At 34.0% G+C, this 574,869-nt stretch overlaps 55 protein-coding genes and 1 pseudogene across 64 annotated transcripts; 31 read left to right on the top strand and 25 right to left on the bottom strand.

The window, feature by feature from the left end:
- The first annotated feature begins 188 nt into the window (after nt 1-188).
- Nucleotides 189-8,021, top strand: LOC130662863 (P2X receptor E-like). The gene is made up of 6 exons (XM_057461804.1): nt 189-349; nt 1,477-1,745; nt 2,488-2,631; nt 3,097-3,285; nt 3,721-3,878; nt 7,680-8,021. Exons 1-6 carry the CDS (start codon nt 212-214, stop codon nt 7,880-7,882), a joined length of 1,101 nt encoding a protein of 366 aa, XP_057317787.1. The 5' UTR covers nt 189-211; the 3' UTR covers nt 7,883-8,021.
- Nucleotides 3,900-6,283, top strand: LOC130662861 (uncharacterized). The gene is made up of 2 exons (XM_057461803.1): nt 3,900-4,662; nt 4,741-6,283. The coding sequence occupies exons 1-2, from the start codon at nt 4,507-4,509 to the stop codon at nt 5,809-5,811; spliced, it is 1,227 nt and encodes a 408-aa protein (XP_057317786.1). The 5' UTR covers nt 3,900-4,506; the 3' UTR covers nt 5,812-6,283.
- Nucleotides 5,814-7,292, bottom strand: LOC130662866 (uncharacterized). Its single transcript, XM_057461807.1, has 2 exons — nt 6,958-7,292; nt 5,814-6,750 (listed from the first exon to the last, which is right to left on the bottom strand). Exons 1-2 carry the CDS (start codon nt 7,023-7,025, stop codon nt 5,874-5,876), a joined length of 945 nt encoding a protein of 314 aa, XP_057317790.1. The 5' UTR covers nt 7,026-7,292; the 3' UTR covers nt 5,814-5,873.
- Nucleotides 8,022-8,162: 141 nt separating the features above from the next.
- Nucleotides 8,163-12,247, top strand: LOC130662859 (uncharacterized). Of its 2 annotated transcripts, none has more exons than XM_057461801.1 (3): nt 8,163-8,304; nt 8,983-9,171; nt 9,294-12,247. In XM_057461801.1, exons 2-3 carry the CDS (start codon nt 9,024-9,026, stop codon nt 11,354-11,356), a joined length of 2,211 nt encoding a protein of 736 aa, XP_057317784.1. In that variant the 5' UTR covers nt 8,163-8,304; nt 8,983-9,023; the 3' UTR covers nt 11,357-12,247. The 2 variants fall into 2 exon arrangements, with proteins under 2 accessions (XP_057317784.1, XP_057317783.1); XM_057461800.1 differs by having other exon boundaries at nt 8,963-9,171.
- Nucleotides 12,248-23,634: 11,387 nt separating this feature from the next.
- On the bottom strand, nt 23,635-31,883 carry LOC130662868 (P2X purinoceptor 7-like). The gene is made up of 3 exons (XM_057461809.1): nt 31,336-31,883; nt 30,830-30,950; nt 23,635-30,735 (listed from the first exon to the last, which is right to left on the bottom strand). The coding sequence occupies exons 1-3, from the start codon at nt 31,622-31,624 to the stop codon at nt 30,579-30,581; spliced, it is 567 nt and encodes a 188-aa protein (XP_057317792.1). The 5' UTR covers nt 31,625-31,883; the 3' UTR covers nt 23,635-30,578.
- LOC130612980 (tigger transposable element-derived protein 6-like) lies at nt 24,676-25,917 on the top strand. Its single transcript, XM_057434308.1, has one exon. It carries the CDS (start codon nt 24,676-24,678, stop codon nt 25,915-25,917), a length of 1,242 nt encoding a protein of 413 aa, XP_057290291.1.
- Nucleotides 28,984-30,609, top strand: LOC130662860 (uncharacterized). Its single transcript, XM_057461802.1, has one exon. It carries the CDS (start codon nt 28,984-28,986, stop codon nt 30,553-30,555), a length of 1,572 nt encoding a protein of 523 aa, XP_057317785.1. The 3' UTR covers nt 30,556-30,609.
- A 284-nt stretch (nt 31,884-32,167) lies between the features above and the next one.
- Nucleotides 32,168-41,346, bottom strand: LOC130662864 (F-box/LRR-repeat protein 12-like). The gene is made up of 2 exons (XM_057461805.1): nt 33,476-41,346; nt 32,168-32,322 (listed from the first exon to the last, which is right to left on the bottom strand). Exons 1-2 carry the CDS (start codon nt 34,525-34,527, stop codon nt 32,298-32,300), a joined length of 1,077 nt encoding a protein of 358 aa, XP_057317788.1. The 5' UTR covers nt 34,528-41,346; the 3' UTR covers nt 32,168-32,297.
- Nucleotides 41,347-41,420: 74 nt separating this feature from the next.
- LOC130662865 (dnaJ homolog subfamily C member 25 homolog) lies at nt 41,421-46,688 on the top strand. Its single transcript, XM_057461806.1, has 2 exons — nt 41,421-41,576; nt 44,964-46,688. Exon 2 carries the CDS (start codon nt 44,983-44,985, stop codon nt 45,988-45,990), a length of 1,008 nt encoding a protein of 335 aa, XP_057317789.1. The 5' UTR covers nt 41,421-41,576; nt 44,964-44,982; the 3' UTR covers nt 45,991-46,688.
- A 1,566-nt stretch (nt 46,689-48,254) lies between these two features.
- LOC130612486 (uncharacterized protein DDB_G0284459-like) lies at nt 48,255-56,984 on the top strand. 2 transcript variants are annotated; one of them, XM_057433807.1, is made up of 14 exons: nt 48,255-48,572; nt 49,326-49,364; nt 50,002-50,040; nt 50,552-50,599; nt 51,248-51,355; nt 52,201-52,269; nt 52,640-52,780; nt 53,008-53,727; nt 54,020-54,115; nt 54,253-54,636; nt 54,874-55,257; nt 55,420-55,755; nt 56,102-56,299; nt 56,390-56,984. In XM_057433807.1, the coding sequence occupies exons 1-14, from the start codon at nt 48,410-48,412 to the stop codon at nt 56,767-56,769; spliced, it is 3,105 nt and encodes a 1,034-aa protein (XP_057289790.1). In that variant the 5' UTR covers nt 48,255-48,409; the 3' UTR covers nt 56,770-56,984. The 2 variants fall into 2 exon arrangements, with proteins under 2 accessions (XP_057289790.1, XP_057289792.1); XM_057433809.1 differs by lacking the exon at nt 50,552-50,599.
- A 7,780-nt stretch (nt 56,985-64,764) lies between these two features.
- LOC130612487 (melatonin receptor type 1C-like) lies at nt 64,765-74,738 on the top strand. Of its 2 annotated transcripts, none has more exons than XM_057433811.1 (4): nt 64,765-65,046; nt 65,834-65,900; nt 66,015-69,596; nt 73,389-74,738. In XM_057433811.1, the coding sequence occupies exons 2-3, from the start codon at nt 65,849-65,851 to the stop codon at nt 66,926-66,928; spliced, it is 966 nt and encodes a 321-aa protein (XP_057289794.1). In that variant the 5' UTR covers nt 64,765-65,046; nt 65,834-65,848; the 3' UTR covers nt 66,929-69,596; nt 73,389-74,738. The 2 variants fall into 2 exon arrangements, with proteins under 2 accessions (XP_057289794.1, XP_057289793.1); XM_057433810.1 differs by lacking the exon at nt 64,765-65,046 and adding an exon at nt 65,086-65,423.
- Nucleotides 73,403-74,353, top strand: LOC130612979 (uncharacterized). Its single transcript, XM_057434307.1, has one exon. It carries the CDS (start codon nt 73,403-73,405, stop codon nt 74,351-74,353), a length of 951 nt encoding a protein of 316 aa, XP_057290290.1.
- A 6,412-nt stretch (nt 74,739-81,150) lies between the features above and the next one.
- On the top strand, nt 81,151-89,071 carry LOC130662684 (leucine-rich repeat-containing protein 42-like). The gene is made up of 8 exons (XM_057461592.1): nt 81,151-81,831; nt 81,988-82,106; nt 84,333-84,418; nt 85,227-85,277; nt 86,639-86,689; nt 87,177-87,246; nt 87,350-87,454; nt 87,591-89,071. The coding sequence occupies exons 1-8, from the start codon at nt 81,335-81,337 to the stop codon at nt 87,845-87,847; spliced, it is 1,236 nt and encodes a 411-aa protein (XP_057317575.1). The 5' UTR covers nt 81,151-81,334; the 3' UTR covers nt 87,848-89,071.
- Nucleotides 89,072-92,903: 3,832 nt separating this feature from the next.
- On the top strand, nt 92,904-98,538 carry LOC130662683 (uncharacterized). Its single transcript, XM_057461591.1, has 2 exons — nt 92,904-93,685; nt 94,414-98,538. The coding sequence occupies exons 1-2, from the start codon at nt 93,622-93,624 to the stop codon at nt 97,698-97,700; spliced, it is 3,351 nt and encodes a 1,116-aa protein (XP_057317574.1). The 5' UTR covers nt 92,904-93,621; the 3' UTR covers nt 97,701-98,538.
- A 10,773-nt stretch (nt 98,539-109,311) lies between these two features.
- LOC130612978 (uncharacterized) lies at nt 109,312-109,937 on the top strand. The gene is made up of 3 exons (XM_057434306.1): nt 109,312-109,558; nt 109,636-109,765; nt 109,841-109,937. Exons 1-3 carry the CDS (start codon nt 109,312-109,314, stop codon nt 109,935-109,937), a joined length of 474 nt encoding a protein of 157 aa, XP_057290289.1.
- Nucleotides 109,938-111,765: 1,828 nt separating this feature from the next.
- Nucleotides 111,766-119,710, bottom strand: LOC130612494 (NPC intracellular cholesterol transporter 1-like). Its single transcript, XM_057433818.1, has 9 exons — nt 119,591-119,710; nt 117,972-119,276; nt 116,873-117,123; nt 116,275-116,680; nt 115,080-115,377; nt 114,511-114,788; nt 113,316-114,425; nt 113,114-113,188; nt 111,766-111,949 (listed from the first exon to the last, which is right to left on the bottom strand). The coding sequence occupies exons 1-9, from the start codon at nt 119,630-119,632 to the stop codon at nt 111,827-111,829; spliced, it is 3,888 nt and encodes a 1,295-aa protein (XP_057289801.1). The 5' UTR covers nt 119,633-119,710; the 3' UTR covers nt 111,766-111,826.
- A 2,580-nt stretch (nt 119,711-122,290) lies between these two features.
- Nucleotides 122,291-124,101, top strand: LOC130662296 (uncharacterized). The gene is made up of 3 exons (XM_057461118.1): nt 122,291-122,368; nt 122,725-122,957; nt 123,873-124,101. Exons 1-3 carry the CDS (start codon nt 122,323-122,325, stop codon nt 124,005-124,007), a joined length of 414 nt encoding a protein of 137 aa, XP_057317101.1. The 5' UTR covers nt 122,291-122,322; the 3' UTR covers nt 124,008-124,101.
- Nucleotides 124,102-126,739: 2,638 nt separating this feature from the next.
- Nucleotides 126,740-128,801, bottom strand: LOC130612271 (uncharacterized). Its single transcript, XM_057433577.1, has 3 exons — nt 128,647-128,801; nt 128,029-128,267; nt 126,740-127,196 (listed from the first exon to the last, which is right to left on the bottom strand). Exons 1-3 carry the CDS (start codon nt 128,693-128,695, stop codon nt 127,062-127,064), a joined length of 423 nt encoding a protein of 140 aa, XP_057289560.1. The 5' UTR covers nt 128,696-128,801; the 3' UTR covers nt 126,740-127,061.
- Nucleotides 128,802-130,946: 2,145 nt separating this feature from the next.
- On the top strand, nt 130,947-131,863 carry LOC130612773 (uncharacterized; annotated as a pseudogene).
- Nucleotides 131,864-140,917: 9,054 nt separating this feature from the next.
- Nucleotides 140,918-143,688, top strand: LOC130612615 (uncharacterized). The gene is made up of 2 exons (XM_057433952.1): nt 140,918-141,557; nt 142,434-143,688. The coding sequence occupies exons 1-2, from the start codon at nt 141,494-141,496 to the stop codon at nt 142,838-142,840; spliced, it is 471 nt and encodes a 156-aa protein (XP_057289935.1). The 5' UTR covers nt 140,918-141,493; the 3' UTR covers nt 142,841-143,688.
- Nucleotides 143,689-177,022: 33,334 nt separating this feature from the next.
- On the bottom strand, nt 177,023-178,677 carry LOC130612240 (uncharacterized). Its single transcript, XM_057433545.1, has 3 exons — nt 178,517-178,677; nt 177,617-177,811; nt 177,023-177,233 (listed from the first exon to the last, which is right to left on the bottom strand). The coding sequence occupies exons 1-3, from the start codon at nt 178,584-178,586 to the stop codon at nt 177,085-177,087; spliced, it is 414 nt and encodes a 137-aa protein (XP_057289528.1). The 5' UTR covers nt 178,587-178,677; the 3' UTR covers nt 177,023-177,084.
- Nucleotides 178,678-183,298: 4,621 nt separating this feature from the next.
- On the bottom strand, nt 183,299-202,124 carry LOC130613251 (adenylate cyclase type 10-like). 2 transcript variants are annotated; one of them, XM_057434591.1, is made up of 32 exons: nt 201,959-202,124; nt 201,517-201,702; nt 200,582-200,692; nt 200,459-200,497; nt 199,981-200,336; nt 199,485-199,746; nt 199,193-199,275; nt 198,939-199,092; nt 198,618-198,649; nt 198,267-198,385; nt 197,951-198,027; nt 197,509-197,698; nt 197,188-197,228; nt 195,975-196,318; nt 195,438-195,524; nt 195,002-195,206; nt 194,258-194,651; nt 193,870-194,102; nt 193,483-193,710; nt 192,861-193,184; nt 191,546-191,737; nt 190,778-191,022; nt 189,614-189,853; nt 189,199-189,374; nt 188,948-189,098; nt 188,701-188,792; nt 188,497-188,609; nt 187,787-187,883; nt 187,468-187,583; nt 187,046-187,154; nt 184,074-184,129; nt 183,299-183,728 (listed from the first exon to the last, which is right to left on the bottom strand). In XM_057434591.1, the coding sequence occupies exons 1-32, from the start codon at nt 202,062-202,064 to the stop codon at nt 183,328-183,330; spliced, it is 5,559 nt and encodes a 1,852-aa protein (XP_057290574.1). In that variant the 5' UTR covers nt 202,065-202,124; the 3' UTR covers nt 183,299-183,327. The 2 variants fall into 2 exon arrangements, with proteins under 2 accessions (XP_057290574.1, XP_057290575.1); XM_057434592.1 differs by having other exon boundaries at nt 201,517-201,575.
- A 2,535-nt stretch (nt 202,125-204,659) lies between these two features.
- Nucleotides 204,660-209,486, bottom strand: LOC130613254 (uncharacterized). The gene is made up of 10 exons (XM_057434594.1): nt 208,901-209,486; nt 207,216-207,498; nt 206,723-206,842; nt 206,312-206,587; nt 205,889-205,990; nt 205,730-205,782; nt 205,586-205,655; nt 205,369-205,429; nt 205,121-205,281; nt 204,660-205,009 (listed from the first exon to the last, which is right to left on the bottom strand). Exons 1-10 carry the CDS (start codon nt 209,395-209,397, stop codon nt 204,959-204,961), a joined length of 1,674 nt encoding a protein of 557 aa, XP_057290577.1. The 5' UTR covers nt 209,398-209,486; the 3' UTR covers nt 204,660-204,958.
- Nucleotides 209,487-214,449: 4,963 nt separating this feature from the next.
- Nucleotides 214,450-224,842, bottom strand: LOC130613255 (uncharacterized). The gene is made up of 7 exons (XM_057434595.1): nt 224,056-224,842; nt 222,277-222,469; nt 218,929-219,054; nt 217,966-218,191; nt 217,196-217,324; nt 216,649-216,729; nt 214,450-216,165 (listed from the first exon to the last, which is right to left on the bottom strand). The coding sequence occupies exons 1-7, from the start codon at nt 224,056-224,058 to the stop codon at nt 215,799-215,801; spliced, it is 1,125 nt and encodes a 374-aa protein (XP_057290578.1). The 5' UTR covers nt 224,059-224,842; the 3' UTR covers nt 214,450-215,798.
- A 529-nt stretch (nt 224,843-225,371) lies between these two features.
- LOC130613253 (choline transporter-like protein 4) lies at nt 225,372-243,623 on the bottom strand. The gene is made up of 27 exons (XM_057434593.1): nt 243,579-243,623; nt 238,979-239,072; nt 235,864-235,912; nt 235,714-235,787; nt 235,580-235,630; nt 235,073-235,094; nt 234,886-234,994; nt 233,959-234,063; nt 233,811-233,874; nt 232,489-232,597; nt 231,705-231,747; nt 231,469-231,509; nt 231,336-231,386; nt 231,199-231,260; nt 230,705-230,830; nt 230,505-230,604; nt 230,287-230,379; nt 229,261-229,546; nt 229,144-229,190; nt 228,537-228,631; nt 228,390-228,426; nt 228,249-228,318; nt 228,102-228,175; nt 227,953-228,023; nt 226,615-226,694; nt 226,429-226,513; nt 225,372-226,115 (listed from the first exon to the last, which is right to left on the bottom strand). The coding sequence occupies exons 1-27, from the start codon at nt 243,606-243,608 to the stop codon at nt 225,979-225,981; spliced, it is 2,205 nt and encodes a 734-aa protein (XP_057290576.1). The 5' UTR covers nt 243,609-243,623; the 3' UTR covers nt 225,372-225,978.
- Nucleotides 243,624-249,792: 6,169 nt separating this feature from the next.
- Nucleotides 249,793-258,468, top strand: LOC130662708 (alpha-tubulin N-acetyltransferase-like). Its single transcript, XM_057461616.1, has 11 exons — nt 249,793-250,035; nt 251,448-251,511; nt 252,096-252,187; nt 252,278-252,335; nt 253,536-253,649; nt 254,558-254,659; nt 255,194-255,239; nt 255,323-255,394; nt 256,047-256,293; nt 257,206-257,394; nt 258,195-258,468. The coding sequence occupies exons 1-11, from the start codon at nt 249,923-249,925 to the stop codon at nt 258,358-258,360; spliced, it is 1,263 nt and encodes a 420-aa protein (XP_057317599.1). The 5' UTR covers nt 249,793-249,922; the 3' UTR covers nt 258,361-258,468.
- Nucleotides 258,469-259,970: 1,502 nt separating this feature from the next.
- Nucleotides 259,971-262,646, top strand: LOC130662709 (uncharacterized). The gene is made up of 7 exons (XM_057461617.1): nt 259,971-260,113; nt 260,207-260,233; nt 260,352-260,438; nt 261,057-261,157; nt 261,511-261,760; nt 261,915-262,075; nt 262,520-262,646. The coding sequence occupies exons 1-7, from the start codon at nt 260,047-260,049 to the stop codon at nt 262,622-262,624; spliced, it is 798 nt and encodes a 265-aa protein (XP_057317600.1). The 5' UTR covers nt 259,971-260,046; the 3' UTR covers nt 262,625-262,646.
- Nucleotides 262,647-272,058: 9,412 nt separating this feature from the next.
- On the top strand, nt 272,059-280,125 carry LOC130612977 (coagulation factor XIII A chain-like). The gene is made up of 12 exons (XM_057434305.1): nt 272,059-272,116; nt 272,204-272,300; nt 272,399-272,493; nt 272,953-273,369; nt 273,761-273,879; nt 274,078-274,441; nt 274,614-274,752; nt 275,088-275,191; nt 277,041-277,211; nt 277,325-278,478; nt 278,585-278,636; nt 278,753-280,125. The coding sequence occupies exons 1-10, from the start codon at nt 272,059-272,061 to the stop codon at nt 277,699-277,701; spliced, it is 1,941 nt and encodes a 646-aa protein (XP_057290288.1). The 3' UTR covers nt 277,702-278,478; nt 278,585-278,636; nt 278,753-280,125.
- Nucleotides 280,126-280,710: 585 nt separating this feature from the next.
- LOC130662647 (uncharacterized) lies at nt 280,711-324,932 on the bottom strand. Of its 3 annotated transcripts, XM_057461546.1 has the most exons (12): nt 324,575-324,932; nt 324,426-324,490; nt 290,240-290,623; nt 289,631-289,771; nt 289,088-289,282; nt 288,345-288,509; nt 286,662-286,939; nt 285,171-285,410; nt 284,203-284,671; nt 283,655-283,983; nt 282,631-282,789; nt 280,711-281,482 (listed from the first exon to the last, which is right to left on the bottom strand). In XM_057461546.1, exons 3-12 carry the CDS (start codon nt 290,529-290,531, stop codon nt 281,318-281,320), a joined length of 2,433 nt encoding a protein of 810 aa, XP_057317529.1. In that variant the 5' UTR covers nt 290,532-290,623; nt 324,426-324,490; nt 324,575-324,932; the 3' UTR covers nt 280,711-281,317. The 3 variants fall into 3 exon arrangements, with proteins under 3 accessions (XP_057317529.1, XP_057317530.1, XP_057317528.1); XM_057461547.1 differs by having other exon boundaries at nt 324,426-324,932; XM_057461545.1 differs by lacking the exons at nt 324,426-324,490; nt 324,575-324,932 and adding an exon at nt 293,469-293,619.
- On the bottom strand, nt 310,631-313,019 carry LOC130662648 (major facilitator superfamily domain-containing protein 6-like). The gene has a single exon (XM_057461548.1). The coding sequence runs from the start codon at nt 312,571-312,573 to the stop codon at nt 311,134-311,136; it is 1,440 nt and encodes a 479-aa protein (XP_057317531.1). The 5' UTR covers nt 312,574-313,019; the 3' UTR covers nt 310,631-311,133.
- A 6,891-nt stretch (nt 324,933-331,823) lies between the features above and the next one.
- Nucleotides 331,824-334,849, top strand: LOC130662326 (major facilitator superfamily domain-containing protein 6-like). The gene has a single exon (XM_057461163.1). The coding sequence runs from the start codon at nt 332,333-332,335 to the stop codon at nt 333,761-333,763; it is 1,431 nt and encodes a 476-aa protein (XP_057317146.1). The 5' UTR covers nt 331,824-332,332; the 3' UTR covers nt 333,764-334,849.
- Nucleotides 334,164-340,806, bottom strand: LOC130662328 (uncharacterized). 3 transcript variants are annotated; one of them, XM_057461164.1, is made up of 14 exons: nt 340,655-340,796; nt 338,519-338,590; nt 338,247-338,342; nt 337,964-338,133; nt 337,694-337,787; nt 337,559-337,618; nt 336,897-336,950; nt 336,730-336,801; nt 335,965-336,114; nt 335,618-335,782; nt 335,360-335,485; nt 334,592-334,657; nt 334,417-334,479; nt 334,164-334,339 (listed from the first exon to the last, which is right to left on the bottom strand). In XM_057461164.1, the coding sequence occupies exons 1-13, from the start codon at nt 340,698-340,700 to the stop codon at nt 334,427-334,429; spliced, it is 1,224 nt and encodes a 407-aa protein (XP_057317147.1). In that variant the 5' UTR covers nt 340,701-340,796; the 3' UTR covers nt 334,164-334,339; nt 334,417-334,426. The 3 variants fall into 3 exon arrangements, with proteins under 3 accessions (XP_057317147.1, XP_057317149.1, XP_057317148.1); XM_057461166.1 differs by lacking the exon at nt 338,519-338,590 and having other exon boundaries at nt 340,655-340,806; XM_057461165.1 differs by lacking the exon at nt 337,559-337,618 and having other exon boundaries at nt 340,655-340,798.
- Nucleotides 340,807-341,529: 723 nt separating this feature from the next.
- Nucleotides 341,530-343,206, bottom strand: LOC130662330 (dynein light chain Tctex-type 5-like). Its single transcript, XM_057461168.1, has 2 exons — nt 342,824-343,206; nt 341,530-341,953 (listed from the first exon to the last, which is right to left on the bottom strand). Exons 1-2 carry the CDS (start codon nt 342,939-342,941, stop codon nt 341,589-341,591), a joined length of 483 nt encoding a protein of 160 aa, XP_057317151.1. The 5' UTR covers nt 342,942-343,206; the 3' UTR covers nt 341,530-341,588.
- A 1,079-nt stretch (nt 343,207-344,285) lies between these two features.
- On the bottom strand, nt 344,286-347,582 carry LOC130662329 (glutathione S-transferase P 1-like). Its single transcript, XM_057461167.1, has 5 exons — nt 347,289-347,582; nt 347,017-347,181; nt 346,884-346,931; nt 345,188-345,274; nt 344,286-344,887 (listed from the first exon to the last, which is right to left on the bottom strand). The coding sequence occupies exons 1-5, from the start codon at nt 347,431-347,433 to the stop codon at nt 344,496-344,498; spliced, it is 837 nt and encodes a 278-aa protein (XP_057317150.1). The 5' UTR covers nt 347,434-347,582; the 3' UTR covers nt 344,286-344,495.
- A 2,803-nt stretch (nt 347,583-350,385) lies between these two features.
- Nucleotides 350,386-354,875, top strand: LOC130662324 (kelch-like protein 20). The gene is made up of 5 exons (XM_057461161.1): nt 350,386-351,515; nt 353,396-353,623; nt 353,724-353,839; nt 354,092-354,271; nt 354,378-354,875. Exons 1-5 carry the CDS (start codon nt 350,440-350,442, stop codon nt 354,671-354,673), a joined length of 1,896 nt encoding a protein of 631 aa, XP_057317144.1. The 5' UTR covers nt 350,386-350,439; the 3' UTR covers nt 354,674-354,875.
- A 243-nt stretch (nt 354,876-355,118) lies between these two features.
- LOC130662325 (meiosis 1 arrest protein-like) lies at nt 355,119-362,210 on the top strand. Its single transcript, XM_057461162.1, has 14 exons — nt 355,119-355,599; nt 355,714-355,752; nt 355,824-355,981; nt 356,067-356,178; nt 356,451-356,515; nt 356,691-356,792; nt 357,445-357,517; nt 357,828-357,896; nt 358,051-358,134; nt 358,252-358,322; nt 358,526-358,771; nt 359,107-359,295; nt 359,450-359,620; nt 360,080-362,210. Exons 1-14 carry the CDS (start codon nt 355,584-355,586, stop codon nt 360,260-360,262), a joined length of 1,578 nt encoding a protein of 525 aa, XP_057317145.1. The 5' UTR covers nt 355,119-355,583; the 3' UTR covers nt 360,263-362,210.
- A 4,676-nt stretch (nt 362,211-366,886) lies between these two features.
- LOC130612357 (dynamin-1-like) lies at nt 366,887-377,096 on the top strand. The gene is made up of 20 exons (XM_057433662.1): nt 366,887-367,118; nt 367,332-367,405; nt 368,802-368,951; nt 369,774-369,977; nt 370,837-370,935; nt 371,050-371,158; nt 371,240-371,291; nt 371,455-371,597; nt 371,823-372,168; nt 372,688-372,774; nt 373,415-373,485; nt 373,575-373,717; nt 374,401-374,432; nt 374,684-374,793; nt 374,866-374,998; nt 375,111-375,254; nt 375,339-375,395; nt 375,481-375,659; nt 375,765-375,881; nt 376,038-377,096. The coding sequence occupies exons 1-20, from the start codon at nt 366,955-366,957 to the stop codon at nt 376,105-376,107; spliced, it is 2,484 nt and encodes an 827-aa protein (XP_057289645.1). The 5' UTR covers nt 366,887-366,954; the 3' UTR covers nt 376,108-377,096.
- LOC130612371 (carbonic anhydrase 13-like) lies at nt 376,933-379,349 on the bottom strand. The gene is made up of 7 exons (XM_057433675.1): nt 379,237-379,349; nt 378,788-378,838; nt 378,169-378,491; nt 377,964-378,059; nt 377,637-377,703; nt 377,391-377,563; nt 376,933-377,122 (listed from the first exon to the last, which is right to left on the bottom strand). Exons 1-7 carry the CDS (start codon nt 379,292-379,294, stop codon nt 377,006-377,008), a joined length of 885 nt encoding a protein of 294 aa, XP_057289658.1. The 5' UTR covers nt 379,295-379,349; the 3' UTR covers nt 376,933-377,005.
- A 2,537-nt stretch (nt 379,350-381,886) lies between these two features.
- On the bottom strand, nt 381,887-384,733 carry LOC130612358 (endoplasmic reticulum chaperone BiP-like). The gene is made up of 4 exons (XM_057433663.1): nt 384,500-384,733; nt 384,077-384,416; nt 383,116-383,812; nt 381,887-383,004 (listed from the first exon to the last, which is right to left on the bottom strand). The coding sequence occupies exons 1-4, from the start codon at nt 384,637-384,639 to the stop codon at nt 382,166-382,168; spliced, it is 2,016 nt and encodes a 671-aa protein (XP_057289646.1). The 5' UTR covers nt 384,640-384,733; the 3' UTR covers nt 381,887-382,165.
- Nucleotides 384,734-388,054: 3,321 nt separating this feature from the next.
- Nucleotides 388,055-389,403, top strand: LOC130612369 (methylmalonic aciduria type A protein, mitochondrial-like). Its single transcript, XM_057433674.1, has one exon. It carries the CDS (start codon nt 388,260-388,262, stop codon nt 389,358-389,360), a length of 1,101 nt encoding a protein of 366 aa, XP_057289657.1. The 5' UTR covers nt 388,055-388,259; the 3' UTR covers nt 389,361-389,403.
- An 855-nt stretch (nt 389,404-390,258) lies between these two features.
- On the top strand, nt 390,259-393,040 carry LOC130612364 (uncharacterized). The gene is made up of 3 exons (XM_057433668.1): nt 390,259-390,601; nt 390,728-390,845; nt 391,766-393,040. The coding sequence occupies exons 1-3, from the start codon at nt 390,399-390,401 to the stop codon at nt 392,687-392,689; spliced, it is 1,245 nt and encodes a 414-aa protein (XP_057289651.1). The 5' UTR covers nt 390,259-390,398; the 3' UTR covers nt 392,690-393,040.
- A 398-nt stretch (nt 393,041-393,438) lies between these two features.
- LOC130612359 (uncharacterized) lies at nt 393,439-398,457 on the top strand. Its single transcript, XM_057433664.1, has 4 exons — nt 393,439-393,597; nt 394,964-395,158; nt 395,957-396,400; nt 396,815-398,457. The coding sequence occupies exons 2-4, from the start codon at nt 394,978-394,980 to the stop codon at nt 397,738-397,740; spliced, it is 1,551 nt and encodes a 516-aa protein (XP_057289647.1). The 5' UTR covers nt 393,439-393,597; nt 394,964-394,977; the 3' UTR covers nt 397,741-398,457.
- A 1,022-nt stretch (nt 398,458-399,479) lies between these two features.
- Nucleotides 399,480-441,725, bottom strand: LOC130612355 (SKI2 subunit of superkiller complex protein-like). Its single transcript, XM_057433661.1, has 25 exons — nt 441,440-441,725; nt 440,739-440,854; nt 440,544-440,650; nt 440,327-440,444; nt 439,191-439,305; nt 438,987-439,061; nt 438,512-438,583; nt 434,802-434,980; nt 434,333-434,449; nt 433,403-433,548; nt 433,181-433,327; nt 433,008-433,092; nt 432,830-432,936; nt 432,504-432,744; nt 431,957-432,169; nt 430,029-430,139; nt 403,354-403,584; nt 402,637-402,912; nt 402,083-402,489; nt 401,742-401,952; nt 401,556-401,666; nt 400,965-401,141; nt 400,802-400,843; nt 400,435-400,615; nt 399,480-399,907 (listed from the first exon to the last, which is right to left on the bottom strand). The coding sequence occupies exons 1-25, from the start codon at nt 441,477-441,479 to the stop codon at nt 399,747-399,749; spliced, it is 3,786 nt and encodes a 1,261-aa protein (XP_057289644.1). The 5' UTR covers nt 441,480-441,725; the 3' UTR covers nt 399,480-399,746.
- On the top strand, nt 406,215-520,787 carry LOC130612360 (nucleolar and coiled-body phosphoprotein 1-like). Its single transcript, XM_057433665.1, has 13 exons — nt 406,215-406,219; nt 497,683-497,809; nt 506,330-506,385; nt 508,649-509,350; nt 509,452-509,488; nt 509,627-509,777; nt 510,360-510,449; nt 510,524-510,592; nt 510,682-510,720; nt 510,849-510,889; nt 511,186-511,266; nt 519,760-519,817; nt 520,522-520,787. Exons 2-13 carry the CDS (start codon nt 497,705-497,707, stop codon nt 520,620-520,622), a joined length of 1,530 nt encoding a protein of 509 aa, XP_057289648.1. The 5' UTR covers nt 406,215-406,219; nt 497,683-497,704; the 3' UTR covers nt 520,623-520,787.
- LOC130612367 (uncharacterized) lies at nt 409,270-414,687 on the top strand. Of its 2 annotated transcripts, none has more exons than XM_057433672.1 (2): nt 409,270-409,534; nt 410,873-414,687. In XM_057433672.1, exon 2 carries the CDS (start codon nt 412,775-412,777, stop codon nt 413,933-413,935), a length of 1,161 nt encoding a protein of 386 aa, XP_057289655.1. In that variant the 5' UTR covers nt 409,270-409,534; nt 410,873-412,774; the 3' UTR covers nt 413,936-414,687. The 2 variants fall into 2 exon arrangements, with proteins under 2 accessions (XP_057289655.1, XP_057289654.1); XM_057433671.1 differs by having other exon boundaries at nt 412,769-414,685.
- Nucleotides 442,816-453,720, bottom strand: LOC130612373 (mediator of RNA polymerase II transcription subunit 22-like). Its single transcript, XM_057433677.1, has 3 exons — nt 453,574-453,720; nt 453,241-453,321; nt 442,816-443,313 (listed from the first exon to the last, which is right to left on the bottom strand). The coding sequence occupies exons 1-3, from the start codon at nt 453,691-453,693 to the stop codon at nt 443,095-443,097; spliced, it is 420 nt and encodes a 139-aa protein (XP_057289660.1). The 5' UTR covers nt 453,694-453,720; the 3' UTR covers nt 442,816-443,094.
- LOC130612372 (60S ribosomal protein L7a-like) lies at nt 457,626-461,188 on the top strand. The gene is made up of 5 exons (XM_057433676.1): nt 457,626-457,766; nt 457,960-458,083; nt 458,423-458,572; nt 459,005-459,296; nt 460,937-461,188. The coding sequence occupies exons 1-5, from the start codon at nt 457,764-457,766 to the stop codon at nt 461,160-461,162; spliced, it is 795 nt and encodes a 264-aa protein (XP_057289659.1). The 5' UTR covers nt 457,626-457,763; the 3' UTR covers nt 461,163-461,188.
- On the bottom strand, nt 465,320-469,296 carry LOC130612365 (uncharacterized). The gene is made up of 3 exons (XM_057433669.1): nt 469,073-469,296; nt 468,731-468,930; nt 465,320-468,583 (listed from the first exon to the last, which is right to left on the bottom strand). Exons 1-3 carry the CDS (start codon nt 469,278-469,280, stop codon nt 467,780-467,782), a joined length of 1,212 nt encoding a protein of 403 aa, XP_057289652.1. The 5' UTR covers nt 469,281-469,296; the 3' UTR covers nt 465,320-467,779.
- On the bottom strand, nt 470,302-471,910 carry LOC130612362 (uncharacterized). Its single transcript, XM_057433667.1, has 3 exons — nt 471,669-471,910; nt 471,327-471,526; nt 470,302-471,179 (listed from the first exon to the last, which is right to left on the bottom strand). Exons 1-3 carry the CDS (start codon nt 471,874-471,876, stop codon nt 470,313-470,315), a joined length of 1,275 nt encoding a protein of 424 aa, XP_057289650.1. The 5' UTR covers nt 471,877-471,910; the 3' UTR covers nt 470,302-470,312.
- Nucleotides 511,274-514,468, top strand: LOC130612361 (TWiK family of potassium channels protein 7-like). The gene is made up of 3 exons (XM_057433666.1): nt 511,274-512,818; nt 512,908-513,083; nt 513,810-514,468. The coding sequence occupies exons 1-3, from the start codon at nt 512,071-512,073 to the stop codon at nt 514,287-514,289; spliced, it is 1,404 nt and encodes a 467-aa protein (XP_057289649.1). The 5' UTR covers nt 511,274-512,070; the 3' UTR covers nt 514,290-514,468.
- Nucleotides 515,715-519,821, top strand: LOC130612366 (potassium channel subfamily K member 10-like). The gene is made up of 3 exons (XM_057433670.1): nt 515,715-517,421; nt 517,534-517,709; nt 517,969-519,821. The coding sequence occupies exons 1-3, from the start codon at nt 516,842-516,844 to the stop codon at nt 518,413-518,415; spliced, it is 1,203 nt and encodes a 400-aa protein (XP_057289653.1). The 5' UTR covers nt 515,715-516,841; the 3' UTR covers nt 518,416-519,821.
- A 150-nt stretch (nt 520,788-520,937) lies between the features above and the next one.
- On the top strand, nt 520,938-522,994 carry LOC130612368 (carbohydrate sulfotransferase 3-like). Its single transcript, XM_057433673.1, has one exon. The coding sequence runs from the start codon at nt 521,114-521,116 to the stop codon at nt 522,266-522,268; it is 1,155 nt and encodes a 384-aa protein (XP_057289656.1). The 5' UTR covers nt 520,938-521,113; the 3' UTR covers nt 522,269-522,994.
- A 1,456-nt stretch (nt 522,995-524,450) lies between these two features.
- Nucleotides 524,451-540,690, bottom strand: LOC130613148 (myotubularin-related protein 13-like). Its single transcript, XM_057434474.1, has 33 exons — nt 540,420-540,690; nt 536,575-536,663; nt 536,251-536,484; nt 535,939-536,161; nt 535,634-535,766; nt 535,419-535,527; nt 535,181-535,294; nt 534,891-534,965; nt 534,658-534,771; nt 534,390-534,440; nt 534,110-534,280; nt 533,725-534,015; nt 532,985-533,644; nt 532,347-532,566; nt 532,183-532,275; nt 531,642-531,830; nt 531,462-531,532; nt 531,126-531,378; nt 530,917-531,050; nt 530,052-530,545; nt 529,474-529,727; nt 528,929-529,134; nt 528,797-528,844; nt 528,599-528,721; nt 528,089-528,193; nt 527,748-527,927; nt 527,086-527,472; nt 526,661-527,014; nt 526,494-526,568; nt 526,203-526,335; nt 525,917-526,053; nt 525,595-525,834; nt 524,451-525,191 (listed from the first exon to the last, which is right to left on the bottom strand). The coding sequence occupies exons 1-33, from the start codon at nt 540,475-540,477 to the stop codon at nt 525,099-525,101; spliced, it is 6,111 nt and encodes a 2,036-aa protein (XP_057290457.1). The 5' UTR covers nt 540,478-540,690; the 3' UTR covers nt 524,451-525,098.
- Nucleotides 540,691-541,481: 791 nt separating this feature from the next.
- Nucleotides 541,482-546,781, bottom strand: LOC130613150 (uncharacterized). The gene is made up of 4 exons (XM_057434476.1): nt 546,079-546,781; nt 543,857-543,992; nt 543,608-543,737; nt 541,482-542,412 (listed from the first exon to the last, which is right to left on the bottom strand). Exons 1-4 carry the CDS (start codon nt 546,738-546,740, stop codon nt 542,327-542,329), a joined length of 1,014 nt encoding a protein of 337 aa, XP_057290459.1. The 5' UTR covers nt 546,741-546,781; the 3' UTR covers nt 541,482-542,326.
- Nucleotides 546,782-548,767: 1,986 nt separating this feature from the next.
- Nucleotides 548,768-560,946, bottom strand: LOC130613149 (general transcription factor IIH subunit 1-like). The gene is made up of 16 exons (XM_057434475.1): nt 560,429-560,946; nt 557,636-557,837; nt 557,271-557,367; nt 557,044-557,103; nt 555,907-556,000; nt 555,790-555,824; nt 555,380-555,500; nt 555,033-555,109; nt 553,536-553,636; nt 553,191-553,227; nt 552,984-553,115; nt 551,289-551,372; nt 551,125-551,215; nt 550,412-550,527; nt 550,032-550,118; nt 548,768-549,688 (listed from the first exon to the last, which is right to left on the bottom strand). Exons 1-16 carry the CDS (start codon nt 560,580-560,582, stop codon nt 549,593-549,595), a joined length of 1,584 nt encoding a protein of 527 aa, XP_057290458.1. The 5' UTR covers nt 560,583-560,946; the 3' UTR covers nt 548,768-549,592.
- Nucleotides 560,947-562,509: 1,563 nt separating this feature from the next.
- On the bottom strand, nt 562,510-566,045 carry LOC130613151 (WD repeat domain-containing protein 83-like). Its single transcript, XM_057434477.1, has 3 exons — nt 565,622-566,045; nt 563,688-563,866; nt 562,510-563,055 (listed from the first exon to the last, which is right to left on the bottom strand). Exons 1-3 carry the CDS (start codon nt 565,919-565,921, stop codon nt 562,617-562,619), a joined length of 918 nt encoding a protein of 305 aa, XP_057290460.1. The 5' UTR covers nt 565,922-566,045; the 3' UTR covers nt 562,510-562,616.
- Between the last annotated feature and the right edge of the window lie 8,824 nt (nt 566,046-574,869).

The raw sequence follows: 574,869 nt of genomic DNA, 5'->3' as shown, positions 1-574,869 counted from the left end.
CAAGGTGTTCCAAATGAAATCAACTTGTTTTCATATTAAATGTGAGGTAAGCTTTAAATAAAAACAACTTAAAAATGAAATAAAAAGATTAAAAAACAACTTTTAGAGGTCTACATAATAAGGTGAAACATTATTTGCATATTTAGATTCCTTTTTAAATAAATAATTATGTTTTATTTATATTCTAGCCACCATTCAAAAAACCAAAACCATGTCACTGTTTCATTATGTGACATACAAATACATAATAATTAAGGATAAAAGACTTGGTGTAGCATATTACTGTCTTGCTGGCCTCATTTTGTTGTATACAGTTGTGCAAATATTTGTCAACAAGGCCTATCTGCAGGTATGTTTTTTATTGTATATATAATAGCTGCAATTTGATTTTCAAGTCGATTCATACTTGTTTTTTTGGGTAGAGTTTCCTGGGCGGCATGACAACTTCCACAATGAGTTCAAAAAAAAATAATAATAATAAAAAGTTGCTAAATTTCTATATATATTTTGAATTATAAATCTAAATTTTGTAATCTCTACACAGATATTATTTAAGGATGTATAATATATGTTGATGCCCTTTGACAATTGAGGATGGATCTTTTTTCATTTTTACCCAATGGTCTTATATAAACAACACAACATTCTTTTTTACTGTGTTCGCAGATAAAGTGTCCTATTTTGTAGTAGAAAATAGTTATTTTCAGAGACTGTTTTTAAGGATGCATGTGCTTGCAAAATTGCATTAAAAGTTTGGCGATTCTAAGATTTTAAAATATTTTAGCGGTTACATTTTGCTAATCCACGATTTAGAAAGTTTGTACTGAGTAAACTTACCCGTGTGGTAAGTTCTTTAAGGTTTTGCAAGAAGAATGTCACGAAACAGGGCAAAAATCATGAAAAAGTTTTTTCAATAAACGTAGATCGTGTAGCATTGTGGCATACTAAGTGAAGCGTTGATTACAGAAATTTTAGTTATTTTGTGAATACACTGAAATAGAACAATGTCTATAACAAAGTTAGACGAAGCTTGTGCGTTCTGATAGGAATCACATTGTGTTGAATAGAAAACTCCAATTTTAACAATAAAGTTACAAATTTAGGTTGGTCTTTAATGTAAGTATTAAAATAAAAGCTTTTTAATCTTCGATGTTTTTCTATATGCAATCACTGTGTTTTCATAGGAGGAGGGGTTTAGAAATGAAATTGTCATTTGTTTAACATTAAAGGTACACAAAAACGTGTTTAAGGACGAAGAAGTTAATTCACATGCAAATTGCATTGGTATTCGGGCTAAACATAGAAAGTAGAGTTTAGTAGAGCTTTATATCATTGATGAAAGAATTGACAGAAAACTTTTAGAAAATATTTTTGGCTGATTATTAGATAACCAACTCTTTTTAGGCAAGTGTCAACATCAGCTATTGTAATAATGTGCAGGATAAAAAGAATGATTTCCTTTTTTTCTTTTTGTAGTTCGATTTTTCACCCAAAGGAAATATTAGAATACTAGTTACTACTCCTCCAAATAAAAACAGTTATAACCTTTCCTACTGCTGCACAGATAATAATACTGCCAATTGTGGAGCTTGTCGTGGACTGGATGGTTTATCGTTAAATTGGCCTGTCGAGTCGAAAGCTGTTACAGTTGCGTCTTATGTCAAGGAAAGGTGGGAAAAACAAGAATGCAGTGGAAACTTCATGTATGACCAGACCAAACTACACACACCATATTCTGTAGTCAGGTAATTAAGATGTCTTCCATAAAACAATTCCCCTCAAGATGATCTATGGTTTTTAAGTGGAATTTTAAGGATCGAAACTCTTATCTCTGCAAGGAATTTTTTTCTTTAATTCAACATTTTATGTCAAAGTCTCCAGTATACGCGGAAGTGTGAGGAGGCCTCCTTAAAATCTCTTCAACTTTTAATAAAAATTAACCATTTTCTGTCCTTTTACCTTTTTAAATTTAGTCCTTAATATGGAAATTTTTGTTTTTTTCCCAAATATCATACCAATTTTTAAAATTAAACAAGTCCTTCAGTTCAAATGTGAAGCGCTGCAGCATTTTCCAGTCAAAAGACATAACGTTATGTTTTTTCCCTAGGAACTCAGATTTAATCTAGTAAATCGAAAATCAAAATGAAAATTAAGATTTTATTTTTTTAAAAAAAACTGAAACTTATTTTTGCGATTAATCAACTTTTGCGGAATTTACTTTTGCGTTATTCTGGGAACAAAGTCGCCAAAGTAAGTTCTTAATAATTTCATGAAAAAATTTTACCCTAAATGTATCTGACTTTGCATCTGAAATTGATGATAAAATGAGCATTATATGTTCACATGTTTTTGGTTTTTCAAGAATTTTTTTTAAGCTTTAAGATTAAAAAAAAAATTAAATTAAAAAAAAAAAAAAAACGATCGGAATTTTTTTTTTTGAATTTTTGTCATTTTATTTTTTCAAAATTTTTTATTTTTTTATTTCAGGGAGAACGATTTTTACAGTGTTAATCCAGAGAATGCTCTTATAAAAATTGAACATTCCATCAGCGCTGTTGGTGACCAATTTTCAGCATCACATCGTATGATGAATGGAGTACTGTTGACGAAAGATGGAAAGATACTAAAAAGGTTTGTTTTTTTGTACTATTGACTATTTTTTCGGATTTTTGAAAACTGACCATGTGATCATTTCTGCGTAAAATCATTTCACGTACAAATTTAAAATAGAAATATAATTTAGGACGATAGAACTGAAAAAGGTTTAATAAAAAACAGGAATATTCAATGTTGGGAAATCATTTTGCTGTGATGGAAATAAACATTTACGCATGTTGTTGTTGTTGTTGTTGTTTTGACTTAATGTAATTCAAATCTTTTTAGACTCAGCGAACTTCCCTAAAGTAAACAGTAGGAAAAACTGTGCTCTTTAACTTGCCTTCATCTAATAAACAGAGGAAGGAAATTAAAAGAGAAAACACACTTTTTTGGTGGAAGGACATTTGATGTAATGCTGGGACGCAAAAGCATTTTACCATCAAACTTATAATTTCATTTTATTTCATTCCCTTCTAAATCTTTTTTTTTTTTTGTTAGACTAAACTCGAAGAAATTATCACGCGTTGACAAAATATGGTTGAGTGAATTTCTTCAAGCCGCAAATGTTTCACTGGATGCAACCTCAGATGCATTGAACGCAAATGGGCGAACGTACCGTCAAAATGGTATCGTTTTACATGTTATGATTGAATATAAAAACGCGGACTTTGTTTGGTTCGGCATTGGGTGAGTTCTCTACTTCTACAGTTTGCATACACGTATTTAAAAGAATAAAAATACACCAGTGGAAGGCTCTGTTGGCAGTTTCTTATTTTTTTTGACAATTATAGTACTGAAGGTTTCTTATTTTTGGTTTCCTAAAATTTTATTCAGATAACCCGTATTAACCCGTATTGTTCTAGTGGATAGAAACAAGAATTGGAACAAACATGCGATTACTAGTCTAAAAAAGTAACACGTGTATCGCTATATAACGAATCTAATTGACATTGATTTGTCTGTGTATCTTATTTAATCACATAGTGCATGTCCAAGCCTAAAAAATTCAGTGTTAAAGAACTTATAGTTCTGTGAACTTATTTTCTGTTATTTTTCACTTTCTACGTTTGGAAGTGTCAAGCTGCATAAGATAGCATTTATGTCCTGCTTTGTCTCGTTTAGAAAGCCAGAATACCGATATCACGTTAAACACGTGACATTTTCAGATTATCGAGTCAAACAGGAAATTCCGATCATTAACAGCGAGGGAACTGTTTGTGAACGACTCGTTAACAAACGATATGCAACTCGTTTGGAGTTCTCTCAAAGAGGGAAAATTGGTGTGTGTTTATTATTGTATTCATTTTTCTTCTTGTACTTGCGCAGTGCAATGTTTATCACCCTAATTACCGTAAGGTTAAAATATAGCTGCCGTAATTACCATAAAGTTAAAGTTTTGCAAGGTTGAAATATCGCCGCCGTAATTACCGTAAGGTTGAAGTATTGTCGCTGTAATTACCGTAAGGTTGAAGTTTCGCCGCTGTAATTACCGTAAGGTTGAAGTTTCGCCGGTTTTTAATTTCTCATCCTGAAAATTCGATATCTTCGCTAATTAATTTTGGGGAAATTTCCCGCTTTTTTTGACTAGCTCAATTTTTAAAAAAAAAAAACCAAGCACCTTGTAATTAACAGCGTGAAGTGAGTATTAAGGCTCGAATACACGGAACAATTTTACAGATCAATTTTCGAAAAATATTATTTTTCGGAATATTGTTTAAAAAAATACACACAAAAATTTTAGGTCAATATTTACTCAATTCTTAAATTGATTTAATATTTTTGTATACATACACGAGACAATATAAAGAACAATCTGAATTTAATTTACCACAACATCAGGCATGAGCGACAACGAAGAAGAAACAATTTTGTGCTCCTTGATCTTTTCAAGCAGTGTCATTCTTTCACATGGCAGAAAAGTTAGGAAAAAAAACTGTATGGGTGAAAGATTGGCTCCATCACAGAAATGAAAGAGGAGCTTATAATGCAATTCTGAACGAATTAAAATTAACGGATTTTGAAAGCTACCGAAGCTATTTAAGAATGAACACGGATACTTTTCAGGTAAGTTTGATTACTTCATTTTGCATATCAAGGATATATCACTCCACTGTGACAGCATTAAATCATTTATCATATTAGAAACTCATCGACATCGTTGGACCTAAGATTCAAAAACAACGAACAATGATGCGAGATCCAATTTCACCTGAAGAGAAGTTAGCTGTCACTTTGCGATTCCTTGCAACTGGTGAAAGTTACGAAAGTTTGATGTATCAATTTCGAATTCATAAAACAACTATCTCTCAGCTCATACCAACTGTTTGCCAAGAAATTTATTTGTCTTTCAAGGATCAATACTTACATCTACCTAACACCAAAGAGAAATGGATGGCGCAAGAGGAAAAGATTCGAACGCGTTGGCAATTTCCAAATTGCATTGGTGCTGCTGATGGGAAACACATATCTATTCTACATCCTAAGGATTCTGGGTCAGAATCCTATAATTATAAAGGATTCTTTTCAATTGTACTTCTTGCTATAGTCGATCATGATTATAAGTTTTGCTTCGTGGATGTTGGCTGCCAGGGAAGAATAAGCGACGGCGGTGTTTATAGAAACAGCTATTTTTACAAAGCTTTAGAAAATGGTGACTTAAATCTTCCCGATTGTAAGCCCCTGCCACAGTCTCCTGATCCAAACTGGGCTTATGATCAGAACAACGAGCCTATTCCTTACGTCTTTGTTGGAGATGATGCGTTTCCATTAACCAACAACTGCATGAAACCTTTCGCACAAAGGAAACTTACACCGAGAAATAGAATATTCAATTACCGTTTGTCACGATTTCGCCGCATTAGTGAAAACGCGTTTGGAATATGGGTGAACCGTTTCAGAGTATTCTCCACCAAGCTCATGCTAAGTCCTGAAAAAGCAACTATCATTACGCTTGCCTCACTCGTTTTGCACAATATGTTACGAGATTTGTCGAAAGAGAGTTATACACCTCAAGGGTTCATCGATTTTGAATGCGAAAACGGAGAAGTTGAACTTGGGCGCTGGAGAGAAGGAAGCTACACCGAATCCATTATTCAGAAATTGCCAGTGAACAGAAGTAATAGAGCGACCAACTCAGCTGAGTATATCAGAGAAGTGTTCGCAGACCACTTTTATGGACCAGGACAAATACCATGGCAATGGAATCAGCTATAAACTATTACTGGGTATTTTTTTTACCTTTGTACTAGAAAAAGAAACACGGATACAAAAATATTTTATTGGAATAATCCATTGTTATAACTGCTGTAACTGTTGTTCATAAACACAGGTGATCCGAGAGGTGAAGAAGAAACAGAGCTGCTTGACGAGGAAGAGTGACGTCGTTTAAACTTCAGTGACGTTGCGGAATGTTGCATGTTCAATTTAAGCATGTCTCTTTCTTCGCCATTCGGAATACTTGTTAATATTTTGCACAGCAATTCACAAAAAACTTCATCTTCCGTTTTTTCTTTCCTTTCAGCTCCTCCGTTTGACCTTTTCTCATTTAACTTTTCCAAAGCTGCAGCCGCAGAATGCATAACTTTTTGCGCTGTCTCCATGCTCGAATCGCGAATCTTCTTTGCGCTTTTTGCTGAGGGTGGATTCAAGACCTCGTACGTTGAATTTTCATCGGCATTGCTGAAAGTTTTTCTTAGAGTAAACGAATCATTTAAAAAGTGCAAAACTTGAAAGAACTTCCAATTACTCTCGTAAACACCATCAGCTCCAGCGCCACTGGCCTTTGAATATTCGACAGATCTTTTTTGACCACCATAGTATGTCTTTAGATTCGTGAGTTTATCTGCAATATCTTTCACTGAAGCAAAAATACCTTGGTCTGCTAATTCTTTCTGAATTTTTTCAAGAGATTTTTGTCGTGTATCACGATTAAAATATTGGCTGTTTCTTGTGTTGTAGAGATTATCGTGATTCGACCAAGTTTCAATAAGAACAAAGATTTCGTCATCATCCCAATCTCTTTTTTCGGATGACTTTTTTGAAGGTCTGCCACGTTTTTTTGCAACCACAGCTGTTTCAGGTTGTGCAATCTCCTCAGCTGGTTCACTCCGTTTTTGCGTGTCCTTCGAATTGTCATTGTCAGGAATTGAGGATCTAAACAAAGTTCCAAAAAGCTTTTTGTACATTGAAAACCTCTCAGGAGACACAGCATTGTGGTAGTAACAACCTCCCAGTGAACGAAGAATTCAAGTTTCGAATAGGAATCGCGACAACGTCATTTCGCGACGTTGCACGTTAGGTGGAAGAGAGCAACGTGTAATCACGAAGAAAGTAGAGACAAAAAATAGAAATACAAAGTACCTTAATTCAGTTTGCCTTGCGGCTTGATACGATCTAAACGTACTTGGTAAAACAAAATTATCTGACATGTTTAGTTGCGTTTCTCTTCATTTACTCTCTTTACGTGCATAAAAACATTTGAAATGAATGAAATACCGAGCGTGAGTTTCGAAAAAAAGTGAGCAGCTGGCGGTTTTCTTTGAAATAATATTTTTCCGACGAAAAATTGATCTAATAAAATCAAACCGGTTTGATTTTATTAGATCAATTTTTGAGTGTTTTTACGTCATTATGGCATTATCGTTCTGTTATTTTTCTACGATATATACGCAACAATATTAGATCAATTTTAGTTCAATATTTAATTTTGAAAATTGATCTGCAAAATTGTTCCGTGTATTCGAGCCTTTAAAAAATAAAAAATGACAAACGGAGATTACAAATACAGTAATAGTCTCCGAGTTTAAAAGAGCGCCTATTAACGGTTATACAATAGTGGGCGTAACAGCCCTTTCTCGTATTCTATCTATTTTAAGCAGGATTGTATAGCATATTTCAAGTATCGCGTCGAAACTTGGGTTAAACAACAAGCGTCATTTGTGAATGAAAAAAAATGTTTTAATTTTTTTGAAATAAAAAGTTTCAAATTGCAAAACTTGGAAAGAATAAGTAAAGATGAATCAGTATTAAGGTAAGGGTGTGTTTACATTATTTGTAACGGTGTTTTTATATTTTATTTTTAGGTCAATATTCACTATCAAATTTACTGTTCCAATTGGTTTCTTTTATGGGTCTACTTACACTGACTGCAACAGTTATAGATATTATTGCGCTATATTTAGTTCCGAATAAGGACCTATACAGACAGTACGTTTTTGATTCTTCACCAGAATTACGAAAGCCGAACGAAATAAATGAGACAGATGAAAAAGAAAAAGAAGAGTAGTCGTACGGTTTTTAAATTATACATATATTTTAAACGGATTTTATTGAATACATATAGCCGAAATACATTGTATATTTGCACTATAAATTAGCACTGAGAAGAGTTGAAAACATCGCTAATAATAGCGGTAACCCGGCTTCTCCAATTGGTTTCTGTTATAACCTACTTACACAGTTATGGATATTATTGCCCTTTTATTTACTTTCAAATAATATTAACTTCCTATATAGCCAGTACGTTGTTGATTTCTTTCCAAAATTACAAAATTGACAACCGCAACTTCGTGTAACATTATTTGCTCCTGGTAGCGGTTTTAAATCGAAAGTTGGAAAATGTAAACACTTTACAAACCTTAAGAAGTTTTGTTTTCAACATGTCCAGTCTTTTGAGTTTTTGGCTTGACGAGTATTAAACAATTTTGTGTAAGTTATAAACCTTTTTAAATGTTTTTCTCTGAACAGACTTTATATAAAGTATTTTAATATCAACAAAACAATGTCTTAAATAATCCTTAATCAACAGCAAATGCAACACAAAGTGGGCTATTATTACTTGTGAATCTTTCTGGAAATGCATTATACTTGTGAAATAAACTTGCAAATATGAATTAAGCTTCTGATATATTCATGAATTTTTTTTTAACTGCCATACTTTTATATGAAGTGTTTAGCGAAGTTTCACTTTTGGTGTTCCATATTTTCTGTGTACATTATAATGATTATTCTTGTTAATAGTTAACTTTTAACCCGGGGCTTGTTGTGAAAACCCAGGGCTTGCAGTGGAAGTTGACAAAAGATACTCGCACAACCTCATTCCTAGCGCATGTTGACTCGAACATGATATAAGCGTGATGTTGATGCTTGTATTAATTTATTATAAAGCTAAACAACCTCAACCTCGTCCCCAGGGTCTTGTGGCCCCTAAGCCTTTATTACGGAGTGGTCAACAATGATTTTTGCCGACAACTCCAATAACAAGGCAAAATTCCCTGGGAACGAGGTTGAAACAAAAGTTGAAAGTGACGTAATTTCTATTTACACTTCTTGCTCATCTTTTGTTTTTATTTCGTGTATCTTTTAGATTCTTATATAACACCATAGATATCCACGATAACACACGAGATTTCAATCTTTGACTAACAATGACGGAAGATTTAAACACTATTGCTCGCCGTATTGTGTGTGCACCTCTTCCTGAAGCGAAGGACTGGCAAAATTATTACGAGTCTCTGATCCAACTGGCTTCACGTTTATTAAAAGTAGAAAAACATCATGAATTTTTTTTCGCAGGTAAACGACAAATTATAAACTGGAATAAAATCAACCTTGACACCACTGCAACCTTGTCCCCAGGGTCTTGTGATTCCCCAGGGTCTATGATTTTTTTATGTTTATTGTGTTTGGTTTTTTAGGTAGCCTGACTGAAGATGGCAAATTCTTTCGTGCAGACGACCTTGGTGACGTGGACCTAATGATTTCCTCGCTTGATTACATTCCATCAGCGTGTGATCTGGTTAATGTTCATGATTTGCCAGGATTCGTAAAAGTTAAAGTAGCTGAAGTTGTCGCAGGAGATGTACAGTATTACCCAGCAGAAAATTTAACGCATACTTATTTGGGGGGTCTTCCTGTCGGTTACCAGCCTCTGCTAGCTTTGATTGCATCACGTTCGAACTTTAAGGATTTGCAATGCTCGCCGATGTTGGACAAGCTCCACAATGCAGCATACAGCATTGATTTCACATCGTCTTTTCCGTCGCCATCGTCGCAGTTAGAACGTTCTACGGGACAATTAAACCCATTGCAAAAGTCGATGATACACGATATTGCTAAATCTCTTGCGATTGGTTACGGTGACGAAAATGCACGAAAGACGTGTGACGAAAATGTTAAACTTACGATTGAAACATTAGAGAAGTTGCCACAACAAAATTTAACGAGCATTTTTGGTGTTTTGGGAAAAATCACAGACGTTTCTGAAGATGGACAGACAATTTCTAAAGATAAACAGGAAGTGACTGTTGATAAACAAAAGGAAGAGTTGGAATCAGCACCACCAACAACAATGCCATCGTGTTCACACGGCAATGAAGCTTCTGTTGAATCAACACCTGACCAAAATTCTGAAAATGAAAGCGATGCAAGCAAAACTGGAAATGATAAGAGTGCCGCAAAACCTGATGGTATCTATCCTAACCAAATCTTCAAACAATTGGTTGCTACTCGCCTTTTTGCGTCAAATGAACGTCATTCCCATGACAACGATTTAAACAATCATCCTGAAGGTGAAGCTTGCGGAACTTATATCTCTAACAAAAGCCCTAAATCTACTGCTGAATTACCTAGAAAAAGTGGTATTGATGTTGTTCCCACGTTAAAATGCACCGGCTGGCCAACTATAGCTGTTGGTTGGTTAACTAGAACGAGAAAATGGCCAACTGCGGAAACTATTGCTCAAATTAAAGATAGCGGATTTCATTTAGTTGGTAAGTATCCTGAGAAGCTAAGCGAAGAAGAAGCAAAATTCGTGTTTAGGTTGTCGTTCTCGAAAGCTGAAAATATTTTATGCATGGCCATGAATGAAGTACAAAAACAATGCTATAGACTGTTAAAGGCTTCTTTCCACGAAACATTCAAACCTTTGTCCGAATGTTTTACTTCGTATCATATCAAAACGTTGTTGTTTTGGCAGTGCGAGGAAAAAGAGTCAAAGGAGTGGATCGATCTTGGTGAATGTATTTTCCTATTGTTGCATCGTTTGCTCCAAGCATTAGAAGATCGTTCCTTGAGGCATTATTTCATTAGTCAGCTAGATCTATTTGATGGATTGACAAAAATGGAGCTGAGCGATTTGCATTCGCATGTTCTCACCATATTACAATCTCCTGAAAAATATTTTCAAGATTTGGAAATTTCAATAAAAAAATCTGCGGAACTCGTTTCCGCAAAAGCTGAATCGACTGAAACACAACCGGAAGAACTGGCGGTTCCTGAAGTTTTGAAAACAAAAACATTTCAACAACTACATTCTGAAGAGGTTGAAATGTTGGGCCAAGAAATTTTAATTGAGCTACGATCAGAACAGCCTCCTTCGGATGAATATTCTCCAGAATTTCACTATATCATAGCCGCGATGAAAGAAGCCATTGATACAGGAAAGTTTTCTCCTGAAGGTTTTGAAAAAGTACTGAGTGTTTCAAAAGATTTTCTTTATTTTCGTCACGTTGGGAATTTGAATGATATGCTGAATAGTGATAACATCCGCAGCATTGTCTTGTCTGATTTCTGCTTACTTGCAGACTGGGTGAGAGACCTTTCGGTGAAACCAATGGAAAGTTTGCAAGCCGCTGCTTCTTCAGACGATGAAGCCATGAGATTGTCGATGTCTTCAATGCAAGATGGCGGATTTGATTTTACTCAATTTTTTCCTGATGGCGGAAATATCATAGAAAGTTTTTCAAACGTTTTGCAATAAGTATTTTAATAATTTCTTTAACTCATTTACAACTCTAAAGATTGAGCTAGATTGGTGCTAAATATACATGATGTCGCCCGACTTTGTTAACGATATCTTTTTAAATATATACAGTCGAATCTCTAATTGGCGGACTCTTTTGGGGCAATCCGTCGTTAATTATAGGTGATCGCTATATTGACAGTTTCCTTTTTCTGTTTCAATTCGACAAGAACGGATTTCTAATTTCACACGAACTAGGTAACCCATAAGTTAATCCAGTTTAGTTTAAGGAGTAATGAAAACACTCAAATCGTAAAATATATTTTCACGGAAAAAGGGCGATGTTGATGCAACAAGTAACATGAAAAATAAATGTTTGAAGTGAAGCGTTGTATTTGCTAACCTGTCTAATACTTTTTGTTCTGTCCGCTAATTTAGCAACGTAGATACCGTGGAACAAAAAGCTATCCGCTGATTAGAGTTTCCGTTAAGCCTTTGACGACCACAGGACACCGTTGATCGGACGGGGGTTGTGTTTTAGCCTATTCTGCCGTAATAAAGTGTAGAATGGGCTAGAAATTTTGAAACTTTTTTTAAGAAAAGAAGGAATGTTCAAATCATTCTACTTTTGGAGATATTTTCAATTGAAGTAAAAAAAAAAAAATTCAGAAAAAATAAAACTTTTATAACCAAATCAAAGGGTTAAATGATGTTGGTTAATTAGAGAGTCTTGTAAAAGGTTTGCTGTGTTTTACTGGTGCAATCTCTTTTTGTCTGGTAATTTTAGAGGTAATGTCTTAATAATTTAGCTTGTCAGTAAAAAAATTCTGAAAAAAGAAACCAGATTTATGTTTATTTATAATATTTTTTGTCGAGCAACAATCTTTGACAAAAATTTGTTTTACCTGACTTAACATTTTTGGCTATCTTCTTGTCAAGTCCCTATTTCAGAGTCCCTCCCACAGCACCTTTACGACCTATCTTCGAACTTTTAAAATTTCTTCAAGTAAATGGTAGCTGCAACCCTGGACTTTATATTTACAAAATTGTTCGTTCTTTAGCTTTTTCTCGAAATGGGAAAACAGCATTCCCTACCCAGTGTTCTGCAGCTTGTAGGCTGCGAAAGTTTAACTAACTGATGCATGTGAAGTAACCAGTGTCGCACTTACCAATGTCTAAACAATTCGCCGCACAATTTGAAAAATTCTAAAACATCGCAGAATTGGAATGTTCATCAACTCGCAGCAGGGGAAGAAAAAAAACCAATTACTGTACCGTATCAAGAAAAAGTGACCAAATTTGAGCTCCATGATAGATATTTTAAACGCACTAAAATTTTTAACTTTAAATTTTTCTTCTTTTTACTGATCAAACATTTTTGCTAAGTTTTCTACTGATTTTTGCGCTAGTACGTTACCTCCGTAAGAAAAAGCCTTAAAATAATAGGGTACAAAACTCGAAATTTCGCTGCATACTTTTAAAGAGTATTATTCGCGGGCAATTTTGTAATCAAAAAACAAATTTTAAATCGGTAGTCTCGAGAGAACGGCTAGTTAAGAATTCAAGCATTAGAATGGGGCAGGTAGGTCATGATGGGAAGAAAACAAATATTAATATTAAATTATAGAATATTTAATTTCATTTACAAAAATTAATTGCCGCAAAAAAAATTGTCAACACTGATTCGCGAAAATTACTTCTCTGGAAATAACTTCATATTTTCAAACTCACAATTTTTTGAAAAACTGAAAAGATTTTTAAAAAGAAAAACTTAAACATTAAGGACATGATATTTTTTCTAGTTTAGGGCAAGTGTACAGGAAAAAATAAAATTCAAGTACTATATTACCTAGATGGACAGATATAATTTCTACAAAGAAAGATAACATGGTGAGAGAAGGTTTTCTTCCCTAATTGTTGTTTGGATAAAAAAATAATCAAAACCCTGGTTGGTCTTCATATTGATATCAAAAAGGCGACTTTCAAAAAAATGACAAATTTATAAATGCATACGAAACTACAATACATGGGACCACAGTCCTGACATTTACTTGCGCACGCATCTAAGTGATTACGTAATGACCGATGCGCGCGCAGAAATGAACGTTAAAATGTAAACAAACTAAGCTGAAAAGTAACCTCCACTTCTGCGCGCACAGGAAAAACAAGGCACTATGATTGAGTGTATACGCATATACAATAAAGATATATACAATAAAGATATATACAATATAAATATATACAATATAAATATTATACACTATTTTTTATAAGAACATTTGTAGTGGTAAACCCTTAAAAGTTTTTAATACGCACTTAATTCTTCTATTGCTGTATTTTGTTTTTTTTAGTGCTGCAAAACCATATGACGCATTATATGTTAAAGATGCACGAAATATTTTAAAGATGCACAAAATATTTTAAAGATGCACGAAATATGTTACAGACGCACGAAATATTTTAAAGATGCGCGAAATAAGTTAAAAATGCACGAAATATGTTAAAGATGCACGAAATATAGGCGCGACAAATACTTACGACGCTGTTTGAATTTCACGTACTCGCAAATAGAATAAACAACCTTAATGAAATTAATATTCGCGAGAACAGATTTTTATGAAGTTAGCCAATCCTAATATTTCGCGAAAATCAAACTTCGTGAATTTCACAAAAAAAGAATTTTATGGCAATTTTTTCTCTTTCAGTTCATACCGTGTTTAACGGTTTTATGTAGGAGACATAAAAAAACACGAAGTTGACATTTGATATTTGTCGAAGCTGACATTTTATATCTCAGAGACAGAAGTACATAAAGATAGGTACAAACTCCTTAAAGTTCTTGCTCCGTCGAACTACCAAAGAAATTTTTTAAATTTGACGGAGACCCCATTAAATGGAAACCATCTTTAAACTGTTTCAAGCTCAAATACGACACTTGAGGAAATTAAGATGTTCAGTTACTTACGATCAGTTTTTAAAAAAGTTACCTTCACTTGTATCCTGAGCAGAAAATGCAACAACGGCTAGTTGTTAAGCTACTTATTCAACAAAACTTAAAATAGCAGGTCGTGATGTGGCTCCACTTCAAAACAACATCACCACTATAACATTAGTAATTTTTTTTTGTCTGAGTTACATTTGTGAGATATATACAAGCTATTTTTAAGCAAATCTAAATGCCATTTTGTTAATTCAATGTGGGTGAAATAAGAAATAAAGTTGCTGAAAACACGGCAACGTCTGTGACCCCTGTAACTGGCCCTTTTGTACAAGTAGTTGTACACAAGGAAACGAGGTGGTGACGTCAGTCATTTTTCACTGCGTTAGTAACTAGGGACAACCTTTGACCAAATTGGGTAAGACACGTTGATGACGTCATCAAAATTCCTATACATTTTCTTGATCAGTGTTTCCAGATTTTTCCGATGAAGGCAACGGGTATACAATTTCTTTTGTACTTTGGAGAGGGATTTTGCTGACGTTAGCCAAGTTTTCAAACCTGTATTTTCTTTAACCGTTTGTCAAAAGCATATAATCCAAGATATTTTTTTCTTGATCAGAATTTCACGCCATTTACATATGCAATAAGTAAACAAATTTCTGGACAAATTTTGTGTACATTGGCAGGTTTTTGTTAATGTCAGCAAAAGTTTTAAACCCTTGTATCTCATTAACAATTTGTGGAAAGCACATGACCATATATATTTTCTTGATCAGCGCTTTAAACTCCTCTACACAATAGAGGCAACAAAAACAAGTTGCAAGAATATTTTCCTGTATGAACGGGTCATTCCAGGCTAACCTGAAGGCCAGAATATGTAGAACAGGTGCATTCGTATTTGCACTAGTATGTTATAAAACATTTTTGAGGGTATAACTTATTTGGGAGGAGGTAAGCTTAAAGTGCAAATTTCAATAAATTTAAGCGTCAGATACTATTTAAAATTGATTTTTTCCATGTGGTTTATATATTTTGCCTAGGTGATTCGTGTGCATGGCAATACTACGAATCACAACATTACGTCACCTCACAACTAATCTTAAGTCTGCCAGATTAGATAGATATCGTGAGGACTTGGTATCCTAAATCTGACAGATAAGTAAAATACCTCTATAGTGATTAATTATAGTGAATTTAAATTTGTGTGTGCAGCGATTTTTACGAATATAAAATAGCCGCATAAATATTTAGCCATGAAGAAATTATACACGCAATGAATCACTTTTTCTGATTTTTAGGTTCGACATTGACAACCAACACTCGACAGAGTATAAAAAAGAAGAAACTCGACATAGTATAAAAGCTAGATATTCAGACATTCAGATATTTAGACTTAAACTATAAATTGAACTTACTGAACTTTAATTAACTTTATTGAACCTAATCTTATTTGGTGAATCTATTGCTTACTTATTGTGAACTTACAGAATTTATTGAGCTCGCTGCGGAACTACGTGTTTTTTAAATAATATGACAGAAGTTTCTCTAGTTTTGAAAGATTGTTTTTCTTGGTCATACGTCATTGCTATTGTGAACCCTGCGTATAGAAACTGCCGCCGATGTTTCCTTCACTTATCGGTGATGTTAAAACAATCCTGGGCCTTACTCTGTTTTCGGTACAGGGATTTTTTTATCATTGTGTATCAATAAAAGTTCCAAGCCTGATCTGCTTGCGATCGTTTGGTCGGTTCTTAAAGTTTCTTTTTTGAGCCCAGGTGATCTTGATCATGTCCTCTGCGAAAGAACAAAAGTTGTACACTAGCCTAGGTTACACAAGCCAGTACTTCAGTGCAAGTGACTTCCTAAATAGCTTGACAAATAATTTAGACGAATAACAGAAGGGGTACATCAGGCCTTTTAAAATTTAATACACTGCAACATGTTGAAAACTACATACGCGAAATATTTGTGTCCCCTAGTCAAGGAAGGTGTCTCGAAATTCAATATTTTAAGATACTAACAACTGAACAGATAACCGATAACATTATGCTTCTCATTCGTAGAAAGAGCAAATTAGATCAGAACAGAAATTTCCGTAAATCCGAAAGAGGCCAAGTAAAGCAAAAAGAGTCAACAAACACTTAGAAAAACAGAATATGGGCAAGCAAAGCTAAAAGAGTCCATAGGCAAAAATTAAAAGACGGAACAGGGACAAATTGAGATAAAAGCCTTTTAAGACCTAGCAATAACTGGTGTTTGTGTATCATCCTTTTTCTTTAATAAGATTTGCACCAACTGCAAGGTAGAGGCACTTGTTGCAAGAGAATCCTGTAAAACTGTGATAAAAAGTTTTCCAAAAAGGGAAAAAGTATGCGTGACTTCATTCCGGCTGAAAAAACTAACCTCGCAGATCAACGAATAAATATACATGGACGAGTAAATAATTTTACAGCAAAGTATAAAGTATATGTACTCTATTTTGTTAAAAAAAACCATTCGACTCCACTGTTTTTTTTTTTTTTTTTTTATATCAGTCCAAAATAATCTACTTTGCCAGAGATGTAGGCTGCCTTTGAACATACACTTGGAATTCATAAGCAACATGGCTATCATGTCTTTGTTGTATACGCAAAGCACGTACCAAAAATGATAGCTACATATTTCACTCTTTTGCTACTCCTGGCTTCCACTCACAAATTTATTGAAACGAAGGATGAGCGAAGCTTGTACGGTAAAACAATATTTCAACTTGTGAGGAGGGTTAAAGAGAGGTATATTTACTTGTTTTTTTTTCACTATGAACTAATTAAATTGTCGTTTTTCCTTGTATATTATTTGGCTAATTATTTTTTTGTTTTGACTTGCTTTCATTATTGAATCGTTAATTGGTCACTTCACATTTTCCCTCAATGCCCAATACTATCCTTATTAATATGAAATTTTATGACAACAATTTTTCCTAGACGTTTTAGCAATGAAAGCTACAAGGGAAGAAAACGTGGAAGAGGGTGCTGGACAAGATGTTGGTGGGGATGTCGACTTCCAGAATGAGGTCTTAATTTGGAAACGTACAGAAGTATCTTATAATACCGACAAATACATTGTACCAGAGAAAAATGTGTTGGGACGGGAGAAAGTGTAGTGAAAGGAGAGCCAAAATTATTTCAGGCAGAAGCGACGGAATTCTCTCAACAAAATAATTTATCCTGCAAAGACGTTTTCAAGATATCGAAAGCGAATGTGAAGATGGGTCACATAGTAGGTGTCTATTGTGAAGATCCATCAAAATAATGACAAAAGTCCTCAACAAAAGTTCTAACGGGATTTAGTTGTGTGACGATAAACCTTTATCTTTTGTAATGGGTACTGTTTTTTTTTCCGGTATGGGTGATTACGCTCCTTTAAGAAAAACGGAGGGAAAATTATACAAAGCAGCCACAATTAGAATTAGGTAGCGGTTGGAGAAATACAACGCTGTTATTGAAGTACCGGAGTGAACAGTTACAGCCAACAAACGATGACCGAGTGCTGTTCCGTTTTGGGTGGTCACAAAAGCCACACAAAAATATTGAACTTTTAACTTACTCAGAAATATAACGGAATTGATGTCCCCTTAAGTCAACCACATACCGTAAATGCTCGATTTAGCGCCCTGGGCGCTTATTTAAAAATTCAACTTTTGGGGTGGGCGCTTATTCAAGAGGGGCGCTAAAACGAGAGGGGCGCTTAAAAAAAAACTCAAGTTGTGTCAAATCAAAAATTTTTTAGCAACTAAGACAGTATTAGTAAGTGATAAAATAATAGAATAAAACAGAAGACATGCTCTAAAAATAACGTTGTTAATGTTCTTAAAAACTAAATATTCTCTATGTCAATATCATCGTCTTCGATTTCGTCATCGTCCAATAAAAAAACTTCGTTTGCCGCCTCTTCTACATCGGAATCAGTTACGCTATGTGATGAAAAAGGGTTTGTTTCATCCTCGGCATCCCGTAATACCTGCATTTGTGTTTTAAGCATTGTTTTGCCTGCTGCACAAGGTTGTGATTCTTTGAAACAATGAATATCGTCATCTTCAGAACCATCAACTTTTATATTTAGTGCGCATGACTTAAATGATTGTTTAATGGTATCAGCTGATAAGGATGACCACGATTCTAGAATCCATTCAACAATACGTTCACGAGGTGGTGCCTTAAGATTGCCATCAACGGTTTCGTTGTGTATTCCCTCATCTGCAAGCCATTGATCGTATCTTTCTGTACACATCGCCGTAAATGGTTTATTCCATGACACATCTGGTGCTTGAATGTACTTCGTGCATCCTCCGGGAATAATAACCTGATCAATGTTTGAAGACTTTAATGCTGCTGCAACACTACTTTCCATATGACACTCGTAGGAGTCCCACGCTAAAAATCGCTTACCGAAAGAGAAACTTCCCAAAACCTTCTTAGTATAGTCAAGAGTCAATTCAGTATTCATCCAGCCATTATGAAGAAGCTATTATACAGCGTGTTTTGAATTCGTCGTTTAGTGTTTTTGACTCACGTTTTGCGCCTTTAAATACGATATACGGTTTCAATCTTGTTCCATCCGCTTTTGCTGTTAAGCAGACAGATACTCGTGATTTTTCATGGCCAGTAGTTTTCATTGTAACAGTCTTGTCACCTTTTTTATGTACTGTTGTATCAGATACCATATCTGACCAAACGGGTGTTTCATCCATTGCTATGATGTTTGAAGGTGAATAATGATACTTAGAAGCATAACGTCGAGTGTGGAGTATGTAAGACACAAGTTTATCGATCAACTTAGAAGGATCTTTTTGAGCGACAGAAGTTTTTCGTCTCAGAGATAGCCCATTTCGAAGCATAAACTTCTGCAACCACCCTGTACTTGCTACAAATGTGATGGTATTTTCTGAATCACTTTCTTTCGCTTTCTCATTATACACAAAAAGGGCTTTTTTCATGATCAGTTTTCTGGAAACTCGAAGTCCTTTATCTCGTCTATCGTAAATCCATTCAACAAGCACTTCTTCCATCTGCTGATCGAGAGGTTTGCGTCCAGCACCGTCTAATCGTTTCCTTATTGAACCGTGATCTTTCTTTTTTAAAGATTGTAATTCTTCTTTACACTTTGACCATTCTCTTATTCTCTTTCTATCAACGTTGAATTTTCTGCTTGCTGAACTTATGCTATTGAGTTCGGCGTAAGCTACTGCGTCAAGCTTAAACTTTAAGCTATAACTAGATACTTTTTTACCCTTATGAGAAATAGCGACTTCGTTAGTTTCGTTTCCATCCGCCATATTTTCGTACCACACTTGACCTTGAAATTTTTCTTTATTTCCAAAGCTATCTTTATTTCACTTCGCAGATTTTTTTTAAATGTCCTTCACCACAGAAGACAATTTCTGCAAGCTCCTCAACTATCTAACATTGTGTAAAGCCAATAAGATGGAGTGTTTTCATCGATGTTCACAAAGATCAAAAGACAAAGGTGACAACTTAATAGTTGTTCCAAATGGTGTTTTTTGTTTCTCTTGTTATCACAGCTGCAGTCACATCTAATTAAAGTGCCAATTTACTATATTTCACTACTAGTCATAAAGATAGCTAACATAAAAGTTATGGCAAGAACAAACTCTTCTTTCTGCAATATATTTTACACTTTGGATTTTGAAACTGCTATCCGTGGTCATCATGTTTACCAGTCAAAATGGACGCCTGAAATAAACTTAAAACTGAAATGTGCAGTTGATACAAGAAATGAAGCTACAGAATACGATGAAAATGCAATCGGCGTTTATTTATGGGGCAAAGAAGGAACAGTAGATGGGCTTGTTGGTCATCTTCCATTGGAGTTATCAAAACTCATAAAACAATTTCTAAACGTAGACCATTATAACGTCGTGACAGCAACCGTGATTGGAAAGAGAAAAAGAGAAGTTGGGCTTGTCATCCCGGCAAAGTACAGTGCTATGACAACACGTAAAGAACTGATAACTATTCTAAATGATGAACTATTGAAAAGAAAAAATAGATACGAACACTTTGCTATGAAATTTAACGCTGTAAATGATTTTAAAAAGAAAGCTATTTTTGAGTAAAACGTCTTTTTCCTATTTCCTAAATATTCAAATAAGCGCCCCCTTTGGCTCTAAAATTATATTCGAATAAGGTCGAAAAAGGTTGTTTTAAATAACTTAACCATGTCGCTCAATTCTTTAAATATTTAAGCAGGGAATATGAAACGTCTACGAAAGATGATGGAAGCGAGAAATAATTCAGATTAAGTTTTTTGTGAGTGCTAGAAAATTAGCTGCAGGGAAAGATGGAGAAGAGTCCTTGTTGTAAAGTGATAGTAAAGGTTCATCTCTAAACCTTTATCTACGTGACCTCACTGGTCAACAAAAAGGAAAATTAAGGAAGTTTTAAGAGGTACAAATGAAGACAATGTTAGCATGGCAGCATCTAATTATCTTGAAAACTGATGAATTCCTAAGTTAAATAGGCTAATAAACGAAAGTCTTCGACGGAGGACTCGCAAGAAGATGGTCAAAAACTATGGGGTGAGGTGATTGATGATTACAAGGAGAATGGAGAGTAGAGAGTAGAAATCAAAATCATGCGCCTAAAGAAACTTGACAATGAGAAGATACAGCGTAAGTTCCATCAAACTACAAGTTCCATGCTTGTGAAACCATCCAATAAATTTATTTGTGCACAGGCTAAATGTCGTAGCGAGGACATAAAAATGCAGGCAATCTAGCAGTCTCTGGTCAAGAATCAAGTGCGTATGCAACGCACAGCATACGCTTTATCGGATTCGTTTTGCAAGTTAAATAAAAATCGAGATTACAGGTTTCTTCTGTCTACCCTATGCGAGTCCATGGCATTAGATGGTCACCACATCAACCAGCAATTCCTCACAAAAAATCTGAGGCTGCCTTCCCCACCCCTAAATTTAAAGTTTGCGTCCATGAGGTCTATGTCCGCAATTGACTTTTTCATGTGACGACAAATCGTTTCTTTAGAAAATTTCTCATATTCTGGTCTACTGTGTATTTCGCACCACACAAGATTTAAATGTTGGTGAAGATGCCGACGTCAGCACAATAAGGGTAAACCACGCAAGCTGGTCGAAAAAGACGAACGAAACATCTTGCAAGTAGTCGAAATACTACATAAAAGCGTTGGGTATTTTACCATGAAACGAGTAGCTCTAAGTTCTGGCCTGGTTGGCAAAGTTTCTGTTTAAACAGTGCAACGTGTTTTGCGGAAAGCAAACATGAAATACACGCGCTCGAAGAAGAAGGTTCTCAAACGCAAGGACCTAAGTTTACGTCTCACATTTGCGCGGAAGGTGAGAAGAAAATTTCCATCAGGAGGGAATATCGTTTTATTTGGACGGTGTGGGCTTCACCCACAAATACAACCCGTGCGACCAAGTAAACCCTCCTCGTACAATTGCGTGGCGAAAACCCTCTGGCATCCTAAATTTCAACCATACAGCGAGAGGATGGCAAAAAAGCAGTGATGGAAGAGTGGAACACTTTATGGTTGCCAACGCGTATGTTAGAGGGGTAATTTTGGCGGAAGGTTTAGCATTCCTGCCAGGAGTCCTGACCTGAGCCCTACGTGTTCCAAAACTTATTATCAAGTAAGATCTTGGGTGAAACCTTTAAGCAATTGGCTGGCAGCGTTAAGCGTACCCTGGAAAACTATCTAGCCGACATTATTGACAGAACGATTGACTCCATGGACAAGCGTATCTTGATGAATATACTTACTAAAGGTCAAAGAATAAAGTATTAAAGTAGGGGAAGTGTGAGTGTTACTTTTTATTGCTTTAAACACCTAATATGTTGCTTAGGATAGAGTTTGCAACGCGTTACCTACATGTTACCCACGTTACACACGCGTTACTTCTAAAGCTCCATAGGCTTTCACCAGGATAGGTAATATGACAGCAGTCTATAATAGGCTTAGGAAATCTCGCCAATGAGACATAACTATGCAATATTAGGTAACATATTTAGATTATTATTTTCAGTTAAAAAGCAAATTTTATAACTTTAGCTATGGAAGGCATACACGTGTTGGCTGAAACAGCCACTACTCAACAGCAACAAGAACAACAACAAATGGATCTCATCTAATGTATAAAACAGGATGTTATGACCTCTCTTAAAACGGAGTTGTTGGGAAAGATAAACAGGATAATTGAGGCCCTTGTGGGATCACAAGGAACATCATCTTAACAAAACCCCAGGTAAAACTATCTGAAAATGCCATCTCTGTGACGATCTCACAAGCCTCGTATGAGGAAAGCTCGACACAGGATTACAGGGGATCAGAAATGACACCAGGACCAAGTATCAAATCAGAACATGTAGAAAGAAAGTTGGGGCGGGATGTTCATCTGGAAGAGAACCAGTTCCAGAAACTTGACCAGCCGTTTGCTGAGACTGAGACCCCGCCAATAAACAACGATTTGGCAGAAAGAGTGTCAAAATAATGGAAGGAGCATTCCCAGAACAGTAAAACTCGAAATTTGGTTTTCTTAAAGTACGAAATGCCGAAAAATTGCACTGCCTTTGCTACGCTGTGGCCAAACAAAGAGGTCTATAAAATGAATAGCTTTACACCCTTCCACAGAAGGATGGATTTAGAGCTAAAACGAACCACTCTGGCGAAACTAGCGGATGCAATACTGCAGTCTAACGAAGACAGCAGGGTCATGGAACCTGCAGAAATAATTTCACCAATCCTTGAAGGAGTGATGTTATTGGGTCATGCAGCACACGGCAATTTGTCACTCAAACGACGGGCAAATGTTAAGGCCACCTTACCAAGCTGAACCTGGGGAAATCTTTTCGCCCAAAACACAAAAATGTGCGAAAACAAATAACGATGGGTAGATGGAACGACTTAGAGAGAAACTCCGAAGAACCATATCGTCATAATGACCGAAAGCTTTTTTTATGGCGCAATCGGCAACAAATCCGACCATACAATCAAAACTTTAGGAGGAAATTCGAAAAGTGAAGACCTCATCAACCAGAAAAGAATTACAGTCGACGCTCATTATCTCGAACCTCCGTTATCTCGAACTTTCTCTATCTCGAACTTTTTCTTCGGTCCCTTGAGTTCTGTAAGCAATAGTAGGCAAAAAAACGTTCGGTATCTCGAACCTCCGTTATCTCGAACTTTCACTATCTCGAACTTTTTTCTCAGTCCCTTGGACTGATTTACGCTCGTTATCTCGAACTCTTGAAGAGGAATTTTGAAAAAAGAAGACCTTGCACTGCTTGTTTTAAAGCCACAAAATGTTGCAATAAAAAGAAGACATTCCATTGTAAAACAGGTAGATTTTGCAATGTTTTTTTTGTGATTTCCTTTGTCAGAATGCCACCGAAAAGAAAGCTCGTTGTAAAAACTTTGGCAGAAAAATGCCAAGCATTAAAAGAATTGGAAAAAGGTATTCCAAATAAAGATATCGCTAAAAAGTACGGGGTGCCTAAAAACACGATATCAACTTGGCTAGCCAATAAGGAAAAACTTTTTTCTGCTCTCGAAAAATCTTCGAGCAAGAAAAGAAAGATCTGAGATGGTAAATTCTCAGAAGTAGATATTGTCGTGTTCAAATGGTTTGTTTCACAACGAAGCAAAAACATACCAATCGATGGGACAATACTAAAGGAGAAAGCTAAAAGCTATGCACAGGAGCTTGGAGTAGAAGATTTCAAAGCTTCAGACGGTTGGCTTGGTAAATGGAAAAAAAGGTAAGAATATTAAATCTCTTTTTTTCGAATTGGTTTTATTTTGATATTAAAATCTTAAAAAGACTAACATAAACTAAATATGTTTCTTGAGTATCTCGATGCACTTTTCCGTTCCAATAAATGTCAAATTGCATGGCACTTGCATGCCTTCACCATCTCCCAAATTAACTGGTTTGCCAGTCACAGTTACTTTGCACGAGCTTAATTCATCAGCTCTGAGGAAATAAAATATTGTTTTAGCAAATTTTCCAGATTTTCCAAGTGGTAAATGTCCAACTATCTTGTTTTCTTTCTTGACACACACAGCATATTTGTCAACGGGATTATTAGGCTCTCCTTCGCATTGTAAAGTCTCCCCATTTTTTGGAGTCCACAATGCTTTATAAACGTGGAACCCCTTAACATGTGAAGCCAATTCAAATTCTTTTATCATTACAACATTGATTAAATTTTGATCAATTATCATTTTTGCAAGATCCATCTTCTCCTTTTTCTCCTGGTTTGCTTTTCCTTGTTGCCATGCACAAGTAATAATGATAGGGTGTTCACACAAGAATTTTTAAAAACATTCGAATTGAAATTCGAACATTCGTATTCGAAAAAATGCACGAACAGGTTAACAATAAATCTTTTATACAAGTCGGTATTTGTTTTATTTTCTATTTCAGGCACAATGTAACGTTCAAGACGGTCGTTGGTGAAAGCAATTCTGTTCAACCTGATATGATAGCATCTTGGTTTGAAACCACTTTACCAACATTATTAACTAACTACAAACTAGAAGATATTTACAATGCCGACGAATTCGGTCTCTTCTACCAATGCTTGCCAAATAAAACGTATCACTACAAATCCGAAAAATGCTCTGGGGGTAAAAATAGCGAAGTCCGAATTACCGGGCTTGCAGCTGCCAATGCTGTCGGAGATAAACTACCAATGTTTGTGATTGGTAAATCGAAAAAACCAAGGTGCTTCAAAAATGTAACATCCCTACCCTGCAGGTACAGAGCGCAGAAGAAGAGTTGGATGGACAGCTCTCTTTTTGAAGAGTGGGTGCGAGAAATCAATGCAATGTTTCTAAAAGAAGGTCGAAAGATAGTCTTGATCATCGATAATTGTCCCGCTCACCCTGGTGTCGGTGGACTGCCCAACATTAAATTGATTTTCTTACCTCCAAATACAACTTCTGTGTCACAACCGATGGACCAAGGTGTCATAAGATGTCTTAAGTCTCTTTATCGCCAAAAATTGGTCAACATGATGATTCAAAACCTAGAAAAAGGCAAAGATCTTCCAAAAGTTTCAATTCTGCGTGCTCTTCAAATACTTGTTTCGTCGTGGGACAAAGTGAAGAAAGAAACCATCGTAAATTGCTTCAAGAAATCAAAGATTTCCAAGAAAGCTCAACAGAATGCAACTGATAATATTGATGATCCATTTAAACAACTGGAGAAAGATCTCACACAACTGCGTGCCATTGACGATACCATTATTCCTGCTGATCTCTCGGCACGTGATGTTGTCGATATTGACCAAGATTTGACCACAATCGAAAATCCCGTGACTGATGAAGAAATCCTTGAGTCGGTACGGCCAAGTACAGATGAGAATGACGAGAAGCATGATGAAAATGCCGATGTCATCGAGGTGTTTGATGAGCCAGTGAGCAAGCCAACAAAATCAGAAATAAACACTGCAGTGGAGACTTTACAAAATGCTTGTCTATTCACTGATGATGGAAATGACATGCAACGCCTCCTGCTTCGCTTTGAAGATTTGTTTCTTAAAAGTGAAATGAAAAACAAGAAGCAAACTAGTATTTTGAGCTTTTTCGATCAAAAATAATGTATGTAATTGTAATCAACAATAAGTATACATGTACGCAAAATGCTGTTTTCTTTATTATCCATTTCCCTTTCTTGACCAAACAGTTCCTTCAAGTACCCTTAATTCAGGTGAATTTTAATTTTAAAAGCTTGCCCACAGATACTTATGACCGAACTACTGACCCTTGCCCTTTTCTGAAAATTTCAAAAAATTTCGAAAAACTCGTTATCTCGAACTTTTTATGAAATACGCTCGTTATGTCGAACCTCCGCTATCTCGAACGCTCGCTATCTCGAACTTTTCTTTCGGTCCCTTGGGAGTTCGAGATAACGAGCGTCGACTGTACAGGTAAACTTAAGCGGAAGAGAAGGATTTGATAAACCTTAAGAGAAATTTAGAGAAAATTTAGAGAAGAAGAAGTTTTTTGAAGTGGAAGAAAAATTTTTAAGTCAGGAGAAACAGAAAATCTAAGACAAAAAAGTTATCGATCTATACTAAACATAAACAGGGGAGTTTGTATCCCTTATCTTTCTCAGAAAAAAGGATGAAATATCGTTTAGAATAATCCTGAACTTAAAATCTCTCAATGAAAATCTGAATTCGGCGCATTTTAAAATGAAAACTATATCTAGTGTACTAAACCTGGTGACAACAGGATGTTTTATGAATAGCAACTAGATATTAAAGATGCTTAACAGCGTGCCCATTACATGTTTTTTTTCTTTTTATAACGTTTACAAGCATATTTAAGCTCAGGATTAGTGAAAAAAAGCATATTACAAGCATAACTGTGAGCCCTTGTTTTGCTGCATAGTTTAAGCATATTAGGATATTTTCAGCACATCTTTAGCCCAGATGAAGAAGAAGGAGAGAGAAACATTTTTGGTTTTATAGATGCAGTTTGATATAATTTGAGATAATCTTAGTACAATAATCTTACGAACGTTATCTGCAGAGAGTGTTTGATTGCTTTAGTCATTTTGTCTGGTTGTGTTTTAAGAAAAAAAAACAGTTAAAAATGTGAAACTTTGTTCTTTATTTTGGTTATTAGGTTTGGAACGGTAACGGGAATAAGCATATTCCTAGCATAATGTAAGCATCTTTTTTAATGCTAAGCATACCTGAGCCTGATTTCAAAAATTCAATGCTAATAAAAAAAAACATGTCATCTAAAGAGCTTATGGCGTCTGGACCGAGTCTGAGAAAGAAAGGTAGTGGAACATATTTGGGACTGAGCCGCCGTAGACAATAAAAAGTGGCTAACAGTTTCTTGCATTCCTGGCTGATATGGAATCAAGGAGAGGTGTAAACAATAAGGAATGAATGCTAAATGAAACCACATTTAAAAAAGTATGTGAAACAATTAATACAAGCCTAAAATTGATTTATTTGCAAGTCGCATAAATTACCAACTAAAACCTTTTGTTTCTTACGAATCAGATCCGGAGGCATTAAAAGTAAATGCTCTTACACTATTAGACTGGAGAAAATGGTCACCAATATATGCATTTCCACCTTTTGCAATTTTTAGCAAAGTGCTACAATGAATTCAACAGGATGGTGCAAAGGGTTTGGTAATTATACCAAACCTCTTGCCCCATCCTGTTATAAATTGGCCCAATCAGGTATGGCTCTCAGTAATGATTCGTATGCTTATAGGATGTACCTTTTATCTTAAAGGGGAACTCCAGTAAAAATCACTTTTTTCTTTTTTGTTTTATACGTACTCAGAAAAGCATAAGAAATCAAAAAAAACTTACTTCACTTGTTTTCCTTATTTAAAATCGTTGTACTAGCCTTCGCATATTCAATTTTTTTCTTATAAAAAAACAGACAGGCGCGATTTCATTTAGGACTGGACCCGATTATAAACAATGACATCACATCGTGCAGAAAGTTTAAGCGAGCGCAGAGAACGTTCATGTTAAGACCTCTGGCTTACATTTAAATCGCTTTTTGTATGTAAATTACGTTTAAATCTTTAAAAAATGGTTAGTTGCTCTGCGTTTGGATGTACCAATCGATCAGAAAAGTGTAAAGAAGTCAGTTTTCACAGAATCCCGTCTGTGAAAAAGAAAGAACTCAGACAAAAATGGCTAAACAAAATACGTCGTACAGGTGATCTACCAAGCGATCGAAGTTTTTATATTTGTTCGTCGCACTTCACAGATAGTTCTTTTAAAAGGGATCTCCAGGTAATAATCTTCCATATTAAAATATTGCCACTTCGTAAAAATGCCATTTTAGCTAGTCAACGCGATCAAAGTTTCTCATTTCTTCTTCATTTCATTATTTGTACTTATATCCACAACACAACCAAATAACGTTTTCTACATATTTATATTATAAAAGAACATTATACCAATTTCCAATACAAAGTTATCTAGTTAGACATGTATCTTTCGTAGCGCTCGTAAGTTTCTATTCTTTGTTTTTCAAAAAAGAAGCTTTTTGATGGAAGGACCTGCCGAATATTTTCAGGGGGTAAATGTGCCCATTTTATTAGCATCATTTCATCGGCGCTACTTCTAATCTTTGTTTATTTAGGCTGAACTTACTGGTATCAAAAGAAAGAGACAGCTGACCGAGGATGCTGTTCCAACAATTTTTTCTTTTAGTAAGCCTGAAAATTCAAGAGAATCGACATCAAAAAGATTGGAAACTTTCGCTAAAAAACAAGTGTGTTTTTAAAATTTATGCTATTGCCAAAATGTGAGTTGTGCCTGTCTTTTTTCTTGGAAGTTATTCTGATCATTTTTTTTCTAGTGTGTTGCAAAGGCTTTAAGTGTGGAGGATGATGTTGACCTTGAAGTATACGCTGAACAAGAAATAATTTCATTGGTTAAGGAACAAGGCGTTAGTGCAATTGTGGAAACGGTAGAGAAATCGGTTGGTGCCAATACTTTTACCAGGTCCGTTAGAACACAATGTGATGATCCCTTAGAGGCAATTCATCCTGAGATACAACCAACGAAGGATGTTTTAAAAGTGAAATTTACTCTTCCGCACGGACGATGTAAGTCTACTAACACCGACCTATCCTTTCCTCCGCAAGCTGACGTGACATTCTTGCTGAATGCAAATATGGAAAGTGATCATGATATCGTCTCTGGTGATGAGTGCCCTTCTGATGATTCTTTATACTCACCGCAATTACAAATTCACATCGACGACAGTTATGATGAAAATATCAGCGAAGAAGAGTCTTTTGACACTGCTGAATGTAACCCAGGGCTCAAAAGCGACGCACAATTTCTTGTTTTCTGGTCTTGTCTGTTGACATTATTTCAAGTTTGTTTCACGTGTTTACAAAAAACGTGCATTACTCGTGTGGTAAAACGTGGAACTCTTATCATTGTTACTAGTATTTGTCCAAATAAACATGTTTTCAGCTGGCAGTCTCAACCTATCGTAAATGGAAGAGCAGCAGGGAACTTATTACTTTCTGCAGCCATATTGTATTCCGGAAACACATACGCCCGCATTGCCGAAATGATGAGTATTTTGAGGCTTCAGTTTATCTCTAAGTCCACCTTCTATGATATTCAAAGGTCCGTTCTTTTTCCAAAATTAAACACTTTTTATAAAAAATATCGAAATAACATTTATTCTGAGTGCGCTGCGAAAGAAGGGAATTTGATTGGTGATGGGCGAAGTGACTCTCCAGGTTACAGTGCAAAGTATGGTACGTACACTCTAATGAGCGTAGACATCAATAAAATCATCGACTTTCAAGTTGTTCATGTTAGAACTGCAGGGAATTCTAGTCGAATGGAGAAGTGGGGATTAGTAACGCTACTAAATAAGCTGCGTGACCACAAAGTGACAGTTTCAGCATTAACAACAGATCGCCATGTTCAAATCCGCGCATTCATGAAGAAAGAACATCCTGAGATAAACCACCAGTTCGACGTTTGGCACTTTGGAAAAAGCTTGAAAAAAAGCTTGACTGCTGCTGCGAAGCGCAAAGAATGTCTTGAGCTGATACCTTGGATCAAATCCATTATAAATCATTTATGGTGGTGCTGCGCTTCATGCGACAAAAATGAAAACGTTTTACGTGAAAGGTGGCTTAGCATTCTTTATCATATTCGTGGAATCCACTCTTGGCAAGGCAATGAATATTTCCATGAATGTGCGCACCCCACATTAGACCAGCAACGCAAATGGTTAAAGTTGAATTCACCTGCATATGAAGCAGTGGAGACTATTGTGCAAAATAAAAAAACTCTTGCCGACATGAACTATTTGGCGCACTTTTGCCATACGGGAAGCCTAGAGGTATTCCATTCTTTGCTTACCAAATATTGCCCGAAACGTATTCATTTCAGCATGGAAGGTATGATCGCGCGCACGCAGCTGGCTGTCCTTGATTTTAACTCGGGGACTAATTGTGAACAGGCTGTTACCAAAAAAGGAGTACTCCGCTATAAACAAGTCTTTTCACGAGTAACACAATCCTGGGTCGTAAAAAAAATTACCGAGAAGAAAGAAAAGGCGTATTTAGCAGAATTAATGACGGCTACTTTGGAACCAATCGACAACGAAAAAGATAAGTTACCACAAACAGGAGAAATTGCTGAAAGAATAACAGAGGTTGAAAAACCCGACAAAAGCGATGCCATTAAAGCCATCAGGACAAGATTTAAAACGTGACTTTTTTATTTTTTTATTTTTATTCAACTTTCTTTGAATAAAACATATTTTTCATCTTCTGCCGGATATTTTCTTCGAATTGCCCATACTACACAAGAAGGAATCACTCTTCTCACCCCTTTTCCCAATCGACTGTGTATCCACCAAGTGAACTGTTTATAACCAGCGTAACGATAAGATCTATATAGAAAAATAAGGGAGGCATTATTGTCAGTTTTTTACCTTCTTTTTCTCGGACAAAAGAAGGGCTTGGAAACGAGGTTGAGCTACTTACTCATTTTTTAATTCTAAAGTGTCTCCTCTCAAATCATGCAATGCAGATAACGCAGTTTCTAAAACAGCTTTTGTCAAAACAACCACTTGAAAATCAGCAGCTTCTGTAACGCATTTATGACCTATGATAAGAGTGCTTTTCAATTATACAATATTTATACCCCCGTTTTACTAACTTATCATTTCCACACGAACCTTATTCGATCTTTCGATCACGCATTTCAATGTTCTCCATCACGGAGAAAATGTAACATTACATAAGATTTCTTTGCATTTGTGTGCAAAAAAAAGCGCATGCGGAGGAATTAGATTGTTGAACCGTGAAATAAAAATAAATTGGCTTGTGAAGTAAAAAAAAAGTGATGAAAGATTATTTTATTGAAGCAAAAGATAAAGTTTTTGACGAAAAGAATGTAAAAGAAAAGCGATGAAATATATTTTTTATTTGTTTAAAAAGGAAAATTTCGCTTAGAAAAAAATTATATTTGCAGTATATATCCTACCTACCTTGGAAAAACTCATCAGGAATTTCGTTTGACTCGACACAGCACACGCTTTCAGTATCGGTTTCCATTGCTCTACAATTTCCACATTCACACCAATTTGCATTACCCGTACGTGGCTCTGCATCAGTAAAAGAAACCTCGTCATTTTCTACACCGTTACTAACTTCTTCCTCGTCAGACACAAGAGGTTCAAATTCGTATGGCTGTAGCTTTGTAAAGTCTTTTTCATGAAGAGAATTATCCGATTCTGAGCTTTCTAAGTTATATTCTTCGTCATTATTACAAGACATCTTATCAACGAACAATGTAAACAGTAAGTAAACAAAACTTTTAGAAGGCGTGCTGCTGAGCTCACGGACTTTTTGCACGATGTGACGTATGCTAATTTATTCGGACCTAGTCCTCTCGACTTTACGCGACCTTGCAAATTTATTTGAAATTGAAGATGTTTACGGACGCGATTAAGGTATAAATAAAGATTTTTAACGATTGTAAAAGGTTTATTTTGACATATTTATGTATTGTCTTATAAAAATAACATTTTTTTCAAATATTTTTTTTTCACTGGAGTGCCCCTTTAAACAACAGGTCTCAGAAGCTGTTAAATTAACCGTCACAACCACAGGCAACGCATCCGTTGTTTCCAAAATGAAATTACAGGCATGCCAGCTGCCAGGAAATCCCTTGAAATGCGAAATATTTCAGAAGAGGCGGTTGATGTCATCATTAAAGGATTGAGTAATGGAATGCAAAAAACAATACGCACTGTGTATTGAACGATTTATTCAGTACTGTAATGAAAGGGACTTGGATCCCTTTTACGCAACTGTAAATACAGTGTCAGAGTATTTTGTATATTTGATGAAAAATACAACGAATGAATGTTCTGCCCTAAATACGTCAAGATCGGCATTGTCAAGTTTTTTACCGCTTTTGAAAGGTCGGGAATCGAATGCAGCGCTCTCATATTATCTCTATCTTTGAAACCCTACATCCAGAACAGAAAATAATATCAATCAAACATCACACTGTGCTCGTTTAATTTCACCTTTTTTCTGGCTCGCTAAAAATATTGTCAAATTTGTGTTACGTAGGATATTTCGCACATAGCTATTCCGGCATATTCTTTATTCTTTATCACAAAGAGAGTATGGCTATCGTTATAGAGACTAGTTGTTGACCTGTGGAAAAACCCACTGAAATATTTCCTTACGTGCATAAAGTAGTGATTTGCAGGGATCTCAGCCAAATCATAGAAAATACATCGCATTTGCTACTTTGTACATGTAAATATTTTGTGCGTCCTTCAGTATGAAACCGGGTGGGTCACAGACAGAATATAGGTATTATCTTTTACAGCATAACAGTTTGCAAAATTTAGCACAAAAAATACACGCAATATGTTTTGCACGAAAATTGATACGCCCAGTCCGGTAGTATACCCTCCACCGTAGATACTAATTTTAGTTTAGAACTGAAGGAGAGCTTGTTAATCCGTAGAGACAAAGCTATTTTATTAACATTGTATTTACGGACAAAAGTCTTACCATTTGCAAGCATATATAAATATAATTATGTATATATAATTGGTTCTGCAGTTTGCATAAAGAAATCGTGTCCACATTTTATTTTGGTTTTAATATTTTTTCCTTGTTACTTGTAGAGGAATTAGAATTTGCGCCAAAATTAATTCGTATTTTGTCTGTTTCTGCGCAAAATGGTTTTGCAAAAGCGAGAAACAAGAAATGCAGCATGTAAAAGACGAGCAAACCTGTGGATTTATCAACAGGCCACGGACTAGTATGGTTACATTGTTACTGCGCGAAAATTAATGCGAAATAGAATGGTTTTACTATTTGTCAGGATCTAATTATTACCACTTAGCAATGTTCTTATAAAAAAATGTTCACACACTGCGAAATTTACAAAGAGCATTCAATTCGCAAATGTGAATGTTCGCATAAAAGATATAGTCAATGGTTAGGATTGAACTAATCCTAGCTAAAATTTTGGTGATTTTTATAAGTCAATGTTGGCGAAATTTCTCAAGAGCATCAAATTTTGTGTTGCCATTAGTGAAAGTTTCTGTACATTAAAGTAATTGCAAATCAAAACTGATATCTATAAAGGGAAACACTTACATTCTGGCACATGCTTGAAAATTCGTTTCAGTACATTCTGATGTTTCAGTCACTAACTCAAAAAACACATGACACTTTGGAAGGTTCTGTTTTAAATCGCCTACTTTATCTACGGTTAACTTGTTGCATCTGCTAAGGTCCAATCTATGCAAACACGTTGCATTAGCGGCTATAATGTCCAATGCATCGTCTGTAACTTCGTGACAGCTATAAATATCTAACACTTTCAGTGTATCACCAACATGCAGCGAAAATAGCAGTTTAATTCCATGCGTAGTTATCAAGTGACAAAACCGCAATGCAAGGTGTTTCAAAGGTAACTTGCCCATATAGTGCAGCGCAACGTTGTTTATACCTGGACAGCCAGAAAAATCCACGTGGGTCAGCTTCTTCATATGAGCTTGTATGTTTGGAATACCTCTTGCAGAAATTCGGAAACAGTTGCAAAGAATCAGTGTTTCGACGTTCTGCAAATTTGAAACCGTTTGAAGATCGTTGTTGGAAATTTTACTACATGAATGCAAGTTTAAATGTTTCAAATTCGGCATAGAATATCCATTCTTTAAATCATCGAACCAACCCATGGACAGCATTGACTCCTTTAGAGAAAGACTTGTGAGATTTTGATTAAGTGCAGTTAACGGCACCTCCCTCAAATCGAAGCGCTCTAGACTAAGAGAGTTCAAGCACGGACATTTATCACTCAGGCGGTTTAAAAATGGAACAGTAAGTTTTTCCATCACAGAATGAACTTGTGTGATACCACGGACATTGAATGACAATGTTGCAGCAGCCAGTCTTCTGTTGAGAACTTTCCAAAGATTTCTTAAGCAGAGCGGGTGCGATCGAAGATCTATGAACTTGGTGAGACTTGCGTCTGCAGTGACATGATAACATCTTTTTGATACTAACGCCAACTTGACAAGCGACACAGTGTCAAGGTATTGAAATATATGCAGCAGAATGTGATCAGGAAAAGAAAGCAATTTACAATTGCTGTTGTGTTCTAAAATGGAGATTCCAATTTCTGATTTGCGTTTTTTGTTGGACATGACTGGCGTTCACTTCATGTTTTCTAAAATAAACAATATGCGATAATAAACCAATAAAGTAATTTCATTTGTTCATACATTCCCACCCTATTGAAAAGGAAAAATTTACACTATGTTATGGACACAACGCCATGCTCAACCTGTAAATTCATGCATTTGGCATACAGGTTTTGTTTCCCTAAAATGCTGTTTTCCACTTCATGAAAATTTTCCGCAGAACAGAAGGGAAAAGAACAAAATATAAAATATTCTGCTAGCAATGAATTTCCACTTCATATTATTGCACATACCCTAAGTGGATAAATTTTGGCGAGGATTAAATTTGGCGAATTTGATTTAAAAAAGAAAATACGTTTTTTTTAATTAAGAAAAGACAAATCTTTTACTCCCATAAAAACAAACTTTTTTTTTTATTGACGATGATAAAGAATAGAATTTTTAACTTTATAACAAATCTTGTGTTTATATATATACGTTTATTCTTATTTTTTATAAAACATTTCAAAAACATAAAAATTCATTACTTTGTGTCATTTGCCAAAATAAATCCCCGCCAAAATATATATATTTTTGTATTCTCCAAATTAAATCCTCGCCAAATTCTTTAAAATTTATCATTCACTAAATTAAATCCCCGCCAAATATTCCATTTTGGTCATTTGAAAATACTTGCCAAATTTTATCCACTTAATGTATTTCAATACAATAGAAAAATTGTAGAATTCTCACAAAATTAAATAATTTTAATGGTTCAATGAATTTTCTACCTGTCAATTATCTCAACATAGAACACTAAGAAAACTCGATTACTTTTACCCAAACGGAACGAAAAAGAAAATTTTCCACTCACATGGTATAAAGATTAAGTACACATGCTCAGAAGCTTTTCTGTTCCTGTTCGTTCAATTGTGCTGAAAATTTTCTTATAGTGGAAAATAGCCTTAGCTATTTTTTTTTAAAAACGGAAGTAAAAAGGACCATTTATATAAGAAATACATTGAATGGAACCAAATTTTTAAAGCTTACACAAAAACAACAATATATTCAAACAAACAAATGAAAAAAATGGTACATTTATCATGGAGAAATTAACGTAAAGTCAGGCCTGGTCAGGAGACTAGTGCGATCGCACGCGCACACGCCCACACACGCGCAATAAATTTACGCGAGCAATTTATCGCTCACGTAAGAGAATTTATCAGAATTTTCTAGAGATCCTACCATATATTTTTCTCACATTTTAAGAGAATCTACTAAATAAACACCACCAAAAACGCAAAGCTTGTGAATAACAATCGTGTTATTGTGAATAACATGAGCTAAAGAGAACATTAAGGTCGGCCCCTTTTATTCATGCTGACACTCTTATGGTTGGCTGGTGCATTACACTGAGACTCGAACGAAAGACGGAAGACCATTTGGAACCATGCCACAAGTCATCCCGGCCTTCATCGTCACAGAGAATACTGCGAGAAAAGTGTGCACCCATGCAAGTTAAATATAACCAGAACATGGGAGAGGTTAGGTGCCCTGTACTTTAATACAGCTTTCAGACGAATGTTCTCGTGATGTAATACCAAAGAAAAAACATGTGGAATAAAGTTTTAAAAATATAGCAAATCTGCCAACACATCTTCGCGTTCTATTCGATTCGTAATAATAATAAAAAAATTGTATAATGTATTAAAAAGAAGTCCAGAAGTTCTTTCTCCCACACGACACAGCAGGCAATAAGTCAGACCTACCCTCGGTTTTGTGAGGAAAGATGTTGTGCAAAGACTCTAACAATTGAGTCTCCTGTACAGTTTTTCTTCATGTTAAACTGTACTGCTGGCAAGCATTTTCGAAGCATGTCACCGGCGACTTCTGCGATATACAACCTAATGATGCCTAATGATGCCCTAGTGAACTATTAACCTAACGAAGTTCACCATCCAGAAGGTATGTCAATAAGACTTGCACTCCATTTTCATTTGTCATCGTCTTAGGAGATCAGTGCATCGAATAAGAGGTCTAGCCCTGATAAAAGGTGAATGACGAAAAATATTGCCAGCTGAACAATTTCACTACAAAAAAATATTGCCGACACAATGCCGACGCAAATCAGTTGTAAAAAAATTCTAATTTTAAGGGCTCGATCGAGCCTTTTTGTAGATATTTTTGATCAGCGACGACTGGATTATTTTTAGTTTTATTTTACAGATCAAGCATGTGCATGTCGTAACTTTTATGTTTCATTGACCACTCACGCAAACTAATTTGCACGAGCTTTTGTAATCGCACGTGGATCGCTCATGCAGATTAATATACGTGAGCGATGTAGCGCTCGCGGGGGTACATTTTCCCGACCGGGCCTGTAAAGTGCACTCTTTTTTAATGATTGAATAGACAATGCTGGGGAAATAGCAGAAATGCACTGTTTTGAGTAAAAAATCAACAAATACGCTAAAAAAGTTGCATGACTCTTTTGCCCCAAAAAGTCTGTCTCAATTCTAAACATAAGAAAAGAAACCTTAATGTTATGTTTGTAATAAAGCAATTCCATAGTGGCAGGAGTTTATAGTAACACCAGGACATTACAACTTCTCAAAAATTATGCATATAATATCAAACATAATATTGCAGATATAAAGTTATCAAAAGCAAACTTTGTTAAAATATTTTGGCATTAAGTTTATTTGATACAATTTGATTGTTGTTACATCACCTGTTTACTTTAAGGGTTGTTTTTTGTTGCCAAATCAACAAAATAGAAAACATTGATTTGCATTTCAGGAGTAATTCAGGGGAGTTCTGAAAAGTGGAGGAATTACTTGACGAAAAGCACAAATCTAATTTAAAATATTGCTTTAGCTCACCCTCACACCACATATCCGTGGAATAAAACCCTATATTTTTTCTTAAGTAGAAACTAGAAAAATCTGTGTATATAAATTATAATATAATAAAATTTTGCCCATATAATTCTGCTTTTTTAACCTTCAACAACCAGTGTCTGTATACAAACATTCACAGCCTTGTATAAAATATTATCCTTGCAAAATATGGTTGGATAGCATTATTTCTGGCTACAAAAGTAAGTTGGTCGGTCAGACAAGTTAAGTTATTTTCCAAAAAATCCTATATCACAGCCAAATCTCATTCTTCACTTTTTAATGTAAACTTGCAGCCCTTTCAGCCTTTATATATTTCAAGTTCATTTACAAGTTTGCTTCAAAAATCATCTGGATAATTTCCTGTCATTGATCTCTTACATCAAAAAGTATTGTGGACATGGTACAATGCTCAGACCTCCAAAAGTATGTTAGCCGTGCCCTTTACAGTCTTTTTCAGGAGAGGCGTGCGATCGCACGCACACGCCTTGGCACATGCCTAAACAGTCAGGCCTGTGATTAATCGCATGCCTGAAAAATAAATATTGAGTTTTCAAAATCAACCTATAAAATCCATTTTGTAGTGTGCGATGGCAGCCCTCGAAATAAATTTTGGGGACTCCTGAGACTGCAGTAGTCTGAATGTAATCTACCGCAGACGCAAAACTTGCATGAATAGTTACACAGAACAATAACATTGCGATAGCTTTTGTTTCTTTAAGAAAATAATTGCCTCACTGATAAACAATGACCCCACGCAATCGATTGTTTAATCACAATAGGTTGCAAGGTCAATTTTAGTAATCTATTTTGCACGAACTCTTTTGAAAATTATAATTGCAGTAATTAAGCGGTTTTTTTTTTAGATCGCATTTTAAAAGTTTAAAAAGGAAAAGCGACGATAGAAATGGTTTTTTTAAATCGCATTTTAAAAGTTTAAAAACGAAAAGCGGCGAAAGAAATGTTTTTTAAGATCGCATTTTAAAAGTTTAAACGAAAAGTCTCAGGAAAAAATGCAGCCAACCAACTGATTCATTTCTTGCAAGGACTTTAGGGCCTGAATGTGTTATATTTCTAATACACCATTCTCCGATTTCAGCTTGTTCTGTAAAATACATATTTACCGCGAGGGGCCTCGGCACTAATCTACATTTTCGTATGTAAACAAAGCGTGTTCAACAGTCGACGTACAGTCTTCGAATATAAAACATGGTTAGACGTTGTGCTTTTTCTGTATGTGGGAATGAAGATTATGCACTAGAAAGATGGAGGAGCTCACACACATGTTCCACAACTCGTGTTTTAGGAATGTGTTCGTGTGAACCACCGTTCTGGTGAGAAATATAACGCTAACTTGCTGCCTTTTTTAAAGAAGTTTGAACAGTTTGATGGCGGATAGCTGTACTGTTTTATTACGTTTTTTAAGATTATTCACCTTTCCAACAGTAAAAAAAACACTTTTAAGGCTTTTAGCTGGCATAAAATAGAGCAAGTATGTAAATATATAGGTAACGTAAAACTGGCATAAAACTAGCTATACAAAGCTAGCATAAAATTAACTACTTAGCTGTGATAAAACTACCAATTTTGCTGACATAAACTTGAGAACGAAGGAAGATTTTTAACATTTTTTATCCTCTATAACATACAAAATAACATTTTCAATTCAGGAATCCTTTTAAGCCCGGCTCTATTTAAGTACCAAGCTAGCCTAGTTTATTGCTATACTTTTGAGGTTTCTGTTCAGTTTGGAATAAGAGCTTTTTAATCCTACTGTCATGAAAACTTGTTGTACGAAATAAAATGAAATATATGAAAATATATATATGGATGTGCGACATTGTTTACCTGTACTAAGCGCTCACCGTGGATTACAATTCATATTTTAAGTTTTTCCGCAAACATTTTGAGAAAATTTGCTATGATGGACACGACATGTAAACTGTATTTTAAAAATATATTAACCTAAAACTCCCTAATGCTGTGTGTGTGCTTCACCCGATTTATGATATACTGCATGCTTCTACTAAAGCGCTCCACATGAATGATGGCACAGTTTCCTATTAATCGCTCCACCAGATGTTTAATATTGGGTAATACAGTTCCTTATCCAAACTTTTCAACACCAGGTCCCCCCATCTATTTAGTAGAAAAAATTGAATTTTATTATCCACAAGAAGAATTAAATGGCTATATGTGCTGTAAATCCATAAGCATATGCACCAGTAAAGTTTTTCATATATATGCCCTGTTGGTCTAATGGCTAAGACACTCATGAAAATGAGAGATCCAGGTTCAAATCCTGGACAGGGCAACAATAACCACTTTCATTTACATATCACAAAAATGTCATGTTTAGAAAAGGCAATTATACATGTTTGTCCTGCCAAGGAATCTTTTCAAAATAAGGAACACTAAATATTTTTGCTTGAATACCTAGGGGGGGGGGGCAGTCCCACACTCTGCAATCCTTTCTATATTGTTGTATTGTACATTATTATACGTAATTTTTGAGTTGTAGGGGGAGAGTTTCTGTTGAGGTTCCTGCCCCTGCCTACCCTTCCTATGCCTTTTATCGTGCCTGCCTACTACTATGCCCTTGCCTGTGCCTCCCATGCCTTGCCTACCCCTGCCTTGCTGATTCCTATTCCTGTCTCATTGCCGTGCTTAATGCCTTTGCCTTGGCAACCTCTCCGCAACCCTTTCTAAATTGATATTAAGAAGCGTAGTAAAACTATTTTTACAAAAATGACGCTGAGAAATTGATGGCATTTAGCACATCAACTTGACTCGTTAAACACATATTGCATCTTTTCATATAAATAAAGTTAATATGTTACTAAAAAACTATTTTAAAATAATTTAAAGGTCTATTTAATTAATTGTTTACCATAAGAAATAGTAACGCTTACTGTGTTCGATCACGTTAAGGGTTTGTTTACATACGAAATCCGCCATTATTAGATTACGTCATTTTAAAATTATGATCGCGCTGAAATCGGAGAATGGTGTATGGCGTCCAAAGTCATATAGCGTCACATAAGTTCGCCAGGCAGGTACAAGGCATCCCTTACAAAATTTAAATTTCCAGTGACATATACATCTTCGTGAAAAACAATAGCATTTAACTTTTCTCTGCATGATAAAACCCCATTGAAAACTAACTGGATTGTGCGGTGGGTGGGTTCATTTTTATTTTTCGCAGGAATGGAATTCTGAAGATGACCTAAATTACTTGTTTAGCGAGAATTAAGTTTAGCGAAAAGTTATTAAAATTGCGAATTCCTAAATTTAGTTTCCACGAAATTTCGTTTCATTTGAGAACAACAACAACTTTGCTACCAGGGCTATTTGCTTGTCACGAATAAAATAAGTCTCAAATAATATTAGACTGTTGTAAAGTCTGATCATCTTTATTTTTTAAGCAACAAATGATACTAGACTGTCGTACATAAACAGGCCTGTCCTGATTATGTGTTTTTAACCGGGGCAAGCTGCTGATCAGGACACGGTTTATTATCTGTGCAGAACAGTTCTGCTGATGCAAAATTATTTGGGGTGTTTTTAGATGTTTACTAGTGGGAAAATGCGAACAGTGGGAAAAATTGATATGCGATAAAAATGTGAGCCTATAGCTAGAAGAGAAAAAAAGAAAGTCCTGCTTAACTACTGTGCGCTACTTTCATTGGATTTCTTTGTCGTTCACTTTTGTTTTTCCAACAACAACACCCCAGGGACAGGGACAGTAAAAAAGGAAATTTCTGTCCAAACACAAAATCTCAAAGCAAAGTTTAATGAAACTATCTGTTGGTAGGCCCAAGCAAAGACTTTTATTTTAAAAGTGAAAAAAAATATTGTATCTAGTTGAGCTACAGCTTAGCTATACCACCAAATGTAAAAGTAAAACACGTAGCCTAGCAGTCATGCGCTGTATATACAACAGCTACGACGCCATTTTTTACTTCGAAACTGCGAAAAACAAAGCCGATATTCCGAAAAAGCCCCACGTGGAGCATGCTCTTCACCGTTGTTTATTTTTCAAAAGGACAACCATAAAAAAATAAATTCAAATTTAACCAGCGCCAAACGCAAAGGGGAAGACTTTTATTGTGAATCTGTTTCGTGTGGGTTTCTCAAAGCTAAAGGAGGCATCGCACATTTTGCTGGTTCTGATAGGTTGGTCTGCAATTATTTTATTTCAACTAGACTATGTTTATGTATGTTTATGTGCATTTTCCTTTAGAACAGAGAAAAATAGCAAGGTATAGGGTAGCTGGTTACCCTGTACCATCTGTAATTCTAGTAGTTGTGAGACATTAATTGTTACAAAATAAATTGTTACTTATATATAGCTACCTCATTACTTACTTACTGATCGCATAAAAGCATAATATATTCTTTATTTTCCGCTATTATAGATAACTATAAACAGTGGATAAGAAAGTACTTAGCTATAGACCACTGTTGAAAATATGTTTGGTTAGCGTTCTTTCTAATACAAAAGTGAGTCCGTCGTTGGGATAAAAAAATTTTCCCGATAAGTTAGCCAAATTTTGTTATTTGTTTTCAATGTATGCCGACTGTATTTTTATCCTCTGTTTAAAGTTCCATTTTTGACAATCAACGTGTCGAAGATTGTTCGTGGATTGTTTGGTTTATTTTTTACAAATTTACTGACTCCCTGACCCGACTTTTGCCTTTTAAAGTGAGTCGGTCATGTGAAACTAACCAATTATATTTTGGCCTTAGCATAAAAGTTGATGTCAAAATTTAAAATCTGGGGTTTTAAAATCTAGCTATAGCTAGCTAGATGACCTAAGAAGAAACTCTTCTTGTGTATATTTGTTTAATTATCTTCTATTCTGTTAGGATGAAATAATTTCAGCAGTTGAAGAAAACAAAACTATAATACTTCAAATTTCCCCTGTACTTTTGTAACTCCCTACCCTAACACTGCAAATCTTGAAGCCTTATCATTTTCGGAGTAGTTATAAAACTCTGGCATTTTAGGTCAAGCAGCTTTTACTTACATAACCCTATTCAACAATGCACATATCAGGCTTTATAATTTACGACGGCTTTTAGCAATTGCCGATGTAAATGCTTATGTGTAAACAAAAGTTCTCAATTCACAACAGCAAATTTTTTCCCAACATGGTTTTTAAGTTGCTTGTAAATTTTCTCTTTAAGTTTAACTTATTTTTGTATTCGAGCATACAGTGGCAAAACAAATAAAAATTGCCAACGTCAAACACAGGTTTGCTGACATACCCGAAAAAAATCATTTTATGGCAGCAATGTTCTGCCATAATGGAATAAACTAAATTAGAAAGGCTGCATTTATGTTCATATTTTTTAAACAAGAGAAATAGAGACCAGAATAATATTACTATGGGTGCACGCTGTAATAACAGATAAAGAACGTTCAAAATCCTAAAAATGTTTTTTTTTAGCCTGCCCCTTTCTGGTAATGTGGGCCAAAATACCCAAACTAATATTTTCTCTTGTTCTAAAGTGAGCTGATACAGTCATTTAAAAAATGTGTACTCTTGACATTTTGTAATTCTTGCTCGGGTTGTGATGATAGTTTTCTACCAATGTTATTTTTGTATCAGTTTAACATATATATTTGTACTAATCACAAATGTATGCTTTGTTTAGGTTGTCTTGTGTTGATAAAATAGGGGTGGCTGGCAGAATAAAAATTTTCCTTGAAAGCGAATTGCAACTTTCTCCCTCAACTTTTACTAACACAAGGGGGAGCACAATATTTTTATTATGTGAAAAAACTGTAACCCTTAATTTCCGCTCTACTGATTTAAATGACTTGAGTGGTATATATAATTTTTATTGAAAATCATCGACATTTAACCTAAGGAGTGTTTTCTTATATTTATTATCATTGACAGATGCACTGTCTGAAAATCATAAATATGTGCATAAAATGTTGTTGTGTGCCACAGAAGACCATCCAAGCCCTGTGTTTTTTTTTCAGTGACATCGCCACATTTAATTGGATAAAATACTCTCAGTGAAAATAATGATTTTCCCTAATTTTTAAATTTATAGAGCCTAATATCAAAACACTTAAATGAGAAGTGAAGAATTCAGGTTGCTTTAAAGGTAATTTTGCTGAGATAATTTTTCGCAACATGAATCCAGTGAAACTATAAACAAGCAAAAATAACTATCATGGGTGGCTGCATTCGATTTAGAAGACAGTAATGTGACTTTTCTTACTGAAAAAACAAAAGGGTGGATGTGAAATATGCAATGCCCTTAATTCTTAAGTATTATGCATTACCAGCCATTACAGTTGCACTGATGAAAGACGAATGTAGGCATCAAGTTATGTGTAATTAAATAAAATGTGGTATGAAATTATGGTAAGATTGCATAATTATCTTCAGATTGTAAAATTATCTTCAGATCTAAAATTATCTTAAGATCATAGTGTTAACTAGATATAAAGTATAACATGTCCCTAATGGGCTTTCCCTAGTATTATGCAATTTTATTCGAATATTTGTTCATTCAAATTTAATTATTTTTATTAAAAGGTCTATTTGCATGCAGATCTTTTTTATATTTTGTTCTCTATGTACTCCTGTGTTTATTTAGTTGTAAATAATTTTTACATAACTTAATAACAAAATAAATCAAACTCATGTAAATATGATACGTTTTTTGATCTTTTACAATTTTAAACAATATCGGCAAACTATTTCAAAGAAGCAGGTGATTAAAGAAAAAGGATACACTTAACTTCTTCTTATTTATTTTTTTTTTTTTTTTTTTTTTTTTTTACAAATTGGCATTAAAAATGTTATATACATGAAACTTTTCCCTGAACACAACTTAAATTTATCATTTCAAGCAAAAAACAAAAAAATTAGACTACTTTTAAAGAAATTTTCACACAGCACAGCAATTTGACCATCTTGTCAAGTTTATATTACCAATAACTAAACAGGTATCAACTGCTCTGACTACCAGTTTAATGATCACTGTATTGTACTGTATTACTTTATAAAATCCGTTTTTTCTTACATAAAGTGAAATATCATTTTTAAGTCAAATTAAAAAGTTCGCAGGAAAACATTTAGCATTTTTTTAAACAAACTCACTTATTTGTATTTTTTTCATATGAAATCGAGTTGTTAGGTATTATTAGTTTAGACTCTTAGTCTAAAACTCAATTTGTAAGAAAAATATGCAAAAGGTCTTTATAGGATATTAACTGATTTCATTGTTTTAGTGATAGATAATCTTATATGCGTGTGTGTACATATTTTAGAAAAAATATTTCTCCATCATCAAGTTTTTATTAACATTAATTACTTCCTCCTCATGGAGTAAATAAATGCTCAATGTGCTTAAGCAAATTACGACATGTGTCTTTTTATATACATAACCACTAATTTCTCTCACATTGGCATGCTAATGAGGACAGTAATTTGTTTTTGCATTGTTTTAAGTATCATTAATCAAGCAAATGATATCAATAATTTCTTTTTTTTTAACTTTAACCCTATCTGTTAGTGTCTTTTTCTTTTTATATAGGTTGTGAGGTGCGTTCAGGATGAAGGTGCTTGGTTGCTTTTTCGTTGTCTTATTGACTGTTTTGTCTTGTTCGACAACTGTTAATGCATTCGTTGAGGGACTATATTGTGGAACTGATAATTGTTATGACGTGTTGGGGATAACGCGAGAAGCTACCAAAAGCGAGTTGTCGCGAGCATACAGAAAGCTCGCTCGAAAAATCCATCCTGATGTTAATAAAGGAGACGAAGACGCTGCTGTAAAATTTCGAAAAATCGCTACTGCGTATGAAATACTGAAAGATGAGGAGCAACGGAAAGATTACGATTATATGTTGGATAATCCTGAGGAAGCCTACTACCATTACTACCGATACTACAAACGACGAATGACACCAAAGGTTGACGTTCGTATTGTTCTTGCCGTTACCGTAACAATAGTGTCGGTCCTTCAATATTTGCAAAAGATGCACCGTTACGATGAAGCTGTTCGCTATGCCATGCAAAACCCAAAATTTCGCAACCAAGCTTTAGAAATTATCCATCGACAAGGATTGTATCAAGAGAACAACAAGAAGGCGAAGAACAAGAAAAGTAAAGAAGAACGCAAACAAGAAGAAGAGCGCATTCTGAAGGAAGTTGTAGAAGATTCGATTGACATCCGTGGAGGGTACGGCAAGCCGTCATACATGGATGTTTTGTGGGTTCAACTTATATGTCTACCGTATTATGCTGTTATTTACATCAAATGGATGGCTCGATGGATATGGAAATTCTGGATCTTAAAACAAGAATTCGGACAGGAGGAAAAAGAGTATTTAACGTATAAAAATCTTAATCTTTCTGCCCATTATTGGGTAGCATTAGATTCGTATTCCAAAGAATCTTACATGGAAAAAGAGTTATGGAAAGCTGATAAGCTTAAAGAATATAAAGAGGCGCTGGAAGAGGAATACAGAGTAAAGCTGGCAGAAAGTGGTCGACACAAAATGTGGAGACGTTACATGAAGAAAGGAGGACCTGGACAAATGACATTTATGGAAGAATAAACTAGAATTATTTTCAATATATTTTTACCACATGGTTTGCAAAATAAGTACTCCGAAATTTTCTAACGTCTTATTCGCGAAATTAAGTTCTTCGAAATAAATAAGCTTGGAGCTAGATGTCCAACATTCGTAATTGTAACCAAAAGGTTTAAGAGGCTTGTTTGTTTTAAGGTCGAAATTTTCAACATTTTCCTAAATCACGGAAAAGGAGTAATCGCGACGATGTTAAATTTTCTTTAAAAAAGTATTTTTATGGTACTAATTTTCGCGGCTTTTGTGGGAAAATTTGCAAAATTATGTACCTGCGGAATATTCCACTACTATTTGCGAAATTAATACCCGCGAAATTTAAATTTTTTGGAACCACGAAAATAAAATTTATCTTGGTCAGCAGAATTTTTTTTTTTTTTTTTAATTTATTTTTGAGTATATGAAGTGTTTAATATAGTAGTAGCTACTTTTCTTGTTAGATTTGGAATTCATTCAATGAAATACATTTTAGTTAGTACTATAGGTTTGGTTTACCATAAGGCAAAGTTGTGCAAGGGAAATAATTTTCTATTACATGATGAAATATTTCCTTAAGGCCCAATCTTTTTTTTTTTTGCAAATTTTAAAAGGAAAATAAATTGTATTTATAAATATACATACATATATTTCTATGTAATTTTCTTTGACATAAAAATTTCTTACAATAACTATGGCTTGTTTAATGTGACCACCGAACAATGTACTACGAAAATATATAGTGTGTGACTATAAGCAGGTCTTTCAAAGCCTATTTTATAAGCCGGAATGAGGCGAAAAAATACCTTCACTAAGCTAGGAATTTTCAACTTTTTTTAAGACGGTTTTATCATGACTTCTATTTCGAGTGGTCAGTTTCACCCCAGGGCCTAAGATTTTTTTGATTTCCTCAAAAGTTGACTATTATTTTTGCCAGCAACTTTATTTTCATTCTAAGTTATATTTAACAATGGTGGCAAGTGACCAAAACGATGGCAGAAACTGGAAAGCTAGTTGAAAAGAAATACCACTCAAATAATGTCAGCCTGTTCAGCCTTTTATTTTTAATAATTATTGGTAAAAACGCTTGGGTCGAATCCAAAGTTGCCGCAACGTTTTGCCTTGCCGCATACTAAAAAGCATTTTTCATTGTTATTCTGGAATTACTTCTTTCTTTCTAATGTGTACAAATATAAAACTAAGTATTTTTAATTTTACTGTGAACAAACAATTGCAAAAGTCAGACCGCGATGTGCCGCGCCGCAAGGAGCTGCGTTTTCAGTGTAAATTTAGCTTTAGCTCTTATTGATGAAGAGGTGGTTGTTTCCTTAAATAAACTATTTTTTAAACCTAATTTGCCACCTAAATCTTCTGCAAGGCTTCATTTTCAAGGCTTCGTTTTCCACAGTTTTAGCATGTTTTCTAATTTCAGACATATTAAGAATAATATCACACCCTCTAAATGGTGCCATGTATTTTTACCCGGAAACTGCATCCTAACAAGCTAATGCATATTTGTGCCACGTTTTCCAAAAAAATCATGTCCGCTGCATTGCTTCTTGTATTTCCTTCATTTGGCGTATTTGCTGTTGTTGATTGTGGTGCTTGCAGCCAATGTTGTGAATTGAGACATTATTTTATTTTTATATATAACATTAAATTAAGGTTGCAAAGCACGTACGAAAGAAGAGTTTGAAATAATTGAAGGTTGTTTCTCAAATTTGGCGCCAAACCGCCTTGTGCGTGTAAAAATAATCTCCTGCGTAACTGACGTGGCTCAAACCTTGCAGGGAAGGTGTAACATTTTGTAGTGTTTTTTTATTTAAGTTTCGATAGGGTTTATTTTGTTCGCAAAATTTTTTACTGGTTGCACGAAGCAAGAAAATGTGTTTTGCATGAATTCTTTACGGGAAGTAATAGCCTGTGAATGAACATGGTGTGAAGAAGCGTGCCACGCTTCATTAACTGCTCAAAAAAATCAGAACGCTTTTCGTGAAATTGATTTGATTTTTTTTGTTTTGCCGCGAAACTTTGTTTTAAAAAAAAACATATAAGTAGGATTGAACAACCACTTTGGAGAATATCGCCTTGTATGAGCGATGCCTCAAATACGAATTTTTTAAATAACTGAGAATTCAAGAGATACCAATACCAAGCCATTGAAAAAGGAAGCATCACAGCGTGACTTAAGGTTTCAAACATAGCAAAAAAATGAACAAAAATTCACTCATGTGCATTGAAAGAGATACATTCCACAAGAGTTTGTCTTGTTCGGTTCAACTACCAAATATATCTTGTGCATAGATTTTTATACATCGAATGAGTTGAAGTGTGTAAAACAGATAAAGAAAGAAACTTGTTAAATATATAAAAAACAATTAAAATATATTATGCTTTAAAAGGACAAAGCAAAATGAAGTTAGTTTCTGTCTATTTGGTACTGTTTGCATTGGCGGTTTCTAATGTTAAGTTTATTTGTGGGGTTAATATTATGAAAGAATTTTCGGACGACGATGATGAATCTGGTAGCGGCAGTGAGGAGGATCCAATGACGCTTACAAAAAACCGACATGACGGTGAGTTAACGGTCAGCATCGGCAATATCCCTGTTTTAAACCGGCAAATATCGTAAATAGCAAAATTCAATCGAACTTAAATTTTATGGAGCATCAAGATTTTAATATTTGTGTATTAAATTTTTGCGTAGAAGGACAGAAGCGCTTAACATAACTGTTTTGTTCTTTCTTAATCTGAGTTTAATTGTTTCTTGTACAAGAACAATAAACCCTGCTCTAAAATCTGAACACGGGATTTAAATACTCTTGCAAAGTTGAACAAAATTGGTGAACTCAATCGGATATGACAGAACTACTACTTTGAAAAAAAACTTTTCTTTCGTATTTTATTCTCCATATCACAAGCAAGTTTTTCGCTCAGCGATGGTGACTGTGTTGTACTGTATAGTATGGTCCAAAGCAGTTTTTTGAAACACTAAGAATATGCTTGACTTTTCACCGACAATATTTCGTCATTAAGCGCCATTTCTGCCCCCCCCTAACTTCGCAACATTGGCAAAGTTGCACAACATCGCCTAATATAAACTCATTCATATAGGCTTCCATTTTGATATGTCAAGTTTAGCATCAGAGTTCGCGTAATGTTTATAGATAAAATATTGGTATTTCAGACTTTTTGCGACGTCAAAAGGTGTGGTTAGGTGTCTAAGGGTCTATAGAGCTGCCTTCGACAGCAATTTGTTGTAGTTTTTAAGAAAATGTTGTCCTATCCCCCCCTGGCTCTTTTGTGTAAGTCTAAAATTTGCATTTTAGTTTCCAAAGTGGTTGATGCAATGAAGAAAATGCATAACGGTTAGTAAATACGGAGCACTTGATTTTCGTGATTCCAAAATCCTACTTACACTATGTTTCTACTCTACTCTTAGGTAGACCTTGCATTTAAAGGACCATACAACTTTCATTTTAGTCATTACAGATCAAATTCCAACAGTAAAAAAAACAACACAACAATGAATCGTGTATTGAATAAACCAAAATAGTATTGTAAAAAACACGAAAAAAATTCCTAAATATACCAAACAAAAAGGTTAATCAACACTCATGCTAGCGAAAAATGGAGGAAGTTATTGTTAAAAGAAACAGTGAAAAAGCTAGATTTCATATTAATAAAATGCAAACATATGGCTAAAGGCTTTTCTCGGAAACGGAACGGAAACGGTTCTGTTCTTGACCGTCCCTTTCCGCGGAGAATTTTCTTGAAAAGGAAATTTAAGAAAAAAATTACAAGGTACCCTTTTACATATAAGGTATCTACAAAAGAGTGTCAGAATTTCAACACCAGGCTAGTCACTATTATTATACCTCTATTGTTCTTTACGCCTATTGTTTTTAACTTATAATCTCAGCGTGATCTTAGAAAGCTCATTCTCATAAAAGAAAAAATTATATGCGCAAAGAGTATCACTTAACTGCTTATTTTTCATTTCAGCAAAAACGAATGAAGACTTAAGTGAAAGCTTAAAAACAGGTAAAAGAAGAAATTTAACCATCTACCTCCATGATTCAACGTAGAACATTGTCTATCGGTATACACGACATTGACAAATGAACTAACATGACAAAAAAACTAGAGCTAACTTTTGGTTACAAGATAGATTATTCCGGTTGGCAGTACTCTCCTTGCCTTTATTAAAATTAGAAAATTTTTCGCAAGATCAAGCAAAAAGATTACCATATTTTACAATAACCTTTCTTCTATGTAACTAAGCAGACAGTTTAGTAGTGACGGAAAAATTTCCCAGCAATTCACTAAGTAAAATTTCCCATAATGCACTAGGTCGTCAAGAGAAAAAGTCTCACCACAAAACACATAAAAAGCAAAACGCAACATGGATACCAATGATTCACAAATTGTGGAAGTTCTGGCACAGAAGAGGTGCTTTTTTGTCGCAGCTTTTTTCTCAACGAAGGAGAGTACTGTCATCACCGTCGGAGCTGTAAGATAAGGCTACTAAGACAATACTCTTTTTTAACAATAGGTTCAGTGTTTGACTTGGGAGCAGTGAATCTTATGACAGAGGCGACGGGTTAGTTGATAAATGACTTGACACTTACATGCTGACGAATCGACAGTACACTCTTTCACACACTGTAGAAGGTTGACATAACATTCTCCCGGAAGTTTTTATAATAAAAACTTTTGGTAACGATGTACTCACAAGAAACAGTTGAATTTAAATTTTTCTCTGGTACACAAGTTAAAGCAACCTTGTACGGTGGTTTATTGTTTCTGTATTTTTACGTATTCGTTTAATAACTTCGACAACACTACTTTATTCGACGCAGACGACGCTTTTCGTAAATAACATAGTGTGCCACTCTCCCCTTATCCCTCCCATTAATTAGAAAATTAATTAGAGGTTACGTGATAAAATGTAAATAGTTTGAATTTTTCATATTAAGTAATTTTACTTGTCATTCTGTGTACTTTCTGTCATTTAATAAATCATTAACCTCAGTTCTGCATACTAGTTTGTTATTTTTTTGACCATTTTGACCACAGTTTTTTTAATCCTTCGAACTTAATGGAGAATACCTGAATTGGGGGGTGGTGGAAGGGGTTGCTTCACACTATGAATTATGATTTGCAACAACTTTCTTGCTGCTATATGAGGTTATCCTATATGTCGTAATGTCCAGGAGCGTTATATATTAAATTAAATTACATATTTCAGGAGCCCGTCAAGTTATGCACACTATTGCTTCCAAGTTGGTCAGTCATGCAAGTAATAAAATAACAAATCATGTTGGTCACATCATTAAAAGTAGTTTGGTCAATAAAAGTAAGTCGATAAATAGACATGACTTTGCGCGGTTGACTCTCCCTATTTCGAATTGTCACGGGGGAAAAACCTTTGTTCGGATTATACAGAGATTCGAAATATAGAAATAAGTCTCTGTAATTCGAACTTTTCGCTTCAAAGAAAATTCGAATTACAGAGAAAAATTACGGTAATTTAAAAAACAAGAAAACATAATTCAAATTTCATTCAATCTTTATTTTCATAGTTTACACAAAAAAAGAATTTTTATTTAAAAAACTGTTTAATATTTATTGCTTCACATTGGAGAGACGATCTCTTTCTACAATGCAAGGTGCATCACCAAGTGCTTTTCTCAGGTCGACAACAAACGACACTCTGAAATTCAAATTAGGGAGAGAATCGTGCTGAAGGGACTGAAAAACTGTTCAAATTATATAAAGTTCCAAATTAGAGAAATCCGAATTGTAGGAGGTTTTTTAGAAGACTTTTTTAAGGAAAATTGACGGTGACTGAGAACTCGTTATTCGACATATAGAGATTCGAATTAGAGGGAGTCAAGTGTACATGTTACTTACACCTTTTTTATATTTACGTCAATCGGAATCTTATACTAACGACCTTTTTCCCCCTTTTTTTTCATTAAGCGACAATTGAAAAAAAATGCCATATGGTAATTGATTTTAAGTTAAAAGCTGTTAGAAGATACACAGAAAGTAACGTTCACTTATTTCGCAATATTATGTGTTTAGGCCTTTTTCAATTTGCGCCTTGCTTTATTAAAGTTTTTTTGCCAGTTAGTTTATAAAGACTCTAAGCTAACAAGAGTTCTGAGTGACAAAGAGTTTTGGTTACGTTTCATTTAGAATCTGGCGTATCATCAGATATTGAAAAAGATAAAAGTTTATCTTCGTCCACAGAAGTTGTTCTTCCAGGTATACTTTTTAACATTTTTTAATAACAGTTATAACATACATAGGATGAGTCTTGAGTTTTTTTTGGGTACCTCTATCAACAGGGCTTGAAAAATTCGCGATGCATTTAAATCTCCTGTCTAGAGGAATAATCCTATTCTGTAACAGGCACTAAGCAAATTAACGATGTCGCTGTCAGTGGTTGAACAGCTTTAACAGAGACTCGGAAAAGGCGGTTACTTCTGAAGTCAAATCGGTCAATATAAAGCAAGGATTTATTAAGTTGCGCTACGATTGTGTAGAATTGCATACTTTAAGCGCCTACACTAAAACGTACATTTTGAACTCTTTTTACTGACCACGAAAATAACATCAATCTTCTTAATTTTAGCACTGTCTGTATCAAAGTTATCAGAATCTGGTGCTTCTAATGGTACAACAGATGAAACGAAAACTACAAATACTGGAAGCAATGTTACACTTGCAGGAAATTCATCATCACCTGTCAATAAAACAGCAAGCCAAAAACATGGTAATGACAGTATTTAAAAACCAATCTGCTTCCAAAAACAAACTGATATCCATCTACTTTGAGATTATGGTTAAATGAAGTTTTTTTTTCACGAAACGAATAATTGTTTTTTTATAACAGTTATAGTCTTGAGGATAATAATGATATTTTGACGAACTTCGTGAATCACATCAAGGCAGTTTATTTTATTCGTAAAACATTCCATTTGAGTAACGGTTCTATTTTAGCTATTCCTGGAGGAAGCTCCTCGACCACTGACACAGGTGGAGAGGGAAAGGTAGAAGCCATGGGAGAGATGGAAGGAATTGAAATAAAGATTAACGGTAAAGCAAATACAGTTAATAACTTCACCAAATTGCAGAAGGATCCAGAAGTTCGATACGAAAAAACAAAATCGCTAAAATTTACTAAGAAAGAAGTATTGCCGAAAGAAAAAAGCCAGAAAAAGAATCATGTAAAAAACAACTCAATTAAGAAGAGGAATAAACACAAGAAGAAGAGATCCAAAAAAAATAAACTTGCAAAACATTTTCCCAAAATCATACTTTATCAAGGACCAATTTCGAAAGCTTTAGAAAATATCCTTAAGGCTCGAAGCACATCATATAACCCCCGCTTTATCAATGCTCCTATGTCGTTTGAAGAAGCGACAGCTGACATAAAGCGAAGTAGTATTTCAAAGGAAAACAAAAAAGCGTCCAAAGTTTTTCGGGATGAAGAAGATGAGTCTGACGAAGAAGAAGAAGAGGAAGAAGAACGCGATGAGAAGAAAGATTCGTCAAAGAAGTCTAAGGTTGCAGCTAAAGCACAGAGAAAATATACTGTTAAAGGTTTTCAAGATGCAAGTAAACCTGTTCGAAAGAGCACTAAAGGAGAATCCAAGACAGAAATTGGAAGAAAAAAGTTTGCTGTTTCTTCGAGTGGAAAGACACCAAAGCAAGGACCAAGTACGATACGTTTTAGTACGGAATTTGTAGCAATAGCTACTCCCTTGTTAATCAAAAAATCGCAATTGTCAAACTTAACCTATGTCCATAAAGTAACGCTGCACTTGTACTAAGCGCAATTGAAAAATTTAGGGAAAAAATTGAAAAAATTGTATAACATTAACTGTTCTATTTCTTTATTTTTTTTCTATTATATTGTTAGGCCAGGTCTTGCATTTACGGATTAATAGAATAAGTTAGTGGTTATTTGCAAACAACCCTTAGTTGATCAAGTTTTTCTTATTTCTTCTAGTTCCAATCCTGACTATCAATCCCTCTTCTGCAGATGCAGATGATGACAGCAAGGATTCTGTTTTTCATGACATTTCTCCTAAGCTACAGGAACAAGGTAGGATATTTAGTATTTTTAAACATCAAACTGTGTATTTGAGATCACATTGTTCTATGGAAAAAAGGGGAAGGATCACAGAAATATCATACTACCAACAAACATTCTATATGATGCATAATATTTTACCTTTATAGGAAAGAATTTGAAACCGTATAAACCATTAATAGTACCAAACGACGATGAACCGCAAACTGGTCAATTTACTGATTTTGTCAACCAAATGAGTCTACCTGGGCCAGTTGCACAAGAATTCGTCCCACACAAAAAAATTGGTAACCGTCCCACACCGAAGAAAAGCAAAGGAAGTTTTATAATTGGAGAATCACCAAAGCCTTTAGAAAATCAACCTCCAGGTCCTCATAGTAAAGAAACACCATCAGGACCAAATGAATTTGAATACCCAAACCCAGCTGGCTACACAACCATGGGAGATGGGGGTGCATTAACAGATCAAGAGGAGGAAGAAGAGGAGAAAGACAACGGAGAATTTGATTATGGTAGACAAAATAACACAAATTGTACGTTGGCTATGTCTTCTTTAGTGCGATTGTCGAAGTGACGTTTAGTTTCAGTTCTCACATTTCAACTTCTAATAATTCCTCTTACCTTAATTTTACTTAATTATGAACTATCTTTCTGTGTCAAATTAGAGCACCTGTGTGTTATAATAACCTTCTGAGTTAACTTTAAGTCCATCAAATATTATGACCCTAAAAAAAGTTGACCCTAAAATGTGTTTTTCTTACTCGACTTAGCATCACAATCACCTGTTTTTTCTCCATCACAACACAAGCCACAACCATTGAAAGAAAACCCCGGTACACCACCAGCCGTCACCAACGCACAAGACTTTGATAACGAAGAACCGCCACCGGAGTCAGATAATTCATACCCAAAACCATTTGGCTTTCCAGTACCCGAACCACAACAAAACAACTTGCCAAACTTCAATAATAACAACAACTATAACAACAAAAATCCTGATTTCGAGAGAGAAACGATGGAAAGAATCCAAGCTAACAGTCAAAACATTGCCTCGTTAGCCAACGAACTAAGAGATGTCGAGTCCAGGTTAGAAGAAGTTGGAACAGCTGTTAATGAAATGGAAAAAGACATAGTAAGAGTTGAAAAGAAACTAGGTAGAATCTTGTTTTATCGTTTTATGTATTAAATTTTACCTTATTGTCTTTTTGACACATTAAGACAGGAGTTTATATAAAATTAAATAGTTACTTGGAACAGGTTTATTTAATCAAGTTGTGCAACAAATCTTATAAAAAGCTAGTTTATTTTATTTCTAGATGAGAAACGGCACAAAGAAGCCAAGGAAGATTTCACCAAGTTTGCTGGGCCATTGTCAAACTTACAAACCGACAATCCAGGTGTCAAATTACCTGTTGAAGTATTACCACCTGGACGTTTCCCAATTAACTTGATGCAGGGAAGGAGACCCAACAAAAGGCCAAAAGTATTGAAGCAATTCTTTATTCCATTACCACGACCAAATTCCCCTGCTGCAAATGCGATCGATCAAGGAGCACCAGTGAATGAACTCCCTTGGCCATTGAATAAAATCGTGCCTTATTTACTACGTAAAGTTGAGAAGTATCAAGGTCCTGTAGCTTCTGATGGACCATGTAAGCTGTTTAATTTTTTCTTAAAAACATAGATTCTTTTTATTGAGCAAAATTAAAAAAAAGCTCTCTTAAATATTTACAGAGAAAGAAGAGTTTACTTATTTTGTTTGCTGATAGATATTGTTTGTGGTCGGAATTCTTAACTTCTAGGCAGAATCTGCAATGATCGGCTAAGAATTTTATTTCCTTACAACTTGATTAGCACAATTCATTTTCGCAAAAACTTAATGATGGGACATCTTCCTAGCTAAAGCAATACAAAATGTTAGTCTTGATACGTCTCTCAGAGAAAAGTCAACATTGAATGAATTGATAAATAACTGCTTATTGTTGCTGTAAATTACAGTTCGTATCAAAGCCACGAAGCCAAGACCATGGCAACCTCCACATCCAGTAGCTGACGACTCCTTTCCTCCAAAAGAACACGACATTGAATCTTTGGAAACAGAACTTGGTATGAAGCCTGTTAGCAGAATTCCTGTCAAGAAACCAAAGATTATAATATTCTCAAAATCTCCTAATCTTTTCGATCTAACAGAAAAACGTATGTTAATTTTTTTGTAAAGATAAATTTATCGTTATACATATCGTTATTGTGCAGGTTAACCTACTGAACCCTTTTTAAATATTTTAGCTTGCAACGAGCCTTGCCAAAACGGAGGCGAATGCATTGGAGGTAACGTTTGCAAATGTCCACCAATGTTTTCCGGTCCCAAATGCGACCGTGCAGTACACAGATCAGTAATGCCTGGTGACATTATGGATTTGATGGGGCCATTACCGTTAGAGCAGGAGGCATCGCCAAAGAAATCGAATGCTATCTCTTTACCCTTTGTTCTGACAGAAACAAACAATATTAATGAAGATGAGGACAATACTCATCAAAAGACAGTTGGTCAAGTTGACCAAAGCAAGCTTGTTGATATTCTATCGCAATTTGGAAGGCCATTTCTTCCAGAGATATTAAAACGAAGCAAGATACCAAGAAGAGTTTGGACATACCAGAGGAAATAAGAAGCTTGTGTATAAGTGAAAGGTTTGAATCTGTGGATGCGATTAAGACGAGAATCTACAAAAAGCTTGCTTTTAAATAACTATGGTGCTGTGAAATACTTTGAATATGAGAAATTTGGATACGAGGATTATATAGCGTATATGTTTTATGTACATAGAAGTAGCAGTTAGTTGTAGGACGATCATTAGGCGAGCAATTAAACAAATTATATTGACATTTGTTGGGATTGAAGCCTGCCCTTGCATGTAATTTCAAATTTAAGCTTATTTATTGTATCTGCTTGTGAGCCATTCTCAAAAAAGTGCGACTTTTGACAGTAGTCAAGATGAAAAAATAAGGTCTCAGATTTCAATATTTTTTTCGAACTTTTACATAATTTAGAGTCTTAACGAAAAAAATTTCATGGTTAGCAGTACAAGATATTAGGATTTTCACATTTTCTATGCCGATAATCAAAGGGATCGAATCAGTGAGTGTAACCTACGTTACAAGAATATAAATCCCTTCTAATTTTTTAAATTGGTCATGAACGAACAATCTTATCTTAAACCCGAAGTGGAGAGTTTAGGTATTCACAATAAGACAATAAAAGAACACAAACTTATAAAATGAATGTGGAATACAAATTATCTTTGAAATGTCAAAGCTAAAAATTACAAGAAAAAATTTAAGTTATTTTCATAATATGTTAATCTACCTAACTAACTAAACGAGTACTTAAAACTTGTACTTAAAATAGGGCATGAAAGTTTAAAAGAATATAAGATACCAAAAATCAAAGTGGTTTTTAGACATAGGCAACAAAAATAATCCAAGAGAGAATAGAACAAAATAGTCACGTATGTTACAATTTTTTGAATCTAGATTAAAGTCTATATGATCCGTTCATTTTTATATTTGTGGTTGTTCACAATCATTGGAACGCTCTGAAGTTATTTCATAGCGAAAAATAACACAAACTTTCGAAATAAATCTTAAATGCATTGTTAGTTTGGAATCTATTGGCTAAAAATTACAATGAATTATTATAGTTATTTTCATAATTTCTCAAATGTACCTAACTTAACTAAGAAATACTAAAATCGGTTTAAATTGGACATGAAAGTTTAAATAAAAATGCATGTCAAAAATCAAAGTAATTTTCGGACGTAATTAACAAAAATGTTTCAAGAAGAAAGAAAAGAAAGAGTCACGTATGTTACGATGTTTTTGTATCTAGATTGAAGTTTGTTTGCGTCATAAAAGTAAATCTAATATTGTTTTCTATTATCAGAACAGTTAGAAGTTACTTCATAACGTAGCAAACGTAGTAAAAACGTTTTTGGAGAAAGAGCTATGTCCCAAAGATAAGCTGTAACGTATGTTACAAAAATGCAGTACTTAATACGCATTAGTAAAAATTTGAACAAAGAGAAACAAAGTCAACAAATAAAGTGACATAGTTAAGGTTTACTTTAACATAAGTTTATCCAACACGCTGTCCAGAACTTTAGGCAAGATCTCAAGTGACCTTTTCTTAGACGACGGTTCAGTAACTATACAAATTATATCTTTTAACAGAATCCATATTTTATCCTCCTTTTGAGGCCTCTTGAATTTGGTTTGCCGTTGCAAATTTCCTTTGTGTTCTAGGAAACTGATATGGGCCTCTTCGTCTTCCTCGTCAATTTCCTGGACCTGTCCTATGTATGGTTTACCAGAGTACAATGCGGCAAAATAGTCGTTTGGCTCAGGAACGACGCTTGTTAATTCTTCACTATCTCATGATACCTCCTGTGCACATACCTCCTCGTTCTGAGCTGAGAAACGGAGATGTGAAGAAAAAAGAAATTGCGGACCACAGCTGGAGCAGAAGTCATCAGTTTAATTGGGATGAGAAGAAAATCATTGACAGAGAATCCAGAACAACGGCCAGGAAGATTAAAGAAACCATCAACAGTGCAGAACGTAACAAACACATAAACAGCATCTCGTATTAACTTCCTGAGATTTGGTTACCAGCCCTACAGAAGAAATAGTTACCTACATCCAGGTCCGAAAATTTTAATCACCGAAATTAACTGTAATTATCAGCTTGTTTCTGATTGGTTAATTTTTATGAATTTCGATCCTCTGCAATTAAATAAATACATGCGGAACATCATTTTACTTTGCCCGATGATGGGAGAAGGATCTCCCGAAACGTCGCCTACTAAACTATCATGTTCAAGAAATGATAAACTTTCCACAGTAATATGAATACTGAACAGACAAGCCGAAATAATATCTTCAATGATTTTTTTTTGTTTTTTCGGTCGATGATGTTAGTGAACATTCTCGCCAGCCTTTACAGCACGAGTCTTTTTGGAATGTTCCATTAAAACACTTTCTGCAAAATCATTATGCATTACGTACCCAAATAGAATTGGCCTTCAAAGAAAAAACACCATGAACCTTCATGGTTCCTTTCACTGTTTCTAAGTTTTCGCAAGCAACTTTGAGAAAATTTGCGGAATTTTCATAATCTTCCGTGGAAAGATATGAATAGACTATGGCATTTGCATCCTGCTTTGCCCATTCATAGAAATTGGTCGCATCTTGTATGACATACTTTCCATTTTTGACAGCTTGATTTGCTTTTCTCTTTGCCACTACTTCGATTGGATCACATGGGCCTTTCATATGGCCAGCCTCCATGTAATTCCAAGATGCCATCACGCCAAAATACTCTTCGTGACAGCTAAGTATTTTGAAAATTGTCTTGTTTCCATACTGGCTTGTCGGAGAATAGGTCCAGTAGTGCACCATTTGCAAATTTGGAACAACTTGTTTTAGCAGTGGGACTAATTTATCAATTAGTGTATAGATAAAGTTGGCATCGTGGCGAGATTCATTAGAAATAAATACAAAGCTTTTGTGAGTGCTTTCTTGTTTCAAGTTCCTTAATTAAGCGATGTTCATATAAATTGAAAATTATTGTTACATCATATCTTTCTATTAATAATCCTTTTATCACTCACCACCCCACCTTACGTTTAAATAAAGGTAAATAAACAAATGAAAAATAAAGATACTTAGCACCTTTTCTCCTTGTCAAGCAATTGCAGACAAAAAGTGAATGGAGGTGATTAGCAATATTACTCAAATACAAAGATTTTTTCGGTACAGATCTTTGTAATTCTCCAAATATTCTGCGCAATGGAATTTTTTAATACTCCAATCCAAACTACGTCTATTTTAGACAGGACTGTTTCGAATTTTGACCTCGAGTGTTAACGAAAGTAGTGCTCGGGGTAATCAGTTATTATTATAACTGATTACCCCGAGACTGTACCGCACAATATCGCCCGAGGTCTAAGTGCCGACTGAGGGCGTTATTTTCGGTACAGCCCGGGGTAATCGGTTATTATTGTATTTGTTAACCGTCTAAGTTAGATAGAAATAAAGAAAAAAAACTTTCGTGTAATGTTCTTATAATTCTATAATCCACTAGCACTACTTTCGTTAACACTCGAGGTCAAAATTCGAAACAGTCCTGTCTAAAAATAAACATTAAATGCAGAATTCGAAAGTCCCTATAGAATAAATCTTTGTAAACAAAACATTACGAAGTTCGACACTTCGAAAAACAATTCACGCAATTCGAAAATCAATTCACGCAAATTCAAATCAAATTGTGTGAAGTAATTTTGGAATTGCGTGAAGCATTTTTGGAATAGCACAACGTGGGCCTTCTGGGCCATCGTACATGTACAAAGAGAAAGCAAAACATTCAAAAAACTATATATAAAACATTTTTAAACGTTTTTTAAACCGTTTAAAAATGTTTTTTTAAAGTTTGTTATCCGTCAGAAGAAGAGTCTATCACACCAATTCGACGTCTTTTTGCTTGTTGCTCATTGTGCTGATGAATGTTTATATTAAAAACGCAGTTATTTATGTGTGCACCATCGAAAATGGATTTAAAATTATCAACATTTCTTGATGATGAGATGGATGTAGTGTTTGTGATGTTTTGCAAAGGACGTTTTTTGTTCAAACTGATTAGATCTGACATGTGCTCTTGCTGTTCACTTGAAGCCGTGTGGTATGATTTTAAACTTTTTGATGTTTTTGTGATCACTTAATTGAGAAACGTGAATTGGATGGACGTCCTTGTTAAGAAGAGTTGAAATAGCTGTTTTTCTGGCGGAATGATTCGAGATTTTGGATTTACCACAACTTGATTTTTGATTCTGTAATAAATCAGAAGCATCAGAGAGAAATTTTCCCCATAAATTTTTATCCAATGGTTGATCAAAATAAATCACGAGTCTCATGAACTGCTAAATCTTGATATGTCGTTCTCTTAGATTTACTGGCAACCAAAAAATCGCTGATTTCATCGTCGATTGTAGAAACTGACGTCAATGATTAGGATGGCATAAATTCAATTCCAAAATCGAAATTACTTTCCAGTTCTACAATGATACTTGAATCGATCATGTTGTTGTTTTTTTGTAGCTTTAAAAAAAGCTGTTTTGTAATAATATAGTTATTTCAAGACTTGTATGTAGCTATATTTTCACGATTCTCCGGCAATGTTATTTGTTTACATTTATAGCTACCATTATGGTTTCTAAGAGGTTAAAAGTTATACCGTGCTGTATAAAGCCCGTCGTTAAGGCTTTTATCCAATCAGCGCTGCTATTTCCCGTATTACCGGTTGAAAATAGCTATCAGTTAATAACGCTCCATATCAGCCCGTCGTTAAGAGCGCTAAGCCAATCAGAATGCCTAAAAACACGAATTTCCCGCTTGCAAAATCCAGACGGTTAACAATATTATTTAAAAGCTAAACTATACAGTCAGAAACTTCAATAGATAAAGAAAAGGGAAATTTAAAAGAAAAAAAATTCACATTCTTGTAAAAGTTTTTACGTTCTATGTAAATTATTTTAAAACATCGTTGATCAATTAATAAACGCTCTCTCTTATATTGACTAGCACGAAAAATTCCACCAGTAGTTTGATAATGCACTAAGCGTGGCGTGCTATTGATCTTTCAGTCACAAATCTGACAAAGGAAGTCCCCAACCTCGTTCCCAGGGCAATTTTTCGCTTTTTTGATATCCGAAACGGCGCGAAGAAATGACCCTGGGCCAGGCTGGTTAAAATCAGCACGATTCGTGCTGATTTTTAATTTATTTAAAATTTGGTCATTTTGTTAAGAATTGGATGCAGACCTCCGAGAACACCGTATTGCTATAATTTATGCAAACCAATCTTGAATCAAAATCATGGATAGAGTTTTATTTTTAATCAGAAACAAGTTAGTTAAAGTGTTTTGAGTTTTTGGTTCGAGAGAACATGATTGCAGTGTTGCCTTCGCTTTTTTATGGCTACATACAAATTTTAAATATATATTTATTTTAAAGTTTTCAGCTATCTATAGCTAGCTAGCTAGCTAGCAAGGTCCAAGACATACTTTTGTAGCTACAAAGGTTGTGCAAACCAAGGTAGCTAACTATACACTTTTTTAATCATAATTTTTAGCCATCTTTATTTCATATTATAGTTAAAAGTGAAAGTACTTTTAGCTAGCTTCTAAGCCACAGAATTCTCAGAGGGTTTTGTGATTAGAATTACTGAAGATGCCTATTATTATTATTTTATTATTGAAATTATTTACCCAGGATAGCCTTTTCAGTTCCTGTTGGTACTGCTATCAACAAGGGTCCTGCGAAGGGGGTCCTAGTGCATTTAAAGCCATTTGAGCTACGAAAGTCTTGCAGGCACAGCAATTACTCAACTAGACAACCGCCTAAGATATCAATCCTATTTTCATGCTTAACGCTAAGCAAAAAGGATAGATTCACACTTTTGAAGTATCTGACATGACTCGGCTGGGGTTTGAACCCAAGACCTTCCGCACTGCAAGCGAACACTATACCACAAGGCTAGCTAGTTAAGTTTTTAGTATTATTTTTAGACACATGCAGTGTTTCTAATTCCATTTTTATCTTGCGGGCGAATTATTGCTGACGTGAACCTCCATAAACCTAAGTTAAGGCTTTATCACGCCCGCATTATAGTGGCGTGGTGTAGCTATATATTATACTAGTATTGAGTCATCAACGTAACCATGTGTCAGATACAGATCAGATATATACGTTTTGGCGTATATAATAACTGGCTCTTTTTGTCTGTTATCGTCGTAGCGTGCATATACACCTAAATAAAATTGTATTGTCTAAAGATTTTTACAATTGTTGTTTTTATAATTGTCTTTAAAAAAAATCTTATTGCCCTGCTTGCTATTACAGAATCATTTTTCATGCTAATCCCATCAGACCAGCCTAAAAGCATCTTCTAACAAGTTTCAACTCAATATCTTTCTTTTTCATCCTTCTTTTTTATCATATTACAGTTTCGGTTTTCACGAAACGAGTCCCTGGAAACTCATTTACAACTAAATGGCCACTATGGTCAAACCAATTGACTTTTGTTGCTTTTGTTGCTTTACTAAGGATTAAAAGTCATAAAACATAGGATGTTGCATTTCATGCAGTCAGAGAAAATTGTTATTTAATCTGTAAAATCGATTTAATTAAGCGTATAACTATTTAGTTAACTAAATGGTATGAACTTCTTAATCCAGTATTTTAATCTTTTTCAACCAAATCAACAGCATATGATTTTTTTATTATTGTTTATGTATTCTGCCTCGAAAGAATATTAGCTAGAGTGTAAAAGAAGGTCTGTTCAGGAGAAATAGGATTAGTTGTGTATACCTGTATATACCTTGTGTTGTATTTGAGCTAGCTAGATAGCTGCTAAAAATGTCTTCAAAGAAACCTTCATTGTGTTTTTTACTACACTCTGTGCACAAACGCTAGCATAGCTAGCTTTCTAGTCTAGTAGCTACCTCCTTAACTGCACTGCAAAAAAAAAAAAAACAGAAGCTTACTTTAACAGCCTCTGGGTACAACTAAAAGCTATTTAATTTTGTTTTCACGTTAAGCTATACTAACAAGGCCAAATATTTTATTTTTCACAAAAATAAATTCAGTCCAGCAGAACATAAACATTCCAGCGTCCCTTTCGCACATAAACATAGCCGCCATTATTGTTTTTCTGTTATTATTCAATTTTCTTCATAATTAACGGAAACTTGAGAAACCAATCAGATCTTGGAATTGACCAGTGTGGCCCAAGGTCGTTTGTTCTCGCCGTCCGAGATTGTCAGAAAGAGAAAAATGGGCCTTGGGACGAGGTTGAGGAAGTCCCCTCATCGCAAAAACGGCGTCACTCCAATAAAAAACTCCAATAAAATGCGTAAGGTTATCCATATGATTAAACACGAAAATATTTTAACATTGTTTTAAGGCAGATTTCCACGAAAAAAATTGGAAGCGAGCTTATTGCGAAAATTTTGTTAAACTTCCACGAGAAACAAAATGAAATTGACGAGTTTAAAGTACACGCCCCTTTCTATCACTAAAAGAAAACAGTTAGCTAGAACGGCCAAAATTTTCTCCCTTCTGAAGAAATTTTCTGATTATGAAGTACTGATATGTTCTTTATCGAAACAGTGTAATGTTAAAAGAGTAAAAAAAAAAAAAAAAAAAAAATGGCACATAAAAACACAACGTTTTACAAAATTTCTTGTTAAAGAATCCATTTAAAGTACATACGAGGTTTAAAAATAATTTCAACATTTCCTATCAACATGTCGGATGTCAGCCGGATTTAGATTTGTTTTGAATTAGCATGTTTTTATAGATTAATGATTTTGTTGTAGGTTGAAATAGAGTTATCAAGCCATTTAAGAACCATTATAAGCTTATATATCATATAACCCCCGGAACGAATATGGTTAAGTGGTGATGATTAGCACAACAAAGCGACTTTAATATTCATTTTAATTATTTTAATTATTTTTTTCACCAATTCTAAAGTCAATAAAAGCCTTTTTATTAGTTTCTTTTCATCGCCATCGCTCCATTTCGTTCCTCCGAGTAATATTGCTTCAATAATACAGTCAAGGCATTAAACCTGACACAAAACTATTTTATGCATGTATTTTTGAAAGTTGATTAAATTGTTCAGTCGTGATGCGGAAAGCGGAGAATATATTCTTGCTTTAATTTTTATTCTTTTTTTGGATGTTTTTTCTAACTATTCATATTTGTTTGTTTGATTTATAGTAGTTTTTTTATATATTTTTATTTGTTGTATATTCTTAGTTAGTCTTAGTATTTTTATAGCAATTCAAACTTTCTGCGCAAGAGTAGTGAGAAATATAAATTATTTTGGTAAGTAAAAGGTTAATCGTCTTAACAGCATAAAGAAAGGTGTTTGAACAGTTGTAAACACAACTGTTCAAACACCTCGTATGTACTTTAAATGGATTCTTTAACAAGAAATTTTGTAAAGAAAAGACAAACTGCTAAAATAAAAGTTATTGTGCTAGATCTCATTGTGGTCCTTTTATTTTTGGCAATAAAATATTATTGCATGGTTATGCTTGTGTTGTAGACGTAATTGTGGAAAAGTAAATTATATTTCAAAATTTGATTCGAATTTTTTATTGCAATAAATTATATAGAATTTACCCTTACACGGGTTTTATAACAATAGAAAGCTTTTCCAGTGAAGATAAAGTAAGAAGATAAGAAAAAAAGGAAGAAAGGTGCATAAATTTAAATTTTTATGTCTTCAGGATAGCTAGAAAAAAAGCATAAGGAAATATAGAAAAACCAAATTCTTTGTTTAAGTGGAATCTTTTATTTGGCTTGCAAATAATAATCGATTGTGAAGTGCGAGGCACGATTAATACGACTCCTGGGAATTTCAGATTGTTGCGTACGCAAAAGATATTATGCAATAAATTTAGACTGCAAAATGTCATATTTTTAAATGTTTATAATTTGCGATATTGGGTTTTGTAAAATGTTTATATTTTTAATCTTTTTCATCAATATTGAACTTCATGTTCTATATAAAAGCAATGTACAAACTTGAGAGCTCCGTTTTTTTCCTGTATAGAAAATTATTTCGTTTACAATGTACAGTGAATTATTTTTTATTTTTATTTTTTAGTTGAAATGTGGGTACATGTTCAGTATTTTACTGCTTAGGTTCAAATTTGCAGCAGAACTTCTTACAGGTGCGTATTTTAGAGTAGTCGTTTGCCCGTAGAAAATTCACGGAAATTCGCAGCAAAGTTGACAAAAATACATTGCATTTGTTATTTTCAGAAAAGCTTTAAACTCTTTTTTAGGAGAGAAACAAAAGATGACTGTACAGAATCATACCGAGTGTGAGACTACATACAGTGGAAAATCATACCTCAACAATGGACAAATCATTTCCTTAATCACCCTCAATGTCATTGTCATGATTTTAAATCTTATTTTCAACAGTGCTGTCATCTATGGTCTGGTTGCCACAAAGCAACTTAAAAACTACTCCTTAAAACTCATTTTATATTTGAGTATTAATGATTGTTGCCTGGCATTAATAACACAAACTCTCTTTACAGTAATGCTTGCAAAGTTTGAAGATTGTGATTTTGAAACTATTGTTCAGTTTTTTGCCATCTTTTTTACGCATATATCTGCTTACATCATTGCATTGATTGGTTTTGATCGATATATCCATATGCGATATCTTAATCGATATGCTCAAGTAATAACAAACAAAAGAGTAATAATGATTCTGACAGCAGTTGTACTGCTGTCACTAACGCAAGCAATGGTCTATGTACTTGGGACACAATTGAATTTTCTTTCAAAGGCAAAACAAATTACCGTTAGTATTGATGCAGTCATTGCAATCAGTGTCTTCACTGCTTACATTATGACAGTGAGGGTTGTAAAGGTACATTCTAAACGCACTGAGTCCAGAGATATGTTAAAAGCCGTTGACACTACTGTCACACGTACAGCGTCAAGAATATTGACAGCTATTGTCATATGCTATATACCTTACATCATCGTCTCATTCACACATGCGGTTGTTAGTCAAAAATGGGATGGAATTAGGAAACAATGGCTCGAGTATGCATTAATACTTGGTTTTGTATTAACGTATTTTAATTCCTTTGTGAACGCGATTATTTTTTTGAGCTTAAACAAGAAGGTTAAGAGATACGTTACAAGCGTAATGAAAAATCGTTGCAGTAACACAACTTGATATTTTCTGATGGCTAAAGGCTAAAATACACGGTAAGTTTAAACGGACCGTTTAGTTGTAAAATAAAAACTTATAAGTTCAGTTGCAGGTACTACACCTGTCTACACGTTAAGTTAAAATGTATAAGTTTTTCTAAAAAAAATTTTTTTACAATAAATACCAAATAAAAAACACGTTTATCTTTCATTGCGGTTATTGCTATAGCAGCAGAAGGGGTAATCGTAGAAGAAAAAAAGCGGACTACTGGTTAGAAACCGAAAATATATGCTCAAATCTTTAGTTTAACAATAGCTCATTAATTATTCTGTTAATTTCAATAGAAAAAACTTAGCAAAAGTTGAACATGTCCAACTTTTAAAAAAACTTATAAAACCGAGAAAAGTTGTACATCTTTGCTGTTTACACGGTAAGTTTTTTTTTCTTACATTTAAACGGTCCGTTTAAACTTACCGTGTATTTTAGCCTTTAAAGGCATGGGTTAAAAATATTAACGCTTAAAATTTCCTCTATGCTTCGATATATAGCTAGACAAAAAGTGTTTTTGTGCTTTATATTTTAATTTGACACTTTATTTTATTAATTTTTTGCGTTATATTTATCATAGGCCTACAAACAATTTGAATTAACTAGTCGTTAGCCCGTGGAAAATCCACGGGTTCGCATGTCGCAGCTAAGCTACCATTTTGCGTGACAGAAAGACAGACGTATACGGGCATTATAATATAGATAAAACTACGAGAAAAGTAATCTAATACTCGAGTATAACGTATTATTTACTGTCAGTCTTTTTGATTTACTGTATCAGGTTTAGTCTATTCTGTAAGCAAAATCAAAATTCAAAAAAACTGTGGAAGCACAACTCGAGAAGTTTATAATTCTCGCTCTCCCGAAATACTAAATTCCTAAAACTAAGTCAGGTACTAGAAATCACTTCACTGTAGCTTCCAAAAACATAGAATAAGCTGTTGTGTGCCCATAATTGGAACTAGATAAATTTTATAATATCTATACAGTGTTCTTGATGAAGACAAGCAGAGAGTCTGATGACACAGATAGTGAAGACATAAATTATCATAATAAAAAAAGGGGAAGGCGTCGCAGTGTATTATTCTCTTATGAGCACTTCGGATACTGTTTTTGGCGGCTTTAATCTTAAAAAACTTAACTAAACACATACAAATTAATTTAGAGGACATTTCCGTATTTAAGAAAAATGTTTTATATAGGAATGATTGGCTAGAATCAATAAAAATATTTAATCATGGTTATTATAGTGTTTAGAAAGATGGATTGTGAAAAACAATTTAAAAAGTCGTCGATTGGAATGTTTTATAAAGTTTGCGAAACACCACGTCTAAGATTTGACAATGTAAACCATTTACTGATTCAAAATTTTGTTTTCAAATACTAAACTCAACCAAAGCCTTCTTACTAGTCTGTTTTTATGACATCGCTTTAACTACTCGAAATACATGTTTTTTGTAGGTAATCAAAATTCTAATATTAGGTTTAAAGATGTTTACGAAAAGTACTTTTCAGGATCAAAATTCCCTTAGGTTATGCTTATTGGCAAAAAGATTTATTGGAACATGCTTATGAAAAGACATAAGCAAAGGATTTGAATTTTGAATATCAGTAATTACAAATTAAATCTCACTACATACTGATTAATTTAAAGATATAGAATACAAAGAAAAACTGCTTACGAAATAAAAAAAAATAAAAAATTTCACAAAATTTTCTTAGGTTACACATAATGCTTCAAATATGCTTTTAAATGACCAAATTTAAGCCTACGAATGCTTATAAATGTCATGCTTATATAAAAGAGACATATAACATTATTCGATTAGTACCTCCTTAAAATTATGAAATTATAATTTGTTATCACTCAACGAAGAAATGGGAAAATTTATTTTACAAAGCTGATTGCTTATGCAGTCATGAGGCATGAATTAAAAGTTTTTTGTTTTATCTTTATTGTTTTTGTTTTTGAATATTCCTATTCTCACTTTAGCCTTTTTTTCGAATCTAAATGTAAAGCAAAAGGAATTAAAAACGAATAGCACAATGATGGAGATGTTTGAGGAGTTCATTTTCGTCCACAGGATGACATGAAAACTTATCATATCATATCACCCACTGAAATCACGTTACATTCCAACTTCTAGATAGATCGTAGATTTTCTACAAACTATTGTGGTTCAGATTAAAAGATTTAAATCCAATAAAAAAATGACTGTTTGAACTGCCAACACATGGAGTAATGAATAGTTGACTGTTTTATCTGTTCAACCTCGTTTCCTTGGCTCTTATTCACCCCGTCCCATCAGACTATGGTAAAAGGGCCCTGGGACAAGGTTGCTGACTGATGACATGATCAAGCAATTCTTAATCAATTTATATTATTTGTGTGTCCGCCTATTTTACAGAAATGGTAAACACAATTCTAATATGTTTATTAAAATCTGCTTAGAAGTAATTATGAAAGAAAGAAAAAATAAAAAAACGTTGGCTGCGTCATGCTGCGTGGAAATACTTTTTAAAGAACTTATATTTGAAGTTTGAAAAAAAATACTTCCATTTTTATTTTCAATCTTTCGTGGTTGAGAGAGAGAATCAGTTGAATGTTGATAAAGAGATTGTACCAAGAAGTGGAAGGTGAAAGGTATGCCCCAAAAGTATATGAAGTGTGTAACTCTCTTTATTTTAAATTTTTTAATTAATTTTTAATTCTAACAGTAATCTCTTTAATAATAGCCGTATTTTGTCTGTCTGTCCGCGGGGCCGCGTCCCGTAACGGAAACACGAAATTTTTAAAATACGCACCAATATCAAATGCGGTATATTTTTGTCCACTTTGTTGCAACAAGTTAATTTAAAGGACGGGCGACTCCGTGGATTCTTCCACGAGCTAACGACTAGTCTCTTTAATAATAGCCGTATTCTGTCTGTTCAAAAGGGTTACCGCGTCCCGTAACGGAAACACGGAATGTGATATACAAAGAATGGGAGGGGGGGGGCGTGGATTTTTCCACGGGCTAGCGAGTTCTTCATTATAATACCTGTATACGTCTGTCTGTCTGTCTGTCACGCAAAATAGTAGCTTAGCTGCACAAGTAGCGAGACGCACGTGATGCGGTAAAAAAAAGGACGGGCGAACCCGTCGATTATTATTTATTTATTTTTTAATTATCCTTATTTATATTACTATGGGAAAGAAAAATTTTAATGTAAGCATTAAAGTATGCAAGTAACAAAAAAGATGGCAGTATTAGTGAATGTCCATTCGTTTATGATAAGAAAAATTATTTAGCAAAAATTATCCGTTCCAAACCTAAGCCATAAGATACTAACTTAGTTCAACGCGCACAAGTTGTAACATCATCAACCAAACCGACCCGTGTCACACAGGTGACGCATCATTGCCGCATGACTCGACTCTTATAAAACTTTGTATTGAACCGAGGCTTAATAAAAAATTTATGAGTTCGGTTTGGCACGGCACAGCCTGACAATCAAGCAGTGCTACATTTATTATCACCATGTTAACAAGTTGCCTAAAAATTTTTTGTATCTGATTGTGTCTTTCCACTCAAAATTGAACCTATCCAATATACAGAACGTAATAACATAACTTTGATGCACAAAGACTAGAATAATCTTGCTTTGACACTACGATGGCATCGTGTGAGCAAAAGAGTTAAAACAAAAAATGTGACATTGAAAAGTGAACAAGCCATTGCGTTTTCTCCTGATGTAATAGACGAACACTATACCATGTCATACCTGTTAGTTTGCCTGTACTCATTTTATTCCGTAATGAATAATTTTCGGAAGGATACATGGTATGTGTTAAGTTTGTCCATTGTATTATTCTATGAGTTCGCCATTCTCGTCTTTGCATTCCGGCAATATATAATGCCAGTCTTTCTTATTTCAGCCAGTTTTCACTTCACAGCATCACCACAAATATTTCGTATATTTCTGATATTTCAAAGAATAAAAGTTAGCAATTTTTTGTTAGACTTACCGCACCTCAATTACATGCATGCGTTCATTATTTTACAGAATGAAACTATGAATGTGTAGAAGTGTTATCAGTTTCATGTCAAAAAAACATATCATAAGATGAGATGTGGTCCTATATGGAGACGATGTCAGATAAGCTAGAGTTTGTATTCTTTTTTGTTTTTTTGAGACAGGGAGATTATTTTCATCCAATCATTGATAATGAATAATCCGAAAATTGTTTGCTTTAAATTCTAAGCATTTGTTTTTGTTTATTTCACCCAACATTTTAACTTGTGACACTATTACAGACACTGATACAAACTATTTCAACATTTTTGTCTCTGTATGTTAAACGTGAAAATAACTTGAGTTTGTATAATGTAAATATTGACATCTCTAAAGAATAGTTTTGCTACATAAGTATATATAGTCATATGCAGTCTCAAATTGTTCGGTAGAGACGTTTAATTTTGACTACACAGTATCACCACGAGTAATTCGTATATTTCTGAATATTTTGAATATTTCATAAACAATAAAATTTGACAATTTCTTCACTTGACTACAACATTCCTCAAATACATGCGTGCGCTCATTATTTCACAGAATAAAAATATGGCATATGTAAACAAAAAACTTAAGTGTTATTAATTTAATGTCAAAAAAAATTGTAATCACATATCGTAGGATGATGTGATCGATCATGAAGATGATGTAAGAAAGAAAAATATTATAAGTTTTACAGCACAGGGTTTGTGTTTTTCTTCTTTTTTTTAAAAGAGAGAGGGAATGACGATTTTTTATCTAAACCCTCCGGATCTCATGTCCTACTAACATGTTCTTTTGTAGCGTCCTATCAAAATTCTTATTTCAATCACGGAGGCTGGCTACAAGTTACATCGCCTCTTCCTTTCCCTTTATGTAAAATATTAAAATAGCTTGAGTTTATGTAGGGTCAATAAGCCTTAAAACATAAAGGTTTACTGTATAAACAACAATTTTATACAAGCCTCATATTGTTCAATAAGGAGGTTTAGTTTCGTCTATAAATACGAAACTAAACCTCTAAACCTCCACAAATATTTCGTATATATTTTTGGTATCATAAACGTGGTTATAGAAATTCACTTGAGTCCAACGTTTCCGGATAAGTTTTGATTTTTAATGGAATTTTAGGACTTAATATCTACATACTAAAAACAATACAAATGTGCTAAAGGACTGTTATAAAATGTAACTCTGCCGCAACCTCAGCTGAAGTAAAAAACACAGGGTACAAATATACGGTAAAAGTTCAAAATTAATTGTAAGAGACGCCGCATTGAGGTGTTAGTATATTTTAAACATGCCAAGCACGCGTGTGAAGTGCTTGCAGAACTGTATTCAGTATTGATGCTCCTTTTCAACCAATTTTTACTCGCATATTAGATTTAAATAAAAGCACAGGCAACAGCCTGCCATTACTCAATGCAGCTAATAGTGTTTTCGTGAAAGTTAAAAAATTAATCTTTAGTTTAAATAAAAACACAGCCTAAAGCATCTTGTAACAAAATTTATTTGTTAGCAAAATGTTGATTTTGAACAGGACGGGAAACTCGAATCCTGACAAACATAGTGTCGTCAAACGGAGAGAAGTTTTGGACGTTGTCTTAAAAAAAAATATAAATTTATTAGAAAAGGAATTTAAACCTCATATTTACTTTATCTTATAGACAATTTAATGTGCTTTAATAGCCAAGCTCTAATTTTCTAATAAAAGAGCAACAGAACTTTGGACAAAAGACGGATATACTGAATATGTGTTTGATCACTCACAATATTCCTAAATCTACAATGATATGCTAATTAATATCAATTATTATAGAGCCTGTTAACTCGACCCGGAGTAAATTGGTCTATAATATTAATAATAATAATAATTTAGTCCAATAGATTTTTTATCCCTATCTTGTGCATCTGCAATTACACCTTTCGATATTGGATGTGGAGTATTAGCTATTTCATCCTTTGCGCCAACTTTGAAAAATTTGAATATTTTAGTAAAATATTGTAGATTTGAATTGGTTTAATAGTCTCCACAGGGAGGAACTTGTAAACTCTTTATATTTTTTTATCTTCTTTATCAATATTGGCTTTAAAGCAATGCTTACGAACCTGAGCTCATTTTTTTTTTACTTGTGTTGAAAAATTATCGCGTTCACAAGGATTATATTGAATCGGTGCTAAAAGTAATCAATAATTAATATTGTTTCTTTCTCATTTGGTTAAAAGTGTGGAGAAAAGTTCAGTATTTTACTGGGTACTTTCAAACGAAAAAACCTTTTTCTCGCGTTTATGTTAGACTAGTTGTTAGCCTGTGGAAAATCCACGGAAATTCGCAGCAAAGTCGACAAAAATACATTACATTTGCTATTTTTAGCTTAAATGTTTTAAACTGTTTTTTTAGGATAGAAAGAGAAGATGACTGCACATAATCATACCGAATGCGAGACTACATACAGTGGAAAATCATATCTCAACAATGAACAAATCATTTCCTTAATCACACTGAATGTTACTGTCATGATTTTAAATCTTATTTTCAACAGTGCTGTCATCTATGGTCTGATTGCCACAAAACAAGTTAAAAACTACTCTTTAAAACTCATTTTATATTTGAGTATAAATGATTGTTGCCTGGCATTAATAACACAAACTCTCTTTACAGTAATGCTTGTAAAGTTTGAAGATAAATCACATTGTGATTTTGAAACTATTGTTCAATTTTTTGCCATCTTTTTTACGCATATATCTGCTTATATAATTGCATTGATTGGTTTTGATCGATATATCCATATGCGATATCTTAATCGATATGCTCAAGTGATAACAAACACACGAGTAATGATAATGCTCACAGCAGTTGTGTTGCTGTCACTAACGCAAGCAACGGTCTATGTACTTGGAACGCAGTTAAATTTTCTTTCAAAGGCAAAACGAATTATCGTTGGTATTGATGCAGTCATTGCAATCAGTGTCTTCACTGCTTATATTATGACAGTGAGGGTTGTAAAGGGACATTCTAAACGCACTGAATGTAGAGATATGTTAAAAGCCGTTGACACTACTGTTACACGTACAGCGTCAAGAATACTGACAGCTATTGTCATATTCTATATTCCTTACATCATCGTCTCGTTCACACATGCGGCTGTTAGTGAAAAGTGGGATGGAAATAAGAAACAATGGCTTGAGTATGCATTATTACTTAGTTTTGTATTAACCTATTGTAATTCTTTTGTAAACGCAATTATTTTTTTGAGCTTGAACAAGAAGGTGAGGAAATACGTTGCAAATCCAGTAATGAGAAGATCGCAGGAAATCACAGCAACAGCCAAAGAAAATACAAGCACTGAAATCACGCAAATGTAACCAATCCGGTACAGACACAAAAAACCTTTCTAGCCAGCACAAATAGTGTAGATTGCGGATTACTCAAGGAGATTGGCAACATTTTTTAGTGTATTCAGTCAGTCGCAAAAGTATTCTCTAAGAATAGCATATGAATAGTATTGCAACAAGGTAATATAAAAAAAAAATCAATTAAATATCTGATAAAGTACTGCTATACCGATTCTTTTTTCCAATAGTGCATAGATAAAATAATGACCTTTTTTCGTAGGTGTATAACGCTAACATTATCATTTGTGAGTCAATATATTTCCTTGACGGGGTCATAACTTGTAAATAAAGTTGTTGTTTTTTGTTTGTATTTTTACTGTTGTTTGCGAAATACTCTGGTAGTTATGCACTTTAATATGCTTATGGCTTGTCTTCATCCCCTGATATCGCTGTTCTAGTTAATGAGGCTTTACTGGTACCGGTCCATCATCAAGTTTTTAGACAGTAACAACGAGGTTACCAAATCAGTACTTTTTAACAGGTCAAATTAAGGTAAAAATTACTACATACGCAGCAAATGCATTTTTTCTTGACAAGTGATTGATCCTTATTTATGCGTTTTAACACGAATAGGTATTCAAGGATTAAGATGTTCGGTGAAAACATTTATTGTTTAGCCTGGGGGAAACTTTTGTCATCTTACCCTTAAAATTAGTCACTTTGCCCCGTTATTTCCCGATACTTTATTTCTGTTCTTTCAGTAACGCACTAGTTTCCAGTGGATCAAAAGTATTTCGGATGGGAATTTTTTTTTTTATGTTAGAAGTTCCTCACTTTACGCCAACTTATACACGCCCTTTAGAGCTCTGGGCCAGATTGACGCCAACCTTCTTCCCAGGGCGCGCGCGTAGCAGACATGCTCCGCAATATTCGCTTTGCATTTGCAAAGTTAAATATGGCGGTTGTAACTAAGCTTGCTTTAAGGATATCTTATTCAGTTCCCCTCAAACTTAATTTTTTCCACTTTAACTATTTTAATTTCCTAGTGGTAAGAAAAAGGTCTCCTGGCTAGGTTGAAGGCTGTACTCTGTTGCAGGTGTTTTGTTTTTATCAGTTGTGTACATAAGTTGTAAGTTGCTAGTTCATTGTTATTTTAGTTGTTCTTACTAAAATAAACGCAATTTTTACTGCATTTATGGCTTGTTATCTTTGCAGGAATTCTTCTGAGTCATCTGTTTCTGGGATCTTTTTGTCTGAGAGAGTATAAGTAAAAAAAGAAGCGGTAAAAGTAAACCTCATTAGCTTCGTACTGCAAAGATAATGGAACAAGTGGGAACCCACAATCTCTTGCTTTCCGAGCAATTAGATAGATAGATAGATGTGCATATTTTACAAGGCTAGCCTCACAAATATCGAGGGATATACCCTGTCTATTATTTCCAGGAGGGGCCATGGCGTAGATGGAGAGTCCTAGAGTATTTAATGCTCATTTTGAGCTACGCAGACCCAATTAGAGCCCGCGCTCTACTAGACAACTCCCGGCAACATCCAACGGCCCACACAGTGTGCCATCTTCCCAATTTCCCTCACATGGCTTGGGTTAACCCGGGGCTATGGTAACATTCACTCGCCCATGTTGAATCGCCGTCAAGAGGAATCGAACCTCGGTCTCCCGCACAGAGTACGAGAGCTATATAACCACTAATCTACGGCGCCATATTCCTCTACCACATTACAAAGCTATATAATGTATTTACAGGTTTGCTTCTATGATAGCTATTCTCATGGGAATGTTTCCATGTGATACTAAAGATTTGAGTTAAAGATAATCTTTGCAGGTTGGTTACATTTTAAATTGCTTCGCCTACAATAACTTTATTTGATGTCAGTCTATTGTGTTGAAATTAGCCAATAAGAGTTTGTTTTGGTGTCTGCACATTGATATCAGCTTGCTTCTTTGATTTGGAAGTATCTTTTGTTGATGGAGAGGTTGCAGTTTTTTTAATTGGGCTTATAGGGGAACATTTTTTCATTATCTTTCATCACATTTTCAGTGTTTCATTATCTCTCTTTATTCTCCAGACTTCTTTTGACAAAGCAGTATATATTATTTACGTATCGTTCTGTGTTAGATGGCTTCTTATGATTAGCATAACGTTTATTAAGTGCCATATCGTTGTTACTTATGAGGTTGCATCATACCGCAGATTTTCTTCTGAACTTCAGATGTTAGGCATTGGTGGTTGAGGGCACATCATAGTTTTAGAAAGGTTGAGTTACGATAATTTTTTTGCTATGTGCAGCTATATTGTTGCTTTATGTTGGGTGTAACTGTAGCTTACTTTAACATTTTTTCTGTTAAATATTTGCTGATAATTGGGTTTTTAAGTAAAATTTTTGTCGACTAGGGACAAAATTGCTTTGTCGTTCTTGTTTTAACATTTATGTTGTAGGGACGATTAAACCAAATTATATATTTTTTTTCTGTTTTTTTTTTTCATTGTTTTTTGTTTGTTTGTTTATGTACATAAGATTTTTGGAGTAACTTGTGTTTGTGCTTGCTTGTTCATAGTATGGTGTAGAATGGTAAAATATTTTTTCATTCGAAGACAGTTGTGAAAATCATTTTTCTAAGGGTATTGGGACTGATGAAACATAGTGAGGGAGCATATGCTATGAAAAAGAAACAAAATAGACAGATGGCCTATAAAGTAAAAGATTTTGGACACACTTGTTTGTGTGGAGGACTATATGATGTAAAACACTAAGAACAACGACTGTCAAGTCAAGATTTGTACTCGTTTTTCAATGTTATTATGGCAATTTTTGTCTTTGTAGTCAAGGAAACAGCCGCATTGTGACAATACATGCTTCCGTACTAATTCAACAGCAATGTATATATACTGCAGAGATCACTAATTTTAGTATTATAACCTTTCTATGTTTAGAAGCCTCAAACATCGTTTCTGACAAAAAGGGTGTCATCTCAGAAAATGTTTAGGTTGTGATTGAACTTTAAGGGAATATTATTTGTGGTAACTTCACCATTAAATACATTGTTTTCATACTTTTATTACCAGTACTATGAACATACAGCTTTAAGGAAATGTTCATATGAGCCTGATTACCCGGCTGAAATCTGTGCACTGGTGATCATAGCTCTCTTAACCAGACCTCATAAATATGAACAAACCTGTCATTTAGGAAGCGAGCCAGCCCAGCTAGCTGAGATATCACTTTTTTTAACCAAGATCCAAGCAAGGCAGGCTGAATTATTTCCTTATGACAGCTCCACCCTAGCAAGCAGGGCTGACTTTTCTATTTTTGTGCATGTTTGAGCATATGATTTCTTTATGTTATCAACAAAATTGTTAAATAAACTTTGTTTACCAATTTTTTTTATTTATTGAAAATAATAAAGTTTTTGTTGAAAAAAAAATTATATATATGCATTAGGAACAATTAATATATATATAAAAGACTTAATTCAAAAATATGTACTATTATGGAACTATTTTTCAGCCTAGGCTGAGAAAACGTCATTTGATAGTGATTTTATAGTCATTTGATTCCAACCCAGCAATCTGAGCCAGCCCAGGTAACCAGGCTCATGAAAACATTGTTAGTAAAAATAGGAGCCGACATTTAACAAGGATAGTGTTTCATATTTTTACTGTAAGCTATATTCCCAGTTGTAAAAATTGATAACTACTTTCAGCAAACAGATTGGTGTTTCTTCAGTTAAGTAATGAACGTGTGGTGGCATGTACGATCCAAATGATAAAGGACTGGTGTACTATTATGAGCCATCTAAACAGCATCATTTTCTTTCTGGGTATGGAAAAGAGAGGGAGAATGACTTTGGCTATTCAAGTATTACGCTAGCCGAAGGCAGTCTATTTAATATGTGTTTGAAATATATCATGGTAAACATGAACTTGCTGGATTCATTAATTGGGTTTCCAGAGGTTGTTGCAAAACAAATGCTTGATTTCATGATTGACCAAAAGTTTTTCCAAATTCAAGAAATTTTGTTTAAAGTACCATCGTCAACTGAACATTTTCATTGTCGAACTTTAAAGCTGTTTAATGATGCATATGGTTCTTTGTTTCTTGAAAGTTTGTCACTGGCTGTTTTAAAAGACCAGGTCAAGTTGAATTTAAATCCTCTTTTGAGTTGCTTTACAAATATTAAAGAGCTGGATTTAAGCAATGTTGGACTTACTGCTAAGGATATCTTATTCAGTTCCCCTCAAACTTAATTTTTTCCACTTTAACTATTTTAATTTCCTAGTGGTAAGAAAAAGGTCTCCTGGCTAGGTTGAAGGCTGTACTCTGTTGCAGGTGTTTTGTTTTTATCAGTTGTGTACATAAGTTGTAAGTTGCTAGTTCATTGTTATTTTAGTTGTTCTTACTAAAATAAACGCAATTTTTACTGCATTTATGGCTTGTTATCTTTGCAGGAATTCTTCTGAGTCATCTGTTTCTGGGATCTTTTTGTCTGAGAGAGTATAAGTAAAAAAAGAAGCGGTAAAAGTAAACCTCATTAGCTTCGTACTGCAAAGATAATGGAACAAGTGGGAACCCACAATCTCTTGCTTTCCGAGCAATTAGATAGATAGATAGATGTGCATATTTTACAAGGCTAGCCTCACAAATATCGAGGGATATACCCTGTCTATTATTTCCAGGAGGGGCCATGGCGTAGATGGAGAGTCCTAGAGTATTTAATGCTCATTTTGAGCTACGCAGACCCAATTAGAGCCCGCGCTCTACTAGACAACTCCCGGCAACATCCAACGGCCCACACAGTGTGCCATCTTCCCAATTTCCCTCACATGGCTTGGGTTAACCCGGGGCTATGGTAACATTCACTCGCCCATGTTGAATCGCCGTCAAGAGGAATCGAACCTCGGTCTCCCGCACAGAGTACGAGAGCTATATAACCACTAATCTACGGCGCCATATTCCTCTACCACATTACAAAGCTATATAATGTATTTACAGGTTTGCTTCTATGATAGCTATTCTCATGGGAATGTTTCCATGTGATACTAAAGATTTGAGTTAAAGATAATCTTTGCAGGTTGGTTACATTTTAAATTGCTTCGCCTACAATAACTTTATTTGATGTCAGTCTATTGTGTTGAAATTAGCCAATAAGAGTTTGTTTTGGTGTCTGCACATTGATATCAGCTTGCTTCTTTGATTTGGAAGTATCTTTTGTTGATGGAGAGGTTGCAGTTTTTTTAATTGGGCTTATAGGGGAACATTTTTTCATTATCTTTCATCACATTTTCAGTGTTTCATTATCTCTCTTTATTCTCCAGACTTCTTTTGACAAAGCAGTATATATTATTTACGTATCGTTCTGTGTTAGATGGCTTCTTATGATTAGCATAACGTTTATTAAGTGCCATATCGTTGTTACTTATGAGGTTGCATCATACCGCAGATTTTCTTCTGAACTTCAGATGTTAGGCATTGGTGGTTGAGGGCACATCATAGTTTTAGAAAGGTTGAGTTACGATAATTTTTTTGCTATGTGCAGCTATATTGTTGCTTTATGTTGGGTGTAACTGTAGCTTACTTTAACATTTTTTCTGTTAAATATTTGCTGATAATTGGGTTTTTAAGTAAAATTTTTGTCGACTAGGGACAAAATTGCTTTGTCGTTCTTGTTTTAACATTTTATGTTGTAGGGACGATTAAACCAAATTATATATTTTTTTTCTGTTTTTTTTTTCATTGTTTTTTGTTTGTTTGTTTATGTACATAAGATTTTTGGAGTAACTTGTGTTTGTGCTTGCTTGTTCATAGTATGGTGTAGAATGGTAAAATATTTTTTCATTCGAAGACAGTTGTGAAAATCATTTTTCTAAGGGTATTGGGACTGATGAAACATAGTGAGGGAGCAATGCTATGAAAAAGAAACAAAATAGACAGATGGCCTATAAAGTAAAAGATTTTGGACACACTTGTTTGTGTGGAGGACTATATGATGTAAAACACTAAGAACAACGACTGTCAAGTCAAGATTTGTACTCGTTTTTCAATGTTATTATGGCAATTTTTGTCTTTGTAGTCAAGGAAACAGCCGCATTGTGACAATACATGCTTCCGTACTAATTCAACAGCAATGTATATATACTGCAGAGATCACTAATTTTAGTATTATAACCTTTCTATGTTTAGAAGCCTCAAACATCGTTTCTGACAAAAAGGGTGTCATCTCAGAAAATGTTTAGGTTGTGATTGAACTTTAAGGGAATATTATTTGTGGTAACTTCACCATTAAATACATTGTTTTCATACTTTTATTACCAGTACTATGAACATACAGCTTTAAGGAAATGTTCATATGAGCCTGATTACCCGGCTGAAATCTGTGCACGGGTGATCATAGCTCTCTTAACCAGACCTCATAAATATGAACAAACCTGTCATTTAGGAAGCGAGCCAGCCCAGCTAGCTGAGATATCACTTTTTTTAACCAAGATCCAAGCAAGGCAGGCTGAATTATTTCCTTATGACAGCTCCACCCTAGCAAGCAGGGCTGACTTTTCTATTTTTGTGCATGTTTGAGCATATGATTTCTTTATGTTATCAACAAAATTGTTAAATAAACTTTGTTTACCAATTTTTTTTATTTATTGAAAATAATAAAGTTTTTGTTGAAAAAAAAATTATATATATGCATTAGGAACAATTAATATATATATAAAAGACTTAATTCAAAAATATGTACTATTATGGAACTATTTTTCAGCCTAGGCTGAGAAAACGTCATTTGATAGTGATTTTATAGTCATTTGATTCCAACCCAGCAATCTGAGCCAGCCCAGGTAACCAGGCTCATGAAAACATTGTTAGTAAAAATAGGAGCCGACATTTAACAAGGATAGTGTTTCATATTTTTACTGTAAGCTATATTCCCAGTTGTAAAAATTGATAACTACTTTCAGCAAACAGATTGGTGTTTCTTCAGTTAAGTAATGAACGTGTGGTGGCATGTACGATCCAAATGATAAAGGACTGGTGTACTATTATGAGCCATCTAAACAGCATCATTTTCTTTCTGGGTATGGAAAAGAGAGGGAGAATGACTTTGGCTATTCAAGTATTACGCTAGCCGAAGGCAGTCTATTTAATATGTGTTTGAAATATATCATGGTAAACATGAACTTGCTGGATTCATTAATTGGGTTTCCAGAGGTTGTTGCAAAACAAATGCTTGATTTCATGATTGACCAAAAGTTTTTCCAAATTCAAGAAATTTTGTTTAAAGTACCATCGTCAACTGAACATTTTCATTGTCGAACTTTAAAGCTGTTTAATGATGCATATGGTTCTTTGTTTCTTGAAAGTTTGTCACTGGCTGTTTTAAAAGACCAGGTCAAGTTGAATTTAAATCCTCTTTTGAGTTGCTTTACAAATATTAAAGAGCTGGATTTAAGCAATGTTGGACTTACTGCTGATGATGTTAGAATTTTTCCACAATTTCATAGGTAAGACAGTTGTTCTTGATTTTTTAGCGCCCTTTTATTGTTTTCGTGAATATATATACCTCATGTCATAAATTTAAATCTTATTTTGTAATTTAAATTGAAGCAAGGTATATATATATGTATATATTTAATTATTGCTAATTGACTGTTTTATAGTTTAGAAAAATTAATTCTCAAAAACACCAATTTAACAGATCAAACGATTAACAAACTGACCGTTCCATATCGAATGTATAAAGAAAAGTCTGAAAAACTCAAAATTCTTGACTTGCAAGGTAAGTAATAATTGTTAAAGCATCATTATAAAAACAAATATTTGCGTAGCTTGTTTTGACGATTTAGAACCCCATATGTTAAATAAATTTTTTAATTTCTAAAAAATTAAAGCATAAGGCATTAATGCTTCTGTTACAGCTCTTTCTGTTCCTTTTACTTTTTAATAATACCCAAATTCTATTTTAAAATTTGCATGGACTAGCGTTTCAGAAGCACTTTCTGTTTAAGGTGTTTGAATCAGCACAAGATGATTGCATTAAGACTCGTTCCATTGACTCAAAGAAAATTAGTAACACAAGGATTTCAGGGCTTTTTATAAACACTTAGTGAAACTTGAGTCATAGGTGTACCACAATGAATCTTGGAACCCCTTGGTTTAAGCTTAAAGTTGCATTATAAACAAATTAGTGTAAAAAATTGGTATTGTGTAATATGTTTTTTGTGGGTTTTCACTAGTTTTTGTGCATTCTGAATAAAGGAAGTTTAGCCTCTTAGCATTAACTTCAGATGTAAACAGCCACTATCATTTAATCCTAATTGTGCATTGTTAGGAAATTATGTTTCCCTAAACAAGCTTTGTTACTGTTTACCGTTATTCTATTATAGTTGCCTTTTAAATTGTAAAAGGGTCTCTATCTAGCCACATAATTCCTATGTAATTTTGTGGCTATAATTTTAAACTGAAAGTAGCTAGGAGATCTTTTGAGTGAATTTAAAATTTGATTCAAATTCTTGATACAGTATTTCTATGATAATAGCCTCCATCTGTCTGTTTGTCTGTTACGGAAACATGAAATCTATAAATACATAAATACATAAAGGACAGGTGTGGATTTTTCCATGGGTTAATGACTTGTCTACATTATAATACCCATACACGTCTGTCTGTTGCGCAAATTGGAGGGTAAAAACAGGACGGGCAAACCCGTGGATCTTTTGGCGAGCCACCAACTAGTTTTAGACAATTTCGCCTTATCAAAAAAGACAATTATTTTTTCATAAACTATTGGAAATGTTGCTGAGTGTGCTGTGAAAATTGAATTAAAGCAGAATTAGTACAATGCAGTCAATATTTTTGGTCTAACTGACACAATAAACCCTTTATTTGCAGAATAATTTGGTAAGATTTTGCAATACATTATTTTGTATTGAAAAAAATTAATAAATAAACCAGCGGCAGCAGACAATTTAAAATTCAAGCGGTGGGGTTTATATTGTTTTTTTCTTTTTTGTTTCTAATTGTAACAAACTATGTACTGATGGGTGTACGTCTGATTTACTTTGCCATGAGCTAAACTACAACTGCACTGAAAAAAAACTGTGGTCGTGTAGCTCCAAAATTTTGTGTATATATATGTATACAGAGGTCCATATTGTTATATTTAAAAATTTTACCTTATGCGCTAAATATATGTAGCCCAGTTCACCTGCCTTGCAACACCTCGTTTCGGAAATATAAATGCAGTTTTTGATAAAGGAGACGATAAAGGAAATGAAGTTTTAATCTCAGGAGAAAACAAAACCTTATTTATGTCAAATAAACTCCGTGTATACTAAATAAAGTGTTAATAAAAACATTTTGTAAGTCATTTATCAATTTGGCATGGCTTAACATGTATTTTGTAAATTTGAATTTTTTAGTATTCCTGTTTTTGCCAACGACAATTCTTACGGGTCAAAAGTATAGAGGAGCAAGGAGGTACACATCAGCAGAGAGTAATAATGTGGACACATTATGTTGCTCATATAATATATATTTTTTGTATATATGTGCATAATTTGTGAATATGCATAATTTGTGAATATGCATAATTTGTGAATATGCTGAATTTGTGAATATGCTGAATTCGTGAATATGCATAATTTATGAATATGCATAATTTGTGAAAAACAAGGAGGTTATCGTCCAAAATTTTCTTGATGTAACATGCAGGTATCTTTGGTATAGCTGCCAAAAATTAATGAGGTTGTTAGATGTCAATGGAATATGACTTAATTTATGCAATTTTTCTACAAGCTATTGTTTTCATTTGTGGTTGCTACTGAAGTTTTTACATGCCGTATTAAGCTTCAATTTTAACCAATGTGTTTTGTAGACTTTACATATTAAGCAAAAATGAAAAGAGGAATCTAGTAATCATGTTTATTAATAATGTTGTTGATCTTAAATTTGCTCTAAAAAATTATCCAACAATGCATGACAGTGTTGTGATTTTATTTTGTAGGAAATCCAATATCAAACAGATGTCTTGAACTGGTGGTAGTATTTCCAAAATTGCAAATTTTAAACTTATCAGATAGCAATGTACAGGTTAGTTGCTACTGTGGTTATTCTCTGTTGTAATGGTATACTACGACAGTACGTACAAAAAAACTTTATCTTACTTTATCGAATTTTTTTTATTTTGCAGGAATTCATTTTTAAAGATATATTAGCCTATATTTTTAAAGATATAGGCCTATAACGTCGATTTTTTGCACGGAATTAATTTTACGAATTTTTTTTACTTGAATGTACATAATTTCTCTGTGATAGTTAGTTAAAAAATTACCATGCTTTAAGAGTGCGGCTTTAACCAAATAACCTAAGATCAACTTTACACACGACTTTTAGCAATGCGCAACTATGAAAAAAAAATGCCCAATGTAATCACTTGTGGCGGCAAAATTGAAAATCAGCCGCTCTGATTTATTATATTTTGTCCATGATTGTAGAATGACATTAGAAATTTTGTTGGAGAACGGAAGTAAAAAAACGACTATTTTTTCCCGACAATTTTATGTTAGATTTTGCCCGTTTCATGCGCGCATGATCACACACATTTCGTTATACAAATTCATCACGTTATAAAATAAAATAAAAAGTAATAATTAAATTAATGACTCGTAAAAAAAAAATTGTGTCAAAATAGCTCAAGAGGAATGGACTTAACTGACTTATTAAGGAATGGCCGATCTCGCTCAATGAGCAGACTCTCCTTCAGCGTGAATTTAAAATTATTAGACTCACGCGTTAAAATTCTCAAAGAATGGTGGAGAGCACGAAGGAGAAATTTTGTTGTCTATTCTTTACTGTTTTATCGTCCTGTTACTAAGTCTTGCTTGTTTGGTTTTTTTAGATGAAATTTGAACTGGTGTATGAACTAAAGCAGTTTGGTTGGCAGTTATTGGTAAATATTTGATTTCCGCCGGCGAAGGCGGAATCTTTAATATCGCCTGGGAAGATAGAGAGAGAGATAGATAGATAGAGACAGCCCAGAGCCTGGACGCCTAAACCTTATCCAGGGTAAAGCTTAAATCCTCGTTTTGACAGATTTTTTTTCTAAGAACGAGGCTAAATTGAGTTTTAAGCCAATAAGAATCCTAAGAGTGCAACAAATTGTTTTATTATGCAATGAACATTACTTTATTTTAAAGTTTATAATCGAAAGTTAAAGCTCGTGCAGTGTAGCATAATGAAGATCGTCTTATAATGCGCTATCTTTGATGTTATATAATTACGTCATTTCCTTCTGTACTACAATTTTGTAAGCACGTAGACTAAAGCTATATCCAGCAGAACTAATTAATTATCAATGAATTTTAATTTAAAGAGGAATTGTTGAGGCTGGATATATTTGATGAAAGATAATGTATTATAGCTATAAAATCGTGACATGTATGTCACGATTTTATATTTTTTTTCAGATTATTGCTAATGGCGGAAATCTTTAAGCCGCAGGGCTTCTTGTTTTATTTATTTTCAGCCATTCCTTTATAACCTATATGATACCACGAAATGTAGTAGTATTGTTATAAACCTATAGCCCTTCGAAGCTAGAGATTTAGACTTGATATGACACTTTAGATGGCTTGGTTTTATGTATTAAGAATAATAAAAAAGACATAATAGAGGACTTGGTGGGCTTCTTTTTGCACTTTTTCCACTGCATGATAGAACAGTACTCTGAAAAAGGTTGGATTTAAACTGACAGAGTAAACATTCGAAAGTATTATAAAGAATCAAATTTTACTCTTTCTTGTTTAAGACATTTAAATGGCAGCTAACTCTTTCTTTCTCTCCATGCAGGGACTTTTCTCTTTAGGGCTCCACGACTCTATTAAGTCCCCATAAAGTGTGTGATTCGAGGTGCATGGTGGTAGCGTTTTGGTATACTGCAGATAAAATATTGTGTTGTGCTAGATTTTACCGACCCAAAATCTTCGATAACATAAAAGCTCACGACAAGCGACATCAACAATAAGTATTTTTAGTGTCCGTCAGAGGTGGAGTTATAAGATAACACTGATCAAAAATAATTTATCCTTTTGTTTTGAAAAAGACATATATGTTTGCATGTATAGTCGCTTGTAGGTGCCAAACGACAATACTAACACAAAACGATAGATGGCGTACGATTTTGTGGACGTCGGTCAACAAAAACGAAACAGTATCTTTTTAAATTCTCATTGGAAAAAAAGCTTATTGAGTGTAATAAATTTATTTTATTTGAGTGCGAAAGTGAAATTTTACAATTCCTTATTGTTATAGACCAAACAACCGGAATATGACAAGGTGGTTAATAAAGGCTGGGCTGCGCCAGTGAGTTTTGTTTGTTTGTTTGTTCACTTGTTTGGTTACTTCTTTTTTTATTTGTTTGTTACTTTTTCGTTTACTTTTCATTTATTTGTTTATTTACTTGTTTGTTTACTTGTTCGTTTCCTTGTTTGTTTCCTTGTTTGTTTACTCGTTTGTTTACTCGCTTGTTTACTTGTTTGTTAACTTGTTTGTTAACTTGTTCGTTCACTTGTTTGTTTACTTGTTTGTTTACTTGTTCGTTTACTTTTCGTTTACTTGTTTGTTTGTTCATTTACTTGTTCGTTTACTTGTTTGTTTACTTGTTTGTTTCGTTGTTTGTTTACTCGTTTGTTTACTCGTTTGTTTACTTGTTTGTTTACTTGTTCGTTTACTTGTTCGTTTACTTGGTTTACCTGTTTGTTTAATTGTTTGTTTACTTTTTTGTTTACTTGTTCGTTTACGTGTTTGTTTACTTGTTTGTTTACTTAGTTTTAATACAAAATTGATTTAGATTGTAGAGCAAGTATTACATGAAGCACAACTAAAATCATCCTCATCTGCAAGCAAAGCGTCTTTATTTTGTAGGTGCATTTTAAGACTGTTTTTTGTGCTAACAAAATTATATATGTTGGATTCGTTTCTTCTTTCTTTGGATTCGTTTTAATGAATGTGTTTGTATTTTAGATAAGAAAGCCACAACCAATCCAAAGAAAGAATGCAAATTAAACGAGAAACATTTGGTCTTAGTGCGTTCGAGATGCGTGGGTGATATGGCAGATTTTAACAGAGGTTACCTCCTTTTCTTTTAAATATATATTTTATTTAATATTTTCTGTATTGTTTTAAGGGTCACTGTGCTGTTTCGTTGTGCAGTTTTATGGGTGATATTCATTTTTATCTATATTAACCCCTTTTCGTTTTTTAGATCTTTTGAAACAAATTCCAAGCTACGATACGTCGGCGTTAGATAAGAATAAAAAAAAAGTTCATTCTTCAACTCGTGCGTTGAAAAATAACTCTTTTCCTAATATCACCACACAGGGTCAAGAAAAACGTAAATTTTTATCTCTTATCGATTCTTCAGATGAGGAAACTGAAGATATATGCGAACAATATGCACAGGGAAGTATACAGACGAAAAAGAAGAGGACTTTGTTGGATGGTTTAGATGCCAGTACATGATAGGTTTGGGGAAAGTGTTGATAAGCAGTTATTTTTTGTTAGCAGGCTAATATATATACTGTAATGGAAGAAACTAACGAATGGCTTTTTTCGGGAAATTTGGTAGATTTTAGAAAAACACATTGTGATGATCAGAATGAGCTAAAACATCAGAAGAATTATTTCTCTGTAAATTATTTAAATTTGACCCTGTATTTGCAGTATCAACATAAAACTAGTTCTAAAACTACAAAAAACTCTTTTTTTGCGGAAAATTAGTTTCGCAAATGAAAAGCGTATTTTAGAATTCACGAAAATTGTTAAACGCGATAGATTTCGCCATAAACCTCTACCGCTAATAGATTACATAGCAGTATTTCAGCCTTGCTCTCACGCAGAAGTGCGCAGTCCAGCGTATTGAAGTACCTTTTCACACTTGTTGAATATTTCCTTGAATCTAAAAGGTATAACATTTGATGAGAATTTATTCGTCCATTAGGTTTGATCGGAATCTTATGTTTTCTTCTACTGCATTTGTTAATTCGAATGTAAGTATTTTTTTCTACAATGAAGATATGTGATTTTAGTTAGTGTATAATTTGGAATGTTTTATGTAAGTAGTAGTATTATTTGGAATATTTTTCACAGGCAACTTCGTAGAAAATGCCACGGGTGTTGCCTGCCCTTTACATATCGCATTTCGTGTTTCTGTAACAGACGGGCAAACAGACAGACGACGGCCATTATTATAGAAATGAAACAGCTTCTGGCATCTTAAATTCACACTTGTTATGACGATATTGTCATAAGTTTTTTATTGTTTACACAGAATTAATTACCTTACCGCTTAAGTGTTGTCTAATTTGTTTGAGTAGACTATCAACAGTAAGAAACTTACTAAAAGAAATATTCGCGTAGCACAGAATTTTAGGGTGAAGTAATGTGAGCGCTTTAAAAGATTTCGAGTTAAAAAAAAATAACCTCCCTATTACTCTCGCATCTTTGGATGAAATTTTTCTTGAAAATTATGCTATTTACGGAATTTCATTCTATTTTCATTTCAAATTTTTTTTTCTGCGAATTTTAAAGTTCTTTCAAGATAGCCATCAATTTAGGTTTTCCTAGGTTATATTGATGACTTTGTTCTTTGAGAAAAATAATAACACACGCTAAATGTCCTCGGAATAGAGCTCGCGAAATTTATTTTAAGCAAGTTTCACAAATGCACAATTTCCTAGTGTGCTCGTAGGCTTGCTTTGAGAAGTACAACAATGATGGCTTACGGGTGGCTATTATCTCAGTTTAAGCTAAAGCAAATTGAATTTTTTCGACATAAAAACAATAAAAAATGAAAACAGAAAAGTTTTCTTTTTCCGGAAGATTTGCATCATTGTTGTTACTCTTAATACTGGCGCATTCTGAATATAAGTCTGTAATAAACAGACGACATGAAAGATCAAGTACAAGTTTTTTGACAACTATGAATAATCATTTATTTGCGACGAATGTTTTGTTGCTTTCGTCTAAAAATCAGCTTTTTTAAGTAATTTTAACATAGGCAAAAGTTACCGAACTTGTTCGTTTTAGCAAGGACTAAACTGATTTGTTTCGAAGCGTTTCGGGTGTCAACAGCTATTTTCAAGAATAACCAATGATTACAAGTTGAAAAAATATATACTATAAGCTTGAATGAAGCGTGAGATTATATTAATTGCGAAAATCATGTTTTGTCAAATAACAATAGCGGCATAGAACGTATGTTTTTATTCTAATTGGGTATATCACGGATAATGAGCAGGCTCTCTTTTAATTCGAGGTCAAAAGATTTATTTCCGTGTGCCAAAATTGTCGATTTACGCAAAACCATAAGTGATCGCTAACAGCACTGTTACTAGAAAATACAAGAAAAAAGATTTTGTAGGTCACCTAAAACGATCCAGAAAAACTTATTTTTAATTTTTTTAAAAAAGTGCTGTCAGATTTAGAGAAATCTATTTTGGTAAAGGACTCAATTTTGCCATTCCCCCTAAAAGCTTAGCTTTTGTGATATTGATCTAGCTACAAGCTGCTTTGTCATGATGTGAAAGGCTTGATATTCCTTACAACAAAGACTTAAATTTCACTAAAACGAGGATCAATGAAGCAGCCTTGTCCTCATTGCGATCATATAGCAGCACAGCTGCTAGTAATTTGTCTCGGGCTGAAATTGATGCTTTGAAAAATCTCTCAGGGGACTCCAACATTCTCAAAAAATGTGATAAAGGTAATTCTGCAGTTGTTGTTGAAAGAAATGGAAGAGCTTCTTAAAGATCAAACGAAGTTTAAAGAAATAAAAGTTAATGGTTAAAGGCAAATTACTTAATTTTTTTATTAATCAAGAGGTATTTATCAAGAACTACTTAAAACAGGTAACATAAGTGAAGAAAATAAGCAACTTAAACCTGTAGGTACTAGACCAAGAATTTTTTGTATAGCTGTGTAAAGTACACAAAGCTTGTATAGATGGATGTATCTACGTGCCATAGTATCGGTAATTGGTAAACCCCCACCTATAAGCTAGCTAAGTTTTTAGTTTTGTTGCTATCGTCACTTACCAGTAACAAATTTACCGTTAAAGGTTTTCATATGCTGAAGAAATTATTGCAAAAAATGGGGAATACAATATAGGTAGTCTTTTGTCGTTGATTCCCTTTTCACTAACATACCTCTAGAAAAAGCTATTGAAATCTGCACAGAAATTTTGTTCAAAGATGTAGAAAAAGTAGCTAGTCTAAATAAAACCGATTTTAAGAAACTCTTTAACTTAGCTACTAATTTACCAACAGGTAGATAGTGTAGCCATGGGATCTCCCTTAGGTTCAACTTTGGCTAATGTGTTTTTGTGCCATTATGAAAAACATTGGCTTGATAATTCTCTTGAAAAATTCAAGCCGCTATATTATAGACGTTATGTCGATGATATATATGATGGATATATTTGTTGTTTTGATCACCTGATCATTTACAGCTGTTTCATTCATATATGAATAAATGTCACCTTTTTGTATCTTTTTTTTTTGAATCTGAAAACAATAATAATTATTTGTCATTTCTAGATATCAACGTTACCCGTGTAGATTATAAAATTATCACTTCGGTTCACAGAAAACCAACGTTTAGTGGTGTATACAGACACTTTGACTTTTTTATTCCTGAAACGTATAAGTTCAGTATGATTTATACCTTGGTCAATCGCTGTTATTGTATTTGTTCGAGTTGGTCACTTTTTTTTATCTCGAATTTAAAACGGTTATCCTGTTGGATTTATCGACAATTATTTTAAAACATTTTGCACATAAACACTTTTCTAAACATATTACTGACACTGTTGAAAAGAAAAGAATTATCATAGTTCATCTGTATCTTGCTCATTTATCTTTTGATGCTAGATCTAAATTGAGAAAGATATTTAAAGCGCCGCTGAAATGCTGTAAACTAAATTTCATATACAAAACCTCTTTTAGATTATATCTTTTTCAGATTTCAAGTTAAAGATTTGTCATCACTTATCTAATGCGTGGTATATAAATGTTTGTGCAGTGTCAGCAACGCTAAATACTATGGAGAAACATCACGCCACCTGAAGATAAAAACCTGGCGAACACATTGGTCGTTCCGCTCTTACGGGTAAATCTGTGTTGCCTAGTAACAGACCTCAATTTTAAAGAGAGCTGCGTGATATACTCATTTTAATAAAAAAAACATACAGTTGACTCTCCCTAATTCGAATTTCCACGGGGAAAATTTTTTGTTCGAATTATAGACAGATTCGAATTATAGAAAGTCTCTGTAATTCGAACTTTCAACTTCAGAGAGTGAAAATTCGAATTGCAGAGGGAAATTACGTTAATTTCAAATCAAGAAAACATAATTCAAGTTTCATTTAGTCTTTATTTTTATAGTTTACACAAAAAAGAAACTCTCTTTGAAAAACTGTTGAATATTTGATTGCTTTAAATTGAAGAGACGATCTCTTTCGACAATACGAGTTGCATCACCAAGTGCAAAATCAACGAACGTTTGAAAAACAATTTTTGAATTTTAGAAAAACATTCGAATTTGTCAATGCCCTGTTTACACTCTAAAATTCGAATTAGGGGGGGGGGGGATCGTGCTGAAGGGATTGAAAAACTGTTCGAATTAGAGAAAGTTTCGAATTAGAGAAGTTCGAATTGTAGAAAGTTCTTTATAAGAGTTTCTTTAGGAAAATTGACGGTGACTGAACATTCGTCCGAATTAGCTATATAAATATTCGAATTATAGAGATTCGAATTAGAGGGAGTCAACTGTACGTTCTATGGCGCTATTGTTTTTGATAAATCATAATTTTTGCAATTAATATTTTCGTACGCTTCATGTACGCTTATACTATATATTTTTTCAGCTTGTAATCATTGGTTGTTCTTGAAAATGGCTGTTGACACCCGAAACGCGTCGAAACAATGAACAAATGAACAAGTTACTGTGTGCAAAATAGTTTTACATTCAGAAAAATCAAAAAGTTTGCTTTTATGAGTCAACACTGCATTTGGTGAAAAATGTTGTATTAGCTACTAGCTTTAAAACGACAAATTAAAATGTTTAATGCTGTTAAAAAGATTTCAGTACGTTTTAAAGGTCGAGATTTAACCAAATATCCTAAGGTCCTGTGACCTAAAAACTGCGATTATGTTGCGTGAATCTAGTATAGAAATCGCCAATATAGCTAGTTGTGGGTAGAAACATCTACTATCTAGTTTTAAAACATTGGCAGTTTACCAGAAAGCTTGATTTAATAGCAAGGGAAGTGTTTATATTTATTAAGTTATGGCTATCAAACACACGTAGGAAACTTTTCTGTCATTTTCAGTTATATTTATATTTCCAATTATGATATTCAAGATCATATAAAATGTCTTCAATGCTTATAAACTTTTCATTTCGACTTTCAATTAAGTAATGAAATAACAGCCCATTTTGTAGCCCTTTTAAATCCGTGTTAATACACCTTTTTTCGAACTAATTCTCTTTGATGTACTGCTGCTATTTCTCGACTTTTTTAAACAAAATAAATGTGATTTTCGAGAAATCTTCGGATTCATGAAGGGAACAAACAACCTGTCTAAACAGGTAAATTTGAGTTAATTGACCTCTGCTTGAAACCGAGGCTTATTAGTTCAAGTCGAAAATTAAAGACTTTAACTGTATTCCACCAAAACAGCATTTTCACATGTCGGGTCAAGTTAAAAATTTATACACACACCAATTCAAAGATGCTGAATATGATCCTAAAGCAAAAACATCAAAATCATAAAATTATAAAAAACGTAATTCGGAAACGTGTTTTGATTGAAATTAAAGCGAATAACTTTTTCATTTCAACTGACAATAAAAAATAGCTACATTTGAATAACTTCAGTATAATACGAAAGCGGTAATTTAAAACACTTGTTTGTTTTCGAACTTAGTGTGATAAAATCTTTTCCGTTTTTACACCATTACGATTTTATTTAAATCTGAATATTTTCTTCTACTACAAATGTTCAAACGTAAACGCACTATCATTTAACGAATATTTTGTGCAGCTTCACACGATGTTAGTTTACTGACAAGGAAGCATTTAACTAGCAGTTGCGCAGTATTGTTTTTGTTTTGCACACGGCAAATGAGTAAAAGTTATACAAACACCTGCACAGCTTAAACAGTGCAGAAAGTGTTATGCGCACAGCATGTTTTGTTATTAACAATACTTTGTGTGGGCTGTTTAATAATGGAGTATGGAGCTCAGACGACGTCACGTGATTGTCCACTTGATTTTTTTTATAGTGTTAGAAAATTCAGGTACGTTGTGGGGCATTTTTTTACTTGAAATTGTAAAGGAGCGACTTGCGTTTTTTCTTTAGGCTAATACTACATACAAGCATGAAGGCCAAGTTTTAGTCAAATATGTATATTGTACAGACCAGATCAAGTCTATTCGTGGCATAAAAGTCCTGATTCATACTTTACTTTATTGCTTTAATTATACGCGCAACTATTTTAGCGCACGGAATTTCCAGTTTGCATAAAAACATCTTTCTTACTTATAGCGACAGGAAATTTGGGACGAAAAACCTATACAAAATTATAACCTAAATGTTTTGAGGTGTTACTGCATTGAATAAAATTCATATTTTGTATGCCACGGAACTTATTTGTATTTTAAGTCAAAACAATATTCTAAGTTCTAATTCGCCTTATTCCCTTTGACAAGAGATAACAATTGAAACCATTTGCGATAATTTATTTCCCTACTTAAAAAATATTACCACTTATCTCTTTAGTCATTGTCATTGAATAACGTAGATGTTATCATGTCATGAAGAAGCGAGTTTATTCTAGACTACGTTTCGACAGCCACAGCTGTCATCGACGGGCAATGATCGAAATCAATTTTTACTATTTATAAGTTAAGGAGATAATAAGAGGATCAAAATCAATCATTATTATTTTGTTACGTTTCGCCAATTTATTGCCGTTCTTCTCTTTTTGTGATTTTTGTTGTACTTCATTTTCCTTGATCTTTTTAGGCGCAAAGATAGTATTGTTTGGACATTCCGATGCAGCAAAAGTTTTACCTGATTTTGGCGATAAATGGTTCAACAGACCTACACCTAAAAGAAGTTTATTAACATCAGTTGGGAAGCCTTTTTTGCCAGATAAACGTTCGTCATATAAAATCTTCGAATCTGCAATCGCTCCAGCGTCCCTTCAAAGGTTCAGTACAAGAACGGTAACACCATTTTCTGGCGAGAATTTAAATGGTGGTGAGAAAGCGTTAACACACTCATCAGATGTAAATAGACTAGAACAAACTATTAATGGAGATACTTACTATGGTATAAAATCCTTAGACGAAGCCAATGCTGCAAAGCTTGCCACCATGTTGGTTCCAAATGACATGGCCGCCCGTACGGCAAAAGGTTTAGCTATGCCAGATGCGGACTTAAATCATTCCAATTTATACGATGAAGAGACGAAAATAACGGAAAAGCCTTTGCAACACACAGCAACCATAAGCAATGATTATAGCGAGATGGAAGACGTAAAAACTGAGGGTATGGTAGAAAATGCAGAACCGATTGGTGACCACATGCCTGAACATCATCCTGAGTTGGGAGAGATAAATGATAGCGTTCATCATGAGGAATTTTCTCAGGAGTTTCATCGGAATGATAAAGACGCGAAGTATGATCCAAGTACAGAGAACTACCATCATTATTCTCCGGAACCTTCTGTTCATGTGCACGAAGATTTGATAAATCATGGTAGATTGTCGCAATCTCCTTTTCATAATACTGCTATTCCGGAAACAGACGCTTTCAACAGTGAAAAGGAAGCCTTGCACCTTGGGAATCATTTTGGAGATACTTTCCCCCTGACTCCCCCTCCATCTACAACAGTGCAACCTGTGACTCCTGAAATTAACAACGAGATGGCAGAGGTTTTGAAATCTGAACATGAAGGAACACATTACGGTACACTCCCTGATGACCACCATACGCACGAGAAAAGCCACCATCATCGTATTACTATCGATACCGACACGGGAGAAATTGTGCACGAGGAAAAAGTTAGCATCCATGACAACGGTGACGAAACAGTAATCAAAACACATGAAAGACGAGTTCATCCTAATCATGAATGTATTGTTAATTTTAAAAACGAAGAAAATACCGACCAAGAACTAACTCATCACCATAGCCAAAATCTTAACCAAGAAAAAGAAGATCACGCAGGTATATCACCATCTGGCACCCTGGAAGACCATAGTGATAGCTCAGATTTATTGCATACGCTACCAACTTCTTTTTCTGAAAGTTCTGGTTCTTCACCAAGTGAACACTTGTCTGAAACTGAGACATCTTCAGCGCATGATTATGACACTGATGTACACACCACTGAACCAGTTTATTCGCAAAAATATCACATTCGCCCTGCTGACAATGAGACTGACCTAAATACACAATATAAAGAGAAATACCTCTCTGAGAACGCAGATGGTAAACAATCAGGACATATTGCGGATATTAAAAACTCTTTCTCAAATAAATCCGATAAACAGAGCAGAAAGATCAATCACATTGATTCAGACAAAAGCAATAATTTGTCAAATTCTTTAACAAAAGATTCAAAAAACCATCACACGTGGCACACTAAAAAAAGTCACAAAAAGGCAAAAAGCAGAATTCGGTACGTGCCTAACAAATTGATAAGTAATATTGGTGATTCGCAAGATGAAGTTGATGTTGAAATGGACACTAAGGAAATTCAAAACATAAAGTCTGTTTTGGCTGACACGCACAGGCATACCAGTAAAGATGATGGGGTGTCGTATTTACCACACAAAAAAGCATCTCATAATCATGTAAACGAAGACGACCATTCCATATCCTCTTCCGCGCTGAATGGGATTCAGCATCCTGAACATGGCTCAGCTAAAGAAAATCGAGTGGATTCCTCCATTCACAAAGAAAAAGACATTGAACTTAAGTATAGTCCAGAACGTGCTCATGAAACTGTACTATCTAAAGAGATAGAAGGTAAAATGGAAAATAATGAGAAAGATGAGTATTTTGGTGATGAAGGACATGGCATGACTAATCAAATTAAAGATTATAAACAGTTTCATAGCAGTGAAAACAGTGATAAGCCACAAAATGGTAAAATGAACTCCGCTGCTGTTAAGGAGAAATTAGATTTACTTAAATCAGACGTTTTAAAAACATTTGCAGCAAATATGTTTAAATCAACAGGTAGCGACAAAATGGTGATGAAAAATCACCAAATTAATGAAGAAAATAATGCTGTCCCTGCAATTAGCCTACCTGAAAAAACAGAACAAACACATTCTGTTGCAAACGAAGAGAATATAGATCACTTTGATACAAGGCATTCCTCTCAAGAAACCCGACACACCCTTTTGAAATCAAATTTAATTTCTAATATACAAGAGAATTTAAAAGACATCGATATGGAAGATTTAGCAAAACTTCAGGAACAAATTAAAGGTATGTTAAAGAAAAAGACAGCGACAGAGAATGCTGATAGTCAACCAGAATCTAACATATCTCATCTGGATCTTGATGTGAAATCGAATAAATATAAAATACCCGACCATCAATTGACTTTACCTATTACCAACCCAGGACACCCAGATGAGACAAATGGTGTACCTACGAGCGAAACAGTAAGACCGCAGACTAAAATGCCATTGTTAAATCCACGCCCGGTTGATGAAAAAGGGAGTATTCAGTCTGATTTTCGTCAGTCAGAGCGTCTTTATAAAGAACCCACGAAAACAGAAAGAGCATCAGCAAAAGCTGTAATTTCCAATCATGCAGTAAAAATTACTGGCAAAGAAAAGGAATTTGATCTGCAGCCCTTTGTTGTTGCCAGCAAATTGTCTAACATTATCAATAATTATAAACATAGAAGACTTGTTACCGTGAACGGGAAAACGAGATCGTTAAAAAGTCACGAAGGTAAAAAAGCAAAGAAAAAATATGATGATTCAGCAGAAGAAATAGAAAAGTACTTTAAGAAAGAATTTATCACGCACATACCTCTCAAAAAATATGCGAAAAACAGGGAACAAAGAAATTGGAAAAGAAGTAAGATTCCAAGAACTGTACAAAGGTTGATAAGGCGTGTATTTTCTGGCTTGCCTTCCTCGCAAGTACAGTATGACAGCTACACTGCCAAACAAAACTTCATAAAAGAGTTAGTTTTAAATGCTGATACTCCTAAGATAAGAAAACGAGTTCTGTCGTTAAAGCGAAGTGTCAGGAGTCCTGTTGGTAGAAAGATCGGTTGAATTATAAAATTGAGGATTTCTATTGGTAGAGGGATTGGTTAAATCATTAAATTGAGGATTTCTATTGGTAGAAGGATCGCTGTACATGCATGTTGAGTTATGTGTTTATACCTTAACTTACTGATTCACAAATTCTCATATTGTCACTCATCATCCGAACAAGTCTGGGAAGAAACTGTCAAAAATAATATGAACAGTAGAAAACAAACAACAAACATATAACTGTAAACTGTTTTTTTATTAACTAATCAAAACGCTTTTGTTGTACTATTCGTAATCTTTCGATTTTGTGAATCACATAATTTTTGTAATTTTGTTTATAACAAGTGAAAGAAATACCTTTGAAAACAGCTGGACAATAACAACTTGTTTCAAATGGGATTTTACAGGAAAATCTAATTTTCGAATTTTTAGTTAAATCCAAACAATGAGAAACTCTGATGGTTCATGGGAATAGATTTAATAACAGAAATGTAGGTGACTGATTAATGGTTAATATCACAATTTTGCTAATGGAAACTTAATACCTTATTGTATTGCCAGCTTGGTAGTTGATTGGTCATTGCTTTTCTTTATTAAATAGTCAATTTTGTCTGAATTTAAAATCTTCATTTAATACCACCAATAATAATCAATCTGGGTTTGGTAAAGTATTTAAACACACAATCAATCCACGTTTCCCGAATTACACGTTTTTTATAATTTTAAAATTTTGATGTTTTCACTTAAAGATCATATTTAGCATCATTAAACTTTGTTGTGCATAAGTTATTAACCCAAATGAGAAAATGCTAATTTGTGGTATTAATGTAACCGTCAAAGTCTTCTTAATTTTCGACTTGTAATGATAAGCCTCGGCTTCAAGCAGAGGTTAGTTAGTACAAAATTAAGAAACTTGTTTTAACAGGTTGTTTGTTTGCTGTATGAATCTCAAGATTTCACATTTTATCAAGTTTTAGGTGACGATTTCAAAAGTCAAATTAATTTTTTTTAAATTGAGAAATATCAAAGAAAACAAATTCGGGAAGGGTGTATCATTGCTTTCTAGCACAAACTCTCACTTAGAGGCGTCCAGCCAGGCTTCTATGGGTAGGCAGCTAAATTTACAAACCAAGAAACTTATAATACATAACATATGAGACCTATTTCTAGTTTCGGCTGAAAGCTTGTACAAAATCCTGATCTTTTGGGATTTAAGTTAAGTTATATGTGGACGTTAAGTTATATGTGGATTTTAAAAGATGCTCTAGCTCAGGCTTACAGTGATCTTTTTTTAACCTTTTATGTCTTGTAAATTTTTTCTATAATTCTATATGCTAATAAATATACTATCACATTTTTTAAATGTAAATCTTAGACAAATCATTTTTATTATTTTTGCTATAACTGACATATTTAGAAGGCCAGCTAACGTCGTCAGTGTCAGTAGATGGCCATAGATAGATAGCCAGCTAGCTATTTTTTGCTTTTTCCCCAAGTTTTTCATTAAGTGTGGTAGCTATAAGTGCATTTATGCTAGCCATTGTTATTACTTCTTCTTGTGTTATCCTTACCGGTCTGAAGCTAAAGCTCAATAAGAAGTAGTACGCAGGAATTGATTTTGTAATCCCGTCATTTCTTTAAATTAATGCATCCTCTAATTAGTGCGAGTGACCTTTTTTAAAAATTTCCTTTATTTACTTCTTCTAATTTTCAATGCAACACTATTTTTTTCCTTAGTGTGCAAACTAGATAGGGGACATGTTTTCCTTATGGATTGGAACTTTTCGCCGAACATTGTTTTTTGACATCGAACCAAAGTTTACTTAATAAAGTGCCACCAACAGCTGTAACTGAAAAAAATCCTCTCTATTTTGGTGTGACTAAGGTCAGTGTTCCTCTTATGCTTAGTGCGAAATTAAATTTTTAAATAAGATCATTTATTTCCTCTAATTATTAGTGCGGTCTGCAATTATAATTATTTTATCGGTCGCACTAAGTTAAAGGAATGACAGTAACGATGCTGCAAATTTAAGCCACGATACCCCGCTTAACAAAGTTTCCCTACTTCAAAACTTATCGTGTTAGCTACACAGCAACAGAATAAAATATTTTATCCTTGTGGTATAGACGAGTTTTAATGTTTACGTTTTGCAGGATTCCCTTGCCTGTGTAAGAAATCTGAAAATTCGACAGGTGATAAGATGCAGACTATATAGGCGAAGAAAGTTAACAGTTAGGGAGAACTGATAATTAGTCTGTATAGAAGAGTCATCGTAGAATAATATGTAAAAGCACCACCAGAAAAAACTGACTTAAAAAGTTAGACACCTGCTACATCTAGTAAAAACTTGTTTTTGATGCAGTTTTTCACACGACGCTAATCGAAACTAACTCCTTTACTTTTTGCATCGGAACGGAATCATTCTGTTTCGCATATCGGATAGGTTCCGCTTTGCGTGGACAGAAGTGAAAGGAAGGTCCAGTCGTTAGATGACAAGCAACGTTATGCGGTATGAAATTAGATCTACACCCGCAACGTGAGAACATGGTTCGTCCTCCAAGATATAACAAACTATCTGTATCTCGTCTTTTAAAAAAGAAGAAAAGTCAACCCCTTTACAGACCCTTCTGCAGTTAATTTATTTATTTATTTATTTATTTGCGAATATTTATACACAATAATAACTTCAGTCATTATATAAAGTATTAACATATATAGCTACTAAGCAACTGTTATCAATGTTCGTCGTGTTCAAAGAAAAGTTAAAAAAAATTAGTATGAAAAGTCATTAAGAAAGAAAAATGAGGGTTAAAAATAAAAAATAAAATAATTATTTTGGAAACCTCACTGCCAAAAATTTTTGTTCTTTGGATTTTCCTAATTTTTATCGGCAGTATATTGTACAGTGGTGGTAGACCAGTAAAAACGAGTCTGCGTTCGCATTTTTCTAATATAGTGGTCAAACGAGTCTGCGTTCGCAGTTTCTGATATATTGGTTAAACAAGTTTGCGTTCGCAGTTTCTAATATACTGGTCAAGCGAGTCACGCGTAAGTATCTTGCAAGATGACTTGAATTACAGGTAGTTTGTGAAGATTTCTAATTCCTTTTGTAAAATATTTTGGAGATTTATCTGGTTAGTTACTTATTAGTTATTTTATTGGTTAGTTATTTTTGTGGTTTTGAGAATGAATTGCGGTGCTAGTTTGAAAAAATAAAACACAGGGACGTTTTCAAGGCTGTTGACGGTGTAAACAAATATTGATTGTAAGAAACGAAGAACCTTAAGAACCTGTTGATAAGGACCAGTTCAAATTAATAAAGTTTAGTTACAATACTTTTCTGCGTCAATAAAGTCGAGGCTTTGTTTAACTTTTAACGAGCTCTTTATAATCTAGTTATTAAAAGATCTGGAGATAGCTTTTGTATATGACATGATGAATATTAACCCTATACTGACTGTTTATGAGGGCAATACCGGAGAATATTGACCGACGTCAAAGTATTGCCCGAGCTTGTAAGGGCAATACGCGACAGAGGTCAATATTCGAAGGTATTATCTGAAATAAACAGTTTTTATATGGATTATTATCCGGGTACTGTATTTTATGACAAAAAAAATATAACAGAAGCAGGATGTAGAAACCATGTCTTTGCAGAAACTATTCCCATATGGAACGTACATTCGAACAGAAAATATACTTTTTTAAAATCGAATATCGTATAAACATAACATTTATTGTAGCTACAACATAAAATTCTTTAAAAGATAAAAGTAAGTTTCACTTCTGTTTCGTGTTTTGTTTACTTTTTTTCTGTGTTTACTTACATTTAACTTTAAAAAGTATTGTCCCCGATAGTTACTACCATTATATTTCAAAACAAAGCAAGTGCAGTTAGCTAACTAGCTAGGTAAATAGCTTACGAAAGGTGTGGTAAAAGGTGTAGTTTAAGCCAGTTAGCTTTAGTTAGACTGGCCAGTGTGCAGGGGCAAGGAAAACATCACTGCAAATACTTTTCTTATATTATCATTATGTTAGCTGTTAGTTACATCTACCTTAACCCTAAATTTACATAAAAAATTAAAATCCAACATCCACAAATTTCTACCACAAAGTTTTTCATTTTTTATCCACAGTAAAGTTTTCATTATTTAACAATACTGATTTTTCTTTCATTGAAAATACTAAATCTTCAGCCTCAGCAAACTGTTTTTGCAAAAATGTTCATCAACATTTGACATATATAATATTTTAGTTAATAATAAATACTTGATATAAAAAAATTAATTCTCACAAAAAAAACTCCAAAATTGCCAGATTAACCAAAATTTAATATTGTATATATATAATTGGTTAGAAGGGGAATGGTGGATCAAACTTTTCTGACAAGGATAGGAAAATGTTGAAAAGATATCATAAATTACATGCAAGTAAGAAAATGTTCTCATTATACTTATTGACAAGAATTAATTTCAGCGAATAAGTTGTAAACACATGCAAACACATGACTGACTCTTAAAATTTGTTGTGAACTTGTAAATTAAAGAAAAAAAAACTAAAAAATTCATGAAAACTTAACTTAAAAAAGTTAGTCAGAAAAAGTTGAATTAAAAAATAAAAAAAATTTTAAAATTCAATTATAAACCCAACGGGATTAACAATGAATCTGTTAGCGAAATTGGCATTAGCATTTACCAATATATCTATATTCCAATATGTATATCAGTTCCTTATACATTGTCTGAAAATATGTCTTTCACGTCTTTTCGGCATCCACGAATTTTTCTGCATAAAAACAACAAAATTATAGTAGCTAAATGGATGTTTGAATGTTTTTACTAATTCGCTTTTCATCTGATAACTAGAGAGTTATATATATTTAGTAGGTGTAACATGTATTATATTTCCTTTCTTGTATTCTAGATCAAACATTACAAATATCTATATATACTAAGTAAATGGTGAACGTGCCTATCTATGTTTGATCTTTATTGAATTGATATCGCTTGGTTGTTCAACAGGATGCCTGCTGTCGAATGCCCAATTGAGTCTTGTGACTACGTCACACCTGACCTGGATGCCACAATTGTTGCCGCCCTCATCACAGCACATGCTACTGTCCATACCAGCTCACCAGATAAACAAGGTGCTGCTAAAGTGGAACGAGTCAAGAGGCCATCAATATCATCCGCCGGTACCAGCGAAGAATGGCAATATTTCACGACCAGATGGGCCGAATATGTTGCAGCAACCAAAGTTACTGGAAAAGAGAGAGTCCTCCAGCTGCTAGAATGCTGTGATGATGAACTTCGCAAAGACCTTACCAGGTCCACAGTAGGAACCCTTTCTGATAAATCTGAAACAGTTGTGCTAGCTGCTATAAAGTCATTGGCAGTAAGAGATGAGAACACTATGATTGCCAGAGTCACCCTGAATAATTCCCACCAAGATCGAGATGAACCAATACGGTCCTTCTGCGCCCGTCTGAGAGGACAAGCAAATGTTTGCAAGTACGTTATAGATTGTCCAAACTGTGACCATGAGGTCAACTACACTGAGCAAATCCTCCGAGATGTCATTTGCAGAGGCCTAGAAGACTCAGACATTCAACTTGACTTGCTTGGACAAACGAACCAGGACATGACCCTTGACGAGGTATTACACTACTATTACACGAAACAAGATGGAACCAGAGAATCAAGGTGCTGTTTTCGACCAAGAATCTACATTCAATAAGCTCTGCGCTATTCAACAACCAAGGAAGCCGACGAGCCACCACATCTACAACAAGTCTTCAAAGAGTTGGGAGAAACGCAGATCCAGCTCTCAACCATACCTCGACCTCAACGTCTCAGTCGATGACGAAAGTTACAGCCAACTTGGATACCAAGCCATCAGAAACCACCCAGAGAAGACCATCACCATCCCTGCAATGGCTGATACCGGTTGTCAAAGTTGTTTGATTGGATTCAAGTGCGTACAGAAACTTGGACTGACCAAAGCAGATCTTCTTCCCGTATCAATGGAGATGCGAGCAGCTAACGGCAATCCCATCAAAGTACTTGGTGCCATCATCCTGAAAATCAACAGTCCAACTAACTCGAACAACGCCCAGGAAACACGACAACTTGTGTATGTCACCAACGAAACCAACCAATTCTTCATCAGCAAAGGTGCTTGCATTGACTTGGGTATCATCCCCTTCAGCTTCCCAGCCATCGCCAACAAATATCATCAAGTTGCATCAGCTGACGTTCTCAAAACAGCGACAGATCACCTCAATCATCCCGAACAATCTTCAACACCAACAACAATTAGCTGCGACTGCCCAAAACGTGAACCTCCACCAGCACTTCCTACTGGTCTTCCATGTGCCGCAACAGACGAGAATCGGCAGAAACTACAGGACTTCCTACTAAATCACTACAAGTCCAGTGCCTTCAATACGTGTGAGCACCAACCGCTGCCGATGATGACTGGACCCCCACTGTCCCTTCAGATCGACGAATCCGCAGAACCTACAGCTCATCACACTCCAATCCCTGTTCCGTTTCACTGGCAAGAGAAAGTCAAAGCCGATCTGGACCGCGATGTTCTGCTTGGAGTGCTCGAAAAAGTGCCAATAGGAGAACCTGTGACCTGGTGTCATCGCATGGTAGTATGCGCCAAGAAAAATGGAGAACCTCGTCGTACCGTAGACTTCCAAGCCCTGAACGCCTGTGCAACGAGAGAAACTCATCATACTCAGTCTCCATTCCATCAAGTACGTTCGGTGCCCCACAACGTCAAGAAGACTGTCACAGATGCCTGGAATGGATACCACAGTGTCCCCCTCTGTGAAGAAGACAAGCACCTCACAACCTTCATCACCCCTTGGGGTCGTTACCGGTATCGCACTGCACCACAAGGCTACATTTTATCTGGTGACGGCTACACAAGACGATTTGATGAAATAGCCTGTGACTTCCCAAACAAAATCAAAGTCGTAGATGATTCTCTGCTATGGGCCGATACCTTGGAGGAGAGCTTTCATCAAACTGCACAGTGGCTCGACCTTTGCGCTCGTAATGGTATCATCTTGAACCCTGATAAATTTGAATTTGGTGCCGACACCGTCGAGTTTGCTGGCTTCGAGATCACGCCTACATCCGTCCGTCCTAACGAGAAGATCATCAGAGCAATCATGGACTTTCCGACACCAAAGAATCTCACAGACGTACGTTCATGGTTTGGTCTTGTGAATCAAGTCACATACACTTTCAGCATGACATCGTTCATGGAACCGTTCCGCTCACTACTGAAGCCAACGATGAAGTTCCAATGGAATGAGGAATTGCAAGCAATCTTCGACAAATCAAAACGTCAAATTGCGGCAGAGATTGAGAATGGCGTCCGTATATTCGACAAACAGAAACCAACGTGCCTCGCCACCGATTGGTCGAAATCTGGCATTGGTTACTGGCTGTTCCAGAAACATTGCAACTGCCCTGACATCAAACCTTTCTGCTGCAACACTGGTTGGAAGGTGGTACTTGTTGGTAGTCGGTTCACACATGCTGCTGAATCACGTTACGCTCCCATCGAAGGTGAAGCCCTCGCGGTAGCCGATGCACTTGACAAGGCCAGACACTTCGTATTGGGCTGCGACGATCTTATCGTTGCAGTGGACCACAAGCCCTTTCTTGGTATCTTCTCCGATCGCTCACTCGATAGGATCTCCAATGGCCGCCTACGAAACCTGAAAGAGAAGACCCTTCGATACCGTTTCAAGATATGCTACATCCCAGGCCGAAAGAATTGCGTCTCAGACACCATGTCTAGACATCCAAGTGGACCCAAGTCTCCTGACAAGATGCACCTACCCGATGACGTGTGCTCTATCGACTCTACTGAGCTGTTACCACCGAAAGCCCATCAAGTTCTTCCGTCGAAAGTATTCAATCAGACAACTTCAACAGTCGCAGACGAAGAGGGACTCCTGAACCAATCCGTTGCTGCTATCACCACTGCATGCAATTCAGTGACATGGGATATGATAAAGGAAGCCACTTCTAGCGACAACAACATGGTCCAACTCACAGAACTCATCGAGTCTGGGTTCATTCAGCCTTTAGATGAACTCCCAGAAGCGCTCCGCCCATATCACCAACATCAATCTGACTTATCAACACTGGATGGTGTCGTTATCTTCAAAGACAGGATCGTCGTCCCACCCAGCCTTCGAAGCATTGTCCTTGATAACCTTCACGCGGCACATCAAGGCACCAATTCAATGATTGCTCATGCTGAATCTGCGGTGTTCTGGCCTGGTATCACAAAGTCGATCAAAGAACGAAGATCTAGATGTCGCCAGTGTGACATAATGGCACCTTCTCAGCCAAGCATGCCCCCAACTACACCAGCAACACCAGAATACCCATTCCAATACCTGTGTTCCGACTTCTTCTACTACATGGGGAAGTACTACCTTGTATCCGTTGACCGATACTCTAATTGGCCAATCGTGGACCATGCTAAAGATGGAAGCGCTGGATTAATCAACAGTTTACGTCGCTCATTCGTCACATAAGGCATCCCTGAGGAGCTTGCGTCAGATGGTGGCCCTGAATTCACCTCCAGGTCAACAGAATCGTTCCTGAAATCATGGGGAGTCCGTCAACGTATATCTTCAACAGCCTTCCCTCACAGCAACAGCCGTGCTGAAATTGGTGTCAAGACTGTCAAACGCATGATCGTTGGCAATACAGATGCTAGTGGGAACCTCGACACTGATGCATTCCAAAAGGCTATGCTTGTCTACAGAAATACACCACAACCAGACACGCACATATCACCTGCTATGTGCATCTTTGGCCATCCCATCCGATCACCAGTACCAATCCTACCTGGAAAATATCGCCCACACCCCACCTGGCAAGACACACTCCAGAAGCGCGAAGAAGCCCTACGACTACGTCACCTCAAGACTGCTGAACGACTTGCCATCGGGACCCGTCCCCTACCACCACTGAAGGTCGGAGATCATGTACGTATCCAGAATCAAGTTGGTCAAAATCCGCGCAAATGGGACAGGACTGGAACAATCATTGAAGTAAGACAGTTCGACCAATATGCTGTCAGAGTGGATGGATCAGGGAGAGTTACTCTCCGCAACAGGAAGTTCCTGAGACGCTTCACCCCTGTCATGCCTCAGAACTCTTCCTTCCAACTCCCATCACCCCTCACTTCACAACCATCCATAACACATACTCATACTTCACATCCCCCACTTACATATCCATCACAAATACGTCCTGTCCCCCCAAACCACCCCTCATATTCGGGAATGGACGAACCTGCTGTCCCTGTGGCAGTGAAGAACGATGACCTCCCAACATTAACTATACCACCGATGAATATTACAACACCAAGTACCCAACAGATTGACGCACAACGATCTGACGTCCAACCATCACCATCGGTCATCCAACAATCAGCAGAGCGTACTCAATCAACACCATTACCGTCTAATGGTTCACCTTCAGGAGTTACAACGTACAATACTCCTCCACGCTCTGGTCAACATGCCCAATGCTCAACGCAACAACCCAGAAGATCTCAACGCATTAAAAGAGTCCCTGGGCACTTGAGTGACTATGTGCTGAAATAAGTACTTGAATCACAGGGTACACAATCACAGGGCGAACTGTTAAGACACCCTGCTCGTTATCTTCTACACAAATTGCGTCATCGCAGGGCGAACTGAGATACCCTAACTTTGCATAAACTTGTATATGTATATATTTTTCGATACACGCCCTATAACCTTTTGTTGTTGGACTTTCAGGGGGGAGGGAGATAGAGAGTTATATATATTTAGTAGGTGTAACATGTATTATATTTCCTTTCTTGTATTCTAGATCATACATTACAAATATCTATATATACTAAGTAAATGGTGAACGTGCCTATCTAATAACTTCCCATTCAATCACAATTTTTTCAAAGTTTTGTAGTTGGCGGGGTTAAATATTCGCTTTTAGATTATCACGTAATAAGGATAGTACATATAAGCTACATACGCAGTTGTGGCATTTTTAATAACCTTTCGTCCAAATTTAAAATATTCTTTGATAATTATTCATATCTTGATTCTTTTAGCTTGATATTTGATTATCAATTTCTTCTACTTTTGCAACAAAAAGCAACCTAACTCTAATTCTTTTTGGTTGTCCTTGTTGTAGCCATAGTCAGACATACATTACATTGTACATATGGTGGTTTTTAGCCAACTAGCTATATTTAATTCATACCATGAAAGTTGATTATAAGGAAAAGATGCGTAATATCTAGCAGTGCTTCATGTATTTTCTTATAGATACTTCAGTCCATGCTCATTGTCTCTGCAGGCACAGAGCTATAAATACCCTTTTACCATCATCTTTGAACTTTGTAAAAGTTAATAACTGTAAGTTGTTCTTGTTTTAATAAAGTTAATATACCACACAGAGAACTAGCAGCACCATTTCAAAACGTTATTTAAAAGTTAAGCGTTGTATAAAAAGCAAAAAATTAGGAAAGAAACAACAAAAGGTTACACATTTCACGGCCTTTCTCCGTATGACACAAAAAATTCTTTGTGAGAAAGTGACCAAGTCAAACAAAAACAAGCTAAAAATTTTTCCCTTCAAGTGGTTTATTCGTGCCCAGACTGCGCTATGAAAGTCGGTACACTCATTATTTTTTATAAGCATACGGGTAAATTGGGCTCAAGCTCAATATGCTTAAGATTTTCCCAATTTGAGCCGGAAATTATGCTTAACGTATGCTTATAATGAAATAGTTCCAACACTAGAGGATGAAACTGAACTTCTTGATGAAAATGAGGAGATTGGCGAGGATAGAGCAAACATTTTTGAAATATTAGATACATTGCTAATGGCTTGAATGACTTTCAGGTTTTACCTGTCTTGCTAGCTCTTGGACTGAGTTAAATATTTTGTTTCATTTATTTGTACATAGTTTAGTTCAAAAGATTATTTCATGCAAAAATGCTGTTTCCTATCACTTAACCTCGTCCTTTGTGTGATACTATTTTTTACACTTGATTTGGGAAGAAATGGAAGTGAGGGAAAATAATTCCAAGGCTGGGAAATATGCTTAGTATATGCTTATTTTTTTAAGCATGTGAGCTTAAGTATGCTTATAAGCCTTATGCTTATAAAAAATAATGAGTGTAAACCTCTTTAAAGCTTACCTCCCCCGAGAAAAATCAAGTTGACCTAAATTGGCTTATATTCATACGTGATTTACGAATATAAAGTTTTTTTCCTTAATTTGCACTTATAAGTTAATAATGCCCATTCAAAGATTTAAAAATTCACCTTCGACACGAGGTAAACCATCCGCCATTTTGTTTCATAAATTTCTTCACCTTTGAGTGCTCTGACGTCACCTGTTGGAAGATCGTAAATCATCTTCCGCATTGGAATTTTTTACTCAAACTTTAGTAGTGAAATTCATTGGTGATGAGTATGTTTACCCCCGTGAAAATTTCAGGAAACTTTGAAAATGAATACTAACTTCGGTTGAGTAATCATCATTCAATTGCATTACCCAGAAGTTGTAAAGCAAAAAAAAAAAAAAAAAATGAGCAACAGGGAAAATGTGGTAGGATTTCAATTTGAGCCTATCAGGCGAAATGCTAAACCAAGTACTGACTCAGATTCCAGCTGGGAGAGCAGTGATGAGGATACTGATCAAGAAGAAGTCGCTTCACGTGTTGATGTTGCTGTGAGCATGTGGTGCAAGTGTGGAAATTGTAAGGAAATACCGAGCGAAGCGGAGTGTCTTTGCTGTTGCGAGTTAGAATCCGCGAATATTTTTAATTTGATCGGTAAGTTTTGATATGCGATTTATAGGCACATGTCAGTATTGCGATTCCGCTATTGTGAAAATCATACTCTTTTTTAGATAACTTCATTACAGAACATGAAAACTTCCACAGCATCATACTTTTGAAGGAGGTTTTATGGACCGCATTGGTAGGAATGCATGACACAAATGTGAGTCATCCACCACGACGAGAAAACGTAACCAACAAGTAAATATTTTCAGTCTTTTAACATAACAGAATTAAATATATAAAGTAATTATAAGCACTATTTTATATTTTCAGGACTTATAGGTACGCAAGTTATAGACAGTTTACTTGGTGGGTGCATAAAAGCATAGGGAGAGGAGTTCGTCGAGTGATACGTATTCGAATTAGATAATAGCGTATGAGTTCGATAAATGATGATAAAAATGAAAAATTCTTCTAACCTTCTTCTTGTTTTCTTCTTTCAAACTCAATTCTAAAATCAAAGCACTCGGAAATGAAATGAGCTTCGCATATCTTTAAATACTTTGGAAGTGTATCCTCTCTCTTGATCAGTTTGATCCATATAGTTCGTTGTTTTGCATCTTTGGGAAAGTTGAAAAAAGATGCACCTTGTTTCTTTTAGTGGTTAAGACAACTAGGTACTGCGCAAGAAGCCATATTATTATTATTTAAAAAAAGGATTCGTCCTTATTTATGAAACGTGTGGATTTTTTTTTTTTTACAAATCACATCCTATGCGCAAATTTTCGCCTCTCATCCCGGGGTCCGAATGTGAGCTTCTAACTAGTGACGTCAGACGCATAAATTATACCGTTAAATGCTCACTCACAAAATGGCAACAAGCGAGGTGAATGCTTTTAAAACACGAGGTAAACATTGTCTGGTTTCTTGAATACTGTAGCGATTTTAACAAAATAAACGTTAAATTGTTTTTTCTGAAGATGTTATGAATCGACTTAGGTCAACTTGATTTTTCTCGGGAGGTAAGCTTTAAGGCCGAAACTTCTTCCAGTTTCCGCACGGTTCCTTTTCCCACTAATCACCTCTATGAATCAGACAAAGAAAAAATTTGACCAGCTGTGGAGGGTGAAGGGGCTGATGGATTTCCGACTTTAGATTAGATTTTTTTCTGCGTTTTTTTGCCAAAAAAAGGAAAATCTGTCCAAGAAGGGCACCTCTCTAAAGCGGGCGAAATTTCTGGTCCTTTAAGTATCCGCTATAAGAAGGTTCCACTGTTTAAAAATTTTCTTTATTAATCAAGAAAAGAGGACCTACACCATATACAGGGTAGATTAGTAGATTCTAGTGTAGCTAGGCTGTGTTTTTTATTTAAAACGAACGAATTTGTTACATGGTTTGCCTGTAGTAAGCGCTTAACCCGTTATTACAAAGCAGGTTGCACTCGAAATTTTTTGAAAAGGCGTTAACAATTAAATGCTTTACCGCTGTGGACGCTCTGCTGGTTGTGTAGCACCGATGGTTGTTGAGCACCGCAGACAAATCATGCCACACATCAAGGTGGGAGCTCAGTATACCTCGCAAATTTACTAAAGCGCTCACAGCAATACAGCGTTTTGTTCTTGAAATCCAGGTTCGGTCTAGGTTGGAAAAATGACAAAAAAAAATAATAAAAGCGATTTTTTATGGAACTGCTGGAGAAAAAACGACAGAGGCGGGTATCCACTGAGTAGAAAGAACAAGGTTTAAAAACATTCGTGCAAAAAAAAATTTTCGTTAAATAGAGCGTCCGCTAACTCTTTTCCGCTCTTTTGAAATCCCAATGAGACGTTTACCGGAATTCGTCCGATGTAATGAAACCTGTTCACTAATTACACATTCAACGTCAAGTCTCGCCTAGCAAGTAATTTTTGATTTTGCATTGAAAACAATGGACATGCACACTCATTCTTGTAGGCAGAAAATGTAAACAAAAGACCACAGAAATCAAATAAATCTGTTTAATATCGAAATATTCCTTCACATTTTATGAAAAAAATGTAAAAAAAAGAGAATATAGATAACAAAATATATATTTCAGCGCCTTTTGGATCTTGTGCTTCTAAAAAATCTGTATGTAATTCAATGAGAGGAATTTTAACCCATATGATCTTGTTTGTTTCCTACAAGAATGTTTGCACATATAGAATAATCGACAAGTTCTTTAAAGTATTATAAACATTGGTATGTGATTATTAGAGGTGAATAATGTCTGTCCGGTGTATGTGTACCCTTCCTTTTACATCTAACAATGAAAAATAAAATTAGTTTAAATTCATTCTATCATTTGTCATGTAAGTTACTTCGTGTTCCAGTTCCGACATAACTAAGCAAAACTGGCAGAAATACCAAGCCATGAAGAGCACCAATTATGGTCATACCAATGTACATACGGAAATAAAACACCTAAAAAAAAACATTCCTATAAGAGATCAGAAAAAAGACGTCATAAATGATAAAATGGGCCATCTTTGATAATAACATTCTTGGTAATGTCATATCAGAAATAACCACATTTTTTTCAGAAATCATATTATTAAAAAAGTTCACAAAAAACTTTATTTATTTAATGAATTTCCGCGCCCGAAGGCGTAGGAAATTCTTTAAAACCGTCGTTTTTTTCTTTCGGAGCATTTTTTGAGAAAAAATCGACCCTGGGATTTCATGTTCCTCTGAGAGGAGAATATAATTGGAATAACTGCCTAGTTAATTTTTAAGATTTCTTCTTCGAGTTGATAAAATGAGTATCTCTCAAACTAATTTTTCCCACCTTAACTACTCCGATTTCCCGGTGGTAAGAAAAATTACACTGGGTCTCCTGGCTAACTAACTAACTAACCCTGTCCCGAATGGTCAATTGTAACGTCACAGATTCAAACTTCGTACCCAAGCTCCCTATGTACTGGGAAGTCATCTAAATGACGTTTCAGGCCAAAATTGGTATTTGTTTTCGACAAAATTTGGCACAGTTAACAAAAAATGTATGCTGAACATAATGGTGACCTCATAATTTTGATTTTTGTCACCTAAATGCCATTTTAGGCCAAAATTGGTCCAAAAATTAAACTTTATTTTCGACAAAAATTGGCACAGTTAATAAAAAAAGTATGTTGAACATGATGGTGGCATCAAAATTCTTTGTCAACTAAATGCTGTTTAAGACCATAAACGTTTCAATCGCAAGACTTTCAACCATAAATGATAGGCTGTATTTTTTGTTAGCAATTTCTTTTAAAATGTGAGTTTATTATGACACGTTTCGTTTTGTTTGCGTTTGTTGTAAGATATAATGTCACTTGTGTGCTTTATCTTCAGAGCTTCAAGCACCAAACCTCTTCGCATGTTTGGCATGATAACACAACGAATTAGCAGGTTGTCATTAAATGTTTTGGTAGCGAGCGGAAATTCTTAGAGCCCCCAGGGCTTCTTGTTTAGAATGAAATACCCATCTAGACACAATTTTTTCAAAACATTTTTTTCATCCTTATGTTCCAATAAGAGAAAAAATCCCTAAACTTTCAGCATTCAAACACACGCCCAACAGCCATGCCAAAGATAGGAATGATTTACCTCAAATAGCTTTGTTTTAGCAAACGCCAGGATGAACACGCCAACGATGTTGGAGAATGTGATACCAGTTAAAACCTGAAATGGGAACCATTCGCGGTTATACAAATAAAAATGTAAATGAAGTCCACCATCGCCATTATTTTCGGAAAAAGAACTTTCACATATAGAATTAAATAAATTTATTAAGAAAGTTAATACTTACGGAACTACCCACTTCAGCAACAGCAGCTTGTGCTTTCTGTACTCTTGTCATTCCGTTGTTTGTGGTGTATGCTCTAGCGATATGAGAGCAAAACTCCACTGATATGCCAGTTGCCATTACTAAGTTTACCAGTGAAACTGCATTTAAGGGAATGTTCCAGAAATACATCATCCCCATTAGATCTACCACTATAAGAGCTATAGTCAAACATACACAAATTGCAATGACAATGTTAAACCCCATAAGGAGAAGTGTGACAACAAATATGGCAGACAGAGTTGTGAGAAGATTCTTCCAGGTGTTTTCGACAATGTGCAAATACTGCTCATAAAAGACGTAAAAGACACTATACGCAATTACTTTGTGTTCGATAGTATTTGATATGTTTAAGGCAATTTCCTTGGCCTGCTTTAGTGCATCTATGAAATCTTGTGACGTAGTTAATACTGTGTGATATGATAGAAAATAGGACGCTTTCACGCGTGACGTATTATAAACGTTTTGATTTGTTAATTCAACTGCATGCTCATAAGAAGCCTTGCCCCCCTTGGCACAATTGTCTGATGGATTGTCTTTCAAAAACCATGGCAAATAAGTTTCAAATTCAGTTTTTGTTGGACGAATGTCGACATTGCCTTTACGCAAGCATGAATAACAAGCATGTTGACTAGAAGATGTTGAGGGACAAAATGTCAAATTAGTTGAGACAAATTGAGCATTATTGGTGACATTAGTTGTGTAGTTTAGAATCCGACAACATTGACCATTTGGTGAAATCCAGGAAAAGTAATCATCGATCCATGAAGAAGCTGGCAATGCAATTTTGGATGTTTCGCTATTTTTGGAGTTCAAAAATATCTGACCAGTCAATGAATTATCTTTGCAACCTTTTGTTCCACATAACAGGTTTTGTTTCTCTGTGTTCGTATAATCGTAACCGTCTTTGACAATAAAATAAACAGGCGCTCCTGTCTTTAAGTATTTGCTTAAATGATCGAAATAGCCAACAAGATATGAATCTTTTGGTAATGGTAGAGTTTGATCAAGTCCAATCTCAATACTTGGGATACAGCAAATGCTAGCAGCTAACCAAATAGAGAATAATACGACCTAAAGAAGGAAATGTGTTATTTTTCTACGTGACAAGTTTTAATGGCAGATAAAAACTAGCTAAGTCCTAAAAACAAAAACTTACAACAAATATACGAACTGGATACAGCATGAGCCACGGCGCATAAACTACTTTGATGAACCTTTTTAAATATTCACCACCAAGAAGACATTGTTCAGTGCTGGCATCATCTTCTTGTTTTACAATGCAACATAGTACGTCAAGGCGATTACCTGCTCGTCTTTGTGAATCCAACGAAACAACCGCCATGAGTGTTGTGACTTGCAAAATGAAATTGAAAGCAACAGACAAAGATGCAAACTTTGAGAATGTGCTAACTGCAGGCATATCAGCTATTGATCCTGATAAGAACAATAAAGAAATTTCATTTAAAATGGAAAGACGTAAACATAAGTAGCAAGCATTACTCCTTCAGCTGAGAATATTATAACACCCTTTGGGTGAGATGTAACTTTTACTTAGGCATGGCATTCAATAATTAATAAAATTAATAAACAAGGCATTGCCACAACAGAAAACACGACTTGCAAATATATAAGCAAAAAGTAAGAACGACACAAAAAATTTAAGTAGGTATATGCCAAAATTAAGCATAAATAATTTTTGAATGGGACAAAAAATATCGTATTCACCAAATGCAAACGCAACCACTTGTGAAAAAGACGACAACAACATCCCTGGTCCAACGAGACCTAAAACTCTTCCAATATGTTCAGGTATACTCTCGTTAGGTAAAGCTGTGTCATTCTGCAGCACTTCCATGAAAATAAACAAATTATCAACACCAACAGCTAGTACAAGGAACGGGATAACTTCAATTATAATTAGAGTAACTTCGACGTTTGCATACGAGAATACGCCAATAGCTGAAATTACGGATAACAGCACCATAATAACACCACACACACCCACTGTTATCTGAGCATCTATCTAAAATGAACGTGCGAAGAAGTTTCATTGCACACTAAAATTAATCCTATTTGTACTTAGTGGTGGGTTTCCCACTAACTCACTGTTTTTAATGTAAATCCTAAAATGCTACCCCGACAGGGCCACAACTTGGTAAGTTTAATACTTTTCTCTTTGGCAACTTTTACCGGAAATATGATTAAAATCACATTTTTGAAGTTGCCATAGCAACTGTGTTGCTAAATGTGTTCCTAATCATAGACAAAATTGAAACAACTAATTTCAAAAATAGCAGCCACATATTATTACATAAGTTTTCTGTATCAAAGTCGACGTTTGTTTTTTTAAAAAAAAATTGACAATGCTCACAGTCCGGACTTTTGTCATTTGCTTAGCCATGTTCTTACAAATTGTTTATGACATTAAAACGAATACTTTGCACTGATTTTGGATACTTCGTTGTGCGCTGGCCCATTGACTTTTTCACCCTTTTGGCCATATGGGAAAAACGACGAAATAATTGTCATTATTCCATTTGATTTGTCCTCAGTTACAAAATATAATCTTGATTCTTGAGCATTCTTTTTATTCACCTTCAGTTTAGTCCCAAAACGTAAACCATTTAGCAAACAAAATTTACAAACTAAGCCATCCTCTCGAGTTATAATGATTTAGAATGATGATGTCTTCATTTTTCTAAGTAACCAAAAAAGCTTAGTATAAAATTGGTAAAAAATATCTTTTGTAGTTGCTGCGAAGAGGTGGCAACAATGATTGTAATATGCCCTTTAGTGTGATTTTGGTTCCTCGCAATAGTAACATTGAGTTTTTGAGTATTGCATTGCATTGCAGGAGTTTTAAGGTATCGCATTGCATCAATTTGTAAGGGAAGATAAAAGAGGTTAATAAAACACTCACCATAAGCCGAGATACCGATTTGTATTGGCCTAAACCAAACGCGATGTACAAAAACATAAGTACGTAGCTGATAACAATAGTTCCTACATCAGACTCGCTGGCTCTAGTTATTTCATCTAGAATCGACCTCTCGCTGGAATACTCAATATTTAAATCCTGCTTCCACGCTTCATTCTCTTTCCAGCTTTTTAAATAATCCAAGAACACTCCCTCCCAAGCTTCAGCCTTCTTGTTTTGTTCTTCATCGTTGCTGCTCTTAACCACGAACGTCATGATAATAGCTTGAGCTTGAGAATATTTTGCGTTACTTAATCCACCAAGAACAAGTTCTGGTGTTACTGGTGCACCAAAGGAACTCATACAAGGCTGGTAACGGTAATTTCCATTTTTCATTTCTGTTGGTGCTCTAAGAATGTGAAGGAATAAGGACATGAAGTTATTGGTGACTAATTACTTACATTTCGACTTTAATAAACATTGTAAATGTTAAAAAAGTTCAAAGTGTCGAAACGGGATAAGTACATCTCGGAATGTCTCACAACGCATTTTATCAACATTGAAAAAGAAAATTATGTACGCATATGTCTAAAAAATTCACCTTGTGCAACCAATGAAATGGTCGTGCCAGTCTTCCTTTGAGTCCAATGTCTTGTTACCGCAGTCCGTGCCGTCTCTCGTAAAGCATTGATCTAATTTAGTTTCGTTGAGTTGCCAATACTGCAAGACACTGTAGACAGCACATTCAGTATTGTCTGGTGATAACGGTTGTAAACATATATCGTTTAAGCTCACTTTTTCCCCATTATATGATGCTTCCAGATTCATCAACGTTTGCTGGAGATGCAATATCTAGAAGAACACACAATTATGACTATAAGGTTAATAACAGTCTCGTGCTAAAGTTTTTATGAGAATTTTTTCCCCGTAGAAATCTACATTTGAATAGGATTGAGAGCTTAAGTGGTTGTCTCTGTAGATAGTAACCGTACTTTTATCTCATGCGACCCTAGAAACTTTATGCAAAAAGTAACTCTTTATAAGTTCATTATGGTAAAAAATTGCAAACACGCAGATTTCTGTTTCAAGTTCCTCGCTTTTTTAAAGTGAACTAATGACTGAGGTAGTGGAATCACGTTATAAGTTGATTAAGATGGCTTTCATAGCTTCCGTAGCATTAGGATCCTACTTTAAAAAACGCATAATTGACAGCAGAACGCATCCATTTTTGTCACAACAACAACAACAATAACAACCACAACAATAAAAACAACAACAACAACAATAACGCAGATTCACACTATGACTAAAACAGTGGACCACCTTAATGAAACAAACGCAGTTTTGCCGTCATTTTCCAACTACGACTGTAGAGGGTGAAATTTCTATTCCTTTTAAAGTTGCTATATTATTCACGCTAAGGTCAGTAAAGAAACTCGGCGTCAACAACAATTAGAATGTTTAAGGAGCGATAACCTAAGATTTTCAGATCTTAAGCCGGCTTCAAACATTGCGAACATTGACAAGTCAAAATGCGCCGTTCTAATATAGAAACAACCAACATTATCACTTATTGCGGATAAGTGCGAAATTAGCTGTGTTGTCTCATTATATCTTGTCCATGATTGTCGTTGGATTTAGTAGAATCCATCGTAAAAGAAAAATTACAAATGAATGAATTAGAGAAGATTATTGTATACCCGTTTCAAAACATTTTTTTGAATCAATCCCGAAAATGTTACAACTTCTCTTTCGGTTCCAGAAGTTGTTTGGTACATTTCTTCCACTTTTTTGTTATTACCAGTAATAATGACTTGTTCAGTACGATAAAATGGTTCAAAGGTTGCATCAAAGTATTCCTTTTCCAAACGAGCCTGACTGTTTTTAGATGTCCACAAGTCAACTGGATTTGTAACAACTTTCAGTTTAATAAGCCCCAATGAAAACACCAAGATCACCACAAAACTACAAAGTATCACTATCCGAGGATACATTGCACAGCAAGTGCCTGTACTTCTAAACGCCTCTTGCATGAATTTGTCCAATTTATAACCAAGTTCTGAAAATGTTCCTCTACTACAATGATCATTATTAGATGTATTGAAGCTGTCTTTTGGTTCTGCTGCAGAATCGTTTTGGTATTCTTTTAAAGAAATTTCACTTTGAGCTTCTACCACAGTTCTTTTTTTTAAAAGGATCCAACAGACAATGCTAATAGTTATAAATAACACTATCCATAACAAGGTGCATAATCCAACAATGAAATATATCTTTTTCAATCCAAGTATGGTATTGTCTTTCTCCACATGTTCTTGTGGTACAGGCACCACACAACTCGTCGGACAATCCTGACAGGAACACTTGGGTGAAGTTAATCCTGTAATAGGGTTTGGGACAAGGGCGTTACATTTAAACATTTTTAAATCATTGTTTGTGATATTAGTTACGTTCTGGCCGATATGAAAGCTTATTGCAAATGGTGCATATTTTGTTGAACCTACGGCTGTGAATAACTTCATTGGTGTACAACTTTCTACGGACGTTCCACATAAAACATTTAACGCTGGTTGATTCAGTCCAGAGTATATCACGTCTTTGCAAGAGTTGAACAAATCGTTTGCTAAGCTTTCACTGACATAATAATCTGCATACCGATCAGTTTTATTATCGTAAGTGTAACCCAGGAACTTTGATTGATTAGGAGAGCACGTGAACTCACACCACATATTAATGAAGTTTGTGTAACAAGCTGGACATTGTCCAAGCACGATAAAGGAAAGTTGAATTTGGGTCTGTAAAACCTTAACTTGTTCTAAGTCACAGCAGCTGGTGGTTGAAGTTGGTCCATTGATAGCCAAGTGGGGACATGTATTTTTCAGTATGTTGTATGCTTCACCAGTCATTGGTTGCGCCGGTGTGTTGGATGGTACGTTAAATTTTGCACCTGGAACGTTTCCGTACATGATGCAATAACCATTCTTGCGTGTAACATTTGAACAATGACACTAGAATGAAACCAAAACACGACTACTACACAATTATAGGGACAATTTCGCTGACGCTCATGACGGCAATAGCAACAGCATAAGCATAAACAAAGGTAATAAAACTAAGGCAGAAACAACACACAACAACAACAACAACTTTCTTCCATGGAAAGAAATTCTTGTTTTATTTAATGACTACAACCAGCAATGAGATTTTATAGTACGTAAGTTTCTTTCCCCACTTTGCAAAATTTTAACGACAACAGCAAATCTAGCAAAACTAATCTTTTAGCTTTTCAACATTCTCTCGCACGAAATAAAAAAGAGCTTACTTGTATCAATACCACAATAACCAACAACACGCTGTATAACATGATTATGTTATGTTTTAAAATCGAAAATGTCCGCCATTATAGGTTTTAAATCATTTGTTTACAAAATGTGTAATGACAAATTTAATAAGAATTTTCATTATTTCACATTATTACAGCTATGTGTTCTATACAAATTTTCTAAAGTCATTGATGGTAATCATCTCGTAATTAAGGGCTTGTTTACACTTCTATTATTTATAGCTTTTAAGATGTGAGATGTGGTGGATATATTGATATGTTGCAAAAGAAATCGATTTTCACACCTTATTTTTTTTCGTATTTTCCTTGATAAAAGTTTCCATACTGAATTGCATTGTTAGTCAGCGACGTTCTTCGCTCTGCATTTTTCTATAGGAGAGTATTTTATCCAAACAAACCGCCGCGATATAAGTGGAATTATTTTAAACGCGGTGCTTGGTAATGAACAAATGTTAGAAAATGGTCTTCATGAGACTTCTTAGGATTCTGTCATCTTTGCCGGAAAAGTTTGTGGTGAATACACCGCAAAACGTGGGGGCTGTTTGAAAGGGTTCCACTTTTTAAAAAAATTAAACATATACCCAAGAAATCTGCAACAACTACAACTTCATTTTTTGTTTAGGCAGCCATATCAGTATTTGTTACATTGAAGTGATGACAAAACCTATACCTCACAAAAATTTTCTAAGCCAAACCTGCCACTTACCCATCAAAGCTTGCTTTTACTTGAAGTTTTTCTTCTTTTTTGTCCAGCGATAATTCATTTGTTATTCATAAGAGGTGCACAGACCACAATAGGTATACTTTAATGTCAGACATTTGCGCGATCAGAAATTTTCCTGAATGAGATTTTAACTTGCGAAATAAGCGAAAATCTCTGAGAATAAAGTAAATAACACCAATGTATTGTATTGTTTCCTTTCAAAAACAGAAATTTAGAATTTTCTTGGCCTAAACAATTTGTCCATGTTAACACGTCGCACAGAGTAAAATTCAGACATGAGATTAGAAGTTTTGAAATGTCAGGTTTAAAACAAAGCGTTGGGAAAGAAACATACAGTATTTTAAATTCCCTTTGGGCACTTAATAAAATGGCTATGGAAAACTGATTGAATTGTAAATAAAGGAAGGATTAACTTTTACAATTGTTGTCACCGTCCAAAATCTTCGTTTTTAATTTTAAATTGCTGTTCTAAAGAAGTAAGAAAGCGGTAAAAACTGCTGGAGAAAGACTTGGAAGTGCATTTTCTTCGGAGCCTATGTGAGAGATAGATTCATATGTTCCAAACTTTGCGGTGACAAGATTGTAAAAACGGAGGACGACAAGCACACAATTGAATTAATATATAATAAACTACAGAACGTTGTACCAGATGTAGATTCTATAGCAATGTGTAAAGTTATGAGCAAAGACCCGCGGTTCTGTAAAGTAGTCATTCTTACAGTGAATGGAATCTTCTTAAATGATTGATGCAAAGGCATGACTCCGAGCTACTGAGAAAGATCGAGTGAAAATGTACGAATCACGTAGACCCAGTGATATCGATTTAACTCGTGTTTTATCGCTAGGCGACTCACTTCGTATTATTTATCGACTGCGGAGAACGAACTCGGTGTAATTTATGCAGTCAGTGAATCTAGACATCCAATGATTCCGATCAGATGCAGTGCAAATAAAGTGGGATAATAGAACATCGAAAAGTGGCGAAAGTTTAATCAAATAGCTTAAAATTTAAAGAGACAAAAAAAAATACAAAAGAAATACAAAAAAAAAAATACGACAAAAATATTTGAATTGTATACTTTGTTTTCCACAAAAAACTCAATTTTACCGTGAATCGATTTATTCAACATTTTACAAGTAAGCCAAGTTTTATCACCCAAGCAGAATGAGTTCCAGATTTATTGCCCGCGAGAGAGCTTTTAATATTGGCCTTACTCAAAACTACCCCCACATTTCTATAAAATTCTTATAATTAGGAAAATTTTATAACTTTCGTTAGGATTATCTTTAAAATTTGAATTCTCAGGACGACATTATTTCATCAAGGGAAATCATTTTGTTTGGATCAACATCTGATTTCCCAATTTTCTTTGATTTTAACCTAAAATTTTTGCCATTTTTCCATGCAATAGATGTAAAAATCGGAAAGAAGGTAAACACTTTCTATTACGCTATCACAAAATCTTAATATGTTTAAATGTTAAAATTCATGCTAAATTAATTAAATTTTTAACACGTAGTGATGGCTTAGGTAAGTGTTCGATGACATCACAGAAGAAAGTGTTGAATAAGCGATAACTTACTGCTGCCATTTTGTTCCTTTTTCGACGTACTAAGCAAGTTGATTACATTGTAATCCCCAATCCGGGTTAAACACAGCGCTTATAAAAGCAGCAAAGAGTAACTTCGTACTTATATGTTTCAAAATTTCATAAACCCTCCTCCGTGTTGGTGATCTTTCACTCGATAACTGTTCTTTTTTTCACTTTATTTTTCTTTAAAACTTCTGACTCTTAAAAAGGTCCTTAATTTCTATGAAGTCTGTAGGATTTCGATATAAGATAGCTACAGTATGACAGCATCTACATTGTTTTAAATATTAAAACTTTAAATAAGTGTAATTGGCTTGCTATTAAGATAGAAATTAGCATAAAAGTAACTCAGAACAGAGAAGATGGAGTTGCTATAAACTTTGTAAACAATCAACATGAAGTTACTCTTTGCTGCTTTTATAAGTGCTGTATTTTGTACAGGTAGGTATTCGATTGTTTAATTTGTATGAAAAACAAATTGAGAAATAGTAATACTTTTAAATCAACTCTACTACATATTTCTTTCAGAAGAAGTATGGTAAACGGGAGACTACTTATCATTTACCAAGCATACTCTACGCTCACAAAGCTTAGATCTTTAAATTTTTAGGATAATCATAACTCGTCCTGGACTTTGAAACGAAGAAAAAAAAAAGTATATGTTTATTTTTTTAAATAAGGGTGATAACACAGCTTTAAACAACAGGTCACTGCTTTCCATAACTAAAGCAAATACTGAAACCTATAATATATAAAACATGTAATATAATATGTAATATATATATACATAATTTTAGTATATGGTCTGAAATGCCATGTTGGATATAGTGTGAATCCACATCAAATCAAGACAACTGATTGCTCTATAATAATGAACAGATGCTTACTTTTGAAATTTTCATTGTCAATTGAAACTGCCGGTAATGTTAATATCAATGTGGAAGAAGGAAGATGCTGGAACGAACTGTTGTCAAAAGATGTATTGTGTCCAACAGTGAAGAATGTGACGGATCTTATTAAATCATGCAATGTAATTATATCTTTATTCTACTCCTTATGCTTAGGGAACACGAGGCAAATTTTTCAGGCGATAGTAACAAATTTACGTGAACTACTATCACCTAAAAATGCAAACATGTCTCCCATCAGAAAAGCTGTTTATCATTTCCATCATTTCTTTGTTAATCGCAACATGAATTTTGATGCCTGTTAAAACGATACAAAATCAAATCGATTTTATTTTGTACTGTAACAAAAACATTTTGCAAGTAACAAAAGAATGTAACTGGTAACAAGAAAACCTTATTACTGAAAAATTTCTTCGTGTTGCCAATTTTAGCGATAATTCTAAGTCAACATTTTTGTATTCAGCCAATCAAAATGCAGTAGCTAAATTTACCGACTTCTTTTCTTGTTGTGATGGAATTTTATCTGTTGCACAGATGTGAGGCGACACGATAAATTTTACGGATTATACCACCAAGTTACTATCGCCTGCAAATAGGACCTTGTGCTGCCGTTGGTTTACGCTAAGTTACCTATTGATCACACATTGCTATTTCAAGACAAAGTTAGCAATGCAGTAATATTTAAATTATTTAAAATTTTTAGGATAGCATTTCAAAAATTTCAGAAAGAAACATTTAATTGCCAACACCATTGCTAAAGTAATACATGAAATCTTTTCATACGGGTTTTAATGGAATTAAAGTACATGAACAGGAACAGAAACAGGAATTAACTTGTTTTTCATAAAAGCGTCGTGTCCGTACGCATTAATAAACCAGTTACGGGTTTTAATGGAATTAAAGTACATGAACAGGAACAGAAACAGGAATTAACTTGTTTTTCATAAAAGCGTCGTGTCCGTACGCTTTAATAAACCATATGACATTTTTCTAATTGGTAAATTGCTTGGTATGAGGAATTTATTTTGTCATTCTAGGCAACTGTGTGTGACACTGATGAATGCAATGTAATCAGCGGACAATGTCCATCTGCTGCTGTTGTTACTGGACCAAATCTCCTCGTGCTGTTTGTCACTTTCATCATTTTAATGACAAGTTTGAAAGTCTTCTAAATACCTGTGGCGTACGAGCACGCGTGCAAAACATGTAAAGTTTGCCTTGTAGCTTCTTTGATTGTTTAATTTTTTAAGAAAAGTTTTTGAATGATTCATTGTTTCATTATTAAACGCCGATAATTCTTTGGAGAAAGGGAAGGCAAAAAGGATAAACAAGCCTATTATGTTACCTACAATCGTGATCAAAAATTATAAAAAAACAAAAACAAAATTCTTTCCTCCCCCCATGTTAAAGTGTTAATAGCTGCATGTCTACGGCAAAAGTATGTGCGAATATCAACACCGTCAAAGGAAAAAAAGGGAGGAGGTGCAAATATAAAAATTCTTGAAAGAAGCCAAGAAGCTTGCTGCTATATTATTGATACGTTTATAGACTTCAACCCAACTGAATAATGCTCCGGCACCGACAATCAGTCGCAAATAGGAATACTCTTTCTTATTACCCGGGTAAAAGGGTGGTATCGATATTTTCGAAAATCGCGCAATGTGATAGGTTAGAACTTACGTCAAGGGGCATTACTCTACGGTATTGCCCGCTACCATACCAAGGTAACAATAAAAATTTGCAATGTGGTGCCAACAATAACATTTCTTTCTGGTTTAACACGTTAGACACTTGACTTTTAGCTAGGCTAACCTTCTAGTCATTTAATAACCTTGAATTTTGTGTCTTTTGGATAGAATACGGTCCAAAAAAACCATTAAAGTATACCCTCCTTTAATTTTAGTGTTATAATAGTAAAGCAGGGAGGTATAAAAGTTCTTTTATACCTCCATAGGTAAACCACAAGTTAAATTTTCTGTTAATGTTGTTGTTGTTTTCTTCTTGTTGCGCTACCATTATGAAAAATTTGTCCCTACAAGCGCTTTACTTGTGCCCAGACTGCGCTGTATCTCACTCACAAACAAAATAATTCGAACGATAATGTAAAAATCATTTTTGAACTTATGGAATAGGTTGTTGTTTTCAGCGAAAGATACAGTGCTGGATGTAATGCCTATTATACTGACGAAACAGCTAGACACTTTAGGCAACGCATTAATAAACACCTGAAAAAGGATAAAAATTCTGACGTATACGAACTTGAGAAAAAGAACTGTTTTGATAATGTATTATAGACAATGCACAAACAAGACGGCGGTTAAAATTAAAGGAAGGTTTTGGTTTAGGCTGGGCTAATATCTCCGCTTCAACAAACAGGTTAAGTATGCTAACAAAGATTTGGCGATCAGTCATATCGCTATCTTTATTTACCTTCTCTGTTTTTCACCTGACCAATTATGACTAATCTTTTGATAATCATATTATATGTAAACTAGTCGATAAAGCCCGTGTAAAATCCACTGAGGCAGGATAAAAAAGAAAAAGAAGTGTTATTTGAATTTTGATGACGTCATCAACCCCTCCACAAAAAAAGAATTAGAACCTTGTTTTCAAGATGACTACATTCTGTAGAGCTTGGATAGCTGATTAAAATAATGTATAGGATTATTTGTTTTGGACAAACACCTAAGGATATATAAGGGTTTAAAAATTTTGCCCATGGAGAAAGCCACTTAGGCAGGAGGACAATGTAAAAATTGGTTATTTTAGACCTTTGATGATGTCAGCAGTGCATATGCGAAAACAATTTGACGAAATTCAGTTTGTCTCTATTGTGTAGAACTGGCGTTTTATTATATAGAGAGTCGATAAAGCCCGTGGAAAAATCCACTAAGGCAGAAAAAAAAAATGGAAAAATAGGTAGCTTTAGATGTTTTGCTGACGTCAGCAGTGAAGATCCCAAAAAAATTAGAGAAATCTCTATAATAATACGCCAGTTCCGTCTGTCTGTCTGTCTGTGACTTTTGCAAAGTGGATTATATTCTTCACTATTTACTTTGATAAACTCTGTAAAACAACGCCGATAAAATTGTTCTGTAATTTACCAAACTTTAACGTTAAAATAATATTAACGTCAAAGGAAAGTATATTAAATTAATGAAGCCAATACAGTGCACTTAAAACTGAGGCCAAATAACTTGGAAACGAGGTGGTGACGTCAATAATTTTTCACCGCGTAGGTAACTGGCACTACCTGGGACCAATCTGGGTAAGTTTCCCAAACCTGGGTCCCCGAATCCGTTTCGGAATGGGCGGGTTGATGACGTCACCAAAAAGCCTTCAATCCTAATTTCTCTGCAACCGTTTGTCAAAAGTACACGATCCTATACATTTTCTTGATAAGCGTTTAAAGATCTACACAATAAACGCAACGGATAAACTCAATTTCGTCAATGTGTTCTTGCATATGCACCACTGACATTAGCGAAAAGTCTAAAATAACCAATTTTTACATTGTCCTCCTGCCTAAGTAGATTTTTCCACGGACTTTATCGACTAGTTTATTTTATTCTTTTATTGTAATGTGTAGAGGTTGAAACGCTGATCAAAATAATGTATAGGATGATATGTTTTCGAGGAACGTTAAAGTTTGGTAAATTACAGAACAATTTTGTAGGCGATGCTTTATAGAATTCGTTAAAGAAAATTTTAAAGAATATAATCCACTTTGCAAAAGTCACAGATAGACAGACAGACAGAACTGGCGTATTATTATATAGATGTAGTTTTTGGTCATCTTTTCCTTGCACACATAAATATGTACTACAAGTTTTATGTAAAATACTTAGACTGCATTAGACAAGAACATGTCGAATCATAGGATAGGGATAACGATAAGGTGCAGTAAAAAGATGGCTACCAGTTGTTTATTTCACTTTTAATGAGTTTGTCACAATGTAGCAATTAAAAATTCTAAGATAATTATTATGTTTGTATAAGTGACATTCCTGTACTAATGAATCATTTTCTTTCTCAATCGGGTAATATAAACTCAGTGATATGGGCGTTCAATGAAAACAAGGCAGGATTACTTTTATTATTATTATTGTTATTATTAAAGCGAATAACAGAAGTAGCTACAAACAGGTTTAATGAGATTATAAAGAATCTTGGTAAAGTTTTCCAGATTTACATCCTATGGACGCATACTCATATGTTACAGGTAATTAGAAGACTTTCAAACTTGTCATCAAGATGACGAAAGTGACAAACAGCACGAGAAGATTTGGTCCAGCAACAACAGCAGCAGATGGACATTGTCCGCTGATTACATTGCATTCATCAGTGTCACACACAGTTGCCTAAAATAATACCAAAAATTAAACTTTATTGAAAAAGAAACACAGTATAATAATTCACGTAAACCTGCACGTCATACTGTTAGAAAAACATGTTACTTTAAGGACAGAAACTCTCGCTTAACAAAAAAAAAACGAAATGTATGGAATAAACTTTCGTGTTCGCGGTTTTTGGAACAAATTTCGCGGAAAAAACTGTTGAGAATTAAAGAATTAGGTTTTTTTTCGCGTGAAAAACACTTTCGCGAATGAGCTAAAAATAAACATAATATCCATCCATGTGTCATTGATTATTTTGATAACAAGAAATTCAGAAAGTGCCTTAAAATTGATTGGAAAAAGAAGATTTTTTGCGTGAAAAACTTTTACATTTTTTTAATTGGCTATAAATTCGCATGAAAAATGCAAAAACTTTCGCAGAAAAGGGGCGAAAATGAAAAAAGGCGCAAGTATTAAAACACTGCACAATTTATATACAAAAACATGTGCCAACATCTAAATACCAGCATTTAAATCTAATTCCAAAAAGCCTAAATGTTGCCAAATGTTCCTACTATACTGGGGAAGAGCTATATAACTAGCTTTGAATGCATACAAGTTTTAAAGCCTTGAAATGACAATAGACGCAACAGCAAGGTAACAACCACGCCCTTTCTCTCAGTATCAATGCTCAAAACTGGTATCAACACATTGGAAAACATTGATACTGGGGTAGAGGATTAGAGGGGTGAGAAAGGGGTATACTCTACCTTAGCTGCCTTACTACCAAGGAAATTTGACCAGGATTCAAAAGTAAAATGCAATAAGAAGAGTAGCAAAACAAAGTCATATTTACGTTGCATGATGATATAAGTTTCGCCACGTTAGGATCTTTCGTCACACCATCACAAAACGTCTCTTTTGGAACACTCTTTTGCCAGCAATTCCCTTGTTCTACACTGATACTTAGATTTCCAGCAGCTGCAATAAACACTGAAAATTTGACGTGCAAACACGTGCTGACACCAACACATTCCTGTTGCACGATTTGATTTGGATTTGTACTTATGCCAGTGTGGCATTTCAGAGCATATCCTAAAATTGCAAATAATAGACGTATTTGTATTCTCATTCAGCGTTTTCAGGTTACTATGACAAGCATTATAGTCGACTCTTTCTTTATTTTAAATACCCTTTTTGTAAAATCTCCTCTAGTCTAATGTCTTACACACCTCTTGGCCCTTTTCCATAACTTTTTAGGTAATTTTCGCGATGTTTTTTGGGTTTTGGGCTTCCTGCGCGCAATTATACACATGCGTTGTTTCTAGCGTACCTAAAAAACATGTTAAAAGCCTCTTCCCATCTTTATTAAATCGTTTTATTCAAAATAAGGAACATTTTTATAGATTTAATCCTTGCTATTTTCAAAGTTATCCTACTGGGCTAAAAAAGACCAAAGAAGACTGAACATTACCTGTATAAAGCACAGCACTTGCAATAAAAGCAACAAGGAGTAACTTCATGTTTGTCGTTTACAAAGTTTATAACAACTCCCTCCTTCTATTTTGAGTCACCACAGTATTGATTTTTTTAAATTCAGAACTAGCCTGTTACACTTGATTGAATCTTAAAATTCAAAACAATACAATGGCTCTCTAAATAATTATGTTTTAAAATGATTTAAATTACTTTTATAATGTAATTAAGTAATTAACTTGAAATTAAGCTCCTTTTACCCGACGTGAAATATATCTGCTACCTGTTGATGTTCTATAAGAAATGAGAGAGGAATGTTTTTTTTTTCAATTTTTATCATTCACAACGCGTTGGTGAAATATTTAAAGCGCAACCCAAATTACCGGATAACAAAAAAATGTCAATAGCGCGTTTTTAACACCAAAACTAGACCTTCATATTTGCGCCTTTCTTTTCATGGTTCCACGTTCTTATCCCAGTGCACACATGTCTATTTCTCATTGTATATACCGGGTAGTGCTAAGCAGTCATGGACGACCGCTCTTTTCGGTCTAAATAGCGAGTTTAAGATCCGAAAACCGGAACGGCAACGGGAACGAAAACGCATTAAAGTTCTCTAATGCGCATGCTCATTTCGGGTGATTCCCTAACTGCCGTCGTAGAGCTCACGTTCACAATTGTATTTATTTTCGTATGTATGGCCAAGGCCGGCCACGTGGTTTTTAAGTGTTTAAAGGGCGTACAAGGCATGAAAGCGTTCACATGTCAATTAGTTCTTGAACCGTACACGTTAAAACTGTTTGTCCACAGTTCACTCAAAATGACTGAGCAACAAGAAGCGTTATTGGACACAATTAACGCTGAACACTGACATACTGCAACATCTAACAAACTACTTTGACCGTAAATTCCGAAAACAGAACGAAAATCTAGAACAGAGGCTTACCACTGGATCGAAAAACTTGGAAAAACGTCTTCTGGAGCAGCACAAGATCAGTAAAACCGTACTACTAGTCGAAGTTCTTTGAGTCTTCCCTGTCACAAAAATAAGAAAATAAATAAGCTTATTTTCGCTTGAGCGCAGCGAATTAGAAAATAACGCCATTTTGCTGATTCTGAAGGTTTGTGAAAGGACGTGGATATTCTGCCGGTACCGGCAGAATAGGTGGGAGTATTTATTCTGCCGGCACTAATTACCGGTAGAATAAAGGGGGTATTAATCATTTTTTATTGTGGTACTAATCCAAGCCTTTAATTATTTTAATAAACTACACATAATTTTACAAAAATAACTGGAACATTATATGACTACGAGGGACTAATTTACGACATAACAAAACATATTGCTAACTATTAATTCTGCCAGCAGTAACCAACTACCGGCAGAATAAAGAAAAACATTAGTCTGCCGGCAGTAATAGCGGAAAGCACGAGTCAAGTGGTAAAAATTATAATGCCGGCTATATACCTTCCTCGATTGCTTTTTCATCTCCTTTTTCCTAACAGAATATGGTAACATTATTTTAAGAATGTAATGACAAAAGAGTTATTGTAAACTTTGTTAAAAAAGCAAATATTCCAATCTGTGCTATTAAAACAAATGTTTCTTTAATCATTTATCAATTACAATAACTTTTGGTGTCTTTTTTTTCTTTCCCGAGTTGAACATTTTCCTGATGTCACGATTTTCTCTCCCTTCTGCTGTTTGTATCTTTCTCCTTTTGGTAGTTTCAGGCGTTTTTACCATCGGTGGTAATCATCACAAATTTAAATAAGCTACCAACTGCCCTATCTTCCACAGGCTCAGTGTAAATATCTTTTACTAAATGTTAATAACGGTTTATAGTCATTCTTTTTTACGACAGTACTTACCATTCAAAATTCATGACTTTTTTTTGACTTTTCGCGTTTCGTACAGAATGGCCACCAGGGGGCGGGGTAATTGATTCGGCGAGTTTAAAGTCTTTCCAGTAAATATGTAAGTTGATGTAAGTCTCCCTTTCCGAAAATTCCACCATCAACCGCATCCGCCATGCATGACGATAATGCCTGAATGATGTTGATGTAGCGATTTGGCGGGAAATTTACTGCCGGCAGATTAATATTCTTCCTTAACCTGCCGGTACCGGCAAAATATACACTCCGTTTGTGAAAAAGTGACAAGTTTAGTAAAAATTTGCTATTTATTTAACTAAAAAGAGCTTCTGGGAATGTTGTATGATTGAATCAGTTTCAAGTATTATTGGATATGGAGGTTAATGAGTAAAAGTTAAGAAATTTTCTTGCTGTATAGAACTGTGCTCGATTTTGTATGTTGTTGTTTGTTTTTATAAGATATGTAGAAGTTTTACTGGTTTACTCTGGTTGTATAGATTTTTTTCGCTTTGTAGGTACTAATCATTAAGGATGTGTGAAGTAAAATTCAGCCCAATGCGTTGGACTAAGAAGCGATATTACATTTATAAGAGAAATACTGTTGTATGAGCCATACAATTATCGTAAAGGTTCAGTTGAGAGGAAAGGGATCTGACAGCAGATACCTGATGCATTGAATATAATTGAAGAACCTAGCTTTCGTGTAAATGCTAGATCAGTTAGAGATCACTTGAATTCCTTGCTAGAACACTTTAAAAAGAAAATTAATGCAGAAGAATGTGCATCAGGTATAAGTCCTGAAGAGACAGAGTTAGATATAGCCCTTCAGGTTATTATGGAAAGATTAGATGGAGCTGAAGAAGAGCAATGGAAACAAACAGCAAACAAGAAAGCAAAACAAGAAGGAGATATGCAAAAATCTAAGGAGATGAGGAAAAGAAGTTTAGAGACTTTTTCGGAAACAAAAGATCGTAGTATGGAAGAAAATTGTAGTAAACCTTTAAGAAGTAATGGCTCTGAAACTATAGCTTATCTTAAGGAGAAAGCAGCCATGAAGGTGCAGCTCAGAAAGGAAGAACTTCAACAAAAAGCTAACCTAAAAGAAGAGGAGCTCAAAGTACGAAAAGCAGAACAACAACAATAACTTATGTTGTTTCAGCAGCAACAGACTACTTTAATGTTATTAATTGATAAACTTGTATCTAAATAATTTTGATGTAGGGGGCATGCGAAAAGTATATTCACTCAAAATCATGGAATTGTGACCCACTCCACCCCTTGTTCACTTTCGTTCATTTTGACTGATTCCCCTCCCCTTAAGGCGAACATATTTTTTGCATGCCCCCTAAGTTTATCAAATGTTTTAACATTTCTCTTCTAGTTGATTTAATTTTGTTTTGTAAAAGGATACCACTTTACTGGTAGTGTATATACTTAGTTGTTTCAGTTGTTTTGTTCTACCAGTTATTTGGTAGTGTATAGTTATATTAGTTGTAAGATGCATTTTGTTGTGGAGCTATAAAAAAGAAAAAATTACTTCTTTATATGCATTGCATTTACTCTAGTGACTGTTGAGGGCTTAGTGGGACGAACAACATAAATTATCACTGGAAGTATTCTTCTAAAACAGGAGGTTCACGATCAAAATACTTTGATACTTGATTTCAATATAAACAGTTTCTAGCATTACTTAATAAAGCACAAAAAAGGTATGTCTTTCCAACTGAACATAAACCAATTTTCAAGTTCTTTTTAAAATCAAGAAATTTCAAATAGCTTACTATCTCACCAAACGACCATTCAACAGCCAATCTAACCTCACTCATACTTTTATTCCAGTCTTTTGTTGTGTATTTAAATTAGCTCCTTTAAAACAAGATTGCAGGTGAACCCGGAGTGGATATGCAGGGTCTCCATATTTGCACAGCGGATTTCCATTACTGTTATAACTATGTTGTTGAAGGAGGTTAAGAAGCCATGAATCTCCCAGCATGCCACAGTCATGACGTTTTCCCTCTATAAGACCAAACATATTAGCTATATGCCCATTTGGTGTCACTACTGATTGAAACTTAAGGGCGTGTACTCTTTTATGTCCATTGTAGACTATGCGCTGATTCTCACCTGGCCGACTAAATGGTCTGACAGTTCCATCAATAAAGCCCCAACAGTTTTCAGGTGGTGCACCCTTGTCATGAATTTTGTTAGTAAAAACGTCTAGACAATCACGTGTAAGCCAAACTTGGTTAAAAGAATTTAGTAAATGACCCCAGCGTATAAAAATAAAAATTTTCATATGTTGCAAAATGATGCACAGTTCAGGTATAGATCTACCAAAACGAGGGACCATGTCAAGGTATCTGCAGGGATAAGCAAACCGTTTATATCGTTGTGCATACAATGCCATTATAACAGCAAATATTATCTGGTATTTGTAAAACATCATTAAACCTGTAAATATCATTCTTCAAAAAACAAAATTCAGTTCTGCACTCATCATCACATAGTACTTCAAGATTAAATCTATCATACATCCAATAGGGTATTTCTGGATTTTTTGATGAGTTAAGATCATACAAAGGCACAAATACACCATCAATGATCATATTATTGTCATAAGCTAACAGCAACGATTCAACGATTTAACTTAGGCATTTTTTAGTTGCTGTTTTTCGCTCGCTACCTTCGGTTTTAATTTCTCCCGCCAAAAAAGCTTAACAAGACAAATACCGCGACTGGAACGGCTAGTTCCAGTTCCTTATACGTCGCCGTTGCCGTTCCGGGTTTCGGATCTTAAACTCGCTAATATTTAATCATGCCGTCATTTCTTCTATTTTTAACTTCTGTGTAAATTAAAATCACTTGATACCAATGATAAATCGCCTTTCTACTTCTGATTCTTGTCTGACTTGTGGAATGAATTAGAAATAAAAGTTTTAATAACGTAACTGGCGTCGAAACAGCGCCGTAGATGCACTAAAGTGAAAGGGCGCACTCATCTGGATATCAAACACCTAATTTAACAAGATACCGCGGTTAGTTAAAAATTACGCTTACAGTCATGGTCAGCGACCGTGTGCTTTTACATATGGCCCAGCTAAACTTCGCTAACAGAGAAAACAATCCAGTCAAGAACAAACCCTGCACCTACGCCACAATAAACACACGAAGCCTTATATATAGACATGTTCTGCGGGTGATTTGGAGTGAAACATATGTTCTGTGTTCGCTTTAATGCATCTGTGCACATTAATAATAATCACTTCCAAATTGACTGAATCCTTGAGATGACCATCATTTGTTGCTTTGAAAGTGTGAACCAACAATGCTTTGTATACGTGATTAAAAAAAACATAACTCGTCAGAAGATTGCCTCATCCTCGCAAAGTGATTCTTTCCATGATAAGGGCGATGGTCACGTGATTGTTACGTGCTATTGCTCTGAACTGATAACTTAAATAGTAATAATTCTCCCTTAAATCGTTCGTATGTCGTATAAGGGCGTTTAAATAACACACACTTTTTTTGTAAGCAATACAAAAATTGGATAATGCTCAATGTTGCTTACGTTTCACAGGATCCACTGTTGCTTATTCGTTGCATGGCAACTTATTTGCGGACTATCCACTCAGGGGAATACCATATTTACATGTTTGGTTGCTCCTCTAGCATTTTTTCCACACTCGAAAAAAAACTATTAATCACATTTTTATTCTTTTTTTTTCCTTTTTATATTTACAAATTTTAGACCGGCGTTTACTCACAAGTTGAAAGATTACAAGTAGTACTATTTCGGAGTCCGGAGATAGGGTAAACGGCGGTCAAATCCTCCTTTCACAGATAACTTGTCCAGCATCTGGAACGTCTCATATATTCATACGTAAAATTGTTCATCAACAAACATACAGCAACTCACTTTGCACATGGCACACGCAAAGACTTTTTTGAGTAGAGGGAAGTCCCTACTCAAAAAATTACGACCATTTTTTCGATTGGAATATACTCACAACAAAGAGAAAGGTGCTGGTCAGAAACGTTTTTACTGAGTTATACGACAGGGCACTGAATCAAGTTTTCTCTGTGACGATAACACGTGGTAAAATAGAGCAAGAAGCGCAGGAGAGTTACCCTGGTTTGAGGAAGTACACGATGAATATAGCGGAATCCAACATATATTTCCACGGGAAAGGATGGCTTTAAGGACATTCTATTTATATTCAACGAACATGACACCTGCATGATGGGAAAAGAAAACCGTGTGAAAACATGGCGGATTAGTGGCTTATCATCTCTTGTTTGAGATACTTAAACCGCACAAACACCGCAACCGCTCACCTGTACAACCACTTTTTTATGGTCTCTGGCAAAACTCATCGGGGTTTGAAATCAAAGCACTTCGCTCTGGAATCGAACCCTTTAACACAGGACTATCGGTGGGTATAGGGGTAAAAGTAATCTACAACATCAAAAAGGGGGTGGGAATGTGTTTGACTACACAAAAAAACGTCCTAAGCATTCCTCGCAGGTATAGAAGCTTTCGCAGAGCAATGCGAAATAAAGCAAATTGAGTTGCAGGATGCAGGGTTTTGAAGCAGAACTTACTTTTACCAGTGAGATGCCTGGATTGTAAAAGTGAAAAATAGTCTTTAACCACGTGCAGATCAACGTCAATGAAGAACTATGAAGCACCTGCTGGAATGTTGGCCATTGCCAGACTTTTTGAGAAAAAAATGAGGTATCTACAACCTTGACAAGGCAGATAAAGGAACTAACAATTTTATGGCGCTGTAGCTTAGAGGTTATAACTCTCGCACTTTGTGCGGGAGACCGGGGTTCGATTCCCCTGGACAGCGATTTAATATAGGCGGGTGAATGTTACTATAGCCCTGAGTTAACCTAAGCCATGTGAGGGGAATTGGGGAGATGGAACATTGTGTGGGCCGTTGGTAGAGCTCAGACCCTTATTAGGTCTGCATAGCATACTTTAGGACTCCCCATCTAAGCCATGGCACCCCCTGGAAATAATAAGCAGGGTATATCCTTCGATATTTGTGAGGGTAGCCATGTAAAATATGCACATCTTTCTGCCTTACCTTATATTATCGATGAGATAGAGGGCAGCGCAAACATATTTTCTCGAGAGAGGCACTTAAACTAGTTCAGTATTACTACAAAGAACCGAAACTAAAAAGAGAATATATACGCTGAAGGTAGGTGAGCATTTCAAGACATTTGAGTCTATCAAACAAAGACAAACAGCGAAAAATCACCGTGAAGATTAGCCTATTGTCAGAACCAATAAGGGGAGGACCTTGAAAACATTACTCTTAGAATGTTAAAGGGACACTTTCTACGTCAAGAAGATAGATGTGACGAAGACGTTGTAGTGTGAAGCCTGTAGTCAGCTAATCCCGACTAATTAAATACAGAAACTCGATGCGACAGGCATAGGACGATGATTATCTGCAAAGGACAGAAATGAGAGCGTTTGCGTAGCAAGTCTGAGGGGGTTTTATATAGTGAAAACTTCAGCAAACTTCATCTCAATTAAGATCGTGTCTAAAAAGAGATACACCAAGAAGGACGTTACACGGTTTAGCCTTTGGAGACGTGGAATGTGGTAGCAGTCGATGCGCAAACAAAAATATTTACATGAAAGATTTTAAGTGGTGCTTATGAAATTTTTGAGGGTAAACTAAACACAAACTGAGGATTAACGGATCCTTTTAGTGCAGATTGCAGTATACCAACTGGCAAAACTTCGTATGCTGAAATTTTACGACGACTTCCTCGACAAGTATATAGGCAGTGCGGAATTCACATGATCTCAAATGGCTTCCCTTGCAGCCATGGATAACTTCGTAAAAGTAATCATGACACATTCTTTTCATGAAAGGCCATGTCAAGGAACAAAAAAACGAGATGACTTGGACGGTTTGGAGGGTTACGCACTTTTCCTTTAAGTATAGTGTTCCTTTTAGCTTAGGGTTTATCAGTCTCCTTAGGTTTCACAACCCCTGCGGTAGTATCTACTTTATCGAACACGTCTGCGAGTTTACTCATGGTCTCCTTCACATGCCTTCATACAGTACAACTAGAATTAAAAGGTAGCGCCCTCACGACGACTTTGTTTGAAAACATAGGCAATGATGAATGAAAGATTTATAATTGGTCCAATAGTTTCCGCATGTGCGTGTGCTGTCGCAATACCGCACGTGTTGCAATTAATATTTTCTATCGGTAAAGTCATGAAATAGAGACCATTAGTGAACTTAAAGTAGATACTACTGCGGAAACTGTGATACCTAAGGAGACGACTGATAAACCCCAGGCTATAAAGGCAGGCTATACTTAAAAGGTAAGCGTGCCTCTTACCGAAGAAATGAACAGAAAGCTTCGTTACCAAGGTGCTAGATGACGCACTGAAGAAAGCTCATAACGGGTGTGTGCAAAAAGAGATTCAGGAGAGGGCCTCTGTGACAGTTTTTTTTACAGCTTGTAGATTAGTTTGTAGAAATATTGAAAGAAAAACGACAGGATCTGCGACATATTCATGTTTTATATGTTTTCTAAGTAAGATTTCGCCAGCACCCAGGTAGGCATATTCACACTTATTTTGAATTTTAAAAGAATGGCACAAAAAATACTATATGTAACAGTAGAACTATCAAAATAAACCTCAAAGCATAGACTTTACCACGTTGTTCAAAATAGGACGGTCCGCTCAATTCATAAACTCTTTAAGGCATTTATAAGGTGGCTTGGGTGTATAATAAGTGAGTTGATAGAAAGGGCAGAAAAGAGGTCTAAGATAGTTTGAAGAAGTCCGTTACCTTGGTAACGCGCATTATACTTCTTTCCTAAAAAAAAAGAAAAGATTAGCACATAGGTATGGTTAATTTCATTCTTCTATTGTGCGCCGTAAGTGGTAGTAGACATAGGAAAGATAATGCTCTTAATAAGTGAAAAAGATCTCGTCGTTTGCTTAGCAGAGAAGTCAAGAGATGTCGTAGCGCAATGAACTTAAAATTGACCTGTGTCTGACGAAAATGTAGTGCCTGCCAAACTTGTCACTAACTCGCACAGGATCGATAAGCGTAGGTGTTTGGACTTTGATTGGATGCTTGGTAAACTTTGAAAATACTATAGTGATGCGCGCCCTAGTCGACACGTACAGATTTTTATGGTCAAGGTTTGTAATGTCAAGTGGTCTTTTTTTGCGGCCATACTTATACCTATCCCTTGAGTCACACAAGTAAATGTTCATTTATTGGTCCAGAAGAAACATAAAACATCTGTACATCACAGATGGATACAAACATACGCTATTTGATAATTATCTGCCACAGCACACGTAAACCGCCTTAAAGTTAATCAGCATTAAACCTACATGATTGAACTATGCTTCAAAATTGCAGCATTAACAATATGTCTACAACCACTACTATGTGCTGCTCAAAAAGACATTGGTGCAGCAAGAGGACTAGAGACGTCAGGATTGAAGAATGTCTCTAAGTGACTAAGCCTTAAACTCACAAGCATAAGATCACTTGTAGAGTCTAAGCTGAAGTCTATTCTGAACTTGTGGACTTGTGGACTCTATCTCTAAGGCTACCCGAAAATTGCATGTTGGGTGATTATAAGTACAGTTTGCTTGTACAGGAGAGATAACGTTACATAGTGGTACAAGAAAACATGCAGTAACGTATAAAGCGCATCATGAACAACATCGATGAGGGAGGGTGCTTCATTGGCAATTTAAAATAGATCATGTAAGAAAAATTTTGAATTCAAGACTAATTTTTTTTACCAAGCAAATTTTTTTATTGATTTTCTCTTTGTCGACCCATCATTTGTACTGCAAATTTTTTCCTTCACCATTCTTTGTACATTTAGAACCAAACTATCGCAGAAATAAAACGATGCAAAGGTCGAAATTGTGACTAAAAAGGAGAATACTTTTAAAGGTATAAGAAAAACTTCGTTGATAAAAAATGACTAATTTTTGTGCCAGTGACTTATATTTTTACCGATCTTTTTTTAACCCGGTTTTGTTACCGATAAAGTATTAAGACATAACGCGGTACGTTTTGGAGAATTTGATTTCAATAAAACTTTGACACGGGTCACTTTCTTGTCTTAACACATGCAAAACCGCATGTTTATCGAGTTAGTAGAACAAGGCTATTTTTACTGCACTAGAATACGTTATAAAAACATAAATGAAAATAGGACAGACAACCGCAGTTCGCTTCTATGTTTCTATGTTTGTATAGTAAACTAAAGAATATGCACACAGATAACAGGATGTCGGAACTCTTTTAAAAATTGGAAGTTGAAATAGGTGAAAGTGTTTTTATAGATGCAGATTTTAAGAGATACTTCTGATTCTGCTTTCTTTTCACAGTAAAACTACTTCGCTCTTTGTCTGTCACCAACATTGATCTACATTAAACTGGGTCACAACTTTGTTTTTAAACGATCGCTGTCGAATCCTAGAGTATTAGCTTTAGCTGCCAGAGAAGAAAAAATGAAAGTTGCTGAGGCAAACATCAATCATTTTTTTCTTCTTATCCACAGTCAAGTTAAAAATACTTTAGAAAAACGTCCATCCCCCTTCACCCTCACACATTCTTCAGTGTTGGTTGAAGGTCTTTTCTTAAATCACTGGCAGTAGGGGAAGAGGGGTCAGGCTCTAAGAAAACCACAAAAGCCGTTTTTTCAATAATTTATGAACAGGATTGTATTTATTTATAAAATTTGTATTTCAGGGTCAAAAAAAGTTCAGTCTGTAAAGGTAATAGTGACAATCGTTAATTTCAGTGTTTCACAAAGCATGTTTTTTTATCAGACCCTAGTGTGTAAGAGCTGAGCTTTTTTCAAACTCAGGATATGGCAATCCCTATAGTACATAAAAAGCATTGCTAGACCCTCCACAACCCACGGGTCTGCTTCTAAATATTGTCTCAAATCTTTCATCCACCGCCATGTTTAAACAACTGCGGTTAGACAAGGATATGCGAAGAATGTGTAGTAGCTATTCTTAGTTAATTCTCTGGTTTTTAAAATGTTAACTGAGAAAAGTTTTTTCAACATTAGTGAGAAATATTTTAAGATAAAAAGTTTCGGATAAAATTGGGGAATTTAATACGGATCAAAATCGGATTTGTTAAAAAATGTAAATAAAATATTATTGAATACTAAAGCTTAAAATAAAATAATTCACCTCAAATATTTCTTTAATGTCAAAAAAAACTTTACAGTATAGTGTCGTAGGGTCCAAAAGAAGGAGCACATTTGTAAACGACCTTGAAGAAGCAAGTTTACATGGAGTTGTAATCATGAGTTTCTTCTTTTACATTTTACCTACTGCAACACATGCTTTTACTGTCTGACTCCATAATCATTTTTTAAATGTACTTATAAAAACCTCTGAGTCTACCGCTATAACTTAAGTTTTTCTCTTCTTTAAAAATTGTCATTTTGAAAAATAGCTCTGCTACTAAAGAAAAAGGTAGTATTTTCTTGATACTGTATTAACAGATTTTTGCGTGTTCAATTATAGGGGACAGTATTTAGAAATATTTTAAATTTAAATCTGAGTAACCGTTCCAGAACAATAAAAAGGATTAATAATTTAACTTCGCTATTTTTATCTAATAAATTTATGCTAGTAAAAATGGCTACCTTATTCGGTTTATCCTTTTTTTACTTTATCCTTTTTTACTTTATAAGTACAAACAAGTTAGGCATTTACTAACACACTTAACACTGTCAATTTATATGCTATATACTAAAGCTTGCGTTGTTTGCGTTTCTAATAAGCAAAGGCGACTATTATATTTTTTACTTTTTTTTACTACGAAGTCGAGAAAATATCCCCAGAAAACTATATTCTGCATTTCATCAACTTTTCTTTAAAATTTTAATTGGCCTAAACAAAACAAGTGATAAAAATCTTATTAGCTGAAAATTTTACTGTATATTATTTTGAATGTTCAGTGAAGGGTATTTTAAACAAGAAGGGTTGTAAATGCTTTGTTCTTATAAATTATTGTACAAGTGAAGTCACGGGCAATAATTTTTTATCATTGTTGTCTCTTTTATCCAAAAGTTTTAATTGTTTAATTTTAATAGGCCTTAATAAAATTGAGAACAATTCAATTCCAGATAAGAAAAACTTTATTGGATTTCTACCGCCGTTTTAGTGTTTATTTGATAGTAAATATCATTCGAATAAATGAACCTTTTTTATATTAATATAATTTCTTTTCTGGATCTAATTATCATATAAAAAACACCTAAAAATGAAGTATTAGAATTAATTGCATCTCTCTGTTATTCAACTAATCTCTATGTTAAATTGTTCAGTTAGCAACTTTACGTCACTGCAATACTAAAAAAAAAACGTTTTAAGATTCTCTTCCTTTTTGGTTACTGCTAGCCAACCTTTATTTTTCTTTAGGTTATATTGACGTGAATATGACTAGTCTTAGAAACTCTGTCCAAGATACAAAAAAACTCTATTTAAACATATTCATAACGACGTCTAAAACAAACAAACAAAACAAACAAAAAGGACAAACAAACAGGACAAACCGACTACGCAGAAAAGGTGTTAAAACACCAATTACTCCTCAGGGACTTAGCGCTTCTATATTCTGTTGCTTATCTCAGATCAAATACGCGATTAAACATGTTGAATTTAAATAAACAGCATGTTATATAATACCTTGAGATAAAAAGTATACCTTTGCTTACACAAACTGTGTATACAAACATCTTCATATAGTTCGGAAAAATGTTTTGGGTAAACAAGGTAAAATAAATATATTGGATCTTTGATCTTGCGCCAAACATGGAGCGTGGTTTTAACTTGCCGAGATCAAGTTTTTGTTAATCAAAGTTTGTTTGTGTTCAAGTTTGTCAGTTGTAGTGTGTTTCTCTGGAAGATTTGCTCAGCCGAAGAGATGAGATGGGATAAGTTAAAGAGTGTTACATTCATATCTGTGTTGCTAATGATAATTGTCTTTGGTGAGTTGATTTCATTGTTGTTTTTGTTTTTGTTTTTGGTATTATTGCTTCAATTCATTCTGTAATTGTTGTTTTTATAATAAGAACAACAAAACAACCAATGCATTTTAGCTTTAAACGAGTTCTCGAAACTCTACTGTATGAAATAACTATTTCGGTTGAGAACTGTGCTGAAAGTCATAAAAAGTGGCGTAATAAATTCATTCCAGTCTACGATGTCGATCTAAATGCCGAACTGTATAATTATATACTGCATTTGTTTAAAACCACAAAAATTGTCACTGTTTTTTAAATAGATCGATTAAGGTAAAACACATAACTAAGATCTCAAAAGTATCAAACGGTATTACACACTTGAAGTTTTTTAGTTATTTTCTAACCTTTAAAGAGACAAGAATCTGATATATCATTTATTACAGCTTGCTAGGGTGAAAAATCTTTATTCACATTTGTATGCAGTTATGTAAACACGGACAAAAACTGTGTAGACTCTGCTAAGGCGTGGCACTATCTGTGTAATGTTTCAAGTAGGTGTCCATTTCATGCATGGATTGACCTGTAGCTGTGGTAATGACACTTGCTAAGCTTACCCACGCTGTGGACAAAACAAAGCGAACTCCATATCCGCAAGGCAACAAACATGCCATTGTCAGGGTAGGTTCTGCATAAAAATAAGTAAAAACTAGATAGTGAGAAAAGCAAGGTGTTTTTAAGCAGAATTGGCAATAATTTTAAACTTACTGATTAACTTATTTATTTTGTATAACAATAAATAAAGTAAAAAAGTTTTATTTCATAAAAAAAAATAATTTAAAACTATACAGATCAATCGATATTTTAACTGCCTTGGCAATAACTTGACAATTCCTATTTTAGCACAATCATCTCCTAATCCGTCCCGGGTTGCGTTCACAAAGCTAAAGTGTGCAGGTTGCTTTGGTCAAATAAAGAAGCCAGGCTGCTCACAAGGTTGTAGGCAGGGATTTGCTTCAACAGCACCGCCAACTGTCGTTACAATAGTGAAAAAGAAGCGATCTTCTACAACAACTCGTGAAAAACGAAAAACGGAGATTTCGCACTTTAAACGAGAAGAATACCAAAATGGTGTCATGAAAGAGAATTCTCAAAATAACGTTACAATACAAATTGTTTTGGTGACAATACTTGGTCTAGGGTTGGTGTTTGCCATGTTGATTTTTGTTTATCGACTGACTGGTCATAAAAATAGAGTAGCATTCACAGATACAACCATGGATCCAACAATACCACAGGGTTTTGCGTAATGAATTGTTTTAAAAGTAATGCTATTTTTTACTGAATGTTTACATTGTAGTACGTAAACAAATTGATAATTGAAGTTATTTCAATGTGCGACAGTCTGTCAAGTGAATGTTCCCGAGATACAGTGGAATGCCGTTAAAGCGGACACCCTCTAAAGGGGACAGCCCGTTAAAGCGGACACTAGCACTTGGAACGGATTGATTTTAAGTCAAACTCTTATAAAAAACTCTCTATAAAGCGGACAGTCATAAAGCGGACACTTGTTAAATCGGACGATTTATTTTGCACCAAATGAATTTTTCCCTATAAAGACTCCCTGTAAAGCGGACAGTACAAAACAAAAAATGGAAACAAAGATTTTGCAACGAAATTTTAATTCTTATTTTAGACATTTTCTAACTTTTTTATCAACAGAGTCTAAAATCTTTTTAATACACCTTTCTGTAAAAGACACAACTTTGTCAGGGCCAATGAGTGCGTAATGCACTGGAATTTCGAGACCATAACCTTTCTCGGACAAAATCCCATCTAAAATAAAATGACACAAACTCTCTATAAAGCGGACATCCCGTTAAAGCGGACAGTTTTTTTGGTCCCAATGGTGTCCGCTTTAACGGGATTCCACTGTAGTTACTTGAATCAAAACGAAGAAGAAAAACCTGTTTTGTATATAAAAATAACTGTTTTTTAAGTGTATAAAGTATATATAAATATGCAAAGAATGATATAAATATTGTAAATATTTTTTAACTTATTATAATTTATTGGAAAATATGCAGCAGTTAATTTAATTTTTTGTTAGACTAATTTCATCTTATACATCCTGTTAAATATATTAAAATACTAAGTCTGTCTGCTTGTGACTTTTCCAAAATGTTTTTTTGCGAAAGGGCCTTCAAGCTATTTTTTTGAAGTCAAAGCATTAAGTTGAGTTTTCATGAACGTATTGTATCTGTAAATTTGAGATACAACGATACGACAACAAGTAAAAAAAACTAATTCTCCCAGGGCCCATTCAGTATTAACATTGGTCAAACTGCCCTGAACCAAGCAACCTAAAGTGGCGAGTAAATGACCCCGATAAGTAACCTTTAAAAACCTTGCAGCTCTGTAGCTCTAATGTTTTAATTGGCGTTTTAACCCTATTCGGTCCGGGGGGGGGGCGGATTCCGCCCCCCCTGACGGTTTTTTTTTAATAACTCCTGATTGCTTTGTTATATGGCTATGATACTTACTGAGTTTCAACATTTATCTATTAGACACCTGCATGCTAATTTTTTAGGTCCCATACCTTTCAGAGGCTTTGATATTGGCCATTACTCGAAACTACCCCTAAAAATCTCTATGAAATCCTTATAATGGGGAAAACATAATAACTTCTGTTAGGATTATCCTTAGAACTTGAAACTTGCAACATAACTTTGTTTCATCAAGAAGAATCATTTTGAATAATTTGAACACGTGACTAATCCGATTTCCCGATTTTGTCGGATTTTACCCGAAAATCGGAAAAAAACGGATTTTCGGGCAATTTTTGGCAATTTTTTATCCGATCCATGCAAAAACCGGAAAATATGTTAAATAACTTTTATTTAGCTTTCAGAAACTTCAAACAGAATGTAAAAATTCGCTCTAGAACAAAAGTAATTATATTTTAAGCAGATAGTGGCATTTTTAACAATTTTCAAGCTTTTGATGACGTCACAGAAAATGTGCTGACGCAAGCAAATTTTTTTTGGCGCCATTTTGTTCCTTTTATGACGCACTATAAGTGTGCCAAGTTTGATTCAATTTGAACAACCCTATGAAAAGTTATTGAGGGGGGGCGGAATCCGCCCCCCCCCCCGGTCATAGTATGTTCGAAAAACCCCGGACCGAATAGGGTTAAATCCGTCAAATTTTTTTGACTGTGGGTTGCAGGTATTATGGTGAATTTTTACATCAACATGTCTTTGATAACGTTGTAAAATTGTGTCTGCCGCCATCACGGGACATACAGTTAGTCTTTTATGTAATACGCTGACTGTATTTTTGTTTTTCGAATAAATTTTTTACCGCTTGAATGATTATTTGGGCATAAAACTGGTGAAATTTTATAAAGTTGAGCTTACAGCCCTTTTTAGAATCAATAGTGTAAACACGTCATTGGTAAATCGTAAAAAAAGTGCCCAATTACCTGTTCATCAATTATTTATTTTAATTAGGCTCTCTAGCGTCTATCAAATAAAAGCAAAATGAAATGCTTTTAGAAAAACCTTTTACATTGGCGTTGACAATAGCAGTGCCAACTATCGTATATTTGTTATTCTGCTTGCATTAGAATTGTTACGCTACCTACGGCTTATATTGAATAACAATATAAGCTGCAATATCCGTGAGCTAAGTTTGTCACAAAAGAATGTTCTTCCTGTCTTTACAAGGGCCACTTCAGTGGTCACCACAATATGTCTGTTATCTTTTGCGAGTTGGGGTCACACACATGGATTCTTTCTTAATACACAGACACTATTGATGCTGTTTGTTTGTTTGTCTATGTAACTATCAGTCTATCTTATCTATGCCTTATCTTATTTGTTTGTGTAGTCAAAAGATGTAAACAAACAGGTCTCAAATAGCTACGCCATGTTAGCTTACACAAAAGTAAAGATATATTGGGGCTGTGGTAATATCTAAAGCGTTTTAAATTGTCTTGTCAAAACGAATATTTGTGTTGCATAATCTGAAACCGAAGAAGAGAGAAGGGAGTTATTATAATAATAAATCTTGTAGCGCGGGAAATGTGAGACAAACCAAAAGAAAGCCCATCGTCTCACCTTGGAGCAAAGAATACGGAAGGAGAAACAACTTCATTTCTGTACGCTTAAAATGTATTGAATTTTCTATTGTTTTTAATTTCAAAAGAATCAGTGGGTGAGGTGCTCGACCGAGTCTTTTTCGCAAAAAAATGATCAAATTCCATATTCTCCTTTAATAAGGGCTAACTTTTTTCTATTGGAATCTGACTGTAACACGCTGCAGGCACATGATATTTGTATGGAAAGTGTGCCTAATATAAGTCGGTAAACATTGCTGTTAAAAACTTCAACAATACGTTTGGAAATAAGCGTTTAACGATGATATTAACATATTTTTGCAGGCTGAGTATACCACTTTGATCATGAAAAACAATATAGATAGATATGCGCCGGACAAGTGCCGACAAAATGTGTGCTGGATTAATGTTTATTCTAACTAAAGAAATAACTTCGTAACAGAACGTCGTTTTAAAACGAGATATAAACTTTTTCTTTTTGTTTACAAAAGTGTCGAGCATGTGCTTCTTCGCTAATTATGTTAACATAAGAACAAAATAAATTTTACCGATTTCAATATGGCTTCTTGTTTTGATAAAATTATCAAATTCATCATCAAATTATCTAATTGTTTTTATAACCAATCATAGTTGCGAATTGTTATTCACGAATAATTTAGTCACACAACCGCCAAAATTTTAAATTAAGTTTCTATACAGACACCTGCTAGAACCTCACGCAGTGTTTCAATAGAATTAGTTGTTTCTCCTTCCGTATTCTTTCCTCCAAGGTCTCACACAACGGACTCTCTGAATTATTATTAATTACTCTGTTGACTAGGTGTTGCTCTGTTATAGTCGCCATTTTCAATAGTAAACAGGTCCTTTAAAGAGCGATAAAACGCAAAGCAGTTACCTTCTTATGTATTATTTCAATCATCGCATCATCGATTTCAAATTTACAGAAACGTCTAGCAACGCGTTATAAGGTGGACTTCCATTCAAACCAAAATAATTAAATCAATTAACGCAGATTATTTAAGAAAGACGATAGGAATCCTCTCGTAATTTATCGTTCAAGGTTAAATGAAAACTTGCTTGAAGTCTCGACTTAAGCTTTTGCTTAAGTCTGTCATGAGTGATGTAGGCGTGTAGGTATCACTAAACAAAAAATATGGATAAACAAAGTCAATGTGCTACGGCGATATCATGGAATCGCACAGTCGGTAGAGCAATCGCCTGGCAAGCAAGAGCTTGTGGGTTCAAGCCCCACTCGATCCATCATATTTGCAGCACTTAGACAGAAGGTCAATCTATATTTAGTATTGAACTGATGGTTTGTTACCATAAAGAATTGTAATGATATATAATTATTTCAAATTAGAAATGGGTTTTAGAATTTCGCTGTAACCGGTATTACAAAAATATTGATTTTAAAATTTACAAGTTTTTTCAATACAGCCGACCTTTTTTACCCTGAATATATAACGCCTATACATACAGTGATATATTTCAGCCATAACAGGCTACATCTAAAATAAATATTTGCTACCATAAAAGGAGTTCAAACATATTAACATAAACAAGAAAATCTCTCAAATCCCTTTGTTCAAGTCATGTGACGAACACCAACATAACTGTTTTATGTGACCGCTATTTCATTAGCTTTCTCCGCCAAAATTTTTTAGGTGAATTATGTGAGTTAATTGGCATTAGTTATCAATTTATGAGTGCTTTTCTTACCTTTTCGAAAGTGCCACACTAATGTAAACCGTCACTTAGACAGTGAACTTTTGATTGCACTTATTCTAAAAACAGGACTGCTGATCAACAGTAATTGTAGTAACTAAAGATACTATTCTTCGGTATACAATTTGGCGTGCGCATTATCCAACGAAAGCATATAGTAGCTAAGTTTGTAAGCTAAAGGGGAGGTTTAACGTCCTTGGGAATACTATCTTAATGGCTGACTCTTCGTCCCCTCCGAAGGTGCCTAAATTACATTACTCGTCAGAGATAATTATAGCTTTTACCTACCTTGCTTGCTTTCCACACAAGTCAATTGGCGGCAAGCAGATGGTTTCAAATGAGTTGACAACACTGCATTTAAAGCGCGCCGGAGTGGAGATTTGAACCTAAACCTTATAATTGCAAGTTAACAGCGCTACCGCCGCAATATCTCCGCCTATATAAGTTGTGATTTGAATGATAAATCAATCCAAACAGGTGTAATCATGAAAAACAATGACCTTAAACTTACCATTTTTTATTTAATTAGTCAGAAGAAGTACACGTTTAAACTTTTATTACTCTTATTGCAGGCCCATCACATAAATGTGATTTTATCGCATGACATGATCAGACAAAATTGCTGGAAAGGTTCTAGAAAAGTTATATTACAGTTACGGTTTATTGGCGAAATGACCTCACCAACAATATCATATGCGTCATAATTCTCGACAAAGTCATGTTTTTAAATTTTTTTTTTTCCGCTCGTGTGATTCAAGTTGTCACACAAAAACCAATGGGGTTAGAGCTTTTGAACTCACGTCATTTTATTTTGTTTATTTCAAAAAGTACCATTACCTTACCGGCACGTGATTAACCCGATTTCATGGTGTTTTTTAAACCAAATGTTTAAGAATTGGCAAGAATTAACAATGACTTTAGTATTGAAGTTTTCAAATACACACCAAAGTACTTATGATGTTAACAAGGAGAGAAGATATAAGGTATAACATTCTGAGTCACGCAAAGAGAACTGAAAGTTCCATTATCGACCTCAGGTATCCATACAAAAAGCCTCAGACCTACTGACGTATCTAATGTCTCACAAAAATGTCAATAATGTCAACAAGACTGTGCTGATTTACAATATCACCAGTTACAAATCCTAAAAATTGGAAATAAACCAACAAAAAAAATATTCGTATGATTTATGAAATTTAATTCTGCGAAAATCATCTCGTATGTTTACCTAAAATTAGCTGGCGATTACTTGGTCAAGAAGCAGTTTATAACTGTTCTACTGCACTGCATAGCGCAGGACACTTATGCTAAGTAAATCCAAATAAACAGAAATAAAGCTTTAAGTACATAAACAAAGAAAACTCAATTTAAACTATTGGCATGAAATGATGTTGTTTTTATAGATGGTTAAGTTTACTATTTTTCGATGACTATGTTTTACGTCAAGTCTTAGGTAGTATTTTTGACTTGCAATCACAGACTAGAGCGGTCCTAACTTTGACATGGTCAGACTTATAAGGATAGAGAATTTTAACTATGCAAATTTTGCTAACGGGCAATATGGGTTTAGTCAGACCCCCGGTTTGTACTCTTATAATTCTTTTTAGCAAGACCCCTGTCACTCTATCATTTTCCATCTTTAGTTTTTTCAATAGTTAAAAATGCCTAAAAGTGCCTATAACCTCAGCCCCAAGTTACAAGCATTGTGTTTCCCATGAAGAAGATGTCGTAATGTCCGGCGCCAAGTAATATGGTAGTTTAAAATGTAAACAAACAAAGAAAATAAACTTCAAGACGTGTTAGAAACACGATTATATCTCATTTATACAATACATTAAGTTAAAAAAACAATTTAATACGAAAGAATCAATAGCAATGTCCATTTTTCTTTTAAAGTAACGGGAGTCAGCTTCAGTATCACTTCTGGAAGTTTTTTGGGCATAGCTAGTTAATTTCGTACACGATTTTTAAAAAAGCCACAAGTAACTGTGTTACCTAGCGTTTAACGCTTGGTGGAACGATTAATAAAAACCGCAAACTGTGCCACACATTTAAGTGAAGCGCTTTAGTACAGGTATGCAGTATGTCGTAAATCGAGTGAAGCGCACTTAACATAATGATGGTGAATATATTTTTACAAAAATAACTTTCACACTTTAGCTGACATAAAAACACAGTTTGCAACCCGTTGTTAAAGGTGAAAGTTAAAAAAAAATGTTGCTCCTTAGTGCAAGCCATGTCGCACATCCATATAGGTGTAAGACCAAAAACAGCAAGTCCACCGTTAACACTGGGCTGAGCGTTTAATACAGGTATACCTTGTCGCACACCCGTATAGGCGTAATGCTCTTTTCCCCAAAATATATCCTAACTTCGGTACTAATAAGAACGCAGGAAATTAAAACAATCACACAGCGATTAAATTTTGTGAAAAAAATATTTTTAACCGCGGTAAAAACACAGTTTTAACATTTTTTTTACCCGGTTAAAGCAAAACAATCGTGCAACATTGTATTATTTTGTGGGAAAAGTTCCTGTGAAAGTTTAAAAAATTTACGTCATGTAAACCATGTTGCATATCCGTATAGGCGTAATACCCGTAAGATCACAGAAACCAAGATATTTTTTAATGACTGTCGTGGTGAAATCAAATGTCTTTTGTGATTCTAGTGCTGAGACCGCACAACTTGGTGAAACTAATTAGTGAAACATACTTGGTAAAATTGCATTTTCTGGTGATTCTGATTGGATTGGATGATTCCTTGTAAAGTTTGTTAACATTTTAAATAAAAATAAACAGAATAATAAACAATAAGCGCCTTAGAGTAATAATAATAAAACTGGGTGGCTATAGAACTGTGAAACAACTGTACTACACTTAACACCTTAATCTCTTCAAGAGAGACGGAAAATAAATAAATAAAATCATTAGCAAGGACTAATTAGAAATTAATACAAACTCGTTTATTTGGACTGTTCTCTTCAATTACCATTTAATGCTACGCAATCCACCTTCTTAAGCATCGGGGACACGGAAACAAATTTTCTTACCATTGAAACACAAATACGGTTCTTGCAAGCTGATAAAAATGTTTCCGTGTGTCCCCGTGTTTAATTACTAGAATTTGCAACATTTTTTGTTTTTAAACAATCAAATTAACAAATCAAAACATTTTGTAACACACAAGCATCAAAAGAAAGATGACGGAACTCAAAACGTGCATTCAGCAAAAGTTTTCTGGTGACGAAAAATCAAAACTTATCTATTTTTATAGATAAGTTTTTATAAGATAACAAAACACTTAAGTCCATTCTTAAACAGCTTTTAAAACCTTTTGAATCTGCTTCTTTTAGCTCTTTAAACAAATTATGGTAACTTTTCGGCGTAGCAATCACGGTCTTGTCCAAATAAAGCGTCTTTTTTGTATTTTTGCTTCTTCTTTTTCATCAAGAAGAAGTGCTTTTCGATGTTATTATTACTTTTTTACAACCGCTGTGTTTCTTCGTAGCTACATGCAAATTTGTTTCATGAACTAGCACCCACGCGACACTGGGAAAGAATCTTGTGCTTAAAACAAACTTTTTGTTTTAAAATTGCATTAAAAATGTTTTCGTGTCCCCGAAACTTTAGTAAAATGCCAGAGTGTATGTGCGGGTTCAGAGTAGTACGACACTATTTTGCAAACCCTTGAACAGCGAGAGAAAATATGTCAAACTCTGCGTTGAATAATTAAACAACCCGCTTTGGTGGTCCGTACTAGGTGGCATTGTCCGAGTACATAACGATCTTGTGAGGATAAACACCAGCAAAGCTGTTACAGTATCGTGTTACTATCACATGTATACGTACTAGAATCATCTATTCAAACGCCAGAAATACCACAGTATTTTAATTCACCAGGATGTTATAACCCGACATATCAATTCCATCATCAGAATCACCAGAACACTAGATTATACCAAGACATTCACCAGGGAAATAAGTTCAAGCACCAGAATGTTTACCAGAGATATGAATTTCGGCACAAAAATCACCAAAACATTATATTTCACCAGTTCGTTCACCAAAAAGTAGATTTATTGCAAAATAAGCCGTTTTTTATTGCAAAACGCGTCAGTTTCTGAAGTACAAAACGACACGATAATTTATCACAAAAACGCAGGAGCTTTTTTATTTTAATATGAGCCATATTTAGCCAACAGTCGAATAAATTTTTAGTTAGAAATATATTGTATATTGTATAGAAAGACTGTTTGGAATAACACATCATCCGACGAGCACAATGTGATAGATATAGCTTCCAGACAAGACTCAGACCGAGCTGGTTATGGTTGGTGAAAAGAAAATGGCGCTAGTTTAAACAACTCTTTAGAGATAATAACTTTTATTTTTCATGTTCCAACAAACAATATTGTGGAATTACACTTCCATACTTTGTGTAAAAAATGTTTTTAATAAAAAACAAACTTTTGGCTGCACCTAAGTTTTTCTATTTTACATGCTTGATTGTACCTTACCTGGCTATCTACTTAATGAAACTGAAATTTACATACTCACTTGCTTTGTTATGGAAGTGTGCCAATGGAAATGAAACTTGGTGTAATGACATTTGTTGTTTTATTGCACAGCATTATGAACAAAAATGATCTAAACTGATGCTGTCGTAAAATTCTTGTTGGTGCTGATCAAAAGAGCTTGTATTATATTTTACTTATAAATTTGTTTGTCCATATAAATTATAGGAATGTAAATTTTCAATTAAATTAATTTACCATCTTTATCTATTCCTGTAATTAAAACTTCTGAAATCCTAAGATGCATAGGTTAAATTATCTAAAGCAGGTCTGCCATGACAGCATTACGTTTAAAAAAGACGAAATCGAGACGTTTTTAACACGTTTGGATGATACGTACAAGTACGTCTTTGATCCGTCTTGAGGATGTCACATAAAGTCGTTCTTTTAAAGACGTCTTTAGGTGTTACGCTCTACTGGTCCTTTAAAGACGTCTGTAGGTGTTACGCTCGACTGGTCTTTGAGGTCTTCAAGACTTCTTTAAAACGTGTCGTGTTTACTGGTTTACACCACGACAACAACCAGCTTAAAAAAATATATAGGTTGGTCGCCTTCGATTGAGTTAGTCAGACAAAATATTCTTATGCCTATATACCAACTAAACACCCTGAAATTTTACCCAGAACATTACCATGACTGATTATTCCAGTATTATTGACTATTCGGATATATGCATTTGTATCTGCTTATTTTCTTCCGTTCGTAGCTTAAAAGTGACACTAACTAAACTGCTATTCAAGGTGTAAGAGAAAGCCAGAAGGGAGTTAATTATAAAAGTTAATGATATTTGAGTGATGCAGTTGCGCACGAATTCGAACTAGACGCGTACTCATACAAGTAAATCTATTTTCGGACATCTGACATGTCTATTTCCTTGTTTTGTTTGCAGTTTCCTTATGATACAAAAAGTATTACACAGTTGATGCGATTGCGTGGTTGTATGTGGCGTGTGAATATTACATGAACACTATTATTCATATTGCAAGAATGAGGAATATCAAACTCGTTGGTTGATAGACTTCAGCTTTGAGGAACTTAGTTACCTCCCACTCCAACTTAGTTAAATGTTTTGATTGCATCAGCAATCATCATCGGAATAAATTAAACGATTATAATTCATCATCATATCAGCTTGATCTAAAATAGACAAACAATTATCACCACAAACCATTTTAAAAGAATGAGACATTTCAAGATGTTTAAAATAGGGCGAACTTTTATAAGAAATCAAAAACTTTTTTTTTCCACAAAGCAAGCATTACAGCCAGCGTACAATTTTTTTTTTGAATAATATGGATATTATCATGTCACTTTTTTATAAACCGCGCTCGATAGTTCGAGATAACAGCTAGTCGAGATATCGAGCGTCGAAGGCCTTTAAAGTACGAGAGAGCGAAATACCCGTTCTTGTTTACAAAATTTTACGTTCTTGATTAAAACACAGAATATTTGCATTTCTCAGTCACCATGTTTACCACGAAGATTGTGGTAAAAACGTGGTAGCCATTTTTGAGATAAGGAGAGTTTCAAAAATCTCAAACTGTAAACATTCGAAAGTCTCTTTTATGTATCAATCGAACTTTTTACAAAATTCAATGTTTTTTGTTCAACAATTAAGGAAAAAATGCGAGATAACAGACTTCGAGATATAGAACGTAATTATGCCTACAAGAGATTGCAATGACTGAAAGGAGCAGAAAAAAAGGTTCGAGACAGCGAAAATTTGAGATAACGGATATTTGAAATATCAAGCGTCGACTGTATTTACTTTGCGAAGTGTGGCTAAGTATATTTCTGGAAGTTGATAGGAAATACTATTGATATGATCTTTACATTGTCTCAGTCAATAATATGATCATTCTTCCAGCCATGGTCCGCTATCTCATTATTGTCTGCGTCTGCGTTGCATACGGGTCTTTTGTGCTCTTGCACATGTTCTTGAGCATTCGTTTCGTTTCACCGACATAAACAGCACCACAATCCTTGTATAGGATTCGTAGAAAATATTACATTGATTCTCTAGAAATATTTTGTCTTTCAGATGCGACTGAAATATCTATTTTCTATAGCATTGGAGGGAATGCTTACTTCAAGTTGTGTTAACTTATTATTCAGCTAGTTAGAAATATGTCGGCTAACTAGTTTTAGAGAGAAAAAAATATTTCAAGTATCATAAAGAAAGTAGATGTTTTGATCATAGTGTTTCCAATCGTTGTTTGTTTTAAAAACTCCATCAATCAGACTTTTAATCAAGCCAATTTTGTAAATAGTGTGAAAAAAAGCTGAAATAGTTGGTTAGTAACTCAGTTTTTTACCTGACTGATACAAAAAAACCGGTTGGTATGAAAAAATCCGATGATTTAATTGGTTTACGGCTTATTTTAACAGGTCTTTGTATGAAGCCATACTAACTAGCCATAATAAAAATGGTAGCATAAAAACGTAAATAAATAAAAAACATTCTCATAGCACGCAAAAAATATACAAGTGGCTTACTTTAAACCATCTTTTCGCTTGAGTTCACATAAACAATGATTCGAATTTGTTTTGTGTACCTACACAGTTTTAAAATCGAACGATCTTGAATTCGAAAAGTAAAAAAATCGAACATGCGTTTTTTCTTCCTTGGTGCCTTAAAAATAGCAATTTATAGCTTTGTTTGTTTTTTTCACAAAGGAATATTTATTTGCAGACCGCAAAGTCTGTGCCCTTGACCGAATGCATTGTATTTTACAGTACAACATCAAAACCGCTCAGTGTCCGTTAGTGCGTAGTTTTGTGGTAAAAAGATGTGAAAAAGGTATCTGAAGTGAAAGACTGTTATAGTTAATGCAATAATCTGATCCAACATACCATCGTAGATACGTTGATGACACTTTTGCATTATTTAATTGTGAAACTGCCGCTTTTGATTTTTATGATGACTTAAATAAACAACATCCCGACATATGATGTATGATAGAAAAACAACAAGGCTGTTTAAACTTGGTGTTCAAAGTTCTTGGTGTTTTTATTGAAAATACTTCCAGTACTATGCTTTAACCCTATTCGGTCCGGGGTTTTTCGAACATACTATGACCGGGGGGGGGCGGATTCCGCCCCCCCTCAATAACTTTTCATAGGGTTGATCAAATTGAATCAAACTTGGCACACTTATAGTACGTCATAAAAGGAACAAAATGGCGCCAAAAAAAATATGCTTGCGTCAGCACATTTTCTGTGACGTCATCAAAAGCTTAAAAATTTTTAAAAATGCCACTATCTGCTTAAAATATAATTACTTTTGTTCTAGAGCGAATTTTTACATTCTGTTTGAAGTTTCTGAAAGCTAAATAAAATTTATTTAACATATCTTCCGGTTTTTACATGAATCGGATAAAAAATTGCCAAAATTTGCCCGAAAATCCGTTTCTTTCCGATTTTCGGGTAAAATCCGACAAAATCGGGAAATCGGATTAGTCACGTGTTCAAATTATTCAAAATGATTCTTCCTAATGAAACAAAGTTGTGTTGCAAGTTTCAAGTTCTAAGGATAATCCTAACAGGAGTTATTATATTTTCTCCATTATAAGGATTTCATAGAGATTTTTAGGGGTAGTTTCGAGTAATGGCCAATATCAAAGCCTCTGAAAGGTATGGGACCTAAAAAATTTGCATGCAGGTGTCTAATAGATAAATGTTGAAACTCAGTAAGTATCATAGCCATATAACAAAGCAATCAGGAGTTATTAAAAAAAAACGTCAGGGGGGGGCGGAATCCGCCCCCCCCGGACCGAATAGGGTTAACCCAGTTTTCTGAAAAAAGCACATGACTTCCAACAGAATTGCTTTTTATATTTCCTGAACATGTATTATTATTATTATTAATAAAATTAAAATGAATATGAGCCATTTCAGACGCACAGTGTTTCTCTAAAAGGGTTGTTTTGTAAGGTTCTAACTTATTTGAGCCTATACTTAAAAAATTCCTGGATCCTAACCTGGAACTGATATGCAAAAGGGTCATATTTTAGACTTACTTATTGGAATTAAACGATGCTTATAAAAAGACATAGGTGTCTGGAAAAGTTAGTCCTATTGCAATTTTAAAGCATTATTTTGCTTTGTTTCCCTTTCTACTTTTTATGTTTACTTAATAAAAGAGACAGATGGAAAGCAAGCATAAATTTATTTATTTACGAACTTTTAAATAAAAAGTGGAACGACGCTTTTTTTGAAGAAATATGACAAACCATTGTTGCTTTGGTAATCCTGAACTGATTGAGAAATGTTACGCCATAAAAAAATAAAAAGAAAGAAGAGTTTCAGACGTTTTTGTTCAACAAAATATAGATATATAGGCTACCTGGAAAAAAATTTAAATTTTACATTTATATTATCTTACAGACATTTTGCTTTTAGATCCAATAAATAACTTTATAGCTAAAATAAACCAGAACCTTTAAGAAATTATGAATATAATGAATATACGTCTAAACCATCACCGTACTCTTAATGATTTGATTTTGCACGAAGCAACAGTAACCCTTTTTTTTATTCTTGCAATAATTTTTAAATAGTTTGTGAAGAAAAACACACGATTCCTATTTCATTTCCAGTAACTTTATGTAAAACTTTAACGAATAGTTTATCGTCTATCAAGACTTCAAAACATAAACAATAAAGTAAATTTGTTGAGTACCAAAAAATAAAAGCTATCAGTTGGTTGTAAAAATATTTTTAATGTTTGAGTAAAAATGTTGTGATTGTTTTACAATACGTTAAGATTCAGAAACATCCTTTTATACGGAAAAAACGTGTTTGTGTTAAACACTAACAAACATATGCGTTTTGTTAGCCATTTCTTTGTCTATTAGCAGCAACTCTTCGTATATTCTTTTCCACACATCGCATTTGCTATATTTCATTGCTTGCCATCCGAATATATCGAAATTCAAATCCCCAAGCAATGAAGTAATCATTCGCGAATCAATACCAAGGAAACTTTTCTCTTCATTGTCATGCAGAAAATACTTCCCCATGTTGTAATGATCAATGGAATGAAAGATAGTGTTGGCTGACAAAGTTGACAAGGATAGCCCAGTCTTGCCAAGATGTTTCGAAAAAATCATTCTGGCTTTCATGGTGAAATTTACAAAATTGCTAACAGAAATGCATTCCGAGATATTTTGATGATTGTGAATCTGTTGCACTCCATTATATCCTAAAATGATTTGAAGATGTCGGCGAGGTATTCCCCAAATATCTGCGGGATAGTGATTGGCTGATTCATTCATGCCAGAGACAACAGCATGCATATTATCAATGCTCTGTTTAAACTCATCACTTAAGACTGTGCTTTTCTTGACTTCGATCAGATTCATTTCAGCAACGTTGCCTGCCATTACATGAGTTAAGGTGTGTGTATACACGCACCAAACTGTGTTTAGAACGGAAAACATTTCATTAATGTCGGTGACTGCTTCATCATTCACGATGATTTCTTTGAGAAATACATTGTCTAAATCGTTAGCGCCAATTTGAATTGAGCAGTTAGTTATGAAGCGATACTTGCTATCAGTTTTCTCTCTCGACGGCATTCGAAAATTCTCAAATTTGAAATAGTAGTCATCTTGTTGTCTTTTGCGAAAACCTAAAACCAATGATGTTTCTAAAACCATCTTAGCCAACCGACGACGTTTTTCGCTCTCCGTTAAGCTACTTCTACGCAAACGAAGATACATCTGATGAAAATACTTTATTGGCACGCTCCATGCATATGGCAGACATGCCAGTTGTAAATACTTCAGGTATTGCCGAAAGGAGCAACCAGGGGCTATCACTTTCTCAGTTTCCGGAGGATTTTTGTTTGCAGATTGATTTGATTTTGCTGTTAAAATTGGTGTCATTGAAACATAAATAGGATTCTGTCCTATAACCTGGCAGTACCAAACATATCGTTGGTACAAGTACCACAGTAAAAATGATAAAGGAGAAATTATCAATGCCAAACCAATTGCTTTCAATTCTTCCATAGTAAGCTATAAGCTGTACTGGTGCTTCCTAAAAAAAATTAGAAATAAATTGTAGAGCTACATAAATACAATCCACAGTAATATTTATCAATTTTATCAGTTTTATTTCAGGATTTAGGGAGAAATGAGTGTACCACAAACATTTTTTATGAGATAGATGCTAAGTCAAATAGCTGCCTTTAGTATAAAAAAAGATCCTTGAAATTTTATTGTTTCTGAATTAATCTGGAACCGGAGAACAATGTATGACAAATTTATTGAGAACTAGTTAAGGGAATTTACTAAATTATGACCTTATGAAAGACATTTCTATATATTCCGAAAACCTAAACCGAGTAACTAAACCAGATTCAAATGATGCAGAAAGATAATTTTAATTTATTAAGCTTTATATAAAACATTACCTGTAATAATTTTGAATGAAGACTCAAGTGTTGATGTAAGCTGAATAATAAAATTTTGATGAAGACTGCCTCCTTTTATAGCTAGTGCAGAATTGAAAACAGGATGCAGGTAGCATATTTTTGGGTTGGGTCCCGAGGGAGTCATTTCAGTAAAACGGAAAAATTGAGATAAACAAAATGAGCTGCTTACAATGTTTGTGGAAAAGACGTGACATTCCAGTATTATAAATAGAAGAAAAAATCTCCATGCAACATAATGATTTTATAATTCGTATACTCTATGCTTTATTAAAGCCCATTATTTTACTGATGGTAACAATGGTAATATTGACGTCAACAGAAAAATGCCTTTTCAATTTGGCACAATGTTGTCATTCCTATAATAGCCACATACTGTCTTGGTTGAGATGAAATGTTTCCGGTTCTTTAAATAAAGTTTTATATGGTTACTTTGAAAAATAGGAACAAGTAATTATTTTTTGGTAATATTACTATAAAAAAAAAAGAAAATTAGGACGTAATTGCGCACAAGAAAATGAATTATTTTCCGCATTTATGCGGAGGAGAGTAATTTTTTAACAAGTGCATTTCGCATTTCCTTAATAACTTGCGTGTTTGTCAGATTTGCAGCATTATATATTATTTTAATTATTCTTGATTGCATACCAATATCGTTGCATTCGAAATTTATTTATTGCAAATTTTTTTTGGTTTTCGTCTAAGGGAATTAATGCTAGATTTTGCGTAGATTTATGGTATGGCATATAATTATTTTCAAGGAGGATTAGAATAAATGCTTTCTTTAACCCAAAAATTGTGTTATTCTTTCTTCGCTATTGAAATTTATGTTATATACTTATTTAAAGCGCAAACCAGACAACCCGAAATAACGACTTTTCGAGAGTATGAGTAATCAACAAAACGGAAAAAAAATTAATTAGATTTTGAAAAAATGTGATAGTATTTTGGGTGGTTTATTTCAAGGCGGTTAGTCACTTCAAAGTATCATTATTTGTATGCCAAGTATTTATACAGGTTTTAGCTACTTCAGTGTTGGAAGCACTCTTATTAATGTGGGTCCTGCCTAAATATAAACATTAACTAGAATTTCCTTCACATAGCGTGGGTTGACCCGGGCTATGGCAAAGGTACTTGCTAAACATGCACGCGCTGTGGACCGAACCATGAACCTTGTAACTATGAAGGGAATTCCATAACCACAAGACCACGCGCCAGCTGAAATTTCCTTCATTTTATGGAATTATATTATGACCTAAAATTCAAATCTTCCTTCAAGTTTCTTATTTTTATCGAAATTTAGCATTGCAAGTTTTTTCTTATAAGCGTTAGTATTAGCTAAAACAGGAATTTCACGTTTAAATGATGCCATTGTTTCGCTTATTTTATTTGAAACAATTATCGGATTTTGCTATAAGTGTATTTTGCTCTTTTAAAATGGCGCATATTGCTTTCAAAATTAAGATATTTCCACATACCGCATGTGGCGGGTTTTTAAAACCTGAGAGTTGATTTTAATATTAGATTTTACTCTGACTGTTTACTTCAGCAAAAATAACAAGCCTGTCTGCGTGTGGCTGTTTAATTATCTGTTTGTTGGTAGGTTGGGTGTGGGCAAACTGCTGCTAAAGATGCAAGGGAAAATCAGAATAATGTTGCTTCTAACGAGTTATAAACAACACAAAATTTAACAGATAGAACGATAGACAAACTGTGTTGCACGCAAAAAATATTTCCATGATTTCGCAAAGGTATAATAAGCTAGACATTTACGTATTGAATTCAATTCACATTATTAATATCTTTTACACGTAAGTCTATTTTCTGACAGCCGGCCTGTCTGATTCCTTGTTTTGTTTCCGTTTTCCTTGTGATGCAGAACTTATTACACGGTTGATGAGATTGCGTGGTTGTTTGTGACTGTTTTAAATATTACATGAATATTATTATTTGTATGGCAAGAATGAGGAATTTAGAACACCAGATAAAAAAAGGTGGGGGTGAAAACCATTATGACTTAATTCTCATTTCTAAAACAAACAAACCAAAACAGCCTATGATGAGAGACCAAATTAAAAAGATATCTGATTGATTTCCTACATGCCTTTGTTGCATCATCTGCTGGTGATTTTGATTTTTGTAGAAGTATTAATTAATATACGCTTCCAGAATTTCTCACTATTATGTTTGGATCACTGACTACTTTTTTTAAAACAATTTACTGAAATTGAAGAATATTTAAAATCTCACCACAATCTAAAAAATTTCGAAAACGTCCGAAAATCATAGTGTAAATAAAAAATCTCCTAGGACAGTTTATTTATATATGGTGTAATTGGTTTTTGATTAAAACCAAGGCTTACAAAAGAAGACGATAATTAGAATGTGTATTACTGTGACAATAATACCACCAAAACAGGACTTTCTGACGCAAAGGAGTTAAGAATTTACACACACTGGAACATCTCTATTTTGACTAGTTTCTATCTCGAACTTCTCACTATCTCGAACTAAAGTGTTGGTCCCTTTGTGGTCCGCCTAAGGTATTTTCCTTTCTTTATCTCGAACTTTCTCTATCTTGAACAAATGTTTTCGTCCTTTGCGAGTTCGATATAGAGAGATTCCACTGTATATGCTAGTTTAGCTATAATAAATCAACGATCACAAGAATTATCAATGTTTCAACAAATATGGAAGTTCGGGGAAAAATAGATAATATTTCCTAGGTTGAAAAGATTAACATTAACTCGCCTAACAAGTCATTATTATGAATATCTATAAGAGACATATTTTTTAATATGGGCAGAATGTTACATTTATCTGTCCATGTATTTAACCTTAGATTCATGTTTGACTGACAAATTTGTCCGGATTTGGCGATATATTATCAGGAAGTGCGTTTGAAAATTCCATCTAATAATCAATGATATACGGTGGTTTTAGTTTTTAAGAAAGCTATTTGTATACTCCCTTCTAAAGAGTTACAACAAACAACCATACTTTCAATTCAAAGCCACAACTAGAGAAAAGCCGTAAAGACTTGGGTTTGCCACGTTTGTTACCATAACTAAATATTATGGAACGTGTTGTGTGAATGAATGGTTCTTTTCGTATTGGCTTTCTTAATCAGTCATACGTGCTGCAGAGAAACCACACTGAAAGCTATAAGACATCATTCTTTATCCTAGCGACACAACTTTTTTTTAATTAAAACTTCTATGCTAGGTAATTCAGTTCAATTACGACAGACACAGTAGAAGCACACCCCAACCTCTAGTGAATGGGCAGACACTCTTCTTGCATGCGCAGTAGATAGTTTTATTTTTATTATAATATGCTAGTGGTGGGAACAGGATTTAATAAAAACCGATAGTACAAACAGCAAAATCTACACATCATATATGTTTGAAGGTAAGGAATTAACTTGGATACTGTCATCCCTATTACTGCACAGTATTTATTAGTATTCCAGTTGAGAATTAGATATTAGACATCTCTCCTTGAGAAGATCTTTTGAATCTTACAATAATGTTTATTATACAAGGAGTGTTTTGTTTTATTATATTATCTATTATTATATCTATTATTATAATCTATTATTCTATATTTAAAAGCACTGTAGGCTAAGATAATTAAGATGGGATGCTATTGTTAAAGCCTTATTTTTCTTGCTTATTGGAATAGTATTTATTGGGAAATTTAACTAGTTTTTAGAAAATCTACACTTTTACATACTTTTATTTCGTAGTTTAGAAAATATAGACAGTATTCTAAACATGGATAATAAGTGTTTTATGTGTCCTCACACACTGATTCTGAAGAAAAGTAAAAAGATCCTCACAGTGATGACAGGGTTTTAAAATATGAATATTTTTAACGTTTTCTTATGGTTATAATAATTGTAAAAACAGTCAACACTTTTCTTTAGAATCAGTGTTTAAGGTAACATGAAACACCCATTACCCATGTTAAGAACACTGTCTATATTTCCTAAACTGCAAAATAGAAGTATATAAAAGTATATATTTTTTAAAAGCTAGATAGATTTCCTATCAAATAATGTGGGGTTTTTTTGTTATAAAAAAATAAACTAAGAAGACGTAAATAATTATCGAATTTCTTTTTGGATTTTCCAAACATCGAGCGTAGAAGGTAAAGACATTTAAAGCATAACTCATAAATATTAAACTTTTTAAGTCTACTAGCTCAAACATTGTCTCTGTTTTTCTTTTTAAGTTATACTTTCCGAATTTATATGAAAATGTTGCTTTCCTTGCTCCGTTGGAAATTTTTACCTACACACTGTGAAAAAATCTTAAACAGACAAAGTTTGAGACTCAGTATAGCCAGAACATCAATATTTTGATTTTGCTTCCTTGTTCATGAATACTTGTACCTAAAACCTTAGCCTAAAACGTAGAGGTGTATCAAGCAAAAATGGTTTTTGAGATAGTGAGTTTTAAACTTTATAAACAAAGTAAATTTTACTGAAAAAAAGTGAGAAAGAATGTTTTATATTTTATATATTTTTTTATATATTAATTGAGGATTAATACTCCTTGAATTTTAAGCTTTCCAATGGTATAAAAATGAAAAATTTCATAAAAATAACGATTTGGTTGTGTTATGTATTCTTAAGATTAAAGAAGTCCCGTGAAGACGTGATTAATGAGTTTTGTACAAAAACGTACAGTTAGTTTTATTAAAACCGATTTGTTGTATCATGCTCAGCCTAAGATTTATAAAAGCGTGCTGCCAAACAGTGCTGCCATGGTTACATTGCACCTGAATGAGAAAAATTAACGCAGGAAAGAATATGACAAAAGAAAAGAAAACTGTTTACATGTTGACTTTATGAAAACGCAAACAGACAAAAACTAGCTTATTTTATTAAAAAAGTTTGTGTTGACAAAAATGATACTAGCTATTTACGCATATTTCGCATATTTCAAAGATCTTCCACCATATTTAATTTTAAATATATAGCCCAAAATGATACAAGGTAGAGATAAATTTCACAAATTTTCTTTACGATCTTGAACCATTTTAAATTTTATTAAGCCAAAATTTTACTTTTTGGTTGCATTACGTGGGCTTACCTACCCTAACAGCTCTGTTATTGCCGTAGATTATTTTTACAAAATTCAAGCTGTTCTATTGTATGAATTTCTTGTTTACGTTTTTTTAATCAATTTTTTATGTATGATAGTAAAAACAATTCTGGTAAATGACTTTCATGTAGCTTATGTGTTCAAATAACTACATAATTCGTCGCCCTATACTTTTCAGATCATTTTGCAGTCCTCAATAGGACTACTTATGTGAGTTTTACTTACAGTGCTCCAATCAAAGTGATTAGACAAAATCTTGAAATTGTTCCTAAGCATTGGTAGAAAAAAATTAGTCTTTTAACCTACAAAATTTGCTTCAACCCCCCAAAATAATAAAATGTTTGTTGCAAAATGGATTTTGATCTCAAATATACAGTGGGTATATTTTAGCCAGCTAAGCAAAAAATATAATATTTTTTCGAGTTCCGAAATAGCTATTTAGTGAGATTTGACGATAAAAATATACACCGTATACCACTACAGCTAGTTTTTTGCAGATTTGTAAATGACATCAGAAATTCAGAAATTCAAGGTACAGGATTTCATGCATAGCATTATAAGAATATCGAGGCTTAGATTTAGCTCAGAAGTAAACAACCCTTAAGGCATGTAAGTGCCAGCAAACAATCTATGAGGCAAAAAAAGATGTTAGAAAATGTCATAAGGAATCATTACCCACGTAAAATTTTCGATTTGTTCATTCATATGAGACTTGCTATGACGTGTTTTGGCGTTTTCGAAAAAGTCATTTAAACAAATTTTAATAACTCTCCAAAATTTGTTTAAATGAGAGTAAAAAAGTGTATCTATTTTTTCTAATCAACTCCACGGTGTTTTCAGATTTTAATTGTGTGTATAATTAGCTACAAGCAAAGGCGTAGTTTTATTTCTAACCAAAGTTGCGCTTGGAAAAAAAGTGATCTTTTTAATTTGTATTATTCTCGGGTTTGTTTACATTTTAAGCTGCCATTTTTTTTGACGACGGGTTTTTAGGAACGGTTAAGCCAATCAGAAGGATAGGTTTAGCCAATCAGAAAGCATAGAAACAGGTATAAGCTTAATTTTCAATTTATTGCTTGCTTGAAAGGCCAAGACCGTTTTAAAAAGATATTTTTTTATTTTCGTACACAATTATCACCAGTCTTTTTCATTACTCAAAACAATTATATCGGCAACGAATTCATAATACATCATTTCCGGAAAAACGTCCCAAAATTATTTTTGACAGGTAATATTGCGAGGAAAATTAAGTATTAATCTCAATGGAATAATGACTCAAATTAATTGGCCATGGAAACTTCATAATTAGCATACCACTTAGAAAGTCATGTATGTTTATTTTGTCACGTCCAAATAACATAAACTTGTTCTACACTTCGAGCTGCTATTTTTAATTACCTATTTGCCTATTTACTTTTTACCCATGTTATTTTAAAAGTGTAAAATATGTTTTCAGTAATATCCAAAATATTTATTTTTAAATCTTTTACAGTTTTGTTTTGTTTCTATAAAGTGCAATTTGATCGAATTAATTTCACCTTATTGATAAGGAGTGATTATAATCATAGAATTATTACGAAACAGTCCAACCACACACTTCAGGGAAAAAATCATGCAAGCACTTTCGGAATATAAAAACAACCTGTTTGTCAAAATAAGAAGAACAATTATTATTCATTTTATTCACTCTTTCAAAATCTTTTTTTTGTGAGTGCACGAAATTTAAAAAACACATCGAAACCAGCATGATTTTAGAAGTAATGTCCGGTATGTTCAAAAATGGGTACATCAAGGTCTTCTACCATATGTACCGATACTGTATCGTAGATTTCAAATATTTAAAGTGTGTCTTTATTTTTCTAAGGTCATATCATGAGCTATACATTTATTATAACTTCTCTATGAGAGGAGCACTTTCCTTGTAAAAAAAATAGCTCTTAAGAAGCAAATTTTCAAATCTTTATGACTCTTTCACGGCTCCTGATTTACACTCTTTTAGCATGTTTTTGCTTCTAATAAGGCAGCTGCATTCATTTATATTTCACATTATAATGTTTAATTATCTACCAAGCATATTATCGGGTTTGTACAGGTCCGTGTATATCATCTCAATTTTCCCTAAAAAAACCGTCGTGCTTTGAAAAAAGATCTTTTTTAATAAAAATTTTTGGATTTCAGACAAGTACTCAGCGACGTTTTTTTACCTCAAACATGTAAAGGACAGTTTTTCGTTCCGAACCTACTATAACCTACTATAATTTTTGTGTTGTACTTGGAAATTCAACTTGTTTTATTCTGTAAGCCAGTTGTTTCACCTAAATTTTGTGATTTTTATCTCTTTTATATGGGCCCGCATCATTAAACGATCTTTAATTTCGCGGGGGTGTAGCAGCAAAGCAAGTGTTGTTGTTTTTAGAACACTCTGTACTGAATTAATATACCTACCTCCCCCGCGTAGATATTATGATTCTCAATTCCAAAAAATAGCTTTAGATTTACTAGAATGCGCTTTTTCGACATTTTGGCGATTTATATAAACTTAGTCAAGGGATGTCCTGTAAATAGACCACGTAAGACGCGCTTTTACACCCTTTCTCGCAAAAATCGTAATTGTTCAATGATACGGAAAATTGCTTGGAAAAAACGCGGGCAAAGTGCGTTTTTGGCATTTGACGTCATGGAAATTTTTCAGAAAAATTTAATTCTGCGTTTTGGTATTCATATAATGGTATGGTGCCCAATAAATTATGCCAGATTCTTCATAACTTGAGATATTGAAAATGACAGCGAAATAAAAAAGGACTGGCCTTAAGTAGCCTGAGATGCTTTATGGGAAAGGTATAAAATAGAACGAGGATAAAAAAAATGCGGGAAAAATTAAAGGCTTAGGAACTTCTTTTTATGTGATAATTATAGCTGTATTTACACATTAGTAGCCGGTACATGTTTATAAAACCAAAGCAAATGTCTGATTTTCCATTTGTCAGCTCTTAAACAACACGAGACAGATAATACCTGAAAAATGAGAGAGTGACAATTCCAAAGTTTATTTTTCTCAGGGAAAAAAAGAGAAAAAAATATGGCAAAAACCGATTGTTGCCAAAAAAACGGATTTAAAATTATGTATAAAAATAAAATAACAAACCTCAAATAAACATGATTAAAAAAATACCTCAGACTGGAACTACATCTTTGACTAATCAAAAATTTAAATAATTTTTTTTATACTTGCGAACTATGAGGCAATTTAAGAGTCATTGTTACATAATCACATTTAGTCTCGCGATTTAAACTTTCCATAACCAACCTTTTTTTCTATTATTAAGTCTTGTTAGATTTGTAAAATGTTGCGGTCACTTTTTTTTACCTTAGGGAAGAAATTTTTTGCGAAAGAAAAGATTGCACAATTCAAGGGAATAGGACCTCGTAAATTGTTTAAAATGCAGAACAAAAAGTTGTGGATGTTACATTAAACTTGCTGAATTAAAGAAAAATTAAAATAGTAACCATTTAGCTATTGTTTTGCTTAAATCCAATGCGTAAATTAGATTGTGTACTAAACTTCCAAAAAATTTGCAGATGAGTTGGACTCATTAGTTCCACATTACTTTCTTCCACTAGTCTCTTCTTTTGCATCTTTTTCTTCCCTTGAGGTATCTTTGACATTAAGCCACATTTCTCGTATTATCACTACCAGCTACTTATTTTGCCTCATTTGAGTTAATGTACTGCTTGGAAATCGGCAGCTTATATGACATCTGCATTTCTGTTTCTGCTACTTTGAATTATGTGACGATTTCTCAGAACAATTCCTGTATTGTTAAACATATGTTCCTCTTTACACCACTGTTTCTTAATGATTCTGTGAGCAGTAGTAACACAACGATAAGTAATGCTGGACCATAATATTGAAAATGTTTTTAAAATAATTAGAATAACTTCAGCCGTTTTACTCGCTTCCATTAACTTAAACTCTGATGAAAGTTTATAAATCATCCATGACTGATGACAACAAACATGAAAACTCACCAAAACACAAAAGTAAACTTTATCCATTTTCTTTGCATTAAATATATCACTATCATTCCTCCAGTTATGGTTTCTCCCATAACATCCTGCGATAATCTTTCCCACTGTAATTATTATAACAACAGATGGAAAGAGACTGGTTAGAATAAAGTATGCAGAATTGTATACATAAGTCACATGAAAGTTGGGTAAGTATGGAACGGAACATTGTGTTTGAAATGGTATAGGTAAATTAGCTACTGTTGCTTGCAACAACATGATAAACAATGTTAAGATAACTTTCTTGCGCTTCCTAAAGATCGAATGCCATATTTCTTGATTAGAAATATTACAGTGTACTTCTAAAACCAATAGCATCATCCATAAGTTAATATTAGTCGCAAGTAACAAATAAAAAGTCGAAAAAGCCCTGCAGGTAATGATTTTGGACACTTCAAATTCCCAGATGGATGAATATAACACTATAATAAAGCAAGTCGATTGAAAGAAATTTCCAACTATAGATAGCAGTAGGTATGGGGAGTATCTTCTTCTTTTTTGCCTTTTTATCCATTCCCAGCAGATAAAACCCATCCCGCATGTGTTTGCAATCCATAAAACGAGAACGAGAGTAAACACATCTTGAACGAATGACATCACAAACTTTATTAGGTGTTCAGTGCAGACACGGAAAGCATATCAGCATATACTAATGACTAACGAGTTCTCAAATTAATGTTCGGTTGACCTGGTCGTCTATTCTCCGGCTTAGAAAACAACTTTTTTGTTTTCTTTTAATAGTTTATGATATAGATAAACATCGTAACGCCTTCGCGGATCAAAAAGAATTGTATGATGCCATAGTAGATAGTATTACGAAGGAAAAGATATGCTGGATCATATAAAGTTGTTGAAACGATGACAAAACATAAAAGCTTTATTCATAATATTCCTTTTGACCTTCTTTGTTTCCTAAATGCCCACGTGTTAATTCAACACTATAAAAGATGCGGTCATTTAAAGATGAGTTTTACCACGCTTTGTTTTTAGCTAAGCATCTGTTTATCATTTCTTTCAAAATTATATTTTTGTTAGAATTTTTAAATAAAAGAACACGCGAATTAAAGGCGGGAGAACTCACTGAGAAAGATTTTGAGAACAAGAGAATTTTGAAACGTAATAATTAAAAAAAATTTTCATCATTAGCTAAATGTTGAAACTAAATAAAAAGAAATAAAATGTAATTCTTAAAAATGGCGCGACCTTTTGCGAAGATGTTTTAAACCGTAGCAACAAGGGCTAAACTTTTTATTTGATTAACTTGACGTATTTCTGCAGATATAGCTAAACCTATCTATTGTCTCTATTTATTTAAGGAAGAAAACGAGTTGTTAAACCCATAAATATGGCTGTAGACAAAATATCAAACCACATGTAAATTTCAATAGGGATCTCATGACCTCTAAGAGGTGCTCTTATTGAAAGTATCTTGCTAAAAGAAAAATAATACATTATACCATGCCGAATGTAAATAACCTCTTGCCTGCTATCTATTGATTGAAAATATCATGCTATTTAGAGTTGTGAAAAATGCGATTCCTGCGAGTATGAGGATGCGTGCTAAGGATTTGATAAATTTAAGTGGGGTTAGATAAAGTAGTAATTCTTTGGAACTCAAAGAAATACTCTCAAAAGAGTTGGGACGCAACGTTTTTAACATTGAAAGCACTGCAATATGGATGGTTTGCAATTTTAGCAATCATTTGGCCGAAACAATGATTTTTTTAGAACGTTCGGCGTGTAAATTGGTTCAAACTAAAAGAAATTTTATTATCGAACAAGCATTTTATTTTTATTCTCATCATGTATACGTTCTCTTTGTTCATTGAACATAAATTTCTGTTCAAGAATTGCTTTTTCTCTCAGTGAATTTTGCGACCTTTATGGCTGATCATCAATTTCTGCGCGAAATTTATCATTGCAATATTATTCAAACAGAATTTTTAACTCTTTATATCTTAACAATTAATTCTTGCATACAAAATTTAAACTTTGGCTTTTTTGGGTATGATAACTGAGGGGTTATGGTTAAGTTTGCGACATTTATGGTTGATGTGCGACATTTATGGGCGGTGTTGCGACATTTATGGTTGATTGCGACATTTGTGGGTGTAACAACATGAACCGCTATTGCCATCAAAAAATTTTAATTTGCATTATTATCACTGTTTTTCTCTGATTTGCATTGCTCAACCGAAAATAACCTCATTTATTTGCTAAACTCCATACAGGAAGAAAATAACGCGGTATTTAGTAGTGTTAGTTATCAGAGTTGTACAAGTTCGTAAATACGTAAGTATATAAATGTAAACATACCAATACGAAGCATATCTGACCTCATTCTTTTTAGCAATATGCCCAGTGGTTCCTCTGCTAAGATCAGTTTTCAGAGTATCGAATTTAACAATCCTCCCTTAGCAATATGCGTCCGTGGCTTTTTTACTAAGTTACAACTTTGACTCAGCTAACAGTTAGCATTATATTGATCGTAGTATCACATCTTTATTACACTCTTTCAAAATAACGGAATGCATCGATTAAACGCCGGGGGCGTTTATTAAATATTTTGATATTTAGGGGGCGTTTAATCGAAGGGGGGCGTTTATAAGAAGGGGGGCGTTTATAAGAAGGGGGTGTTTAATCGATGCATTACGGTTGTATGCAGATAATAAAAAAGAAAAAAATAAGCAACCAGAAAGTATTCACCTTTTTTGACTGATTTAAGTGCTAGTTTGCAGAGACTCACCTTTTTCAGGATAAAAACGAGTGTTTAGATTTTTCAGGAAGTTTGGTATTTGAAGAGTTGGTAGTCGGTTAGTTAGCGAGTTCCTACTATTACTGTTGACTGAATAAAGATCCCACTTGTTGTATCTTCTAAACTCATAAGAGATGCATTAACAAAGTATGAGCTTTTTTACTTTTTATTCCAATCTCAACATATACTTTTTTTCTATCTACATTTTTAACTATATACTTTTATCTGCCTTTATATTCTTCAGTTAATCATGGCGCAACAAGGTGAAAGTGGTTTCATTTTAGTTTAGCTAGAGTTGGCTTTAATTTTCTTAAAAATCTGTACGCTTAATGTGCGATAGTTTGTCAAGCCAAACAAGACACCGGACTGTTAAGAAGAGTTAAAGCAGCGAATCAGGTCCGATTGTTTTCTAACATACCAAAAATAAATATTAATTCTTTTTAGTATCCTGTGCAGAAAGATAATTTTTTCCTATATATACTGAGGGTGACACCTGACGGTTAAAATATGCTGATATCAGCAGTAAAAATCTGAAAATCATAAAGCAGAACCACATTTTTTCAAAATTACTGAGGGTTCCTCAACGTTGTTTATCGTATTGGCTAACGCTGAAACTTGTGAAAGTGACACAGCGACACATCTTGTGATTTTGAGCTACCTAGTATCATCCCACCCCAGAGGAACATTTTCATAAATAAATTTCTGCAAATGGTCATGTTTCTTTTATCAAACAGAAACTTACTTTTCATAAATAAATTTTTGTGAATTTTAAGGTTTCTTTTATGAAACAAAAAGTTTTGGAAAGCTATAGCAAGGAGTAATATTCACTTGTACCTGGAATACCTGAAGTCTCAGTCCAGGTTGACCTAGTACAGGGTACACTGCGTCACACGGAGGACACTTAGTTAATGTGTTACAAATCCAGTGGAGCGTTTATAGCATTAAAGGTGTAATATTTTTTTCATAACCAACTATCACAGGACTTATGATGAAGCCTATTGTCACTTCAACGAAGCAAATACAGTTGTTTAGCATTTTTCATTTTGCATAATAAGTTCCTGTAGATATTTAAAAATCAATTGTGAGTGGCACCAAGTTGAGCGATTAGTGCAAGTAAATGTGTTGCAGATCCAGGTGGACACAAAAATAACTTTCTCACAAATTTGTATTTGTATGACATAAAATTTAGATTGAATACTTGGCACTGTGCTTTAAAAGCACATTTCGATTGTCTCTGCGCTGGATAAAGTATTTGGTCCTAAACCTAGATCTCGTTTTATCTATCTGACTTATTTTAATCCTCGGAATCAATTTTTGCCGAAAACAGTTTATTAGCGTCTCCAAGAAAGGTTAAATTCGGGAACTCCGAAACTATGATAGTAGTGAAAAAAAAAATTCGGTTCAGTTCATCAAACTGGTGTAAAAACATATAATACTAAGTTTCAAGTCATTATTTCAATTTTTGCTGACTTTTACTTGTTACAAAAGGATGGTTTTTCATGCGGCTGACACCAAAATGGCTGCAGGGACTAATCGGTTTACAAAAAATTATATTTTGATAAAAATCTTTTACTCTTTATGTGTTCTTATTTTTTCGACAAAAAGAAGTTGTTGCATAGCTTAGTGACAATAGGGTAGAGACGAAAAATTTGCACACTCTGTGGGACATTTGTTTTAAACCTAAACAAAAAGCCCTACGGTTTAAAGATTTCGGCCATTAGCAACAATCTGAGAAATAATCTGGGTGGAACAGAATCATTGAAAATTCTCAAATTTTAAAATTCAATTCTAGATTATTATTGTAACTTTAAATCATAGCTAACCTAAATTACATACACTTGTTTTCTCTATAAGAACAATTTTATAAGAACAACAATAAGGCTAAAAATTGTTGAACGATAAAAGCGAAATAGGAACAATGGCAAGGCTAAAAATTTATAGATTATTTCTTTTTTTCTAAAAACCAACATGAGAAATACTTTTAACCGCAGAATTGTTCACAGAATCAATTAGTAGAATTCAGGTCTCAAAAATTTGTATTACAATGTAAAATTCCAGGCTCAACAAGTAAAACACTAGGAACACTAAGTCAAATTTTCTGATTATTATGAAAAAGTGTATAGACAATACAACTGAATAAACAAAACCTTAAAATTACAAATTTTACAGAGAGTAATATTTTTTAAAAAATAAAATCTATAACTCAATACCTTCGAATTTCTGAAAATTCAATGATAAAAGACTTGTTAAACTAACTTCTAAAATCATTTTAATAGTTTAATATTTCATTAGCTCAGCAATTAGCATTTAAATCTTTCAGTATTTAGGCCTTCAAAACTCAACATTTTTTAAAAGTGTTGAAGGTCGATAACGACTGATCTGAAAAAGAGAATACTTGGATAATGAGGAGCAAAAATACAATTTCAATACAATTTAAATTGATGACTGGTTGTTATTCCATTCTACTGTCTCTTTATAAGGCAGTGCTTTATTTATTGAAAGAGGGCATTTATCAACAAGAGACACGCTGATGCAAACTTTTTATGAAACTGTATTATTTAGCGATAAAACAAAAATTATAGGGGAGGCGACCTTACTAAACTTGCCGCCTATACGCCTTTAGGCGTGACACAAAAATATGTTTGGTTAATGTCCTCCAACTGAACGTTCATGCATTTTCTTTTTAATCGAGTAACAGAATTTCTAGAAAATGATAAGAAAAGCGTTAAATTCAATCAATTTTAGCATTGCATGCAGATGAAGTTGCACCTACCCACGACAGTGAAAATTGTGGAATATGTATGGATGACGGTAACGCAAGTAGATGTCGCATGGTCAATGGGGTTGATTAAGACACATGCAAAATGTGGGCCAACTTTACGTGCACCTTCAAAAAGAATTGGTTGTGTTTGCAACACATGTGCTAGTGCAGTAGAGAAAGAGTTCAAGGACGTTACTTGTATTTTTTTATAAGAAACTCATTTCTAAGGTTCTAAAGCTTAAATTATATTAATGTGTAATGAAAAAGTGAAAATCGTTTCTATTATTTTTACGCCTGACCTCTCTTCCGTAATAAAGAGGGGGAACCTTCAATTCGCACACTTATGAAAGAACCTTATCGGCCCTTTTTATGCCAGTCGTAAGCGGCGTAAGTGGTGGAATTAAGGCCGGCGTAAAAAGGCAGACGAAAAAAGGGTCAATTAGGTAGTTGAGTGGATGGTCAAACATTTTGAAAAAAATGCATCTTTTTTAGCCGACCGAGCGAACCACTTTTGGACCCTCAAAAGGACATCAGCTAAAAAAGTTTTTGAGTCACGCCTTAACTCTTTAAAGTCATATATACATACATACTATATGCCTTAATCGAAAAAAAGAAAAAATGAGGTCTTATATAGTACTTTTAACAATTTAAAACTGTCACGTCCTATCGTGTAGAAGTTTAATGTTCTCTGCTTTCAACTGGCTAGACTAATTCTAAAATTACATTAGTAGGGTAGCCAGCTATATACCTTTGACTAACAACACTCCAGGGAAGGATTGGATAACAACAAATCAACAAGTTTATCCTTTTCTTGTTCGTGATTTATATATCTAGTTAGCTAGTAATATGGATGCTGGGTAAACAGACAGCTGCAAGAAAAAATCATCCTAACGATTGGCGTATATACTAACAGCAGAACAACTTTTCTAGAAACTTGGTAAGCAACTTTTCAATAGCCTGTATACCATCAACTTCGAGGCATCCAGGCTCTGGGCTGTCTCTATTTATCTATCTATCTATCTATCTATCTATCTATCTATCTATCTCCCCGGGCAATTTTAAAGATTCCGCCTCCGCCAAGGGAATTAAAAGTTCCCATCGAGAAATTTGAAAAATTATCAATCACAAAGATGCAAAAGTTTATCTTGGAAAATTTTAATTTTAGATACTGCAAAAGTAATCCTTACGAAAATTTTTCCCTATAAGAAAATCTTCCATATTACCCATACATGAGGAACAATGTAATTTCCTGCAAGTGTTCTCAAATATGTGTAGCTATTAGGCTGAAAACTGCGATTTAAAAAAAAATCTCAGCCTTGTTCTTTCATACTTAGTCTAGCTAGCTATAACGAAAAATTTTGATATTCAAACTTAACCAATTTTACTAAGTATTAACTAATAAATGCTAGTTTAATCCTGAATGTAGCTTCAGGGTAGCTAGGGTACCTGTACGAGCAATATTAAACAACGTCGAGATTGTTTTCTTTTGTAATCATTTTCGTTAATATTTCTGTTCAACTACCAAATTTTATATGTAAATTCCTTGCCCATGGGAGTGTAATCAAAGTGCCCTGTATTTGGATCCGAAAACTTTTTGCCATTGGCTCACTCTTTAGAAATGACACCACGTAACAAAGGAACAGCTTTCTAAGTGTTTGAGCGGAATTTTATTTACGCCTAAATAACAAACATAAGCTCCTTAGCTTTTATCTTCGTCACTGCTGTCAAATTTAAATTTGTGGTAAGGTCACACTTACCCAATAAATCTAATATAGTTATTGGCGAAGTTTGCCTTAGATTGGTATTCCTAGTCTTTTCAATTATTATCGATGTTTTCGAAAAACATACCATGCGGATTGCGCAATCTGCCTAACCTCATTCCAAGGGCAATTTGCCTTGTTGATGAAGTTGATAGCGGCAAAAATTGCTGGTTAACTCCGTAATAACGGCCTAGGGGCCCCAAAACTCTGGCGACGAGGTGGCAATCTACGTGGTTTTACCCGGTGCTGCATATTCTTAAACTTTTTTTTCTTTAAAGAACAGCAATATAAGAATCCAGAAAAGCGCGAGTCTTCTGGTTAAAAGTGCCATTATTAATTAAACGTGTAATTATTATTGTTCCCGGTCCCCTTCTGACGCAATGTCATGCAAAAAAACTGTTGGGATAAAGTATTTTTTAATCTCGGTTTTGTCAACACCTGGGCCCTTGATTCTCTAGCTAACATCTCGCGTTTTTGCAGGATACCAATCTGAATTCTTTCAACGTGCACCGAGCTGATATATTTTCATGTTTCGTCATAAATGGTGGGCTTCCCGAAAATAAATATGGTATTATATTTTTCTAGTTTTCCTGGAATCCTGTACCCTTTAATTTTAAAAAAGTTTTTTTCAAAAGTGAGTATGATTTAGTGCTAGTGCTGTAGTATCCTCAACGCAATTTCACTTAACGCGTGTTAAAAACATAAAAATTTACGCTCTACGGAAGAGAACAAAAACAACTTTCAACCATGTCACCGTAAAACTTAGCAACTCACCCCTCGGCAACTACCTAACTACCCAACTCCACGGCTCAAAATTTACCTATTCCCGATAAAAAACTTTTCGGTACCTCTTAGCCAAATGAGATTGATATCATTTACCTATTTTCCGAACAGAAACCATGTCAAAACGGCACATTTCTAAGCTTAAAGTGCGTGGGTGGGTTACTCTTTAACTTGCTACAGGTCTGATGGTTAATCGACTTGTGAGAAGGGGGTAGGAGTTGTTGTAAGTTTTACGAATATTAGGACTGGAACTAGTATTCCGTGTAACGGAGCACGAAATATCACGTAGCAAAAATAAATACAATTCTTTAAGTTTTTCTGTGGCTATTAATGAGCTTTCTCGTTGCCATAAAATACATATTAAACAAGAATTTCTAAGAAATATCCTGTGCTGTGGTTACCTATTTTTCTTATAATAAAACCTTTATTGTATGATTTGATGAAGCAAAAAAGCTTTTTAAACATTGATGGCCACGTGACCTACTACACGAGTTCCAATATCGTACGAGTGTATCATAATTATTTCATTAACGTCATGTATATTGCCTTATTGATTAGAACACTGTTTACACTTGGTTAATCTTTTTTTTTCAATATATAAGATTGTAGCCGATCGGATAAATGAAATGTATGGCGCGTAGAGACACATCTCGATCTTTCCATACTTCCATCCATACTCTATAATAAAGAAAGTTACATAATCTAATAATTATATGGAAAATTAAATATTTCGCAATTTTGTGCCCTAATCAAGTCAAAAATCTTCCAAATCGCTATGTTTTGCAAGCAAAAATGTCAAAATCTCGTGTCACAAGAAGAAAGAAACGCAACTTCAGGGCAGTAACTTCGTCAAAACAGTTAATTCAATTCTAAAAAGACTTTTCAGTGAAAAATGGAACACAAATTGTTTGAAGAGTTTGATTTCTTTTTAGTTTTATAAAGGTTCTTTACACGATTTGTTAACGTGCTGTAAACTGCTTGGAAAAAAAAAATTTTATTTATGAAAGTTGAAACGTAGAGCAGGAAGAGGAAGTTAAAGTCTGTTCTTTGTAGGAGAATGCTCATTTTATTGGATCTCGGTTTTAGGGAAGAGAGTGAGCGCTAATCTTATCATCCAACCTCATAGCTTCGCCGTCGTGATATGTTGTAGGGAGGTAGCATCTTTGCCTCGTCTACTACATGTGCTAGGGAAACAGCGTCAGATTGATAAGGCAGTCGGTAGAGCAGTTGCCGGCAAGCAAGAGGTCGTTAGTTCTAACCTCGTTCTCAGCCCCTGTTGTCTGTTTTCTATAACCGGGACGGCAAGACGAACGCTGTGCGATGTTAGAAAAGAACTTCTACACTATACCGATGAGGTAAAGTAATTGGTTTGAAATGAGGCAAAAAAGCAAATAGTTTGATATTTTCATTTATTTATTGGGATAATTTTACGATAGATACAAAAAACAGTTCCAAACTCAGTTATGAAGGCAATTGCAGGAAGTTGATGATAAAGCCAGTCCACTTTTCTTGCAATTTGCGCAACACACTGGCATTCCATTTACGCTTCCAGCATCTTTAATACATGCAGAACATTGTCTTCCCTTCCAGCAATCTCCTCCCATTCCTAAAAACATGGAGGCAGGTAAAATACAAGAAAGATTCAGCATCAAAAATCTTTTTGTGACAAAATCCACAAAAAAAAGGATTTTTTAACATCTAGATACATTGTAGTGCCTACATTGCATTACAAAAAAATTCACTAAAGAACTTGGACGAATTTCGGACTGTTTGCATTCTCTTTCGAAAAACTTGTTAACCGCAGAATTTCTCAGAAAATTATTCAGGGGAATCTCATTCAGGTAAAATTCAATGACGTCATTAAGATAACAATTGCGTCACTTATCCAAAAATAGGATATTTTGCAATCCACTCAAGCTTTAGTGATACAAAATACAAGACTTTAGCGTTTCGTGGCATGCCTATAAAATATAATAAAATATGACTTACTATCATAATCACATGTACACCAAGGTGAATCACTACCATCCGCATTTTTGTTCACTCCGATTCGGAAATATTCACTACCACTTTTGCAACACGTGTACACTGCGTAATTACGCAGGGCTCCATTCACTATTCTACGGAACTGCAGTAGCTTTTTGTGAGGGTTTCCATCGCATGCATTTCCGGTACCACAGTTTGCTAAAACAGATTACAGTTATCAATGAAGGAGCGATAAAATGAATTATGATTTCACTGACTTACACTAATAGGTAATAGCGGTAAAAATGTATTTCCAGCATTGAGAAAAAACTGCACCTTAGTACTATTAATTCTAGTCCAGATTAAGATAAACTGATACCAAAATTACAAATATAATTTTTTGCATCAGTTTATCAAGACGTCTTCGTATTTTTTCCAGGCACTCAAATTTTTTTCTGCAATGTTTAACATTTTTTGGGATTCCAAATTTGAACAAAGTCGATTGCTGTATTTTCAAAACTATTTGTATTTCTTTTGTTTAAACTCAAAAAATTCGATTTTTAAATGCGTTTGAAACAAATTTGTCTCTGCAACATATTAGCTTTATTTAAATAGAAGTTTTCTTTTTAAAACAACTCCCTCAAATAAGAAGTCAAATATGGAAAAAAGTTTCTTATTTAAAAAATATTCATAAAATGTAGTTGAAAAGGTTTCCTAATTTTTTGAGACTCTACACGTATATTTTTATTAACCGGTTTCTTATTAAAAAAAGTGTAGTTTTCTTGCATCTTGACCTTTTTGGTCTGTTTGTTATACCCTGTTAATTCACGTACTAGGTTAGAGAGTAATGTTAATAAGAAGAGCATACCATTCGTAAACAAAGCAATAGAAATGAACGGCAATATAATAGAAAAGTGTACTTACTTCCAGCACTCTCCACGAGAGCAAGCATACCAAAAAATGCAACTAAAAGTACTAATTTGAAATCCGCCATATTTCTTTTGCAGTAATCATCAATGTAACATCAAAGTAAAATGCTAAAGAATTAGCTGTTGCTGGTATATATATATATACTTGTTAAACTTGTCTGTGTTCACATTTTCTAAAAAGAATCTTTATTTTTTGATCAACATTGCGAATCGGTAAGTGTGACAAAATCTATTTACGTAAGCAGCATATTTTGTTTGTATAATAAAAATAACATTCCGGTTTCGTTTTACACCGCATGTCGCAAGAAAAAAAATTCCCTTGCTTTAACTTCCTATAAAAAATTCCCAATTACTGCAAAAGGTAAATTGGTTTTGTGTTTTGTTAATCCGCATACTCACTCGTTATACTAAAAATAGCGTAAGTCGAAAAAGTTAGACCGAAAGAATTACGTTTTAATAAATAACGTCAAATTTCTAGAACAAAATCCCAGGTTTTTAAATTGGCTGACAGAAAGACAGCGAGTATTATATTACAGTGTCTGGGACACCCGGCGTCGAAACGCCGTGATAAGCCACAAGTAACTGTGGAATCCGGGGGAACGCTTAATAAAAGCCGTAAACTGCGTGCACATCCAGGTGGAGCGCTTTAGTACATGCAGAATTTCGTAAATTGAGTAAGGCGCACACAATATTGTAGTGTTTCTTGTGTAACATTTTGGTTTAAAAAATACATTTCCCTCAACTATAGCTGAAATAAAAACACACTTTATAACCTGTTGTTACCCCGTCATAACAATTTTTTTTCGAAAAGTTTCCGTAAATGTTCAGGAATAATCGTGACACCAGGCTGAGCGCTTAGTGCAGGTAGACTATGCTGCACATCCGTACAAGCGTAATACTCTGTTGGGAATTTTTTTTGCCGCAGTTGTGGTTTAGATTACAACACAGGAAACAACCCGTCATTACAAATTACCGTCATTACCGTACAAATGACGGTAGTTACATGCTGTTAAGTAGAATAACAAGAACGTGCTCTTCTTTCACTTCAGAACACTTATTCTACAGGACAGTATCTCTTCGTCGTCTACAGATAGCTAAAAACCTCCAAATACAACCCCGTCCCCAGGGTCTTGTTGCCCCTGAGCCGTTATTACGAAGTGGATCAAATTCATCAACAAGGCAAAATGCCCTGGGAACGAGGTTGCTCTAAATAAATATATTTTATGTAGCAAAAAAAGTGGAATAAAGTAGTTGAAAAGAGCTAAAAAAGAAGTATTCAAATTATGACTTATTCATCTTCTTACCTGCCACCCCCACCCCCCCTCCCCCTTTTTGCCTTATAAGGTTTCGAACAGAAATTTTAATACGCATAACTTACCAATAAAATATATTTTTTTAAAGAAAAACCACCGTCTTTATGAGAATCTTACGGTAATCGAACACAATTTTAGCTTCGCAGATAACAGAAATGAGGGTGTCAGATTTCCGAACGAAACGTCCTCTTACAAAGCCAAAATAATTCTGGTTTCTTTTCTTTAAAAGATATAAAATTCCTTCCTATAAAAATCTACACGTTTCTTAATATTTTAAATTAGTAAATGTGTCCACGAAAAATATGTTCAGGTGCACATATGTTTTTTATTGGTTAAACTTTACTGAGAGAACCATAAATATTGAAACCTTTTGCGTAAATCGTTATTTATTTAATGTGTCCACATTTTAAGTGTCAAGAAGTAGTTTCCTTTCAGAGAAATTTTGTCTTCCGTGTTCACATTTAAACAAATTTATCAGAATTTATAGGTCAAATCATTAAAGAATGAATTTATGTGGATTACGTTTATACTAGTTTTTTGCTTTTGTACATGGGCGTAAGCAAAAAAACGGATAAATCAACGACGCTTAGAGGAGCTAAGAAAGCTTAGAACAGCGCTAAAGACTGTTAGAAGAATTAACCGTCGAATTTCGACACCTAGAGGAGCTAAGAAAGCTTAGAACAGCGCTAAAGACTGTTAAAAGAGCTGTCTAATTTTGACGCTTAGAGGAGCTAAGAACGCTTATAACAGTGCTAAGGACTCTTAAAGGAGCCAATTGTCGAATTTTGACGCCTAGAGGAGCTAAAAACGCTTAAAAGAGCGATACGGACTCTTAAAGGAGCCAATTGTCGAATTTTGACACCTAGAAGAGCTAAGAACACTTAGAACAGCGCTAAGGACTGCTAGCAGAGCTAACTGTCAAATTTCAACTATTAAAAAAACTAAGTGTCGATTTCGGATGCCCAGAATAGCTAAGTGTCGATATCTGCCGCTTAGAAGAACTAAAGTGTTCATTTCAGACGCTTATTCGATAATTAAAGAAAGATGGCTGCGACCGAGTTCTATGTGACTTGATTTTACTACTTTACAATATTTTGTATTAACTTCTCTGCTTTTTTTATTTATATTTCAAATTTCTATTCGTTTTTTCTAACATCTAGCTAGCTAAAATAAATCAGATTCGCTGGGTTATATAATACAGGGAAGAAATCTAAATGCAGCTTCCTCCTTTCATGAAAGGAAAGTGGGTCAAGTGCTTTTTTAAAAAGTTGGTGAGTCACCTGCCACACTTAAACACTAAACAGGCAACCGAGAATGTTGTTGCTTTGACACTCAAAAGTCCTAATCCAGCTACATTTTTGAAGCATGAAACGTAAAATCAACGGGAAAGTTTGTGGCAGTTTATTAGCATTACTTACAAATCTGTGTTTGCTACTTTAGCCAGTAGGTCAAGATAACACAAGACGTATAATATACGTAACCTAATATGCACAACAGTGTAAATGAATTTCGCTTACTGTAATAGCATACGAGCTAGCCAAGGTTCGTAAACTTATTTATTTTAGCATACAGGGAAATATTTAGATCCCTGCCTTGACATGCCCCGAGCTCGGAGAGAGACTTATTTATTTTTTAAAACAGAAACACTGCGAAACATTTAAAGGCATATTCATTTATAATTTTCACCAAAAACACAGCAAAGCAGGTCACTAAAAAATTACGTGCACGATTGGCATCAGTCACCAATTGTGTGTATGTGCAAAATACTTTTACGTGCAGTAAAAATAACTGGCAAGAAATTTGTTGACAATTTGTGTGTTCCTGTAAGGAAAATATCAAGGGACCTGGTGACGAATTTAGTTGTTTAGTTTTGTTGTTGAATTTTAGTCAACCCACGTGTTTTTGCGCATACGCAGGTGAGTAAACTTGCTTGAAACTAATGTTAGTTTTTTACTGCAGCTATGTGTTGGTAAAAAATAAAATAGAATAAGGCAGAATCCACGGGAAAAGGACTCTGGTTCGTTCGCTATACCGGATGTTGGCGATACTAAGTGTCTACTCTATATCGTAAAAGCAAGGTACCATCATCTGCCATCACGAACACACATACAACATACGGCTATTATTATAAGGACTAGTTTGTCAACTCATGTTACAAACATGTTAAACAGTTGATTGAACCTTATATCACACCGCAGTGACATCTGCCATTTTTAAAATGAATATATCTCTATGTTTTGATCTTATTTTCATGCAAGTCGTGTTTACACTTGAACATTTGTGTTAGAACATTCAAATTTGCAATTAAATGATTCGAAAATACTGAAAAATTCTGCCAGAAATAATACCCATACCAAATTGAGTCAACATGTTCATCTACAAATGTTGATGGGCAATGTTGCTCAAAAAGTTGCCTCAATTTGCCCTGGGCTTTAAGAAACAACCAGTAAACAGTAGGAAAAATTAGGCACAAGTTCCATACATTTAAAAAACTGATGCACTCAAATCATATATTTTCGATTCACTCAAAGTTTTTTTAAAGTTTTTATCCTACTGTATTGACAAGAGTTCGGCTATCTTGCATCGACCTTTGATATATTAGATCCACGCAATTTCAACTTGTTAAAAGTTTACAGCGGACTGATCTGAGGCATTTGACTGGATTCCAACTCTCAAAATGCGCTAAATTTTGGGGCCTCTGTGACCCTCACGTGGATTATTTCGTACCGCGGACATCTTGTATCTTTTCTAACATCGGGGCGGCGATAAGAAACATGATGCCTTGGGACGAAGTTGCGAATATCGCATTCGTTCTCTTTCTGGAAAGCTAGGGAAAGTTGGGATACATCAAGGAAAGTTATTTTAACCTTGAGTCTGGGTAGACTTGTGGACTGTGTAATAAGAAAGACATCTTTGGCAGAAAAAAAGTCATCTCTGAAAGGAAGCTAGTTTGTTTCTTCAGAAATATTGACGCTTATGTCATTAAACTTGCTAAATTTAAAATATTGCATTTAAAAGATGGTAGAGGTAAGAAAGCAATATTATGACGTCATACTTACTGGAAATGTATTTCATCCCTGGAAGCCATATATGTCCTTAGCAACCCTTGGTAACCACCTACTGCCCAACATAAATGTAATAAATATTCATGTAACAAATACACCATTTTACAACAATATTACGATAGTCCAAAGAAGGCAATATATGAAATTATAGAAGGCAAAATATGAAATTTTTCCAAATTTTTCTTTTTTACATATGACGAATTTTTTGCTCCTTCAAATGTTGTATTTACTGTATTCAAAGGCACCCAACATAAAATCTAGTTAGATGAACCAGAAATCTTTGAAACCTCTCAAACGTATTTAACATTTCATCACACATGCTCTCGGAATTGTTTCACGTCGAATTTAACAAAGCTTTCACTTGATCAATAATATTTGTGACAAAAGAAAAAAAAACAGTTATTATTTTAAAGAAATCATATTGGCTATTATTGTATTCTAGGTAAGATATATTTACTACTACGTGACATTAATGGTTCCAATTCTATTTCTTCCGACTGATCGTTAAACCAAGTAGCTTTACTCGCCATAGCCCATTCGAGATCAAAACTAACATCGTTATTCTTACTTGCTACAACGCTATCTTCGAGTAATAATTTAGCTCGGTTGCTTTTGCCTTTTAGGTATGCGAAGTAGGCCTGTAGATGGTATAATCGAGCCTGAAACAATCCTTTGCATCTCATATGAATTTTAAATTTGTTTATAGCTTTTTGAACTGCATTTTTTCTTTGAGTTGTTGGGTTCAAGCGGAAGCAGTGAAGGTAGTACTCTGCTGATATTGACAAAAAACGAGACTGGAAAGTTTGATAAGTTGTCTCGATGTCCCAATCTAAATATAAATATCAATTCAAAATAAAATTGAATGTAAGTAAACTCGTACAAAAAAGAAAAAAGACATTATAACAGTTTAATATGATAATACATTTGGTAACTCGAACACCGGATAATTCAAACAAAGTAACACGACCTATTTTGCATTGCTTTTTTCATCGCCAAGTTTTCACCTTCTGCCGGTCAGTTACCCACTTTTTGAAAAATTCGCTTTAACTTGAACTATATTCTCATTTTAGACTAAATTCGACATAATGGGAGCTTCCTTTAACTCGATCATTCGTTAACTGTAGAACAAGGAACACTTTGCAGCGCTTAAATTGATTCGATTATTCAGTCTTACCGCTATAATCTTGAAAATGACTTCCAGCCTCGCTCCAACGATTATGCCTAACATACCTAAAAGAAAAGAAGAAGAATTTTACCATTAAGTATTCTTCTTTGGTCGCTCAATAAAATCTCATTTAATCAATAGGCACTGGGGATTTGATTGTGGCACACCAAAATAAAACAGATTTTGATTAATTTTTTATAATTTGTTTTTATTACACTTTTTCTAGTAATTAGGTCAGTTTAGAACTATAAAAAAATAAGAATAATAATGATAATCCTGGTTTAATTTTTATTATTCTTATAAAAAAAAGCGTGTGAAAAAATAGATTACCTTAGGGCAAGAAGTAAATGCGGAAGAAAATATTGCGAATTTGCTTTGTATTCGCAAATTAAAATTCCCCCATTTTCATACAAGGATGGACATTTACAATTTATTATCCCGCCTTATACCTTATTTCATACTCTTTTGCTATTTTCCTGTAAGCTTAGTATAAAATTTGATTGATCACGAAATATAATTGCTATTTGTCATTACTAATTCAAATTCCTTAAAGGAGAGGCGAACTGCGCATGACACGCCTTCTGAATATGAGTTTATGATGACAGTGTTATGATTTTAAAGACCAGACCAGATTGCTTTGTCTGCTTCATAGTAAATCAATTTTTATGTTACAGTCCTCTTGATAAAAAAAATCTAACAAAGACTAAGAATGTTTTGCTATTAAAAATATTCGTAAAGTTATAAAAATTTGAAGTTTTTCACACAGAAACGAAAACTTGGCAAAACAAAACCCCAAAATATAAAGCAGTCTGTTAAAAATACCAGAAGTAACTACCTAAACCACCTGAAACGAGATTAAACTACCTGAAACGAGCTGAAACCATCTGAAACGAGCTGAAACCACCTGAAACCATATGACACCAGCTGAAACTACGCGAAAGAAGCTAAAATTAGGCGAAACTAGCTAAAATTAGGCGAAACAACCTGAAACATGATATCCGGCATAGATGTGCATTCACAGCTAGGGTACCATATTTATTTTGTTGTCTAGCACTCCATCGCAGATCTTTAAAATGTAGAGTAGTAAGAATTAGACGTGAGAATGTCATTAGAATAATGGCCAGTAAACCATATTCATTGTTAATCATATGACTAGAATGTTTGTGGTAATTTGTTATACTAATAAGTTACCCAATAAATCGTATGATATGGGCTTATTGATTATATTGACTTGAGTGATAAAGCATGGCATCCACCAAAAATTTTATTGATGTAAGGAAAGAGCTACATTCTTAACTTTTAAGCCATAATATTTTCCTGTTCAGTTTCTCAGCTATCTTGACTCTCTTTTTATATGTTTTAGCTTTGTTACAAACGTTTTGGGCATATGGTATAAATTATATGACATACTGTCTTTTTAAAGTGTAATAGTGCACAGATAATACACGTTTTGTGATAAGAACACCTAACTTCTTAAATTTTCTTAACTTTTATAGCCGTACTTTCCCACTTGTTCTCCTGTATTTCGACAAAGTTTTTCAATTTGCTTTTTAATATATTTCTTTATATTTTTTTTATGCTCATATGTATTCATTGATTTTGTTTAACATATATATTATGTATTTTATTTTATTTATTATATATATATAATGTTCTTAACTTTTTCAATTTTAATTGTCCTTAAATTTCTATCTTGTCATTTTTTGAAGTTAAAATTTTCTTAAAATGTTCTAAATCTTTGGACCACTGAAGCTATCAGTTCATATATTTTTATTTGTTTTTATTTATATTTACAAATTTCTATTTTATTATTTTTACATTATTTATGTATATATAAAAGCTCTAAACAGTATTAATTATCCAGTTGTTTTGTTAAGTTGAATTGGGTTAAAGTGGTTTCTTTCTGGTTAGCTAAACTTTCTTCGAGTATATCAAATTCATTTTCCCTCACACGAAAGCTTAGACGCAAACAAATGTCAGAGCAAATCCCCAATATTCAAATCCAGCTCATAGGAAACCCCGAATTGCAATCAACAATTGAGCACAAAGTCGGAGTGGTCAGATTATACTCTCTTGAATAATACTATTAATTATATTTCTCTGGGTGATTGAAGCCATTCTGGCCCAAAACACAAGATTTCCCGATTTTGACCGAGTCAGCAAAGAACAATAGAATCAAAAAGCGCGTTCAGAATTTTACCGCAAAAAATCGTAGGATCCAGTGTAATTTTTCCCACCTAACTATTCCAATTTTGCCGGTGGTAAGAAAAATTATGCTCCTGGCTAGCTCGTTTTAAGTGTTTTCAGGTGGTTTCATGTGGTTTCAGGTGGTTTTAGCTCGTTTCAGATTGTTTTAGCTCGTTTCAGGTGGTTTCAGCTCGTTTAAGGTGGTTTAGGTACTTACTGCCTTTAGAAAGTACGGTTATGTTTACATATTTGGTGGCTAAATTAATAAACAATGGCATGTATTTCTCCTTGTAGTGGTCATGGGTCAACATGCACAACATATAGGAACAAGAAAATGTTCAAAATCAAAAAAGCAAAAAGCAATAAACAACATGTGACGAACAAATTTTTATAGTTTTATACTACTAAACGTACTGAACAAATTGATATTACTTTGTGAGTAAAGATAAAGAAAGTAAAGATTCGTGAATAAAAATAAAGTCACAATATTGCACATTCGATTTGAACGTTCGATCATAACAAATATATCTTTAGTTGAAAGAAGTTTAAACAAAGGTTATAAAATGCTGTTACTACTATAGTACGTAAAATACTTTTGGTTATCTCGAGTGAAGTATCTAACTTTTGATGTTTACTGGCAAAGCACATCCAAAACCTTAGTAAATCTTAGAATTTAGAAATCTATAATTTTTTTTCTCTCGCTTAAAATTTATTTCAGGGTTGCAGAAAATAATCTCCTATAATAATTTGAATTTTTTTAATCAGGATAATAAATTGTTTGCGGTATACTTTACCATAATGTTAAAGCCATGTTTAAATATTTTTTGAGAAAATCATTAACTGTTGATTCTTCTGGCGTTTCAGCAAACTTAGTAATTTCTTCTAGTGGATACATAGTCATACCTGAAAGATTGAAAGAGTGTGCGGTTAAAACATAAAGCCAGCGCGTATGAATGTATTTCAGCTGTCACTGTGAACCCACGGTTTTGCTATTTATGTTTTGCTTTTTAGGAATAGTGTTTGAAATTCAGCAGTGAAAGACGGAGATAAAAAATCATTTAGGATTTATGGAATAGCTTACAAACACAAAGTTTAAAACATAAAGCGATAAGATATATCTTTTAACTTTTTTAACTTTCTCTGTAGCTATAAAAAGGTTCGTATTTGGGCTGTGGTTTACATAACTGGGGGAATGTGAATTGAATTACTTAACTACCTGTATCCAACAGCAGATCGACACAACATGAATAATATATCCACTTTGCTTGATGGTCCTCAATTTTCAAAACTAATGGCATCATTTCTTTCAAGATTTCGCTGCAAGACTGTGCCCTGAGCAGAGTTGTAAGTTCGTTAAACACGAAAATGTTTTTACTTAAAACAAGATTACCGAGCTCCTTTATATACTCTAAAACCGGCTTTCTATAAACCCGGAGAAATCCTATTTATCCAAATTTTAAAAGCTGAATGTATTTCAAAATGATCGGCACCCTCATTCCATAAAACAAAAATAGTTAGAAAGGTTCTCGGCATACCGTAACTTTAATAAGTACATATGAGCAAGTACAGGAATGATGTGTATTTTCATGTTTGCATCTGTAAGCCCTTTCGCAATCTTGTAGCAATCGGTACCTAAATTGCAACATATAGCATGCCTAAGACATCTTATTTATATATTTTGCCGCCCTTACTTTCTATAACGTCAAATTAAATAAAGCAAGTTAAAATTATAAAGTGACAGCAAGCGAGGTTTTGATGAGCCCTAACTTTCTTATTTCATCCTATCCTACTGAAGCTCAGTTGAACTTCCAACAGTGAAACGAGTAGCACTGCTCCAACTGACTTGTCTGCCGTATAAGTCAATTGATAGTCACTCAATGTCTGCGAATTGCAAGGATCATGTGGCAGTGTTTAATTACGTGTAACATTTAGATACAGTGCCAACATATCAACAAGTAGTTTTTTTATTTAGGTATTGTCAGATTTTAAAGAACGATGGACATATAGTTTTCCAGGCCTGCACTATAATATTTCGTCCCTCAGCAAAAGTTAATTCATTCTTTCCAGATCGTCAGAATATAATATACCTCAAAATTTAATTTAAAAAAAATGTATGCTTAAGGGGTTACTTCTTTACTACCGCAGATGACAAAATGCCAACGAAGTATTAACACAAAGATTGAGGGCCATCTTTCCACTAGAAACTCTACCAGATTTCTACGCCTGTAATTGCAACTGTTTTTACCTGCATTTAAAGCATTGTTTATGTCCCCGTTAGCTAGGTGGAAGGATGCACATGTGAGGTGGAACTGACCAACTGTTAACATATCTTCTACGTTGATTGAAGCAGATTTTGCTCTGAAAAAGAGGAAAGCAGAAAAAAACTTGGCGCTTTGAATTTCTTGACGTGCTGAAATTACTTGAAATAACATGCGTAAAATAGATATACTTCTCTTTAGCCATTTGTTCATATACTTTCCCTAAATTAAAATTTCCGTTGATTTGACATGATGTTATTATGTCTGTGTAAGCAACCATCATCTATAAAAACAAGCTGGACATAATTCGTGGAGAACTTATTAAGTGAATAAAGATAACCCTCTTACAAATTGACGCGGAATTTTTGGTCTCACAATAGTTACAAATATTTAATACATTTCTGGTCCAACAACAACCAGAAGTAGGAAAATTGTTACCTCATTCCAAAACTCGCCACACACCTCCTCCGCCATGTTTAATTGCTCTAAATTAGCCAAGTATGCTCGAGCGTAATCTTTTTTCATGTGGTACGCCTTTGAAAGAAATGACAAGCATCTGACTTGTTCAACCGAAAACTCAGTTTCTTCGCTGAAAAAAGTAAATAAAAATTTGCAAAATAAGAAAGTTGTGTTTCAATTTGCGTTTATGCAGTACCAAAGAAGGAACATTGTGGATACTTAGTCCTCACCTCTTATTGTCTGTAAAAACTCCTGGCATTTTCTGATGAAGTGTTTGAACAAGCGAGGCTTTCCACGTTCTCATCAGGACTCCAAATTTACTTGAAGGTTGTGGAGTATTCAAAAGTTTCAATGCGTTGTGAAAATGCTGAATACCTTCATCCAAGCAATCCATTTTACATAACGCCTAAATAGTCAACAATAGTAAGAGTAATAAAAAATTAAAGAATAAATTTTATAAATTTAGCTTCTTTGAAATTTGTTTTTTTAAATATGTTAAGACGCAGGACACTAGGCAAAATTTTTAAATGCTAAAAAGTAGAAATTAAATCTGTTCTTGTAGTTAAGGCATACCATGACGTTCATTTTACTGCGCCATTAAAGAATAAAAAATTAACAATGATTTAACTAAATCGCACAACTCGCCTGTCCTTTTAGACATTCCACTTTTGCTCTATCCTCATCTGTTACCAAGAAACCTTGATAATTGCTCCCCTCCTGTTGTCTGATCATCCGATCAACATCTTCTAGCAATGTCAAACAGTTCATGCTTTTGTTTACGTTTAATTCTGCTGACGCAGCGTCAATAGTGTAATGAAAAGTTTTCATCAAATTTCCAGCTGCCTTTAAATAATACACCAGCTTCGGTAAGACAAGGGCTTGAATCTAAAGTAAAGAATGATAAGCGGACGGTTTTGTAGGGCTGTGCAATTTTTTTTTGTCGCAGTGGTTCTTCTAACATAGCGTGAATGAATGACCGTCCTGAATGCTTTGTTAAAATTACAAAACTAATAAGAAAAAATAAAAGTTTGCTGTGTTTGCCATTTATTTAGTAAAAACCGCTTTTTATACAGTCTAATCTCGATAAGTGGAACCCTGGATAAGTGAAACTTTAGTTTAGTGGAAACTATTTCCCCAGTCCCTTGGATTTGCATTAACAAACCTCACTTATTTTATTCGGAAAAGTGGAACCCACAATAAGTGGAACATTTGATAAGCGGAACCATTTTTTGGTCCCTTGGGCAATATAAAAGTGGAACTTCGAAAAGAAAAATCATCTACACAAAGTTTAAAACAAGCTAGTATAAAGGATTATTTTTTATAACTACATTGCTTAGAAAAATCATTATGTGGAAGATGAATATCTATAATGCATTCTCTTTTGTGCCTCCCCCTGTTTTTTGATTATTAGTAAATTCTCGGCCTCCTGAGATTTCAGATCAGTTCGATAAGTGGAACTTTTTTTCGATTTCATAGAGGTTCCACTTATCGAGCAATTCGGATAAGTAGAATATTCGATAATTGGAACCATTTTTTTCGGTCCCATGGAGATTCCACTTATGGAGAGTAGACTGTAATTTTTTTGTGTGTTTCTCTCTAAGCACCCCATCGCCGCCGCCCCACCCTCCCCCACCTCACCCTCTGTCGTCCTATACTTTGGCGCTTGTTTAAGCACTGAGTGTTAACACACTATGCTCGCAGACTTCTTTTTTGGGCCTTAATTATTTTAACTAGACGAAAAGACACAGGCTCCTGGAAGCGGTCAAGAATATACACCGCGAAAAAGAAATAAACAAAAGGCGTTACTACCTGGGCACATTGACAGTGGCTCAAATCAATATTGCAATTTTCCACAAATGTAGAAGCTTTCCGTGTCTTTTGACTTGAAGATGCTCCTGATAAAATAGACGATTGTTTAAATTCCATCAACAAGGCCTTAGTGGCTAATTTACCAATGGTTTGACTGGGATGTATCCGATTGACACGTTTGGTAAAAGTCCTAAAATTCTTCTGCGACTCCAACTGACGATTTTCTTGACTCTCCGCCAACAATCCTAAACATACAACAAATGTAAAGTTATCCCATATTTTTTTATTATTATTTTTTCATACATGCGATGATAAGGACTGACATATGTCCGACAAAGTTTCGCTTATAATGCTGAATATTTCTTTTCTTTTGTGCTATTTTTTTTTTTTTTTTTTTTTTACGGAAAAATAAAATATCAGTCGTTAGCCGTGTAAATTTCCACAGACATTCGCCGTCATACATAATTTCACAGGTTCGCCGGTCCCCAGGTTTTCGCCCGTCGTAAATATTTCCCACATCAACATTTTGTCCGCCTGTTACTATAAAGGAATTAAAATACACTGCGTGGCTCAGGAATAAAGTTGCGTATACGCCATTTTGAATTCTTGTATGATCAGTATTTTGTGCATCTGTACCCATCTGTTAGCACGAAGTAATTAAATTGCTCTGTGGAAAGTTTAAAACAAAGCTGCGGTGCAACCATTTTGAATACACAGCATACCAGTATTAATGCAAGAGATAAATGCTTTAATAAACACCTCACTTACTTGCCATTGCAATGAGAGCAAGACCAATGCTTTCTCCACGATAACCAGTTGGTTCATAGTTTTTTAAATGTTCTGCCTTTGATTTATTGCGGAGTTTTAATGCTTCTTCTAAAGTGTTCTGCGACGCGATGTAACGTTTGTTTTCATTGAAGAGCGAAAATGAACGACTGCCAGATCTTTGACTGTGTGAAACTAAAACAACTTGTTTTTATTACCACAGTGAAAAAAAAATTCCGACTCTATATTTTTTAAATGCAGTCTTAGTATCGCACAGTGAACTTTTAACATTAGTTGCAATTTTTCGAGTTCTTAGCATTTTTTATTAATATCTTTTTTTTTCAAAGATATTCCAGTACTTCTTACGGTCACTAGAAGTAAGATAACATCGACAACTCCCCTGCATTATCGCGAAATAGTAATATAATCCAAAAAAAATTACAAACATAAAAAATGGAACCAATGTACGCAAATCGGCGTAAAAATGTAAACCTATGTATATTTTTGTTACTCGCAACATTTTTTGTTGTTACAAATCGATTTGATTTTGTATCTTTTTACTGGCAACAAAATTGCTGTTGAAAGTAACAAAAAATGATGCGAGCAACAAAAATAACAAAATTAAATCTATTTGATTTAATTTTTGGATCTTTTCACTGGTAATAAAAAAAATTTTGCGAGTGACTTGAGTAAACAAAGAAAACCTTTAGCACAATTTTGAGTCAGTAGTTTGGTTCTAGCTAATCAGAATGCAGTGATTATGCCGAATGCTTTCCCTGTTATCACGTTAATATTACCTACCGTATTCTCTCTAATGACGCCCTGGACGTTTAATTAATTTTCGAGATTTTAGGGTTGGCGTTAATTGAAGAGGGGCGTTAATTAGAGAGTGGGTGTTTAAAGCAATTAAGACTTTCAAGTAATAGATTTTCTTTTCTTAAGAAAGCAGTGACAAAGAACTGGTAAGGCATGTGCCGATTGAAATATCACGCCTGATTTTTTATTTCCTGAATGATAAACGTTTACACACTTCGCCAAATATTGTCTTTATTTAATTTAAGTGTAAAATTCTAATAAACGCCCCTTTACATAAAATATGGAATAGGCTTTAATTAGAGAGGGGCGTTAATTAGAGAGGGGACGTTTAATACGATTTTTGATGTTTTAGGGTGTGCGTTTATTGCAGAGGGGCGTTGAATCGAGAGTGGGCGTTAAATAGAGAGAACACTTGCACAATGTACAGACGACATAATTTTTTAGGCTACTGTGTCAATAATAAATTTCAATTGATATTTTTTATACAAAACGACCATCTCACCACTAAATTTTCTGGTTTTCCCGTTCTTTATTTGTTCAGAGGCTGAGATGCCTCGACCATATCCGGGTATAAACCCGTCACCACCACACGAGCGGCATTTTTGTGACTGCTGCTCCAAGTACACGGCAGCGCGCTCGTGTAAAGCTCGTCTTTGATCCTCTAGCCACAGTGCGTAAGCCGCTTCTTGTACAAAAGAGTTACTAAATTGCAAGTACAAACATATTCGTTTCTTGTTGTCTGAGAATGCATTTGATTGTGAGAGATTGATAACCGCATATCCTTCATAAGCGTAACATCCACACAACACTTGTGTTTTGTGGATACCTGATAAATAAGAGTTTCATATTTAATATTGACATTATTGATGACTAGTCTGTGTCCGTGGATAAATCCACGGGTTCGCCTGTTCTTTATTTACCGCATTTCGTGTGTCTCGTTACTGCAGTTACCATTTTGCGTGACAGACAGACGTATTCGGGCATTATGATATAGATATCATAATACCCGATCAAGTCATTCCTTCGAAAATAGAAACTTTCCTTTTTGAATCGCGAGCAATTCTAGAAAGAGTGAAAAAAATAACTTTAATGAAACGAACATGTGAGAAACCCAAATTGCCTACCTGTCATTACATGATGGTGGTAATGGTGTTGTGGTTTGGATGGTGCTGTAATGTTTTCTTGATGTTGAAAGTCGTAAGTTGATTGGTTGCGATTTTGTGAGGAAATAATAGCCAGTGAACCGCATTCAAAAATTTTTTGTTTGCATAAATTATACAAAGTTGTATCTAGCATATTGATGCAGTTCTTCGGGATAATAGCGTTCAATAGATCACGTGTGAAGCTTTGCCCTAAAAAATAAAATTTTCTTAATTAACTAGCCAACCGTAAAAGTACAGGGAAATACATTCGTCGTTGATAAGATTAATTAGTTAGAACCTTTACACTTTGTGGCAAGGTATCTCTGAAACTTTTAGAAGTAAATTTAGTGGATAAATGATAGTTCTTACCTAGCACAGCTGCACATTTTAAGATGGTCTGTTCGTGCAATGACATTCGGTCTATGCGTGCCAGCACCATGTCTTTCATGGAGTCAGGAACTAGCATTTTCTTTAGATCAATATGTTGAGGTATCACGCATACTTCATCTGTTTCCTGAGGCATCACGCCTGGAGATGCCTTTATGTAGTTCTCTTCATCGTAGACAAAACTGCTCGACACACTCTGAATTTTTGAAAAGTTGCTGTGGAAAACATAATAAAAAAGAAGTTTAAGTTAATGGTGTCATAAAGTTACTTTCAATACAAATGTGCTTTTTGTCGTCGCATTAATTGACAAGGTTATCGTCATCGTAAGGACCTTAGAATGAAGTAAACGAATTTTTACATTATAAATTACCTTTTACAGATCGAAAGCCTTTTTCCAGAAGCGTCACTTTCCTTTCTCGTTTTGCCTTGCCTTCTCAGTTGCATTTGTGACGGACTTAATGATGGAGTAGCTACCCTTTCGTTTTCTTTGATGCAGCCCATTTCTTCAGACGAAAGATAGTCGTGCGTGTTTATCAAGGGAATCTCAAATCGAGAGAGATTCTTCTGCGTGTTTAGTGGCAAACAAGATGAACGCGCAACAAACTGTATAGTATTAGAATCTACCATGTCTTTTATTAACTGTTCACACCATGATGGTACTCCTTGACTTTTAATTTGAACAATTTCACATAGCTTTTTAGGTACTTCGTTCACTTCTAGTAATTGACACATCAGATCAGGAATATGCTCGCTTTGTAAACCAGCTAGAATAACATTTAACCAAACTTACAAATTTATGCAGGCCTGCAGCAACTACGGAGCTAGCGAAAGAGGCAGCCTTCCCTTACTTTTCAATAACTTTAAGATATGAAGAAGAAGAAAATAAAATTAATTCATTTTTTAACCCTCGCCACTCCCTTGCCAGCTTGCTGGCTGCCACAGGGGTGACGTATAATTAACTTTCTTAGCTGATGCGTTCTCATAGTTTGCACAACTGGGTGCATTCAAATACTCCGTAAAGCTCGTTTATAATTTGTACACTTTTCATTTATTACCAATTGCATCGAAAAGACAAGCCTGTTTTATTTCTATGGAAAAAAATTTAGAAACTTGCTCAATCGGAGATGTAATTTGCTATCAGTATTCTCGATTAATCTAACAGCTGATTCACAAAGTTGACCAGACGAGGCAAGTGTTCTTATGGAGAATATGAATGTGGTGTTGACCGTTTGCGTCCAATATTCGAGTAGCTCCCATGATTTAGCGTCAATGTAGCGGGCATTATCGACAGCGATGACAGAATTTTGTTCTGACACAACCTAAAGGAGATAAGGGAATGCAACTTCATTGAAAGTAACCCATTTTTTAATCTCATTCACTAATTATATAAGGATAAAATTCATATAAAAACGGCGATATCACGAAGCAGATATGCAAAAAACTATCTATATAGCTTTTACTGTGACAAACTTAAATTCATACTCATAATTTTTAGGTTTTCGACAAATGATTTTTGGTCAAGTACAAGTTCAAACTAATTTGAATCATACCAAATTGAGAAGTTTCGTAAGAATGTATTTATGTTTCTCTTGCCTTTCGTTTTCTTGGACATCCATGATATTCGGTGTTGTTGCAATCTAAGTAAAAAAGCAGATAGCAATTTCAATCCTATTGGTTTTTGAGGTAGAGGGGCATTTGTATGTTTTTTTGCTTATTTGACACATTTATGGAAACAAATTATATCAAAATCTCCAGGAAAGAGCGGAGATTACAACCTCGAAAGGTTTTTTTAGGACAAATAGTAATTATTAAAATCTATTGAAAAACATTATTAATAGGAATACTGCGTAGCTTTGGTTGGTAAAGTAAATTAGAGAAATTCTTACGATCTGTTTGTAGACTTATCACGAAATTGCTTGAAAACTCAACTTTACCCCCAGCGATAACGACTTTGACATGGGGCAAAAAAAATTGGGGATAGGGATATTAAAAACTAGTTTGCTGCACTGTTTGACCTTTTAACTTATCGTACAAAAAAAATACAAAAATCTGCTACGTCTTTAATGAGAAAAATCTGAGAAACTTACATAGGTTGAAATAATATCACTCAACAGGCCAATATTTTCCGTGATTTCGGCGTCCTCGTTTATAATAGACATGATGTATTTTTCCCTGCTTTCACCTTCTACATCAAAAAATGCCCTCATCAGAGTATTAACAATATAGTAAGTGCTTTGTGCGTGTGACACATCACCCTCAGCATGAATAACACGCATATGGCACTTTTCCGCATCATCCATGAATTCTTCCAACAACTTTGTTTTCCCAATGCCTGCCTCTCCTTCGATAATCACAACCTCACTTCTATGTAAACTTCCAACTTTTTGTTTTTTCATTAGCTCTCTCCACACCCTCATTTCTTGTTTTCGTCCTACAAAAAGTTTACATACAGTGAAACTCTATCTATAGCGGGCACTACGGTGACCTCAAAAAAGTGTGTGGTATAGAAAAGTGTTTGCTACGTAGAGGTTCTTCCAAAATAGACTTATATTGCTTGAAAACCTGTTGTGTGGTGCCAAGGTATAGTAAAAGCGACTTCTAAGTGTGTCAAGAAGCTGGTTTTATGAGAAGTAAGAGTCCGAAGATAATATTTTTTAAATATTTCTTTGTTTATTTAAAAACAAAAAACTAACTCAGAGAATATACATTCAAGTTCTTACTCATGACCATAGAAAAGTCAAAATCAATAGCTAAAAATATTAACGAAAAAAGTACAGCATTTCTTACAAGAAAAGCGTTTATATGTCTCAGTGTTGGGCGCGTCCGCGACAAGAGAGGTTGTTTCTTAGAGGGTAACGTAAATTGGGACCTTACCAAATGTTGATTTTTAGATCAATCCGTTCAAAGAACTGGAAAAACCAATAGCATGTGTAAAAAATATTTATCATTCTGTCCTGAGTATACATCATGACAGTGGCGAAGATGTAGCTACATCATCTTGTAGAGTTAGCATGTTATAAAGCCTGTGTTTTAGCCATCCGGCGACAAATAATTTTCGTCACGCTTTAATGCTTTTTTCGGGATGGGAGGTCTGATCAGTTCCGCGAACAAAATCCTTTCATGACAACAAATCATTATCAACAAACAAGCCGATATTTTTACAGAAGTTAGTACGCCAAGTCTTTAAAGTTTACATCAAAACCAATTATGTTTGTGTTTCGACAAATAAATTTCTTCACTTTTACAGACACTTTTAAGGGCGACATAAGTTATTTGTCTCTGGTCCTAAAAAGATCTTACCTAGCATTGGATAAACAACAATATCCTGTTCATCTTTCTTGCTGAAATACAGAAAAAAGTTACAACTAGCTAACCCTGATAAATTCTATAAAATCCAGGCTTTGATTACTCGTAAGTCCACTAGAAAGAAAGAAATTATCGCGATCAGAAATTTCGCAATTTTTTTGCATTTTCGAAAACTTTCAAAGTTGCTCAATATTTGGTTCCGAAAACTGTATTTGTAGGAATTATTAATGAGATTCTTCAAATATCTATGAATCTTAAGGGAAATTATGAGCATTATTCTTACATTTTTGAGTTGCTAACGTTTTCCGATCCTACCTGGAGTTTGGATTGTATTCCCGTACGACACCAGGATCTTTCATCCCTTTTAATTCAATGTAAGGTAAGGGGGTGAAATCTTGTTTTCGTAGTCTCGTTTTTGCACCTTCAAATGTTTCAGCATCACAAGTCAGTAAGCCAGGGTAATACATCATCAGTCGTGCTGCCATGTTAACTTTACTCCCAATCACTACAGGAAATATAAAAGTCTTTTCTATGGATATATTTAATGGAAAAGAAAACTGATTTCATGTAACAAGATCTTGAATTATGTAATTTAGGCCGGTGCGTAAAGCATGTGAAAAACCATTGCATTTCTTATCGCTACTATTTGCTCATTAAGATCTTAGTTTGGTAAATTGTAAGTTCAACATTATATCTATCACATCAATGCAAAGCATTTTATATACTAAAAACGCAATTTATTGAAAGCTTTCTGTACCTGTGTATTCATGTCTATCTTTGTGACCAACAACTCCGCAAAAAGCAAGACCAGTAGTGACTCCAATACTTTCATTCCTGCAAAGTAATCAAGAAATTAGTTTTTAAGGAGTAGCAGCACTCATTTTCTTTTTTTTGGGGATGTTTTTTTGTTGTTATTGGGGAGGGCGAAAGGGGAGAAGTGGAGAGGGGGTTGCGTCAGTGGAAAATTGTAAGATTCCTAAATTGGTTAAAAACACACTCTCTCCATCCTAGTTTTATTATACAAAACTAGAAGGAAATGCCTAAAAATAGAGATAGTTAAAGCTCATACTTACACAATTTCTTGTATCGCATGCAAAGAATCGAAAATGTGATGAGCACATTGCACAGCACGGGAGGGATCGTCTTCGTGTTTTTGACCAGGAAGTCCAAATATAACAACAAACGTACAACCCTGCAATCAGCAAAATGTAGATTTATTCTTACTCCCGACTAAAATTAGTTACTAACTACGAAATCATTTTTAAAATAAAAATAATTACAACAAAATATTCTAGCTGATGTCCAACATGGCTATGCATAGTGTGCACCCCTCCTCTTATATTTCTTGATTTTTGTGGAAGTTTCTATTATAGGTGGAGGTAATTTTTTCGTATATTGTTTAAAGCATAAAAAAATTTTTTTACCTTGTCAAATCCGAATACTTTATTCAAGTTACCTGCAGATAAAAATAACGTTAATTATTATTCATACTCAGTGTAACGAAAAATTTTGTTCGCAATTCTGTTCAGTACTGTGGCTTTGGTAATTTCTAATTTTCTTCTCGAAATGTTTTCTTTTTTTTCCCGTTCGACAATGAGTAGAAATGTTTTCTTTAGCTAGTCTTTGGTAGTAGTAGCTAGCCGTGTAAAAGGGCACAGAAAAAAATTGTATGAAGTACGGTAAATAAATCCTAAAAACAAAATATTTGGAATAATACTGATCCATTAAAATATATCAAAATTTACCTTTATACCTAGTACAAGCGTCGTACACAACTTCAAAAGCCTTTTGTAAGACTTTACTACCCTCCGTAGGGGTTGTTGGAAGCTGCATATTTATAAACAAAACGGAGACTTGCCGCATTTCAGAAAGCCACTCTAAGTCTTGTCCATGGTCGAGCTATATAACAAACACAATGATAACGATATAATAATAAAAACAATTGAAAACAAAAATAAAGCAGTGCGCACATAAGTAGCTGTAAGTAGGAAAATAATACTTTGTGTAAAACTGGCTCAGGGACATATGCTCTTAAATTTTGAACTTCTTGTGGTGACAAGTTGGATGTCATGGTCAACCTCTCTAAAAATAAAGATAGGTCACAGTGTAGAGAAATGTATAAATTGCTTCAAGACTTCTTTAAGTTAAGCAACTGATAATTTGAGTCCTGAATTTTTAGTCTGAACAAAATTTCAACACCAGGAATTTTAACGCATTTCACAGGTAATTATTTTGCGGTTCGCTGCAGACTGAAAGATTTCGTATTCTTGGAAACACGTTACTCAACAAACCGAATTTTTTCCTTCTTTTTTCTTTTGCGTTAGTTCCGGTCATGGCATTTTTAGCCAAGAATCTGCCAGTTGTGACTTTCTCGTCTTCATCCAACAGTAAAGCTTTAGGCATATCCTGGGTGTAGTCCGTGCATTGGTCGATTAAATAGTCTAATGCTGACGTAACCATTCTTTCCGAAGTTTGCAAAATTATTGCCACATTGTTTTCATTAGTCTGATTATTTGTTTCAGTTGAAGTTCCCTGTTGCGCATGCCCGATAAGCTAAAATAATAAAATATCATTTTCTCGGCCCTTTCGAAACAATCGGTTCCACGGATTTTATTAAACTTTGTCCGACAATATTTTTGGACAATGTTGCGGTGCTGAATTTCAAAATTCCACTTCCTGTCGGTTTGCCCTCCTGCAGACACTAAATCTGCGACCTTTAAAAACAAATTTGCTTTCCGCGGCACTCAGAGGGGCAGGGTACATCTAAATTTACTCACTAAAACTAACCTTAAAATATGTTCCATTTTCTAAAGGTGTTGCAGAAAATAAACTCTGTTCACAATTAGCCCAAGCTAGCTGTGAAAGTATAACGGAGCCAGGGATGGCTTGCTTCTCTGTTGCTCCTACATCATCCACAGCGGAACCAGAAATATCAAACTGTTTAGCGGGTGGTAGGCCAACATTGGTTAAACACATCCCCCCAACTGCAATGGCTAACTTTACTCTCAACACGATTCCAACCTCAGTCATGAAATTATCGCAGTTGGCCTGAATGTCGATGCTACAGTTTATGACTTTGTTTAAAAGTGATTTTGCATTATGACCTATATCGCTACATTTCCAAGTAGCTAGAATCGCATCACCTAAAGATAAGAGAACGGTATGTTCTTTTGTTTTAACTAGTAGTGTAGTCTTTTATGGGATTGACTAGTTGTTATTCTATTAGATATAGATTGTTTAGTTACTTCCATTTCATAAAACTTACCAGCAAACTTCAAGACGTCCCCTTTTCTATTTATAATTTCTAAGAAAGGAAAAATAATAACGCGCAAAAATATTACAAAAAGAACTACAAAAAGGTTAAAATCAGCACAATACAATTTCATACCATCTACTATCTTTCCTATATAAGCATTTAATGTTGCCGACAACTTGTCAGTACCACTTGTGCCATCCGCTGTTGCCATAGCGCTGTATTTTTCTGTCAAAGCTGTAAATCCTGATATAAAAAAAACACAAAATATCATCAATTTTAAAATATTTTTACGCAATAAGTCAGAGAAACCGCCATTTTTTTGTCCGTGAAGAGAATTAATTAATCTTGATTCCCGCTTACTAGGACAGACACAAACAATACAGTAGACTCTACGGTCCCTTGGACAATTCTTAATACTTCCTTATAAAAACTACTCGTTAACTCCAACTCCGGACAACTCGAACATTTGTTTTCTCGAACCATTTTTTGGTTCCCTTTAAGTTAATTTATTTGAATAACTTAAACCTTTTAGTGTCTGAGAAAAAAATAAATGTTTCAAAAATGAATACTGGTATGTAAAGTAGCCAGAAGTTTCGAAAAAGTTGTTCTTAAATGGTTCTTTTTACAAAGAAGCCACAATTTTCCTTCTGATGGCAATATGATAAATGAGAAGGCTATTCAATTTGCTGACAGTTTTAATATTACAAATTTTAAAGCGTCAGATGGCTGGCTGAAGAATTGGGAAAAAATGTTAGAAAGTAAATTCATTTTTGCACGTAACAAAAGTTACCTTCATACAAGTTACAGTCCTCTTTTAAATTATAAGTTCTGTTTTTCTAAAATGTGTACCATACAATTGTCCCTAACTCGCCTTAATTTGAACTAACATCTCATTTTTGTTTAAGTTAGAATTAATGGGAGCTTCGCTTAAGTCGAAAATTGGTTAAGTCGAACTGTTTTCTCTGGGCCCTTGGGGGTTTGAGTTATCGGGAGTTCACTGTAGTATTAAAATTTTTCATGGCTACCGCCCTCCCCTTGTAGGTTTAGCCGTTGAAAAGGAAGGCTACCTGAGATATCAGCAAACATCACCACTCCGAGAAATTCTTTAGTTGATGGCATATCCTTGCTATGATTAAAATAAATCATGCTATCAGGGATGTGACAAAGAAGCTGTCGAATGAGTTCGTTGTTGTTTTTATCTGCTTCTTCTGCTTTCTGTCCCAGCAGAATGCGACTGAGTATATTCGTAGAGTCTGACAAGAAAAAGCATAAATTGTGAAACTTTTCTAAAACCAGGCCTTTATCATTCTACGACAGGATGTTAGCCGTCAAGAAAGCTTTATCAAACATCTAGGAGACAAACATTGGGGACGGCAATGATTGCTTGACAAGGAAAAAGGGTTTTTGACATTGAAGCAGTGCTACTTGAGCATCGCTAACAACATGCCTAGTAGTGAGCCTCGAATTCAAAACCCCTAAAAAGCAACTTTCTGCTGTTCTAGTACTTACCATAACTTGATCTGCCAAGAGACGATAATTTTGATGTTTTGTTGGTTAATCCCAGGCGAGAAACATTTCTTCGATCGCCTGCTGGAAATAGTGTGTCTTGTGTCATCTTGTAAAAAACATATTAACATTCAAACAAACTTTAACGTTTGAACATCATAAGAAGACATGACATTGCTGTTTGTTGATGTTTTTGAATTCGATGATGAAAAGACCTTGTAATGCGTTTTTTTTAAGTTCTGACGAACACAATAACAGAGCAGAGGGGAAAGGGGAACTATGATCAACCCTACACCCTCTCCAACATTTTTCAAAGATAGTTAGATAGCGTCCCCACCAAAACATGGCATAACTTTAGAATTTGAAAAGAATTTCAGCCAATCTGGAAGATTTAAATTTATGATGGGACCTCTAAGGCATTATGTTGACCCTCTACTTTCAAAACCAGTTCGTCAGGTCTACGCAATATTTTGTTTTTTTTAGACTTTTAACTTGCGTGTAGCCTGGCGTTGCGTAGAAAATACAACATGTAGCATTATTTATCGTAATGATCCGATTAAGCGCCCAGCATTTTTAAGCGCCACCCTCGAATAAGCGCCCAAGTAATTTCCTCAAAGTTCAATAAGCGCTCCCTCAAATAAGCGCCCGCCTGATAAAAGGGGGCGCTTACCCTTAAAACTACCTTAAGAAACTGGGCGCTTATTTTAAAATTTTACTTTCTTATCTTGAAAACCCTAAAAAGACTAAACTTTATTTTGTTACATCTTTTGTTCAGTTTATTTTCAGGAAAAATAAATTACTTTAATTTGTACAAAATTAGGAAAAAGTTATAAGCGCCCAGCATTTTTTAAGCGCCCCCACCCCCCACCCCCCTCTCGGCTGAGCGCCCATACAAAAAATCCAAAAATTTAATAAGCACCCAGGGGCGCTTGTTCGGATCATTACGGTAAAAAATAATGTACTTACACTGAGAAAGTTACAGTATTGATTGAAACGTTTTTGACTGCTGAAACATCAAATATAGTTGACTATTATATAGGTAGCAAAATCAGAATTTGACATCCCAGCTGAAAAATTTTCATTCAAATTCGTCTCGTTCTAACTTTATATATATTTACACAAGCAAGAATATATTTAAGCTCGGAAATTTGAAATTACCAACGAGCATGCGCATTGGTAATTTCGTTGCTTTTTCTGCCCTGTTTCAGAGCGAGTAGGTTTGACTAGATAATAGTTGTGTTATTTTTCTTAGAATTAGCATTTGTAATACTTATCCTGCGGTTAAATCAGAAAATAGACGTTTAATAGTACATTTTTATTAGAACAATTGAGGCTGGAAATCAGACCACAATATGAAGAATGGCAAGACCAAAATTTTACTGTTCTGTTCTCTTCTTTATAATAATGAAACGAACAAAAACGTAGGAATATACTTAATTTTCGCAGAATCAATGTAATTTTGCATCGCAAATATTTGTGATGTACTGTAAAATAATAAAAAATGTTTAAAATATAAAAACAAAAATAAAAGCAATGTTAGGAGTGAGAAATATAAGAGAAAGAAATTGAGATTATAATATAATATTAAAGTAGCACAATCACTTATTAGTAAGTCGTATAAGAAACACAACACGTCAACAATAATAAAAGTTTATTTCTCCATTTACAGCATTCCTACTTTTTACGTATTCTTTTGACTGCGTATATCATCACGCTGCTACATTTTACTTTTTCATATTTATAAGTTCTTACGTGCTGTGACATGTGGTAAGATATGTTAATTTCATACCAATGTAAAATAGGCGCGAAAAATTGTAAAATTAAAACAATAGACAAGTTAAAACGTTAACGTTATTTGATTGGATGATGCATAATTATTGTTTTGCTCTAGTTCACATAAAAGAGGTGAATGTAATGAAAAATGGATGTGTAAACAAACATCTTTTCATTTTGCTACTTCGGCGTTCCACCAGGAGCATAATTTCACAATTCTACTGTAATTTGCACTCTATAAAGGGCGCCGTTCTAACAATAACACTATTAGGAAGATAAATATCAAAATTATTTCCACGCTATAAGCAATTTGGTCAAAGAGAGTTTCTCCCCGGGTACTTTCTTTGTATACATTCAACTATACGGGCTGTTTCCGGGATTTTAGGGAATCCGCGCGTTTTCGTTTTCCGGCGATTAAACTGCTCTCACTCGGCGTCTTACCAAAAATGCACAAAGTGTTATTAGTTTTGCTTGAGACAATTTCTGTGGTGGTAGTATGAAAAAATACGTTGGGAAAGACCGAGTCCTTCAAATATCTCTGAAAAAATAGGTTATGAAAAGAGGGTGAATTGGCCTACCCAATAGTCCTAAATATGAACGGCTAAGTCTATACTCAGTCACCAATCGCGGCTAAAATTTTGAGAAACTGATTATAACCGTTTAAAACAAAAACACAAATTTCCAGGCTGGCTTCCTGTAATAGATTGACTCATCATAAAAAGAGTTATAAGTTAATACAAATATCAAAAGTCATGTTTTTAGTTAAACTATTTATTTGCAATACATAGAGGTTACATTTTTTTTTACTTTTTGTTTTTCTAAAAAATTACTTTCAAAAATCAGAAAGAATTTAATGAAACAGTTCTTCGAGGCTGTAATAGGTAACAAAGCGGAATATTTTTAACGAATCACTTTCAAAGCAGAAACACTCAGAATTAGATATGCATGATATTAATATTATTTATGCGGAAAAAAAAGAGGTTTCAAATTTAAATCAAAGAAAACCACGGTACTTTTTTTCTTGTGAAATAGCCACAAGAATATCTCCATAGCAACAATATTAATTACATGTGCATTAATTAATGTGTGGTCAGTTTGTCCATAGCAACAGTAGCCAGCTACTATATTAATCTTCGTTGCTCACAGAGGACTTGAGTTCATGCGTTCACGAAGGCACTTCATCCACAGAAGCAAGAACATATTGACGTACATATGTAGTGTGAACACGGTTTACTCAGATGGGTTTACTTCGTCTCGACATATAGGGCAAGTCTTGTTGGACTGAAAAAGAAAGTTAAATGAAATATTAACATAAATAAATATACGTTGACTCTTATATTCGGAGGGAGAGAAAAAACATAGGCGTATCTAACAAAATATTCAGCCACTTACCCGAAGCCATTTATCTATACATTTCGAGTGGAAATCGTGTGTGCAGGGAAGGCGGCGTAATTTCTCACGGTTGTTATATTCACCCATGCATATCACGCATTTAGTGTTCGTTTCTTTAGCAGTGAGCGAACTGTACCGAAACGAAGGTATAAGATCGATTTCTAAAAAAGAAAATCATTTACATAACCTCACTTCGAGATTAGAACAAATAAATAAATAAATAAAATAATAAATACATAAACACTTACCAGCCTTATTTAGACCTCTGGGTTTTGCCGGCCCAATTCTCTCCGCTAGACTTAGCAAAGCCTGAAAAAAGCAACAAGCTGGGTAAACAATTTTTATTTCAAGACAAGATTTCCTAAATTTTTGAAAGCACTTGCAAAAAGAATCCACATACTAGCGATTCTCAGTGCAACTACAAATGATAAACGTTCAGTCAGATTATTAAACTAGAGCCCATACCTCGTAATCTTCTTGGATGTGGTGCAGGTGGTGTAAGCGAGGGGGCGGTACAGGCGTCAAGAAAGAGTTCCTATAATTAAAAAAAAAATTACATCGTGCTGAACAGTAGCTTCTCCTTGCAATGTATACGTATATCATGCTTACATAAATGGCCGTAGGAGGTCTGGTACCGAAGAAAAATGTCGCCTCTGCATCGACTATAATAAAAATATATAATTAACATAAATCTGTCCGAAAAATATGACAAGAGATAAACAACTACATTTTACATAAAAGTTCTAATTAAAATAATATTAAACTTACATGGAAGGATGGGGGTAGAGGAGACAAAAGGTTAACAGGAGATTGTATATAATCCACACTACGAGGATTCCATTCATGTGTAATTTCAACGTCATCGTTATTCTAAGGTTGATAAACACATACAGAGGTGAAAACAACAGAAGAGAACAGCGGCGTGGACTTTACTTAATTGTCCGTTTCATTTTTAATCATGTTCTATCAAAGGCTGATCACAAAATTTCTCTGCGAAGGAGAGCAAAATTTAAGCAATGTAAAATTCTGGTATTCTCTGCGAAGGAGAACAAAATTTACGCAGTGAATTTCTAGAAGACTGGGGACAGGCAACTGCAATGCATATTTGCACCATGATAAAGAACAATATGAAAAAAAACATTAAAAGACTGAACACCAAGTTTATGCTTTTATGCAAAATAACAAACCTACCGCTTCGTGCCCAGTTCTTTCGATTCTATCTTCTACCTCGCGTTCGGTACTGCCATTAGCAGAATTGCTTGCATCGGTTGTATTGTAAGTTGGCGTACCACCATGTCGGAGGTTATTGATACTATCGTGTATACGCGCGAGACGTTCGTGAGCTTCCTGAGTGATACGCCGTGCTTGTTCAAGCCGTTCACGACTTCTCTGACGAAATGAACGAATTGTTTCTTGGAATTGTACAAAAGACTCATCACCTCTTCCATGCCTCCAAGTACGATATTGCTATAAAAAAGAAGAAGCAAACATTCAAATGCATGAGCAGAGAAAGTTCTGTACGCGGGGGTTAAAGCTATTTGAATTGTTTAGTGATGAATAATATATTTCACTATAGATGTAATTAGGTAAATTATGCAATACCGCGGTTGAAAGACCGTCCGCAGGAGAGTGGTACGGTGGAGAGTAGGTTGGATCGTGAGCCATTCGAAGAGCAATGGAATGATCGTCATCATCAGCAGTAGCAGTTTGATTTCCTCGAACCTAAAAAATATTGTTAAGAAATAAACAAAAAGGAAAAGTAAAGCCAAAAGATTTCCAAATGACGAAAATGAATTAACTTTCTTAAAACAACTTTCTGAGTTTTTTCTAAATCTGACCTTAAAATTACTTTTCTGAGTGAAACAATATTATGTAAACTTTTTCCTCATACCAATGGCACGAACGTAATACATATAATAGGTAAATAAATAACGTAAAACCACTCGACTGTTTCATATGTAATTTTTGAACTTCATAAAACAAGTCATATGCACTTTCACTTTTTAACAGGGTTACGTTTGCTATTCAGAAACTTTTTATACTTATATCCTGTATAAACATTTATAATGAATAACACAACAAACAAATTTCTAACCTCGTTCACAAGTAAAACTGAGTCATCAGCTGTTGTAGCCTCAGGAGTTGACACATCAATCGCTTCGGGTGACCCGAACAGCAGGTCGTCTGAAACAATCGGGCCGTCGGTAATAATCGTTCGCGGTGTACGTCGGCGTCGCAAACGCTGAAGACGTTGAATCGAAGACGCACGACAACGACTGAATCTGTTTTCTTGCGAATCTTCAATTTGTTGTCGAAAGCGTTGCAAATCTGAAAGCACTTCATTAAAGGAATTTGCTGACGAAGCATGGTGGAGAGGTCTAAAAGCAGTTAATAGATAAAAAATAAAATTCTCTATTTCTAATACGCATTTTTTACACAATCAACTCTTTCTCATACTCTACCTTTATTCCTCATAATAATTTTAAGTTTTTTTTGACATTTTCGAGGTGTTTTTTAGGTTATTTTTACTATAATTTAGCAAATGCGAAGATTCCGAACCACAAGCACATGGACACAAGAAAGAACTAGTACACAATAAAGCATGCAGAAATTCTCAAAAATGGCAGCGCTGAACATTTAAAACTATGAGAAAATATGTAAAAAATGCAAACACAACTACTACGATGTAAAGTTTCATAACTGAGACAAAAATGTTTTCAACGTGGAAATGTTTACATTTCAAGATTTTTATGGTGTTCCTCTAGACAATGGTAGCCATTAGGTTTTTCAGGTCACCTACTTTGAATTCAAGGTTTTTAAGTCTGGCAGATACTCTGTTTCAGGGTTCCAGAAGGGAAGGAAAACACAGCAATAATTAATAAAAATAAAAAAGATTCGTGGATTGATTTATTTTTAATTTAACTTCATTCTTTTAAGAGACGGTGCTCATTAACCTCGTTATTACAGATACTAACCACGCAATTTCCTTTAACAAACTACCTCTCCTTTGATTGTATAATCACAACAAAGAGAAGAGGCAAAACTCAAACGATGCTGGATGACAATGTCGCACGAATCAGCGTAACAGCTCATAACATATTAGTTGGCATGACAACAGATAGTTGCTATAATTGACGTCATGTAAAAGTATATTTGGCAACACAGGAGGAGTTTAAATATATTTAATAGGAGATACAAAAAGGAACTTAAAAAAACCAGGAATAGTAGCAAAGAAGATGACTCGAATAATAATTCCCATGCATAAAAGAATTTGCAAAATAAGCGTCTCTTAGTTTCTATTTTGTACCTCTTATTTTAAAAGTATATTTTCAATTCATAATTTTAGACTTGTGTATCAGAATTTTTTAAGAATTGCCATGCCGGCACCGAGTGTTCAAATTATGTAACATAAATACTTTAGCTTTGTAAAATGTAAAATGTCGTATCAGCTTTTAGCTACCATGATAATTTTAACCTTCATTAACCTGCATTTTTTCTTCAAATAAGTAAAATAGTGAAAGTAGCTTCCAGTCAAAAAATCCCCCCCCCCAGTAGTTATTAAAGACACTAAAAAACAGAAAGGAACAGTACTTTCTTGGTTTTTTGAAGAAAAAAATAGTCATTTAAGAATTTACATTAAAGGACTACACTGATTTTAATTTGGAATGAATTTTTCTCAAAACGAATTCAAACTTTACCAATGATGGTTGCTTTAGAAAGATTTTGCGAAACTTTATATGTATACTATGATAAAATGAAGGTAAACACATAAAGACATACCTTGTTTCTGTGATGGGCACATTGTTAATTTCTGAATCAGAATGAGCACTTTGATACTCATCATGAGAGTCAATGTCAGTCAAATCGATAACAGGAGGACGGTGACAGTCATCATCATTATTAGCCTCCTCTATAATATTTTCAACAGCAACAGCTGCAGTTATAGATCTTCTCCTTCGCTTATTGCAGACAGAAAGTGAGTTCTCATCAAACGCAACATTATCTCTAAAATTTTGATGTCCACGCTTTCTACGTATTAGTGCATCACTATTTTCAAATCTATTTTCATTTCGTTCCACACGTGGCTCGTGTTTGATAACATCAGGTATTGAGAAATTATATATTGGTTTCGGCATAAATCCTGCTCCAGTTACTTCCAGTATTTCCTCATCGTGACTTGAAGTGGAATGTGGTGAAGAGCTACTACTGCTTGAGTCAGGTTGAAGTGTTCCTCCATCTGTTCGGAGTTCTCGGTTTGATCTCATATCACCCCTCATTATTTATTTGTTAAGCGCTAATATTTTTGTTCTTCTAAGTGTATCCCTGTGTGCTTATACTGATAACTATTTAAGAAAAAAAGGGTCATCAAAGTGCATCAAAGAAAAATACAATACTTACATAAATATAATAAAAAACTTCTTGGTATATATCTCATAAAACTTTATTTAGTTATAAAAATATAACATTAATGAACAAAAAACATTTGGGATTGTCATGCAAACAAATTGTATTAACTGTAGTTCTTAATAGCTATTATGCTTCTAAACAAAATGGAGACCGTACTTCATACATCAATACAGTTTTTAAATAGAATCTTTTGCGGACTGTTGTAAACAGAATACACAAACAAGTGCCAGTACTTGATAAGATGCATTAATATAAAATGGGCTGAACAGTTTCCACCAATATATACATCTTTTTAACTTTATACATGTTACTTTGTTATTGAGACACTGTTGATGTGTAGACATACACTTTCCAAATATTTGCACACATAGTTAAATACAAATACACAAAAATGGTCATATTAACCCCACATAAACTTACATTTAGTGCTGATTAAATATGACACCCCAAATACTTTCCATCTCAAATTTTGGGGATCTCATATATACACTGGCCACTTTCTATAGCTCTGAAGTTAATTTCCCCTTTTATAAGGTCATTAACATACCACCTTCCCTAGCATAGCAAATGGGTGTTTGACAAAGAATGGTATTTCTCTAGCTTTCTACATATTTAATATTGAACAACTTTTCTACCACACAACAACATAAATCCAGCCAACTTTTTTACTTACAGTAGCTGTATTTTAGAATGAAAAAGACTGAATACATGCATATGGTATGATTAACAATAAAAACTCTAGCTTTCAAAGAGTAAAGAAATATTTACATTTAAGCGTCTTTATCAGCTTTAAAAGCCAATTCCATCATGAGTCATAAGAAACTGTGTGTTAAGATCAACTTAAATCTTAAAATGAGAATATAATTTTATATATAGTAGAAGGCTTTTCTCACTATTCAGAGAAATAAAATATTAATACTCTTTTAAACATTTAATATATGAACTCTTTATAACACCCTGCTTCCCATTAAAGTTATAAATTTGTTTTATGTTGACTGCATAGTTATCCAGGGGGTTGTATAAAAAAAAAACAATATAAATAACTTATCCTGATGGAGAGGTCTTATTGTTTTCGTAGATCAGTCCAGTGCCATTTAATTTAGAACAGAATAACTCACTTATATACTTATGACAATTTTCTTGACTTGCTGAGACTGACAGATCTATCTTCCTACAAACAACAGATTCTTGTCTAAAGCATACAATAGTGGAGTTAACAAAATAACAGTGCAATCACAAGGGGTTTGAAGTTTTATGTTTTGAATTACCACAACCGTTTTTGAGACAAAATCAAACAAGTTTTACACTATTATAGCAAATCAAAAAATTTATCCTTTTTTGTTAATAATACAGTTGATAAAATACATTATTATGGTTTCACAAAATCAAAAACAAAGGTTTTACAAAAACAAAAACTAGATATACATATAAAAACTAATACAGAAAATATATACAAAAAAAATGTGAAAAAGAAAAAAAACAAATCTTAAAAAAACAATGCTAAAGATCCAAACGAATTGAATTCCTAAAAAATATACCTTGTATATATATATAAGATGTCTGTAATTGAAATACCTTCAAGAGGATACATAAACCATGTTTTGATTGTTAATTACAGATCACTTTGAACACTGTATGAATCATTATATTTAAATGATACAAGGCAAGAAAAAGCTGAACAAACAAGGCAGAAAATAAATAATAAAAGGTGATATAAATATATACATAAAATTTTATTTAAAACACAAAATAGAAAGCCATTAGTAAGGTTTAGTAAAACAAGTTTATAAATATTCTCTCATTGTTAATTCGCAAGACAGAAATGAATGGCTGATAAAACTTTCAGCAGCATTTCTTACTTCATAATTCATAGTAATCGTTTGAAGAAAATGAACCACATGAATTTCAATCAAAAATACTGACATGGAAACTTTGGCAGTATATGCTAAAAAATGTTCTGAGTATAAATAACCATTAAAGATGTAGTTATTATTAACAAATTTAATATTGAGAAAGGCTGACTCAAGGACAACATGTAATTGACCAAGGTTATACAATATAAACTCAAGATTTTTTTCAACAGTGATATGTCGCATAAGAAAGAACACAAAATAAATTTTAGACATTTATATACTGTAAAGTTTCACAATTAGTACTAGTCCATTTTCCAACTTATTGTTATCTGACTTGTTTGACTCAAAAACACATGCATAATTCTAATTTTACATCAGTTTGAAATAGTGTTACAAACTCTACACAATGGAGGTGACACGTTAAAGATATTTTTTTTCAGAACCCCCAATCCTTTGCCACAGCAGAAATTCCAGAAACAAACAATAATACCCATTAAATCAATCTGAAAATCTGTTTCACTTTTCGTGAGAGAAACTTTGGTGATTTACACAATTGTTGGCATTTTCAATCAACACTTAAAAATGACCATTGCAAGAGTTCATGCAGGACATACAATCTTCATTGTCTATTGCTAAAAGTTCATCTCTTAGAAACTGTTGCTGTACATATCTCATTTATGACCCATGTAAAAACCAAAAAAATGTAAACTTTAATGTAATCAGCTTTATTCCTATCATAAAGATTGCGCTCATGCTTGTGTTGTGTATGTTCGATCCTTATACATAATGGAAGGGGTATATAGACTTCATCCTCTATATTTTTCCTAAAAAATATCCACTAGCCACTGTGAAAAAGTTTTTGCTGTTGGTCCTGCCTTTTCACCAAAAACAGTTAAACAACAACCAAGTTGATTTCCTATTATATATAATTATATCACATGAATAAAAAAAAGTATATATAGAGTACCTCTATATATTGCTCACGAAATTTAAAAATTTAATGGCTTTTAATCGTTTAGCCAGTCTATATACAGCAAAATATGAAGCTGTGGCATGACACATGGACGTAATGCACTATGGCTCATGAGAGTGACAAAAGTCTATATTTTCCTGTATACACAGGCTAGTTAAATATATATATATAGATATCGCGATTATCCTGCAACTTTGTAATGGTATCCTGTTTGAAGAACATAATAATAAACATAAATTTGTTGTTGTCAATTTGATAGATCTAACACAGAGGAATGACAATTTTGTAAAACTTTTTTAGTATCTATTCTTTAAACTATAGTTGTGTATATCAAGCTAGTTTACTTTACTTTCTTGAGCAATCAATATTTTACAATGTTACAGCAATGTAAGCTTTGTGTGGAATTGATTTAATTTAAGTTAGTTTATAGTTTTGTTTTTGTCGTATTGATGCCAGTTCATATGGCCTCATATAGCCTAGTCAAAAATATAAAAAACACTCCATTGTGGAGTTATAATCCCTTTTAATATTATAACCATTTATATAAATATATATACATAGCTACAGAATAGCCCAAAAACTCTTTGCAGTTCTGTTTAGTTTCATATTGACAAAAATTCTTAGCTAGCATCAGAACATTGTACCACAAAATATATAGCTAACAGTTAGCTATAAGGCATAAAGCTAAAAATATACCTGAGATCAAAAATAGACAATCTAGTTTTAATATTACTTACAAGACACAAAACTTCTTTTACTAAACTGTATTTACAACAAAAGTCAAAAGAATTAGGCATAGATTCCACGCGAGAAAAAAAATGCTTCAAGTACATAGCCGGTATAAGCGAGAGCTTGAAGCTCGGCAGAGTAATTCGTGCATATGCAAGCTCATGTTTACGAAGCATGAAAAAACAAAGCGTGAGGTGAGGTCAGAGAGAGAAATGTTTAACTACTATCATTCCGCATAAAGGCTTTGTATTTAGAGGCTTTTCGTACAAGAAATACAAGGCGCGGTGACGGCGAGGCAGACTACGCTAGCAAACTGACAAACAAAGTAGTTTGAGCATAAAACTAACAGAAGTCGGTTAAGTGTAAGTATTATAAAGATGGAATAAGAACTAAAAATTGATAGCAAGAAAAAATCTTAGATAACCATTTTTCTCTTTTTAAATGTTTTGCTCTACTTCACCTGCCAGAAACCGATGTCATCTGTCATGTTTTTTCTCCTTGCGTGTTATTATTGTTTGAGTATTTTCATGGCGTGTACCGACTAGGCCAATAATACTACAAAATTTAGAGGAGAGAAAAACCATGTTGGCACTTGACGGTCAAAACCGAAAGTGCCAGAACAGCACACAACCTTCAACCTCGTTCCCCCAGCGCATGTTGTCTCTTTTATATATCCAAAATTGCAGAAAGATACAAATTGCACTGGGGAGGAGGTTACACAACCTTGTGTCGAGTTCCCTTTGCGTTGCCAAGATTTTAAAAAAGCATAAAGGGAACGAGCGCGGAAAGCGCAACCAAAATACAGTTCCCTCCACTTCAGTTTGTTTCCACACTTGTGCATTTTTTTCACGGGAAACCAAAGAAAAAAACAACAGGTAGCATGATTTTTTTTTCAAACAATCTTTTTCGTGTTGTAAAATTAACATAACACAAGCTCGTCGTCCCCAGGGGCTTCGTAGGATTTTCACAATTAGGAATTAATTAAAACCCCAGGCAAGAAATTGGTATTTGAACGGAGAATGCAAATTGCCGAGAAAAGCGCGTAAGACTATTTTGTATCTTCTTTCTTTTTTTTGTAAATTTATGTTGTGCTCCCTGTTTAAAAATATAGCAGGAAAATAAAAGAGCTTGTCAACTCAATACGTAAACAAATACGGCTTCTATCAACATAAAAAAAGAAAATAGCGATATTATTGATAAAGACAACTATATTACCGTTATTAATCCAAACTGAATGGCTTTATTTGCTCATCCCATTTTCACCCCGCCCCGTCCAACCGAGATCAGGTCCAGTTGACCTTGTGTAAACACGTTTGCTATTGTTGTTCTTTAACACTTTCCTGATATCTAAGTTACAAAAGTTAGCTCGGTAGGCAATATATGAAATCACCTGTACAAGGCATGTCTGAAACTGCCGCCAGGTAAACAAAATTACTGAGCTGATCCAATATACTTTCTTCACGCAACGCCTAATAAATTATTAAGTTCGTGTTTGATGTAGTTCCTAGGGAGCCGTTGTTGTAAAATCTAAAGGAAGGTTGTTGCAAGATTTAAAGGAAGGAAGCTTTAAAATGATTTGGCGAACAATTTTTTGTCAAAAACACTCTGAGACACTTAAAGACTGTTCCTCTTGTACCTTCGCAAGAGATAAAATACGGATGCTGATAAAATTGTTTAAATTTTTATTAAATTTTCGGTAAACACGATATTTACAATGTTATATACAACAATAGGTAATAAATAACAATTTATACAAAACTTATAACTTTAGAAATTAGTACTGACGCAGGGGAAGATACTTTTTTCCACTATTATTTAGGATTTTTTTCAGTCAGAACTTTCCCTCATTTATATATATACCGTAAAACCTCGAATAAACGACCGGGGCGCTTAGTTTGTACCTTTAAGTGGGGGCGAACATGACTCTGTTAAATTCCCAACGAAATGCTTTGTTTCCATATCAAGTATAAACATTGGATGTTCAGGAAGTAAAAAAGATTTACAGGAAGTCTCCACCCTTTGTTTAATCACTTGTCATTCGTTTTTTCCCATTAAAAACGTATCTGGTAATATTTTTTTATTTAACGCCCCTCTTAAAAGGGCGTCCATTAGAGCGAGGCATTTTTTAAATATTACGGTTTTTAGAGGAAAGGGCGTTTATTAAGGATTCACGGTAATGGTATTCTAATTATAACCACCTATAAATATGTAACATAATAACAGTAAATTTATAGTTTACAAAATAAACATTATAGCTATTTTGCGAGTTGTGAAGTTACAACAGGGAAATAAAAACAGTCAGTCGTGTATTTTACAATAGCGTGTTAAAAATTTTACCGTGGAATTATATATCATCATCTTTCGTTGCTTTCAAGGGGGGAAGGTGGTGGTGACGTAATAGCGAGCAATGAAAGAGGGTTACATAAATTTGTTTAAGTTTGCGTGCTTTTTGAAATTTCTCTTCTTATTTTAATTACCTACTTTTTGATTGATTGTTAACGACTGTTTGATCAAGGTAATTTTTTTAAGCCCGGATAAGCATGTACGAATAAAGATTCCATCAGTAAACAAAATTATACGTTAAAGTTGTTTAATTTATTTATAACACCCTTTAAGAGCTTGGCGGTTTTCCAAAACCGTACTTAAAGAAAAACTCAAACGATAAGCATCTGTAGATATGCAGACGGTTAGTTTAATTGCTAGTTTATTTGCATACTTAAATATTTTTGGTCACTGTCTCCTTCCCAGCCTTATATTCACACAGTCTAAACGCGCGCAACAAAATAGCTAGCTGTTCAAAAACTTGCGATAACATACGAATAGCAGGTTGAATAAATGTTCGCACTCCGTCCAAGACGTTCCACAGAAGTACAAAAAACGGTTGTAGCAGTGAATTGAATAGCGAAGAAAGGAAGGGTTTCCAGAAAGAGTCACCTAATATGGTTATAAATCCAACGATGATCTTCCGCAGTGTCGCGCAACAAAATCTTGCAAGCTCCAAGATAAAGATGAGAAAGATATCCAAGATTATATGCAATACACCAAAAAGTTCTTGCCAAACACGACGGAGGTGCGGTTCAAACCTAAAGTAAAAGTAAACCAGGTAAGTGTAAATAAATATAGCCTGGACGCTCAATGGATCTTTCGCGGCCTATGCAACTGCTATGATAACCGAACTAAATAATTTCAGAAGGAATTATTGAATTCAACAATGAAAAATTGTAGGTGAATTTTTTCTACGAGATCTTCTACTAGGATTGTGAATCATTTCGACATGTGGCTGTATATAAAACAAAAGGTGCGCATGCCCGACAACATGCTGATCTTAAGTTTGCAAATTAGAGGCATTGTTACATTCATTTTTTCTTTTAGGAACAGTTTTAGACTAAAAGAAGTAACAGGGCGGTCGATACTGAAGCAAGGGGCAGGGAGAACCCACCCACGTAATCACAAGAACAAAAGTACTAGAAAGTTATTTTCAATTTTAAGGCAAAAATGGAGCATGGATTTACTTCATAATGTTTTTTACTTGACCTATTTACAACAAGTTTTACTCAGCTACTCACCTATCAGCCCATTTGGGTGTAAGAGCTGTATTGTTAATCAGGATTGAATAGCAGTTGTGATAAGTCTTTTCGTAATAATATCTGAAGGTAAAATATTAACATCTATTAACATACTAGGTACGCTCAAACGCAAAATTTCAGGGACAGTTTTTTTAATTTTAGTTTTTATTCGCAAAATTTTCTGATCCACTTATATCGCAATTCTTATAGCCACCACTAACACTTGGAGGCTGTTTACATGAAGGTGTTGCGGGACGAAAGACAGGACGGGATAAAAACGAGAAAATTTCCCCTATCTTTCCATGCAAAGTATGGGACTTTATATAGGAAGAAATTGTAAAAAAAGATAAGGTGAGACATACGCCTTGCAAAGATTAAACGAAAATCAACATGGGACAGTGGCTGTGGGTACACGTTTCTCGTTCCGTCGTAACTTTTCACGTCTCGCATTACAACCATTTACTAACACAGACATCTTCATAACGAAAAAAAGAATCAACAAATCAGCTCCTAGTAATGGTAAAATACTAATTATAACAAATAATACCGTTCTTCTTTGAAGTTCAATAAATTCTGCGCAAACGGTCCATTTTGCATATCGGATTTTTCAACAGGGTCAACAAAGTTTGTAAAATTACGCTCCATAAGAAGTTCCGCATAGTTATCTCTGGCTGATCTAAAAGTAAAGAGACAAAAACCATAATTATTGGAACCTGCGCCGTAGCGCTTATTTTTAAACTTAACTTTTAGATGCCATGCTTAATTTGTACTTCCTTCTTTTTCTAAATTCCCAATGCATGAGGTGATATTTGGTACTACGCAATAAAATAACTTTTAGACTACTTCAGGTAGCGTAGTGTTTCTCAACCGGTGTTGAGATGTTTTTCATCCACAACCACATAATTTAGTGTCATACAAAATCTTATAAGAGAACCTTTCAACATTTTAACTACTTGGGTAGCATCTTTTTTCTAACAAACGCGCAGGAGTACGTGCTGCAAAAAAGTATACTTCGTGAACATACTGCAAAAACTTATACTTCGGTTACCTTCTACAAAAAACGTATAGTTCAGGTACCTACTGTAAAACTGACCGAGTGTAAACAGCGCCAATAAAGCACTGTAATTTAAAGCTTGTTACTTAGTAATTATTTCGTATAGAAATGAAATCTTGGGTCTACTCCAGCAGTAAAACTTTCAGAAATTTTGTACTAGAAGAGGAACTTTTCCTTTCACATGTCTCTTATTCGAAGTAGGACAGAAACTGTTTTTGCAAAGTTGCAACTTTGCAAATGTGAATAACCAAGGAAGCTTTTACTTGTCCTGAACGTTGAATTCGCTTTTTGGGATAGCATCTCTCTGTTTTTTTGGCTTGATTGTGACATGTTCAGGGTTATCATACGCCATATTGTTATCAAGGCTTCTTCCATCTGTCAAACCCTCGTGCTCACTACAGGAGCTACCATCTTGTTCTGCAACATACATCGTCTTAATTTTGTTTGGAGTTTTTTTATTGCGAAGGTGATTTCTTACTTTCTCTGTATCTAAGAAAAAAAAGATAATGGTTATGCGCTGGGAGAGTTCGAATTATTACAAATTTTTCGGAATTTTCTTTTGTCCTTTAATATTAGTTCGGCAAAAACATTCTACACAAAAAAGCTGTAGAACTGACAATGCAGATTTTAATTATAAGCACATAGATTTATGTTACTATTGCACGAAAAGTAAGTAAAATACAACTTAAATTAACTGGGTATTTTAATTGCGTTGCTACCATGGAGTTATTAAGACTCAGCTCAGCATGGCTAACCCCATATTGACTCCTTAATTTCCAGACATTTTCCCTGCAATTTTTATCCCTGAAATTCCCCACCTTTTCAAACAATTTTGGAACAAAATTTAATGTTAGGTGGAACCTTCGATTAACCTGAAAATGAAAAATTCATTTACAGGCGTGTGAACAAAACAGGGTGTAAAAATCAATGCTATTTCTTTAAGAATAGATCTGAATTTTAATGTTTTCCAGTGTTTTGAAAAACGAAAATGATTCTGACTCGTAAAATTCCGATATATCAGAAATATTTTGCTGAAATTGCTGACTTTCTTGACAGTGAGTGTTCAGGAAGTAGACGCCCTGCTTGACAAAACATGTATGCAAAATCATTTTACTTTCAATATTGTGATTATGAAGATTGTGATTCAAGTCACTCCAGTGGCAACTAGATTTATTTCCTAGTCAATTCTTCAATGTTGCTGTCAGGCATCACAAAACAGATTTTACCTTCAAACTGTAAGTAAGGAAGATTGTCCAAGGTATTATGTTCTTGGTTACTACAAAGATTTCGGTTTATGCCAGTTATATCCTGTGAGTGAGTTGACTTAAATCCTCCATATTTCGAACGCTCCCCTACAACATAAATATATTTAAAAAACTGGGTGATTTGGACAATCTCTTTTAATCACCACACATCATTGTCCCACATGTGTCGCAGAAGAAATATACATAAAAATATCCATTAAAAATGCTGAAATATACATCTTAACCCGTAAAAAAACTTTATTAATCTTTAAAATCGCCTTTAAAAGATAGTGACACAGTACAGAGCCCGGACGCTGCTAAGTTTGTGTCCAGGCTAAAACCTCGAAAAATTTCCATTTTTTGAAAACCATTGATGCTTCATTTTAATCTCTATCAATTTAATGACCATTCTGAACAGAGATTGTGTACTCTTCGTGTGCCCAGAACATTCCGTGTACGGCCATGACTAAAAGTGCTTACATTTTGTTAGTCGCCCTTGCTGGTCTCTGGTTTGATATAGAGATATATAGATATATATGTATATTCATTATTGCAGTAGCTTTATTGATGTAGCTGGGGAGCTAAGCACAATTTTTTTAAATTCGTGTATTTTATTAGGTAAGAATTATTTTAAAGAGAAAGGTGTGCTAGCTAGCTAGTTCAATTTTTGGTGCTGACTTGGATCTCCTTTTAATTAGTGCTGACATATTTACCTCTTTTAACATAGTCGTGAAATAATTACTTACTAGCTATCGAGCTAACTACACAAAATAGTGCTTTGATTAGAATGCCTTTTTTCTTAAAGAACCAGTAACAAAAAACCTTTGTCCTGCTGTGTGTCATTTTGAGCTAAGCATACCCAATTAGTCATCGCGTTCTACCAGACAACTCCCTGCAACATTCAACAACTCACGCATTGTGCCAACTTCCTAATTTTCTCGCCTCGCCTCGCCCATATTGAATTGCCGCCAAGGGGAATCGAACCCCGTTCTCCCGCACAAAGTGCGGGAGTTATAACCACTAAGCTACGACGCCATTAAAAACGGCTAACTATTCTGTTACTGGCTAATTATCAGTTCTCCTTAATTTGTTTGAAACTCTTTTTTGAACTCACCCAAGTTCACCCAAAAAAGATTCAGCCCATCACAAAATATTTTTTTAAGATTTCTTTGAACAGGCTTGATTTTTAAAAATCTCACGAAAAAAACCATCGATTTATCAAATCCGCAAAAACCAGTTTGATTAAATTTACATACATATATTTATACCTATATAATATACCTTGTGAATCATATGACATTGATTTGTATCTTTTTAATAAATTCCTTTTTCAAATCAAACAGGCAAAGAGGTTAAAAAGACAATAATTAAGCAACCTGGTTTTAATGCAGTTTATGGTAAAATTGTGTTCTTGTTTCTCATTTTTTAAAACGTACTTTCTTTTTCAGATCAGCTGTTGTCAAACAATGCACCATCAGCATTTTCAAAAAAATCTTAAACAAGAGAGTAAATTTTGAAGGCCTAAATACTGAAATATTCAAATGCTAATATGTATTTATTGCTGAATTAATAAACAATGAACTACTTCATCATTCAAATTGAGCTCGTTTAGAAGTTAGTATATTCGAATCATCAAGTTTATACATAACAAGGATTTGTATTCTGAAAATTCCAAAATGTTCCTGATCACTTTTAAAAATATCCAGTTAAAGTTTTAACAGTTATTTTAGAATACTTCGTATAGCTATGTAAAATTTTATTTTTATTTTTTATTTATTGAGTTGTATTTTAATATTGCAGCTTAGTTACAATAATAATTGAGAATTGGGATACTCAGTGATTTGTTTACCCCATAATTATCCGTTTATCTCATAATTCTCCGTTTTTTCAAGGTCTACTTCAAATTTTAAATTCTTTCAGCCTAATGACGGAAATCTTCAGCCCCGAGGTCTTCTTATTTTGATTTTCATATCTTGCCAAACCACTTTGCAAAAAAATTGTACTTTTTTTAAGAGTAAATAAAAATTGTGTATATTCTACCATTAAATGTAAAACAACTTTCCTTCCCTAATACAGGATTGTTAAACCAAATGTGATACAAAAATTCGGAATTTTTAAGTTATATATTATATATAATATATATTATATATTTCCTAATTTTTCAGTATTTCGATTTCAGGACTAATTAGACTTTTCAGGATACAGTATACAAACTAATAAATGGTGCTTTTTATTTTGTACATATCCAATAACTGTGATGTAACTACGAAAACTATTATTTGTAGAAATAAAACAAAGTTTCTTCAATCATTATAAAAATTCAAGATACTTCACGGAAAACTGCAGAATGCGAATTTTTGTGCCCTTTTTTCTGAATTTAACCTGTATAAACTTTATATTCCAAATTTTATTAACAAAGTATGTCGTTTCTAATCAACTTCTTCTCGCTTACTTAAAATAAAACAATGCAAAAAAAAAACTAATTCCATACTCTTTTGGTTCCGCAAAATACACACAATTCCAAATAGCATGAAAACGAGATTACTTATGAGCAAATTTTAAAAATTCAAATGAAAGAGATTGTAAGGATATTTGCATGACATCTTGAAATAGATCGGTTTAAATAAAGCTAATAAAGGTATTTCAAACTTGACACCTTTCATAGGTCTTTCCTATGAAATCATTTTTGGGGGGAGGTAAGCTTAAGTTCGCACAAACCATCTGTTTACTTGCATGCATTATTTTTATAGTTATTGTCGCAAACTTAGAGTAGCTAGTCAATGTTAATTTTATTTTTCCCTAACCTATCCATGACTAAAACGTAAATTGTCCTGACAAGCGTATATAAAATTGTTCATTATGAAAATGCAATTGTCAAGGTTTTCAATATACGCTCAGGCCAATGACAACTGAGTTTTACACAAAAAATCCCTATTTTTTGAAAATTGTACTCATGTAAACAAAAAACAACAGACTCGCACTGATATTACATATACCAAAAGATACGCAATTGGAAATCTTTTTCCACAAAAGCACCACCACCTACACTCTTTATAATTGTGTTAATTGGAGTTTTGTGAAACTAGTAGGTAAAAGCAGTAGTCAACATTTTGGTGAAACATTTAAAAAAAAAAAACGCAAGTAAAGACAACTGCAATCCAAGAATCTGCTAAATCTAATCTGGTTTTTATGTTACTCAATATGCCATCCTATTATCAAGGAATTAAAAGCTAGGTGTTAAGTATATCACTAGTATTCAAACACATCAAGTATTTCTTTTAATAAAAGATATATCTAAAAAAATCCCTTGTTAAAATTATGAACACATACCTGTTGCAGTTTTAGCACTAATTTTGCAAGTTTTTGTTTGTGCCTTTTGAAAACTTTGATTCTGGAAATGATAATTGGCTTTTTCAGGTAATCCATTAATAGTTGAGTCTTTGATAGAAGACTTTTGAGCATCAGTACATGATTTTAGTGAAGGACCATCACCAGATAGACTGTCCCAATCTGAATCACTATCCTGTCCAAAATAAAGGACATAGTAAGCAAGAAAAAACAATGTTATCAGATTTACTGACTTCAGTATTCTTCTGAATGAAACAAAAATTAGACTTTCATAAACAATGAATACTTATAAAAAGAAAACCAAAAACTAATTCGTCACCTAAAAGAGGCATTGGATTTTTCTATTGATATTAAAACATATTTTAACTTTTTTCTCAATGTACCTTTTTGATTCAGCACGAAAAACAAATTGCAATTTCTTTTTTCAATTTTCTATAATCGCAAGAATTTCTTGGGATTATTTGGAACTAAAAATATCCTAAAATATTAATTCGTTATACAAATTTGTTGCCAATTGAAAATTTAATTCAATTTCTCATTGGACTTGTTGAGTACCAAATATCTTAAAGGAAAGAAGGGGGAAAATCATCTAAAATAATACGAATTTAAATGTAAAATCATTTGAGGATACAATCAATTTGAGATTCATGCAATGCAATCTAGAAATATTTGTGTGACAACCAGATTATTTATTTAAAATATACGTTATGGTCATCCAGTAAATTTGGTCTAAAGCATATTGCACTTAAAGTAGTTTTTCATCATTTTGGTCATTTGGTAAACAAACTTCTATCATGTGGGAAAGTATTTTCAACCATTTTGATTGGTTTAGAACAAACATATTATTCAAAGAAAATGTTCCAGTAGGTGGCTACACAATGCAAACTTCATTTTTAAGCACATGCGCATGAAAAACATTGATAAAATTTGAATGCTATACATTTTAACTTTTTGAGAAAATTTAGGACTAAAAGAAAAACTTAGATTCATTAAAAAAAGAAAAAGAAAATTAAAATCATTTTTTTCTCTGGACGCTTCCATTAAGGGTAACATATCGGTCCCTAAGAACTTAACTCTTGAATCTTAAGGCTACAACATCTTATTTATTGATTATGGGAAGCCATGAAAAATTAATCAAAAATGATGCTCAATAATGTAAAGTAAATACGTTTAAAAAACCTTTAGCAAAAAAGTTTTAACATTTAACGACCACTTGAGAAAATCCTTTCCATGACGTTTGTAAAAAGATTTAAATATTTGAAATTGCAAACATTTTTCTTAAAATCATCAATTTTTTGTCAAAATTCCAGGAAACGCGGTAGGTTGATCGTGCAACACAAAAAAACATAATTGATGGGGATAAAGAGTATGACATCACCAATCTTGCTCTGATGTCATCATTTTTCTGACAACAAGTGTTTTAGCGCTGATCATTTTAGGCTAAGAAGATGGTTTGTACGTGAATTAGTTTGATAAATGGTTGGTTTATAGGTAAATTTTCTGCTTAATATTAAGGTTTAATGCAGAATGCGAATATAACAATACTTTTTTATGAGATCACATTTAGAAACACCGTTGTCGATAGCAATTTCCAAAATGGGATTTCACAAAATTCTTACTAAAAAAAATTCTTGCTGAACAAAAAGGTATTGAAAGACAAACATTTTCAGTATTTTAAATAACAAAGAAATAAAAAAGTAATTTGATGTTAGAATGTTCTCTGCTAAATAGGGTTAAGCCCTATTTCAAAGTCTAACTTACCATCCACAAATGTTTGTTTTCCTGTTCTAATCCTGAAATATAAGAAAGATTGCAGTATATCAATCCAGAGTATGAATTTTAATTAAATATATAATAATACTATAATAATTACTCTTTCCTTGTCTCGAGTAATATATATAATATACAGTTATAATAAGAGAAACAGAAATAAAACTAACTCCATACAAGTCTTTGCTAAAAAATACTCAAAACAATTCTATACAGAAACTATTGCTAAATCTAAACATGACAAACTAGTCACACATAAACACCAAGAACATAGGTTAAACAAAACGGTAAAAACCAAAACTAAATCTTAATAAGCACTTTTCATCTAACATAATACTTCCACAAGTTTACTGTATAAACATTAAGTGTCATATAAACTAAAAATCTAGCAATCTGAAAATTGAGATACATTCTGAGAATAAACTTTAGCCAACTATAATTTCAATATACTTCTGTTATCACATATTGAAAGTTTTTTTTTTCCAAAATAATTTTGTGAGCTAAGTAGATGTATGTTGTTTTTTGTTAGAATTGTAAGCTGCATGCACAGCCCTTGGAGGTCTAGCGATTTTTGAGTCAGCATTTTATTTCTGGTCGAATTTGCATGGAGCATTGCATTGGGTGTGAAAATACCAGATGTTGAAGACTCTTATTGCTCAATGTCGATTTTTTAAGGCGTTTTTCGCATACAATCGTCAAGAACGTTTTTGATGTCATTGACGTACGAAATTTTTGTACTTTTCAGTTAAAAGAATAAATAGGAACTGTTAAGTTGAGTTCAAATTACAATAGAAATAGGCATCGGGGGATAAAAATCCACATTGATTTTTCTCACAAGTAAGTTTTTTTTACATAAAAAGTACTAACAAACACTGCATTTAATATAAAGCCAGTCTTGGAGCAATTGGATATGTTCCACTTCTAACACTTAGCTCATTAATTTGAAAGTTTATAAATTTTCAGGGCACTTTTTGCACTTAATGGCCTCTTACATGAGAGCCTGTTTGATTTCCTCAATTTGAGCCTGACATCACTTTAAGTGAAGTAAAACTTACTTCAGGTGTAAAGTTTTTAACTTTGATTGAATCAACCAAGTGAAGTTTAAAACCAGTTCATATAATCACCTCGCTTTAAGGTGAAAAGCAGTTTTTAATCAGTGCACATGCTTGAAAGGTATAAATAAAAAAGAACCGGCTAATTAACTCTCAAATGCAATTTGACCTGACGTGAAACATCATAAAAACAGCCTCCACCTTGATGGCGTTTATTTGCAAATGCATGAAAAGAAAAGAAAAAAAGCATGTGAATTTCTCCAGCATTTAAATATTTTTAAACTATCATAACTACATCAACTTTGAATCAACCTTGATAAGGTAAGACTCGTTGACAGTTCTTAAGACAACACTTTTGCATACAAAACACGTATACAAAAGTGAAGATTATTCAAATTATTTTAAAAAAATATGCACCATTAAATATGGCCATAGAAGTTATAAAAATACATTCGGAAAGGCGTCACACAAAAAAAGAAATAATAGACTAGGCCAACTGGACCAAATAACCAAAAACTTCAGTCTAAGTTTTTCAGCTGGTAAGCAAGCCTGCTATTAAAACGCTATGTGAAAAACAACCGAGTGTGAACAAAAAATGTATATAAACATTGCAGTATAAACAATGATAAATATTATGAACTGAAACAAACATTTTCCTGTAATGTCAGATAAGCAGCGCACACTGCGATGACATTGGTGAATTTTTTGCTTAGTAACTTATCTCGACACTGGAAAAGATTGATACAACCTTGAGCTTTCTTTTGAAAATGTAAGCAAAGTAAATATAGCTTAAATCATACTACTCAAATATAAATTGTAACCCCTTTTATAACAAAAATACACTCTGTTTGATACAGAGATTTCAAGGTGTTGAAGTTTTGTCCATATTAATATCTTCTTTCGAGTAGGCTTTATTTTGTTTATCCATGATCTTTCTCAACGCTGGCGTCATGAAATATGGTTTTTCTGGTGAACCGTCGTGTCTTTCTAAATCCTCCACTAGATAAAAAAACATGTATTGTTTAGTAAGTTAGTCCTACTGATAAAAACTACACAGGTTTTTACACCAGCCTGTACGCTAAAGAATTATATGTCCTATTTTCAAGATTTTGAGCTTTAAGAGTATGTTTTTTATCTTTAAAACCCCCCTAGAGACCTTAATAAAAACTGAAAATAAGCAAACTAAAATACTGAGAATTTCAATAAATATAAATCTATTTAAATTTAAACATCTTTCGTGAGAATCTAACTTTGGTTAATTTCTTTTTGGGAAAAACTATGCGCCTATGAAATATATGAATGCAGTACTTACAGAAGCACAAGAAGAGAGTGTCAATTCCCATGTCGTACACATTAAAAAAAAGTACGGTCACCAAATATGCACCAATCGTACAAATCTAAACAAAATACTTAGTCAGGAATTTTACACCTGAAGAGCTTTACCATGTCTTATATGATAAAATTCATACAAAAAAGTGTACAGATTATTTCTACTTACAGCAATAGGAACTATTGTGTAATTGAGTTTATCAGGAAGAAACGAATTATACTGTGCAAACCAAAAGAAACTTCCAACACCTAAATATACAAAATAATTGCACAAATACAGATAATGATATGATGCAGGAAAAAAAAAGTAGATGAGTGCTTGTTTATTGCTCGTGAGCTTTTTTGATTCTATTTCATTAGCGCAAAAAAATACAAATACAAAAAAAATATAAAAATACGTAATTCCCTTAAATTCCACACAATTTAAGTTTTGTAAGACTTGCAGCTTCCTACACAGGCTGTTGGCCGATCAAAATCTTTTGCAATAAAGGGCAATGCAACCACCAAAGGTCAAACCAAGCCAATTTATTAGTGAAAAAAAAAGGGTTATAAGCATTGACATAAAGTCTAAGCCTAATTTAAAATAGCTTGTACTTTGAATAGAAAAATCAAGCTAAAACCATTTACAAGAGACTTCACCAGTGACATTTTTTCACTATTGGATGTCATTGTAATAAAGAAATGTTTATCTTTTTTATCTTATGGTGCTCTTAATTATCATATAAAAAATTCCCTAAACATATTTATCTATAAAAATTAAAGGTAAATCAAAACTAAAAGCCTAAAAGAAAAAAAAAAGAATAGTAATTTACAGAATTTATTGTCATGGACAAAATAAATAAGACATAGGTAGTCTTTCGTAACTTTTCTAACACAACAATATGTGACATGGTCATTACTCTGCAGATTTTCCCACTTTTGAGCAAAGGCTCTCCACGAGCGTGTGAAATGCTCCCTCACAACAAAATAATTCGCGTCAGGACCCACAAAGGTCTCAAAATTCGGAAAAAATAAGCAAATAAGTTAAGATCTGGAGTCATAAGTTTGCTGTAAACATTGATAAGTAAAAATTGACTAGTTCAAAATGCCTAACTCTGATATAGAAACGACCATGTAATCACTTGATATAGAAACGACCATGTGATCACTTGTGCCAGCGAAATTCAAAATTAGCTGTGCTGTTTATATTTGGTTTTTGATTGAAGATAATTTAAAACTTGTATCAAAATAATTTACCCTGAAACTTTTTGCACAAATTGGTATAAAAGAAAATAAACTTTGAGAATAAGCAATTTTGCCCAGGTAAACAATGGCTAAACATTTTTTTTTTAAGTGGCTAAAAAATTTTTAGACAAAGCGTAAAAAATATAAAATAAATGTACTTATAGTGCCAAATAACCAGCTGATTATGATGGGCCAACAAATAAATATTGTTCAATAAAAAAGAAGTTACATATGAGAAATTTACGTAGCACTTAATAAATGTTTGTGAAAATATTTTTCTTACCAATGCCTCCAGTAACCAATAACCTTCCGAGGAAGAGGATAAATCCTGTCACGCCATTGATTGCAATTGTTCTATAAGAAAGAAGACATTAAATGGTACATAGTTTTCATAAATATCAGATTCAAAATGTATTCTTTTAGGAATCGTACCTTGCAGGATTTCTAAGTAATAAGCTGAAGGCTTCTTTTGCAGACGAACAATAACTTTTTCCATAGATTGCAATCTAATAAATAATTCAGTTTATTATCAAGTTGAAAGAAAAAAATGCAACAAAGAAAAAAGAACAAGGGACATACCATAATGTAAGCGTTTTTGTTCAAGAAGCGCAAACATTTTTCAAGACACCAGAAACAACATTTCAAGCATCTAAAAAAATTATTTACTCATTAACAATTATCAACCAACAGATAAATAAATAATTAAATCTGAGGTCTTACTTCATAAAGAAGTTAGCAACAGGATTATCAGTGTTTTCTAAAAGAATTAAAAAATGATGAAAACACAAAGGTTGTACTCGATGGGTATGTGAAATTAATCATGTAAAAATACATAAATTGCAGTTGAAACCAACAACATTTTCCTACCTTTTAGCTTTTTGTGTATATACTCTAATGTAACTCGTATCAACTTCACTATAGCTATGATGGCAGCACCAAAAGCAAGTGAGCCAGTGTGATTGCTGCAAGAAAGGAAAATATTAGTCAAAAATAAATACAAAGTAATTATACAAATATTTTACACTCAAATTTAAGCTAATTTTTTTACCAGAAATATTGATCACATTATTACAAAAATGATGACATCAGCAATTTTTTGACCAAGTTGATACTTAAGGTCTATGCAACACTTATAGTAAGTTTCATGTCTATTTAAAAACAACTTTAGAAGTTACAGCTGATTGGGGGTGATTCCTCCTCTCCCTGCCCCAGAAGAAGAGCACCCAAATAGCCCAGCATGAATTGGGTTAAAGTTCTTAGAGCAGAATTGCCAGTAAAAAGCCAGATCATGCTTCACCACAAAGTCCCTAATCAGCATGCATAACTGAAACAAATCAATCAAAGATGATTTCATATAGATGACGAAATACACAATATAGTAACGTAGCATTTTTATTCTCTGGAGAATACACACAGAGAATTGCCTCCAGAAACAACAGGATTGCTAAAAGATTTTGTTAGGAAGAAATAGTACCTTAAAGTTCGCCACATCGATGAAAATACAGGAAGGGTTGGGATGTCCTAAACAAAAAATCAGCATAAAAACTCAATCCTTGCCCAGGAAAAAAACCCTTCCACAAATAACATTTACCTTGGGTTTATCTCTTGCCCAATAATAAGATGCAAAAGCTCCAGCCAAGCTGCATTCAGCAAATGCTATGATAAACTGTGATCCCCACAGCCACCCAAACAAATGAAACACTTGCATTCTTAACAGATTTTTGTTCTCTTTGTACTTTGCAAACAAACAAGATGCAGTTGAGTTTGGATATTTTGAACTAAATAAATTTTCATCACACTCATCACCCACTGTAATATTGTAGGTGGTGTCATTGTGAGACACTTGGTACTGTTTCGTACCATTTGACATTAAATATCTATAAATCAGACTGGTTAAAGAAAAGTAAAAAAAAAAAGCAAAATCACTTCTATCTTTCAACAATGATGACATTTGCATAACTTTATTGTACAACTTTACTTTATAAATAATCACTTTAGTTTCTGAAGAAATAACAGGGAATTATTAGTACAGCTATCTATGAGGGTCCTGCAAAGAAATGCAGGCCTATCAATAAGGAGAGAGTAATTGCTTTCGCTCACGCAAAGGCTCACCCAATTCTGAGAAATGAGAAACTAGCTGAGCCATTAATTGCTCCCCCAATTCTAAAAAATGTTTTTTTGGCTGAGCAATATCAATTCATCTCACATGGAAACCAATGTTCTCTTTCTTATTATTTACAGTAAAAAAGAACCAAAATATATATATATAAAAAAAAGATAAAATAAAATAGATAAAATAGACTGTGATAAGATGTGCGTTTATAAACTTATTCTATTTATTTATTGATTTATTGTAACCTTGGGGGAGCGATTTATTGCTCTGGAGTTATTTTCTTATTGATAGGCCTGAAGTGTCAATGCATTTAAACTCCTATTTAAGCTATGAAAACTCTGCAAGTACTCAAGGTACTCAACTAGATAACCATGTTTCAAGTTGACTATCACACAGAAAACCAGTTTACATCGTTAAAGTTGGTTGTTTTTTTAGTTTTAGGGTGATTCGAGGTTGCCAGAAACAGATAACTAAATAATGAACTTTATATGCTTAAAAGGATACAGTAAAATTATTATAAACCATGCAAACCAAGCAAGCTGGAATAACCATGGCAACAAGGGGAAAAATAAAGTTGACAGCATCGAAGTCACTGCTCTAGAAATAAATATTGTACAGATAGATGATGTGAAATATTGTGGACTACACACTGACAACACAAAATTTGCTGTTTAACTAATACGATGTTGCAATTTGTTTTTTAAATTTAAACTTTTACTTACCTGCTGGCCTCGGCAATTAATGCTGAAGCAATTCTAACTCGATGAAACAAAAATATCATAATCAAGAGAAGTACCAAAAACACAATAGCCAAAACAATTCCTAAAACAAAAAAAATTGTCCAAATAAGAATCACAACAAAAGCTACACTACAAGAGATTATAAAAACAACAGCATTAATTTAAAACAAAAAAATTTTCACCTAACACCAACCATGTGGTTTTGTTTCGTGAGAAATCATCAAATCCAATTGAAATTCTCCACACAATTTCTGTACTTGTTTTCGTGTCAACCAAAAATTTGTATTTTTTAAAAACGAAATAAATTCCTAAAAAGAAGTATGCCATTTAGCATGAAGACATAACTAAGGTCTACTTAACACCATGTTTTGAGGGCAAAAATCAGAAGTTTAGATTTTAGTCCAGGTATAAGTTATTACTATAACACATATTTTATTACAGAATCTCCTTTCATATTGGTGTCTGTTGTTGTTACCCTACCACTACTACCCTGGTATACATAAGCATGCTCTTTGTTGCCAATACAAATTAAAACTCAATGTCAAACAAAATAAACAGGCTTATTAATTCCAAAATATCTTTTAAATTTCTGACAGTCAAAAATTTTTTAAGACAGGTACTTAACGGACATTGCCTTACAAGAGTGGAATAGTGATTAAAAAAATCCTTGACCTACCATAACCAATTATACCAAGGACACCAATACCAGTAAAGATGACAAGTGGAAAAGTTATCCACCTAAATTTAGTAAATACCACAATTACGAATTAATATGCATAGTTGTCTTGCGATACAAAAAAACAAATGACAAACCTGGCCAGCACAATGTACAACATTGAAACCACCATTGAGATTATAAATCCACTAAAAGTCAAAAAATTGTTTTTTTTAATTTTGCTTCGCTCAACTATTAAAACATGCTTCACTAATTTATTAAGAATATTACGCCAATATCCACCACCAAACAACTTTTAACTCATCTGCAATCTAAGAAAAATGATATAATAGTATTGGCCCAAATTTAGGTAAGTTTACTTAATTTAGGTATAAATTATGTTAATTAAAACTAAGATGTAAGAATAATCTGAGTTTTGAGTAATAAAAAATAAGACAAAGAGTTAAACATATCTGTGAATAGTAGGATGCAATTACATCAAGAAGATGTTAACAGAGTTTACTTACCTGCATTGAAAGATTCTGAAGGTTTAACAAGATTTGAACAGCACTGTATAAAGAATATTAAGGAGGTAGAGTATTTTTTAGAAGAAGAAAAAATAGATGGCATAATGTTGCTGGTGACAATTACACAATATTTGTTTGTTGTTTTTTGCTCTCTGCGTTTTTAAAGTATGCTGTTCAAGTTTTTTACGTATTTCAGGGTGGACACTCATCCTCTAGAACTATCCATATGATTATAAAGATTGTAAATACAGAATAAGTTTTAACTGCTTAAGTTATTCATGTGCCAGGGTGCTATACACAGCAGAATGGATACAAGTAATTGCACACAAAACTTATTAGTTTAGATCTGTATAATTATACCATTCATGTGACGATAAAATTTCATATTTGTTTACATTCTCCATTATTGCTTTATTATAAAAAAAAATTATTAATGGAAAAACTGTTGTATAGTCAGTTGGATGTTGTTTTGTTGTTTTTGGCACTACTTCTCTTTATATATTTTAGATTGAAATACATGGCATATGCAATTAACTAATAGGGTTGTATTTGGTCCCTGTTTATCTTCAGGGTAATCAGGAATCAAAAAAATAAGTATCCATCTTTATTTTTATAACTGCTTTAGGATGGCTTTGATGAATTTAATTGCTTACAATATAAAATGCTTAGGAATCCAAAGATTACCCTCATACCACCCTAATGCCACATACATTTAACATAAACTTTTCAACTAGTGAGTCACTCCTTGTTTAATAACTCATAAGCAAACAAGGGATATACTTACGTCTCACCAAGTTGTATATCAGATCCATTTACTTTCTGCCCATCTATATTTAGAAGTCCAAGACTGCTTATAGTATTAACAGCAATGCTTGGAAGACATCTGTAGAAAACTAAAAAAAATCCAAACATGAAAAACTGGGTGTTCGTGTACATACACCATTGAATTACAGGATAACAAATTGCAAATCGCAATTTGCCTTTTATTCGCAATATCAAAGCTTAAGGCATCAATACACCAAATCAAGACCTCAATGATAATTTTCTTTGATATTTTTACCTGAGCAATATTTATTTCAATAAAAAAAGTCCAAACAAGACAAGAAACAGAAAACATGTTCTTTTTCTGACCAGATTCTTTTTTTTAAAAGATTTTGGAAAGTTTGACATTAGTCTATCTCAGGACCCAATTTTTTGAATGTACACTATGATCCATTCTTTTAGCATCCTACTCAAAATTCCAAGTGAGATTCACTACGTTTTTCAAATTTGAGAAAACATTGAGGTTATTCAATTTTATTGGTACTATTATTCCTTTTTTGCTGTGAATTTTTTATACACAGCAGCAAAAAAAATAATTTTAAATACAGGAATTAACATATCACAACAAAATAGAAGTCTAATTTTTTTACTTATATTCCTAGCTCATTTACTTTCACGTTATTGTGCTGAAGTAAATGGATTTATGAGTGACAAAAAATAATAAGAACAACAAGGTTATTCTTAAAAGTGTTAAAACGTGAGATAACAAATGAAAGTCTTTTTTAGAAAAGTGAGGGCACATTTTACTGTAACCGGCCTTGGAATATATTCCTCACTTGGGTGTATGAATGTTTGCCTTTTTCAAGGTTCTGTTTTGTTTTGAGAACTTGGCTAACCTCAAAAAGAATCTAAAAATTTAAATAAATTTTCAGCCTCTGAAAATATATTGCATTGTGATTGCAAGGTTTTTACAATAAAGCATAGCTTTATTTTATCTCTATAATAATATGCCAGTTCTGTCTGTCTGTGACTTTTGCAAAGTGGATAAAATTTCTTTATTATTTAAAATATAAAATACAGCATAGCTTTATTTTATATTTTAAATACAGCAAGTGCATTGACTATTAGGTGGCACTAAGAATAGAACATTTAGGAAAATAGGAAACGTAATCACATTTCAACTAACTCAGGTCGCACATGCCAAAAAAAATTGGCTGTGATGGGCAACTTCACTGTCTAATTAATAATAGTTAATTCACTTCTTGTATATCAATGAAATGTTAGTACAGTATAAAGGGACATTGACATGAAAATAGAGACTTAGTGAAATAAGTAAGATCATACCAGGTTCAGTTTTAAGATAATAAGTTGCACATTTTCCTTCCTTAACCAGTTTCTTCAGTTCATCCTGAATTAAAATAAGATTTAAGAATAACAAGCACAACAACTTAAATTAGACCACAACTTTTTCTATGATGAGTTTGAACCATACCTTTGTGGTGGAACTGGATAGTTTGACGTTACTGATACATGTCATGTTCTGCCATGACACTTGAGCCCAATAAGCGCTAAAATCTGGACATTTTGATACACAAACCTATAAAATTATAACAAGAATTTTCAATTAATGAATAAAGAATATATAGCGATTTAAAAACAAAGCTTAAAGCTTACCTCCTGTGACAAGAAAAGCTATCTAAATCGACTCAATATTTATTTTTGGATTTAATAATAACTTTCTTTTCTTAAAATTTGTACCTTTACTACTTAATAAAAAGTTTTCCTGTTTTTTGTTTGTTCACTCACCACATTTAATTGAGCAAACTTTGCAGAGTGATGCAGTAAAGTATTTGAAGAAAAGATTCCTAGAAATACATGACTCAACTGTGTACATCTGAACAAAAACTTGTGCTGTGTTGTTTTTTATGGCAAACTTTATGCTTATTGAATACTTTTTTACCACAATAGTTGTTCATGATGTCCCAAAATCTACTAGTTAGCTCATACCAAAATCATAAGATTGCTTTTCCTCAGTTGTGGTATAATTTCCTATATATGCCTTACCAAGTAATCTACTATGAGTCAGAATTATAAAATCATGACGTAAGCATCAATTTGGAGTTTTTTTATTGAAAAAAATGACAAAAATCATGTGGCTGCATGATGGCACCGATTCAAACTTCAATGAAATACTTCACTATGTCAATCAGCATAAACTCATATTTTGCACACCAGTATCCTAAACAGGTTGCGCTGGTCATTTTCACACCTTTTGGGGGAATTTCTTTGTTAAAATTGCAAGTTTTAGGCAAAAATAAATATTTTCTTTCTAATGAGCACATTAACTTGAGTTAGTGTAAATAAGCTTTTTATTTCATGAGAGGTAAGCTCAAAGTTAGTTTGGAATTTTTTGTCAAACCTGTGGAGTAGGACAAGATAATCCATTTTTTGCGAATGTTAACGGATCCGATGCTCCTTTTGTCACACATTTTGTGAGATCAAAAAATTGAAGAAATTCTCTGTCAGGACTAAAATGGAATTTGGAATAAGCAATTATAAATAACTCGAAACATCCAGCCAAAAATAACAACAGTATTTATACTTACTAATCAACGCCACAAACTTTCCCTAAATGTAAACAAACATTCTTGTCAGGCTACATGCCATTTCCCATAAACTGAAGGCACATTCACATAAACATTTGCAGACTAAAAATGTGTTCAAAAAACAAAAAAAGTAAACACATTCCTTTAACAAAAGTTGCACATTAAAATTAAAATATTCACAGTAGCCTTTAAAATATAATTTTACTAGTTATAAATAAGATTTTAGTTTTGCAGATCATCATTGGACAAAAAGCACTAATGTTACATCTTCATAGTTCATACTTTTGCCCTATAAGTCCTAGGGGTTTCCACCACTAAGGTAGCTTGATAGGTCGATAAAATTTGCCATTTCCTTGACTAAAGTTTTGCTTTTACATTTTCTTCATCTCTGAATTTGAAATCACATTACACTGACAGGTGCTTTAAATGATAACTGACCACTAGTAGAAGTTTTTTTTTATTTCAGAAACCCTGATTGAGAAGTAAATAAAAACAATACAAAATTACCATTAGAATCTGTAGCATATAGCAATCTCTTTGGGTCACCATCCATAATAGCTATCAAAGATTATAAATCATGACGTTAAAAAATACATGTATATGATATATAAAAAAGCAAGGTATAAAATGCCTATTTTTACCTATAATACCAACAATGATCATTCCAATCATGTAGGCACTGATAAGTACACAACATACAACATCAGTGCATCCACTGAAAATAAAATTTGAGACAGTCAAAAACACTTGTTAAGAAAATCCAGAAACAACAACAAAGAATGAATCTTTACCGTTTCGCAATGGGTCCTTTGAAAGTTGGATCATACTTTTTCTTCTTACCTAATAAAGAAAAATGGAATTAAGTAGGTATGTTTCAAAGAACACATAATACACCTTGCCCTTATGGTATGTTTTAAATATTTTTAATGGCAAAAAAACATTAAGATTCAAGTTGTAGTAAGCTTCATTCATTCATCATTCTCGGCTTAACGTCCGTCTGATCTAGAATGTGTTAGATCTAAACCCAACTTCCTCTGTATCAAATCTGTCCTTATAACCTCCTGCCAAGTCTTTCTCGGTCTGCCTCTGGCCTTTGCCCCAGGAACTATTAAGTCTCTACACTTTCTTACCCAATTACCCCCCTCCATTCTTTCCAAGTGCCCCAGCCAATTCAATCTTCTTATCTGGATAACATCTTTAATTCTACGGATACTTAGCCTGCTTCTCATCTGAACTCTTTCTGTCTCTCAGACTGGTATTACACATCCACCTAACCATTCTCATATCATTCCTTTCTAAACGGTCAAGATCTTCCTGCTTCACTGCCCATGTCTCACTACCGGACAACATAACACTTCTTACACAGGCCTCATGCAACCTACCTTTTACCTCAATTGACAGGACTCTGCTAGTCTACGAATGAAGTAACTCTCTGAACTTTTTCCAAGCAGAACCTATCCTGCAAGTAACACTTCTTCCAACACCCCCTTCACTGCCCAACATATCACCTAAGTAACAGAAGTTCTCAACTATCTCTAACGAGCCACTGTTGTACATCATTGAAGCTGGAAATACTTCATTCACTATAATCTCACACTTGCAACACTTGCATACAAACTGAATGTCAGCTCTTAACCTTCCACCAATACTACTGCACTTCTTATGTACCCAATGCTTGCAAGTCTGACAAAAAATTGAGTTACTACCAACCCCTTTCCTGCAAACTCCACAAGGCCACTTTCCAACAAGACTTGGCTGCAACGCTACTAATCATGACTTTAGAGTTTGCTGTATTCACCCTTAGCCCTTTCTCTTCTAGTCCTTTCTTCCACTTCTCAAAATTTTAACTAATTCTTCCATCGACTCTGCTATGAGAATTAAATCATCTGCATACAATAACTCCCATGGACACCCTGTTCTGAACTCCATCGACAGCGCTTCTAAGACTAGAACAAACAACAAAGGACTAAGCACAGAACCCTGATGTACAGTACTGTGAAAAGGTTTGTTAACATCGTGGTTTATGTTTATTTCATGTTACGCACGAACCACGATAGTCCACGATGCGCATTTTTTTAACAATCATGGACCTCACCATCATGTTTCGTGGACTACACGAACAAAAATTAAATATTACATCGTGGCTTCCACGATAGATAACTTCTATTGTAAAACAACAAAGACCGTTAGTTTATCAATTAAATCAAAAAAACTGACGGCAAAAAAATAAATTAACACGTTTTAATTCATTGTCATAAAGCTAGCTGCATAATAGATTTTTATCGTTCGTGAATTAAAATGCGATGTAAAAAACATTTCTATCGCCGCTTTTCGCTTATAAACTTTTAAAATGCGATCTAAAAAAAAATATTTCTATCGCCGCTTTTCGCTTATAAACTTTTAAAATGCGATCTAAAAAAAAACATTTCTATCGCCGCTTTTCACTTATAAACTTTTAAAATGCGATCTTAAAACATTTCTATCGCCGCTTTTCCTTTTAAATTTTTAAAATGCGATCTTAAAAAACATTTCCATTGGCGCAGACAAATTTAACTTTTCTAGATAAATGACATTTCGTAAAAATACGATCGCGTCCATGACGAAAAAGCAAAAACTACGAATATGCTTTTTTAACTTGATAAAACCTGAAACAAACAAATTAACTTTAATAAAAGATTTTTTTGAGAAGAAAAAAATTATACTGGTTATAAAAATCGTGGAGCTCGCGAAAATAATCGTGGGACACACGATCCTTCGTGAAGATAATAATATTAGTGTGGTGGCCACAATAGAATGTTTGAATGTTTGTTATACATAAAGACCACGATTTTATCGTGGTTCGTGTGCACCACGCTTGTTACACGAACACAATGTAAACAAACCTTTTCACACTACTGTACACCAACATTTACACTAAATTCATCACTAAGTGAATCGTTAATCTTGACACAACACCAAGCTTAACCACATAAATATAACAAAATGAGTTTCTCATTAGTTATGAGTTGAAATGTTGAGAATCACTTCTTTAAAATCCACATTTTATTCTGTGAAGATGAAGCTCTCACCTCCTTACCTTTATCATCCATATTATTCATCAATTTTTTTGAAGATACGTCAACTAATCACACAAACTAATCACATGTTGGATAATGAGTTTGTGGTCATTTGTAAATAATCAATTACAGTTACAAATTGTTGTACTAATTAATGTATCATAGTAACAATCGCAAGGGTAGGAGAAAAACAATAAAAAATTCAGACATTTTAATATTTCATTAGGAAAACAAACAAATTGTAACACCAAAATTATCCTAACATGGCATATCTCTGCTTTTGCCTCATAACACCTTAAAGATTCTTTTAAAAGCTTCTATTACAGCTAATATTCCACTCATTAAATTGTTGAAATTATTTCTGTTGGTGGGGAAAAAATGTCACAACACAAATGCATGGTTAAAAACAAGGATTACATCATAATATTTCTTGGCTTAATGTCTGTTTCCATGTTAGAGAGTTTGGGTTAGGTGTATGACTGTCTTTCAACCTGACCCAGACTGTTAGATCCAAACTCAAATTTCTCTACAGCAAGTCTGTAATTATTTAGTTCAAAAATTGTTTTTCCACCTTTACTAGGGTAACAGCTTATATTTTAAAACTCAATTTGTTCTTGTGTACAAAAGCATCAAAAAAATTTTCAAGTCTGACATATTTTAAGGGGGTCTAAATTTTTAGGCTTATTTTTCACATAGGCCTAAAGCATGACAGATTTTTACTGGGCATAATTATGTGAAGCTTTGTTTCCATTGTATATATGTGTGAACAAATATATTTCGTAGGGCGACAGTACCTTTATAGGCTGCGCTAAAAAAGTCAACGCTTTTGGAGAAATATATTAATACATACCAAAGGTGCTCACAAGATGCTTTTTTTCTCCATCAACATCTTCAGCAGGAGGATGATCACTGCTATCATCAGCCATTTTAGATTCTTTTACAGACTAAAAACAACAAAGTATTTCATCAACACCCTATTTTCTCTCTCCTTTAGACCAAAAACCTAGACATTTTCCAGTATAAACAAATTTATTAGGAATAAGATAAATTCGATTTTTATCTATGAGAAATTATTTACACTATAGTGCCAGTGATATAATTCAAGAATATTCACCTTTGGGAAAACCCATGGTATATAATTCACATGTGGCTATTTGCAGCTATATGCCATTTTTGAATCACAGGCAGACGGCAAGTATTATAATATAGATTATTAGATCATTAGTCTATAAAGGTTTCATTTTTTTATTTTCACCCACTTTTGAAAAACTAGCATTTATCTCCTTCTTTAGGCAATTCTATTTTTTAAGCCTATAAATTCTGTGTCTTTCCTTTTTTACCGAAGTTTGAACAGAAATTTTAAATTTTAAGCGTCAATCAAAAAGTCTTTCTCAGTTTGACTATGGGCTTTCCTTCAGGAATCATGGGTCTCTACATTTAACTCACTCACTCACTCACTCAATTTATTATTTATTAGGATAGCCTGATGCTATTAATAATTTTTCCTGGATCTATTTTGTTACTTGACTTAAATTTTATATATTTAATAAAAATGTCCTGTAGAAATTGAACAACAGTTTTTAAAATTTCTGCAATACTAATAACTTCTTTGTGTATCCAATGCTTGCAAACCTGACTAAAAACCACAGCCAACTTATTTCCTGAAAATTTCACAAGGCCACTTTTAACTTCAAGTCACAATTGGCTTCAATGCTACTAATCATGACTTTAAGACTTTGCTAAATTCACTTCCAACATGTATTTATAGCCAACAAAATAATTTTACACTGCACTCTATCAAAACTGTTCTCCAAATCAATGAAGGCGAAACATTGATTCTTTCTCCTTTCCGAATAATGTATATTCGAGAACCTTCAAAAGCAAATATACCTCAAGAACAAAAAGAACTTTTTAAAAAATCTAACGACAAGGATAATTTTCTAAGCTCTGTGGCTAGCAACATCATTTTTACCTTTAAATTTTCTGCTCTGGAATGCATATGGGGTGATGATAATTACAAGCTACCAAAGTTCATGGGAAACTATGTACAACACATGACTACATTTGTGTAAGGTTGGCCCACACACATGGTTTATAATTTTTTATAGGGCCAAAGGAAATTACATTACAGCTTCTTGTTCCAGACATATTCAAAAACATCATATAGGAAAATTTCATTTTTTATTTTTTTATTATATTGCTAACCAAAATTTATGAAAAAAAAAACGATAAGAAAACATACATGTATATTGTCTGTTTATCGTTTAATCGAATCAAAGTACAACTTTAAAAATTTAAAATCTTGGTACATGTCTTTTTCTGTACCTCTTAAAGGTTGCTTAAGTGCACAAGCGTATACCCTGGATTGTGAATAAATAGATATATGACTTAGACATGATCAATTGAGATGACCTGAATATAAAAAATGGATTATGGATGAGATAAATGTATATTCCAAAACAGTGTGGAATTGTACTTGGTGTATGGGTTGAGATGCTAAGAAATTTATGTGTATACTGCCAATCTAAATTTGTGCTCCGGTACTAAAACAAATGACTGACAATGCTGAAATACTCTTCACAACATATATACTCATATATACTCATGATAACTGACACTATGTCTTATTAAAGTGTGTATTTTTCACATAAGTTAGCCATTAAAATCAAATTTTGATTACTCATCAGTGCAGGGCATTTAGAGATAATCCATGCTAGTGAAGACATGATATCCAGTCTTGTTAATAAAGAAAACCTAGGTGTGCAACCCTTCACACACCCAAAATTGTTTCCACAATGCCAAGGTGTGCAATTTCTATAATTCTTTAACTACTGTGGCTGCAATAAAAAGGGTGTTTGTTTGGAAAATTAATTTGTCTGATAGACCCTTAGTACTGTAAATGATATTGCAGAATGACCAGCAAGATTAGTAAACAAAATTAGCTTTATACTGGGACTCAGTGGAGATACACCTTTACTTCAGTAACCATAGAAATGACATTGGCAGCCTATAGGTTTTACATGCATATTGAACAATGTTAAGGTGCACACCAGGTGCATGTAGAGACTGTGGCTGATAAATTGTAATGTAATGTCCCCCAGCCTAATAGTAAAAAACAGGAAGGATTTGCATTTTCTTGTACACTGCCTGCGTGTTTGAGCACCTGCATAAAAAGTTCTTTCTAAACTTTTTATAACTTTTTATTATTATTTGTTTAAAAAATCCTGTTTTACTTATACAAAAAATCATTCAGGAGTAATTTTTATTATCTCACTCAACGTAACGCTTTTCCTGGATGCAAGGTGTCGTAGCTTATCAAATAGAGTGAAGTGCATTCAACTCAAAACGAAGGACATGATCTAGCATAATGTTTAGAATAAGCATGATTTGGTTTTCGTCACCAACTTCTTTTGGTTATGTTACACCTTCTGCCTATTTTATCTTGCTTGATTGCCGTATTTAAAAAGAAAACACCCTGGAGCTGCGGTCATGGTTTATATTATTTGTATTCATTTATATACTTAGTCGCATAGCTTCTGGAACCTTGTGTTGTGTGCTGCTTCAATCAACAAATTCTGGAATAATTATCTCACTGTACAAACCTTGAAATTTTCCTGCATGTGTTTTCAAATATTTTAAGCATAAGAAACAGTGATGTTATTACACTAGCTCGCAGATGCTAGGGTATTCAAATACAGCTGTCCGTCCCAAAATGGAAATTTTTGCCTCTCTGAGACCGACACGGGAGTAGTCGTGTGTTGGAATCTCATCTTGGTAACTATTTTTATTTTTTTTCTTCTTTTTACTATCTCGCCTGCGAGGATGTGTTTCCAACTCGTAACTAACTAACCAAATTGTCAATTGCAATGTCACATATTTAAACTTCATACCTAAAAACTCTCTAAGTACTTATAGAAGTCATCAGCCAAATTTGGTATTTATATTTCAAAATTTTGATTTTTTGTCACCCAAATGTTATATATTTTAGGCCAAAATTGGTCCAAAAATTAAAATTACTTTATTTTCGACAAAATTTGGCAAAGTTAAGAAAAAAAGTATACTGAACATGATGGAGCTTGTGGTCTTTCTTCTTCCTGTCAGTCAGTTTACTCCAGACTGACCTAACGAAAATTGAAAGTTCTAGGAATTTTCTATCAATATTATTGCCTATCTGAATAGCAAAATATGTCGTGTCTAACTTCGTAACAGAAATCACAATTTCATAGACAGCTTTTTATAAACTTTGTTGGCGAGCTAGTTTACGTATATTATATGTCTTGTTTTCCTTGGCCTAAAACAAAGGAAATGCCACCCAGATGTGTTGAGAGCTTTATTGTAACTTGTGGGTTGAAGATTTCTATCCTTTTTTTCCCCACAACTCTTTTATAACGCAACTTGGTTGGTCATCAGAGGACAGAGGCTCCACAGTTCCCAACTTGTTACTGCTAAACCTTGTTGCTGAGAAGGCAAATTTGATGTATCAAAGGGACAGACAATGGCACAGTCCTTAGGGTATTCTCATTTCTCAGTGGTGGTGAGCATAGGAACTAATTAAAATAAAAGCAAGGACAGTCTGGGATAAGATGCAAATGTAGAAATAGTTTCCATATAATAAATTTTCATTATTTTCAAAATCACTTCACATAATAATGTTGATGGAAGTATAGAAAAGAACCAGATATAAATTTGATACTTTCGCTGTGATAGTATAGAAACCAACATTAAAAAAAATTACTCCAGAGCTTCATCAAAAAAGTTACACAAGATGAGAAGAGAGGACAGAGAAAACAAGTTGTCTGAGATATTGCAGGCAAAGTGGTTGGGAGAATTCTTGTGAACCTTGGGAAACTTTTTTGTGATCTGGAGAGATTGTCTTTGAAAATAGTTTGGTGAGTTATTATATTACTTTTTAACCTCATGCCCAGTGTATTTTGTCAGTAACCAGGACGGTGTAGTTGTAAACTAAAATAAAAAAATCTTAGCGAGTCGATTGGACAGCCTCAAATAAGTCGCAAACCACCAGCACATTAACTGTTTCTACAAAATAGATATGGTCCTGATCGTAGAGCTGACGGCAGTGATACATTTACGTTTAAAGTTGCGTGTAAAGATTCAGAGACAATCCAAGATAAGATAGTAGATTATATACAGACTGAAGATTGCACAGAAAACGTAGAAAATGTAGTTTATTCAAGATCGTAATTTCTGTTTTTCTATTTAAAAAATATTGTTATTTTATAAATATTTTTGTTTTTCTATTTAAAAATGTTATTACTGTTTGTTGCGTGTATTAAGTGTCCCATTAAGAGACCATCTCTCCACTTCTGAAGCTCATCGTTCTCCTTCAGGATAGCCAACTGGTAGCTTTTAACATTATTTCGATTTGAAAATGTAACTGTGCAAATCACATAGAAAATTACAGCAATTTAATTGACTTGTTGATGACTTACAGTACTGTGAAAAGGTTTGTTAGGGGTCATCTACAAAATCCGTAGCAATTCGTATCAAAAAAATTCGTATATGCTATACGAATTTTCTTTTGCCATACAGTAATTAAATTTGTATGAAATTTTTCTAAAATCGTGTAAAATTCGTATGAGTTTTTAATTAAATTCGTATGAGTTTTAAATTAAATTCATATGAGTTTTAATTAAATTCGTATGAGTTTTAAATTAAATTCGTATGAGTTAAAAAAAATTCGTATGAAATAAGTTTGATGAGTTTTAAATTAAATTCGTATGAGTTTAAAAAAAAATTAAATTCGTATAAGTTTTAAATTAAATTCGTATGAGTTAAATTCGTACGAGTTTAACAAAAAATTCTTATGAGATTTTAATTAGCTGCGTATGGTTTTAAAAAAAAGAAAATCGTTTGACATTGTATTCGTAATGAGCTTTAAAATAAAATTTGTTTGAGTTTTTATAATTAGATGCGTATGGTTTTTTTAAAAAAAATTTGTATATAGTACAGTCGAGATGTAAGCGTTCGCTCAATTTTCACACCTTTTTCTCAGAGGCAGTAGTTGTTCATCTTTTGTTCTTATTAATTATCTTGCGAGTCTTGTAAGTCATTAACTTGCGCGTAATAAACAAGGAATTATTGAAGAAAAAATAGCTTATTATAACTGCGTGTAACTATTGTTAAATAGTGTTAACATAACTATTCCCAATAGCATAATTGCAAATGTTATCAACTCTATCAATTTGACACGGTGTGACATTGTTTAATAGTTTTTTTTAATAGAAGTTTTGTGTGGAAACTAAATAAACTAGCGAGAAGGCATTGTTGGTTGTGCGGGTTAAGCGATAGAAATTATTATATTTAAACAAAGATTGAAACTTTAATTTTGATAGAAAAGCTTTTTTAGATCGCGTTTTAGAAGTTTAAGAACGAAAAACGGCGATAGGAATGTTTTTTAGATTGCATTTTAAAAGTTTAAAAACGAAAAACCGCTATAGAAAAGCTTTTATAGATCGCATTTTAAAAGTTTAAAAACGAAAAACGGCGATATAAATGTTTTTTTAAATCGCATTTTAAAAGTTTAAAATCAAAAACGGCGATAGAAATGTTTTTTAGATCGCTTTTTCAAATTTTAAGAACAGAAAACCGCTATAGAAAAGCTTTCTTAGGTCGATTTTTAAAAGTTTAAAAACAAAAAACAGCGATAGAAAAGCCTTTTAGACCGCTTTTTAAAAGTTTGAAAACGAAAAACGGCAATAGAAATGCTCTTTTAGATCGCATTTTAAAAGTTTATAAGCTAAAAGCGACGATAGAAATGTTTTTTTAGATTGCATTTTAAAAGTTTATAAGCGAAAAGCGGCGATATAAATGTTTTTTACATCGCATTTTGATTCACGAACGATTAAAATCTATTATGTAGCTAGCTTTATGACAACAAATTAAAACGTGTTAATTTATATTTTGCCGGTGGTTTTTTGATTTAATTGATAAACTAACGGTCTTTGTTGTTTTACAATAGAAGTTATCTATCATGGAAGAAGCCACGATGTAATATTTAATTTTCGTTCGTGTAGTCCACGAAACATGATCATGAGGTCCATGATTGTTAAAAAAATGCGCATCATGGACTATCGTGGTTTGTGCGTAACATGAAATAAACACGAACCACGATATGTTAACAAACCTTTTCAAAGTACTGTTACTGAGGCATGATGCGCTTTGCTAAATAAAGGACGATACATGTGAAGACTGTTTAACGAGGGTCGATTTGATTAGAACTGCAGTAGTAAAGAAGCCCTGAAGTGCACCCAAGTTCTACATAATATTTTTAACTAAGTTTATTGGTTTATCTATTAGTCAAAAAAATTTAATGCAGAAACCCAAAGTAGCTAGCTGGTCTGTGGAAAATAGAAAACTGAAAATGTTTTCGGAATTCAGAAACTATTTCCTATTTTACACAAAAAAGTTTTGAAATACGGAAACTGTTTTTTAACAAGGAAACTGTTTCTAAATCTGTATATAGCTACACCTCTTATCCCGAACTAAAGGAGAAGCAGACAGAGGCAACAATGGGGTTAAAAAAGCTAAGAGTATTTTGGCAAACGACAAGATCTAATTTTTCTAGCTAGGCATCAGATGGCTACTTAGCTAGCTGGCTTTGCTGCCTTGCTTTGGATTGGATTTAAGATGGAAATCCACAAAATGTGTCCCTCCCCTTGCCAATAACTTGATTTACGAGACATGTTATTTACCGCCATTTTTAAATAGGCCAAATTATAAATTCAGGACGTATGTAAAATCATGATGTTTTTCTATTTATAACTAAACACGTATAAACAATATTATAAACAAATCTATTGAGCATCGATTTACCTGAAAAGTAAAGAATTTTAATACTATTTCGCTTTTTTTATAACAAAGTCTGTATTTAGAAAAAGGGCTCTTAGTCTTTATTTTTGACTGGTTTGCCGTCTTCCATAAACATGAATAAACGAGACATCTAAATCAAAACAAACCAAGAAAAAACAAGGAAAGACGTGATGAGCATGTTTTTAAACAGAAACATGTTTATTGTCTGGTAGTACGTATTTTTAAACTTTTTAGCTTTAAAAGTTTATGTGGGCCATAATAATATCAATATATAAGGACAGCTATCTGCTATTTCAAACAAAAATTTATTTGAACATAGCTAGCTAGCTAGGCGGTAGCAAGCAGCTCTCTATACAGTTAAAAGGTAAACACCTAATTAGGCGGCATGGTCTAATTAGGTGAGTCGTTTAGTTAGGTTAGTTAAAATTGTAAAGAAAAGGAGTAAAAACAAAAATTTAAAAGTTAAAAAGTGATCTCCATTAGAATTTGCCAAATACATTAGAGATGAAAGTCTTAAACGAAAGCAGACTTCCATTACAGGTCACTTGGTGTGTAAGATTATTCCACACTTTTGCAGCTCTAAATAAGAGGGCTTTTTTTGCAAAATTGTGTCCTGACCAAGGGAAGTGTGAACCTGTTTTTTTGAAGCTCCTCTTGTTTGATGATTATTTTTTTCGGCAAAAGGAATTTTGGGCGCATGTAATAAGGAGCAATGTGATTCATGGCTTTAAAAACTAATATGGCACCGTTTTTGATGAGTAAATTATTCAGTGAATATTCCCTCTCTTTCCCAAGAAATGTACGGGCACATTTTAATTGTTTTTCTAGTTTTCCCAATCTACCTTCAGTGGCAGAAGCCCATGCAGAGGAGCAGTTGTTGAAATATGGCATGACTAGTGCATTAATTAAAAGGTTTTTTTGGGTGAGGTGTTAAACAGGATGAAATGGTTCTAATTTTAGAAAATTTAATTAGTATTTTTCTATTTATGTCATTATTGTGCTCTTCCCATTGCATTTTTGGTCAAATGTTACCCCAAGATATTTTACTTTTTCCACGTCTTCATGAATCAGATCTGATCCTGAGTCGTTTACAAGAGTCAGCTGCATTCGGCCCATTAAGTAGGACTCAAACCAGTCAAAGGCAGCATCTCTGATGCCAAACAACCATAGTTTTTTCAACAAAATTTTATGATCATCAGTGTCAAAAGCTTTCTTAAGGCAATTAGCACAGCACAAACAAAGTTTTGTTGGTCGAGCTCAGTAAGAATAAAATTAGAGGCTACTGCAGTTTCTGTGGAAAAGAGTTTTCAAAATCCAGACTGTCTGTCCTGAATGACAGACAGTCCGGATTTCGTTGTGCGAAGTTGTGCTCAGAAAAAAAATTAGACATTTGCTCATGCACTAACTTTTCAAAAATGTTCAAAGGAATTGGCAAAATAAAGATAAGCTGGTAATTAGTAGGATCTGTTTATTGCCACTTTTAAAATGTAGGCGAGACCCTTTTAGTCTTCCAAAATTTAGGTACGTAACCGGTAAATAAAGATTTGTTGAAAAGACTTGATAAATAAATACTTAAAACTGACGAACCTTCTTGTAGCAGTCGTGAACCAATTCTGTCCAAGCCCATAGGTAGCTTTATTAAGTTTTAGTGAACTAAATTTTTTGGTCTTAATAGGAGCCAACCGAAAATTGTGTCCGCTAACAGGTGGATTAACATTAGCAGTGTCAGAAGAAAATTTTGAGGCTAGTTTGGCACCAACACTGACAAAAAATGAATTACATGTGTTGGAAATTTCTTTTTGATGAGAGGTTTCTGTACCATCATTTTGAACTACTTGTTTTATTGAAGTAGTATTGCCTGAACCAGTTTTTTTATGTTTTTCCAAAGTTGTTTTGGAAAAATAAGAATGAGCCAACCCATCCGCAAAATCTAGTTCCATAAAATTATATATATATTATAAAGTGTATTATGTTGAAATGTACTTACAAGAGGAGTTTACTAAGAATGACATTGAGACTTTTTTTTGCTATGCCTAATTTGCAATGATGTTTTATTTTGCAGAAAAAAACTATGTGGAGACTTTTTCTCTTTTGCCGTGCCAAAAGTTTGAAGAAAATGCCAATCACAGCTTGCATGGTCAGCCATTATATCAGAACAGATCCTGCAATCAGGTCTAAGATAATAGGGCTGAGGCATTTATTGCTTCCCCAGTTCCACAAAGATTTTGCTACCCAAGCTGTTATAGATTTCTGAACTTGGTACTCTAAATTTGTTTTTCTAATAATTCGTTTTTTCATTTGGATTAACATAAACCAATCGTAGGACAATCATGTATATAGTAACTTACATGTGCGATTCAATGCTCACAGGGCTGGGTAATTTTCTTGAGTGGGCCTGTTAAAAGCACATTTACATGTGTAAAGGTGTTTTCGAAATAGTTTTTAAATATTTACAAATGCTATTTGATGAGCAAACAATTACAGGTGGCCTTTGTCTGTGAAAATTGGACTGTAACAGGGTGTTTTTACTCCAACTAAAAGCTACCACATATAATTATTAACAAAACATACAACAACATCATCATTTTCGGCTCAACGTCTATTTTCTATGCTAGCATGGGTTGAACGGGATATTTGAATCAGATCTAGACTGTGTCAGATCTAAACTCAAATTTGTCTGCATCAAATCTGTCCTTATTACCTCCTGTTTATATTCTTACTTAATATCCTGCTTAGTTCTTTCCAAGTATCCTAACCTACTTCGTTTTTTTATCTGGATAACATCTTTAGCGCTGTTACGGTCAGTCACGGTCAAGATCTTCATGCTTCACTGCCCATGTCTTACTACTATACAACATAACATATCTTACACAGGCCTCATAAAACCTACCTTTTACCTTAATTGATAAGACTCAGCTAGTCAACCAATAAAGTAATTCTCTGAACCTTTTCCAAGCAGAAGCTATCCTGCAAGTAACACTTCTTCCAACACCTCTTCACTACTTAACATCACCCAAATAACAGAAGTTCTTTTATACCTCTAATGAGTCATTGTTGTATACCATTAAAGCTGGAAGCAATTTATTGTCTATAATCTCACCATTGTAAGGCTCTTAACCTCCAATACGACTGTCTGACAAAAAATTGAGTTTCTACCAACCCCTTTCCTGCAAACTCCATAAGGTCACTTTTGAACTACAAGGTCGCACTTGGCTTCAATACTACTAATTATGACTTTTAGACTTGCTGCATTCACTCTTAACCCTTTTTCTTCCACTTCTCAAACTTTTTAACGTATCCTTCCAATGACTCTGCATACTTTCAATATTTTCATTATCACATTCACCATTGTGGGTCAAATAGTTTATTTTCAATTTTTTTTTATTTTGCTTTACAGCTAAAAATTTACAATTAGGACTGTTGGCCCAGAGAAAAATTCTGAATTTCTATGGTCCCAGAAGCCTGGAAAAAGCTTGCCCAACATTCCTTGTAACATTAACCCAAGATTTCAACTCATTGAAATCAAAAAATTTTATTGTTGCATGCTTTGATGAATAAAAAAATGTATATCCAATAAATGAACAATAAACTGATGCTGCAGGGTAGATTTTAAGAAACGCTACAATGGGTAGACAACAGAAAAAATAAGTAAGTCGTTAAAAAAAAGTTGTTTTATTGAGAAAGTCAACTATTTATTTACAGTATTTTCAATTAAAGATTCTCTGTCTAACAGATAAAAATTAATGCTAGCACACCCTGCAGTAACAAAAACTATGAAACTTCAGCACTTTACCAGTAAGAATATACAAGGTACATAAAATATTAGGATTGTTGTTATCATTTTTAACAGCCACTATACAATATAACATCATATGAAGTTGGATATGGTTGTATGTTAAAGCTTCATGCACATAAAGGTGATGTAGTGGCACACATAAAATTAACTTAGACTATCAAGACAAACATGGAATTCCCTTTCAATGTAAATGCTCTTTTACCTAACGAAATTACAATGATACAAAGTAAAGATGTCAGTGTTGGGACTATCCGTCATGCGTATAACCAAGAGGGACATGTGTAAGTGCTGTAATTTTATCTCTGCTCTTTTTTATATATTTATTTATTTTTTATTTTTATTTTTTTCATTCACAGGTATATAGGGAGTTTAAAGTGACAAACATTGAACTTCTGTTAAAGTGCTTAAAAATTGTTTATCTCTTCTTTTTATTTTTTATTTAATTATTTTTTTATTTTTATTTTTACTTTTTTTGTCTTTTCCAGTCTTTTACTTTTAGAATTTCACCACAAATTATTTTGAATGACTATGATATTATATAATTTCCTTGATAATTTTTGCCAATTTTTTTTTTGGTAAAAATTTAAAACAGGTAAAGGAATGTATGCATTCACACTTTAGGGATACAAATTACAGAAATAAATTATTACATTAAAGGGAACCCGAGGTATAAAATGATGTTGGACTTATATTATAGAGCTTAAAAAGTTAGCTAACAAGTCTTTTTAAATTTTTTAAAAAGCTCTGTTAGTTCTAAAGATATTCACATTTAAAGAATTTCAGATTTAATTATGCTGCATGAATTATGATGTCATGATGTGTTAATAGCAAGTTTGGACATTTTCTTTCTCCAGTAAATTTAGAACTGTTAAGGGGTGTGCATTCAAACTTTATCAATGCATAGATATTATGAAGGTTAATTGTTTAACATAAATTTTTTTTGCCAAAATGACCCTTGCTCGTCCCAGGCCTCTTAATTTTTTTCTTGATGAACTCATAACTTGGGATCTGCATGTCGGTTTGCAATCAAATTTTGTGGGTAAGCTTGTATAAGCCCTATATGTTTACTCACAAAATTTGATTGCAAACCGACATCCAGATCCCAAGTTATAAGTTCGGCAGGAAAAATATTAAGAGGCCTGGAACGAGCAAACAAGTGTCGTTTTGGCAAAAAAATTATGTTAATCAATTAACCTTTGTAATATCTATGCATTGATAAAGTCTGAATGCAGATCCCTTAACAGGTGTAAAATTACTGATGAAAGAAAATGTCCAAATTTGCTATTATTGAAGTATGACATCATAATTCATGCAGCATAATTAAATCTGAAATTCTTTAAATGTGAAACTCTTAAGAACAAACAGCTTTTTAAAAAATTTAAAAAAACTTGTTAGCTAACTTTTTAAGCTCTATAGTATAAGTCCAACATCATTTTATACCTTGGGTTCCCTTTAAATAAATAATTAGAATTTTAGTAGCTAGTTTATTTACTTCCAAGTCCCTTTAAACTTCGTTAACCACTCTTTTTTTGTGAGCATAATTGTATAATCAACTATAAATCCTGTCAAATATTTTTTAAAACCAACAAGTAAATCTAAGATTAAAGGTAATTCAGCAAAATCAATTTAGTTTGTATATATTGTTGTCTAAAAATTTATATTTTCAATGCTAATTGTTATTGTACCATCATAGTGATTATCAACTGAAAAAGAACCTGTCCAAAATTGTTGACGATATTGGCTTAGCTTCTAGCAAGGTAAGAAGCTTTTCTGTATCTAAACATAAAATTAAATTAAAGTCCTATTGACTTGTAAAGACTTTTTTGACATAGATTTTATTATTAACTGGATTTCATTTTGTTGGTGCAGACAACTGAGCATGTATTCATTCTACATTTTTAATGCCCTTGAAACAGATTTCCCATATGAAACATGTCTTGATTTTTCCAATTTATTGAACTAATTAAACTGATTCTCTGTTAAGTGGAATAACTGCTTTTTAGCATTAGCTTTACACCTCAAACCATCTTTATCATATTTATTAGCTTTGAAATACGTCAAACTCTAGTTGTAAACACTACAGAGACTACTAATGATGACACTAATGAAATAGAATTCATAAGACATAAAACTATGGTAAATAAGTTGCAGCCTTTCATCAATGTTATGTTATGTGGAATTGCTTCGACGCATGTGTTAAAAATAATAATTAAAAATATTTCTTTGAAGGAAAAACCCTCCATGTATAAGTATAGTTGATGACACTCGAGAATTGCACTTACGTATACCTAGAACTTTCTATATATTATTAAGTTTTATTCGTATTTGAAAACAATTTTAGGCTCAGAAGTTACGTGGTGCCATCACAAGCAGTTTGAAGTTAAAAAGCTCAGATCATCACTTGTATATTTTGAAAGATGCTGATTTTAAAAGGTGAACTTTTTTTGTTAATTTTATTTTCCAAACTTTGAAATGAAATTGCCAAGCTACTATGCACGCAATATTTTGTTTATTTTTTTTCAGTGGCATTGGATGTGTCATTGGAATTATTAGAGTTGGTTACAAAAGACTTTTCCTAGCAGTAAGCAGCTAAAATAATTTCTGCTTTTTTTAACACTATCGATTCATAAAAATTAATTCTGCGTTAAAGATATTTCACACTTAAAAGCTAAACTCACCGTGAAAAAAAGATTAAATTTTAATGTGAACAAGAAGCCCTGGGGGCTCTAAGAATTTCCGAGCGCTATTAAAATATTTGATGAAAACCTGCTAATTCGTTGTGTTATTGTGCCAAACATTCGAAGGGGTTTGGTGCATGAACCTCTGAAGATAAAGCCCATCAGTGACATTATATCTTAGAACAAACGCAAACAAAACGAAACGTGTCATAATACACTCACATTTTAAAAGATATTGCTAACAAAAAATACAGCCTATCATTCATGGTTGAAAGTCTTGCGATTGAAACGTTTATGGTCTTAAACGGCATTAGTTGACAAAAAATCAAAATTTTGATGTGACCATCATTTTCAGCATACTTTTTTTATTAACTGTGTCAATTTTTGTCGAAAATAAAGCAGTTTTAATTTTTGGATAAATTTTGGCCTGAAATGACATTTAGGTAACAAAAACCAAACTTTTGTACCATCATCATTTTCAGCATACTTTATTTGTTAACTGTGCCAGATTTAGCCGAAAATGAAGTGGTTTTAATTTTTGGACCAATTTTAGCCTAAAATAGCATTTAGGTGACAAAAATCAAAATTTTGATGTCACCATTATGTTCAGCATACTTTTTTTGTTAACTTTGCCAATTTTTGTTGAAAATGAAGTAGTTTTAATTTTTGGACCAATTTTGGCCTAAAATGACATTTAGGTAACAAGAAATCAAAATTATTATGTCACCATTATGTTCAGCATACTTTTTTTGTTAACTGTGTCAAATTTTGTCGAAAACAAATACCAATTTTGGCCTGAAGCATCAGTACTAGACTTCTCAGTAGTTAAGGAGCTTGAGTACGAAGTTTACATCTGTGACGGATCAACGTGAAATCCCGGGGTCGATTTTTTCTCAAAAAATGCTCCGAAAGAAAAAACTACGGTTTTAAAGAATTTCCTACGCCTTCGGGCGCGGAAATTCAACAAAATAAAACAATAAGAACAAGGGGAATAAATACGAAGATTTCGGGTTCATTCGATTCTGTTGTAATGATTTACTTAAGCACCTTCTACAACTGCTAATTTTATTAACTGCTAAAAAGAATGCTATACACTATTATAGGATATATATGGAGAGCTACATGAATGTCAGCCATTGTGTGTTTTGGATTTTTATGTTCACGAATCAAAACAAAGGTGTGGATATGGAAGTCGTTTGTTCAATCACATTATAAAGGTATGGGCTGTGTTTGTTTATTTGCTTTGTTTTTTTTGTTTTTGATTATTTGTTGAAACCCTGTGGTAATGATGCTAACTGGCAACCTTAGTTTTGTAAGGAGACACAACTGCTCTACCTCTGCTAAATTTTTATTTGATAGAAGGACATTTTTGACATCAAACAAGAATGTTTAGTAGCTTTCTAACAATGATTAAGTTTAGGTATACTGGGCTTTCTTGAGGCTGGAGGCGCCCCCTGCACAACTTTTGATAGGCATTTCCAAACAGCATCAAACTGGCACACTTATAGTATGTCTTAAAAGGAATAAAATTGAAGTTTTTTTGCATAAAGACGATGAATTATAAAAAATTTTTCTGACTTTTCTGTCTTTAATTTGAAGGTAAAAATCACCAGAGTTTAAATTGGGATAGAAATGTAAATAAATATAGCGCAGAGGCAGCAAAAAAATCATTTCATACGTGCAAGCTTTTTGTTGTGACAAAAATGTATATTATATTTAAATTTCATGCTTTCGGACAAAAGATAAACAGAAAAAAGGTGTAAAATAGATTTTGATTGGCTTGTTATTAAAAAGTAAAAAAAGTGGAAATGTTTTCAACTTTTATTTTCGTCCCGCAGAACAACCAATCTTTTAACCACACGAGAAAACATAATAAACAGGTGCAAAACGGAAATATTTCCGTTCCACCACAAATTTTTAGAATTTTTTTGCAACTATTTGATCTTAAATAATTGATCACATTTTACGTCATTTGTGAGGATTAATGCCTGAGAAATTTTTTTGCTAACAATATCCATGAAAATTGTACCCTTGAACGATTCTTACCCTTTTTCTTCAAAGGATCTCTAATTAATAATGTATATGTGTTTCAAGAAATTAATGAGTCAAGTGATTTATTTTTTAGACGGAAAATGTTGCACCCCATCAGTTGGCAATTGACCGGCCATCTGAAAAATTTATCAGTTTTCTTAAAAAGCATTATTTATTAGACAATCCAATTTCACAGGTAAAGAAATGATATTTTTATCCTGTTATGAGTCACGCATCATATAGTAGGCACGTAATATTTTAAAACCCTCGTTAAAATCTGCAAGATTGGGTATATAAGCAACAATTTGAGTTGTATTACACCATATCAAAATTAGAAATTGTTACGCTTTTTAAGGGATATTGGGTTTCGAGTTAAAAACAATAGGTCCATTGTTTAGGACAATAGAGGAATAAAAAGATTGACCAGCCTGGTTAGATTTTAATTTTTCTATCAATTTAAACGCATTTTTTTTAAGTACTAGGTCAAGTCGTTTTTTAAAAAATGCGTGTATACATGAATTAATAGTACTGTTAGTTTTAAATTATTTAAGCTGTAATTAAAAAAGGTATTCAGAATGAAACAAAAAGGTCTAGTTCTTTATTGTTATTGTTCTGTAAAATATCACACCTCTGTGAGTATAACAGGTGAGAAGAAAGACACGTTAATCTGCCATTGGTGTGTTTGGATAGAGCTGTTAAAAAAACTAATTGTTTTCCATTTTCTTTCTAGATGAATAAATTTGTTGTTTTTGAATCGTTCTTTAAAGATCTGGCTGGTGAGATACATAGTTGTAACTTGTTCATGTTTCTAGTAAAGTTTGTTTGTTTTTATTAACATACGACATACATGTTTGTTTAGCTGTGGGAGGTGTTTTTAACAATCGCAGACGAAGTGCTCCAGGACACAGAAAAATGCATTTCGCTGTTTCAGGTATGATTATGTGTACACTCTTCTCACTAGAAATTCGATGTGTACGTCTTCTCACGGCGGTGCAACTACATTAACGGTAAAAAAAAGTCGGTAAAAGTGACCAAACTTTTGCTAAGGAACTACCATTTAGTACTGACCCGACTTTTATTTTACTAGCCATTATTTTTACCGACTTTATTTTTCCCTTTTAATATTTTTGTGAATTTTTTACCTTTCTATAGTGTGTTTTATAGTGTGTTTGACCTAAAATACTTTGTAAAATAAAAGGATACAGAGGTTGACTATTCAGTTTAATTGGGGTAGAAAAAGAAAAATATTTAAAAAAAAAATGTATTTTTCTAATGAATTCAGAAAATTTTGAATCGCATAGAGTGACTATGAGGTAAAATGTCAATAAACAGTAACTTTGTGAAAGTTACTAATATTTTTACCGACTATTTCTTTTTGCTGACTTTTTTACCGATGACGTATTCTGATTATTTCTATGTTCATTATTTGCCATAAGAAAATAATTTCGATGGCAAAATAAAATGGAAATCAAGGAGTGAATTTTATAATAAGAGGCTTCGCAGACTTTCTTTAAGCGTGGTTAAAAGGTTATTTAAGAATATTTCTGTACGTTAACGTGGACCGTATCGATATATTTATGTAGAGACTCGACATTCTTCCAGTGCATCGTTAGCTAGCATTAAATCTCGCCGAATGTCCGGTAGAGCTGTTTCAAATGAACTTTGTAAATTTCAACTTGTGCCACCCATAAATCGAAGTGGACAAGGTATGGAGCGTTCAGACGAGGTGAACAGTTCTGAACAGACTTCTCTGTTGACGTCACGACCGTATCATGCTGCGCGAAAAATTGATAATAGTCGATTGAGCTCGAGAAACGACTCTTCATTGAGGTATTCTTTCGTTTATTATTGTTCTTTAAGACTTAGGTCATATTTTGATTTGTATCATTACTTATTTTTTCTTGGTAACTTTTTATATAGTGAAAATTTGAAATCAGGCTGTAAAATACTTTTGGAAAAAACACAAACAGGCTTAGAGCACTGTATTTCTTCAAATAAGAGACCTCTTCAAGTACTAGCCCCACTAATTGTAGCCCCCTTATAGAGGTCTGTTGTGTAGATCTCTTCTTATGGTAGACGCCTTTCAAAATTGGGCGAAATTAAATAGTTCCATAACTCGGTGCCAGGAGAACTGACAATTGACGTGTACTTAGAACTCAGACATTGATATTGAGTAAAAAAATTTATAGAGTTAAAGCAAAACTTGAAAAAGAGTTTGCGACATCGAATTTCATTTCCCCTCCTAAAGCTTATTCTGGAAATAATAGACCCCCTCTTATTATTCTATTTATAGGGTGTTATGTTAAAGCAATTACGTAATGCTTACGTTATGCTTAATATAAAAAAAAGCTTATACGTTGCCTTATGAGATAAGATAAAATGGTCCTGTTTATACCTTAAAAGAACAAAAACAAAACCTAAAGCGGAATTATACAAGGCAAGTTCAGACGAATAAGTTTTATTTGTGTGTAAGGAATTACAAAATAGGAATTTATGTCTAACACCCATAACAAGAAAAAAACAAACATCACAAATTTTCTTAAGGTTGAACAATTTCCCTATGTTAGCCTGGATATGTTTATAAGAGTTACGCTTATAAAAAAAAGTGCATAGAAAGTTTCCTGCGCTACGTTGCATGATCTTTGACATTGAACCACCGTCCTATCAGAAACCATCCAAAGCATTGACAGTATTATGGAATTAAGGTTGATGCTAACTTTTATTGTATTTATTTATTTTTAGGAACTTTAGTCGACATACCAATAATGCATCAGCAATTTCGTCGACAATTAAAACTGAAACGAACCAAAAACGCACTGTGTATAGTGGAAACACAAAGACCCACACACTTCTACAGCCATCGCCAACGGATAGAAAAATGACGTCATTAGATAATCCTTTTTCACCGGAAGCCCGCAAAACAGTATTGACGTAAGAATGTCTAATTTTGACCATGCTGACCATTTCTGATATCAGTTGTGTAACTCTAAATATAAGAAAGATTTCGCTAGATGAAACTTTTTTTTGCATAAGGAAGTGATTATCGGGAATTATTTCCATTCATGCGATGTTCCTTTGTTCTCTTTCCATCCCTATTTTATCTGGCTCCGGCCTATCTATGTTCTTTTAATATTAAAATGCCTAAGTTTATACGGACAATATTTTGCCAATCTGCCAAAATGAAAGTTTATTTTCACGAATAGCACATTTTTGTTTATTTCGTAGAAAGAAATACGAATTAGATTAAAATATCTTTTTACGAAACAATAAACAATATATTTTAACCTTTTTTGTATTTCCTCTAAAAGTCTGTTATTCACTCTTCTATAAAATCCGCTTGTTAGGGTCTATGTAATGATCAACCCTAAAATGACCTATTTCTCCAAAAGTGGTTTTATTTTTTCACTTGCCTTGTTTTTGTTTTGTTCGTATATCTTATATTTTAAGCATTCTTATTTTTTTACAGTAAATTACAAATATTTGCGATGTAAAATATAAGATTACCGATTCTTCAAAAATTTCTGTCTTAAAAGATTTGTTTTTCTTGCCTTCTTCATAAAACAAAATTGTACCCTAAATCAATATTTTTAAGTTCACTGCGAACTGTTTATCTCTAGGTGTCGACACACTTATATGCTATACATAGCTGTGTTTGTTCAACTGTGCTTCTACTTATTATTATTATTATTATTATTATTATTATTATTATTATTATTATTGTTTGTTTACAGTTCCAACAGCAAAAATGAAAACTACACGATAAACAACATATTGAATGACATTAACACTAACAAGAGAACGCTGGGCACAGGATGGAATGTTTTCGGTGTTCCTCCCACCTCGCTCTCATCTAACAATCCATATTCAAGAATCCAGAAACGAGGATTTCCGTCTTAACGCCGTGAAAATATTCAGTAAGACAAGATGATTTGTCGTGGCTTATTTGCACATCAAGCGCACCGAATAGTTATCATAACGGATTTAATCAGACACATGATATAAAAAGCAATATGGCGGTTTAGCTGATTTTTTTATTCTCGGTTTAAAAAAATTTATCGCAAGAGGCATACACATTTTAAGATTATTTTGAACTAATCCCAGTCGTGGTTGCCAGTAGACCTAGAATGTTGCTCCCTATATACTGTTAAATCCTAAAAACGGTCTCTTCTGGTAGAATTTTCTAGGCTCGCATTTTTTACTACGTGATATTAGTCCACGTGGGAAATATCGTGGCGTGATATCTTTTTCACTCATTCACATGGAATAACTTTTCACGATCTACACCAGTAAGGGATGTTAATTTATCTGGTGACTATCGGAAAGTTGATTATTGTTGTAAATAATATTTTATTTGCTGTCCAATTGCTTTGTTCCTGCTAGCTTTTTAATTGTTTCTTTTTCTAAAAATTTTCAGTGACTCGAATCTGATAGAATCCTGCGTCATCTGGTCAGCCTTTTAGAAATATAGGAGCTTTTATATACCGTAAATTTAAATAAATATGAATTTTGTATTTATTAGGATGGTAGTAGTGGTTACATCTTGTGTGTTTCTGTTTTGTTGCATTTAAATTTAAAAGTGGGCACATATTTTTTCGTTGCTGCATCCATCTTTTTTATAGTATGTATAGTACATATTAATTTATAAATATTATAAATATTATTTATACCAGTGTATAAAACTTTTTTTATATATACAGGACGAGCTCTTCTATTGACAACCTTATGTCGTTTTTTTTATTTTTAATTTGATTGCAGGTTATTTTTTGTTTCTTTAGCTTCTTGCTGGGTTAAGATCTGTTTCCATTACCTAAAAATTGTGCAGCAAAAACAGAGCACAATAAAACTACTATGACGAGTTGTGCAACGAAGCAACGCAAGAAATGGATCACAACAAATATTGTAGAGATAAAAAAAAATCTGTCTCCACAACAGTCACTGACTTTAATGGAAACTGATCTTTAGCATTTGTATACCATAAATGCTCTAATGAACGCCCGGGCGTTCTTTTAATTTTAAATGGTGTACACATGTTCATAAATGCAAGACCGGAATTTTCAAGGAAATTTTGTCATTAAATCTTCAAGTTTTTTAGATACTGAATAATTTTTGCCATTTAGCGACATTTTAGCGCCGTTTTGCTTGTAAACTCTGTTTAATTAGGAATTTCAATGTGAAAGTTTGACTGTGAACAGTCCACCTTGTACAACAAAGGAGAGCGCAAAGGAGACCGCGAAGAAAACAATTCCGACTGCAATAATAGCCATCGTGGATGAAAAAAACCTACAAACAGTACGCTAAAACAACCGTGCAGTCATTCACGTTTTGAAATCGCGTATCTGTTTTTAAACACGTGTGCTGCGTAAGTATCGTGGAGAAATCTGAATATAGTTAAAAATGACAGCGTTGGTCAAATTAGCAACTATTTTTCACACCTATTTACGTGATTTAAACAGCTAAACACATAACTTTACTCAGCTATCAAAACACTTCATATTTTGACCACTAAAATATCCGACAAAGTTGTTCTAATATATAACGTATAAAGATTCAGTCTGAGTTCTGTTCAGAGCTGAGGAAGCAAACATGAAGACTTTAATGTGTTTAGTTTTTTGCTTGAGTTCCGCGCAAGGCTTTTTGTTTGGAAAAGATGGTGAGTTTGAGGTGACATTATTTTAAAATATGCCAGTAGCTAAAATATATGTTATATATTATGTAAAATGTGTTTTTTTTTACTAATTTTTAGCCTTTCCAAATTGGAACAAGCTCTCAGGTATTTATTTTTATTACATTAAAATATGGATGTCTAACCAGTAGGACATGATAATATAACTGAATTTTTGTCAACACAATAGTTTTTCGCGCCATTTACATGTATACACATATTTTAGTGACATTTATGAAGTTCAGTGGATTGCCTATGAATGTAAACGATGCAGTTAGTGATGAGTGGAAGTTAAACAAAGACGCATGTAAAAGTAAAAGTTAAATTTTTTCTTCGTCCTTCAAAGACACTTGCAAAACCGTTTCAGAGGAGTGCCAACTGTGGAGATATTTGTTTCAGATTTTACACACAGTAGCTGGTAGAAAGAGCTAAAAAAGGAAAGCTTAAAAGTATCACCCTGGTACAGGCTTGTTCACGTGACCACTCTACAACCCAGAATTTGAGTTGTAATAATTATTAAGATTTCTCTTGATAACCCAGTTCTTTGTGAAAAGGTATTAGTATCGCCATTCCCGTTTTAAAAATATACAAGATACCCTGGGGTCAAGGTTGGTTTAAAAGGGTCAAGAGAATGCTGTTGAATGGATCAGAAAGAAAGTAAGTACTAAGCCAAAACGAAATAGTAAAAAATAAGCATAGAAGCGGACTAATGTTGGATTTATAGACTTCAATTTTTAACCCAAATGTTCACAAGGGACTACAAAAAGGTGTCCGCTTTATGGAGACCTCCGTTTTGTAGAGACTCGACTATGTTAAGTTCTTTGGGAATTTGTCTAGGACAAATAAAAATGCCAGTATTAGAGACGTACGCGCCCAAAGGTTGTTTGCATTAGTAGAAAGGTTTCACTGTATGATGTGCAACTATGTTTAGATTCGACTTTCTTCGTTGGTCAGAGATACGATTTAAAAGGAGACAATGCGACAATGCTTTTGTTCGATTCACACGGTCAAATAGCAGGTATGCAAATGGCGGTAAGTCGCTTAAATTCGCCTCTATCAACTTACTTTGATTTGGATATTTACACACCTGCGCAGATCTCATGTCAATTTGACAATACCTTGTATTCCTACTTCAGGGGCAGCGATACAATTTCTAAAGGTGGGGAGGGGGAACAGCTGGCTTCGCCCCTGGAATCCAACGCATTTTTAGAGTCCTAAAACACGTAAAACGGCTATATTTAGTGAGATAGCCGGTAGGTTCTCTGGTAAAATAACATCAATTTCCATGCGGTGATAGAGACACTTGGCAGAAACTAAAAATTATTACTTATTCGTAGCATTGTGCACAAGATCTGAGACATTATCTTATTATCATTACTTTTCAGTGGTCAAACACACTTGGTGTTGCACAGCAATGGCTTGGTGGACCAATCATTGACGATGGCACAAATTATCACGCGACAGTGTATTTTACAGAACCATCTAAAATTTGCAGTGGAACAAAAAGGGATAAAAACTACGTAGGAGATAAGATGTTTATTTTGATGGGTAAATCTCAACTGATGACCATTCCGCTGAAAGAAGATAAGATTGCAAACACGAAATGGGTAAAAGGAAGATGTTTTTATGGAATGGGTACGAACTTTCTTTCACTATAAGCACATACGTTCGCGAATACCAACCTTATTCCCAGGACTTGTACTTTATTTCTATAAGCCTCGAGAAAGACGGGAAAATGCTATTTGGCTATCTAAAGTGACTGTCAATTATACTATAATTTTTTGTATAGGTCAGCATTATTGGTATGACATCAGCCGAGACATGGATTGCAACAACTTTTTCCCGTTCTTTTTATTGTACAACAAACATGTCCTAAACGGTTTCGGATTTGCCACTGGATCAAACGTGGTTAGTAATCGGGTTGAGCATCCGCCGAAGAGCAAATTAGGGGTAAGATTTATTTCTAAAAAAAATTTGAAAACATGAAAATGAGCAAAATGAGAAAAGAAAAAAGAAAAGGAAAATAAATTACCAGTCACTGCAATTGCTATGGTGATAATGACGTAATAATTCAAAGAACGAATAGCATGTGGGATACATCCGCCGTTTTGAAATCTTTAAAAACAAAAATAAAAACTAGTTTTAAGGAAATGTAGATTATGACGTACTTGGATTACCACGGTGACGATAACAAAATAATTTAAGAAATACATCACAAGCGGAAATTTTCAACTGTTTTCAACTGTTTACAAATTTTATACAATTTTTGATTATAATCTCATTAGTGTAAGGCAGGCAAAGGGAAAGGGCTGATCTCGACAAAATCAACCCTGTATCAGTAGAAATGTAGCAGAGCGGTTCCACTGACCAGTGTATTATTACCGTTTTTTTTAGTGGTTCTTCCATGCAGCAGAAGCGCCCATGTGTCTTCAAACATATAAATACTTATCCACACAACACGTCTACTTAGATAAAAGACCATATCTCAACTTTTGTTAATTCGAAATATACAAGAAACTTACTCGAGCTGTTATACCATGTATCATCTTTAAACCTACTTTACGATACCTATACCGATTTCTTGATTTAGAGGCTGATTAACCCTGGGAATAAGGGGCGATTGAATGATCCCTCTTAGCCGGGAAGAAATTATATTCCGCTGTGCCGGTACCATTTGCATAGAAAAATTTCGTACCGTTTAAACGGGATCCTGAAAATCTATGCTTGGGAGGAATTTTATTCTGGCCTTCCATGTAATCTTGTTTTATAATTTATGAAGATTTCTCAAGGAAAGCCTTGTGGAAAAACTTGTGAAGAAGAATTTAAATGTTCTTTTTTTTAATTCGATATATTTTGTCACAGTAATGCTGACCTGTGCATAAAATGACAAAATAAGAAAATTAAGAACATCTTCAGAACCAACCCCGTCTTTTGTGGTCCCTGAGCCATTATTACGGCGTGATCAACTTTATCAACAAGGAAAAATGCCCTGGGAACGAGGTTGCTTCAAAAGATGCTAAGCCTGAGGAAGAGTTAGAACCTGTTTTGACATTGCATGATATAGAAGGAAAACAGATCGTTGGGTAAAGTGATAGAATATGCTTTATCCTATTAGCTAAGCTATTGGAAGACAACCTCGTCCCCCGGGCATCTTGTATCTTTTCTTGCCGTGCCAATATAGAATTTACAACAGGCGCTGGGAACAAGGTTGATTAGAAGCCTGTTTTTACAACTTTGCGCAAGAGAAGGCAACAAACTTCTTCAAAGAGGGAGATAGGATAAAATTAAAAAAGGGATGTTAACGAAGACGTGGCATTCTGTCTTCTTTTAGGGACGGACCTTGTACGCAGGTTTTTTGCCTGATGCCAAAGTCGCTAGCACTTCTTTGACCGTTAACTTGTCGCTGCTCTTAATGTCAAAAGGGAAGAACCCCTGAGGTTGCAAAAAGTTTAATAGTGTGTAACTTTGATATTTGAGAAGAAATTTTAATTTAAAAAAGGACTTTTATTTTCGATCACTGTCGAAACAATAGTTTTTTTTATAAATACAAAGTTCTCTAAAACATTTACCATCTGAGTCAATTCTCTTTATTTTATTTGAGCAGAAAAAGTCCAAAGAAATCAAAATGCCAAACTATCAAGAACTGTATTAAGGAAGAAATTTACGATAGATCCTATGTTTCATTACTCTTCTAATGATTTAAACATTTCTCTTCTGTGTTTTTATACAGTATTCTCTCTAGTAAAGCGAACATCATTGGTGCAAGAAAACCTGTACACTATGCTAGAGGTGTCGTCCGCCTTTTCGAAATTTAGTATCTTCTTTCGATAAACCGTGAATATTTCTTTGTCTTTTTCGAGGGTATTTAAAACTGTTTAAAAATTCTCTTGTTTCATCACAAACGATTGTGAATTTGTTTTAGACAAGAGACTTGGCGTGGGATTGGAAAATTTGTCCCAACGCATAACATTAACAGGGTTGATAAGAACTTCTACTATGGTTTTTTACACCATTACATCAACAAGGGCCTAGAAAAGAGGTTTGTTTTATTAAGAAAAACAAGAGTTGAATTCCAACGGTGGAATTGGAATCAAAGTCTCAATAAGTTGTTAAAAAGAATTAGTTAACTTTTTAACGCGACAACATTAACCTTCAAACATGTGGTAAATCTATTAGCTTTTCTTTTATTGCAGTGGTCAATCACATCACGTGGTTTGTTGAGTAATACGTAGCACGCTTAGTTTAACCCACACATTTAATTATAATAATTTGTTTGGTTTCTTGCTAACTTTTTTTGCCTACGTAGAGCTTGTTTTGATTCGTATGTTGGCAGATAAAAAACTTGATGAAAAAAAAGTACCAATTAGCCAAACAATGAGATTTATGAACTCAGGTATTTTGGAATTAAGTTAATAAACGCGTTTCAACGGGACGGTTTTGCTATTTCTTTGTCATTCTTTGTCAGCATATTACACTTCTTATTGTTTCGTGGTTTATAAAGTGATGAAATTCAGCTCTGCTTTGCGGAAAGTAAATTCATAAGAGATTATCAATGAAGTTATAATCTTATTGTTTTCCTCTTGATAGCAATCTCAATAAGCTTGTTATAAAAGATTTATGATTTCATTGTACAAGTTAAACACACGTGAATTGCATCAATGCAATGCGAGTAAAATTGAACGGGAGCAAGCTGTTTTGTTATTGTTGAATAAACTAAAGACTTTTATTTTGACATTGTGGTATGCCGTCATAAAAAACACGACAGCCAGCGTGCTAAATGGTTCACCATACTTTGTAAGCCATCAAAAATCGATTTATATCTTCAAAAATGCCCATTGTCAAGCCGTTTTTACTAATTAAAAGCTCTAATTTTTTAATAAGATATGAGTAATCGATTAATTGTCTTGTGATGAATAGATGTTGAATAGTGTCAAGGGAAATGTGGTAAAAAAATTGCCATGGTTGTTTGGTTAAATACAAGGGAAAGCACTGAATGTATTTTAAGAAATAAAAAAACAAACTTTCACACGAAAATGCTTGATGGTCGCGTCGTTGTACGTAAGCTAGTCGAGTTGGAACTGACGCTTTTTTAGAAATATATTTGTTTTTAGAATTGTTGATACAGCTGGCAAAAACTGTAAAGTTTGAGGTTAAGTCAAACGTTTTGCGACAACATTCGTGGAATTTGTACAAAACATGGTTTTAAAAGAATTCGAAGAGGTTTTTACAAAGACAAAACTAAAGAGATTGATAAAACATGTCGAAATACAAAAATATATGTTACGAAAACAGAAGAAGGAGCAACGAATTCTTACGTTGTATATCGGTTTGTTGCAGCAGTGGTTAAAAGAAAACGACCGACAAACAAAATACGAAAACGACCGACAAACAAAATTTAACGGAAAGGAAGAAAATACAAACAACGACACGAATGATGAACAAAAAATCAAAGAGGATACCGAAACCGTAGACGATATATTTGATTCGTTTTTGGAAATCTCAAAAGAGTTCAATTCAACAAAAAATGTCAGCAATTCCATCATAAATACTTCATCTGTTTATAACGAGGAAATGGCGCGAGTTATGTTGAAAGACAAAATTATAAGCGATATATCAAATTCGAACTCAAAACCTTATAGCAAAACAAACAGCATTGATTCTAATAAAAGTGACGATCACCCAAATGTCAGTAAACAAACGAGCGAAAGTTTATCGAGCAGTAGCGAGGATGATGGTGAAATGAACTTAAAAACAAACTCTTTATCCGGAAAAATAAAAGGGATGTCATATCAATGCTTTGAAATCGATTTTGACATTTTAAATGAATATATTGCAGAATACATGTTAGATTTCGAAGATCTAGAGTGTTCCTACCACAATGAAAACAAAATTACCGAAGGATATAAATTTCTTCTTGCGAAAGAGAGACGAAAGATTGAAGACACGCAGCGAAAGTTGTTGAAGAAGTATAAAGAAGAAATGAAACTCGTTAAAATGATGAAAGGTATATATCAAGCTGACAAAAAAAATTATCGAGTGAACGTTCAACGAATTCTTGAACTCGTGTACGATTATCACGAAGATTCCGGTGCAAGCGTGGAGGAAATGTTTGGAATGAGTCAGCTAAAATGGAGTTTGGAAAACATCGAAAGTGAACGCATACGAAATAGTGATTTGATGTTTGACTTAAAAATGGACCTTAATGAAATTAAAGACGAAGTATTACAGAAAAATGACCTGTTAAATTATTATGGAATTTTAAGCAGACTCCAGAAAATGGACAATGAACTAGCCATAGATTACCAAGAACATGTCGAGATGAGTATCTGGAACCATTCGAACGATGAAGAAGATGAGATCATAGCTGAGGAGCAGTTTATGTTGAAATACATCAAACCAAATGGTACTGAAATGAAACACAGTAATAATACGAAGTCTTCTCTTATTGGTGATGAGGATGGCACCCAGTACACCGTTATACCTGTGATTAGAGAAGATGAAATCACTCAAGAACGGAATCATGAAAGCCAAAACATGCCCACTACTTCAGAATCTGTTTTACCTAGTGGTAAACATTATAAAATAAAGAAGTCACAGTCAGATATATGCCCGTCTAAAAAACCTGTTAATTATTCTCTTCAAGATAGCAAGTTATCTTTTGGAAATGAAAACTTGTCGAAATTAAAAGAAAACTACAGAGGAATGTTCTTTTCACCGCATGGTAGAGCTTTTTCAGACAGTCAAGCTGACTTAGAAAAAAATGAAAATGTTTTATATAGCAGTCAAGACGTTCCAGGACCTATGAAAATCAGTCTAGTAAAAGAGACGGCAACCGAGACTGTGACAGCGCCAGTGATTGGTCTTTCTAAATCCCCTCCGGGTTCAAGACAAAAGCTACGTCGAATTCGTGGACAGAATTCTTTGACTCAACAGCAAGGAGCTGAATTAACAAAACAGTTATTCAAGGAAGGTCTTTTTGCCACTAAAGAAGACCTCGAGAGAAGGAATTCGTTAGAAAAAAATTTGAATGTAGTCAATATTCAGACAGTCATGGTAGATGGAGAAGTTTTGAAAATTGCTGATTTGTCACATAGAGTTGGAACGTTATCCGTGAGAAATCAACCGAGAAGGCTAAGCATTAAAAGAAGAAGTCAAAACAAGAGGAGAAGCTCGCAGAGTTAGGACAAATAGAAATTTAGTAGATTAAGAAATGTTTGTGTAAAATTTAATCGTGTATAAATTTATAATATAATTTCGGATAGCTTAAATGGTAGAAAAGAAATCGCTTTAACGTTGTTATTAAAAATATTTATTTCTCTGATCATATTAAAAGCTTGAAAGAATGGATATTGCATATTAAACGGGGTGGTCGTTAATATCCAACGGAAATTAGCGGAAAGTTGTATTGTTTAAACATGTGGAATTATATGAACTGTTTTCCTGTTAAAGGTTATAAAACAACTTTTGTGGTTGACACTTGCTGTAGAATGAGATATAGTTATTTTCTTGTTTTATAAGCAGCGACATTATATGAATCAATACCCTGAAATATTATAAGAAACACAGAATAGGCGTTCAGCACAATATCAGCATTAAACTGTCGAAAGGTAGGATGAAAGACATAGGTAATATAAAGTGAATCTTACATAGATTACCATATAGTAATGTCATCTTCTTCATTAAAAATTTTAAAAACTCTACATGCACTTGTTTTTTTTAAGAAACATAATATTTAGGTTTAGTCTAGATGTCCCTTAACCTTTAAAGAGATTTTCTAAAAATTTACCCCTTTCAAATAAACATAAACTTTCAAAAAAATTCCCCTCAGTAGATGTGGGACTCATTTCTTCAACTAAGAAGCTGTGTCAAACCAAGAACAAACTTTAAATCACGTCCAAACATAAAAAATCTAATAAGCCATGGGTACGAGGTTGCTTTATCCCTTCCATCATCCATTGTATACATAGGGAAAATGTAGATGCCAAACTTGTCAATCCATAAAATATGAATCGACTTAATGTTACGTCACTCTGTTTATCATTTCTAAATGTCATCTCTTGCGTCGGATCAGAAAAAATTAGCGTTATAAGAATTACATAACCTCTAAAGGAAATCGCAGTTTTTGAAAAATGAAATTTGTTAAGAAGGTTGACATATTATTGATACCCTTAACAGCTTGTTGCAGTGGTGGTTTCGGACAATTACTTTTAAGCATTACAACACTCTTGGCCAAGCTCTTTGATCCATAGTCACATGTTTGCGAAAAAAATTTTATTATATAATCTCGCCATGTGTCGGCAAGTCTTATGTTTTTATGCTATGCTGGCAAATAAATTTCCTCAACGCCGGTCTTTTGTGACAAGCCACTTGAAAGACAAATGACAAATTGGGGGTTCTTCGAAACATTAGATGTGATTTAGAATCTGGTGAACAGGGTCAACCATAAAGCGATTACTGATCAGCACTTAATAAACACGTTCTCGAATTCTCTATTGTTGATGTTTATAATCTTGTCAAGTTACTTTCCCACGAAGCAAGCCGCTGCAGTTTGGTTGTTTTAAAAATACTTTTTAATTACGTCTAGTAGCGCAATAGAATTAACAATTCGATTTAATTAATTGGAAAAGCACTGCGGTTGATCCTTTTTGATCAGACCATAACCATACTTTAATACTCCAATTTTCCGTAAATTTGTTATTGACCTTGCGAAAAGCTCACGAGAACTTAAATTTGTTTCTTTATAATATCTTATTAAATATGAACTTGATTTTCCCAGATAGTTTGTGAAACTGCAAGTGAGCTCAAACATTTTTCATGGCCTACATTTAAAATTTCTACCACTTAAGGAAGAAGGGACTATAGGAACTAGAACGTAGATAAAATACATCACGAAGTTTTTTATGTCTAAAATTTGGAAAAGGATTTTGGTAGATTGATAAGTCTCTTGCTGAGAAAGCATTGAAAGGGTATGAAATATGGACCAGACACCCTCGCTTAATGCCTACATATTATACATTTTTATACATATATTTCTCTATTTTCGGAAAATCTCCTTTAAAATTTTTATTTGTAACTGTTATAAAAATTGCTTTAAGAAAGGAAGTTCTAGTGCATTTAAAACTCCCATATTTTTACATTTCACTTATACTGTAAGGCTGTCACACGCAAAGTTTATAATGCTCTCGAGGGCAACTTTGATAGCTTCACTCAAGTATTGGCATCTTATTACAAAATTCTGTTGTTACATAGCTTGGAGTTTCACTTCTAGCCATAATATAATTGTAGGTAGTTAGCTAAACAATACAGATAAAAATCTAAACAGAATTAATGTTAACTAGATGTACATACTACCAATATAATGCATTAATCTTAGACTTGTTTTCAAACGATAAAGCAAAAATAATTCCAATTCCCTGATATGTGAGCAATACTCAATAAAAGCATTAAAACACGTGTAGTTAAGATTTGTATGTCACTGACGCGATATAAAGTTGCAAATAAGACCTGTTCTTCAAATCATTCTACTATTTTTTATTGATACTTTTCGTGCGTCTTCACATCACAAAAAAAACAGGGGAGCTATTTTATTATTGTTTCTTGTTAAAATCTAACGTCAAATCATCACGAATTTTGGGTAATTGACATCTATCCAGGAAATTGCTTGATTGGCAAAAATGAGTGAAATATACAAAAATTCTACCTGAACCTAAATGTCGAGTATTTCATTATCTATGTTTTGAACTCGATCAGTTTGCGAAATTAAATTCCTATCCACGAAAAGTTCTCTCAATCAAGTATACAGCTCCTCACAATCATTGCTTGTAGCAAAAATCTTGAAATCTTCAAAAGATTTCTTCCATGGTTAAGAAACGTCGTCAAATATTCACCGTCAAGCTGAGAAACATAAAAATAAAAATTATGAAGAAGAAAGAATTGAAGGTTAAAAGCAAACCCTATTAGCTATGGACTTTTTTACCCTTGTACGGGGGGGGGGGGGGGGGGCAAAACAGTTTCCGTAAATATTATATGAAAAGTTTGAACGAAAAAAATTGGTATTTTGGTCACGTGACTGATCAATGACGTCTTTTTATAACAATGGGTGTATTATTTGCTTGGAAGTGAGATGTTTTTGTAAGAGTTATTTCTTGAAGTTCTAGGTGTTTTCGAAATGGTGTAAATAATAAGGATAGCCAAGAGCATTACATACTGTACAAACTGTTTTGGAAGAAAATTGGTTTTGATCAAAAAAAGTCTAGGACATTTTCGGCGAATTCTGATAGTAAAGAAATCAAAGCAATATATCGATATTATAATACCCGTCTATACGTCTGTCTGTCTGTCACGCAAAATGGTAGCTTCGCTGCGTAAGTAGCGAAACGCACGCAATGCGGTATAAAAAGGACGGGCGAACCCGTGGATTTTTTCACGGGCTAACGACTAGTTTGTAATATTATCCTAATATCCTAATGCAGATTACCATGCCCCTTTGATAAAGATGTTAAAAAAATTATTTATGTATCTGGTCTCTTAAAATCTGGTCCGTAAATTACACAAATTCGTGTTTGCAAAATAGAATAAACTCTTACAAAGTCTAAATAATAGATTGCAAAGTCTAAAGATCTCAGTTGTCAATGAAATAACTACACTTACAACTACAATTTATTCAGCACAATAAGTCATTTATTTATCCACCCCACTAAGCTTTGGTAATATTTTGACAAAAACTGCCATGAGACGGAACTTTGTTTCGGGACCTAAATAGGGTTTCTCTTTTGTTAAATTTCTTCCCCGATTTTTCTCTGATCATGATGGATTTCTCGCTTATAAACAAAATACAAGCATTGTAATGGAGACATAAAGTTTTGGCACAAAACACTTGTAAAAACAAATGATGTAAGCGATTTGACACGAAATAACCAAATACTGTATACGTCCATATTTTATTTCTTTTTTCATACCCATACAAATCCTAGTACCTAAACAATATTTTTTTCCTTTTAAAATAATTTCAGTTGTTATCCTTTCATCTGCAAAAAAATCAGACTTTGTTTTGATACAGATAATAATTTAAAAGTTTACTTCATCATTGCCAGTCAACTGGCTATGATGAAATAAACCATGGAGACTGGTAGTTTTACGGAGTAAACTCATTTCATCATAGCCAGTCAACTGGCATTTCTGGCATTAAGTGCGCAGGGATAGTTACAATTGCAACTATTCGTGTGCACTTTGTGCCAGAAATTTCACTCAACCTAATGGTGTAGCCAAGAATAAATCTCTGTTTGTAATTAATTAGGTACACCTCACTAATTTATTTGTTAATTATGCTGTTCCTCCTTTTAATTACAACTTAAGGTCTTAATTATGCTAATTGATGATGCATAAAACATAAAAAATGGCCGTAATATCTGCACCACCTGGTTAGCTGAGTTTTAATATTTCATTGAAAATATTCTATACTTTCTCTCGTTGGCTTCGCCGTAAAAACATGGCATTTAAGTGTATGGAAAAATATATATTTCTTTTAATTTTCACAAGCGTTTTGACAGAACTTTTTACTGCGAGATGGGATAGAAGATTTCGATATAACCGAAGACGCAAAGGTAAGAAAAAACAAGACCAAAAAAGTACTGAGAGTCATTTTATTTGACAGTTGAGGTCTGGGTTCGGGTTAACCGTTTAAATTATTAACAAGCCTTGGATATCGCTTGTCGATAGGCGAGCATTTAAATTTGTTATTGCTACGCCATTCATCGGTACAAGTACAAGGATGGGAAGTTTTTTATCCAGATATGACGACAGGCGACCAAGACCGCGTCGACCTTTAGGTAACATAATTTAAACTCTCTTTAAAGCAAACAAGAAGAATGGAGAACTTAAACATGTTTTGTATGTATATTTGTTATCCCAATCATATGTTTTTATAACAACAAATGATAAAGGGATTTAAGGTTTACAATGTTAATGTACTTCAATCCAATTCTGATGCGAGTTTGCCATAGCTTTCTGATTCAGTAACTTAACGATTATTCGATCATATTTTTATTTCTAGTTCTATTTATTCAAGACAATTTTTAGGTCCTAATGAACTACAGCACGTATCCTCGTCTTCAAAAAATCAAAAATCTTTTGTTTATCCCATGGATCATTATTTTCATATTGCGATTGAGAAACAGTAACATTGCATAATTAAGGCAGTATGCTGAGAAATAGTTCAACCAGCAGACAACCTTATTAGGTTAAGTTCAGGCAAAATTAGGTTTTTTGTGACAGATTAGCACCACAAAAAAATAAGAACAGAACAAAATGTAAAACACTTACTATTTTTGATACTCGTGGAAACTTTTGCAAGTTTAACGCCAGATCGGGTAGGTTTGATTTTATCATGTATAAATATCACTACCAAAACGAAAGCAGAATAAAAAACAAGGCCTGTGCGTCTGATTAGGTCGCCTCTTTATCCACACAACACACTTCCTCTACAAACAATACTTTAAATTCTCCACAAGAGAGTAAAGGCATTCAGTCTACAAGCAAACAAACTTACAAAATGTTTAACATTTGTAGCTAATTTTATTAGCCTGATAACTCATTTTTATGCATAGTTTTTTTTGAACCATGGTGTTCACATATTTGCCAGGGAAAACCCGAAAATTAATTTTCTACTGGTAGTCACTTTCCACTTATATTTTCTTCTACTTTTAACATCTCTTCTTTCTTGTATGTGTTATTATGTAGGGGAAAAATATTTCAGCAATATGCAACGTGCAGTATCACTCATGTTCTTCTAGATTTGTTCTTATAAATTTGAACATAAAATTGTTTAGCCTTTACTATCACAAGAGTGGACACACAAGATCATCATAACAGAAAACTACACCACACCGATCAATACAAGTCAAAAGCTTTAATCCTGAGACGAGGACAAGACTTTATTCTTGATGTCTACCCAAGTACGTCATTTGACAACAGTAATTATAAGTTCTACATCGAACTATGGACTGGCAGAAAACCTCGTGAGTTTGATCGAACGTTGATCAAAATTCGGATGGTGAAGTATTTGGAAAGAAAAAGATGGGGAATGAAACGGACAGGTACACATGATACCAAGATTCAATTGAAAATCAACATTCCCTCAACATGCATCATTGGTAAATATCAAATGAGAATTTTGAATATGAATGATAAAGTTATATATAGACATGAAGAACCATTGTTTATGCTGTTCAACCCATGGAGTACAGGTGAGTTGGACGTTTTTTCCGGGGGTATTTGTACGTTGATATATCAAACAGCTCCAGGTTAAATCGCTCTCTTAGTGCAGAATTTCCGCTCAAAAACGAATTGAAACGGATATCAAAACTGACAATTGCAACTTCTGGAATCTGATTGGTTTATAAAAATTCCTGTTCCGATTCATTCTGATATAAACTTTCTTTGTGGATTGTACGGAAAAAAATAAAAAGAGAATAGAATATAATTAGTAAATATGCAATCAAATTTATAAAAGTATTTTCCTTGTTCCGTTTTGATGTGTTATGCTGTTGAGTGGAAATCCACCTTAAGAGAAGTTTTTGTTTTACCCTTCGTGTTATCTCATAAAATAAAATTATTTTTTTGCGTTTTTCTTTTTAGATGATGAAGTATACATGCCAAACACATCTGATTTGGACGAGTACGTCTTAAATGACCAAGGTGTTCTCTTTCAGGGTTCCTCTGGACATATCTCACCATTAAGGTGGTACCTTGGACAGGTAATTTATTTCTATACATTCTATCTGTTACAACGTTTAGCAACAGTTTTTGTTTTTTGTTTTCAAAATAAATTGTTTTCAGGTTAACTGAAGGGGTTCTTTCCTTAGCGAGGAATTCTTGCCTTGCTAGCGGCATCAACATTAGGCAACAAAACAAATGACTTTAGGGTACCTCGTTTTATGTTTTTTCTTTCTTAGTTTGAAAACGTTGCATTGGAAGTTTTGTTTGAGTTATTAAAGACGACTAGTATTCGGCGAAGAGATTCTGCAAGAGAAATTGCGCGACGAATATCTGCATTTGTGAGTGTTTCTTCTGTTTTTTTTGTTGTGTTTTTACATATATATGCCACCACGTATTTCCTATTAATCAACTCTCAAATTCTTCAGGTGAATGCAAATGATGAAGGTGGAATAATTGCAGGTAGATGGAGCGGTGATTATTCTGGTGGAGTAGAACCATGGGCGTGGACTGGATCTCCTGCTATGTTGGAACAATACATGCGAACAAACAAACCTGTCAAATACGGACAATGCTGGAACTTCTGTGGTGTCGCAACTACGTGTGAGTGTATTATTTAAAATCGTGTTTGTACAGATGTTTTGTTAGAAAGTGTTTATATTTTAAGACCTTAGGTGATTTATGGCAAATAGTCTTTCTTCGTAGACGCAAGCATAAACTGTTCGGCTTCTTACATAATCTAAGCATATATGCATTTTACTATTTCTGACCATAGTACTTCGTGCAATTGGAATTCCAACAAGAGCCATCAGCAATTTCAATTCTGCGCACGACACTGATGCAAATTGCACATATGATCGCTACTATGACGAAAATGGAGAATATATTTCAAAACTTTCAACAGACTCAACATGGTAGGTTTGAAGCATAGCATACTTTAGCACATCTGTGATATGGAGGTACATATGTAAAAAATATATCATCTCTTTACGAAGCAGTCCTTGCCACGAACTACAAAACAGCAATGTCAACGTAAAAAGGACTATACGCTCAGAGTGTATTATAAAAAAAGAGGCGGTGTGATTAGAGTTTTATTTGGTAAATATTTGTTCAATAGAAATTTAGAATTTTTTTTTTACCTATTTTTTGTTTTTGTTTTTGTTTTTGTGAATTTTCTTTACTGGCAGCGGACTATACCTTAAAACCTTTATATAAGAGGCACAAGGAAGTAGAAAACTGTTGTTTCTAGGAATTTTCACTGTTGGAATGATGTGTGGATGGAACGACCAGATCTTCCACCAGGCTATGGAGGATGGCAAGCAGTTGATGCAACACCACAAGAAAGAAGTCAAGGTACAGTGAATTTTTAAGATATTGCCTTTTCGAATTAGCATTTCATATTAATACATCTTTTTCGAATTTGAATGCTATTAAGTGACGCAAATAGTATGATGTTTCTTAACTGGTCTTTCTGAAGACAAGAAAGGTCCACATTGTTGCCATTTGGTGTATCTGTTCTGGTCCAACTACGGACACCGGCCCAACTTTGGACGCAGGACTGACCCGTTTTTAGACAGGCCGGCCCGTCAAAAGACGGGTCGGTGCGTTCGCAATCGGGATTGCCCATGTATTGACGGGCCCGGCCCAACTTTGGACAAATGTATGCACACACGTCTCAAGTTGGTACAGGCCCAACTATTGACGAAGGAATCTCTTGCTTTTAAAAGCCGTGCCATCAGATGGGACAAACTTAACTGTACACAAGGGTCTCTTGCAATTTTAGAAAAATGTGTCGTAATATGGGACAGGCCTAACTATTGACAAACAATTCCCATGTCATTAAAAGACTGTGTCATAGGTTGGGACAGGCCCAACTATTGACAAAGGACACTTGTGTTTTCAAAAATCGTAGTAAAAAAGGGACAGATCCCACTATTGACACTTTTTAGAAACAGCCACAACATGAGTCAGTTTGAAGACTTCCAGACGTTAAGCCTTGATGGGAAACACACTGTTCCAAATATAAAAAAAATCGAAGACATGTCTGATCCAACTGTGGACAAATGCAGTGTCTATAGGAGAGGACAAAAGAAAACAAAAACATACGGAGGAAAATAAATCATGAATTCTCTAAATATAATCTATTACAAATATAGCTAAAGTAATAAGCAGTCCAAATACCATGTCATTATTTTTTTTAACCTTAAAAATTGAACAAAATATTAGTAGCACAGTCGGTACAGCGTTCAACTCATGTCCAAGTGGTTGTGGGTTTGATCCCCACATAAGTCTGTTGTCCAGGTGGGCAAGAATTTCAAAAAAGATTTCTGTAGCTCAAATGGGAGCTTAAGGACTGTGCTCGAAACTGGTGATACTGATTACATAAAATATAAATTATATAACCTATAATATTTCTTTAAATCATAGTCATAATCTTTCTGTTTCTAGAATATATAACAAAATATTTCAAACATGAATCCCCTAGCCAAAACGATTTTCGCTCTCGAGTTCCGTAATAGGTCAAGTTGCAATAATTCCATCAAAGATTATATTGAAAATTAAACATAGCAAAATAGCTTAAACAACGGCTTAGCTATACTATAGCTACCTGTGAATATATATAATATGAAATTACACTGAGCTAAATGTTATATTTTGATATCTGAGTCATAATTATTTAGCTAGTCATTATGCACACAACATCTCCAATCATGCAACAAAAAAGTCTCTAACTGCTTTTTAAAATGCATTCGCAGATATAGTCTTGCACCAAGAGTTTCCAAGTAGTGTTGTTTTTGCTACCCACAACAATCTTGAAATACATAACTCGATTTAATCTCAGCTAGCCATATACAACAATACCTCGGCAAAAGTTGCAGCAGTTCAGTTTTTTCACTTTATTGGAGTTAGTTTACGTTAAATACAAGGTCTTAAAGTATGCAAGCATCTTTTAACGCCGTGTCGCAAGTTGGTCCTGGCCCGTCAATTGACAGGGCAGCATGTCAAAAGATGGGCCACCGTGTCCAAAGATGGTCCGTCCCGTCTTAAGACGGGCCGTGTTCTAAGTTGGGTCAGAAAATATTTACAAAGATATACCTAAAGTAATTACTGCTCTATAAAAAGCTACGTCAGAGCCTTGCAAGTAAGCATCAAACATTTACAGTGAAATGCAACATTAAAGCATCTTTTAATTAAACTTCAGGTATTTTCCAGCTTGGTCCAGCTCCATTAAGAGCAGTCAAAGAAGGAAACGTGAACATGAAGTATGATGTTCGTTTTGTCTTCGCTGAAGTGAATGCTGACACAGTTTATTGGGGCAAAATTGATGCCGACGATGAGTTCCGACCTGTTCGAGTGGACAGGAAGCTAATAGGTATTTAATTGGTGAAACGCGTTTGGATTTTAAAGTTGAAATGTTGCGTGTATTAAGTTTGGTTTTAATTTTTTCGCTGCACATATGTACAGTTTAAACGTTTTCTTCAATAGGACAAAACATTAGTACAAAAGCTATTGGGCCAAACACATTTAATCGCGTCGACATTTCAGAAGAATATAAATACCCAGAAGGTTCTGCGCTTGAGTTAGCAACGGTCAAACGTGCTCTTCATTTGTCGAATAATAAAATAATAAAAGACACATCAAATGATTTAGATTTCAGTTTGACCACTGAACCTCATGTTTCAGTGGGCAGCGATATCAAACTAAGGTTAAGTATTAGGAATACAGCTGCAAGAGACCTGAGTACAAAGGTGATGATTGGTGGCCATATTGTGATGTACAATGGAATGTCACTGGATAAAATTGCTGTCAAAAAATCTGATGTTAAAGTTAATCGAAAGGGAGGTGAGATTTGCTTTTTGTAAAAAAGAAATTAAATTTGATGACTTTATATAAATAGATGCGTGTTCACTTAGAATACATTCGTAAGCTTACGTACATAAACCTAAATAGTAAAAAATTTAGTCCGAAAAATTCATCTATACTCGATATTCAAAGCAATGAGATGAAAAAAAAATTATTGGGTAAAATTATCAACTGGTTATGGTTTTTGTACATAAACCTTCCCCCATCCCCCTTAACCTTGATACGATTCTTAATACACCGATACTTACTACGACCTCTGCTACGACCTATGCCACGACCCTTGCCACGACCAGCCTTGCTACGACCGCCTTTGCTACGACCACCCTTGCTACGACCACCTTTGCTACGACCACCTTTGCTACAACCACCCTTGCTACGACCACTTTACCCTTGTTAGTACTCCCTCCTCCCTGCTCTACCATATACATTGCATTGCCTCTTAGCATACACGTTGATCGTTGTATAATTTTTATAGTGGTTTATCACACGGCACTTTTTCCCGCTTCTCAGTATCTGCGATTCTTACATCAAGCACCGCGATTGAGATTCCACGTATTCTGCACATGCGTAGAAACGGGACAGATTTACGTAACAGAAGCAGTAGTCATGCTTGGTCGTCCAGCATTGGTGTTTGAACATTTCCCAAGCTACTGGAGCAAGGGAACTGAAATGAGATTCTCTGTTCGTATACAGAACCCTCTAAATGTCGCGTTAACAGATTGTATCCTGAGATTGGATGGTAATCTAATGGAAGGTAGATTGACACTCCCTCAACGGTGAGTAAACTATATTTTCTCTTCATAACAGGTTGCATCTAAGGAGATTTCCTTTGTGTTGTGTTAAACAAAGAAAAATGGTTACTATCTCGTTCGGTTGTTATAGGGACGTCCCTGCAAACGGATATTTACAGATGCCAGTTCAGTTGACGCCAGAGGTACGGATAATTCCAGTTCTCCCTCTATTTTTACCTGCTTCTTTGTCAATTCTGAACCCCCTTTCTTGTGCAAAATTATGTATTGATAGCTACAAGGTGTTGCCTTTTTGTTACAGTACGAAGGCCGAAAAGATTTGATCGCAACATTCACTTCGAAACAGTTGGGTGGTTTCAGAGGTTCAACTTATCTTGAAATCAGAGCGTAATAACTTTATATTATATTCTAATGAGGTATATAATATATACATCAAATATTTACATACTTATTATAAGCATATTTCGTTTTAAGTACTTCAAGGTTTTAACGGAAAGTCCATTTTATAATTCACATATTTATTATATATTTATATATTCATTTTTTATATTTTTCATATCTTATTTATATATATATTTAAGTTAATTTCAATTTATATTATATATATTTATATTATATCATAGGTTAAGCAATAAGATTTGGCTATTTTATTTACACGTTTTTATATGGATTAACGATATAAGAAAGGAAAGTTTTTTTATAAAAGGATACAACAAATAAAAACACTGAGAATTTTGCAAGGCTATGCATTTTAATGAAGCAACAACAACAACAACGACGACGACAACAACAACAACGACAACGACGACAACATAAAAGACGACGACAACAGCAACAACGACGACAACAACAACGACAATAACAACGACGACGACTGACAACAACGACGACAACGACGACGACAACAACAACGATTACGCCAATAACGCCGACGATGACGACAGCTTCCTCTTTACTAGTCAAAATTTAGTATAATGCTTAAATAAATATTTCAACGGGCGTTATTAATAACATGCAGGGAGGGGGGAGAGTAAAAAAAAGTTAAACACAAAAAAGTGTACTAATAGCTAAATATTGTTTTATGCGTTATTTAATAATGCAATTTTGTGGTGTATCCTTATATTAGAAAAGCATTTTAGCTAATTTTCAAAATTGTTTGTTGATAAAGTCCCAGCCATAAGGAAACATTCTGAGCTACTTAATACAAAAAAAGTCCGTAATATAGAATCTCGCCCCTCCAAGAAAAAACCCCGTAGCTACACTTCCGGCTTTCTTGTCTTCTAACGAGGTGGGGCGCAAGATTATGCGTTCACGATTCACGAAATTAAAGATTATAACGTTTTTATCTATAAAAAATAGTCCAAAAAGAACACAAGGCATTCGTTGGTTGAAAATATGAAACATGCTAAGAGCATTTAGGCTACATAGTGCATTTTTATGTAGTGGTTTATATAAGAGCAATCTTCAAAAAAACTTTCAGCCTCGATTAGTACGAGAAATGAAAGTAATAGTTGATGAGAAAAGAAAAGTGGTCATTGCAAAACGTCTGGGGCTTATTCTAAATAAATTTCCCTATACATGCTTAGGGTTACATCATTTTTGCTATTTATTTTTTTTCTAATATTTATTAAATAGGAATAATTAATTACAAAGTTAAAAAAATTATAAAATCACAAAGAAAAGTAATTCTTTACAATTTTAACACTTAAGGAGCTGGCGATGTATCTATAGGGTAATTTCTATTTTTATTGTTACTGTATTCGTTAGATTATTTATGAAAATTTTCACAATAAAATAATAAAAGTCCACTCTATACTGTATTTTATAATTTCAACAATAAATGCCAATTCCCTGTATGTCCAACTAACTGGCCAATCTCGTTCTCAGAGCTTTTTTACGCTTTCTATTTCTTTTTCGCCAGCAAAAACAAAAAAGGAAGCTCTGGAAACGAGATTGACTAACTAGGATATTTTGCTGGCTACCATTAATATGCCGAACGAACACACAAGTATTTTTATTTAGAAACCAAGTAAAAATACAATTTAGTATCTTATTCTTATGTGATTTCATTATCCTTAGAAAAAAAGATCCCTTTTCTTCGGTCAACAAATCATTAGTATATAAAAAATAACATATAAAATTTACAATAAAATACACGAAGCTTTTCGTAAATAAAAGGTTTACATCTTCAGGTAAATAATCTTACTTACCTGAAGATGTAAACCTTTTATTTACGAAAAGCTTCGTGTATTTTATTGTAAATTTTATATGTTCTTTTTTTATATACTAATCCTACTATGGCGAAAAAAATAATTTCAAATCATTGTGTTTTGAAATTTAAGCCGCTAGACGGTTCTTGTTTGGTTACGTTGGGTACCCTAATTTATCCTCTTTATAACACATATGGAGCATACCATAAATATTTTTTGAATTTTTTGGGAAAATAAGATGTACTTGTAAAACTTTACATTATTAGCCTAACAAATTCAGCCCCCTCCCCCCCCCCTCAAAAAAATAAAAATAAAAAAATAAAAAAGAATTAACCCTAACCCTGACTCTAGCTATATGACTCTAACTCTGGACAGGGGGGAGGGTAGGTGACAAATATCCAAATTCTTATCACCTCCTAAAATTTTCATCCCTTAAATTATAACTTCAATCATGATAAAAAACCGGCTTACACAAGTTGCAATTGAATTTGACTTGGTGAATATCGGAAATCCTAAATGCGTGTTCCGATTCTCTGATCTTGTGGTACATGCTATATAAGCCCAATTTCTACAACTATTTGTCAATAAGCTAAAAAAAATAACTGGTCACGATACACCTTTTTTTCAAGAAGAAGATTATGGATGACATTCCACCATTATGGTTCCCACCCACTGTTTCGACTGATAAAGCTGGCGATTTTTTTTCGAGTTGTTCGATGAAGCTTATTTACTTGAGACGTTTGGAATTTCGAAACTTCATCTAAGGAATGAAATATTTCGTTGATGCTTTCTTCCGTATATTGCTGTTTAAACTGTTTCACCTAAAATTAAAACCAACCCAATGAACATAAAAATGCTACATAACTTTCCATCCATTGTGTTTTCTGCTTCGCAAATTCTCTATCCCATCCAAATTCTTGTTTCAATTACCTTAATCTGGTATTTTGCCTTTCTTTGGAGCTTCTAGAACGAGTTCTTAAAACGAAAATTCCCCAAGTAAAGTCGGTAGTTTTAATGTAAAGAAGAAAGTTGTCAGTAATATAGAGTTTATGACGCTGATTCTTTCTTAAGCTAGCAGTTGCAGAAGAAGTGTATCAGATGGCATTAGGGTTATAACGTCAACACAACCTGTTCTTGTACTTGTGACGTAAAGCTTGTGTACACTTACAGGTATTAACATCTGCACACTTTGTAAGCGTAATTTTTTAACTATTAGGGCTGATTCCACGACTAATATTTCGGTCGGAAAACTCTACTACTCCCGGTAACTCCCGGTAACTCGAACCTCCAAGGGACCAGAGAAAACAGTTCGACTTAACAAATGTTCATTTAAGCGAAGCTCTTGTTAATTCGAACATAGACACTAGAGATATTAGTTCGAGTTAAGGCCAGTTTTTTCTTTACTCTCTATAAAATTTACCTATAGTAAGTAAGGAACATTTTGGCTTCTATGCAAAGAAAACCATTTAAAAACAGCTTTTTCGAAATTTCTGGCTACATACATACCAGTATTCATTTTTTGAACATTTATTTTCTACTTAGACACTAAAAAGTTCGAGTTATCCGAAGAAATTAACTTAAGGGGGTCAAAAAATGGTTCGAGAAAACGAATATGAATGGTAAATTCCACAAAAACCGCGCTCTTTATTCTTTCACAAGTATGAACACAAACAGATGAGTTAGATTTTAATAGAGGAGAACTTATTCTCATTTTTTGTTATCTATCATTGTCGAAAACAAATCTAACAAAGGAATCAAAGATACTTTAAATGCCTCTGTCTATTTTCTACTGTTGTCTATTTTCTTCACGCTTTTTAAATAAAATTGACAAATTAATAATATGTGTTCCCGCTGGATTGAACCAACAAGCTTTAAAAAATACATTAATTTTACGCCTTACAACTTGCAGCCAAAGGTAACTGCAGAATTAGTTTTTTGATGTAAATTATGAGATATAAAGGCTACATACTGGTTCTTCAAAATCCTCCATATTTTTCTTGATATCACTCATCTCTTCGATAGCTTGATTCATTTCCTCCTGCATATCGTTAATGGATCGCTTTAGATCTGAAATTATTTCCCTTGCGTTAAATTCAACGTCGCTTGATTTTCTTGTCAGTCTATTTATCTGAAGAGTACAAAATGTGTGGCAGTTATTTTCATTATGAAAATTATTTTCGTACTGTTACGGAAACACAAAAATGCGATATATAAAGGACAGTTCTTCCACGGGTTAACGACTAGTCTCTATAATAATAGCCGTATTTTGTCTGTGTGAAACACGAAATTTTTTAAAGGGCACCAATACCAAATGCGATATATTTTTGTCCACTTTGTTGCGACGGGGTAAATTTAAAAGACGGGCGACCCCGTGGATTTTTCCACGGACTAACGACTAGTCTCTTCAATAATAGCCGTATTGTGTGTGTGTGTGTTCAAAAGGGTTACCGCATCCCGTAATGGAAACACGAAATGTGATATATAAAGGACGGGCGACCCCGTGGATTTTTTTCACGGGTTAACGACTATTCTATATTATAACACCGTATATGTCCATCTGTCTGTCACACAAAATGGTACCGCAAGTAGAGAAAGGCATGCAATGCGGTATAAAAAAAAAAACGGCCAAAGCTGTGAATTTTTCCACGGGTCACCGACTAGTCTATTAAATTCTGCTTTTGCTTTCAAGTGTTAGTAAGCAAATACACTCGTTGTAAGGGTTGGCTTTATTCTTGGAATCAGTAGATAATAAATAACATTGATAAATTATTAAATATTTCTTTATTTTAGCTCAAGTCGTCTGAGTTTCTAAGGAGATTTTTACTGTAAAAATCTCCTTAGAAAGTCAGACGATTGCGGTTTTTGTTGAAAATTGAGATTATATCTTTCTGTAAAAATATATTTTTAATATCAATTTTAGAAAATACAAAATAATAACAGATCCAGGTAAAAAGGGGAGAATAGGAAATGGAAAATGTAGCTTTTTTACTTACCCTAGGTGCGTAAAATTTGTCAGCATATCTCTCAAACTCTGATTTCAAGTACGGAAAGATCCTCTCTATGTTTACAATCTCCTCCGCCTCTTTCAAAAATGCTGTTGCTGCTGCAGTCTGGTTCACCCTGGCTACTGCTTCAGACAACAACGCGATGTATAAATTTAAACTTATTACGCTAACTAACACGAAATATAAACCAACCAAAATTTGCGAGAAGACTTTATCAACTTCCCTTAAGGTGTCATAATCATAATCGCCTACGATCGTGAGTAAAAATAACTGATAAAGCATGTTGTTAAATGTTTTATATTCTCCAACCGTTATGCCTAAAATACAAAAACACACAAAAACATTTAACAGCTCTATTCTTTTAGGGGACATTATTATTATTATTTTCGACAACGTTACGGTTTAAAAGCCAACCAGGCCAGTATTCAAATACGCAAAAAACCTTCACAAAATGAAAATTTTTTTAATCTTTATATACCGCTAGTCAGCAGACTTTATTGATATTTTCTTAAGACATTTGTTATCAAAGGACTCACCTTTACGTGGTCCAGAAAATAAAACCCAAAATGCTGCTGAAAACGGGATGAAAAACTCAAAGAACAAAAACGCAAATCTTGCAGTAGCAACGACACAGGCTCCAAACATGGCAATAAATGGACCCAGTGATTGTATTAGCCGCAGTGATTTGTTTAACCGTAGCCATAACATGGTTACAAAGATACCAGAGTAGTAATAAAAATACAAGTTCAACTCATCCCCTACAGCCCAAAATGTAGTCATGATTGTCTCGACTGTGGACATTAACAAACACAGAGCTTCCACGATGTTCCACACAGACCAAAAATTGGCTGTCATCAGATTGGCTGTGTGTTCGTTTTTATCTAATAACACTTGTTCCATCACCCAACGTGGATGACAAAATTTGCGATCAGATGTAATATAATCCAACCTATTTCTTCGTATTTGGTGAAAATATCTTCTTTGTCCCTTGAATTCCAAAAATAACTAAAATATGCAAATCTTATCATCAGGCGATATCCTTATTATTTCATGTGTTTTTATGAGGAGGGATGATAAGTTAACAAAGACTGTCAAAAAAACTGTCAATTTGTTTCATAAATATCATTATCAACATTTCCAAAGTCTTACTTTATCAACTAATTTTATGCATCTAAAAAGTTCTACTTCCGCCGTTTTATTGGTCTATTTTTAGGTTTCGAAAATATATGACGTCATCCAAACATGTTTTTACCCCAATTGTCCTGCAATGTACTAACAAACATTTGTGCCACGTTTTGTGGCAATACGACATATATTTAGGACTTTTGAAGGGGTGGGAGCCTGAATAGGGTTTAATTGTTTTGGATGAAATTGAGAGGATCACAGAAAAAGGCACCATGAGAGGCTCCTACATAGACCTATACAAGTATCAGTGACATACAGGACAACCGTACTACGCAGTTTGTATTAAAAGATAGAAATGTTATAAAAACAACAAAATTACCTTATATGTAAATAAGAACGTTAGGATTTGTCCAAATACAGTCATTACAATGATGGCATTTATATTTGATCGGCTTTCTTCCTTGCACATTAAATTGATCGTCCATAGCAACGTAAACATTGCGTAAAACAAAATGTTTAAAATATTGTATCTTAAGCCAAATGTTTTTCTTTTCAATGAAAGCAACTCTAGTATAATTGGATGCGTGATAAGCTCAAGGTCTTGTCTTTCCACGATAATCTGGAAAAAAGAATTTCAAAAAACATTATCGCAAATGCCAAATCGGCCGTAATAAAGAAACCACCTTTATTGAACAAATGCTTATGTAAATATTAAAATTTGATAAACACCCCATTAATTTTTTTGTTTACTGGCGGCCTTTTGTATGGCGTTTGCCTCATATGCAGAAGGTATTGGTTTTAAACCCCAGCCAAGTCTTGCCAGAGACTAAAACGTTCTGTATGAGAATAGGATGAAAATCTTAAGGGGTTGTCTAGCTTAGCGTCTGTTTGCTTGCACAGCTTCCGTAGCTCAAATGCGAGCTTCAAATGCACTAGAACTCCTTTCACTAGGACCCTTATTTGTAACTGTTCATTAGGAACGAAAGAGGCCATCCTGGGTAAAGAATGGTAATAATAATTAGTTATTTCGTCATCGATATTTCTTTCAATTGCGAGTTTTTCTTCCTTTATATTGACTCCCCTTGAATGTGGACGTAAATATCCCAAGAAATTTTTTCTTGGAAAATGACCAACAGTAATTCATTTAAAAAAATTAGGACTGCCTTTTGACCTAACTCACAATTTTGCCAAAAAGTAGCTACTTTAGGAGAAATCGTCGAATAACTGTATTCGTCAGCCAAAACATTTATGACATTTCATTTATATCAAAACATTGTCTTTCGTCAAGACTTATTACTTATCATGATAGCTGTTACATCCAAAATTGAATAATAGGGAGTACTTTTTATGAAGCAGACCAAGCCAGTCGGTCTGGTCTTTAAAATCAACACTGGCATTATGAACTTTTTTTAAGCAGCCGTGCCAGCGTAGATTGCCTCTCCTTTATATCTTAATGAAATAGATCTTTACGTTCAATTTTGTTTTGCTTTTATTCTTGATCAATTTCATATCAATTTCAATCTTTAAAATCGTTCGATTATTAAATTCTTTTGTTTTAAATTTAAAGTCCCTATCTCATTGGTTAACAATGTTCTACAATAATTTAGGCGGGAACTTTGTGAACATCTACACGCCTCTGCTTTCTTTCTGAATACAAATTCAAAACACAACAACCACAAACAACAAACAAAGGTAAGCTAGGCTATGTTTCATGAAATATTGCTTTCTCAAGTGTATTAATCTTAATAAAACCGAAAATTCCTATATATTTATTTTTTTAATTAAAAGTTTGAACTGGATCTACGTTATGTTTTGCAAACACCTAATGCGATAATTTAAAACACCTTCATAAACATTTGATATGGCTTACGTCCAATGCACCTGGTATTTCAATATTTCGGATTACGCCGTTTTTTCTGTTGTTAAGTGCAACATTTAACAAAACCATCCTGTGTTTTCCCAAACAATTTATGTACGATTTCGTTATGCGATAGGTTTTGTCTTCCACGATGTATTGGTTTAAAGCTTGCAGAGCCGATGACGTGGAGAGATTTCTGATCACGTGATCAATAACACCCACTCCAGTCTTATCGTACGAGCACGTGGGTAGTTCCAGTCTTAACATATAAGCACACATCCTGTTCAAGCCTGAAAATACGAGGTACCACTATTAATACTGTGATTAATACGATATTAATAATAGAGTGATTAGTTCACACTACAGATTTAAGTGAGTTTTACAGGTATAATTTTAGGTGAGTTTAAACTCGATTTTACTTTGAAATCAGCGCAAAAATAAAGAAAGAAACACAAATAAAAGTAATATTTTCGCTTTTCCATCAGCGGAATGTTAATAGCAAAATAGAAAGAAAACTACAGTTTTGGGTTTGGCTGGTTGTCAGCATGTAAAAGGTTTTCAAGTGAGTAATTTTTTGATACTTGGCCTCAGAAGGAATTTAATTAATGTGGTTTTTAATAATTTTTAATTTTTTTTTAATTTTTCTTTTTGAACTTTAAGCTTAAACAACAATTTTTTTGGACATTTGAGTTTTAACTTTTTTGTGGTTTGAAGTGAGTTCAGCCGCAAATGTTAAACTCGTGGAATGTGCGCACTACAGTAGTCAGTTGAAAGTAATCGTTTTTACTTACGACGAAATCAGAAATATCTAAGTATATACTGCTGTTAGAACTACGCTTTTAAAGTCACAAACATCCTTTCTTGCAAATTGGTGATGCATTAACCCTATTCGGTCCGGGGTTTTTCGAATATATTATGCCGGGGGTGGATCCCCCCCCCCCCCCTTAATAACTTTTCATAGGCTTGTTCAAATTGAATCAACTTGGTACACTTAAGTACATCACAAAAGGAACAACATGGCGGCAATAAATTATTGCTTGCGTCATCACATTTTCTGTGACGTCATCCAAAGCTTGAAACTTGCTCAAAATGCCACCATCTGCTTAAAATTTAATTACTTAAGTTCTAGAGCGAATTTTTACATAGTGTTGGAAATTTCTGACAGCTACATAAAAGTTATTTAACATACTTCCGGTTTTTACATAGATCGCATAAAAAGTTGCCAAAAATTGCCCAAAAATCGGAAATCGGATTACTCACGTGTCCAAAACATGAAAAATAATTTTTCTTGACGAAACAAAGAGTTATCATATTTTCCCCTTTATTTGTGATTCATAGATATTTTAGGGGTAGTTTCGAGCTATAACCAATATCAAAGCCTCCGGAAGGCATAGGAACTAAAAATTTGGCATGAAGTGTCTAATAAATATTGATACTTAGTAAGTATTATATCCAAGCAGCATAGCGTTAAGGAATTATTAAAAAAAAACGTTGGGGGGAGGGGCGGAATTCGCATTTCAAGTGCAAAATATACGATACAATTTTTTGTAAGATTTTTGTGGCATACGACATATTGTACCGTGTCTATGTGTAGCTATGTAAGTATGTGGAACTATTGTCGGATGCGAGAGAATGAGATTCAAACATATCCCTTATTGTTATAAGTACATAAAAAAATATAGACAATAGCCTTACCTCTCTCAGCAGCTAGAAAAAAAGGAGTGCGATATTGTGCATCTCTTACAAGAGGACTCGCGCCATGTTCAATCAGCAACTGAAAGCATTCCAGTGAGTCAAACTTTGCTGCATAATGAATCGCCGTTTGTTCCTCCCCTCTTAATGTTCTGTGATTGATATCAGCTAAAATAAAAAGCTGAAGTAAGAATGATCGCTAATAATGTCTCCGTTTTGTGCTTTTATATAACAATACGATAACTCTGTTCGTCTGTCCGCCAATGAACAACATGATCCTATAGATTTTTTACACAATAAAAGTAACGGCTAACAATTTTAGAATTTTATAGTTTTATTTAAAAAAATGTGTGTTGACGGGTTATTACTAACGTCATCATATTCAAATTACAGATCTTTTTTATCGTTTTTCTGCCTAAGTGGAATTTCAACCAATGCAACTATTACCCATTCTATTTTACCTACTTACCTACTTTCTTTTACGATAGCTTTCAAAATAAATATATATTTCTACCGAAACTTAGACTTATTTCTTTGGCCAATTATCTCGTGAGTTTTTGTACAGACACAATTATTCCAGTCTTTCTAATCATAATGGCACTTTGTTAAGCATTATGTCATAGCTAGCTCAAGTTAATAATAGTGAATTAAAGGGGTCCCAATACGGTTGGATCTAAACTATCTTCGAAAAGAGCCGGAGGGGGGAGGGGGGCATGTTCCTAGTTTATAGATGGATGTTCTCTTACCTTCGTTATGGAGCAGCCACTTAAGCATGGGTACATTGCCAGATGCTGCTGCCACAAACAGAGGTGTTCTACCAAAATTATCAGAAACATTAACATCAAGCCCATGCGATTTTACATAAAATGCTAGGTCTGTGTGCCATTCTCTAGCTACTTCATGAAAAATAGATTGTCCATGGAGATCCCTTGTGTTTATATCTGAAGATATGTGGAACAAATACAAGAGTAGTACTTCCTTCTGAAACTTACTTGATGATAACTTTGAAGAAGTGTCATAAGTAAATAACCTCGTCCCCAGGACCTTATGGCCCCTGGTCCTTTATTACGGAGTGGCCAACAAGGAAAAATGCCCTGGGAACGAGGTTGATAAGTAACGAGTAAAGAATACAGGAAAATTATGAGGGAAGTTCCCGGATTTTTTAGAGGCATGTTCATTCAAGTTTGTTTTTACTGTACCTAAAAAACGGTGTAGGGGATAAAAACAGTTCTAAAAAAACTTGTGATTGTTTTACAAGCAGGTGCATTTAAACTTGGGGGTTATCTTACCTGCATGTTTCAACAAATTGTCAAGATAGGTAAATTCCACCTTAACATTTGGTCCGGATGTTCCAAGGTATGAGAAGTAATTGATAAGAGCTTTATTAGCGGCGTTTCGATCAGATTCCGAGTTGTTCTCCGTATGCATACCTATGAAAAATTCCCATACATGGTTACTTTTTTGTAAGTAAAATGATCTCACCAAACCTCGTTGATCTCACATAAAGGCAAGCCTTAAATTTCAAATTGTTTTTTTAATCTTTTTTATTCAAGTCTTTACATTTTCATAAAATTTGGCGTCGAAGGCCCAATATATACTGCTCATTTAGTGCAAGATTTAACTTATAGACTTCTAAAATCCATTAAACTGGTAACATTTATTGGCTAATTTTGAAAGAAGACATTAAAATGTTATTAGGGGCCATTCAATAACTACGAAACACCCAAATTCAAGATTAAATTATACACTAGAATATAACAGAAGACCTCTTTCACCCCCCCCCCCTTATCCCAATTACCCCTATAATGATCATAACCCCCATTCCTCAGGAGTTATGTAATTATTGAACGGTCCCTTATTCAAAATTTAGTGCAGTAAAAGTATATGTTGTAACTTACTTTGCAATGACGCTATTTTGATGTTTGCTAATGCGGTACCATCTTCTATAGGGGCCGGACCCCTTCGCCACTTTACTATTCCTTCATCCATGTTTATTTTGCTAAAGTTTGTTCCATGTTTTACCTCATCTTCTTGAATTGTTTCGTCAAATTCATCAAATTCGAGGTCATTGTATTTTACTTCATTGCTCTTTTTGTCACTGCCATCTTGGCTGTCGTCGTCAGTGTAGTCACTGTCGTCGTAGTCATTTTGAAACGATGGATTCTCAAATTCTATTAAATTCTTTGCCATCTTGGTTTCCTATTATCTGTGTTATAAGTTATAAAGAAATACAATCTTCCTCACTAGCAAACAAGGTTTGAGCAGGCGCAGCCATAAAAGATCTAAAAAGAAAGAATAAACCGATATGAAACTGAAATTTTATGCACCTACTTAAAATTTCGAGACACAGAACCAATAGAAAGTAGCCACAAAAATTTTAAGGCATATTTCAATTTGCGTTAAAAATACTGAAAACCAATCAAGGAGCCAATATAGCCAAGTAGCTATAGATGACAGCCTTAATAGGACCCAGTAGAAGGTTTGGGAACATAGAAAGAACTGAAATCATTATTCATATTCTTTAGTATAGCCGAAAAAAATACCATGTTATTTTAAAATACAGTTTCAACTAACCCGCTAAATTGCAGAAAAAATTGTTGCAGCAGAATTTTAAAATTTTTAGTAAACACTGTTCAACCCCAGTTGTGAAGTTATTGGTAAAAGAAACAGGGTTAAGGTTAGTCGGGGAAAATCTTCAGTCGGTTTCACCCCACTAAAGTTGGGTTTCAGCTACGGGTTTTAGGTAAAAAACAAAAAATCCTTTCTACCTTGTTATCATCCTCCCTCCTGTCGTCTATCAGTTAATATAAAAAATAGTCGAATGACTTGAGTAGGGGAAAAATGGGACATTTAAATAATAATAGACCGTTGTAACAGATTATTTTAATTCCTTAAAAATAGTGACTCCCTCAGCCATTATAAACAAGAGAAAAGTAATGCTCCGAATGCGCTTGTCTAAATAAAAGGATTCTGGATGCAGTGCAAAAGCTGATATAAAACACTTGGCGATAAAGGTAATTATGAATCTGTATTGAATACACAAAAGAAAACGGGTATACCTTTCCAAGCACTATATCAAGACCATATTGAGCTTTTACATGATGGGGGATCACACTGGTTTCTGAGTTTTTGCTCAAGTGGTCAAGTTCCGATCCGTGATGGCCGAAGATGTACTCCGCAATAGTAATAGTACACAATAGTGCACAATAGTGCACAAGAGTGCACAATAGTACACTCTTGTGTACTATTCAGCCTGTACATGCTTTTATACAGGCTATGCTTATATAAAAAGAGAAGAGTTCATATTTGTCATTTTGAGCATGTTTTTAATCATAAGTTTCTTATAATCCGAAAGGGGAGTCAAAATCCACTAGGGGAGCTTTCTTTTATCAATAAAAAATCACTCTAGGAATGACTGTGGAGTTTCTTTACACTAGTTTATAATGACTTAGGAGTCATTTTAAGGGTAATTTAATGACACCGATAGTGAAGTTCTCGACAGATTTTTAGCCGGTTAAATTTGGCCGGGGAAGATTATTACTTGTTAATTTTTTTTAGTCGGATGGGGAGGGGGGAGGGCTTGGTCACCAACTCTTAAAATTGGTCACTTTTCCCATTTTTCCCCAATAACGTACGCGTGCTTAAACTTTCCTCGTGTCGCACTAATTACACAGCACTATAGATTCTTTCAACAGTTTCTCTGCAATTGTTTACAAAAAATCCAATTATTCGAACGTTTGTTGTCATTGGTGAGGCTTCTTTTTTAATCTTGTTTGTTAAGGTTTAAAATGTCACCTACCAACTGTGAGTCATTTCAGATGTACATTAATTGCGCATTTTATTTTTTTCCTCCGATAAAACGTTTTTGAAAACCTTAATTAGAAATTAATTGTTTTGTTAAAAAGGTAACTGAACCTTATCAAAGTTTGGTCATCCTTCTTGATTTTTGTCTTGCTAAAAATTCATTCCGATAGTGATTTTAACATTTAGCTAAAATGCAGAATGTTTTCATTTGATGAATGTGCGATAAATATTTTTCTGTCCGCAAAACATTTGATGAATGTGCGATAAATATTTTGTAAGATAATCCAATTGCGCATTTCTTTCTCGTTTATACAATGTTTTTAAAAACCCCAATTAAATGATCATGTTTAGTTTCTCGTTCCTGTCTTTTTTTTCCTTTTTCGTACCTACTGTTATTCAAGTAACAATTGACCTTCTAACTTTGTGTCCTGTTATCATTTGTCATCATCATCATAATCATCATCATCGTTTTCGGCTAATGCAAGATGTTTTCTGTCCGCAAAACATTTTTTAAATGTAAGATAAAAATTTCGAATTGTTTTAGAAAATACAAATTTACGTTTTCATTAAGGTGCTGGGGGTGGGGTTGCCATTTTAGTCACCAACGTTTTTACGCTGTCAATTCATCGTTGATGTTCGCCCCTATGCTCGCATACATTTGTCTCACTGGTACAGTTAAAGCTGAATTATTGGATATTCTATCGCTTTAAGTAAGTTAGGGGGGGGGGGGGGGGTGATAGAAGTAAGGGAAAATTTGGTAAAATTAAAACTTCAATTCTACGATTATTAACAAGCTCTTACAGTATGCGATCTCCAGTCTTATTAACTCTTAAAAAGCCATAAAAATTTATTTTTAAAGCTTACATCCCATTTTTAAACAACTTAATCACAAAAAACTCATATAAACAGAGTATTTGAGAAAAATTATCTCTTTTATCTGATTTGCAATTTTAAGACAGTATTATGATAAAACAAGCTACTTTCTTGCAAATCCGATCGCCATCTTGAATATGAGCTCCCACGTAAAGCGACAAACAATAAAATTATTTTAGCAGTAATTTTGTATATATCAACAAGGTTAGTAAAATTTAAAATTTACCATAGCGACGAGTATAACATAATCTTTCTGCTTAAATTTTTGTTTTATGCAATATGTATTTGCGAAAAGAATACTTTTTTTCACTGCTAATATGCTATGAACATTATAAGATTAACTTATTCAAAAGTGTAAAAAAAAATTGTAAATATAATTTCCATGAAAGAAATGGAAGTTATGTTTTTCTCGCTATAAAAATAAGAAAATAACTGCCGAAATTTACGTACCTCGTGCTCGTGATAAAATCCCGATAAATAAAAAAAAAAACTGCAAGCAAATCAGTCGATCATTTGTGCTGCTTTTATGTGGATCATTCCTGCCTTATTACCATTTTCTACAGATTATATTACGACTTAAATACTATTAACGGTATGTTTTAAGAGCCGGTTTTCACTTCATCGTTTTCATAACAGAAAAGTCTGTTTGATAAAGTGGTGTATTTTATCAATTGAATGTCCATTCTTGTTTAATAGATTTTAATCTGCAATAAGGAGATATCTCCCAACACAGGGCAGATAAATGTACTTGTTAGATCATTCGATGTTTATGTTATTTCTTCACGTGGAAATACAGCCTTAGTTATTATAAAATTAAGTTACTATGGTTACAATAAATACTTGCCAAATTAATCTTTATCGCACAAGCGATTAGCGTTTTTGTTTATAAGAATGAAAGCTCTGTTAACTATTATTTACAAGGATTGCATGACAATCATCCATAGTTTAGTAAGACACGAAGGTGATTAAAAAGGACTAGTCAGTGGGCCCGTGGAAAAATTCACGGTTTGCCCGTTCTTTTTATACCGCATTGCATGCGTATCGCTACTTGTGGTACCATTTTGCGTGACACACAGACGACAGCTATTATTAAAGAGACTAGTCGATAAGGTCCGTGGAAAAAGATGTTGTTTTAGTTTTTTGCTGACGTCAGCAGTACAGATACAAAAAACATTTGGTAAAAATTAGTTCATTCGTTGCCTGCAATAAGTAGAGGTTGGGACGCTGATCAGAATTATGTATAGAATCGTGTGCTTTTGGCGGATGCCTAGAAGATATAGGGGTTTAGGAATTTTGCTATTTTTTTATACCCGTTGCCTTTATTGTATAGATCTGATCACTGATCAAAAAAATGTATAGGACCATGTAATTTTGACAACCGGTTGCAGAAATATTAGGATTTAAAGGTTTTTTGATGACGTCATTAACCCGTCCATTCCGAAACGGATTTGGGAACCCAGGTTTTCCAGGTTTTTTGGCCTCAAAGATACCTGTTGCCTTCATTGTATAAAAAAATACCCAAATTGGTCCTAGGTGGTCCCTAGTTACCCATGCGGTGAAAAATGACTACATATCGTTTATAAGAAATTAGTAGGGACTCAAGATTCATCTCTTACAGTAGAAGAGGGGGGTCGGACAATACATGGTTTTAAAGTGCAAATCCCCCGCTTCTCTCTCTCTCTCCCGCCACCCCCCGTAAAATGCACGACTCCATGTAAAATGTGCACGAAAATATTTTTGTTGTCATAGCAACCATATTACGTCATCAAAATCTGCTGCTGCGCATGCGCAAACTAAATTCGGAAAATCCGATAAATCCGACGATATCCGAGATAATCCGACAAACATCCACGCATGCGCAAAACCTTCAACGATAAATGACGTCATCATGCGCAAGTAGAGTAAAGTTTTTTTTTTAAGATGTTCTGTCCATTTAAAAAAAACCTTTTAATAAAAATCTGTATGTATTAAAAAAATGACAAAATTAGTTTTTTTGTAAATGCAACTGGTGCTGTATCAGCACCAGTAGCATCAACCACCAATGCTCTTACCGCTCAATTGCAGAGTGTGCGGGATACTGTTAATGATTATTACGACAAAATAAAAGGCGAAATAAAAAAAAAAGATTTAACTTACATGACGAAATCGAAGCTGAAGCACAGGAAGACTATCATGATGCTGAGGACATTGATGAAAATGATATCCCAAATGTTGAAGGATGGGAATAATCGTGTCAAGATGTGGCGGTTCAACAAAAATCTGAACGAACCGCTTACGCATACTATCATGGATAAAACCACATCCCATATAGACATGCGAGTAAATGTTGTTTACAGTTTCAGCTGTGATACTCACCAAGGTGGAGGTGGTGTATCTTTATATCATAAAAGTAAGAGCACTGAGTCGCTATGAAGCATCGCGGAGATCGAAGCATTTATAGAAGAATGTCAGATGAAGCGTCTGGATTTGGAGGATGGTGAATTTTGGAGCAAGGTCTATTTACCACCAGTCAGAATAATTGAGACCGCAGGAGCATATTAAGGGAAAATCGTCTTAGATCATGTACAGATCAAAATCATAAGCACGCGTGAGCCTCTGTTTGGATGCGGACCCCTTCCGGTTTGGTTGCGAAAGAAGAGGTGTATCTACGCTATGGATGGTAATGAAAGAACGGACAATTTATGCTTCTGGAGATGTTTAGCGGTAAAAAAGAGGGCTAAGGTAGTACGAGGAGCAGAGTTCCTTACAAGGTCAGCTCTTGCATTAGCCCGAGAGTACTACGAGTACTCCAAGCCAAAGCGTGAGAATGTGCGCCCTACAAAGCTGGTGGATCTGGAAGGTATTGCAAACCATTTCAAGCTTAACATCAAAATATATGAGTCTAAATCAAACAATGAGAAAGCACCATAGCGACTTATTTATGGCCAGAAGCAGGAAAAGGAAGGGCTGGATGACATCACTATTGGAATGTTGGAAGGCCACTGCTTCTATATTAAAAATATGAAGGTGTTGTCAAATACATTGGAATGTGAGGTATGCAGCCAACGCTTCACAAAAGCTGACCACCTATCGCGGCATAAGAAAAATGAATGCGAAGGGGTCAAGGCAACGAACATTTGCAAAGGTGAGAAAGTGAAACGTATGCTGAGCAAGTTGGAGAAGGTATTTTATGGTTAGGGGTATAGCTACGCTGCATCTCAATGGATTGAATACATGCCGAAGGAAACTGGGAGACATATACATCATGCTTTATGTGGTCATGGTGGTAAACGTGTTATCCGTGATGACAAAGGAAAGAAGTAGAAAGTCGACGGCTATGACCCTATCGCGAAGACTGTTTACGAGTACCACGGCTATTACTGGCACGAATGCTCGTGTCAATCAGAACGTCATACATACCGGTATGAGCAAACGATGAAAAAGGAGGCATTGATAGAAGAACAGGGATATAACCTCATCACAGTGTGGAAATGTGAAAATCCTTCCAAACTTAACCGATATTTTAAAAAAAAATCATCAGGCACCCTCATTATATTGTGTTGGATTTCGAAGCCCTCTTTCCACTTTTAAATTACCAGCAAATCTCTGTTTTGATACACCTTTCGAGGCATATATCCTGGTAAGAGAGGTATTCACGATAGTTTGAATGACAACCCATCGTTCATAGAAAATAAAGACCCTTAAGTTTTATTGAAACATTTTGTGGAGGAGCTTGAAAGGAGGCACGGTCTTATCATTGATGAAATTGAAAAAATTTACCCAAAGCCTGACGATTTCGACATGCTTCCCAAAAAGAGCCAGGATGCGTGGACCGAATGGAAAAACCAGGTAGCTGTGATTGGGTTCAACAGTGGTAAGTATGATTTAAATATGATCATGCGGTATTTTGTTGAGGAAATTGCGCAAGATGAAAGTCGAAAAAATCAAGGCTGCAAAGAAGGACAACAATTATATGTTCGTGACAACATCCAAGTTTAAATTTCTTGACATCAAAAATTTCCTTCTCCTGGTATGAGCTACGACCGATGGTGCAAACCCCTCGAATGCAAGCTAGAGAAGCTCGTGTTCCCGTATGAATGGTTAACGAGTTATGATAAGTTGAGCCATGTCGGGCCTGTCGCGCACGAGGACTTCTATAGCCGATTAAGCGGTAAAAATACACTATCCGTTGAAGAGCATGAAGAATTATGCGCAGAATTCGATAATCGGGGTTGTGTGACGACGATGGATTGGCTACGCGAGTACAACATGGGTGAAGTTGAACCCTTCATCGAAGCAGTTGATAAACCCAGACGTCAATATTACAGAGATGATATAGACATTTTGAAGGATACAGTGAGTATCCCTGGTGCATCGATGCATTATGTGTTGAATAAGACCCTGAAACTAAACCCAAAGATTGAGCTCTATGCACCATGCAAGCACAAATGTAAAGAAGACTGCTACAGCAACACTTGTAAGGATTGTAAAGAGGTGCAGAAAACATGTGAAAAATGTACAAAGAATAAGGCTTACGAGCTGTTTCAAACGGGTTCGTATTTTGCAGGTACCAGGAGCGTGGTGTGACAAGTATTAGATCACATGTATACAAGGATGCAAAACAATGCCAAACGATCCTGGGGCTAGATGCGAACATGTTGTATCCTAGCACAATGATGTATAACCTCCCTTGCGGTAAGGAAAAATTGCTCAAAATTGCCGACCTATATCACTGGATAACGTTGAAAAACTAACACGACATGTGCAAGCAGGCTTCTTGTTTGGATTTGCCCAAGTTGACATTGAGGTACCTGCGGAATTGTATGATAAATTCTCCGAGATGTCGCCTCTATTTGTGGTGAAATAAATACCAGATGAAGCATTCCTGGAGCATATGCACGATTATTTAAAATCTACAGGTCGTGAATTTATTCTCGGTACACGTAAGCTCTTGGGTGTCATGAAAGCTAAAAAGACTCTACTCTATACACCTGTTCTAAAATGGTACCTGGGTCATGGTTTGCAAGTGACAGCGATCCATCAATTTTTTAAATACAAGCGCGGCAAACTGTTCTCTTGGTTCCTTGAAGAAATTGCGGGTGCTCGTAGGGAAGCTTATAAAGATCCAGACAAGCGTAGTAATGGGTATACAGCCTAGTTGAAGGGGAATTCATTCTATGAAAAAATGAATGAGGATGTAGCAAGACATGGGAACACAACATTTACCAGAGACGAAATGAAGGTCGATCAAGCGATGAGATCTCCCTATTTCAAAGAAGAAGAAAGAAATCAGAGAAATCAAGCGCAAGTGCAGCATTGATAGAGCCTACTAATGTGGAATTGCCAGCTAGCCAAGCTACGTATGCTTGAATTTTACTTCGACTTCCTCGATAAATACGTAGATCATTAAAATTTTGAATATATTTACATGGCTACGGATAGTGCTTATTTCCTATCTCGGAGGAAGAATTACGCGATGTCGTGCGTCCTGAGTTGTTCGAGGAGTACTACAATGAGGTGAAAAACTGGCTTGTGACTGACGATTACTCCAATAGGACAGGAGTTCTGTTTAAGCCTGAATTTATAGGTTTTAGAATGGTCGCATTGACAGACAAGTGCTATTTCGTCGAAGGAAGAAAAGGCACCAAGTTTTCGTGTAAAGCAATGTCAAAAAAGCATAAAACGAGATGACTTGGCTTAGGCACATTAACGCATTGAAAGTATACTTGGACACTGCGAACAACATAGGTTTCCGGATACACAACGAGAGGATGATAACTTATGAGCAAAGTAAGCTAGGGCTCTTAGCGTGCTATGACAAATGTCGCGTCCTAGATGACGGCATACACACAGTGCACTTAGCTTTCTAGCACGCACTGTCAACACTTTTTATCTTTAGACAATTGAATGGACGGCTGACAAAAATGTAAATCAAATGCCTTGATGTACAGAAGGCGTTAAGAGAGCGTACCAAATGTTGTCACGGAAAGCAAAGGAGCGCTTGCCCCATATGTGATCGCCCTGTGTATCTGTATAAGCTAATTTTAATCAGGATTCATAATGCCCTAAATTATGATAAAGAGATTACCTCTACAGAGTATCTGGGATGTGATATTGTAACATTCATGAAACATATCCAAACACAGTTTAGGGACGGGAAAACTGGGGAAACCGAGGGCAATGAGAGTTTGATCACAAGGTGCCACTAAAATGCAGAGAGAACGGAGTATACCCTAGCGAGGAATTGCAAATCGCAAGACCGCACTACACCAACATGCAACCCATATGGGTTGTAGTAGCAGGCCTTGTCCTAGCGGAAGGGTAGGGCTGCGCGGGCTAGAGCACGACTTACCTCGAAGCGACCGTCTCGCACCGGTTTCCACCACACGGTGCCAATTCGGTTGTGCCAAATGCTGGGAAAAATTGTGCCAAATGCCGGTTAAAAAAATGTCAATGTGCAAGGAACGGCCTGGAAGTGCTCGCTTAAAAATAGGTGTGAGCACGTTAAAGCGTAGTACATCACGAGAAAAAAGAAACCTCTGAGTTCCAAACAAGAATATAATATGGATAAAAGTAAGACAACCGGAGCTCTATTCATGGATTTGAGAAAGGCCTTTGATACCGTAAACCATGGCTGCCTTCTCCAGAAACTGCCTTTTTATGGTATTACTAGCACTGAAATTGATTGGTTAAGCAGTTATCTTTTTAATCGAAGTCAAACTGTTTTCATTGATGGAGCATACTCAGATCCTGAAAGTATCACGCATGATGTACCCCAAGGTTCCATTCTGGGTCCATTGTTATTTATTCTTCTTATCAATGACTTACCGTGCCAATTGAAACACTGTCGAGTATTGATGTATGGTGATGACACAGTCATATATTCATCAAGTAAGTCGTTAGATGAAATTGAACATTGTATAAATTTGGATGAAAATATCATTCACGATTGGATGAAGGAAAATTGCTTAATTCTTAATCCAAAAAAGGGCAAAACAGAATTTGTCGTCGTTGCGTCCCGAAAACCACAAGCCTCTGTCAGTATTCTGATCAATCAAAATGATATAAACCAACCAGATTATTACGAATACCTTGGGATTCAACTGGATACTCACCTTAACATGAACCATCACCCTAAAAAACATACAAGCGTATAACCTCACGCATCAAACTTTTATATAAAATACGTTACAAAATTTCTCCAAATGTTGCTGAAACCATCTTTAATTCAATGATCCATCCACTATTCTTCTACTGTTACGACATATTTGGTGGAATGAATAAAACATGGATTGGAAAATTTGAGTCCTTGCTGAGAAGAGCTAAGCACATCATCAAAACCTGCAAGAATTGGTCAACATTCGTCAAAGGAAACAGAAAGTAGCAATTGATGTGTTCAAAGCCGTTAACAATATTACTGTTGACAGCAATTACAAATTGGTTAGCCATTCGATTAACACCAGAGGAAATAGATGTGAGACGGGCGCATCGGGGTTATATCGCATAAAAGTGCATCCCAAGGCTTGCTAGATATGTTTTTGTCTTTTTACCTCGTAGTCAATATCTCTATCAATATGTCCAAATTCATCACATTCAACAGCTAATCTGCACTTTGGGAAGTATATGTCAATCTTATATTCATCGACATGATGCTGCACCAGCATATCGTTAAAAGCTTTATATATCTAATTTCTATGCCACAACGCTCCGCAATTTTAATAGCATCCAAACTTTTGTGGACCAAATCGATCCATAAAACCACCATTCATCCGAGAATTTTATAGCTTCTAGGGTGTTCTAACCTAATATACAAACAAGCATGTTTTGACTTTTCCAATTGTTCCTTGATACCCTCCCAGTCACTGATCATATTAGTTTCATCGTCGATAAGCTTCATATCTGACCGCTCATGTGGATCCAGGATATTAAATTGAGTATCATTCAATAGATAGACATAATATCTGATATTCCCCGTCCCATCGGCTTTCTTTGTTGTATGTAAGGTGATACTATCACTTAATTGTTTAAGATATCGACCACTGCTATGAAGATTATTATCGGGACTTGATCGAAAATCAACAAAAAGGACAAATCCTTCAGTTAGGAAATGACCTATTGTTACCGAGGAATCGTGGCCACCAAATAGGTTCACAATGTGTTGGTATTGCATGAGAGTAAAGTTCATTTAGGTGAACCCTCCACAGTGATCGAGATTTCTGCAATCTTGGGGTTGTAAAATATTTTGTTAGCGCCGGAGCACGCTTTAACTTTCGATGGGTCTACAAATAGTAATAGCACACCTTTTAAACTTTTGGAGGGCGTATCAATCTGTAAATTATAGCTAGTATCCTCCTATTTCATAGTCATTACCTTGCTGCGCAATACTCTCTCAAATGGTAGTGCTATACGACTGTACCGTGATACTAGACTTGCAAGACCCTGATGGTTGACTTTATCGAAATCTACTGCAATATTACTAATCTTGTAAGTAGCATCTGTCGATTTAGCTGCAGTAGACCCTGCAGCCGCTGTACCTCCATCTTTAATAAAATTTCCATATTTGGCAAAATGGAGAAAGAATTGGAGCCTGTCATGTAAACCAGGTTAATAGAACGGTAGGTTTCTGACTAATTCAAACATTTTTCCAAGTGGGATACAGAACGTATTACCATAAGTTGCAGCATTCGCCTTCTGCTCGACAATACCCACATGATCAATAGCCTTCATTTGCAAAGCACTGATAGTACCATCATTAGGGTTGATACCTTCTAGGATCTAATTATTTTCACGCTCAAATTTCGATAACCAGAGATCCCGATAGACAGCGAGCACTCTGTAGTCGTTGATACTTTGAATTTCATGACCATTGAGTGTGATTTTCAAGGTCTGTACCAGACTCTTGCCTATATTTGAAACGATAGTATGTTTCGTATTGGTCCCGGTCAATTCCATATCAAATGATAACCGAAAGCTTCCGGAGAATATTACATCGTTCTCTCTCATATTGGGAATATCGACATACAAGTCCTCGTTCAGATTGATTTTCGATGGGATGTGACTCACCTTCACACGCTGTTCTTTGCTTTAAATGCGAACGTGTTTTTTGTTAAAATAAATGGCCGATAATCCAGGATATGAAGGAGACGGCAATTTTAGAAAGGAGGGCGATATTAATTATGATGATATGATAGGTTTAGTAGGACTGACGAGATTGTCTTCCTGGCACCAGCTCAACACAAACATCTGAAGGGCAAGGGATGGGGGTATTTCGAAAGCAAAAGTGCTGCAAGGGGGGAAAAATAGAAAAGGTCGACGTTCTCTACAAACATCTTGAGGCGGGCCTGGGTATGAAACCAAATGGGAGGCAATATGATGATTTTGAACTGACAGAGGAAAATCACCATATCTTTAAGCTAAGAAGGAGGGGAAACAATTTTCTTAATCCCCCTGAGGAAATAGATATAACCGAGCTGATACATAATAAAAAAACTGTTGGATTACTAGCAGTCAGTGGATTAACGAAGAATCTAAAGGTAGATGTCATGAAGGGTCTAGGTTACGATAATTACAGTACTACGCTAAATAAGGAAAGCAAGGCCATGAGTCAGGGACTCATGGCCCACAAATCCAAGGCTCGGAGAGCCCTAAACAATATTAATGACATTGTGGTGGCTTGGCCCGTTCTTTTTATACATTGCGAGCCTCTCACTACTTGCGGTAACATTTTGCGTGACAGACAGACAGACGTATACGGGTATTATAATATAGATATGAAAATGGACACACTCTCAGAGGATGTTCAGATTGTTCAGCATGAAACTGTGATGCTTGTAGAGACTTTCGATGAAGTCTTTTTACCACCTGAAAGAATAGGGCTTAATCTCCAACTTCAAACTAAGAAAGGGCCTTAAACCAGCAAACTTGTTCTTATAAATAGAGATATTGAAAAGAAACAGGAACAGATAGAGAGCCTTGAGGGTAAGAAGGAAAGAGAGGAGAAGGAGGAAGAGGAATTTCCTGAAAGAAATGAAGAACAGATAAGGATTTGGGATAATGATATCACAGAGGCTAAAAAAGCACTTGAAAAACAAGCGGCGTACGCCGACTTGTCATCCAAAATTCACAGCCAGCTCAATGCTATTAAAGACATGCTGATGAAAATCGCGGGGAATACACATCGCTCGCCGGGGATTACTATAGCAAGCATTGTTTCCGCTGTTGGATTGTTGATATCTACCATTGTGCTGGCAGTTACAGGAGGTGGAGGAGCAGCAGCTGCAGCGGCAGGAACTGGAGGTGGTAGTGAAATTTTTCTACAAAAACAACTGGAAAGACTGGGAAAAATTTTAATATATTTAGCAGGGAAAGCAGGTGCCGCACTACCCGGTATCATTAGCACAGTAGTTTCCTTCTTCTTCAAGACGGCTGCAAAAGTTGTCGAATTTTTTGCGCAGCATCTATACATGGCAATTGCTGTCGCTATGGCGCTTGTTGTGGGCTATATGAGTAGTAATAAGGTCAAACCATCGTAAATATAACGTTGTATGTGAATAAAAATCACATACAACTTTTCTTATTACTTAAACCATATGTAAAGTAAAAAATACCTACTACAGTTGTTACTAGTACAGCCTTGTTGTTCGAATGCTGTTCCGCTTCTATTACCCTGTGTTTAGGGATCATGTGGCTCATCTGTGGTGATTTTGCGGAGCTGCTAGTAGCCGAGCGATGCTTCGGGAGTATTTCCTTGTGCTTATGGAGTATTGCCCTGTGCTTAGGGATGACATGGCTCGCCTGTGGTGCTCCACGCTTACTGGAGGTCCCAACAGGCTTCTTCACCTTATTCAGATCAACTTGAGCCCCAACGTTTACATGTGCAGGTGCAATCAAGACATTGTTATTATAACCCTCGATTTTACCATTATGAAGATTCATATCTGAAGGCAACATGTACACATTGGGCATAACAGCAAAATTATCCGGGTTTCGAGCATATTGAGGCACTTTTTGAAAACGTGTTATGACCTGGCCTATATTTTCTCCTAGCAGCAGCTTACTTTCAAACCTTTGTACCAGGATTTGTCTCGCTGTATAGTTGTCTGCACCGGAACTTAGTAAGGATGCTTTTGCTTCAGACTGTGACCCAAGCAACACAACCACGTAGACGCGAATACTTTCACTCAATTTTGTCAGACCTTCTGCTGTAAGGCCCTGGCTTGTTGGCATGATAAATTTTGCGTAATCTTCATCAACTTGGGGCTACCATGAACTGTTGGTTAGTAAAGCGCCTACTACTTTAAATTTATACAGACCTTGAGGATCTGCACCGTATTCACGACATACCTGTGCAAATCCAGATGTTGAATAAGGATTATTGTATTGACTAAGTCCATCATCAAACAGCATGGGCACTTTCATTCGACCAAGTGTACGATGCATATGATAATATACATGAAATTTAAATATCAAGTTGACAAGGGGCACAGATCCTGTTATATGTTTAGCAGATATGCCTAATGCTGTCGTTGCACAATGAGCTGCAAAGCTAACTTGAACGTTCAAGTAATCCAGTGCTTACCCATCCCATCTAACTAAAGCGGAATCGTCAAGGTAAGTCGTTGGAACCTTGATGGGATACTTGCTAAACTCTGGAAGTACTACAGGGATATGAGTCTCTGTCGATACATACAGATCCTGATGTTCCAGATTCGTGATACCCAGAGGCCATTCTTTCCTGTTTGATTTATATTTTGCGTTTGGATTGTATGAATAAGTATTCATGTTTCTTATAAGAAACATAAAGCAATTGTATATCACTGATATCAACCACCCTACAATTTTTAGCGATTACCTTGGCCAGGACACGAGGATCGCTTTAAAATTGATTAGTATTCGCGGCAGTTGGTTGAACCTATTTAAGGATACCGCTTTTAACATCGGGAAACAGAAATTGGGATCTCATGACCCCGATACCTGGATCTTTATCGTGACAGGCTGTACAAAATCGAGGATCTGGCGGCCATTATCAACAAACAGGCTAATGGAAAGGTCATGATATTTGTATTGAATAATGGCTACTGCCGGCTTCGTGTGAGAAATGGCTTTAAAGTTAGTATTGATACAGCACTTCAAGAACTTATTGGCCTATCTGATTTACCCGATAGTTTAAAGTACTATACGACAGGCGATTATGATGTATACTATATGACTGATATTTATCAGAGATTAAGTCTTACATGCCCCCAGTTAAGAGGATGATTGCTTGCTTAATGGGAAAAAATCAAAAATTCTCGCGATGCTGACCACCAAAGAGTTAAATAATTGGGAGATATGCTTACATGGAATTTCGTAACTCCGACTTATCTTCCGTTGAAAGGGTGGACAGATAGACTCGAGCTCATGCTTACCGATCAATATCACCCTGAAAAAAATGTTGTTTTTACAGGAATCATAATGCAAATTCTAATAAAATAAATAAAGAAGATGGATACTATGAAATTATATCCAACCTTACCGCCAAGTGCACCTGAGTATGATACTATGCAGGATGCGCAAGATGGAAGTCAGGTCTATAGATTAAAAAAGATTAAAGAGATCGAAAAGTTTCTACGAGCAGGAGTGGACTATAGGGACATCCTTACCAAGCGATGCAAGCGTCGTGCAACTGCAGCTATAATCAGTGATACTTCAGTAGTCAATGCAATCATTGTGCTTAAACTTGCTTCAGTCGTAACCCTTACTACAGGAGTTGCAATTCCAGTGAGTATTGCTTTGGCTTCAGCTGGAATCATCCTTGGACTCTCTTCGGTTGCCGTACATAAAATGCAAAAAATCTTTGATTCGAAGGCCAAGAAACATGACAAGATCAAGACTCTGGCAGTAGAAGACTTGAACATCTCGCATGAGAAATATCATTTCATCCTTAAAGAAGTCGAACACTGCCGTAATTTGAAAGAGCAAATTAGACTAAAATCTAAGCGTGTTGTAGACACCATTTACTGCCGAGCAACATGAAACCAAATTAGCCGAAGGTAGAAAACAAGGAAAGCATTTTTTACAGCAAATCGCCCGCCCTTCCGATACCCCACCTGTCAATATCACTTAATCTATGAAGATCCACCAAAGTATTTGTGATGGCTTAACCATTACATATCAGTATCTCCCATAGTCAACCTTGCAGCCGATTACATCACCTGTATCAGCATCGATCCGTAGATTCCCATCATGTACTATACGTCGCGAATTCTTAGCGAGTTCTTGCAAATATTTTTCAAGATATTTTTCATATGCAATTTCAACACAAGGTTTGCAATAAGGACCGTCTGTTTGCGTTGAAATATCCTTGTAGTGCATTCATTTATTCATATAGTTGTTATCAACTATATAAAGGTAATGTAAAGAAATTACAACGCACTAAAACTCTCATCATCCTCAGATTCAGATTCACTCAAATAACTAGCGCCATACCATTCAACTTCCTTATATTTTCATTCTTCCAAATAAGTCTGAATGTAATAGTTGCACCCTTGTTTATAAGTACTTCCTATTTTTATGACGACCGTACATTCACAACCTTTCTGCGGTATATTTTTCTTCTGAAAACAAGAAGCCCTGGGGGCTCTAAGAATTTTCGCTCGCTACCAAAACATTAGATGACAACCTGCTAATTCGTTGTGTTATCGTGCCAAACATTCGAAGAGTTTTGGTACATGAAGCTCTGAAGATAAAGCACACAAGTGACATTATATCTTACAACAAACGCAAACAAAACGAAACGTGTCATAATAAACTCACATTTTAAAAGAAATTGCTAACAAAAAATACAGCCTATGATTCATGGTTGAAAGTCTTCCGATTGAAACGTTTATGGTCTTATACGGCATTTATTTGACAAAAAATCAAAAATTTTGATGTGACCATCATGTTCAGCATACTTTTTTTGTTAACTGTGCCAAATTTTGTCGAAAATAAAGTAGTTTTAATTTTTGGACCAATTTTGACGGAAATAGACATTTAGGGGAGAAAAATCAAAATTATAATGTCACCATTATGTTCAGCACACTTTTTTGTTAACTGTGCCAAATTTTGTCGAAAACAAATACTAATTTGGCCTGAAACGTCACTTAAATGACTTCCCATTACTTAGGGAGTTTGGGTACGAAGTTTAAATCTGACGTTGTAATTGACCATTTGGCACAGGGTTAGTCAGTCAGTTATACCAATACTATCCTCCTCTCAGAGGAACGTGAAATCCCAGGGTCGATTTTTTCTCAAAAAATGCTCCGAAAGAAAAAAACGACGGTTTTAAAGAATTTCCTACGCCTTCGGACGCGGAAATTAGTTCTAATTTTATCCTCCCATTCTTTTAATTTAGGATTAATATATCGCCCTTTTTCACGCCTAGGCTGGAGAAGTAAGCCCCACTTTCCCACTCCATTTTTTTTTTAGATTTCCTCATATTTTTCTAACCACTTAGTATAGTCACCAAGATCAAACGACATGGTGAACGCTGAATTCGGGCTATATTGAGAAACACCCTGAGAGTAGATTTTTTAAGGGGTTTTTATTAGTAATGGGGATAGGTTGCCTTCTTGGTCATGATATCCAATCATGAATCGTTCATCTTTGCCTTTGTTTGCTGGTATGGAATCACTCATCACTAGGTTTTCAAGGCTCACATCTTCGATATTGTACGGTGTGACATTACTGTAAAAATCTTTTGATTTAATAATTTGATCTCCATATTTAAACATGCTTATTTATTTTATTTTTTATTTGATCAATACTTTTTATTTGGTCATCAAGCATTTACAAAAACCACCGTTATACAACGTATATTCATGATAACAATGCCAACAAATTTTCTCCCACATTTTTATCTATAATATTTGTCAAGTATACATTCACAATCATCGCACTGCTCTTTCATCGTTTATTTCATCGTTCTATACCATAAAATACACTGAATCATGAAGAGAACTGGACTGGAATATATTGGATTAGATATGGATTATCCTCAACTGCTTTATTACACATTTCCTTTGTCTTGAATTGATCTGGAACAAACTCGAGCAACATGGACCATTTTTCAATTGCTTTGTTAAACCTTTCCTGGGATATGAATCGATACGGAACATACTCAAGCGCATGGGAGCAGTTTTCAACTGCTTGGTGGCACACCCACCAAGTTTTTAGATAATTAGGAACATACTCGAGCAACATGGGACACATTTCAACTGCTTTATTACACATTTCCTGTGTTTTTAGATGGTCCGGAACATACATGAGCGCATAGGGATGCCTATCAACCGCTTTATTGCACATTTCCTGACTCTTTAATTGAACCGGGACATACTGGAGCATATGGGCTTGTTCTTTAATTACCTTTTTACACAAGTATTGAGCATTGAGATATATTTCTTTAACGGTCATTTATTTACAGAAAATATTTTATCAATATTATTCTAAATCACAAACCCGATCCCTTAGCTCTTCAAGTTCCTTGTTTTCAAATTCAAAAACCCGACCCTTTAGTTTTTCAATTAGTTCCTTACATTTTTCATTGATTCCCACAAAGACCAGTGCCAATACTGACACTGGCGCTGATAAAAAATACACTTTGAATGATGATTTGCTACTCATTTTATTATATTCGCCATCCGCTTCTTATTTTTGTTCAACACAGCACTAACAAATCGAGCTTTTGCAACATTTTTCGTGCATGTTTTCATATCCAGGAAATAATCAGGAACATATGCGACCATAGAGGTATCCTTGTCAATGGCTTTATCACACATTTCCTGTGCTTTTAGATTACCTGGAATATGTGCGACCATATAGATGTTATATGTAACAGCTCTTATGCACATTTGCTCACTCTTAAAATCGAGCAGGAGGTGACTTTTTTCAACTGCCCTGTTACACATTTTTTTGGAGACTTGAGATGTTCCGGACATACTTGAGTGCCCCGTGGTCCCTTTCAACTGCTTTATTACACATTTCCTGGGAGATGAAGTATAATGGAATATACCGGAGCGCAGAGGGATCTTTCTCAACCTCCCCCTTGCACATCTCCTAAGCGTCCTGAGTGTCTGAAACATTTTCTAACCAACTCATTTTTTATCAATAATTTTTTTTTGAATTAGGGGATTTTTCTTACTCCACTTGCGCATGATGACGTCACACTCTGTCAGATACCGGTGAAGGTTTTGCGCACGCATGTTTGTCGGATTATGTCGGATTTATCAGATCGCCCATTTTACGGGGAGTGGCGGGGGAGAGAGAGAGAAGCGGGGGATTAGCACTTCAACCCTAAAACCATGTATTTTCGGACTCCCCTCTTCTACTCATACTGATTGTAGTTAAAACAATGTTGCATGAAAATATAATCCTATCGATTGTTGATAAACTTGGGCGAAGAGGATTTTTAAGCTATGATCAAAAGCTACGAAATTGTTGAGATAATAAAATTTTCAGGCAATTGGCAAAAATTAGCAAAAAGAATCAACCTAACCTTCTCCTTAACAGCTTTTTATTATTTTTATTTTTTTACAATTTAAGGCTACCGCTTACGATCCTAGAAGTGATATGCAAAACATTTTAGTCATTCGACAACTATAAATGCAATTTGTAGTTTTTATTTTTTTTTCAATAACATTTTGTACACTTCAATCCAATATTTACCCTTGTGTTTGTCAACTTCAGTATCGAATATAATAGCGGAGTGTTTTCATGGGAGTTTAACATACAACAAATCACACCATATTTATTCCTGTCCAACCCCGTCCAGGGGTCAGAAAAGATACAAGATGCCGTGGGGACGAGTTTGATTCCTGTCAATATTATTTTTTCGTGGTTACACTTTCTACAGTTTATAAATAACTACAGCGGACTCAAAGGACCAGAACATTTGTTTGAGATAGAGGAAGTTCGATATAAAGAAAGGACATAATGAGATAAAAACGGTGAAGGGACATTTGTTCGAGATCTTGTCAGCATGTTACAGCAGGTTACCACTGATAATAATGGAGTTGCAATGCCTGATTTATCGTACCTTTTTTTTTACTTGACATCTTCACTTTCTCATTTGACGTTACATGTTTCTCCTTTAGTTAGAATTTAACAAAAAATGATTCTAATAAGTCTACTCTACTCCATCGCTACAAGTTATTACAAGCTCGTGAGCTTGTATTAAAACGCAAATGTGTCCTACAAGAATGGAAATTTTTGCCTCTCTGAGCACCGACACGGGAGTAGTCGTGTGTTCGAATCTCATCTTGGTAACTATTTTTACTTTTTTTTCTTTTTACTATCTCGCCCGTGTGGACGTGTTTACAGACTGACCTAACGATAATTAAGATTTCGAGAAATTTTCTATCAATATTATTGCCTATCCGAATAGCAAAATATGTCGTGTCTAACTTCAGCTTTTTATACACTTTTTTGGCGAGGTTGTTTGCGTATATCATACGTCTTGTTATATTTCAAACCCTTGCTTAGATCAAATTTTCTTATCGAGATTGGTGGTTGCGATAGTTTGATAATATCTCCTAATAAACAAATATAGATAATTCAGCATTTTTCTGAAAAGGCAATAGTAAGTTGTTTGCATGGTCAACTCTTTCTACTTTTAGGGCAAGTAATATCTTCACCATAAAATATTTAGTTTAAGGTATGTTAGAGCTCTTATTGTAAATATTTTAATACTTTTTATTCTTTTTTCAAGCTAAACAATGAATTAAAAAATTTAATGAAAATCCTTCGTTTTTTGTAAATAGTTTGGTAGTGGTGTGAACGTAGGTAAAATGAGTACATACCTAAAGGAAAAAAAAATTATTTTTAAAACTTCATGACCAAAATGTAATCAAACTTTTAAGTACTCTTGGCTCCCGAATAAACGAAGGGATCTTAAAACAGTGAGTCAGAAAATTTAGTGGTTAATGTGCAATGAAGGAGGGATAAAAGGGAGGGAACCTAGCTAACATTTTGTAGTTTTATGTTGTTTATGCATGAACCATCTAGGTGTTAATCAATGACAACTCACATTTTGGGTCTGTTTTTTTAAAAAAAAATGATGCTTAGATTTTACAACAATATGAGTTACTTAGTCAGAATTAATTCGTGTTTTTTTACTTGTTTAAGCTGTGTTTGCACCCTCTACTTGATCAGTCTGAACACGTGGATGCACTTTCGTTTTCATAAATGCAGCATAACAAATAAAAAATACGACACTCCACACAGCACAAGAGACCGAAAGGATCCTGAACAAAATTCGTCCACCGTACATATCGTACAAGAACCCTCCTAAAACGTTACCAATCAAAATTCCAAGTGAAAATTGAACACCATTCAGCAGAGTAAACATGGTGGTATGTATCTCCTTTGAGGCGATTACATCTGTATGTTTTACAGCAGCCGTCCAGAATAGAGCATAACTTATCCCGTTTAACATCTGAATCGGCCCTATATACCAAGCGTTCTCAGCATATGAAATCAAGATAAATCTGATGGAACATGAGACAATAGAAATCTCTATACTTGGAAGAGGTCCTCGTAAAAAACTGATCATGTCCTTAGCAAAACCAAACACAAGGAAATCAGATACTGATGGCGCTGCCATACTGAGTGCAATAGCTGACGTAGAAGCACCCATTGATTCCATTAAAACGATCAAGAAACCATAGCTCGCACTATTGGCAATCCCCATTAACAAAACAGTGAGGAAAAATATCAAGTTGCTGAAAGATGAACAAGTTTTAACAAGTAGTTTGAGTTTCGCTGATCTTTGTTGATGTGGGGTGGACTTCGAATCTTCTTCAGTTTTTTCCTGTTTCAATAGATAAAGTCCAACGGGAAAGAAAATAACGTTGAAGAACACAAATACGTAAAAGATCCCAGCATATTTGGAATATCCCTGATACGTAACTGCTACGTAAAAGCCAAAGTATGTTGCCAGTGAAAAACCAAGTGAGCCAAACATTCTCTGTTTTCCAAACGCAGCTTTATTTGAACGAACAAGTTTCACAATAACAGCATTTATAAACCCAATCAATGAACTGTCAAATATTGCTGATGTCAGCAACAAAGCAAGCATGCTATAAAAAAGCTTAGAACTTGTTTTCGTATTAGTTTCAACGCATGTCTCTGACAAAGTCTCTGGCACTGAGGTCAAATATAGATCATTTGTTACGTTAAGTGTTTCTGCTATAGGTTCTACTTGCGCGGATACTGTTTGGTTACCTTCGGCTAACGATTGCTTGACATACAAATGTCGTCCAGCCCAGGGTAGCGAAAATATTAATAACAGGGTTCCAATCTGTAGCAAAATAAAAATTGTTTTTCGTCTTCCGGTGTAATCTGTAAGCAATCCCCACACTGGAGAAGCAAGAAACGCAGGAACAGCTCTAAGGCCGGTAATTAAACCTGCCTTCGACACAGACAAACCTAAAGACGTTAAAAACACATTCAAAAATGGTAGATAGCTTCCTTGCATGGCAAATAGCAAAAAAAATCCAATTTTAGCAGGTACCATTGGCCAGCTCACAAAAGATGTAAATCTCTGGATATGCCTATTCATCTTTTCTTTAACACAACTTTTAACAAATGGTGAAGTTGAATATAGCTTGGTCTTTTCAACGATGAACTATATATAGCAGTAATCAGTCCGCAAAACATTTGATGAATGTGCGATAAATATTTTGTAAGATAATCCAATTGCGCATTTCTTTATCGTTTATACAATGTGTTTAAAAACCTCAATTAAATGATCATGTTTAGTTTCTCGTTCCTGTCTTTTTTTTCCTTTTTCGTACCTACTGTTATTCAAGTAACAATTGACCTTCTAACTTTGTGTCCTGTTATCATTTGTCATCATCATCATAATCATCATTATCGTTTTCGGCTAATGCAAGATGTTTTCTGTCCTCAAAAGATTTGGTAAATGTACGAGAAATTTTAAATTGTTTGAGAAAATAAAATTCACGTCTTCGTTGAGGTGAAGGAGTGGGGTCGCAATATTAGTAAACAATGGACTAATTTATCAAAGGAAAATAAAACGAAAATTAATTTTTCTCTAGAGAAACAGTGTCACTACGTTTGATACAGGACAACAAAGTCGGTATCCGACGCAACAAAGTCGGTATCCGACGCAAAAATGTCGGCTTTGCAAGCGTTTGTTAAATAAAACTTGTTTCATGACAATTTTTAAGTCTGGGAAAAAAGCGCTAAGCTATATTATTTGTTTCCAATTGGCATATGGTTATAAAAAATATCATAAATTGTTTCAATTTTTCGTTTAAGTTGGGTTTAACTTTGACTTATAATTTCATCTGAGAGATTATTCAGAAGAAAAGAACGACATGAGATGTGCCAACGGCGTTGAGTTTCTTATACTTACATAGAGTATATTAAGAACTAAAATTTTCAGCGAAAAAGCTTTCAGACACAATTTTTTTATTTCAGTGGAAAAGTTTTCAGACAAGGTTTATAAAGTCAAAGAATTTATGCGTAAGTCTTTTGAACAAATTTTATCAAATTTCAAAATTATTAATTACAGAGAATCACACAAAAAGAAAGCTAGAAGCATTTAAAGTGTACATATATTCAATCAAGATTTAAAAAGGGTCTTTAGAATCCAACTTTATAGATAGAGCCTCAACCAAATGTGAAAATAACGAAAATAATAAGTTCAAAAACTGCAGTTTTTATTGATTTTCTAACTACTGATAATTTATGTGCATTGGTCCTGTTTTCAAAAAAATTAGGAAACCCAAAATTTTTGGACGGAAAAACTGTCAGCAGACACAAAATTCTGACGGAAAAATTTTCGGATAACAAAGAATCCAAAAGTTTTTTCGTCCGAAAATTTTCGTTGTTAATGTAAGCGTAATCGACATTACTCCTAAAGCATTTACTTTTTGTGATAAAATGTGACAACAGCTTTGAGAACTAGAACCTCGCTCCCTTAATGACTACACCAGACTCCAGGAGAAAAAAATGGTTAAAACAATTACATGACAGAAAACGGGTACAACTTTACTAAGAATATGTCAAAATCCATCATTAACATGACACACAATGAAATAAATAGCTGCAACACTTATCCAGACAATCTTTTCGGCCGTATTTCTTTGAAGATACTGGAAAGCTTGTTCATTAAATTAATTAACTTGTACAGTTAAGTAAAACATAAAACACCCATGTTAACAATTAATATTTATAACAACCTAATTTAACCTAACAAGCATCAGTTGGTTGCTACCGTCATCGGAAATTTCGGCCCTGTCCTAGCATGGAATAATCAAAAACCTCCGTACCTTGGTTTCGGTATTCTTATCCTTTAGTAAAAACAATTTTCTTTTATCAATTCACCGTTGTCTTTTTTCGCTTAACTGATGCAAACCCAAAGGATCGTTTTAATTCATGATGCGGTACGTGACTAGCCACAGATTATGTGTTGCTATATATACTTGATGGTAACACTGGTCTGATTTTCTAATGCTGTATTGCTGATCAAGGTTTTTTACCTATACACTAAATTTATATGTCAGTAATTAATTCTCAGTGCATCTCTTTAATAATAGCCGTATTTTGTCTGTCTGTCCGCGAAAACCGCGTCCTGTTACAGAAACACGAAATGCGATATATAAAGGACGGGCGACCCTGTGGATTTTTCCACGGGTTAACAGCTAGTCTCTTTAATAATAGCCGTCGTCTGTCTGTCTGTGTGTCCGCGAAAGCCGTGTCCTGTAACGGCAACACGAAAGTTTTAAAATGCGAATCAATACCAAATGCAATAAATTTCTGTCCACTTTGTTGCCACGGGTTAATTTAAAGAACGGGTGACCCCGTGGATTTTTCCACGGGCTAACGACTAGTCTCTTTAATAATAGACGTCGTCTGTCTGTGTGTCCGCAAAAGCCGCCTCCCGTAATTTTTCCACGGGTTTAAAGAGACTAGTCGTTAAAGGAGAGGCGAACTGCGCTGCGACACGGCTGCTAAATAAACGTTTATGATAAATGTTGATTTTAAAGACCAGACTGATTGGCTTGCTCGCTTGCTTCATAAACTATAACTATAAACCATACATCATTTTGTTCACATTTTTGTGAGTGCTGAATTATTTATAATTGAGTATTTTTGCGCATTTGTCAAACGGGTGGCTAAATTAAAAAAACAATGGGATATATTTCTCTTTATTGTGTTGGTCACGGGGTCAATGTACATCAAGTGATTTAATAAGAAAAAGTTGAAAATCAAAATGGCAAAATTTTTGAACAACATGTAAATAACATATTTTTATTATTTTGTACTACTTAACTTGCCAATAAAATAGCGAGTAAAGATAAAGAAAGTAAAAAACCAAGGGAGAAAGATGAAGCCACCATATTGCACGTTCGATTTGTAATTGAAGGTTTCCGGTCTGTATATTTATTCAAATTTGGCGCCATCTTATGATAACAAACTTTATCGTTCGAAGTTGATAGTATGTTGTGGAAAAGGGACTCAAGTCATGAAAAATTTTGTTGTTGGTCATTACAGATATTTCTTTAGTTCAAAGAAGTTTAAACGAAGGTTATAAGAAGCTGTTACTACTATAGTACGTAAAATATTCATGGTTATCTCATGTAAAAGATGTTATTTTTGATGTTTACTAAAAAGTACATTTAAAACATACTTATTCTCACCCCGTGCAGCCATGGAATTTCTGTTAGAATGTTGTTAGAAAGATATATATGTAGTTAGTCGTGAAATATAGTTTTTTACTTGGTATTATAGTAGTTATCTTAGCAGATTTTAGGATTTAGAAACCTCTATATATTTTTCTCTCGCTTAAAATTTATTTTCTGGTTGCCACAATAGTTCCTTGTTCGCCTCTCCTTTAATAATAGCCGTATTCCGTATGTCTGTTCGTGCGTCTGTTTGTCTTTTTGTTACCGAAACACGAAATTCGATATATAAAGGACAGGCGACCCCGTGGATTTTTCCATGGGTTAACGACTAGTCTCTTTAATAATAGCTATATAGTGTTTGTGTTGTGTATGGGAGAACATTTTTTCTACTCTCTACTTCGCGGGGAACTTCTGCTCGTTTATCCGACCCGGCTCTGATAAAATACAACCTATGTGTTTGGTACCAACAAGACAAAAAACACCCATCGAGCAAAACTTTTTTTTGTCTTGGTTTCCTGGTCAAATAATGTTAATCGAGATCCTTTTGTTATGGTAATATGGAGCTTTGTAATATGGAGCTTTTTTGACTGTTGCAGCCCACGTTAATTTATCTTCAAGAAAAGAATTGTTTTTATATGATCTGAACCACGTTGTTGCTAAACCTGTTAACAGTAAGTAAGCCTTTTTATTAATGCTGTATGTCAATATTTGCCTTCATGTGAAGAAGGTTGTTACATTTTAAGGTTGTTATCTGATGTTAAGGTACATTATGATGTCAATTATCTCTAAAGATTTGACTGCGATAAAAAAGTCAATCGAGAACAGAACATTCCGTGTAGGGCCATAACTAAAACTGCTTACAATTTTTTGGTCTTCCCTTCCTGGTCTAGCTTGTCGTAGTAGCTTTACTGATAAAGCTAGGGAGCTAAATACTATTATTTTTAAATTCTTGTATTATATTATGTAAGAATTATTGTTATATGTTAGTGAGAAAAAAAATAATAGTCATAAAATTACTTTTAGCTTTTAAATTACTAGCTATCAAACTAGCCAGCTAGCTTGCTACACAAAATAGGGCTTTGTTTAGAGTCCCTTTTTTCTCAAGTCGCCAGCAACAAAAAAAAACTTTGTCCTGCTTTGCGTAATTTTATCAACAATGGTGCCGATAGGCCGCATGCGCCGTGAAAAGTGCGGGTGTTTTCAGGCGAGTTCAGCGTTTTGAAAAAAATTCAACTATTTACCCGAAAAAACCTGCATGGACCCGAACAATGCCCGAAAAAAGCGCTTTCTTCCAACTGTCGTCCGCATTGTATGTTACAAGGAATTGCATTTCGGGAATGCTCCGGGCGAGTTCGGAAAAGTGCGGTCGGTTTCGGAGGACAACCACCAATTTAATTCAAAAAATCACCTGAACTCGCCATTATATATGCAGACGTTTGCGGCTTACTGGCACCCTCTTTTTTATTATGAGGGGCTGGAAACCTGACGCGTGTTCTCTTGAGGAAAATGGGGATAAAAAACTTCCAAAGGAACCTTTGTGAGGCTACTTCTATCAGGGTAAAAGATATTCGTCACAGGATTTTTTATATTTTCTGCAAAAAAGTTGTTGAAGCATGACAAAATTTTTTTGTTGCTTGCACCGAACAGTCAAGGTGAACTGATAATTAGCTAATAACATAATAGTTGGCCGTTGCAGTATAACTATACGCTACCCACAGTATAATTGTCGTTACAGGCTTTTTTGTGTTCTTCACTTTTCCATGTTTTTTTTCTTGTAATCAGAAAAGTGTGTTGTTGTGGTCAAAGTACTATCAATTCAAAACTGATAGACGGCTGAAAAAACGGTAAATAGAAAGATAATATGTCAAGCAAGTACTTTAAGGATTAAGATCACGTTTTCCCCTTTAGTTATTTTTCTATTATTGTCTACTGGTCGATAAGGCCCGTGGAAAAATCCACTTAGGCAGGATAACAGAGATTAAATTTTGATGATGTCAGCAGAGACATTTTTTTTTCAGAAATGTGTATGCCTGTTGCCTTCATCTTATAGATCTTGAAACGCTGATCAAGAAAATGTATAGGATCATGTACTTGTGACAAACGGAGCAGAGATATTAAGGTTTTAAGGCTTTTTTATGACGTCATTAACCCGTCCATTCCGAAACGGATTCGGTGACCCAGGTTTGGAAAACTTACCCAAATTGGTCCCAGGTAGTCCCTAGTCCCGCAGGAGATGACGTCAGTTATTTCCACCCGTTTCCAAGTTATTTAGCCTTAAATTTAAAAGTGCGATGCAATGGCTTCACTAATCTTAATAAACTTTCCTTTGACGTCAATATTGTTCTAACGTCAAAGTTTGATAATTTACAGAACAAATTTATAAGGCGATGTCTTATAGACTTTATCAAAGAAATTTTATCCACTTTGCAAAAGTCACAGACAGACAGAACTGGCGTATTATTATATAGACTAGTTATTTAAACCCGTGGAATAATCCACTTAAATTTGTTGTGCTTCTTATCACAAAAAGGTTTCTTGATAATTTTATTAACTGAAAAAGAAACGTTCTAAACGAAATTCTGTGGAGATATAAAAGGTTATAAACATTTAAAATTTATTCTATGTTTCTTATCACAAAATCATTTGTTGTCAGTTTCATTTGAAAGACGCAAACAATTAAAATTTTACGGCCAAAGATTACGACCGTACCTTACCGCTGAAGCCGCACACAATGTTTTCTCGATGATGATTGTACCTTTAATCACTTATAGTAGTGCATTGAGAATACCTTTCACAAATACACAGCTCAACAAATTAAAATCGCTTGAGAACCGTGCTAGATCGATTGTCCGGAGTGATAATATTCCATCCTCACAGGACTCGTCAACCATAATATTTGTGTACTCGCTAAAAAGTGTCTACTAAACGAACTAACATCTGAACATTTTGACAATTATTTTGTCAGCCAACAAAATGACAATAACACACGAAATAACGGCTGCATTGTCAGGTTACCTCGGGTCAAACTAGAAATCGCCCGGCAGAGTTTCTATTTTGCAGGGGGTAAACTGTATAATTCACTGCCACTTGAAATTCGAAAAATCGATAATATATCTCTCTTTATGAAGGCGCTCAGAGGGTACTTCTCTTAATACACGATACCACCTATTGGGCGAAGTGCACTCTCAGCGGCTATCTTAGTCACTGTGCCGTCCAGTCTGCTTCAAGTTTGGCTAAGTGGGATTAATGTTTTCAACTACGCCTATGTCTTATTTAGCTCTCACATTGAGTCACTTTACACCTTGTCTGCATACTGTTGCATTTCTAGTTGATCAATTTTTTGTTTGTTTTTATCGTTTTTACTGCTTTTACTGCTTTTTTCCATTTTATTCTCAGACAGGACGGACATTGACAGCAGTTTTTTTTGTATTTATGTATATATTTGCAAATTACTGAAGTCCTCATCCTGTATAAATATTTTCAAATAAATAAATAAATAAAAACTTTTGAACGAAATTGACAACTATAATAACAACGTTAATTACCTGTGACTTTACTCGTATAACAAATTATAACAAAGCTCCCGTTAGGGTAAATTTAAATTCGCATCAATAAAATTCCTACTAATGAAATCACTTTATTTTATCACATGATTTGTTTTAGCCAAGCATTGCTCTTTTCGTCAAAACATTTTGTTGTTACTTCCATTTAAGCGGGAATAGATAAACCAATATTAAGGGAATAATAAAAATTAATTACCTGTGACTTTTGTGTAATAAAGTTTTACATCATTACACAAAAGTTTTTATGAGAACAATAAAATAAATTAACCATGACTTTCTTAAAACAAACGTTTTAAATCAATTTGAAAAAGCACACCAAAAAAAAGAATAAAAATAAAAGTTTAGCAAAAGTGACATGTAACCGCCGCTGTTTCTTTAGTAAAAACAACACATCCACTTTGCCTGTCACAGAGACACGGAACTGGCGTATTATTATATAGATTCTTTTATTTTATAGCAATTATGATGATAAGGGATCTGTGGTGCATATTTCCAAAAAAAAAATTGAATAAAAAATTTCTGTAGATACGGAAAAAACTTTTTTTTCCCATTTTGCCGAACCCTTGGACATTCTAATTTTGTTAGATCACTTTGCATAGAAATTATTTTTATCAATAAAACAGTTAAGGTCAACAGGTAGTTGAAAAACATAATAAAACGAAACTTATTACACGACCCACCATAGATACTACTAGCATGATAATTTTACAAAAGAAACTTGTGAAAACTGTTATGAACGTTTCAACTCATAGCTTTTAATATAAGATTTTATGTATACAAAAAATCAGGTCTTTAATCTCGATTTTGATATAGAAATAAAAAGTTGTCCAAAAAAAATTGAAATTTCTCATTTCTATCGCGTCCGCCAGACAAAAAATAGCTTTTAGTGTGAAAAAATCTCAATTCTGAAATCTGGGAAAGTAATGTCTGTTTCTTAAACAAGAAAAGGAGACAAAACTGAAAAATAACCCACTGCTCTCAGAAATAATGCATTCGTCTTTAATAAGGATGTAAAGTATCGAAATGTCCGTTCAACATAAAAAGGAGTTTTATAACAGACCCTAAGCTAAGAAACAAATCTCCTTGTTGAGCCATAGTTAAGGTAGGCCTTTTTCTCATTGGAAAGGTATGAGAGGGCACGTCAATAAATTTTGACAGGAGTCTTGGCCCAATTATAGTATAAGACAAAAGAAGTTTTTCAGTATGATTACTTTCTTTCTGACATCAGAATTTCTCTGTGACGTCACAGCAGTTTTAAAATCGGGGAAAATAACGTTATCTTTATTATTTATTTATTAAAATCGCGTGTGAAAATGATCTTGCCAATATTGGTTTTCTGTTGGTGGTATAAAAGGGTAATAAAATATCTTCTGGTTGCTAAAATGCTGAAATGCTTTTATATTATGTATTAGAATTGGGAATATTGGTAGAAAAGGAAACAGATGGCAAAACTCTCCTAAAATTCCGATGCTCGTATAGATATTACGTAAGGATTTATAGCATTTTCCAATTTTTTTTTCGGTTGTTTTAAGCATCATCTCGTAAGTTGTGACGTCATCAACAGTCAGAGTCAAATTTTGTTTTGAAGATTTAAGTTAAAAGAATATTAATGGTCACAAAGTTTCATAACAAATGATGAAGTATTTATTTTAGTCTATTAACTAGTTTCCAGGTGCTGAGATGTTTTACCACTGTATGGAGAATCATAACCCGCATAATTAAACTAATTTAAGGTAGTTTATTTTAAGAATAGTATTGTTGAATTTGTGTATTACCGGAACACCAAAGATGCGAGCAGGAGAAGAACCAGATAGATTTTTTTTTTTAAAAGGTAAGATATATAAATTGATAAAAAGGGAAAAAAAAGACGCGTCCTGTTACGGAAACACGAAATGGTAGATTACAGTGTTGATCGCGAGTAACTATACACGAGTATACGAGTACGGGTACATTAAATGACGAGTACAGTGCAAGACGAGTACGAGTAATCAGCGAGTATACTACTCCGTACCCTCGAGTACAGCCTTTTGCGCATGCGAGTACAATAGGTGATGATTTGTGAGTACGTGTTCGAGTAAAAGATAAAAAACGGCAATTCGTTGTAGCATAATTTTTATCGATAGCTCACATTTGTCTGCTACCTTAGACATTGTGAAAAATTTTACTTCGTTTTCGCGTCGTTAGAAATAACATTTTATTTTACATTAATTTTTTTTATGTTGCAGCAAGTATACTTTGTATACTTTTCATTTAATTGCTTTATTCCTCATGAATGAGGAAACCCTTTGCTATTTAAATCTGCTATCTAAATGCTTTTTGCTAAATGTGTTCATGCTACATTAAACATTATTCCCTTCTCTTCGCAGCACGTATTAAACAATGGACTCTGGAGAATAAATTAAGCCAATCGCATTTAATTTAATTGTTTTGTAAGTAACCAAAAGAAAACACGTGCCTGACAAGGAAGTCTTTCAATTCAGTGAGAATGATGTGTCTTCTTATAAAAAAAAATATATTTAAAAATAACGTAAATCAAGCATCTGCGTCTTTAAGATGCGTAAAAAGAAACAAAAAATTGAATTATTACAGATCGTCTGTAACAACGATGTACGGAAGATTTTTTCTATTGTTTTTCTAATTTTATTATCCATTTTTATCTTACCAATCATAGTGTTCATAATAAAATGAGTGGCAGTAATGGGGAGGAGAAAGTTTCATGTGTCTTATTAATTGTATTTTAATATTTTTTTTTACATTTTTTGAGGCACCCTGGTGTTTGGAAGTTGCGAATATGAAAAAGAAAAAAAAAAATGAATATCATTAACCTAAATTGTTACATTTTTTACTGTTTTTTTTACAGCATTTATCCATTTAGTCCTGGGCACTAGCTTGTTAAAAATACCTGTCAATAACACCTAAAAATGATACCTGCCATACTGCTCTATTACCAGAAGCAAATCATTAAAATATGCTCAATGTGATTACAAAGATATAAATAGATTATAATAACATTCAACACAAAAGAAAATTAATCTCTAGAATCGTGTTTTAGAGAGAGTGAGGAAATCGTTATTGAGAGAAAAAAGTAAAGCACGTAAGTGCAGTAAGGTCATAAGTATTGGGTTCTTTTAAGAAACAAAACGAAATGGCAAATATAATATGAAATATAATATTACTATATTTCATTAGAAAACTGTTTAAACATTGCGGGATTTCTTTCAAAAACTGTTTAAACCTTGCCATGATGTATTTTATTTGAAAATTGTCAAAACAGAGTTTCCCTAAACTTTGAAAAAATTTCTTTGTTTTAAAAATATGACAACGAGATTTTGTGAAACTCAACATTGTCCTAATTAATTAAAAAAAAAATGTAAACACCGAAAAACATTTTTAGAAAATATCACAAAAGTTTATCGTTTAATTTTACCGTTTCCCTTTCGTGCACGCTAGCGAGTACTGTGTGAGTACAGTATCAAACATGTGCTTGTATTTTTGACGTACTCGTACGCGCAGTATACTCGTCGCATACTCGTGGAATACCCACAGGAGAAATTACTTGTACCCGTAGTTTAATACTCGTGTATAGTTACTCGCGATCGGTACTGTATATTGTCATATTTCCGCATTTTTTTAGAAACCAGGGGGTTATTAAATCGAAAACATAATGTAGCTATGATAATAACCATGCAAATTTTGTTATTTCGTCCCGACAGGCGGCACGGAAGCACGAAATTTCGATGTGGAAAGTGAATTCTACAGGCGAAACTGAGAACCGGCGGACCAGTAGATTCTCTCAAAGAGTAACAACGGTTACCGATTAGTCACTATAGTGTAATAGCCGTCGTCTGTCTGTTTGTCTGTCTGTTAGGGAAACACGAAATGCGATATATAAAGGACGGGCGACCCTGTGGATTTTTGCACGGGTTTACGATTAGTCTCTTTAATAAAAGGACTCTTTAATAATTGGACTGCTAGAAGAAATATATTCAGCTAGTCGCTAGTCCGTGAATAAATTAACTTACCTTTTCCAAATTACGCCTTCTGCCAAGATTAAAAGAATTTAGCTTAACCAGATAAATGGAGTGAAATAAGTAATATTACGACAATTTTTCTTTTATTCACAAAAATAAAAAAGTTTCTTCAACTTTGTGTATCATTTTAGTACCAGCCCATTGAGCCAGGCCCATTGTTGGATGTCCACTCCGTAAGAACGGCTCAGGGGCCAAGGGAACTCAGGGACAAAAATTATGACTATGTTGGCGTGGAATTTAAACAAAAGGTTTTGAACAAGTCTGCTTTTTCCATTTGAGTAAAAATAAATATTTTGCACTGCAGTTACTTCCTGGTAACTCAAACACCGGAAGTTCACTATATTACAAAATGAGCCGCTTATATTACAAAACAGGGAAGGTATTACAAAATGAACCGCTTATATTACAAAGAACATCTTGTATTTATGCATACTAGTCGTTAGCCCGTGGAAAAATCCAAGGGTTCGCCCGTCGCAGCTAAGCTACCATTTTGCGTGACAGACAGACGGACGGACGGACGGACAGACGTACACGGACATTATAATATAGATTTTATACATTATTAACTAACAAATTATATATGTCAAATGTTGATGAAGATTTTTGCATAAAACATTTTTGCTGATGCTAAAGATTAAGTTATTTTAGTTAAAGAAAAATCAGTATTGTTAAATAATGAAAACTTTATTGTGGTAGAAATTTGTGGATGATGGGTTTTTGTAAATTTAGGGTTAAGGTGGATGTAACTAAAGCTAACATAACAATAATATAAGAGAAGTATTTACAGTGATGTTTTCCCTGTCCTTGTGCAGTGGCCAGGCTAACTAAGGCTATCTGGCTAACTACACCTACCTTTCATCAGCTATTGAACTTGTTTTGTTTTGAAATATAGTGGTAGTAACTATTTAGGACAATACTTTTCAAATATAAAAATAAAAATTAGCAATGAGGTGCCAACAATAACAATTCTTATATGTTTAACACGTTGGACACTTAATTTTAGCTAGGCTTCCAACCTTAGGCGCAATCAACAGTTTTTAGTCATTAATAACCTTGAATTTTGTGTCTTTTGGATAGAATACAGACCATTAACCATTATAGAATACCATTTTTGATTTTAGTGTTATAATAGTAAAGCAGGGAGGTATAAAAGTTCTGTTATACCTGTAGGGTTAACCAAAAAGAAGAAAAGTTTCGCTCACACTCTTGCTTGTAACGACGTGTTCAAACTACAATATATAAGAAAAATGTAGGTAGTGAAAAAGAAATGACTAAGGAAATATAACTAATATTATAAACTATATAATGCTTACCAGCTTGCCAAGTGTAAGAGCTTTGATAGTAAACTTGATAAGAAGTTAAATAGACTTGTTGAAAAAAAATTGAAATTCTAAAATATTTTTTAAACTTTTCTTGACTTTGAAAAAAGATGCGATCACCTCAGTGACTTCAAATGAACAAGTGAACTGAAAAATCTGCTTTTGAATAAATAAATATAAATTCCCTATAGAGTATACTCTACGATTAAATTTTATAACATTGCACAAATTGACATTTAATTAACACAAAGACACAAACAGGTGATTAAATTTTTACACTAAATACACTTGGGTAACTACACTTGACAACACAATAGTTAAATAAATTACAGAACAAACATGGCAGACAAAACATAAAGACAATTTTTAACATAGAGCTGACTCAACACTCCCCAACGATGATAAAATTTGTACTTTATTTTGAACAATAACTTGAGTCATTAAGAAACTTGGAATCGGAATACTGTGCAGCTTTGTATAGTTCCTCGTACAAATTCAATCCGTCAATTCGATTAATAACAATCAAGTTTCTAACTGAGCGATGGGTTTCGCGATCAACGTTTTCATTGTTATTTCGATATTTAACAAGAACCATAATCGACTGATTTGATCATACCAAATTGATAATTCAAACTTAACATTGATTCTTGTTTTAAAAATAAAACTACGTCACCTTCTTGGACATCCACATCCGATCTGAACCATTTCGGATGATCCATTAATTTGGGAACATGTGAAATTAACTAATTCTCATACCATGTATCAAATATCTTCTTATTCGCTCTCAGAATTTTATCGTAATCGTTAACTACTTTCATACTTTCCATCCTTTTCGTGACTGATTTTTTCATATTGATTTGACTTCAGGAATTGTTTAATTTCCATTGTTGCCTTCTTGTGGAAATAGTTTTCTGCGTCTTTTATCTCCACATCTGACAGCACAACGATGTTTTTGATTTTTGATGATTGATTTAATGAAATCTTGTTTAAATTTTTTATACGACAATTTCGTAAAAATCTGAAAACAATGGCGAGGATTCTTACCACTACTTTCCAGCGATGTCTGTTGGGATCAATAAGGTATTTCGAAAATTGATATCTGTTAGATATTTCTTTCGTGATGGTAGAATCAAGAGCTAGGTATGTGGTTTGTGGTTCTGTTTCGTCTAACGTTTAGTCAATTGAAGATTTTGGTTATTTAGAACAATTTCCTTAGCATCCATCATTGGAAAATTGGACTCTTCACCTCTCATCTACTCGAAACCTCTACACTAAACAGATTCAGTTAGAACATTGCTAATGGAAATACATCTTCGGGTACCAATATCTGCAATCATATCTTCTGATCTGACATATCTCCATTGATCAATAGATGTGAATCTTTGAATTTCTATAACTCAATTTCTGATGTATTGCTTTAGAGCTCGATTTTCATTTGCTAACCAGTATAGGACAATTTGGCTATCTGTGAATTTGATGGCTTTCTTGTGGATCTTACCACTTCACCACAATGTGTGTTGACAATAGCTGCGAATAACTCTGCTCGAGGCTGTGACATACCGTCTGGAATTAAGCGAGATTTTGCAAAAATGAGTTGAGAAGAAAATCCCTTACTTTTTCTTTTGAATCGAATGTAGATGGTAACACAAACCAGTGATTGGCTGGCATCTCCAAAATCTAATGAGGATGTGTCAAGGCTTTTCGCATCATCTAGAACAACTGCTTGTTGAAATCGGATGTTTTTTATTTTATCCATCATTTGAAAGTGTGATATCCAAATCGACCTCAAGGAATCGGGAATTATGTCATCCCAATCCAAGAAGCGTTTCAGAAGTTCGTGCAGATCCATTTTCATCGGGGCAGTAATTGGAGTTAACATTCCTGAGATGTCAAAGATTTCTGCCACCTTCGATGCGCAATTCCGTCTGGTAAGTTGCTCTGGTATTTGTGTGATCTGCTTCACTTTGCGACCACGATGTTTCTTTGCAAAGTTGAGATCTTTGATATCGAGGGAAATTTCATCTACCTTTGGATACCAAAGAAGACCAGCCACACACAGCGTGAGTCCATCACTTGATAAATTTTCTTGTGGCTTCTTCCCAGATAATGTGACACCTTTGAGTGTGAATCCACCACGATTTAGAACTAGTTCCAGTTCATCTACTCTTTGTAACGGTTGATCCATTGTTGGACAGCCTGACATACAGTCATCAACGTATATGCCTTTGCAGATGGTTTCATATACCTCCGGGTATGGTTCTTGAAATAATTTGGCAGTTTCTCGTAGACCACGTTCCGCCTGATTTCCAGATGATTTTACACCATAGATGATTGTTTTGATAACTTTTTACTCCGGCTGGATGGATGGATCTAACTGCTGTTGCCACAAGTATCGTTGATAGCACCAGTCCTCTTCGCGAAGTTTGACAGCATTATACATTTTTTGCATATCTGTGTGGAATCCAACTTTTTGTATTCTCCATCGAATGAAGATTTTGACAAGATTGTTCATGTTACTTCAACCTTTGGCAAGGATACTGTTAAGGCTGAATCCAGTTGATGTTGGTTGTAACGCATCGTATACAATACGACATGGTGTTGTTGTTGAATTATTTTTCCATGCCCCCCTCCAAGGAATGTAGTTTTTATTTGATTTTTAGCAAGTGATGTTTCAATATTGGCTGGTAGATTTTTGACATGTTCAACAAAACCAGGTGAGTGAAGTTTGGCCTCTGATTTTATAATTGATTCTTTATCTGCTTGATTTTTCTCCAATCGTTTCAGTTGTTGGTACTTTCAGAGCTTTGTGTCGATTCGGACTTAAATTGATACTTGGGTCTCGCATGAATGGAAGGTTAGCGATCGTAATGCAGTTCTTGATATCAACATGCACAGATTTATTAACAACCTCTTGTTCTATTTCCTCCTTGATTGACAACGATTCATTTTGGTCATGGTTTTTGCAAGTTGAACACGTACGACATTTGATGCATCTGTAATTTATTTCGCTCCCTGCAGCTTCCACTTGATTGAAATATTTGAAGTTTTTTGATACAAACGTGTGGTGATTATTCTCAAAGTCAAAGTTATTAACGTCATTTACTGAAATGTCAAATAAATCATTTTTATATCCTAACAGGGAAACATCTGGGTTTACTTGATACCCATTCTTAAAAAGACAATGTTGATTTGATAGAAAGGATTTGCAATAAGATAAATAGTGATACCTTTCAATTTGGGTGAATACTTCATGCGGCCCTCCAATCACACCATAACTACCATCAGTATTTTTAAAATGTGATTTATAAATTGTTAATCCGGATGGCATCTGGTATACTGCTTCAGGAAAGTATCGTAGGTATTTAACTCCCAGCATGAAGTCTGTTTCTCTACCGACGAATGATAACAAAGAAGAGAAGTTTCTTACATCATTTCCTGATTGACGGTATGATTCTTTAATATCAGACTCTACTTTTCCACCAAGTGGGTATTTTGGGAACGTTGCTGTTATTTGTTCCATGCATAATCCTGACATCACAGCATCTCCTCCATTAGCAAGTGACAGTCTGACACTATATATTCCATGAGGTGTTTTTGTCATGATACCTCCGACTCCACCAAGGTTTATCGGTCCAGTACACTCTTGAACTGCACGTTGTCCAAGCTTATGAACAGCATTGAGTCTGCTTATAAAATCACCACATCCTGTATCGTAGAACATCGAGTATTGGTGATTATCAATCTCGATTGTTTGTAGCATATAGATTGCTTTATTGTCTTCCTTTTCGTTGATTAACGTTGATTTATAGCTAGAGCTTTTGATTGCTTCAACATGGTGTGACAATTTGATATCCTTTGCATAAGAAGGTAATTCAACTTGATATCATCTCAAATCTGGTTTTGTAGATGCCGAGTACATCTTTGTTTTCTTTCGTTTTCCTTGTGTTCTTCACACACAAGAATATGTTTCCTTCTTGGGTACTTATCATGCGAAGGATGCTTACAAATAAAGTCCCTTTGACAATGACCTTTTTTGTGTTTGCCTCTATTCATTGCTGCACCTGGAAAAAGACACTGAAAACAGAGGCCTTCAGATCTCAGCACTGAAAATCCTTCAGCTGGTGACATATTGACAAAGCGTTCACAAACAAAATACTGTACAATTTTTGTGCCTCCGGGACCATTGGTCATCACATGATGAGGTTGATTACAGATAAAACAAGAATTTGGTACCTCATTAAAATCGGTGAGATTTTGATCATTCTTTCCAGTATAATGCGACTGTCATTTACCATATTTTGATGGAACTTTTCTTAGTTCTAGTGTGGTATTTTGAAGTAGGGCTTTCTGTTGATAAACTTTGGTTTCTTTTTCTAAGAATGTGATGAGTTTATGCCACTTACTTTCTCCTACTGAATCATCATCACAACTAGCAGCCAACCACCTTGTCACTTTTGAAGTCATTTTGAAATGTATATATATCACAAACACTGCCATAACCTTTAAATATAGGTAGTTTTATATTCAATGTTGATGAGTTAAACTTCTCTACTTTTGAAAGTTCCCTATCCTGATATTCCTAAGGGTTTTGGTGTAACAGTTTTTGAGATCAACATACCTTTTATTTAGATCATCTAAATTACCTTCATCCTTCCCTCTCGCGGTTTCAATCATTTCTTTAAAGGAGTTTCCATCTGGCTTAACTGCTCCGGCAAATCCTTATTTCTTTTTTTGATTTCCTTATCATCCAAGGTGGACAGGGATGATGTGAAAGATTCCTGTAAATACGAAATTAACTGAAAGATTTCATTGACAAGAAACATTTTTCTTTCTGATAATTCTATGTCGCCAAGATTTTGTCTTTTTCGTAATCTCTGTCGACGCCCTCTCTTCGTCATAACGAAACTCTTCATGCTTTCGATTTTGAGAGTATATGATTTACCATACGTTTCTTCGTAAAGTTCCTTTAAGTTTGCTGATAGCTCCCTGTGTTTTCGCCTATACTGGGTGCGTATATTTTCCATTTGCTTGATATTCGAATCTATATCTTCAATTGATTCGCATAATATGCTGACTGGTTTTCATCCACATAATCGTTAATGTCATCAGCTAGTATTGATTCATCGATTGATAGTTAAATTACTGGGTCTGAGTTTTTGCTGATACTAGTGTCTTCGGATGCCAATACTGCAATTTTTCCATCTACTGGAATATCTTGAACTTGAGAAGAAATTTGATTTATAGCTCCAGTAGCATGTAATGATTTGTAGTCAATACGAATTTTATTGGCGATCCTTTCACTACGCCTCATTAACAAACAATCGCCTGCTGTTTGAATGTGGGGTTAACCAAAAAAAAAAGACAAGTTTCGCTCACACTCTTGCTTGCAACGACGTGTTCAAACTGCAATATATATAAAAAATGTATGTAATGACTAAGGAAATATAACAAATATTATAAACTATATAATGCTTGCCAGCTTGCCAAGTGTATGAGCTTTGATAGTAAACTTGATAAGAAGTTAAATAGACTTGTTGAAAAAAAATTGAAATCCTGAAAGATTATTTAAACTTTTCTTGACATTGAAAAGAGATGCGATCACCTCAGTGACTTCAAAAGAACAAGTGAACTGAAAAATCTGCTTTTGAATAAATAAATATAATAATTCCCTATAGAGTATACTTTACGATTAAATTTTATAACATTGCACAAATTGACATTTAATTAACACAAAGACACAAACAGGTGATTAAATTTTTACACTAAATACACTTGGGTAACTACACTTGACAACACAATAGTTAAATAAACTACAGAACAAACATGGCAGACAAAACATAAAGACAAATTTTAACCCTAACGCTGTGAACTGCACCCAGTTTATGTCTTCACTTTGACTATGATCTATATCTGAAACAACGTTAAAAGAAATTGATTTTCTGTTTTCATATACACAGAACTTTCTTAAATCGAAGTAAAAAATGTGTAGGAAACACCTTGCAAATCGAGTGGGTTTTTTCGGAATTCACGATAGTTAAGATCGATGCAATTTTTTACAACGGTTTTGTAAATGAAGGAACGATATTTCTCTGCATTGCAAGTTTCCAGCAGACTGTTACCTAAAGTAAGCAATTTTTGTAGCTAAAAAACATTGCCAAATTTTTATAACTAATATGTTCTAAATTCAATTAAATGCTCTTTACCGGCTGGCTGACTTAAAAAAATTGGACTACAGTTCCTACCTGAATGAATTTGGAAGTCATAAAAACAACATAAAACGCCGCAACTCGAGGCATCTTATTGCAGTGTTGAACGGGTTCACTGTTTTTCATGGTACTTGTAAAGTTTCTTTCAATATGTGCTCACCTAATTAAATAAGGTATTTGCAGGCCGTCGTGTCCGTGTGTTTGGTCATAGGATCAAGAACAATGACATGCTTCTCGGCAACATCAATGACAATAAGCACCCAATGCATTCCAATTTAATTGATAGGGACGAAGACAAACTTGATAGACTCGACAGGACGAGATATTTTCAATCCCTTAGTATTGCGATGAGCATGTATTTGCACAACAGCGTCTGTAGGATCAAGTTAATCAACACGAGAATTTGAGTCAAAGTTGATACAGATCTTACTTTGATTTTATTTATAAATTCGGAATTACATTCCGCGTGATTAACTTGTTTTGATTATTCACGTTCATTATTTTTAGCCGAAATTGCAAGGGAAGTTTTGGCCATAAAAAATAGTCGAGTTTATTGCTTTACGAGTAAATATGTAAGTTGGTGTAAGTCTCCCTTTCCGAAAATTCTTCTTGTTGTTGCGCTACCATTGTGAAAAAGTGAAAAGTCCCTACAAGCGCTTTACTAGTGCCCAGACTCCGCTGTATGAAAGTCGGTAATTTCCAACTATTTATTTATGCTTTTTTTGATTTTTTGTTTGCAAAATATTAAATTGTGTCGCTTTCTCCTTGTTGTTTTTATCACTTTTCGCGCCATTTTATTTCAAAAGAAAAGGTTGCACAATAAAACAGAAAACTAAACATTTTGATACAATACAAGGTAAAGTTTTAATCTAAATGTTTTTGTTAAAAACAAAATGTTAGATTTTTGTGGTTAATTTGCTTTTAAGATAGAGCGTTACAAGGTTTTGAGAAGCTAAATACATATTTCTAAAAATGCTTATAAAATGTTACAAAAATTGTGATTAGATAGCTAAAGTTTTTAGTTCTAAAGTCTTTAGCTGTCTAATCATATTTTTTTTCTTTCTCCTTACTTGCATTTTGTTACCCGGACCTTGAAGTTTTGAGGTTTATCTTAAAGAGATCTGGGGACGAGAATGCCTTAGCTGTTTATTCGTTTTATCACATTTTATCTTTTCCCTAGTGTAACTACATTTAACATTTTATTAATTGTTGTAATTATAACACTATTTTTCTTTGTTATTTTTAGGTATAACTTTTAGACTGTGAGTATTTTTAGTATATATATATATTTAGCTTTTCAAAACCTTGTAATCTAAAGATGACAATTAAAATTGTCGAAAAATGTCGCTAAAATTGAAACAATGTATTTTATTTTTCAATATCATATTACAATTTGTGCTGCTTAGATCATTCAGAAACTTATTTAAGAGCATGTTGCAACCGGCCTTTTGCACTGGCGCGTAGAAACCAGGTGTGAACAGACAGGAATGTGCGTGTTGTTAAAGCCTTCATATAAAAAAAATGAATTTCAGAAAACAAATTTACGATGGCAGATAACATAAAGAAAGACGCAGAAATGAAACACGCTCCGAATAAACAGTGGGATGTACATTTGCTCACTTGTAAAATTTCATTTTTCTTTACGTACGCTATGGTTGGTAGTTATATGCCCTTTTTTAATGTGTTTCTCATCTCGATTGGTTTGACCACGACTCAAGCTGGTTTAATTACTGGTTTACGTACAATTACATCAGTTATTTTTGGTCCATTATGCGGAGCTTTGGTTGATTACACCGGCCGCCTGAAATTGATTTTCGTATTTTTATGTCTTGGAAGTTTGACATTACTATTTCCGTTACCATGGATTGCTAGAGATGTTTGTCCTCTGACTTTCGCTGGCACAGGAAACAATTCAAGTATAATCACAGATAGAAATAATACTTCTGTTAATTGCAATGAGCACTTGTTTTATACTAGTTTATCTATACTAATGATGTCTGCCATCTTTGATACCTCCTTATTAGGATACTTAGATTGGCTCGTCATGTATGTAGTCAGCACGAGTAAAAAGAACGAAACATTTGGTCATCAAAGAATGTTTGGCTCGCTAGGATTCGGCGTTGGTAATTTATTGTCAGGTCTTGTTTCTGATCACTACAAAATTGATGGATTTTCTTCGTACACGGCTATGTTCTTTGTTTTTCTTCCATGTGTTCTGCTTCTGATTCCATCAGGAGTATTCATGATATCACGTGGTAAATGGCCGCACGCGAAACTAACACAGAAACGCGACTCAGCAATTTTTAAAGAGGTGATAAAGACATGCTCAACCTTTCCAAATTTAATATTTTTGCTGACTGTGCTTGTAGCAGGGCTTGCTAATGGCGTATACTATGGCTTTTTATTTGTAATTATGGAACATTCAATGCACGCATCGAAAACCATCATGGGATTAACAATCGTTGTTTCAAGCATAGCGGAAATCGCAGCATTTCCTTTCACATCGTCGCTAATTTCGACCCTGGGTGGTCCAATACCGTGTATCATTATTGGAGTGTTTTCCTACTTCGTACGATTTCTAGCTATATCGTACATTGGAAACCCATGGTTTGTGTTGCTGCTTCAATGTTTACATGCGTTGTGCTTTGCTTTGTTCTGGGCTGCAACCTTGCAACATACTTTTCAAATAAGTAGCTGCAACATTAAAACAACCATGTTCTCCATCGTTAACAGTTTACACTTCTCCTTGGGGACGCTAATATCCAACATGGCTGGAGGTGTATTGTATGAAAAATATGGAGGAAAGATATTTTTTCGTGATTCTTCAATTTTATTTGGAACATGGAGTTTAGTAATGATTTGTTACTATTTTTGCCAAAAATACTATTGGCACCGTAAACCAGATAAAAACAGTTTACTATGTGGTGGAATTAACAGTAATGTTATTAAATATCACTCTATTGGCGACAAAGAATGATTTTTATTTTAAGTAATATTAGTTTTTATTACAGATTATTATGGCAGGGAATATAACATAACATTTCCATTTCGAGGTATTCACTTTCAGACAGACAAAATACTAAGGTGGTATAAAGAGTTTGGCTAAAATGCTTATCATATTTTAGGACTATAGTCCTAAAAGGTTGGATTGAAAAAGAAAAACATTTCAATAAATTGCGTATGAAAATAACATAAACCTTTTTATAGTGACGGGGGCGGTGGTCCCATCTGCCTACCATTAATTACGCCCCTTGAAGTTTGCTAACGGAAGTTTGAACACAGGGCGCTTTACTGTGAGGTTTTAGCAGAGCATCAATGAAAATACAAGTAATTATGGAGATAAAGTTGTCAATGTAAACAAAATAATGCAACAAATATAATTATAAATTTGTTTTTCTTGGACAGCCTGACAAGTTCTTTCCGTCGTCAAATATTACAAAAATTAAGAAAGAATCTTCCCATTCGCCATCTTTAAGACACTTGCACATTTTCTAGAACATATCATCACTAAAGCGTTGAGGCCTTGTCCAGCAAATTTTCAAACTAACTGAATCTAAAAAGATGAAAAAAAGGGTAAAAGTGTACTTTTAGTGTGCTTTGTTGACAACATAATAGTCTAAACTCGCTTACCTGGTTCTATTTAATGTTTTTTATAGATGATGTTTTGTCTCGATAATACAGAACTTCCGCCGCCTACGAAAATATGGATAAATTTATATATTACACTTCATGAAAGTATATAAAAAATGACAATACAAGGATAGTAGAATCATTGTAAGCAATAATAAAAATATAACTGACTTACTATAAGGGTCACCACTAACTGAATCTAGATAAACATTTCTATGTCGTGCTGCGTAGTTCAAAGCAGCTAAAAAATATATAGAATCCATATTTCACCAATTTTTTAACGTTTTAGGTGTGCCAGGGCGAATAGCGAATTTTATTTCAATTATTATTTTGTAGTTTTTATTGTTTTTATTTCTTTTAAAGAACTATAAATTTTTTAAATGTTGTATATCTTTCTTCGATCTTATTATTTTAGGAAAGAATTAATAATACACGCCTTTGTTTATAAAACCAACAAAATTTTAACCAGGCTGGCCATTATTCCTATTTCTCTACTGTTTTAAAAAATAGATCTGGCTGTTTTCAATCTGAAATACCAACCTGATATTCTTATAAAGTATATACTTATAAATGAAAAAGCGTGTAATTTTTAGATAAAATGAAAGCTACCAGAATTATCAAAATGATACCAATCTCATAAAATACATATTGACTCAAAGTTTTATATTTTACTCCGTTTTCTATGTCGGGTTTAACATGGCTTGTTCCATAATCCTGCCCGCGTGCTGAGATATGTAGAGGAGGAAACAAAACGCAATTTTAGATATCGTTTCTGTGCTCGGTGCTATACACGGTTGTTTTTATAAGAAATATATTTTTTGGGTACAGACTGAATGTTTCTTAACTTCAAACAACATTTTCTAAAAAGTTTTAGAGCTTGACTCCTGTTTTATTCTTTTAAAATGCTGGCCTAGTAGCGTTCAGTGTATTACAAAATACGTACCAACATCAGGTTCTGGTGATGCACTCTTTTTACTTCTTTCAACTCCCGGCTGTTCGTCAATTTTTTCTACAGATGTATGCTCTTGTTGTAGTCCAGCATTGTTTGGATAAGGATATTGTGGATACACTAGTGAAAACAAGAATTTTGCAAGTAAAAAAAAGTACGCGAAATCCATAACATTTACTAACTAATCCGCAATTAGATCAATTAATTTTCGAAAAACCATAATATTTACTAAAAGTAATTCATAATACTTACTAGACATTTGATTATATGGATTAAAACCTGGAACCGAATTTCTTTGCTGTAGTTGTTGAAATTGTAAGGCTGTTGGTTTTGCGATACCGTTTCTCACAGCGAATGATGAGGGATTTCCATTCTGTATTTGTTGCTGTGGTTGTTGAAAACTTGCAACCTGCAATCCTAAATACGAAATGTTTTTATTTCTAAATAATAACTAAAAAGCCATTACCGAGTTAACTGAGTATAGTTGTTTTACTGTTGGAATTATCTACTGATTTTAAAGTCAAATAATTTGTCAACCAATTGGCAAATTTAATTTTCGTTATAATCGCCCTCTGTTGGATTACCAATATAGTCCATACCAGATTGTTGATGTATCTGTTGAGGACTTGGTTTAGCTGGCATGTTTTCTTTCTTTTGTGGCGCCTCATCCCAGTTAGGGGTAGCTCTGATAACACCAAGCGCATCCAAGTTTTGACCAAGATATGGCATGCGGCTACGACGTTGTCGGCCTGTAACAAAAAGAGATGAGATTGATGTATTCGAATGACGCTTATAGTGTATCAGTCCACAGACATTTTTAATCTAGTTTGCAGTTAGACTTATTTGTATAATGATCAGAATTTTTCTCTTTCTTCTTTCTGAAGATTAAGATATTTTCTTCCCAAAAGGACAGCTAGGATCACAATGGTTAAAAAAAAATAAAAATGGGATTAGAAACTTTTAAATCGTTGTTTTTTTAAGCATCGTCACGCAAGTATGCTTGCCCCGGGATTACTAAACAGTGTTTAAGCTATCAAAAGTTAGCTTTAAATTCCATTACCCTTAAATATTATACCCTAGGTGTATGTTATATCACTCAAATAACGTAAATTATTACAGCTTTGTGGAAAATAGAATGGGCACGAAGTTCAATTTAACACGTGACTACGACACAATAAAAGTTTACAAGTTGGCTGTTACTCACAAGTTCATTTATTTATTTTTATATTTTCTTCGAGAAATTTGAGCCTCATGTTTCTTATAAAATAAAAAGCGTTTATTCCAACGAACTGTTTTTAACACTCACACCTCTCACGGTTTTTACACAGAATCTCCTCTCCACATCACGAGTAAAAAGAACTTACTTATATCTGGTGTTTGACCAACTTTTGCTGATCTTCGTTTTCTATGCTTTTTGTAAACTAACCCTCTGCTTCCTAAACAAAAAAACATACCAAGAAGATAGTCAGGAAGCAGCGATTATTACTTTATCGTTAGTTACAAGAAAAAATGTGAAAATACTGCTACCTACCACCAATACGATCTAAGTAAAAGTTTCTATGGCGTGCTGCAAAATTCAGTTGAGCTGAAAAAAAAACGAGATTTAAAATTTACATAACGTTATTTATAATACGTTTTTCACACGTGTACATATGTTTGTATAGGTACCATACGCTTCAATTTAGGGACTGTTCATATGAGGTGGCATGGCTCGATTAACTGAATTAACTCTATTAGGCTGGATGATACTTTTTAAAACTCACATGAAGCTAGCTAGGCCGGTTAGGCGGCCCGAAAGAAGTCACAAAAGTTTGTTTTGTCATTTAACAGCACGCTTTAAAATGAATTGTGAGTTTATTGTGAGTTTAAACTAAGATTGTTCAAAAAAATGGACTCGATGGAAATGCTAACAAACAATGCCCATTTTGTCAAAACAACGTTAAAAACGCCACAAGAAAATGTTATGATAATGCAATGGAGTGTTTTTATATATTTTATTGTTCTCCATACATATGAAAATATTTTTTATAAAGTTTTCTAAATCATGGCGAGATCTTGGCTAAGCGAGGCAGCCCGGTCAACCAAACTAGGTCGCCTGCATATGAGCAGGCGCATATTTCAGGAGAATGGGGGCATTTAAAAGGAGTTAGACATTCAATCGAAGCATGACGGTATATGTGAATATATATTTACATATTTTTTTTCTTTCTGCATCACTTATTAGATTTACTGGTCCGTTTGCAAACCCGACAGCTAAAAAAGACAAAGTTGCCGTTAGACGATTCATGTATGTGTATGTTTGTTTTCCAAATTTGAAATCGTACTCACGATTGACAGATCTTTGAACAACTTTATGATCAGATGTAGCCGTGGTTGGTTCAGCATGAGGAATACCTGATTTCTCCATTCCGTTTACTGTGACCTGATAACAAAAGCAGACAATTGGTGAATGTAAAAAAATTAATCGAAAGTTTTTTTATCTGTTGAAATCCAGCTATCTTCCATTTTTTGGGGTAGTGAGAAACAACGAGTCATCTATTTAGTTTTTGTTATTTTAGTAAAAAAGACAAAGTGAAAACTGAAGTAAAATGTACAAACCTCGTTTGGTACAGGCAGATTAAAGGCACCTGTGTTTTCCTTAACATTTTCGGAACTTGTTGTCGGAGTTTCGGGTATTGTCGATCTCGCATTAATTTGTGCAGCCAGATGGTTTTGATATAGACGTTTTTGAGCAATAAGCGCTCTGGCTTGAACAGCTTTAATTGCGGCTGAAAATGTAATAATCAAGATGAATACATGTACGGCCTGTGGATTATTTCGCTATTAATTAAAAAAGTTCAAAAGAAAAAAAATACAAACTTCATGCTTAAAAAAGAATTACCTTTATACCCTTCGGCATATGCTTTTGCGATTTCTGTGAATTTTGTATTGTAACGTTGATAATTTTCTTTCTGCTGCGCTGTCACAGGCTTCGGAACTTAAAAAACAAACAATGCACAAAATGTAAGAAAGATGGGTATTAAATTTGACATTATTCATTTCTCTTTCCATTTTTCTTCATTTAACGACGGAGAGCTTGAGCATTTGACGGCGAATTATCTGTCAACATTCTACTTATTTCCGATTGCCTCGATTAACCAGTGATTTACTTACCCTGTGTAATCCCAGAACGCTTTGTTTCTTCCAAGAGAGGTTCCAGATCGCCGCCAAGGTAAGGAGCACGGCCTGTTCAGGACAATTATAAGAAAATTAATTTTCGTTGTCGTGTTCGTTCTCCTGATATTGTTAAGGTTGTCTCCTGTCATTTTACTGTGTGACAAGTATCAAGTCAGGTTGGTAACTTCAAATTTTAAGTATATATATTGGTCGGGATAGTTTCGTTAAGAATGATACCGTTCTGTTTTTCCTAAGAACGGCCAGGGGATGATGCCCGAAGATTAAGTGGCCGGTCAGACAGATTATAATGCACATAATTTATAACTGATTTCTTGTAAATCAACAAACTTAACGAGGAATCAAATTTGAGACACAAGAACATGCATGAGAAACACATTGCAGTTCGATTTTGTTATTCTTCTCTGTACTCATCCATATGAATACGTTCCTTAAAATTTTTTTTTAAAAACGTCTGTTTTTGTCACAATATCCTGCTTTAGGCCTGTAGCATTAGTCACAAACATCTATAAGAAATTTTATAACGCATTATTTATTATTTTTTAGATGATATAAACAGTTCATTTTTTGCAACCATAGTAGCCCCTCGGTCAACCAAAGTACCATGACATAAATTGTTGTGTCCAGGTAGCTTCTTCGGTAGACAATAATATTATTGCAAGAAACGATTTTGCTTTTTACAGGTCTGTTCTTTGAGTAAAAATACTCATTTTTCATAAAAACAAAGCTTCACAGATGTGACTTTTAGTACTGCTCAAATAAGTATTAGCCTTATATCTACTGAAATGAAAACTTTTAATCATCTTTTTGAACACTGTGACAGACGAAATGATGGGACCTGATTTTCGCGAAATTGATAAAACTCGCAAAACTTGGAACGATTAGTTCCCTTAAGGTAGCTCGTCTCAGCATAAATACCGAAATTTACAGATATTTACTGAGCTGAGCCGTTATGCTTAGCATAATGCTTGTTTATATACGAAATACGAGTCAGACTATATATTGTCATGCTTATAAAAAGGTTTTTTTACACATGGCGCAAACATTACAGATACTATATTTTTACGGATTGAAAAAAATTGCAAGGTGGCTAATTTCGTGTTTTAAGTTTGATTGTGTAAACTAGTCCACCTAGAAAATAGCCTTGTTAACTAAGCTTTCTTCGAAGTCAACAAAGTAATTTTCTCTCATACGAAAGCTTAAACGCAAACGAACGTGTTAGACAAATCCTTAAAATTCAAATCAACCTCAGGGCAAACCTCGAATTAAAATTAACCAATGAGCACAAAGCCGGCTTGGTCACATCTTACCCTGTTAAATAATATAAGAATTAATTATATTTGTTTAGGTGGCTATTTGCGCTCAAAACAAAGGCTTTCTTGATATTGATCACGTGAGTAAAAAAGAATAGAAAGCGTGGTCAGTATTCTGAGCGCAGAAAATTCGTATGATGCGTCCCAACGTAATTTTTCCTACCTTAACTATTGCGATTTTTCGGTGGTAAGAAAAATTATCCTGAGTCTCCTAGCTGCATGAAAACGATGCAACATAAAACATTGCTTATCTTAATGCTCAAAGTGATGTTTTATGCCAAATTTGAGCAAAATTTTTTACTGCAATGCATCGATGAGATGAGTACTTGATTAGTACTGACGGAGGAGAACAATTTTGTTTGGATAAACGCTTGAGCCTTAAAATTATTCTTATTTATCTATGGAGATTTATTCAAATTAAAAAAGTAAGCCATTTTGATTCCAAGTTAATGTTTTTTGCATGCTTAACCTTTATTATTTTTTGTTTTATTTTTTTGTTAAACCAATTACTCACATTGCTCACGATGTCCTTAAAGCACCAATTCCATTTTTTGTTTACTTACTTTGCAAAACTTTTTTCATTATATTCACCATTACTTCTACCATAATTTTGCACTATTAAGCCTCAACCAGAACAGGACCGTATTTGCAAAACTTGACGTTACGTCTCTACAAACTAAATTTTATAGTGACACTATCAAACTTTCCCATATTCTATATTCTGTGCAGAAACTGATACAAGACTGTCAAAAACATACGGATGTGAAAAGCATTAAAAACAAAAAAAATTCGGACGGATTACCTCCCAAAACTAACGATACCAGCGTTAATAATATTATCGGCAACATCTTGGTACAGTAACGACGTGAAGAGAATCGAGTGAAAACTATCTACAAAATTATATCGCTGCACATGCTCATAATATTAAAGAATTAGCACTCAAAATCACTGAAACAACCAACACGCTTGGTTGAGTTTCTTGCTGCTGTGAAACAGGTTACCTTGCACGGGTTTATGTGCTGCTATAAAAAATGTAATGCCGGCATGAACTGCGAGAAATCAGGTCAAAAAGATGAGCAAATTGCAATCAAAGCTGTTATTTTAAACAAGCCTATCCGCAGTTGGGCTTTTGTTTCTTGCTTGATACTATGTTAGTTTTTTAAAATTTATTATTATCCTTTACATGTTACTGCTGTTATTTTCTTGAATTTATTCAAGCATATAATTTTTCAAAAAGTTGTTTTTATCTGCAGTGCTCAAGCATCTAGGTTATAGTCAAAAACGTAAACCGGAACAAATTGTTCGAAGTAATTATTAGCAGATCTTAAGCTGGCTGAGATATAATCTGTTATCACAACATTCACGTTGAAGAGTTGGAACATAGTTTCTTTAAAACGATTTTCGAATGTTTGCAATGATAAATACATCAAAATGATTGCATTTATAAAAAATTGATATGACCTGAATACTTGTTTCCAGCATTTTTTTTTTTTTTTTGCCACGAACAAAATTTGTTTTCGTAAAAAAAAACTCGCAGGACATTAGGATTGTCTTTCATCAATAACTTAGAATGATTTAGCTACACCTTGAGACAATTTTTAAAATGGAATTTAATTAAGTAATTCCCCCTCAATAAGTATTTTTTGTAAACTTTAACAAAAAATAGTGTATTAGCTATTTTGGTTATGAGAGAATTGTTAACTACCATATATAGACTAAGGAGCAGTTCAGTTTCCTTATTCATAATACAAAGCGTAGACAGTCGCATTGGCAGTTATACTGTTGTTGGTATACGTGCCAGCAGCCCAGTTATCTTTCTTCTCATCCCACAAGAAACGACTCGCTTGCTTTTCACTTTGACCAGCATTTTGTGACACCGTCACACAACACACAATTTTATAGCGATCAACATCAAGATGCTTTATTTCCTCTTTGATAATGGTTGCAGTTCGCTTACACAGTTGGCCGGCTTCCAAAGGATTGTATTTGAAATCGCTGAATTTCTCTTCCAATTCGTCGTTAATAATCTTTTTGACTTTGGACATATCGAAACGTGTGTCAGGCTCAAGTTTGTAGGTGTTCTCATATTGTACGCGTTGGACTGAAAAAATTAGTGAAGAAATATCATTATATTTATTTACAGGTACCTATAGTTAAGACTGTCTTTCTATTTGTGATCAATATCATGTTAATTTCAATCATTCAAATCGTTCAAGCATTACCTTTATTTGTTTTGAACTTATAATTATTATACCTTGATTGGTTGATACTGTTCTAGGTGGGAATTTTGTGAACCTGTACAAACGCTTTCACCTTGAGGAAAGTTTATTAATTTTCAACAGAAGTCGAGTAAAGAGGTATAAAGGAAAAACATGTGTTGGCAATATGGAAATAAAACTTTTACACGACATTATTTTTGTATCCGACACGATCTTAGACCATGTTCAAAAATATGATCGGTTACCGTCACCCGTCCGACTCACTTTAAAAGGCAAAATTCAAGTCACTGATTCCGTAAATTTGTGGAAGCAATAAACTAAACGAATGGTAAAAGTCATGCCTTTTTATCTTCCCCAAGCAGCATTAACAAAATCAAATCCATTTACTTTTCGCGTGGTATCCGCATCTTAAAACATGCAAAGTGGATTGATTGCTCTATGCGTTTCTTACTGACCCAGGTATGAGGAGACTGCGCTGGCTTATTTGCCACTTGATCGCTATATTTTTTTTCTGCTTAAGAAGCAAACGACACCCACGGAGCATCGTTGATTGGCAAAATTGAACTTAAAATTGGGGCTAAAAGTACAGCAGGCTTATAGATTAAAAACGACCAGCTTACAGGATTTTTCGGAAAAATTATTTACCCGGCCGACTGATCGGATTGACTCACTTTTGTAATTATAAATGACGCTAACCAAACATAGTTTTGATGGAGGCTTAAAAAAATTGATTAGAAATAGCAAAATCTTACTTTTCCTGGCTATACTTGGTACATCTGATAAGCATATAATGCTTGAACCACGATCTTTTTCAATTCGGAGATGGGTTGGCTCAAATAAACTGTTTCTGCGTTCTGAAGTTTTTCTCATATTTTCTAAAGTTTGTTTTCCTGCATGTCTTGTTTGTGAGTAGGATTTGTTTTGACAAAGCTAATTTCGAAGCCTTTTATTCGAACTTTTACGCGACTGTCATGGCTTCTTTCCGCCACATTTCGAGTTCGTCCCATACCCTTTTCACACGTACAACATTCCCAGAATGAAATTTCATAACATTTTACTTGACAGTTTTTCAAATCAGATGATACTTTTGACGTCCTACTTAATGGTGTTTTTAAAAACCAAACTATCCTCAATTATAAATGCTCGTTCGCGCGTTTCCAGTGCTTCTTTTCTGATAGGTGGCTAAGTGCGAAAGCACACATGAAAAAGTGAGAAGGAAGCTCTGGTGATATGAATGATAAATGCTAAAAAATCCCCAACTTTCTTTTATATAGACCTTTCTCTTATTGTACTTTATTTTGAGTATAAGAAAAATATGTAACTAGATTGATGTGGTCCTTTTTCCGGTGCTATGACCGAGATTTTAAGGATTTTGATGTTGAGGGAAAAATCTGTTTTAATTTAATTTGACGCCGCGGGACCTGAAAAAGCCCTTCTCATAATCGATTTCTTTAATAAGCCGTAGGAAATTCAACTTGATTCGTCGTTAAAGTATTCTATTTTCCAAATTACCATTCCATGCCTCGTTATCAAAAGATATGGCTACAAATAGTTTTTAGGTATTATATTTTAGCATTTATTACCTTCCATAGAAGTATTTTTACTACGTTACGGTATGAACAAATGAAAGGGAAAAACCTACGTTCTTATTCTCCATGAAGACATCATTCGTTATAATTTTTTTGTACTAGGCTACTTTTGGCACCAAAGGAAATTAACCCCATTTCAGGTAGTACTCAAGCCAATTATAACACGGATTGCTTTAAACTAAGAAACTTTTGCGAAACAAACTTTTGGGATTTTTAGTCCAAATCGCGTAAATTGACTCCAAGAAATTTTATAAAGGGTTTGATCGCAGTAATTTACTTCCTTAAACATATTGAAATAGGCTTCTGGCGATAAAATTTTATTTATCCAGTACTTCTTTTGTGGTATAAAAAATCATAAGTATATCACTTTAATCGTTGCTGTTTAAGGTCTTGCGTTATAATTGTTAAGTGTGGTTTTTATCGTTGTTGGTGCTTTATATTGTAACTTCATACGACATTTCTAGACTTCCTTGAGCAAATAATGATAAGCATCTATACCTATCTCGCAAAAATTAATTCTCCTGAGAAATTCGAGAAAGGTATTTCCCTAAAGTATATTAACTATACCAGGCAATAGAATATTGCGTGTTTTTGGAGGCAAGCACAAAACGGCGAATGCATGATATCTCAATGAGCAAAAAAAAACATTCTCAAAATTAGAAAAAAATACAATCGCTTTTCTTTTTATCTAATAATTATTAAAATAAAACAAAAAAAAATCTAATCGTGTGTCTATAATTCGGTCCCTGAAAGGTATCACCGGTTATTAAAATACCACAAATACTGGTAAAAAAATAATAAAGTATTTTCTATTTACGTAGTAACATAGCTCTCATTATTTAGGCTGATAAGGCAATTTATATTCCGGTCTTCGTTCACTATCCATGTAGGTCTGGATATTTTTCCTAGTTTTAAAATGGTTAAAAAATGTTGTCAATCTGGGAAACTTCTTCAAGAGCACAACGCACGGCGTTTCACCATTGATATCGGAGCTTCCATAATTGACAAAATGACAGTTACTATCAATCATGTCGAAGACTAGATAATCCACCCAGGTCATTCTGTCACTTGCGAAATGCACACCATCAGACGCATCGCTTACACGAGGCGCCAACTGCTCAAAATAATTGAGCCACACGATTAACACGTTTTTCTCGTATTCGTCCTTCAACGCGTAACTGAAATCTGGATTGTAAATATATCTGTTTCTTTTTTGATGAATATCGTCTAAAAATACAGGTGTACGTTTATTTGTGGGTTTACAAAAATCACCAGGGACTTTTAGAAAAAAAAACCTGGGATGTAGAATTTCGCGGTTCCTGACTTAAAATTTTTTTGGTATTTATTTCCGCTGTTTGCAAAAAAAAATATTTCAAAGAATTAAATTTCGTGAATTTTTGAAAAAAAACCCCGCAAAACTGTGAATTTTTTTCCCACAAAAAAGTGGAATAAGCAACCAAGCAACTGGCGTCCTCCATATTTTAGAAACTTTTCAAAAAAACTTGGAACCGTAACTTTTGTACATACCTACGCCAGCAGCTATTATGTCGCATCTTTCTAAATCTTTGCAATCACAATCCAAACCAACAGAACGTCCAAGAAACTGGAGGATAACTGTAATAACATGTATATATATATATATATATGGAGTCAAAAAAACCCAAGTATTTATAACAACGTTTCGATCATTTCTTCGTCAGGTGTACAAAAAGAGTCTCGTTCCAAAATATATATAAAAAAAGGTTACAGTTCATTACTTTACAATAATTACAAAGTTTAGAACAATACAATTATGTATATCTTTCTATTCAAAAACTTCTTTTCACACAATAAAAACCTTTATTACAAAATAGAAAGCCTTATTGCACAATAAAAAACCTTTTATTGCCAAATATATATATATCACAATTCTTCATGCACTACTTTTTATCCTCCTGATTGCAAGTTGTTATAAAATTTAGCACATAAATGCTGACGCTATCAAAAATATATCAACTGTTTGCGATTTTGGGTTTCTTCGCGTAAATAATTCTTGTTAATTTTATTAGATTGTAGATTCGCAAATATTAATCCAGTTCGAGTTTTTTTGCTTAGCATTTCTAATTCTAAATTTTTTGAAATTAAATACTTTTTTTAAGTATAATTACTTAAGTTTTATTTACACAAAAAAGAAGGAATTTTAAATTACTTTTCTCAAAGCGACAAAAATATCAAAAGAATTGCAAAAGATTGAATCGGGAAAAAAAAACTCGATTCACGATAGATAGATAGATAGATAGATAGATAGATGTGCATATTTTACATGGCTAGCCTCACAAATATCGAGGGATATACCCTGTCTATTATTTCCAGGAGGGGCCATTGCGTAGATGGAGAGTCCTAGAGTATTTAATGCTCATTTTGAGCTACGCAGACCCAATTAGAGCCCGCGCTCTACTAGACAACTCCCGGCAACATCCAACGACCCACACAGTGTGCCATCTTCCCAATTTCTCTCACATGGCTTGGGTTAACCCGGGACATTCACTTGCCAATGTTGAATCGCCGTCAAAAGGAATCGAACCCCGGTCTCCCGCACAGAGTACGAGAGCTATAACCACTAATCTACGGCGCCACTATAACCACTAATCTACGACGCCACGATTCAAAAAGTTTTTGACTTTGCGTTATTTGTGTTGCATGGCTGTATCAGGAGTTATCTTTTTATACGTATTAAGCATTGGGTTACAATTTTTCATAATCTTCAGAAATAAAGTTTACCTCCTGTGACACAACAAAACATGGGTTTTTATTTAGAACTACACATTTGTGTTGCCAATGTTTATAGGGAGTTTCGTTTTCTTTCTATACTCCACTACCGAATATTAGCTTGGTTAAATGTGAAGAGTGAATGAACAAACCATCTTCGTATATGTCAAGTATGAATAAGTACGAAGTGTATAAAAAGAAATCTATATAGCTATATACATATATCATTAAATCAGAACAAATATTAAGACACCTTAGAAAAACTTTTTTTGTCATAAAAGATGTTGTGTTTTATCTGATAGGTGACTCCTGGCTGCAACAACACCAACACTCATATTTCGGGATGAACTTTAATCACAAGTTTAATGTATTTGTTTAAGAGAAGGTAGTTGCTATTTTGGAGATGTATAGGAAATAACTATAGCTAAAGTATATAGATATACACAATTAATCTAACATTTATATAGCTCACTACCTTTGCTTTGGACCAAGTTCTTGTTCTTACTTGTAACAATGGCAGGGACTAAAAAATCAATTAAAAGAATAAAAGTAGAGGTACAATCAGTCTTCGCTTTTTTGTCATAGCTAATTTCAAAACGTGCTTTTACCTTGTCCATAAGTGTAGACACCAGCTTCTATGCCAGCTTTTTTAGCTTCTGGCCAGTTCTCTTTAGTATATCTTGTTTCTGTGTAAGGAACATGTTGATCTTCAAGAAGCAGTCTTATAGCTTCTGCTCTTCCACGACCAGAGAAGTAATGCAATGTTACATTACCTGCATAAAAAGGTTATATACTATTCACTTTAAAGAAACAAAGCGAGTTATATTTTGTGCGCTGTTTTATACGCTTTGCTTAAATGAAATGAATATAAAATACAAACCAACTGAAAAAGACGGGTTACAGCCCGCTTTCCAATGAAAGATCTCGTTAAGTTTCTGTATAAAAAGGCTACTTTGTCCGCTGTAAATAATAGCAGCTATCATAGACACGACAGCAATAAATACATTTGCTGTTGAAATCGCCATGTTGTTTAGAATTTGGTCTCGTTTTTCTTTAATTTAATTTCTTTTGACCCGTGAACCACCGCTTATTTTAACGTCGCGTCAACAATAACTATTGGTGGAAAGAATGATTGCTTGATTCTTTTATATTACTATTTTCTTGTTTTATCAAGCTCGCAGCAGTACATTTTCTTGCAAAATTGAATTAAAATTGAATACAAAGATAGGTCAGGGGGCAGGCGTTGCCGAAATAGAAGAGGGGTCAGGAATCTATGTTATGAATATACTCTGGCAAGACTGTCTCGATGACCTGACCGCTGGTTAATATTTTTTTACAGAACAGACAACAGAAAGAAAGGCAGACAGCTGAAATTTGATAGTGCTATTGACAATAATAGCGTTTTGTTAAGTGACCATCAATACAATTAAATTAGTCAATAAATTTAAGCTAGCTGGTGAAGCCATCGGTAGGAATGGAAGTATTCTACCTTTTTTTTTTGAAAACCCTCCATACATTGATAATCTAGCTAGCTCTAGAGAGAGGTAGCTAGCTAGCTAGCTTTACTTTTTACGGAAGCTTAAATTTTTTAGAGAGTGAACATCCACAGAACGCAAACTGAAACCATTTTATTATGCACCAGAAAATTTTAAAAAAGCTAGCTAAAAGGCTGAATTATATTAACCAGAGACAACAGTAATTGCTCTAACCCATTTAACCCTATTCGGTCCGGGGTTTTTCCGCCCCCCCCCCTCAATAACTTTTCATAGGATTGTTCAAATTAAATCAAACTTGGCACACTTATAGTACGTCATAAAAGGAACAAAATGCGGCAATAAATTTTTGCTTGCGTCAGCACATTTTCTGTGACGTCACCAGAAGCTTGAAAATTGTTAAAAATGCCACTATCTGCTTAAAATATAATTACTTTTGTTCTAGAGCGAATTTTTACATTCTGTTTAAAGTTTCTGAAAGCTAAATAAAATGTGTTTAACATATCTTCCGGTTTTTACATGGATCGGATAAAAAATTGCCAAAAATTGCCCTAAAATCCGTTTTTTTTCCGATTTTCGGGTAAAATCCGACAAAATCGGGAAATCGGATTAGTCACGTGTCAAAATTATTCAAAATGATTCTTCTTGATGAAACAAAGTTGTGTTGCAAGTTTCAAGTTCTAAGGATAATCCTAACAGGAGTTATTATATTTTCCCCATTATAAGGATTTCATAGAGATTTTAGGGGTAGTTTCGAGTAATGGCCAATATCAAAGCCTCTGAAAGGTATAGGACCTAAAAATTTTGCATGCATGTGTGTAATAGATAAATGTTAAAACTCAGTAAGTATCATAGCCATATAAGAAAGCTATCAGGAGTTATAAAAAAAAAAACGTCAGGGGGGGGCGGAATCCGAAAATATAATAACTCCTGTTAGGATTATCCTTAGAACTTGAAACTTGCAACACAACTTTGTTTCATCAAGAAGAATCATTTTGAATAATTTTGACACGTGACCAATCCGATTTCCCGATTTTGTCGGATTTTACCCGAAAATCGGAAAAAAAACGGATTTTAGGGCAATTTTTGGCAATTTTTTATCCGATCCATGTAAAAACCGGAAGATATGTTAAACACATTTTATTTAGCTTTTAGAAACTTTAAACAGAATGTAAAAATTCGCTCTAGAACAAAAGTAATTATATTTTAAGCAGATAGTGGCATTTTTAACAATTTTCAAGCTTCTGGTGACGTCACAGAAAATGTGCTGACGCAAGCAAAAATTTATTGCCGCATTTTGTTCCTTTTATGACGTACTATAAGTGTGCCAAGTTTGATTTAATTTGAACATAGGGTTAAGGCCTACCTAAATTCAGACGCGGAACTTGCCTGTCAAATGATTGCTCGGTGTGTTTGCAGTTAGGATTGTTCATCGACAGGCCTGGTCCAGCCTTGACAAATGTATGTAATTGGTCTTAAGTTTGTACATGTTCCACGACAAAGGACTCTCTCCCTTATAAAAACCGTGTCATATAGGGTGGGACAGGTCCAACTATTGACAAAGGACACTTGTGCTTTAAAAAGACAGCCATAAGATGGGACAGGTCTAACCATTGACAAACAATTTGTACGATTTTAAAAACTGTCATAAAATGCCCCGACTGTTGATACTAGACACTTTTCGAGACATTCAAGGGTCAGTCTAAGGACTCCCAGAGTTAAACATTGTAACATAGGCAGAACCCAACAACTGACATGATCAGTACAAATATGTCACAAGTTGATCCTGGCTCGACGGAAAAAAATTCATTATATTGCCTGTGGCCTCCCTTACATATTCCTAACCTGCACTGAGTCCTATACGCTAACACAACAAAAATGCAACTATTCAAAAAATAACTAACAGTTTTGTCAATATTCTTCACTTTTTATAGTGCTGAGGTAAAGCAGTATTTTAGAAAATGCTGCAAAAGTGCAAAGCTACTTAATCAGCAACCAATTAATTAGAATATATAGACATATAAACTAGGGTGCATAGGATTAACTAAACAGTATAAACCTGCTAGTCCAGATTTTAATCATTTTAAACAAATCTACTGTTAATAAATATATTCACTGGTTAATTATACAAGCCATGCTTCACTTCATGAAGCAAACTGAATTAACAATTTCAATTTTCAATCTTGTAAGGTATAACCACACTGTCATTGGTTGCTATTAAAACAGCACATTGCTTTTAGTTTATTTTAATGTGAACTCATTTATTCATTTATTTGAATTTATTTGAACTCATTTATTCCGACGTTACAAAACTGTACACCAGAAATTAAATTTATTTAGGCTGTATATGTACCTTCTAATTACTCTGTATCGTCCTACAATTGGTTGCCAAATAGTTTTGCCACTATTTATAATAAAAAAGGTGTTTCACACCAAAGTAGGTTTTAGTATGCATGTTTTCATGTGCAAGTGTGACTTGAATAATATATAGATGACTGAAAATTGCTTTTTTCACAACAGGTTTATGTTAAATTGAAAATGGATCTATCTCCTGAAGAAAGCTTAGTTACTTCAACACGCGAGGAAGTTTTAGTAAATTCTGATGGAGAAAATATTCCAAGTTTAAGTAATATCAGCAGCACTGTTTTAATGCAAGCAAAAAATGGAACTCAATTAAATCAAACAATACCGTTAAGACTAAACCAATCATGTATTTCTATCAAACCATATTTATTTCACTCTTCAGAGAAGTATCCCAAGTCATTATTAGAAATGTTGGATGTCCTGCGAAAGACGGGAGAGCTGTGTGATGTTGTAATAAGAGTTGGAGCAAAAATATTTAACTGTCATAAAGTTGTTTTATCAGCATGTTGTCCTTACTTTCGAGCAATGTTTACGCGTGAAATGGCTGAAAGTCGTCAAGAAGAAGTGACAATAAAAGATGTTGATGAAAAGGCAATGGCTCAGTTGATTGATTTTACTTACACTGCTGTTATTAAAATAGATGAAACAAATGTACAGACATTGTTGCCAGCAGCCTGTTTGTTGCAGCTGAAAGAAATACAAGAAGCATGTTGTGAATTTTTAAAAAAACAATTAGACCCTTCCAACTGTTTAGGAATAAAATCTTTTGCAGACACACATGCTTGCACCGAACTCCTTCATGTGGCTGACTTGTTTACACTTCATAATTTCCAAGATGTCATGGACACTGAGGAATTTTTATTGCTACCGGTAGAACAACTTTGTGAAATTATTTCAAGTGATGAACTCAATGTTATTTCGGAAGAGGATGTTTTTACATCTGTTATGAAATGGGTCAGATTTAATATAAATGATCGCAGAGAAAACCTAAAGCAAGTGCTTAAATTTGTCAGATTGCCATTACTTAGTGCTAGATTTTTAGTTGGAGTTGTGAGTGCAGACTTGTTGATAAAAAGTGATGAGAACTGCCGTGAACTAGTTGATGAAGCAAAAAACTATTTACTGCTTCCTGAACAGAGACTTCTAATGCAAGGTTCTAGATTTAAACCACGTCAGCCAACAAAAAGAGGAGAAGTATTGTTTGCAGTTGGTGGTTGGTGTACTGGCGATGCAATAAACAGTGTTGAAAGGTGAGAGATATACATAAGTATACAAAATTAAAAGAATTTTACATTTTATTTATTAAAAAGTCAAGAAAAAGGAAAATTACCTGGCCACCTTGTATATAAGTTACAACTTCATAAGCTTAAAATAACTTGTATTGCAGTAAAATTTTCTGTGCAAGCTTGTATAGGCCCTACAGTACTGGAAAAGGTTGTTTAACATATCGAGCGCGCACCGTGCGTGGACTCCCTCGATACGCGATGTACCGCGTTAATAATAATAAGAAACAATTAAAATAAATTGTCGCTATCTATCGAGAATCTAGTATCGTGACAAAATCCCTCTCGATGTGTCGCGATGGTAGGTGATAATGAGAATAAAGAGAAAGTTTTTTTAATGAGAATAGAGAGAAAGTTTTTTTTATTTCAAACACATCTCTGCTTTATCTTTTTTTCTTATTTTAAATAGGTGTATATTATAAGAAAATTTTTAACTTTCGTATTTATTAAAGTAATTCTAGTGCATTACTTTTTCAACATATTTTTTTTCTAACGCTACTTTTCGTTCTTAAACTTTGAAAATGCAATCTCTAACAAAACTTTTTTTGTAGCCGCTTTTCGTTCTTAAACTTTTAAAATGCGATTTAAAAAAACTTTTCTACTGCCGTTCTTCGTTCTTAAATTTTTAAAATGCGATCTATCAAAGCTTTTCTATCGCCGTTCTTTGATCTTAAACTTTCAAAATTCGATCTAAAAAACATTTCTATCGCCGCTTTTCGTTTTTAAACTTTTAAAATGCGATCTTAAAAAACATTTCTATCGCTGCATTTTGTTCTTAAACTTTTAAAATTCGATCTTAAAAAACATTTCTATCGCTGCAATTCGTTCTTAAGCTTTTAGAATGTGATCTAAAAAAACTTTTCTATCGCCGTTCTTCGTTCTTAAATTTTTAAAATGCAATCTAACAAAGCTTTTCTATCGTCGTTCTTAGTTCTTAAATTTTTAGAATGTGATCTAAAAAAGAAAGATTAACGCTAGCTGTATACCCTAGATTGTTATGCATAAGTTAAAAAAATATAACACAAAGGAAGTATAATTATATTTAAACATCCGCGATCATTGTTGAATAACTCTTATTTTTAAAATAGTTCTATTATGAAAAAGTGTTAATTACCTCGATATCTTCGAGAATGACATCGAGACGGATGCATCGCGAAGCCCTCTCGATACAATTTGAAAGTAAAAAAACGTTTATCGCGTATCGAGAATACTGTCGCGATACGCGAAGCGAGATGTTAAACAACCTTTTTCCAGTACTGTATATGTTTACTGACAAAATTTGTTTGCAAACTGACATGCAGATCCTAAGTTATGGGTTTGTCAGCAAAAAATTAAGAGGCCTGGAAAACAAACCAGTATAAAATTTATGTTAATTAATTTACCTCTATAATATCTATGCATTTATAAAGTTTAAATACACACACTTAACAGGTCTAAAATTACTGATGACAGAAAATGTCAAAATTTGCTATTGCTTAAATATGGCATCATAATTTATGCAGCATAATTATACATCCGAAATTCGTTAACTGTGAATATCTTGAGAACGAAAAGAGTTTTTTTAAAAAAAAAAATTTAAAAAGACTTTTTAACCAACTTTTTAAGCTCTATAATATAAGTCCAACATCATTTTATACTTTGGGTTCCCTTTAAATAAAATGTGTCCAAAAAAACCGTCCAACCCATGCTAGCATGGAAAACGGACGTTAAGCCGAGAATGATGATGATGATGATGTGATGGACATTGATAAAAAATTAGGATTTATTGTTGTACCATTAATATAGGCTTTTTCTTTCTAATTTTGTATTTTGTGCAGCTGATGTAAGTTCTACCACCATTTTTTAAGGTATGATCCACATAAAAATGAGTGGCATATGGTTTGTAGTATGAACAAAAGAAGGTGTGGAGTGGGTGTTGCAGTCCTTGATGATTTACTTTATTCTGTCGGTGGCCATGATGGCTCCAGTTACTTAAATTCTGTTGAAAGATATGATCCTAAGACTAATCAGTGGAGCTCAGATGTAGCTCCTACAAGCACCTGTCGTACAAGTGTTGGCGTTGCTGTTTTAGATGGGTATGTATCTATTTCTTATTATTAACACGCTAATCTTTTTCTCTACTTCTAACTTATTCGATTATAAATTTGCCTACTAACAGAGTGTTAATTTTTATAGATTTTTGTATGCAGTGGGTGGACAGGATGGTGTTTCATGCCTAAACATTGTTGAAAGATATGACTCTAAAGCTAATGCTTGGTCTCGTGTCACACCAATGAGTTGCAGACGTCTAGGTTTATATATTATTTACATTTTTCTACAATTTTTCTAATTCAATGGCTGCATTGCCACTGACAATTGCTAGGTGCCGATGTAAATTACAAAGTCTACCCTACTGTAGTTTATACTGTATTTGTACAGATATAACTGGCAAATTATGCTAAAATTGTAAAGGGTATTACCCAAACACTTTTCCCCAAAGTCTAAGTTCACTGGTAAGTCTTGTTTTCTTATTCTCCTAATTGGTTTTGATCTAATCGTGTTAGGTGTTGCTGTATCTGTTTTGGAGGGGTACTTATATGCTATTGGTGGCTCTGATGGCACGTCTCCATTAGCTTCAGTGGAAAGATTCGATCCAAAAACTAACCAGTGGAATGCAGTACGCTTTATGGGAACCAAACGAAAACATTTAGGAGCTGCTGTATTCCAAGGATGCATATATGCAGGTGCAGTATTACAATATTGTACTCCTTTATGTGCAATATTGTTGTCGTTGGTATTATTATTGTTGTTGTTTTTGTTGTTGTTATTCTGCAATTATTATTCCTTTAGTTGGTGGAAGGGATGATACAACTGAACTAAGCAGCGCTGAGAGGTATGACCCTAAGTTGGATACATGGACTCCTGTTGTGGCATTAAACTCACGTCGCAGTGGAGTTGGTTTAGCTGTTGTTAATGGCATTTTAATTGCTGTGGGTGGTTTTGATGGTACTACATATTTGAAGTCAATTGAGATGTACGACCCAATGAGTAATCAATGGAAGTTGCAAATCGGGATGAACTATAGACGTCTTGGGGGTGGCGTTGGTGTCGTGACCCTGCAGCAATGCGATAGTTTAAGTTGGTAAAATGAAATTGGTATATTTGCATTAGGAATCGAATTCTCTGTACTTATGTGAATATACTTTATTGGAAGATGCTAAGATGAAGGTTTGTGTAGATACAAAGTTTATTTTATTTAGTTTTTAATAGATAATAGTTTATTTATTTATTTGTTTGATGTAACATTTTGTGTATCTATAAAAACATTTTTTATAAAAAAAATATTTGAAGCAATTAATAAATAGTTGATAAAATGCCTGCTGAAAGTCTAATCTATTTTATGTTATTTCCTATAGTTTTATGTGAATTTTTTTTTTGTGGTTGATTTAAAAGCATAACCTTTTTTTCGTCACATTGTAACAGCTTCAAATGATTCTAATCTGTTTATAGTTGATTTTTATAGAAAAAAATTTGCCAGGCTTAAATATATTGGTTGATAAAACGAAACTGTAGATTATTATTGTGTATGAATTAAAAACCTTTTTTTTAATTTTTGTTGTTTTTATTACTTTTTTTTAAATTGTGCTATGTATTTTTTCCTTTTAGGCCTCCTGATTAGGCCTCATAGAGTTTCAGTTTTGTAAATAAATTCTGAAATGCAAAGGTATCTCAAGCCTGGAGTGGTGGGCATATTAAATACCGGTGTAGCAAGTAGGAAGAGTTGATAATAAATGACAGATAAAATTTTGTTTAGCCCAAGGGGGAGCTCGCATGGAGGATAAGATACCATGATTGCAAATGAATGAAAAGATGTGAGAATATGGAGTAGAAGATTATCTGTCCCAGTTTTAACCTCAAATATATCTTTTATTGCATGTGGTAGTTTAAATATACTTTTAAATTGTTCAGGAAAAAGAAAATATGCTGCTCCTGTGTGCAAATGTTGTATCATCTTTAGTTTAAGTGTATATAATATAAGAATATTAAATTAAGAAAATGAATCAGCATAAAGGTACGTTTTGCAATAAGGTGAAATTTTTTCTTGATAAAGAACCATTTTATTGCGTGCTACATAAAACAAACATTGCTCAATAATTTTTTTAAAAAACTCTTAACTTAAATTTAGGAAAAACAAAATGCCGTGTTATACAAAGCCACCGATACGGTTAGTAGTTCTCAGTGTTTTCTAATTTAAATCTTTAGGACAAAAATCTGTATGAATCGATTTTTTTCCAGCCCAGATAATCATCGTTGATATTTCTGAGCCAGGACTTGACTCGTATTGTGAGAACATATCACTGGCACTTGAAGAGTTTTTGTTACTACATAACAGCTTGCCCGGTGCACCAAAGTTGCAGTTGCTAAGTGTGTTTGTCATAGGCGAAAGCGTTGAGGTGAATAAATTTTGTATACTTTGTTGTCGATGATTAAAGTATACACTGTTTTTATATGTATATGGATAAAATTAAACTTTTTTAGTGTATTCTACCTATTCAAAATACCAAAACAAATCATCAAAAGATTATTCAGTCAATACAAACACTGAGGTATTACCATGGTATCCTAGAACACAGCAAGCATGAGTTTGAAGGTAATCATTTGTTTACGTATTTTTTTCTTTCACTCTGAAAGTAGATTTTTTAACAATTCTCCTCAAATGGTAGCCTCGTGATGGAGCATTCACTTCCAGTGCGGGAGGTCTTGGATTCAATACGTTTTGCATTGAAGAATTTTTCTTTTACTTTGCACTTACGGAGTGGAAATAATAATGATGGTAAATAAATAAATAAATAATGTGGTATAAAGTTACTGTTAGGTGAAAAACTACAAGTTTCTCACTTTTTGCAATAACTTATTTTTTAGAAAAACTTTCCTTTGTGTTAATGGAGTCGTTTACACAGTTGCAGCAAATGGCTAAGTACACAAAGGTTTGTAGCAGTGCTAAATACCATCTGATAAAGATGTAAAAATCATGTATTATCACACTAAATCTTTGCTTGGGTTTTTGCCTTGTGATAAAAATGCATGCAAATAAAAATATTTTGTCTGAGATAAAATCAAAAGTGTTACTGTTTTCAATTGTTAGAGTATTTGTACATGTAGCCAACATCTTCACAATGTGATGTATGCGTTTTCACTTGTCGACGTCATATCGAGAAGCAAGTGGCTAGAGTGGTGAAGGAACACAACATGAACTTAATCAAGGTAAAAATCTTAACACACCGTTGTGCCAACAACATAAATGAGGAACTGGGCTATTTTTTGTTTGAGCATGTGTTGAAAGAACAAGGTTCAAATCCCCCCCAAAAATTTTTTTGAGCATCGCGACAAATAATGGGTTAATCATGGTGCTTCACAGTTTACTCTATTTTGCTTAGTCCCCTTTTTATTCTTTTATGAACATTCTTATTACTTATTTTCAAACAATGTCATAGTAAAAATGTCATGAATTTTACAACAACGGTCATTACCTGTACATGTTTCTAAAATCCTATTTTTTTTTAAATGACTAAATTGTTTTTTTTACAATCTATAATTTGCAAAGCCTATCTTTACACTTCTTGTTTTAAGTTAAATTTATTAATAATTTATGGAAGAGGTTTTGTTTGGAAGGGAATTTATGACTGAATAGTATGACCCTCTAAAAATAAAAAAATTTCTATTGTATGTCTGTACTTATGTCTTTTAGTTTGTATTTAAAGTTCCCTATAGGTCTTTGCGTCGTCTTATTTCGGCTAGTGTCTTTCATTACATAGTTGCAGTATGCAACCCTTCTTAGTAATTTGCAATATTTCTAGATTTTGTCTGTAAATATTGTTTTTATCTGATCATCTTTCAATGTTTAATGTTGTTTTAGAAAGTTCAAATAGTGCATATAGTACACACCATCTCAACAGATGCAGAGATTGGTAGTAGTGCAGAAAGTTCAGGTATATGTGTGTTTGTGATGGGGGAATTTAGTGTCCAGTAATTTTTGATGTGTCAGTAGCATGAAAAGTTTCGGTTATATAATTCAGAAGTCTTTATTTATGTGATAGTGAATTTAGTGTTCTTAGTAAAGGTCCACCTCTCAAGATCAGATTTAGTTTCAAAGAGTTTGATGAAACACTTAAATACATTTGCAGAAAATTGTTTGCGATATTGTAAGAGTTTGTGTGGTGTTTCTTCTTCTAGAAATTTGCTTAAGATAATAAGTAATCGAGGCAGCCAGAGTATATTGCATCGTTTTGATTTGTTTAGCAGGTTCTGCAGATAGTGCTACAACAGAAGTGATGTGTGGATACGTTGAGTCATTGTTTCTACAACATGGTACGTTGCCATGGAAATTTGTGTCTTTTTGGGGTCGCGTAGGCAAGAAAGCTTAGTCAAAATATTTGTAGTAATATAACGTTTTGGACTCTTCTTTCTGCACTTCTGAATCGTCAACAAAGACAGAGAATTTGTTTTGTCTTATCCTTTATAGATCGTTTAAGTTTGGAACAATTTTTTAAAAGCTGGTTGCAAGATACGGGTTCGGACGACCTGCATCTCATCATGAATTTTCATAGTAAGTTCTACCCTGACTGTGCTTAGTAACTTATAAATATAGTTGTGTTATTTATGAATGTTTGCATGTGGATATTGATCGTTTTTGTCTCCCTATTAAAGGTTAAACATGTTTCAGGTTTTAACGTGAAATGTGATCTTGTCGATGCTGTTGTGAACCCACTCCATTTTGCCGCAGGCCGAAATTTGGTAAGAGCCCAAAAAGTACGAGACTGGATATAATCTAATATTGTCTCGATTATCTTAAAGCTTTTGACTGCGCCTTAGTTAAGAGAATAGATGATTAATATGTTTTCCACAGCACTAAACCTCGTCCCCAGGGTTTTTTGCCTTTTCAACATCGAGGCCAGCGGCGAAGAGAATATGGTTTTCACAATTTTTAGTTGGTTTAGATTTTAGAGACGGAACTCAGTGTGATCAACATCAACAATTCTCTTTCTGCAAAGTCAAGACAACCTGGGTTGGCAGTGTATACTTTAACGCCGAAAATGATTGTACGAAGTGCGGAGATATGTGAGTCTGTTTTGTTTGGTTTCCCGTTGATCTTAAAACCAACTACTTGCTGGAAACTGGAATGGGAAGAACTGGAACAGAACCAAAGTTATTTTTCAAGCCTTAATGCATACCTTCACAAAGAAGTAAGGTTAAATATTTTTTAAGGAGATGTTTATGGAGATTTTTTTATAATTTTTTTTTGATGTTTCGTGCACCTTAAAAGTGTAATTTTTGCGGTATTTTTATTTTTTTGAAGGGAAATGATTTTTAAATTTTAGTTTCGCGAATTTTTGATTCGTAAAATTTCTGCCGGTTTTTTATCGTACTAAAGTGAAAAGACTTTATACCTCATGAATGGGTTTTTTCGACAGATAGAAAACATATTGTGGAACATATTGCGTTTTCTCTTGTTATGGAAACCAATAATTTTAAACCAAATCACGAAAACAATTATTATTTTTTTTTTAATCTGATTTAGTTCTCAGCTCTGTTAATGGAATGTTCCTCCACAAACACACTAAAGTCGTATTTCTTCTTACTGCCATCTTCTAGTGGCATGATGTTGATCAAATCTGTCGCAACGCGCGACATTATGTTGCCGCATGACGCTGTCGCCACCTCGCCAAATTGTGTAGTGAGTGATGAAGTTCAAGAAGAAATGGAAAAGGTAAAAGAGAATATTTAATTGATGGGAACAAACATCGCTTCATGTTTAAGTCATTTTTGCAAAATTTAAAGGATTTAATACGCGAATTCGCACTTTTTAATCGTTGTGGCTTTTTAAGAATATTATTTTTGTGATTTCTTTTACGTTTGTTTAGATCGAAGTTGGTCACACCTACAATCCATTTAATTTTACTTGTGGTTTGTTTACTCGTCTACCAAAGACGACTATTGAAGCCAGCAGAAAACCTCTTTCATCAAGCACAAGCAGCTTCGCAAAAAGTTCTTATAAAGACGCGCATACAAAGAAGAGACTGGGAAATACCGAGGTAATTCATTTAAGCGAATCTTTCTTCTTACCTACTTGCTGAAAACGTTTTTGCGCAAGCTGAAATGCGTTTACATCAATGACACAAGTATTTTTTGTAACATGTAAAACATTAGAAGTAAGGATTTTCTAGCTGTTTTGCCGATAATACAGTCTTGAAGAAAAACTTAGATCCGGAATTTCTTTGCGAAGAATTACTATCGCTAAAAACTCGCTTTTGCCATTTTTACATCAGAACACCGGCTTTATTTAAATTCCGTATTCGCGTCGGCAATTGCGAGTAACCACGTGAATGAGAAGACAGCTTTGTAAACACTGATTCCAGAGGGTATTGAAACCATAAGCTTTTAGACAAAATAGGGCGTCACTGTATTTAAAGATTTCAAAGTTTAGGTTCACGAAGAAAATAGGCCGTTTGTAAATTATACTCTCCATATTTATCTCTTCATCTTTCTTTTAGTTCACAACAGATCTAAAGTCATCCGCGAAAAGACCAACAAAAAAATATGTACCTCGCTTTACCGCCCGCACGTATCTTAACAACGATAAACAGAACGAAAGTCGTTTCAATTTGACTAGCGCGTTCACTGACAACGAACAAAAGAGGAAGAGCTTGTCATTTGAACCAACTTCTGATGTGTGATTATGCGATGATGGTGTCTTATTTTATTGGGCGCCGCTACCGTTGATAATTTAGTTCAAAGACATTTAGTCCAGGGCAAGCGAAAATGATGAGTTTCTTTATGAAAATACTTATTGTTGCGTTTTTTAAATTTGTATATTGTGTGATAAATAAAGTTGAAGATTTACTTAGGTTCGTTATGACTTATAAAAACGGCATAGATTTTACGAAATTTGGCTGCGAATCGCGATGAAACAAAACGAGGAACTGACACAAAGACAACAACACCACCTTACCAACCTCGATCCCAGGGCTTGTAACACTTTTCAAGTGCTGCAGAGGTTAAAAACTTACTCTTTTATAATCACGCTTTCTCATAAGGAGGATCGATATGTAATTGTATGGCATGCTTTCGCCTTTTCTAGCTCACTGTTACCAACCACAATTCCTTGCTTAAATAAATTCCATAAAAGCTGAAATAAACTCCTTGGCCGTTATTAAAACTTTTACTTTCTTGCCTTGGTGTTCATTTAGTAAGTAAAAAATACACGACCCCGTCTTAAAAATTTAGTAGATCCTCTCAACGGTGAATAATTTGCAAAAAAAAAAAGACAAAATTTTTGTCTGCTTCCAGAAAAGTGTCCATCTTAGATCTGGTTTGTGTTTTGCAGGACTTCAGCAACCTTTTTTTTATTGCTCAACGGTGCTGCGCTGTTTGACCCAAACCCCTGATACTCAAACAACATTAAGGGGAACGTTAAGTTGGACTTATGTTATAGAGCTTAAAAAGTCGGTTAATAAGTCTTTAAATTTTAAAAAAGCTCTTTTCGTTCTCCAGATATTCGCATTTAAAGAATTTCAGATTTAATTATGCTGCATAGATTATGATGCCATATTTAAGTAAATATTTGTTTACATCCCGCGCGGCAGTCTACTTTTCAGAGAATCTCCCTTCCAGTCTAGTTATTACAAACAATAATGGACGTCAATCCGTAGATTTGATTTTTGTTGAGGCAGCACATTCTGATATTGTTTTTCTTTAGACAACCGGATGTATAAGTTGGGTAAAAAGTAAATATTTTATCATATTTTATGTCAGAGTTGATAGTATTGGATTTTTAAAATGCTTCTAACACATTTTCACAGTTCTATTCTTATCAATGGTTTTGTTCTGCCCAATCTAGGAAGGCGTCCCGTCCTAAGACTGGCTAGGCCAATCTTCTGACAGTGACAACTAGGTGGCCAGTCTTAAAACTGGACTGCTCAACCTATGGACGTAGATGTTCAATGTTAGAACAATTGTGAAAGACAAAGAGAACAATGAAAAGTTTAGACTGTAGCTGTATATACCTCTTAAGAGGAACTTTAAATCAAAACTTTTCTTGGCAAATCAAAGGGCTAAGAAATTATACCATGTAAACTATTTACGCATATTGACTGGGTATACTAACAATATGGTTGAATACGATTTATCTGATTCTTTGTATATAAACTTTTTTTATTTTCTTATTTTATTCTTAAAATTTGCAAAAAATTGTATATAAATGCTAAATGTATAATATTGGAAGAGGGTAATATACCCCGTCCAACCCATGTTAGCATGGAAAACGGACGTTAAGCCGAGAATGGTGATGATGATGATTATATATGTTCCAGCTACAACTTAGCTACGATTTTTACTGTGTCCAAAAACTGGCAGCCGGATTATGTACACATGATCCGATTATGTTTTTTTTGCACTGGTTATGTAGTGGTGACCGGATTATGAACGCTGATATAATGGCTGGTCAGGCAGGCTGTGATTGGCATTTTCTTCGAACTTTTGTGAATTAAACATTCTCTGGAAGATAGAACACCCCTAAAAACTAGAGATGGCGGAAGAAAAAAGTCTCGACGTAATTCTTAGTTTAAAACTAATCTTGTAGTAAATACATTTCAGCATAATATACTTTGAAGTAACTAAATTTCACGGAACCTAAATTATTCTTTTTGCGGGAATTAAGTTTGGTGAAAAGTTATTAAACTTGCGAATCCCAAAATTTAGTATTTGCCACGAAATTTCGTTTCATTTGAGAGCAACAACAACTTTGCCACTAGGGCTATTTGCTTGTCAGAAGTGATGACGAATGATATAAAAGCGGTCGGCCCCGATTATATTTGTTCTATAAGTCTGGAATAATATTTGACTGTCATACATAAGCCAGCCTTCCCCGATTATGTGCGTTCTATAATAAGTGAGAAATAATATTTCACTGTCGTATATAAACTGGCCTGCCCTGATTATATGTCCCTTTTATAAGTGCCAAATAATATTTTTTGAGTAATAAGCCGGCCTGTCCTGATTATGTTGCCCTGATTATGTATTTTCTGCCCTGTTCTTAACCGGTGCAAGCTGCCGTACTTAATCAGGCCAATGTTCATTATCCGGGCAGAACAGGCCTAAGGCCAGTCTTAAGACTGGGTATTTTTATGTCCAAAGATTGGGCAGTGTCCTAAGATTGGGTAGAACAGTTTAATTAGCCTACTAGCTAGCTAGCTAGAGCTAACCACGTAGCTACAGTACCGATCGCAAGTATTTTGGATTGATTCACATATCTGACAAAAGTGTACTTACTCTACAATTTCTGTTGTAAGAAGTTAAGTAAAGGTAGGTTCCTCCCCCTCTCTCAGGCTAAAGACTGCTAAACCAAATTGTCAGGAAATATCATTTGAAGCTTTTGACGCACAGGTATATAGTGACAATGCTACATTCACAAGCATTTTCTTGTTCACTAACTAAAAATGTTTCAGAAAAATTACTGTAATAATTCGACATGTTGCAAGCTAGGGACAATTTCTTGAAAAATGTGACAAAGACTGACCTAACATAAATGACATTTTAAAGTCTCCAACTTTAAATCTTTACGATTAAACTTCCTTCTTTTTAAAATTCAATATATATTTTTAAATTAAAAGCTTTTGGGCTTAGCCATCATCAGTACTATACAAAACTTTTACTTTAAAATGTATATATATTGATTTTTATATATATATAGATATATATGTATATATGTATATATATATGTATATATATTATATATATATATATATATGTATATATATAATATATATATATGTATATATATATATATATATATATATATGTATATAGTATATTACCGCTTAATTGTAACTTTACATGTACCCAATAGTTATCACCCTTATACTTTGGTAACGTGGAAATTTTGTTAATATTGCATGTTGAAAAACAGTGGATTTCATGCCCAACAAAAGAAAATAACATAAAATTTATTAACAAGGGTATAAGTTTCACATGTGAATAGTTATGTATATGTGAAAAAAAGAAGACACATCATACGTAGGTTTTTAAATTCACCATATTTCGTTTTAAAATGATAAAAAACGGCTGTACAATGCTTAAAAATTGCAGTATTTCAATCTGAAGGGGTTAGAAAACATTCCATCTTAGCTTAAAAATTGCCTTATTTTGTTCTGATATGGTGAGAAAACAAGCTTAAGAACCGTTGTATTTCCTTCTAAAATAACGATAAATGTCCCATAGAAGCCTAAAATTCACCGTACTTTGTTCTGATAGGATGAGAAAACCTCCTATCAAAACTTAAAAATCACCATATTTTCTTTTGAAATAATGAGAAAACATTCTGAATCGCTGTATTTCATTATAAAGTATATAGCAGTCAAAACTACTAATTGTGGTAAAAAAAAGTATTGAAATTTCAATAGCTTTTGTGTGACATGTGAAAACAAAAGACTTTCATCATATCTTTTTGCATGGTTCACACAGGACGATATCAATAGCAATCAAATAATTTTATGTGTAAACAAAAGATATATGAAGATTTTTTATGTAGACATTAAGTTGTTTCGCATATATACAGAATAGTTACCTGTTATAGGATAATTATACAAACAGTATGATTAATTAGGCTAATTATACTGTTTACGGCTAATTATATGATAGAGATCTTTCTTGCTTAAGTTTTTGAACTTTTGTCAGACAAAACGTCCGTTAGATTTCCGTCTTGGCCGGACACTTTTAAATCTCAGAATTATTAAATAGTCCTGGTCCTTTTAATCCACGAGCAAGCCTATTCATAGCCAACTTGAATATCCTAGCTAATTCACCGACTCCTGACTTAGTTAAAAGAAATACTCAGACATAAATCTCTTTTGCCTGGCCCCTTCGTCGTTGGTAACCAGGTCTTACACAAGAAATCCAGTCATGCCGTTCTTAACTAATGCAGAGGTGAACGCCGACGGAGCACGGATAAAGCAAGTCTGCAAAACTTCACTTACAGGCGGAACAGACATTTTATTGTGGATTTAATTGTAGATAATTTTTTCCTTTGACAAAACAATAGAAAACCATAGCAGGTCCGAATTTAATTGAGTTTTTTCTTTATGCTGCAAGTGTTATTTTTATTTAAACAATTTTAAAAACGAAACCCAAGCAAAGCATATTTTTGCCTATTTGCTTGTGATGACCTGAAAAATAAAAAATAAATTTATGAAAATTACAGTATAGTCATGCATACTATTTCGGACATGTAGAAAAGGAAGTATATAAGGATTGAAAGAGTCACTATAGGTAGATGCTTGATCGTCGTTTTTGGGGTTCATGATTCAAAATGTCCCCAACTTTTCTACCGTAAAATGAATGCGCAACAAAGATTAACCTCGTAGCCTGTATCGCACGCGTAACATCATTTGCACATGCGTTCACATCGCACGCGTTACTTGATTTGCACGTGCGAATCATCGCATACCTACTCAAATATTCCTGAAAAAGACTCTTTATACCACTAATTATATTGTGCAGAACCAAGAGCCTAAATTTTAGAGAAATTTTTGCTTGATTTTGCAAAGCAACATTTTATGTATAGCGTAGTGATGATGGAGGTTGAAAAACCCGCACCCGCAAACCTTTTTTTTAGTTATTGCTTTGTCCACAACTGCATCTTCTGTTGTTGTGCTAACAGCCACCATGTTTGTTGTGATGATGCTCAGGCTAGTGCCAAAAAAGTTGGTATTTATCAGTTTAAACAATGAATATCTTTCATGTGCGGTGGTTTCTGGTTCACGTTTTTTTTTTTTATTGAAGGTCAATATGAAAGAAATGTGTGGAAATTTAAGTAATAAAGGTCTCTACCGTATAATTAGCTGTATGAGCAGTTAATTTTCAACTGAAATTTAACTGGAAATTTTTTTGAATCTATTTAACCTTATTGGGTTAATCAAGTTTAGAAAAATAAAATTAAACTTCAGTCACTTTAAGTACATTTTTTGTGTCACAAATTACTAAGAGGATACTACACATTCTGGAAGGAACTAACCAAATGTGCTATCTGCACTTTTAGCAATGTCCTGATTTTGGAACAATTCACTCCACCACATGAAAAGGTCCAAAATATAGTGAAATTGGGGCATGCTGACATTAGCAGAAATTAGCACCCTATAAGATGTTAGACCTATAAACCAAATAATCTACGATCCTAGTCCACTGTAAACATTGGCAAGCAAACTTTGGCAAGTTTGCAGTGCGTGTTACCTAATAGATAAAAAAGCATTCTTATCTGATTAATCCTGTCTTTTTCCCAAGATGGAGTGTGAACATTTTCCCCACCTTTTACAAATAAGGAGCTATAAGAACTTTTGGTATACTTTTCTTGGGTTGAGTCTTGGGTACTGTTTGGGAAATATTATTATTCCCTTTTTCTTAAATTTGATTGATCTGATTGTAATAACGGAATTATTTTTTTTAAAATAACTAACAACTTCCTTGCCCTCATTGGTGACATAGTGGGATTTTTGTGTGCTTAAGAGGTACTTAGAATTTTTGCCATTTCGTTCAATGAGGTAATTGTGTGTACTACTGATTTAACCTGATAATTTGTATATATCATTTAATGGTAAAATTAAGAAAGTTTAGTTCGCCAAAAATTTGACATCTCAAAGAAGTTATATTTTGCTCTCTTTTTATATATAAAAAGCAATGAATAATCGCACTAGATCACCTTAAAACCCCTGGGACAAATCCCAAACATTCTGTCTTAATAAGGTAATGCTTTAATATTAAAAAGGGTAAACGATGATACTCTTGTAAATAACATTCAACTGAAGTTTGAAAACAATTAAAACAATATAAAATAGTATGAAGAAATTAAACTTCAGCACTTCAAGTAGTTCTTTTGCATGTTTTACACTATATAATGTGCAATATGAAATTGTCATCAAAATAAAGAAAGCTTGTTTACTCTAACTTTTTTGTTCAAAAATTGAACAAACTTCGTTCATTTAACCTTTTATTTAGAATTTCGTTTAGGATGCTAAACATTTTTGAAAATTTTGAATTTTTGGCACTGTGTATGAAATGGCCCTGTTTATGCCATTTTTGCAATGGTCTGATATTTTTTGACATACCCTTCTTTAGTAAGTGGCCATAAAAAGAAAATTGAATATTGCGACCCAGAGTCCTTATTATGACATGTAGCAAACTACAAAAATATTTGAAATATATATCTTAAAATTAACAGATTAACTTTTTTAAACAAGGTATGTTTTCCTCACTAATTACGGAAATTTTTATGGTTTATAATTTAGAATTAAATTTGGTAAAACAGGTTTTCTTTTCTTTTTTTTTTTCAGGTATATAAAAGAATTCCAATAGATATTAAATTTTATTTACTTTAAAAATGGCTGGTAATAGGGGCATGGAAGATTTGATTCCAATTGTGAACAAGCTTCAAGATGCCTTTTCCCAAATTGGATCCGAGTCACCCATTGATTTACCTCAAATCGCTGTTGTTGGTGGTCAAAGTGCAGGAAAGAGTAGTGTCTTGGAAAATTTTGTTGGAAGGTATATGACTAGAACACATTGTTACACAAAAAAAAATTTAAAAAAAATAATAAATCATTATTTTACCACCAGCTACAGTCTTCTACATTCAATTTGTGAGGAAATGCTATTTAGTTTGCTGCTGTCTACATCTGCTTTGTCAACTGTCAAGCGCTGACATAAATTGGAAACATTGCATTTTCACTTTGTAAATATTATATTCTTTTTTTGTAGGGATTTTTTACCTCGAGGTTCAGGCATTGTTACAAGAAGACCATTAATTTTACAACTTATTAACAGTAAAACTGGTATGTAATTCTGATTAAAATTTTTATAAAATGTGGGTAGCTTTATGTGAAAAGTGTATAAATCAGCCTTTCTCATTAGGTTTATTTCACATCACAAAAAGATGCTCATGTTCAATGTCATTTGCGCATTCACCTTTATTTGTGTTACCAATTGACAATATCCCTATGAGGAAATACTTCAATTCAGCGAGAAAATGAAATGAACCTTTCTAAAGTTTGAGTGAAATCCAAACTATTCAACTCCGAGTATTTTAAAAGTAATTGGCAATTATGTTGTCAAATGCCGGGTGCTGTAGCAGATTACAAAGGGTTGCATATGAATTATAATGACTGAAATTATATAAGAAAATTGAAAAACCTCGCAAAGGCAACAGTTAATTATTTTTTTGTTTTGCGTTTGTTTTAAGCTTTGCAAAGGCCTTACGGAATGCGGCATTATAAAATTATTCCAATTAAAAAAAATCACCACTTTTACTGAATGTCAGACCTTTGATATCACTTACATCAGTCTATCCATGCTATACTAGAAGTCCCAAAGACAGCGAAAAAAAAGAAAATGTTTTTTTCTAGACCATCGTTCAGTTGCCTCCTGCAGCAATGCACAAACATTAAAGGCTCTTAGCGAAAAGTAAAGTAACATTTTTACGCTTTAATACATCTTAACCACATCACAAACATTGCAGAAAACGCTAAAGTGTTTTAAAAATTGTTATCCATTAAGTATGGTTAAGTGAATACGTTTTCACCACTGGGGTGCATGATCATCATGTTTGTTAGGAAAGTATGATCTAAGTATGAAAGTATGAAAACATTTTTTAAGTGCTGGAATGGTTTTTTCAGAGAAAAATAAAATAACTAAAAAATGTAAAAAATTTTGACAAAGGAATTTTGCTACTTAACTTTGTCAAATTTTTTTCTTAATTTCTATATTTTAAGTTCACTCACGCTTTTAAAAATATTGAAACTTGAAGTGTACGACTTACTGCAAGATCACTCGCCAAACAGGTTTTGGTGTGCGAAGGGCCTGTGGCCAGGACATTTACTCCTGTTTAAGCCTGAAAGAAATTTTTGGGATTAAACAAAAACTATATGATCTTATTCAAATAAAAATGAAACATACATTGTATTTTGAAATGAATGGAATAATTTTTCATAATGCGGCATTATTTATTATTAAATTTGGAAAATTTGGTAACCGCTAAAACAAGAAATAAATTATGGCCCAAATAATTCAGACAAATGACCTGTATGTGAACCCAATTGATTTAATATTATTCATAGTAAAGTTTAAGGATTGTGATTTGGATTTATTGAAGTCCTTAGAACCTTTATATTGTTGTAGGTTTGATTTTTTTTTTCTCAAGCTCTGTCAAATATACTTAATATACTTTTTTAGAGTATGCTGAGTTTCTTCACTGCAAAAACAAAAAGTTTACTGATTTTGATGAAGTGAGAAAAGAAATTGAAAATGAAACGGATCGTGTTACGGGGAAGACAAAAAATGTTTCAGCTATTCCAATCAATTTACGCGTTTACTCTCCACACGGTAAGATGCGTTTTTATTTACAGAAGTTTTGTGTGTGGTGATGTTAATTGCTGAGGAGTAAAACGGTGAGCCAAACAAAATGCTTAAAAAAAAGAAACAGCACTATAGAGAAAGCATATCATTAGTGCATGTATGAAAACACAATCAACAACATGAATCATGAAGCTCTGTAGTATGTTATCAGTTAAAAAAAGTGAAAAAACCAAATGTGAATTGTGTGCGCATGTAGACAGATGTTCTACCTCTGTTGCCAATTTTTCTGTTAACAATCTTTGGTTTTGACAGTCTTATTTGAACGTACATGCATCAAAGCACAACAGGTTTAATACCTCCTCTCCCCCTTCTCTCTGTTTCTTGATTTTTACTGTTTTAATGGTAAGTATGTGCAAGTACTCATAGTTTGCTGGTATTTCATTATACCAGAGTGTTATGATTGTTACAACGACTTTAATCATTTAAATAAAAAATAAATGTATCTTATATCCTGGCAATTTCCAGTCTCACACCTTTACGCCTTCCTAGAAGTTTGCTTTTTCAATGATTTAGGGAACCTAAACACAGGATGCTGCACTTATTTTTTTTAGAATTTTTAAATTTAAAAGGGCTAAGAAGTCTAAGGGATCTCAGATTGAAAGTCAATGAAAAATTGTTATAACAAAAAAGGGGATAATCTGTACATTGTTATTTTAATTTTGAATTTGTGTATATAGTTTATTGTATTTCAAGACAAAAAGCAACTTTTGAATTAGAATTGTATAATACAACAATATTTTCTCCAAAATTATATTATTTCTGCAACATTTTACATCGTTATTTTTTCAGTGCTGAACTTGACTTTGATCGATTTACCTGGCATGACGAGAATTGCAGTTGCGGGGCAACCAGCAGATATTGAGCAGCAGATTCGAGAAATGGTTTTTCAATTCATCACTAAGGAAAATACATTGATATTGGCAGTATCTCCAGCCAATTCTGATTTAGCCAACTCTGATGCATTAAAAGCAGCAAAAGAATGCGATCCAACAGGTAGTTTTATTTTTCAAACTTTATTTTCCCAATATTACAGCTCAGCATTAACCAAAAAACACATGGCCATAAAATTGCCAATGGCTGATTGTGTGTAACGGAAATCGGTCAGCAGAAAATTATTGATGGTTAAAAACAAAAAATGGGAAGCTATTTTTTGTTTTTAAAAATAGGGGAGAGGGTTCCTACAGCATAAAAGGTTTATTTTCCTTCTATATATATAATACGATGTGTCAGTGTGTTTGTGAGGAGCAATCTTGACATGTATTCATTTTCCTTTGTTGTCGGAAAAAAAAACTTATGTTTCAAATGTTAAATTTTCTGACGTTGCGGCACGATGTCAATAATATTAATGCAACGTCAACAGCTTACTTTAAATTAATGAAGCTATTACAATGCCCTTAAATCTTTGAGGCCAAATAACTTGGAAACGGGGTGATGACGAAGTCTTTTTTCACTGCGTGAGTAACTAGCGCTAAATAAAGAACTGTACGAAGATTTTATTTTTCTAACTTTCTCCTAATTTTAAAGAAACAATTGTAACTAATATAATCAAGACTGTGGTGAATTTTAAGACTTTTAACGCTTCCTAACATTTTTTTTCTTTGCAAAATAAAACTGCGCCATCAATTGCCAAATACTATTACTAATTTTGAGGCGTGTTTGTATTTGTGTAAATACACAAGCACACATGCAACAAAACGAATATGTTTAACAGCATCAACAGTTTTTGTCGATAATGCCCTGAAGTGTGATGTCCTTCCTGTGGAAGTTACCACTTTTATTATACATTGGTGTTTGCACTAGTGTGTTAAATCATGCACATTGATTAAAATTATTTTTTTATTTATTTATTCAGGCGAAAGAACTATTGCTGTTGTTACCAAATTAGATCTTATGGATGAAGGAACAGATGCAAAAGATATTTTAGAAAATAAAGTTTACCCTTTAAGAAGAGGTATAGTTTAGAAATAATTGATGTTCTTTACATACTAACTGCAATGAGAGTAGGCCTACATAGTCTAAACATACGTAAAGATTGTAATAATGAACCGGTTTGGCACATTCTTAGGTTATATTGGTATTGTTAATCGAAGTCAAAAAGATATTGATGGCAGAAAAGATATCAAGGCTGCTCAAGCTGCTGAAAGAAAATTCTTTTTGTCACATCCATCATATAGGTAGGTGTTGTAATTTTCCAGGTATCATAAGTTAGTATTTTGTTGCTTTTCTCTCGCTTTTTACGCTTTCTTTTTATCTAGACATATGGCTGATCGTATGGGTACTGCTTATCTGCAAAAATCTTTGAACCAGGTGAGTGCATATTTCTTCCACTAATTTTCTGTTTATTTGTCTGTCTGTCTGTCTGTCTGTCTGTCTGTCTGTCTGTCTGTCTGTCTGTCTGTCTGTCTGTCTGTCTGTCTGCATAAACAAGTAATCTTTCGTGTGTCCATGCAGCTACTGTTTTTCTTTTCAGCAACTCACCAACCACATTCGAGAATGTATCCCTGCGCTTCGAAACCGCTTGCAAGAACAGCTGTTATCGATGGAGAAAGAAGTTGAACAGTATAAGAATTATAGACCGGATGATCCAACAATGAAAACTAAAGCTCTTATGCAGTATGTAGTTTTGCCTATTATTTGCTTTAAGGGGCGTCTTTCTCCTTCTTATAAACTTTTAATAATTAAAGAACAAAATTGTTAACCAGCATGAAATTTCACATCTTTTTTAGAAATATTTTTTTTCGTCTTTTTAAAACATCTTTCTTTACGAAAATAGCAATTGCTAACTCTTCTTTTACGTTTGTTTTAAAATTTCTACACCTCTTCTTTGCATTTTACTAGAATGTTGCACAATTTCACAACAGACGTCGAAAAAGTGATCGAGGGAGGTCCAGGTGATTCCATTGATACGGAGCATCTTTCAGGTGGTGCGAAAATTAATCGCGTGTTCCACGAGAGATTTCCTTTCGAACTAGTCAGGTTGCAATACGATGAAAAAGCTCTTCGTCGAAAAATCGGTATCGCCATCAAAAATGTGCACGGTGTCCGATCGGGACTTTTCACTCCAGATATTGCGTTTGAATCTATTGTTAAAGAACAAATCGACCGATTAAAATCACCCGCAGTTAAGTGTGTGGATATGGTGGTGAATGAGTTGACGCTGATTATCAAGAAATGCACTGAAAAGGTATTTGTTGCTAAAATTATAAATGTTGCAGAAGAAACATTTGTAAAAGCCATAGTGTTTTTACCATGCAGTGTTCTGGTTTTGTATGATATACTGTGTTTAAGCTTGTTATTAAAGAAAATAATAACCTTTCGGTTAGTTCGTCTTAGGATGTCCAACTGTTATCTCTGTAATAATGACACCCATATTTTGTCTGCGTCTCCGAAAAGTAGTTGCGCCGTAGCTTTATTTGCCCCGCCCCAGTATTTTATTACCTCGTGCTAAAATGCAAACAAGACCCCAATGTTTCATCACTTGCTAACAGGCGAATGCTAACAGGAGAATGAGGAATGCTAACAGGTAAATAAGGGTGCACAAAATGCCGATGCGGGGAATACGATGTATACATTCTTGTGGATTTTTGGCGCGCTTCTATCACAGAGTTTTGTCTGTGATTGAAGTTTTTGTTGTAGTATATTAAACTTACGGTGAGGAACCATATAAATCGCTTCTCTTTAAGTCATACTTTTTTTGTTACAGATGAATAAGTATCCTGCTCTAATGGAAGAAGTCCAAAGAATCAGTATGTCGCATGTAAACACAGTTGAACAACAAGCCAAGGACCAGGTAAGCGTGAAAATCTGAGAGTAAATTTTATCAGCAAACGTTCGAATTTTATTCTTTTAACCTTATGGGGCCGCATAACTTTTGTTGGCCACAGGTTTGATTGCCGAAATTTTGTAACTTTTCCTAAATTCTATTAGGGCTTGAGATAAAAATATCATTTTTTGTACAAAGAGAAATTTTTTGGACATTACCATAAAAGAATTTTACAATGTAGTATTTGTTAAATTCATTGCATGTATGTTGGTCATCAGATAGTTAATAAGGGGTTGCTGAGGACATTGTAGGAAGTATTGATCCAGCGGAATGATTTCTGATCCCAATTATTATTTTCCTTACCTCAAACATCTCTAAATGTAATATTCTACATAGATATTAGTAAGTTCAATGACTTTAGCGTCAATATTACTGGGAAAACGGATCCGTTTATCTATATAATTAAAATAACAACTTGTCTTGTATCTCCCTTCCCTCTCTGTCAGAATTACACTGGCTTAGAAACCCGAGGTATAATAGGGTTAAGTGTGAGACATTTATTTAAAAATATATTGATGAATTTGTCAGCAAAATTTGCTGAAATGCATTTGAACTTTTCATTTCATTCAGAGATACAATTTTAAAAGATTTGTGATTTTTATCATAGGTAAAATTGATGCTGGACTTTGAACTGGCGTACATAAACACACAGCATCCTGACTTTATTGGATTTGCAGAGTAAAAAAAACTTTTTTAAATTTTAAATTTTAAATGCATTGTGTTTTTTTTTTCTTCTCCAACTTTGACTTCTTTCGTATCTCTTTTAGAGCGCAAAATCGTGCCTCAGGTGCTCAATCTCAAGCGTCATCTCGTCAAAGAGTAACTAATCAGGTCATTCGTAAGGGTTGGCTTGTGCTTGGTGGTGGAGGTTTTATGAAAGGCTCCAAAGAATATTGGTTTACATTGTCAGGTATACATTGTGTTTTGTTGTTAGAAAAAATCCATCGTTAAGATGACAACACTTTTCCACTTTATTAACAGAAAATATCGATAGCTTCTCTGCAAGTTCTTTAGTTTGATTTCCCCCATGCAGAATATTCCGCACAAAGTGGACGCTTGGTATACTTCGTAATGAGTGGCCTCTAGGCAGAATATTCCGTACAAAGTGTGAATGATTAGCTAGGTTACCATTTGTAACATAAATATCATATTATGAATTTCCTTGTGTTAAGAAATTATGATCTGCCACATTCGTTGTCTTCTCAGACGCAACAGCAACAATTTCAATCGGTTTTCTAAATGCTAGAATCAATTTGTTTATTTCGAAGCTGCCATGTATTCTTTTTATTTAAGTCGACAACGCGTTTGAATGAAAAGTAATAAAAAGCGATGGCACTAACTAAATTGGCGAGCGAATGTTCAATTTAGTCGACACAATATGCACCTTGCAAGCAAAGTCGATAAATGCAAACTGGACTTTAAATGGCAATTTTTTTTTTTTTTTTTTTTTTGCAAAGGGATCTATTTAGAGTGTATTTTGGGCTATAAAAGTTAAGGAACCAAAGATTTATCCAATTTAAGACAAACACGCATCACAGTTTCCAATTCCAAAGTTTTTACTGTGGTATCGATATCTTTTACATTTTTTTTTAGCGGAGAGTCTTTCTTGGTTCAAAGATGAAACGGTATGCTTTTATTATGCTAGAAGAAATTTCGCGAATTTACTCTTTTTGATCCATGTCGCGAAATTTTAAAAGACGCGAAATATTTTAAAATGGCTTTGATCGTGCACGTTTATTTCCTTAAAAAACGAGGTTGTTTGCGAAAGTTAATATGAGTGGCAATTCTCAAAAGTCTTTTCCTTTATATAATTTTTTGCGAAGTTCTCACAATCTATCTTTCATTATTATTATTATTGTTATTATTATTTTTTTAGGAAAGGGAACTCAAATATCAGCTACGATTAGATAACTGTAAAGTAAAAGATCTCGATTCAGGTTTCATGTCACGAAGATTTTACTTCGCTATCTTTAACCCTGACGCCAGGTATGACCGTTTCTCTTCTTTCCAATTCTTGCGCTTCATATATTCTTTTACGTTGTTTATTTTCTTCCTCAGAAATTTATTTAAAGATTATAAGCAGTTGGAATTGTCAGCTGAATCCACTGAAGTAGTTGACAGTTGGAAAGCCTCGTTCCTTCGTGCAGGTGTCTATCCTGAACGAGACACATCACAAGATGGACCTTCTGATGTAATGCATCATTTCAAAGTTTTTTAAAAATCAAGTCAATCTTCTATAATAATAAGTAATTTTTAGATCCTGTTGTACGTTAACACGTTTTATAATATTGTATTGTCTGTAGGGTGGAGAACTGGGGTCATTAGATCCCGTGGTTGAACGTCAAATAGAGACTATACGAAACCTTGTGGATTCCTATCAACGTATTATTACAAAGAACATACAGGATATTGTTCCTAAAGCGTGTATGCATATAATCATCAATTCAGTGAGTGGTCCAGATTGATTTTGTTACGTTTTTTCAGTAAGTTCGCCTTTTAAAGTTTTATAATATTTGCTATCTCTTTTTCAGGCGAAAACGTTTATTTCAAGCGAACTACTGGCTCATTTGTACGCAACAGGAAATACTGTACGTAATTGTACTTATGGAGTTTGTTAGTTTTGTCATTAAGTTAAGTTTGGTGTATTTGTATGTACTTGTGTGTATTTTACAGAACGAACTCATGCATGAGAGTGATGCTGAAGTTGCGAGACGTAACGAAATGATCAGAATATATCAAGCGAGTAAAGAAGCTATGAGAATTATCGGGGATATTAACGCTACCACGATGTCTACGCCTTTGCCACCACCTGTCGATGATGGTAATGACTTCGAAGTTATCAGTTCATCAAGGTCAGTATATTTATTCGTTTGTTTGTTTTTGCGTACGCTCGTTTTGGTGTTTCTTTTTGCTACTCCGTTTTTTTGATTTTCATTTTCGGTCACATGCTCTCATAGGCCTAGTTCAAGACCGCCTCCTCCAAGTGGCAGGCCAACTATGCCTTCGCGACCAACTTCTGTTCCCCCTGCTCAACCTGCTCGGCCTACTCCTGCTGAGAATCCTGCGCTACCAAGGTAAGCCATTCGCCATATCACTTGTGCGATAAGAATTTGTGCGTAGCTAAAATGGTGTTTGTTTAAATAACGCTCGCAGTCAATATTTTAAAAATTCATCGGAAAATGATACGATGGTAATATCTAGACTAAAAGCAATAAAATATTTCCTTTTAGGCGACCAGCACCAGGACGACCTGCTCCAAATCTCCCTTCGCGACCACCACCTGTCCCAAGTCGACCGTAGAGCTCCTTATTGTGATGTGCAATTGGTTTACGTTAATTTATATAGCAAATTATATCTATGACGATGTTCACCATATACATAACGTCATGCGCCGACATCTTTTTGTATGTGTACCATTATGTTGTCGTACTCACTACACTGTTTATATTGAAATTTTTTTGTATGTTAATAACAAAATCGCTTCTGGTTGAAATTTTGTGCCAAATTATATAACCATTATTTTTTCTACATTTTAACGTTCTTTACTTTCAATTTTTGCGTTGTGCATAGTAAACCGATACAATTTTTGGTCAGCAAAACATATATTTCTATTTTTTTTTAAAAACTTCTTTCTAATCGTTTCAACGTTGTTCCTAATTTTACTATTGTACTAATTGTAATATTGATAAAGAAAAAAAAAAGTCATTTTAAACGGCGCGATATATTTCGTTTTTATCTTATAGTGTCATTTGTAGCTCAATGAGTTCGTAGTTGTAATAGCGAGATGAATTTTCCCGAATTTCGCGACTTTTTCGCTATTTTTGCGAAATAAGGTTACCAATACAAACGATGCGTATCATGCGCGATATCAAAAAAGTATACGAATTCATCGTGTTTGAGTTGTATTTGAATTAAAAAGTATTGGAAGTCATCATGTTTGAGTCGTATTTGAAACAAGAAAAGTACTGACAGCCATCATGATTGAGTTGTATTTGAAGTCATCACATTTTGGTCGTATTTGAATCAAAAAAGTACTGGGAGTTATCAGAGTCGTATTTCAATCAAAAAAAAGTATTTGGAAAGTCATCATGTTTGAGTCGTATTTAAACTGGTAAGAGTGCAATATCAATTCTAAATTATATATTTTTATCACATATTTAACATATATTTATATATATACATCAGAATTTTCATGAAGTTAATCTTCAGACATGTTCACTCCATACAAAATGCGTCCATTTCTTTCTTGAGTTGGCCGATAATTCCCATATAACGGACGGCTGTCACAATCAAGAACGTCATGGATCGATTCCAACTGAAAAGCATAAAGGTATATGTATGATGTACACAAAATACGTTACGTGAAAGTAATAACCACTTTTAACAATGGGAATTTTTTTCACTAAAAACGAAAACATTAACACGCTTAAAAATGCCAAAATTCCAAATAGGTTGATTATTATTTATTCTATTGTTTTAAACATGTGCTTAAAAATATTAAAGAAATTCTGGTTATTCCGGTTATAAACGTTAACATCAAGTGGTCAAACCTGCATTACTTTTTATTTCACATTTAAACTTACGTCTCTGATATTAATCCGGAGAGAGCGACGAGAAAGTATGACCCAGTCGACCACTTCAGCACAAGGTGGTGTCGTTAATGATCCCTGATAATTGACGTATGGAGTCACTGTTAATTCGCCCTCACATGGAAAAAATTTGTTTAATGGAAAAGCTTTAACTTTCGTACTGTTCCCTGCAAAATAAAATTCTAAAAAATGTCACCATGTTTTTCTAAGATAGAATATTTTTGAGAATCATGATCCTACCTGGTTGGGCTACACTTTGAGCATGCCGTGCAAACTTGGCTATGATAGGAGACGATCTTTCTCCACTCTAAACACGGAAGATTTAACTTTACAACTGCTAGTATTTTGTTTTTATCGCACTAGACATATTGCGGTGGATTCTCTCTGTATGTTAAGTTCCCTGCAACTCTAAATTCTTACCCTCTCTAGTACACCTCTTCGTGGCTTTTCAAAAATACAGGCTAATTCGCTCCCCCTTTTTCCCCAACCTTTTCTTTTTCTTCGGCCTTTGTCCAGATTAAAATGAAGAGAATTCACTAATGTATAAAAAGGGGGAAAAGTACTTACACTGAGTCGAACAAATACACCAACCACAAGCAATCCATTTTTGTGTTTTAATGCTGCACTTGGAAGGTGCTTTTTATTCCGATGAAATATATGTATCTAAGTGAAGAAAAATAGCATTTCACCACAACGGTAGTAGTCTTTTTCGCCACCCAACCTTCCACCCACCCAGCCCCGCCCGAATGAAGTGATCATTAAGTATATTCACCTCCGCTCGATAAATCTTTCCATTTAGTACATGCTCTGATCCCTTTAGCGAACGTGAGCCGAAGTGCATACGAGCTTGTGTTGGTACAAATGTATTAGTCCCTTTTTTGAGATAATATTTCGTTTTCTTTGGAAATTTAAATAACAGGGCGCGTCCATCATTGCTTATAGTATAATATTCTCCAGCTTTAGGTTTCTCGTTGTAGTTGTCAAACGTGATTTTGTTTTCTTTTTTTGGTGTTGAAAGTTTTGAATCTCTAATGCCGATCGGTGATTGCTGATTTCCGCCACAGAGAGGATAAATTTTCAACCAATCAACTGGTCCTAAATGTGCGAAAAAGCTACTTCAGTTTTAAACTAATGTTAGCTATGTTATAACTATGCTCATTTTTTTCTAGACAAAAAATTCTTGGGTGGCAGATTGTGTAGAAATCCTATCTGTAAAAACAATACTCACACGTTATTTTTTAGCGCATGGCGATGTGAAAAGCCATTAAATCGTTTATTACAGAACGCGCAAAATAAACGTATTACAGTTTTTTAATAACTACCACGGAAACTACCACGCAGGATTTACAATCTACTTTCAGAAGGTCTGCTATAAGCACGTCTAAACTTACCAAGCCGGCTTTCATTTCTGTAATCCCAATTGCCTTCACAAACATCGTCGGCTGAAATATAAACATAAACTTAATGCTTCAGGAGTTTTTACATACTCTTTATAACATTCGGTGTCTTGTTGAGAACTTAGTAAGCTTTGTATAAATGTTTGGAGCAACTGACGTAACATACCTTTTGTCTTACTGCTCCAATTATTCATAAAAAATATGCAAAAAAATTATTGTGCATTTCTTTCAATCATAGTTTTTGCACACGAACCAGATTTGAATTTTATATAACGCAGCACTGATGTAACAATTTCCACACATTTCCGTCCCTCAAGCTACTCGAAATAAACCTTTAAAATACTTTCGAGGTTTATCTCAGAGATAATAATGGTTTACGGCGCTGGGGATTATATAAACCTTAAAAGTAGTGAACTCATATCATCAGATTTACTTTTACTTACAGCATAATATTTGATAAACACACAATGATACAACACACAAGACTCCTATCTGCTTCATTTCTACTGCAACCACCACTTCTCACTGTGTAGCAAAGAATCCGATAATAAATATATGTAAACTAATGATTACGCTTTAAATAATAATAGAATTAGATGTGCACGGATGATTATTATGCCTTTTAGACAATCCCATTTTCGTCCAAATTATGGTTAACGTTCGTTTTTTTGTGCTTTTTAAAAAATTTGTTGAACTTTTTCATTCAAAATAACAATACCCAATTTCAATGTTTTGAAAATATAATCCCACCTCTCTAATATTGCAGCCTTTTTAATATTCCCGCCACAACTTCTAAGGTTCAAAACCAATCTCGTCACCAGTGGCTGCGCGAAGTAGTACCTCCAGCATGTATATTCAGAAAGCAAAAAGAAGCTCGGGGAACAAGATTGAGGTTGAAACGTTAATCTCGCAGCAGGACTAATACGGTATAAAAAAACCCTTGAAGCATAACTAAATGCTTTATTTTTATTACACTACTTAAATTTTTGATTGTGGCATCCACAAAAAAATTGAAATAGACAGCGAATTCCTTTTACAGGTAAAAACATATATAATTATTATCCCGCCGGTGTGGAGTCAAACTTAAGGCTTAATTTAATAGTTTGTGTTTGAGTTCGAGTTGTTGAATGTATTTCACTAAATGTATTTTCATACATGTAGTGAAATAAGTTTGAACCAAATGTATGTTCGAATCCGCAAAACATAATTTCACGAATTATAAAAATAACAAAAATTCGTGAATAACCAAATAATAAATTCCGAAATTTAAGGCATTTTGCGGATTTGGCCAAAATCTATTCCTCTACAACTCGCTATCTACCAACTGGTGGCCTTGTGGTATGGCGTTAGTCTCCTGTGTGGAAGTTCTTGGTTTAAACCACGGCTGAGTCATGCCAGCGATTAAATAAGTGTCAATCGATCCTTTCTGCCAAACGTTTAGCATGAGAATAACATTGTTATTTTAGGAGGTTGTCTAGTTGAGCGGTTGTTGTGCTTCCACGCCTTCCGTAGCACAAATGGAAGCTTTAAATGTACTAGGACCCCTTCGCAGAACCCTCATTAATAACAGTTTATTAGGAACTGAAGAGACTATCAAGAGGCTACCAAGCTCTCAGACCGGTGTTAACGACGGTCTGTGTTTTGTGTTTTTGTTTAACCGCAGTTGCAACAAAGTATACACCTAGAAGTGCGACATTGTTTACCTGCACTGAGCGAAAAAAATAAAAAAGGTTGACCGACTATTTTTGCTATGACGGGGTAGCAACGAGTAGTAAATTGTGTTTTTATTATAGCTAAAGTTGTGAAATCAATAATTAGTATGCTAAATGAAGTTAGGGAGCTACGTTTTTTAACCGAAGCTGTGATAAAGTAAACACGGTTTACCTGTACTAACCACTCAGCCCATTGTAACGATTAATTTTTCAACTTTAACGGAAACTTATTCCGTAAAATAAAATAATATTGCCAGATTATTTGTGCTATGACGGGTTAACAACGGGTTGCAAACTGTGTTTTTTTACATCTAAAGTTGCAGTAAAGTCATTTCTTGAAAAATATATTACACCCGAAACACTACAATGGTTGTATGCGCTTTACTCGATTTACGACATACTGCATAAGCTCTCCACCTGAATGTGTGACACAGTTTGCGGCTCTTATTAAGAGTTCAACTTGGCATTCAACAGCGGGTCGCTTAACACCGAATTTCGAAGCTGGGTGCCGGCTAGTCTGCATTATAATATGCGTATACGCCTGTCTATCTGTCACGAAAAATTGAAATCGCAGTGGTGAGACACAAAATGCAGTTAATAAAAGACGGACGACTAGCTTACTCACTAGTTGATAGCACTACCTTTACGCATTTTAGGCAAACAAGGAATTTTGCAAAGAGGCCTGAAACACCCTATTCCATGTAATTTAACGCAGTTTTTCAAAATTCGCGGTAATTTAATGACCGTTAACTAAATGCAGTTTTAACTTAAAGTCTGTTAATTTCATGACTCGGTAATTAAAATACTGTAAATTTGGTGACTTTTTTATAATGTATAAAAGCTTAGAAAACATAAAAATACATTTTTTTTTAGAAATGTTCTACTATTTTCTCCTCATCATACGATAGCTCAACGGTGTTCTTTTTTTAGAAAAATAGCTTTTGAATACTCTGATCCGAGTCGAAAAGTAACTGAAAGCACTTTTTCGGCCAAATTATTTGCCTTGCAAAACAACGAAAATTTTTATTTCGATTTCCACACCGCCTTGCATTAGTGGACACCGCTTCACTACCGCGGATTCGACTGCATTTTTGAGAAAAAACTTGCTATACCGGGTTAATCAAATGCCTTTTTAAAACTAATTTCAATGAACTGCGTTAATTTCATGACAATTTAATTCGCGTTAATTTCTTGACTCGTTGATTACATGGAATAAGGTAACTGTTCGAGAAGCTCAAGTTGAAAATCCAGCAACTTTCGTGTTTCTACATGGGGATTCATATGGAACATTCTTTGATTATAGTTTTGATTTTCGTTGTTACTCGCAAAATTAAATTTCAATTTTTTTCCCGCAAACATTTTTGCAAGAAAGACGATGTAATTTTAATTCAACCTGCTCTATTCATAAGTTATTTACATTTCTGTTGTAATTGTAATAAATATAAAATATCATCTCAAAATGAACACTGTTAGAATTGGAACATGAGAACACTAAACTGGGGTGCAAAAGTGACAACCTTAAGGCTGACGCCATTATCATGTTAGTGATAATTACATTTTTATATAAAAAAAGATTGAATTTGGAAAAAAACCGAACCTAGCTTTAAGTATGAAAAACTCAATTCAGTTGAGCATTTAAAATCCTAATTATCGCTTTTTTTTATAGTTCTTCTTTGTCTTCTTTCTCATCAGAACCAGGAGTTGGTCCTTCTTGTTGACCACCTGGACCACCACCTTGACCTCCTTGTTGTTGGTAAATTTTACTAACAATTGGAGAAGCAACCTCTTCTAATTTTTTCTTTTCTTCCTTAAGCTCTTCAGTTGTAGCGTCTTGATGACTGTCTAACCAAGAGATGGCAGCTTCAATTGCCTTTTCTAATGTTCCTTTGTCTTCCTCGCTAAGTTTGCTGCCAAGTTTGTCTTTATCACCAACTTGGTTCTTTAACGAGTATGCGTAACTTTCAAACTCGTTTCGTGCCTCAACCTTCTCCTTCACTTTTTTGTCATCATCAGCAAACTTTTCTGCATCATTAACCATACGTTCAATATCTTCTGGTGACAATCTATTTTGGTCATTGGTGATGGTGATTTTTTCTTTCTTGCCAGTGCCTTTGTCTTCAGCACTAACTCTGAGAATACCATTGACATCAATTTCAAAGGTTACTTCGATTTGTGGCACACCGCGAGGTGCAGGTGGGATTCCATTTAAATCGAATTTTCCAAGCAAATGATTGTCCTTAGTCATTGGACGCTCCCCTTCATAGACTTGTATGGTGACAGTCTGTTGGTTATCAGCAGCAGTTGAAAATATTTGTGATTTCTTTGTTGGAACAACTGTGTTGCGTCCAATCAATTTGGTCATTACTCCACCAACAGTCTCGATTCCAAGGGTAAGTGGATTGACATCAAGCAAAACAATTTCTCCTGTATCTTCCTCCCCACTCAATACTCCACCTTGTACAGCAGCACCATAGGCAACAGCTTCATCAGGATTTATTCCTAGAAAAAAATACCTTGTTATTAAAATGAAACATATTTTTTGTGCCTAGTATTAAGAAATCTAACAAATTAAGCAGCTATAAACACAGAAAACAATTAATATTTTATTACCTCTGCTAGGTTCTTTTCCATCAAAGAAGTCTTTCACAAGTTTTTGAACTTTCGGAATACGTGTCGATCCTCCAACCAAAACAATTTCATGAATTTCTGATTTTTTTAATCCAGAGTCTTCCAAAACTTGTTTTACTGGTTTTAACGTTGATTTGAACAAATCAGCATTTAATTCGTCGAATTTGGCACGAGTCAGCGTTTCAGCAAAGTCATCTCCATCAATTAGAGATTCAACTTCCACCCTGGCTTGATGTTGGGTACTAAGAGCACGTTTTGCCTTTTCAACTTCTCTTCTAAGTTTCTGGACAGCTCTTTTATCTTTCCTGATATCTTTTCCCTTTTTCTTTTTATACAGTTTGATAAAGTGTTCCATAACACGTTGATCAAAATCTTCACCACCAAGATGAGTGTCTCCATTGGTGGAAACAACTTCGAAGACACCATTGTCGATTGTCAAGAGAGAGACATCAAAAGTTCCACCACCAAGATCAAAAACAAGAATGTTCTTTTCCCCCTCTTTTTTGTCAAGTCCATAAGCAATAGCAGCAGCAGTTGGCTCATTGATAATTCTCATAACATTCAAACCTGCAATAACACCAGCATCCTTAGTGGCCTGTCTTTGAGCATCATTAAAATAGGCTGGAACAGTGACAACAGCATGAGTAACTTTCTTTCCAAGATAAGCCTCGGCAATTTCCTATGAAATGAAAAATAGTTTGACTCTGAATTTTATTATTGTCCACAACATGTAAAAAATATCGTTTTCAATGGAGGAATCCTTTACAATTATTCCTGCAATAAGAAATGTCAGTTAACTGTAAAATGTTTTAATTAGAAATGGTCGTGATCAATACATGGCATATTTGTAGTTGTTGCATTCGTTTCCTAACTATATTATAGCTCCTTCTCTTAACAACCAAACCTTGGCACCTAACAATCTAGACAGATAAACATCCCTCACCTTCATTTTGACAAGAACCATGGCACTGATTTCTTCAGCAGCAAATGTTTTCTTCTCACCTTCCTTCACAGAGACTTTGATGTGGGGTTTCTTCAATTTTTCAACCACATCAAATGGGAAGTATTTGATGTCGTGTTGGACAGCTTTATCACCCCATTCACGACCAATTAAACGTTTGGCATCAAAAACTGTATTTTCTGGATTGGATGTGAGTTGATTCTTTGCAGCATCACCAATAAGTCTTTCTCCCTCAGTGGTGAATGCAACATAAGACGGCGTAATACGATTACCTTGATCATTTGGAATAATTTCAACACGACCATTTTTGAACACACCAACACTGCAAGATAATTTTTCCACTTAAATTTTACAGAATTAGTAACAAGTAAAATATGCAGAAGAAATTAGCTAGCTAAGGCTTACCATGAGTATGTAGTACCAAGATCAATACCAATTACGGTTCCTAAACTTTCTTTTTTATCTTTTTCCTTTTCATCCTCTTTTTCAGCACTGTACACAGTACAGGCTAATACTACCAACAACAATACGCTTATTCTCTTCATGACTGACCTAATCACAATAACCAAGTAATAATTATTGCCAACTTATAGACCCTCTTCTGAAAACGTGGAGAAAATAATAAGTTCAAGTCTATGTAGGACGATAATAAAAAGCTTTACTCGTTTTCGTGTGTTACCCTGATTGGCCATGTAGCGTTAAGTGGTAAAACGTGATTGGCTAACGTGTCAAATGTTAGGGTATATGCTGAGAATAGGCTGACGACAGCAGGTTTTTTCACGAGTAATGGTGTGTAAGCTACGTAGCGGTTTGTTTTCTTCCTCGTGCGCTACGTATGATTAGAAATTGTTAATTACCCATTAGCCATTATTTCCCACGTGGTGTTAAAACATAGGATAGTTATCAAATTACTTTTAGCCATGGTTTAACTAAATTAACGTCATGTCTGATCTTCTTGTGGATGTCATAAATTTCTCCTGATTCCTTGTTGTGTTGTTGGGTGCCAATCTAGCAAGAGAGATATATAGCTAGATGTGCATTTTTACATGGCTAGCCTCACTAAATCGAAGAATATACCCTGTCTGTTATTTCCAGGAGGGGCCATGACTTAAATTGGGAGTCCTAGAGTATTAAAAGCTCATTGTGTGAACCATTGTTTAAATAAATCTTTCTTTTTATATAGCTTGCTCTTAAGGTTACTGTAAAGGAAAAAACTCATTTGATGAGTAGTCTCAGAAAAACCCTTATAATTTATCAATACTTTCATATTTTTTCTTATTTTTTTTTTTTTGTTTCTGAATATTTGATGAAAGACTTTTTTTGATGGTGTTATTTTCGTGAGATGTTAATTTTTCATTTTTTTTTTCACCGTACGTTTTAAAATGGCTTCTTTTTCCGAATGCGTGGTATTATATTCAGCATAAATTAAATTCAAAAAGGTTCCCGGCTTTTTCTTTGTAACAATGTCGTTATGAAATTATTTGTAATTATATATAATCATTCAAAAAAATGCATATTTTTTCTTTCTGTCGTCATAATTCGCTAATCAGTAATTGATACAAAAAAATCCAGGAACCTTTTGTGCATAATTTATTCAGCTTTCCATTACCGAAAATTTTAATGAACCAATAGGAAGCTTTCGGAAAAAGAGACCACAAACGTAAAGGCATGTATGCGAAAATTTACTAACAAGATATTTGTTTTTAAAGATTTTCGTAGGTGTTATGAAAATGTGTGAACTGAGTATGCAGAAAGATGATAGATGTGCGAACTTTTTCCTTATGCTGAATATGCGTGCACGCGTTCAGAATTATTAATAGACAAAAGTCAGGTTTACAAGAGACAGCTCATATGCATATTCCTTAACTTAGACTTTTTTAATTCGATAGTGAATGTAAACTATCTAAAAATATTATTATGTATATTTTTATACGGGAGTTCCATATTATGCATAATGTTTACAAAAAATATGCTCAACTCATTTTGCACATATTTTCTCGAAGATGTCAATGATATAACACCTCTGAAAAGGCTTTTTCCAGAAAAAAGGGATGTTCCAAATATTTTCATGGAATATAAAATATGTCATTCGAAAGACATTTTTTTTTCTATATGTCATGAATTTTTTGCAAAAAACCTAAAAAAAAATTTGTTTCCTTTACAGTAGCCTTAATGAGAATTGAAAAAAGGAAGTGAACTGTGAATTAAGAAGGCTCTGATCACGAAGAAAAGTGAAATAATTTTTTGTGAAATATTTGTTTAAGTATGGTTACTGGCATAACATACTAAATTTTCAAAAAGTCAAAAAATATTAAAGCTTTTTTACTTCCCGTTCTGAAAAATCCCCAAATAATTCAATAAAGGAGCTAGCTAATATAAAAGTAAACCTGTTTAAAGTGGTCACTCAGGAGACTGCCTTGCAAAAGATCTGGTTTTGTATATTGCTTCAAGCATTAGGAAGTTAATAATAACAGTTATATATATAAAGTTTTTGGGAATATTAATTCAGAAAACTTTTCAAAAAAGTCTACTTTTTCCTTACTAACTTTATCAAAGTGATAACTTATAATTTGCTAGCTATATATATATTTTGATAGAGTTTACAGGACGTTTTCTTTCATTTGATCTGCTCTGCACCAGTAATGGATTTATAAATTCAAAAGCTACTGAACCAGTACTGGATTTATAGATTTTAAAACTACTGTGCCAGTAATCAGATTTGCTACCCAATCCAATATAGTTGGACAACTAGTGCATTGTTACATGAACTTATTCCCAGCCTCAATTAATCAAAATAAAGCAAGGAAAAAAACATGTTTATAATGAGTGGATTAACTAACATACTGGAACTGTTATTGGTTGAATTTTACTGAAGTTAGTAACTAGAAGTGTAAGCAGACAAGAAAATTCTGTGGAAGTACATTTTACCAGTCTGAATAACATTTGATAAAGAAAACTGATATCCAGCATGCTATACATTAAATACTTTGCACATCTTTTTTTTTTTTTTAACTTTGTTACTATCTTCACTCGTTAATGCCAGTGGCCTTATAGGTTGGTTTTCTAATTACAAACAATTTTCTCGAGCCATAATTTAGCCTTAACTAAATCAGGAAAATCATTGTGACAAAACCTTGTGATTCCTAGTTTTTTATCATTTCTTTCACCTCAAACAATAAAACGGTTTTTAAATATCAAACACTTTAAATTTTGTTGCTGAAATTCCTTGGACATTTGTATTAATATTTTTATTGCATTATCGATATTTTCACCCTTTTTTTAATGAGGGTTCTTCAATCGCCATTCTAACTGTTTTTGTGATGTTTAAAATGTGATGCTTTATGTTTGATGACAGTAGTGCCTGTTCTTCTTCGCCACCCTCTGATGTAATTACTAAAAGTTACTAAAAATAAACGCTTAGTTTTTTGTTAGTCCTTTTGGGAAGCTTTAATAGTTTTGACTAACTTGGACATCAACAGAACTTTTTCTCTTTGCATGTATCTAAAATTTTTTTTTAACTTTTGTATAAAAAGTGATAAAAATTTTCCTCAATAACAAATTATGCCTATTGAGATACCATGTGAAAACTATGAAATTGTTATGGCATCATTGTCAGTGATATTGTCATCTTCTGCTTTTCTGATCAATTCAGATTCTTTAAATGGGTCATCAAATGCTTGTCACAGTGTCATGCAGTAGAAATTATGCAGTAAAAGTTAGTGACAATATATTGGAGATGTCATCATCACCATCATCATTCTCGGCTTAACGTCCGTTTTTCCCATGCTAGCATTGATTGGACGGGGTATATTAATGACCCTCTTCCAATCTGATCTAGACTGTGTTAGATCTAAACTCAACTTCCTCTGTATCAAGTCTGTCCTTGCAGGTGTAATTATTTTTTTCAACACATGCTAAAATTGCTGGTTTATTAAGGCTGATCAGTATGCTTATAAAATCTCTATTTTCAGAACCTTTTTTTACAGATTATGTTTTAATCTTTTTTTAAAAAAATCTCTTTGTGAACTTTGTATGTTTTTAGATTTTGTTAATCTCATGGAGTGGAAACTTCATAAGGCAATATTTAAAGAAATTATAATATTTATTTTTGTAAATATAAATCTGTATAACATAAATCGGTTTTTTTATTCATTTAGTTGAAAAAATGTTTGCAGTATCAAGGTTTTTTTGTCAAGAAAGAATTTTTTTGAAAGAGATATATGCACTTCGAAAATGTTCCTCCCAAGGCAAAAAAGCACTGAGAAGTGATTCTAAGAAAATTTTCAAAGCATTGATTAATGGAGACCGAGGCTCCTTAGCACGTGGAATTACTTTAGTCGAATCTACCCATATTGATGACATTGGAGAAGCCAATAAGTTATTAGGATGTGTACTGCAGTATCTAAAAACTCCTTCGAAAAATAATAAACAAACTTTTCGAATTGGCTTAACTGGGGCACCGGGGGCTGGAAAAAGTTCTCTCATAGAAACATTTGGTAAGAAATTGACAAAGGAAGGTCATAAAGTTGCTGTTCTTGCAATAGACCCTTCTTCAGTTAAAACTGGAGGGTCGTTATTGGGTGATCGTACAAGAATGACAGAGCTAGCACGTGACCCTAATGCATTTATAAGGCCATCTCCAGCTTCGGGGACATTGGGTGGTGTAGCTCGAAAAACAAACGAGGCTCTTGTCCTCTGTGAAGGGGCTGGTTATAATATTATTTTAATAGAAACAGTTGGTATAGGTCAATCTGAGTTTGCTGTAAAAGACATGGTGGATATGTTTGTGTTAGTTATTCCACCTGCAGCTGGTGATGAACTGCAAGGGATTAAAAAGGGCATTGTAGAAATGGCTGACTTAGTGCTAGTAAACAAAGCTGATGGAGATTTAAAGCCTGCTGCTAAAAGAATACAAGCTGAATATACTAGTGCATTGAAATTACTGCAAAGACCCAGTGACGTATGGAGGCCTAGGGTTTATCCTGTCTCTGCATTGTACAATGAGGGATTTGAGAAAGTTTGGTGGAAAATGCAACAGTTTCGCGAGGTTATGATTAAAAATGAAACGTTTCATCAGAAAAGAAAACAGCAGTATAATGCTTGGATGTGGAACTACATTGAAGATAATATTATGCAAAGTTTCGTTAGTAACAATTCAGTGAAACTAGAGTTAAAAAAATACGAGAAGATGGTTGAGAATGGGGAGATCACTCCTTATATGGCTGCTGATGCATTGTTAAAAATATTTAATACTGATCGAAGCTGAAGTATATAAATATATATTTATGTAATAATTAATCTTCGTAAAAGGAAGACCCATGAAGGAAGTAAGCCATTGGATATATGCACATTTAAAATTAGAGAATTTAAACTTTATTTCATCTGGAATCTTTTATATCTCAGGGTTAGATATTTTTCTTAGTTTTCACAATTGTAGACCGCGCGAAATTCTTAACGCTTGTTTAAAAGCATTTTTGATTTTGCCTATGCGAACATAGAGACGGAACAAAAACATTGGGTTGTCTTACATGTTTTTTTATATAAGCATATAAGCATATATAGGCTCGAATAGAAATTATTTTAAGCATAGCATATTGCAGCCTTAGCCTCAGCCTTAGTAAATCCTAATTTCTTATGTTATTGTTTTTTAATTAGACAGACTTTTAAACCTAAATTACCAGCACTACACTAGAATATGTGAACTTGTAAATGCCTTTAATTTTACGGTTGTTTTTAAGCTACAAACAGAACCGTTTCATCTTATCAATTAGCTGCTTATAAGGCAACGTTTACGTTTTTAATTTGTTTATCCGATATATAAGCAAAACTAGTCAGATTTTTCTATTTGCTTATAAAAAACATGTACAGCGAAAGAAATATTTTTCTCCGTTTTTTTTCGTTTTTTGCTACACGAAAAGCTGTTTTTTTCCATTTGTATATAGGCGCTTGCAAATTGATTCATAACTGGTAATTTCTGTTTCCTCCACGCTTTGTTTTAGTAATTAAATACTTTATCAACGCGAGGTTTATCTTTTATGTATCTGCTAGCGTTCATTGTTTATTTTTGTACACTATTTATATATAAATGTAAATATTATAGTTTATACAAAACAACAAATATCTATAAAATGTCGATAGGTTTGTTTTTTTTGCGAAATCTTTCTCTTGTGTGAATAAAATAATTTTTGAACGCAATAAAAAATTTACTTCTTCGGGTAAAAATACGAGTTATTAAAAGAAGAAAGTGTTTTTTGAAGAGAGTGTTTTTTGTGTTGGTGGAGTCAAATTAGTCTGCGATTTTGAAATGGGAGTTACGATTTACCGTATTCGGATTTTGTCGGTGCATCTTGTTTACGTCTTGTACTCGGCGATATTATGGTGGCGTTTAATCAATATCGGGAAAATGACGGATCATCCTGAATCTCAAACAAAGTTGGCGTTTGGTGCTTGGGTGGCGCCGTTTCTTGTGGTTAACTTTTTGATTTGCTACTCCGCGCTCAGTAAAAGGTAGGGACAAGATTGAATTCATAACTCTTCAGTAAGTCTTTTTCAAGTTACACAATTTTTATTCACTTTACACGATGCTGGAATCATGCTCAGGTAACTGTCATCAATGTGATAATCTATTTTTAGTCCGAGTGCACTTCTGCAGAGAACATGGTGCAACATTCCAATGCTGGTCTTTATTGGATTCAACTTACCCCCATTCGGATTCACATTAAAGCATCTGTATGAAGCCACGGAAGTAGAGGTATTCATCTTTCTAAAACGTTATTGTTTTAATTAAAATACAATACAGAAGTAAGGATACAAATATATGTTTACTCTGTAAACAATCCAGTCGTACTAAAAAGGTGTATGTGTTTAAAAGAGAAAATTTTACTAGTAATCTAGCTTAAAGGTGCTAAAAAACAGGCTGTTGATTTTTGACTTTAGTGACCTACACGAAGGCTCGAGCTGATGGCAGAGAAAAAAATTATAGGCACTACTAAGCACAAAAACAGCTTTTAAAATCATCCCACATATCACATTGGGTATTCAAATATAACTGAAATTAACTTAAGAGTTTCTTACGTGTAATTGCATCCATAATTTATTCGATATAAGCATTTGCAATGCTATTAAATCAAACTTTCTCATGAAATAAATTTTAAACTGTTTTTGGACTAGCTAGCTATATTCTTCTAAATTTCTAGATGTATTAATTACCTTCTTAAAGTTAGTAACATAGCATTTTGTCGCAAATACACCAGTGTTGTCTCTGTTTTCTCGTCAAAACAAACTTTTGATTTGCCGATATTTAATAAATATTACAGACGGCTGCTCATTTTTACCACCAAAGAGGATGCTAAAAGAAAATGATCCTTTTTCAGAAAATAGAAATAAAAAGGTAACAAATTCATCATAACCAAAAATAATTTTCATAAACAGGTTGTCTAGACAGTTGTAAAGTGTGTATAATGTTTTGAATATTTCATTTCGAGTGGTCTATTTATAACACACCGTCGTTTACAGTCCGCGAGAATGGAGAGTAACGTCTATGTTGGAGATCTCACTTGAATCTTTTTGTAGCCCTTTAAGGGATAGTTAAACCTGGTTGAAGGACTTAGTCTTGTATGTTAGCAAATTGTCATCAGGTTTTCTGTCAAAGCACAAAAATCTTGTTTTTAGAATGTTCGTCTTCAAAAACATTTTAATCAAACTTGCGTCAAACTAAAAGAAGTTCCAATGTCAGATTTCATCCTCCTACAAATGGTGATGCCAATACTTCTTGCTACTTTTATCACATATCCACTCCCTCGCAGAGGTTATACTTCGTCCGAATATCTCGGTATTGCTGTTGAATTTATGAATGCCTTCGATATTATGGACATGATTGTTGATGTGTCTTTTGTAGAGAAGTATGGAACAAAATGGGTCGTTTTATTTTACCTGTCTCTTGGTGTGTCAGCTGTACTTGTAGCGTTTCCCATTAAAATTGAGAATGAAGATTTCGTTTGGCAGCGCCAATTTGTGATATGTGCTCATTCTGAACTGACGTTAAATCACGGGAATTCCATGTCTAGTATTTTGACGGCGCCGTACGTTATAGAAACAGAAACTTCTATGCATAGACGCATCAGTATATCGCCCATGGTTGATACAGGCGAAAAACCAAATGAACAATGTGCGGAGAAAAAGAACATTGACATACCTGTCGGTACATTCCATGTGGAGGAAAAAGTGGAGAAGAACAATTTAAAGATAGAGTATAAACATACGAAGGAAGATCATGCGGATGATGATCCAAGTCAAAAAAAGGTGAAATCCATTGAGAAGACAAAGAGAAGAGAAAAACGTGTGCAAAAAAAATCCGAGAATTATTTCACGAGAGAAGTTTGGAGAAAATTAGTAAAAGCCATGCTGACAATGATTTTTATGGACATATTCTTTGCTTGCATACGGTTTAAAATAATGGTGACAGAACAGTCAGCCGAGTACGGGTTTAATATGTTTGTTAAAAATGTCATCTTGTCGGCTCTTCATCTGTCTTACTTGCTTCAGCATGTGAGAAGTATTATTGTATCTAAACTAGTGGTCGATATTGATAAATAAAGAAAATTTAAATAAACAAATTTGATCTCTTGAACGGATATGGTTTTGTAATTCCGGTTATAATTCGGAATAAGGAAATCGTTCCGTTTATATCTACTTCCGTATTTATTTTAACCATCGTATAGTAACCATAATAACTAGGAAAACAAATTGATGTTGACTCGAGAAAGATTTCTTTCTGGTCTTCAAAATATCACTAGTATTTGCACTGGTGTAGTTTTTTCTTCTTTTGGATATTTTATATTTCTGCGATGTATAGGCGCAGTGCAGGTGTAATGAGGCGTATATCTCCTCGGATACAAAGTATGTACATTTTTCAATAGTTAACATCGGTTTTTTGCATCGCTTTTATCAATATTTGGTCTAGTACTAAGTTGCATAGAAACCATTTCTTATGAACAACTTGTATATTGATCCCGCTTATAGCTCGATGATTTGCAAATAATAGTCACTTAAAAGAGCCTTGGTACGAAGTGGGGTTGAATCCGAATAAGAATTCAGCTATCGCTTCGCGAGTCGGAAATAACAAGTATATAAATAGCCTTGGTACGAAATTGCGTTGAACCTAAATAACAGATTGTTATGGCAACCTAATTTTTTGAACAAAAAAAACGGAAACAAAGACTGCTTTGTTATGTATTACGCTGACGCAGTGCATTTAACGAATAGAAACCAGGTAAATGGTAGCTCGAGTTATCACGAAAGAAACCAGGCCTAATTATCCTATTTTGTAAACTTTATGAAGGAATTCAACAGTTTGTTAATTACTTTAATGTTTTTATTGTGTTGACACAACTGAAAGTATAATTTATTGGGAAGGAAACTTAAAATCCTATAAACGTGGCAATTTTTAAGATACTTGTATATCATACTAGAGAGTTGATCAAAGAACTTGTGTGGATATTTTGGTATGTGTACTTTATATTATTATTATAAGCAATATTCTGCTGCATATCTGTGAATGAGCACTTTCAAAATGCAAATTCCATGATGATAAAGCGCATCCACTTAATTCCATGTTTAAAACTTCTAAAATTCTTTTACGTGATAAATTTAATAAGAAAATACGCGGTTTCAAGCGAAGCATGTCTAAGCGAAGGAGCTTTTAAGATAAGACCGCAAAAAGACAGTATATTTTTCCAGTTGCCATGCTAACTATATTTTCTGATAACCATTTTCCCTGTTTATCATGCCTTTGGTAAATTTAGAACTAAATTTGTTGTTTAATTATCTGCGATGGAGTGTCACTAAGTTTAATTTGAACATTTGAGTTGTACTCGCTTAGTAAAAAAAAAGCTGTTGCTAGGTGATAGTTTTTAATTCTACAGAATGTTCTACTGTTATTCATGCACATGCGCAGAAACGTATTTGCTGTATAACTTTTTTTTAAAAAAACTTTCACTGTGATGAGAAATCAATTAGTAAAGTTACTGTGAGTTTTCGTCTTCCGTTTTTTTTAATTTTTATACATTTGGTACTGTTATACTGAACTTTGCAAACAGCTGTAGCTTGAAACTTTCTTTATCGCGGCGAAGTTGTTTTCTGTAGAAATATGATTTCTATGAGCGAAACAGCTTTTTTGTTTGTTTGTTTTCTTTTTTACATAAAAAAACAACAAAATTTAGATGTAACCCAAAATTTTTACTCATCTAATTTCGTGGGTAAAAAAAACTTTTTATACCACGAATTTCGAGCAAACATATTTTTTTCGGTGTTTACTCATGCGTGCAACCACGCATTGTGAATGCTCGATTCTTGAGTTTATCGTGTAGTTTGTTTCACAGAGATTTATTCTACGATATCTTGTAAAAATTTTGAGATTTCTATCCTCGTTTTGGAAAGTGCGCTATCTTTAAAGCAGGTAAGTTTTTTTGGGAACGAGGTTGGCTACTTCAAATTTTTGTTTTAGAATCTTATCAACTTATATTTATGATTGTGCGTACATGTGTAATCTGTTTGTTCTCTATTTTATGGCCTGAAACTAAAAAGTTCCACCCTGTTACCCAGGTTTCTTTGTTTGTCCTGACAAAACACAAAACAGGAAAGTTTTGATAAGAGTTTTATATGTTCTTATTACGTATTATTACACGTTCTTTAGAGATTTTTTATAAAAACGTGGGTTTTGGTTTAGACCTGATTTTTAAAAAATTACCTGACCCCTTTTTATAGCTTTAAATGATTTTCAGCAAGAGCCACAACACTCTACCAATTTTTTTAACACGTATTTCTTTTAAAAAAAAGGTTTTTGTCGATAACTTCGAATTTTTATTCTAGATGTTTATAAGAATATGTCCAACATGACGATCTTGTCATCATTTGTAACCGCATACAAAGATAGCTATAAAACTGCACCGCCGAAAGGAAGTACCACCTTGCATCAAAAAGCATTATTTGTGGTGTGGTTGTTCGCATCCATATTTTGGGTTTACAGACGATTTGGTAAAAATGTCTGGACACGAAACGAAAGAGGTATATATCGCGTTATGATTGCATTGCGAGAATTTTACGAATTAGCGTTGCTGAGCGATTCCATGAATAATGAGACATATGTAATATTTCAAATATGTAGACTAGAAAAGGTGGCAGGCACCGCCCATTAATTTCTATACATTATATTAACTAAATCTTAAAGTTTTTTGTGAAAAAAGTGACAAAAACACATTTTTCATGCGTAAGATTCGAAGGACTTGCATGTTGGAAATCACCAGTTTTTTCCTTAAAATGGCAAAAACTTAATTTTTATGTATGTTTGTATAGTGTCTTCTTCCTGAACTTTTAAAATATCCTTCTTAAGAAACTAATTTTCCAAAGACAAAAGTTATCACAGCTGGCTTCAAAGTGAAAAACTAAAAACTTTTGGTGTTTTTAGCACCTTTTTGTCAGTAATGTCCGCTACATGGAATCGCTCTGCGGTTAATGTTACAAATGGTGTATTGAATACTAGAAATGTTACGATTTGTGTAACAGTTAATAGATATGTTACCAAAAGAGTGTTACGATAACGTGAAATGTTACGAAATGTCGTTACGTTCGATGTCTCGAAGTAGTGTTTTTCGTATACTACGAAATATTACGAATTAGTTTTACGGTTACTAGAAATGTTACCAAAGAGTTTATCGGTTACTAAAAATATTTTATTTCGATAGCTCGAAATATTTTACGAACACTATAGCTATTTCGAATTTTTGTTACTGGAAAAGCTACGAACTGTCTGTCAGGATGTTTATTGCGTTTTTGTGAGATAATAGTTTGTTTTTCTTTCCGTAGATGCAACAAGTCCTATCAATGTTCCCGTATCGGCAACAGCTAACGAAAATGATGTCGTAATAAAAGTCGAAACCGAACAACCTACTCCCAAACCTCGTTACGACCCGATCACGTTAAATGATGCGTTATTCGCAGTGTTTACCGTTGGCTTCATTCTTCTCTACTACTATTTCTGTGACTACCTTCACTACTTTCCGAAAGCTGAGCGGACGTATAACCGGGATTTGTATATGTTCCTAGTATTTCTACTCTTTGCAGTTTCTATATATTTCACGACAACAGAGTTGAAACCGAGTGCTGCCAAGCTGCTTAATCGGGAACAGACTGAAGAATGGAAAGGCTGGATGCAGGTCATGTTCGTTTGGTACCATTATTTTCGCGCAGCTGAAACTTATAACGCCATAAGGTTATTCATTGCGGCTTATGTTTGGATGACCGGATTCGGTGAGTGATATCCTGCCGGACACTATCTTCCATTTTTTATTTTTCTTGTCTTAAGTTGACTAATTTTAGCGATATGTTCAAAAAAGGCCAAAAGAAAAGAATCCTAAATAAATCGAGGCGAAATGAAAGGAATTTTACGAATATTAATTTTCGCTAGTTACTTGCGTTGATATAAATTTCGCGAACGAACCATTTAAGAATTTTTGCGGACTACGTTTTTGGGTGAACAATTAATGGAATCAAAGAACAGACATTATTGTACCCAGTTTCCATTTCCATTCTGAGAATATCGGGGAAGCAACTTTTCGCAATAATAGATTAAATTCGCAGAATTTGCTAAAATTAAATCAACGTTAAAGTTTGTGATCAATCTCTCATAGGAACCTATAGTCTAACTCAATGATCTATTTTTAGGAAATTTCTCGTTCTTTTGGATTCGGAAAGATTACTCTTTACGACGTGTTTTAAAGATGTTGTTTCGGTTAAACTTTCTGGTCATTTTAACCACCTTGGTCGTGGACAATTCATACATGCTTTACTACATCTGTGCGATGCATACGTTTTGGTTTTTGTCGGTGTACGCTATGATGCGGCCTTTCAACGAATACAACGAAGTCAAGAAAGTGATGGTGATGAAGCTCGTTATTTATTTTTGTATCGTTTTCGCTATATTTGATATCCCAAAGGTTGCCGAGCTGGTATTTTCGCCATTCTCTTTCGTCCTGAACTATAACAACTCCTTACATGAGTGGATTTTTCGTAGTAAGTTAGACCACTACGTTACATTCGTGGGAATGTTGTGTGCGTATAATCAACCGAACATTGAAAAAGCTCTCCACAAGTTAAATGGACATCGATTTGAGAAAGTAGTGCTATTGATAGGAACATCCGTACTGGCATCATTAATTTTCGTGTGGTATAACTACGTCTACATACTGGAAAAGTACAGTTATAACGCCCTTCATCCGTATACATCCTTCATTCCTATCTTAGCTTTTATACTGCTTCGAAATTCAACAGCTTGGCTGAGAAGTCGTTACATTGTTTTGTTTTCTATTCTTGGGAAAATCACGCTGGAAACGTATATCAGCCAGCTCCACATCTATCTGCAGGATAATGCGAAGTCGTTGTTAGTGTATGTACCGAATTATCCGTTAGTCAATTTTGTAATCAACACTTCGATATACCTGTTCTTATCAAACTTGCTATTCCAGGGGACGATAACGTTAAATGAGTATATTTTCCCGAACGATATGAAGACAGTAGTTAAAAATATAGCGGGTATAGGTGCCGTTATAGCAGTTGCGTATTTAGTAGTTGGGATGTTAACATTTTTCTAGAATATTTAATATTTATAATTTTGCCACAAACTAGGTTTAATATTTATACAGTTTTATAGTAGTAACAAGTGCATTCTCCCAAATTGTTTGGTGCCCCCTCTTCCCCGTTGTTCGCTCAAGTTACTTTTTAGCATACCTCCCTCACTATGGCGCGAAACAAAACAATGAAAAGGAGCGAGAGATAATCTCGTAACGCTAGGGTAAATTTCGATATTAATAACCCCCATATTTTGTCTGCCCCACTCGCAGATTTTATGTTCAGAAAGCGCGAAAAGATGTTTAGCTAAATGAGCAAATTCAATGTAACGACTTTATGCGCGCGTTTGAAATCAATTACCAAGCCCACTAAAAATAACCGTATTTTGCTCATAATGGTAGCAGGATATTTAAACAAGGTAATTAATAGTACATTTTTTACGCCGTTTTAATTTCACAAATTAGAATTATATTAATAACTCATTGTGCATGTAATGGGGAGTAGGAATTTACGCGCAGGGCCACAGCTTTCATCCATTTTCGAAAGGCATTAGATTTTATATTTTTGGCGCTTCGCCTTAAACATTCTTTGGGCACTCCCGCGCAAAAATTGTTTGCTGGGGTAAGTCCACATTAGGCAAATTATTTATTTTTAAAGTATGTTCCATTTACACCCTTATTTATTTTATATTTTTAGAGGTAAATTGTGTACAACTTTTCGAGAAGTAAATCCCACCTGGAGTTTGTTGTTAACGATATGCGTCAAGTAACAATAGTTCGCTTAGTCACACAGATTAATCATTTTCAGATTCATGTAATGAATTTACCGTAATTACCTAGATTCATCAGATTTAGATTAATTAATAAATTCGTATGACTTCGGCCAATAAAATAATTAAAAATTTAGGTTGCAACAGATGGAGTCTCTTGGCCATGTAATGATTCTTTTGGATTCATTACATGGATTCATCAATGATTATTTGAAATCTCTTGAGGCTATTATGAATGTAATTTATGCGTAATTCAAGGTTTTAGGACAAAAGATTATAAAGGCGTTTTGTTTCTATGGTTTCAACAAGAATCTAACATATCATCACTGTCCATGTTGTACCTTTGCGACGGCATAAGGATTTTTCATCATGATCGAAGGAACGGAAGTTACTTGAAAAACAAATTTCGGCTTTTTTCAGATCGATTCAACATTTCTGTGTACATATTGTCTTCCAGCATGAGACACTGGATCCAATAGCATGGTTACCATGTTAAAAAAAAGCTTGAAAAAGTAGGAATGGCAACGTCAATAGCCGGTGGTGTTTCTTAAGGCAGGCATAAAACACCAAAAAAATTGTAAGCAATTTGCATTTGCCATCATTGTTGTTAATAAAAGGTAGTAACGGATTCTTTCTGCATCATAACACTTCTATCTCGCGTTCAAATTGCTTTTAATATTTAGACAAAGTTAGATATTCGAGTTTAAAAACACAGGTAATTGCCTAACAGTCGTTTCGATTTGTTTTTTCAAGGTAAAGGTACCGACTACCATCTATTGGCCAGAGCTCTGGTGGTCACTTCATTTTGACATATCACAATGGAGGCTCGTGTATCAAGGATAATTCACTTACCTCTCAGAATCCCAGATGTCGGGAAAGCTCAGAGATTTTCAGTTTTTTTAAAAAAAGCTGTGGCGTCTGGTGCTTGTATAAATATGTTGTTTTTACGTCACGAGCAAAAATATTTACGTGGTTTCAGCTATCACAAATTGGTAAGGCCTGGTTTCCATAAACAAAAAAATTAATACAAAATGTAGATTGATGTTACAATTTGTGCGCAGTATTATACTAATAGGTTTGGGGCGCCAAAAAGAAGGCGCGATAAACAGCGATTTTTAAAATTAAAATAAATAAAATAAAGCCCATTCATTGATTTAAAAACAGGAAAAAACACCAACTAGAATTGCTTGCGCGAAAACCCAATGCACGTGCAACTGATTTTGCTGTGCAAAATGTAAAAATAAAAGTAATTTAAAGTTGTCACGTGGTGTATAAACTGGCAGCAAAAACGATATCACGCCTGATCAAACTCATTCCCTTTTCCATTTTATCACAAAGTGTTTCCACACCAATAACATGCGCAGCTTTACGAACGTCGCGAAGTGTTTCGTCAAGTCTTTGGATGCATCGAACAATATTACCTAAACGAAACACGATGCATAAACCTCGTGCAATTTCGTCATACAAGTAAAAGAAAAGGAGAAAAGCGTGAATGCTTAATGAAATGGGTACGAAGAGTTCTTCAGATTAGTATAGTTAGTGAAACGGGCTGGTATCTGTTGTTTTCTTCCCATATGACGGTATTATCTATATATTTAAAATTTTTAAATTATCTAGAGACGTAAATCCTTGCTTATCAGTACTTTGTTAATCGAGATCTAGATAAGAGAGACAATGTTTTTTGTTTCCAAACATCTTAACTGAAATCACATTAACCACATTATTCACAGGTTCGCTAAAGCAACAATCAGCTACTTAGCCATCTACATAGTACCTAAGAGATTACATGATAATCTATACAAAAAATGTTTAGTATTTGTAAAAAAAAGTGGAATGGCGTATGGTTACGTATATTAATTTTATTTACGAGGTTCTGTCAATTTTAATTAGCTATTGTCACACGCTGTTGCAAAACATCTTTTCGTATATTTTGTAGAAGAATGTTTACCTTCGGATACATCAGTCAAGTTCATCACTTCTTTAAAAGACATTCCCCGAGCCCACTCATAAATCACTTCCACTAAACCAAAATGTAGCTCTCCTACACACTCCTCCACGGTGACATCTAAACCACATTGTTTCTGGCATATTGCGACTCGCTTTGCAGTTTCCTTTACTAAATTAACCACCTAATGGAGAGACAAAATAATAATAATAATAATAATAATAATAATAATAATAATAATAATAATAATAATAATAATAATAATAATAATAATAATAATAATAATAATAATAATAATAATAATAATAATAATAATAATAATAATAATAATAATAATAAAAAATAAATAAAACATTTTTATTCTCCTCACCTTTTGCAAGTTGTCGTTCAAAGTAGGCGGTGAAGCATTTTTCTACGACAAAATCAACAAGAGACCCTTATGGAGGAAACATATTCGGAACCACTGGTAACAAAATACAACTACTAAAATTTAACGAAGATTAGGACTGGGTGCAAGTTGGGTGAAATTTTACCTGTTCGAAGACAAAGCAGGACAAAACAGCTACAATTTCTTCAGGATGAAGTTCCGTTAGAATGTTGTTGATAAGAAGTTCTGTGATCATCATTCCTTCAGTGCTCACTTCAAACGCGACACGACCTTTGTGTTGAAGGTTTTTATCCTTGTCGACGTAATTCAATTCTTTTAATACCTAAAAAAAAAGTTTCCAAAAATTCTGAATAAAAAAAAACAAAAACAAATACTTTATATCATACATTCATCTGATTGGTTTTCGCGTAATCCTTAAATTTCCCCAGATATGGCGTTCAATACCGGCCGATGAAAAAAAAAGTGGAACGATCCACGCCCGATAGTTTATATCAATCCAGACTACAACCTTGTAATAACCTTTAACAAAAATAAAAAACAAATAAAAAGGTGTTTTTTGACGTTTTTTGGGGACTTTTGGGGATTTTCGCCCCTTTTTTCTGCAATGAAACTTAAACAGGTGCGAGAAAAAAAAATTACCTAAAATCAAAAAACAATGTGAAAACTTTTCACAGTCCAACCTTGTCCCCTGGGGACGAGGAAGTCCACGGTCAGTAAAATTAATCAACAAGCTTACCTCGATCCTCTGGTTATATTCTTCTATCAGTTCCAGACTTTCGTCTGATAAACGCAATTCTAATTGTGACACATCCTCGCGAACTTTCATGTTAGCACGCATTAAGTTGAACTAAAAACAACAACGAAAAACTGAAAACTTCACAAATCGGTAAAAAACACATTTCAAACAAAGGGAAAACCTTACATGCTCCGAAAAACTGGTACATTCCAAACACGAATACGTGAGCATATTTGATTCTAACTTTTCCAAACGTTTTAAATTTTCTATAAAATCTATGTTATTTAAATTTAAGTCTTTCACTGGATTTATTAAAGGTATAGAGGTCTGAAATTCTTGGGCCAAGTTCAGTAAATCTTGACCAGCCATAATGGTAGACTGAGACGGCGGATCATTCCTAAATATAGCACAAGTTGAGTAAGTCAAATAATATGACAGATATCTCACTTATTTACAAAATCAAAAAAAATATATAACCCCGACGCCGTGGTCCTTCATGTAAGGTGTCACACATATATTGTACTTACTTGAATCTTGGTATGAGCCTTTTTTTATGATTGTCTATAATTTTTGCAAAGTCGATTTTCAATAACCTGTTAATAATACTTTCAATATCTGCAACTGCAATCTCTTCTACAATTTGTCCACTTTGCTCTTGAGGTAGAAATAATTTATTTGATAAAAACATTTCTTTATGACTTTTTTCGCCAGTCGTTACGACTGTCTCCTGTTCATGATCTTTATTACAAAGAATTAACACAGTGTAAACTCTCTGAAGAGGTTCTTTAACAGAAGAAGACGAAGAGAACTTGCTTTCCAGACCTCCATCCATTAAGACAACACCCAAAGCGTTGCGATGTTTTCCATTCGACACAACCACAACACGCCCTGGCGTCATGCATTTAATGCCATATGGTGAAGAAAAGATGGCGGACTATAGAAAAAAGAAGCGAGGTAAAGTATCATAAAAAAATACCGTGAGATTTATAGAATAAGAATTGACTGAATTAGAGGAATACTGAAAAAACATGACACTTTCGCAACATTTTAGAACGGATACAAGTCAAATATTATAAATCACCTTCACAATTTTTTTGAGTTGAAAAATTTCTGCCCACGTCAAATAGTACTTTTTGAGGTCAATTGAACACAGCGCACAGTTCGGCTCTTGCAAATGTTTCGTTTGTAGTCGCAACTCTTCCAATTTTTTCTCGTTTTCAGGTGCATCCTTCTGAAGGTAGAACTCTGCAAAACTTCGTTTCATCATGTCCTGTACTGTGAGCTGTTTCACTCGCAGTAAGTTTAATATCATGTAGTAAGTAAGACGAAATCTCGAGACCAGTTTGGTGGGTGTGCCCTTAAAAATAATTTGCGTCAAATAAAAGCTATAGACAGAACGCTGCTATGTGAAAAAAATTTCCTTCGGCATTCTGTTTCCTAACACCGCTCTCCACCCGTGTAGTTTTAAAATAACGACATTGACATTCGTGTAAGTCACTAAAATCAAAAATAGTGATAATCCATCTTACAGCCCTATCACTGTAAGGTTAGTCTATATAATAATACTGACTGTCTGTCTGTAAGTCAATTTAACAACCGGGGTTACTTATTTGAAAAGGTTATTATAAAAATAACCCCCATCAAGCAAATCTTGCATAAAAACACTGCATTGGTCAAAGCTGTGAAAAAGTTGTAAAAATCTAAAAAATGACACGTGATCACATTTTTTGGATATAGAAACTTGACAGCAAATTAAGTAAAGTTTGATTAGCGAAAAAAAAAATTGGTTTAAACATACTAGCAACATTTTATGCAAATCTGAAGTTTCAGGAACATCTCCTTTGCATAGCATGATCACCATGCCAGTACTATCTAGACCGCGTCGGCCTGCACGACCAGCCATCTGAATGTATTCACTTGAGAGGAGCTCACGAAATTTGTTACCATCGAATTTCCGTGTTGAGTCAAATACAACAGTTCGGGCGGGCATGTTAACGCCTATGGCGAAAGTTTCTGTGGCAAATAAAATCTAAACGGAAAATACAACAGTGTGGATTATTAATCCAACGACGTTGATTTGTACTCTGTAAAATAAAAAAACGTATGAGGTGCGAACATATAAACAATTTAGCAAGATAGAGTTTTTCAGGAGAATTCTTAGCAGTTTTATGGCCTTTTTGCGGAGTGAGATAGTTTAACAGAAACAGAACTTTTTAATGAACCCAAAATACATTTAAAATTAAGTTGCAAATGTTGGATTTTCAGTTCCATTTTTTAAGTTAAAATTACTTTTTAAAAAACGAGAACTTGTCATAAATCCCTTAGCATATATGTTACATTTCAGGGTCGGATCCAGCTATAGGCGAGGTAGGCTAAAGCCTACATTAAGATGGAGCTATTAAAATCCTGCATATGATAATTCTATGGAGAAACAGCTCGTGAGAGAATCGACAAGAAATATTCATAGATCGCGCGTGGTCATCGTGTACGTGAAAATGTTATAGCCAGTAGTGGCGCTTTGAATCCCGTTTGTTTACGTTGTCTCGATAATCTAACAATTTTTGTCTTTCCAATCGAGACACGCCAATCTGCCTTAGAAAATCACTTGTCCTAAAACTCGCAAGTAGGCTAAAGTCTGGACAGCTGTTTTTAGTAACCGATGGCACACAGTTATTTCAACGGGGATTTCAAATTCGCGAAAACACAGTCTAGTTGCCTACTACTTTTCACTCGCAAGTAGGCTGAAATTCAACTCGCAAGTAGGCTCAGAGGACTGGTGACAAAACTCAAATTCGGGTCAAAGTTCAGTGAGCCAGACAGATGATCAAACATGGCTTCTAGATACTGCTCAGATATGTGTGTTTCGTGAGATTTGTGTTTCAGGTGAGTTTTCAGATTTTTTGTTGGTTTCATATTTTATAAAACACCGGAATAATGTCATGCATGAATCATATGTCCAGCTAGCTAGGAACTTGTTAGTCTTGCTTGAGTTTATACTACCTGGCCTGTGTGTGGAAGACATCATCTCCCCACCCCCCCCCCCCCCCCCCCCCCCACACTGCCAACTTATTTATGTCTGCATGTAGCTAGAGTAGTATGAACAGAGTGTCGAGTAAGATTGAAAAATAGTCAGTCCAGTTGTGCATCGAGAATAGATCTTATTATTTTTAGTAATGTATAGCTAGCATCTTGAAGAAACATGGACTTTGAACTTATTTTACAACAACAAAAAGACATCAGAACTCGTTTCGAAGGCAACTGATGAACTAAAAAGTTGTTTTCACCGTCGTCACCATCTATTTTGAAGACAGATGAACTTGCACAAACTATATTTATCTCTACTGTTGAAAAATTCAAAAAAAATGTTAATCTTGCTATCAAGCCAGTTAGGTATCAAGTTCTTTTTGTTTATTTACACATTCTCGAAGAAAGGGAGCACTTATTCTGTATGTATAGTTTCAATATAGAAGAAAACATACCTAGACCAGTAAACATGTATATAGCTATACAGCAAAAATAAAGTTTTGTTTTGTTTCTGTTAAAAGTTTTTTTTTACTTGTCAGTTGCAGCAGTATATTTATGTGAAACACAGTACGATAAACCACGATTAATTATAACCGGAATTTGTTCAAATGGCAAGATATTTTCATTGTCAATGACTGGATGCATGTTCTTCTAGAATATCTGGTGATGGTAATTGTTTGTACAGTGCAGTGTCAGTTGGTTTGGTTGGTAACCAGTCATTAGCATATGATTTAAGAGTCTTGACGTCAATTGAGTTGTTCCAAAATGCTGAATTTTATGCTGATCATCCACACTTTGAAATTATTGCAAATCAGTTGCAGTGCAAAAATTCAAAAAATCTGTTTACACACAGGCTTTATCAGATCATGGTTGCAAAGTTTATACCGAAACGAAGTGTCGCATCACTGCTTTAAAAGAGGAGGCTTCATATACATCACGGAATTATAGTTGGTCATCATTTGTCTGTGTTATGGCATTATGTAATGTTATTGAGGTAACTAACTTCCATACGACAGTATATACAGAGTAGACAAAATGTAGAATCTACTGTGGATATATATCTGGGAAATTTCTTCACTTGGTGGGGAATAGTCAAGATAGTCATGGTTCTAATGTGTTCCATATTTCTATAAAACTTTTTGAAATACACCTGAAGTAGTTGCTAGTTATCATAGCTTATGTAATTGAATTAGTTCATAGAGATATACAATATTTTTGTTTATATTAGTTCCCTAAATTCATTAAGAGATATCGTGATGATATTCCTGCTCTGAGTAACTTGTACGCACAGTTAGATATGTGGAAAGTTAAGTGGAGAACATTCACCGGAGTGTTACCTACCACATTGCAAGGTCTGTTAAAACACACTGACAAACTTTTATTCCCATCGATACATGAAGCGATACGAATTCTAGCTACTATACCTGTCACTACTTGCACCTGTGAGAGGAGTATTTCAGGTTTACGTCGTGTGAAGACATGGATGAGGAATACAATGACAGAGGAAAGATTGAACAGTCTCTGTGTTATAATGTTCAATCGAGATGTGACTGTTGATTTAGATCAAGTTGTAGATGAATTTGCAGCTGCTAACAAACGTAGAATGACGTTTTCTAATATTTTTAGTGACTGAGTTTAAGTATTGTTTTTATAGTTTTAGTACACCTTTTTTATATGTCACTTCAGCCATAAATTATAGGTTAAACATGGTGTACACAGTGTTGTAAATACCTATTTTCATTCGATTGTAAACTTTATGTGTATAAAAATAAATCTATCATTTCAGTCTTTTGATGATATTGCTGCTGTTATCTTGTATGAAATTGTATGACCAGTATGATCTTCAATATGATGATAAATGTTTTCTTTGATATTTAGTTGAAAATTCACAATTGTAAAATGAAAGAAGTTCAAATGCTCAAACAATGGAAACAAAAGTTCAACGGTGAGTTTTGTTTTTTTACCTTCTATTGTTTTGTCTTGCTGTATCATTCCTGTTTTCAACGAAACTCTTGTATTTCTGGGTTCAATTCCCAGCAGGAGTAATTGTTCATTACTGTTTCATTTCAGAAATATTAGAAAGAAAGAAATGAAAAAAGAAAGACAGACAGAAATAAGGAAGAGAGTTAGTCAATACAGTTGCATATTGAAATAGAAAGTTTGTCCTTTTTGTTATTCAGAAGACTGTCAAAGGTGTGAAACAATTTTTCTGTGTGTCAAAATTTATTCGATTCTTTGTATTTTCTGTCATAAAAACAACTGTATTGTCGTCATTTTTCGACACATTTAGAGCCATTTGAGCCATTTCGAGGGCTCTAAAAGCGTTGGCTTCCAGGCTTCCTGGACCCGTTGGGGGGCTCACAACGCCCAAACCAACACCCAAACCCCCAGTTGTTCTTGAATGCGCCCGATAGGGCGCAATGCAACACCCCGTTGGGGCGTTGTAAATTCAATTATTCTAAAAAAAATTTTTTAAGAATTTTTTTATATAGGCCTACATCCAGTAATTCTCTGGATCCGACCTTGCATTTTATTCTAAAAATTAAAGTCGATAAAAAAGTGACTGTGCTCACAGGACTTAGGACTTCGAATCTTAGGTTTTTAGGTTAAGTACATACTCTTGAAACATTCTACTTGTTGTTGACGTCAGCACGGCTATTTTTTCCAAATTTCGCCGCGACGTGGAATATTTCGTTGTGAGAACGCGCTATAACGAATGCTCTTAGCGAATTTCACACGCTCTCTACCTGACCTACGTGTATGCAAAAGTAGTAGCTTGCTGGCTGCAGAGTATTGGCCGTTTGACGCTTTTGTCCAAATTTGAAAGATGACGAAAAAACTGCTTTTTTCTCAATATTTTTTTATTTGTAATTTACTAATACCTTTACTGATTAAAAATTCTCTTTATGCTTTTTTGGCCAATAATGTATATTCCATTTTAAAGAGTTTTACGAAGTTTACAAGGGTATTGACGCCCTGTTTAAGGCGTAAGTGGAATCCCGCCTTTAGCAGGGTAGACTTAAGGTTCAGGTACCATACTGTAGAAGTTAATTCATCCAACCAAAATGTAATAACAACCAGAACCTATAAATTTGTTGAGAGGGTACGAACTCTGAGCTGGCGTTTTTCTTGTGGTTAATTAGGACAATGCTACTTAGTAATATTTTCCACAAGCAATTAAAAGTTCATATGAAGGGCAACGATCCTGAGATGAGGTAATTCAACTGAAATTTTTCATTTAACCCATCTTAATGTGTTATCACGCCAAGCTCATTCTCGGTAACGCATTTATTTTTACCGACATTTGATGCTCATTAATTCTGTAGTTCCATTTTTTTAATTTTTTTTAATTAAAACTTTCGACAGTAAATTAATATGTATTTTTTTATGGGTCGTTTCTTTTCCTCGCTTTAAGCCACGGGGACACGAGACAATATTTTCAGGCGATAGTAACATATTTATGTTAATTACTATCGCCTAAAAATGTCAACTTGTGTCGCCAGAGAAGCTTTTTTTTGGTCACAACATTTTTTTGTTACCCGCAACGTTATTTTTGTTGCAAAATCAAAAAGATTTGATTTTGTATCTTGTTACTGGCAACAACAAAAATTTTGTGTTGTGAATATTCGTATGAATATTCATCGTCTCGCCATTTGCTGCAATAATTCTGATGGAACACTTTTGGGCGCGACCAATCACAATGCAGCAATTTTGCTGAATGTTTTTTGTTGAATTATGTTGCATTTACACAGATGTGGCGACACAATAAATAAAATTTTCCAACGATAGTAACAAAATTAAATTTGTTACCATCGCCTGAAAAAATTGTCTCGTGTCCACGTGGCTTTAAAAACTTCTTGCAAAAACAACAAAGCACCTGGTTTCCACACACAGGAACAGAAAACAAATGAAAGATTTGTAGGTTTATTCTCTCATCAATGCATGTAATACAACCTATCATGGGGTGTTCAATAACTACGCAGCGCTATAGATCGGCCCATTTAGAACTACCCATGCTCCCTCTCATCACGCTTCGTCACGTTTTTATTAAGACCCTCATAATATTATTTCACGTTAGAAGACAACAAATACCCACCAATACAAACTTGCAATATGATTACTTAGTCGAATGTTTACATATCCAAACATATACGAATGCTACACTAAAAAAATTATTTATCAAAATTTTTTTAACCGTGACGTCACGCAGAAAAATCGAGTACTACCCACCCCCTTTATTTACCATCACGCTGCATCATGCAAAACGGGAAGAACTGTCCATCCCTTAGGTTTCCGTAATTATTGAATGTTCCCATGGCAAACTAATTACATTCTTTAGGTAAGGAATATTTGCGAAATTATCAAAGCATAAAATTGAAACTGACATTAGTCGTGGCCTGATTTATTTTTACAAACATTAACTTTCTCAAATTTTTATCATGTTCTTAAACTTTCGTGATCGGAGCTCCTGGACAACTTCACTAAAATTCCTTCATCAAAAATATTTTTTACTTCTCTATGTATGTGCATCATAGCCGAGGCTGACTTTTACCAACATATTTTCTTCATTGCTGCCAGTTCGTGCACTGGGATGTCTTCACAGCTTAACACGTGCATGTTAAGTTAAACAAATATTCAAAACAATATTATATACCCGTAGAAACCAGGCTCCTCCTACGCTTAATAAAACAATCACGAAAAAAAGGATGCACATGTCTACATGAAAATGCACACGATGTAAAATAAAAGTTTATGCAGTATTATATGTCACATCGTGATTGCTAAGTCATGTCCCATAATCCTTTGATATGACAAAGGCATGTAATTATGATCTAATAGCTTGTGATTAGATGGGTATGAATGAAGCTGCTTGAACCAGTGATAAGAAATTTGGTTTTGAAATGTTTTGAACAAGCATTAAGAGGCGATTATTTTGATACAATAAACAAAACAAGGTAAGTAATTCTATTTTTGAGAATATTTCGAATGTACTAGCTATATTCTATCAATGACTTTTTCAATAGGAGAATATCAACTAAGCAACATTGTTCTTATGATAAACAAAAAGTAATTTAAAAAATTTTTAATAACAAACAACAAACAAACAAAAAATTGAAACTTGGATAATGGAGGGTACTTTTCACATCAAATTTGATTCATTGAATACTTGACAAACGATTCTAGTACTGTGCTGAGTTAAACGCAATCACTCTATAAACCTTCATATTTAAGAAAAAATCCGCCATATTTAACAGAAAATCGGCCATATTTGATAAAAAAAATCCGTCATATTTAACAAAAAAAACCCGCCAAATTTAAGAAAAAGTCCGCCATATTTAACAACTAAAATAACAAGGCAGACAAAATAGTTTAACTTAAGAAAAAGAGGTTTCAAATTTAATATATATTGTTTTTTACAAAAAAAACTGTGTTTTCAAAAGCCAACGTCATCTACTGAAAAGATGTAAATAAAAAGTATCATATATCCAAAAATAATAATCCAATGACTATGAATCAATTTTTGGGGGGATGAATTAACCGCGCAACGTCAACAACAAAACAACAATTACCAACACTTATCGCATTTCAAAGTCATTAGACTAACTACTTTTCCGAATTACATTATGACGTCACATCTTAATTAGATGGCTACATGACTCAACACCCTTATTCAAGCCAACACCTTCACAAGCAACACTTATTTGTGCTCGATATAGGGATACACTGCGTAGTAACAAACATGTAAATGTTACTTCCTTCTTTATGGAAGCACACGAGAATCTAAAGTTGAACATAAAACATATATAAAATAATAATTATAATGGAGAGGAAAGTTCAACTACAATAACTCAATTAAAATAATTACCTAAAAACTTGGTTTCTTTCAAGTGGAGCTAACAATTGTATTAAAGTTAACCCAATAAAAATACTAAGGTTAAGCGAAAGTACTCAGTCGGTCGGGAAATTTCATATGCACTTATAGCCAAACCACGCAAACTACACTAAAATTGGCGCCAACCTCGTCAATCATCAAGATTAACGTAAATTTAAACTAATGGAAACCAGACTTGTAAACCATGACTAAATTAGTTGAGATAGCAAAAAGAATTAAACAGAGTTGTTGAAACGTAATGCGGTATTTGTTGATTGAATTTATTAAAATATCCCTGTGTCCTTATTTTACCCATTGGAACGTTGTATAGAAAATTAAACTTCTTTGTCGTCGATTTTATCAGTTTTTTTCGTCAAAATCGTCACTATGAAATAAACAATGTTTTACCATTATTTTACAGGCGTTTTATTCAGTGCAACACACTTCATCCTGGAAGTTTTTTGTGCATGGCAAATGCTATAACAAACTGTAGATTTTCTCAACGTAAAATCCTTATAACAGACTTAATATTTGGAGTGTGACCCTTACAAATCAATCCTTTATTAAGTCACGTGGCGTTCTGTATTACCATATCACATAACAGCATGCTGCTAGCTTGAATGAACGAAAGTAGGAAAAATAACCGTTTCATACACCAAGCTATATGTAAACTTTTAATTAGTCGAGCAGAGTGAAAGCAGAGAAGAGAAACTTTTACAGATCTAAGAAATTTCAAACTTACTGATGCAAAGAAAATATACACATCATGTCACTTGGTTTAGCTTTCATTCTTTTTTGGCAATTCAAGTTTGTAGAATTAGACATAGCATGTCACGTAGTAAACCAATACTTACATTTGAGCGTACCTATCGATGATGGGGAAGACTATTCAAACGCGACTTTCGCCATGTTGCAACTGAGATATGAGGGTAGGCCTACACCATGGTCAAACTACACAACGTGCACGTTAAAACACCATAACAAAACACTGTTTACTTTAGACTGTCGAATATTAGACATTTACGTTAACCATCCTAGCGACTTTTACGAAGTGAGGAGGGTCATCACGGACAGCCAGAACAGGACGAGAACTCATCTTGTGACGAAATCATATGAATTATACACTTATATATGCTTTACAGATCACGCCATTAAAAACCTGACTGCTACATCAACAAGTAATTCTACAAACATTACTTGGTTTACTAACAGCTGGGATGACCGGTTGTATTTAATCTTCTCAACACAAATTGTTGTCATGACTAAGAGGATTACCCAGAAGTCAATCCATTCGCGTAAATTTCATACATGCAACAACGGTTGTTCGTTTCTTATTGAAGGATTGAGAAAATGTACAAACTATAGTGTCTGTGTTATTAACAATATGCACATTGATCACCAGTCCTCTTGCGTCTACACCAAAACAAAATGCAGCTCATATCCCCCACTACCTCCAAATGAAAAAAACCAACAACCAGTCGTTCTAATTATCAGTGCTGTGTCAGCATTATTATTTCTTTTGCTCGTTGTGCTTGGAATAATATGCTGTGCGCAAAGAAAATCGAGACAACTAAGGAAAGCAAAACCTGATGTTGATCGAGTCAGTATATCGAGCTCAATGCTGGGCAATAACAAAACTGAGGGTGAAGAAAGTGATTATTACACTCACATTCGTGCCCCTATATTTGTGTCGCATGAAGAAAATGTACATATTTGACAACTACGCAAAAACCTAAATGTAAAGAAAGAGCAAGAAAAACTTTTTTTATTTGTATAAGTTTTATATTAATCTTAATAATGAACTATTTACTCAAAGCCCCAAAATATCTTGAAAATGGAGCGATTATAAGAAGAATAGCAATAAAAAATACTAAAAAACTGCAATTCTAATCTCTTTAACCTATTTCCAACCAATCAATCCATATTAAGCAATAGCCGGGTATAAGGACTACATTAATTTTTTTATTGTCTCCCCAAGAAGATGTAGTGCACATTAATCTGGCGTTTTTTATTTAGTGGAGAGGGTTGGAGAAACTGTTGAATTTTAATTTCTAAGCTTTTTAAGTTAAAATGGACATGAAAATGTAAAAAAAGATGCCAACATCATATATTGAGTTTGTTTAGTTTACCGTAAAAATGTTTTTGAAAAACGGACAATTCTGTTACATATCAACTGCAAATATTTTGGCAACAATCCTGACATTGTTAGAATCTTTAAAATACGTGCAAACGAAAAAATAACACTTCACTGTATAGATTTCTGAAATATACAAACGAGAAACAAAAATTTCACTGTATATAAATTTCTTGCTTTTAGACAAACATGGTCATGCTCTTCCTGCCAGTTCTATTCGCCCTAATCTCCTGCGTACAAAGCAATCTTCCACTATACTCAGATGGTAACGTTACAATGCAATGCCAAATATTTAACAATTGGTATTACTACATTGTGCATATCCAACATCAAAATGGCGGACATCATAAAAAATTGACAATACAATCTAAAGTGAAGTCAAAATGGGTCAGTGGAGACCGGTGTAAAACACAAGGTGGAAATTTTGTGAAAGTCACTTGTGCCATGTGGAAGGAATCTGATCCCAGCTTATTCAGAGAGACTCCGTTCAGGGTTGTAGACTCAACTAAGTCCATAGTCGCGTATTTAAACACGTCGTTTGTCCCAATGTACAAACTGTATCACTGTTATAAAGACCACAAATTACGAGTTTTTAAAGTTGAGAAGCGACTGGAGAAAAGCATCGTGCTCTCGTTAGAAACACATAAGTATGATGAACAGTATTTTTTATACAAAAAGACAGTAACACTTGACAACAACAACAACGACACCAAACCTGTTGATATCACGGTAAGGAGATGTGAGAGCGGATGCAAGATTTTTATCTCCGACTTGACGACGTGTAACAATCACAATATTTGCGTTCTGTTGTACTACGAAGACGAGGTGGTGCGAGAATGTAAAACAGTGAAAACAATTTGTCCTCTTGAAAATGAATGCGAGCAGATGAAGAAAATCACGTACGCTCTGATCGTTATTGGAGGTATTTTAGCTATCATCATGTTAACTTTATTTCGATATTGCAGGGCACAAGTAAAGAAGAAGAAGCGCAGCAGAGATGACAGGCAACCGTTTATCCCTATCCCGAAAGGCTATGTATTTCCAAGTCCGCCCGCCGTTCCAGAAGGTTCCACACATATAGTGGAGCCATATTACGCAAAAGTAGGGGAAATAGGAATTACAAATTTTGCAGCTGATACGGCAACTTATATAACGACAGAACAAATTGCGCTAAGTTTTACTTCCGATACGGAGCAAAGTTCGACGCAGAGTGAGAGTAGCAGACATGAAGTGTCTGCGGAGTTGAGAAAAGAAGCGAATAACCACGGAGAACGACATGGAGATTGTGACGTGGCGGAAGACGACGGAGTTGTACATTTACCAGCAATGTTCAGAAAAGAAAACGTGTAGTAGTTGACGCAGAAATCGTTGCAGTACGATGTTGTGTCTTGTACAGAGTTTTTCTTAAAAAAGAATCCCTGATTTTCCACATACGAAATTATTAACAATACTGCGGGACAGTGATAGTGACTGCAGGACAGTAAGCGCTCCAATATTTTAACTGTTATTGTAAATAAAAATTAAATCCGGTGAAATGACCATACTTTGTTCTCTCTCGAACATCAAAAGAAACCTTAGAAAAACGTAGTTCAACAAATTGTAAATTAAATTATTTTTTGCTAGTATTATTCTTAGGACGTAAATTCGGCAAATATTTTCACTTACTGTAAATTGTATTTGTCAATTGTATTTGAATACGTGTTATATATCAATTTGGTCAATATAATTGACTCAATTAAAACTTTCTTTGCTTTCACCCCAATAAACCTCAACCCACTAATTAACTTAACAACCCAACTCTTATACAGTCAACGTACTTTTTAAAACAATTAAACTTTCAGCTCCTGTAGAACTAACATGCCTAATTACAGTGAAAACGCCCTTTTGCGTACATCCTTATATCGGACACCTCTTCACACCTTTTCTCAGGAACGGATGAAATAACGGTCCATCTCTCATAACATCTCTATGAAGACGACAGTTTATAGCGGACACCTCTCTGTAGCGAATGTCGTTTTAAGGTCCCAATTTGCTTTACCTCAACTTACCTCTCTATGCAAAGTCATCTATAATTTACTTAAAACAACATGTTACATGTTCAAAATATTAAATTTCCTGCTCCAAAATAAAGCAGAATCTGAAAGCTTTTTGTGAAGTCTGATTCTGTTTTACTTTTTTGAATAAAAGATAGCATATTTACAATATATATATTGTCTTTACGCATCTTTTTTTTTCTCAAAACAAGTCTCTTGGCATACTACGGCCGATTTTACTATACGCTAACACAAGAGAGAAGATTTTTGAAGCAATATAAGCCAATTTGAAGCGAACCTCTATGTAGTAAATAACTTACTATAGCGGGCACTTTTGTGAGGTCACGATGGTGTCTGCTATGAAAGGATGAATAAGTAAAATAGACTTTACACTGACAATTTCTACGTAATTTGAAATTTTTGGTAGTACTGGCTAGTGACCTATACCTGCTTGAAACTGACTTGTGCGCCCTAACGTTTTGTCCCTTTAAAGTATTCGGCAGCCCTTAAATTTGTCGCGCGATCAAGATTCCGTCAATTACGACTGAAGAATAGTTTGCGCGTTGCCATATAAACAAAAGATGAACGTAAAAAAATGATTGAAGTTAAAGAATAACAAAGTAGAACTATACTTATGTAGTGAATAAAGCTAAAAGAATACTCAATACCAAGCGAGCGAAGTAAACTGGCTGTTTTTGCGGATTAAAATGGCAACCAAAATTGACCGAGGTTAATAAGGAATTAAACGGTTTACTTGGTTACTTAGCTGCTAAGCTACATAGCTGCCTAGCCAACCATCAATTAAAATGCAAAGTAAGCATAATTAAAACCACAAAAGTACAAATTATTATCAAAGAATTACCAAAAAACTTTGTTTAACTACGTTAAACCTATTCGGCCTGGAGTTTTTCAAACAAGTTATGGATGAGAATTAAATTAAATGATTAAACTCTACACACTTTTAGTACGTCATGAAAAAAACAAAATGAAAGAAACAAATTTTATGAATTATGTCAGAACTTATTCTGTGACGTCATCGCGAGTATCTGTTTAAAATTTAATTACTTTAGTTCCGGAGCGAATTTTAATATTCTTTTGAAGTTTCTGACAGCCAAAAAAATGTTAGTCAACATATTTTACGGTTTTTATATGAATAGCATAAAAAAACGCCAGTAAATTCTAAAAACATCGGGAAATCGGATTAATCACGTGTCCAAAATGATTCACCTTGAAAAAAAAGTTGCGTTGTAATTTTAAAGTTCTAAGAATAATCCCACTGAAACTAATTATAATTTTCCGATAAAAATTTTACAGATTCCAAGGGTTAGTTTCGAGCAATACAGAGAGAGTTATTAGACCTAAAAAATTGACATGCAAGTGAACGAAAGAATTCTCTTCACATTGCTTTATTTGTTATCATATCAATAAGCGCAGGATTTTCGGCCGTCCTATCTATTTTGAGCAACGGTATTTCCTGCATAATCTATAGAGAACGAGGTGTTTGCATCATTAGCAACAGTGGCTTGGCAGCCATATTGAACACAGAGACAAGGATTTATACAGAAGAGGTGTAATTTACCATACCGCTACCTTCACAATATTGCAGTCAACTCTACTCCTAGCATGTATTGTATACACGTCATTAGTACACATAAAAGCTTGGAGTCTGGATCTAAGTTCTTGAAAAAAACGTAACAATACTGCAGTCAACTTTTAGCATGTGTCCTTGGAGTGACATAAAAAATTGTCACGTTTGCTACTTTTGGATATACTATTGGGAAAAATAGATATGATTACTTTCTCTTTTAATTTCTTAACAAGAACTGACAGCATCTATCTTTTTTGTTTTTCTTTCTTCTTTAAAATAATAAACGAAGTCGTAAAAAGCATTTTCAAAATGGCAGCATCAGCTTTATTAAAAACTTGTGAAACAAAACCAATTACTGCTAAAAAAAAGTGAGGTTGAGTTTCCCTTTCGAAATTCACCAATTATATTAGAAATTGTGAAAAGAGGATAATTATATCACTTTCTTAAGTTTAACTTCAAATCACCTAAAAATTAGCAAACACGAGAAGTTGAAATATTGTCATGAAATAGTACACATGCTGCTGAAATTCCATTATGAAACACGTATCACTGATCGCTGCCATTTTTATATCTTCTACCTGTTGGACCTCTGAAGGTCGAGAAAATGTGACCATAAAATGCATGGTGAACGATCTGCAACAGATGTACATCAATGTCTCAGTCCAACGAAACGCACACAATACAACAACACCTGTTGAGAAGTACATACTAGAAAAGAAACTATCATGGGGAAATTGGGAGAGAATGACGGTGTGTAGACAATCAAATTCGCGTGGCGTTCTGTCAGTCAAATGCCGAGGCTGGAAGAGTGCTGATAACTTCTACTACAAACTACGAATGTTAAATACAGTTACAAATGAAAGCATAAACATCCAAAGAATATGGAATCCTGCTCGTGAATCGTTTTATTGCTTCGCAGACCATATGCCCAAAATTTTAAATATGTTTGGCGAAGTGAAGAAGATTATTGTTACGTGGTACACCAACACGTGGGACAACTACTACGTAAGCGTGACGCAGGTTATAGTGTCATTACAAAATCAAGTTGTCCGAATGGCCAACATCACAAAATTCTGCAGTTTACCTGCGGGCTGTTTTCAAGTGATTGAAAACCTTCAAGAGTGTAATACGTACAAAGTGTGTGTCAGGCTTAACTTTATGAACCAGTCACCGGCTCAAACAGCATGTCAATCTACAAGCACTTATTGTGCTCAATCATACAAAGTGGAGAAAACTGTAATTTCTGCAACCATCGTCGCTTCATCGGCACTCTTTATATGGATTTTAATATACCTTATAAAATACAGAGCATAATTGCTATCTCTGACATTGTAGTGTAAACTAGCCTTATTAATTTTCAACATGTATTAATTTGTATCGATTGCACAATTTAAACATACCCTTACCATCAGAAAACTTTCTCTTTATTTTAAATCTGTTTGCATTTAATACAAACAAGAAGCCCTGGGGGCTCTAAGAATTTCCGCTCGCTACCAAAATATTTGATGACAACCTGCTAATTCGTTGTTATCGTGCCAAACATTCGAAGAGGTTTGGTGCTTGAAGCTCTGAAGATAAAACACACAAGTGACATTACATCTTACAACAAACGCAAACAAAACGAAACGTGTCATAATAAACTCACACTTTAAAAGAAATTGCGAACAAAAATTATAGCCTATCATTCATGGTTGAAAGTCTTCCGATTGAAACGTTTATGGTCTTAAACGGCATTTAGTTGACAAAAAAACAAAATTTTGATGCCACCATCATGTTCAGCATACTTTTTTTATTAACTGTGCCAAATTTTGTCGAAAATAAAGTAGTTTAAATTTTTGGACCAATTTTGGCCTAAAATGACATTTCAGGTGGCAAAAAATCAAAATTTTCATGCAACCATCATGTTCAGCATACTTTTTTTATTAACTGTGCCAAATTTTGTCGAAAATAAAGTAGTTTAAATTTTTGGACCAATTTTGGCCTAAAATGACATTTCAGGTGGCAAAAAATCAAAATTTTGATGCCACCATCATGTTCAGCATACTTTTTTTATTAACTGTGCCAAATTTTGTCGAAAATAAAGTAGTTTAAATTTTTGGACCAATTTTGGCCTAAAATGACATTTCAGGTGGCAAAAAATCAAAATTTTGATGTCACCATCATGTTCAGCATATTTTTTTTGTGATCTGTGCAAAATTTTGTGGAAAATAAAGTAGTTTTAATTTTTGGACCAATTTTTGCCTAAAATGAGATTTAGGTAGCCAAAAATCGAAATTTTGATGTCACCATCATGTTCAGCATACTTTTTTTGTTAACTATGCCAAATTTTGTGGAAAATAAAGTAGTTTTAATTTTTGGACTAATTTTGGACTAAAATGACATTTAAGGTGGCCAAAAATAGAAATTTTGATGTCACCATCATGTTCAGCATACTTTTTTTGTTAACTGTGCCAAATTTTGTGGAAAATAAAGTAGTTTTAATTTTTGGACCAATTTTGGCCTAAAATGACATTTAAGGTGGCCAAAAATAGAAATTTTGATGTCACCATCATGTTCAGTATACTTTTTTTGTTAACTTTGCCAAATATTGTGAAAAATAAAGTAGTTTTAACTTTTGAACCAATTTTGGCGTAAAATGACATTTAGGTAACAAAAAATCAGAGGAACGTGAAATCCCAGGGTCGATTTTTTCTCAAAAAATGCTCCAAAAGAAAACACGACGGTTTTAAAGAATTTCCTACGCCTTCGGGCGCGGAAATTCAATTAGTTGTTTTCAAACTACAGACTAAGTCTTATATTACCTACCCAGTGTTGAGACACACAATACAAAGTGGGGGTTGTACACACGCCCCAAATTAGTCTGTTGTGAGTTAAAATTAAAATTTATAGTTTCCACTAAAAAAGAAAATGAACTCGTCTTTCGCACTTGGAAAATCAATCGCTTACAGACAATATGACTGACGGTAAAGATATAAAAATAGGTAATAAAGAAAGTAATTTAAAAAAGTTTTTAAATGCAAAATGTATCGAAAAATTTAAAGAAAGTTTTTTCTTTATTGTTTCGTCATTTAAGGCTGGCTAAAATGCATCCAGCATTTCATCCAGCGAAATGTTGGATGCATTTGAGTTGAACCTAAATTTCTCAAAAATAAAAAAAGAAGAAAATAATCACGTTGAATGATGTTGGATGAAGTTTGATCTCGCTCAAACTTTTCATCCGACATTTTCAGCTTCATCAACACAATTTTCATGTTGGATGCATTTAAGTCAAATTTCATCTAACATTTTACCATTTTTTAAGTATATTGCGTAATTTTTGAATACAATTTCGAACGTTTTTTTAGCGGAGGGTTAAGACCTGTGGTTCGTTTGCTTCAATCGGTCTATTCCCACCAACTCTTTCCTTTGGCGAGATAAGGTCAAAAATCTTGCTTAGTACTAACCCGAAATCAACCACATCCATCCGGAATATTTATTTCTCGAAAACCTTGCCTGTCTTCTATCATCGGTTCTTGGATAATATTTGTAAAATAACCCTTTTCTTTTCTTATTTTCGGCCAGTTTTGTGTTTTTCCCCTGGTCGGTTTTTTTATAATCGGAATCCAATAACTCGTTTAAAATCATGATAGCTAGCTCAAATGAAAAACACGTTATGTTTGATGAAACGTGCTTGGATGAAGCAACTCAAATAAACTTTTTAACTTTCGAAATCCGTACAAATTTCCATCCAACATCAGCCAACATTCAAATCAAAATGTTGGATGCATTTGAGCCAGCCTTAAAGGACAGTAGTCGTTTCCAGTTCCCCTCTTTTTGTGCATAGTTTTCGTTTCTGTTAGTCAAAGATAACACGTGTAAAAAGCTTTTGATATAAATAACATATTTAAAATCAGCAATTTCATGTATTTTATTGCGTTATTTTAGCAGTAAACAGAATAAATATGGTTACAATAATATTCAACTAAGAAAAAAATATTTTTCCACATTTTTCTGGTATTAAGAATGACAACCTTTTTCTTCTATCCTTTTTGTGTTCTTTTATTAAGATGGTGTTCCTGCAATCGCATTTTTTTTAATTTATTTTCAATTTTTTTTAAAAAAACTTTGATTTTTAGGTGTAATTTCTATTTCTAGCCATGCTTGCTATTACAGAAAAGTGTCGGTATCCTTTGATTTATTTCAAACTCATAGGTTAACGTAATCTAGCTACGTTAAACCATAGTTTAATGTGAGTTAATTTAATGTGCTGCCTGGATTAATTATTTTACGCGTTTTCACTTGGGTTAGCATGGGATAGAAAATTAACCCATCATAGCTAACAAATACACCATGGTGACCAGCTAGATCCTATAATTTCACAATTTTAAACTTTAGGAGAATTTAGGTTTTAGGGTGAAACATTAAAAACATATAAAAACATTCCATAATGTTAGAGATTTTGTTAAGAGCAAACAAAGACTTTCCATAATATTAGTGTGCTGTGCCATTTCGACATATTATTTGAATAAAAAGTGGACAAGCAGGACTTTAGGAAATTTTAGGATATAGGAAAGCTTAGGAAATTTTAGGACAAAAAAAATTAGGTCCGATTTTACGATTTTTAAGTTATTTTAGAAATATCTCTATTTTTTAAGGTTATTTAGGAGATTGGACAACCCTGTTCAGTCTTAAAGTGGCTTAAAATCATAACACAGTCATATGCCAACAGCTTTTACTCTCAAATACATTTTTCCGCACTAATTAGTTGTGGCCTCGAGTATTGTACTATAGACTAAGTAACCCGTCCTTTTTATATCACGTTATTTCGTGTGTCCGTAACACGGCTGTAAAACCATGCAGAGACAAACAGACAATGGGTATTATTAATATGGAGGTTAATTTCTTAAAGGTACTGTCCGATTAAAAAACAATATCTTTTCTTTTGTTTTATTAAGTATCAAAAATAACGAAGATTGCACTCTTAAACAACAAAGATTTATCCAATACTTAGCACCATCGTTTGTTTGTTTTGATCTTGCTGCACTAGCCTACCATCTTCACAAACTTTCGAACGCGGCAAAAGGACTGGGTCAATTCATTATTCAGCACATTTTTGCTTGTGACGTAGTTACCTGGCTTCTTATTAGGCGAACCCCCCCCCCGACTTGCGCATCGAACGACTAAATGTTTATTTATAATTTTTTTCCTTTGTTTAAAAAAGTTCTTTATGAAGATAGCAATGAATGAAAATAATTCGCAGGTTCTAGGATTTCAATTCGAGCCGTCTACTGGTATAGCGACTCTCTCAATCTTAACTTCCTTTTCTACATGTCCGAAATAGTATGCATGACTCTATACTGTCATTTTTATATTTATTGTTTATTTTTCACAAGCAAATAGGCAAAAATATGCTTTGTTTTCAAATTAAAAAAAATCTTTATCCACGTGGCTTAAATAAAACTTCAAAATTCATTCAAAAAGTTCAGCTACACTTTAACAAAATTTTTACAGAAAAAAATTTATACCGCCCGTGGGTTTCGGTTTTACAGGCATAAAGAAAAAATCCATTAAATTCGGACCTGCTATGGTTTCCAATTATTTTGTCAAATGAAGAAATTATCTACAATTAAATCCATGATAAAATGTCTATTCCGCCTGTAAGTGCAGTTTTGCAGACTTGCTTCATCCGTGCTCCGTCGGCGTTCCACCTCCGCATTAGTTAAGAACCGCATGGCTGGATTTCTTGTGTAAGACCTGGTTACCAACGACGAAGGGACCAGGCAAGAGAGATTTATGTCTACGTAGTTCTTTTAACTAAGTCAGGAGTCGGTGAATTAGCTAGGATGGTCAGGTTGGCTATGAATAGGCTTGCTTGTGGATTAAAAGGACCAGGACTATTCAATAATTTCTGAGATCTATGGATTTTATAAGTTGATTTTGAAAACTCAATATTTATTTTTCAGGCGTGCGATTAATCACACGCCTGAAACGATTTAGGCGTGTGCCAAGGCGTGCGCGTGCGATCGCACGCCTCTCCTGAAAAAGACTGGACTCTATTAAATATTTTCAATTGCATGGTATAAAAGTTTCTACTCCTTCATGAGTAATTCTTAGATGCGAGTGTGATTGAGTAATATTGTAATATTTTTCAGATAAAAAATGTATTACGGAACACGAAGAATTCCGAGCGGTGGTTTTATTGAAGAGTACGCTGTGAACATCTTTGGTGGCACTCCATGACAGAGAGTTTCGAACGACCACCTAGTTACCAGCCCCCATTCACCTCCTTAACATCCTTTTCTTTCCTCCGTTCAGATATTTCTCTGACTTTTGGTTTTTCCTTATATGGAAGATTTTTTTTTGGATCCTTGAGCAGCGAAAAAAAACTTTTATCCTGTTTTTTTCGACTGTTGTTAGTGCAACTCACAACAGCGCACCACGACATTATTCTGCCTCTCAACCTTACTGAATGTGCGATCTGAGTCTAATCTCTCTGTGGCGGGACATCTAGCGAAGAGGAAACTAATTTTTAATTATTGATTGGTTGTCTTTAGAGTAGCTGAAACAACTATGCAACCCTAAGGCTAAAGTCATATTGAACTTCAAGTTTTATTAGCGAAAGCTTCTTACTTAGGTTCGTACAGAATTAGCACAGTGTGTGTTTACCTTAAGGTCTAGACACATCTCTCGCCTTCGATTTTTTAATTCCATATAAATAATTCATAAAAAGCGGTCTTTCACAATTCAGGGGGTAAAATTACCAAAATTTTTAAACATATAATAAAATATCAGCCCTGGCCCACGTTTTATCTATTTTGGTCAGTTCGGCGCGCTCCAGGTAAATACGTCACACGCGACATATTTTTTCAGCCTCGCTTTAGTGCCTATCATCCGCCATCCATATAAACAATCGAAGCGAGAGACCGCATGCTTTTTTGTAAACAAGAATGAGATATTGTTCAGTTGGTGTTAGGAAAGAAAACAAATATTATTTAATTATTTTATAGAAATTAGTTCCAAATAAGAATTTTTTGTCAAAATTTTAGTTGATTTTTAATCGGACAGTACCTTTAAAGTCGTTGACCTGGTTTTTATCTGCTCCATCGAGGCTATACATTTTATTGTCATTTTTATTATATTGGATATTGTTAGTAGAAACCATGCGTGATATGAATTATTAATTAGATATCGAAAAGTATAGAAATTATGTAAATACAGGTGTTGTTGATCCAGAAAACCAAGAGACTTAGAAATCAACATTATGAACATTTTTTAAGAACCAGAATATTTTTTTAACCTTGGCTTTTTATTAGTTCAGCGTAAAATTGTTTTTATTTTATTCTTATATTTTAGCGTATTTTATTGAGTTTACAGTATGTTACAAATATTCGCGATGTAATATTAAACAAGAAGCCCTGGGGGCTCTAAGAATTTCCGCGCGCTACCAAAATATTTGATGAAAACCTGCTAATTCGTTGTGTTATTGTGCCAAACATTCGAAGGGGTTTGGTGCATGAACCTCTGAAGATAAAGCCCATCAGTGACATTATATCTTACAACAAACGCAAACAAAACGAAACGTGTCATAATAAACTCACATTTTAAAATAAATTGCTAACAAAAAATACAGCCTATCATTCATGGTTGAAAGTCTTGTGATTGAAACGTTTATGGTCTTAAACGGCATTAGTTGACAAAAAATCAAAATTTTGATGTGACCATCATTTTCAGCATACTTTTTTTATTAACTGTGTCAATTTTTGTCGAAAATGAAGTGGTTTTAATTTTTGGACCAATTTTGGCCTAAAATGGCATTTAGGTGACAAAAATCAAAATTTTGATGTCACCATTATGTTCAGCATACTTTTTTTTGTTAATTTTGCCAATTTTTGTTGAAAATGAAGTAGTTTTAATTTTTGGACCAATTTTGGCCTAAAATGACATTTAGGTAACAAGAAATCAAAATTTTGATGTCACCATTATGTTCAGCATACTTTATTTGTTTACAGTGCCAGATTTTGTTGAAAATAAAGTAGTTTTAATTTTTGGACCAATTTTGGCCTGAAATGACATTTAGGTAAGAAGAAATCAAAATTTTGATGTCACCATCATGTTCAGCATACTTTATTTGTTAACTGTTCCAAATTTTGTTGAAAATAAAGTAGTTCTAATTTTTGGACCAATTTTGGCCAAAAATGACATTTAGGTGACAAAAACCAAAATTATTATGTCACCATTATGTTCAGCATACTTTTTTTGTTAACTGTGCCAAATTTTGTTGAAAATAAAGTAGTTCTAATTTTTGGACCAATTTTGGCCTAAAATGACATTTAGATGACAAAAATCAAAATTATTATGTCACCATTATGTTCAGCATACTTTTTTGTTAACTGTGCCAAATTTTGTCGAAAAAAAATACCAATTTTGGCCTGAAGCGTCAATACTAGACTTCCCAGTAGTTAAGGAGCTTGGGTACGAAGTTTACATCTGTGACGGACCAACGTGAAATTCCAGGGTCGATTTTTTCTCATAAAATGCTCCGAAAGAAAAAAACGACGGTTTTAAAGAATTTCCTACGTCTTCGGGCGCGGAAATTCAATTACAAGTTAAATAAAATTGCAACAAATATTCTACCATCCCAAAAAAAGGGATATCAGTAAAAATTTTAACCTATTCTATAAGTTGCTCCTATTTTTCAGATATTCCCAGCCTCGTTCTTCGTATAAAAATTGTTCTTATAATAAAAATTGTAAAAGAACAAATGTATAACACATTTTAAAAGTATAACACATTTTAAAAGTTTGTGGGACTGGGTACAATAACACAACTTTTACGCGCTAAAAAAAACTTGGGGTGAATTCATTTTTTAGACCTGTCTTTAAATTAAGCCTTGATGAAAAGAATCTTTACAAAAAAATTTTTAATGTTGACATTATTCACCTTTTAATAAGATGAACCCTTTTATATGAAACCTTTAATTACTCTCATAAATATAATTACTATAATTGTTCAACACACTTAACTAAAGATCTTTTATTTCAAAATTAAATATAACATAGAGTAAAGACACTTAATTAATAATCTCAATTACAAAACTTTTCTTCTCATTTACTCCATTAAAACATATTGTGTTTATTATATACACAGGACTTCATTTTTAGTTATATGTTAAAACATTAAGAGAAGCTTAAATAACAACATGGAGATAAACCCGATTTTTTTTATTCTTTATTTTACTGCATTAAGTATTGGAGAAAAAGACGTCCAACTTAGATGTACAACAAAGCAAGAAAAATTTTACTTAAATGCATCGTTCGAAATTGCACAACGCAATATAAGTTTTCTAAAGTATTACTCTATACAAGAAAGAACAGCATGGACCGAATGGACGACATTGAGTGATTGTCGACAGTCTGTGTTGAATCAAACTTTCTCAGTTAAATGTCAACTGACTTGGAACCTCCGAACCTCGTTTGAGACATTCAAATTGCAAATATGGAATAATTACACAAATCAAATGATTCCCATCAAAAAAATTTGGGTTCCACGCGACGAATATTTCTTCTGCTTTACCGATCATGACCCAAAAATATTAAACATCTCTGGTGAAATTAAGAAGATCACTCTACGATATACCGCCAATTCTTGGGACTTCTTCTATATCAGCTACAATTCAATAACAGTATCGACCCATAATAAAGTTGTATATGGAGTCAACACTACAGACTACTGTGGCGGTGCTACAGGCTGTTTTAAAACCATTACAAATCTTAGTGACTGTACTACATATACCGTTTGTATATCTCAATATTACATCCAACTGTTGCATCCATATAAAAAGTGCAAAACAGAAACGACATATTGCGAGAAAAATAAACATAGCGGGGTAAAAATCGTGATTCCGACTACGATCGGTGGTTTATGCGTCATCTTGGGAAGCATTATCGTTACATTTTTGGTCTGTAAGCACAGGAAGCGCAGAGCTTCCAGAGAGTTGTATTTCAGACAAGTTCAACCACGAGTGGAAGATAATGTCTACGAGAGTATTGAAGACTGTAATCTAATCGCAGAGAATAAACTATATGACTAATTTATTAACAAAAAAAACATGAATTTTTTTTTGTTAAGAAAAAAATTATTTCCTTCGATTTTGACTTTTTACAAAGGTCAAGGTTAAAGTGTAAATAAATTTTTAATTGTGTAAAAAAATAATATAATGCTGGAAATATACTTCATTTATAATACAAATTTCCCTTGAGAGAAGACCTTAGCAATAATTGACGATATGTTTGATAATCACTGACACCTGTCAATAAACTATTGAATATAAAAACATTTAAAAATTGAATTGCATTTGTTCATAACAATAACAAAACACAAAAGAACACAAAACGAAATTTATTTAACATTAACACAAAATAACCAATAGACAGAGACAGTCCTATTATCTTCCATAACATCTCCAATTAATAGTTATTTATTAAAACACTTGAAACATTGTTGTCGGGCTATTAAACTCCAAAACGTCATATTATAAATTGCTTTCTAAGAAAGCTGTCTCAGCAAAAAAAAAAAAATTGGTTTTGCATTGTTAAATAATCGCAAAAAAACCACTCATTACTTACAGAAGAGAACAACTTTCACTTGCAACTTATAAAAAAATATATTTAATACTTATAATTAAGTCTACAAAGGATAAAAACAAATACTGGTTATCCATACGATAGCATCTTTTATTCTTCATATTTCTACTGTAACTAGTTTTGTTTTGACGCAGATCATTGCGTCAGCATATCTATCTCACATAGGACACTCGGAAGTCAAAAATACATAAAACACAATGATTTATCAATTTCCAATACTTTATATCCTATTCGCTATAGCTTCAAGTTCACAACAAAAAGTCAAAATACGATGCACGATTAACGATTTAAAGCAAATGTACTTAAATGTTTCAATCCATGAGAAAATCAACGACACAGACTCCTTACAGAGTTACCAGTTACAAAAAAAGCGGCGATGGAGAGCTTGGGAACCAATGGCTGCATGTCGAACAAGATACAAAAACACACTCTTGTCTATTAAATGCCAAGGGTGGAAAAAGCCTACTAAATCTAACTACGACTTGCGCATATGGAACACGAACACAAAGAAGGAGATTAAAATCATGCAGGTATGGAATCCTTACTTGAAGCACTTCTTTTGCATTGATGATCACAAGCCGAAAATAATCAACATTTCAGGCGAAGTTAAAAAGCTTATCGTCCAATGGGAGACAAACATAAGGGACGTGACTCACATTGTAAGGAAATCTATCGAGGTTATAAGAAACAACGAAACAGTTCGCGTTACCAACATCACACAAAGCTGCGCAAATCCTGTGGGTTGTTTCAACACTGTAAAGAATCTTGAAGATTGCACTACGTACGATGTGTGTGTGGTGTCATACTTTAAGTATAAGTATCACACTCCACCACAGAGGATGTGTAAACAAGCGAAAACGTACTGCAGCACTCGAACAAAACCGAAAAACATGACTCTAATAGTTTCTTCAGCAATGATAACCTCGTTGATTGTGTTAGCTGGAGGCTTTATCGTCCTGATAGTGTATCAACACTTCAAACGAAGGAGAGCAAAAAAATCTAACTTTACGAACTACATAACGCCACGAGTTAAAGATCACATTTATGAAAGTATTGAAAACTTTACTCTGTATGATAATAAAATTGTTCATTTGTGACAAAAAAAGTAATTGATTTTTTAAAGTTGTAAACATTGTACAAATGTAAATAAAAAAAAAATATTTTATTTGTTAAATTGTTTTCCGTTTTTTTTATTACAAACTTTTCTCTTTTATAAGTTTCATACTTTTTCACACAAGTCTCGTGATTCTTAGAAATCGACATTTTGTATCTTAGATTATTCTTAAAAGGGATTCTTAGGTAAATGATGAAAAAAATTGAACACTGTTTATATATATTTAAAACGTGGTTGAAAAAAATAGAAAAAGACTAATATCAAAAAAGAACAAAATACTGGTGACACTATAATTTCTTTTACGTCGTTGCAAATTCTTCAAGAAAAAATTTCTATAAATGAAAATTTCGGATTAGTCGAATTTTTAGAAGATAGAGTCATTCTAAAAGTATTCTTAAAATTTCAGAAACTTTGCCTTGATAATTCTTATAAACAATGCACTACATAAATATTACGTAACAGGGTCACGTGCCACTAAAAAAGACTGGAGCTAGTAAAAAATTTTTAACAAAGAAGAAGGTCGAAAATAGTCAAGATGGCGGTCGAGCGAGAAGAAAAATAAATATTTGAAAAGCTATAACAGAAGTTAAGAACTTTTAACAAAAAGTGAATATATTGTGAACTTCTTATGAAGATCCCTTAGGAAAGTCCAACTTGTAAAATTATCTGAGGATCTCGGGATTAAAAATGAGTAATAAGAACTGCAGGAAGACGACAATTTTTCACACCAAACAGTTTATGGTTCCAATAGGTAGTGACGTTATTGAAAGTAGAAATTTCAAAAAAGTTTGCAACAGGTGTAATATAGTATACCAGACGGTGGCCCGTGGAAAAAACCCACGGGTTCGTCGGTCCTTTTTATACCGCATTATTGTGTGTGTCTTGCTACTTGCGGTACAATGCTGCGCAGGGACAGACTAAATATTGCTATTACTATAGAGAGGTAAACCACACATTTTCAACAAAAGGTTTTTCTGCATAAAGAAAAAAATTGATTTAGAAATAAATTTAATTTATCAAAAGTATTTAAAATTTGCTACGTGTAGACTGGAATTGTATAAAAAAGTTTCACATTTTACAAGGTACAGAAATCATTAAAATGGACAACCAAAGCCAATAAATAAACCCACGAGGTTAACTTTGACATAACGAAAGTGATTAAAAAATCTTTTAATAGGATACTAACAACTTTCACCTTTAACTTTTGTTTAATAAATAAATTAACCAAATTGATTGACCAAATCGACATTTAAAAGGTTGAATGACGTCACAAAATATAATTAATAATTATTTATTGATTACATCTCTTATGGCCAGAATGGAGGAAACGTAAGGAATATATAAAACAACATTAAAAAGCACGACATGTTTCAACAGCAGCGCTTATTTTTACAAGTATTTTATACTATATGAACATACGAGATTGTTACGTTGATAGAAATGTCGAAATCATTAGTAGAGCAAGCTACTCTCTATATCAGCACTCTCCTTCCTTGACACTGTCGACACTCTCCATTCTTGCGACAGTATTAACACTCTTCACCCTTTCCACACTGGCTCCAACTAGGAGCACTCTCCACGCTTCTCATACTGTCCACACTCTTCAGCCTTGCCACACTGTCTATCCTTGCCACACTGTCCACACACTCCATCTTCACCACACTGTCAACACTCTCCATCCTTGACACACTTATTGATATGCTTTTAACTTCCATATCCAAAATAACTTGCAATGTTAACCATTAGAAATAATTTTTTCCATTTACTTAAAAAAGTGAATTTGGAAACGTTTTCATGTAGAAGTTTGTATGTTCAACTGGAAATTTGTATGTACAAGATTTTAATAACTTTACCCAGTAGAATTCTGCGTGAATTATTATGCTGCGTTGTGTGGCATGTTGCAAATATTTAAAGTATTCTAACACACCAGTCAAAACTGAGATCACATTATTCATTCAAAATAAATATGTTCATGTACATATAGCTATACCAGGCTTGGAAGTATAAACTGTCTGTTTCATATAGTTACAAATTGTCATAAAAAACTATGAATGTAAGAAATATTAGAAGTAATGACACCACAAACCTTTAGAAGACTTTTTTGAAACAACATCTCAACAACTTCTTTAAGAATAGGTAATACACCACTGTGATGAACTCCGATTCCATTCTTCAACAGTTCTTTCATCCACAATACCTAATATAAATACGCAAAATCTTATCATTATACCATAAGGGGGAAAACCTGAAATGGCATCATCACAACAATGAAAACCACTAATTAATGTTTTAATGAAATTAATTAAAGTGAATAACTTTCACAATATAAGTGAGAAAATAACAAAAACAAAAAAATGCCAGAATTACAAAAAAGTATAAGAACTCAGCTGCTTAAGAAAAATGTCCTCAGTGAGTTATCCAATTTAACTATTGTAACGTTATGGTAGAACTGACCTGCTGCATACAATACACAACCCATAGTGCTAAATACCCGGAAGCGATAGTAGCTACATCTTTTTTAAATAAACAAAACTCGTTTTATTAGTGCCAACCCCATCTTTGAATATAAGTGCAGGAATATCACATCTCTTTTGCATAAATTTTCGGGATAAAAATGAATCTCTTTACTAGCACCATCCCTTCTTTTTTAATTAAAAACGGAATATCAGCAAAATTAAAAAGTGCTTCAAGGTGTTTTACTTAAGCAGATGGCCCATGTATTTATGACAAAAATTTGTGATGTTTTGAAGAAGGAATTGGGAGATAAATATGCTGTTGGTAAATTCTTGATATTTTAAAAATAATAGGGTGACAGTAACACTTTTTACAAATGGATTTTTCAATCAGTGTGTTATCTATACGAACAACCTTTGGTATTTCCTGAATATAAAGACTTTCAGGCACATGGGAGTGGTTTTGTTTATTTTTTTAATTTGCTGAGTCAGCAGATATACTCATTTATAAATATGCAATAAAGAAGAAAAAGGTAGCTTTCAAAAGCTCCAAATTTTTATAATCTCAGATTTTTCATTGGCTTTTGTTTTAAAAAAATCTTTGGTTGGTTGTATCAAAAGGGTGTGTGGAAAACTTTTTTATGTATATTTTTTTACAATAGCCTTTTTTTGTTTTGAAAGAAATCTCATTAGCATATGATGCTACATCTAGCTGATGTTAAAAGAAAAACATTCAAGAAAAAAAAATCTGCACACCTTTTTAGAGCTGTATGATTTGCAACGCTTGTGGTAAAATTTTAAAGAGAAACGAAAATTCTTTTACAAGCTAGGGCTCTTAAGGTGAGGCGCTATGATTCAATTTCCCGTATTAAGTATTATCCAGGAGACCCTGCATAATTTTTCCTACTATGAGAAAATCGAAATAGTTAAGGTGGGAAAAATTACGCTGAGTTTTAAACAATTTTTTTGCAGTTTGAATTCTAACTGGGCTTTTTTAATGGTTAATTCTATGTTTTTTTGCCCATGTGGTCAATATCAGGAAATCCTTTGTTTTTAGCGCGAATAGCCTAACTCACCCGAAAAAATATAATTAATTATTATATTATTTATGAGGGTAAGAAGTGATTAAGCCGACTTTGTGCTCATTGGTTGATTGTAATTGAGGTGGATCTGACATTTAGTTGCATCTAAGCTTTCATTTTAGAGGTTTTTGATACCCTTAAAAGAAGGTTAGTTAACTAGGCTAAAAAACAAAATTGTAGCTTTTATTTTAAATGTTCTCAAATAATCTATAAGGTTTATAAGAATAAAGAAGTGATTAAGGACAAGTCTTAAAGATACACCCTGGGAAAAAACTTACTGTTACATCTCGAATTATTTTAAAAGACAAAACATAAAGGTTGTCACAACTGTGATAACAGAATCTTAAAGGATTTTTTAACAAAGGGAAAGAGAAATTCAGACAAAAATTTTAAGATTACATTGCTTTTACTTTCATTTTAGCTCAACTTGCTAATTCTCCTTTCACATTAAGAACATTCCCAGTAACATAAATATATACCTGGGGTAATGATTGATCATCTCCCTTCAATTTTGATATAGATTTATTGAAGAACATTGTTATATGACTTCGTTCTGTTGACGATACAAGATCTATACTTTTGACCATGTCAGCATTTGCATCACATTTCTTTTTCGACAGTGTAAAAGCAACTACTGGCAACTGGTCCTTCTTTTTTAACATTTGAACAACAGACAACCAAATATTACGGTCCTAAAAAGAATGCACTTTCAACTGTTAAACCTCGAAATAGTAAGAAAATTGCCAAAAAGTCTTAATAAGGTATGAAGAAGGAAAACTTCTTTAAACTTATAAAACATCTAGACAAAAACTAAAATGTGTAACTAGTTAAAAGGTTTGAAATAATATAAAATAGGGAGTTTAAAATGTTTTGAAACTGTTGTCCCGGTTTTAGGGGGAAAAACTGTTTAAAGGGCGTTCGGTAGAAATTGACAATTACAGCTATTAAGTAGGGAAAATTCTTCATTTGAAGTTTTCGATACAAAGACATGATCAGGCATCAGTTTAATATGATAGCAAAACCTACCAATTTAGGATTTCCTTGTCGAATACCTTTTGGTCCATAATTCTCATCAGCCTTACTTGCTCGTTCCTTTTTGGCTTGGACAGCTGCTCTGTAGCCTTCAATAATAAATTTCCCTTTTTGATCCAAGATGCAAAAGAGCTCATTTGATGTTTTGTTGCTGTTACCGGTGTACAAGTAATGCTCTAAAGGAACGGGGCGTTTCTTTGTCTGCACTACGTATACTTCCTTCTTTTTTGTTTTTCTTATAAAAATAAAAATAAAACAAAGCTACGATAACATGCACAGTTTGAAAAAATGTTAGGTGCAAAAGCTAATAAGCATCTCACCCAATCCACGATGCAAACTCCAGTGTGTTTGGAACTGTTGCTGACAATAAAATAATTCCCACGTGGGAGGGAAGCATGATCAAAACCTCTTCCCAAACGACACCTCTCTAAATAGAAAACTGACATCAAAATTATTTTTTCCACCTTTTAAAAATGTAAGAAATAAAAAATAACATACATCAATATCATTTATATAATGAATTTCATCGAATATGACCCATTCTACATCACGAATAACATCTGAACCATTGTATAACATCGATCTGATGAAAACAAAAATATTTTCTTATACAAAATGAAGCAAACAAAGGTGGAGGAAGTAAGTAATTTAATTTAATTTAAAGTTTCTACCGTAATATTTCAGTTGTCATGATTAGGCAAGATGATTCAGGTTTGATCTGCACATCACCAGTTAATAAGCCAACTTCAGGGAAAGTATTTTTAAAATCTCGGAACTTTTGATTAGAAAGAGCTTTAATAGGGGAAGTATAAATAGCCCTAAAGGAAACAAAAACCAGATAAAAGATGAAGTTATTGGAAGTTATAATTATAACAATGAAGCAATTTAAGGACCTTCTCATGTGCTTTTGCGCCAAAGCAATAGAATATTCTGCAACAACAGTTTTCCCAGCAGAAGTGTGGGCAGCAACAAGAACATTTTCATGTCTTTCAAGATGGAGAATAGCTCGTTTTTGAAAGCTATCCAATTCAAAAGGATACTAAAATAGAATAACAGTCGCATAATACTAAAATAAATAATTTAAAAACTATTAACTACCATCAACAAGAAGACCACTACAGTTTAAACACACATAATACTTCTTTGTTGTCACAGTCTTGTGATTTATAAAATAAAATTAACTGGGTAGTGGGTACAATAGATTTCTACTTGGTTGTATTGTGGTTGATTCAAAGAAAACACAAAGATCATTATTTTAGTTCTAAATTAGTAGTAAAATAATTCTGGGAAATCCATTTTATTAATACTTTCAGAAATTTAACTAATTGCTGGGAAAATTCCAAGAATTACACAAAGATAAACAGACAATACTAAAAAACTTTTGTTAATTTTGTGATCAAAATAAGCTACTGTCAAATTATAAAAATAAAATTAGTCAAAACAAACTTATCAGAACTAGAGCATAACTTTATCAATAACTTATCAACACACTGCAAAACATTTCCTTATAATTTCATAACAGTATATCCCTGAAAAATACGAAACTATAAACTTAAATAATCACGAAAAAAGAAATTAATTGTATCATGCAAGTTTCTCTAGAGTTACTATAAATTCCAATTTTCAATGCATAATACTCAATCCATCTTCAGTGTATAGTTTTAAATCTAATAAACTTTTATATGTCTTTATTATCAGTTTTTCCTTTTAATTTACTTTTAGTCCAAATATTTTTACATTAAGTATAATACAAGCAAGTAGAACCTTTAGGACTATATTTCATTAATTCCAATAAAAAAAGGATCGAAACAAATAATACCAACCTTGAAGGCCATATCAGGAACTTGACGATGAAAATCTTTCACATCTGAATTGTCCAGAATAGCCCATTGTTTCTTCTCGTTTGCTTTAGGTTTTAATGAACCCTCTGGCTCATTCACCTAGAAGAATTAGCTTGGTTTAAAATATTGCATGTAAACAGCAATTAGCCTGAAGAAGATGTACATTATAATATACATTTTTTATTTTAATTCACGATCTACTGAAATACCAAGCATTACATAGCGCGTATCAATTATTCTTAGCAAGTAAGGTTTTTCATCTTCAATGACGATGTATATTATTAAAGTGAATTTCATTAAAGTAAAAAGTTATTAAGAAAAAAAATTCTTAAGTCGTCTCGTCTTTAAATATATATTTAAAACCGTCCAGCTAAAAATGTTTCTTTTTACTAACTAAAATTTTGGCGTTTGTTTTGGTTATTTGCTGCAGTATTTGCAATCATTAAATTACCTGCAATATCTGGTCTGGAATTTCTTCTTTTACTGAGAAAGTAACATCTACAGGACTTTCTTGTTGAGTGACAGCAATGTCTTTTTCGGAGACATCAATGTACAATGCTGCTAAATCCATGTCAACTGACAGAATATCGGTAATACTAATAGTTTGCTTGTCAGAACCCGATGATAACCCTGTCAAAACAAAACGTCACGATTCCACTCTCAAATATGCGTGAATACAGTTAATAAAAATAAATATGTTCTCATATATTAACATTCAAGATCACAACAATGGTGGTGAAGCAAATTTATCTTATTAGTTGCATGTAACCTCAAAAACAAGATATTACATTTTGTCTAACACTATAACAAGATTAAAAATACAAATTGCTAGATTATTGTATTGTAGTCCTTTTTTAGCTTGCACATACAAAAAATCAAACCTTAAAAAAGAAAAAGAAAATTTCAGAAAATTGACAAAATAATTTTCCCTATTGGGTTAGAATGCCCTGCAAATTACCCAAGTTCAAAGTTAGTTGATCTTGATATTAAAAGTGTTGTGACAAATAGGGAGAAACTTATACACTCTGCATATAACATGTCATATGAATTATGATGACGACAGCAATGACCAGTGATTGTTGTAATAAAATATTACGCAAATTTAATTCCAACCTAGCATACCACAATGATTTACCTTTATTTACCTTTATTTTTAACTATAATAATTTACCCTTCAAAAAAATTTTGGACCGTTTGGACTATTTCAATATTCCTTATGCTATAATGTAAGAAAAAGAACAAAATTTTTATTCTTTATTCTTTTCATAGTTGGTAACCTTAAATTTCAGTTGATACCTAGCAATCCTTCACTGGTGCGAATGTGAACACGGACGAGACATGGATAAACAAGTCTGCATAATTTTACTTACAGGTAGAACTAACATATTTATTTTTTAATTTTGAAAGTGAAATATTTTTATAAGATGTAAAGTTGTTTCCGTATTGCTGTGCCACAGATTTTTTGTGGCATGTGACTCAGTTATGTATTATGTCAGGTATGCTTTAATTTTTACTGACTGTAATAGCCAAAATAGATGTCTTTTTACTGAAAATTAAAAAAAAGGTCTCTATGAACAATTATTTCTTAAAAACTTAAAAATAATTCTGCATCAATGTTCACACATAGCTAAGCAATTAAACTTAAAATTTAATACATGTACATGATTTTTATTTTAAATAGATTATTATTTAAGACACAGGTTGTGAAATTTCTTGATCGTTCAACATGCCACAAATTAGAATATCATTTTTACTTCAAAAGGATTTATTTTGAAAGGCAAGTTGTAAAAATTATTGATGATACATGCTGCAATGCACTACATATAATTGCTAAATTTTATCATAAATTACCTAGCGATAAGACTCATCTCTTTAGCATTTACGCTTTGGTCCATCCCAAAATAAACTGCCCTTTTGACTTATACACTAGTTGCTAGCCATTATAGAAAATCCACAAGATGTTTTTCCATCTGCAGTTATCATATCTAGGCCCTTTTAGATATACCCAGCCACGAGAATTTTTTTCTGAAAAGCCAAATTTGGTCTCAGAACATCTGATCTACTATGTCTGGTTATGTAACCTACATGGATTCACACTCTTCTCGCAGTTTTTTGAGGGATGAAATTTGCGGTAACATTGCAAGAATAAATTTTGGCAGTTGAGCAATTTAGCTTTGTTTTGCAGAAGAAACTTCTAAACACTAAAATATGCTCTTTGTCGATGAAGGTCAGATTGACTTGAGGCATATAAAATCTTTCGTCTTTTTCTTGAGTATCAGTGTATTACACTGGTCGATCATAAGAGTGGGACCATTAAAGGTGCCTAATCACCCAAAATTAACTATAAAAGAACAATGAGACAGAGTTCGATAAAATTGCCATTTTGGTAGGCTCCGGTCCCGCTGTTCTTTTTGGATTGTTTTTCTTTGCAAAAACATGGCAACAAAAAATGGAAAGAAATTTTGGTTCTGTTTAAAAAAGTGTCCACGCATAAAAACATCCGTATCACTTTCTCCACTTAGAATTAATTTTCTTCCAGTCTATTCGCCATTGTTTTTGGAGAGCAGACAAAGTAAAAAAGGCAGAAGAAATCACAGCATTGCCTTGTGGTAATTATAATAATTAATGCTTATCACGCTCTTTCTTTTTTTATTGGCATGACCGGGATTACTGCATATCATAAGCCAAAACACTCAACGTGGGAGAATGGTCATTGTGATAGTTGAAGATAGTTAAGCACTATGGAGATAATTAAATTTAGAGCATGAAAGGGAAAATTCTGAAAATTTAGGTATTCTAATTGTCTAGATCTGATACTGTCGCCATAAGGAAACGACTAATTGTTTGAACAAAGGAAAATAATCAAAAAGTAAGACAGCTAGCGAGGCAAACCTGTCTTCAGAATCAACAACAAGAAGAGGTCAGTGTTGCAAAGAAGTTTGATTTGAGTAAGTTGAAACATTTAAATAACACAGAAACTTCGATTGATTTATCTGATTTTATCATGTTCAGAACTTTGTAGATACATTTATAAAAGCATAACGATGGAAACACAGCTACAGATGTTCTCCCTAATTCATTACTTTTGCTGTAATGGCATGAATCTAGCAACCATATGATCGATTTTGCCATGTGTTTATTATTGCTTGATTCGTGCAATGAAATGCAATGGCGGTTCTGTAGTCGAAGAGAAATTGGGGTGAGTTTGTTATTTCTATGACACATTTGAACATGTTCTGGTTGTCAGTTTACTAATAAAATTTTCAGGATAATGTTTTCACATGCATATCTTTACAATAAAATAGGCACCTCTAAAAAAAGTTGCCTATAGGGTGATTACGCGCATTTAAGGGCGGTTGACATTAATGTTCAATGTACGCTTTTGGAAATGCAGCACAGTTGAGAAGCAAAAGCCATGGGACGAAGTGGATACCTCACATTTTTGTATCTAAATGTTGTTACGATGAAACACGCAGGGTTGATGTTTGCACTACATATTGGATGTATCTTGGTATGTTGGTAACTTGGTAACCCCATGAACGGGGTTCATGATGATACAGATTATTTCCATCATACTCGTTTGAGCAATTATACATCAGTAAATTTTACAAATTTCTTCAAATAAATCCTAAAACAAAAAACCCATGCACGCACCTGTTGCTTATATAATAAATTTCTATTTTATTGTTCAGCTATGGGAGAATATCATGTTAAATTATTTTTTTTATAACAAAAATCATTTGTACAGAGATTAATGTTGGAAGTTTGCAGATTGTTTTTTAACTTTGCTGCTAAGGCATATTAATTGTTTGGCATGGAAGTCATTAATTTTAGTGGATGAAAGTCACATGTTATATGAATTTTAAGAATGTGTCATTAGGAATTTCTCATACAAATCTTTCAGGTAAGTCCAGCCTGCAAAAGTATCCAAGGATCCCTTTAAGTATGTACAATCAAACTAAGCACATAATAACTCAGTTATCTTTTTATCGATAAAAATAAACACAAAAAACAACACATAAAGATTTCTGTATATTAAATTTTAGCAGCGTATGCGTATTCTCATAAATGTCATTCAAAAGAGAAGGCATGCTCGGATTTTTAATACTTAGAAGAAATTTATCTTCTTTATCTTGTAAACAAAACAAAGATAAATCATACCAGGCAATGAATAAATTTCATTATTCAATGTAACATCAAAATCAAAACCAGGAGGACGGATTAGTAACTTATCTAAAAAGTAAATTATTAATAAATTGTTAATAAATACAAAAACATTTTTGGTAATTAGTAAAGAAAGTAAAAAATAGTTCTTTAATTTTCGTTACACAGATAACGCCCCCCCCCCCCCCCCAAAAAAAAAAAAAAAAAAAAAAAGGATAAATCTTAATAAAAACCATGTCGTTTTAGCACAACACACACTTCTTTTAAAGAGGATTCTTATTGTTATTAAAGCTTAACAATTTTATAAATTATTATTCCTATAAAAGAAAATGGGGGTTCTCATTAATTAAGTTGTGAAACATTGGTTCGAATAATAGACAATGCAGTTAAATAGTCTTATTTTAGTAACAACAATGTCCGGTCCGGTAAATTAATAAGAAAATAAATTGGCAATTCTAAAATAACTTTGTACCTTTGGATAATTCTAAAACATCATCCTTGATATTTGATTTGGTAAACTTCTCCAGAGTTGGCAAGTCCATTCCACCTGAAAATATTCACAAGAGTATTTACTTAACACTCTCTCTACTTAAGTTTCAGTTACCATGTACAGAAAACAACATAGTTTTTTACAGTTTTCTTTTTTTTCACAATGATAAAAAATTGCAACACACACCTGGCCAGAAAGGGCAGTTGGAAGATTCTCCTTTTACAGAATCTGTAAAAGCTCCAGGTTTACGCTTCAATGACATGGAATTTTGTGCATTAAGTCCAACTTCTCCTTTGAATACCTTTAAAAATAGTTGAATTAGTTAGAACAAAAATTTTTAGTTTTAAACCTAGAGAAAAAAAACAGTGTATGCAAATATTGAGTGCCAATTTGTATATGTGTATTAGCCACACTTTAAACAAAAATAACAAAATCGATAAAAGAAAAATTTCTATTTTGAGGGGATTTTTTGCCATTTAGACACTTGCTAGGGAGAAGTGAGAATCTAAATTTAATTCTTATTTATAACAAAAAAACTTTTATTTTCTAATTATTTATAAAATTTTACATTTCAAAGCAAAGCTCACTTGGTTTAGCAAAGTCAAAACCAAATAAAAAACATCTACTTCAGATCTTCACACGTCTTTTTAATCAAGGTTTTTTTGCTGCATGCCTTGTTAATTTAAAGGGAAACCAGATGCTAATTTAGAACAAAACAATGACAAGGAAAGCAGGTGATTTTAGATTCGTTGAATAAAATATTAAAACTTGACTAATTTCAATCTATTTGTTGAAAAGGATAAAAAATTATTAAACAGTGTTTAACTAAAATACTCAGTAATTCTGTTTTAAATAAAAAGTAATAAAGTATTACATTTATCAAAACTACACTTTGGGCCAAGGAAAGTTGATTATCTGTTTTGCGTGATAGCCTTGGAAAAGTAAGCAAAGGTTAAAAATGCAAGTACGCCTGCATTTTACGACGTAAAAAATCAAAGGCCACAATTTTAAATTGTTTCTTTTTAAAAATTGTAATAGATACCAGTAAATATAACCAAGACATTAATGTATACCATAAACAACAAAAATTAAGACTAAAGATTCAAATAAAAAATATTGTCAAATTTTTCATTAGAAGATTGACAAACACTGGGCTATTGTTTTAATGATGAAATGAAAAATGAAAGAAAATTGCAGAAATGCAGAGTTTTGAGTATAAAATCAACAAAGGCATTTAAAAAAGCTTGGTGAACGCAGTCACACAAAAAAAAACTTTTCTTGGCCTTATAGCTAACATAAACAAAGAACAAGTAGTAAAATACCTCATGGTGACTTTGAAGTTTGCCTGTTTTCGGATCACGTTCCATTGCTAGTTCACTTGGGCATGGAGAAAGGTTAGTATCCATCAAACTTTCTAAATCTTTTTCACGCTGCCAGTATCTAGAAAAAACGCATCAACAATGGCTTAACATTCAGAATAATATTCAACTCACTTATCTTGATTACACGGCAGGCAATTTTTATGATGCAATATCATACTGCTGTGCTGTCTGAAATGCATGAATAGGAATATCCTGTGGCGAAATTAAGAATTCTTCAATTTCACTTTTTAGATCAGGATAGACAGGAGGAAGGCCAAGTGGGAGCTAAATAAGAATGAAAAAATGAACAATAAAATTGTGTAAATGCATATATTTGTAATGACATCAGTATATAAACTCAGTATATTCTCACTGTGTTGGTAGGCAGTATCCTTGGAGATGAAGAGGTTCCTGTCACCAGTTTTACATCACCAGACAGGCCAAGTTGAATAACATCAAAATCTAGCTCTGGTGAAACTTTTGAAACGTCTAAAGGAAAAATAGATTTTGTTTATATGAGGTATATAATAACACACACGTATACATCAAAACTTCTTAGCAGGACCTATTCTTATTATGCTTCACATCATGATTATTTTGCTCCACATCATGATACATCATGATTTGCTTAGACATATAGAAAATACCCCCATCAAGTTTTAGATCCCATCCCCCAAGTTGCACACCACACCTATCTTGTAACTGATAAATGTCAATTAACCCAATTTCAAAAATATTATATCTGAACAAAACTTGTACAATAACTAACTGAAAAATAAAAAAATCTCCACTCAATTTTAAAAAATTCAAACGATTTTAGAATTTTCATGCATGCCCCATTATTTTTTTATCCTGCCAAGAAAGAGTTCTGCCTATTAATTTCCGAAATTTCTGGTCTCCCAGAAAAGCCAAATTTGAAATGATCCAAATATCCAACCCCATGTAAGTGCTTGGGGAGGGCAAGGTTCACACTATAACTTTTAACAAACCTAATTGAAAAAGGTAATGTCAAATTCATAACAATAGAACGTTCATTTCAGGTAGAATTTTTAGAACAAATTGCAAGAAACTAACCTATACGTTTCTTTTCACCTTCCCGCAGCTGAGCATCCATGTTGACGTTTATACTAGATTTTAGGTGATCATTTTTGTTGTTCTATACGATAGTATAATAATATTAAACAGTAACATTTTCTAAGGTCAGTGAAAATAAACAAAATAAATATGAAATTATGTCAATATGTACAAGAGCCACATGTTATTTTATTCTTGCTAGCTTTTATTATGCCAAATGTGATTTGAAGGAAAAGTTTATCTGTTTCAAACACTTTTAAATAAAAATAATGGCTTTTGGCTATATTAAGTCTTCTAAATTTAAATAAAAACTACAGAATGAATTCCAATTATCTTTGCCATCAAAATATTAATCACGACTCTTTTTTACTTTTTTATTTTCTACATGTAGTTCATCAAGCTAACACAAAAAGTATTTTATTTCTTTTAATAACAATAATAATAATAGCTTGCAGTGCCAAAAAAATTCTTTCTTAATACAGACAGCAAAAAGAAGAAGAAATTCTAACAAAAAGTCAACATAAATATCTAATATCAATTTCCACTATTAATACTTCCTGTAAAAAATAGTTTGTCGTAAAATATAGGAAATTCTGATCCCTTGTTTAAATAATGTAACCATTAGGTGACAGATAACTGCCAGGGGTCTGGAAACAAATAATTCAAATTCAGGTAATTTGCATGTGATTTTATTCTTTATTGATGGTAATTTGTTGCGTCGACACCAAAATGTGTAAAAACTTCAGAAATTAAATCTTGTCGTAGTTGCACACACCAATGTTAAGTCAGCACCAGTTTTCATTTGCTTTATTAGTTGCACAAAGCAGCAGATTAAAAGAATCACATACACAAGGTCTAAATATCCCCAATTATTTTGGTGAAACATATAAAATATTCTCCCAAATGTCATGCTGTCTTAATTACAATGACATATCAGGGGTTGACAAATACTAAAAGCAAGTGTGCTTTAATAAACAACTAGTTATCAGGACTGTGGATGATTCCACTAAGGCAGAAAAACAATAAAGAGGATAGCTGATTTAAAATAATTTTGTTAACATAATCAGCCTGTTCATATGCAAAAATGTTTTTCAGAAATTTAATAACATGTTGCCTGGATTGTGTAGTTTACAAAGCACTGATGTATGGAATCATGTGATTTACACAAAAGGTTACAGAGAGATAGAGGTTTAAAGGTTATTTGGTCTTAAAATGCTTTGTAATGGTTTTATTATTTTATTGGTTTTATTACTTGAAGATATTGACATGGAAGTATTGTTACTGACGTAACATTCAATTACAGTGACCAATTCACACACGCATTTTTCAGTGACTTTAAAGAAGAATGAACATATACACTTAAATAAAAAATACCATTATTTAATAAGAAATTCACCAGCTTGAAAGTCTAATAAATAATACAAAGTCAAACAAATCATGAAGCTGAAAAATTACAACTTAAGAGAATACCAGAACTGTCTCTTTAATGCAAAGCTACAAATACAAATTTATGTACACAGCATGTAAAGGAACAAAACTGTTACAGATAAATTCACCATTTACTGTAGATGGTAGTGTTACATTTTCTACAGTGAGCCATCATAGTATTACTGTTCATTGTGCCAAATTCTTTTTAATGTCTTATCATATGTGTGCTATTTGTGCTTTGAGAGATAATACTCTTGTTCTAATTCTTTTAAATCATTTCCTATTTGTTCACGGAGCTGCCAAAGTTTCTTCTTAGTTTCATCTTCTATTGTTTTTAGGTGTTGTGAACGCTTCTGTAGACTCATATTTACAGCAGGAAAGTCGTTTAAAATCAAAAACTCTTTTATATCAGATATTAATTTCATGAGTGACTCCCCAGCTCGAACCTAAAACAGCAAAAAAATAATTCAAATGTTATTGCTACTAGAAAATACACATAGGGTTATAGCATCACAGGGTGGCTTAAATAAAGTAAGTATGTTAACAATTAATCTTTTAAATCCACTAATCCTTTAATTAGCCAATTTATTGTGATAATTTTAAGCATGAAATCTACTTGGTTTGCAATAAAATTTTCTGGGTAACCTTATATAGCCCCTACATGTTTACATACAGAATTTGATTGCAAATTGATGAGCAGATCCCAATTTATGGGTACATCAGCAAAAAGTTAGGGACCTGGGACAAGTAAAGAAGCGCAATTTAAAAAAAAAATTTTGTTCATCAATTCACGTTTATAATACCTATGCATTAATAATGCTTGAAAGTATATCCCTTAAGAGTTCCAAAATTACTGATGACAAAAAATGTCAAAATTTGCTGTTACTTAAATATGACATCATAACTTATGCGGCATAATTAAATCTAAAATTCTTTAAATGTAAATATCTTGAGAACAAAAAGAGCTTTTTAGAAAATTGAAAAAGACTTGTTAACAACTTTTTAAGCTCTGTAATATACGTCAAACATCATTTCATAACTTGTGCTCTCTTTCACAGGATTGTGACGATGTTACTTGTAAGTATTTACAACTTGCTTTTATATTTAGACTAATGGTATAGTCGAAACATTATGTATATTTTTTAAACATCCTTAAATTAAATTCAAGCCAAATTTACTTTCTTTTATCTCCAAATCCACGACAAATTTATGTTTTTCTGCTGTTACTAAATTGAAGGATAATAAAGTTTTTGTCAACAATTTATTATATTTTTGTTAAAAGATGTAAATTTACCAAGGTTTAAATTAGATATATTAAATCATTTCACAAAATTCACTGACTGTGAAGAAAAAACCTCTTATCAGCTGTGGTCTGGGAGTACTGTAGGCCACCTGCTGTTCATCCTTTGTCAATGGTCATTTTTTGCAGCAACCAGTATAGAAATAGGTGATTTGAACAATAGATGAAAAAATAGGATTCACAATTCTAACACTTTCTTTGTATAATGTTTCACAAAAAGGGCATTTTGATTCATAAAAAACAAGTCAAATCCTGTTTATATAGGCTATAATACATCTTTAAAAATGTTTTATTTGGTCCTATAGTTAAATAAAGTTTTCTCTTCTTCGGGTTTCAGGTAAATATTACAAGAGATCACACTATGTTAAAAAAATGTAGCTCTGCTAAATTATATCCATACAAACTTTAAAAATTTTTCTTCATCAATTTAAATTTTAACTTCCTTTCTATAAAAATGAATTATGGCAACTGATACATATTTTTTTTCTTAAAATGTGTCTATTGTCAACTATACTTTACTTATACATGAAAAGAAGTGTCCTTGAAAAACAACTTCCAAACAAAAGTTCTTGGTGTACAACTTTGAAGTGTCATGCCTTTTAGTCACTAATATCATAAACCTTATTGGTATGCAACAATGTAATGCAATCACCCTAAAAATTGCTAAAATTTAAACACGTTGAGTCCCAGTCTATTTTAGGTGTACTTCGCCAGACCCAAGCCTTGAAACGGCTATGGACACATCATATATGATATTTTTTCAGAGTTTTTTAGGGTGATGTGAATACTTTATTCTAATTAGTGTGACCAATGAACACGTATACGTTATCGGGCTGCAGTATCAAAATACTAACGTCCAAACCTAATCACGTATATATACGTTGTTCCGACTTCAACATATATATACGCGATTTGGTCTGGCCAATCAGTAAGTGAAGGTAGAGCACTGACCACGCATATATACGTGTTATATTTATACGTTACAACCAATCATATTTTAATGCTCAGTGAGTTAACCAATTAAAGAACGTTCAAAATTTTTAAATAGAGCATTATTGTGCATGCAATTCTCATTTTCATCAACTGCTGTGCTAGTAAAGACGTCTGTATTCGTAAAGTGAGTTTTTTATTTTATTTTTTGTAGCAACCATTCATAAAGAAGGCATGTTCAAGGCAAGAAAATCATTTTGAACCACTTTGTAATGTAATATCATAGTCACATGAAAAATTGAGATGTAGGGATTGTCCTCATGAATAAATGTCTTTCTTATTTTCTTCGCTTATGAGTTGCTATTGCTTTATTTTCTCAGAAATGGCAAAACGTATAGTGCTGAGGAAGCTGCTGAATTGATAATGAATGAAAATGGTGAAATGGATTCAGCTGACTCGCTTGACGAAGAATTCAGTTCAGATGGTGAATCAACTTCCGAATCCGAAATAAAAAGTAAATCTGAAGAATCTGACTTTATTGGTCGCAAAATCCTACAAAACATTGCTCCCCAAACACATAGGGAAGGGAGGATTAGAACAACGGGAGGGAGGATTAGAACAAGAGGTGGTGCATTCAATATCTGTGCATTCAATATCTATCAACATTGCCACCAGTAACACAATTTTAAAGAAAACACAAATAGAATATCAAATTGCATGCTGCAACTGTTTGTCACAGTCAACATGACAAAAAAATTAAAATCATCAAAAAAACACAACAGTAATCACTACAATTAATTATTGTAGAGATATTTTGGATGTCTCCAAAACCTCAAGCAACTTGTTTGGAGACGCTCCATGTTTTGTCAAGCAGTCGGCTAATTGGTGTTTTCCTTCAACCCACTTGACAGTAATCTCATCTTGTTCCACCATCTGGCTCAATCTGGCTATATCAACTCGCAGTCTCCAACCCCTTGTGACATTTGTCGTTTTCAAGGTTTCAAATAATGACTTGTTATCGATAATACAAGTGATCTTTAGAACCTTCGTCAACTTGCAGATTTGCTGTATGACATTGGCCAAATAAAAACTAGCATCAGCTCTTCACTCAGAGCAAGTGTTTCCGAAGCAATTGGGCTTTTGGTTACCCTTTTTAGTTTCTTTGATTGCCAACAGATTGGTATAACTTCGCTTAGGTGTTTCACAAATATGATGAATGCACCTTGTGATGATCCACACTTCAAACCGGCATGAGTTGCATCTGTGTAGCAAATAATTTCACAATTTTTCATATTTGCAAATTTGGCAATAGTTATTGCAACATGCTTGCTCTTAACTTTTCGAATAATCCTGTTGGTATCTTTTAAATTTTGAACTGTAGGTTCCTTGCCATAATTAGACGTTTGGCAACTATCATAAGCCACATCAGGGCAGGTTTGTCCGGCCACCCAAGCAATTTGCCCACTCAACGATCTCAGCATGGTTTTCCTTGCTAGTCAATTTTCGTTCAATGTTAACATCATTTTCAATATTAACAGTTATCAAAGACTCTATATAGGTCACTTGATTAATCTTAATTTTGCTTTTAAATTGATCCACATCTAATCCTAGATACTTGAAGGTTGAGCTCGATTGCGTACTGATTTTGAACGTTTCGAAAAGTTTAGCAATAACATCTTCGTGGAAAGCTGGACTACCACCATACACAAAGTCATCAACATGGCAAACAAGAATTCCAGTGATTTGCTTGCCTCTATACCAGTAAAACACAGCAGGGTCGTAGGTACACATTTCACCACCAAGTTTCAACATTTCACTTCTCACTCGTTTGTACCATGCTCTAGATGCATCGTTTAACCCATACAAACATCTCTTTAGTTTCCACACTGTTCCCAATGACAATGTGTCTTTTGGTGGTTGTAGAAACAGTTCTCTTTCAATAGCATCTCCTTGAAGAAAAGCTGCAGTGATATCAAGTGAATTGATCTGCCAATCATTGCTAACTATGATAGCCATAGCAGTCGAAGACTTTGTTTGCCACAAGTTGGAGAATCTGTTCTCAACGAATGTGAATTTTCTTCAAAGCCTCTACCCACCAATCTAGCTTTCACAACCCTTTTTTCACCTTTAAATTTCTCAGTTATGACCCATTTGCTTGATACAGTTGTTTGACCAGTGTCTGGAACTTCTTCGAAGACATCATTTTCTTTTAAATTCTGCAATTCTCTCTCCTTCGCATCAACTACTTCCTGTGAAAACATTTCGACATCACACATATAGACGGGGAATTCCGGATTTTCCAGCTTGACCCATTTGGACACATAATTCCAATTGATGCTTTTTGGCTTTCTATCACCATCATTAGACACATTAACCCAATTTTTATGAGTGCCACTTCTTTTGGGTTGTGCCGAGAGAACTCTTGCACGATACCATCTTCCATTTAGATTGTATTTGATGTATGATTTTGCTTTTGCTTTCGATTCAACTTTCTTGGATTCTGTAGATGGTCTTCTGAAAAGGTCACAAAAGGTTACAACCACTACCTTCGTCTTCTTCAGTTTCATTATTGTTATGAGTATCCCTGTTTTCCTCAACTTCATTTTCACTTGTGCCAGAATCTTCTTGGTCATTTTCGTCTACATTTCTAGCTTGTTCTTGATGATATTGCTCCACATCTTCAGAATCACCATAAACATCTATTACATTCTTATCAGCCGTGTCATCATCATCATTATCATAATCATCACCATCACAATCACCATCATCATCATCATCATTATCACAATCAGTGACGCTATCGTTTATATCACACAACTTATTCAAATGGCCCTCCTTTCTCTTGAGATGATCTGACTTGAATTCACTAACTTTATAATGTTGGCTATGTTTTATCAACTGACAGGGATGCACTCGGTAAAAGTTACCACCATGTCTAACAAGCACTATTTGACCATCTTGTCCCAAAACCACACCTGGACCTTTCCAGCCCTTGGTGTTTTTGCGCTTGTAGAAGACTTTTTCCCCATTCAAATACGTCTCATCAGAATATGTTCTAACATTATGTCTAAGCGCTCTTTTAATTCTCTCACTGGATTCTGCTTTAATGAAATTCTCCCTTGCCTTATGCAGAGCAGATAGATTTTTTTTCACTATTTCACTTGACGTAGTTGGCTCCAATGCTGGTAAATGATCTGTCAGAATAGTGGGTGTGTTCACATTATGGCCAAATACCAATTGGTTTGGGCTGTAGCCACCATGATTCTGGTCTCTGCCAGAATTTTATTATGTCTTTCCACAATACCATTGCTGAAAGGAGATTCGCCTGCTGTTGTTTTTGTCTCAATATTAAGCTTTTCATTCATTTCTTGTAAAACCTCATTCGAAAATTCACCACCATTGTCAGTCAAGATTGTACTTGGTGATCCGAAGTATGCAATCCAAAATCTAAACACTCTACTGACAATGACATCTTTATGTTTCGATTTGATAAGACATGCAGCAGAGTAACAAGTTGCAGCATCAATGATATGTAAGATATATTGAATCTAGCTTAGATATAATCTATAGTCCAAACCATCATCTGATCCCACTTCTGCAGGTGTCAGGTCGCTTACTGCCTCCCGTGCCCAACCAGTCAGTGACAGGTATACAGCTGGACCTTGCTTTTTCTTTGGTAGTTCTGTAAACATCTGCCAGATCTCCAAATCATTCTTCCAACTGCCATAGTCATCATCCTCTTTAAACGCTGGTGGAGCCTTCAATGTTGTTGTTGCCATTGTTCACAAACCACTTCACCAATTGGTTTGCACACATACGTGTCAACAAATAGCCAACAAAAGGGAAAGTTATCTGTCTTACCTCAAAAAACACATCCAGGTGTGTGCCCTCAACTGCTTTCTTTCAACTCAAATGTCACTCGCACAATGATCATAAATACCAGGCGAGTTGATCTGTACTCTGCTACCATTGTTAAATGATTCTTACCTTGATGAGGTAACTTGAAGGCTTCACCAGTCTCTAATACTATTGTATTGGTTACTGAAAGATAACAACAGAATTAACACAAATCGCAATATCAACAAGACGATGTCCCTATCATAAAACCATTTGATTTCAATGATGATACTGGTTTGCAGGTAGAGGCTCTTGATGGAGATGATCCCTTGTTTTTCTTCAATCTATTCATAAAAGAACTCTTACAAGAAATCGTTGATAGATCAAATGCATATACAGATCGTGTTATAAACTTCTCTCGTCCATTGAGACGAAACAGTATCTTGAACACATGGAATAACGTAACATTGGAAGAGATGAGACAGTTCCTCGGTTTGATTTTTTACATGGGTCTCGTTGCTATGCCATCATATCGCTGTTACTGGTCTACAGACCGCTTATACAAAAACGAACTGTAATCAGTAATGTCTAGAAACAGGTTTCAATCAATCATGCGATTCTTGAATTTTGGCGAGGAACCATCATTTCAGAATGATCGATTGAGTAAGGTCAGATTTCTCTTGAATCACCTCAACAGCACAGTTGCTGATGTCTACACACCTGAAACAAGCCCGGTCGGGAAAATTTAACCCCGCAAGCGCTAAATCGCTCAAGTAAATTAGTCTGGGTGAGCGATCCACATGCGATCACAAAAGCTCGTGCAAATAAATTTGCGTGAGTGGTCGAAAAGTTTAAAATATGTTATTTCTTGTTTAAATGCCTATTTAAATACCTATTTTAGTGTTAGTCCCTTTCCTCGTTGTTTTATTGTGTTGCATAACAAAAAATGTGTGTTCTTTTTACCACCATATTGAATATGTTTACTTATGATTTCAGTGTAATAAAAGTTGGCACGGCAAACTATAATTACCAAGGCGGATGGGAAAATAATGGGAATTTCCAGAAGACTAAAAGGAGGGATAATGTTAACAAGACTTGAGTCATTTAAAACAATATTTTTGTTTATGTTCAAGGTCTACTCTGAATCAGAAAATACAACAACGCTGCTGTCATCATCGTCACTGTTGCTGTCTTCGTTATCTGACGACGAAATTGTGGTTACGTCAAACGAGCTAGAGCAGGACTTCTTATGTGGTGGTTCCCATGTTATGCATTTCTATTTGCGCCGCTTTTCGAGATATTTTATTACAGCCATTTCTGTAATCTCCTCTCTTTCTTTTTCTGTCCAAATCTTGTTATTTAAAATGATGCACAAAAGACTCTATATGGTGACGTGGCTCATACTTAACCTCCTATCGGATAAAAGAAGTGTGAGTAGACTAAATGCTCTCTCCACCATAGAGTTTGACGCTGAAAGGCACAAAACTAACTCAGCCAACATGCACAAGTGTGGAAACTCAGTACGTTTGAAGGCTAGCACTGTTTTCCAAACACTTAATGGCTCTTCCCCAGAATGGTTGGCTTTTACAAAGCTTCTTAAAGAACGCCATTCACAAAGAGCCACAACTTCATCATACCCAACAAAATCCAACGGCTGCTTAAAATGTAAGTACATTTCTTTTATATTATCAAACCCAAAAGATATATCGTCGGTAGGCCACCTCCTACAATCAAACCATATCATCGACTTTAAAACTGACTCCTGAAAAGTTTTATAACCAATAATGTCCTCTTTACCCCATTTTTTAAATGTAGAAATCTCAACCATATTTCCGACACTTTTTTTTAAACTCATTTTTGCTGAAAAAAACGTGTCCTTCTTCTATTCAATAAAATAGGATATTATAAAAGTGAATGTATAACACATGGCCTAAACAGATTCACCTGTTCCCACTGGAGTAAAAAATTTGAAAGGGACAGCTAAAACAACTTTAACACCTTCATAAAAAATTGAAAGAAGTGTTACATTTTTAAAACATAAAAAATCTGATCTTTTGATTTGTGCCGAAACATTTTTAACGATCAAAACCAAAAGTAGGAAAAAGAAGTATCCCATGGATAAAAAAAATATGAATAATATTTTATCAAGTGAAGGTATATCAACTTAAAAATTATACAAACCTCTCTACTTAAAAACGTCTTTTTCGAACATTTTATATATTATTAATAATCTAAAAAAATTAAAAAGAACGGAAAAGATATAAAAGAGTATGGGGACGAAATTGGCTCAGCAAAATATTTAGTTTCGATTTACAGGTACCGTCGATCATATGAATGAAACTTTGACGTCATTAAAAGAAAAAGTTAATTTATTTGTAGCAAACAACACACCTGTTTTTTACAACTAATAAGAAAGTTTTATGTCCCACATGCACGTGCTTGATCTGTAAAATAAAACTAAAAATAATCCAGCCGCCGCTGATCAAAGATATCAATAAAAAGTACTCGCTACACGTTGCATTACGTCTTTAAAAAATCTTTGATAAAGTAGTCTTACGCGAGCGATAAAACGCATGCGTAAATTTTTTGGCGCATGTGTGGGCGTGTGATCGCACGCGTCTCCTGACCGGGCCTGCTGAAAAGGAATTATCTTTGGATGAGTCGATGATGCTTTGGCGAGGGTGATTGGTTTTTTGCCAGTATATTAAAAACAAAGGCATAAAGATGGGGTGATTTTTTTCGAATTGTGCACCAATGATGGGTTCGTTCTATAAGCAGAGATTTATTCAGGTGTGAAATTTGCAGACACTGAAGCATTAGGACAAACAGGAGCTGTTGTTATTCACCTAATGAATCCCTATCTGGATAGAGGGTACCATGTTTTTACTAACAACTGGTATAATTCCGTGTCATTGACAAAGTACATTACGCAAAGGAAAACTTACATTTCTGGAACCCTACGAGCAGACAGAAAACACCTTCCCGAGGAAGTTACAAAGAAAAAGTTGAAAAATTGAGAAATGATTTTTCGGTCGTCAGACGACATTTCTGTCCCAAAATGGAAAGACAAAGGGGATGTTCGTATGATCAGCAATCCATTCATTCCTGAATTGGTTAAGACCGTAAACAGACATGGGAAATCTAGACTGAAGCCAAACATTGTGGATATTTACAATCAAAACATGTCCGGTATTGATCGATCAGATCAAATGCTCTCGTATCATTCTGGATTGAGGAAAACTATCAGATGGTACAAAAAGGTGACCATATCTTGGAAATTTTCATGGCAAATGCTTTCTACCTATATAACTCCATATCCAAAAGTTAAAGCCATGAAAGGATTCAAGGAAACCATTATAACGAGCCTGGTTGGCCAACCAAAGCCATCGAAACACATGCAACCACAAGCTTCTTTTCACTACTTAGCTGCGATTGAACCAACAGAAAAAAAAACACCCTGCCAGAACCTGCAAGCATTGCTCATCGAATGGTAAAAGACGCGAAACAAGATACATATGCCCTCGATGCCCACAACAACTAGCCCTATGCATTGATCCATGTTTCCGCATCCATCACCAGAATATTGGCGTTGCCGGTTTCGACGGTGCAACATCATCATCTCAAGAGGAGTAGTTTGCATCTCTTAGTATTCTCAGTTATAAATACATGTACAGACATGTAATTGTGACAGTTTATTTTGAAACAATATATATATACAAGTATGTATCATTTGTGTCATTGAAAAACGAATTTCAAAAAGTGTTATGATTACTTCCTTCAAACAGCGATATATCCAATATGGTTTGTGCAAGTAATAGACGTAATATTTCCCCAAAAAATAAATCTGTCTTTGAAAACAAGAAACCTTAAACTTTAATAAACACTTTCAAAAGAGAAAAATAACCAAGAAATTACAAAAACAATAATTATCCCTTTTTTTCCCAAACGTAAATATACGTTGTTCGGTTATTGCGAAAGATCGCACAACGTATATATACGTGATTGGGACCCAACATGTTAAGCAATTGATAAAAACAATGTGCCTGAGATGCAAAAGTGGAAAATATTAGTATAAATAGCACAAATGAAATAGATACTTTGCAAATAAACAATTGGTCGTGTAGACCTACCCAAATAAACAATGTCTAAACAATTTTTGGGACCCCCTATCCAAAGTAGCTAAACAATATTTGGGGTAAAGTACAAAATCACTTGTTTGTATAAAACAAAAGAGTGATGTGTTGCAAAAATACAATCTTAATAAAAAACATTTTTGCGTTTTCCTCTTTCTCTTACATATACTAACCACATTGGATGCGCGAACATCTATTTCATATCCATCTTCTACAGATTGTGTTAACCTAGCAACTTGTGTTTCCTCTTCGACCTGTAAAAAAATTACAAAAAAGAGCAATTTTTTTTACTGCTACCAATCAAACAATAATGCCATAGCAGATGCCACCATATTTACCTCTTAAAAAACAGTAGCGTTGCCTACACAGGAATACAAATAGAATACAACATTATTGTGGCAATATGATTACCTGTATAAAACGAACACGCACGTTATCTTTGTAACAACAGCTTAAAATGGTTCCTTTCTAAAGGTTTGACTAGATCATGTAAGTTACAAATATACCTTTGCAGCCTTGATTATTTCTGTATAATTATCAAGAATGGAATTAATATCATCTTTTAGTCTTCGTGTATAAGATTTTAGCAAGGCCTCTCGTTGTGAAGAACCAGTTCTTTGATTCATCTGTTTTTGTATAAAAAATACATATATATTATCAAGGACTTGAAAAAGTTAAATATATAACATATTTCTTGAAGAACATTGTAAGCGAAAGCAACCCTCTTTTTTTATAGGCCGTTTCCAGCAATTAAAAATTGTTCTGTATTACAACAAAAGTCATGTTTCACATTTCTTTTCTCATTGTTCCATTACATACCACACTGTAACCGACTTTTTATCTAGGTAAGCCAGAATCTACGCAAATTGAAGTAAACACATTTAGCCAATTTTAAATATAGGTCTGCAAAATACAAATGATAATGCTGTCTCTGGATGTAGAAACAGTGATTATTGACTCTGTGAGTCATACCTAATTTCTGACAATTTTGGCATGTAAACATCGCATGTCAATAAATTTGATGGCGTGGGTGTCATGGTTGCGTTTTTTCTACTTTCTATGTATTTAAAATCAGTGCGCAGCACTATTTAAAACTGGCAAGCAGTGTATAGATGTATATCTAAGTGGCTATTAACGTTAATTTATAGATTGGAATACAATATTAAAAAATTAATATTGGAATTGTTTCTTTTTTTTTCAGAAATAAATATCTTCTCTGTTTATTAAAGGGTACCTACAAAGAAAAAGAAAATATACGAAATATACAATATATACAAAATCCAACAATTTGTTTTTAAAATTTGTACACCTATTTAAGTATAGACAGGCTAACCAGAGCTTCAACCTTTCTCAAGCTGTCATTATAGCAAACATGAAATCATGCAGAAAACGGCCTGTTATGTCAAAAGTATGCAGACCAGATAAAAAGTGAAATATAGTGGAGACCATGTTGAAACTTTATCACACAAAAATAAATAAGTTTTAAAATTAGCATCCCTTTCAGTTCATATTTCCTTTAAAAAGAGTAACTTGTATTATTAAAAATTAATAACTCTATCATTTATGTTTAAAAAACCTTTAAAATGTCTTGCGAAGTTGTAGTTAGAGATGTTGTGGTAAACTTTGGTTAAAAATTTGTGAAAGAGGTATTTATTGTAGGTGTTGCGGCCCTTAACAAAGAAGTATTCAAAGGATATATCACCCTTATTCTTGGTGGGTCTCTGATTATATAGCTTCTGAAACTAAATATATACTGGAAAAATTTTTATTGTTTGAGGAAGTTTCAAAAGTTTTCCCTGGAAACACTTTGCCAGTGCCCAGACCAATGTGGTGTGAAACTCTGCAATTAAGGTAACTTGCATAATTTCTGATAATGGTACGATAGCTTTTAAATTCGCTTCTGTGGCTTTGTGTTCTCCTTTTCAATAGGCTATAGACGAAGATAGGTTTTTTCGTGATATTTCACTTTACATTTTAGCCAGCGTACTGCATTTGCTGCTTGTGTCTGTAATGACGATGTATGATCAAAAAAGATACAAGATGCACTGGGGGTAGGCTGGGGAAGCGTTGTCTGTGGAAACCTTTGCCTGATCCCTTTTTTTGCTTAAATAAATTTGTCTATAAATGCCACAGATGGTAAGTAAAGGAAACAAAAAACACCTTAAGCAGTACCAGCACCCTTAGCACTATTTTTTTCTTTTTTACTTTGCAACCTGGTCCCCAGGACATCTTATATTTTTTGTAACATTGTGGGACAAAGATCGCTGGCAAACACATTAATTATAAGATTTACTAACAAGTAAAAAATATAAAGGTCTAAATGTGCATACTTATGTCGTCACACAAATGGCCTTGTGTATTCTTTGTTTTTACAGAAGGTAATGATGGACAGTTGATATTAAATACGAAGTGTCTGCTAGTACCAGAATCATTCAAAAACCACTAAACTGGTTACTGGATTTCTCTGGCACGCAGCTAGTGAATCGGCATGGGATTTTCCAGCAAACTTCTTAGTTTTTTGTGTAAAATTTTATTTTGACAACGAAGAGAAAATAAAATAAGTATTACTAGAAGTAATAATTTCTTGTACCCTAAAATATAACTTGAAGAGGTTCTTGTGAAATACATGTTCCCTTGACAGTTTCAAAGGTTTTAATAGAATGATTTATATTTATTTGATTTATATAAGATTTATAATAAGCAAAAGCCTGGTTTCTATTTTGTGAATACAAACCCTTACATATTAAATAAGTGAGAGCCTAAGTAACAAGACCTTTGAAGTTTCCTTGAAAAAACCAACCGTACTGCTTTCATACACAGAAAAAAATACGTTTTTTTCTCGCTGAAGAATTTTATAGTTTTTATACATCATCTTGACAGGCATAAATTTACTATGTCAATTACTTTTGTTGTTGGGGAATTTTTTTTGACTTTTTTAGAATTGAAATCAAAATTAGATACATACAAATATAAGAATTATGTTGATAGTTAAACTGTTAAGGTTTCACAAAAAAGATTGGCGAAAATGATGAAACCCAAACTTCAGTACTATGAATTAAGATATGTATGTGTTTAGAGGAAGAGGCTCTGGACAACGAGCTGTTCAGTAGATATTTTGTTTACATTAGCGACCTTGTTCCTAGACTTTTTTAATACTGTGCTCTACAAACTGATTATTTTATATTTCTTTTAGTAATATAAAGCAGGACCGCAAGAAACAGCCCATAAGGTCACTAGTATTAGCCAGTGAAGACAAAGAATCACACCAAAATGTCTTAAAAGCACTAAGAGACCCAATGGAATTTGAAGATGACAACAAATACATAAAAAGACGTAAAAATTTAAATGAATAACTGATATCCATTTAAATGGATTAAATGGATATCAGTTTTTTTCATCCATAGATACCCAAACTAATCTCAACATATTAAGAGAAGAAAAAAGTATAGGCATAGTGGCCAGTGTCTAGTCGCATGATGGCCACGAATGGAACTTCTTACAATTTTAGAGTTTTAAACTCCAGTCAAATTTGAACAAGCGAAATGTTGATACATTTTAACCTATTGTTGTTTTAGAACTTAATTGTTTATTATATTTTTTTTCACTCGATTGCCAAAGCAAAAAACTTTGTAGATTGTTTCTTTTTACAAAAAAAGGAATGATATATAGTTGTCGCTGTGTAAAACACGTTATTTTCCCTACCTTATTTAATCATCCTTGTTGGAAAAGACAACAAAGAAAGCTGGGAATGAAGTTAGGATCCCGTGCCGGTGCACAAGATTTAAAATATGGGGTCTGGTAGTAAAGTTTCATTACGGTGCAGTAGTTCTTAAATCTGCAATTTTGGTACCGGTTCAGTAGTTTTCCAACATACAATTCCTGTACCGGTGCAGCAGACACTTCGTATTAAATATGGTAAGGAAAGTGGAATTTGTGAATTTGAATAAAGCATTTAATATATACAGTGGAGTTTTGTAAAAAGGAATCACATTGTATTATATTATAATGTTTGTTTCTACTTCAAAATAAAAGCTAGCTAACATTGTTTTTTTAGTAGGAGGTAGGTAGAGGTATGACCTTTAAAAGAGGAAGGCTTTACCAATTTTAGTGTTAGTCTTTTTTATCACTTAATATCTTTGATTGTTGCAGTCTGTTGTTTATATTTTTTGACAGTGCATATGCATGCACATGTCTGCATATGCAACTATTTTTGTGATGGGCCAGTATCTCTTTCTATAAAAAACACTGTTGCCTAAAGAAATATGTAACAATAAAAAAGCAAATCTAACAAGTCCATTTAATTTAACGGCAACGCAACGCAACACCAAAGCTGATCAGCTGACCAGGCTAAGGCTGGTCTCTACAAAAACGAAAGTTCCGTTTTGGAGTTACCATTTTCGGTCGGCAAATCAATACGACATAGTAGTCATATAACGTCGCAAAAATTGTTCAAACTTTTTAATTTAAGAATGTATTGGTTTATAGTCTATAAAAATTATGTTTTTTTAAAATCCAATTAATAATGTACAAACATTAGATTGTATTTATTGCCTCTGTCAAAAAATAACGAAATGTTATATCTAGCATGGTCGCAGGTGACTATAAAGACCATAAGCTGAATCCACTCAGCCTCTATTTGAATTTTCCAAACATTTGTCGAATCTTTTCAGCAGTGATTTGACCAGAGGACTTCAAAATGGTAATAGTATTCTCTTATTATCTTAAAATACCTACGCGATCACGACTTATTGTTGTTGTTTGTTACCATTATTTTGTGTTTTATTCATAGTAGAGAACACCATAAACATATTTTAAAAAATTATGTTGATATAAAACCTTGGAGTTTAGTTGCTGCATTGCTAAGATTGTATGAAATATTCCTATGCCTTCAGCCACCCAAGACAAAGAAAGTCAAGGTCAAGAAGGTTGCAGCTGCACCATATCAAACTTCAAAACCTGCCCCTAAGAAGGCTACAAATACATTGATTGAGAAAAGACCCAAAAACTTTGGAATAGGTAGCTAGCTATACAATTTCATATTGGTATTATACGTCCAAGTCATAAAGCATACCTCAGCCTGAACTTTATACTTTATTATATACTATGAAAAAGTTGGTAATGTTAATACATCAATTGGCTACTATAGATGAGTTGCAGCGTGACATAATGTTTTGATTTCGTATAGAGAAGATCAGGACAATTATTTTATAGACACTAAAACGGGCAAATTTTTAATCTAGTATGTTTTAAGATTCTACTAGTTACTTTATAGTCAATTTGGCCTTTGCCGTTCTTCTTTTCTTGCCTGTCAGGAAACTTTGTCAATATTCCACCATTTTTTGTTTTTGTAAATAGGTGCTGATGTTCGTCCAAAGCGTGATCTTACTCGTTTTGTCAGATGGCCAAAGTATATTAGACTCCAAAGACAAAAAAGAATTTTGTGTCAACGACTGAAGGTTCCACCATCAATCAACCAATTCACACAAACGTTAGATCAGCAAACAGGTAAAAATAATTGTAAATGCGTAAAGGTTGGTTTCAGCATGGTGGAAAACTAAATGTTAACTGCCAATGTAAACGCAAGTATTGTGGGAAATATTTAAATAAGTATGTGCATACATGGGATAAAAAAAAAGCTCAGACCACTACTATAAAAAAAAAATTATAAATGATTTAGTGAAACATGCTCTTGAAGCTAAAAAACACCATTCTGGTGCCTAAAAAAATATAATTTAATTTATTTCTACTTATGCACATGCATATACCAGAGTTTTAAGACCCAGCATTTGTCTTCTTGCTGAGTAAAATGAGATAATCAAGATAATAAAATTAAGTGTGTTTATATGAGAGCTAGGACGGTGCTACCAGTATTTGGGCATATATTTGGACGGTGCTACCAGTGTTCGGGCATATATTTAAGCTTAATTCTTATTTTAGCTACTCAACTGTTTAAATTGTTGCACAAATACCGTCCAGAAACCAAAGCCGAGAAAAAAGCAAGATTAACACAACTTGCTGAGAAAAAGGCAGCAGGTGGCAAAGCTGATGCAGGCAAAAAACCTGTAACAGTAAAATATGGAATTAACCATATTACCAATTTGGTTGAAAGTAAGAAGGCTCAATTGGTTGTAATTGCTCATGATGTTGATCCAATTGAAATAGTTGTCTGGCTGCCAGCACTTTGTCGCAAAATGGGAGTTCCATATTGTATTGTAAAAGGCAAAGCTAGGTAAGAATTATTTATTTCAAAAAAGTGAAGCTTTTATGCCACCAGGCTGAAATACTGTAATGTACATTTAATTTACATATAATTTAAAAATTAATCAGTTTCACGCTACTTGCTACATACATAATTATATTTAAAAATGTTTTGATCTGAAAATAAACTTTTTATTTGGTTAAGGGAAAATAATAACTAGTTGATGGCCCGTGGAGAAGTCCACGGGTTTGCAGTACCATTTTGCGTGACAGACAGACATATACGGGTATTATAATATAGATAGTATTAGCTTGTGTTTTTAATAAAAACAGCCAGCAGCATCAAGTCAGCACTTTTTCTCTTTAAGAAAAAGGTTTTGTCTGAGTCTTAAACAATTTTGTCTTGGAGAAATATGAAAAATGTCATAAATTTAGATTTTAATTTTGGTGTTTGTGTTGAGTACATGCACTGCAATGCTTTAAATAAACACATGGGGTGTTCATTAAATTGTTCAAATTTTGGAGGGACCTCTAATCGCAGGGGTTGTTTATTAAGTTTTTTCAGTATAAAGAGAAGAAACTAAGGAATATGGCAAACATTCAATTGCCTTTACAAAAAGCATATTCTTGTTTTTCATGTATCTATTATAGAAGTTTTAAGTGTATGTTATCGTTAACAAAGATTCTGGCAAAAATATCAGAAATGTTGCTACTGTAAGGAGACAAAGGGAAGTCAAAATTGATTTTAATAAAAAAAATTGGAGAATGTACTTACCAACTGGTTCATCATGTTAAAGTTTAGGGGAAAAGGTTATATGAAAATTTTAAAATTTACGAAATACAATAAAGAAGCAAAATATAATAAATGTCGATCTTAAGAGAGGGATGTTTCTTTACAAAAATCAATAAAAGGGAGGTGTTTATTGAATGGGCATTTATTCAAAGCCTAACAGTATCCTAAATTTAAGAGGAGAAAAAGTTTACTGAGAAAAAGAAATACTTTCTGAATCATAATGACTACAAATACTGACTTAAAATGATTTTCAATGCTTCTTTTTTACGTTTTAAACCTTTCTCCAAAGTGTTATAAAAATAATTTTGTTGCCTTATTTGATTGCTGAAAAGATATAATTTGTCAATCATAGCAAGTCGATGATGTTTTTTGAATATTTGCTATTTGAGATGCATGAAAACAACTTTTTTAAAGTACTGAGACTTGCAATGTAAAAATGTTTTATCACTTGTCCAGAAGATGATTGTTTAACGAAAAAAATCAATTTAAATTTTTAGAATATACTTGGCTTGAGCCTAATATAAAAGAAATAAGTAAAATGCAACAGTTGACGGAAAACAGTTTTTTTTTACAGTTCAGGATGGACTTGGAAAAATACTTTTATCTTAGGTTTCAAAGCCAACTTGGTTGGTCATCGCAATTTATTGACCAAGCAACAGCAAACACAAATAAATTTTGTATTATTGTCAGATGTAAATCACTCGAGGTTACAAATATAGCAGATTTCAAAAATGACCTTTTTGTTTTATATACCAAAATACGTTTGCATTTTAAAAATCTTAATGTTAGTTGTGGTTTAATAAAGTAGAGCTGTGAAATAAGGATAGAATATAGAAAGGAAAGGATACCATTTAGCTTGTTAACATTTTCATATTTAGATTGGGCAAGTTAGTTCACAAAAAAACAGCTACAGCCGTTGCCTTAACTGCAGTAAGACCTGAAGATCGTCACTCTCTAGAGAAAGTCTCTGATGCTGTGAAAACGAATTACAACGAACGATTCGATGAAATCAGAAAACATTGGGGCGGTGGTATCATGGGAGGAAAAAGTCAAGCCAAGGTAGCTAAAATGGAAAAAGCTAAAGCGAAGGAGCTTCGTGTTTAATAAAATAAATCAAATGGTCTTCTGAAGTTGTTTTTATTTTATCCCAACAAGATTGTAAATTATGGCGCCGTAGATTAGTGGTTATAGCTTTCGTACTCTGTGCGGGAGACCGGGGTTCGATTCCTCTTGACGGCGATTCAACATGGGCGAGTGAATGTTACCATAGCCCCGGGTTAACCCAAGCCATGTGAGGGAAATTGGGAAGATGGCACACTGTGTGGGCCGTTGGATGTTGCCGGGAGTTGTCTAGTAGAGCGCGAGCTCTAATTGGGTCTGCGTAGCTCAAAATGAGCATTAAATACTCTAGGACTCTCCATCTACGCCATGGCCCCTCCTGGAAATAATAGACAGGGTATATCCCTCGATATTTGTGAGGCTAGCCATGTAAAATATGCACATCCATCTATGAAGCATTCCTTAAACAAGGCCTAAAGTTGTGAAGTAATGGCTACATATTTAGGTTAAAACTTTTGGACAAAACTTTAAATTTGTTGCGTTGCGGAGTATGCGTTAAAAAGATTAGGAGAAAAATACTAGAATTTTTACCATTGCACATTTGCCTTTTTTATGTAGTTGGGTAATAATTAAAACTTTATTCATGTTCTCCTGATCGTGTATGTTAGGTTATTTTAACCTTACGAAAAGCTTCGTAACCTCACTCTGCAACCTCGATCCCAGGACCTGTTCTCTCTGTATATCTGACGGCTGGACGAATATTTCGTCACATCTATGAATAAGAACAGCGCTGGTGACATGACAGGCATAATTTGAGACTCGGCAAATTTCATGCTGTTTACAAAAAGAGGTGTAACAGTCGCATTTTTTTAAAGTTTACCATCAAACTTGCAGACACAAAATTTTACGCCGGATTGTAAACTGGTCCAATTTGCCGATCTTACATAATACTGACAAATAAACAAAGGTCACTGCTTGTCACTCTAAACAAACGGCTGCAAAAGTTTTACTTTGGTATAGGTGTAGGCCGAGTAACTCTTTAAAAAATGCACTTCCACAACGTCCGTTTTACGGAACAAGTCGTTCCACGAACAGAAAGTGTGGAAATTTGTACCGTGTAAGATTTTGAATATATGATATGTCAACACATTTCAACATGTCACCTATACTCAACCTTGTCTCCAGGGCTCCTGACAATTTGCCGTCTCAGATTGTCAAGGACGAGGTTGACCTATATTCTTGAATGCACGCGCCACCCTTATTCCTAGGGAATGAATGAGAGAAGAACGCGAAAAATACCAAAAGGGTAAAAATTCCTGAAAACGAGGGTATGTCCACACTTTAGTAAGCTTGCCGTCATAGGAGAGTCATATCGTTTCGTGCCTTCTACTCTACCTTGTTTGTTTTACTTTAAGTAACAGAAATAAAAAAAATATGCCAATAAAAAATCAAATGAATATAAGCAATATAAAAAATAATGAATATATTTAGTATATTAAAAAATATTTATTTGCAAAAAGTTTTAGTTTTCTGTGAAACTAATTCTTCTATTCTTCTCTGCCACGCCTACTAGAACGTTCAAAATTTGTACTTTCTTAGATCTTCTTCTAAAACAACTTCTCTTCTTTGTAAATCTATCCTGCAATCCACATAATCCATTGTATATAAACACATCCATATTTGATCTCTGTTGTTGAAGCATATCGTAATGATATGTGTATTTTTGCATGTCATCCAGTTTCTCTTTTACTTTCTTCGCAAAAAGACAAAATGTTAATTTTAACTTTTTAAAACCTGCTAGCTATTCGTGATTGATGTTTGTGTATTCTTTATTGCAAGATAGTCCTCCCCCATCAACCTTAATATCTCCATCACTAACATCATCAATGCAAACACTTTTCTTGAATTTTCCCTTATAGAAATCTCCACCAGACATATTTTGCGTCACATCACTCTTTATCTCTTCCCAATCCACGTTCAGAACTCCCTCTTCAGATTCACCAGTGGCATCTGCTTTGTCATCAGTAGTGACACGCATATCATCACTTTGGTCATTATCAGATGCTGACATCATTTCATTGCCTATCATATCTTGGAGCACTGTTATGTTAGATTCAATATACTTGCTCATTATTTCAATCTTTCACCTGAAGCGGTAAGTTTACCTTTAAGCTTTATAACTTTTTCTTCCAAAATATCTTTTGATAATTTTGCTGAAAAATTGGAAGCAGTGAGAAATAGAACTTCGTCTTTCGCCTTCTCCTCTTCATCTTGCGAATCTGCTAGCTGTTTGGTTAAGCTGCAAACGTTCTCCTGAAGAGCGTTCTTTAATGCAGCATTTACCAAATTGCTAGCTGTAAGAGAAATAAAATTCTCTTGCGCTTGCTTGATAATTAATTCAAGGTTAGCACATTTTGTTTTTAATTTTCTCATTTCTTCCACTTCTCTCTGTTTTTCAGCATTCTTAGATTGGAGTTGGTTGTTAGCTTCAGCAAGTTTTTCTTCTAGCTCCACAATCTTTTTATCCATTTCTTCCTTTTCCACCATTATGTCATCCATTCTTCTATTTGTTCTCTTCAATTTGTCGTCTTTCTTATGATTATCTTTTAGCAGATAGCTTCTGTTCCCTCTTTTGTGATTCAAAATATCTCTGTGAAAAAAAATATATTTTTACAGCTCTGGCTCGAATGTGATGCAAAAATATTTCTCGTCTCATACAGTTATATACAACAACATGTTTGCCGTGTTAACGTGGTTGTTTTAGGATAACGTTCAAGAAAAGAATACCAATCTGGCATAAGAAAACTTCCTACCTCATTTGCTATCTTTAATAAGTCTTTATACTCATCTGCATAGCTTTCCAATTCTTTCAAATACTTAGTGTGGATGAATTTATAACTTCCTTCATAATAAACTTCTGTTGAATCCATCTTTTGAATATCGCTTTTCCTTCTTCTTCTTCCTTTCGGCACGCGTTATAAAGAAATGTCAGATTTAAAGCAACCTGTGGTTAATATAAAAAACGAATTTGACGTCAAATATGATTTACGATGGATGACGTCACATTCTTTGAAAGGATTTTTAGTAAATGGAATTAAACAAGTTTTAATGCAATTTATTTACTGCGTGTTTAATGTACTACATTACTATATTAAAAGATACAGTTTCTTGTATTAGTGAGCTACTAGACGCAAACAATGTGCATGTTATATGAAAATATAGCTTAGTTTTTTTCACATCTTCACGAATTTTACGGATAATGAAACTTTCGTTGAATGTTTGGGGACATTTTTTTTCACAAAAAACGTTGATTGCAAAGCGTGCACGCAGGCCAGGTAGAGAGCGCGTGAAGTTCGCTAATAGCATTGGTAACGTGCTGTGCTGGCTTTGTGGAAGCTACGATAGGCCGGGGGAAGGGGGTGCTTCTCCCCCTCTCTAAAAGTGAAATCGTATTTCACTATATTTCAACGTGTTTACTTTTTCTGTTGCTAAAACATAATATGCGCCCGCCATTATTTTTGAATAAATTATTATATTACGTACGATGTGTTTGCATAATCTGGCCATATATTGGCCAAAAGCGCTCAACGATACCAGGGTATTTTTCGCTGACTTCTCTCATATCAAAAAGACAAAAAACCTAGGGACGAGAGTGGCGTCACGTGGATTGTTAGGCAATGTCAGTTGCGGAGTTTATAGTAAGCGTGATTATGCCAGTTTAAATATTTCTTAAGAAATTATCATATCGCGAAAAGGACATCCTCGTCCCCAGGGTTGTTACCTATGCCAAAGCCGCTAGTGCTTACTTGATGCCTAAACCGCGAAAACTTAAGGGAAGATTTTTTCTTTGTTTTATAGTTATTGGTTAGACGGGTTAAGTGACTAAATTTCTCACGACTCTTTTGATGTCATTGAGATTTCAACAAGTTAAATACGAACAAAAAATTAATGTTGTCATAAAAAAAGAGTCAATATTTTCCAAGAAAGGAATATACTTTTATATAAAAAAAAAGAAACGAGCTTCTGATATAGTACCCTGTTGTCCTCGTCTTCAGGGTTTGTTGCCTACAAAGCCGCTAGCGCTTACTTGATGGCTAAAAGCACTTCGCCGCCGGCCTTGATGGTAAAAAGGCTAGGAGCCCTGGGAAGAGGTTCTTGTTGACTATTCTTCTTTAAATAGGGCAATATATATTAACACAAAATTTATGTAACGAAATGTTTATTACATTGAAAAATAATTTTACAGTATATTCTATTCAAAATACTTCACAAATTGCATTCCATTTATTATATAATTTGAATTTATAACAAATTGCTAAATCTTTACTGCTGGATATAAAAATTTTGCCTTGTCGGTAATAAACGCCGACAAAAAAAGTCGGCAAAAAAGGTTGGTAAAAATTTAGTAGGTGAAAAAATTAGTCGAATTTTAGCGACAAATAACACCATCGCGGTGACTTTTTACGACTAATTTTAGAATACACTTATTGAATCTATAGAATGTGAAATATATGCGAACAAAAAATCTCTACTTAAAATATAATCCGAAAATCAACTTAAAAAAAAAGTGAACAAAAAATTAGCGAAAAAAATTACTCGTCAAAAAAAGGCGGGAAAGATTGTCACCGGTACAAAACATTATTTACTGTGTTAAAATTAGTTATTATTTTTATTGGTAAGGTACAAAGTCACAATGTTACCTGATACTAGAAAAATCCAAGGATACAGACTTGTTTTCGTTTCCAAGCTAAATAATTAGCAGGTGAGCCACTCATTCTGAAGAAGTAAATTCTAAGAATATATCATTTTTTTAGAAGCGCGCTAGTATAGACAAAAACAGAACTTTTTATAAGAAAAAGAAGAAAGAACCTGCAAACATTTGCCATGACTTGATGACTAAAAAAATAAAACCCTAAAGAGAACCCCAAGGTATAAAATGATGTTGGACATATATTATAGAGCTTAAAAAGTTGGTTAACTAGTCTTTTTAAATTTTTTTAAAGCAAAAAATTAAGAGGCCTGGTACGAGCAAACGAGTTTTTTTTGGCAAAGAATTTTATGTTAATCAATTCACCTTATAAAATCTATCCATTGATAAAGTTTGAATGCACATCCTTAACAGGTCTAAAATTACTGATGACAGAAAATGTCAAAATTTGCTATTACTTAAATTTGACATCATAATTTATGCAGTATAATTAAATTTGAAATTCTTTAAATGTGAATATCTTGAGAACGAAAAGAGCTTTTTTAAACATATAGAGACTTGTTAACCAACTTTTTAAGCTCTATAATATAAACCAATATCATTTTGTACCATTTAACAAAAATTAAATTTAGAAACAATGTTTTCCCCGATATTTCTTTCAACTTTCCAGAAGTTTTTCTCGAGAATTTTTAAAATCTCCAACAGGTTAAGGATGAAGCAGTTTAAAAACAGAGCCTTTTGAAAATTTTTATGCGTAAAGATTTTTTCTTCTTATATGCCTGATGACTAAAATAAAAATCATTGACATAAAAATATAAAATATCAAACGTACTAAAATGCATTTATACTTTATCAATTTTACAATTTAAAATTGTTCTTAAGGTTAAAGCACATAAAATTTCGTAAAACTCGCTAACCCGTGGACAGACTGTACTATGCACTAAAAAAATTAAACTGCATACATAAAACGCGGGAATCGACTATTTTTCTGCGACTACACGCGCATGTTTCTTCGCAGTGTGTAGTATATTACCCGTTTTATATGTAGCATAAAAAATATTTGTTATCGAATTTATTTAAAAAATTTCTCTCTATTAGAATCTACTAGACTGAAAAGCTCTGAAATTTAAAAATATATAAGAATCATAGTGGGATGAAATCTTTTTAAGATTCTTTTAGATTTCGAGAGAGCTGACGAAGAGTGAGTTTTACAGCCATCTGAAATAATATTTAATCGTCTCCAAGATATGTCAAATATTGCAAATTATAGTTTAAAAAATTATTCAAATTGACTTGGTCAAAAAATCGCGTGACTCGTAATCCAGCTTCTTTAATTCACTCGGCAATTGTCAACTTGAATGTCAACGTATTAACAAAGCAGGTAGGCAAATGACATGTCAAAACGACAAAAATGGCCGACGTGACGTTAAATTGAATCGGTAAGGCTGTCGAAAAAATGCCATTTATAACTCGATGTGCTACCTTGTAGCATTCTATGAACAAGACTTTATGTATAAAAAATTAAAACACCAGATAAAAACAAGCGGTACTACGAACAAAATAGTTATATCTCACCAATTTGCATACTTATATGTTGTCACGTTAATAGCTAACTATTTATTTCTGTTGACAGCATTCATAACGTTTAATGTTGTGTTGAGTTCCTTGGTACCAAGTAAAACGGTGGTACATTACATCAATAACAGATGTATAAATTCTTTTAAAACAAAGTCGAGGTTAAGAAAAGACAACTTAGACATAAGGAGATTTAACGTGTTGATGAAATATCGGCATTTAACGTCACGATAAAACGTCGGAATTCGACGTCACGATGTTATATCGCATTGGATGCAGTATAGAACTTTCCCCGCATAAACTTTTTACTTAGTCATTCTCTGCATACCTGTTAACAAAACAAACTCGGCTTTCTTTTTTACTCTTCATCTTCTCTTGTTTAGTTAATGAACACTTCTGCCAAGTTGAGAGAAATATCCAGGGTATAATCAGTGGTTTCAACCGGCATGGAATGCTCTCTGGGTTCAGAAGAGAGGGGTAATCTTCTAAAGCTGAGATCCAAGCTCTCCCTCGATATCTGGCTGGAGTAGCCTGAGTCAATACTTTCCGTAGCCTGTCTTCTGGACGTGCAATCAATGCTTTCGCTAGGTGTTCTTAAGCTAGAGTCAATACTTTCAGATGGCCATCTCAATCGCATGCCAAACAAAACGGGTTCTGTTTCATGTGTACTTGCAGGACTTATTACAGGTTCACCTGTGTTGATTGCCAGACTACGTAACGAGTAACATAACCTCTGAATACATAAGTTCTCAGAAGGGTTTTCAAGTAACGCTTCGCTACTTTCCGACGGTATTCTTTCTGGAATACGCTGAACGTGGCCAGATATTGACGATATTAACGCAGAGTTTCTCAACGCTACCAATTGACTGGACGGGCGTGCACTTGTTTCTTGTGAGTGGGCTTCTGAGTTGGGGGCCGATGACGCAGAAGCTTCATCTAAAGACATTTCAACACCTGATTCTTGAGAACTACTATTTTCCTCACTTTGTTGATTTGGTTGACCTAATTGACCGTCGTTGCAGGAGACATTATGAACAACAATCTCACTTTTCCACTCCCAAATCTTGTTAAACGGAATCCACTTGTCAGCAGGTTGACTTTCCAAGAAGATCTTTAATTTGTCAACAACATGACCTTTGCCACGGTGGATCTTATCACTCGTTTTAAACATTTCTTCCACCAACTAGAAAGAAAATACTTACTTTAACAGCTAACAAATCAGGATGGTATTCTCGTAACAAACTAACTAGATGATATGGAACGCTTCTTAAATGTTGGATGCGAAATTAGTTTACCTTAAAGCATCTAAAGAACAAACAGATGATCTTACGGTTTTAATTTTTTTCTTGCTTTTTCCACGAAAAGAGAAATACATGCCACCCGTTGACAAGCAAATTGGTGCAAAGTCTTTCACATTGAATGTTTCACTACTACCATCATTAACAATGTAAAAAATCCAATTTTCTTTGAGAAGCTGATTCACAAAATTTATGAACACCTCCGATTCATGGAGACCCTTTGGAATATGTCCTGAAAAAAATCAACCAGAAAATCACAATCTAATGTTTTGCACCCAGAGTTAAAATTCTTACATAATTACATCTGACTGGTAACAAAATTGAAGTTAAAAGCAAGAACGAGCTAGCTTAAGGAAAGATAAGTAAAGACTCACCTAGTAAAACTAAAACTTTACATTCTGCATACGATCGTGGCGAATCATAAAGCGGACCTTTCGGAACCCATTGTTTTTGTGACACAAACTTTCTTAGCTTCTCGATTAACGTTTTAATATCAAATATTTTCCTAATCTTGATATCCTGAGTCAGGAACGACAGTCCATCATACTTCTTCTTAGAGTTAATAAATATTTTCTTGGTCATATTAGATCTAAACAAAACGGGTTTATAATAAACAGGAACAACAATTAAGCTACTAAAAAGAGATCTTTATATCAATTGCATTCTTACTTCGAGGACCTATTGCTGAATCAATGTACAGAGAGTTTTATATTTGACAAAAGTGGATGTTAGTCCCTCCTTAGTTTCTAAATCGCAATTGAGACTGGGTGTGGTTTTTTTAACATATTTCCAGCCTTGGTTGGTCTTATTTGTGTTCTTCAGGAAAAATAAGAAAATACATAGTCCAATTTACAGGATGATGAAAGTATAATTTAGGATTGAAAGAAACAGATTTAGGTAGAAAATCTTCACCATATTAGCGTCAAAAGAAGAAAAAACGTCAGGAGATTGTTGTTTCTCATTAATTCCAGGCTAACAGTGATGGATATGGAGGAGTTGGCATATTCGTTGCAGAGAAGTGGGTAGAAAAAGTAATAGATGTTATGCGTGTTAATAGTCGTATTATAGTGATAAAGTTTTTGATTGGTAATAGGATTGTCACTTTTCTGTCAGTTTATACTCCACAGTGTGGACTCAGTGAGGAAGATAAAGATAAGTTTTATGATGAGTTAATAGCAGTCACATCAAAGTTTGGAGACACTGAACTTGTCATGGCGGTCGGCGACTTTAATGGTCATGTTGGGAAGTCATCTGAAGGTTATAGAGGTGTGCATGGAGGCTATGGATTTGGGAGCAGAAATAAGGAAGGGGAGAGATTGCTTGAGTTTGGAGTGGCAACGGACATGGTGGTTTGCAACACATCATTCAGTAAGAGACAGAGTAGGCTGATAACATATGAGTCAGGTGGTTGTAAGACACAGATAGATTACTTCCTGGTTAGAAAGTCAGACAAGAAAGTGGTGAAGGACGTGAATTGCTGGTTTGTGATATTATCTTGAAGAGTGTTAAAGAAGCCAAGGGAAAGTACAGGCCCCGTCGAAAAGTCTGGAGGCTGAAGGAAGAGATTGTAGCAAGACAATTTAGTGCAAAAGTTCAGCAGTTAGCCCACAATGGTTAATGTGATAGTGATGTTGAAAGTACTTGGAATACTTTGAAGAATTGTCTTCTAGAAGCTACTGATGATACCTGTGGGTGGACGAAAGGACCAGCTAGACATAGACAGACCTGGTGGTGGAATAATGAGGTTGACCAGTGTATAAAGGAAAAGAGGAAACTTTGGAAAGAGTGGAAGTCAGGTGGTAGGTCCCTCGATATCTGGCTGGAGTAGCCTGAGTCAATACTTTCCGTAGCCTGTCTTCTGGACGTGCAATCAATGCTTTCGCTAGGTGTTCTTAAGCTAGAGTCAATACTTTCAGATGGCCATCTCAATCGCATGCCAAACAAAACGGGTTCTGTTTCATGTGTACTTGCAGGACTTATTACAGGTTCACCTGTGTTGATTGCCAGACTACGTAACGAGTAACATAACCTCTGAATACATAAGTTCTCAGAAGGGTTTTCAAGTAACGCTTCGCTACTTTCCGACGGTATTCTTTCTGGAATACGCTGAACGTGGCCAGATATTGACGATATTAACGCAGAGTTTCTCAACGCTACCAATTGACTGGACGGGCGTGCACTTGTTTCTTGTGAGTGGGCTTCTGAGTTGGGGGCCGATGACGCAGAAGCTTCATCTAAAGACATTTCAACACCTGATTCTTGAGAACTACTATTTTCCTCACTTTGTTGATTTGGTTGACCTAATTGACCGTCGTTGCAGGAGACATTATGAACAACAATCTCACTTTTCCACTCCCAAATCTTGTTAAACGGAATCCACTTGTCAGCAGGTTGACTTTCCAAGAAGATCTTTAATTTGTCAACAACATGACCTTTGCCACGGTGGATCTTATCACTCGTTTTAAACATTTCTTCCACCAACTAGAAAGAAAATACTTACTTTAACAGCTAACAAATCAGGATGGTATTCTCGTAACAAACTAACTAGATGATATGGAACGCTTCTTAAATGTTGGATGCGAAATTAGTTTACCTTAAAGCATCTAAAGAACAAACAGATGATCTTACGGTTTTAATTTTTTTCTTGCTTTTTCCACGAAAAGAGAAATACATGCCACCCGTTGACAAGCAAATTGGTGCAAAGTCTTTCACATTGAATGTTTCACTACTACCATCATTAACAATGTAAAAAATCCAATTTTCTTTGAGAAGCTGATTCACAAAATTTATGAACACCTCCGATTCATGGAGACCCTTTGGAATATGTCCTGAAAAAAATCAACCAGAAAATCACAATCTAATGTTTTGCACCCAGAGTTAAAATTCTTACATAATTACATCTGACTGGTAACAAAATTGAAGTTAAAAGCAAGAACGAGCTAGCTTAAGGAAAGATAAGTAAAGACTCACCTAGTAAAACTAAAACTTTACATTCTGCATACGATCGTGGCGAATCATAAAGCGGACCTTTCGGAACCCATTGTTTTTGTGACACAAACTTTCTTAGCTTCTCGATTAACGTTTTAATATCAAATATTTTCCTAATCTTGATATCCTGAGTCAGGAACGACAGTCCATCATACTTCTTCTTAGAGTTAATAAATATTTTCTTGGTCATATTAGATCTAAACAAAACGGGTTTATAATAAACAGGAACAACAATTAAGCTACTAAAAAGAGATCTTTATATCAATTGCATTCTTACTTCGAGGACCTATTGCTGAATCAATGTACAGAGAGTTTTATATTTGACAAAAGTGGATGTTAGTCCCTCCTTAGTTTCTAAATCGCAATTGAGACTGGGTGTGGTTTTTTTAACATATTTCCAGCCTTGGTTGGTCTTATTTGTGTTCTTCAGGAAAAATAAGAAAATACATAGTCCAATTTACAGGATGATGAAAGTATAATTTAGGATTGAAAGAAACAGATTTAGGTAGAAAATCTTCACCATATTAGCGTCAAAAGAAGAAAAAACGTCAGGAGATTGTTGTTTCTCATTAATTCCAGGCTAACAGTGATGGATATGGAGGAGTTGGCATATTCGTTGCAGAGAAGTGGGTAGAAAAAGTAATAGATGTTATGCGTGTTAATAGTCGTATTATAGTGATAAAGTTTTTGATTGGTAATAGGATTGTCACTTTTCTGTCAGTTTATACTCCACAGTGTGGACTCAGTGAGGAAGATAAAGATAAGTTTTATGATGAGTTAATAGCAGTCACATCAAAGTTTGGAGACACTGAACTTGTCATGGCGGTCGGCGACTTTAATGGTCATGTTGGGAAGTCATCTGAAGGTTATAGAGGTGTGCATGGAGGCTATGGATTTGGGAGCAGAAATAAGGAAGGGGAGAGATTGCTTGAGTTTGGAGTGGCAACGGACATGGTGGTTTGCAACACATCATTCAGTAAGAGACAGAGTAGGCTGATAACATATGAGTCAGGTGGTTGTAAGACACAGATAGATTACTTCCTGGTTAGAAAGTCAGACAAGAAAGTGGTGAAGGACGTGAATTGCTGGTTTGTGATATTATCTTGAAGAGTGTTAAAGAAGCCAAGGGAAAGTACAGGCCCCGTCGAAAAGTCTGGAGGCTGAAGGAAGAGATTGTAGCAAGACAATTTAGTGCAAAAGTTCAGCAGTTAGCCCACAATGGTTAATGTGATAGTGATGTTGAAAGTACTTGGAATACTTTGAAGAATTGTCTTCTAGAAGCTACTGATGATACCTGTGGGTGGACGAAAGGACCAGCTAGACATAGACAGACCTGGTGGTGGAATAATGAGGTTGACCAGTGTATAAAGGAAAAGAGGAAACTTTGGAAAGAGTGGAAGTCAGGTGGTAGTAAAAATTTTACTTAGAAGCTAAGCGTCGTGCTCGTACAGCAGTGTATAAGGCAAAATCAGAAGTAGAGAGAAACAGATTTGTGTTAAGAAGGGAAGACCAGCGCAATGAGGTATTCAAGATAGCAAAGCAAATGAAAAAGACTAATCAAGATGTTGTAGGTGAGAAGTGTATACGTAATGATGAAGGTGTTTTGGCTAGCACAGAGGAGGAGAAAAGGGTAGCTTGGAAGAATCATTATCAGAGGTTCCTTAACACTGAGTTTGATTGGGACGAGGATAATTTGTCGGATGATGATGTTGTAGAAGGGCCAGCTATGCAGATCAAGACAGAATGGGTAGTGGAGGCTATTAGGAAATTGAAGATTGGCAAGGCTGCAGGAGTATCAGGTATTGTTGCAGAGATGGTGAAAGCATCTGGATATATTGGAGTTGAGCTTATTACAAGTCTTGCTAACCAGATTATAAAGGATGGTGCTATTCCGAGTGAGTGGCAGTCGAGTGTAATAGTGAATTGTTTCAAGGGCAAGGGTGATGCATTAGAAAGGGGTAACTATAGAGGTTTGAAGTTGGTTGATCAAGTAATGAAAGTTATTGAAAGAGTGATTGATAAGTTACTTAGAGAAAGAATTGATATAGATAAGATGCAATTTGGTTTTGTTCCAGGGCGTGGCACTACAGATGCAATATTTTTACTCAGACAGCTTCAGGAAAAGTATTTAGGAAAGAGAAAGAATCTCTATTTTGCCTTTGTAGATTTAGAGAAAGCTTTTGATAGAGTGCCACGTAAAGTTATTTGGTGGGCTATGAGAAAATTAGGCGTGGATGAGTTGCTAATTACGATGGAACAGTCTATGTACAGCAATGCTAGAAGACGTGTCAGGATTAACGGTTCACTTAGTGATGAATTTAGTGTAAATGTTGGTGTACATCAGGGTTCTGTACTTAGTCCTTTGTTGTTTGTTCTAGTCTTAGAAGCGCTGTCGATGGAGTTCAGAACAGGTTGTCCATGGGAGTTATTGTATGCAGATGATTTGGTTCTCATAGCAGAGTCGATGGAAGAATTAGTTGATAAGTTTGAGAAGTGGAAGAAAGGACTAGAAGAGAAAGGGCTAAAGGTAAACACAGCAAAGTCTAAAGTCATGATTAGTAGCATTGCAGCCAAGTGTGACCTTGTAGTTGGAAAGTGGCCTTGTGGAGTTTGCAGGAAAGGGGTTGGTAGTAACTTAATTTTTGTCAGACTTGCAAGCATTGGGTACATAAGAAGTGCAGTAGTATTAATGGAAGGTTAAGAGCTGAAATTCAGTTTGTATGCAAGCGTTGCAAAGGTGAGATTATAGAGAATGAAGTATTTCCAGCTTTAATGATGTACAACAGTTGCTCGTTAGAGATAGTTGAGAACTTCTGTTACTTAGGTGATATGTTGGGCAGTGAAGGGGGTGTTGGAAGAAGTGTTACTTGCAGGATAGGTTCTGCTTGGAAAAAGTTCAGAGAGTTACTTCATTCGTAGACTAGCAGAGTCCTGTCAATTGAGGTAAAAGGTAGGTTGCATGAGGCCTGTGTAAGAAGTGTTATGTTGTCCGGTAGTGAGACATGGGCAGTGAAGCAGGAAGATCTTGACCGTTTAGAAAGGAATGATATGAGAATGGTTAGGTGGATGTGTAATACCAGTCTGAGAGACAGAAAGAGTTCAGATGAGTTAAGAAGCAGGCTAAGTCTCCGTAGAATTAAAGATGTTATCCAGATAAGAAGATTGAATTGGCTGAGGCACTTGGAAAGAATGGAGGAGGATAATTGGGTAAGAAAGTGTAGAGACTTGATAGTTCCTGGGGCAAAGCCCAGAGGCAGACCGAAAAAGACTGGGTAGGAGGTTATAAGGACAGACTTGATACAGAGGAAGTTGAGTTTAGATCTAACACAGTCTAGATCAGAATGGATATATCCTGTCCAACCCATGCTAGCATGGAAAACGGAAGTTAAGCCGAGAATGATAACATTATTTTTTTTCCTATAACCTATGAGAAAGTTTAGGCCAAGAATGTTTTTAATAATATTGAGATTAATATTGGCAAAATTCCAGCCTAAGCGTTCTTATAAACTACATTGATATAAAAAAGTGTTCTTTTTTAACTCAAATGAACGCCCATATGCCTGGGCGTATGGGCGTTCATACATTGTTAGCTAAATTTGGCTTCTACAAAATGTTACACTTTCTGCTGTTTTAATTTGCATATCCCGTAAACATCTTTCTCGAAAATATCTCACGTTCCTATCTTTAAAACATTTTGTATGCTTGGTGAAGTTGTATGCTATGAATATCTTGCTGTTGTAGATAAAGGTGGCACTAAATTAATGGTCATAATTAAATACATACCAAAGTTTGACCGTACTGAAATGAAGTTGTTTTAGTTCCTTTTTGTTTAGATAAAATAATAACAACTATTTCCAGGATTGCCGCGTTATTTAAAGGAATGCATTGTTATTAAAACATCCAAATTGCTAGCGATGCATATTTTCATAGAAAGTCTCACCTTGTTTTCACAAGGTTTCACAAACCAAGTTTTCTTTCCCATGTTTAAACCGGTTGAAGAAAAAAATCAAACAAGGCTAAGGGACCTTATTAACATCAAATGAACATATTGCTTGATGTATAAAGAGAAGTTGGTATCCCAGGAAACAGAATACAAGTAGTACATGGGGAATTTCCCTGTTGCTTTAAAATTTATTTAATGTAGACAAATATGCATTACATTGAGTATTTTCAGTCATAGGCCTGTGGAAAATTCCACTTATGCAGAAGAAAAATAAAAAAGATTAGTCCTTTGAATTTTGATAAGGTCAGAAAATATACACAAGTTCACAGTTTCAGTTAACCATTGCTTAAATAGATCATTCTTTTGTTATAATACTCTTATAAGAAGTTGAGGGAAGGAAGAAACCTGATATGAATTAAGAAGGGTTTAAGGGTGAGAAAAGTTAAATAAATTTATTGTGAAAAATTGCGAACAGGAAAGTTATAATTCCTTGACATATGTTGTAAGTGAGGTTACTGGCTATAACATACTTTTTGTCGTCAAAAAAATGAGAAATATTCATCATGTTTATAATCAAAGCCTCATTGTTTACTTTCTTTTTTAATACAGAAAATGAGCGAACAAATTAAACTGTAAAGAGGTGTATTATACCAATATTATTTTTTTGGATATGTTTGCATAAATTACCAAGTCATAAAGTGTTTGTTTGACTTTAAAGACCAAAACCTTAAAATAACAACAAAAACCTTCGATATTTTCTAATCTTAGAACCCTTTAGGGTACATATCACTTCATATCTAACATTCAAATTCTGAAAACAAGAGAACGTGCTTGTTTAGTCTTTCCAAGCGCATCTTAATTTTCCAACTCAGAGTAAAAATTGAAAATATGGGGATGCTTTAAGAGCTTCTATATCACAACCAAACAAATATCGTGACTTATTGCCTTGCTTAAATATAGATGGAGTTCAAAATTTGCTAAAACCCCCCAAAAAGCAACATAGAAACCTGACAATAACTTCCCTAACTATTTTGGAGATACTTATAGATACTGTATAGAGATGGAGTAAAAAAAAGGTAATGAAAAAAAAGCAAACAAATATTGAATAAATACAGACAATAACTAAACCAAACACTTTAAATGTTTAAAAAAATCTTAAATTCCAGCAATCAGGTAGTTAAATAAATCACACAAATCAAAAAATGGAATTTCCCTGTGTAAAAGTACATAGGGAAGTTACCACTTGAAATTCGACCAGATTGTGATTAAAATTTCACAAAAGAAAAAAATTATGAGAACTTTGCATGGGTGTAACAGGTTTCATCCATATTCAATCATTTGTTGTTTTATCAATCCGCTTTTGTGTTACCAGGTAAGAATGTGTATTTTTTAAGAATTTAAATCCTAGTTCATTTTTCCTTCCAGTACCAAAAACATGGTTGTTCTACAGAGTTAGCCAGTTGTTTACGCCAACACATAACTTAACTATTGGATGAACAAGAATATTTACTCTGATTTTAAATAGAATTTTCACAATACTATTGTAACCTTATTATCAAAGGACTTTCCAAAATATTTGACATTAAAAATCAATTCCAGGGTTTTCTAAAACATATATATATCTCAAACTTTTCAATTCGCACAATAATATCACCACCAATTTAATAGTTAACTTTTTTGCTAGACTTAAAAGACAACATGAAATAGTAGGTAGCTAGAGATACAGAAGGTAGCTAGAGATACAGAAGGTAGCTAGAGATACAGAAGGTAGCTACAGCAAAAAAAGGTAGCTACAGCAAAAAAAAAGTTAAATAAACACCAAGTTTAAAGCGGAGTACATAAAAGTGAAAGTTGAAAACAAGGTGAGGTTGTATAAAAGAGCTTCAAAATTTGTTAAAGCAAAGGAAGTTTAAATAACACTAAGCCTAAAGCAGAATAAATAAAAGTGAAAGTTAAATCTTACCTCCTCTGAAAAAACAAGTATATGTCGTATGAGAGAGAATCCAAAATTATTATTTTATTTTTTAAAAAAAGTCTTTATTGGTTCACAGGATATGGGACTTAAAAATTTTGATAGTGAAATTATGACATCATAAGTTTGCTGATGATAAACAATTGTTGATGTAAAAGATAATCAGAGTAAATTCATAATATTTATGTAAACCTATTCCAAATCAAACTAGGCCTTGCCAATACAGCACCTCGCACTATAATCAAATTTATCATGTCATGCATAATTAGTATAATTAGCAAAACTTCTAAGTCCAAAATCTTACCTTTTAAAATACTGATTAATATTTTTTGAAAAAAAGTAGATTCATAAACAAATTTCCAAGAAATTGTTTTTATTTTCATGAGAGATTAGCTTACAATGTAAATATATTTTTAAAAGCCAATGTTTACAAGCAGTCAATCCTGAGGCTTCTGAAATGTTTAAAAAGTGTTTTGTTTTAATGAGCCTAAGGAAGTGTATTTTTTAGCATATATAGTAAAAATTGATATGAGGCAAGTTTCATTATTTTACTATCCTGTATCTTGCATTGAAATTATTTAGTTTGCTGTGCCATTTTTTCTGCCCAAACAAAAAATTGCTAAAGAACTTTCACTACTGGTGTCATTCCAAAACTAGAAAATTTTAGATGTGCTGACCACATCAAACTTTTTAAGATTGTGAACTTGAACAGATAACCTATAATCTGAAATACTTACTCCACTGTCAATATTGACAGGTTCAGAGTGGATGTTACTTAGATAAAAACAACATCCTTAATTGGCTGTGGCTACTATCTTAAAATTCTGCCCTCCTTTTAACTAATTTTTGTCAAGGGTTGTCGCCTAATGTAGGTTTTTTTCCTATTTGATATTCAGCATATTAATACTACTTATACACTTGAGCACATTTATCCAGATTCACTAAAATTAGAAGGTTACATGGATTGCACAGATTCAGCATGAAAATGACAAAAAAATATTTTCAAAAATGTTCTTTCTGAATTTGTTAAATCATCCATAATAATTACTTAAATTCATACAAATTTTCTAATGTTAACAGACAAAAATGTAATTTATCTTAATAACTTTAGTATATTATAAAGGTGATAATTAAATTTATATGCTTAGGTACATGTAAACAGATAAAAACGAGAAAAAAAGTTCACTTTTCAATTCGGTATGTTTTCATTTGAATCTAGAAAATATCTTTAAATATGTATAAAGCTTAAGTGTAAATGTAATATTAGAAAATAGTTTAAAAGTTTGTCTGTATTCATTTGATTTTAGTGTTGGTAGTATTAGAAAAAAAAATGAAGGATTGTCCGTAGTCATTCGGTTTTATCGGGCAATTAATTGTGTGATGGGTTTCCATAGAAATTGATAAGTAAACACATGAAGTAATAAAAAAAAGTTAATATATAATTAAAGTTTAAACTAAGTACTTTAATGTCAGAAATAGAATAGTTAAAACAATGCTTTACTGTAGGATCATTTATAATTTTCTATCTAAAATTATTTACTCTTTGACACTCAATTCACTGCCATATCATCTTCCCTTTTCTTCAAACAGCTTGGTTATAAACTTATTCTAGCGAAATTTTTTGTTTGAATTATTATATACCTTAAAGACTCAATTAAGCCCTCCACTCCTGGAATAAACGACTTCTTTCTATGATTAGAAGGGGCACTTATCAAATTTTCTAATAAAAGCAGTATTCTAAGTTATCTATTACATTTATGTGGCAAGGAAATGTTTTTCATCCTTTTACTATTATTTCTATTACTTCAATGTCAACAAATTCTTGTTTTTCTGAAGTCTTTTAGGATTTTAGCAAATCTTTTATTTTCCGTTGTAGCAGTATGTTGACTGGGACAATCTCTGAATACCCCCCTCCCCCCTTTGACTTCCAAAATATAACCACTGGCGCTTAATCTAGTCTTTACCGTACAGGATATTATGAAATAATAAACTAAATCACAAGTAGTTTTATTCTTTTTAATAAAAATTTGTGTATTAATATAAAGATATTTACAGAAACACAAATCTTAAGTTTGAGTAACCATCCAAGAAAAACTACTAAGTTAAAATCATAGCATATTTTGTCAGCACAATTTCTTCAGATAAAACTTTATTAACATTTATTTATCTGTGTTGCCCTTCATTCATTCGAATTTTTTAAATGGAATCATATAAAGACACAAGTTATTTATTAGTTGGTATTACTATATTATGGATATTATTAAGACAGTGTTTTTTTCGACTTGACAAAAAGTGTCCTTTTGAAGTGGCAAATTAAGTATCAGCCCTTGAAATTAGTGTCGGCAATTGGCAATTGCCGTCACAATTGCTGGCGGGGTTTCATTTTGCGACGGCAAAAAACTGCCTAGGATAATCTTTGTTGCGCTTTCATTTTGTGGTAGAAAAGTGGGGGCCGTTTTGAATCGTGAATTCCAAACACGATGATCCAGCGTCTACGTATGGCGACTCTCTCAATCTTAACTTCCTTTTCTACATGTCCAAAATAGTATGCATGACTATACTGTCATTTTTATAAATCTATTGTTTTTTTTTCAGGTCATCACTAGCAAATACGCAAAAGTATGCTTCGTTTTCAAACTACAAAAAATCTTTATCCACGTGGCTTAAATAAAACAAAATTCATTCGAAAAGTTCAACTACATTTTAACAAAATTTATACAGAAAATGTTTTTACCGCACGTGAGTTTCGTTTTTGAAATTGTTTGAATAACACTTGCGGCATAAAAAAATCTATTAAATTTGGATCTGCTATGGTCTCCAATTGTTTTGTAAAATGAAGAAATTATCTACAATTAAATCCATGATAAAATGTCTGTTCCGCCTGTAAGTGCAGTTTTGCACACTTGATTCATCTGTGGTCCGTCGGCGTTCACCTCCCCATTAGCTAAGAACCGCAAGGCTAAATTTCTTCTGTAAGACCTGGTTACCAACAACAAAGAGGCCAGGCAAAAGAGATTTATGTCTACGTAGTTCTTTTAACTAAGTCAGAAGCCGGTAAATTAGCTAGGATGGTCAGGTTGGCTATGAATAGACTTTCTCGTGGATTAAAAGGATCAGGACTATTCAATAATTCTGAGACTAAAAGTTTTCGACAAAGACTGAAATCTATCAGACGTTTTGTCCGACGAAATGTAGCAGAAATTTTGTCTGATGAATATCCAAAAATTATTTCGAGGGCTGCCATCGCACGCTACAAAACGGATTTTATAGGTTGATTTTGAAAACTCTATTTTTCAGGCTTGTGATTAATCACACGCCTCTCCTGCAAAATACTGATATTTAAAGGGTAAGACTAACGAAACTTAAAAAAATAATATTTTTAAATAAATAATATTTATTTAAAAATTTATTAAATATTTATATAAAAAATAATATATTTAAAATTTCCGACACTTCACTCTCTCGCGTCGGCAAATTATTGCCAAGGAATTGCAGCTGCAAACGACTATGTTGTCGGCAATTTATTGCCGACAGGTTTTTGGGCTAATTTCAAGGGCTGAGTATATTGTGCATTTTATCCTATGGTGCTACTCCTAAATTTTTGTATACAGTTAGCTGAAGATAATCATAATAAAGAAAACAATAGATTGGAGCTCATTAGGAAGAATTATTCCGCTTAGTGTGCTAAAACTATTATGTCAAAGAACACCCAGTCCTTGAATATGACTTGTAAGAAAGATCAAATTAGGTGTTTTTGTTTTTGAAAAAACATATCCAAGAGAAATATTAATGTTTTACTCCTTTTGGAGCCATCAAGGATGCTATAATTCATAAAGTATACAGTAGCTCATATTAAAGCAAACTTCTTAAGTATTGATGATAAATATTCTATGTATATGAACTTGTTATTTCTTGGAGATTTTTTTACCTTTATATGCTCCAATAGATCATTGGAGCTTAATCTGAGTATGCAATCACCTATTGCCTACTGTTGGAACACCAGTGAATTGGAATTGTCAACTTGTCAAATTGTTTAAGTAGACTTTAAACGTTTTTACTATTTTAACGCACCCTACCACCCGGTTCTTTTATAATGTTAATTTCTCTATACAAGTATATAAAAACCTTATTATAAAGTTATTAAAGGGAAAAATTTTTTTTTTTTGGTTTGTAGTTTCATATTAAATTAATACATATATAGCTATTCTTATACAATTCTTTACAATTGACTTCGTATATAATTCGCTGTCTAAGTAAGTAAGTAGGTAAGTAAGAGTTTATTTGCTGAAAACATAACAATTACAAAAACAAAATGTTCTATAGAAAAAGGAACTTTAACTAGACAAATTGCTAAAAACTTTAAACAAGCTGGAGACCATCACACTAGTCAACTAACTAATCTAAGGAGATGGCCACCATTATATGTTTAGGCTAGAGAATTAATGGTTAGTGGGAGGATGCAGGCCAAAAGTATATTTCTGGGAAATGTGTAGCATCAAAGAATATAGCGAAAATTGATATCTCAGCAAAATATATAGATGTCCTGTTCAATGTTTTATAAAAGCTTATTGAACGTTTGTAAACATTGTCAAATTTTAGTACATGCACACATACAAATAAATTTCTTTGTTTACATTTCCAGCAGTAAGCTCTTTTGGCTTTGGCATTTCTGTGTGAAGAAATCCACAAGACCTCTTCTAACCAAATTCCTGACACGCAAATGCCACCACCAAAGAGCTTACAGTTGAAAAGTAAAGAAATGATGTCACACTGGAATCCATCTATTCTTGTAGTGGGTAAAAAAGGAGAAACATATGGGGTAAAATATACGAGGGTGCTGATAAGCCGCATACGCCCTAAAAAGTGCTGGCGTTTTCGGGCGAGTTCGGCGTTTTGAAAAAAATTCAGTTATTCGCCAGGAAAACCCTACATAGCCCTGAACAATGCCCAAAAAGGAAAGGAAAACAGACACTAATATGTGGTAGCAATGTTCTATGTGGTAGCAATGTTCTTAAAAGAACTGTTTTTGATGGTTTTTTGATAAAGTTTACTTATTAAAAAACTTATGTATAAACTTTAACTCCTTTCTTTTCAATCGCCTTCTTGTTACAAGAAATTGCATTTCGGGAATGCTCAGGGCGACGTCGGAAAAGTGCATGCAATTTTATTCGAAATGTTGCCCAATTGTACCCTCTTTAAAATATTATCTGAATTCAAACAAATTATTTGTTCTAACTAGTAAAAGTTCCACTTTTAAGACAATACTTTGTGGTTTTTATGTGCTCTTTTGTTTATATTTTCTACCTACATGAGCATGTGCATGTCATTGTTCTCAACGAAAAATAAAAATAAAAAAACGTCGCAGGAAAATAGTCAAAAAAAGCTACACTAGACATAATAGCTAGCTAGCTGGATCAGAGGTTGATTAATATAACATGACAGTAGCTAGCCTTACAGTTACTCACCTTTGATTATACGAATTAAAGCCTTGGGTATATTTTTGGTATTAACTTATCTTATATTTTGTCCAAAAGTTTCATCATGTTATCATAAACGTCAGTCCGTCGGCCAGTTGTGATTGGCTTGTCTCGAATTCGGGGAAATCGAATAAAAAATTGAAATTGAGAAAAAAGGACCAAAAGAAATCAGATTTAGTGACTAAGTTGCCTAATTCAGTTCATTTGTTTTGCTAAAGCTTAGTTTAGTAAGTATCACTTAAAAAAAATCTATGTGAGGTAAGGTAGTTAATGGTAGTTAATAATGTTTTATAAAATCATATAATCATGCTTTTACAGTCTGTAAATTCTATTCCAGCCCAGGTTTTTTCCGCACGTTTCAATGGATATGTCCCGCGCTTAGAAAATTGTTGAACTTGGCATAATGTTGATTCTACATTGTACACCCGCGACAGCGAAGAGTTGTTTGTGCACTGTTTGCACACAAACTCGTCCCCAGGGCTTGTTTTTTTTTAATTTGACGACACCTTTATTTAATTTCCTCAGTCCGACATAAGGCCTGATACCAGGATTGCTCCATAATTGAAAAAGCTTTTTTCATTTTCATTATTACCTGCTAACCCGTAAAAAACCGATGTTATTTTTCATTATTTAGAGTTATTAGTAATGGTCCCCCCCCAACATTCACATTTGTTTCAAACTCTAGCTACACAGCAGTGAGATGGTTGCATCTTCCTTAGTGACTTACCTTAAGAAGGGCTATACGTACTCTGCACCTATCCTTCCCTGGGGATGAAGTTGCGTACTCTTGTTAATTAGCTTAATAATTATTTTGTCTGTCTGTCTGTCTGTCTGTCTGTCTGTCTGTCTGTCTGTCTGTCTGTCTGTCTGTCTGTCTGTCTGTCTGTCTGTCTGTCTGTCTGTCTGTCTGTCTGTCTGTCTGTCTGTCTGTCTGTCTGTCTGTCTGTCTGTCTGTCTGTCTGTCTGTCTGTCTGTCTGTCTGTCTGTCTGTCTGTCTGTCTGTCTGTCTGTCTGTCTGTCTGTCTGTCTGTCTGTCTGTCTGTCTGTCTGTCTGTCTGTCTGTCTGTCTGTCTGTCTGTCTGTCTGTCTGTCTGTCACGCAAAATGGTAGCTTAGCTGCGCAATTAGCGAGAAGCACGCAATGCGGTAAAAAAAGGACGGACGAACCCGTGGATTTTCCACGGGCTAACGACTATTATTACAAAATTTCGCTATTACATATGGATTATGCATTTCCGGCCAACGGCAATTTAGAAAAACTGTTCATTTGTTGTTTGATTCAGATTCTAATTGGTAAGTCACTTGCATCGTAAGTGAAAGTGGGTTCAAATCCTACCTGAATCATTACAAATTGATTTATTATTTTAAAAAATAAATGTGTTACAATTGACGAATGCATAAATAATATTTATATAGCTAAATTTTATCACATTTAGCCTTTGAAAGTATCCTCGTCCCCGATGTCTCAGCCACTATCACTTATTTGAGGACGGAAAATGTCAAAGGGAAAAAACCCATGGGGACGAGGTTGACCTTTTCAAGAGGCAGTGCAACCTCGTTTCCAGGACAAGTTGTCTCTTTTTGAATATCGTCAGACCTTTCAATAAGTGCAACGCCGATGAGAGACAAAAAGCCCTGGGAACGAGGTTGAAGGCAGTGTACTCAAGCACATTAATATGTTGCAACCTTACTCCAGGGCTTGTAGCGTTTTTATATTTGGACGGAACCTGAGATTACCCAAAAGGCGTTTTTAAATCAAAACAACTGGACAGGAGTCCTACAGAACACATTTTTTTACAAACACTATTCACAGCATCTCTCAACGCCGTTCCTAGCGTTTGTTTTCTTTATAGCGGCATGGCGAGACGAATCGCATTGCTGTCTCAACGTACACTGAAAAGATACGAGGCGACTTTTTTTGTCCCCAGGGCTTCTTACAGATTTAAAGAATCGGGACGAGGTTTCTAGACGGGTACAATAATACATGTTTTATCCAATTCTAACTTAATTTTCTATTTGTAAATTTTTTGTCAGGCTTGTATATAGATTTTAAAACATAATTGGTTTTTTTATTAAAAAAGAATAAAAAGAAGGAAACAACAACAAAAAACAACCTAGCAATTCAGCAGATACCCCTTCGATTCCAGCGCCTGTTGTGTCTTTTTATATCAGGACGGCGAAAGGAACATGTTCGTATCGCCGTTCCTTTATTTCAGAAAAGATACAAGATGCCCTGGGGACGAGGTTGGGCAGATACTCCTGTTAATTCTGAAAAATACTAGGTACTTCCGTGTATTAAAAAAATTAAATAATCTAAGCTTGTCTCCTACTGCTGAAATGTTGCTTATTGCAATTCTGAGGTTTCAGAAGGTTTTGAAACCTTTTACTTAAAACAGAACAAAGATGTATTTTATAGCCCGACCCGTCCCCGCCCCCTTTTTCTTGGTTTTAAAAACCTTGTCCCACATTGTCTAAAATGGCCGATATTATACACCCTACGCAATTTACTCAAAATCAGGGTAGGAATAGCACAATGGCGGTGCAAAAAGCATGGACGATCAGCGTGGTGTTTAGTGTGACAAATTATTGCAAACTGATGTTATTTTTTCAGAGAAAACAAGGAACATGTCTTACTGATTTCTTGCTCCGTCATCCATCCGTTTTTAGTATAGTAATATAGTTGGATTTCCACTTTACTTTTTAATTTTTCACTGAACTGGACTTCTTCTTTAGATGCTTTTGGGGTGAATAAAAACTTGCTATGCTACCCTTGTCAGAGAGGCTAATTTTCTAAATCCTAATGCGTGACAATACACTCAATCATAGTACCGTGTTTTTCCTGTGCACGCATCAAATAACATTACGTAATGCTATCCAAAAAAGATGCGTGCGCAGAAATTGAGGTAACGAAACATTAGTGCAGAAAAACACAAGGCTAGCAAAGCGAAAAAAAGGAAAAAGATTGACTAACTGCTGTGTTATAGGATTCATAAATAGCCAATACTTCTTGGAAAAATCATAGTTACTAAAATAGAAAAATGAAAAGAGACGAATGCTCAATCCACGAGGGTTTATGTCATCATTCATGTACGTGCTAAGCACCATTCGTTACTGCACATATTATGGTTTAAATTATAGTTAAACGATCGCTTCCTCAAAGCATAGATTAGATGTCTACTTTGCGTAATCCCTTTCTGAAAATTACTTTGCTAAACAAGCATAAAAATGACAACAAAGATTGTGCATAGATGCTGTGCTTGGAGCGGTATGCGAAAGAATGTCTGCTTGGTCTGTCTGCTTGTCTTGCAGGTCGAGTTAGAACTTTTGCAAGTCGACCTTTGGCTGAATAATAACAAAATGACTATTAATATGGACAAAACTGAAACAATCTTGACATAAATAATGACATAAATACAAAATTACTAATTAAATATTCTAAAATAGAACTATTGCATCTTGTTTAACACCTCACACAAAAAACCTTTTAATTAGTGCACTTATCATGCCATATTTCAGCTATTGCTTCTCGGTATGGGTATTGGAAGTCTGCTTTCGTTAAAGACATCCATCTCTAATGTATTTGGCAAATTTTAATAGAGATCACTTTTTAATTTTTGTTTTTAATTCTTTTTCAATTTTTGTTTGATTGAGCTGAGGTTGTCTAAGGTTTATCATTTTTTGTTTCTTTTTTGTTCTAGTGGCCCCCAGTAGAAACAATCCACAATGATAGGGTTTTTGTGATTTTCTGGGCTAGCCACTTTCAATATTAATCATTATTTAGCTAGTTGCCATCTCTAAAAATCTCTAGCTGCCATAAGCTAAAATGGCTTTTCACCAAATTAGGAGAGAAAATCTTAGCCTAAGTTGGCCATCTAAGCCGGTTATATGCTGGGTCTGTTGGCACTGAAAGATTTTTGTCGTTTTAATTAGCTAGCATATACCGTAAATAACTGGTTAGGCCCCAGCACTCAATTAACTGCCAACCCTAAAAGTTCAGAAAATTAAGAGCCTAGGGCGCTAATCAGTCATTTGCAGTATATGGCTGAAGGAGGGAAGGGTCACAACACAGTGCCAGGTAAAAATAATAAAAGAGACAAAAATCTATGCAAAGTGATATTCCACCAAATCAGTCTTTATATCACTACCTTGATTCTGAAAGTAACATATCACTACTAATTTATTTATTTATCTATCGCTATTTATTTATTTATTTGTCTGTTGCATAAGGTTTCACTTGCTTTGGATTTTAATTGCTTTGGATTCCAGAATAATAACACAAATTGATAGAAACAAAGTATTTCTATTGAATGAGTAGATACAACACTTTCAGTATGCGTAGACTATTTATGGTGCCTCCTTCATGCTTCATCGCACAAATATATAATGCATATCCTGAGCGTCAGGAGCGTCAGGTGCAGATGCACTGAGCATCAGATGCATCGAGATGTCCTGAGCGTCAGGCACATGCTAATTATGGTGTTTTTTATCCATACCCTGAGCGTCAGGTGTATGAGAGATGCCCTGAGCGTCAGGAGCATGTTTCCTATTCACAAAATGATTGCACTTGAGATGCCATGAGCATCAGGTGCATCGACATGTCCTGAGCGTCAGGCACATGCTAATTACTAGTGTTTTTATTCATACCCTGAGTGTCAGAAGTATGAGAGATGTTTTTATTCTACAATGTTTCTACAATGACTTGTATAAACACATTACTTGCCTAAACGGCTGACAGAGAAGGCCCAACACACCCAAATTTCCCCATATTGTAAAAGGAACAACAACAAGAAACACTATTGCTATAATTCTCCAATTTGACGTGATACAATGTAATAACACAATAATAAATTCACATATGTAACTGACACTGCCATACTTTATTGACCAACAGTGGTCACAGCTGATATTACATAGTATAGTCATTAAAACATTGAATTTGAATAGAGAAACTGTTAACGTTAAATAATATCAAGACCACTTAAATATGTCAACAGTGACATATCCAGAGTTTTTTTACGACTACCGTTTTCTTATACCCAACTTTTACTTAGGTTAGTATCTCAGTGAGGCACCACGAAGGTTAGTGCCGAAGGGGAAATTTTGGGTTTTGACGTTCCTAGATCCCTGAAAATTTTTGTACAATTATTGCTTGCCTTTTATTACATAATTAAGATTACATCCGAGATCTTCTTAAAACGGGCGGTCTTTTTCTTCTCCTTCTTCTTTGACCGATTTTTTAACCGTAACGTCATGACTTTTAAAGTCCGACCTTACCCCGCGACCTAGCGCTACTCCAGCTCTGTACGTATCTTGATATTCATTAAATTGGGAAAAGAATGAAGACTGCGTTACGAATTTGATCACAAATATTGTTATACACTGTTATTTTAATATTATTTGATGAGCTATGCTAGATACTCCTTTAAATTTTCGTTTCCAGTTATGTTTTTAACAAGGCGGATTTTGTTCAATTAAACCAAGCTGTAGGGGTTTAGGTACGAGTCGTTTCTTTCGAAGGACCAAGTTCAAGGATGCCATATCTGTTATACTCTGGCTTCTTCACTAAGCTGCGAATCAAGCAGTTTAAACGTTTTGAAGGATCACAAATTTGCTGAAAAAAACTACCACTTACAGTACTGTGAAAAGGTTTGTTAACATCGTGTTCGTGTAACGAGCGTGGTGCACACGAACCACGATAAAATCGTGGTCTTCGTGTATAACAAATATTCAAACATTCTATCGTGGCCACCACGCTAATATAATTATCTCCACGAAGGATCGTGTGTCCCACGATCTTTTTCGCGAGCTCCACGATTTATATAGATTTAATTTTTTTTCTTTTCAAAAGCATCGGTAATTTGTTTTATTGAGTTTAACGAACGGACGCAATTAAATGTTTTGTCAAAATGTTATTTTGTAAAGAAAAGTTAAATTTGTCTGACCATAATTTAATTTCAGTTTTTAAAACTTTAATAACGCCCGTCTCAAACACATCTCATTGTTTTGCCGATATTTTTTTGCCAAAAGAACTCTGTTCAAGAAAACGTTGAACCGAAAATATATGCAAAATATTTAACATTCATTAAATTAAAGTAGATTTTAAAAGCGTATTTGGTCATCGAGTTTTTCTTTCTTTTATGTCTTATCTATTTTGCCGATGTATCTTTCTCTAATTTTGTCGGCGTCTTTAAAAGTCAGCTGAGCAATTGGTTTCTCTTTGAAAAAAAAAGTTAAATATGGATGCTCTGTTTGGCGAAACCATTTATACAATTTACAAATCAAGACATGGTGCTTCCAAAATATTTTAGACAGCAAATAATAAATCTTAAACAAAAAAGAATGACCTATACGCAGATTAGCAAAATTATTGAAGAGGAAGATGGCAAAAAGATTTCACGGCAAACAATATAAAAAATTGTTCGAAGATTTAATGAAACGAAATCGCTAGCGCCAAAACGAAAGAGTGGTCGAAAAAGAAAACTTACATTAGATCATCATAATTTTATTGACAAATGCTATGAAAAAAACGATGAACTAACTTCAGTTGGTGAGCTTTAAATATTTTTTAGCGTTTTATTACCCTTAGTACGAAATATTTGCATATGGAGAAGTTTAACGTTTTCTCATTTTTTACATAAATAATATAATTATATTTTTTTATATATTTGTAGATGTTCAAAAACTTGTTAAAAGTGAATTTCAGCTTGACGTCTCGTCATCATGCATTCGACAAGCAAGACAAAAAATAGGCTGGACCCTAACTGGTCCCCGCTATTGCCAGTTGGTGCGTGTACCGAATCAAGTGTTAAGACTGGAGTTTTGTCAGAAACTTCTTCGGACCAATGAGCAGTTCGAAGACGTAATCTTCACCGATGAATCAACCATAATGATGGATAATCACGGAAAAATATGTTTCCGTAAAAAAGGCCGTCTTCCAAACTTAAAACCCACTGCAAAACATCCTTACAAAATACATGTATGGGCGGGTATATCAAAAAGGGGGCCTACGGATATCTTATTATTCACTGGAATAATGAGAAAAGAATTCTATGCTGATGAAATTTTACAAAAAGGACTGCTGCCATGCTTTTTTAAAAAAAAAATATATTCTTACAAAAATTGCACTTGACAATCTTTATAAACCTTCCAAGTCTGAAAACATCAAAACTTTGATTTCTTTAGCACCCTTCAACGCGAAGCAATTTATTTCTAATTTTATTGGTGCAGAAAATGCTTTAAAACTTCACATAATTAATAATTAATTATTCAATAACAGAAGCTACGTGAACTTTTTATGAACGTAAAATTAGACACATTATTTCTTAATAAAAATTAGTTTATAAGAACATGCTCAGCCTAAAATCCCGCGCAATACGAGTCTAAAATTCATGAAAGAAATATTATTTTCAAACATTTTTTTAATGATCAAAAGGTCATTTTTGTCTATTTTATTTGTACGGAAAATGCTTCGAAACTTCACATCATTAATAATTAATTATTCAATAACAGAAGCCACGTGGACTTTTTATGAACGTAAAACCTGATGCAGGTATTTTGTTGTTATAAAAAAATAGTTCATAAGAACGTGATCAGCAGTTCAATGCGACTTTATTTCTGAATCTATTATTTTACTTTTTACGAACAGATTTTTAATAGTATAATTTTAACAATCTATTTAAAAATTTTAATATTTTGGAAGAAAACAAATAAGGAAATTTAAGGCTGAGAAAGGGTTACGAAAAAACTCTTATAAAAAACTTTAAAAAAATCAACTCGCCCCCAGGGTTGAAGCCCTGGCGTGGAAAAAGAAAGTGTAAAAAAAATACTAACCTCGCTCTTTTAAAAAAAATGTATAATAACCAGAAATCGCCAGATAATATTAGACCTGTTTCACCAAGTAATAAAGCGTTAGCGACAGTAAGGTATATATGTTTAAAAACCGTAAGAACAAGTATCTTGACTTTCATATTTTTTAAAAAAAAAATAGAAATAAATTTGTGAAAGAATTATTTAAAATTTTACAGTTTTATTTAATACCCTATGGGCGGCGCTTGATTCACGAAGGATTAAAATCTTTTATATAGCTAGCCTTATAACAACGAATTAAAACAAAAAAATGTTAATTTATTTTTTTTGCCGTCGGTTTTTAATTTAATTGATAAACTAATACGGTCTTTGTTGTTTTACAATAGAAGTTATCTATCGTGGAAGCCACGATGTAATATTTAATTTTCGTTCGTGTACTCCACGAAACATGATCGTGAGGTCCACGATTTTTAAAAAAATACGTATCGTGGGCTATCGTGGTTCGTGCGTAACATGAAATAAACACGAACCACGATGTTAACAAACCTTTTCACAGTACTGTAGAGCTTATATTCACTTAATTTACTACTTTTTTTTTCTTTGCATTTTTTTATTTTTTCGGGATAAGAATTTGAGATCCCATACCGACAAACTGGTAATAAAACCTTTCTGGATATGTCGGTGGACAACAAATTACACTAAATACACTAAAGAACCCTCACATTCCATAGCCTAGTGATCTTATTAACATCAACAGCAATTGAAATTTTAAAATGAGGCTTAAGGACGCTTATAAAAATATGCCTATTGCATTCATCATCATTAATTACAATTTAAATCTCAAGACAGATAGATAGATAGATAGATATTTTTATTTATCAATAGCAGTTATATATATACAATTAAAATTAAAAGAAAATAAATATAAAGAAAAAGAAAATAAATATCATAATTAGTCAGGGTAACAAAATTAAAATATATAATGCTATTGAAGGGAGACCATACCTAATAGCATAAAGCTAAGGCAAAGGGTATGGCCACCCTTGGACAATTACAGTAAACGATACGAGACGCACAAAACAACACACACATAAAAGTGGGTCAAATGATAAACAACCATGCGGGAAACAAATGGCCAAGTCTGACAATTCAGGAAGGATTAGTAAGAGGAAACAAAGTACTTTTTCAGATCACTTCTAAGATTAAAATAATCAAGGGAAACAAATTTTCTAGTCATTAAAGACTGCAATTTATTCCAGGAATTAATGGCATTAAATCTAATTGAGTTTTTACCAAAAGAAATAGTATTAAAGGTAGGGAGATTGATCAAACCAATTTTCTCTGCCCGAGTGCCTTGAGCATGGGTGAAGTCAACCGCAAATGTATTAAGGATAGAAGCAGGCAATTTTTCATGAAATAGTTTATGTAAAAATAGAATATTGTGACATTTGACAATATCAGAGAATTTGAGGAGCTCAAGATTACCATACAGGTGACTGGATGATGCTCTTCGAGATTCAAAAGACATGAGTCTAATAGCAAAATTTTGCAAAACAGTAATACGATTAACATCAAGACTGTTTGGCTGACCCCAAATTTGATTACAATATTGCAAGTGTGAATGAAAAATGGCATAGTAAACTAGAATAAGAACATTTAAAGGCACAAAGTGACGAAGTTTAGCTAAAGCTCCATTGGCCCTCTTGAGCTTGGCAACAGTATCATTGATCTGAGACTTCCAGCTTAAATCAGAATCTAATAGAACACCAAGATATTTAATACAATTACTAGGTATAAGCCTTTTACCATTGATAAAAAGCCTAAAATCATAATTAAGAGGTTTCCGTGTATGTTTAAAAACAATGTACTCAGTCTTACTAGCATTAAGAGAAATTTTATTGGCATTGAGCCAATGGCAAAGAAGCTTGAGGTCAAAATTCATTTGTTTGGCCAGTTGTTTCAAAGATTTACTGAAGTTTAAGAGATTGGTGTCATCAGCAAAGTGATGCACCAAAGAAAAATTAATTGAACAATGCAGGTCGTTAATATAAATTAAAAATAAAAGAGGTCCTAAAACAGAGCCCTGAGGGACACCATGCCTGATAAGATTACTAGTTGATATATTTCCATTGATGGATACAAACTGTTGACGTCCTGTTAAGTAAGACTTAAATAGTGAGAGTGGGGTACCACGAATTCCATAGTGAAAAAGCTTTTTAAGCAAAATTTCATGATCAACCGTATCAAAAGCCTTTTGAAGATCAATGAACACTCCACATGCATAATTTCCTTTATCAAGAGCATCCATAATTTTTTGAGAGATGTTCAGAAGTGTTTGAGAAGTCGAGTAATTTTTCCTAAAGCCAAATTGATGCTTGTAGAGGGCGTTGTTTGCTTCGAGAAAACCATACACTCGTTTGTATATGATTTTTTCATATATTTTATCAATATTTGAGAGTAAGGATATAGGTCGGTAATTTGTTAATTCTAATTTGGACCCTTTTTTATAAATAGGGATGGTCTTGGCAGTTTTTAGGTTTGTAGGAAAAATACCAGTTGTGAAAGACAAATTAATAAGTTTTGAAAGTGGTATAGATAATTCAGATTTAACAAGAGTTAAAATATGGGCAGGAATACTGAATGGCCCAGAAGATTTACCAGGGTCAAGGGAAGAAATGCAATGCAGAACTTCTAAATCATCAGTTGGTGAAAGAAACATCGAATTAGAAGTAGAATTTTTTAGAAAAGAGGAGAAATGTTTTCGAGTGAACGGGATATTCATTCTGATGTTATCTGCAATTGAAGCAAAGTAATCATTAAAAGAATTAGCAATTGTCACTGGATCAGTTACAACAGAGTTATTAATAGTCATACAGGTGGGAGAAGCAGAAACAGAAGAACGAACAGAAATAATATTTTTAACCCCTTTCCAAATATTGCCAATATTTTTTTGGTTATTGCTAAAATATTTATTGAGGAAATTACTCTTACTCATTCTACATAGAGATACAATTTTGTTGCGGTACTTTTTAAAACTCTCTAGCAAGGAAGACTTTAAAAGTGGATCTTTCTCTCTTAAAAAGCATTTATGCAGATGGTCTCTTTTGATTATTGAGGTAAGGATACCATTAGTAATCCAAATGCTGGTTAATGCAGATATAAAAAATAAAGAGAAAACTCCTAACGAAACATAACATAAAAACTTCAGAATGTTCTCTTAGGCTTTACATAACGCTTAGTATATGCTTAAAATACTAAATTTAAGCCTAGGTATGCTTTTAAATGTTATGCTTATATAAAAAATTTTTATTTGCGGTACAACCGCTAAAGGAATTCATAATAAAGCAGCTTATGTGTAGTCGTTCTAACCGTTGTTCTAATTTATTTATTTATCTATCACTAATTATTTTTTTATTTACTTGTTTGTTTCACGAGGTTTCACTTTCACTTCTAATTTATCCATAAATTATCTGCTGGACAAATTCTTTGACAACTCTTGTAGCCAAATGGTTTTGCAAGGAAACTATGCACCTAGAGCAACAGTAAAGTTATATTTATTGACATTTATTGACGTTTTGCAAGGAAACTATGCACCTAGAGCAACAGTAAAGTTATATTTATTGACATCATCATCATTCTCGGCTTAACGTCCGTTTTCCATGCTAGCATGGGTTGGACGGGGTATATTAATGACCCTCTTCCAATCTGATCTAGACTGTGTTAGATCTAAACTCAACTTCCTCTGTATCAAGTCTGTCCTTATAACCTCCTGCCAAGTCTTTCTCAGTCTGCCTCTGGGCTTTGCCCCAGGAACTATCAAGTCTCTACACTTTCTTACTTAATTATCCTCCTCCATTCTTTCCAAGTGGCCCAGCCAATTCAATCTTCTTATCTGGATAACATCTTTAATTCTACAGAGACTTAGCCTGCTTCTTATCTGAACCCTTTCTGTCTCTCAGACTGGCGTTACACATCCACCTAACCATTCGCATATCATTCCTTTCTAAACGGTCAAGATCTTCCTGCTTCATTGCCCATGTCTCACTACCGTACAACATAACACTTCTTACACAGGCCTCATACAACCTACCTTTTACCTCAATTGACAAGACTCTGCTAGTCAACAAAGGAAGTATCTCTCTGAACTTTTTCCAAGCAGAACCTATCCTACAAGTAACACTTTTTCCAACACCCCCTTCACTGCCCAACATATCACCTGAGTAACAGAAGTTCTCAACTATCTCTAACGAGCCACTGTTGTACATCATTAAAGCTGGAAATACTTCATTCTCTATAATCTCACCTTTGCAACGCTTGCATACAAACTGAATGTCAGCTCTTAACCTTCCACTAATACTACTGCACTTCTTATGTACCCAATGCTTGCAAGTTTGACAAAAAATTGAGTTACTACCAACCCCTTTCCTGCAAACTCCACAAGGCCACTTTCCAACTACAAGGTCACACTTGGCTGCAATGCTACTAATCATGACTTTAGACTTTGCTGTGTTTACCTTTAGCCCTTTCTCTTCTAGTCCTTTCTTCCACTTCTCAAACCTTTCAACTAATTCTTCCATCGACTTTGCTATGAGAACCAAATCATCTGCATACAATAACTCCCATGGACAACCTGTTCTGAACTCCATCGACAGCGCTTCTAAGACTAGAATAAACAACAAAGGACTAAGTACAGAACCCTGATGTACACCAACATTTACACTAAATTCATCACTAAGTGAATCGTTAATCCTGACACGACTTCTAGCATTGCTGCACATAGACTGTACCATCGTAACTAGCCACTCATCCACACCTAATTTTCTCATAGCCCACCAAATAACTTTACGTGGCACTCTATCAAAAGCTTTCTCTAAATCTACAAAGGCAAAATAGAGATTCTTTCTCTTTACTAAATACTTTTCCTGAAGTTGTCTGAGTAAAAATATTGCATCTGTAGTGCCACGCCCTGGAACAAAACCAAATTGCATCTTATCTATATCAATTCTTTCTCTAAGTAACTTATCAATCACTCTTTCAATAACTTTCATTACTTGATCAACCAACTTCAAACCTCTATAGTTACCCCTTTCTAATGCATCACCCTTGCCCTTGAAACAATTCACTATTACACTCGACTGCCACTCACTCGGAATAGCACCATCCTTTATAATCTGGTTAGCAAGACTTGTAATAAGCTTAACTCCAATATATCCAGATGCTTTTACCATCTCTGCAACAATACCTGATACTCCTGCAGCCTTGCCAATCTTCAATTTCCTAATAGCCTCCACTACCCATTCTGTCTTGATCTGCATAACTGGCCCTTCTACAACATCATCATCAGACAAATTATCCTAGTCCCAATCAAACTTAGTGTTAAGGAACCTCTGATAATGATTCTTCCAAGCTACCCTTTTCTCCTCCTCTGTGGTAGCCAAAACACCTTCATCATTACGTATACACTTCTCACCTACAACATCTTGATTAGTCTTCTTCATTTGCTTTGCTATCTTTAATACCTCATTGCGCTGGTCTTCCCTTCTTAACACATCTACAAATCTGTTTCTCTCTGCTTCTGATTTTGCCTTATACACTGCTGTACGAGTGCGACGCTTAGCTTCTAAGTAAATATTTTTACTACCACCCGACTTCCACTCTTTCCAAAGTTTCCTCTTTTCCTTTATACACTGGTCAACCTCATTATTCCACCACCAGGTCTGTCTATGTCTAGCTGGTCCTTTTGTCCACCCACAGGTATCATCAGAAGCTTCTAGAAGACAATTCTTCAAAGTAGTTCAAGTACTTTCAACATTGTCACTATCACATTGACCATTGTGGGCTAACTGCTGAACTTTTGCACTAAATTGTCTTGCTACAATCTCTTCCTTCAGCTTCCAGACTTTTTGAAGCTAGGGTGATTATCAATCACTTAGTCAACAGTGCACAGTGCTAACCAGTTTGTTATAGCTTGTTCGATTTGTTGCATGAGTCATATTCAACCAGTGTCATGGCAGCACATAAAAGAAAAGAAAACATTGTTAGTCCAAGAAAAGTGGATACGGTTCTAATATTAATAAAGAGAGGGTTGTTGGGTCTTTAAATCTGAAGAGTTGTTATCTCTCATAGCCCTTACATTTCTTTATGACTTAAAAGACTGGATTGACACATGTTCCTGTATTAATGACTTAAATAGTAGTGCATATTTTACATGGATAACCTTACAAATATTGAGGGATATATATCATGTCTATTATTTCCAGGAGGGGTCATGGCTTTGGTTGGGGACTCCTAGAGTATTTAAGCTCATTTAGTGGTAGTGAAGGGATTGTTTGCAGAAGTGTTACTTGTAGGATAGGTTCTTCTTGAAAAAAAGTTCAGAGAATTACTTCCCTTGTTGACTTGGAGAGTTTTGTCAATTGAGGTAAGAAAGGTAGGTTATATGAGGCCTGTGTGAGAAGTGTTATGTTGTATGGTAGTGAGACAAAAGTAAGCATAAAAATCTTGACCATAACTTGAGATTTACACTTTCTCAAAAACCACTGGGTCATTGTGAAATACTTTATGAAAAAATATTCTACAAGATGACACATAAAATTAAAGCATAGCAATCATGAATACAAATGGAAGATCTTATTAATTTCTATGTTTTTGTTCTATTAATGCTTTTTACAATATTTATATATTTTTGACAGAGTGCCACACATAAACCGCAGAAGATAAGGTGTTGTTAATAAAGCAGATTTGCAGTGAGAAGTTGAGCCAAAAAGCTTTTAATGATTTTTATTATTTGTATATTTAGAAATGAAATAGACTGGGAAAAAATGAGTTTTCAAACAATTGACAGTGTGATACCTTTGATATATGGCTGGTTAAAAGAAAACCACTTGCTGAGAACAAGTAGATCATTGGAAGAAGAATATGGGAAGGTATGTTTTCCAATAATCTTGTATACCTTTTTTAGATTTTTTTCATTATTAGGTTACAGCAGTCAGAATCCTTCTTTTGTCAATAGGAAGTTGTGCTTGAATGAATGAATAAAATAAACATATATTTCAGTTTACTAGATAAATACATTATTGATTAAAGATTATGCCCTAGTAAACTTCGGAAACTGCCAAAGATAGCAGAGCTTGAAGTATGACAGCCACCATGGGCAATACAAAACACACAACTTACACCGACAACACTACAAAACAAGACAGACACGTGAAAAAATGTGAAAATATTGCAATTGCAAATCCCAAAAACAAAAGTGGCGTTAAAGTGATTGTGAACAATAGTAATTTTAGGTATAAAGATTGGATATTAGGCAATGTGAAGTGGGGAATATAAAAAAAAAATGGGGTACAATTAAAGTTAACAAATTTTGAGCTTTAAGGCTGTGATACACTATATGATAAATAAGATCTGATTTTTGTTACAAAGTGAAAATTGACAGACAAAAAAATGTTTTTGTGTCGGTGGTTTTTGCATTTTGTAGCAAAAAAATTTAAAAAACGAAAAAAAAGGAACCTGAGCCCTAGCTTGTGAGTTTAGAGTGCATTTAGAAGAAAAACGAATCAAGATACTTGTTTGAGACAGTAATTCAAGAAATAAAATTGGGTATAACCATTTGGTTGTAACAGTATTTTAATTTCGCCTTACACAAAACTAATAGCAAAAGATATAAATTATGCTAAATTTTCATCTTTTGTCTTGCCTATTTGCTGGATTTAGTTTACTAAATTCTTACTGGGTAAAAACATTTTGATTACTCATAGAAAATAAAGCATGTAAAAAATTAGGTCAAGGTCAAAAATTATATGATTTTTGAGAAACATAATAGTAATTTTAGGTATAAAGATTGGATATTAGGCAATGTGAAGTGGGGAATATAAAAATGTGAAGTGGGGAATATAAAAAAAATAATCAAATAAATAATAATAATCATGTAGAGTATCCTATTAACCTTTACTTTAATACTTGTTACAGGATAGCAGGAGAGATCCCAAAGTAAAAAAATGATGTTGAGCCTATGTTGTGCTTATGTTGTGAAGCTTAAGGTTGTTATTGATGGTTTTGTGATACTGAGTAGGCTTTTAAGTGTATTTTGAATTTGACGTAGTTAGTAGCTTTGACAATAGAAGCATATTGTGCCAAATATATTCCGCATGACACCTCTCATTTTTATTCCAATCAAAGCAAAGAATAGTTAGTGCTCACAATCTTTCCGTGAAACGAAAATACTTAATCAAATCAAAGAAAAGTTAGTGCTCGTAATCTTAACTATAACAAAGTATTGTTTAAGCGTTATTTTTCCTGGTTACTTTTCAGGCTGCACCATATGGAAAACACAGAATTGTGGTACACACCTAATATTTGGTGTGGGCTTAATTGCTAATGTTAGGTGCCTAATAGTGATAGCACCAACAAGCCTCTAAATAAATAAAGATGGGACTGTGTGATAAGTGAGATGCAAATAAAGTTAACAATCACAACACCTTGGCTACACAAAAGAAATGAAAATACGCAATAACAAATAATAAAGTTTATTTAAGCCTGTTTAAAAACAGTGTCTTTACTCATCAAATTTGCTGCCTCTACCTTTTTTAAAAACACCACCAGTTAATATGTCAACTTTTAAATGGCTAAGTTGTGTTAATGAAATAGTGGACGAATACTATTGCCATAGCAACAACTTCTAAATCTTGATTTTAAAAAATATTTTCATGGAAATTAGCCAGATAGAAAATATTAAGCATTATTTTGGGAGTTAGTAAATAACTGGACTTAGTAGTAGTAAAACTCCCCCCCCCCTTTCCTCTCCTCCCCTCCCAAGTAGCTAATCAGGAAACATTTTTATTATTACCCTGCTAAGTGTTTTTTCTAAGAATGTGAAATAAGAGGGAAAAGTTAACCCTTATATTACAGTACCGCTATCAGGAAGCCTAACATCGTGATCGTGTATCATGCGCGACACCCACGATCCACGATCCTATCGTGTCTGTCATGATTATAAAAATATTAGATAGTAGATCACGAAACTATCGTGATGATCATGTTCATCGCGATGGATCATAAAAACCACGATAGTTTCGCGATGGAAATTACGATTCATTTATGCAAATTTCTGTTTTTCTTTGATTTGCAAAAGCTCTCCTAAATTATAAGAGTTGCGTAATACGGATGATTTAAGAAGGCTAACACAAATCTTTTTTTAGAAGCCTATTTATTTGATTTGCTTTTTTACTTATGGCTGCACTAATTATTATAGATATGGTTAAAGGAATACGGCGAATTTACATCTTGCGCTCAGTAGCTTTTTAGTACCTTTAAAATTCAAGCTTTTTAACTTTAAGCTTTTTATAGTCGTTCTTTGAAAAATTAAACTTGAAAAAATAACTAAAACAAAATAATTAAAACATAAAAAAAAATCATTAACAAAACAGAATATTATTTTAAGTAATGATTTTCATGATCCATCGCTAGCGTTGTTATCAGCCACCGTTTAATATTTTTAAATATTTTTAGTTGCACAAGTAGTAACAAATTTTAATAACTTAAATACTTAAACACTCAAGATTTTTCGGACAAGGGTTTTAATTCCTGGCCGTGAACGTGAACATTGATAGAACATACCCTTCAAGTGTTCCCCACGCTGAAATTAATAATTTCTATGCGGTGTACAGGAGTAAAGGAATTGTGTTTTTACTTCTCCTTCTTAAATTTTTTTTAAAGTTCTAAGATTTTAAAGATTTAATATCGCACGCGTGGTCACTTTGATTTTTCGCCTGCGTAAAAATTTAATTTCCCGCTTAAATTTTTTTCTCTTTAGTATGGCTATAAGTATTTAATTATTTTTGTTTTGAAAAAATAAAGTTTCTACAAGTGAATGTTTTTTATAACTGGTTTCACGCTGCACACTTGCCGTCCTGCTCCAGTTGAACATGATACATTTACGTCATTATTTGATAACACATTATGTTTAAAAGAATGCCTTTATTATTTGATATGCCACAAATACGTAGTTATTATCAACTTTTGATATCTTAAACGTTAAAAATGGCGCCTGGACTAAATTTATACTTGAGACAACGTATTGTAAATCTCGCTAATTTAGGAATTAAATTTACTGAAATTTCATCAATATTATTGAAAGAAGATAAAGCTTTAGTATCACGACAAGCAATACCTAACGTATATGCGAAATTTAAAAACACAGGTTCGATTGCGTCAAAATCAAAACCTGGTCGACGCAGGATTTTGGAAATAAGACATTATGATTTTATAGACAGTTGCTACGAAAAAAATGATGAACTCACGTCAATAGGTAAATTTTTTAATTAAAAATATTTTTTTTTATTGTTTTTTACAAACTTAATAAGCAAACAAAAATTTCACAGCAAAGCCGAAAAACTTCTCTGTCTTAAGAAAAAGCCCTGAGTACGAATGTTGGCAAAACACTTTATATTATATTTTTATCAGAAGAATGAAAAAAATCAATTTAGTAACAATATTTTCATTCGTTAAATGAAAATTTATATGGTTTAGTTCAATTCTCTCCCAATCTTGCTTTTAAAACATATCTAACATTAAGAAGCATATCATTCATTATTACGTTTTTTTTTTATATCTTTAGAGCTTCAAAAACTTATAAAAGAAAAATTTGATTTGGAAGTTTCGTCCAATACAATAAAGAAAACGAGGAAAAAATTGGGATGGACGTTAAGTGGTCCAAAATATTGCCAATTACTAAGAAAGGCAAACCAGGTCGCTAGACTAGAGTTTTGTTTGGAGTTACAACAAAACAACGAAACTCTTTGACGACATCATATTCACCGACGAATCTACGATTATGATGGATAAGCATGGAAAAATATGTTTTCGGAAAAAAGCCCGCTTGCCACGCCTCAAACCTACTCCAAAACAACCATATAAAGTACATGTGTGGGCTGGTATTTCAAAGCGCGGTCCCACGAAAATAGCAATATTTTCAGGGATCATGAAAAAAGAATTTTATGAAGACATATTGAAAGATACTTTGCTTCCATTTATTAACGAGGTTTACCCTGACGGACATAGATTCCAACAAGACAACGATCCTAAGCATAAAAGTAGGTATCCTTAAAACGAGAATGTACGTTTTTATAAGAACATGTTTTAATTTTTTACACAGCCTTTTTTTATAATCTATCCTCTTTTTTAACTTAGGTAAATTAGCAGTGAAGTTTATTCAGGACAACAACATAAACTATTGGCAACTCCAGCTGAGAGTCCTGATCTTAATACTATCGAAATGTTATGGCATGAATTGAAACATCATATACGTTAAAAAATTAAACCATCTGTAAAAGATGAGTTAGTAAATGGCATATGTGATTTTTTGAAAACCGTTGATTGGAAAAAGTGTCAGCGATACATCAATCATATCACAAAAGTTGTTCCAATTGTTATTGAGCGTGAAGGAAAGGCGTCTGGGCACTAAAATAATTCAGCTAAAGCTACTATTTTATTTTCATTGTAATGTATTTGTGTGTTTAACCAGTTTTAAAGATATTTCAATTAACCACAACATTTATTCGTTTTATTTTTCTTCACAAGCAAGTACCGTTGTTGTAACAATAGCATAAAAAATAACACCTGCTCCTCAAACAATTTACTAAAACAAAAGCTGTTAACTCTTGAGGTTTCATAGTGTTTCCTGCGGCTATTAAATTTAACAAAAGGGAGAAAAAAATAGATGGTTTAACCCGTACCCGTTCTCAATTATAGAACCACTGTCAAAGCTGCTCAAGAGAAAAAACTCTGTGAAGGAGGTTTTTTCGTAGCGAAATGAATAACTACTTTTGGTGGCAATTTGAATAAAATACTTTTTGCACCCGTAACAAAGCTCTCATGTTTGACTTCGTCATGTGACAAATAATAGCTAAAATACAGAACGCATCAGTTATAATTCGCAGTTGTTTAAAGTTAAGATTCAATCTCGACTTTCATCGAAAGAGTAAAAGATGTCTGCACGAAAATTGTTGAAAGTTTACAAAAATGGCTTATTTTATTTTAATTCGGATAAAACATTAATGGTCTTACCAACAAAATACATAAAAAATGAGAACTACCAAGTTGGCATTACGGTGGATATTCAGCTGCCAAGACAAATAGAGCAAGCAGAAATCATTGATTTAAGTGGTAATTTATGACTCCAAATTTTATACTATAATTGTGTAAAGCACATAGACTAAAGTTATTTTTATATTTATATTATATATTTTTACGTAGATGACAAGACTAATTTAGAAATAAAGCTTTTGGAATATTATAATGACCCTGAGAATAGACACAAATTTGAAAGCAGTGAAGAGGAGGGTGAAAGAGATGACGAGGCAGAAACGGCATTGGTGATGGTTTTAAAGTGTGGAAGTAAGAGAAAGAACAAAAATGTAAAAAGTAGCGTTTAAAAAGAAAAGAAGAGGAAAGAAAAGAAAGAACAAGAAAAGAAAAGAAAGAAAAAGAAAAAGAAAAGAAAGAAAAAGAAAAGAAAGAAAAAGAAACGCCAACCCAAAAGAAAACCTTCGTAAAAAAAGAACTGGTTAGTATAATAAACCTTGTCTTTAGGGCTCTTTAAATCTGATATAAAAGAGAAATGTTAAATTTTTTAAGAAGTTATCAGAAAATTTCTGACCTAGAAATTTAGCACAGCTAGTAATAATAATAATTTTTTAGCCTGCCATGATAACATTTGGAGATACTGGAGCAGGCGCTAATAAAAAGGACTGGAATGAAAATAATGTAATGATGTTGTAAGAACTAAAAAGAACAGGGAGAATGAAACAGAATTAATGGATTGTTTACAACCTTTACAACGTACCGGTGATTAAAGTAGTGGTAAAACAACTGAAATTTTCGAAATACCAGATTTTGATAACGAATCCATCGATTTTGGGGTAAATTAAAAATTTTTTTTCTCTATATTTAACTTGTTCTACAAATTGGTCATGTGTGTAAATATACTATATTCATATTATAGGTCAAAGAGAGCGGTGTTCAATTTGCAACACAGGTCGATACAGCGGCAACCCAGCAATACCACAGTGCCTGCTTTTCAAGACTCCTGCAACAAAACACTCCGCTTGCTCAACAGATTGCTGAAATAAAAGCAAACAATGTTTACTTGCAGGGTATCCTTCACCAAGTCGTTGCTAATCAAGAACGAATCATTGGGAAATTGGCAATTCTTGATCCTAATAAGGTTGTCTACGCTTCTCCACCAAAAAAATTTACTACGAAGCTGACTCCAAAAAATATTTTTAGCACGTCAGCACCATTCGAGCCATTGTCGACGTCTGTAGAACCGACTAGCGCAACGGAAGATTTTTTTAACATCGAAAATAATTTGCCCGTTTCCGCTATGCAGATGGGAGGAAGGGAGGAAGTCACACCAAACGAAGGAAGAAACGGATCTGTCCTTTCCCGAAATACAAAAAATTTCGTATAGTTCACAATCTATAAAGAATTTTGCGAAGAACCTGGCTGTTGCTATGTTCTCGGAAGAGGAGAGAATAGACAGCAACTGCAGTGGCGCAAAAGGAAAAAAACCACTCAACCCAGTCAAGTTGGAAAAAATAAGAGAGTACGTGTTTCAAATTAACACTATGAGTTCTAGGGAGGAAGAAGAAACATGGAGAAAATGCGAAGAGGCAATAAACGAACTCGGAAGAAGAACAAGACGATCAAGATAGTTTTTTCTTTTCTACACTTTGTAAAGTGTTTGTAAATTTTTATCATAAAAATAGTTAGCTACTTTAACATAACATTTACAACTTTTCTTTTCTTGACACAAACCAACTTTTTTCCAAAGAGAGTTTTCAAATTAATTTGATCTTTATAAAACCATCTTGAGGCATGACTAAGAATAAATGTGCTAAAATAAATAAAATAAATTCTTTCTGTAAATGCAGGAAAGCCAGTCTTAAAACGAAACCCAGTAAAAAATAAATTTTGTGAAACGTATTAAGGATGAGTGCGAAGTTGAAACAACGTTGAACGCGATGATGTGTTGGCAGATTTGCTATATGCTTTTTGCATTAATTCTAGATATTTTTTATTTCTCTTTCCCCTTTTAAAAAGATGTTTTAAACCTTATTCAACATGATTTTTCTTTGGTATTACATCACGAAAACATTCGTCCGAAAGCTGTATTAAGGTACAGGACACCTAACCTCTCCCATGTTCTGGTTATATTTAACTTGCATGGGTGCGCACTCTTGAAGGTTGGACTGACTTGTGGCATGGTTCCAAATGGTCTCAGTCTTTCGTTCGAGTCTCAGTGTAATGCACCAGCCGAGCATAAGAGCGTCAGCATGAAGGAAAGGGGCCGACTTTAATGTTCTCTATACCTCACATTCTTCCTAATAACACCGACCGCTTTTTGGTCGCAGGCTTCATAAGCTTTGTGTTTTTGGTGCCTCCTATTTAGTACATTCACTTAAAATATAAGAATAATATATCGTAGATAAAATAACATCAAGACCGACCGGGTCAGTGCTGAAACCCTCACCTCGGTGACGGCAAACATATTTTTAAGTCCAGCCTAAGAAGAAATCACAGTTGGTTGAAAATCACACATAGAAAAAACTAGTCAAGAATAAAACCTATCGCGGACGTATATTTTGATTGAGATTTTTAAGATGTGAAGAGGTCGTTAAACTTCAGCAAATGTAAATACGGTGATCTTTTTTTAATTGCTTTTGTTTAAATTGTTATTAAAGCAATAAAAATTATATAGCATTTCAGTAAAACAATTGCATCGTGACGAACAAGATTTTATTTTTTATATGATCGTTAAACTCATGATGCATCGTGACACGATAGATCGCGTCTCCCACGATGGCATTATTTCACCTTTGAGGACAAAGATCGTGGATCGTGGGTGACACGCATGATACACGATACACGATGTTAGGCTTCCTGATAGCGGCACTGTATGTTTGTTTTATAAAAGAAAAAAAAACGTTACAGAAAACAACAATGAGACTATAACACTTTATGTTTATATATCTGTTATATTGGATTTTAAGGCCTTGCCCATCATCATCTTTTGAGCAACTTTTTCAGAAATTTGTATAACTAAAATACTTTCACAAATTGCAGAATGTTAGATAGCTTTTACATTTTAAGGTTTAATGAAACTTAATATTTAACAGCGTTTTTAGGTTCAAGGTTTTAAATTCAGAGATATAGGTATAAATAAAAAAGTCAGTTATTTTAAAAAAATTAGTCTTCAAATGCAACTAATTGGGTACAAGCAACTCTCCTTGTCCAATTATTTTCAAGATTAAGGCAATGACTTATTTTTAACTGTATACAGATTTTTTAAAATATATTATTAAAAACTAAGTTTTAAATCAATATTGGATCAAACCTTACTCAGTTAATTCATTTTACCATTTTATTATCATGCATTTTTTTAGGATATTAAGACAAATGATGATGTGACCTTAACACAGATTGTTGCATGTTATGGAGCGTAAGTATACTTATGTACAAAGATATCATAGACACACAGATAGCAAGCCTGGTTAGGGATGGAATGTTTTGTTTTTTAGAAGCATTTTAATTGTTATCAAAATGACGCTTGGGATGCTCGTTTTTGCTTATATTTATTTCTAGTAATGACCAGATGCTTATTACAGGAGGGAATAATCTGGGGAGCGAAATTAAATTTAAAAACTATTCTATGCTAAAAGTAACAAGATGTATAATATACGTGAACAAGCGCGCGAAAAAATTGTGCAAAAAGCTACTATCAAATTGTGATTTCTGTTACAAAGTTAGACACGAAATATTTTGCTATTCAAATAGGCAATAGTTTTTCAAAATTGTTTTGTGAGATCTTCTTGAACGGAAAATTCCTTGAAAATGAAGCCCAGAAGAGGAATGCAGAAAGTTGATGGTCAATAAAAGTCTTTCTGTCTTACGTAATGTTGTGGAAATTTTCGCAGACTACTTTCCAGGCATTTGGGGAGACCTTAATTCTGCCTACCTTATTGGTATAAAATTTGGCGCATACTAATTTTGGTGCACTCTACTTTCATCGTGATTTCGAGAGTACTAATTTTGGCGCACAAACCATTTGCGTGTAATAATGGTATAAGTTTTGGCGCATGGCAAGAAAGTTAGAATTTTTGTTAGCACTATCCAATTCTTGATATTAACAAATTCAACAAATATGAACAATTTTTACTAAATAAGAATTAGAAAAAAACGTGACTTCACACGTACTAATTTTGGAATTTTGCGCAAAAAAGCGCTAAAATTTATACGCGCCAAATTTTATATATCAACAGTGGCTCTTTAGAGATAGTTAAGAACTTCTGTTACTTAGGTGATATGTTGGGCAGTGAAGGGGGTGTTGGAAGAAGTGTTACTTGCAGGATAGGTTCTGCTTGGAAAAAGTTTAGAGAGTTACTTCCTTTATTGACTAGCAGAGTCCTGTCAATTGAGGTAAAAGGTAGGTTGGCCTGTGTAAGAAGTGTTATGTTGTACGGTAGTGAGACATGGGCAGTGAAGCAGGAAGATCTTGACCGTTTAGAAAGGAATGATATGAGAATGGTTAGGTGGATGTGTAATGCCAGTCTGAGAGACAGAAAGAGTTCATATGAGCTAAGAAGCAGGCTAAGTCTCTGTAGAATTAAAGATGTTATCCAGATAAGAAGATTGAATTGGCTGGGGCACTTGGAAAGAATGGAGGAGGATAATTGGGTAAGAAAGTGTGGAGACTTGATAGTTCCTGGGGCAAAGCCCAGAGGCAGACCGAGAAAGACTTGGCAGGAGGTTATAAGGACAGACTTGATAGAGAGGAAGTTGAGTTTAGATCTAACACAGTCTAGATCAGATTGGAAGAGGGTCATTAATATACCCCGTCCAACCCATGCTAGCATGGAAAACGGACGTTAAGCCGAGAATGATGATGATGATGATGAATAAGGTACATTCACTTTTGTAAACTTGGTAGAGACAGTTTAACTTTACCATTTAGTTAAAAATGCTTTTAAACACTTATCTTTTAAAAAATAAAATTTATAACAGCAAAAGAAAAAGTTAAAAATTTTACCATGATGAGATCCGAACACACGTCTACTCCCGTTTGGGTGCTCAGAGAGGCAAAAATTTCCATTCTTGTAGGACACATTTGCGTTTTAAAGAAGAACTCGAATAAAAAATTTAGTTTGGAAAAATGAATGATGTATTAGGTAAAGATGTTGATGACACAGTAGCAACAACTTAATCTTTGTCAAAATAATTTTTTAAACGAACCCAGCTATTAGAATCTGTTTTCTACAAAATATCAATATTTTGTGTATCATCTATATAAACACTTTACATTCTTCCAAGCACTAATTAAAAGGGAGAGTCAGAAAATCAGGGGAATTTGTTGGATCAAACATTGCCTTGAGTCATTTTTTGTGTTTTTTTGTTGTAAGCACATATACAAGCTAGTTGAACTAACATTTCAGTTAGGGAAAGGTCAAGGGCTCAAATAGATTTTATAATTTTAATATTGTTTTCTTATTACATAAAATTATTTCCAACCACAGTTAATCCTAAAAATTAGGCACTACTATTTATGCAGCCTTTTGTTTTTGGAAAAACAATCCCGCAAAATACCTTGCAAACCTGGTCGCATTACTATAAGAGGAGTTTAAAATTTAGCAAACAATAAAATACTGATGTGCTTTGAACTTCCTTGTTGACATGCAGTGCATCTTGTTGCATCATTCCTGTTTTAGCATGGCAATTTTGTTTTCAAAACCTGATACGAAGAGCACAAAGAAAGTAAAAAAGCCCTCTAAGGCTAAAAAATTTACTAAAACTGGTGATAAATCGGCAGATGAAGTTGACAAATCAAAAAAGACCAATGATAAAAAGTCTAAAGGAGATACAAATTTGCAATCCAGCGAAGAAGTAACGGTTACAGAAAAGAAAGTGAAAAAGAAAGAAAAGCCTAAACCATTTGTACCCCATGAATGGATTTGTCCAGAAATGGAAGAGAAACTAGCTGGTGTTTACGATAGAATAATTACTGCTTCTCAACTTGACCAACAGAATAATAATGTAGAAAAAGACAATGGTGTAAAGACGAATTCAAAAAATGAGGCAAACGCCAAAGCAGGTCATGATAAAACATCGTCGCAACATATACCTTCATTTGATTCCGATTCTTCTTGTGTGGAGGTGCCGAAAAAGAATGTATCAAAAATTCACAACTCTGACACAGATACCACAAGCTCAGATGAAAATGAGATTCCTAAAAAGAAGATTATTTCAAGGACACCACAAAAAACAGTTACAAATTCTGATACATCTTCTGAGAGTGAGAGCGAAACTACAAAACCAAAAAAGACACTTGTCAGACTAGCAAATGGGACTGTGTTAGAATCTCCATATGTACCACCACAATTACCTGCAAAAATGGAAACGAAGAAAAAAATGTAGGCTTTAGCTATTGTTTTTTTTATTTTGGTCATTATTATCAAACCACATGTTTATTTAGGGGAGTTCTAAAAACGATGTTTCAAATGTTTTATTCTAGAAAAAAATATGAAGCTGAAGATGAAGACATGGATCAGGTAGAATTTTCTAAACCTTTAAAATGCTGCTTGTTTTGTTACCAACACCAGAAAAACTGAAATTAAAGGTTTTATTGGAAATTGGGTTAAGGACCTGTATTACTAAAAATAGTGATGCCTATTTCTCCTAATTTTAAGGAAGAATTAATTAAGAAGAAGAAAAAGAAGAAAAAGAAAACTGACGAAGAAGATGTAGAAATACCGGAAACAAAGAAACGTAAACATGAAAAGAAAAGTGATGATCTGATTGATGATGCCAAAAAGAAAAAGCTTAGCAATGAAACTTCAGGTGAGAATATGATGGTGTTACACTTTAATTAATATACAGGATTACTACATAAAATTTTTGTAAAAAAATCTGCTAATCACATTTTTTCACTAAAGAAAGTCTTCACACATTGTCCAAACATTGACTATAGTAGTATATTGCATAGTTTCATCCACAATAAAAGGTTCTGCATGGTGTCTAAAAATCTTGCTATGTGGCACAAAGAATCTTATATGTACTTGTGAACACCATTATTACGTCTGTTTAATTGTGTATCAATTAGGAAAACAGTAGAAAACTTAGAGCTAACATTCTATCAGTATTTTTACCAAAAGGTCCTGATCATGATATATTTCAAAACAAAAGATTTTTTTACTGTAGTAAAAACTTTTTTAGTCACGTGACAAAACGTAAAATGAAACGTTAAAGTTTGTCATTAGACACCATTACGCCCTGCAAGAAGGCTCAGCATATTTCAGCATCCATAGAACCATGCTTACCCACATTGAATATTCGCTGTTAGGGACACTTGTTTTTATGTTCCGTGGACAACCCTGGTCATACATACAAAGATAGAATTAAATAAGGTGTGTTCATTTGTAGAGACAACAATAACAGAAGAAGATGAATTGGACGAAAACAAAAAGAAAAAGAAGAAAAAGAAAAAGAAAAAAAATGTAGAGGAAGCTTCTGGTAAGAATACATAATGTTGGATCGTACAGTTTGAATTTGTATAAAAGTATAATATTGCTGTGTGTGTTTTGTAGAGGATACTGAAGAAGACGAGACGAGCGAAAAGAAAAAGAAGAAGAAGAAGAAAAAGAAGCAACACGAAGGTATTTGGTGATTGTAATGAATCATTATTAGTGATGCAATAGGTGTTATATCTCTCTTGTGTTAACGTGTTGTGTTTGTTTCTTTCTAGCAGAAGAAACCAGTACACCTACAAAAACAAAAGAAGATGGTAAATTAAAACTCTTATTTTCACCTTGCTACAAAAAAGCAGAATGTCGTAAAATGTATCTCCCTCGAAGAGCTTTTTTAGCTTTTCTGTTTACAGCTATATGTAGTTGTTGTTTTTTGTTTCTGTAGAAGAGATGGTGGTATCCCAGTCTACGAAGAAGAGCAAAAAAGTATGTTGCAAGTTACTGTTGTAAAATTACATTAAATCATGCCTGTAGGAGAGTGATTTACTGCAAACGGCTTTTGTGACGATATTTTTTTAGCCCTACTTTTAAATATGCCTTGTTTGTAGGAAGCCTTGAATGGGATTTCTGAGTCTTTCGGACTAACTAGGCCACATTCTTGTTTTTGAGAAAATTTTGCACAGTAAACAAACACAGCAGGCTGAAAATTATGGTGACATCGAAGTTTTGATATTTTTATCAAGGAACGGATGTGCACTGTATTTTGTTCTAATCTACAACAGGTTAAAACACCATTTCGAAGGGTGGTGGAAGAAGAAGTAGTAGTTCCTGAAGCCTTACAAGATAACAGCTACGAAGCAAAAGTAAGTCTGTGAAATTGCATCTGCTATTATGAGAGGAGTGAGTATGCACGTATTTTAAAGTCGCGTGCTGAAAGTTTTTACTGTGTTATCTTCAATTTTTTGTTGTGTAACTTGGTGTTTGCAAAAAGTTGCAGTGAATATTTTTCCCGTTAAAGGCGGTTCCCCGGTCTGGTCTGGGCCATAAAACGAAATTCGAATTACAGTTGAACTAGTGTAATTCGAATATTACAAGGTTGGAATTTTATTCTCAATTCGGATCCCGAGATTCGAATGTTTTTACAATCACAATCAAACAAAGACGATTTGACGGAATGAAACAATCTTCTGATTTTTTTCTAAAAAATTTAAACACTAAATTTAATTGCTAAAAAAAATTTTCTGATAAAACTCGTGGAATTTACTTTTAAGTAGTGTGAACCTATGCATTTGGGTTATGATTGGATGCGATATTCTCAACCTTGTTGGTTACATAAAATGATAAAATAACCAAAAGAACAGATTTAATAAATATTGTATTTTTATGATGACACATTTACGAGTAAAAGTCGAGCTGGCTGTATTCACATGGACTGGTCGTATTGTTATTCATTTCATTCAAGTTGCTGTTATGAATAGCTTTCGTGACCACGTGATATAAACTTCGTCACCCAATTTTGCTCATTCACCTGCAAACATAAATCATTCATGTTGTTACTAAGTCAGCAATTAAAAAATAATGTGATTTGTTAGTGTAGATGAAATAAACGTTTTACCAACATTAGAGAGGATGTAATGTTTGCTGTAACGTGTTCGCGATAAATAAACATGAACTTCTGGCGGGAGAAGAGTATGAAGGATGATATTTTGGAGTTTTACAAACTGTACGATCCTTTGAATTTACAAGAAATTCGTCGCGCGAGTGCTTGTTCGAGTATAATTGAAGATATAAACAATATTTACAATCTCTCAACACCGTCGAAACTTAAAGCTACTGTTGTGCCCAATATTGCAGCAGGCGATGAAGTTGGTGAAGATATGGCAAGTGAGGAGGAGGAGGGTGAGAATTGTGAAGAGGAGGAGAGCACATCTTGTTTGAAGGTGTTGAGAAAAAAACGATGTTGGAATCCGTTGGTGAGAGTGTTTAAATTTGTAATTCACTTCGCTGTTGTGATGCTGGTGTTATTTCTTGGTGCTGTTGTGTTCGCGCGAATTGAAGATCGCATCGGATACGATCACGACAACACCGCATGGCATCTCATCTCGTCGTATGCGAAGCAACAGGAGAACGGAGCGCAAGTGGAACTTGAGAACGGAAAACTACCCAAAAACTATTCGTATAAAAGTGACAATTTCTGTAACGGCAACGCGACAGTGTTTTGGTGGTTCGTTGAAAACAAGTTTAATATCTCTCTGAGTGAAAAAGATAAACTGGTGTTTTTAGAGTCCACTGCGTACTTTCTAGACACTGTAGCGGAACGTGAAGAAATGTTGGTCGAGGAGATTAAAATACGCGATCGTCAGTTTGTTTTTACGAAATGGTTTTACTTCATGACTATTGCTACCACGACGATAGGTGATTGTGTTGTGTATTTATTTATTTATCTAGTATAGTTCGCTGTCTCAACATGGAAGCGATTTATTTATTTGTTTTTTTTATTTTAGGTTACGGTGATGTGTATCCGAAAACGGGAAACGGGAAGTTCTTTTACATGGTGTTTTCAGTAATCGGGATCCCATTAATGATGACGTTGTTGAAATCGACAGGTGAAATGTTAACGATGATCAATAAGAACTTTTTTCACATTATCAACCAATATTTATGCAAAAATAAAAAACCGGTACGTGCAAACAGGCCTTTAGTACTTGTTTGGTAAATGTAAGCAGGGTTTTATCTCTTATTTGGTGGAAGAGAGGGTAATGCTCAATTTTTTTTCGAAACTTATTTTACTAGCTAGCATCTTCTCCAAGAATATGACGTCACGACTTATTAAACATTGCGTAAAACCAGAGTGAATTCTTTCAAATGGAAAATGCTAAAAAATCTGGTCTATTCATAATCGTATAAACATGAAAATTTCACAATGTTTTCAATTCAAACATTTCAACCTATTCGGATCCGCTTTCCACGTTTTTTACGATTTTAATCTGAAATATAAAATATATCGGTTTTTCGGGATTTTGCGAGTACATACCCAAATTATGTAAAAACAGAAAGATATGTTATAAACTGTTTACATTACCAAAACAATTATTTGGTAAAATATTGCTTAGAACATTCTGAAACGCGATTTTGATAGGTAATAGTATTTTCCCCGATTTTAAAATTTCTGATGACGCCACACAAAAAAAGCTTTGTCAGCAAAAAAATAATTATGCTAATTTATATCATTCCTCTTTTACTACAACTGTGCCAAGTTATATTTCATAAGAAAAATTCTGTGAGAGTTTATTATTAGGGAGCACTCCCCCCCCCCCCCCCCTCCTCATACTTTCAAAAAGCCCATACCAAACAGGGTTACATTTCTACTTAATCTCTTTTTTTAACACATCTCGCTTTTTTTTAGGTGAGCGATGAATTATTATCTGCTATTTTTATTGTTAGCATGTTCATAATCTATCTTGCGATTGGTTGTCTGTTTACATCGGCGAAAGACAGCCTCTCTCTGATAGACAGTGTTTATTTTTGGGTGGTAACCTTTACCACGGTCGGTTTGGGTGACATCGTGCAGCCCCTGGAAACCCAGGTTAATTACATTGTCCCTTTAGTGTTGTACAGGACGTTTGGGTTGGCTTTGTTAGCTGGTGTTATTGACTCTATTTTGGATTATATGCGTGCTAGAAGGGATGCGATTTTGTTGAATGATCGAGTCCAAAGAGAAAGGAAAGTACTGCAGACGTTGTTGAATGGTAAAATGAACTCTGTAAAGCAAGATGTGTTGGCAAAGTCAAGGAAAGTGTATCGAACCATAAGTGGTTTTAATCGCAGCACTGTACATATGCGTAACTATGGCAACAAAGTTACATCACCTTCGAATAAATTGTGAAATAGTTCGAACTGAGTGTACAATTTTGGTTGTATAGGGGGCTACGCAAAAAGGTGATTAAACATGCAGTTGAGTTTGTTATGGGGACAAGTTTTCAACTATGAAACATGTGAACTGGCTAATGTTTTTTTAATACGTTGTGTTGATATTTTATTTTTAAATATTTTTTTTAAAGAAAACTTCGTGCGATTTATTTTTCTGCTCTTCGATACACTGGTGTTGTTTCCATATAATTGAATATATTTACTCACGCTTGATGTATTTTTATGGAGGTCTGAAAAGAATGATAATAAAATTAGAATTAGTCAAAAGTAATGCCGAATTAAGCTCGGTAATTGCAAAGTGTTTGCGATACTGATTTTCCCGTGAGATTCTTAGCTTACTTTGGCCTTACTACGCAGGGTCCAAAAATTTGTCATATGTTGGTCAATGCGAATGCAAAAGTGAAAGTGTATTAAATATTTATCTTTAACATTTTCACCATGACAAAGTTTTGGTAAAACCACGAGAATAGAAATTCGGTTTGTAAATTAGAATCGGTTACCAGTGGAAGTTCGACAGTGTATGTAATTTTTCATGTTATGTAACATACGGTTGATATCGTTTATATGTTCCTAAACCTCAGCGTACAACTCTCTTTCTTTTCAATATTCTCCTTTTTTTCAGGATAATTCTTTTCAATATTCTCCTTTTTTTCAGGATAAAATATATCGTATGTTTCATATATTTGCAAATTTAAAGTTTCTGGGCAAAATAGTAAAAAGAAAACTAAAAATATTACAAAAATTGTTCGTTCTCATGCAAAAGTTACACTCTAAAATCATAGTCTATTCAAGATCGCTTTTTCTTGATCTCTCTATCTCTTTTCATCTTTAAAAAAAGCTTTTAGATATGTCATTTGCTAAATTTTATTCTGCTAATTTCACTATAAATTGCGCCAGCAAGTTTTATATTCACCCGTTTATTTATAACCTCAAGAAAATTTAAACTTTCTTTATAGTGATGGGATTAACAATCTGCTCGAACCTAAAAAAGCCGCAGTAAAATGTGGCAAGCAGTCTGTTAATATAATTGCACTTATTTTTAGGGCAGGGCTGGGTGAAAAAAAGATTGTCAGCAAATTTAACTTTTAAGGTTGTAGTTTAGCAGTATTGATGCAAATTAGTTGTTCACTTCATCTACCAGTAAGTTCTCCTCTAGGTACGTCTGTCCTTGCCTTAACAAGATAGACATCATCCACAGATGGGTAATGTCCATCTTGTGAATGGTCAAGTCCCCGATCGAGACTATAAAAATATTATTCGTTTTTTTTCTGCTTAGCATTCAACATGAGAAAAGATACATTAGGCGGTTGTCTAGATAAGCGATTGCTATGCATGCGCGTCTTCTGTAGCTCTAATGAGAGCTCTGTTGTAGTAGAATTTTCTTCGCAGGATCCTTTGTTGATAACAGTAAATAGTAACTGACGAGGTATAATGAATGAATGAATGAATGGATAAATGCATAAAGGGGGGGTTTAGCTAACTGGAACTGAATTTCTTGATCACTTGAACTTTTCTACCAAATTCGAACAGAAAAACTCCGCTCAGTGGGACCTATTTTTGGACCTATCAACCAAGAAACATCACTTAAGTGAGATCTTAATGCAATGACTTCAGACATAGAGATAAGAACGTATGATGTCGAAAACATTGTATCAAAACAAAGTAACAAAAAAAAGCACGTGTGCAAACAATTTCACCCAAATAAAAATTACCTTTAATAGACTCCTGACATGTGGGACATTTTACCCCCTTTTGTCAAAGTGCCGTTAACAAGGTTATTTGGCTAATTAGGACATTTCCTTAACGGGGACTGTGTTTTCGGTCGCGACATTCCTGTAATATCTTCCTAACCTAATCTTCGTTAACCAGTTTATGCACAAAATATTTTATTTTTGTGAAGCGAGCAATCACATTTTTTTTCGCTAGAATTAATTTTTGCGTATGACTGACTGGTTTTGGTATATTTTGCAAGAAGATATTTTCGTGAATTGGAGCAAAAGATCTAAATTCGCGAAAATTTTCAGGTCACTGTTTTTAAAAGCTTTTTTCTCTTTAAAAATTTCGACTTTGCTCACGTAACGTGTTTAAACTTCTACAATACCGATTCTTCATTCACCTATAACCGTTCTCACCCGCACCTTTTTTAATTATTTACTAAAACGCGGTGATTAATATTATCAACGAAGGAGATCAGTCCGGCTTGTTTATGTTGAAGGAATAAAATCTCTTGACGGAAATCACGAGTGGCAAATAGTGTACCACTTCAACCAATCAAAATCTACAAAATCACAAGTCTTCAGATTAATCTCTAAATATCGTTTTGCGCGCGTGAATTTCTCATTAATTATTAGCAAATCTTAATTATTAAAAAAAATTATTTAAGATATCATACGTCTTTATTGTTTTTCCGATTCATGTATTTTTAACCTGTGTAATATAAATCGCAGTTATGGCTCGGTACATCTGTAATAACATCGCTTTGGCTTGTGTGTTGTTATTCTTCATGTGATGGAAGTGGATGACGAAAACACGATAAAACTACGAAACGAAATACTTAACGATATTTATCGGTACTACGGGCTTGCGTTGATTAAACAAGAACTCTTCGTAATCCAACCGCCTGCGATCGATAAAAAACCAGCAGAAAAAAGGATGACCTGTCTAAAAAAATTAAAGAGTAAAAAATGGTGGAATCCTCTGATGAAATTTTTAAGATTCACTCTGCTGTTTTTGATTGTCATGGGTATTTTATTTGCAGGGGCAACTGTGTTTGTCCTGCTTGAGGACCCTGTAGATAAGTACAGTGAAGATTTAAAAAATACATCTAATTTACTAATTCACCGAACGAACCTAAGCAAAGACGATTTTAGTGACGGCAATGTAACTTTGTTTCGGCTGTACCTTCAACAGCGGTATAAAATTAACATTGGAGTCACTGATCAAAAAGACTTTCTTTTGGACGTGATGTATTTTCGTGATGCTGTCACACGAAGAATTGACGAAGAAAAGAAGAAAGAGCAGCTCAAAGACAGAACGAATATATTTATAAAATGGTTTTACTTTGCCACCATTGCTACCACAACAATAGGTACGAGCAGTGAAAACTCTTTTTGTAGTTGGTTTTTTTTGGGGGCGTCATAGTTTGTCTCACATAACTTGTGTTATGTGACGTCATAAGTTTGTGTTCCTTTTATTGATAGGTTATGGTGACATCGCCCCGACAAGCAAATATGGTAGATTATTTTATATTTGCTTCAGCGTGGTGGGCATTCCCCTCATGATGATCTTGTTGGCTTCGTGTGGTGACATTATGACATTAGTGAATAAAAAAATGTTTGGTTTTTTCAATAAGTGTTTATGCAAAAAGAAAAAATTGGTACGTAGATATGTTATCTGTTATTTTTTAGTATATGTAGGACATCTCTGGTGAGGAACTACTGTAATTTTAGTTCTAAAAGGTTTCTAAGCAAGCAGAAATTAATAATCTCTATACAAAAAATTCGGACATATTTATATATACCTTTTTTTTGTCAAAAATACAATAACGTTATAAATTTAATTGTAGCAACTCCGGGACTGGAACGGTATATAAAAAAATAGTCTCTTTCTCTCATGTTTTACTTTTTATTTTTCAGGTCAGCGAAGAATTATTATCCGCCATTTCCATTTTTCTTTTGTTTGCTGGCTATATGTGTGTGGGTTGTGTGTTTACCGTCTCCAAAGAAGACTGGACACTACTTGATAGTATATATTTTTGGATTGTTACATTTACCACGGTTGGTTTCGGAGATATTCATCCGTCTCTAGAAACCGAAATTGAATACATTGTACCATTAGTCGTCTACCGGTGTTTTGGGCTGGCCTTACTGGCTGGTTTGGTGGATTCTTTAGTTGCTTGGGGAAAGGCGCGAAAAGAAGCGCTTAAAGAAGAAGCGATGCGGCTTAAACGACAACCATCTCTATCGCTTAATAAAAAGTTCGAAATGGCGAAGAACTTGCTCACACCAAAAACACGAAAAACGAAACATTTAACTGTCCCTAATGTCACGTATGATTCTTACAATGAATCCAGTGAATTGTAACTGTGGCGTGATTCTTTCGCACAGGTGGAATGTTTTATGACATACAATCTAAAAATGGCTGCCGTGCAGAAATCTAACTGGCGTGTCATGTATTATTTTTAATAATATTAATATTTTAATGCTTCATATTTTTAATATTTCATGACGAGAAAACTCGATTGAGCATCTTTTTTATTTTTAAAAAATTATTTCAAATTGTTAATATATTTAATTTTAAAGTGTGTGTGTTTTTTGTTGTTGTTCAGAAGGTGTTTCGCAACTTATAAATTGCAATGTAAGGAAATCTCCAAAACAAATCGTGCACCAGGTATTATGGAGATAAGATATATTGGGGATGATTTGGGATAGGTCACGTGACACAGCAAGTTTTCGAATTGCATGAAACTGAAAATACATTTCACAATTAATTGCAAACTGTGATTAGGGATGACTATATGTTTTGAAGGGAATCTAAAATGTTTATGAAATTTTATTTCGTGCAATTTTAAAAAAAAAGCACAAACCGAGAAAATAAGTTTTGGTGAGAATAATTTTCAGTGTATGTGACTCACGCAAATAAACGCAACATGCTATGCCATAAGCTGTTGATGAATTGTTTTTTTTTGTGTGTGTGTGTGTGAGGAGTGAACAACGCATGCTCTCACGAAGAAGTGATCAAAATCGCATTGTTAAATGGCGTAATGCATGGGGTGTTAATGCTTTTTCAAAAAAAATACACATCGTTTTCAAAATATTATTTTTATTTGTATTTCAAATGTGATATTTAATGTGTTAAAAATTATGTTTATACAGTAATAAGAGTTAACCCTTGATGGACGGATCAAGAAGGTCAAGCTACAATAAGTTCAAATTACCTGGGATATATTCTTAATCATCTCTGTGATTATAGCCATTGGAGCCTGAATGTTGTTTATAATCTATATGAGTATAAAATTCCAATCTTCCTTTTTTAATATGTCTCAACCACTGTTTTTCTGGTCCAGACTGTTCCTACGTTATCTGAGAAAACATGCCGGACAATAGTGACGACGTTTTATAGAGTGACGACAATTTGGTAAATTATTTTGTTCGACGAAAAATGTTATACTCTGAAGTTGCGTTAAGTGTTTACTGCGTTTGGGTAGAAAACTGACTGAGAAAAAAACATAAATAAAAAATTACGGAATTTTCTCTAGGTGACAAATATTTTTTTTCTGTTGTAGCTTTTCATTTAATACAAAAATTCGCTAGCAGAAATATTAAATTTTACATAACAGTGTTACAGTGCGAGAAATTTGCCTTTCCCTTCTTTTATTTTTAATTTATATTTTCGTAAATTTATTCATTAAACGTTTTGTATTCTAGAAAGGGAAAGCAGGAGATTACGGTGAAAAAGCGAATGAAGTTTTGAAGTATACTAAAGGTAATTTTTGAAATATCTTTGAAGGGTTTAAGAGTTACTTTACAGATAGCTATCATCAATTAACACAGATGGCAGCCTCGTTTTCATGGTTGAAAAATTGTGTTATGTAGGTTGTTGCATCTTGTGTCTTCAAAATGTGTACTTTAGTGTTATAAACAATTGTATATCGTATTTTTGTTTTAAAGCTACTCGTAGCTATGATAAGACAGTAAAACTTGTTTCAGGGTGGTCACACTTACCGTAAATAACTTAAACTTTAGACCCAGAATATAGATTCCTGCTAAAACCTACTTTTTTATGCAAATTGTCAAGACAATTTTAATTGTACAATTGTCTTTTCTTTCAAATAATTATGTTTTGTTATTACGTTTTTTAAAAAAAAGAGCAGGATTTATTGTTCGTAACTTTTGCAGGATTTATTGTTCGTAACTTTTGATTTCATCCTAAAACTCATCATGCTCTGTACTGTAATATAAACTGAAAGTTGAAAGTTCATTGATTCAATGAGTGTTATTCCGTACACAGTACAACAACAGTGTCTCGTTTAACCTGTGCTTTGAACTGACAATAAATTTTACTACTAATAAAATAAAAATGACTGCCTTAGATGTTTAATGATAGGCCGTTGCCTGTGTATATTTAAGCTGAAGTTGCGAAACGGTAATTTTTTCGGGTTGCTTGTTTAGTAATTTATTTACTTTTAGGGAAAAGTTTTCGCCATGAAAAAACCAAAAAGAAGCGCGGTAGTTATGGAGGAGGTCTGATCACTCAAGAAGTGAACTCCATTCAGTTTTCTAGTGATTGATGACATGCTACCTGACTTGTGAGTCTGACAAAAGAAGCAAATCGTAGAAACGTTTTTAAATTGGTTTGTCAAATAAATTATTTTAAATTTTAGCTTAAATAGAAGAAATTCTGTGTATTATAGTCTTGTAATCCGCAAGGTGAATGATAAACAGACTCTCTTGGTTGTGTTGTCATCTAAATATATCATGAAACCGATATACCGCGTTCCAGAATTTTTTTAAATTTGCCATTTTAAATCAGTGTTCATCGTGTAGCTAAGCTAGGCTGGAAATATTTTAAATGTGTGTCTTGCTCAAACTAGACGCAGAACGAGCTTTGCTTTTTTCTGTAGTGACCACATGTTTTTTTCTTTTAACACCGCCGATTTAATTATGCGATACAAAATGGTTTCCAAGGTAACCACATTTGGTACATAATTATTTGTTCATGCTAAATTTTGAAAAATAACTTTTCATTGAATGGAATTGTAAAGATTAAAATTTCAGCAGTATGGCGTTTTATAACTCCATTAAGTTGAATAATCTTTATGCGTTATTGATTCTTTTTATGTTTTTAGTTTTTATATGTTTTTTCCTTAAATGTGATCGCTCGTTGCACAGTTTAAATTCAAGTGAAGTAAAATTAAATTTGAATAGAAGGCAAGTGATTTTTATAATCGGTCAAGGTCGAACAGGTAGCACGCTCCTTGGAAGTATCTTTAACGAGCATGAGGACGTTTTGTATTTGTTTGAACCGTTAATTACAGTTGAGAAGTATCACAATTTAATCAATTTCATGTTGACAAATCAATCAGCACAAACGTTTATTAATTCAAAGTTTGCTCAGTTTTTAAACGATATCATGAAATGCGAATATGACGAAAAGCATGATGGGTATCTAAAGGCTTTGAATTATGGGCAATTTCGATTACATAGTAAAAAACTTACTTCAGCTCCGTTCTGTAAAGAATCTTGTAGTGATGTTACAGCTAAATTGATGAATAATTTGTGCAGCAACAAGAATTTACGTGTAGTTATTAAAGATTTAGAATTTCGTTTGCCAAACAAAGACTTATCTTTTCTTCAGTATATGAGTAAATTGAATGACCATGTTGATGTGAATGTCATTCATTTGGTAAGAGATCCCAGGGCGTACCTCGCTTCCATGATGAACGCTGGTTGGTTTAAAAATCAAAACGAGGATATATTTATTAAAGAGAGATGTGAAGAAACTTTGAGCAACATGGAATATTTTACAGAAAATAACGCAAAGCAAAGTAAACGTTTTCTTAATTATAAACTTTTGAGATTCGAAGACTTTGCTGACGATCCACTTGATATATCGGAGAAAATGCATCGATTTTCAAAGTTAAACTTTTCGCAAAACATAAAAAACTATATCTCTCTATCCACTTCAGGCAAAGCCACTACTTCATCTGATCCGTATTCTAGCTCAGCGAGAAATATATCGTCAGTTAAAAACGGTTGGAGGATGAAAGTGACTTTTAATTTTGTTCGAAAAATTCAAAATTCATGTAATAAACTCATGAAAGTTCTTGGTTACACAGAACTATCTACAAAGACAGCGTTAAAAGACCTAACTATACCAACAACTAAAACGCTTGAAATGAATATTGCACGTGACATAAAATTAACACGTGACTAGCTACTGCTGTTAGGTCACGTAGTAAATGCAAAAGCACTTTACCGGGTTTAATTATCACGTGATTCCATACCCATGAGGTCTAACAACTTTTTGTACACGAACTTTGCTTAGAATTTTGCCATAAAATACTGCGAAATGCGCACCTGTTTGGTTTGGATGCCGATTAAAAGTTTAAAATCTCGTGCAACGATTTTTAACGCTTTCATTGATTCTACTTTTTGTGAGTAAACGTTGCATTTGCTACGACAGACGTACAACGACTAATGACTGCAGATTTTGCTTGGGGGACATGTTGTTCTATCATAAATGAAAGTAAAATTAAATTATTATTTCGCCTTGGCTAGGCACGATTTGAAATTTTTGTGGTACTTTAACATAGAAAATGAGATGATGAAACATGTTTTTAGCATAAATGACGAAAATCAGTTTAAGTCAGTTCTAGTTTTATTCGTTTCCCAACTCATCTGGTATGGCCTGTATCATAGCTCCCACCTCTATCATCGGAATCTCGATCCTTTAAGTAATTCACTTATAGATATTTTCTTTGCCAGCCTTGTATATTTTTACTGTTTTTACTGCTTTTTTCCATTTTTATTCTCAGACAGGACGGACATTGATAGCAGTTTTTTTGTATTTATGTATATATTTGCAAATTACTGAAGTCCTCATCCTGTATAAAATATTTTTAAATAAAAAATAAAAATAAATATATTAGAGGTAGAAATATTTGCAAGTTTTGGCCTAAATTGCAAAAGTTTACTTACATTCGCGCTTTCTTTAAAAGTAAAAAATTTGTAGTGAATTTTTCTGTTATACATATGAATTCGAGAAAGTTGATTCTTGCGAAAAATCCAAGATCGGCAATTTCGCGAAAGTTTTTACAAAAATTTCGCGATTCTATTTTAAAGTAACATGTGGTGGACAACTAACGTTCAAAACTGTTATTTGCCATTCTGAAATTTAAAGTCTGTTTTTTTCAGGAAGTAAAACAAAAAAACATTACTTTTATGTACTCTCCCTGTACAAGTTGAATATAAAAAACTATTTGTTCTGTTGCATAGAATTTGAAGAAGGATGAAAAGTATGTGTTGCTTTACTCCGTAAAGTGTCAAAGACGGGTCTAAATTGACTTCCAAAAAAATAAATACTCACCACCTGTAAAATGTCTCACGGGAAAGGATCATGTGCAACCTCGTCCCCAGGACCTCTTTTCGTTTTTCTGATATCGGCCGATATCAAAAAAGCGAAAAGAGGTCCTGGGGATGAGGTTGGATCATGTGTAGACTTTGGTAAAAAGGTAAAACGCGAACAAAAGTGCGCCAGCATAACAGTTTCCATAACCTAACGACTGAAAAACCTAAGCAAATAAAAAAATAAGTCACTTTTCCATTATTAATTTTTGATATTCCTGTAGATAACCTCAAAAGGGAATTTTAATCAATTTTTTTATGTATTTTTTTATGTACATTTTTCTTACAAAATAACTACAAGAATAAGTACAAAAATCTAGTCCAAAACAATTATGTCGTTTTTAGCACTAATTGTAAAGTCAGCATCTGTGTCACTGTCATCCTCTTCCTGATTTTCTTGCAATCGTAAAGGGTGTTCATAAAGTCATCCATCATATCTAAGGTTTTTTTTATGTATCCGATTTTTTTTGTAATCTTCCTTGTAATTTATTAGGGTGGTAACAATGAGAAAAAAAATAGGGTAAAAAAAAGGGTAAATTCTTAGTCGGGTATAAAAAAATCGGGGAAATGTATTAGTCGAGGAAAAAATAATCGGGGGAAAATTTGGTCGGAGGAAAATTAAGTCACTTGCAAAAATTAGTCACTTTTCCCCGAATTTTTTCCCTGATAAGGTATAACTTATTCGTACAAGTTTTGCGCAACGAAAAAGCGGTAATTTTTCAGTAATTTCTTTTATAAGCGCCCCTCCCGAATAAGCGCCAAGGGGCCGTTATTTAAACCCAACTGTTTACTCAAAACAATTTTTTGTTCTGAAAATAATCTACATAAACTTTCATGTCAAAATGCTCAAGCTTCTCCTTTAAGCAGTTCGCTTTTAAGAACACTTAATTTCTCCATGCAAACCTAAATCAAAAAATTTAAATAAGCGTCGGGGCTCTTAATCAAGCATTTACACATTAACGAATGGTCAGGAAAAGAAAGAAAACATTACACAAAACAAATTTTCACTTTTTCCAGACATACAATGACTACGGAATTTGATAAAAACTTCAATGTTGAATATTAAAAAAAAATATTTTAACTCGATCTACCATTTTCAAGACAACGAGATTGCAACATTAACAAATATCGACTTTGTTGGTGGCGTGTTGGTTATAAGAATTTATTGAAGAAACACTTAAGAATTTTACCCCCCAAAAATGAGATTTTTTAAATATAGCATAACTAGAAAAATCAACTACTCCTAGAAAAATATTTCCACAGCTCTACAAAAATGATTTACATATTCATATTAATAATAATAATAAATGTTAATTTTATCTCCTTCACAGATCATAAATACACTTTGAAGGTAAAAGAGCATATATTTTATTAACTCACGTATTGAATTAAAAACAACAGCCTCATTCACCCATGTTACAAATAAAACTTCTTAATATTACATAAATAAAAAAGCATTCGATATATTTAAAAGTGTCAGCCTCACCGACATTTGGCGTTGTCGGCTTAATTGCAGACGTTATTGTCGTAATCTACTTCCGATGAAGATTAATCAACGCGGCGTCCAGCCGGTCGCCTTAAAGTGTGTTATAGCGAATAAATATATATTTGGATATATGTGTACAATCTGATATTTTTTCTCAGGCGTTTAATGCGTTAAGCCGTTCCAGCCATTCGCTCGCCGTGTCGGATTTCGGAGCAAGTAAATAGTAACATCGTTTCGTCGTTTCCAGCTAAAAGCAAAACCAAAATGATATTCAAAATAATCCCGACAATTTTTTTACATACAGCGTAATCTCTCTAAAACAGACACTTTTTGCCAGCCCGCGTGAACACCTCAACTGAAATCCATTTCTATAAAGCGAGTATTAACAGACAATTCTTCTGAACACTACCAGTGATGTTAGTTGAAATAGCAGTTTTCATTTTATGGAGTGAATAATTTCCTCTTGACCAATCCAGCAATATTGCTTTTGTTAGACAATGAAAAGTCTGTGGAGAGTTTGCAAAACGCAAAACAACATTACTGAACATGTGGAAGTGTCCCAGACCCAACCCCTTTGAAGCAGATCAAATTTTATTTGTCCCGCAAGTGTCCGCTTTAAGGAGGTTCACTGTGTAAGTAAGTCAACAAACCTCGAAAAAAGAACGGCGGTCCGCCCATTTGGGCGCATGTGGCGGCGGATTGACCATTCGACACGCCCTTAGCTCACCCAGGTCGATGTAGCCTTGTAATTGCGTATCTTCTTCGGAGTCGTAATAAGTTAAATGGTTTCTTTGCGCATCGAGAACAAACCAACGCGCCTTCCATTGACGTAATAGATGGCCTCGTTTATACAACGTTCCTTTAAAATTACGTTGGTTCGATCGTTCCATCTGAAATAGTAACAGAAATTAATATAACATCTACAAACACATCTCGCGACAAATAAATAAAAGAATGCGAAAAGCTGTTTACCCCGGGCAGACTATGATTGCTGAGTGATAACTGCTGAGCAGGTTGGTCGTTTAAACTAATGTGTTTCGGACATTGCGCAGGCACCATGGATTGACATTTTTCGTGGACATTGAAGCCACATTGCGTACACTGCAAACCTGGGGAAAAAACATTAAAATCATATTTTTCAATAGCCGTTCTCATATTAATTGGCATGTTTATTTTTGACTAACAAAGACAAAAAGTGTTCAGGTTTTATTCGCTCTCACACAAAAACCAACATGCGTTAAAAACAGTTCGAACATACCGCCATGATAGCCCGTGATGCTTTGCAAACAGTAGTTGCATATATTCGCGCGTATATAACTATGATTAACAAAAGTGTGTGGGTACTCGAATCCAAATTCACTTCTGACTTGATTATTCTCAGTGACTTTTCCCTAAAAAATAAAAAATTACAAAAAAATGACTTACCACAAGAGACACTTCACAAAACCTTATTCACACTTCCTTCAATCATCAATCGTGGTATGTTCAACATTAACCGAGGTACGTTTATAAACAACATAACTTGTCTTATAACAATGTTCACACTTACCTTGGTTACCATATCAATCGTGGTACGTTTATGAACAGCCATACGCCTATCTTTCTCCCAATACAAGTGCCACTGCTGTAGAAAGTGCATAACAAAAGAGTCAACAAAAGTAATAAGCAGTTAATCTAAACGGACAGTAAATTATTCATTACACAGTAAATTCGTACCATGCGTGTCTGTCTTTTTAAAACATCTTTTATTTTTAAATCATCCCACGTCGCAGTCCAGTGTTGCGTCTTTTGGTCCAGCTCCTCTTTTAATCTGTTTAACTCGTTCAACAAATACGTCGCTTCGTCACGTGGTATATCTTGCGTGTTGCCATAGCAACCATTCAAGCAAGTTTGGAAGTCTTCGCGGTCTATATCAGGATTAGCAGTAACACCTCCTTCGTTGCTAACATTAGCCAATTCCAGATCCGCGAACAGTTCAAGATCGTATATTGGACCGGTGTAGAGATTCTCAGAGGTATAGTAATCCCATATTTCCAAGTTCGAGACGTTGCAAAATGGTCGAAGAACATTCTAAAATTCATTTCAAAGAGATAAGAACCTGCCAGAACGATGAAGTAAACAAACACCGAAAGAAGACAAACCTTGTTTAAATCGGGATGGTAACTGAAACTTTGAAACAGAGTAACTCTGGCAGCTTGCATTTTTAGGTGGTCCCACAAAGATACACTTGTAGATTTTTTTTTCTTTTGTTCTTGATGTTGCTGCGCTAGTTGCTCGGCTTTTAAGCTACCATCCTTCTTCTGGCGCGGAAAGTTTAACGCCCCCTGTTTTGTTTTGTTTTGGAAATCTGCAGTTTTCGTTTTGATGTCTTCCTTTGGTGCTTCGGAGTCTGGGAACCAACCATGTTGGTATCTTTCATGTTCAGAATCAAGAAAGAACGTGTTGAATCTCATAGAGGTCTGGTGATAAGCCATGAATTTGAGAAGGTAGTTGTTGAATTCGAATGCGTGTGGGAACTGCAGCAAGATCTTTAGAAACAAAAAAAAAACAACACAAAAATACAATAGAATCAGGAAAATATTTTACAGTTTATATTATAGGAACGAAACATGTGCGAGGTTGTTGGTAAAACTGCATCTTGTCAATTCAAAGGTACATCGAAAGCTCGTGTTATGTCAAAAGGAGGTAGGCCCCTCACCTCGTCTACTGCATGTGTTAGGGAGATAGCAACGGATGTCTAGCGAAGTCGGTAGAGCAATCGCCCGGCAAGCGAGAGGCCGTGGGTTTAAAACTATATGCCTACCTGATGTACGCAGTCTAAGAACTGCAAAAAGAATGGTGCAATAGCCGTTTGAGGTAACACGTGATTACCACGGTGCGAAAAACGATAACCAAATGCCAACCAATCTTTTTCGATTAATACTTTAAAGCCATCAATAGTGCGATAGTAAGGATCAGACAGAAGCTGGACTAAACTTATAACCTAAATATACAAAATAAAAAAAATATCATTAAAAAGAGTCACTAATTTGAATTAAAGTTGCTAACCGCATAATCGTTCTCCTCGCCCCTCTCGCCATTCCTTGGATTGTTAATTTTATATTTTTTCCAAGAGTACAAAATAGCCGATATAGAAATACCAACCTGTGACGTCACTTCGGATCCATCACCGAACGATACCAAACACGACGAGCCTTGAATGTCAATGAGGTTGACGATAGAGCAAGCTACTTGTAGCAAGGAAGATATCTACGAAGCAAAACAAAAATAAATATATAGCGTGATTACATGTTTTTTTCAAGAGCATATTTTACGTTTGAAAAGCTAAAACTTTTTCTTTTATTTTCACAATTCCTTACTGGGAAAAAATTTTCACTTCAACATTACTTTTTATTCATACAGTTATATGTCTGTCTGCCACGTAAAATGGTACTGCGAGTAGCGAAACGCACGCAATGAGGTATACAATAGACTGGCGAACCCGTGGATTTTCACGGACCACCGACTAGTATGACTATATTTTTAGCAAATCGAAAGCGTCGCGCTATAACAAAACATGTGTTCTGTTTTATTTTCCAGTTCATCATCATACCATGAAAAATTTTAAAAATATGAAGGATATTTGAAAATGTTGGGAAAACGGTCAACATATACCTGTGATAGCCATTTTGACTCTTCGAAGAGACTAAAGAAACTTTTCTCAATGTTTGAACTACTTGGACAGCACACTTTAACCAGTTTCGAAAAACTTGCTTTAACTTGTGTCACATCGTGAATCTGAAAAAATATAGAAGTTCAAGCAGTCACTTCAAATTTGTTGACAAAAAAAACATCGCCTTGGATAATACCTACCTCTACGTTAACCACCACAACCCTGTTTGACGATTCCATTTTGGTACCCTAGCAAATACGATATTAGTTAGTACACTAAAATCATTCAGAACGCATATTTTGGCGCGTACAAGCTAAAAAAAACTATCTTACCTTTGACGACGCTTTGTCGGTGAATATGTACAAATGAGCGGGCTCCCATTTTTTTACTTCATCCATGTCACTAGCTATATGTCTACTTTGCTCAGCTCCGTCAAACAGGCTAGCAAAATCGTCCGACATGGCTTTCATCGATGGAGCGGCACCCGCGCTAACAGTTTGATGTTTTCCTTTTAATGTGTACAAGTGGGTTGCACTCACTGAAATGTTGGACACAAAAAAGTTGGTTTAATACAGAAAGTGATTGAAAAAGGATAAAGCTGTTTTCTCTTCAAGTACATCGACATCTCGTATCCCTAAGGGACTAAGAGTTAAACTATCCGTGGCGAAAAATTTAAAATAGTACAATATGGCCTGTGTTTTCAAATTATCGAGGGTGTTTGGACAAAAATAAGGTCTATTTCTTAGTCTCTCAGGAATACGGGCTATCCATGTAACAAGGAAGATATCTACGAAGCAAGAAAACAGCTCGAGGATTTGACAAAACGAGTGATTTTGTATGAAAAAGTTTTAGTTAAGGTTCAGTAACTTTAGCATACCAATCTCGGTGAAGAATTTCTCGTCATCTGTTATATTCGAACTATGATAGCCTTGCGTTTGTTGTCCACCCAGTCCAGTTTTTAACACTGCGGTTAATAAACTTTTATTAATAGTTCCAGATCGAAGTAGGGTTCCCTTTGTTTTCCGATGTCGCCAAACGGCTACAGGAAATCGACTTAGTCTGTGATTTTTCGCCACTTTTAGTAGGACGTCATCTTTGATAGGAGACGGTACAACAACGATGGCGGGGTAACTGTGAAGAGAAAAGGAACATAATCACAATAACTGTAAACAACATAGTTGCACCTCAAACACAACTCAATATATTCCTTCTCAACAAAAGATGGTTTGTTGTACATGCAAATTATCAAAATAATAACAACACATTACAAATTTTTGCGAATTTCGCGGTTTGTGCTAAAATCTTAAATTCTCAGGGAAAAAAACTAAATTTTTTCACGAAACAAGGTATCCGTGAGTAGAATTACTCAAATGGGGTTTACAAATGGTTTGGATGAGACAAACATGGCAATCTCGCATGTTAGCTTTGCTCAGTAGCGGGGAAGTTACCACTGACCTTCTACATACAGAGTAATGAAAGTTCGCCATAGACAGTCTCCACGGAGACGATAAGATTTTCGTAATTCCTCCTAGTCCGAGTCTTTCGTAATCCTTGCATAAAGCTGATTCGCGTAAACGGTCCGGTCCGCGTTGCTCTTGTTCAAATAACACTTGTTCCATATCACTCTTATCCTCATCGTCAGAATTGATATTTTCTTTACTGACTGCTTCGTATTTTCGTATGGTATTATCTTCCGCAAGTGCTGACTTCTTTTTAACAGAACCCTGCCCTACTTTCTTTTTCAAATTCACAACGTTTGTAAATGTATTATGTGTTTTTCTTATAGATTGTTGTCTTTGTGATAAAGTTCTTTGCAAGACTGGAGGTGCCTTGTAATTGAAAGCAAACGTGTTGTACACAGACTGTGGCCAGCGAGATTTCACTAATGATTTTCTAAAGTTGTCAATTGTTTCTGGTAGCACTTCTTCATCGAAAGCAAGCTTCATCATCTACGGTAGTTAAATAAATAATCTCTTATATCAATACCTGTACTTTGTCTATTCAATATGGCTTCGCGCATCTATACTTTGGATTCCTCACAGAGTAGGTAAATTCACTGGTGGGCGAACCCGCAGATTGTGTAATGGTTTTATTGCCACCACTTATTAATATCCGCATTTTTTCTTTTTTGCGCGCGAAATTTCAAATCGAAATGAGATATATAAAGGACGGGCGAACCCGTGAACTTATCCACGGGACTAACGACCAGTCTCTTATATCAAAACCCGCATTCTTTCTGTAAAAATGGCAGCAAAAAGTTAATGTTGGAAGGGAAGTTTCCCAGTGGCGACGATAAGTCGTGATTGAAAAACACACATACCTGCATAGTACTTGAACGTAACTGTAAATACGAATTTGCAATTTGAGAAGGATAAACGGTAAACGTGCCTGTCACTTTCTTTTCTTTAATTAACGATCCAATCGGAAATGAACGGGTGACTGTCATCTCAGAAGCTATTTAAGAAAAAAATAAGGAGTGAAATGCCGCAACATTGATCGAAAAGCATGTAGCTCTCACAAAGTACTTACCAAATTGATCAATAGGTGTTCCTTTGAATACGACTCTGTAATTGGTTAAAAACAAGGCTCCCTCAGCTGGAAACAAGCACGGTCCACCATTGTCAGCGCCTACATTGATTTCATCATCGTAACTGTCGTTCGGACGTATGATGTTTTCTTCAGTGCGCACGCCCAACTCGCGACCGTCTGAAATCAGGTAACAGCGTAATCCATCGAATTGAGTTTTTTCACCAGGAAGAACCGCAGGTTTCATGATTTTCGCCTATATAGAAAACAGAACGCGGTAAGTTTTATTTGTAATAAGCTTATGTAAAACTGTATATAGCTATAAGAAGATGAGCATACCTTTTGAGTGGGAGCATCTTTTGTTTCTCTGTACACTTCCTCAAGTGATTCAATATGCATGCCGACCAACACTAAACAATAACAGGTAGTACATACACATATGCTTAGCCTCAAAACGAGGTTAAATAGTTCAACTCGAAACTTGATCAAACAAAAACTTTTCCAGTTGAACAGACATACTTGGAATATTCGTCTGCAGTGATTTCAAATGAGCTGCCGTCACACCAGCTTCGATACAAACTCGTTCCACAAATCTTAAAATAAACTTGGTCGTAGTGTCCTTTACGCTTTCGCCAAAATCAAATGCACCATCGGCGAGATCGTGCTGGCTGCCCCACCCACTGCTGCTTCCTCCCATCACACTTTCACCTAAAAAATAAGTTATTATTATTTACAATCACTTCATTAAAGAATGGGATAAAGAAATAGAACGAAATATATATAAATATACAAACGGCCAGAATGTTTCCACGTAGAAATATGCACGGAGTTTATTATCTTGCGATATAATAAATACCACAAAAATCCCGAAAAAAAACACAACAAATTTGAAGATCCAACTGAAGGTGAAAACAACAAATTATGTAAAATATAAATAGCCATTTTTCTGAGACACTTTTTAATCTTTAAACAATTTGACAAATCACATTTGATGGCTGAAATGTTAAAATAAATTCAGCAAAAACAACTGGCGCAAAATTTTCCATGTTTAAAGATTTACCCATAAATGTGGAGGCTGCGTCGTTCATGATGCTATTGGACGGTTTTGTTGCTATAGAAACAGTATCCTCAGTGGGTGTTCCAGAATTCTCTCCTACAGAGCAATAAAACAGAAAATGTAAAAACGAAAACAAATGTCCCATAAAATACTGACAGATTTTTTACCTGGAACAGAAAGTTGTTGTTGCTGTTGCTGCTGTAATCTCCGTTCATACTGCTGTCGTTTTAACTGTTGTATCTTGCGCATTTCCACACAAGCATTCGTCGGAACACGAAGAAACATCATTCGTTGCGCAAACAACATCGTCAAGCTATAAACTATACTTTCTTCTTCGTATATTAGAGTCTGTTTCTCTGTTTCAGTTTTCGAGTCATATTCACTTAACTAAAGAACAATAATACACCGCTTTGAGGGAGGATAATTAAGCAGAAATTAAATTTTGTGAATATAAAATAGGGTCTATTAGTCTTTGTTGTTCTTGGACATCATTTTTCGAAAAAAGACAGAGAATTCATTAGCTTTCTAAAATTTGGGTTGCAATTAGTGGCTAAGGAAACGGGCTAGATGATTCATGTTTCGAATCACTGGGTAGCTCAATTCATCCTCTTTCTAAAGCATGGTCATTTTTTTTTATAACAATTAAGTCCTTAGACGATTTAACCATGAATGGCTTTTGTAATCAGTCGTTCTAGGCTTAAACATGTTACCAAAATAAAGATTTTCTGGGCATTGCTCAAACAAACAATCACAATTTTAAATAAATTCACTAGTGCGAAAGCCAATGAAAAAAAAACAAACTCACAAGTTCAGCTGCAAGTTTCATAGCATCTGGAATTTCTTTCGTAAGCGAGTTTTTTGTGTCAGTATTTTTTCCTTCAGGAGAGGAGTGTGCATTCCCAACAGTCGCAGTACGATTACGAAAGGAAGGAGTACTGGGAGCTATCAACATACTATTGCGATGATTAGTTTTCTCGGGACTCAGAGTTTTTTCAGCTGCTTTTCTGATCGCTTCTACTTCTGCATCAGATTGTGTCTTTTTCACAGTATCTTTTGACTCTTTACTGTTTTTCGCTTCTGCTTTTGCAAGAGCAGCCATTTTTTTACGCTTTTCTTTAATATGTAACTCAACAATCTGTCTCTGAGCTTCTGAATAAAACGCTTCTTCCCAAAACTGAATATTACTCCACACAGCATGTTCTTGAATCGAGGTATAAGCAAACTGAATTGCACTAGGTCCAAGTTTCCTATGAAAAGCAGCTGCTAATGGTATGATTTTCACAGCTATATTCGTGCTGTTCACTGTATTATCGTCCTGCAGTGCTGCATTAAGCAGTCGAATAATTAAATGGTATTGATCATGATCTAACATGGCACTATCAAATTTTACTCTAGATTCAAGCTCGTTACACAACGCATACTGTGCTCCTTTGCTCTTTAAAGCTCGCAATACAGATGGTAAAGCCTGAAGGAAAACAAATAGAATGTTTAGATTATCAATTTCCACAACAATACAAGAGACTTAAGCTTGCCTCCCTCCCTTACCTTTCTCGCTTCAGATATTTTGCTGTCATAAATATACTGGACACAATCTTGAATTACTTCTAATCTTCGTTGGTTTATATAATGGCTGCCAGGATGATCGTACTGGTTTATCGGCACTTGTTGTGGTTGAATAACAGGAGCAGTGAAGATTTTTCCTTGTGAGGTTTTAGCTGTCAAAAAACTATTTATTTCAATTTCATTCAGAAAAGGAAATTGTCTTAACGGTTTTAACAAAACTTCTGGATTCGCCACAGGTAAAGTACTCGCTTCAGGATTATCAAACCGTGGTTCCTGCAAAGCGAAAATATAATAAACATAAAGGAAACAATAATGACAATGCTGAAGTTATTTTCTGTGAATTAAATCTTTTCATAAAAAAACATACATTTTGGCACAAGTGGTCAACTATAGGCATTAATTCGTGGACAAGTTCTCCAGCACTTTTCTTCTCTTGAGAAGGCTTTGCATTTGCTATAAGTTCATCAAACATGTCTACTTCTCGATAAGGTGGGCCGCGTGTTTGAGTCATCGCAGAGAAACCAACACTATCTAGAACCTACAAAAAATATTTCCAATGCATATCAAACAAATCAGGTCATTAAATGCATTTCAAGATCACAAAAACACCAGTTGGAAAATGTATGTTCTAGATTTTATTGTCTTACCTTGCTGAAAAAATCATCACCAATAAAGCAACGTTTTTCCATAAATGCCAGCTAAAAGGAAGAGGGACATGTCTCAACATTATAATAAACCTATTCTTTTCCTTTACACAGCTTTTCAACAAGTACTACAAAAATATCAGACAGATCAATCCCCGAGTAATATAACACAAGAAAACTCTTTTACGAAAGTGTCCCTTTTTAAGTCACTCCTAGTTAATCCTAACTAATAGTAATGTCTAGCCATATTACAATAAAATTTCAAACAAACCTTGTTAAATGAAATGACTGGTTTCGGATGCACTCTAATTAATGTTAAACAAGACCTATAGCCACAAAACATATCAGCAAAAAGTTTAATAAAAACAGCACGGATTTCTTTATCCTAAACAGAAATGTATATAAAAATGTATAGAATTCTTTTACAACAACATTTCTGCTATATTACTGCTTAAGATTTATTAAAAATTATTTTTTGAAATTATATAAAATTACGAAACGAACCTGTAAGGCAAGTGATGGAGGAGGATCGTTTGTAGGAAACAGAATATCAGATGAAAACAGAGATGGAGTGAGAATCTAAAAGCAAAAAAACTACCATTTTAGTTTGGCAAAAACTTTACTGGATGACAGGAAAAATAGTCAAAATGTATCATTAAAAAAGTTTATAGTAAACTAATTTAGTCTACAAATATACATTTTGTCAGATGAATAGAATGCTTTTGTAATGAAATGAAATAAAAAATAGGGACTTTGCCATTAGGACTTTGCTGGCCTACTGTAAATATACTCACAATTTTTAATGATTCTAACACTTGATCATAGTAAGGTTCAGGTATAGATGCCAAGCGAATAGAATCAGGAATAGTAACAAAACCTTCGTCTATATTTACAATTACGACATCAAACTGAAAGAAAAAACCAGTCCTTTTTAAATATCATTGTTAACATTCATTATCAGCTTCTGTTAAATGACCAAATTAAATGCGAATAGTGTCAAGTGTAACAACAGTAAGAACAGCATTTTCATACCAACTCAGGTATATATTCCGAATAAGACATGTGAACACCCATTAAAAATGGAGTTGGTGCAGATAGGAAATCCAGGAGACCCGATGGCAACACAGGAATAAATACATAACTAAAAAGTATAATATCACATACAATATTATTACAAAAATATTACACTTATGACAAAAAAAAAGAAATGTGATTTTTAATAAACACAAGTTGAAAAGAGATCTTACTTAAATTTTAAAGGATACAGTAACGCCGTCAATGCTTCAGCAGCCATTGTTAGATGATTGTAACTGGCTGATAGAAGTAATATTTTGCATTCTGTTACCAAAGCAGTAAACACATGTAGCATGGAATTTATTCCTACAAATGACAAAAAAGTAACTGACTGGAGAAACCGGCCTGCTTGGTTAACATGTTGGCATTCGCGTTGGCAATTACTATGCTCCGAAGTGAATTTAAAAGGCTTTTATTTTGATCTTTATCACGGATTATAGAATCTCTAAGACAAGACAAATTAATTATATATCTTTACCTAGTTGGTTGAATAAAATAGCAACGGACTCATTTGTACATGGAAGATTTGGATCTAGTGGTGGTTGGAGAACTTGATTGTCACCTCCACCTATTGAAAATGTTAGTTTTGGTCCACCAGGTGGAGGGACATGAACAAAACCAATTGCTGTTCCAATCATCTTTTCAATTGTATTTGTGGATGTACGGTTCAAATAAGCAACAAATATAGTTGTTAAACAGTTCTGAAAAAATAAAAGACATGTACTGAAATAACAAGACCTGATCGTACAAACGTATATACATTTCAATGAAAACAGAATAGGCTAGTCACCTTTAAAATATCATAATAGCGCTGTCTTGAAATCAAACATATACACTTTGGTACATAAAGTATTTCGGCTGGTTTCTCTAAGTTATTATCATTGCTTTGTTCATCTTTAGCCATTTCATGAAAGGATAAACATGCAAGGTAGCTAGGCTTGCCTTCCATATCTGTAAGGATGGAAATGCAAAATGTTGGAGGTTTATTTATTTTGCTAGCTCTCCATCCTCCAGGCAAACAGAACTAGAATGATAAGATTTTTAATTACTTATTACACAGCTTTGCAGTTTTTATTGCAAGTACCTGTAGCGCAAATGTTTCGTGTATACTTACATGTTCAAGACCTTGGGGACATGGCACGTGTTTCCAATCATTTTCTGGAAATCTTTGAATCACGCAACCTTTTAGTTCCTTCTGATCATCTGTAATAAATAAAAAATTGAATGCTCACTCTCTTTTACACCTATAGCAAACCTAAAAAGTGTTTATGTTTGCTGTTACTCTAGTGACGCTGTAATGCTGAAGCAGTTGATCAAGGTTTTTTTTAAATATACCTATACACAGGAGTTTTTTGAAAATATAAGTGCATGATCAGGCATAAGCGTAACCTCCACGAAAAAATATGAAATAAACCTCTAAGACAATCCTGGAGAAGTTATTTTTTCTTTTACGTTTTGGACGTTACTTCAATCTATTTATATTTCCTAATCATAATCAGCACATTGAAATGATTTGCTTTTGGTAATAGAGCAGCATGGCAGGTATCCACCCATTATAGGTGTTGTCATGTATTTCACAACTTATTGCTTAAGACTTTATTATTAATTGTTGTGTTAAAAAATTTAAAATTGAATGTTGGCGATGCAAATATATTTTTAATAATTACTGCTTTTAAGTAACAAATAGCCTCTATATATGAACCAGTGCGAAAACATCAGAAAAGAAGTTTCTGTACTTCATTGTTAAAGCCCCTTTGTAATTATGTTGTTTATTGTTGACCCTAACCTTAAGGTAAACACACCAAGTGTCAATAAAATCTAAAAACTTTGCGTTTCAAAATTAGTTTTAAATGCTAATTAATTTTTCGAAAATAAAAAAATAAAAAATTTTAACCTTTTTAAAAAATTAAAATAATTAATATAAGAATTAACTAGCCTGGTTTTTAATTTTTCCTGATATTTACTTCCTTAAAATAAGCATGGCGATTTCTTTACACAAACAAATTTTAATAATATAAAGGCCCACAAAAGAATCAGCAAATTTATATAAATATACATCTTTTTATCTGTACATGATTTTCTGAGACACACATGATCACTTAAGAAAGTTTAAAAAATCGTATTTAAAGGCAATGATCATTGTTTTTAAGCATAATCCTAAAAATGATAGTGTGCACAGAGAAAATGAACAAGTTTTTTACCAATGAACACATTTAAAACAAAATTCATTCATCAGTTTAATATTTTCCGCATTCCATTAAAGAAATACAAAGCCATTCGCGAAAAAGAAAAAGTACCATCAAAGATAGTAAGCAACTGGATTTTTAAAGCTCTCTGAAAACAGCTGGATAAAATAATTGTTTGTAAAGGGTGGGCATTTCATAGTTGCAAATATGTATGCCGTTCTATCAAAGAAGTTTGAAATTATGAACCCGAAACACAAGAAAAATCTTCAAGTTAAGTTTATTTAATTATTTTTCCCGAAACAATTCTATCTGTAAGTAGAATCCATTACATTGTTCTAATCTATCTAGTTCGCAAGAGTAGTCATTTTACTTGTTTTCCATAATTAAGGGAGAACTAACAATTAGTAACAAGTTGTGCTTAAAATGTTCATTACAGTGTGAATATCAGCTGTGTAATTTTTTTTATAATTGTGAGTGATGGAGAATTGTTTTGTATATACCTATAAATTGTATATAGTTTACAGTGATGTATCCAGATTTTTTTGGGGACTACTGTTTTCTTATACTCAACTTTTGCTTAGGTAAAATCTCCGTGAGGCACGACCATGGTTGGTGCAGAAGGGGAATTTTGGGGTTTGAGGTCCCTAGATCACCGGAAAATGGCTTTGCGGCACTCAAAACAGCAAAATGTCTGTACAATTATTACTTGCATTTTATTACATAATCGATATTATAATACCCGTATACGTCTGCCTGTCATGCAAATGGTAGTTTAGCTGCACAAGTAACGAGATGCCAGGTGATGCGGTATAAAAAGGACGGGTGAACCCGTGAATTTTTCTACAGGCTAACAACTAGTTTTACATATTATTCGTTTTTAGTCTTTGTTGCTGATACCAAATACCTGTTAAAACTTACTTCACAGAATTAATACTTACAATATAAATATATAGGCCACCTGTTAGTTTCCTATTTTTTAAAAAATGGCTACATGAAGTCTGTTTGTTGTAGATTTATTTGAGAACCTGTTCAAAGTCATATTCCAACTTTTTCTTCACTGTTCACAGACGTAGTGTTGGGTCTATAACATAGGCTGAAGCTACCGTTCATTTATTTTGAAATGGTCGAGTGAGTAAAGATGGTGGTAGGCTCGTGAATTCAAAACATTCAAATGTTAGGAATGTGATCGCATGTACGTCAAATCCAAGCAGTTTAATCTTTTTGAACGATTGCAAATTTGCTGAAGAAAAACTACCACTTAGAGCTTATATTTACTTAATTTACTAGTTTTTTTTTTCTTTGCATTTTTTATTTTTTTGGGATAAGAATTCGGAATCCCATACTGGTAAACCATTACCAAAAACTCTCTGGATACGTCGGTGGTTTATGTTTCCTCACCCTTTTGGTATACGAAACTGCAACACATGTGCCATTGAATTAAATTTTCTTAGATTCTTAAGCCATTAATTTTTTCAAAAACATTAACAAGTGTTAGTATATTTATGCTTGATGTGTTTGAGATGTTTATGAAAATAAAGCTAGACCAATAAATGTGGTGTCTGCACACTAACAGACAACTCCCTGTAACATCAAACAGTGAACACATTGTGCTATCTCCCTCATTTCTCACATGACTGAGGTTAAACAGGCCAATGGTAACATTTACTCACCTAAATTAAATTGTAGCTACGGAACTAAACCCTAGTCTCAAGTAAATACAAAGTATGAGAGTTAAAATCCCCTACCTATTGCGCTAAATTGGACAGTTTATACATGCAAATGTGTGTCTCTGCAGACTCTTGCAAATTTATCAACACAATTACTGAATTGCACGTGGATGAGTTGCAATTGTTTACAAAGTACAGGCAGGAAAAGAAGGACTACATATGTCAAATTGGCTATTTATGCAATTTATATAAATACTAGTCAGTGGAAATATCTACGGTTTTGCCTATCCTTTATTTACTGCATTTCGTGTGTTTCACTACTGCAGTTATCATTTTGCGTGACAGGCAGACGTATACGAGTACTATAACACAGATAATATTGAAAAGACATTGGAATTGTTTTTACTCAACTATTATCTTCTCTGATTAAGAGCAGACTTTAACAATTTTAGTGTCAGTCTTTTTTTACTGAAAATATATCTTTGATCATTGCAGTATGTTGTATATATTTTTTGTCTGTTCAAATGCATTCACATGTTCATTGTTCTTCATGCAAGTCAAACCATTTACTCACCACGTAATTCATTCATATATTATTTCTATATATAGCTATATAGAAAGAATTCCCTAATAGAAATCATTTTGGCTTCTGTAACCTGACTTGAACCTGTTTATCATTTCTTATTATATTTAGAATAAATTTAAGGCTAGGGCTAAATGGATATATAGTGTGGTCTAGTCTAGAAGGGTTTTTTTTTTCCAAGCAAATATATATACTCGATACGCAGGTTTAGAATAAGGATGTATGCCATTTCTAATTTCTTATCATCGTTGGACAAATTGAACATTGAACAAATAGCCTCTTACGTTTAGCACTTTTGCATGCTTTGCTACCAAGAACAGAGTCAGAGGGTTCAAAGTTCAACTTGCCCCACCAGAGTATCATAATTTCAAAATCACTTATGTAGAACACTGTTCTGAAAAAGTCCTGTTTCTCTTTATGGTGTATACAGGACAACACAATTGGTGTTTTTTTAGTTACCTCAATACAAGGCTACATGTGGCAATGCATAAAATATCCAGGTCTGGAAAAAAGCTCCACTTACATAACTCTGTTTGTTCTTCTACTCCAACAACACAGAAGTAATCAGCAAGTCTTGTCATCTCATATAAAGTACACCTAATGGACTAGCTATCTCTCATTTCTTTCATTTCACAAACCACTAAACTAATACTGTCGTTTCAAACACGACCCTTTTTAACTCAAAACCTACTCCCCCTTCCACAGTGGTCCGCCATCTTTGAATGTTATTTTGATAACACACGCATGCGTAAACACAGAAGCAGGACGGCGCGATACTGTGAATTGGGAATTTCCGCCAGATAACGCAAATTATTCTTTTAATTATTCGTTCGTTTTTTTGTTCGTTTCGCAGATTTCCTTAATGTGGCGCTGTAGCTTAATGGTTATAACTCTCACACTTTGTACAGGAGACCAGGGTTTAATTCCCCTCGGAGACGATTCAATATTGACGAGTGAATATTACCATAGCCCGGGTTAATTCAAGCCATGTGAAGCAAATTGGGGAGATGGCACGCTGTTGGATGTTGCACAGATGAAATAGTCTAGGACTCTCCATCTAAGTTATGGGCCCTTCTGGATATAATAGACAGGGTATATTTGTGAGGCTAGCCATGTAACATATGCACATCCTTCTACCTATCTATCTAAACAGAGGCTATACGCCCGTTCTTAGGCAGATTTTGTCAAGGGGATTTGACGGTAAAATCGCCGACGAAATCTATGATTTTCCTTAAAAAAAAATTTCCCCGCTAAATTGTAGAATTATTTCAACTCATTCAAACTATACATTTTTCTTTTTAGCGAACATCGACCGACGGATTTTTAAAATCAACGCAACCTTTCGCTTACTTTTTCTCCGTCACCTGCGTTACTTAACGTTTTCTGGCATTTTTAAAATAAATAATAAAAACTTAAAAATAGTTATTTGTTGGCGCAATGTTTTTGTCGACCCTACGGATTTAGCCAATTTTTGAGATGAAAATTAGCACCGACTTTATCTAGTACTGCGAAACAACTTTTTTATGTAATTCCTAAATACTGGTATCTCTAGTAGTCGAGTTCGTTGAGTTTAATAAGAACAAGATTGATTATAAATTTCACCATAAAAATAACAAAACTCTGTTACAAAGACTGTAAGAAAAAACACAATAAATAAAAAGTTCAGAGTTTACGACACAAATGTCACCACTTCCCATATATACAACAAAATATCAAAGCTTTATCAAAATAATTTGTTAACAAATATAAATAAAATTCAGCACCATAAAAAATCACAAATTATGTAACAAATTATTCGCGTTTAAAATGCAAAAACAGTCCGATTCTTAAATCGGGATTTAACAGGATTACTACTAGGAATCAATTGTAACACTACTATTTGATTGGTTATTCCGCCCTTTTCGTTTCTATCTGCAAAATCTTCTGCTCAAAAAAGCATTAAGGCAAGGAACCAAATTTTAGGAAATCAGTTTTTTTCTAGAGTGGAAATCACAATTCTATTGCTGTAAAAAGTTTTCTGCAAAATATTTCACTATGCAACAAAAAAATAAACAAATCAACAAAACAAATACACTGTAAGAAACCGTCAAAAAACGTCATTTTCCCGAATACGGCTAACAAAATTCTGTAACTAAAACTAAAAACATAAAAACTTTTACAACAAAAAGCTTAACAAAATTCGAATCTATTAAATTAAGAAATACTACATCTTTTTGACAGAAAACAGCAGCGTCAATTTGGTTAACAAATAGATCCACAATATTTTCAATCATTTTTTAGCATTTTCTTTCTACTTACTACACGGTACTCACAACAAACAACAAAAATTGACTCTATTAAATTGACAACCAAGGTTCATTAAATAACCACCGTAGGTTACTGTGATTGTTACGGTCGGTTAATGTGACTGTTAACTACAGCAGTAGCTACTTAATCATACTCTGAGCCAATGACGATGCTTAATTTATCACCAACAACATTGGTGCCATGAAACCACTTGTTTGTATCAAGCACAACTATAAAAAAAACAAAAAACAGTTAAAACAACATTTTTCAGTGAAGAAAAATAACAACAGAATAACAGTAAAAATCACTTTAAAAAACACACACCCCAGTACAAAAAATGGCAATTATTTTAGAGAGAATTCTATATTACTATAACTAATGAGAAATTTGAAATAAAATTGGTGTTTGGAGAAAAAATGCAGTGGCCTTGGTTCATTAAATGCATTTAAAAAAAATACCTAAAAAACCTGCAACGCCATAGAAATTGCTTTCGTTTTACAACATTTCTTAAGTCTCTGCACAAGTCCTTACCAGAACGACAATATATTTCATAGCTAATATCATCTACGTTGCAGAACACATTCAAAAACATTGAAAGTGAAACAAAATATTTTTTTCTGAAAAGGTGTATACAAAAACAATTTTTGTTTCGCTTTAAAATGTTGAAAAAGTGATTTATATATAGAGAGCTAAATTCTCTTTAAAATCTAACGTGATAAGAAAACCTTGTTAAAATATAAAAATTGGGTTCAAAAACAAAATGTTTATCCAAAAATAAAAATGGGTATGCATTTTATGGAATTTTGCAAGAAATCCTACAGATTAAATCATTTTCCCTTACAGAGTGTGGTAAAAGGTGATGCAGTAAACTTTATTTTTCATTACCGATAGAATTTCCATTGTTTCCTACATTTCCCACATTAGAAGTTTTATGAACAACACAATATTTGGACAGATTTCGTATACTCTATGGTCCCTCCCTCAAGATTTACAAAGCTTAAGAATGTCTAATGTAATTGCATCTAAATTGTTAGACACACATAGAAATAAAATAGAGTTTTAACCCCATTTGCTCCGGGATTTTTTAAACATATCAGGACTGGAGGACGTCATTGGAAGCTTGAAATTTGTTTTAATCGGATTTTCACATTATAAAAGTTCTGAAAGTAAAATAAAAGTTATTTAACATATTTTCTGTTTTTACATAATTTGTATGAAAAAAACACTAATTATTTCAAAACAACAACAATTTTCCTGGATTTTTGGATAAAATCTAAAATAATCAAGAAGTAATGCAAGTGCCTGATAGATAAATATAAAAAAGTCAACCATTCAGCATAGCAAAAAAGAGTTATCAAAAAAAAACTTTACCTCACCTGACCAAATAGGGTTAGGGAGAAGAAAAAAATACTGTAAAATGCTTACCGATTTCACCTGCTTTTACCGTATCTTGGAAGCCAACACACTCGTAATAACACTCTGGTGGTGGCTCCAACATCCAAGTTTTGTTTCCCTGTATTTGAGCTTGCCAGGAAGATTGCTGGACAGCATCAATCTGGATTGAGAAATAAATGCAAATTGCAACAGTATATTTTTACCTTAAATCAAAATTTTAATTGGGAACAGTGGTTTAAAAACTAATAATAAAAATGCAAAGGTAATTTAACACCTTACGTGCATATGCGCTCCATAGCCAGGGGTTCCCATAAACAACCAATCGGTTCTACTTGATTCCATTTCAGGAGAAAGGAAGTATGGTCGAGTGTAATGTTTACGCAAGACATTAGCAGCTTTTGGGTCACAGTTGCTCCTAAAAATAAATATTACAAAATGCCATTGTTCGGCGAAGCATTTGAACTCATTTTGAATTTATAAAAACAGGCTTGGTGCAGTATTAAAATGCTTCAGAGTATTATTTTTTTAAAAAAAACAGTTTACTTTTGTGTAATTAAAAAAATGAATTTAAATTAAAAACACTTTAGGAAATATATTTTATTTTGGAAATAAAAACATTTGTGGCACTGCAGCTTAGTGGTGTAACTCATTCCACTTTGTGCAGGAGATCAGGGTTCAATTCCCTTTAGCAGCAATTGAATATGGTCAAGTAAATGTTACATTAGCCCCAGGTTAACAGCAGCTATGGAAGTGAAATGGCACACTGTGTGGGCCATTGGATGTTACGTAGTATTGTCTGTTAGACCCTAATCTGCATAGCTCAAAATGAACATTCAATACTCTAGGACTCTCTATCTAACCTTTATGGGAGGCTAGCCATGTAAAATATGCAAATCTATCTATCTAACATCTATTTATCCTCAAGTAAAAAATTTAAAGCAGAAAATTGTTGCTGGGATTAAACTACAAGCCAATAACAGGCCTATCAATAAGAAAATAACACCAGAGCAATAAATCGCTCTCAAAAGGTTACAATAATTTAGACTGGGCGAGCAATCTGAATAAACAGAATAAGATTATAAACGCATATTTTATCACAAAGTCTTTTTTATTTATTTTATTTTATGTGATTCCAATTTAATTAGTTGTTCTACCAGAAGAGGGTGTTACGACAAGTGCATTCTATTTTGTTATAACTATTTTCCCTAAATGGTATCGACCAAACCCTTGCTGTATTACAGTTTAGCTAGCGTAATTTTAAACATTATATATTAATCATCTAGCGTAATTTTAAACATTATATATTAATCATAACGATGGAGGGTGTTACGACAATAATCTGTCTTGTTTTTCACTTGTAGATTTCTCACTCAGAGCAATTGCTCTCCACTTATTGATAGGCCTACAATAATTTTTATGTTCAAATGGCGATATTTTTCAGCAAAAACTTTTCGTCAAAAAAGACATATATTGCATGAAAATATCTTTTCACACTATTATTATAAAAAACTTGATCAAAATAAAGTTTTAATTTTGCTATATTTTATAATGGACAGAAAAAAATTTATTTTAGTCAAAAATATCAAAACATGATCATTAAAAGATTCACCATTACTTTTATCAAAAACCCTTGAAGTTAACAGCTCAAAACAGTAAAAGCTGAACAAGGTTGTGAATCTGGAGGACTGTTTCTAATTTATTTTTGTTTTATTTAAAAAAAAATACACAATAAATACACAGCAGCCCTGAAATTCTTTAAATTTAACAGGTTAAATTTTATTACAGTAGCGGTTTTTGATAAAAAATTTTACTACCCCCATCTTGCAAACCAAAGCCCTTTAATACAAATTTTTTTTTGACTCAACTTAAAGGGAGACAGTAAGGTTTGTTATTGGTTTCTCACTTTGCATTATGTATAAAACTCACCTCCTGTGACAAAAAAGTCAAATTTTTTCGGATAAACAACAACTTTCCAAAAAATTTGCATTTATACTTTTTGCTAGCTTTGCAAATTTTGTACTACAGTAGTTGTTTGTGCTGTTCCAAAGTCTTTAGGTTGGCTTGCATCAAATTTCTTTTTCTCAGTGCTTTTAAAGAATTTGTTATCAATGTTTTAATAAATCTACCATAGGTCAGAATAACATGGCTTAAAGCATTAATTTTAGCTTCATCTTATTGATGGGGGTTATAAAAAAATCTTGTTTTAACCTGCTGGCACTGCTTCTTTGAAATACACTTCACTACGTCACTTGCATTTTTCAAGCCAAATGTACTGTAAACAAGTTGAGCTGCTCATTTTCACAACATTGAGGGAATTTTGTTAACAAAGTTACAATTTTTAAGCAAATATTTCTTTTCTTAATCAGCACATTAATTTGAGTTAATTTAGATAAAACATTTTGTCATGGAAGGTGCACCAATTTTTTTTTCAAAAACAATATGGAGATGTGACATCCACCCATTCTTTTCTCTAGGGTAAATGATATAAATTAAATACTGACCATCCTATATACCATGGCTTCCCTTCCATATTCTTCATCTTTGCTGGCATCTTAAATACATCAGAAAGTGTAGCAAACTTGGTTTGGTAGGGAAAAAATTGACATTCTTTACTGTCACCTGATAAAACAGGGCTATCTTTTCTGTACACAGATTTTATAAATTCAAACGAAAATTTCTCAGTTGCTGTCCAATTTTTTGTTGCATCAGTAATAATGACCGGTCGACCAGAATATGCGTATTTCTCCACAAAGTCCTGTTGACTTAATTGGGAAACTCTGTCAAATTTCGTTATACCACGACAGAAAGAACAATCCACAGGAGGTCTAAAAACATCTAACAACGATTCAGAAAAAGGGTAAACACATGCGTCTGTTTTAAGATCAATCCCAGTAAAAATAGTACTCCATTCTGCAAGTGTTTTCGCTGCAAGTACATCAGTTTTTACTGCAACAAAAACTCCAGCCAACACCAATGTGCAAACTACTAGTACAATGAAGAGCCATTTGACAGCAAGTGAAACAATATTCAACTTTTCTTCCTTATATCTTTTTACGAATGAAAACTTTTTTAAATCATCATCTCTGATTTTTAAGTCTTTAGCTTTCTGATACAGCCTTTTAAATCGAATTTTTGCTAGCTCATAGTCAGCATCGGAGGCCATCTTAGTGCTCTTTCGGTATTGCAAAATAGGAAGTATTTCTTTGCTCGTGAGGGGGAGGAAGAAACCTGCACTCAGTGAGAACTAGGTTCAAAATTCCACCTAGTTACCAGGATCCTATCGTGGTGAAAACACTCCACTAACAACCATTTTCGGCCTGCCCGAGATATAACGGCGTAGAACGCTAATTTTCAATTATTTTCAATTTTTTATCAAAAAATGATATTCTTCGTTGAATTTGGTGAGAGAGTAAAAAAACATGCGCTGGGGACGAGGTTATTCAGCAGTCGCACTGTTCTCGCGGGATATATGGTTTTTAACTTCTAAGAAGAGTGCTCCATCGCACGTACTTTTTATAATGACTTAGTTTGGCTGAGATAAACGCCCTTGACTGAAAAAAAGCGCCCCTTTACAAAAGTAAAAAATAACAAGTGCCGCAGGAGTTCGTACGGCATATGAGAAAAGTGAGACCCAATACCCTATGTGATGCCCGAGACCCGATACCCTGATACCGATACCCGAGACCCGATACCCTGATTTTTTTTTTATTAATTTTTTTCGGCGATGTTTTATTTCAATAAAAATCTAATTTTTTCTCATTATTTTCTTGTTTTTTCAACCTAACATATCAGAGATGATATGTTAAGTTTATTCGAAGCAAGTCGTACGTTCGATCGAATGAATAATTAATGAGGAAGTCCAGATTAAGCATGTGAAAGTGTCTGTTCGATGGATTGAATGGGAAAGGAAAAAGCAAAGAGTGAAGTTCGTGTGTTTAGTGAAGTAATAGTAATTTTAAAACGCGTTTTTATTATATTTTACATTCAATTATTATTATTATTATTATTATTATTATTCCGAATATTTATACAGGATAGCCACTTCAGTGTTGGAAACACTGTTATCAATGTGGGTCCTGTGTTCTGAATGCATACATTAAGTATACACCGGCAATACCTACCCAATTTCCCTCACATGGCATGGGTTGACCCGTAGCTGTGGCAAAGGCACTTGCTAAACATGCCCGCGCTGTGGACCGAACCACGGACCTTGTGATTACGAAGCGAACTCCATAACCACAAGGCCACACGCCATTACAACTACAATTTCTTGCCCGATGCTGAAAAACAAGATACACCAAGAAAATCTGATATAATTCAGAAAAAGAAAATTACTTCTTCTCAAACTCAAAATTCAGATGGAAAAGACGTCGAGATTGTGAAAACGTTAAATTGGATTCCAGAGTCGATAGTTGAAGAAATAATGAAAGATGCCAGATTGTTAGCTGGTAACAATGAAGATGTCATCAAAGGATTTGGCGATACATATTATGTTAAAAATGCTAAAAACGAAAAACAACCATTCACAGTTGGAATAAACAAGAAAAAAAACATTTTAACTTGCTGTGAAATTTGCTATCGGTTTAAAGGTTTCGGAATATGTGCGCATACTGTCTGCATAGCATTCAAGTTGAATGTGGTCGAACCTTTTTTAAAGCAATGCGAAAAAAAGACAACTAATGTCAGAAGCCTAGTAGACTTTTCCAAAGAGAAAAACGCGGGCAAAAAGAAAACGAAGGCAACTCAAAGAAGAAAAGGGCTAGCTAACGTTAAAAAGGTTCCAATCACAAATTTAATCAATCCACAAGCTTCTGCACAAACGAGAACACCATCAACGCAACCTATTCCACCTTCAGCAACAGTTAATAAACCAGCACCACCTGTACCAACAGATAATGGTTATGTCTTGTTCCTACTCAACTACACCCACAAAAATGTATCAACTTGCTATGGTTGTGGAGGAAAATTTCAGTCAAATATTCCATCAGACAATATAGAAAATTTAATCGTGGTTTCGAAAACTAAAAGGAGTTATTTCGACCCTACAACGAAAAAACAAACATTCTCTAATGAATTTAAAAACGTCTAGTATCACTTTAATTATTCATGTTTGATCAGACAAAATAATTTTTTTGATGCTAGTTTCATTGTAGTTCCTGGTGATATAAAACCATTGTTGAGCCAGCAACATATTCGCATATTACGTGCAACAAATATTTCCGTATAATGAAGAAATATATACATATCAAAATGTGTTTTTATTATCGTTCATATTCAAATAAAAAATTAAAAAAAATAATAAAAAAAAAATCAGGGTATCGGGTCTCGGGTATCGGTATCAGGGTATTGGGTCTCGGGTCTCGGGTATCACATAGGGTATCGGGTCTCACTTTTCTCATATGCCGAGTTCGTACATGGTATAAAAAAATTCTGTAAAACTTTTAGAATTCAAGTGACTAGTTACTTTGAACAGGGCTATTTTGCCGAGGGCTATTTTACAGGTATATTCTGACGGGACTCCAAATAAGCTTTTTATGGTGCAATGTTGAATAAAATTACCATTTTAATTTTTGGTATAAAAAGCTGAAACTAAACCTCTCAAAACAACAACCTTCATTTCGGTTCCGCAGTAACTACATTGCTAAGATCGCAGGGGACAATGCACGAATTTCCCCTCATTATTCTAGCCTTGATTTTCTTGAAAAACACATTTTTTCAAATCAACTTTCTCCCTGGGATTATTCACTCTAACGCAGCGTCCCAATGTTAGAAAAGATACAATACCCCTGGGGAAGACATTGATGATTTAAGACTTGTCAATTTTCTTCGTTAGAATCCCGTGTAAGTGTGTGTGCGCAATCAACATTGAAAAACATTGTTTATCATTTTCGATATTTATTTATTTATTGTTACATTATTTACTGATGTTTATCTACAAAGCACTCATCCCACATAACCTGCGCGACAAATGAGATCCTACTTCGACTGCAGCACGTTTACTCTCACTTCATTTGGTTACGTCCGACCTAACTTCACGCTCGCTCGTCTTTCTTCCCAACTTTTAAACTTCTTGATGGCCACTTCTATCATCTCACTCATGTGAACAGCCAGCTACAATAAATAAACACCACTCAATGATTTAAACGTTGCTATGGATACGTAAAACACCAATCTCAGAGCGACCGCAAAAAGACAACAACCACGTGAAGATAAACACGTCACCACAAGTGCACACAGACAAACACCAACAAAGAACACACAAGCACAAGAAAAACATTGATACGTAGAAAAAACGTCAGTTAACAACGACCGCGGGAAAATAAAGACGTTGCTATATATACGTGCATAGAACGACCACACGAAGATAAAAACGCGAAGGGTATTAGTCACATACGAAGAAATCAAGATTTACGTCGACCACACATAAATGGGAAGGGGAAAAACGCATACTTACCTGATTGCAATTCGACGGTTGCATACACTGAAAGTTGGCTAGCTTCGTATCTCGGTATTTTTCTAAACTGCTAGCCATTCGACGAACCTGTAAATAAACTTAGTGAATTGAATATAAAACGATCAGAACAACCTTCAAAACTTGGAGGTGCCAAGAATGCAAAACTCTCTTTTTAGACTGTATATTAGCGTGGTTATCATTACTGCAGTACTGGACCCAAATTAGCAGTTCAATTTTCAAGTTGAAAAGTCTCGCCCTTGCCAACATTATAACATGCGTTATGTATTTACGTGTTCATTCAAATGTTATATATTTATTTTCAAACCCTTCGTTAGCACAAATTCGCAAATGCACTTTTTTATTCTAATTCCAACACGTACCTTTTCTTCCAATTGAGGAGTCTTGACAGGAAAACAGGACCAGAAATGTCTCAACAATTCAGCTAGTGATATATATTGCTTCTTCATTTCTTGCAGTAAATCACTTGGTGCGGTTTCTAAGAGATAAAAATATTTATGAAGTACACCATTCTATTAAGTAAAGTGTATTTTAAGTGGTGAATCATTCAATATATTTTAAAGAATAATCACAAGCATTGGATGAGGCTGGGCTGTTTTAACTTGCCTTGAATATGATAGCAGGTTTATATACTGTCCAGATAATTCACGTTACTAAAACATTTCTTTGTGCTGCCACTTTCAGCAACAATTCTGAGTCAACACTTTTGTATCTAGCCAATCAGAATGCGGTAATTACACTGAATTATTTCCTTGTTGTAATGGAAATATTACCAGTCGCACATACGTGTGTGGACACGATAAATTTACAACGCAATTAAAACAAAATCGAATTTGCTACTATTGCCTTGAGTCCCCGTGGCACAAAATAACGAAAAAATAATCATCTGGCTAAATTGCGAGATACAATGTCCCGAACTAGGTACCAAAAAGGAACCAATCAGAGTGCAGTATTATCGCTGCTTAGATCTGCAGACATTTTTACCGCCATTTTCTAAAATAGGGGTGAACGGTAATTCTTTGGTATTTCCAAGAGTTTGAAACACTAAAAATGTATAGCAGAAAGCTCAACATACCAGCTAAATTCGTTTTCCCAACATGAGACATAAACTTGCCACCAGGCGATACCTCTTCCATGACTTCTGCTGCATCTGAAGCTGAAAGTACCTTTAAAAAATAACCAAAAAAATAAAACTACAAATCAATCCACGATACACGAACTTGTGAATATTGTATTTACTTGTGACAGGGAAGGTGTCCAAGCCGTTACGCTTTCTTTTAATTGTATAATATTTTTTTGATATGCAGCGTTATTGTACCCATTCTAAAAAAACAAATAAGTAAATACCGTTGTTTATTAAAGCTCATTGCGCAACATAAACATTTAGACGTTTCACATTGTCCTAAAAAAGCGAACACCCCGAATGGTGATGTAGAACAATATTATATATCGCACACAACAAATCATACCAGTGTTCCGCTCACAAATCTGTGCCAAAAAAATCTAATTTTCCAAATAATTATTATGCCAAATTATTAAATAAAATATGAACAATTCCATATGACCTGGTCATTTCTTGAGAACGTACGCAACATTAGACATTCAATGGGACAACGATGGAAATGTCTATTGAAATGTCTTGATAGCAGCAAACAGCATCAGACTTGAGAATTGACCAAAAATACGTTACACTTCTTGGTAAAAGGCACGAAAGGGCAATAAAAATGGCAATGGTTACCCTTTAGACATTTCGGAACATTTAAAGTTCCTGAAAATACTTGATGATTTTATGTTTGTGTTACGTACGGTAAAAAAACTCATAGAATCTGTGAAAAAGCCGTTTCGAGCACTTAACATCGTGAATAATGACAAGAAACACACGACACTTTGTCAAAACCTTTGCTTGCTTCCAAGAATGCGTAAAATGAAAGAATACAGAACCAAAATAAGGTTATGTTACGTACATTTTTAAAGGTACGTAACATTCATTCAAGTGCCAAGAATGACTGCCTCGTCAAAATTTACTTTTAATAGAGGTTATCCAAAAATTAAAATTAAACATACGAATTTTGTGTCGGTCAGAATTTTTAAAGTTACGTACGGTCTTTCATCGTCAGTTCCTAATTAAAATTCAAAGTTCGATAAAAAAACAAGCAAGTTAGAATTCATTTTGAAATAAATCAGCTTACACACCAAACACCTGAAAGAAGGAAAAACTCCAAAATGCATGAAATGTTTTCACTAAGCAAATAAATAAACTTAAGTGTATATGTTTTACCGTGCGCATTTTTACTGTGCATCAGCTTTTAATGAGTTGGGGTCCTAGTGAATTTAAAACTCCCATTTGAACTACGAAAACTAGACAACTGCCTAAGATCAATCCTATTCTCAAGCTGAACGCTAAGCAGAAAGGATCGATTCACACTTTTATAGTCTCTAACATGACTCGGCCAGACCTTCCACACTGGAAGCGAAAGCTCTACCACAAGTGCGTATTCTGTTATGGTTGTCAGATAATTCTCACAAAAAAAAAAGAAATATACTTGCAAGTACTACAAAGTGTAAAGAAGTTTATGCAGAGAAAGAAGGTAAAATTATTTTCAGAAAATCATTAAAATCAAATAACATGTTAGGTACGGTTTCGGGACAGATTGGTGAGCGGAGCCCACTAAAGCTGACAATGACGCCGAAGGGTATGTCAGAAACTCGAAATTTACATACATTGCGTGTGATCAAGGGATATGTTTGGTTTGTAACCGTAAAATTGCGGATTCTATCGGTGTATATTAAACATTTTTGAAACAGAGCACCGTTCTCCGCAATTAAGCGGACTGTATCAGGTTAAAAAATATTATTGTTGACGCAAATGGTTAACGAAATTGTGATGCAATGCGCACATACATTTTCATTTACTTCATAATATCTTATACGCACCTCAGAACCGTTTAGTTCTCCTTCAGCTGGCTTATGTGCAAATTTATCAATGTCTAATATTTTTAAGGTAGCAACTGATCCTTCTCTGTATTCTTCAAGGTCTTCTAGTTCCAAGGCTTCTCGAATACGTTTCTGAAAGAATGATCACGACTGACTAAAAGTCGGTAAAGAAGACAAAAAAAATTTCGGCTAAGCACGAAAACTTACCTTTTTAAATTCGTCAGAATCTCTTTCTGTGTTGGATCTAAACAATGTTATATATAATTAAAACAAAAACAAAACATGCAGGAAAAAAAATTATATTTAGTTAAAAGAAAAAAACAGAACACTTATAAGCAAATAATAAAGTGCCGAAAAAATTTTTTTTTTTTTATCGTAAATGTTATTGTAAACAGAGAGAAAATGACGTATGAAGATTAACCTATGCTTCTATGTAAATACCGTATACCGTGTACATCGTTTATACTTTATCTACTTAAACATGTGTATACCTCCCCAACTTTCTACATATTATCTCCGCCATTTGATTAAAATTAAGTCAGCATATCTTACCTTTTCTGTGTATTTTGCAGAACCATTAAACTTTGGTGGTTAAAGTGTTTTATTAGTGGATCGTTAACAGAAGGTTTTGATCTTGAAGTAGTTCCATACCCCTTAAAACGTAAACAGATTTGTTACTAAAGATTTTTTTATAATTGAAATATTTTTGAAAAAAGAAACTCTCTTGATTTCCTCCCTATAACATGTCACCGCACTGGTCAAATTATATCCCAGGAATTTAGGTCTTTCACCTAATTGACCATCTTTTGTCCCTTCCATATCTAAACGGAAATATTTCGGATCAATCGTACTAATTATTCCGACATCTTTGGTCGAAATTCTCCCCATAACTCTGACTGCCAACTCAATCTCGTCGAATCCTTTTCAAAAATTACATTTTATTTTACTTGAATTTATTCATTACTTACGGGGTATCGATACAGGACGTCCGCACCTTGGAGTGGGTAGCAAAAACAGAGACAAAAGTCGACAGGCTAGTATTCTAATTCACGTCGGCATTCGGCAGTTGCCGAGGAGAATGCTGAAATAACTTTCCCAACGTTAAACACAAGTTTGGCGACGCAAAACAGGAAAATGTCATTTCTCGTCGGCAATGTTTTGTTGTCGTGAAAAAAACTGAATTGGAAAGGCTGACATAGAAGGTGCTCGGCTATACGCAGACATTTTTTTACACAGTTTTTTGTATTTCTTGTTCATTTAGTTTAGAGCATGTTTATGGAGTTCTTCTAAATAAAGTGTTGCAGTGATACGTCTTACTTTTCTGCAAGTGTACGAGTAGGTTTACTGAGAAGATTTATTAAAATTTAAGAATTGAAGAAAATAACACAATTTGTGTTGTACATAAATGGGGAGGGAGCGTTAACCCTATTCAGGGCAGACATTTTAGGACCTCTGAAAAGCTGAGGAGAGTGGGGAAGGAAGGGCTAAAAGACTCTTTCGTTCCCTTTGAAAGAGACAAAGAAGACGTCGTATTGCCGCCACTTGGCACAAATGTGTGTTAGCACATTGGAAGAAAACTGGGATAAAAAATTCCAGACGTCATTCTGCCTAAGACACAATGACGTCATCGTATATCTCGAAAACTGGATAGAGGATAAAATAGTGGAACGTAAACATATGTAAAATTACTTGATAAAAGCACGAACACGAACTATTAATCAGGATATTTAATGAAAAACATTTTTATCCATATTGTTCATGACCATCAGTTAACCATAAGCTTTATCCACTATCCACAGGTATGAAGTACATGTTCCAATATTTGTTAAAGGACTGCTAGACTCATAGATAACAGTGTTAAAATTAATAATCGTTTTAAAATACTGCTTGGAAGTGAGCATTTGCCCAGAAATAGACATTTACCCACAATGTTATAACCAAAGGTAGTAAGGTATACTACCTTTTTATACACAGACCATCAAATGAATTGAAATAGAATTGGATAAATCAAGATGAAAAAGGACAAAACCAGAAAAAAATAAAACTAACCTCTTCAAAGTTTGGTGAAGTTGATGAAAAATCGAATAATGGGTCAAAAAAATCTTGTGTGACCTTTTTTAAATATTCTAAAAAAGAGATAAATTCGAAATAAATTGACATATGCTTTTCTTAGCAGTGCAGTATGACAAAAGGCAACATGGTGGAGCGCTAGGTTGTACTATATACATGTAGCGTTGTCAGCTAATTCCAAGCTATTTACTGACTGTGAACTGTCTTGTTAGCAAGCAAACAAGCTTGAGCAATGCTATACAAATCACTGGATATAACGTGACATAGTTGCAGACAGAAGGAGGAGAAGCTAGTCATTATAATGAAATCTACAAGAAAGACTATACCTTGTTCGTCTTTTTTAGCATACTCTCCAAATATATCCTTGGAAGAAGCGTTTTTTTGGATTCTATCTCGATGAAAGTGTTGTGATTGGAAGAATTCTGTCCAGAATTCTTTTTCAGTCATCTAAAGCAAAACACAGCCATTTTTGGAATTGTAGCATATCGATTATTTTACCAGAATAAACAGTCTAGCTTAATAAAACAATACATATTTTTATTTTGTTCTCTCTAGATGCATTTTTTATTTGCTCACATATAAAAGTTTATGTTCAGGATATATACAATATGCTGATATTATTCTGCATTTCAACTTCAATGCCACTAATTATCCAAGTCTTGTATTTCTCTTAACGCAACTAAGAAGACAGGTTATTTGCAATCACTTCATGCATGTTTAAGAAACAGCAGCTTACATCGTTTGGTACAGTGTTGACATACTTCTCTTTTACTAAAATAAACAAATGCTATATATTTTTCGTGTTAAACTTTACATGAAACATTTCTGTCGGTTATCCAAAAAGAAGTAATACCTGTAGGATACATTTTAAAGATGGATTCAATGCTATCAGCTGTCAAGTTGAAACGAAGTTCATTACAGCCATGCATGTCTGGTTTCAACTCCGCCTAAAGTAACAACAGATGATGCTTGATTGTATGAAATACTGGGGATACATGTTTTTTATAAGAAACTAGTTTGGTTAAAACAAAGATAGAGTCTGTTGGAAATGTTTTTACAAGAACAAAGTATTAAAAACAAAATTCCTGTTAGGTCAATAAAATTTAATCTTCTGATTAAGGTGCCACAACCAAAAAGTAAATGCAGGACGGGGTTCATTGATGGAACAATTGCAATAACGCAAGGCTTTCTAACTTAAAAATATCTAGATGCGTTTACTTTTTCCAATTTGTCCTAAATCTTTCATTTTTTTAAGCCTTCTAGCTGATTTAGACATGATATTTTTAATATGAGCGCAAAAGGAACGTTCATGCCACCGAAATGGAATATTCTAAGAAACTTTGAGGCTAGTCATGTTATTTTTTTGTTCCAAGGTCAAATAACATGAGGAAAGAGAAAAAGGTGCTAGAATTTGACTGCAAAAAAGTAGGTGCATGCCCTTAAGAGACCTGAGCAATCAAGTATTTAAAAATTTCATAATTCTAATTTTAACGGCAATTTTAGAGTTACTGTGTAATACATTTTAGAGAAAATAATTATAATGTTATTTTATGTTTATAGATGTGTATTTGAAGCACTGCTTAAAAACGGACACCAATGTAACAATATCACTATTGGCCGTTATCAAGCTAGTAAAAACAAATAACTTTTATGTAGGTAAAGTTTCATCAGGGCACTGCCTACAAGCCCAGTCATGATCAAATTCTTTAATCATGACTGGGCTAGTAGGCAGTGTAATGAAAATTAGCACTCCAATTTTATAAATGTAAGGATTTACTTTTCTTGATACATAATTGTTCTTTTCTCAAAAAAAAAGAAACTATAAAATGAATTTGCACACTTTTAGAATTTATTAGTTAGCTTTTAAAAGAATATTCTAAATATATATATACTCCTCTATAAAATTCAAGCTTACTGTACACTAGGAAAAACAAATTTGTAAAAAGTCAATTCCTTCAAATGACATAATGACTCTATTTTAAGAACATACCAAGAAACCTGAACCAATACCAACTTCTTGTTTCTCCATTTCCTTCGATGGATTTATATTCTATAAAAAATCATGCAAGTTGTTTCATTTTGCAAGTCACTGATAATATTATAAATTTTGAACGTCACTTAAGTTAGATCTAATTTGCTTGATAGAAAGGATTGTTTTTTTTTGCTGAAGTTAATATAAATTTTGGACCAGTAATTAGCATAGCGTAACGTATTTACCATTTTTTGATTGTCCCAAAAATCGTCTGCCGTAATGATTCCACTTACAACCAGTTCCTTGTAAAGTTGATAAAGTTCTGGTCTTTCTTTAAAAATTCTGAAAAAGAAATAGATGGTTGAAAACTGCAACTAAGAAATATACAAGACTTCTTATTAAAAACAAGTAGTTTTTTTATTAAAAAGAAAGGAAAATGACATTAAAACCTAAATTACACTGTAACGATTGCACAGTGTGCAGATGGAAATAGATTTTGCAGTAGATTACATTCTATGAATTGCTCTGATTTATGTCCACCCTTTTAAATAATTTTAGTAACAACTTGGTAACAGCTATTTCAAAATATAATGAATATAACAATACCTACTTATTTTTTTCTTCCAAATCTTTATTTGCTTTGTGACGATGTGCAGGTATCAGTTCTGCAAGCAAGTCCTTCATTTGGTTACGATCTTTTAGCTGATTGTCCCTACCATTTGGATTAGCAAAGTGGAAGTTATATGAAGTGTCATTGTGCAAGACAATTTGAAGTTGAACCTTCGAGCTCGTTTCAGGGCTAATACGTTGAACTAAAAACAATTGCTGTTGTTACTTAAAGGGTAGTATCCTTAAAAATGTGATTTTTTTTTTCGACTGCGTATTTGTATTTGAACTTATAAAACCCGCAAAAATAACACATAAACACAAGAATTTATCTCTAAATACCTATATTCCCTGTTCATATCTCCGCAAAAACTTCGTTTTTGAAAAAAGAGCGTCAAAATAAAAAGGACTGGGTTCTAATTTTAATATGCAGTTTTATAGTTCAAAACATTGCGCTAGCTAGACAAGGCCCTATGTTGATGCTTATAATGCAACAGACTTTCAAATAAGAAACAAACAAATGCATCATAGTTTCTTGTCCAGTGACGAAGAGAACACTGTTCCAGACATTTCGGCTCTAAAGTCATTTAGTTTTGAGCCTGAAATGTCGTTGGAAGAGCAAGATAAATAGTTCAAACCATAAAGACGAAGTTATACAAAAAGAAGGCAATCGAATTGGAAACAATAATTGGTGTAAATGAGGTGGTCACTGTAGACCGATGAGTTTATTCTCTGAAAGTTTGTGCTGCAAAGATAATAATGAAATTCCTGATGAGTACTTCGAAAGTACAAATAATTTCGCCAAATATAAAGTCTTTCATATTTTTAATAATGACTGAAGTGATATCCATTTTATATCTTTAACATCCTTCTATCTTCGATTAATTGAAATTGTTAAATTGAATCGTGTTAAAAATAAAAAGTCTGATAAAAAAGGAAATACATTTTCCATACGCACAACATGATAAAAAGTTTCAACAAGCTCTTTACAATAAACTTTTCAACAAAATCTTTTGTGAAAAAAAAAACATCTTGCTCTCCATCCGAAATATTTTATGCAACTGCATCTTTGAAATTCAATGAAGAAGGCCCGGAAAGCAACAATGATGAAGGGATTAAAAAAATAGAATAACGAAGATGCGTTCTAATAAAGAAATACAATAGTGAGATGTGCTCTGAAAGAGTGTCAGTGAACAGGGGGTAAATTTTAAATTTCCCATTTTAGGAAAAACATGTATTACAGATTTGATGGGTACATAATCGATTAGAAAAAGATTTTCAGAAAGACATACCATCGTGTGCTTTATGGGCAATCCGCAATAAATACTCTGAAGCTGATAGATATTTCCGAATTTTTGTCATTACCCCCGTCTGTCAAGCCATGCATGTGACGAAGAAAACATTTACTTGTTGTGTGGTGCATAATTTTTAAACTTGAAAGTCAAAGTAAGTTTGAAAAAGTTATTAGAAGTTATTAGTAGGAAATCTATAATGTTAAGAAAACGAATTATCATTGTGTAAAATATAATTTTTGTTGGCTTGGTATGTAATTGTTGGTTACGAACACGAAGTTTATACCAAGCTTGTATCTTTTTATTTTGATAAACAAATACAAAAGAAGCATGTGTTGGGTTGATACATACAAAATCAAATGATTTACGTAAGTCAGGTAATTGCCTGAAGATCTATTTCTAAGCAGTCTGGCTCAAAGTGTGTGGAACATATATAAAATCCTGAATCCTTAGGCAAGGGACCAGTTCTTTTAAAATGTTATGTGACTTTTTCGAAGCTCTTTTTTCTCTGCGCTGGGAGTTTTGAAAAAAAATACAACATCGTCAACATTTTCTTTTGATTTATTATTACCAGTTTTGTTAGTGCAGTTGATGGGGGCGCAATTTGGCATGTTTTCAAGCAGTTAAACTCGAATGTTTAAGTAAATTAACAACTAATACTACTACCACCGCCAGCATACTACACTTTCTGAACTAAAAAATGTCATAATTTCAACTCAACCCAATCCTTTTAAAATCGCAAAGGGGTCAAAATAACGAAGCGATTTCACGCGTAGTAAACACAACTTTTTACAAAGTTAGTGAAACTTTTATATGAAAAGAAATAGGTATTTCAATTTTGTTGTTGTTGCGGCTACTGTTTTTTTATATAAAAAATTAGAGGTTACTTCCCCTTTAACTGACATGTTCTGAGAAAGCTATTCTATTAAGCGACCAGGAGAATATTTTAATAATAATATCTATCCTAAAAGTCTTGGTAATTTCTTAAAGTATCTTGTACCCATACATAAGCACACCTAGTCAAAGATCAAAATTAGGTTATTTTAAGGTTTTAAGAATACGTTAGTTGTGAAAGGGATATATCAAAATATATCTATTCAGGATGACATCATTAAAAATATTATTTTGTCACCAAGATTTTTTCCACTCATCTTGCGGAACTTTATGTAAGTATCGTGTCATGCATGTATCTAAGTAAAAGATCAATACTTTAAGTTCAAACTAAAGTTCTGAAAAAAATTCTTTTTGAATAATATAACAAAAAATTTCCCACAAAGTAAATTTCAATGGTTGGATAGGAAGCTTAAATTTCAAATACTGGAATATGTTTCAGAAAGCTATGTGAAAGAAAATTTTCTGACAGACTTAGAGATTAAAAACATCCAATACAGTGTAACAAATAATAAGGTGGTACTGAAATACTAAGGAAAATACTGAGATAATTAGGTGCATTTCAGAAGAATTTAGGTGTACAGCATGTCTGCAAGTACCAAATAATTTCTTACCTTTTATGTCAGAGTAGACACATTGAAACGTTTTTGCATCACCAGAAGAAGAATGCCATGTTAGTCGGTTGGTCAGCAACGAAAAAGTTCCATCCGCTTTCTTGAATTTGACTGTGTGTTTTACCTTTCCCAATACTTTTTCGGAATTAGACATGGTGTTTTGGGATTCAGCTATGATCTAAGTTGTTTTAGGAAATTATTAAATGGCATGAAAATAGAAGTGTAAACTGTTGTCGAGACCTTAAATATTTACTAGCTGTAAGCTTCATGGAATAATTCGCTGCCACAGAAAAAAATTAAAAAAAAAATAAAAAATTATTTTTCTTTCCACATTTTTTACTACCATCAATAGTTACTTGACATACAAAATGTGTCTTCAGAAAATTACCTCCCATAGACCTTCAAAAGGTGATTCAATGGTTTAAAGATCAAAACCATTTCACAAATGTTTACCAAAATATGCTAGAACATTAGTAATGATGTCATCATCCCATCTATTTTAAAACAGTTGCTTCCACCTAGAGGAACTTGTCAAGTTTTGTATGATCTGGTTACCCAAATAGGAGAAGACAACAATTTCCTTTTTGTTGTTTATACTAGAATTGTGTTACACAACTAAAATATTTAGTAGCTTTTGTCCAAAAGCTGTTAAGAAATGCCAGTAGAGTGTCAATAAAACATGAGAAATTAAATAACTAACTATAAAATAACAATAAAACAATTTCACATTGACAAAAGCTTAATGGATTTGTCTATTTTACTTCTGATGCAAGTTATAAAATAATTCATCCTATTTTAACTAATGTTCAATAAATTATCAATGCTTTTCAATGCTTTTGTATACAAGACCACAACAGGTGAACCAATGGCACACATTAACATACATTAAAAGTGATACTACAAATTCTTTGATATTGCTTGAACTTGTGCTTCTTGTAATACTTCCAATTCAGCACGATAACGTGCCAATTTTTTGACTTGTTCTTTTATCATATTGTCTTTTCTACTCAACTCAGTTTGCATTTCTTTCAGTTCTTCTTGTTCATAGTAACTTGGATTAGTTATTTTATGTAATATCGTAGCTTGCGTAAAGAACATTTTCAGCTTTCTTATTGATTCTTCAAATTCATTCAAAGCATTGGTTAGAGTATCATCAGGCCCTTCACTTCGTTCTTGCATTGTATTTGTTGATAGCAAGATGTTAATATTACTCTTTAAGGCTTTTTCAACATTTTCTAAATAATTTTCATTTTTTTCCATAGTTGTAGCTAAAACTGTAAACAATATTCATATCAGTTGGAAAGCTTAAACTCAACAAATAATCACACAGCCGTCTAAATTTCTATTAATTTTATTTTTACAAATTTTGTGGTGTACATTGCTATTTACCTTCATGTTATTTTTTATTTTACTCTTGCATGCTTCCACACATAAGCAATAAGTGAATGTACTGAAAAACTTATGTTAGTTATTAAAACTCTTGTCAACAAAAATTTGTTAGAGTGAGTCAGAATTTTTGCTAACATATTGGCATTTATCAGCAGCTTAATGCTTACATGTATTAGAACTACGGATACATTTACAACATTTGAAAAGATTTAACATTTACTCTCCACAAGATTATAAACAGAAATTTTAAAGGAGGATCCGCGGTTTATGAGAACTTGCTTAGTATAAATAAGAAATTTTCTGAGTTAAAGATTGTGTTTCTAACAAACTGGATTAAGTTTGATAGGAAATATTATACTAGTTGTTCACCCTGTGAAAAAATCTATGGGTTGACTTACCAGTAAATGGCTTACTTTATGGGGGACTCTGGATGAAGCTGTACACAGTCATTTTGAAAACGCAAAATAAAGGTATTATAATATGGTGCTGTGTATGCTTAATTTTTACTATTTATTATTTTGTTACCAAAATTGTCTTATCTTTTGAAATTATCTCACTTCCATTACATTGCATACTTCAATCTTAAATCTCCAAAACATTGTTGGGTTTCTAAATGGAAATGGTTGTTGCTGTATACCTCGTTAGAGAAAGTAATGCATTCAACATTAATTCCAAATAGAAAAGCATCTTAGTACATAAATACAGTTTTCTTTTATTAAATTCATGTACTGTAATTAACACCAAAAAATCACGTTGTGGAATATCAAACTGGTTTTTGATCTTATACAAAGATGACTGCTTAATCCTCGTTTAAATCCTCTTCACTGTTGATCCATAACTTGACTGTATCCGTAGCTGCAGTGAGAATAATATTTTTGCTTGGATGTCTTGCCAATGAATAGATTGCATTTTTATGTGCACCTTTGATTTCCTTTACGATATTGGCTTGAATTAAATCCCAAATGTAAAGTGATCCGTCCTCTGAACCACTGATCACATGCGTATCTTTAGTAGTCAGACAGCTGTCAATTTTATACTCCTTATTTTGATGACCCTTAAATGTATTGAGTACAGCACCTGTTTCTTTGTCAATTAATCGAATGGAGCTGTCAAGAGTTGAAGCTAGAATACATTGTCCATCATTAGTAAAGCTTACACTGGTCACAGGTTCTCCCATGCAGTCCTCCTTAAGACAACCTTGACGAAGGTCATAATGACGTGTATAACCATCAACTGACCTAAAAATTTATAATAATTGCGTTTAACAAGAGTTTATGTATTTTCCCATGTTTGCATTTTTTTTTGTGTCCACATATGCATCAGTCAAACAACATCCTGGACATCTAAATATCAACTTTGTCTGAAGCATTTTCACAGAAGTTTGTATTACTGCAATGTTAAATATGTGCAGATGTGTCTGCCTGAATTTTTTATTTAACAAATAAAAATACTGCAGAGCTCACACATATGTTAATTTATTATTTATAAAGGAGTGCAAATCCAGCTGATGATGACAAAATGCCTATTATAAGCTAGAATAAAATTCATTTAACAAAGAGTAAGTTATTTCCTTATCAGAACAGTAAACAATAGTTATACATTTTCGCCAACCATTTTTGATGTATTCAAACATAGACCTAATGCAGTTATGCAGAAATGCAATGCAGAAAGAAAATGTCTAAGATTTTGCAACTTTATACACTTCTAATTTCTGCTTTGAAAAAGTTCAGTTTTGTGTTTCTTTATTTCATGTATTTGCTTTTAAGAAGCAAATACATGAAATAAAGAAACAAAAGAAAATAAAGAAAGAAGAAATACATGAAATAACTTGAAACAATAAAGTATATTAAAGTATAACATACTATATTACCCAGTTATAATTTCATGCTCTGAAACCTGAAGACTTGGTACACTATCTTTAGCATCATCCATAATTTGAATGGGTTCCAAACTTCTAGTACGGCAATCCCAACATCGCACAGTTGAATCGTAAGAGCCTGACACAATAACGGAGGATTCCTGCTTGTTAAACCGGACACAATTTACCCTCTGAAATAAAAAATGTTTTGTTTTATTTTTAAAAAACAATACTTATAAAGATGAAACTTTAATTTACTTATTTACAATAACTACGTTGGCAGTAATTATATGCAGATGAGAAAATAGTGATTTTGCAAATTAACTGATTCTGTGGATGTTATACTGACGAGAGCTTTAAGCAGCATTCACACAATTCAACTTGTTAAGCAATTTAAGTTGCTTTACAGGCCATTTCGTAAGATTTAGTAGGCGTGCGATGAATTGCACACCTCAATAATTTCGGGCATGCAATGCAAGTGCGATCTTAAAAAAATTTTTAGAGAAGCAAAAGTAAGAACAAATTTCCTTCCCCTTTACGCCGCACAGAGGCTACTGTTGTGTAAGGAACATGCAAAGAGCAAGTTCCAACAAAGTTCACATCCAGGAATTTAAACCCATGGTATGAAAAATTGTGAGTAAAGTCATTAATTAAACTTTGTAAGTACATGTGGGACAAACAATATATAATGTAAATTAAATTATGGAAAGTTGAAGCGTGGCTATTAACGGAATTTAACATTTCAATGCTAAGGATGGATCATAAAATTCCTTACTATAAAATAATATTACGTTACTATCAAAGATATTTTTTATTTTTTACTTATTTTGTTTTAGTTATTTTTGAACTTTATTTCTTCGAAAGACGATTATAAATATATAAACGCTACTGAATGGAACATATAAATATTTGCCATATTCCTTTAATAAATGACATAAATAATGCACATTTAAAATTTAATATAAAAATAGTTTTTTAAAAGAACCCAATACTTATGACCTCACTTCACTTAGTGTTTTTTTTCTCTCAAAATGATTTCCTTACCCTCTCTCTAAAACATGATTCTGGAGATCAATTTTTCTTTTGTGTTTAATGTTATTTTAATTATCTTTGCAATCACATTGAGCATATTGAAATTATTTGCTTCTGGTAATATAGCAGTATGGCAGACATATTTCATTATATATCATTTAGGTGTTATTGACATGTATTTCACAACCTAGTACCAAGGACTAAATTGATAAATGCTGTTAAAAAACAGTATAAAATGTTACAATTAAGTTTGAAGAATATTCTTCTTTCTTTTTTTTTCATTTGCTACTTTTAAACAACAGGTAGCCACAAAAAATGTTAAAAAAATTTGAAAAATACAATTAATAAGACACATGACACTTTGTCCTCCCCATTACTGCCACTCATTTTATTATGCACACTATGATTGCTAAGATGAAAATAGATAATAAAATTATACAAGCATGAGAAAAGAATCTTCTGTACATCATCTATAATAATTCAATATTTTGTTTCTTTTTATGCTAAGAAAACTTTACGTATAACAGATGTAAAAATAAATTTAGATCAAATCATTATTAATTGCATCTCTTGCTTTCTTGCTATTAATTTATTTATTTTTCTATTTAAACTTTATTAGATTTCTTTAAAATAAAATAATTAGCAAATTTATAAAAACATGCATTTTAACTATGCAGTTTTCTACGTACATGAAAAAGATTTAAGTTGAATTGGTTTAATGATACATTTTGATGATACATTTGATTACATTTTAATGATACATTTTGAACATGTTCTGATTTTGTTTTTACCATAATATGACCTAAAAAATTTCCAACAAGATGATTACATGCCTTTTAAACATACACCTTAAGTATATTACAAAACAATACCAACAAAAATTCATTTGCATAAAGCAAATATTTGAAACTTACACTGAGATGTCCTCTAAATTTTCGAAGCAAATGACCAGTTGCCACATCCCACAGTACTACAGTACGATCTGCACTGCATGAAACAACCTGACTGTTGTCAAAAGAAGAATCACAGTCCAATACTTCATAGCCATGACCCATATATGTTTTCAGTAATATTTGCTTATAAGGATTCCATAATTTTAAAGATTTATCACTTCCACAGGTTAGACAGTATCCACCATCAATGTTGAATCGGACAGCTCTAATACCAGCTTCTTTCAATTCCTTGTCATATTGTGTGGGTAGCGTTTCCACCATTTGTTTTTTAGTTGTCTTTCTGGTAATTGTTTATTTCAGGTAACTTAAGTTTAGATCTAACAAACTACAGTGGTGCAATTTTGTTGTATATACATAATATGCACAATTTTGTCACCAAGGTATAAATTCCATTCACCTCTCCCTAAAGGGAAACTGAGGTCAAGAATTTTTTTGTCCTAAAAACGTTCTATTACCCAGGACAAAAATAAGACTCAACATTTTTTTCCAAACAAAAAGTACATTGTCACTCACATCACCATTAGAGAAACTAATAAACTCAGCAATGAAGAGACGTGACATATGTTCGCAGCCATTTCTTGAATAACACTATGCCAGAGCTACACAAAGCACCCACTTAAAAAAATTATGAGTGCTATGGTGTGCGAAAAATCACACTCGTAAGCAAAATTTACAAGTGTGATGTGAATATCTGCAAGTGTGATTCACACTTTACTATTTTTTGTTTACCACAACGTTATATGTTATTTAAGCTCTATAGAAATGAATTTTGTAAAACGTATTAACCACGAGTGCAAAGTTAAAACAATGTTGATGTGTTGGCAGATTTGCTATCTGTTTTTGGCATTAAATATATTTCTAGACATTTTTTATTTCTCCTTCTACTTTTAAAAAGATTTTTTAAACTCTATTGAACATGTTTTTTCTTTGGTATTACATCACAAGAACATTCATCCGAAAGCTGTATTAAGGTACAGGACACCTAACCTCTCCCATGTTCTGGTTATATTTAACTTGCATTGATGCGCACTCTTCTCGCAGTATTCTCTGTGACGATGAAGGTTAGATTGACTTGTGGCATGGTTCCAAATGGTCTTCCGTCTTTCGTTCGAGTCTCAGTGCAATGCACCGGCCGAGCATAAGAGTGTCAGCATGAAGGAATAAGGCGGACTTTGATGTTTTATGATGTATGTTTTTAAAGGTCTAATCATGGAGGTACAGAGCAGGGTTGATGTTAGCCAGGATACCTGTCTCTCTTTTCTGCTTTTGCGCTTCGATGTCTGTCTTGCGTTTGTAACCCTGCTTATTTTAGCGCACTATCGCAAAAGGGAAAAATGATGAGTTTAATTTACTACACTACGTTGATATTTGCGCTACATATTGGAAGAATATCATAAAAACAAACTTTAATTAGACAGTAAATTCTGCCTCTCTCTCTCTATCTTGGGATGAACTAAAGTAGTATTCTTTTCTATTGATTTTTTAATATATTTTAATAAAAAACATATCCATCTACTGAGTAACTTCGGCAACCTTGTCCCCAAGAATTGTTGAGAACAAGGTTGGCAAAACTCACTTGAGCATAGGTCAACAGCTTATAGATCAGTAATTTTTACAACCTGTTTGTTGAAATAAATTCTTTTAAATTTAAAATAAAATCATGCACACACCTGCTGCTAACATCTTATTTTTTGTTTTATTGCTTAGACGGCTAGAATACCATGTTGAATTATTTTTTTTAAACAAAAACAAATCATTAGTACAGAGATCGATGTGGAAAGTACATTGGATTTTAACTTTGTTGCCACAGTATATTGTTTTTGGCTATGAAAGTCATTAATAATAACGAGTGAAAGTCATTAATTTGTGAGCTCTACTGAAATACTACGTAATATGGTCACGTGTCACTAAAAAGGACTGGAGCTAGTCTGAAATTTTTAACGAGCAAGAAGATCGAAGCAGCCATCAAGGCGCCAAGAAAAACAAATATTTAAAAAACGATATCTGGGGTTACATAAACTTTTAACAAAAAGTGAATATGTCATTGGGAATAACTTATGAAAATCTTTCAGGTAAGTCCAACTTGTAAAAGTACCTCAAGATCCCTTTAACCCTATTCGGTCCGGGGGGGGGGCGGATTCCGCCCCCCCTGACGGTTTTTTTTTAATAACTCCTGATTGTTTTGTTATATGGCTATGATACTTACTGAGTTTCAACATTTATCTATTAGACACCTGCATGCTAATTTTTTAGGTCCCATACCTTTCAGAGGCTTTGATATTGGCCATTACTCGAAACTACCCCTAAAAATCTCTATGAAATCCTTATAATGGGGAAAATATAATAACTCCTGGTAGGATTATCCTTAGAACTTGAAACTTGCAACACAACTTTGTTTCATCAAGAAGAATCATTTTGAATAATTTGAACACGTGACTAATCCGATTTCCCGATTTTGTCGGATTTTACCCGAAAATCGGAAAAAAACGGATTTTCGGGCAATTTTTGGCAATTTTTCATCCGATCCATGTAAAAACCGGAAGATATGTTAAATAACTTTTATTTAGCTTTCAGAAACTTCAAACAGAATGTAAAAATTCGCTCTAGAACAAAAGTAATTATATTTTAAGCAGATAGTGGCATTTTTAACAATTTTCAAGCTTTTGATGACGTCACAGAAAATGTGCTGACGCAAGCAAATATTTTTTGGCGCCATTTTGTTCCTTTTATGACGTACTATAAGTGTGCCAAGTTTGATTGAATTTGAACAACCCTATGAAAAGTTATTGAGGGGGGGCGGAATCCGCCCCCCCCGGTCATAGTATGTTCGAAAAACCCCGGACCGAATAGGGTTAATACACAACTTTACAGTTTTAGGGGCCACATCCATACTCAAATTGCCACGAGAAACGTCCAAGGGACGTTTGTGGGTACCTCTTAAAGTGCAATGGACGTTTCTTTCATGGCGAAACTACATTTTTGCCCACTACAATCAATGAGCGATGAGGAGTTGGACTTCACTCTAAAGACACGTGAATAAAGTGTGTTTTTCATGTGAAGGTTGATCTTTACAAAACTCGCGTTTGTGAGCAAAACAGATGCGAAAAATATCTTTGATTTTTTGTTTACTTTTTAATAATAAAAAATTAAAAATAATCCCTCTTCTTGTTTACAGAAATGTAATATTATTTAATTACATACTTTCTGGAATACATGGTGGAAATGTAAAAACAGGTCGCTTTCAATGGTTTCGCAATCGAATGAAGACATTGCAGTTCATATGCTTTTGATTTTTTTCTTTTAATTCTAGCGCGCTTTTCTCTTTGTAGTAAAAATTTTCGAATGCAAGAAATAATCTAAGAAGAAATAAAGTTAAAATGACAGTGAAAAAAAACCAAATATTGTCATCCTATCTTTATAGCTTTTCTTACTTTTGGAAAAAAAATGTTACTGTTACTACTACTACTGCTACTGCTACTACTAATAATAATAATAATAATAAACTTACTGTATGTTCTATAATGGGAAAGGTCTGTAAACAAAAGAATTGGGGGCAACAAATATATTCAATTCCAGGTGAAGGGATAGGCTATTACGCGTCAACACAGGACCACCAAAGAAACGTAGAAAAGGCATTCCACCTTTGTAGCCTTTGATGGATAGGTTTTTTCTATGGAAAAATAACTGCCACGTGGGTGGTTGGGTGGTTGGATGTCTTTGTTTGCTGCCGTAGATTAGTGGTTATAGCTCTCGTACTCTGTGCGGGAGACCGGGGTTCGATTCCTCTTGACGGCGATTCAACATGGGCGAGTGAATGTTACCATAGCCCCGGGTTAACCCAAGCCATGTGAGGAAAATTGGGAAGATGGCACACTGTGTGGGCCGTTGGATGTTGCCGGGAGTTGTCTAGTAGAGCGCGGGCTCTAATTGGGTCTGCGTAGCTCAAAATGAGGACTCTCCATCTACGCCATGGCCCCTCCTGGAAATAATAGACAGGGTATATCCCTCGATATTTGTGAGGCTAGCCATGTAAAATATGCACATCTATCTATCTAATGGCAAATGTGAGCAAGGATTAGGCCCCTTATAAAGTTAAAAATTAAATCTTTTTTGTTTTATATAGCGCTCTTTTGAGAATTAAAAAAGAAACTACACAGTTATAAATTAACAGAGCTTTGACTGTAAAGGAAAGTGGAATTTTTTTTTCGGGTTTAATTTAAGCGTAACTGCCGTGTACACCTGCCTCAATGATGCCAGTTTGGTCATTTATTTGTTGTATCATTATGTGTGTTTATGCTTGCCAGATGATTTATATAGGCAGAAAATCCTTTGAATTCTCTGTAATGGGGCTAATGGGTTCAGAAATGATGTCGTCTGGCAGACAAAACGAAATATACAACAAAGGCTGGTAGGGCAAAGCAAGCCATGCCATATCCGACCATGAAGTAAAGCTGCCCTTATGGTTTCTGGTTACGAGGACACAAACTTGATCAGGAAAAATATTTTGCAGACCAGCCGTATTTTCCCCGAATTTCCACAAAAATATATGAATCGTGTACACCACACGCGATACACACACGTTTTTTAGCAACAATGATTTTCTGTTTATCCAAAGCGTATTAATTCAACCAAATCATTAAAAACGTGTAAACCAAAAAAGACGCTTCCTCTGAAAGTAAAAAAAATGATAAACGTCCCGGGAGATTATTCCAAGCATTGCAGTATTTTTAACATATTTTTTCCATCCCTTTTCTTGTTCCATTTTTTAAGGTAAAAAATGAGTGAACGATGGCCTAATTAGTTAGACTCGTTTGTTCGAACAGCACAAAGATGTGATTGTGTAACACAAAAATGACAGCATAGAAAATTTATGTTGCAGCCAAAAAACTGCACGTTTTTAGAATTTTTAGGTCAAAATTTAAGTTAAAAGTTAAAAACATACTGAGCATTAAAAAAGTTTTCAAAATATAGTGTATACATAACATATCAAAGAAGGTAGGACATCTTCGTTTGGACAAAATTTAGATGTTCCTGTAAAAAACCCGTATAAATAAAGAAAAAAAATAACGTCCAAGAGAAAGGTAAGAAGGTTGTTGCCCGAGGGTCGCAATATCCTAGATAATAACAACTTTACTCTGGTCCTGAAATTAAAAATAATTGTATTATGATTGTGATTGTCATTGGCCTATTGTGTTTTCAAAAAGACAACAAACAAAAGTGCCGGCTATTTGTTGATTTTAAAAGCTATCTTTTGCTTTGCAGTAAATACGTTGTCGAGGTGGGAAGAAAATTTTGCAAAATTTAAAATGGACTACTATATATACTTGGTTATGGGTAAACGATATGCCACTGTACTGTCAAAGGTTTTATTAGGCTTATTTTTTTTTTCTTGTACATTCGTCTTCTAGCTATTTATTTTTATTTGCGATTCTAATCAAACACAAATGACTTTTGTTCTATATGCAAGTCTCAACTTAAAGTGACCTCTACATAAGACTATTTCATACGTATATATAGCTATTCCTCTCTAATAAAAAATCATTATAGCAATGTACAAATATTAAAGATAAGAATGAGAACCCCTTCTTGTATGTGTTAGAGCATTCCTCCCTCTCCTTTCCTTCTCAAATAAGCACCCCTTATTTAGAATAAAGTATTTAACGACTCCCTACTATACACACCTAATTCGGCAACATCACCTAATTAGGCAACTCACCTAGTAAGAAAAGATAGATAGATGTGCATATTTTACTTGGCTGGCGCCTTACAAATATCGAGGGATATACCCTGTCTATTATTTCCAGTAGGGGCCATGGCTTTGATGGGGAGTCCTGGAGTATTTAATGCTAGCTTGGAGCTATGCAAACTCAGTTAGGGTCAGCGCTCTGCCAAACAACACTCTGCCACACCCAGCGGGCCACACAATGCCCCATCTACCCAATTTACCTCACATGGCTTGGTTTAACCTGGGGCTATGGGAATATTCCATTGCCCATATTGAATCGCCGCTAAAGGGAATCGAACCATGGTCACCTGCACAAAGTAAGACAGTGATAACCACTAAACTACGGTGCCACAAGTAGTTAACAGTCTTTTTGAACAAGGCATACATTAAAATGATCATTATGATTTTGCGTACAAGGAATTAAGATGGTTGTCAGTGACTTAATTATTGTATCATGAAAAGAACACTTGTTTGTATGCTATTATGATCCCTTTGAATATTATACGTTATTTTCATTGTTACTTTTACTACCAATATTTTTATTCCCGGAAAGGTCATTATTAAAAAGGGATATAAACCTATGCAAAAACCTAAAATTAGATGAGTTTAGAATGTTTTCAAAGTTTTGTATATGCACACATATTCTGGCAGGCAAGGAAAGAAGGACCACACAGGCTATATTGGCTACGCTAATTTGTAGATTTTCAGAAATATAAGTTTAAAACTGCATTGGAATTGTTTTTTCTCAGTTATTATCTTGTCTGTCTAAGAACAGCATTTGCGTATTTTAGCATCAGTTTTTTTTCAGTCTTTAATATTATAGTCTGTTTTTTATATTTTTCCTGTTTAATGTGTACACATGTCCATTGTTCTTGGTGCAAAATCAAAACATTACCTAGAATTAAAACAAATTGTAGCTACACATTTGGCAAAGATTTTTATTGTTCAGATATGTGCTAATTTTCTGCCCGTCTTGTACCACATTTTGTTTCATGGTTTAGATATGCGATGTTCAGCATGCATAGAGCAATTGCGTACAAAGGTCTTGCGTGAGATGGCATGTTATTTCTTTTAAGCTTACACTGAACTAGGTAATATACAGCAGCCTGAAGCCACCAAAATCTAATTAAGGTTTTCACCTGACTCTTTCCCTTTCAAATGAAACAAGAGTGCTGCTAATACCTGCATATACATAAGGGGGAGTGCAGGTGACATTTTGAAAAAATTTCCTTCCAATTTTCCTCTAAAAACAAAAGGCTAACAGTGCTTTTATTTCTGTTAGCCTAAGAACAAATAAGAAAAACCCTCTAAGTAGACAGATTTGTGTGACTTCATCAACTATGTTTTAAGGAAATTGTATCAAATACAGCTTCTTGGACTTAGGCTTTTTAGGAAGAAATTTGAGGTTTTAAAAACACCACACTTGCTTAAGAAGCCTTTATTTTAAGTAGCAGGCATAGTGTGCTCTTTTTTATGTTAATCAACAAAACAAATGTCAGAACATTAATTTAACATCAATGACTTAATTTAAATTGACAAGTCATTACAATGCAGTTATAACTTTGAAGCCAAATATTTTGGAGACGGGCTGATGACGTTAGTTATTATTCACTGTGCAGATGACTAGGAACTACCTGGGACTAAAATAGGAATAATTTTATAAAGCTGGGTTGACCCACCCGTTTAGAAAGAGGGGTTAATTACGCCTTCAAAAAACCTTTAACAATTTTTTGTATCAACGGGTTGTGCTGACAACAGGAAAATTTTTATGCCACCTCCTATACATCATTTCAAATTCTACAAAATACAGGTAAATTTGTAAAAAAAAAATCTATGGTGCATCATTGGGACATTGCTCACGCAATCAAATCTCAAATGATGAATCTTTTCAATTGTTCTGCCTATGTAGTTTTTCTCATGGGCTTATCAACTTAGTAATATTAATGCTAAGTAACTTCTCAAGGTAATTATGTCCAACATACCTTGACTCATCATTCATCATCATCATTCTCGGCTTAACGTCCGTTTTCCATGCTATCATGGGTTGGACGGGTATATTAATGTATATATTGACTAAACTATTAAATACAGAACCTCACTTAATTCTAATATAGGTGATGTCAGGCATAATTAAGTGAAACTTCTGAGTCCAAATTCTCAAGAACTGATCAAGGTTATTTTAAACAAAATATGTATAAATTTCTGGACAACTTAAATAATAATAATAATAATAATAATAATAATAATAATAATAATAATAATAATAATAATAATAATAATAATAATAATAATAATAATAATAATAATAATAATAATAATAATAATAATAATAATAATAAATGTTTAAAGTGGCTAGCCCAGAAAATCACAAAAACCTATAGTTAGTGGATTGTTTCCACTGGGGGCCACTTGAACAAAAAAGAAACAAAAAATGATAAACCTTAGACTGCCTCAGCTCAATCAAACATAGTAACATTTATAATCTGTGAAAATTGAAAAGAAAAAGAATAAAAAACAAAAATTAAAAAGTTGAAAAGTGATCTCCATTAGAATTTGCCAAATACATTAGAGATGGAAGTCTTAAACGAAAGCAGACTTCCATCACAGGTCACTGGAGAAGATTATTCCACACTTTTGCAGCAACATTTCTTTCATTTTATTTACCAACCTGAAGTAGAACAGAACAACAAATGCAAATTAGGCCAAGAATTCTCCTTTCACCACATCAGAAAACTAACATTACAAATTTTGCTTTGAATTGTGAAATATTAAACTAATTCTGACTACAAGCAAGAGCAGAATGCTTTTCCAAGATAATTAAAACATCTTCCAAGACAAAGGTTAGGCTAAACTGATTTAGTATATGTGGTGTATCTTGATAATTATGCTTCATAGGCCTCTTGGGTCTAGATATGTGGTTCTATGGAGTTTATGCATTACAAATCATCATACCTTCAAAGTAGAAGGGGCACATATAACTTAAAATGTTTGCACCTAACTCCTTTCTTTGTTGTATATAATTATCTAAAAATGACAAAAATGGGGTTATGTCCTTTTTACTTTGAGGAAGCGAAATCCTATATAACCTAGTATTTATTTCAACTTCACAATGAATCATATAGACTTCAGGGTTTGAATTAGCAGGTGGCAATTTGCGAATCGAAATTCCATATTTGCAAATCTTTCTACTAAAAAAAAATATTAGAATTGCGAAACACATTTCTTCATCAATCAATTGTTTCACCTATTTGTAAAATGGTTGTTGCAACAAAATAATCATTATCTAGGGATCAATGGCAAGTGGCCTACAGTGCTCCCATACCACAATTGCAACGAGGTCTTCTTCTGTACACTAAGCAAATTATATATATTTCTAATTTAAACACTGGCCTTGCACAAAGAATTGCACTGAAATTTGAGGGCATTGTATAACTTTTCTCTCTCAGTTTTGTGAAACAATGTATTGTAATAAAAACAGAAGTAT

Source organism: Hydractinia symbiolongicarpus, chromosome 10, assembly GCF_029227915.1.
Source record: "Hydractinia symbiolongicarpus strain clone_291-10 chromosome 10, HSymV2.1, whole genome shotgun sequence".
Lineage (NCBI taxonomy): Eukaryota > Metazoa > Cnidaria > Hydrozoa > Anthoathecata > Hydractiniidae > Hydractinia > Hydractinia symbiolongicarpus.
This window is presented reverse-complemented; position numbering and strand designations above follow the sequence as displayed.

Coding starts and splice junctions, on each gene's coding strand:
- LOC130662863 (XM_057461804.1), top strand. CDS start 212: ATGTCACTGTTTCATTATGTGACATACAAATACATAATAATTAAGGAT. Junction 350..1,476: donor TCAACAAGGCCTATCTGCAG/GTATGTTTTTTA, acceptor TTCTTTTTGTAG/TTCGATTTTTCACCCAAAGG. Junction 2,632..3,096: donor GATGGAAAGATACTAAAAAG/GTTTGTTTTTTT, acceptor TTTTTTTGTTAG/ACTAAACTCGAAGAAATTAT.
- LOC130662861 (XM_057461803.1), top strand. CDS start 4,507: ATGGCAGAAAAGTTAGGAAAAAAAACTGTATGGGTGAAAGATTGGCTC. Junction 4,663..4,740: donor TGAACACGGATACTTTTCAG/GTAAGTTTGATT, acceptor TTATCATATTAG/AAACTCATCGACATCGTTGG.
- LOC130662866 (XM_057461807.1), bottom strand. CDS start 7,025: ATGTCAGATAATTTTGTTTTACCAAGTACGTTTAGATCGTATCAAGCC. Junction 6,751..6,957: donor GCAAGGCAAACTGAATTAAG/GTACTTTGTATT, acceptor AACTTTGTTTAG/ATCCTCAATTCCTGACAATG.
- LOC130662859 (XM_057461801.1), top strand. CDS start 9,024: ATGACGGAAGATTTAAACACTATTGCTCGCCGTATTGTGTGTGCACCT. Junction 9,172..9,293: donor TCATGAATTTTTTTTCGCAG/GTAAACGACAAA, acceptor TTGGTTTTTTAG/GTAGCCTGACTGAAGATGGC.
- LOC130612980 (XM_057434308.1), top strand. CDS start 24,676: ATGCACGAACAGGTTAACAATAAATCTTTTATACAAGTCGGTATTTGT.
- LOC130662860 (XM_057461802.1), top strand. CDS start 28,984: ATGGAAAGTGATCATGATATCGTCTCTGGTGATGAGTGCCCTTCTGAT.
- LOC130662868 (XM_057461809.1), bottom strand. CDS start 31,624: ATGTCTTGTAATAATGACGAAGAATATAACTTAGAAAGCTCAGAATCG. Junction 30,951..31,335: donor TCCTGATGAGTTTTTCCAAG/GTAGGTAGGATA, acceptor CTCTTATCATAG/GTCATAAATGCGTTACAGAA. Junction 30,736..30,829: donor ACTTTAGAATTAAAAAATGA/GTAAGTAGCTCA, acceptor TTTTCTATATAG/ATCTTATCGTTACGCTGGTT.
- LOC130662864 (XM_057461805.1), bottom strand. CDS start 34,527: ATGTCCAACAAAAAACGCAAATCAGAAATTGGAATCTCCATTTTAGAA. Junction 32,323..33,475: donor TTTCAAGCATGTGCCAGAAT/GTAAGTGTTTCC, acceptor TTCTGGATGTAG/GGTTTCAAAGATAGAGATAA.
- LOC130662865 (XM_057461806.1), top strand. CDS start 44,983: ATGAAGGTGCTTGGTTGCTTTTTCGTTGTCTTATTGACTGTTTTGTCT.
- LOC130612486 (XM_057433807.1), top strand. CDS start 48,410: ATGAAGTTAGTTTCTGTCTATTTGGTACTGTTTGCATTGGCGGTTTCT. Junction 51,356..52,200: donor AAGTAGTTTGGTCAATAAAA/GTAAGTCGATAA, acceptor CGTTTCATTTAG/AATCTGGCGTATCATCAGAT. Junction 54,637..54,873: donor TAGACAAAATAACACAAATT/GTACGTTGGCTA, acceptor TACTCGACTTAG/CATCACAATCACCTGTTTTT.
- LOC130612487 (XM_057433811.1), top strand. CDS start 65,849: ATGTTCAGTATTTTACTGCTTAGGTTCAAATTTGCAGCAGAACTTCTT. Junction 65,901..66,014: donor TGCAGCAGAACTTCTTACAG/GTGCGTATTTTA, acceptor ACTCTTTTTTAG/GAGAGAAACAAAAGATGACT.
- LOC130612979 (XM_057434307.1), top strand. CDS start 73,403: ATGACTGCACATAATCATACCGAATGCGAGACTACATACAGTGGAAAA.
- LOC130662684 (XM_057461592.1), top strand. CDS start 81,335: ATGTACGATCCAAATGATAAAGGACTGGTGTACTATTATGAGCCATCT. Junction 86,690..87,176: donor ATAAAGGCTGGGCTGCGCCA/GTGAGTTTTGTT, acceptor AAATTGATTTAG/ATTGTAGAGCAAGTATTACA. Junction 87,455..87,590: donor TATGGCAGATTTTAACAGAG/GTTACCTCCTTT, acceptor TTCGTTTTTTAG/ATCTTTTGAAACAAATTCCA.
- LOC130662683 (XM_057461591.1), top strand. CDS start 93,622: ATGGAGCTCAGACGACGTCACGTGATTGTCCACTTGATTTTTTTTATA. Junction 93,686..94,413: donor TATAGTGTTAGAAAATTCAG/GTACGTTGTGGG, acceptor TGATCTTTTTAG/GCGCAAAGATAGTATTGTTT.
- LOC130612978 (XM_057434306.1), top strand. CDS start 109,312: ATGAGCAACAGGGAAAATGTGGTAGGATTTCAATTTGAGCCTATCAGG. Junction 109,559..109,635: donor GAATATTTTTAATTTGATCG/GTAAGTTTTGAT, acceptor ACTCTTTTTTAG/ATAACTTCATTACAGAACAT. Junction 109,766..109,840: donor CGAGAAAACGTAACCAACAA/GTAAATATTTTC, acceptor TTATATTTTCAG/GACTTATAGGTACGCAAGTT.
- LOC130612494 (XM_057433818.1), bottom strand. CDS start 119,632: ATGTTATACAGCGTGTTGTTGGTTATTGTGGTATTGATACAA. Junction 114,789..115,079: donor AGTGGTTGCGTTTGCATTTG/GTGAATACGATA, acceptor TGTTCTTATCAG/GATCAATAGCTGATATGCCT. Junction 114,426..114,510: donor ATCCAGTTCGTATATTTGTT/GTAAGTTTTTGT, acceptor TTCCTTCTTTAG/GTCGTATTATTCTCTATTTG.
- LOC130662296 (XM_057461118.1), top strand. CDS start 122,323: ATGAAGTTACTCTTTGCTGCTTTTATAAGTGCTGTATTTTGTACAG. Junction 122,369..122,724: donor AAGTGCTGTATTTTGTACAG/GTAGGTATTCGA, acceptor ACATAATTTTAG/TATATGGTCTGAAATGCCAT. Junction 122,958..123,872: donor ATCTTATTAAATCATGCAAT/GTAATTATATCT, acceptor TTGTCATTCTAG/GCAACTGTGTGTGACACTGA.
- LOC130612271 (XM_057433577.1), bottom strand. CDS start 128,695: ATGAAGTTACTCCTTGTTGCTTTTATTGCAAGTGCTGTGCTTTATACA. Junction 128,268..128,646: donor AAGTGCTGTGCTTTATACAG/GTAATGTTCAGT, acceptor TTGCAATTTTAG/GATATGCTCTGAAATGCCAC. Junction 127,197..128,028: donor AACTTATATCATCATGCAAC/GTAAATATGACT, acceptor GTATTATTTTAG/GCAACTGTGTGTGACACTGA.
- LOC130612615 (XM_057433952.1), top strand. CDS start 141,494: ATGAGATGGGATAAGTTAAAGAGTGTTACATTCATATCTGTGTTGCTA. Junction 141,558..142,433: donor GCTAATGATAATTGTCTTTG/GTGAGTTGATTT, acceptor TTCCTATTTTAG/CACAATCATCTCCTAATCCG.
- LOC130612240 (XM_057433545.1), bottom strand. CDS start 178,586: ATGGCGGATTTCAAATTAGTACTTTTAGTTGCATTTTTTGGTATGCTT. Junction 177,812..178,516: donor TCTCGTGGAGAGTGCTGGAA/GTAAGTACACTT, acceptor AATCTGTTTTAG/CAAACTGTGGTACCGGAAAT. Junction 177,234..177,616: donor GTGTACATGTGATTATGATA/GTAAGTCATATT, acceptor CCATGTTTTTAG/GAATGGGAGGAGATTGCTGG.
- LOC130613251 (XM_057434591.1), bottom strand. CDS start 202,064: ATGACACAAGACACACTATTTCCAGCAGGCGATCGAAGAAATGTTTCT. Junction 201,703..201,958: donor TCTTGGCAGATCAAGTTATG/GTAAGTACTAGA, acceptor TTTTCTTGTCAG/ACTCTACGAATATACTCAGT. Junction 197,229..197,508: donor GAATACAATCCAAACTCCAG/GTAGGATCGGAA, acceptor TCTGTATTTCAG/CAAGAAAGATGAACAGGATA.
- LOC130613254 (XM_057434594.1), bottom strand. CDS start 209,397: ATGAGGGGTGATATGAGATCAAACCGAGAACTCCGAACAGATGGAGGA. Junction 206,843..207,215: donor CAGTTTTACTTGTGAACGAG/GTTAGAAATTTG, acceptor AATATTTTTTAG/GTTCGAGGAAATCAAACTGC. Junction 205,430..205,585: donor ACATCCAAGAAGATTACGAG/GTATGGGCTCTA, acceptor TGCTTTTTTCAG/GCTTTGCTAAGTCTAGCGGA.
- LOC130613255 (XM_057434595.1), bottom strand. Junction 216,730..217,195: donor TTGAACTTCAAAGAAGAACG/GTATTATTTGTT, acceptor TTTTACCTTCAG/ATATTATTACGAAAAGACTT. Junction 216,166..216,648: donor ACACCCAAATGGGCTGATAG/GTGAGTAGCTGA, acceptor CTTTTACTTTAG/GTTTGAACCGCACCTCCGTC.
- LOC130613253 (XM_057434593.1), bottom strand. CDS start 243,608: ATGACCCCTAACAAACCTTTTCACAGTACT. Junction 231,748..232,488: donor GATATACAACTTGGTGAGAC/GTAAGTATATCC, acceptor TTCTTTATACAG/TGCTGTTCAAATCTTGTTAA. Junction 226,116..226,428: donor CACTCTCTTCTTGTGCTTCT/GTAAGTACTGCA, acceptor TTTTTTATCTAG/TGGAGGATTTAGAAAGACAC.
- LOC130662708 (XM_057461616.1), top strand. CDS start 249,923: ATGGAATTCCCTTTCAATGTAAATGCTCTTTTACCTAACGAAATTACA. Junction 252,336..253,535: donor ACAAAAGACTTTTCCTAGCA/GTAAGCAGCTAA, acceptor ACACTATTATAG/GATATATATGGAGAGCTACA. Junction 256,294..257,205: donor AGAAACGACTCTTCATTGAG/GTATTCTTTCGT, acceptor ATTTATTTTTAG/GAACTTTAGTCGACATACCA.
- LOC130662709 (XM_057461617.1), top strand. CDS start 260,047: ATGAAGACTTTAATGTGTTTAGTTTTTTGCTTGAGTTCCGCGCAAGGC. Junction 260,234..260,351: donor AAATTGGAACAAGCTCTCAG/GTATTTATTTTT, acceptor CACATATTTTAG/TGACATTTATGAAGTTCAGT. Junction 260,439..261,056: donor AAACAAAGACGCATGTAAAA/GTAAAAGTTAAA, acceptor AACTATGTTTAG/ATTCGACTTTCTTCGTTGGT.
- LOC130612977 (XM_057434305.1), top strand. CDS start 272,059: ATGATAAAGGGATTTAAGGTTTACAATGTTAATGTACTTCAATCCAAT. Junction 273,880..274,077: donor TAAGGTGGTACCTTGGACAG/GTAATTTATTTC, acceptor TTTCTTTCTTAG/TTTGAAAACGTTGCATTGGA. Junction 274,442..274,613: donor CTGTGGTGTCGCAACTACGT/GTGAGTGTATTA, acceptor TTCTGACCATAG/TACTTCGTGCAATTGGAATT.
- LOC130662647 (XM_057461547.1), bottom strand. CDS start 290,531: ATGGCAAAGAATTTAATAGAATTTGAGAATCCATCGTTTCAAAATGAC. Junction 286,940..288,344: donor TTTTCTAGCTGCTGAGAGAG/GTAAGGCTATTG, acceptor TCGTATTTTCAG/GCTTGAACAGGATGTGTGCT. Junction 282,790..283,654: donor ACAAATTTTACGCACCTAGG/GTAAGTAAAAAA, acceptor TGTACTCTTCAG/ATAAATAGACTGACAAGAAA.
- LOC130662648 (XM_057461548.1), bottom strand. CDS start 312,573: ATGAATAGGCATATCCAGAGATTTACATCTTTTGTGAGCTGGCCAATG.
- LOC130662326 (XM_057461163.1), top strand. CDS start 332,333: ATGGCAGATAACATAAAGAAAGACGCAGAAATGAAACACGCTCCGAAT.
- LOC130662328 (XM_057461164.1), bottom strand. CDS start 340,700: ATGTTGCCGATAATATTATTAACGCTGGTATCGTTAGTTTTGGGAG. Junction 338,343..338,518: donor GCGTTCTGGGATTACACAGG/GTAAGTAAATCA, acceptor TTGTTTTTTAAG/TTCCGAAGCCTGTGACAGCG. Junction 334,480..334,591: donor AGTTAGTGGTGACCCTTATA/GTAAGTCAGTTA, acceptor ATATTTTCGTAG/GCGGCGGAAGTTCTGTATTA.
- LOC130662330 (XM_057461168.1), bottom strand. CDS start 342,941: ATGAGAAAAACTTCAGAACGCAGAAACAGTTTATTTGAGCCAACCCAT. Junction 341,954..342,823: donor ACCAAGTATAGCCAGGAAAA/GTAAGATTTTGC, acceptor TAATTTTTTCAG/TCCAACGCGTACAATATGAG.
- LOC130662329 (XM_057461167.1), bottom strand. CDS start 347,433: ATGGCGATTTCAACAGCAAATGTATTTATTGCTGTCGTGTCTATGATA. Junction 346,932..347,016: donor TGTCTACACTTATGGACAAG/GTAAAAGCACGT, acceptor TTGATTTTTTAG/TCCCTGCCATTGTTACAAGT. Junction 344,888..345,187: donor CATAATAGCTGCTGGCGTAG/GTATGTACAAAA, acceptor CTGTATTTTTAG/ACGATATTCATCAAAAAAGA.
- LOC130662324 (XM_057461161.1), top strand. CDS start 350,440: ATGGATCTATCTCCTGAAGAAAGCTTAGTTACTTCAACACGCGAGGAA. Junction 351,516..353,395: donor GCAATAAACAGTGTTGAAAG/GTGAGAGATATA, acceptor CCATTTTTTAAG/GTATGATCCACATAAAAATG. Junction 353,624..353,723: donor GGCGTTGCTGTTTTAGATGG/GTATGTATCTAT, acceptor TAATTTTTATAG/ATTTTTGTATGCAGTGGGTG.
- LOC130662325 (XM_057461162.1), top strand. Junction 355,982..356,066: donor TCATAGGCGAAAGCGTTGAG/GTGAATAAATTT, acceptor AAACTTTTTTAG/TGTATTCTACCTATTCAAAA. Junction 356,516..356,690: donor AAATGGCTAAGTACACAAAG/GTTTGTAGCAGT, acceptor TTGTACATGTAG/CCAACATCTTCACAATGTGA.
- LOC130612357 (XM_057433662.1), top strand. CDS start 366,955: ATGGCTGGTAATAGGGGCATGGAAGATTTGATTCCAATTGTGAACAAG. Junction 371,159..371,239: donor TTGTCACATCCATCATATAG/GTAGGTGTTGTA, acceptor CTTTTTATCTAG/ACATATGGCTGATCGTATGG. Junction 374,433..374,683: donor CTTGGTTCAAAGATGAAACG/GTATGCTTTTAT, acceptor TTATTTTTTTAG/GAAAGGGAACTCAAATATCA.
- LOC130612371 (XM_057433675.1), bottom strand. CDS start 379,294: ATGAAGCAGATAGGAGTCTTGTGTGTTGTATCATTGTGTGTTTATCAA. Junction 378,492..378,787: donor CAGAAATGAAAGCCGGCTTG/GTAAGTTTAGAC, acceptor TCGCACATTTAG/GACCAGTTGATTGGTTGAAA. Junction 377,123..377,390: donor TCCGGATTAATATCAGAGAC/GTAAGTTTAAAT, acceptor TATGCTTTTCAG/TTGGAATCGATCCATGACGT.
- LOC130612358 (XM_057433663.1), bottom strand. CDS start 384,639: ATGAAGAGAATAAGCGTATTGTTGTTGGTAGTATTAGCCTGTACTGTG. Junction 384,417..384,499: donor CTTGGTACTACATACTCATG/GTAAGCCTTAGC, acceptor ATTATCTTGCAG/TGTTGGTGTGTTCAAAAATG. Junction 383,813..384,076: donor TGGTTCTTGTCAAAATGAAG/GTGAGGGATGTT, acceptor TTCATTTCATAG/GAAATTGCCGAGGCTTATCT.
- LOC130612369 (XM_057433674.1), top strand. CDS start 388,260: ATGTTTGCAGTATCAAGGTTTTTTTGTCAAGAAAGAATTTTTTTGAAA.
- LOC130612364 (XM_057433668.1), top strand. CDS start 390,399: ATGGGAGTTACGATTTACCGTATTCGGATTTTGTCGGTGCATCTTGTT. Junction 390,602..390,727: donor TACTCCGCGCTCAGTAAAAG/GTAGGGACAAGA, acceptor ATCTATTTTTAG/TCCGAGTGCACTTCTGCAGA. Junction 390,846..391,765: donor ATGAAGCCACGGAAGTAGAG/GTATTCATCTTT, acceptor TCTTGTTTTTAG/AATGTTCGTCTTCAAAAACA.
- LOC130612359 (XM_057433664.1), top strand. CDS start 394,978: ATGTCCAACATGACGATCTTGTCATCATTTGTAACCGCATACAAAGAT. Junction 395,159..395,956: donor CTGGACACGAAACGAAAGAG/GTATATATCGCG, acceptor TTCTTTCCGTAG/ATGCAACAAGTCCTATCAAT. Junction 396,401..396,814: donor TGTTTGGATGACCGGATTCG/GTGAGTGATATC, acceptor ATCTATTTTTAG/GAAATTTCTCGTTCTTTTGG.
- LOC130612367 (XM_057433672.1), top strand. CDS start 412,775: ATGGTCATGCTCTTCCTGCCAGTTCTATTCGCCCTAATCTCCTGCGTA.
- LOC130612355 (XM_057433661.1), bottom strand. CDS start 441,479: ATGGATGCTCAGCTGCGGGAAGGTGAAAAGAAACGTATAG. Junction 433,549..434,332: donor TTCCTGATATGGCCTTCAAG/GTTGGTATTATT, acceptor ATTCTATTTTAG/TATCCTTTTGAATTGGATAG. Junction 401,667..401,741: donor GTACCAGTTTTTCGGAGCAT/GTAAGGTTTTCC, acceptor TGTTGTTTTTAG/TTCAACTTAATGCGTGCTAA.
- LOC130612373 (XM_057433677.1), bottom strand. CDS start 453,693: ATGAATCAAAGAACTGGTTCTTCACAACGAGAGGCCTTGCTAAAATCT. Junction 453,322..453,573: donor AAATAATCAAGGCTGCAAAG/GTATATTTGTAA, acceptor ATTTTTTTACAG/GTCGAAGAGGAAACACAAGT. Junction 443,314..453,240: donor ATGTTCGCGCATCCAATGTG/GTTAGTATATGT, acceptor TTGCTGTTTTAG/GTTCGAGCTGGGGAGTCACT.
- LOC130612372 (XM_057433676.1), top strand. Junction 458,084..458,422: donor ACCCAAAAACTTTGGAATAG/GTAGCTAGCTAT, acceptor TTTTGTAAATAG/GTGCTGATGTTCGTCCAAAG. Junction 458,573..459,004: donor AACGTTAGATCAGCAAACAG/GTAAAAATAATT, acceptor TTCTTATTTTAG/CTACTCAACTGTTTAAATTG.
- LOC130612365 (XM_057433669.1), bottom strand. CDS start 469,280: ATGACCAAGAAAATATTTATTAACTCTAAGAAGAAGTATGATGGACTG. Junction 468,931..469,072: donor TAAAGTTTTAGTTTTACTAG/GTGAGTCTTTAC, acceptor GATTTTTTTCAG/GACATATTCCAAAGGGTCTC. Junction 468,584..468,730: donor GCAAGAAAAAAATTAAAACC/GTAAGATCATCT, acceptor TTTTCTTTCTAG/TTGGTGGAAGAAATGTTTAA.
- LOC130612362 (XM_057433667.1), bottom strand. CDS start 471,876: ATGACCAAGAAAATATTTATTAACTCTAAGAAGAAGTATGATGGACTG. Junction 471,527..471,668: donor TAAAGTTTTAGTTTTACTAG/GTGAGTCTTTAC, acceptor GATTTTTTTCAG/GACATATTCCAAAGGGTCTC. Junction 471,180..471,326: donor GCAAGAAAAAAATTAAAACC/GTAAGATCATCT, acceptor TTTTCTTTCTAG/TTGGTGGAAGAAATGTTTAA.
- LOC130612360 (XM_057433665.1), top strand. CDS start 497,705: ATGAGTTTTCAAACAATTGACAGTGTGATACCTTTGATATATGGCTGG. Junction 510,450..510,523: donor AAATGTAGAGGAAGCTTCTG/GTAAGAATACAT, acceptor TGTGTTTTGTAG/AGGATACTGAAGAAGACGAG. Junction 519,818..520,521: donor AGTTTTGAAGTATACTAAAG/GTAATTTTTGAA, acceptor ATTTACTTTTAG/GGAAAAGTTTTCGCCATGAA.
- LOC130612361 (XM_057433666.1), top strand. CDS start 512,071: ATGAACTTCTGGCGGGAGAAGAGTATGAAGGATGATATTTTGGAGTTT. Junction 512,819..512,907: donor TATTGCTACCACGACGATAG/GTGATTGTGTTG, acceptor TTTTTATTTTAG/GTTACGGTGATGTGTATCCG. Junction 513,084..513,809: donor TATGCAAAAATAAAAAACCG/GTACGTGCAAAC, acceptor GCTTTTTTTTAG/GTGAGCGATGAATTATTATC.
- LOC130612366 (XM_057433670.1), top strand. CDS start 516,842: ATGGAAGTGGATGACGAAAACACGATAAAACTACGAAACGAAATACTT. Junction 517,422..517,533: donor CATTGCTACCACAACAATAG/GTACGAGCAGTG, acceptor TTTTATTGATAG/GTTATGGTGACATCGCCCCG. Junction 517,710..517,968: donor TATGCAAAAAGAAAAAATTG/GTACGTAGATAT, acceptor TTTATTTTTCAG/GTCAGCGAAGAATTATTATC.
- LOC130612368 (XM_057433673.1), top strand. CDS start 521,114: ATGGCGTTTTATAACTCCATTAAGTTGAATAATCTTTATGCGTTATTG.
- LOC130613148 (XM_057434474.1), bottom strand. CDS start 540,477: ATGACAAGACTTGCTGATTACTTCTGTGTTGTTGGAGTAGAAGAACAA. Junction 534,966..535,180: donor TGTTAGAATCATTAAAAATT/GTGAGTATATTT, acceptor TTTTGCTTTTAG/ATTCTCACTCCATCTCTGTT. Junction 531,831..532,182: donor CGCAGCCTCCACATTTATGG/GTAAATCTTTAA, acceptor CTTATTTTTTAG/GTGAAAGTGTGATGGGAGGA.
- LOC130613150 (XM_057434476.1), bottom strand. CDS start 546,740: ATGGCCTCCGATGCTGACTATGAGCTAGCAAAAATTCGATTTAAAAGG. Junction 543,993..546,078: donor AAGCCATGGTATATAGGATG/GTCAGTATTTAA, acceptor ATTTATTTTTAG/GAGCAACTGTGACCCAAAAG. Junction 542,413..543,607: donor GGTAAAAGCAGGTGAAATCG/GTAAGCATTTTA, acceptor TTTTTTTTATAG/TTGTGCTTGATACAAACAAG.
- LOC130613149 (XM_057434475.1), bottom strand. CDS start 560,582: ATGTCTAATTCCGAAAAAGTATTGGGAAAGGTAAAACACACAGTCAAA. Junction 555,825..555,906: donor CTTTAAAATGTATCCTACAG/GTATTACTTCTT, acceptor TGTTTATTTTAG/TAAAAGAGAAGTATGTCAAC. Junction 550,119..550,411: donor CTCCTCAATTGGAAGAAAAG/GTACGTGTTGGA, acceptor GTTTATTTACAG/GTTCGTCGAATGGCTAGCAG.
- LOC130613151 (XM_057434477.1), bottom strand. CDS start 565,921: ATGGTGGAAACGCTACCCACACAATATGACAAGGAATTGAAAGAAGCT. Junction 563,867..565,621: donor AATTTAGAGGACATCTCAGT/GTAAGTTTCAAA, acceptor TTTTTATTTCAG/AGGGTAAATTGTGTCCGGTT. Junction 563,056..563,687: donor GAGCATGAAATTATAACTGG/GTAATATAGTAT, acceptor ATAAATTTTTAG/GTCAGTTGATGGTTATACAC.